Source organism: Manis javanica, chromosome 17, assembly GCF_040802235.1.
Source record: "Manis javanica isolate MJ-LG chromosome 17, MJ_LKY, whole genome shotgun sequence".
Lineage (NCBI taxonomy): Eukaryota > Metazoa > Chordata > Mammalia > Pholidota > Manidae > Manis > Manis javanica.
In genome coordinates, this window is record NC_133172.1 from 63,386,603 (window position 1) to 63,900,187 (window position 513,585).

Sequence of the window (513,585 nt, forward strand, 5' to 3'; positions counted from 1 at the left end):
AGGGGCTTTGCAGGTGCTGACGCAGGGGACTGCAGACTGAAATCCCCCAGGGAGTTGCCAAAAGACATCTACGGCCGGGTGCCGTCTCGTCTCCCAGCCAGAAACACAAGGCAGGGCGTTCGGTCTGCCAGTACCTAGTGAGGGCTGGTGCAGGGCAGAGCGGGAGGCCTTGGGTTCGGGGCTGGAGGAGGCTGGGAAATACGCGTGGACACCCAGCCCGCAGTTCTGAAAGTCACACTAGATGCAGGCTTGTGACTGAGCAGCCAGGGTGGGCTGCAAGGGGGCATGGGCAGGGGCTCCGGGGCCGGGGGCTTTTCCCATCAGGGACCCCATCGCTAGAGGGAATCCCTGAAACAAACCCCCAGGACCTGTGCTAAAAAGAGCTGGGGGAAGGAGCCCGCGGAGCCGGTAACCGAAGCTGGCCGTTGCCTCGGGGCGACCCGCGGGCTGCCCACGGCTGGGCGGAGGACCCTCGAGCACCCAGCCTGCCGCCGAGCTGGTTTGGAGAGGGCTGGCCCCGCGCGCGGCCGACCTGGGAAGCGGGTGGGGGCTGCTCTCCGCCTTCCGCACCCCGCCCGGAGGGGCAGAGCGCTGCGCGCGGCGGCGGGGCGGCTCGGTGCCCGGCGGGCGGCCCGTCTGCGCGGCCCGGGCGGGCCTGCGGTCGGGGATGAGGACCGCGCCTCCGCGCCGACCTGGGAGCTCCTCGGAGGGCGCCAGCGCGGCGGGCGGAGCGGGCCCCCGGAGCGGGAGGTGAGTGTGCGCGCCGCGCCCCGCGGCCCCGGGAAGGGTCACCCGCGCGGCGGCTCCGGGGGACTGGGGGCTCAGACCGCGGGCTCACCCGGCTGCCCGCGCCCGCCGCGGCCCCGGCGCCCTCGGTGGCGCGCCCGGAGGGAACCCCCCGACCTCGCTGCGCCGCGGCCCCGGCCCGGCTCCCCCGACCGCGCTCGCCCCGCCCGGGACGGCGGCGCTGCAAACGCCAGGGCGCGCCGGGGGCCCGGCCTCAACCCGCCCAGCGCCGCCGGCAGAGCTCGGGCAGCCCCGCGGGGCGCTCCGCACGGTGCAGCGCAGAAGCCGGAGCTGCGCGCCCCCCGGCGCCGCCGAGCGGGGGTCCAGGAAGCGGGGGCCGCCGGCCGGACTGCGGCGAGCGCGGCGCGGGGCCTGGGCCTCGGAGAGCTGGGCCGGGCCGGGGGGGGCGGTGGGGAGGGGGGGCGCGCGCGGCCGCGGGTCCGCTCATTCATTGCGAATCGGGGCGGTGGTCCCAGAGCCCAGCCGCCGCCTCCTCCGGGGCGCCCCCGGGCGTGCGGCCCCGGGTGCTCGGCACTGCGCGGGGCGGCGGCAGCGGGGGCAGCGCGCGGGGCGGGGTGGGGTCTTTCGGGCCCGCCCGGGGTCTCCGCCCGCCGCGCTCCTGCCGGGGCAGCCACACGGCCCCCAGCGGGACCCGCGCCCCTGGCCGGTTGGCGCACGGAGGGAGTCGGGCGGGAGAGACCCGTGGGGACGCGGCGCCGCGCGGCGGCGGCCGGAAGGGAAGGCCGACCGGGCTCGCGGGGACTACCGGCGGCCACCCCGACCCCAGGCTCTGCCTCCGCACCCTCAGCCCCGGCGACAAGGGCGCAGGAGGGACATGCGGGGCGTCTGCTGCCCGGGCGCTTCTGCTCCCTGGCGCGGCTGACGCTGTTGACCCGTTGGGACCCGCGGGAAGCCCACGCTCGGGGCTGCGCAGGGACTGTGCCACGTGTGCCTGCGCTCAGCCCGCACGTCACGCTCTAGACGGGGAGGCTGACCGGCGCTCAGGCCAGGTAGCCCCGGCGCCACCCAGCTAGTGAGCGGCAGGGGCTGCCCGCCTCTCCGTTCCTCAGAGGGACCTAGTTCCCCCACCACCACCCTGTCCCTGGGCAGAGTCCCTGGGCACATGTGCACAGAGCCCTGTCTGCGTCTGGCTCTGTCCTAGGAGCCCCCAACCCAGCAAAGACCCCTTGCCTTCCTGATAACAAAGAGGGCGAATAGGTAAAGGGCCAGACTGGTATCAGACAGGGAGCTGGTGGAAGCTGGGCGGGGCTTCAGCTTTAGGAGGGGTGGCTGGGCAGCCTCTGAGAAGGTGGCAGGCGGGTCCCGGAGGTGGGGCGAGGGAGAGCGTGTTTGAGGCTAAAAGGAAGGCCAGGCCATCCTGAGGGGAGTCTGTGGCCTCTACTACGGCATCTTGGCCCCAGAAGCACAGTGAAGACTATTGTGGCCATTGTGTCTGGACCCCAGGCTGGCAGTGTGGAAGCCAGCAAGTCCCAGGATTTGGGGGGGTTAAAGAGCACTTAGAGGTCATGAACTTCAACTCTGTCATCAGTGCTTCTGTCCCCACCAGAGCATGCCTCCAGGTTACTGACTCTGCTTGAATACCCCCAGCAACAGGGAACTCACTCCCTTTCACAGCCACCCGATCCTGGGTCCTAGGGTGAACAAAAGCCCTCTACCTGTGGTTTCTGCTGACTCGGGCCCTGTCATCCGGGGATGGCACACAACATGCCAGGTTGACTCTTATACACGGCTGCCTTTGGAGAATATTTATAGATTACGCCCCATTTAAGCCAAATCTTTTCAGGCCCTGTGCATTTTCTGACTTGACATCTCCGGTCAGGCACCATCCTGCCCTCCTCCCTGGAGGAAGTCGGTGGATCTCTGCCCCATCTTCACATTTGCTGAACACGACGGTGGTCTGGAAGTAGAGGCCTGCTCCCACCGCCTTTATTTCAGAGCCCCCACTGACCTCGGGTCACACTGGGGGCTCCTCCTGAATCCACAGACTCCAAGGCAGGCCCACCCCACCCTCCTGGTCTTGACTCTTACTAAGAATTCAGTCACCCATCTGCTCCTAAAATGAGGGGCTGACTGTTAGGGGCGGGCTTCAGAGGCAGCTGCTCAGGGGCTATGTGGCAAGTCCCCCACGGCTCTGAGCCCCGTTTCCCACCAGGAAAGTGGGGAGGCCTCATGGGGCAGGCAGAGGAGGTACAGAGTGCCCGTAGCACTGACCTGGCATGCTGTGAGTGCGAGGCAGGTGCCAGCTATGGTGCTTCCTACCCACGGGTTTGGGGTGACCCTGTGGGGTCTATCAGAAGGCTTTGGAAGATGGGAAGGACTTGGAGGGTGGAGGGTGCCAGTGCCGGCTGCCAGCCCAGGATGGAGGGCAGTTGTAGGAATGGTCAGGAAATCCAGGTCCTGCTGGACACCACCTTCTCCGGTCCTCCCAGCGAGTAGCACCCCCCAGGCAGCCTCTGTGCTTTGGTTCACTCCTGACGTGTGCAGTGGGGAACAGACTGGGGCGGCAGTGTGACTGACCCGCTGCCCACCACAGACGGGGTGGAGAAGCTCTGCTCCCGACAGCCAAGTCTGACCCCATTCTCCTCTCCCATGACAGGCCTCGTGGCCCGTTCTTAGGATGCCAGCTCCCCCTTGCCACCTCCTGCCTTGGACACCTGGCATCCTGTCTCCCAACTCCACCAGCCAGCCTCCTCGTCACCACCACACATGGTCCCACCCTCCCTGTCAATGGTCTGCTCTGCCCTCAGCCCCTCCACACCCAGCTTTCATCTTCTGTGGGGTTCCCATCTCCTCTGCTAGGCTGTCCCCCCCTGAGGAAGCACCCTGTCCAGAGCCCACCTCCACTGAGGCAGGTACAGCTGCATGTGACACACGCTGGCTGGGGGACTTTCAGGACTCGACTGCCGGTCTCCTTCCTGGGGCAGACTGGCTCAGTGCATTCTGGGAAAGACCTGGGCAGGGTGCAGGGTGGGGGTGGGGGCGAGCTATGTGCCGCGGCCTCTTCCCTGCTGGTTCACCCTCACCATTGGCATTGGTAGCCAGGCTGGGGTGGCAGATGCTGGCCTCGGAGACTGGTTGCAATCTTGTACTTTAATCCCACTGTGAAGTCAGCTAAGGACCCACTGTTCGCTCTGGGTAGAAGAAAAGGGGGCCTGTGCCGCCTCTACTCTGTTCAGCAGGCCCCGGCACACCCTGGGGCTGTGTCTACCCAGGGGCCACCTTGTTCTGTGTACCCAAAGGAACCAGCAGCACGGATGGTGGCCCCACTTTAAACACACATGCTGTGCGTGGACCGCTGTCCTGGCTCCTGAGGACTCCGCGTGCAGTCCCACCATGTGTGCACACTCCAGAGGCCAGAGAGCCGAGGCAGTGTCATTCTGACGCGGAGTTCCTGGCTCCCTAAGCCTGTGCTGTCAAGGATCTCAGCATCGTCCTGGGGTGACGCCACTGTAGATTCCCCCCAGCCTGGGTGCACCAAGCCAAATTTGGGTAGTAGTAGAAAGCAGGGTGGGGGCGCCAGGCAGGGATGCGCCCCAGAGGTGCTGGGAGCCTGAGGCCTGGTTGTGGTCGGCACTGAGTTCCTCTCCAGATGCTCCTCAAAGCCTGCAGTCCCCTCCCCCTCCCAGCAGGGGCCCGCTGGGGCTGTGACCTCAGTCAAACTATAGGTTTCCTGCTCATTAGTCATCCCAGCTCCTGTTGGGATTGAAGTGGTCCCTGAGCATTACATCCTTGTTTAAATAGCGCTGGATTTGGGGAGGCGAGTACCAAATATAAGCTCCATTTGTGACCTTGCAGGGAGCCGGAACGCAGAGGCTAGAAGGTGGGCCCGCTGGTGGACTGCTGGGGGCTCACCTGCCACACCCTGAAATGGCCGTCCCAGGCCCTCTGCCCACCTGCCTTCCCCATACCCACAGCCCTAGCCCTCCCGGGTGAGGGTGGGTGAGCCCCTTGACTAGAAAGTACACAGGATTGGAGACCCCCATTGTCCTGGGCCAGGAAGCACCCAGCTGTATGACTTCAAGGCCAGAGCAAGGTGGTGGCCCCTGGGGAGACTGATTTGTGGGACAGAGAGCCAGGTGAAGCCTGCCTTCAGAGTGCGGTCTGCAGCTGCCCGCCCTGGGCCCGGCCACCCCACCTGGACCCCAGGGACAGGCGTCAGTGAGGAAGTGAGGCTGAGCGTGCGAATGGGCAGGGGGAGTGGGTGGTGAGGGCAGCCTGCCCTCCCTCCTCAGCCTCTCCTGGTGGGCAGGCGGGAGCCAGCACAGGATGGGGACATTCCATCCCGGGCTGCCTGCTAACAGCCTCTGTCCTGACTCCAGGATGCTTCGCTGGCGGCCAAACAGAATCCACATTCATGAGCAGCCATTTCGGCTTCCTGGCGGCCTGCACAGGCCGCCGCCTGCAGAATGTGACCGTTGCATTTTCTGCATTCCTCCTGGGGCTGCTGGGCCAAGGTGGCCATGCGTAAACAGGGCCTGCCCCTCCAGGCCCTGCATGTGGCAGGCCAGGCACTGCCCTCTGGGGACGCTGAGGAACGGGGCTTCTCTGGGTTCCTGGCAAGGAGAAGGGCTAGGGGGTGGTACTGTGGTGCTGCCAAGACCACGGCTGCCCAGGGAGGGAACCGGGGCCAAGTCCTGGTGCTGCAGGCTGCGGTACTGATGGGAAGGCACATGGTGTCCTCCACCAGCCTGACAGACCTTTGGGGTTTTAACTGAGCCCGTATAGCGGCCATTTGCCCTTGTAAAGTGTACAGTTCAGTGACTCCTGGTGCATTCACAGAGTTCTACAACCGCCACCATGTAGTTGTAGAACGTTTTCATCCCCCAGCAAGAGACCCCAGGCCCTCGGCCCTCACTGCCCATCCCACTCCCCCAGCCTCAGCAGCCCCAGCTCTCCTGCTGTCCCCGGGTGTCCACCTGTTCAGGTGTTCCGCAGGACTGAGGTCGTACCGCATCATCCTTGTGGCTGCCGTCCTTTACTTCTCATCACGTTTTTCTAGGCTCATCCCCGCTGTGGCCAGCTGGTGCCTGGCTCCTCCCCATGACGGAATAAGACCCCCTTGTGTGGATGGACCGCGCTGTGTATATCCAGCGGTCGTTGGCCGACACAGGACAGTCAGTGGCTCCCACATTTTGGCTGTTGTGAATAAGGTTGCCGGGAACTTTGTGAACACGTTTTTGTGTGGACATGTGTTCATTTCTCTTGGCTGATGTCTGGGAGCGGAGGTGTGGGGTCACGTGGTCATGCTCCCCATTCCCCATGGCAGCTGCCCCATTTCCCAGCCCCACCAGCATGGGAGCGGGTGGGAACCAGGACAGGGAGGTGGAGGCGCTGGCTCCGGGTCACACCGTGGGCAGTCGGGCCAGGCGCTGGAGCTCTAAGCACACGGTAGGCAGTGATAGCCGTGCCCCCAAGGCTCCGTCTTCAAGGGGCAGCCCTGTCCCACGGGAGGCCCTGTCCTCTGGCCCCGCCCCTCCCTGCGGCTTCCGCGAGCACCCTGTGCACAGGGCTGCCCTCACTCGCCGCTTTACCCACTGTCTTCTCACAAGACCCTTGAATGCAGGGCCCAGTCCCCTTGAGGAGGGACCCTATATAGTGTCAAAAACGCTCACCACGCAGCCTTCCCCCAAGGAATGGCGCCCCCACAGAAGGGGTGGGCACCTCATTCAGGGCCGTAGCTCCAGCCTGACACCAACCCCAGGAGAGTCTAACATCCGCTCACCAAGGCCAGGCAATGGATGGAGCATTAGCTCGGATCCGTCCCACAGCAGGCCCAGCGGGTCCCTGAGCATTTCCTGTGGTTATTCCGCAGTTCTGGAATGCTCAGTGGGAACTGACACCCAACATCTAGCAGAATCCACCGGCCTTACCCCCAGGTGTTTATGACCCTGGCCCAAAGCCCACTCAGCAGGAAGCTGTCCGGGGTGGGGGCTCAGGCCAGGCTGGCTGCCCTTCTGCAGGTCCCACCAGGGCCGCACCTTCTCCCCCATCCAGTCGGGGCAGCTGCGCCCTGGGCACTCCAGGCTGACTCCTGCCAGAACCCATCTCCCTCAGACGCAGCCACACTGGAGGGAGGTGCTGGGCTCAGCTCCACTGGGCAGGTGGGCTTCCCTTGGCAGTAACCTGTGCTCAGAGCTGGAGGGGAGTGTCCTCCCCGGGCCCCCACAGTGCCTGACAGTGGGCTCTCTGCTTGGAGCATGGGTCTAGCAATCTCTGTGGAGGGCTTCCCCAGGGGCCCGCCCCTCTCACCATCTGCCTGGAGGTGGCCTGGGACAGGGGCAGTGGCCTCCCGCATAGTGACTGGAGGAGGGGCAGAGGCTCGGACAGGTGACTGAAGGACGGGTGTCCAGCAGGATCCGCGAGGCCAAGAGGTGGCACAGGCCTGACCAGGCCCTTCTGGGACCAGAAGCAAGGTGAAACAGCCCGCCTGCACCACGCATCTCTGAGAGTCAGAGCAGGGACTCCAACTCCCCACCCTGGGTCCTCCTGCAGCGCGAGTCTGCAGTCCTCTTTGTCCCATGGGCCTCAGGGGCCCATGGAAGAGCAGCTGAGGGGCAGATGATGCCCCCACGGAGACCTCAGCTGGGTCTGCTGGAGACCGTGGTGTCCCCATCCACTGACACAGCCACCGCTCCCCTCTCAACCACCCAGGATGGGAAGGTGAGCCCTTGGCAGGTGGCTGAGCGGCTGATTTACAGCTAAAGAAACAGGCAGAGAGAGCAAGTGAGGAAGGACTGTTGTCAGGAGCCCAAGGGCCTGGGGACGACCGAGGGGCAGGCCAGGCAGTGAGTGGTGCCCCCAGCAACCTCCTGGCCAGCAAAAGTCCATTTAAAGGGCCAGAGCTGCAGCCACCGTGGCCACTGTGTGGGGCCGCCTGCAGGAGCAGGAAAGCCAGAGACTGCAGACTTCCCTTGTCCCAGCATTTGCAGTGTGAGGCCATCAGAGCAGGGGAGTGTGTGAGTGTGTGTGAGAATGCCTGCCTACGTGTGCATGTGTGCGCATGTGTGTATGAATGCATGCATGTGTGTGCCTTGTGTTCATGTGTGTGTGTGTGCATGTGAGTGTGAATGTGTGCATGTGAGAATGTCATTGTGTCTGTGATGGTACCTGTGTATTATACAAGGTAATACACGCCAAAGTGGCAAGGTAAAAAGGTAATTTTAAGTGTTCTTGCAGCTACATTTAAAAACAAAAAGAAACAGGTGAAAATTTCATTTAATTCAATATATTCAAAATGTCATCATCCCAACAGTCAATCAGTTCAAATTTGGTGGCAGTCTAGGCTCTTGAGGTCCGACGTGTCCTTAACACTTTGGTGCAGGTCTCAGTTCCAACCATCCACGTGCAAGCACTCAGTGGCCACATGTGCCCATGGGCATTGGCACTGAGTGCACGTCAGCTGTGGAATCCCTGTCGCCACGCCCTCACCACTGTTTGCATGGCGCCCCCTCCTCCACCCAAGCCCTTCTCGACCTCCTCCCCCACTTCCTCCAGGAAGCCTCTCCAGACTGCTTTTCCTCCATTTGGATCTCAGTTTCTCCAAATGGGATCTGTGGCCCTAGACACACTCCTCAGTGGTGGTTCGGCTGCGATCCCCTTGCCCACCCAGGTCTGCTGAATCAGAACTGCTGGGGTGGGGAGCCTGGGATCTGCATCTTCCTAAGTTCCCCTGGCAACGTTACCTGCATGAAGTTTGAGGCCCTCTGAAGCTTTCACCTTCTCATCCCTGATGCCATGCCCTACGCACACTGGATGGCAGCTGTCCCCAAGAGCGCCACTTCCTTGCTTACTGCCATGCCATTACACAGGCTATCTTTTCCTCCTTGGGATGTTTAGAAAACTCCTATTCATTCTTCGAAACCCACCTCCAACATTGCCCTGCCTTTCCTCTGAGAAGCTACCTTCCTGAGGCAGCATGAGTCCTCTCCCCTCCATTGCCCCTTTCCAAATCTGCCTTGTACGTGTCAGTCCCTAGAGTGCTGGGTCCTGATGAGGCTCAAGGCTGTCAAATCCTCTCTGAGCTCCCACAGCCCAGCCCGGCACAGAGCGGCCTCGGTGTGTGGATGTGGAATGAATCGGGTGTGCGTAGGTGGGATGGGCTCTCTGCAATCTCAGTAAACATCTAGGCACAGGACCTGGCAGGAAGCTGACCTAGAGGGCACCACTCAGCTGGCAGTGTGCCCCACGCATAAATACATTCCAAACGCGGACTGGCGGCCATGCATTCCTGCTCCCCGCCCTGGAGTGCCCTCCCAGCAGAAGAAAGCCAGCAGCCTCCTCGCCTGGCCGCAGCACCCACCCCTGGTGAGTGGGAGTGTGCCCAGTCCAGGGTCAGCTCAGGGCCTGTGGAATACGATTGTTATCTGAGCACGCTCACCAGCCTGCCCAGTGCCCAGGCTGCATTTAGCCCTGGGAAAGTCTCCCTGTACCAGTAGCATGCTTTTCTTGGATAACTAGGCTGTGTTTATGCCAGGCTGGTGCCCGGGAGTAATTAAAGTCTCAGAGGCTCCAAGAAGAGCCTACCTGCCATTGGGTGCTGGGTGCCTGGGTGTGTGGGCTCCCACCCAAGGCTTGCCTGTGCTGTGTTACCCAGAAACTACGAGTAAAAGCCGCACTTGACCCAGCCGCACTTGTCCCAGGGAGCTGAGCCCCTCAGGGACAGGAGACCCCGACACATCAGGCACAAGTCTGGGGCTCAGGGTGAGGGTTGGCCCAGCCACTGTAGGGTGTCACCGTGGTATTTCACCTCCTCCAGCCTCAGTCTCCCCACCTGTGCCCGGGCATTCCACACGCTGCCTCGCTGGACAGGGGTGAGGACCTGAGTGACAGATGATGAGTCTGAAAGTGCTTTACAAGCCAGTGACAGGACTGGTGTGCGGCGGCTGGCATCGCTCCGGCAGACAGCAGGGCGCACACTGCTTCACCAGCCTCCTGGCAGCCCGGTACTGGGCACGTGCCTTCGGGAATAGTCAGGGCCCCCAGGGAGCAGCAGCAATGGGCCTCGGCAAGGAGGGCTCCCATCTGCACCAGTGCTGTACGGAGAACTGGGATGTAGCCACAGGATCATTTCGGATTTTCCAGGGGCTGCATGAAGAAAAGATGCAGGCGACATGAGTTTCATGAAATGCTTTATTTAATCCAGCATAACCAAGCTACTTTTCATTTCAACTGTAGTCTGTGTTTGTCAAAATCATCAGTGAGATATTCCACATTTGTTGGGACTTAGTCTTGAAGGCTGCGGCACGTTCACACACAGAGCATGCAGCCCTGTGGGCACTCAGGGCCGCCCGGGGGGTGCCAGGATGCGCCTGCAGCGTGCACGGGCAGCACTCACTCCCGACTCAGCTCCTGTGCGGCGCCCCCCCGAATCTCCTTGTCTGGCTGTGAGGTCCTGGGGCCCAGCTGTAACTGGTCACTTCATGGCCTTGGAGGCCAGGAGATGTGCGGGCATGCAGTGATGAGTGAACAGGAAACACCGTGCCCGTGGGAACCCAGGGACCAGCAACTCCCAGCACCGTGGTCTCCTGTGGTCTCTGCCCTCTGGTCCCTGCAGGTGCCTGCGCCCATCCCAGGGCACCCGATCCTCTCAACCCGCTCTGAACCCCCTCCCAGCTCTGCTGGACGACTTTACTACGCTTTGTCCCCATGACAGCTTTGCCTGCATCGGTCTTTCCACCCTGGGATCTGGGCTTTGCTGCCACACCTTGGCCCAGGCACCCTCAGACTGGCTCAGGTGGTTCCCCAGGAGTGAACCAGCCCTGGGACCTCTCTGCCCTGGGACGAACTCCGTAGGCAGGGCCTCAGGAAACTGTGGAAGAAGGAAGTTTCTCTTACGACCCCGGACAGCTAGTCAGGAAGCTCCAGGGATAGGCAGGTGCAGGTGTATGAAATACACACATACATGTGTTATTGTATGTATGTTGTCTACATAAATACAGTATCATATTCATACACCCAAAATACTATGTGTTGAATATACTGTCATATATATATTAAGTATATAGTTATGCGTGTGTGTATATATATATTTATATATATATATATACACACACACATATATATATAAATATAATATTAGGTAAATTACACATGTGGGTTATCAGGGCCATGTGCCATTCCCAGGTACCCCATGCCAGGACTTTGCCCAGATTCTGGGTGTTAGTCACAGTACCCCGTGTAGAAGGTATAGGATAGTATAATTCCCACCAGAGGCTCTGAGGTCACACACCCACCAGGAGGAACCTGGACTGGAACCTGGCATGCAAATCGAAAGCCTGTTTCCTTCCCCTGTGCTTGCTTGCCCTGCAACCCTCTTCTCTGGTGCCAAGAGGTCGTGCGCCAGTCCCACCATGTGGCACCGGTTGATCCAGAGCCCTCGCTGTGTTCGGACTGTCCCTGGAGGCCACGGCCCTGAGCTGTCCCAAGTGACTCTCCCCAGGCCAGGGCCCCCGCTGGGCACTCACAGCTCAGGGCCGGGAGGGGCGCACACCAGGCAGGTTGTGCACACCCACTGTCCTTTCCCCCATCCCAGCTCCCACCGTACGTCCCTGCCGTGTCCCTCCCCTCTTCTCCACTTTGAGCTCGGCCACCAAGCTGTGTTTTACACGTCCTTGTACGTTGGGTCTCTTGAGTGCAAGTTTGGAACACAGTGCACGCGACGCAGAAGGGATTTATTGCTTGCTGGGACTAAAGAGCTCATGGACGATGGGCTTCAGGCGCTGCTGCCTGTGGGCCCCCAGCTCGCCTCGTCTTGGGGCTCTGCCCTCCTCCACACTGGCCTCTCAGAGACCCTCCTGGAGAATGGCAGAGAGGCCCCAGTGCTCAGGCCCCTGTCCCTCCCACCAGCCCCACTGAATCCCCCAGGGAAGCCCCTCAGTGGGGGGTCTTCGCCCACGGCGCACCCATCCCCGCTCCAGGGACACTGTGGGCGGGTCCATCCGGGTCAAGGGGCCATCCCTGGGCCTCACAGCCCGGCGCCCTTCCCCCCCTCTCCCGTTCTCTGTCCCTCTGTCACGCGGGTCTACTGGTCCCTCTCTCAGCTGTTGGGGAAGGAGGGTGAAGAGGAGGGAGGCGCGGCCGCAAAGTTCAGGGTTCTCGGGATTGGGGGGCTGGGGCCGTGCATCCTGTGTGTCAGCAGTCTTTGCCCCAACGTGTAAATATGAATCGAATATTTACACAGATATTATGAATTTGTATGTGAGATGCATAGGTGGTAGATGGATGGATAGAAAGGTAGACTGACTGAATGATTGATAGACGATATCGTCTTCTTCTGGAAATTTCTTTTGGACATTGGAGCCAAGGTCTCAATGGCTATAAAAGGTGGAACACCCAGCCTAAGACAGCCTCCGACCTCTTCCTTCCCAGACACGTGGGGACCCGGGACTGTGGAGCAGCAGTCAGGATTGGAACCGGGTCTCCAGTTTCCCGTTTGGGGCGCAGGCCCCTGAGTGTTGGAGCACCCAGACTCTCGGGCACAGGTCACGGGAGCCACCGGCCCTGCCCAGAGTCGCATGAGGGGGCTGGCACGGGGAGGCCCACCAGATAAAGCCAAGTTCCAGAACACAAACAGCCTCAGGAGGCGCTGTCAGCAGAGACGGGGCATTGGAAGCGATGCCTCCCGCCCCCAACCCACCGCCTGGGGCCTCCGAGTTCCCGCCCTGGTGTCTGGCTCTTCCCAGGTGCATCCTCTCTGTCCCGCATTTCTTCCTGCTGGTCCCTGTGCTCAGAACACGGATGCGAAGACGCAGTGGTGAGGAGGGTGAGTGGCCACATCCTGAGGACAGGGGCATTTGGAATCAGACCGTTTGCATCAGCCCGATGCGTCTAGGATAAGCTTTGCAACCGGTACCGTCAAATCCAAGTTTCTTCCCAGAGGAGAGCGGTCACAGCATGTTCAGGGACAAGGCAGGCCACAGCAGTTGTGACAACCTGCACTCTCATTTGCCTGTCACGCTGGGTTCTTGTCCCCACATAACAGACAAGAAGGGCACAGCCGAGCGGCACTGAACACCAAGGCCGTCCACCCTGTTTAAGAGGAGCCACAAGCCCTGGAGTTTCAAATAAGGATTTATCAGTTCTCACGACCCTACAGGTTGGCGGCCGTGCCTCCGCTGGCCGTGTGCAGGCCGCTCAGGGCTGGTCCCCGCCGGCATCACTCACAGTGGCAGTTAGGGCAGAGAACTGAGGCCAGACAGAGGAGTTTGGGAGCACCCAGCCAGCAGCCCTCTCTCCTAGGCTCTGCCCTGGGAGGGCCTGGGCCGTCCCGCGAGGAGGGTCAGGCTGCACCCACAGGCCCGCTGCAGCGCTTGGACCCCTAGGGCAGGGCGCCCAGCTGGCGGAGGCCTCGCGTGGCATAAGCGTAGTGGGCCCCTGGCGAGTCTCCTGACCCCTATGGACATAGCTTCCCCACTGAGGAGGTGGGGCTAACATCACCCGGCCAGCCCCTCAGGTTAGTGTGAGAATCAGCTGAGCTGGCAGGTTCGGGGGACAGGGTACGAAGGTCACGGTACTGCTCAGGGTCAGCACGGCCATCACTGGTGAGCCGTCAGCCCTTGTGGCACCAGGGGATGGAGGTATCTGCAGGGGGGCCTGACCTCTGCAGTCAGCATACCTGAGTCCTGATTCTGCCCCAGCTCATGGCATGACCTTCGAACCTCAGCAACCTAGGAACCCTGCCCCAAATCTGCTGCATGAGCTGTGGCCGACTCCCGGCTTCCTCCTGGTCTGTTGGTCTGCTGCAAATCTGCCAACAGGGACAACAGCTCCATTTCCCAGGTGGGGAAACTGAGGCCCACCTGCTGACGGGGCACCCATGTGCAGGCCTCTCAGGGCAGCTTCTGTGCTCCCAGAAGCATTTCCTCCCAGGCAGGCCAGGAAGGAGCGCAGTCCCAAGGCCGCTGTGGTTCTTGGAAACACTTTGCTTAGGCCTGCTTTCCGGAACCTTCAGGCCCAGGGCCTCCTCGGGGCCAGGGCCCCCCTCTCTCCAGCTCAGCCCTCCTCCCAGCTGTGAAAACAGAGCAGCAGCAAAGGGAGGGCTCAGGGCTGGCGAGGCTGTGGGCAAACTGGTGGTGGCAGCAGGGTCCCTGCTCACACACTGGGTGTGAGCTGGGCCGCACCCCCACGCCGCCTGCAAATCTCAGCACCTCAGGGCAGGTCACTCCACCCGCCTGTAAGCAGGCAGTTAGCGCTGCTCTCGGATGGGCCAGGAGTCCCTGCAAGGACCCAGTACAGCGGGTTACTGCAGCCAGGGCTGAGAGGGCCTAGGGAAGGTGGCCAGGGCCAGGTTGGGGGCCGGAAGGGGTCCAGCAACAGCAGGCCGGCATCTCACTCCGGAGGATGGAGGACAGTCCACTCTAGGGGAAGGATGGGCTGTGTTCCCATGAGGCTCCAGGACCCTCCATAGGCTTAAGCAGAAAAGGGGACCCAGATCTAAAGAGCTGCATATGGTCCCTTTCCCAGCATGACCCGGGAGCTGACCAGGAGTGAGCCTGAGGAGGAGGGGCCTGTCCCTTCTCCCAGCCTTGGGACAGAGCTATCAGAGACAGCAGCACCTCTGTGCTCCAGCCCCCAGTATGTCTGGTCCTCTCTCAGGGTGAGGGCTCACATGGTGGGACAGTCACGTATTCCAAGATGGTGCAACACCCTCAGCCCTGCCGTGAGCAGGGGGCTAAAGTACAGCATTTGGGACTCCAAGATCCAAATTCCAGTCCTGACAATAGACAGATAGATGGGTAGAAGGAAGGGTGGTGGATGGTTGAATGGATGGATGGATGGACAGATGGTAGATGGATGGATGGATGGATGGATGGATGGATGGTTGGATGGTCAGTCAGATGGATGGATGGTCAGACAGATGATGATGGATGGATGGGTGTGCGGATGGATGGATGGGTGTGTAGATGGTTCTATGGGTAGATGGAGGGATGGATGATGGTGGCTGGTTGGGTACAGGGATGGATGGATGGATGGTGGGCAGACAGATGAATGGAAGGATGATAAGTGGTGGATGGGTGGATAGCCATGTTTGCCAGGCATTGTGCCAAGCAGCAGACACAATGGTGAGCTGGCCAAACGAGGCTCTGTCCTACAGGACCCTCCCATCCGACACAAGGGGCCGACTAGCCCAGGTGAACAGGAGGGTAAAGCACTCCGAGCGCCGTGAGTGGCGCTGTGTGTGCGGCGGGCTGGTGAGCTCAGTGTGAGGAGAGGTGGGGTGGGGGGGACACTCTGGGGACACTGCCCTGGGGAGAGGACGCCATGTCGTGTTTGAAGGGCCATGTGGAGAAAGATGTTTTGCCTCCGTGTCCCCTGGGTCCACGCCGCACCCCGGACCTCCACCACCGCCTGCTTTCCCGAGCCCTTGAGGCAGGCCGGCCCTGCCGGGGGCCACAGTGCGAGGGGCTGTGTCCCAGACCTCCTCTGCACATCGTTCCTCCAGGTCCTGGGGCCTCTCCGTCCAGGCCAACCCCTTTTTTTTTCCTGGTGGGGAAGCAAGCTGGGCAGGGTGGCCGGGGGCCAGCACAGGGTCACACGGCCAGTCAGGCTCGCCCTGGGGTCTGCAGATTCTCTCATCTGACCGCCCACTCAGAACAGAAAGGGCCCATAAAAAGGCCAGCCCGCCCTGGGAAGATAAAACTGTAAGTGCCAACACCCAGCCACACATACCAAAGGCCAGATGTGTGGGAGAGACGTATGGGTCAGGACGCTTTTGACTTCACAAGGTCCAGACAGTGGGGCAGGAGGGGCGGGCGGAGTCTGGGAGTCCTGAGGCCGCGGCTCACGCCCCATGTGGACACGCCTTCTGTCTGCCCCTGTCCAGCAGGGTGACCACGCCTCCTGGTGGCCCTGAGTGGCCCCTGCTGTCCGACACCCCATCCGGTTCAGCAGTCACCCCAGGTCTTTCATTTGTTTACACTGACTTATTGACCCTTGGGTCAAGTCGCTCTGGGGGGCCTGGTGGCCCTGCCCACACACTTACTCCTTGAAGGGCCCTTTAAAGCAATCTCCGGTGCCAGCAAATTTCACCTGTAAAGACGTCAAGAAAAGCAGTCGCCCTCCAGCTGCATGGCAAGCTTGATCAGCAGTGAGGGCGCCGACAGGGCACCGATGAGTTCCCAGTGTGAATGAGTTGTGTGCCTTTTGAATCTAAACCACAAAGGAGTTGAGGTCCCCCCTGCTGTACCCCTTTCCAGTCACATCCCATTGGGCCGTCTTGGCGGGGAGGACAGGGATGGTGTCATGCCACAGCCACAAGCGGCTGGGGTGCCCGGGGTGTGGACATCTTCTGTGCCAAGTCTCATAGGGACACCCAGAGAACAGTTTGAACATTTTTGGAGCAAGACGGTTGCTTCACGACCCACAGCAGACACACAGTACATGCCAGTGTGTGAGGGCATGTGCTCACGGGGCGGTCCATCCCTTCTGAGCTGGCGGGGTGGGGAGCAGAGGGGAGCACAAACCCCTGGGAGAGAGGTGCATCTGGGCGGCCATGTGAGGAGGTGATAAGCAGGTCACAGGGCACGTCAGGCCCCTCAGGACAGCCAGCAGCCTACCCAGGGCAGAGCTAACACCCAGCGGGGTCATCTACAAGCCCCCGTGTGAGGGTGTACTGGTCAGAATGCTTTTCAGCCACAGGAGAACAAACTCAACTCCAAATCAGTTAAGCAGAAAGGAGGCTCACGTAACTGGGCCCACAGGGCGTGCTTCAGGCATACCCGCACCAAGGAAGGCATCAAGGTCCAGTCTAACAGAAACGGGGACGGTCAGCGCCACTGGAACTACCTGGGCAGGGAGGAGAGGAGCCTGGTCCCACAGAGAAGACCCAGGGTTCTATGCCAGGAACAGGAGGGTTGGCGCTGGTGGGCAGGCAAGAAGCAGATGTTCACACAGAAGGAGTGTTTGCAGCTGTAGGGGTGGTCCAGGGGGAGAAATAGGGTCCCCAGCTAGGCTGACATGAGCAGACTGGCACCCGTAAGTGGGAGCAGCGCAGAGGGCACGAGTGCCCTGCAGGCCCCTGGGAAATGCGGTCTCCAGGCAGTCCAGCCCCTCCCAGAGGCCCAGCGGCGCCCCTGTGTCCTTCCTGGTCAGCCTAGTAGCCAAATGCTGCCCACTGGCTGCCCCCAGCCCAGGCCAGAAATGCCCTCCAGGCCTGCAGCCCCCACAAAAAGCCCCTGCAGCTTAGCCACTCAAGATGGCTTCTGCTTCCCCCGCCCGCCAGCCCCCAGCACACACACTGGAGCATCTTGGCAGCTGGTGAGCGCTAACGTGGCTGAATGGCTTTTGGGGACTTTGAAGGAAACTAATTAAAACCAGCTGAGACGGGAAACGCTAGAAGGTGGCGGGAGCCAGAGACAGCTTCCCACAGGGCCTGGGGGACAGCGGCCGGAGCGGGCTCACTCCACCACAATGGTGGGCCAGCATCCAGCAGGCCGGACAGCCCGGCCCGGCCCAGCCATGGGAAGCTGCCCACCTACCGTGGGGCCCAGAACTCGGGAACCAGCCGGGGCAGAAACGCCGGGGGTGCTGGGGTGGGGCCTGGGGGCCTGGGCTGCGCTCCTGGTCACTCGCTCTGGCCCCCAAGTGGGCTTGCCCTCCCTGAGCCTCGGTTTACCCGCCTCTCAAAGGGTGCCCTGCAGCACCACCAGCACCGCCGCCGCCCCCAGAGGCAGCCCCCTCCGGGCCCACATGGCACAGGAGCACGAGGTCTTCAGGTTCCCAGGTGGCACCATGGGCACCATCGTGCCCCCTGCTCTGTCAGAAGCACGACACCGTCCTTCAAGAAGCGAGAGGCCCGAGCTCCCCGGTTGTCCCTCTGTGGACGTCAGAGCCTCTCTGCGTGGGCATGACGCCACTGGCTTTTTAGGAAGACGGATCTGAGCGTGTGCTCTGCATGCTCCCGGAATAGGTGCTGGGTGTCCACGGACGCCGCTCCCTTACCCCCACGGGGCTCCAGGCCTCTGCAAAGGCGACCCAGTGGCCTGTCCATGGCTTTTATTTCCTAAACTTTTTCTTATTTAGAAATCAGCATTAACACACTGAGGCAGGAGGAGGTGATGCTGCGGACAGCGCATCTATCAGGCCCTCCCTCCAGGTCAGCTCTGCGTCTGCTGCGCCCCACCCGAGCGGGACTTCTGCTGAGCCCGGAGCCCAGTGCTGTCATGGAACATGCGGGGCTCAGACAGGCACGTGTCCCCGGTGGAAGTGGCCGGCCCAAGCTGCATCGCCGCCTAGCTCCGTGTCCACTCGGAGCCCGTCTGTGTGTGTGGCAGCTGTGTCTGGAGACCCCAGTGTGCAGGTCTGCCGGGAGTGGTGCTCCAGGCTACCCGGCCAGGGGTGTGGTCCCTGCCCCACCAGAGGGTGGCGGTCCCTCTGCTGCATGTTATGCAAGGGAAGGACAGGCTGGGAAGGGCGGGGGTGGCAGTTAGTGCCCTACCCACTGCTGCTGTGTGCAGTGTCCTGTAACACGCTATTTTGTATCATTATCCGTAGTTGTTGATACTGAAGATTCACCAGGGCCTGGCCTGTCATCTCATTTAGTCTTCATGTCATCCCTGTGCAGCGGGTGCTACTATCATCCCCACTGTATACAAGGGGAAACTGAGGCACAGAGTTAAGTCATTTTTGCCCACAGGGCTGGATTCCAAGTTGGCACCTAAAATTCTAGGTACATTTTGAGAAGGTTCCCAGGATCCCTGAGCCGCACCTGCAGACCCAGCTTTAAAAGAAACCTGGAGGTAGAGGTTCCTCAGGCCCTGCAGCCCTCAGACATCACCATCCTTGGGCTGCCAGAGCCCCTGACGGCCCCTGGGCTTCAGAGCCCACTTTCCTGCAAGTTGGGCCAAGAGCAGGAATAAAGCAGAAGAAACCCCAGGTGCACGTAGCCACACCCACGTGTGTGCTGGTGTGCCTACGTGTGTACGCACACGCAAATACACACACACACATGCTGCCTGAACTCCCACCTGCCCAGAGCTCCTGGGGCCAGAACCTTCTAACAGGAACCGTCTGCTGGACAGTTGTGGGGCGGCGGCCACAGATTGGGAGGAGGTCCCCAGCTACTTCTCCAAGACCCCAGGCCCCAAAAACCAGCTGAGGCAGCCCCTGCCAGCCGCAGATCCCCAGGGGGGCAGGGGGCAGGGGCAGGTAGTACTTTTCTCATGGGGAAATGGCGTCCCAGAGAGAGATCTTTACATCACTTTCTAACATCTGAATTCCTACCTTTTTCTAGGCCTGTCTGTGTGCCCTTGGGGCAGGAGTAGGGCCAGGTTGGCAGAGAAATAGTCATGAAAGTCGCTCCCTCTCGCTGAGGGTCACCCTGAGCTAGGCCTTTACCTTGCTGGCTGAGTGGCCTGTGGCCCTGGAGGCAGGGAGTCCCCAGACCTCCTCACAGGAGGGCAGCAAGGCTCAGAGAGGTGACCTCGGTTGCCTGAGGCCACAAAGCAAGGAAACCACAGTGCCTGCACTTGGGCCCTGGGGCTCTGCCCCCTCCTGCCGGGGCTACAGGGCAGCACCTGTGGCCCCGGCTCATGGCAGTGCTCCCCACGGCCCCGTGCCCCCACTGACAGTGGCCATGCCAGGAGGCCACGGAGACCCCAGGCCAACGGCAGGGTCTGGCTGCCTAGTGTGTAGGGTGGGCTCACTTCCACTCCCCCAGGGAAACCCAGAGAGGGACATGCCAGGCCGGGCCCGGGGACAAGCCTGCCGCCTTCCTTTGCTCTTCTGCCTGCAGAATGGAGCCCAGAGCGAGCATCTCCCAGATGGCAGGGCCGGTGCCTTCAGCCCAGAGCAGCAGGACACACAGGCTATGGCATCTGGCAAGCTTTGTGCCAGGGCAGGGTCACCCGGGTCAGGGTCACCCCGGGTCAGAGTCATCCCTGGTCAGGGTCACCCTGGCCAGGGTCACCCTGGGTCAGGGTCATCCCTGGTCAGAGTCACCCTGGTCAGGGTCACCCTGGCCAGGGTCACCCTGGGTCAGGGTCATCCCCGGTCAGAGTCACCCAGGTCAGGGTCACCCCTGGGTCAGTGTCATGCCCAGGTCAGAGTCCTCCCAGACTAAGATCAAGACCCCTAGAGGTCACCTGCTCCAAAAAGGTGTGCACCACCCAGCCTTCTCTACCTGAGGCCGTCCCCACTCAAGAGCCTCCAGTGACCTGGGTCTCTAGTGGTCCCTTCTAGTGGGATGAAAAGCGCTGGTGGTCTGGAGTGGCAAGAAGCTGTGTAGCAGAATCTAGTGCCCACAGCCCTCGAGGTGCCCTACCTGGTTTGGGGAGGGGCCTAGGCTGGGGCCATGCCTCATGGCACAGTTATGGCAGGCTAATGGCAGCCCCAAGACCTTGGCTAGACATGAGGTCAGACATAGGCAGCATTGTGAGCTGGGGCCCCCACAGTGTGGAAAGTGGAGGGTGAGCCCTGGGCACCAGTCTTGGCACCTGGCCACCTGCTCCTCACCAGGCAATGACCTGACATGCCGTGGACCTCTCTGAGCCTCAGCTTCCACACCTGGAACACGGGAGGGAATTAACAGCTAGACACTCACCGTGCACCAGGCATTTGACACCTGGGATCTCTTTCAGCTGTACCACAATACTGTGAGGCAGGGACTGGTTAGAAGAGTGCCAGGAAAGCTGTCTAACCATGTGTGCTCCCCTTTGGCCAGGTAATGGGAGAGACAAGCCCAGTGTGCACTGCTCCCTTTTTGCCGTGGTGGCCAGGAGGCTCAGAGCTCAGTTTGGACCTCCTATGAGGTTTTTGGCTCTCAGTGTCATCTAATCCACCCTGCAGTGTAGGCATCATTTTCCCTTAGCCTTCTATCGCCCTTTCTGGAGCAGGAGTGCAAGTTGCAAAGAAACAAAGCTGGGAGAAGGGAATTCGGGTTGAGGGTTGCAGATTAAAGGAGCTGATGCCGCGGGGCCAGCGTGAGGGGATGGCCTGAAAAGACATCAGGGTTGGCAGACTCCCAGGGGTCAGAATGGCTCTGCTCTGCCAGCCACCCATAAGTCCACCCGGCAAACACTTGCTGAGCATCTGCAGTATACACAGCACTGAATCGTCTCTCCTTTTACCCTTCCAGAACCTTCTCTCTCCTCTGTCTGTCTTTCAGGCCCCTGTGGTTGGTTCACAGGGCTTCCCTGGCTGGCCCTACCTCTCCCAACCCCATCCCCACAGACCCTCACCTCCACCTCACAGGCCACGCCCTGTGCCCAGGTCCCCATTCACCATCAAAGAAAAATAGGGTCACATGCCTCTTTCCGTCCCTGGCAAAATACCCTGTGCTCCTCCTTTCTCCCTACCTCTTCCCCATGATGCAGGAAATCACGCAGAACCCCGGGGAGGGCTTTCTGCAGGGTCTCGGCCACGGCCACCCTCTGAGGCCTGGGGAGCCAGGGCCTGTCCGAGTGGACACTGGTGCTGTTCGGGCCATGGCCACAGGGATGAGCTGGCCCTCTGCAGTGGCTGCTGAGAGGAGAAGGGAGAGGGGTGGGCCTCCAAGGGCCACAGCAGGGGGCACATAACCAGCGACCCCCGAGCATGGCTGGCGCTGGGGGCTCCTGCCCTGCAGGCTTCCCCCAGGGTGCCTGGGCTCAGGCCAGTGTGCTGGGAGAGGAAATTTCAGGCCTCACCATGACTCGGGTTTCTCGCCGGCAGAGTGGGGACTCGGGGCCTCCATGGAGCGAGGCACGGAATAGCCTCAGTGCCACTGGCACACAGGGCAGGGGGCAGAGGCCAGGGCACGGGAAGGGCATCTGTTCTCACCTGGAAGAAAGCGAGAAGCTGCCAGAGAAGCAGGGGGATCCCACCAAGTGAGACAGGGGTACATATGGCTCTTCAAGGCGGCAGTGCACCTCTCACACACTGGGCACATATATGTATGCTCTGTGTGAATATATATGCCTATAAGTATACAAACGTGTGCTTTAGCTGTTTGATGCATTTCATGCTGAAAGTTAAAGCAGGGGAAGCAGGCAGTCACCTGTGCAGCCCCCCAGCAGAGAGCAGCGGCCTGTGGGGGGCGGGGCTCCAGGCAGAGGGAGGGCCGGGGGGCCGTGTGAGCGCTGGCAGGCCGAGGGTGGAGAGCATGGGGTCTTGGGGAGCCAGCAGGACATGAGCACAGGGGTCCGGTGTGCTCAGGGGCAGAGACACTGAGGTGCAGGCGCGGGTGGTCGGACCCTGGGGGGCTGCAGGCAGCGCCAACAGGAACTGCTGGGGTCGGCCTCGGGCAGAGGAAAGGGACAGGCACAACTCCAGGGATCCGGGCCCCAAAGTGGGGACAAGCGGCCCAATCACGGAGGGGTGGGCAGGGCTGCACACCCCGCAGAGCCCAGGGGTGGGTCCTTCCTGCCCCTTCCAGCTCCTGGGGCTCCAGGGGCCTTCCTTCGCTTGGCTCGTGGACGTGTTCCTCCATCCCTGGCTCTGTCCTCACGTGCCCCTGGCTCGACTGTCTCTTTTAAGGATACTCTCATCGGATTTAGGACCCACCCAAACCAAGGGTGACCTCATCTTAACGTGAGGATGGGTCTGCAAAGATGCTATTTCTGAATACGGCCCGCATGCAGTCTGGGGGCAGGGCTCAGGCGTGCCTTTGCGTGAGGACACAGTCCGGCCACGGCACCATCCACCGGCAAAGACAGGGCAGAGCGTGGAGGTTCCACGCGGCAGAACAGAGGCCCGGAGACCGCCACTCCAGGAGGCTGTCCTAGGGGACGGCATTGCAGCCGGGCACCCAGAAGCCCCAGACTGGGGAGGCCGAGGGGGAGCGTCCCAGGCAGGGGGCAGCAAGGGCAAGGGGCCTGGGGCAGGAGTGAGTCTGGGGGCAGGACCCCAACGGGCCTCAGGGGCCAGGCAGAACTTCAGTCCAATGCCATGGAAGGCACGGAGCATGTACATTAGGGGAAGTGGCCTCGTTTGTGTTCAGAAAGGTCCCCTGGAGAGCATGAGGGTCAGGGAGCCACCCAGGAGTCCATAGACAGGGTGTCACGGCCCCCTCGGAGGGAGATGTTGGCGCCTGGCCCAGCAGGGTTGGGGTGGGGGTGAATAGAGGGACAGCAGGACAGAGATCCGCCCAGGTCTTCCAGGCACTGCGGCCTGTCAGCTGTGTGCTGTGGGCAAGGGTCTCGACCTCCGTGAGCTCAGGTCCCTTATCTGTAGAGTGCAAAACCCCCCACCTGAAGGTCTCCTTCCGGCCCCATAGCTTGGTGGGCCGCAGTGTCTTCCAGGGTCTGAGACCCATCCTCCCCTCCAATGTCAGGGGGACCTAGCCAGGCCCCTCCACCAGCCAACCCCTGCTGGTCCCCTGGGGAGAGAGGGCTGCTGGCCATGGGTCAGGAAAGGGGCAAGGTCCCACATGCTCATGGTTGGTGGTCGGGGCGGGGGAGAGGCTGCACATCATGGGAAGGCACACGCCTGTGGCAGGTGCATCCAGGCCCCCTGCCTCCCCTGTAGTCTTGCTCTGTCTCCTGCTGGACCCAGTCCAGCCTCAGGCCAGGGAGTGCCCAGGCAGGGGGCCTGGCATGCCCTACCCTCCATCAGGAGCCTGCCGGGCCCCCGCCTCAGCTACCCCCACCATCAGCTCAGCCCCTCCTGTGTGCACAGCTTCCCCACTGCTCGGCCTTCTCTGCCCCCAGCCTGGGACTTGGCCTCCCCTGAGCTGGCCTTCTTAGGGCCCTCCCCGCAGCCGTGTGGGACCTGGAGCTGTGGCCTGACTCTGAGCCCTGCTGCACAGGAAGCCCACACGGTCCTTTGCCCGTGAGAGTTCCCCAGTCCGATGGGGAAGAGAACTTCCCCGGGCACAGCGGGCCTCTGCCCCACAGGGTCAGGAGAGCTGTGTTCACATCCTGACCACCCTAAATCACACCCGTGGGGAGGTCGGCCCTGCAGGGTGGGATCTGGGTCCACCCCACCCGGCGCTGCCCGGGGAGCCTGGTGGAAATGTGCCGCGTGAATGAGGAAACGAGTACACGGGCAGGGGTCCTTGGGCGGTGAATACGTCAGCCAGAAACGCGCCCCCACAGAGGCAGCCGCAGGCTCGATCCACCCCGCAGCCTCGGCCCACACAGGAGTTATTTTGTTTTATGTGAATATATAGCCAAAGTTTAAAAATGGGGAGAGTTTACTTTTAAACCTGGACTTCTGGCTTTTCCTGGAAAATCGGAGAGACTGCTGCTCTGCTGCACCGGGGCCCCTGGCGGCCGGTCAGAGGCTTGGACCAGCTGCCCTCGGGTGGGCGGGCTGCCGTGAACCCGCGTCCCAGGGAAGGACGGGGTGGGGTTGGGGCCAGCAATGCGGCCCCCACTTGCCCTTGAGGAGACCCACGCTGATCCCAGCCTTACCTGGCCACTGTCCCTGCACCAGGGTCACACTGAAGCAGGAAATGCTCAAAAGCTCCGTGCTCAGGGTTAGCTGGTCTCTGTGGTGTGTGGGCACCAGGCAGGTGACACTCGGGCAGCGGAGGGGGCAGGGCAGGAGGCAGCCCGTCTCTGAGCAGCACAGACCCCCCTCCCCGGGCCTGCCCTTCCTCCACCCGGAGGGTCGGTTCCTGACGCACTGGGCTGCGGTTGGAGCTGAGCCAGTCAGTAGCCGGTGCTGTGAAGGCCCAGACCGGCGGCGTTCCGGAAGGGCTGTCTGCCGCCACCTGGAGACCTGGCAGCCCTTGCGTTTTCCAGCACGATGGTATCCACTGACTTTTCACGAGGGGACAGAGCCCTGCTCCATCCAGGTGGGTGGGCACCCGTGATGCGGTCTGGTCTGCCCGGGGCCCTGCTCCGCCCCACTGGCCCCGGTTTCCTGTCCTGCCAGAGTGGGTGGTCGACACAGGGGAGGAGAGGTGGGCACAGGCGTGGAGCGTCCTGCAGAAGCAGGGGATGGCCTGGGCCTGGGCCCTCTCCCTTGTAAAGGGGATGACAGTGACGGCACCAGCTGCAGCCAGGGCCTAGGATTCAGGAGCCACAGAAGAGGCTGCTCCTGGGGTCCACCCAGCAGTGCTGGAGGGGCCCAGGGCCCAGGCAGGCCCCAGGGATGGAGGGGAGAGAACCCAGTGCTGCCCCTGCCCACCGTGTTTACGAGGGGAGGTGACAAGTGTGGCCAGGGGAGGGTGTCCAAGGGGTCTTGCCAAGACAGGGACACGATGGAGCTTTGGAGAGTGAGCGCATGGGCTGAGGTGGCAGGAGAGGTGAGCTGGCCCTGGGGTCAGTGAAACCACCTGGAGGCTGTGAGGAGCTGTCCTGGGACCCCTCGGTGTAAGGGACTGAGGGCTCCCTGGGGGATGGCAGAGCTACGGGCCCCTCAGGCTGGTTCCCAGCAGTCTGTCCTATCTTCCTGCCCCTGGATTGCTCATGTCCCACAAGGACAGAGGGTTCTTATCCCCAGGACCAAAAAGTCCCACCCGCGTCCAGGCTGCCCTGCCCAGCCTCCTCCCACCAGACCACAGGGACCCCCATGGGTCCGATGTCACAAAGCTCCCCGTTACCCACTGGCATCCACCAACCAAACCACGCAGAGTGCCGCCCACACATGAGCACCTGCCATGCATCAGGGACTAGGAGCAATGTGGGTGAAGGATGGGTGCCACCTGGCCCAGTGGACGGCCAGCCTGCCAGGGGCCGCACAAAGGCAGACAGGCTTCTTTCCTCCACACAGAAGATCCCGGGGCCCCCGGAGGCCAGGGAGGCTGCAGAGGCCTGAGAGCTGGGACCGGAAAGGGCACGGGGTGAACCAGCCAGCTGGCAGCTTCCCGGAAATGACCAGCCCCACTGCTGGTTCTCCTCTGGCCCCAGCCTGGGACTCGGCCTCCCCCGAGCCTGCCCTCTTGGGGTCCACACAGCAGTGCTGGAGGGGCACAGGGCCCGGACAGGCCCCAGGGGTGGAGGGAAAGGGGCCCTCCCCGCAGCTGCTGTGGCCTAACCCTGAGCCCTGCTGCCCAGGGGGTCTGGGGACTTGCAGGGGCAAAGGCCCTGTGGCAGGTCAGACCTAAGTGCCTTCGAGGATTGGGAACAAGACACACGCAACAGAGCGGGCTGCAGGAAGAGGTCCATGACCCGCAGTGTGTGGACAGCCTGGGCCCCAGGCTGCCTCTGCCTACCCGCGCTGTGGCCTTCTGCCCTCAGACACGGCCAACCCTGGCTCGGGATGTGGGGCTCTTTGGAGCCAACCTCTGCATCAGAGTCCCACCCACCACCCCGCTCAGCCCCTCCAGAGCCCAGGTCACCCACCCACAGGAAAGGGCTCCCTCAGGAATGCTGCTCAAGGGATGGGCCAGCCAGACAAGGCAGGGCCCCAGGAGGGCTCAGCCAGGCCCCCAGATTCCCGCTGCCCAGAGACGGGCGGAGGCCACACAGTAAGAGGACAGCACGGCCGACAGGCCCCTGCCACGTCGCAGACTCTAGCGGGAAGGTGCCAGCCAGGAGGGTCCCACCCTGAGGCCACTCCAGCTGTGCAGCCTTGGAAGGGTCACTTCCCCCTCGGAGCAGTGAGAGGACAGCAGAGCCCAAAGGTGCCCAAGAGTGCTGTCGGGGGCACCTGGTCATCAGCCGCCAGCCTCAGGGCCAGAGGCGGTCAGAGCCAACCACTCCAGCCTGCAGACAAGAGCCTTCATGGCCCACCCACCGCCAGGGAGCCCCCACGCCCTCCCCGAGCCTCAGAGAGACGGCCTCAGCAGCCCCCGGGAGCAGGGAAGCGGCCATTCTGGGAGGGGCTGCACCAGGAGCCCCACGTTTCCTCAGGCGTTCTCCCTGGGCCGCGTGCAGCAGGAAAGTGTGTACCCATTTTATAGCCAAGGGCACTGAGACCCCTAGCCTGAGACCACGCAGGAGCCCTCTACCTCCCCAGGGGACTGCTGCCGAGGGAGAGCTTCCTACATGGGGCTGTAGATGGGCTCCGCCATCTACAGTAGCCAGAGCTCGGTGCAAGTCCCAGCCCACCACCCCGTGTGATCTTGAGCCACAGCCTCAATTTCTGCATCTGCAAATGGGCTGAGTGCCCGCCTCCCAGGAGTGAGGCCCTGAGCCCAGCACGCTACAGGGGCCTCACTGGGCTGACTGCCTGGGAATGCCCAGCCTTGCATGCAATTGGTGCTACATAAGTGCCCGATTCCTCCGCCAGCTTCCTCCTGCAGGCCCCTGGCATGGTGGCTTGTTCCTGCAACTCCAAACCCTGAGCGCCCAGGACCCTCCCCCATCAGCTGCACTTCGCTAATCCTGTGGGCCTCAGGAAGTGGGATTATAGGCACTTTGAGGAGGAGGAGGCTGGTGGGATTCTGAACCTGCCAAGCGGACTCAGTGCAGCCGCCAGCCTCCGAGGAAGCTCATTAGCCTCGTCTCTCAGGAGACACTAAAACCCCGCGTCCCCGCGTCCCCGCGTCCCTGCCCAGTGCAGGAAGCAGGCCTCAGGTGGCCTGTGTGCAGGCCACATTGGTCCCTGTTTCTCATGTGGATGCCGAGCTCGGGGCAAGATGGACTCAATTTCCAGAAGTCAGAAGGTTTCCAAGCCCTTCCCGGGGGCCTGGTGGGAACCTGGCAGCCGCAGCTTCCCCAGCTGTGAAATGGGTCTGACGCTGCTCCCCAGCTGGCTGGATGGTGTGGGGACGCCCGGGGCGCCTCACCCCGAGGTCCCAGGGCTGCAGGTGCGATGCCCGCCCCTGCCTCTGACTAAGACCCCACCTGCGCTTGGCGCTCTGTTACATGTCAGGGCCACCAAGATCTGGACCCGAGGGTCTGTGAGGGCCCCAGACTCTGCTGCCTGTGCTGGTCTTCGGCCCACCCTGGGCAGCAAAGGTCTAGAGACCACCCACTCACCCAAGGGTGGCAGGGCCAGAGCGGGCCCCCGGCAGGGGGGCAGCACTGCTGTGATGGAGTGTGCTAATGTCCTGGGGGCTAAAGTGACGGAAAATAACTGATTTTTATCGTGAACAGTCACGGTTGGTGACTCCCAACCTACCCCAGGCAGCCCCTGCTGTGGGATGTGCGTGTGTGAGCAGGCACATGCAGGTGCGCACACGTGTGGGTGCCTGTGTATGCGTGTGCACATGTAGGTGTGTGCTGAGAGGCGCTGGCCCCTGCCCTGCACACCACCCCGAGGGCCCGCAGCCCTGGAGCCCCCATAAAGGGCAGTGCCTGGAGGGCTGGGCCGGGTTCTGGAGGCCCTTCCTGTCCCTGATGTGTTCGGGTAGGCGGGGCGCACAGGCTGAGGACTGCAGGGCTTCCTTCAGGCCCCCAGCCAGGCAGCAGCCGGTGCCAGATGCCGGTGCCAGATGCCGGGCAGGACAGCTGGCCCCGCCTGCTCATCCCCTGGGGGTGGAGGTACAGCAGCGAGCAGGAAGCAGTGGTGCGGGACAGGCTGTCCCACAAGAGGCTGACAAGCGGGGCTCTGAGGGGCTGAGAGTGACCTTGGGCAGGAGCTGTGCTAGCTCCGTGTTAGGAGGGCTTCCTGGAGAAGGCAGCCTTGGAGCCAGACCAGAGGAGAGAGAAAGGCACATCCTGGGGAGGGAACAGGTGGTACTGGGGCGGGCACCTCGGGTGCAGCAATGTGCAGGGTGGCAGAGGGTGACCAGGTGCCAGTGGGGGTGGCAGGAGGCAGGGGCGGCTGGCAGGAGGGCTAGGCAGAGTGGCATGGGCACCTAGTGAGGAGCGTGGGAGTGAAGGCACCGGACACCCTGACCCCTGCGCTCCCGGCCTCCCTCTGTCAGGCCCCCTGCCACACCTGGGCCCGTCTCTGCCCAGCCTCTGTGGGACTTGGGGTCCCCCCATCCTGCAGGTGAAGGCCCCAAGGCCCCTTAGAGAGCTGGGACCTGCCCCACCCGGACTGCCAGGGTCCCGGGTCCCAGAGAGTGCGTCAGCCCAGGCCTCAGGATGGGCCCTGGCAGGGTGGCGCCCAGGACAGAGAACTAGTGCCAGGCAGTCAGTGAGACCAGCAGGCGTGTTCCACGGCCCCACGGGCCACCGGGGTGTGCCAGCCACGGCTGCACTGTCCAGGGGCTGAGGCTTGGCAGAGCTAGACGTGGACAACCAGCTCCTGTCTCCTCCGGCACCTGCCCCGCCCAACCATCCTGCCCTGGCACAGCCCTGTAAGTCCCCGCCGGACCCTCTCCCTGCTGGGAATGCCAGGGCTCCCACCACAGCGGAAGGCCGTGCTTCTGCGGCCGTGGCCACAGGAAAGACGCACAGTCTGGATGAGCTGCCGGGCTGGTAGGGGGGCCTGGACAGGGTGGGTCCGACGACCGTGTGGCGTCCAGGGAGACAGCCTCTGCGCTATCGGTGGGGCCCACCTGCCTTTAAGCGAGTCCCGCCTCCCCGCCCGCACCTCCCTGTCATTCTCAAAGATGACATTTTCTCCCCACGAGCTCCTCTTATCTCCTTCCTGTTAAAGGATCTCAAATATGCACCCCGATAAGGTGGAACAAACACTGCTTCCCGGCCCCTTCCAACGCCTGCCTCCGCTTTCCCCAAAGTAATTAAGATAAATGCAGCTGATAATTTGCGCTGTATTCTTAAACGCACCCTCGGGCCATATCTCAGATATAATTTTACCTGCAAAGGTTTATCTGGGCGCTCAGGTAACAGATAGTTTTTAGGCCAAGCGGCGGCATTTGAAGGAAAAGGAAGGGAATGCCTGTAACATAAATGTCAGAATGAGCCAGCGCCACAGCCCCACGGGGCCAGGGCTGCTGGCAGGAAGGGCGCTGTTCCAGGCTGCTCCCCTCCGCTCCACACCCCCGGCTCTAGGGCCCAGCTGCGGGAAGGGCCGAGACAGGGGCGGCAGGGAGACGGGTGCCCCCAGGAGCGGGTGTCAGCCGCTCCTCAGGACGGCCTTCGGCTGAGGCCCCTGCCCAGCCGGCCAGGACGCAGGGCACCTGCCTTGGCCACCACACCCGTCAGGAGGCTGGCAGTGCCCAGGCCGGCTGGTGCCTCCCAGAGGCCCAGGACACCACCTGGTCGTCGAGGCAGGCCCTTCCAGGCTCTGCGTGCCCACCCTGCTGCGTGAGCCTGGACGGGCCCAAGTCCCCTACTAGCCTCAGTTTCCAGTCAGCACACAGGTCAGGCTGAGCCCAGAGGCTCCTGCCCAGCAAGCACACATGTCTTGCCTCCTGTTGGGTGGGCAGGACGGAGAGTAGGGCCTGGGGCTGCCCGCCATGCCTGTTCTCAGTGTGCCTGGCCCTCTGTGGCTTCCCACTAACCACCATAAAGGACAAACTGGCCTGCCCCTCGCCAGCGCCGCATGCTCACCAGCCCAGCCTTGGTGGGCCTCCCAGCTCAGAGGCTCTGCCCTGACACCGTAACACACCCTGACCTGAGGCTGGCCGTGCGTGGCTGAGGGTCACCCCCTCAGGTAGGAGGCCCTGCCTGCCCACCACCCTCAGCAGATCCCACTTACCCCCTTTGCCCCATTCACCACCGACAGCAGAGTGTAGTGTCCTGACCCATCACGTCTCTGCCGCCGACCTGGGTGAGAGACCCGCTCCCTGTCTGGGCAGGCTGGCAGCAGAGGCCGGGGAGGCCACAGGGCCGAGCGAAGCTTCAGTGCCCACCAGGGCCATGAGTCGAGATGTCCCTGGTCATGGAAGCTGGAGCCAGGACTGGCCTGAGGAGCCGGCTGGGGAGACCGAGGCCAGGAGACCCAGGGCACAGGGGGAGGTCGGTACGCAGCCCATCCTGTGGGCAAAGCTTGTGCCACCAGGATAGGGACATACATGTACAACCAGGAGGGCTTCTCAGAAGAGGCAGGCTGCCAGGTGCCCACTGGTGTGTGGGGGATCCAGGTGGGTCATCCCTGCCATCTTCAACCAGAACCCTTTGAGGTCAGGACTTCGATCATCCATCCCCACCGTATGGAGTGGCTGTGGCCAGCCCGGGGCCCACAGCCGGGGGGTCTGGAGTTGGGACTCAAGCTCAGGCCTGGCTGACACCCACTGCTCGACCTCCCTGGAAGCAGGCGGGGACCAGGAAGATGGGGAAGGGAAGGAGGCACCCCAGCTTAGAACCCCAGGGGGGACTGGCAGGGAATGGCCAGCATGGGGCCCCTGTGGGGCTGGGAGAGGAGAGCCCAGCTGTGGGAGGATGGAGAGGCCATGGCAGAAGCAGGGCAGGAGGAGAGGGGGTTGGGCACGGAGGCCAGATGCTGTGTAGGGCCTGGGGTCCTGGGTGGGGGCGTTGGCGGGCAGGCCCAAGCCTTCGGCTGGACAGCCTCTCACCAGGACCTGCTGTCCCACACCCCAGAGCAGCGCCACAGTTTTGAGTTACCTAGAGAGCCGGGCCTGCACGAGGGGCCAGGTAGTGTTTCTGAGGGAAAAGGAGACGCCTGTGCCCCTGGGGGCTCCCTGGGGCACCCCGGGGTCTCAGGGATTAGGTCTCCCAACTTCAAAGGGGCCCCAGGCCTGCTGAGAGACTGAGGGGCTTGGCCAAGAGCCTGGGCAGGGGCAGGAACCCAAAGCCCAGGCACAGGCTGCCCCCACCCGCCCAACCGAGCCCGGGTCCTCAGGCCCTAGAGTGCTGCAGATAGAACACCCAGCCTGTCCTGGGGCCAAGGAGCGTGATGGGGTGACTGAGCTCCACTCACAGGCTCAGCACGCAGGCAGGGCACCCCAGGGGCTCCACGGAGGTGGGGGCCATGGTGCAGAGCCCCTCGGTCCAGTGCAGGGAAGCGGCCCCAGCAGACCTGTTGCTTAGCCCTGTGCACTTCACCATGTTGTGACTGGGTCCAGTCACGCCCCCTCTAGCATGGTTTTCCACATCCATGGCTTTCTGTTGGTTTTTCCAGAAAGCTCCATGAAGCAGTGGTCGTAAGGAAGTTGCTCACCGCTGCATGCCCAGTGCCCAGCATGGACGTAGAGACCCCTGACCACAGGAGTGTGTGGAGTCGGGAGAGGACAGGGTCTTGGGTGGCCTCCTGCCAGGCCCCTCCCTCCCCAGGCCTCACCTGCCTGCCCCTGGGGAAGGGGTGCAAGAGGCACGACCCCAGTGGGTTGTTCTCAGAGATGAGCTGCCTGCTGCTGTGTGACAAATGGCAGCTTAAAAGAGCAAACCATCGTCACTGCACCTCAGCTGTGGTTCAGCTGGGTGGGTCTGGCTCAGGGCCTGTCGGGAGCTTGCCCTGGGGTGTCAGCAGGGGCTGCCATCTCGTCAGAAGGCTCAGCCGGGGCTGGAGGGCCTGTTTCCAAGGCGGCTCCCCTCGTGGCCCCTCCACAGGTCTGCATGAGTGTCCTCGGCATAGCACTCGTGGCCCTGAAGGAGCCGCCAAGAGGCAGACACCCCAGTGCTTTCCACAAACTGAGGTCTAAGGCGAACACCCTCGTTCCAGCCTGTTCTGTCAGCAGCGGCCGGTCACCCGGTCCTGCCCACATTCAAGGGCAAGGAGTTGGAGGCAGGAAGATGGAAGAAATTTTTGGCTGAATTTTACAACCATCACAGGGCTGACTTGACAGCCTCTCCAACTCACAAATGCATTTGCCCTTTGACCCTACATCTTCCCAGGGTCACCCTGCAGGCTGTCTGTCACTGTACCCTCCATAAAGGCCACGGGAGAAGTCTGACACACGAGTAGCTGGCTGTTCATCCTGCAGAATATTCCATAGCTTTGTGGGGGTGTAGAGATGAGCAGATAGACAGGCATCTCTTTGTGGAGGTACCTCCAAGATACAGCGTCAGATGCAAAACACAAGGCCCAAGCAGTGGTGTATAGACCGTCTTCTATGGAAGAAAGTGGGAAATGGGAGTATTTATTCAACTGCATCAAGAAACTATGGAAGGAAACACAAGATGCTTCCCGAGTCCTCACCCAGCAGAACAGGGGGAAAGGGGTTGTGGAGCCAGGGTGGGGGACCTCCTGCTGTGGACCTTGACCCTTGCCTTGAATTTGGGAACCCTGTGAGTCTGTAATCTACACACACATAAGAACTTAACAAAAAGAGCTGTACAAGCAAGCCTGCGATGAAGGCAGCTAGCTGACCCACAGGGCCCGCAGGCCAGGATGAGCCGCCCACTGGTCCTCGGGCTCACGCATCTCCCTGCAGCCTCGTGGCAGCTCCCTGGCACCCTGGGGCCCTGCCAGCTCTGTGTGGTGTTATGGGGCCCAGACTGGGAGCCATTCCCTCCATGGGGCACCTCTGGGGCTCTCAGCCCCAGCCAACATCGACGCCCACACGCTTTCCATTTTCTTTGCAGCCAAGACATCCTCGTTCCTCAGGAAGCCGTGCGGCGACCAGCTGGGGGCCCGACAACACAGGTATGTGAAGACTGCCGCCCGCCCCCAGCCGGAGGGGACCTCACCCGCCGCACCCGGGGCCGTCTCCTTCCACCCTCCAGCTCAGGCAGCAACTGGGGCTGCCAGCTGCCTCCCCCCAGGGACGGTCTCCCCGCTGGCTGTCGGGGACGACACGCGGCTCTGAACCGCAGCGCTGAGCTGGCGGGCGGGGCAGTGTGGGACGGCAGCTTGTCACCCACCGTGCTCCGCTGCCTGGCACACCAGGCCCCCTGTCAGTCAGCGCCTTTCCTGAGAGGCCCACAGCACAGCTTCTCACGTCAGCAGTCAGCGTCCCACCCGTTCCCCAGCCGCCCTGCCTTCCTACAGCCCCTTCCCAGAGCCCCAAACTGGTCCCCTTCCTGTGGACCAAACAGTGTACTGTTAACAGGGAAACACCGGTTCCCACCACATCTCTGCTAGCGCCTATTCCCCCTTGCCACGCCCATTTGAGAAAGTCCCAGGATCCTCCCCAGGTCACAGGTGGGGAAACCCAGACTGCGAGAGGCTGCGTGACGTGCCCGTGCAGGTCAGGGGACCGGAACCAGGGCCAGCGGCCTTCCCACCCCTCCTGGAGAGCTGTGACACTAGACCTGTGGGGCCTCCACGGCGCCTGACGGCTGCTCTGGCCTTACCCACCACCCCCTGGGAAGCTCCAGAAGTTGTGAGGAGGCCCAGGCCCCTGGCCCTCCCCTTCCTCTGCACCAGCGTCCCAGGGCCTGCTGACAGAGGCCCTGCCAGGTCAGGGGGCCCTTGGCCCACTTGCACACCTGACCCCTCGGCCTTGCTGCCTTCTGCCGTTGGAGGCCTGGGCCTGGGTCGGCCCGGGTCCTGCCCCTTAGGCTGTCAGGGAAGTTCAGGAGGGGCTGCCTCACAGGCCTAGGGAGGGCAGACACCAGCCCCCAAGGGGTTCAGAGCTGCCTCCTGGCCCGACTCCCACTGGATCACAGCCCTGCGATTTGGTGGCAGGCTCTGCCGTGGGGTATCCCTGGGGCCAGCAGCAAGAAGAGGTGCCCCAGGAGATGCCCTGGCCTGGGTCAGAGTGCATGGAGAGGCGGAGTCCCCTCGCCCAAGCCACTGGCTGCAGCCCGGCTGCCCACTCACTTGGGGTCCCCACTTGCTCACCCTGCAAAGGCCTCATCCCTCATGAACAGACCCACTCCTGGCAAGTCCCTCCCTGGGCACAAGCCTCATAAGGCCCCCAGCAGCCTCATGCCTGCCTGTGCTTGTGATCCCCACTCCTTTGTGCATCCCTCTCCGCCCTACTGCCCCACACCTGGCCACCCACGTGTCCAGAACCAATGCCACCTCCTCCAGGAAGCCTCCTTCAGGGCCACAAGGTGGCCAAGCAACCTGGCCTCAGCTTGTGATCTCGGCCCTGCAAAGGCAGCAAGATGGATTCCTGGGTCTGAACTCTAAAAGCCTCTGCTCAAAAGTGGCCTCAGTCCTTGCTGTTCAATATCTCGTGGCCATATCAAGCCACGGGGCCACGTCTGCCAGCAGTGGGACTGGCTGGGATGATCCCCCGTGGGAGACAGGGAATCTTGAGTGAAGCTCCGTCTGCCTGCCTTGAGCCCCAACAGGGAGCTTTCTGGGCAGAGCTCAGGGCTGCTGATGTTCAGAGTGACAAGCAGGCCTGGGGACTGCAGGTGCCTCCAAAGGCAGGTGGCACCGTGGGGTAGGAAGCTTCTGCTCCTCCTTAAAAACCCACATAGGATGAAGCAGGTGGCCCTGCAGCCTGGAGGGGCTGACAGACCCCAACGCTTACCTGGCTTCAAGCAATGCCCCAGGAGAAACAGCTCAGCAGCCCCATGAGCTGACGGGGAAACTGAGGCCTAAGGGGCACTGGCATTCCGAGAGTGCCCCCTGTGTGCCTGGCACCTTGTGAGGTTGCATAGATTGTTGAGCCTCAGGATGGACACCCCAGTGAGGGAGGCACCATATCATGCCTATGTCCAGGGCATGGGGTCCTACCTTTCCTCAGCCATGGGTGCCACAGGGTGCCAGGTCAGACCCCAGGCTGTGTGCAGACAGCAGGAGAGGGTGCAAGGCCCCTGGACCAGGTGTGAGCCTCAGGCCTGGCTCGGGTGCACCCAGTCCCACCTTATTCCTGCAGCTCCATCAGGCAAAGGTGGCCCCTGTCCCTCCAGGACTCTCCTCTAATCCTGCCTGAGTTGTATCTCAGGACACACAGGCGGCCACCAGCTGCTGTCATCCCTGCCACGGGGCTCTGCAGGCATGGGAGCTTGTGTGCCACACAGACCCTTTCCACTCACGGCCTGGCCCATGCCAGCAGGGCTGCTCCGAAGAGGCCCCCAAACAACATTCCCTGTCCCCCTCCAGCCAGGAGCCACCCGAGATGAGCCCCTCTTCAGCCCCCATCCTGCCATAGCCACCACAGCAGTCACCAAGTCCCATGGGGCATTCTCACTCCTGTCCTCTCCCTGCAGGCTCCACTCGGGACCATGAGGACACGCTTCTCCAGGGCCCCCCACGGAGTGAGGATGCCCACCCAGTCTACTCCCTGCAGCCCTGCTTGGACCACTGCACCCTTCTAGCACCCAGACAGAGGGGCCATGCCCGGGGAGCAGCGCCACAGAGCCCCACCCCCAGCCATGACCAGGGACCTGCCGCCCTGCCAAGTAGCCAGCGGCACAGGAGGCCCCTCCCAGCCTCTCTGCGAGGACAGTGCCCCAGCCAGCAGGACCGCCAAGACCACAGGCAGCCGGGCCCAGGCCGCGGAAACCCCTGAGCCCCAGCCACAGCAGCCCAAGGCTCCTCCCCTGAGAACGCATCCCCGCAGCAGCCCCCCGGCCCCAGCACGGAGGAGCCTCGCACAGGCCCGCATGCGGAGGGCCAGCAGGGCGGACGGCAGCCCGCCCCAGCAGCTCTTTGGTCTGGGCATCTCCGGCTCACGGGCCAGACCCACCCTGGACAAGAACCCTGAGGGCCCACAGCACAAGGCCCCTGGGCCCCCAGAGGCGGAAACCCCAGCTACCCCAGAAGAGCTCAGCTGCCAAAGGTGCTTCCAGGAGACCCCCACCAACTTCACCTCCACCAACTATACCTCACCGAGCACCACCCCCAGGCCCCAGCCCCACAGAGCTCCGCAGAACAGCGGGGCTAGCCCCTGCCATCCAGCCTCCTACTCGGAATTCCAGACTGGCAGGGCCGACTTCTGGCCTCCCACTGCTGAGAACAACTTTCCAGGTGCTAGTTTTGGGGTCCTCCCCACTGAGCCGGAGCCCTTCCCTGAAGACAGCAGCCCCAGGGGGGCCTCCTTTCAGTACCGCTTCCCAGCTCTGCACGGTGCTGGCCTGAAAGCGTTCCCTGAGGACACTGCCGGGCCCAAGTATGCAGAGCGGGCGCTGGCGTTCACCTTCCCCCAGCCTCGCGGAGCGTGGCCGGAGGAGGTGGTGGGCGCAGACACAGCCTATCCCGTGCCCACCCGGCCTGCTGCTCCACCCCAACCCTGCTACCCAGGCCGGCCCAGTGGCCCCGCGCCCCCCGCTGACCTCACCCATGCTCCCCATCCCCCTGGTGCTGCCCCCTCAGCCCCCAGCCCCTTCTCTGAGAGGCCCCCTTCGGCCCATGATGGACTGGGGAGCCCCAGGGGGCCCCCAAGCTCTCTGCCTCAGAGGCACTTACCCCAGCAGGCATACGGAAGCCCTGGAGCCAGTGGGGTGGGCACTAGCGCAGGGTCTCCGGACACAGAGCTGGCCACCCCAGGGCCCCTGCCTGCCAGACTGCCCCAGCTGTGGGACCCAGCTGCAGCCCCTTACCCCACGCCTCCCCTGGGCCCCCCAGCCGCCACCAGGAGTGCGTTCTTTGAGGGCCAGCCCAGCCCAGGCCAGCGGCGTGGCCTCCCCCACAGTCCCCCACTCCCCTGGCCCCAGGCACTCCCTGCCACGGGGCCCAGTCCCCATCGAATGGAGATGCTGAGCCAGCCGCCTCTCCCCTCTGGGGCCCCGGAGTGGCAGGGGGTCAGCCAGGGAGGCCTGGGTGCTGCTGGCAAGACTCCTGGGCATGGGGAGAAGCTGACAGTCCTGAGAAAGAGCCCAGGCCAGCCCGGCGGTGGCTCCCCCGGACTGTTCCCCTACAACGGACTGAAGGACCCTGGAGCCCAGTCCCTGTTCTTTGGGGTGGCCCAGCCCCAGGTCTCACCCCGGGGCACCCCCGGCCTGCCCCCTCCCAGGGTGGTGGGGGCCTCGCCCAGTGAGTCCCCGCTGCCCTCACCTGTAACCAACACTGCGGGCAGCAGCTCCTGCTCGTCACTGTCACCGCTGTCCAGCAGCCCGGCCAACCCCAGCTCGGAGGAGAGCCAGCTCCCTGGCCCACTGGGGACCCCCATCTTCTTCCACGCACCCCCGCCCCCGCAGGAGAGCTGCAGCCCCTTCCCGTCCCCTGAGCCCTCGCACGCCATCCCCATTTGCTGCCAACAAGAGCCGAACAAGGCCTTCCCTTTTCCTGCAGATGAGCTGGGGGCTAAGGGCGCCTTCCCAGGCCTCGGGGAGGCCCCGTTCCCCAGCACAGGCCCTGAGTTGGGCAGCGGGGGGCTGGAGGGCTTCCCCCAGGAGCCACCCCCCTACTCTGCACACCACTTCCCCCTGAGCAGCGCCAGCCTGGACCAGCTGGACGTGCTGCTCACCTGCAGGCAGTGTGACCGCAACTACAGCAGCCTGGCCACTTTCCTGCAGCACAGGCAGTTCTGTGGCCTGCTCCTGGCTGGGGCCAGGGATGGTGCTCAGCAGCCCCCGGGGCTCCCCGTGCCCCCAGCTACCCACCCCGTGCCGGCCACCCCCACAGCACCAGCCAGCGCGGACCCGAGCCTGCTCAGCCTCGCCAAGGGGACCCCCTTCCTGCTGGGTGGGGATGTCCCCACTGAGGGCAGAGACGACCCCCTGAGGGCAAGTCTCCTGCCCAGCCTGGCCGCCACCCCCTTCCCACTGCCTGCCTCTGACCTGGACCTGGAGGACGATGCCAAGCTGGACAGCCTCATCACGGAGGCGCTCAACGGCCTGGGGTACCAGTCAGACAGCCCTGAGATCGACAGCAGCTTCATCGACGTCTTCACCGACGAGGAGCCTTCTGGCCCCAGAGGTCCCAGCACCGGGCAGCCCTCCAAAACCAGGGCGGGGGCAGCACCAGAGAACAAAGCCCACCCCCCACTCCCACCCATGGCAGCCCCACCAAGGCCCCAGGCCCCCCGCCCTGGGGATGGCCACGACCCCACCCACAGCAGGCCCAAAACCCGCTCCCTGGGTCCAGCATCTGTGGGGCCAGATGGGGCCGGCCTGGCCAGCCAGCAGAGGAGAGGGAAGCGGTTTAAGGTGTTGCAGAAAGAGCTGGGCGCAGCCAATGGCGTCAAGAGGCCGGGCAGGGGTGCCAGAGCTGCCCGCCTAAGGCCCAGGAGGAAAGCAGGCAGGGCTGAGGCGCCCCCGTCCTGCCCCCAGGACCTCGGAACCCAGGTGCCCAAGAGCCCAGCAGATCCCCACGGAAGAGCACTCCCAGTGGAGACCAGGAGTGCCAAGCGCCTCCGGCTGTGCCCCAGGAAGGACTCCCGGAGGCGGCGGGCTCGGGGCACCTGGAGCAAGGAGCTTATCCACAAGATCGTACAGCAGAAGAACAAGCGCCTCCAGGACCAGGGACCCAGCGCTGCAGACGCCCGGCACCAGGACTGTGCCTCCGAGTCTGAGGACGAGGGTGGCGCGCGGCCCCGGGGCTCCCGCTGCAGAGGCCAGCCTCGCCTCGGCTGCCGGAGGCCGCGCAGCACCAAGGGCAGGGAAGCGGCTCTGACCCCGGGGCCCAGGGAGAGGAGACCCGAGCGCCTCCTGCCGGTTCCCACCAGCGCCAGGACCCCAGATAACCATCCAGTATTGGACTTCCTCCCAGAGACCAGGAACCCTGAAACTGCTGAGGAGCCCCCGCCTGGCACCACAGAACTACTCAGAGAGGATTCCAGCCCTTCTCCAGCCACCCGTGTGGGAGGAAGCCCCTGCCCTCCCAGCCCGGAGCAGCTGCAGCCCGGAAGAGAGGGCGCCGTGCCGCCTCACAGGGGCTCACCAGCACCGTGTGCAGGCAGTCACCTGGGAGCCCCCCAGTACATGGAGCCCCCCACCTCCCAGAACAAAGAGGAGATCCCTGCACACCCACCGGGAAAGCTGCCGGTGCCCGTCGCTGACGCTGCTGATGCTGCCAGCCCCAAACCCAACGTCCTGTTTCTGAAGCCTCCTGATCTTGGTTGTGACCCTGCTCTTCTTAATGGACACTCCACGGGGGTTTCAGCTGCCAAGAGGGGATCCCAACCCTACAGACACTCCCCCAGTGAAGTGTTTCTTGTACCCAAAGACCTGGTTGGCTGTCTACACAAAGACCCGTGCTCTAAGCCCTTCGTTCCCGACACTCTGCCAGCCAGCAGTGCACACCTTTGCCAGGACGGTGTGGATGCCAGTTCTCCGGAGCCAAAACTGCCCAGGAACCTGCCCTGCACAATCGACTCAGACCCAGGAAGAGCCGAATCGCCACTGTCCTTAGAGACCACACCCCTCTTCTCGGGGCTGCCCATGGACAGGTTCAACCCACCCATCTACAACAGCCCATCTGGAGGCGGGGACACACATTCATCGTGTGTGCATGCTGACCCTCCCCCAAGGAAGCCTGGGTCGGACCCACTATTCCCTTTGTTTCTGCCGGAGAAGGGCTGGTCCCTCCTGGAGGAAGTGTCCTCAATACTTCCCTGCCATACGGGCCATTTTCCTGACCCCTCAGGGGAAAAGGCATTCACTGAGACGTGCCCCGGTGGAGGCACTGCGACCTCCAGCACCCCCTCTTTGCCTGGCAAGGTCAGTGAAGGTAGCATCCCTTTCATGAGCAACCTGTCTGAGGATGAATTAGAGATCAAAAGACTGGTCACCGAATTAGAAAGTCAGCTGCGAAGTAAAGGTGCAAACGAGGCCTCGGGGTCGCTGTGCAGAGCTGGGCACACAGACAGGACGCACTTGGGCACAGCCGTCCCACCGCATGTCCCCCAGGCTGCCTCGCCCCAGAAGGATGCGTCCGCCACAGCCAGCCTCACCAGTCTCAGGGAATTAAGTCTGCATCTGAAAGAGGCGGACAAAGCCATGGTCACCGCAGACAGGACCCCGGGGCACCCCCGGGAGGACTGGTCCTCATCCCACCAAGGGGAAGGGGAAGCAGCCCTTCTCCCGCGTGCCTACACAGACATGGTTCCTGGGGCCCCCTTTGACCCCACTGGGGCGAGCTTCAGTTTCCAGCCAGTGCAGAAAGCCAGAGTCTCTGGAATGGAGCCCCCCGAGGCAGAAGGAGACTGTGGGGTCTGCCCGGAAGCCTGCGTGCCCGGCCCCAGGGAGCCACTCGAGCCCCCGTGGGACATAGGGAGTTTAGCAAAGTGCAGCCCAAACCATGAGCCTGTACTTCCTAAAAATAACGTGGCTGCCAGAATACATCCCCGCACAGCCCGCATGCGGCAGCCTCCCTGTCCTCGGGGCGGAGGGCTTTCCCCAGGATCCTCCAAGGAGCCCGGGCCCTGCCAAGATCCCCCTGAGCTGGAAGTGCTAGGCAGTGCTGCTGCCCACTTGGCACCTGACCTGGCATTCCGGGGTGCCACCCCACCCTCTGGTGTCAGTCACAGCGACACCTCCAAGGGACACCCTGTGAGCAGAGCAGGCGGGCCAGAGAGAGCAGGATTCCTCCACCCTGTGGCGGGGGGCGCTGACCCTGAGGGCAGTGAGGGTTTTGCACCCATAGAGGCCTCCTCAAGTCCTGCCTGCACGCCCCTCGCCAGTCCTGGCAGGAGGCCCCCAGACCCAGGTGCGAGCCCCCTACAGCAGCTCCAGCTCCTGGTGGCCAGAGCAGCTGAGAGGGAAGAAGATACCCGGGACTTACAGGGGCCCCCAGGTGACACCCAGAGCCCTCGGCACAGCAAACCCTCAGACTTGGAAGGGAATGGTGTGAGAGGTGGGAACAGAGCCTGGGGCTGCCTGGGGGCTGTGCAGATGGCAGCTGTCCCTGCCGAGACCATACGGCAGCTGGGTCCAGAGGCAGATGGACACCCTGGCTCACTGGGCCAGACAGAGAAGCCTGATAATAGGGAGGGCCCAGGGGTGCCAGGGGGCCTCACCGCAGTCCATGCCAAGCCTGGAACTGCCCTGGCCAGGCTGGCCAGCGGGGAGGACCAGCCGCCGGAACTGCTCCAGGGAGGCAGGGTGGTCTCCAGCCCTCAGGAAGGAGCATGCACCCCAAGCCCTATCTCCTCTGAAGTGGAATCTTTGGTCCCGGCTTGGGCAGCAGCTCGAGCCCAGAATGGGCCTAAGGACTGGACCCCAGAGGCAGTGACCAACCCAGGCCTTGAGAAGCATCTGCGGCTCACTGGGGAGAGCCCAGAACCTCCTTTCGGGGAGCTGGCTGGCCGAGCCCCTTCTCCCACTTCTGCAGCCAGCCCAGTTCCCCACAGCCTCCAGCACCTACCGGGGGAAGATAATCCCACAGCCCCTTCAGGTGAGCTGACAGCGCCGCTCCCAGCACCGCCACGCTGTAGGGACCCAACCAGCCTACAGCCTCTGCCAGCCCATTCTCCTGCCCAGACACCTCCAAAAAAGAACAATGGCACCCCAGCCCCCACAGATGGTGAGGTTGGGAGACATCCAGCAGCACCCCCATCTTTGAGGACAAGCGCCTGTGGCCTTGAGGACAGCCTGGCCCGCCGCCCCCTCCTGAGGGACCACTGCCCCCTGGAAGACCCTCCCAAGGGACAGCTCAGCTTCCCCAGTGTCCTCACTGCCACCCACAGCAGGGACCACCCTGAAGGCCACCTGCAAAGAGCCCTGGAGGATGCCAGAAAAGAGAGGCCAAGGGTATCTCCTGCCCATGACACCCTTCCACCCACAGGGAGGGCCGTCTCTGCAAAAGTGACCATCAAGGCCGCTGCCCTGCCCTGCACCCCCGGCACAGAGGGCATGGGGGCAGTCAGAGGGCCCAAGGCAGGGGGTCCAGGCCCCCACTACCAGGAAGCCCTACCCAACACCTGCCCCAAGAGGACGTCCGAGCACCCATCCTCAGAACCCCCAGGCAACAGGGCAGACCAGGGTGTCAGCACTGTGCCCGCTGACCTGTCCACACTGCAGGGGGCTGCAGGGCCAGATTCCCATGTCTGCCAGCAAAGTGAGGCAGGGACCTGCTTCCCAGGTCAGGAAGACCTGGGGACACCTGGAGCCAGGCACCCCAGCTTCACAGAGGTGTCCGAAGCTGGCATCAGGGCCCCAGTGGCCACCTGCCCCACCTCGGAGCTCCGACCGGACAGAGCCATGTCTCTGAGCGGTGCGACCAGTGGCTCCAGACCCAGCTTTCCACAAGGCCTTGGCAATGCTCTCCACCACACAACCCAGAGGGCCCCCCTCAGTCCCCAGGACCCCAGACAGGAGCCTCATGGCTTTAAAAAGAAGCCTATGGCCACAGAAAATGGCCACTGGAAGGACCAAGCCACTAGCAGGCAGCCCGTGACCTGTGAGGTGTGCTCGGCTTCCTTCCACTCAGGGCCAGGCCTGAGCCACCACAGAGCCGGGCAGCACGGGCTGCACAAGGCTGCTGCCTCCCAGCCCAGCCCACTGGCCCCTCCCATTCCCCAGGCCCAGGAGCCCCAAGCCCAGGTGTGCCGGCTCCCCAGGAAGAAAAGCCGCAGGGCGCCTCGGAAGGAGAAACCCAGGTCTGTGATAATCGGCCCCCACCACGCTATGGGGCTGCCTCCCGTCCTCAGCTCCCCAGCTCCTGAGGACACCCCAGGTTCTGAGACATGCACGGGGCTTACACAGGGTTTTGGCATCCTGCAAACACCAGGATATCCCCCCAGCCAGGAACCACAGCCTCTGGGCCTGGCAGAACCAGGGGTGGACATGAGGCCTGCAGAGTCCAGGAAACAGGGCCTGCTAGAGAGGGGCAAGCCCCAACCCCAACAGGCAGAGAGAGGCAGCCAGAGGCGGGGCAGAGCCCGCTGGGACTCCCCCAGGGAGTCAGAGGGGACATCAAATGACAGAGACAGAGAGAGAAAGCAGAGTGCCAGAGGGCTCTGGGACGAGAGCGAGCCTTGCGATGTGATTTCAGATAGAAGTGGCTGGAATCCGTCGACTGCAATTGCCAATTACCCGGCCCCGATGAGCCGCTGCCCCTCACCAGAGGCAGAGCAGGAGACAGATGTCCCACAGCTGCCTGGAGTGGCCCCACCGGGGCCGGAGAGGACAGAGGGCACAGCAGGCGTGGTCCCAGAGGCAATGCTGGTACCAACGTCACCCAGGGATTGGATGGCCTGTCCAGGGAGGAATGGGGGGCCACGCCCTGGGGAAGGGCCAGAAGTGCAGAAGCCTGCCTTGGCCAGGGGGTGCTGGGGGCCCACAGAGACCTTGACAGCGGGCGCCTGCAAAGAGGCATCGCAGGCAGCCCAGGCTAAGCCTGAAGAGGACAGCAGAGTGGCTGAGAGTGGGTCAAGGCAGGGTATTTGGGAGGAACCCCAGGCCCCCTCAGGCCCCCCAGGCCCTCCAGAGACTTGTGCTTCAGAAGCAGACGGTGCTGTCAACAGCTTCCCCCAGGAACCCCCGCGAACCCCAGAAGCCCAGGCCAGGATCCAGGAGCAGGAGGACGCCACCCCCAGAGTCTCCAGCCTGGATCTCGGAGACCCTCTGAGCTTGCTTGACGACGAGGCCTCTTTCTCCCGGCTCTTCCCGCTGAGCAACCGCTTTACCCGGGTCAAGAACCCCCGTGTCTACGGGAAGCGCTGTAAAAAGCCAAAGAGCCCACCGCAGCAGGAGCCCCTGGAGGAGGCTGGGGGCAGCACTGTGCTGGCCTCCATCCGCCTGCCCACAGACCTCAGCGACTCGGGCTCGCTCTGCCTGTCCCACGAGGACCCGTGGGGGGACCAGGCCACAGATCTGCCCGAGTCCTTCCTGCTGGAGGGCTTTCTCAGCAGCAAGGTGCCTGGCATTGACCTCTGGGCCCCTGGCCCCAGCCTTTGGGCACTAGAGCCTGACCCGGGGTTAGACTGTGCCAAGGAGGTGCCCTCCCGAGCCTCAGACCCCCAGTCGGAGAACCTCCCGGAGCTGCACATGGTCCCGGCAGCTTGGCGAGGCCTGGAGCTGCAGGCCCCCACCGCCGACAGCAGCTCTTCCCTCGGGGCTGCGAGCCCCGAGCCCCCCGACCTGCAGCGAGAGCACTACGATGAAAGCCCCCCAGGGCGCACCGCGGAGCCCGAGATGCTCAGCACCGAGCCTGACCCTCAAGGTCTGTGCTTGCTGGGACCCTGCGAAGACCCTGCGGGAGGCCCCGGCACGAGCTTCTTCGACCCCGGGGTCACAGGGGGCTCTCAGGGCCCCCAGAGCAGAAGGACAGAGGACAGGGCCAGGGCAGGCCGGGGTACAGGCCGGGCCCGGCACGCCAAGGCTGGAGGGGGGCCCTACAAGTGCAGGGCCTGCTTCCAGCGCTTCCGCGGCCCGGGAGAGCTGGACCTGCACAGGCTGGCCCACAGCCCCTCGCCGCCCCCCACCTGCTACATGTGCGTGGAGCGCAGATTCGGCTCGCGGGAGCTGCTGCGGGAGCACCTGCAGGAGAAGCACGCGCAGAGCAAGACGGGGCGCTGGGCCTGCGGCATGTGCCTGAGGGAGGCCTTGGACGTGTGGGTGCACAACGAGCACCTTCGAGAGCACGCCCTGCGGTTCGCCCGCAGGGGCCAGGCACGGAGGCCCCTGGGGGGCCTGCCTGGGTGCTGGGAGGCGGACGGCAGGGGCACAGACTGCCTGGGCGGCCCCTCGGGGCGGGCGTCCACACCCCACAGGGGCAAGCTCTCGGAGGGCAGGGCCAACGCAGGCGCCACAGACGCGCCGCGGCAGGAGACGGGGGCGGGCAGAGCAGTCCCCAGCCAGAGGGCGAGGCCCAAGGCCCGGGGCTCAGACCGAGATGGCGCCCGGAGCCCCGACGGTGCGCTGGCCCACGGCAGCCCTGCGGCCTGCGCCAGCCCCACGCCGCCGGGCAGCTCTGCCCCTCTCTCCGGCTCTGCCGAGACGCCCCCCGGCCCGGGTCCCGGGCCCCAGATCGACGGCGAGACCCTGCTCCGAGCCGCGCGCGTGCACGGGGACTGCAGGGACCCCTCCCGCGACTGCCACCACTGCGGGAAGCGGTTCCCCAAGCCCTTCAAGCTGCAGCGCCACCTGGCGGTGCACAGCCCTCAGCGCGTCTACCTGTGCCCCCAGTGCCCGCGGGTGTACCCTGAGCACCAGGAGCTGCGCGCGCACCTGGCGGGGGCGCACGGGAGGCGCGAGGAGCGGGAGCTGCAGCACACGCCGCTGTACGCCTGCGAGCTCTGCGCCGACGTCACGCTCACCAGCCGGCGGTCCTTCGCCTGCAGCTCCTGCAACTACACGTTCGCCAAGAAGGCACAGTTCGACCGGCACATGGACAAGCACCTGAGGAGGGGTCAGCAGCCCTTCTCGTTCCGCGGCGTGCGGAGGCCCGGCACCCCCGGGCAGAAGGCGCCGGCCCGAGAGGGCACGATGCCCAGCAAGCGGCGCAGGGTGGCCGTGCCCAGCAGTGCCACAGAGCCCAGCATGAACAGGCCCCCGGCCCCAGGCAGCGAGGGATCCCCCTCATCCCAGCTGCAGCCCTGCCTGGAGGCAGCTCCCAGGACCCCAGAGAGGCCGGTAGGTCCTGTGGGCCACCCAGTCTCAGGGGGCAGTCCGCCCTCTGACCTCCCGGACCTCCTGCCCCCGTCTCTGTCTCCTTTCCCCGCAGCCTTGGCTGATGACAAAGATGTCCAGAAGCCGGACAGGAACACCCTGGAGGGCTCCGAGGGTGAGGCTTCCCCGGGCAGACCTGGGCCTCTTCTCCAACAGATTCTCCCACTCGGGGGGTCCCTGCCCCGGCCAGGGGCCAGACACCAGGATGAAGAGGAAAGAAGGGCTGCTGGCCCATTCTCAGGGAAACGCAGGACCCCAAGTGCCCGTGGCCATACCCCAGAAGCCCCCTCCCCGCTGCGGAAGGAGAAGCAGGTACCCACGTGCCACATGGCACCTGAGGCGGGCAAGGGGGGCCCCTCCCACAAGGGCAGTGCTACCAAGCCAGGGGGGTGCCAGAGTTCATCAAAGGACAGGTCAGCCTTGTCCACCCCCAGCAAAGCACCCAAGTTCCCTGTGCAACCAAAGAAGGCTGTGGCCAGCCCCACTGCTAGAGAGCTAGCCCACGGCATCGAGGACAGGCCAAAGCCCACCACCCCCAGAGCCAAGCCAGGCCCCAGCTCCCATGGCGGTGGAGGCCCCCTGCACAGCACCAAGACAGCAGGTGGCAGCCACCCTGGGCCAGCCGGCGGGCAGCTGCAAAGCGAGACAGCCACCACCCCAGCCAAGCCCACCTGCCCAGGCCGGGGCTCTGCCCCAGCCAGGGGCCACCCCAAGGGGCCAAGGAATGCCGGTGGCCAGGGGCCCCGAGGAAGCCTAGGCCCCCAGGATGATGGAGAGGTCAGTCAGAAGAAGAAAAAGGGCCGGGCCCCAGGGCCAACCAGGAGCGAAAGTGTGAGGAGCTTGGGGAGAGTCCACCTGGTCCCTGAGAAGCCCCCCCGGCTCCCCCGAAAGCAGGCGACTCCCAGCCGCGTGCCCCCAGCCAGGCCCAGGCCCAGTAGACAGACCAGCCCATTGCCACCCCAGCCCTCGGAGCAGCAGAGGGCGGAGCCCAGCCACACCCACGGGGACTTCAAACACAGCAGGGAGGGGCTGGGCAAAGCCGTACCCCAGGCAAGACCCCCCCACAGACCCCCCAAGAGGGGCAGAGCTGTCCACGGTGCTGAGCCTGCCAACCCACGCACCTGCCGCACTGCCGCGTCCCAGAGTGACCTCCTCAGCCAGCTCTTCGGGCAGAGACTGACCAGCTTCAAGATTCCTTTAAAGAAAGATCCCCCTGAGTAATTTATAGGAGCAGGCAAGTATCTGGGAGCAGGGCTGGAGGATGACCCAGCAAACGGGAGCTCCTGTCCACACTGGCAGGGCTCAGCCCTCCAGGAGTATGTGCCTCGTGGCCACCTGACTTATGCCAATGCTCAGACTTTGGTGCTGGAGCTGAGCCTAGTGCCCTGAGCAGGGCCTGGGGGGGACACCATCCCCTTCTAGCTGGGAGGGGAGGGGGAGGGGAAAGCCAACTGCAGCCCTTTTGAGGGCAGGTGGGTGTTTCGTCTGTACTGAGAACTTAGGAGAGAACAGCTCAGCACCACCGCCGCCCATGTGCCCCATTGGCACAGAGCCCCTCATCTGAAGGTTTGCACAGGGTCACCCTCCATGTCATTGGCAGGAAAGTAAGGTGAGGCAGCTGCTGGACGGATGGCAGTGGGCTCCCTCTCTGTGTTGTCGCTGCTGTTGCTGGAACCCCAAAATGACCTTAGACGCCAAATCAGGGGCAGCTGTTTGGGAGATGCCGGCCCCCCTTCTCTGACCACAGGGCCACTTTCCATGCCACTGACAGAAACACCAGTCTGCAGTGCGCCTTGACCCCTGGGGACCCGGTCTCCCCCGCACACACACCTCTGCCGTTAACCTTTCTGGAGCCTTGCTCCTACACGGAGCCCTCAGCTGCAAGTATCCGCAATTACACTCTGAAGTTTCCGGTGCTATTTTCATGTTGCAATGTGAATACAGGCTGCCCTGGTTTGATTTACCTAGGAGACTGGGCGGGCAGGTGGGGTCGGGAGGCCCATGGGCACCAGCAGCCAGCCCAGGGCTCTCGCCGGGTCCCCGGCCACCGTGGAGCAGCCCCATGGCACACTCGGGTGTGGCACTGCCGCCTGGTCAGGGAGGCCTCTCGTCCTGATGGCCCAGGGATCTGGGCTTTTCCATGTTTTCGAAGGGGAAGGAGGGTGGGAGGTCTCCTTTGGTTACTCTGAGGCTCGTGGTTGTTTCGTTCTGTTTCTTGCTTTTTTACCTTGAGTGCAATGTGTACGTCAAAGGTTTTTATTTTGATTTTTCAGAAGAGACTAAATAGGGCCCAAATCGCCATTCTGGAAGGTGTTGGTGCCACTCAGATTGCCTCTTTAGTGCTGATGAATAAAACATGGGGAACTCTGACATTGTACAAACCACAGTGTGCTCATCTGGCAATAACATCCCACTGTTTCCACAGAAAGCCTCAGGTGTGGCCTCTGCCCCCCCGCCAGCCCCACTCTGCCTGCCCCACTGTAGCCCAGGACCTAGCTCATAAAGCATTGGCTTACCTGCCACCTCTGTCCTGTCACTGGGGCTCCCTGGCCCTGAAGAGCGGCCCGTAAGCAGCAAAGCGGTCCCACCAGCCCCACCGGGCTCGTGAACATGGGCACAGACAATGCCACGGTGGTTTCCGAGCTTCCCGGCTCTGGGCTAGGAGCTCTTGGGGGCAGGGCAGGAGATTATGTGTGGGTAGATAATTAGCACAGCTCAGTTTAGGGGACCCAGGAAGGCAGCAGAGGCAGCGTGGGGGTTCGACCTAGGGGACATTCAGACCCCTAAGCCTACCACGTCCCAAAGACACCCTCAAAGACCCCAGAGTCCAGGACAAGCACCTGCAGGGCCTGGGAACGAGGGGCACAGCTCAAAGCAGGTGCCCAACAATCTGCGCTGAGGAGGGGTAGAAGCCTCATCTCCGTGCCCTTTCCACGGGGGGGGGGGCCCACCTGTGAAGCCACAACTGGGCTCCATGACTCCTGCCCAAGCCCACAGGGCCCCTGCCCACCTGCACACTCCCCTACCCGCCCGGCTCACCTTCCTCAGGCCAGACACGCCCTTGCCAGGTCTCAGCCCGCACCCCACCCCGTGCATGCACCCACAACCCTGGGCAGGGTGCCTCGTGTTTACATGCCTACTGTGTGCTGCAAAAAGAGCCAGATGCAGCGCCTGACTTCAAGGGCCTCCAGACAGGTTCTGCCCTGGGTAGGAGGCTTTGGTGTCCTTGCAGGGCAGGGGCAGCTGCGAGAGCTGCGTGAAGGGGCGCAGGGTTGGGGCAGGTCCAGTCAGCCACGTTGAATAAAGGCTATCTGGGCACGGAGACTGTGGGGCCCCGTGGGGCCGGGGGCGCTCACCACACCTGGGCCAGGCCGCCCGAGGCCATCGGCCTCCAGTGACCCGGAACGGGATGTGGGCCCCGCCCCAACCTGAGAACCAGGTGCGCTGACCCGCCTGGCCAGCAGGTGGCAGCATTCGCCCAGCGCGGTGGGCAGGACAGCCCCAGGCCAGGCCCTGGCGACTGGCCACGCCCAAACACGACAGACACGTGGGCGCAGACCAGCTTACTGCACACGCGCGTGTGCGTTCACCCACAGCCTCACACACGCCGACGTGGGGCACGCGGACGGACCACACAAACACCCGCCCCACCCCACCCCGGGGCACACGGCGGCATGGTGGCTGGAAGGGCGTTGGGAGTGAGGAACCCGGCCCTGGAGGGGTCCCAGGCATGCGTCCAAGGGCCCCTCTTGAGCTGTGGGAGTGACCCCACACGGACATTCCGCAGCCGGGGAAACACCGCCCACCGCTCCGACGTCCTCGGCATGGGCCCGTGGGCCACTCACCCTCTGACTGCAGGGCCCCTCGGAGGACGGCCTGAGGCAGCGGGGCTGGGCAGGGGAGGCACCTTTAGCAACAAGGTCACATAAATGGCTGTATTGTTCAACGCACTCCTCCTAGGTCCCAAACCTGACCCCTACAAGCCCTTGGCCCACCAGCTGGGAGGCAGGGTAGGCGAGAAGACGGTGCCTTGGACCAGGTGAGGAGGGGAAGGTGGAGGGCACAGGTCGGGTGACCACCTGCACTCGGTGGGGTATGGCCGGCGGCCTCCACCCTGCCAGGCCCCATAACCAGGGAGGCTTGCCAGCAGCCCAGAGGCTTCCTCAGAGCAGGACACACACACCCTGGGTGACCAGAGAGCGTCGTTAAAGCTCTCCTGAGCTCAGGCCACCGATGTCCAGAGAATTGGGTCTGCCCAGAAGGTGTGTAGGCAGCGCGCTGCTCACACAGTGGGAATAATCTGGATGGAAAGGACCCCCCCAGAGATGGCCTCAGAGGCACAAACAGCCGCCAGGGTAGGGCTGACCCCTCAGCATACTGGGTGGCCATAAAGTGCCCCCTATGAGGAGACAGGATTCGGGCCCACGGGTCCTGCCCTGGTCACTGCGAATGCACTGTGTGGGCTCTGGAAGTCCAGCGTGAGGCCATGCCCCTCAGCCCCCTTCTCTGCCTGTGTAGTGGGTGGGCAGCCCACAGCCCATTTCCCGGGAAGCCTGCTCCAGGCCTGGGGTCTGCTCTGGGGCCTGTCGTCCCCTTGGGGCTGTCTGTCCTTCCAGCTCTGGGCCTGGGCACCCAAACCGCAGCCACCTTCACATGTGCAATGCCTTCCTCACTGGCCATCTGGGCTGCAGCTGGGGGCCACCGGCCTTCTCCTCAGAGGCCTCGGGCAGAGAGAGGGGGCAGGATGGGCCTTCCCAAGGCCCAGAGGTGGCCAGGCCTGAACAAACTTCTCTGCCTGCACTGCCAAGACACCCAGGCCCGTTTCTGGGGCCCAGGGAGGAGACAGGGTGCCACCTGCCACTGAGTGAGCCCTGGGGGGCAGCAGACCTCAGGCTCACCACCATACCCCTGGCCCGGGTTCTCCCACCCTCGGCAGCTCCCTCCTGGGGGGACCCTCTGCCCCACCAACCACCTGGCTGCGTCTCTCCCCACGTTGGGTCTTTGCTCTCTGTGGCCTCCCTAACCACTGTTGGAGATGCAGCCCCCCCACTCTGCCCTGCTGTATTTATAACCTGATGTCCCCCACAGCCCACTCCTTAATGGTGGTGGTGGTTGGGGCATCCTAGGCTGGTAGTGAGCACTGTGTATGCACAGTGTGTGCGGCTGTACCTCGGTGCCTGGAGTGGGGGCTCAGTGCCTGTTTGTGGGTGGGAAGCGGGGAGGCGAGGTGGTGGGGGGGAGGCAGGAGGCATACGGGGAAGTGCGTGTTTCCTATCTGGTGATGTAACCCCCGTGACCCTGCTCAGAGATTGGGAAATGTCCAGATAACAGATCCTGTCCGTGCCCAGCACTGCCTTGCCCGCGGGGTAAATGGGCCATGCTGGGGCAGCCACATGGAAGGGCAGCTCTCGCTAATACCCAGGGACCATTCCAGAGGGCCCCAGGTGTGCCCGTACGGCTAGTTAGCGATGCTGGTTTCACAGAGGACCCCTGGGGCCACAGAGGGAGGGGCTGGTCTGCATGGTCCCAGGCCCCCTCTCTCTGCTGTCTCAGACGTCTGAGGGATGGGTGGTAGAGGTCAGACGTGGTCGCCAGCTGTGAACAAGACTGCCTCCAAAGCCACAGCTGCCACCAGCCGCTGTGGGGGCCCAGAGGCAGCAGCCCACCCACCTGTCCTGCCCACCCCCCAACCCGCACCGCTGGGTGCTCCTACCCTGCCCCTCCCACAGGCAGCCTCCAGTTCCTGACTTAATTTATTTTGATATCCTCGCTGACATTTGACCCCCTCACGGAGTTCTGTGGTGCTGAAGCTCATTATCTTCCCATTGAAAAAGGAAGTTAATTAAACTCTTCACAGAACCAGTGTTGATGAACGTCAGGTCAGGACTACCCCGGCTGGACTGCCCTGGGGCTCCAGCGGGGAGGGAGCAGCATGGCCCCTGCAGGGGCCACTGGGTGGTCCTGGGCCCCTTCCCTCCAGCACAAGCACCAAGGGCCATTCCGGACAGAGTATGTGGATTCCCTAGGGAGAATCTGGCTCTGCCACTTACCTGCCGTGTTGGCAAGTGACTTCACTTCTCTGAGCCTCCGTATACTCACCTGGCAAATGGGGATTCTAACAGTACCTTCTTCAGAGAGCCATTATGTGCAGTGTGTTCGCTGATGTTCTTGCTCAGCACCGGGCCGGGCTCCGAGAAGCCCCCTACTTAGGTGGCTGCTCCTGTGAGGTGAAGGAGCCCTGGGCCCTGCAAGCGGGAGCAAGGAAGACAGGCCCACCCTCATCTGGAAACAATCAAGGGCTTCCCTGAGGACGGAGTGGGCCAGGAAGCTGGGGGGTGGGGAGGAGGGTGCAGCCGGCACCAGGGGCAGCTGGTGCAAAGGCCCTGTGGACACAGGACCACCCCCACCGACACACATACAAGAAGGTTCAAAAGAGAAGGAAGTCGTCACAAACGCCTTCAACCTGCAGCAGGGGCAGCTGACTTGACCACAGAGGTAAATGGGCCAAAGTGTGGCAGCCACATGAAGGGACGGGTCTTGCTAACACCCAAGGACGGTCTCCGAGAGGGACCCGGGTATGCTGGGACATGAGAGGGTGTGGCTCATTAGAGATGCTGGTTTCACAGAGGACCCCTGGGGCCAGGAGGAGAGGGGCTTGTCTGCAGGGTCCCAGCAGGGTGGGGATGGCAGTAGTCAGGAGACAAGGGGTGACAGAAGCTGGGAGCAGGGTGGGGGTAGTGGCAGTGTCTCGGGGGCATCGCAGAGCTATAAGGAGGTGAAGCCGTGGACTCTGGGAGGGCAGGGAAGCAGAAAGATGGCTCAGGGTGCAGCCTGGTGTTCAGAGGCCCCCTTCACACCTGCTCTTCCCTCTGCCAGAATGCCCTCTCCATCGCTCCTTCCTGAGCGTTCTCTTCATCCTTCAAGGTCTGGACTCAGCTTCTAGAACATTCTGTGGCTCCCTTGGTCATAGCCCCACAACCAGTGCAGGGCTTGGCTCATGGCAGATGCTGCAGTTGGCCCCCTCCACCACCTACAACAACTGCCTGGCCCTGGGGCAGCCCTCCTGGGGTGGGGCAGCATGGAGTGTGCCCACCGGCTGCCAGCCCACAGGCCAGAGGTCGTGAACCCAGAACATGGAGCCACCTCCCAGCTCTCCCTCTTCCGAGCTGTAGGGCCACTCGGAGCCACAGTGTTGCCACCACAACAAAAGCCCTCTGGGCGCTTGAGAGTGCCTTTCGTGGCCTGCTCTGCCACTTTCTGCTGGGTGACTGACAGTCGTGACCATCAGAGGGGGTCGGGGTGCACAATGACCTCAGAAGAGAATGGAAAATGGCCCAAAGAAAATGCTGATGGTGCCAGTGATGAGACTGACAGTGCCCCTAGAGTGGGCGCCTGGGACGATGCCTTCCTCAGAGCCCTTCCTGGGATTGCCAACCTTAGCACCACCCACCCCAGGAGGCCTCCAGGGAGCCACAGAGGCCCAGGGGGCAGCTGCCAACAGCTCAGCTCCTGTGAGCAAGAAACAAGCAGGCCATGGTTGGGACAGCCCACCTCTGCACAAGGTCCTTCCCAGCTCCCCATCAGGCATTAACAATGTGAACTGAATGCGGCTGTTGTCTCTACCAATGACTTTTGAATATGAATCCTGGCAGTCATGGGCATTCAGGGGCAGGTGGAGATTGGGGGTCACAGTGGGAAGCTTGTGAGGGATGGTGGTGGCTGGGTGCAGCCATCCCATAACTCTGTGCCTCCTCTCCTAGCTGATCAGGGACCTCTGCAAAGCAACACCCGGATACTACCTCCTCCAGGCAGCCTTCCATGACTTCCCAGGCAGAAGCAGTCACTCCTGTACCTGCTCCTTCTCACAGCATGCTTTGTTCCTCTTGCCCCAAGAGGCCTCCTCCGCGGGTGTAGTACATGTGCAGGAGAGGTCCTATGGCCATCAGCCCTGGTCATGAGCAAGCAACAGTTTCCTCAACAGTGTGGTGGGGATCTGCCCCCCACAGGGCAGGTCAAGGAGGCAAAGCACAGAAGGAAAAGTGTTTCAGAAACAGCTCCAGCCTGGCTCAGTGTTACCACGGCGTTTCGTGGGCATGTGACCTGTGCGGGGCTTGGGGCTCTGTACTGGGGAAGGCCCCACACCTGGTGGGATGCCCCGCCTTGGCTGTCCAGGAATTCATTTTTGAGCAAGGGGCCCCATGTTTCCATTTCGCACTGCGTCCTAGAACATGGTGAGCTGGTCCTAGTCAGCAGTCTGCTTCCGGCCTGCCTCTGCCCCCGAGTCACTGGGCGACTTGAATGTGTCCGTCCTCTCACAAGGAATCTCAGTTCTTTAATCTGCACAGGACAAATTGGCCGAAGTGACTCCCATCTTCTCACGCTGCATCTAGGCAGACGTCACTGATCACTCATGACTCTATTTCTCCTGCTGACCCTCAGAATCCTCCTCAACACAGATTTCCAACCTGGGTGCCACTTGCTGCACGAAGTCTCCATCCCAATATAGGTGTCGGCCCATGGTCATCTCCGCCAGGAACCCCCCACCCGCACCCAGGTCCTCATCCTGTAAAAAGGACCCTCCTTTGGGAATGGCAGCAAGGCCCAACGGGAAGCCCAGACACCTGGGGCGCCTTGTCCAGCTGACAGACATCGTGCTAGCCTGGGCTGAGAGAACCAGCCAGCCACGGGCCCCCACTCTCCCCAGAGAGGGGGTACAGCACCAGGCAGCTGTAGGAAGGCTGCACCTACTGGCCCTGGGCAGGGAGCAAGAATGGCTGGAGAGCCATCACCCTGGGCACATCTTCTGGCTTCCCAGCCTTGGTGTTTCTCTCTGTCCTGTGGCGGTCCCAGGGTGGACCTGTCTCCTGCCCTGCCTGCCATTCACCTGCTTAGACAGCAGCAGTGGGGCAGGGGGCAGTGCCCAGGCTCTGGAAGTAATTCTTCTCCTCTCCCATGGGGCGGGAGCCCAGGCAATGGACAACTGTCTTCTGGGCAGAGTGCACAGCTCTGAGCCTCCGCACATGGTAGCTGTGATGGGCGCCCTCAGGTGGGTGGGTGGCCGGCGATCTGGACAGGCATGCGGGAATCGTCTCTGCAAAGGTCTCCCTGTTAGCTCCCGAGCCCTAGTAACTCCCTATTTCTTGTGAAAATGGGGGGCTTTAGGGGTAGGGACCAAACCCAGGCCAAGAATATTAAAATGAAAGCATACAGTTCAGCCCGGGGCACAACCCCTAAGTGCTGTGCGACCTTGAGCGTCACTGGAAGTGGGGCGCCCAGGAGCCCACGAACATATCACAAAGGACAGGAGAGCAGGCTTCCATTTCCAGAGCTGAAACGGAGTTCTGACCCTGGAGACTGGCTCCCTTGTGACCACTCCGGGAGGGCCGCGGGGGTTCGCTCGGCCCGCGGAGGGCCCCTCTCCCGGGGTCTCCAGCAGGCGCGCAATGGAGAGGCACGGTGGGTGCATTAGAGCCCCGAGGGGTAACGCCCAGGGGGTGCCGCAGGGAAACAGGGACAGGCCGCCGGCTTCCGCTCCCGCCTCGATTTACAGTCAGATCCAAGCCCACGGGAGGAGGGCCCGAGGGCTCCCGCTCTCTATTTGGGAGTCACAGCCACCGGAAGCGGCTGACCCCGGTGGTGCTGCAGTCTCAGGCGGAAGCCCCCTTCCGGCCGGAGCCGGCTCCACACCCCTATTCTGGCCCAAGACAATACGGGGAGTCAAGGCCTTGCGCTTCCTGACCCGTCGCTCACTGCCCCCTTCCCTCCGGCGCAGCGGGACGCAGAGCCCCGGCTCTTAGGCGGGACCCAGGCCTCGGGGGCGGAACCCTGAGGCAGGGAAGGGGAGGAGCCAGGGAGCCGGGGCGGGGCCGGAGCCTCCGTGCCTGAGGCCGAACCAGGTCAGGTCGGGCTTGGGGGCGGAGCTTGGGCCGAGGGGCGTGTCCAGAAAGGCTGGGAGCGCGGCCGGATGCGGTGCTTCGGGGCGGCGGGGCAGGATAGGTCGCAGAGTCCAGCCGGACCTGGGGACAAAGCTGCAGGGCAGGAGCACGGGCCTGTCCAGGAAGCCAGAGGTCCGGCGTGGGCCGGGGGCGGGGCCATCAGGGGCGGGGCCGCGGGGCCGGGGCGGGGCCAGGGAGTCGGGACTGGCGTCTGCCTGGGGCGGGGCCGGGGCGGGGCGGTGGGCGGGCCCGGAGGCGCGGCGCCGGGGACGCACAGGCCCCGCCCCCAGCGCCGCCCGCCGCCCGCCGCCCGCCCTGAGCGCCCGGCGGAGACCGCGGGGTCCGCAGCGCTCTGCCCGCGGGTTCCATTGAGAAAAGCCGAACGGCGGCGGCGGTGGCGGCGGCGGCGACTGCGCGAAGCAGAAGAGCCAGCAGCAGCCTGCCGCCCGCCGCCCCCGGCGGTCCGCGCGCCCGAGCGCAGGGCCTTGCCTCCGGCCTCCGCAGCGGCTCCCAGCCGGGCGCTGCGCGCCGGGGGCGGGCCAGGGCGGCCGCGGAGCTCGGGGGCCGGGGACATGAGCCGCTCCGCGGCTCCTCCGCGCCCCCGCCGCCCGCCGCCGCCCGCCAGGGGCTAGAGGCGGCCGCCGGGAGGGCGCGCGGCGCCGGAGACATGTCCAGGAGGAAACAGAGCAACCCCCGGCAGATCAAGCGTGAGTCAAACTTTGCCCGCCGGCCCGCGGCCGACCCCCGGTCCCCGCGCGCCCGCGACCTTCACCCGCGCTGCGCTCCCCGCGGCGTGCCAAGCGCGCCCTAATCTAATCTTCCCTGGCGGCCGCCCCGCGGCTCCGCTTGACACCGGGGTCCTCCCGGAGGGGCGTCCTCCCGGAGGGGCGTCCTCCGGGAGGCCTGGAAGAGTGGCTGGGGGCGCGGCCACCTCGGGCCAGCCCCTCCCCCGCACCCCCGAGATGGTGCGGCGATTAGGCGGCCCCGATCTGGGCTCAGATAAAGTTTAAAATATTCCATTCTGCAAGTCCCATCCTGATAAGATCGGTCTGTCGGGACGGGTTGAAATTGTGATCTTATCTTGCGCGGTTGACTCTCCCAGGCCTCGTATCTCGAGGGAGAAAGGGAGAGACCGGGGAGGGAGAGGGGCGCCGGGCGCCGCGTGGAAATGCGCGGCCAAGTGGCGGGACCGGCCTGCGCCCCCCACCGCTCCTGCGGGCCGGAGAGCCGCGTGGCTTGGGGGGAGGGGTTGGCCACCGCAGCGCGGACGCTCGATTCCGGCCGCTCAGACCCCCGAGCCCTTTTGGGGGGGGGTCTCGAACTCGAGCCTTTCCTGCCCGGGGACAGCTTCCCGGAAGTCCGACCGTCCTCATATCGCGGCGGAGGCCGCACTGGCATCAGATGGTGGGTTCGGATGTCCGCCGGCAACCCCCTCCCATCCGAGGCGCTTCCCCAAGTCAGGGAGGGGGTTCCCGGGGACTCGGCCAGGCCCGCCTCTGCCCGCGTCCGAGTTTCTTGCCCGTCGGTCCCACGGGCCATTCCCGGGGGCCGGGGGTCTATACTGCTTATGCTCCGGCTGTAAGAGCGCCCGCACTCGCGGGGCCACTTGGCTTGCCGGGAGGCGCCGCTCCCCACCCCACGCCAGTAATAACTTCGCGCCTAGGCGGCCAGGGGGCAGGGCTTCCCCAGGGTCGCAGCTCGCAGGCCGGAGGGGCCGCCCAGGAGGCGGCACGGGGCCCCTGGCCCGCTGCGCAGCCCCAGGCTCCCGGGCACCGCCACCACTGTCCACGTGAGCACTGCCCCCAGGACCCCGTGTGAGCGCGCCTGGGGCAGGGTCCCTCCTCGAAGTCCCAGAGAGGGGAACCGCGAGCATGAATCCGGGTTCCCGTAACCCGACTCCCTCGGTGTGCAAGCGGGACCTGTTTTCCGAAAGTCGCCTTCTGTCAAGTCAACTCAAGTATTAAAACCACCCACAGGTCCCGATCTGCGCCTGGTCTCCGGTTTCTTTTCCGCCTCCTCCCCTGGGCGCCTCTGCTCGCCGTGTTCTCGTGTGTGCGTGTGTGTGTGTGTTTCGGTGTGATGAGAAATGCCGACAGCGCGAGCAGGGACATCGCAGGTGGGAGCTGATCGCCGGCGCCGATAAGGCCCGGAGCGGGGCGAGCCCTCGGGTCGGGCTGGGTCGGCCGAGCGGGGAGCGCTGGGGACAGGCACCGAAGCGCAGGCGGGCGCCAGCCCGGGCCGGGAAACCGGGGAGAGAGCGGGGCCTGCGAGGCGGGACTGGGCGCCCTCCCTGCAGCCCGGGGCGCTGGGCGCCTCCTCCCGCTGGCAGATCTTGGTTTGTTAAGATGCGAGCGCTGATTGTCACCGAGCGGCGGCGCCCGCCCGTCCGCCCTCTGCCCGCGGCTGTGCGTGCGGCCCCGCAGTTGTGCGCCCGCCTAGCCGATCTCACCTGCGACCAGGCCGCGGGGTGCAGGGCAGGAGGCCGAGCGCTTGGGGCCGCCGCCGCCCCCTGCACCCCTCCCAGGCTGGGGCGCAGCTGCCCGCGCCTCTGTGCGCCTTTTGTTCCGCGCGAAGATAGATGTGCCGCGCTGATAAGGCGCGCAACCGATGGCGGCGACGATAGGCGCTTCCATTTATTAACTTCAAACGTGGGAGCGGGGGAGGGCGAAGAGCGAGCGCGGCCTTGGCCGGCCAGATGGCTAACACGATAGGCCGGGCGGCGCTGGCGGGAAGCGCAGGCCGGAGCCCAGCTCGGGACCCTCGCGCCCCCTGCCCGCCTAGCTTTCCTCCCGCCCCGGTCGATGTGAGCTCGGATAAGCGCCAGGCGGGTCGTCCGGATGGCGATCGCCAAGAGCGATAAGAGGCCTTATCTTTGGCCACCAGGCCCGGCCGGGTTCGAGGCAACAGCAGCGCGGGGGCGACGCGGCCGGGGGGAGCCGGGGCCTGGGACCCGATAGGGGGGCGGGGGCCGGCGTCCGCGCCGGGCGGTCTGGGCGAGTTTTCATCCCAAACACACTCAAGTGCCAGGAAGTTGGTCCTCCCCCTGCGGGTGGTACAGTCCGTCAGAAAGAGCGAACTGACTCAGCTGGCCCAGAGCCGGTGGGGGGCAGGACAGCGCGCCCCTGATCCTGTGAGATGGTGTGAGATAGCCAGAGGTGGGGTTTGTCACCTCCACAAGGACATGGGGTGCTCCCCCTAGAATCAGGCTTGGGTTGGTGTCCTTCCTGGCAAGTGTTAGGTATAACCTGTTTGGAGTTTTCTTGAAAAAAAAAAAATTGAGGCTTCCATTGCCAGCCTGTTTTAGGAGGACCTGGTGTGCTGATGTCTTTTTGAGCAGGTCCCCCAAAATCAGGAGGGAGGTCTGAGCAGACCCAGGTCAGTCCACTCTGCCAGTCTTCACTGGACACTTGCCGTAGGCAAGCGCCGGGTCCCAGCCGCTTCCCTGGGGAGACCCGAGGCGGGACTGGGCGCTGGGAGCAGGGCAGACACGCAGGCCGGGTGTCAGAGGCGCTCCCAGAGGAGGAGCCTCCGGGGACAGTGTGCTGCCTGGGTTTCCAACTGAAAAATGAAAGGATTCCTGGCTGTTGTGGAGCGAGGGGAAGGCTGGGGTGCCTGTGGTGCTTGAGAAAGGACCCTGTGAGAGAAGGAGAGAATGAGGTCGTGAGGGCGGGGCGGGGCCTCAGTTTCCCTGTCTGAAAAATGAGGACAAGAATAAACCTCGGGTCAGACTAGGAGTACCGAGGGGACTCCAGAGGCCTGGTGCAGGGGGAGGGCCCTGGGAACCGTGGACCCCAGCCAGCACGTGGAAGTCTGGGGCTTGCCCTGCCCATGCCCAGCCCAGCCCAGCAGCCACTCTGGTCACAGATGAGGGTGGTGGTCACATGTTCTCAGAGTTTGATTAAACAAATTATTGGTGGCCACAGGATGACTAATTCACCCCAAGCTTCGACGTCACCGTTCTGCAACCCAGCGCCCACCTGTGGGGTTGGTGGTGTCTTCTGGCAAGGGTCAGTTCCAGGAGAGCCTGGGTTGGGCCCGGAAGGGAAAGGAGATGGTCTCTGTGAGTGTTTGTGAACGGAAGAGGTATTCTCTGAACAACTTTGCACACTTACCTTCTGAGCGTGGGAGGCACCACCAGCCTGCCTGGCTCCTTGCAGTGCCCACCACCCCACTGTGATGGCAGAGAAGCCAGGAAAAAGGGGCCTTTGGCAATCCGCCACCGTGGCCAGGTTACTTCACCTTCCACAGCCTCAGTTTCCCGCCTCTGAAACAGGCATGAGAGCGTCTGCCATCCAGGGACCACAGGCACTGAAGTCTTGCCTGCTCTCCACGGCCTTGGCCCCTCCTCTGAGCCCTGGGCGGATGGGACTGAACTGCACGGAGCTAAGGCCACTCGAAGGCCTAGAGAGCGGGAGGGGCGCACTGCTGGTCCTCAGCCCCTGAATATGAACCTGTCCAGGGCTCCCATGGGCCTCGAGGTTGGGGTTCCACCCTGGCTGCAGATGGCTTCTGGCTCCCCCTCGTTCCTGGGCCTCAGAGAAGACAGCTCAGCCCCCCTTGATGGTAATAACCACGTTAACAGCAGTTAATATGGAGTCATTCTGCCAGGCCTTGTTTCGCCTAATCTGCCTCTACATCTGGGGAAACTGAAGCAGAGGGACTATTCCTCACCCAGGAAGGTGGCAGAGCCAGAGCTGGAAGGCAGGCGGCCTGGCGCCATGCTCAGCCCATCGCGGTGTGGACCTCACGCGGCTCCCTTGCAGCCGCCCCTCTGCCTGGGCTTCCTCACGCCTCAGTCTCCACACCTGGGAAATGGGCCGTGGGAACAGCGGCCCCGGGGGTCCTTCCCCAGCCCTGCTGTTGCCAAGTGTCCCATGGCCTCTGTCCTGGACACCACTGCGCAGGGGCAAGGGCAGTTCCCGGGGAGACCTCACCCGCCCTTCCCGGGCCTGAGCCCCGGCCAGAACCCCAGCCTCATCCCGCCTGCCCAGCCAGCCCCTCCCCAGGGTCACTGGGAGCCCAGCACGGCACCAGCCCCGCCAGGGATTTAAATGGGTCAGTTAAGGAAGAAAGGAGGAGGGAATGCGATGCCATTAATTGTACCCCTTATCTCCTGTTTCTATGCCAACCAGACGTTCCTAGGGCTTGACGGACTTGTGAATAATACTCCCGGCTGGCCTATCTTCCATCGACAGGCCTCCTCCTGGAGGCAGCTGTTGCCCGCCGATTGGTATCACCAAGCCCAGCCTTGGCCTGGGCCCCTGCCCACCCAGCCACCATACCCCGGATCTTCCTGGGGCTGCCCCAGGGCGCCTGTCCCCATTTCACAGAGGGGGAAACTGAGGCCACAGCTGGGCCTTCCACCACTCTCGATCAGATAAATGACCTAATGGATACACAGCATGAAATGAACGTGGACTCAGATCACGGCTTTGCCACTTACTGGCCATGGGACTATGGGCAAGGCCTGCCCCATGACAGCCTCCGTTTTCCCATCTGCACAGTGGGGGTAGTGATGTTACCAGCCTCTGAGCACAGCTGTGAGAATGGAAGGGAAGCATGTCGTCTGGGCCAGCTGCCACCGTCCCGCCCTCCTCAGCATCTTACTGGGCAGTCAGGTCAGATCTGCGGTTTCCAGCTTATCTGGGATGGAGAAATCCTGTCTCCCAAACTCTCTCTCAGAGAGTGAAGCACTTACAGGGTCTCATCTGGGAAGCAACCCCCCACCCCACACCCCACCCCCCTGTAGCCCACAGAGCTCACTCTGCCAGCCACTGGTCATGGCTAGCCCTCTTCCTGGCCGGCCTTCCCTTCTGCCCATTCCAGCTCCAGCTTGCCAGGCTGTGCCACCCGTGGCATGCTGCCTGCCCTCTCTCTGGGCTGGGGTTTCCTCGTCAGAAGGGAGCAGAGGAAAAGGGGCTGGGAGGGAGGTGTGGACGATGTTCCTTTGCCCACCCCCCAACCCTGAGCTCTGCCTGGGTGTGACCCCAGACTGAGTGGCTGTGGGTCAGGCAGCCGCGTGAGAAGGCCCCAAGGTCTCCTGCATCCCTGTGCCCATCTCACTGATGAGGGGCAGGAGGCCTGGAGAGGAAGGGGTTTGCCAAAGGTCCCCAGCCAGCAGTTGGCAGGACCAGGAGAGCAGTGGGCCTGTCTCAGCCCAGGGGAGTGGTCCGGGAGGCGTGGGGGTGTCCAAGGGAAGGCAGACCTTGGGGCCCCTAACAGGGCCCAGGCAGCATTGCCTGGTGCCTCCTGCCCATTCCCCGGTTTTCAGATGAGGATGGACATGGATGCCATAAGAGGCAGGGACTTGAGTCCTACCCCAGGGCAAGGAGGAAGTTGGGGGCTAGTCTGGGTCTGAGAGGGGCCTGGTTTCACTCTCCGACCACCTCAGCAACGTGGACCTGGCACAGAGACCCCGTAGTGAGGCTGATGGACTCAACTCTCTCCCTGTGGCTTCCCCGCTGTGTGGCCCTGGCAGTGTCCCCCTGACCCCCAGTCCTTGCTTTCTTCTGTTGCTGGGTCTGCCAGCGCCCACCCCAGGGGCACTGTGCCTGGGCTGGGCAGGCACAGCCAATGCAGCAGGACAGCAGGTTTGGAGCACACCCAGGTGCCTGGCTTGGGGTGGGGACCTGGGCTTTTCGTTGCTGGGTGACATGTTGCTCCCACCTACCCCGCTGTCCATGGTGCCGCTGGGTGGGCTGAGGACAGAGACCCCGGGGTTCCATCCCTTCCCTGTCCCCCTGACCAGGGAGTCGTGGCTGTGCACTGCAGGCCTGGGCTGACCTCAGAGGGTGCTGGGCTGCCAGCCAGGCCTTGTCTTCGGCATGGCAGGCTGCTGCTTGGGGGCCGTCGCCTGGCAGGAGTCCCGGCCTTGTCGCCACCCTCTGGGCAAGTGACCTCTCAGGCCTCTCCCTCCTGGGGTCGTTATGTGGGAAGCAACTGTAAAGTGAGGTCCCAGGGCCATGACCTCAGTGGACACAGCAGCCCTGTGAGCTGCTGGCTGCATTACTGATATTTGGCCAGAAACCCCAAGGGGCGGGCATTTCACTCAGAGCCCTGTCTCCCCATTTCCTCCCCTTCTGGTGTTGATTTTTGGAGGAAGGAATAGTGGGTAGGGATGCCCAGGCTATACCACACCCTGGTTGGCCCTACTCCCGAGCCCTGTAGGTCCTTTTCCTGCCCAAGGACCTTACCTGCTGCTCTGATCATCCCCATTAGTGACTGACCCACTTTACTGGTGAAAAAACTGAGGCACTAGGCACCTGTGACATGCCTGAGGCCAGACGACACAGGAACTGGATCTGTGGACCCCAGAGGTGGGCAGAAGTTCCCCTATGTAGTGCCCACTCAGGCCCCCCAGCACTGCCCCCTCCCCGACAGCCCCATGTTTGGGAGAAGGCAGTGGCCCTGCCAGGGCAGGAATGTGGTGCTGACCTTGGGCCAGAGCTGGGTGAGGCAGATAAGCGGGCCCCCCTCCCACCTCCTGTCCCCCTTCCTGGGCTGCCCAGCTGTGCCCTCTCAGAGCCCTGGCTTCCCTGCCTGTGAAAGAGGTGACGAGGTGCTGGCGGGCAGCCTGTGTGAGCCGAGGCATGGCCGGTGCCCTGGCCCTGGCGCTCCTGGCCCCTTCAGTCCAGTTAGCCAGTGTCTGAGAGCTCCTTCTACCAGGTGCTTTGCAGCTTCCCTCCTGTGATTCTGCAGATGCCCGCTGAGGTTGAGGTTCTCAACCCATTTTGCACACAAAGCATTGGACGATCAGAGAGGGTAGGTGGCCACACCAGCATCACACAGCACATGAGTGACACAGAAACGGGATAAAGGGAGTGCTGTGCAGGCCCTGCTCCAACTCCCAGGCACCCCCTACTCCCCACAGAACTGGGAGGCGTGCTGCTTCCTGGGAAGGAGGGGAGGGCTTCAGTGGGGGCTCTGAGCGTGGGTGACTCCAGGAGTTTCTGTGTGGGTAGCCACAGGGGAGGACAGGCTAGAATCCTGGGGGCAAGGCTCCCAAACTCTGTTGGTGCACAGAAGTTACCTTGCCTCCCTGGGCCCAGTCCGCACCTCTGCAAGACGGGGGCATCACGGGGACAGCAGGCTGGGCTCTGAGAGAGCCCCGGACTCATGGGGGTCATCAAGGCTTGCTGAGCCTCAGTTTCTCCCCCAAAGTGGGCCAGTGGTGCCAGCCCTGCAGGGGTGGAGGTGCAGCCTGAGCTAGAGCCAGCATGCCATGCCACCTGTGGTTCAACGGGGGCCCCTCCCACCTCCACTGTCTCCCCGCCCGCTGCCTGTCAGTTCTTCTTGGCATCTGACCCCGACCTGTTTGCTTTTCCGGTCAGCCCTGGGCACTTGTACGTGGCCAGCCTCCTGCCTCGACCTCCCTCTTCTCCACCAAGCCTCCACCCTGCATGGCCCACGCAGGGAGCTCCATGGCCAGGGGTCCTGGCTTCCTGCGGTGAGGAGCCAGGAGAAAGCCAACAAAGGGTCCCCTCATGGGGACAGGGAGGGCCTGGGGGGCCTTGCCATCAGGTGCAAGACCCCCTAAACAGGAGGAGAAAGTGCCGGCTCAGAGCATGGGCGGCCTCAGGGCCCTGCATGGCCTCCTCCATCCAACCGGGTTCTCTGAGGCTCCAGGCTCCTGCCGTCCACCCCGACCTCGCTGGTCACTGGTCACCCAGCAAGCTTAGCTGAGCATTAACTAAGTCCCTGCTGAGTGCCCTGACTTACTGACCTGCACTCACATCCCCCAGCAACCTTTGAGGGGGCTCAGTGATTAACCCATTGAAGGAACGAGAAACTGAGGCTTAGAGGGATTCTAGCTCAGTCCCAGGACTGTGCCTTGAGCACCCGCACCCTGGGTGAGGGAGGGGAGGGTGGCCCAGGGACAGCTTCCAGGGTTAGAGCTCTTGGCTCTCTGCTGGGCCTGGTGACACCAGTGTTTGAGTCTGGGAGACCAAGGCCTTGCTATGGCTCTGGCCGGGCTGTGCTGCCATGCTGTTCTGGCAAGCTGTGTGACCTCGGGTGAGTCCTTTCCCCTCTGTGGGCTGAGGTGGCTGCTGCTCGGCTGTCCAGCTGCAGGAGAGGAACAAGCCTCCGCATACTGGCACACGCCCAGGGCAGTTCCTGGAGCCCTGGGGGCTGGACGGTGCGGAGGTCAGGCATCGTCTCAGATGAAGCCCTCAGGTGCCCATCTTGAGTGGGAGCCCTTGATCCTCAGGGTTGGAACGAGTGGATTTGGGGTCCCCTTCCAACCATGGTGTTCTGTGAATGGACCTGTCCGCTGGGGTGTCCCGTGTGGGGGCCCTGAGATGAGAGCCCTTCACCGTTTCAAGGGAGCATGAGCTCATCCCCTACTCCCCAGGCTGCTGAGGGGCTGTGGGCAGGGCCTCAGGCCGGGACCTGCTGGGACCCAATGTGCCAGGGTGTCCCCACCCTGCTGCTTTTGTTACTGATGTTTCTTGCCTCTGGGAACTGGGGTCTGGAGAAGGCTCTGGCAGGGGTCCCACAGTAGGAGGCAGGGTGCTCGCAGCCAGCCCCACCCGCCGTGCCCCCCGCCTCTGGCCCTCTTTTCACTTCATGGGCTTGGAACAGCTCAGGAGGCCTGGGCCCACCCCAGCTCCAGGGGCCCTGAGGGTGCCTCCTGCCTCCATTTCCCTTCCTGGGCAATATGCCCACAGCCGCTCCACCAAAACCAAATCTTTCCCCAGAGAGCAGAGGGATGCCCCGACGCGCACACACTGCCATGGCCGTGATGGTCGGCGGCACCCAGGCCTTGGAAGCCCCGGCCAGGCTGGCCATCTCCCTGTCCTTCCCAGCTTTGCCGGCCAGAGCCCAGTGTGCCCCAAACTGTCTCCCGTCCGGGCCTCTGGCAGACGCAGGTTTCAGCTCCTGTGATAACTCGGAAAGTTGAACTGGCCCCATTACTGCGCCGAGATGGTTGGCGAGATAGGGCCTTGATAATGGGGGAGATACGGCGTCTCGGTGGCCAATGGCCCGGCCTCTCCGCCCATTAACATTCCCCACCAGCATCAGCTCCCGCCGCCTATCTCCTCTATTTCCACTCCTCCCGCAGATAAGAATGGAAATTCTGACTTCATAGCTCACTGATTAAAGTGTCTGGATTTCTTGATAATACACAGATAAATTATGTTTTTGAAAAAGAAGGTAGGGAGGAGGGTGAGGAGGGTGGGGGCTCTGGAGGGGAACCCTTGGCCGTCTCTCCAGTCTCTCCTGGCCCCAGGCTGGCCATGAGCCTCCACACATCTGGCCTGTACAAAGTCAGTGTCCAGGGGCCAGGCTGGGGAGGGGAAGGAACAGGCCCCTGAGCAGAGTCGCAGCAGAGGGACCACGCTGGGATGGGCAGTGCCCGCTCCGAAGGGGGAAGCCCTCTGGCCGGGAATTCGAGCCGGGGGTCTGGACCTGGCCACCTGCACAATGATTCTTGGGGTGCATCTCTGTGCCTCGGTTTTCTCATCTGTCGGATGGGCCTGGGCTTGTCAAGAGGTTGCAGTGCCCCAAGGGCAGATGTTTTGACTCACTGGGTCCCTGCTATCTCCTGGGCACGGAGAAGAGTATCTGGCTGTACCATAGGTGCCCAGGAAAACCTGGGGCCAAGCAGAGCCAGTCGTGGGGAAGCGGCTCCCATCTATCCCCCCACCCTGTCACCAGCCACCCAGCTGCCGCGTGTGGGACTGAGGTGCCATCTCCATGTCTGTCTGCATAAAGCCGCCTTCTTCAGCTGATCCGAGATGCGGTGCTGATGGTGTGATCATCGCCGATTAGGGCTGGCGTGTGGCTAATCCTCCTGCTGAGGGACGGGTGCAGCAGCCCTGGGAGGGCCAGGCGCCCACAGAGGCACACCTACCCCGGCAGTGCCAAGGGGAGACCGAGGCCTCACGGTGCCCCTCCCCCGGGGCAGTGGCCAGGCTGAGCAGCCTCTCCTGCTGCAGAAAGCCTTCCAGAGGGGCTGCCCGGCACTCCCAGCAGGCGCAGGGCAGCTGGCCATTTCTTCCTGCTTTCTGCATTTATTTTTCAAGTGACTCTTAAGAAATGAGACTATCTATGACCCTTGAGGCAGGAGGCCTGAGTAGGCAGTTAGCAACATTTCTGGGTGGCTCTAGGACTCCCCAGTTATAATAATCCTAATGGTGGCTGTTGTCAGGTAATACCTCCCTTTACTGAGCGCTTTCTGTCTGCCAGACCTGGGCCTGGCCTCTGTTGTCCTGAAGAGTCCTCCCCGCAGCCCTGGGAGGGGCACCCGTGACCTCATTTCTCCCCGTTGGAGGATCCAGTGCTCAGAGAGGTTGAGTAACTCACCGAAGGTCACACAGCACAGAAGGGAACAGTACAGACTCTGGCTTAGATGGCTGGTCAAAGTCTGGGTCTCCATCCTAGCTGGAGGTTCTGGGGGGTGTCTGCAGCCAAGGGCCTCCCATCTCCCCTAAGGGGCCTGCCCCCTCAGTTTGGGGAGGGAAGGCCCAGGCACAGAAAGGGTTTCTGCTGGGGGCCACAGAGTCCTGTCCAAGGACAGGCAGTGGGGTGCCTCTACTCCTGCTTATCTTTGGGGGTCAGTTCATCTGCCCCCAGAAAATAGGCTCATTTGGTGATAAGTTGGTTTCTTTCTGTCTACTGGGTTTTGTTTTGTTTCACTATTCTAAAGGAAGTCGGCTATTTCCAGTAAAATGGGTGCATATGTGGGGGAGGAGGGCAAGAGTAGGACTGGGTAAGCAGGGCTCGAATTCTGGCCCCTGGGGGGTGGCCTGAGCAAGTGACTTCATGTCCCTGAACCTCAGACTCCTCCCCTGGCCATGGGACATTGTCACAGCCCTGGCCTCCCCAGCCTTTGAGGAATGAGACTGGAGGGAATCGGGCAGGGAGGGCTTCCGGGCCAAGTGCTCACAGGGGCGTGTGTGGGGTGCGGGTTGTAAGGCTAGGGCTGCGCCCTGAAGCCCTCATTCCTGCAGCACCCCCTCCACAAAACCCCCCAGCTTTCTCCCCGGACTGTTGCTGGCAAACAGCTCCAGTTTGCAGAGACCAGGACCCGTCCTGTCAGAGATGCGAGTGGCTCCAGCCCCCTTGTCCTCCAGCCCTGGCAGTCTGCTCCTCGGACGACTGTCTGTTTCCACCAGCGCCATTGGGAACGCGGGGGGAGTGGGGGGTCCAGCTGCCCCTGTTGTGGTGGCTGACGGGCACATCCCAGGTCTGAGCCTCGGTTTCCAAATCTGTGAAACGGGGCTGAAGAAACTGAGGCCCGCTCTGTGGGCCCCTGGAGTCGGTGGCTGGCTCTGCTGTTGTCCCTGAGGTCTCCTTGCCTGGTCCCCACCCAGCTGTGCCCCCCCCCCCCGGGCTCACAGGCCCTCTCCTGGGAGGAGCTCAGCCCCCCAGCCTCGCAGCATCTCTCTGGGCCTCCTGCCCTCACCCACACAACGGGGGGCTGCCCCCCTTGAGGTCCTTTTGGCGAGCTGATGGGAGGGCATCTGCTCCGCAAGGGCAGGCGCGCTGCTGGGTCCCTGCCCCCGGTGGTGACCGACCTCGGACTGGCCCCGCCAGCTGCGGAAGTTCCAGGCAGGGCACTGGCTGTGCCGGACTCAGCAGGAGGGAGCCTGGGAGAGGGAGTCCCACCCCTCGGTGTGTCCCCCCAACAAGAAAGAAAAAAAGAAAAGGTAGCTAATAAAAAGGCCGACGGGCCTGTGTGGCGGAGGGGCCCTATCGCCTTATCTATCTGCCTGGTCTCTCCGAGCGGTTCTGCTGTTTCCCCTGATCTCACCCACCAAAATGCCAGGAACAAAGGCCCTCGCACACACACACACGCCCGCAGCCCCGCAGCCCAGCCCTAAGAAAACAGCGCCCCAGACCAAAGGACGAAAGCCTGGGTTGGGTTCTTAAAATCGTGGTCACCATCGTCTTCACTTTGCGACGGAAGCCAAAACACAGCCCTCCCTGCGAGAGGCAGCCGAAGAAGCTGCCCCCTCCTGGCCCTCCCTGGAGGGGAGGCACCCCGCCTTGGGGCCAGGTCCCAGCAGGGCCGGGCATCCTATCCTGGCTGTGTGACCTTGGGTCGGCGTCTTTCCCCCTCTGGGTCAGTAGCTGGGGAAGGGGTGGGGTTTGAGGATCTAACGGGGCTCAGAGGAAAAGGAAGCGCCTGCACTACAGCCAAAGGTCCCCCTCGCGGCGCCGCAGGCTTGGGGCTCAGTCAGGTCAGCCGGAGCCCGGCACCCCCAGAAGCTGCCCCCGCAGAGCCTGGTCCCCGCCCAGCCCGGCCCCGAGCAACTTCCCCGCAGGCCCCAGCCCCGCGGCCGGGAACCGGGGCCTAACCTGTGCGCCGGCAGCCAATGGAAACGGAGCATGCAAATGAACGGGGGTGAGACTCGGGGATTGGCCGTGCCGTGTGTGGGCGGAGCCTCAGAGGCGCGGGCCTCTCAGGGGAAGCCCTTGCCGTGGGGGCGGCGGTGCCGCCAGACCTCGCCCCGGGGGAAGTACCCCCGGTTCTGGCAGGGCCCGCCCTCGGGCCCTCGCTGCCCGGCCAGCCCTCCGCCGGGGCTCAGAGGCATGCACAGGCGGGCCTCGGGATGGCCTCCTGCTGACCCTTAGAACCCAGACCCCCGCAGCCTGCGCTGGGGGGCCGGGACTCGGGCGTTCCCGAGGTCGGCGCCGCCAACTCTGACTCCCAGATGGGAACACCGAGTTCAGAAGCGGGGCGGGGATGACACAAGGCCAGCCAGCTGGCCCTCCTCCCCCTGTGTCTGGGGCACCTCCGGACCCTCTGTGTTGCTGTCCCCTGCTCTGCCCTCCCCCGGCTGATGTTTATCCAGAACCTCCTACCTTCAGGCGGGACAGGCTGGGACACCATCGTACTGAACGACAGTCCCAACCCGTTTGCCGAACAAGCTGCCCGGTGGGTAAAGTGGAGGGTCTGGCCTGCCTGCCTCCCAGGGTGGCTTCTGTGCATTCTGGCAACCCATGTCCGTCCCCAGGGCTTGTCACCTCCTCCACACACTGGGCTGGGACAGCAGGCTCCCTGGGGTCCCTACTCTCACCTGTGGCTCTGGTGCATTCCAGAAACTTGGGGTCTTCTGGGTTTCCCATTTTCAGAAATTTACATTCCAGAAGACCATGTCTGTAGGAAGCACTCAATACTTTGGGACATGCTCATTGTGGTCGAAATCACTTTGCACCCCACCAGATATCTTGTCAGCAAGGTGGAGCCCAGAGCCCCCCAGTGCCCCCCAGTACCCCCCACACCTGCAGGGGTAAGCCACGGGCATGGGCATTTTTAAAAAGTGCAAAGTGGGAACTCAAGGAGAGGTCAGGAGGGAGGGGATCCTGGCAGAGATGTAAGGGAAGGAAACAATGAGGGGCGGTCAGACTAGAACCAGACTGCCGCCACATGACCCAAGCTATCCCCCTGCCTCTCTGCGCCTCTGTCCCCACCTCTGTAGGAAGGGGTGGTGGTGCCTCGCTGGGAGGCGGTGGTCGGGCCAGAGGAACGCGGCGCACAAGAGGGAGAGGACCTGGGCAGAGTCCCTGGGCAGCCCCACTGGGGAGGGGTCTCCTAACACCTCCCATCACCTCCCTGCAAGGGACCCCCATTCTGACAGCTGTGTCTCCCCCAAGACTGTGCAGGGCATACAGTAGGTGCTCCATAAATATTCCTTCAGTTGATTTGTAAATCTGCTCCCTGCTCCGGTCCCAGTCCTAGGAGAGCAAAGCAAACCCGAGGGAAGAGGAAACTGCAAGGGAAGGTCAGCAAGGGGCCTGCTGTGGGCAGAGCCCCGGGCTCGGCAGCTGTGGCAGCACCGCACACAGCCGCAGGGCTGAGGCTCGTGCTTTGGGGGCCGGCTGCCTGGGAACGGGGACGGCAGGCCCCCCTCTGCACATCCTTACGTGCTTGCGTCTCCATTTTCGTCCTGTACTGAGCTCCTCCTGTGAGCAGGGCCTGGTCCGGGACCCCATGACCTCACCAGGGCTTTGCCCCAGCCTCACAGAGCCCCAGGCTGGCAGGAGGATAGAGAAGGAACACAAGAAACAAATCGCTAGTGATGGGGGGTCTCAGTGCCACGGTGGGGAGCATGGAGGCCCCCGTAGCTGGGGGACTGGGGTCAGGGAAGGTGGGGTGGCCACCCTGAAGCAGAGACTTTATGAAGAGACAGATAGTGGTGTGTGAGGAGGTCCAGCAGAGGCCACAACAGAGACGAAAGCCCTGAGCAGGTAATGTGCTGTGGCGAGGAGACCAGCACAGGCCGGGCCCAGCTCCTGCAGGTCGCTCCCTTCCTGTGCACCTCCACAGCCTCCCCACACCACGGGCAGTCATGATACAGGGTGGGCCAGCCCAGGGGTGGGACAGGGGCAAGGGACAGTATGCCCCCTTTACCCCGTACCAGACTTTTCCTCTCTGCCTACTCTGCCCTGGCTGATGGGCTTCCTGCTGGCCCAGGCTCACCTTGTGTCCTGTCTCAGGCCAGTGACCAGAGGCTTTGGCTCACAACCCTAATGCCCAGGCCCTGAGATGACCGTCTTTGCGTGGCTTTCATTCGCCCAGAGGGGTCAAGGCCTCGGGTTCTGGAGCTACACAGCCTGGGTGCAAATCACAGCACTGCCATTTACCGGGTCTGCTTGGGCTGGTCACTGAAACCCAGAGCCTTGGTCCTCCTCCGTAAGACGGGGACAGGGCCTCTGAGGGTTGTGGGGGCATGTGGGGGCTGCACGCACCCAGTCGGGGGCTCCCTGAGTAGGGGAGGGCTGCTGCCTGCGGGGAGTGGAGCAGGACACCAGCAGGCTTGGTCCCTCCATGGTAGACCAGCCTGGTCAAGCCCAATCAGCAGCAGAAGTGTGCCCAGGACCACTCACAGGGCAAGCAGGCTTGTGTAGCCTCCCTCCTGGACAGACCACACCCCCAAGTCAGCCACCAGACAGGGCCAGACCCCAGCGCGAGGTGGCCTCCATCTCCTCTCCAGCAAAGGGCCGAAGTAGCCAGAGGGTGGGGAAGGCCATGTCACTGTGCAGGGCTGTGCACGCGGGTGGGGGGCGGTGTCTCTGAGCCGCTGAGGACAGGAACAGCATGCGTGGACGACGGCGCCTAGCACTGGGTGGCAGACTTCTTTGTGGGAAAATAACTACAACATAAAATTCACCACCTTCATCATTTGAAGTGTACAAGTCAGTGGTGTCAAGCCTATTCACAAGGTCAGGCAGCCAACTCCATCTGTCTCCAGGGCATTTCCATCATCCCCACAAGCCGCTCCCCAGCCGGGCACCTGTTCTGCTCTGTCTGCAAACTTGAGTCTGGGGTCTCAACTCCAGTTGACAGGCTCAGGGTGGGCAGGCAGGTGGCAGGATTGGAACCCAAGTGTTGCCCTTCTCCAGCATCCCTAACACTGTGGCTCTGGGACCAGTGAGCATGAGGGGTGCACGGGGCCAGCAGGTCCAGGCTCAGGCCCTGCACAGCCATCGCCTCTGTGGGACTAGGGGCACCCTCTAGGGGCTTCAGTTTCCCCATCTGCAGTGGGAACAGACTAGATTTGCTTCTTGGGACCTGGCCACACCCAACAGGAAAGGCCAACCCAGAGGACCCAGTGCTCCCTGCACGGCTTCCATGGGGCACTGAGAAATGGCCCAGGGCAGCGGCCACAAGGCTGACCCTGGAGGCTCCTGGGGCCCGTGTGCCCCCGCCCCTGAGCTGCAGAGGGACAGCGTTGTCTGGAAGAGGGGGTGGTAACTGCCCACCCCAGGCCGGGGATCCCTGCTGTGAGTGGAATCCTGAAGCCAGGACCCGGCAGGGCCCCAGATGGGCTCCGGAGTTCCCGCCTCCCCTGGGGCGCAGCCCTTCTGTAAAGGGGGTTGACAAGGGACCTCTCAGTGGCTGCTCTGCGGGACCCAGTGCAGTGGCGCCCCTGGGCCTGTCATGCTGGGCCACGGGGCCCGGGGAGGCAGCTGCCCGGGAGGTGAGAGGGTCTCTTGGGGTCTCCCCGCCCCCCGCCTATCAGATGGCAGGCCCTGTCACACTGGAGCCCCATCCCCTAACGGGAAACAATCTGCCTCCATCCATCTGACGTGCAGGCTGTGCGGCGACGGCTCCATTAGCCGCAGCCCCCACTCCCATCTATCAGCCCTTATCAGCTCATCTGCCCAGAGATTCACTCCCCAGCCTGTGGCACCCCGTTTTCTCGACACCATTTCCCCTTCTCCTCCCAGGCTGCCTTCCTGCTCACCACTCCACGCTGTGGCTGCAGCCGCCCCTGCCACGTGCCGTGGCCTCAGCCATCACCCTCACCCCGCTGTGGCCTTGACCCTTCCACCTCCCCACCAGTCACACGCTGTGGTCTTTGCCACACAGCTCCAAGCGTGGTCTTGACAACCCCACAGTCCACGAGTAGCCCCAGCCACTCCGCTCCTCCCAGGCCCCCCTCCCCGGGGAGTATTAGTAATCAGTTCTCCGGAGTGAAACAATCTCGTGTAATCTATCAGCAGATATCGGGCCCATCGGAGGCCGGGAGTGGCCGGGCCCAGAGATGGCGCCAAGCTCTAGCGTTGATAAAGTTTCCGAGCTCAGCGATGATGAATGTTGAGTAAGTGCAGGCCAGGCCGATAGGATGTGGACTTGGCAGGCCCACAGCTCCGGCTGAAACCAATCTCTCCCCTATCAGCTGGGCTGGGCTTTCTCAGGCCCGGCTCCTTCTGGCCGCCTCCTCTCTCTGCTGGGCCCCTCCCGGGCCCCTGTCCCTGGGGACCTGGGTAGGGGACCAGCCCCTGGCCCAAGAGAGGGGGCAGGCTCGGGGCAGGGGTGGATCCTGAGCAAGGCCAAGGAGGTGGCACTGAGCTGGGCTGCCTGGAGGTGGTGGCCAGCCACAGCCACCGCATGCAGGGACCCTCACTGCGGTCCAGCGCCCACGTTCTTCAGCTCAGCTAACCACGGAGCCAAGAATAAAACCCTGGCTCGGCCGCTCAGGGCTCCGGCCCCTCTGCCTCCCCACCCCCACCGCCCTCAGCTGCTGCAAGGCCCCTGGCCACCAGACTGTCCCGTTTCCGGGATGTTGCCCTGGCCGTTCCTCCCGCCCAGAGTGTTCTTCCCGGTTCGGGTCACAGCTTTAATATCACCTCCTCCTGGAAGCCCTCACTGGCCACCCACAGGCCTGTCCTCTCCCTTCCTGGTGTCTAAGGTATGTCTGGTCCTGTGTGCTCACAGCTGCCCCGGCACCTGGCAGGCGCTCAGGAACCTGAAGGAGGAAACCAGGGTGCTGCTGGGAGTGACTGATGTCTGGGGTGCCTTGGCTTCCTGCAAAGCCCTTTCCTGCCCCCCCTACAGCAGCTCTACGAGGCCAGTGGCCAGTACCCATCAGCCAGGTGTGTAACCAAGGTGCAGGAAGGTCTCCGAGGCTCAGAGCTGTGTGCCCCAGAGCCCGGCTTGGCCCCTGGATGGCTGAGCACACGGCCTGAGGCTGTGATGGGGCCAGGCAGGGGCTGTTGTGGCCTCTCCCTGCCTCGATTTTCTCATCTGTATGAGGGCATGTGGGGGCTGTATGTACCCAGTAAGGGGCTCCCTGAGTTGGGTTCACAGGGAGAGTTGGGTGTGAGGCAGACAGGAAATCATCACGCAGCCGATGAGAGTTTTGGCAAAGCTCCATAAACTCTGCAGGGCTGTGCACACGTGTCTTGAGATTCCGAGCCTGAGGGGGCCACAGCTCCCGGGCCTGGGCCCTGCAGCGAGTAGCCAGCAGAGCCTGGGCCCTGGCCTCAGGGACAGACGGCAGTCACACGGCAGCCGGGGAATGGACAGCGAAGGAGGGCTCCTCCAAGCCTCAGTCTGTGACAGAGCCAAGAAGGGAACTCAGGCCTGGGGAGGGGAGAGACTAGGCTGCAGACCTGGGCCCAGGCCCCCCCACCTGAGCAGGCCCCCCACCTCTACAAGCAGGGACAGCGGGCGGGTGAGGACGGGGGTGGTTGCGGGAAACATCAGGCACCAGGCAGGGATCAGAAAGGGGAGCAAGTGGGCCGCCTGTCTTCTGCCCCAGCCGAGGCCTCGGGCAGGTTTCTTCCCCATTCTGTGATGCACAGCTGGGGAACACTGAGTGGGAGAGTCGTCCCTGGGGTCAGGGTGCCGTGGGGCCCGTGTGGAGGCCACCCTCAGTGTCCTCTCATTGTTACTGCCCAGCGCCAGGCTGGGAGAGGCCCCAAGGCCCCTAAGGATAACCTGTGTGGTGGGTGCCCCCTGGGCCGGCGGCAGGGCCGGGGTGGTTAAGCCCCCTGAGCTCCTCCCATCAGTGATGGGGCTGGCCACAGGAGGAAGTGGTGGTGGCTGGGGAGAGGGATACGGGTGCGGGACCCCCCCGGGCGTCAGTGCCCTATCTCCCCGCATCTCGTCCCCCCAGCCTGGAGCCCCCACACTCGCCCTGGCCCCAGAGACCCCAGGCAGGGCCACCTGGCTTACCTCCCACTGGCTGCGGGAGTGGCACACCCAAATCCCAGGGCTCAGCCCTCGGTCACCACCCCCAACAGGCAGGCTCAGGCCCGGGACACCCCTCTGAACCAGACTCCCACGTCCCTGCAGCCCTCGCCCCAGTGCCTCTCCTGTGGGGGTCCAGGGGGCTGCACTCTACCAGCTCTGAGCCAGGTGGAGAGAGCTGGGGGGTGTGGAGGCATCAGGCCTGAGGAGGGTGCATAGGGGTGCAGGATTTCTGGGTGAATATCACTGTCACATCCCAGCGGGGAGACTGGCATGAACATTCGCTCATCGGGCAGCTGTGTCATTCAAATCCATGCTGATGGCCCGAGGGAGGGAACCAGAGAGAACTGACTGACTGGGTGGCCAGGCAGGGAGAGACGGTCACAAGGAGAGGGGCTGGGGCCCCGGGGTTGGTCAGGTGGCCAGCAGGGCTCCTGTTTCTGGCCAGGGAGCACTCTTACAGCAGCCCCCCAGGCGTAACGGGGACAAGACGTCCATGCGAGGGCTGGCCAGCCCTCACCTCCCTCCCCCCCATCTGTGGGGGATGCCTTATTTGTCTTTGGCCACAGGTCTCCCATCCACACCTTTGCAGGGAGCTCTGGGCACTGCCAGCCTGGCTGCCAGACCTTGTGGGAGGGAGGGTCAGAGAATGAGTGGAGGGAAGGGGCCCAGGAGAGAGAGGGAGGCTGGGAGGGCCTGCATTCAAGAGGGGAGCCGAAGGGAGGCCTGGGCTTGGGGCCACATGGAGGCACCAGGTCGGCTGGGGGTGCGGACAGGAAAGGTGGTCCCTATAGAGGTCAAGACGCCATCCGACTCCCGTGAAGCCTCTGGAGAAGAGCAAGTGAGGGAGGCGCTGCGGGACGCGTCTGCGTGAGTCTGGGCCAGGACCCTGGGTTCTGTTTGGGTTGTGCATGACCGCCCCACCCCCCATTGGTGAACGCCCTTTTAGAAGCTGAATGTATGTGAATTATATCTCAGTATCAGTTTGTTAAAAGCCAAGCTAGGTCACAGCAGGTCTTGTTGAGTGCGGGGCTTTTCCCAGAGAGTGTGGGGCCCCTGCTTGGCGCTCCTCTGAGCCCTGGGACTCACTTCTTGGCACCCAGAGGAGTCGGGGCAGCCAGCCACCCTCCTCCAGCAGGGCTGCCTTGACCTCCCCAGGCAGAGGCAGGCAGGTCGGCAGCCCTGTACACAGACGTGACGGGAGCCGAACGCCTGGGACAGAGGGCCCAGGACCTGGGGTCAGGCTCCCCTCCAGAGGAGTAGGGCACACTCCAGGCCGTCTGGCTGAACCATGGTGGAGAAGGGGCGGGTCGGACCCCTCTGCCACAGGACCCCCAGGGGAGGGCGGTCACCGGGGTCTGCAGCCCGCACAGAGGTCCTGTTGCTCCCTCTCCCCTCTGCGGGGCCGGCTGCTGCTCTAAGGGGCCCAGGTGATCTCGCCAGCATCCTCTCTGCGGCCGCCCTAGTGTCAGCGGGACTGACCTGGGCTGGGGAGAGCCCCCAGCTGCCTGCGGGCCACAGCCCATTACTGCAGGGCCCCACGCAGCCCAAGTGGAGGCCCCAGAGACCCCACTGGGCTGCGCTGGGACCCTCCCTATCTCCGTGGCCTCTGGCCCAGGCCTTTACCATGGGGAGCCCCGCTGGGGGCCGCTGGGGCAGTGTCTTCCTTGGGGCCAGCTCCCGGGCAGGACGCTGTCTTCTTCCCAGCAGGCATGAGCCCACCCGCTTCCTTCCGGACCTGGAAGGCTTCACAGGGTGCGCAGGTGTTCTGGCAGGGGGACAGCACGGGGCTGGGAGGGGGTGGGGAGAGCGGCAGGATTCAGGCTGTCATTGGGGGGTGAGGGTGGAGGGCGCAGAGAGGAGCTAGCTGCCCAGGAAGAACTCCCTGGGTGGGCCTGGGGCCCTGGATGGCCACTGCCTGAAGAGAGTGGGGCCCCAGGCTACATTCACAGGGAGAGTTGGGTGTGAGGCAGAGAGGAAATCTGGGCTCCATGTGGTACCCTTGTGGGCAGCGGGCAGGCCGGTCAGCATCTGGGCCTGGCCACGGGGGCACCCTGGAGGCCCTCCCCGAGCTCCAGCCCCTCCCGTGGGGGCATGCCCCTCTACAGAGGGCCCACCCCTGTGGGGCTGCACACTCGCGTACCTCTCTTCCTGCGCCTCTATTCTAAGAAGTTCTGGGTTAAATAACTTTCCCCGGGGGCCCAGAGCCTGCCCCTTGTCCCCCACTGTCCCCGTGCTGCCCTCCTCCCTGCGTGCCCCTTTGCTAACAGGTGCCCTGCTGTGCATCCCCCTGTCCCCACAGGTGGCCACGCCCAACTCTCCAGCCCTGGGACATCTGGGCTGCTGTGCGCCAGCCCTGGGTTCTGGGGCGAGGACAAACCCCATACGCTGGGCTCCCTCCTGTCCCCCCAGGCTCGCCCCACTCCTGCTCAGCCCCGCCCTCCTGCTTCTCTCTGCCCACGTTGCCCTGGGGATCAGCTCAGCGGCCTGTTGGAGCTGTGCACATGCACAAAGGACAAGCCACTCAGTCCCAGGGGCTTGGGCAGTGCCGGGGGCTGAGCTGGCAGGCCGGTGCTGGGCACAGCTGGGGCCACAGTCCTCTCGTCCGTCGAACACTAGCTGGATCAGAAACCCTCCTGGAGGGGCTCATCAGCAGCCAGTCCCATTGCCAGGGCCCAGCAGAGGGGGTGCTTCTCCAGTCCTACTGCCCGCCATCAAGAGCTCCGTCCACCTGGGGACCTGGGCCCCCTGGCTGGCTGGCCGCAGTCCCCAGGTCCATCTGGGCCCAGTCACCCAGGCTCCCACCACAAGTCCCCCAGGGAGAGCAGGGCTGTCCCACGGCCTCTGTCCCCACTGGGGCCCAAGCTGCCCCACTGCCCAGCTGTGGGAAAGTCTGAATCTGTTGCTATTTTCTCTCTGTTATCAGGGCCTTATCTGGCCACTGTGTGCCACCCAGAGGCCAGGGTCTCTCTCCTGGCAGCACTGTGCCCCCCACCCCCCACCCACTCCCCAGAGCCAGCTAGACAGGAAGCCAGACCTTCTGCCAGCCTGAGACTTGGGGACCGGAGTGTCTGTCCTTTCTGCCTGCACTGCCCCAGGCCCGGCCCCTCCCCTACAGCCTGTCTCTCCCACCCCAGAGGGGCAGGTATGGCACCTCTTTAGGGAGCTGGAACAGCCCATGTGTGTGTTCAGCACCCACCAACCTTGCTAAGGTTGCTGAACCCTGACCCTGGACTGTGACATGAGGCCGCTGTTCCCTCTGCTTTGGGTGAGAGCCGGCTCAGGGAGGGAGGCCTGGCCTGCACAAGGCCACCAGCCTTAGTGTCCTGCTGTTCCTCCTGCCTGGAATGCTTTCCCTGGCCCCAGTTGCAAGCAACCTTCTTCTGTCCCCATCCAGTCTCCATGCCCCGTCACCTCCTCCAAGAAGCCTTCCCTGACTGGCACCTCCTCCTCTCCTTCACAGCAATGGCCGCATCTCACTTTTCTTTCGGTATCTTCGCGCTGTGGTGCAGGGCCTGGCACTCGGTGCACTCAGGAAAGACTGAGAGCTAATGCATGAGTGAATCAGAGTGAGAGCCTCCAGGGAGCCCCCCGGGCCTGCGTCCACACCCAGCGCCGACATGGGAGGATAGCCTGGGCGGGCATCTGACCCGCTTTTCTCCTCTGCAGCCTGGTGTGGGAAGGACCTTCCCAGGGAGGCATGAACGACCCATGGACCGGGCAGGCAGCGGGGGGGCCTCAGGCTAGACCACCCCGTCACCCAGTCAGCACGTGTGCCATCAGCAGGGGCTTCGCCTGGGCACCTGACTTCATCCAGAGCTCTCTCCAGGGCACCCAGACTTGCCCCAGGGGCCGCAACCGGCAGGGCTGTGTCCCCTCCTCCGTGATCAGCTCCACCCTCTTTGAGGCCATCATCCGGAAGGACCCCCAGCTGCCTCACCGTCAAAGCTGGTGGGGGGGCGTTAATCGACCGACCCTGCACAGGGACAGTGAAGGGAGTCAGCATCGACCCGCCGCGCGGAGCCTGTCTCTGTGATTCGGGTTTAAAGCATGAAAAAGGGAGTTGATGAAATTCCACTATCAGCACCAAGCCAATATGCAAAATATCTCACCCCCAATCAAATAGCTATTATGTTTTCATTTCCATTTCAGCGTCCAGCTTAATGAGCAGGAGCCAGACCGGCACACAGGGTGTCTGCTCGCCGTGATAACTGAGGGGCTCTGGGCAGCGGGGGCCGCGCCCAGCACAGCCTCAGCCGTCAGCACCTACCGTAGACCCATGCTGGACCTTGGGCCCTGGCTTCTCTGCCCTGCTGGGCAGTGGGGCTGTGTCTCTGCCGCTGTCTGTCCAGGCGGTCCGCAGGGGGAGGGGCGGGCTGGCGGAGGTTCCGGCCCTGGCCACCTCCGCTGCTGAGGGCCAGGGGCCGAGCTGTTCACTTTGCAGGGCCTCGGTTTACTCATCTGCAGAGTGGGTGTGAGTGACCTAGGCTTACCTCTTGGGGGTGTTGGGAGGCTCGGAGGAGACTTGCCCGTTGTGACTGGCACTGGGTCCCTGCCTCCCCCTGCACCCCACCCTGCCATCCTCCGCTGTCCCTCCCACCACTCCTCCATGCACCCTGTTCCCTCCTCCACACACACTTTCCCCAGCACCCCTACACCTCTGGGCTATGGGGTGGGGGTAAAGGGTAAACATTTGTGAAATACTGTTTTTTACGGCAGGGCTTAAGAGTTGCATGCACAGTCCCCATTTCCCATTCCCTGCTGGGCCGAGAGCGGTAGTAATGACTCATGTTAGTAATAATGGTAGTAATGCCGATGACAGTTTGGTGCACACCTCCTGCGTCCGAGGTCCTAGGTTCAGCTCTATTCAGGTGAACAACGCGCTTCGTCCTGCAAGGGTATCTCTGAGCACAGGGAGGTAGAGTGACTTGCCTGAGGTCACAGAGGAAGTATACCACCTGCCTGGCCACAAGTTGGCCTGGCATAGCTGTTGGGGTCTCAGGGCAGAGAGGGTCCCACAGGGGTCATGCTGAGGTCTTTCCCAGCACAAGGCACCTGGGGAAACAACAGGTGTCTCACTGATGCCCCAGCCAGTGGAGAAAACTTCCTTCCAGAGCTCAGGCAGGAGGGAGGTGGCACGCTTCTGGGGTGCCAACGCAGGAGTGGGGTGGGATTCACCGTGACACGTCCTGTTTTGGGCTTGGAGCGATTCGCTACTTGGCGTTTGTTTCCCGCATTATCAGAGCAGCTTTAATTGTGCTGGAACTGAATTAGCAGCATTAGAATAAATTGCCGCAGCCAGGCAGCCGCTTTCTTCATGCTCATCTTCATGCCTTTGTTCTCCCATAAATGGGTCCACCACGAGCTCAGGGCCTCCCTGGGTGGCTGAGGCCTCCCTGGGGGACACCCTGAGTCAGGGTTGCCATCCTGGGACCGGGTAGCTGTGGGGAGGGCTGTGCCAGCTCTGTGCCAGAGCATCGCCAGCCCCAGTGCATCGGCTCCTGAAGCAGGTGGCTTTGAACCCGTTTTCCAGAGGGGGCAACTGGGCCTGAAGTTCCACGGCCGTTCAGCAGGAGGGACCATGGCTCCCGGACATCCCCTTCCAGCTCTGAGTGAGCCGCAGAAGGCACACAGTCTTCCAGAAAGGGCCCGGCCAATAGTCTGACCCCACAGGCCTCTGTGCTGTCACTGAGGCCAGGAGGGCTGCCAGCCTGCTAGCCAAGGGGACTGGCAGTGCCCACTCAGGGCAGCCCCACAGGCTGGGACCTGGAAGCCACAACCTCTGCTTTCCTGTGCTGGGCATGCTGAGGGAGGTCACTACAGGTCAGGCCTCCCACCTGTCCCGGAGCCCAGCCTGCCCGTGAAGGCGCACTGATGGGAAACTGCAAGGCTCTGCCCAGGGCTGCTCCTGTGTCGTCTGAGCCCGCCACAGGGTGGTGAGCGCTGCCCGCCAGCTCCGAGGTGCCCTGGGGAGTGTGGGACTCGCAGGTCTGGAACTAGAATCTACCCTCTGCCTGGGACTTTCTGTGGCTCCCCAGTGGCCCAGGATCAGGATCCCTCCCTCCTTGGCCTCCACAGCTGGCCTTGTCCGCCCTCAGCCTCCCATGCAGAGCTCTGACCCCGTCTGCACACAGTCCCCTGAGATCTGCTCGCAGTGTCTGCCATGTTGCTGTCCCATTTGCCCGCCTCCCTCTGCTCTCCCTCGGCCACTGTTTTGGTGTGGGGTTCCCCGCTTGTTCTCTGATGGTCTCCCCCAGCCCCAGCCTGGAAGTCCCCACAGAGTCCAGAGGTCCCAGGTGCCTCTGCGTCTAGAACAGCATGAGGGCGGCTACAACCTGGAACTCAGAGGTCAGCAGAAGGCAGGCAGGCCATCTGCCCCACCAGGGACAACTTAGTCGCCTCCTTAGCCAGCCGGCATCCCTTCCACCGGCGAGGCCCGCTGAACCGCAAGCAAACGGGATCAGGATGCCCACCCGCCTGCTCCATGTGAGTTGCTAGTCTTGGAGGTCAGCCTGGAAGCCAGGTCACGGTGTTCGTTCTGATAGCCTCGCAGGCCTCCCTGGGCCCTGCCATGAGCCGGCGGTGGTGGCCCTGCTGGACATGTCCCTAGCTGGGCAGGCATTTGGGCACCAGAAGCCCCTCCTCAGACCCGCCTGTCTCCCTCCATCGTCCGCCTGCTCATCTTTCACCCCTGCAAAGTCCACCGGAAGGACCGGGGCAGAGCACCAAGGCAGAGGGCACTAGGGATTTGGTGAGAAGCTCCTGAAATGGCAGGTGGTCCCTCTCTGTTTTTCTGGGGAGAAGGCACTGGGGTTTCATCAGGGTCCCCGACGGGTCGTGACGTAGCACAGGTCGGGAGCCACCAGCCTCCTTGGGGGATTCCCAAGCAAGGCTCCATCCGCTGTGGCTTGCTTGCCCCCAGGGACGAGGTGCGCAGCCATCCCGCACAGCTCAGGCCTGCCTCTGTCCCCATGCCAGCCCCCCGCCCCCTTCTGCTCTCCGGGCACCTCTGACATGTGAGTTTGCAGGAGTCGCTGTGGCCTCCGGGCTTCTCTTCTTGCTCACTTGACTCAGCAGCAAGTGGGCCTGGCTGCTGCGGGCTCGGCGGCCTGGGCCCACAAGGCCCTGCCCCGCTCCTGAGAGGGACGACAGGTCATCTGTCTGATGGTCACAGGCGGGGGCAGGACGGGTGGCCACAGAAGAGCAGCTTGGTCAAGCAATTGGGGCAGGAAGCCCCAGCATCTCTCTCCCGGCCTAGGGCCCAGGCTGAGATGAGGCCAGAGGGGCGGGTGTGGGAACAGTCAGGAGAGACGCCTGTTCGGATGGCTGTCTGTCCACTATGCTGGCACCATCCATCTGACTTCGGGGAGAAGGCTGCTCCCCTGACCAGCACCTGGGTCCACCCTGGAGTGTCCAGGTTCACCACTCTTCTGGGGGTGCCTGGGGTCAGCCACCTGTACTCTCGGTCTGCCTTCTCACCTGTAAGGTGGGCTCCATGGGGCACTGCCTGCCAGAGCGTCTAAGGGAGGGTGGGGGCCCAGCCAGGCCTGTGCGACCCCAGCCCTAGAGCCCCGGCTGTAGATCGCTATGTGCTCACCTTTGCCCGTCAGTCATCCATTTGCTTAGCCAGATTTTCTGAGCACTTTCTATGTGCCAGGTATGGAGCCCACCCTCAACAAGCCCCCAAACCTGGGAACCTGAGTGTGGTGGGCTTTTCAGAGGAGGGGTCCTGGGCAGCGAGGACAGCTGGGCAGAGGCCCAGGACAGGTACACCCTCATGTCCTGGGGCTATGGGTGCACATCTGGGCTCTGCGAACCCCGGAAGTGCATGTCTGGGATGGGGATGGGGACGGGGACGGGGACAGTGGGGGGGGGTGCGGGCTGCAGCAGTCATGTGACTCCTAGGGGCCCCTGAGGCAGCAGAGCCAGTGGCTGCCCCCATGGCTTGGGCTGGCCGGGAGGGCACACTGTACCCTGGAGAGATGAAGGGAGGGCCTGGGCCCCTCGTCTGGTGAGAGCAGGTTGGGATGGGGCAGCAGAGATTGCAGGCAGGCATAGTGGGGTGGGATGTGGGGTATTGTTGAAAGGATTGGGGTCTTACAGGATGCGGTTTGCACATCAAGTCTTGGGGGACCCTGAAGGAGCCCCCACGCTAACGAATGCCTCTCATGCCTCTGACCCTATGGGGTGGCCAAACATGTGCCCGTCTGTACTGGAAGGGGCTCAGTGGGCAGGGTGCTGTCACCCCACAGCACCTCAGATTCTCCTCCGGCTGTGCCCACAGGTTCGCTTGGAGAGATGGAGGCTGGAGAAGAGGCCCAGGCTGTGGATGCCCACCTTCCAGAGCAGAAGGCTGCAGCGCTGGAGCCCGAGGGCTCTGGGGACCCTGAGCCTCTGAGCCCAGGTGAGCCAGCGACAGGCACACCTCCGGCGGGGGGCCTGCACCCCGAGCCACCCCCATCCCTTCCGAGGACTCAGCCCCCACACCTGTGAGATGGGCATTGAGCTCCAGGGGCCTGTGGGCCTGACCTCCACCAGGGAGTGGAGGGCGGCCTGCATACATGCCCTCAGCGCGAGGGCCTCAACAGTCCAGCTCCCAGTAGTGCGGACGGAGGGACCAAGGCCCCGGCAGGGATGGTCTAGCCAGGGCTGGACAGGGAGTCATGTGGGCCACTAGGTGACGTCAGGAAAGCCTCAGTTTACCTGCTGTGAAAGGGGCACAGAGAGGTCTTGCCTGGCTGTGCTGCCTGAGCACACTTGGGGCTTGGTTCACAGCAGGCCCTCCTGTTGAGGCGTTTTACCCCAGTTTACAGACAAGAGGGTGAGAATAAAGGGGTCCAGTGACCTGCTCAGGCCACACAGCCTGTCAGCCTTGCAGGATCTGCCCAGGTCTGGGCCCAGGCTGATTTCCCACCCCAGCCAACCCCAGACACCTAGAACCTCTCCCTGGCCCCCCTGGCAGCAGTTTTCCCGGCTTAGGGGTGGGGGTCAGTGAGGGTACATCTCTCAAGCTGAGAAGAGGACTTAGTGATACCCAACCCCGGGGGTGAGTTAACCAGCCCCAGGAGGCCTCTGGCCAGGTCCCTGGCAGGGCAGCCTCTCAGACCAGCGTGCCTCCCGAGAGCCCGGGAGGGGCCTCACTAAGCTGCTGGTGCTAGGGGAGGCCAGCACCCTCACCCCTGCTCCCCAGAAGAGGATGCTGGGAAGGGCCGGGCTCTGCTCCCCTCTCCCCAACCCGGTGCACTGGCCTCCCCACTGGGCTCAGAAAGCCCACTGCGTGCAGAAGCCGGGTCCCCCAGGCCATAGCCTGGCAGGAAGCTGGAGCACAAACCAGCCATTTGGAGTGTGGTGACTGGGAGTGAGGAGAGATTGGGGGGTGACACTGAGCAGGGACACTGGGTGGGTGTCCCAGGCGGCGGCCCCAGCCTGCAGGGGTCCTGGGATGGGGTGGAGAGCGGACAGCCAAGAACTGCAGGGGGCTGGGCTGGAGCCCCTCCAGGGCCCCACCCTCAGCATTTCCCACCCCTGCAGTGCCCTCTAAGACCCACTGGCCCCCGTGTCCCCTCCCGGTGGCACCCCACTGGGTTGGCAGGGCCCTCAGGACTTGAGCCTGGGGCCGGGGCTCCATCACCCCCGCTCAGCAGCATTCGCCCACACCCTCCCTGGGGCCCATGCTCCTGTTCTCTCTGAGCCTCGGTTTCCCACCTGCAACTGGGTGCCAGCCCCTCCCGGTGGGCTGGGGAATGCTGAGGGGCCCCCTTATCACTGCTGCCATCGCCATCATGATCAGGTGCTGCACACTAATGGGGCCACCATCTGCCAAAGGGCAAGTGGCTGTTACTGGTGGACTTCGAGCTGGGCGGCTTCCTGGGGAGCCAGGCCCCTTATCTGATCTGGGAGCCGGGGCTGCATGGGAGTGGGGGCAGGGCCCAGGAAGGAGCTGGAAAAAACAGCCAGGGCTGCACCTGGCACAGGCCCGGGTGATAACACAGCGATGGGCACGATAGACGGCAGGAGCAGTATCTGCCTCTCAGGCGGGCCCAGCGCGGCTCCACGCTGCGGCTGGAGCTCAAATGCCAGCCACGTTGATTTATAGCCAAAAATAATAGGACTTTTATACTGTGTGATTGATTTATTTGATGTTAATCACAGTGCTTATCTGGGGTATTAATAATCTGCCGGGTGCGTGACGTCACCAAGGGGGGGCTTTTATGGAAGCCCATCGATTGGGGGCCTCAGTGGTTATCAGGCACAGCAAGAAAGGCAAATATGCCCTTTGGGCTGGAGTTGGGTGCAGGGCCTGGAGGAGGGGGCCCTGCTACCGGCAGAGGAGACCGGGGAGCCCAAGCCCACGCGGTGCCCGCTGGCCTGGGTGTGCCCAGTGAGCCCTCCTGTGCTCTGATTATTAACTGCGGCTGGAATAGCAATTACTGTTGCTGCAATTAATGGGAGATGAGGGGTGTTAAAGGCCAAGGGGAAAATTGAGAAGTCTGCCCCCCGCCCGCCAGTTTTGAGCAAGCCTGGGGCATGTGCTCACCCCCCTGGGCCTCAGTGTCCCTCCCAGCCGCAGGGTGGAGTGGGCAGGTGACTCAGTGCCCAGTGGCTTGGCAGGCCTGAGAGTGTTTTCCCCTCTGCAGATGCTACTCCCCCACCGCCCCCACCCTCCACGTCCCCACAAGGCCCTGAGGAGACACCGGGGCAGGAGTCAGTGAGGAGGCCAGAGGAGGAGGTCAGCAGCCCCTGGAGTGGGCCAGGTGAGAACATCCGCGGGCAGGTCTGGGGCAGCCACCTTGACGGCTCGGGTGGGATAGGCCCAGGCCTGCCGGCCAGGGAGCAGGGTGACGACCTGCTGGGCCCAGGCCTGTGCCTGTCCCAAAGTGCAGCCAGCCTGTGGGTCCAGCAGTGTGGTAGGAGGGGACACTGAGGCACGCTGATGCTCAGAGCTGGATTCAGGCCCCTGGTGGCAGAAGGAAGTGTTCTCAGGACACCCAGGAGGAGGAACAGGTGTGGGGGGAGGGGGACGGTGCAGGGAAGGGCACCCCAGGAGGTGGGAACAGCCAGGGCCAAGGCAGGGTGGTGGGTGTGCCTGGAGAGCCTTCCTGGCTGGGCTGGGGTCCAGAGCTGGGCAGTGGGGGCCCACCCTGTGTGGGAAAGGACCCAACCCCAGCTCTGGGGCAGCTGTAGCCACTTGCGAGTAGGCACCCAGCTGCTGGGTGCTGGACCTCGAGGGGTGTCCTTGGGTCCGGTTTGTGTGGCCCATCCGGCCCCCGTGTGCATTAGGAGCTCTGGCCCAGAGGCCCTGCCAGATGCGTTCTCCCGTGGCCCTCATGGCCTGTCCCACCCCTCTGTGAATATAGGAAAGGGTGGGCGTGCCAGTTGTTCCTGATGAACGCCCAGCTCAGCCCAGGGAACATGGGGAGAGCGTGGGAGGGCTTCGAGGGCTGCCTCTCTGGGCACAGCTTGTCACTAGGGGCCACTGCATGGGAGCTGGGAGGCGAGTGGGGGGTGTGGTCTGTGCTGAGCGGACCGACAGACGGCGGCTGCGTACTCGGGCCAGGCGTGTGGGTGCAGCATCATGAGCACCTGACGGGCACCAGACATACACTGTGAGCGGACAGCCCTTCGGGAGCACGCGTGCGGGCATGATAATGCCAGGCAGGCTCATGACCAGTGGAGAGGAAGCACGTGGTGAAGGCCTCGCCCTGCTGGGAGATCAAGGAAGGCTTGCTAGGGCAGATGGGTACCCCAGTCCTCCTCTGGGGATTCCCCAGAGGCCAAGATTGGAAAGGTGCCAGAGATGGTCTCCTGCCAGGTTCAATTTGGGTGACATCCCAAGGTGTCAAGGGAAGTGCTGTGATTGATTAGTAATGTCTGCACGGGTGCCTTGCTGTCCTGGTTCCCACAATAGGTGGTAGATCAAGGTCTTGGGAAGGAGGGGTGGCCTGCTGGTCACGACCGAGATGGTGCCCCCACACCTGGGGAAACCGAGCCTACTACCAGCCCTGACCACCTGGGTGGGCTGTGGAGCATCCTGAGTAAAGCCGTTCTGGGGTTTCCTTGGCTGCCCCACCCCACCTCAGGGACCCAGTAACAGATGGGGGAGGCCCGTGCCCTGGAAATGTGCCGACAGCATGCCCCCTCCCCACCAAGGAGCCCCTGGCAAGAGACAGGCTGCAGGGCCAGGTGCCCACGAGGCCCTCTCAGCCTAGGCAGACACAGCTGAGCTGCACACCCACCTGCTCGGTGCTGGGGCCTGTCCACACCCAGGGGACAGTGCCGTCAGGCCAGGCAGGGGCCCTGTGGTCAGAAGCTCTGCCTCCCTCAGCTTCCCCAGCGCTAGAATGGGGTGACAGTGAGGAACCCCAGACACCATGGGGTCAGCACTGCCCTTGGCACCACATCCCCCCCATTCCAGGCTTTATCAGAGGGAACGTCTTTCTGCAGTGGGAGGCGGGCAAGGGGCACACATGTGCCTGGGGGACCCTGCTTAGCCCTTGCGCAGGCAGGGCATGGGGCGGCAGCCGCCCAGTGGGGTGCCTATGGGGAAGAGAGGGCCAGCAGACCTCACACCAGTCCCTCAAGGTGAGCGCAGGGGTGTACCCCAACTCTCCAGAGGAGATGTGGGCACCAGTCTGGGAAGTAGCAGAGCTGAGGTGTGGACCTGGCCCCCGTTCAGTCACTGCAGCATTAGTTCTGGCACCCCCACTTTCCACATGGAGAAGCAGGGGCCCCGAGAGCTTGAAGCCTGACCCAGGGTGCCTGTGGGGGCTGTGGTTTGGGGCTGGGGTGCACCCGGGAGCTTCCTGCACTATTTGCATCCTCGGGGGCCAGGGAGCTTCCCTATCAGCTCCCACAGATAGGAATTTCTGTGCAGTGGGCAGCGATGGGCTGATAAGTGGCCGCTGGCCAACCGCCGCGGTGGCTGCCCCCTATCAGACCCCGAGCAGGCCACACTTATCGACAACCAGGGAAGCCAGAGAGGCCCAATGGGTTCTTATCTCACAGGGGCCTCCTGGGCCAGTGACGGGGCGGCAGGCTTTGCCGGGGCCTGGCTGGGTCAGTGTTCCCAAGGGCAGTGTCTGGCCCATGACCAGCCAAGGGGACAGTGGTATGCAGCCAGGGCCTTTTCCTGCAAGTCCTGGCCCCCCGTCCCTTCTCCGTCCCTCTGAGCCTCACTGCCTGACCCATGTGAGCATCTCTCTCCCCCTGTCTCTCTGTCTGTCTCTCTCTCCCTGTCTCTCCTTGTCTCTCTCTCTGTCTCTCTGAGTCTGTCTCTAATCTCTGCTTTGCAGTACTCCCCCATCTCCTCTGTGTCTGTCTGGCCCCCTGGTCTGTGAGGCCAGCCTGGGGAGCACCCCTCTTCCTCTCTCGGGTGAGGGGACTTGGACCCCGGTGCATCCCGTGCTGTGTGGCTTTGGGGGAGAGACTGGGCCAAGCGTTGTTTCCCAACTGCCTGCACGGGGTGGGACACCGTCACAGCCCAGAGCCCGGGGCTCGGCTGTGCCTGATGCAGCCCACTCATGGGCCCCACCTTGCTTTTGTGGCCACCATCTGCTGGCCAGGACCAGGGCACACAGGTCTCCAGGGGACCCCATCCTCCAGGTCAGGCCCATCACCCAGAGGAGGCACTCAGGCTGCAGGGGCCCAGGGCAGGCGGCACCAGCCTGGCAGAGCAGCAGGTCTAGGTTCCCCCTTCCACAGTGGCACAGTGACTGCACGAGGCTTCCCTGCCGCCAGTGGTCGAGGTACCCGTGTAGCACCAGGCAGAAAGCTGTCCCCACATCCTGTCAACCCAAGCAGGGCACTGGATGCGTAAAGGCTTTGAAACACCAGAGTATGGACCCTGGGGCATGCAAGTGCCCATTTTATCCTGCCTCCCTCCTGCCCCTGCCAACACCTGGTGACCCCAGAGCCCCAAAAACAGGCCGAGGAGGTGCTCAGGAATATTTATTTTTGTTTTCAAAACTTTCGAGCTTTGTCAGCTGCTGATCAAGTGGGGGCACCCTAAGCTGCCTCAAAAGACCACACACCAGCCCTGGAGCCGTGCGCCCAGGCTCTGCCCAGCTTTGCCAGGTGGCCGTGGGCTGGCGGCTCGACCCTGGGCCTCACCTTCCTCATTGGTGCCGCAGGGCTGCAGAGAGCCGGTGGGGTGGGGGGGACCCAGGCAGCCTGGCTTCTTCTGACGTTGGGCATGTAGGTTCTGTGGACAAAGCCAGGCCAGGCAGGAAGGCACTGCACCCCACAGCTCGTCCTGAAGCAGGGAGACGCCTTCACGCCCTCTCATCTCAGTCCCCACTGCCCGGAGGTCCCCACTGTGCCTGGAGCAGGGTCCCCTGACGGTCAGGGTCTGGGGACCCGGCTGGGTTTGAGAAGCCCCAGGGATTCCACCTTCCTCCTCTGAACAGCAGCCAGACAGCAGCTGCCCCCTTGGGTGCGCTGGGGCAGAGCGCTCACAGGGTGGGTGCTGGGGAAAGGACCCCCGCAGCAGGTGTGAAGGGGACCCGGGTGCCCAGGGAGCCCAGATGGCACCGGTGAGTGGACGCGCAGCATGGTGGAGGAGGGTGCTGGAGAGAGCGGTGACCCCTGAGAGGGCCCTGCAGGGCCAGGCAGAGGCCAAGAGGGGTTGGGAGAGGAGGGCCCAGTGGGGGTACAGCGCTCCAAAGGCCCAGAGGCTGCTGGAGTGCTGGGAGCTGGGGTCTGCCCCCGAGGGGGCAGGGATGGGCAGGGTCCTGGCAGAGGGGGTCCCCTGGGCTGCCTGGGGAAAGTAGAGGAGGGCAGAGCAGCAGACCCCCTCCCCTCTGGTCTGTCAGGGGTACGGCCCCTCGGGGAAAGGCACTACGCCAGGGGGTGCGGGCTGGGGCTGTGCGGGCCCCACCCCACCCTTGGCTTGCCTTGACTGCCAGAACTAATTTCAAGGTTGGGGGGGTGACAGGAAGCCGGGAGGGCTCAGTATCCTTATCTTTGAAATGACCTTGTTTGTTGGAGGGGCTGGCTGTTTAAAATTCTGATATGCAAATGTCCAAGAGCTCTAATCTGTAATCCCCAAAGCAGTGTGGGAGGGCCCTGCCTGGGGCTGTCGGGGCACTCACCCCTGAGCCCCCCTGCCCACTTCCCTTCCCCACTTAACATCCAGGAGAAGCAGGCCTCACAGACAGGCTAGCTGCACTAGGACTGAGCCCAGGGTTCGGTCCAGGCCTGTCGCCCACGCAGGCCCATCTGTGCCTCTGTCGGGTGGCAGTCAGTGTGACCTCAACCTGCCAGGCCGGGTCATGAGAAAACAGATGCAGGAGTGTCTGCAGTGAGTGGGGTGGGCCTGGGTTTAGGCCCCCAGGGGGTCTGGGAGCCTCCTCTGCAGCCAGGCCTGGTGTCAGGTCCCCTCGCCAGGGAGCCTGCCACGGCCTTCTCCACCCTGAGCAGCCCCCTGGCCAGCAGAGCAGGAGCACCCGGCCCAGGGTTGCCTGCCCACCCCCTTGTGCCCAGCACAGGGTAGGCATGGACAAGTGAGTCTCCATCCAGCCTCCCGTCTGCTGCTGGGAGGCGTGGGGCCACGTGCCATCTGCCGCCGTGCGGAGGGCTGCCCATCGCAGGTGCCACGCTCAACCAGGGGCAAGGAGGAAAAGGCCCCCAAAGGCTCCCCACCAGCTTTGAGGGTGTCAAGTGGCCGTGAGGGCAGCCTGGGCCCAAGAAAGAAAGGGGTGCCTAGGGGCGCATTTGTTGTTAAGGGCTAGGGAGCAGGGTCCCCTTCACCCATAAGTGTCGTGCGGCCTGGAATTCTTTCCTGGTGACCATTGCTTACAAAATGAAGTCCAATTGGCCAAATGTCTGGTGTCACATCTTCTGTCCCCAGCTCCATCCTGGGCCTTGGAGGCAGATGGGGAGGCCAGCTGTGTCCCTGTAGCACTGTGTGTGGGTCAGAGGGGGACAGCTGGGTGGCCAGGGCCAGGTCAGCACTATCAGGAGAGCCCCTAGCCTCCCTCTCCCCCCAAGCTGAGGCCTAAGGACAAGTCAGAGTGGTGAGGGTGTTCAGGCAAGGAGTTGGCATGTGCAAAGGTCCTGAGGCTTGGGTGGCATGGGCATGGCTAGAGCATTAGCAGCCAGAGTGGGGCTGGCGAGATGCCATGGGGCACAGACAGGGCAGGGTCACTCCCAAATCATGGATAATGGGGAGATGACTCTGATTTCTTGGCTGTCAGATGGAGGACAGAAGGGCTTTAAGTGGGGTGTTCGGTCAGCTGCTGTGTGGAGAATGAGTCGAGAGAGCCCCCCTGGAGAGCACAAGGAAGGTGGCTGCTGTGAGAGGCCAGAGGTCACGGTCCGCCATTCCTGCTTGGGGACTGGGGTCCCCGGGGGCCTGCTGGGGGCTGGGGACCCTCATCCCTGGAATGTGAGCAAGGGCCTCAGGCCGGCTCTGGGCCACGTTCACGGCCTGGAGTCTCTGTGCAGGCTTCAAGGCTTGTGACTGGGCAGCGGCAGCCGAGGCAGGGCAGCCTGTCCCTATGGACAGCCTGGGAGGTGGGCCCTCCGCCGCGTCCCCTCCGCCAGCTCGGCATGCGTGGGTGGGAAAAATCATCTCAGCTATTTTGTGTTATCACCGGGCCTGGCACTGCAGCCCCAGAGGCCTATTTGTCTTAGATTAACGGAATGGGGAGGGGGAGGGGAGGGGGGTAATGGCAGATGGCAGGGGTCGGTCCGGGGTCGGCTCCAGAGATCAGACCCAGCCGCCAGGTCAGGAGCAACCTTTTCTGTCCCAGCTGTGCCCAGAGGGACATGTTCCCTGGGACCCCCCAGCAGGCCCTACTCCCGCCCTGACCCCACCTCACAGACGAGCAGACCAAGACCCGGGGAGTGGAGGGAAACCCCACAGAAGGCTGTGGCCCCACAGTCCCCATGCTTCCTTCCCAGGTTTGCCGAGTGCCTGCTGCAGGCCAGGTACATGGCAAGGGCTGGCAGAAACGAGGGACAGTCCCGCCCTCTTGGGTGTATGTCATGGGGGTGACATGGCCATAGAGACAAAGAAGTGTGGGGTCTGCAGCCCAGGAGTGGACGAGAGAAGGAAGTTGTTTATTCACTCAACAAACACTCATATATTAAGCACCTGCTTGGTGCCGGCAGAGTCCAGGCAGCCAGAGTCAGAATGTCACGTGTCTGAGGAGGTGAGGCTCTAAAATAAAATAAAGATAAGGGAGTGATTCTAAATAGGGCAACCGAGCAGGACCCACATTTGAGCAAAGCCCGGAATAGTGAGGGGAACTGGCTACTGCCTGGGGGTGGCACACTGGGCAGAGGGCACAGCAAAGCCCTGAGGCTGGACTGTGCCTGCTGGTCTGGGCTGGGAGCAGAGCCGAGAGGCGAGGGACTGTTGGGCCGGGGGAGGGGGGGGAAGGGGGTGGCTTGCTGTAGGTGGTTTTCTTGAAACGGACTTCAGCTTGGCACAGTCTTTGGCCACACAGCCGAGGGTGACTGGCTGACAAATGACACCTCAGCTGCCGCCGCCCCCAGACCCTGAGGTCTTCCCAGGACACTCAGGCCAGGGTAGGGGCCTGGACCCCCTGCATCTTACCAGGCTCAGGACTGCCCACCTCTCTGAGCAAGGCCCTGCAGGCAGAGCCCCAGAACAGGAATGAGATGGGACTGTGAGCCATGGATGGCCTGGCCCGTATGGATGCCACCTGCAGTGTCCAGTGGCACCAGGCCGCACAGCACACGTCCCAGAAAGGCCCTGCACAGAGTTCCTCAACAGTAAGACTTTCCATCCTCTCTAACTCATGGGGAAACTGACACGGGGCAGGCCTGGCTACTGAGGCCTTCATCCTGGAGGTGTCGACCTCCAACACCCACATCGGCCCTGGCCACGTAGAAGCTGCCCCTTGGAAGCCTCCGCAGGTAGGGGCCCCTATCCCTACTGCACAAAGGGGCAGGGGCAGCTCTTCAGCAAGACCCATGGGAGCACATCCCCATTCCTTACTTGCACTTTCATCCGTCGTGCACCCACTGTGCACCAGCCCCTACTGTGCACCAGCCCCTGAGGTACAACGTGAGCCACACTGACCAGCCGCCAGCCCTGGGAGGGGTGCTGCAGTAAAGGCGCAGCCACTACACAGGGAAAGCAGCCTGAGAGGCCGGGGCGTGCAGCGGGGCTGGGTGAGGGCCCCCACATCGGGGACTTACACAGAGGTCAGCGGGCAGGGGACCAGGCGCTGGACACCCCGGGTCAGCAGCCCCACAGGGCATGGCTGGCACAGAGACCCGGCGGAGGACCCTAGGAGCAGGCAGGGAGAGGAGGGCTGGGCAGGGATGTGAGGGCTGGTGGCAGTGATTGTAGGGGTCCCCACGTAGTCTCGGGAGGCCTGTGAATAGGCTGGAACTTGGCGGCAGACGCTGTGCTCCCATCTCAGACGCTTGAGCCCAGGCCCAGAGCCCTGCGTCTGCTGCAGCGCCACCACGGGGCAGCTGGGGGGCAGTGAGCCACCGCCTGCCTTCCAGGGAGTGGCCCCTTGCCCGCCCTCTCCTGACCCAGCCACGTGGCTCTCGCGGGCTCAGTGGGGGTGGTCACCGCACTGGCGGAGGGCCAGCAGGCAGCTGGGGCCCAGGTCCTCGGCTGTAGGCAGTGGGGGGGGCCAGGCCTGGCCGCTGCCCCCGCTACCCGCTGACCTCACCCGCCTTCCGGGAGTGGCTATCTGTGGCCAGGGCAGCCTGCCTTGGCTGAGGACGCTAATCAGGCCCAACTTCCTCCTCCGCCCTCCCCCCCAGCTTCCTGCCCGCCGGCCGGGCTGTGTGTTTGTGTGCCCGCCTTCACCCTGCCACCACCACCCACACATCAGTGGGGTGCAGGGCCCCCTTCCCCCATCAGGGGTTGCCCCTTCCAGAAGTTTCCCTCCTGTCCTCCTTCTGAGCCCAAACCTGGGCTCCCTGCAGCCTGGCTGTGTGGCCTGGGGTGTTTGTCTCCTACCCCGCGGGACGGCCACAGGCGCAGCCAGCACACGGAAGGACGGTGCTGTCCATAGCCCTCTCCCTGTCCTGTTGCTCCTGGCCAGTGGGGCTCCCACAACTGGCACCAGGGCAGACGGGGCTTGGGCTGCTCCGGGATGGGGACAGGACATGCAGGCTGCCTGTAGGTGCCAGGAGGGCTGGGCACGGCCCCAGGCAGAGCAGGGCAGCAGGAGGGCAGTGTGTGCGGGTGGTGGCCCTCTCCAGGCACCCCGGGCATGGTGTGGGGCACATCAGGGACACCGTCAGCCATCCTTGCCCTGCGCCAACCACACAGAGGCAGCATTGCCCTTGTGCGGGGCACCACGTGTCACAGGGACCCCCCCCTAAGCCCAGGGAGCAGCTCCGTGATCACAACCACTTGACAGATGAGGAGACAGGCTCGGTGAGCTGCCAGGCTCAGACCCCGGGCCCAGCCCCACCATATTAACTCCTTGCTCTCTGGGAGCCCCGCCCCCTGCCACGCGGCGCTGGGCTCCTTATTTATTTATTTATTATTGCTCTATCTCCTTGCTGCGTTTTTTCCATTAAGGTGGCGTGGATGCAACCGATAAGATCGGTCCCCAGAGATGGGACAAAGGGGCCGCCATCGGCTCGAGGGCTGGTCATATCCTGCCCAAGAGGGCCGAGCAGGCCTGACATGAGGTGCGATGCTATCGCTGGGCCTTATTGTGCCTTGTGGCGGGGAGGGGGCCCTTCCTGCTTTGGCCCCCTCCCTGTCCAGCCCAGGACAGACAGCCCCCTCCAGACGGACTTGTCTGTGTCCACCCTTCCTCAGCCTCCACCCACCGTGGGCACCGAGCGCCTCGGGCAGGTGGGCTGATGCAGCCATCCCTGTCTCCATGGGGCCCGGCCCAGTGAGCACACCCGCGCCGGCCACTCAGGCTGGCACCGCCCCTGCCCTGATCGGTGCTGCCTGCTCCTGGCTTGACTCAGCAGTTCAATTTTGAGGAATTTACCACAGAAAAACAATCAGCGTGGACAGGGCTGGGGTGGCAGGGATGGTCACGGAGGCCGTGTTGAAGACAGTAAGCTGTTTATTATTTTCTTTTTGCTGGTCTGCAAAATTTCTGCAAATGATTCTAAGAGAAGCAATTCCACCTGGCTGTCCCCACCGCTCTGCCCCAGTGTACGTCTCCTCGTGAGCACATGGGTGGGTCTGACACTGACACACCAACACCAAAGCCCGGTACCAGCAGATCCAGGGTAACGTCGGGACAGCCCCATAACCCCCTGCCACCTTCCCCAGTCCCTGAGCCTTTCCTGGTTCCGCCAAAATGGACCTGGCCCCACTCCAGGGCCCAGGGCTGCCACAGCTCCACTCCTGAGGCCCAGGGCCCTTCCTGGGTCCCGGAGGCACATGCTGTCACCTCGTCAGATGAGACGGGGGGTTGTGGAGGTGGGAGCAGGCACCGGGCTGCCGAGACACAGACCAGCCACGGGCACTGACTGCACACGGGGCAGACTTGGAGATCTGGGGCCCAGCAGGGGCCCTGAGGGTTCCCGAGCAGGGCGCCGCAGGATGGAGCTGTGTCTGGGTGAGGAGCAGCCTGCGCCCGCTGCAGGCCAGGGGCAGGGCTCTCTCTCTGTCCTCCAAGCCTCCTTGCCCCTCTTCTCCAGGTCCCCACCTGTCACTGTTCCTCTGCCCGCCCCCTCAAGGGGCATGAAGGACAGAGCACTGGACGGGGGTCAGGACCCGGGTTCACACTCACTCTGCCACCCCACAGTGTGGCCAGGTCTTCTCTGACCTTTGGTCTCCTTGCCTCTGAAGGGGGAGATAACCACCTCCTGTGGCATGGGGCAATTTGAGAAATGAGCGGATCAGCCATGAAGGCAGGTGTCTGCTGGACCCACACAGCCCAGTGAGCACACACAGCTATTGTAGGAGGGCAGCTTTAGCAATTCCCAGGGCTCACCTCCTACTGGGTTGTGCCCCGGGAACCCTGGGGCGGGGGCCCCGGTGCCCTGGTTAGAGCCGTACCCTCCCTAGGCCTCAGCCTTCCTCCCTGCATCTCGACGCCTCCTCTGTGGGAGGGTCAGACCAGAGCTGCTCAGTGCCCATAAAGGCGGAGCGATTCTAAGCTTAGAGAGGGTCTGAGCACCAGCAGGTACTCGGGGACTGTCACTTTTTCTGGAAGGATCTTTGCCTGCCCTAGGCAGGTGGTGGCAGTAATGTGATATTCTTTGGTGGGCACCCTGCAGGCTGGCATAGGAGGGACTCACCTGCGGCTGGGGACCTGCACCCTTGCGACCATCGGGCCTCTTCCCAGACCCTTGCCCGCCCTCACATCTGCCGTTCTTGCCCATGGACAGGAGAGATGGTCCTGAGAGGGCCAGGGAGCATCGCAGACCCCTCAGCCACAGCCCAGCCCGGTACAGGGAACAGGGTGGGCTGGCCGGTCCCAGCCGAGGGGCGGCGCATTGAGGCTGGGTGGGAAGGAAGGGCCCTCGGTGGTGTTAGCACCTGGAAAACAGGGGGCAGGGGCCAGGCTCTCAGGCCGATAAAAGCCAGATAAGCTGTTTGCACAGGAGGCATTTTCTTTACCTTATCACACATCCTGCTTCCAGCCTGCCTGCCAGAACAAGGCAGGGCTGGGGAGGGCCCGGGACCCCCACCCCTATTCTCAGGCCTCAGGGTCTCCCAAGTCCAAAATACCAGGGCCCAGGAGCTGATGGGGTCTCTCCCCACTTCACAGGTGGGAAGACCGAGGCCCAGAAATCCAGGGGTTTAGCTTTTTGAGAAGACTGGAGACCACGAGCCCTCGGGCTTCACGGTGTCCTGGAAGCAGTGGGTCTCAGGCTCCGTGAGCAGAGGAGGCCCCACCCGGGGTGAGGAGCAGCGGAGGGCCTGTCAGAGATCTCCGCACAGGGCTGGGCCGAGCTGTGGGCCCAGCACACAGGCCTCACCACCCACTCTGTGGCTCTGCCTGCCAGTTCAGCTGCTGGCAGCTGTGCCCGGAGCGGGCCGTGTCTGAGTAGCACGCAGAGCTGCGGCAGCCCCCACCAAGACCTCCTGAGACCTGTCTGAGCCTCCTGCAGGGTCTCAGAGGGGCACTGATAGGTCGGAGCCTGGCCCAGGTGGCAGCCAAAGCCTTGCCCCGTGCCGGCCCCGCAGACCCCACCTCCTTTAGGACCACCCCCCACCAGAACAGGCCCCTGAGCCATCCTGCAGGTCCCGGTGGGGGAGCCGGGCCCCACCCTGTGCTACAAGCTGTTCCCAGGCAGTCCCAGCTCCGCCATTAGTCGGGGCCAGGGTTCAACCCGATAAAGATGGGCTGTTGTCAGACGATCAATAATCCCCAGCCACAGGGAGAGAAGTTCCCAGGAGCCAGCTGGCATTGGGGGGGGGGGGCAGGGCCGGGGGCTTCAGCCACAGGTCCCTACTTGCCCGCTCCTCCGTGCTGGCCTGTGGACCATCCAGGGTGCACCCAGGCCCAGGGGCCAACCCGCTGTCACCCTCCCTGCCACCCCCAGTGGGGAGGCTCTGGGCCTTTGTGCATCTCCCAGGGGTCGGGAGAGGGCACCTCCTGCCAGGAGGCAATCACAGAAGCACACAAGGACACGGGCCTAGTGCCCCTCCCAGGCCCACAGGACCGGCTGCCCCCCTGCCTCCATCCTCCAGACAGGTGCTCTCTGAGAACTGCGGGCGGCCAGGGCCTGCAGGACACAGCCGTCGCTGGCCCTGGCCCGAGGGGCTGACATTCTAGCGGAGACTGGGTTAATGAAACACCTCCGCCCAAGGTGGGCGCCCAGGCACAGCAGACGTGGGGTGGGGCCGACAGCCCCAGTGGTCGCATGGGGGACTCAGGCACAGTGAGGTCCCAGACAACACGTCCAGGGCACTATGGCAGCGCTATGCCTGCACCTCTGGCCGCATGGAGCCTGTCAAGGTGCTGCCCTGCCAGACCCCTCTGCCACCAGCTACACCCCCTCGTGGTGCGGCCACTGAGCAGAGCTGGGTGGGAGAGGGGAGCTGGAGCCCCACGCCCTGCCGGGTGGGCGGGCACAAGGCACTGCACCCACATCTGCTGGACAGAGACCCGTGGGCTCCAGGCAGACATGTCCCACCTTTCAGGAGAGCTGCAGAGGAGCCGGGCTCTGAGCTCTGGGACCTCTCCCCCGGCCAGCAGTGCACGGCCCAGAGGAAACTCCTCAGGAAGGGAGGTTCTGGGCTTGAAGCTCTTGGGAAACTTAACCTCAAATGAGAAGGAAGCCCCCTGAGGGAGGATGCAGATTCTGTAGCCCCACCTGGGGGCCTGGGCACTCTGAGGAGGGGTGCCAGCAGCGTCTGGGCCCCCACAACCAGGCCTGAAGCCAGTGAGGGCCACTCTGGACACTCCCCCAGGCGGTGGAGGACCTGCTGAGGCCCCATGCGGGGGGCCAGGGGATCCCTAGGAGTTTCCTCTTCTCTGACTTCCTTATCAGTTACCTGGACACTGGTCTGGGTCTGTCACATCTCTGGCACTGGGCACTTAATAACATAAAACAACAGAACAACTGGACAGAGGCTAGGCCCTGTGGCTGGACCCCAGAATGGGAGTCTTCTCGGGAGAGGCAGTCGCCATCCTGGGAGCAGCAGCTGGACCTGGGCATATATGGGCAGTGGGCCTGCAGGAACCAAAGCCTGGCTCTGCCACAGTGTCCGGCTTCCCCCGCGAGGCCAGTGATGCCAGACTATGTGGAATCTGACTGCGAAGGGCAGTAGCTGGTTCAGTTTCCACGCGCATCCTCACCTTCAAGTTCCCCTGCTCCTTCTGCTGCCTCCCCCAGATTCTGGCCCTCCTGCAGGGGTCTGGGCTCTCTGAGGGGCTCTGTGGGATGCCCGGGCCAGAGGCAGGATGGAAACCTCACCCCAGGCTCCCGAGAGCCACTAGTCCGCTGAGCCCTCCGTCAGCTTTGCTCCTTAGCAGGGGTGTGTGCATGGCTCCCTCACTCTTGCCTCACCCAGTGGGAGCCATACCCCCTTACTGCGCCACCCACCCAGCTGTCACATTATTCCTTCCATCTCGGCCACGCCAACCGCTGTGGGGACTGTTTTCTGCCCCAGTCAGCTCAGTGGCTCCCACTTTGAAATGGGGACAGGACTGCACTTAGGGCCTGGAGAGTCCAACTGCTGGACACACCAGGCTGGCTGTGAGGACACGCTGCCTAGGCCGGGGTCATGCGTCTGATGCCAGAAGGACCTGGGCTTTACTCTCCCCTGCCACTTGCTGACCACGTAACCTCAGACAATCTCTTCACCTCTCTGAGCTTCGCTCTCCTCGACTGGCAGAGAGCAGGGGAAACAGACCCCACATTCACTCCCAAACTTTTTTAGCTGCGTCCTCTCAGCACGTTGTCCCCACCGCCCACAGTTGGGACCCTGAGGCCTGAGATGTGGCAGGACCTGTCCTAAGGTGCCACGGCCACTGGCAACATCCAGGACTGGAATCGAGCCCTGCCCCTTTTTGTTCCCTGATGTGGCATTCAGGTATGGCTTGATCCAGAGGACTTGCTGGCTGGCTGGAGCCCCAGGGCTCTGGGTTTCCTGTTCCTGGGACCACAGGTCACATGGGTATGTCTGCTTTCTCTGTGCTCTGGATCAGCTCAAAGGCACCAAGCCTGCCAGCAGCCAGCTGGGAGGCCGGGGGAAGCCAGCCCAATGGGAGAAGCTGCACACAGCTTCCACAGCAGTGCAGACCTGGGGAGAGGCAGCACCTGGACCTCGCTGGTTCCCCCAGGCACAGCCCCACAGCCTAACTCACGCTCCTGCGCAAGGGTCTTCCTCCTCAGCCCATCCCCAGTCTGGGCCTTGTTGCCCACACTGTACATGGGGAGGAAAGACGGGCGGAGTGGGTGGGGGATGGTCCCAGAAACTGACAGGAACTTGCCCCCCAACCCCCAGCCACTTCTCCCCAGGCCCAGATCTCCCCATTCCAGCCAGTTGAGGAGGGTCACACACGAGCAGGGCCATGACAGCCACAGAGCAAACCCTCCCCTCCAAGCCCAGAGGCTCCGTGACCACAGGGCAGAAGGGATGGTGACCAGCCATAGGCCTTGGGTGTCCAGACAGGCTCCCCAGCCCCCACCCTGGTTGGGCTCTGGACTCCCACCTCAAAATACCTGCCCAGGAGATGGCCTTCCATGCCTGCCCATGGTCCCTGCCTGGCGTATCCACGTGACCAGGGCAGCTCCCAAACCCCTAATGTGCCAGGGCCTGGGATACCTGCCGTGGACTCAGAGGTGAGGTCTGGGGGTCACATGGCGCCTCCCAGAGCTGCCCTAAAGCCCTGTCACCACTGAGGAAAGGCCCTGGTGTCATCTGCTTTAGGGGTGGGGAGCCCGAGGGGCTGGAAGCCTGGCCAAGGCAGTAGAAGGCCCGCTGCTCAGCGCCGACCCCCACAGCCCCCACAGGCCGTCCTTGAGGGCTCCTGCTGGGTGCCAGGCCCTGCTCTTCACACACCACAGTCTCTGTGTTACTTCAGCTCGCAATGAGCTGAGGCAGGGGCTCCGACCCGTATCTCACCCAAGAGGAAACCGAGTTCTGGGAGTTTCCGGCTGGGAGGCAGTGGTGGCAGGATTCTTGGGGCCTGGAGGGGCTATACATCAGCCCCGTAGCAGTTGGGGTAATAGGAGTCAGCCCCCCCACCTCACCTCAAGGCAGCTCAGTCCCAGAAGGGCAGGACCGGGGGCAGTTGCTGAAGCTGAGAAAGGACAGTTGGACCCTGGAGAGCGGTGGCCACGTGGGACAGGAGGAGGAGCCACCTGGCCTCCCTGTCCTTCTGGGCCTCGGCTACCACCCAGCTCACAGCTTTCCCAGGCAGGAGGGTGCAGTTGGAGGCCAGACTTGAGAGCCCGTGCTCTTGGGCAAGTCCACCCTCAGAGAGATCGGCAGAGCCCTGATGTTCCAGGCAGGGGGGTGTGGTGGGGGGCCGAGGGCGTGAGGGCTTGCCACTGTAGGAGGCACCAGGCCGGGGGACAGAGGGGCCACCTGCCCTGCTGACTGCCACTGGCCCTGACCTGCTGTGTCACCTCGAGAGGGTCCCTTGCCCTCTCTGGGCCTGGTTCCCACCTTGGTGAGGCACATTTTGGAAGTGCATGGTCTCAGCCACCCAGCCTCCTACCCTGCCCCACTCCGGGCCCTCGCCTGTGGAGACTTCTAGAACCCTGCCAGGGCAGGGCCTGCTCACCCCTGGGGTTTTCCTTCTCTCCCACCTTTTCTCCCCCTTTTCTGTGACTTTTATCAAAGACAAACAGCATGATCCCGGAGATAGGGCTGCCCTGACAAGCCGAGGCCAGCTGGTCCACGGGAGCCACAGGGCGGGGCCGGGCGGAGCGATGGACTGATTAGATAGAAGGGTGCTGGCAGCGACCCCAGGGTGGGCGCCCACATGCTGACCCCGGGGCCCACCATCAGGGCGGGGCTTGTGGGGCGCCTGGACTTTGTGCTCTGGAGGCCACCGGCCATGAGCACAAACAGAGCCTGTCCCTGGGAGGAGGAGCCTGCCCCCAGCTCACTGCCGCTCCTGCCAACCGCAGGGCTGGCCATCACTCAGGGAAGGAGCCCGGGGCCCTCGGGGCTCTGGTGAGCCGGGCCGGATGGCTGCAGCCTGGATCTTCCATCAGAAAGGGGCTGGGCTGGGCTGGGGGACAGCAGCCCCTGCTGTGTGACCTTGAGCAAGTTGCTCAGCTCTCTGAGCCACTGCTGTGGGATAGGGAGGGAGAACTGGAACCTCCTCACTGGAGGCCACCGGGGGCTGCAAGGTGTGGGGCAGAGCTGGGACAGGTCTCCCCAGGACGCCGGGGGCCGGAGGGCAGTGGCCCCGCTGACTGACACACTGCCTTTACCCTCCCTGCTGCCAGCCCAGCAGGTAGACTGAGGCGCAGCCTGTTGATTCCAAGCCACCTGCTCCACCTGGCTCCCCAGCATGGGTCCTGAGCCTGGCCTGGGGTAGCAACGCAGTCCTGCCTCCTTCCTGTCCCCTCAGGATGCCATTTGAGGGTTTTGAGACCTAAATAGACATTTAAACCATATAAATATGCAAAGGCTGAATTTTCTCATCTGGTTCCTCGCAGGTGCTTGGGGTGCGAAATTGAATCCTGGCTCGGCATGTTTGTTCTGGAAATAACATGTGCGGGGGGGTCAAGGGGGTTGCTGGAATGATTTGGTCTTTGTCCTGACGCTGGCCTTTGGTGATGGTCCGACCGCCTGGGGGTCTACCCAGGCAGCACAGGGCCTGCCCCTCCCCCAGAGGAGATCGGGCGCAGATGGGGAGACCAAGGACAGAGCAGGAGGTCAGCCAGGGCTCAGAAGGGCCGGGAGGGGCCCGCCACCCACCTACCCAGCGACATGCCCCTCCACTCCTCTCTGCGGCCAGCCCCCTGCCTTAGGAGGCCCCAGCTAGAGCTCGGCTGGGGCTCTGGTCCAGACCCACCTCCGTCTCTGTACACTGGGAGAGCTCCTTTAAGCGTGGCAGGGAGGAATCCCTGCACACTGTGGTAGGCACTTGGCTAAGGCTTATTAAGTGGGGCCACGAACTTTGTTAGCATCGTGAGTCCTTGGGGCAGATGGCATTGCCCCCCCAACAGAGGGGACAGAGGCCAAGGCCGACAGGACCAGGAGGACCTGGCTGGAGCTGACATCTCTCTGTGCCCATCGCCTAAGCTGCTCTGGACACACCAGTTGCAGGAGGCTGCCACAGAGGAGGACACCTCCACCTGGAAGCCTACTGTGACTGGCCCACCATCATTGCTGCCACTGCCCATCTTTCCTGGGACCCCCAAAGGCAGAGTCTGTGCCCCCCACCCCAGGTGCCCGCACAGGGTCTGTGACCCAGTGAGTGCTGAGCCACAAGCCCAGAGACCTGGGCTCCCATCCCACCTGCAGCCCAAGCTCAGGTTGTGGCTTGGGGCACAGGTTTCCTGCCGGTGTGCTTGGGAGCTGAGTGTCCTCTGGCCTAATAGAGGCTGTTTAAAAATAGGTCTGTCTTCCTGCCTGTAACTCTCCCTGCCAGCTCCACCCCCAGCCTGGCATCTCTTATCCTTTAGCCCCATGCCCTCCTTCATTTATGCCTTCATTTGTTCTCAGCCTTTAACTGAGCCCTCGTGAGGTATCCAGTCTGCCAGGAGTAGGTGGTCCACCTACTCCCACTTTGCTGATGTGATTTCATTCCTGGTTGGGAGAGGGTCTCTGCTAGGTTCAAACTGGGCTTTGTTAATACTGCTGACCCTGTTTCAGCCATGCAAGGGGTTGGGCAGGAACTGTTTGTTAGAAATTGGTTATCTGAGCAGATGGATGTTGAACGTCACCAGGGCCACAGTGGACAGTTGCACACGTTGTGCACTGCAAAGGGGCGCTGGGTGAGCCGGGGCTGAGGTCCAGCCGTATTCCCTTCACTGAGCCAGGCACCTGCTGTGGCCTTGCATTCACCCATAGGGTGTGCCTTTCCCAATGCACAGCCCCTCAAAAACGGTGCCCCACCCCCAGCCAGGGAGGTTGGTTGTCCTGGTGACCATTGCCTGGCCCCCAGCCGGGTCCCTGGACTCCCCCAGTTTCCCAGGTCTTGCTCAGCCCCCAGTAAGCCCTGAGCAGTGGGCTCTGCCCCAGGACATGCGGAACGGCTGCCTTTATCAGGAGCCGGCCCTGTCTCTGGCAGTGCGTGATACCCAGAAGACGGCGTGGCTGCCCTGGGAAACCCCAGCCATGCTGTTATCTGGGAGGCTCGGCCTGCTAGCCCAGGGGCTCCGATTAGGCAGTACGGCCATTTGCCTGCAGGTGCACGCGTGGGCTGGGTGGGGGGCCCGCTGGCCCTGCCCCTCTTCTGGCTCCCAGGGTGACACGGGCCGGCTGTCCCCACCCCCCGCGCCACTGTGCCCCTGAGTCTGGGTGGGACGCAGCCCACACGTAGGAAGACCGCTGAGTTCCAAGTTCCTCCCATGGAAAGGCAGGTGCTGGCCTCAGACAGCGGGCATCATCTCTTAATGGGGAGCCTCGAACCCAACAAGGCCAGAAATGGGCTCCTTCATGAATGCTCTTGACACTGACGGGAAAATAGGTGAAAACAGAGAGTCCAGGCCACTGTCACTGCTTATCTGCAGCCCCAACAGGAGAGCTGAAGCCCAGAGAGCAGCCCGGGCATCCCGTGCACAGGCCTGCGTGCGCACCGGCCTGTGCAGCTTGGGCGTGTCTGCTCGTCCAGCGGGTGCAGGCCATGCGTCAGGACTCTGGACGCCTCCCCCTGGAGCCCGCCCTGAGTGGGAGCAGATGGGGCAGCACACATGCTCAGCCCGCGGTGGGCTTCCCGCCAGCCTCGGGGGCAGAGCCCAGACCCGCCAGGTGGCTGGACAGACAGATGCACAAACGAGCGCCCAGTGAGCTTGCCTGCAGGCAGCCTCTTCCTCCCTCACCCATGCCCACCCCAAGGTCCGGCCCCACAGGGAATCAGAAACCCAGGCACACCCAGGACTCGAGGGGCTAGGAGCCCAGGCTGCCATCTAGTGCCATGCGGCCTGGGCGCAGGTCCTGGAGCCCCAGTCCCTACTGCTTGGCCTCGGCTCCCTCAGCTGTACAGGAGGCATAAGGAGATGGCCAGTGCCATAGGGCCCTTTGAGCAGGAATGGGTGGCTTTATGCTGGCTGGGCCAACTTCTGTCCCTGGTGATGGGCCCTGTTGGGCCAGGGAAGCAGGCAGCCCGTGCACAGGGCCCTGGGCCAGACCCGGGCATCCTGGGTGGGCTGGCGGGGGCTATGGTCCCTCGTGGGCGGGCCCCTACCCTGCTCCCCGTGGGGCTGATAAAGGGGCGCCGGCCACCCCGGCCTTGGCCTGGTCCCCTGCCATCTTATCTGCCCTGGGGAAGACAAGGACCCAGTTAGAACATTTTAGCTGAGCCTCCTGGTGTACTTACACGTTATCTGTGCCATTAGGCTGGCAGTTATCTGATAATCGGGCCCATTAAGGCCACAGCCTGCCTGATTGGGGCTCCAGGAAGTGGGGCCGCCACAGCAGCCCTGCTCGGGAAGGGCCAGGACACGTGAGGCCCAAGCAGCCTAGGTGGCACCCATGGCACAAGGTGGCCCAGCCTTCCTGGGCACAGGCCATGTGGCCTAGAGAGGGGCCGCCCTCTGGGGGCATGGCCACCACCGGCCCTTTGTCCAGCGAGGACGCCGAGGCTTGGGAGTGTTGGGGAGGGCGGTCACTTCCAGGCATGCGTCTCTCAGGGCGGCCCTGACAGATCTGCACAACCTTGATGCCTTAAAACATCAGAAATCTGCTCTCGGTTGTGGAGCCAGAAGTCCCAAATCCAGGTGGGGCAGGGCCGCGCTGCTCCTCAGTCTCTGGGGAGTGTACCCCAGCCTCTCCCAGTTGTGGGGGCCCAGGTGCAGCTTCCCAGCTTTACCCTGCGGTGTCTGTTCCCATCTTCCCCACATCTTTTTGTCTGTGTGTCTCAGAAGGGTATTTGTCATTGGATTTAAGGCTCACTGGATAACCCAAAATGGTCTTATCTCGAGATCTCAACGTAATTACTTCTATAAAGACACTTTTCCAAAGAAGGACAATTTGTAGGTTCTGGGTGGATGCACCTTTTGGGGGCCACCACTCAACCCACGACAGAAGGTCATGTGGATTGTGCAGTGAGATCAGCCTGAACTCCGAGCCCCGCTGCAGGCCCCGGCCACCCCAGGTCCTGACCCCGTGGGGGTGACTGTCCCAGGGGCTCACAGCAGAGGCCTGTCTGTGCCTGTGGGGGTCCAGCAGCAGATGCCGCTCCCTGCCCTGCCCCAGGGGCCACACCAGGCCACAGTGGCAGAGCTGGGAGGGCCCCCAGCCGCGGCAGGTAACTGCAGTCCTCAAGCACCCTGCACTCTCAGCTAGAGACTCCACAAGAGCCAAGGCCCACAGAGTGAGCAGAGGTCCCTCGGGGTGGGCAGGGGCAGCAGCTGGCCCGTCTCTGCCAGAGGTCACCTGGCTCCATCTGTGCACCCGGGCATGGACGGGCCTGCCACTGCCACCAGGGCTGCCAGAGGCACATGGCCCTGGCATGTTAGTGTGTTCCCCCAGCCTCTCCTCCACCTGCTCAAATCCAGCTGCCGGCTCCCCTCATACTAACTGTGCGGCCCCCTGGGGCAGCCCCTTCTCTGCCCTACAGCCCTGGGGGCTGCGCAGGTGGGTGGCCCCGCACAGGGGTGGGCCGGGTGACCCCCACTGCCGGACCTCATGCCTCCGATGTCTCTCCTTGCAGACGAGTTGGAGCTGCAGCTGCAGGACGGGCAGAGGCGTGTGCGGGCTCGACGCAGCCTCGCCGAGGGTCTGTCCTGGGGCCCATTCCGTGGGAGCATCCGGAGTGGAGCCTCGTCCCCCGGGCAGGTGGAAACGGTAAGGAGCCTCGACCCCTGCCAGCTCGCCTGCCAGCTGCATCCAGGGCACCGTGTGGCCCAGGGCACAGACCCCTTCAGCCCCCAAGCCAGGCCTGAGGTGTTGGAGGAGGGCAGGGAAGAGTTACCTGCCTGGGAATGCCAGGAAGGCTTCCTGGAAGAGGTGATGAGGGGCCTGTGGGTCCTCAGGTAACACAGGGAGCTTCCTGGTGGGGGTGTCCTTTAAGTAAGCCCATAATGGATGAGTAGAAGTTGGAGAGGTGGCAGAGAAGGGCATTCCAGGGGAGCGGGCAACAAAGAGCCAATCGGTGGGGCTGGACTGGCACCCCCAGTGGCAGGTGAGGTGGTATACTGGGCACTTGTGTGTGCCTGCAGCAGACGGTGAGAGGTTGTTTCACTGCTGTCCTTGTGGGTACTGATGACAGGGAGAGGGTGCCGTCAGGGCCCTCCTGCACTTGCTCATCACCCTTTGTAACTAAGGAGCCCCACCTGGAACATGTTGCCCAAAGGCAGCATCCTCCCACTGGACGTGAGCACCACGGCCCTCCTCCGTCTCAGGTCTACTGCCGAGCTGCCTTCTGTTTATGGCACGTCAGCCTGGCACCCTCCTGCAGGCTCCTTTAAAAATACATTCCAGTTAAGAAAGAAAATCGTTCTATAGGAAACAATAAGCATGGGGTAGTGGACTGGGCAGCATGTGGTGTGATGGGGACCAGGAGGGCCTGTGCATGACCAGTGTTCAGAAAATGCCTCCTCGGAGACCAGGCAGCACAAGAGATTGGTCCCCTAAAGCTCAGGCTTAGGCGCCCCAAATGTGCTGGTGCAATCATGGTCTTTTCTGACTCCTGAGGTGGCATTCAGGGGTAGCTTGATCCAGGGTACACGCTGGCTGGCAGGTGCCCTGTGGTGCTGGATCTCCTGGCCCCAAGGCCCCAGGCATGGGCCTGATAGGCCTCTGTATAGTCAGCAGCAGAGCCAGGCCCGTAGGGATGAGGCTTCCCCTGCACAGAGGCCAAATGCTACCGTGACAACTCTAACCAGCCTGGAGGGCAGAGCCTCCATTTCTCAGATGTGGAAACCAGGGCCCAGCACCTTGGCCTGCAGCAGCATCCGTGGGGATGCTCAGGAGCCACAGGCAGAGTCCCCAGCTTCAGGCCATCAGACCAGTGCTCACAGCCCACCCCCACTCCTGTGTGCAGTAAAACTGGTGCTGTGGGTCATGCCGAGTCAGGTTCCCTGGGCTTGCATCTGCACTGCACGAGGCTGGGAGACCTCCCAGGGTCTATGGGCTGCCCACACCACGTATGCCAGCTGAGCAGCCAGGCTTGGAGGGGTGGGTGCTTACACAGGCAGGCGGCTGGTCAGGATCACAGGAGCCCACCTTCGTGGCCGGGCTGTCCCCACGGAGTAGGGTGTGGATCTGGGGTCTGTCTCGTGGCCATTTTGCTGTGTGCTCCCAGGCAGGCTCCTAAAGTCCCTGAGCCTGTTTCTTCAGCCTTTGGCACCTTAGGGGAAACCCTGAGAGCGCTTGAGGCCTGAGCCTTGTAGACCCCACAGGGGAGAGGGTGCTCATCTGAGATGGGGAAGCCGGGGCATCCCGCCTGCTGCCGATTGAGGCCACAGGGGGTGGCCTGGCAGGCACGATAGCCAGCAGCCTTGAGGGGGGATGAGCCTCCTGTCCTGTGGCCCCAGGCAGGGGGTGGCTCCAGGGTGGGTCTGGCTCCACTGCGGGATGGAGGTGGTGGGGTTGCAGCCGTTTCTGGAGGCGTGCAGGCAGCAGTGACCCTTCAGAGGGCAGGCTGCTGGGTGGGGGCAGCTGGGGGCTGGAAGGGGGGCCAGGTGGGCCAGGAGCTCCATAACACTGGCCTCTAGACTGACTGGACAACAGCCACGGCTGAGGGTTAGGGGCCTCAGTGTTCTGAGCAGGTCCTGCACTTCCTCTGCTGCCCCTTCGGGGGACAGTCAGCCCCTGGCAAGATGGACAGGCGTGTGCATCTTGTCCACTCATGCACACACACTGCTGGACTGTCCTTACACATGACCCCACCTTCTGAGGGTACTTGTCCCCATTTTACAGATGAGGAAGCCGATGCTCCAAGAACTTGAGGGACTTGGCCATCAGCAGGGTCAGATAGCAGAGGGAGAATCGGACGGTGTCTGCCTGCCCCCGGAGCCCCTGCAGACTCCCTCGGTACAGGCTGGGGGCTGGACACTGCCAGCCCCAGGGTCCCAGCCCTTCCCTCCTGGCCCACCCACCGTCCCCCCACCCGCCTGCAGACTTCTCTCCAGGATTTTGTCCTCCTTGGGCCTGGGGCGCAGGTCAGCCTGGGGAGACTTGGCGTGCGGTCAGAAAGCCTCTCCAGGCAGAGATAATGTCCGAGGCGCGCCAGAGAGGCCAGGACCTTGGAGGGAGGAAGGAGCCTCGCCTGCTCTTCCCCGCAGTTTGATCTCCTGCAGAATTAGATCCCTGATTAACCCTTATCTCCCCAGCAGGCGCCGAGTGTCCAGACACACCGTACAAGATGATTGATTTCTTAAAGATACGTGCGCCTTTCTGATACTTCATTTATTGTCTAAATATTTTTACTAACATTTCAGCGGGCCCCTTATCGAGCCCAGCCGATGCGTCCCAGTTCTTTCCCCCAGCACCTCCTGCCCCAGTGCGTCCTATCAGCCACGAGGCAGTTTGTCTCTGCTGTTTAGAGAGGGAGGCGGGAAGGGCGCTATGGGGGATGGTGACCCTTCCCACTGGCTGGGGGGTGCTTGCAGGCAGGAGTCAGGTGGTTTCCCCCACAATCCCCACACACGGGACACTGGGGGCGGGAGCCCCAGGAAGGACGGACAGCACAGAGCCTGGCCAGGGTTCGAGAGTCAGTGCCAGCAGCACCAGTCTGCTCTGTGACCTCCAGCAGGTCCCTCTCTGATCCAGCTTGCAGTCAAATACAGAAGAAATGCTCAGGATGGGTGTGTGGGATGGAGGGGTGGGTGGGTGGTCAATGTGTGGGATGGATGCTGGGTGGGTGGATGGATAGCAGGTGGTGGACGGAGAAGCCACACTGGCAGAGGAGGCCACGCAGACCCGGGTCTGGTCCCGTGCGCACAGCCGCTTCTCGCGCCTTTGGCCCCTTGTTCACCTCTGTGAGACTCAGTGTCTCTCCTGTGAAACAGGTTCTTCACAGGGTCTGGGAGAGATGAAAGGAACAAAGGCAGAAATGCCATTGCCTCCGGTGAGGGGAACAGACTGAGCTGTGAGGATGAACTGGGGGTCCCGGGCAGAGCCCACGCCGGGCCTACCACAGTCCAAGCCCTGACCTCCTGTGAACCTGCCCCACAGTGACCTGGGGGAGCCCAGGCAGCTCCCCGACCTTCTGCAGGGCCGCCTAGCTCCCTGGGCCGCCCCACTCCCACCCCAGAACAGGGCCCCCACCATCCGTCGGTGCTGACCCATGAGATGCATGGCGAGGTTTGGGAACAGCCTCAGATAAAGTTGTCACAACGGATGCGGTGGAGATAGGGTTTCTGATGGTTATCAGCGGGCACAGAATCCAGACACCGACCTCTTTGTTGGGGGAAACAAGGAGCATTCTCAGATGCACCCGGAGAATTTAAAGTGGCTGCCCGTTATCCCAGCCCTGGGTGGGGCTGGCCTGGAGCCAGGAGGGAGAGACAAACCACCCTGGGGGGCTGCAGGCAGGGCAGAGAGAGGGGCATCTTGCTGACCCCAGACATGGCCTGTCCAGAGCCAGCTGGACTCAGATGGGGCACCAAGCCTGGCACTGCCCCTGAAGGGGAGGCGGCACACACATCCGTGGTAGTTTTGGAGGAAGGGCCTGGTGGGGAAGCTATAAACAGCAACTTCCAGGCTTGCCTGTTGCCCATGGGCTGAGCAGGGCCAGGAAGGGGGCCCCTGCGCCTTCACCTGAGAAAAGGGCTTCAGTTCCAGGGCTACTCAGAGTTGGGGAGAAAGAAAAAAAGCAGGGAAAAAAAGTAAATAACCAGGCAGCCTGGCGCTGTGTCAGCCCCTCCACAGGGGAAGAAGAGAATCTGCTACTGACCAACATCCTTAGCTTCCAGGGGGGCAGAGAGGTGGGCTGTGGGCTATACAGCCGACCTCGGGGTCCAGCTGCCTCCTACAGGGTGAGGTGCTGGCTCGGGGCTCACCTGTGGGCACTGCCCCCAGTCTCAGAGGCAGCTGGGCAGGTTGGCGCTCCCCCTGGAAGCCAGGGAGTGGGAAGGCCCTCACACCCTCGGGACCATGTGCAGGCATGTGTGGCCCTTCAGACTGACAGGGAGGCTAGAGACGTTGGTCTCCCGGTCTCCAGCCCCCCTGTAGAAGTGGGGGACCACTAGTCCCACGGTGCCCCTTCCTCCCACCAGCTCTCACAGATGGCAGTGCCCCCAGCCCACGCAGTGCAGCCACCACGAGGGCACCTGTTCGCCAGTGTTGGGGGGACATGGCGCCACCACCTGCGCCTGGACCGTGTGCAGAGTGGGGGGTTCTGCAGCGTCAGCAGAGCCGCGCGAGTGTTTTTATCATGCGCGAACACGCCGCTCCCAAGAGTGATAAGCGTTAAACCGACCAGGCGGCTGTCAGTCTATTTGAGGGTTTAGAAATACTGGGACGAATAATTAGATTTCATATCGTTACTGCCACGCTCATCGGAGGATCAGGCAGATTAATTTTTTCACCCTCGTCCTCGCATTAATATTCATTAGAGACTCGGGGAGGCCCCGTCCTCCCCCTGGCTGCAAGCTGCTGGCCCAGGTCACCTGTGTCTGGGACACAGCAGTCACCAGCCACCTGCCACCGAGCCACCCCACCAGTGCCTCTTTGCCCCCAACCTGTCTCCAGCTGCAGCCTGGACAGAAACCTCTGAGCCAGCAGAGACCCCGTCAGAATCGCTGGGCATCTGTTACAAGCAGGGTCCTTGGCAGAGATGCCTGCCACAGGGTGACACAGGTCAGCTATTGGCTTGGTGCCCCAGCAACACCAGCCTCCGGGGCCCAGGCACAGGGCCCCCGCCTGCTGTGTCAGGCCGGCCAAGGGGATGGGAAAAGCAAGGTGGGGGGTCTTCTTCCGGGTCCCTGGGGGGTGGACTGAGTTGCAGGGAGATGGGTGTGACCCGCCCTGCATGCAGGTAGTAGGATGAACACCTGGGTCCCGGCCGCACCTCCAAAAGGGCATCACCCACTTGCAGAGATGCCCAGGAGCAGGGGAGGCAGGCATGGTGTAAGGATGGCATATCCTACCTCAGGGCTGGGCTCTCCTGACCCACAGGCCACGCGGCTGCTCTGTTGGCCAGGGTGCCCTGACCTTGCTGGGTCCCCGAGTCTGTCCCAGGATGGGGATGAGAGGGTAGAGGTGGTCAGAGTCGGGGAGGCCCAGCTCTATGTGCGTCCTGGGCAGCAAGTAAAACCCTGAAAAGTGCCATGGGCTCAGACCTGGTTGGGGGTGCCTGGAACCCATCAGAGGACGCCCCACATGCCATCATCTGCCCTGGCTGTCCCACCCTGGTCCACTGCCACTTATGCCCCAGGGGTCCACAAAGCCACTGCCACCCAAGTGACAGCATTTCCAGCAAGTGACACTGGTTCTTCAGCTAATAGTCCAGCTGCACAAATTTCTGAGCAAAAGGCATTAAGTTGAGCAAAACAGAAAAGTGCCCACGTGGGATGTGCACTGTGCCCTTCCAGGCAGAGGAACCAGCCCAGAGCTGGGGCATAGCCATCACTCCAGACCCCCAGGGCACAGCAGGGCCGCGGTTCTAACCCCACCCTGCAGCCCACACAGGTCTGTGTGTCTGGCCAGGGATCCCAGGTCACTGAGGGGGTCTGCAGGCAGCCCTGCCCACCTGGCCCCAAGCTGCCAGCCCCTCTGCGGGCTGAGCCCAAAGGACTCCTTCTTCCTGGGTGCGCCAGGGGCAGCTCCAGACGGTGCTGGGGACAGAGCATGGCTGGGTGGGGTGGTGCTGGTGCGAGCCACCCCTCCCACCCCCGTGCCTTGGCGTCCTCCCCTATGAGATGGGTGGCAGCAAGCCAGCTGGACAGGGCCTGACCCCACATGCCCACAGGGGCTCAGCTGCTGGGCCCTGCAGCAGGGGAGGAGCCCCACCAGGGGGGAGGATGTGGAGGTCCCTTCTGGGGAGACACCACCCCCTCCCAGCCCATCTTGGCCTCCACCACAGCTCAGTTCGGAGGCCTCTGGGGGCCTGTGTGGGAGAAGCCTGCGCCAGCCCAGCCCTTTGCTCCCCATGGATTGTGCCAGAGAGCCCGGAGGGGAAGGGGAGGCAAAAATGAACTGGGTGCAAATCCCCACTCCGCTGCTTGCCGGCTGTGTGACCTTGAGCAAATTGCTTGACCCCTCTGGGCATCTCGTTTCCAAGGGAACCCCTTGTCTGACCATGGAAGGTGGGGACTCCCTGCTGCGTCTGGCCACCTTCTGGGTGGGCCCTCAGGCACCCCTGCATGTGCTCCCTGGGGATCCCCGGTGCTCTTCCCTGCTGTCTGAAGGCACCACCGTGTCCTTGCTGACCCCACTCCCTTCCTGCCCCCCTGAGCCAGGCACTGGCCCTGCTGCTGGAGGACGAGGCCTGCTGGCTGAGGACGCTGCCCCAGGCCCTGACAGAGGCTGAAGCCAGCGCGGAGATCTACAGGAAGGGTTGGTGTCATGGAGCTTCCAGGAGGCGGGGGTCACTGGCTGTCCCTGGGCTGCCCTTTAAGGGAAACCAGTGGGCTGGGCCGAGGGGCCAGGGAACCCGGCAGCCACACCCCTGCACCCTCATTAAAGCCCAGCTGGGGCCCAACAGTCAGCTGGGGGATGAGGCAGCTGGTCTCAGAAAGCCGGCATGGCTGCTCTTCCTGGGCCCAGGCAAGGACTTCTCCCTGGTGCCACCAGGGCTGGCAGAGGGACCCGGGGCCCTGCACCGGGGGGCTTGCTGCAGAAACAATCAGGAGGGCCAGCTTCCTAGCTGTGGGGCCTGGGCCATGTCCCTCATCTTCTGGGGCCCCGTTTCTTTGGGAGGCCTGGGCAAGAGCTTGGCCAGGCCCCGGTGCTCACTCAAAGCAGCCCCTGCCTCCTCTGTCTCCCTGTACATCCTAGAAGGGGCCCTGCGGGGAGGCCCTGAGAGGGCCAGAGAGCAGGAAAGAGGTCCTCACCCCATTATAGACAAGGAGGCTCCGGTCCAAGGGGTGGATGTGGTGATAGCCACGTGGCAACTTCTACAGCCAAGTGAGGGCCACCCACCACAGCATAGCTACCCAGGAGAGAGGGCTGTGCCCACTGGTGACAGGAAATCCACCTCATTCCCCTGCAAGGGGCTCTATTTTGCTAGAACATTCTGGGGGTACCATCCTCACATCCTCTCCTGAGCACATATGGCTCAACGCCCCTGATGGAGGTGGAGCCTGACAGTGGCTCTCATTTCAGGAGAGAGTCAAAGGTCACTGGGGGCCTCGGGATCCCAGGGTGGGTGCAGAGGGTACCCTGAGCTCAGCATCTAGGGACCTGGGCTTTCCATCCTGCCCTGCCATCCACTGCATGACCTGGGTCAGCACAGCACCTGTGTGCCTCAGGTTCCCCTTCCGTGGGGGAGCTCCTCCTTCCCACCAAGGGATGCTCTAGGGACACGGAGCGCAGCCAGAGGGACCAGCATGCCTGGCATGGCAGTGAGCGGCCAGCCATGGATCTGCACACCCAGCAAGGGCAGGGGCTGGCTGGCGCTGCCCGGCCCCCCTTCCCGCTGGCCTGGGCAGCAGGGCTCCAGCCAGCTGAGTCTGCGCAGGCAGGCGAGGGTCCTTGGGGCACCGACATTAGCATGGCAGCCTCTGCATGGGGCCTTGGAGGTGGTCCAGGGCCTCCTGTTGACCAAGGCTGCCCCCTGCAGGCCACAGCAGGAACAGCCGCACCCCGCAGAGTTGGGGGGCTTGGATGGGGTTGGCTACAGCTCCCCAAGCGCCCTGAGAGCGTCCCACGCGCCACCCTCTCTGGGAAATGGGCAGCAGTGTGGGCTGCCCTTGAGGCCCTCCTGCTTGGGCACAGGGCAGGGAGGTCTGGGAACCACCCAGTTGCCCCATGGAGGCAGGATGGCTGCTGAGGAAGCCGGAAGCAGCAGCTGTGACCCGGGGCCGGCCACTCCCTGCCCTTGGCCCCATCCCCCACTGCCGGCTTCAAAACCTTTATCCAGGTGGGGCGGCCCTGAGGGGTCAGAGGGATGAGATGGTGGTCTTCCCAGGGTGGTGGTGGTGGTGAGCCGGGCTGCTGGCCCTGCCGTCACGGGTACCTCACCCCTGCAGATGAAGCCCTCTGGTGCAGGCTCACCAAGCCGGTGCCCGCAGGTGGACTGCTGAGCACGCTCCTCGTGGCTGAGCCCCACGATGCCCCCCGCCACCCCGCAAAGGAGTCCTCGGAGTCCACGCACCCAGCCCCCGCCCACAGCGACATCCAGCTTCTGCCCCAGCAGGCTGGCATGGCGTCCATCCTGGCCACAGCGGTCATCAACAGTGAGTGCCCCACCACCCAGCCCGGGGCAGTGCCAGTGCAACCCCACGGGACTGCACGGGGGGCCCAGAGCTCAAGGCCCACAAAGGCCTGTTACCACTGGGATCCAAGCAGAGGAGAGGTGCACCGTGGGGCTCAAAAGTGGGGTTGTAGGAGCGGGGGGAAGAGGGGCAGAGGGTTGCCAGCTGCAGCCAGTACATGAGCAAGGGCAGTGTGGGCCTGTGAATGCCAACGGGCAGCCTGGAGGGGGCCACCGGGGACAGGGTGACCATGTGTGCCTGGCTCGAGCACACATGGGGGAGGCCCAGGAGGCAGGCACAGCCTGACCCCAAGTCCTCCCAGGGACAGTAGAGTGGGCGGAGCACGTTTCTCAGCCTCGCATTTCCAACAGGCGCCCCGCAGGGAATGTTGAGTGGCAGCCTGGCCCCTGCCCACCAGACACCAGTGCCACCCCCACCTCCTGGCTGTGACTGCCTAAACATCTCTAGACAGGCCGGGCATCCCCCGGGGGCAAAGGCATCACCCTGGTGAGACACCTGGAGTAGAAAGGTTTTCTGCCACCCACTTCCCACCTCAGCACTCAGCCTCAAGACCCCTCTGAGCCTGCGACAGGGTTCACCTGCCCGGCAGATACTCTACTGACACCACACTGAGCCAGTCGGTCAGTCCGGGCACCGAGGTCGCCAAAGTGGGGCCCACCACTCAGAGGCACAGGTGACCTTCTGGCCGGGTGGCCGCAGCCTTGGGCATGGGTACACCCCACCAAGGACGTGGTGACATGGGCAGATGGTGGCAGGGCCTACGTCAACGGGGGTGCTCAGGAAAGCCACTCACACAGGATGACATGCTCTCCAGGAAGCACCGATGGCTGCGGGGTGAGGCTGCAGGAAGCCCACAGGGGGCAGATCTCCCCCAGTGGTGCCAGGAAGAGCCTGGATGTGGTCCCATTGTTTTAAAATCACCCTGGCTGCTAGGTGGTAACAGTAAGGTTGGAAAACTGGCAGAAAAGTGAGCTTTTGGAACAAGTTCAACGTGATGACGGCTTGACAGAGGTGGAGACAGAGGTGGGGCTTCGACATGCCATCTGGGTGGACATCCACCCCAGGCAGGTAGGAAGAGCCCGCCACGAGCATGCTGGCCCCGAGATGCCTGTCAGACACTAAAGTGGGACCTCAGAGGCTGGGGGCACGTGTTGGGGCCACACAGGCCCCCAGGGAGAGAGGGGACCTGCAGATGCTCGAGTCAGGGGGTGGGAAGAGCCCAGGGTGGTGGGGGTCCACTGTGTCCTGGTTGTGGCTGGTCTGAGGGCAGAGGAATGCCCACTGGACTGGGCAGCGTGGAGGTCACCATGACCCTGACCACAGTGGTTGTGCTGAGCGAGCCGGGAGTGAGAAGCAAGCCCGTCAGACAGGCGTGCGGTGCTGGGACCCAGCTGAGGCTGGCGTACTTCTGCGGGGGTGGAAATGACCCGGGGAGAGATGACAGTGGGAGGCAGGGGACAAGCCACAGATATGAGGTCCACCCCTGGTGCCCACGGGGAGGGGCTGGGCCACTGCCCTGCAGAACACCAGTGCTGCCAGGGGGAAGAGGGCAGCAGTGAACTAATGGGGTCCTGCCTGCACATGGAGGTGTCGGGAGAAAGGAGCCTGGGAAAGCCCTTCAGAGACGCAGGGCAGGGAGGTGCATCTGCAGGGAGCCAGAGACTCGCCCTGGGGAGTGGCGCCTGGGCTATGGTCGAGTCCTGGGGACCCAGCCTGCGGGGTCCGCCTCCTACCTCCTGTCTGGGCTGCTCCAGCAGAGGCTGCAGGCACACCCAGGTGCTGGGAGGCTTTCCTCCCCTTCGTCCTAGGCTTCCACCTCAGTGCCTCGCCCAAGCTGCCCTGTCCCCAGAGCACTGCCACGGTTGGTGGATGTCTTGTTCACACATCCAGGGCCTGCGGCCTGGGTGCACTGGAAGGGCCTTAAGAACTGGAGCGCGTCAGTCATACCGGCTTAATTCTTGAGACTTCTCCACCCTGGGCCTCGGTGTTTCCCAACTGTGAGATGGGGGCAATGGTAATACCGGGCATTTATGCAGGTCACCTGGGCTGCACCCACCCAGGACTTGGCCTTTGGTCAGCCCAAAGTGGCAGGACCATGACCATCCTCACTAAGCTTCAGGGCTGTGGCCGAGGCTCCAGTGGCCATCCAGTGCTGACCGTGCAGTCAGAAAAGCAGACCCACCAGTATGCCCGGCGGGTGCAGAGCTGCCCTGAGGCCCCTGAGGAACGGAACTTGGGAAACATATGTAAACACAGAAAGGGATTAGAGCCAGGAAAGCTGCAGGTGCAATGGCATGGAGTGTGGCCACCTCACCAGACAGGTGCCTCAGCTCCTTGGGAGGCAAAGGTGGCAACCTGGAGGCTCCTGGGGTGAAGAAGAACCACAGACCCGGGACCAGCCTCAGAGGAGCCGCCGGGTGGAACATGTCCCACCTGCAGTCATGGAAACCAGGGGGCACTCTAGTCCCTGAATGAGATGCCCAAAGCCCAGCTCAGGAGTCCAGGCCCCCCGGTTCCACCTAAAGCTCCAGGCGCAGAGCAGCAGCAGAGAAGAACAGACCGTTCCTTAACATTTCGCTATAAAGACACAGAGAACTGGCAAAGCACCCATTACACAGACCCTCATCAGCTGGCAGAACCACTACTGCAACCCAAATTCCTATGAGCTGAAAAGGTAGCGGCAGCCCGTGGGGGGTGAATTCGGTCAATTCAGCAAACCCCACCATGCGGTCAGGGAAGCTCTACCTCCGAGCTCCTGCCCCGCCTGCCCGAGGCTGGGCACGGCCACGCTTACCCCGGGCACTAGGCACATAGTCCCATGCCATGCCTCACCCCTGCTTAGTCACACACACAGCCACATCACAGACACCCACTGTGCCCCTGCCCACACTCCGGGGGACACCCCTGGGGCCCCAGCATCTTGCAGGGCTCCCTGTCGGAAGGCAGCATGGGGGCTGCCCTGTGAGGTTGCCAGGGCCCCACCCGTGTGGTCCATGAATCCTAGAGACCCAGGAGTTTAAAGGGCCAAATGAAAGGGGGGTAGTGACAGGGCAAAGGCCCCAGCCTCCTCACTCCTCAAGGTGGAGGCCAGCGGGGCAGCCAGGGCACAAGCTCATGTTTCCGAGGGGACCGGGGCTTGCCTGGACTGCAGGATGCCTCCCCCCTCTAATGCTGGGATGCCCCACTCAGGCTGCGCCCGCCTCTCAACCCACAGAAGACGTCTTCCCCTGCAAGGACTGCGGGATCTGGTACCGGAGCGAGCGGAACCTGCAAGCCCACCTCCTCTACTACTGTGCCAGCCGGCAGAGTGCCGGCTCTCCTGCCGCAGTGGCTGCCGACGAGAAGCCCAAAGAAACCTACCCCAACGAGCGCGTCTGCCCCTTCCCCCAGTGCCGCAAAAGCTGTCCCAGCGCCAGCTCCCTGGAGATCCACATGCGCAGCCACAGCGGTGAGGCCCCAGGACCCCCATCACCCTCCGTAATAGCGTGTGTCCCCACTGGCGCACCCAGCCCCGGGTTGCGCACGGTGCCCCAGTGTGCCTACACGGTCAGCCTGCCACAGCGCACGGGCTCCCAGAGCCCGTGGCCCACCTTAGCCATCTGGACGGCCGGCTGGGCTCCCAGAGCAGACCCCTCACTCAGCCCTGTGTCCCAGGAGAACGCCCCTTCATGTGTTTGATCTGCCTGTCGGCTTTCACCACCAAGGCCAACTGTGAGCGGCACCTCAAGGTCCACACGGACACTCTGAGTGGTAGGTGGGGGCAGGGAAGTGGGCGGCACAAGGGGTGGGTCTGCAGGGCTACCCCGCAGCCCTGATAACACAGCTGGCCCACAGGTGTCTGCCACAGCTGTGGCTTCATCTCCACCACGAGGGACATTCTCTACAGCCACCTGGTGACCCGCCACATGGTCTGCCAGCCAGGCTCCAAGGCTGACATCTACTCACCAGGGACCGGGCACCCAGCTGCCAAGCTCCCCCCAGGTGAGCCCCTGAGGACTGGGGAGCGAGGGGGCCTGACCACCCGGCAGCAGGGCTGAATTCCGCCCTGGCTCTCTACCTCCTCTGCCCAGCCCAGCTCCCCGTTCGCACCCCCTCTTACCCCAGGTCTGGCCCCAGGCAGGTCCTGCTCCAGCCCCTAAGTGTGGCCCCTGGGGTCTCCCTGCAGACAGTCTGGCCAGCTTCCAGCAGCACACCGCCCTGGCCTCCGCCGACACGGCCCTGGCACCCAACCCATCACCAGGATTGGACAGGAAGGCCCAGGCAGAGGCCACCAACGGAGAGACCAGAACGGCCCCCCAGAACGGCGGCGGCAGCGAGCCGTCCGCGGCCCCCAGGAGCATCAAGGCAGAGCCTGCGGAGGAGCCCGGGCCCGTAGCCCGGTCGCGGACGCCGTCGCCGCGCAGCCCTGGCCCCGCCCGGGTGAAGACGGAGCCGTCCAGCCCCTCTCCTGGGAGCCCTGGAACGGCCGAGCAGGGCGCTCTCTTCCTGCCGCAGCTCCCCGCCGCGCCCCCGGCCTCGGAGATCCTGGCCAAGATGTGCGAGCTGGTGCACGGCCGGCTGCCGACGAGCGCGGGGGAGCCGGCCGGCCTCTTCGCGGGCGCCCCCACGGGTGCCACGTGCTTCGAGTGCGACATCACCTTCAACAACGTCAACAACTTCTACGTGCACAAGCGCCTCTACTGCTCCGGCCGCCGGCCGCCCGACGACGCGCCCCCCGCGCGCAGGCCCAAGGCGCCCCCCGCCCCACCGCGCGCGCCCCCCGCGCCGCCGCCCAAAGAGGCCGACGCGCGCTCGTCGCCAGGGCCCGGGGCGAGCGAGGACGAGGCGGGGCGCGGGGCGGGGGGCGCGACCACGCCGGAGGCCGAGCCGGGCGGCCGGGGCAGCGAGGACAGCCCGAGCCCGAGCAGCGGGGCGGATGAGGACGAGGACCCCCGCCGGACGCTGTGCGAGGCCTGCAACATCCGCTTCAGCCGCCACGAGACCTACACGGTGCACAAGCGCTACTACTGCGCCTCGCGCCACGACCCGCCGCCGCGCCGGCCCGCGCCCGCCGGGACCCCCGGGACGCCCGCGCCCGCCGCGCCACCCGTCCGCACGCGCAGGCGCCGCAAGCTCTACGAGCTGCCCGCGGCCGGGCCCAACCCGCCCCCGGCGCCAGGCCCCGCCCCGTCCGCGGCCGGACCCGCCCCCGTGCCCCCCGCGTCAGCGTCTCCGCGACCCGGAAGCGGAAGCGGCCCCGACGCCGCCGACGGCCCCATCGACTTGAGTAAAAAGCCGCGGCGCCAGGTGCCCGGCCCCGCGCCCCTGCCGGCCCTGGCCGACTACCACGAGTGCACGGCCTGCCGCGTGAGCTTCCACAGCCTCGAGGCCTACCTGGCGCACAAGAAGTTCTCGTGCCCCGCCGCCCCGCGCCACCTGTGCCCCGCCCCCGAGGACGCGCCCGCCGTCGCGTGCCCCTACTGCCCCCCGAACGGCCTGGTCCGCGGCGACCTGGTCGAGCACTTCCGCCTGGCGCATGGCCTGCTGCTGGGAAAGCCTCCGCCGGACGCCCGGACGCCCTCGCCGGCCGCCCCGCGCGACGGCCTCAATGGCCAGGAGCCGCCCCCCGGCGCAGACCACGGCAGCCCGTCGCCCGAGGCCGCGCCACCGCCCCCTTCCCACCCGGACAAGGGCGCGCTGGCCGCGGCGCCCCAAGGCAGCCACAGGCACTGCCGCCTGTGCAACATCAAGTTCAGCAGCCTGTCCACCTTCATCGCCCACAAGAAGTATTACTGTTCCTCGCACGCGGCCGAGCACGTGAAGTGAGCGCCGCCACACTACAGACCGACCGGCTGCTTCACACCCCGCCGCTCCCAGCAGAGACCGGCTGCTGGGAACCGCACCAAGCAGGCGCGGCGCCCGCTTGGACCCTCGGCACTTAATAAAGAAGTTCAGTTTGATGAGCGCAGTAGTGGAGCAGCCTGGTTTTCTGAGCAGAGGGCCCCCACTAGGTGGGGGTGCACGGGGCGGGAACTTGGGCACGCTGCACACCCAGCACCCAGAGACGCACCTCCACCGTACGCACAGGCCACTGCAGTCCCTAGTGACCAGGCCACCTGCCAGACTCACCATTAGTGGCCACAGGTCAGTCTGATGCACAGCATGCACTGGTAACCACGCCCTGCCAGCTGCTCTGGACCCACTTGGGCATGGGGAGCAGGCACTGCCCTTCCTGACCCACTGCTTCCTCCAGGATCTTACCAGAACCTCTTTTGGCCCCCATAGGGAAGGGCTTAATCCTAAGCCTTCCCACCCTGCTCAGTCCTGGAGGCTGGCTGCCCCCTGCCTGGTCACAGACCATTGAGGATTCCAGGCATGGGAAAGTCCTGGGGAGGATGAAGCCCAGCCCTGTGCTTGCCAAGATGGGTATGGGGAGGAGAGAGAATGGGCAGCTGATGGCATCAGGGAAGGTGGACAGTGGTAGGACAACACAGCCCACAGCAATCCCTGGGACCAGGGAAGCCAGACCCTGAACTGGGGGTAGCACAGCTGCAGTAAGTTTGAGGGATGAGGTTACCCCAAACCCAGCCTGCCTTGCTGGCACTGTGGGGGCTGCATTTGCCCCAGCCAGACCAGGACGATGCTTGGTCAACCCCAGCAAGAGAAGTCCAGCTGTGGTCTTGCCTCTTGGCAGATGGGTGGCTGCAGCACCCTTCTGCTGGTGCTCCTGCTGAAACATGCACACATCAGTCCTTTTCCAACTTCGCTTGAAGTAGCAGATGTTCTTTCCAAACACAACCTTACCTAGCAGTCTATGGTGGATAAAAGTGAACTCTGATCTTTGACCTTTCTCTGCTTCAAAATGACAGAGGTGTTTTCTGCCACCAGTCCAGACTCACTGACCCCACTCAAGGCAAGTTTCCCTCCCACACAGCCCTCTTGGGGTGGCAGGCTAAGGAGCAGCAGCCGGGCAGAAACAGTCTGCAGCCATGGCCCACCCGTCGTTGCCCATCCAATGCCTGCCCCATCCTGCTTGCCCTGAGCTGGCCCTGTGTACCAGGGCTTGACCAGGCAGGGCCACTGGATGGTCAGGAATTCCACTGCTGGGGGGCAGCTCCAGCATCAGGGGAAGGCTCCAGGGGAGGCTACCTTGTACCCACCCCTGATCCTGAAGAGCATCTTGGCCTCTGCCTCCTGGGTTGGGTAACAGACGCACACTCTGCCCCTCCTTTGCCTTGTTCTGCATGAATTTGAATGGGGAGGTAGAGTCCCAGCCTCTGAGACCACTGAATGAAGGCAGACGTTATTCTGATGGCCACACATGCTGGTCATAAAAAGTTACACCTAGCACAGAGTGAATTTTACTGTATATAAATAAATTTAAAAAGAAATTTCTAAGAAAGGTGCTGGGAAGCATCAGGTTCCCGGCTTCTAATCAGTAATAGATGCTCAAAGGGGAAAAGCACAACAGAGACTCAGCAGATGGGCAGGCAGCGAGCACCTGTCGGGCCTTGAAAGCCACACCCACCCCCTCACAAATGGCTGTGGGAACAGGGGCTGCACGGAGCCTGTAAATGTGGGGTGGGGGTGTGCTCTGCTCCCATCGCCTCTTCTGAGAGGGCAGCTCAGGAATCAGAGCTGACCCGTGACTACCGCTCCCCACCTGAACCACTGCCCCCTGCCAAGCCCGGGGAGGCCCCCCGGGGCTTGGCTTGGAGCCTCCTGAGCAGCTATGCCTCACTGAGGCCTGCAGCAGAGCCTGAGGAGGGGACTGGGGGCGCTCCCGGGGGGGGGGTGCGTGTCCTACCCCTCCCATCAGAGAGGGCTCTCCCCCTGCAAACCCGGGTTTTTCACACCCTGCAGACACCCGCAGGGGCCCTGCCTACTTCTCAGGCCACCCACTACCCCGAGAACCTGCTGCCTGCCTGCCCAGCTGTCCCAGCCGCAGCTCTAAGGGAGCTCCCCCTCTCCAGGAAACCATGCTCCCAGACCCCCACGCAGCTGCACCTCCTGTCCCTGCGTCTTCTCCCCACACCAGTGCAGACAGCACCATCAACCCTTTGCCCCTCAAGCAGCGACAGGGCTGCCGTCCTCTTCGCACACCTCACTGTCAAGCAATTCCTGATTTCGATGACCCCGCCTCGCTGCCTGCCAGCCGCCACCTGGCCCCAGGTCTGCGGCTTTGGACTGGCTCTGAACTGCCACCTGCAAACCCATCACTGAGACTGATCGGCTCTGCCACTCGGAGGGGCTGCTGCTCCTCCCAGACCTGGCCACGCCCGGTGCAGTGGACTTGCCACTGTTCTCCAGAGCCGCCGCTGGGGGTGGTTGGGTGCCACATGGCCTCATGCCTGCTTCAGGCCTTCAGGGCTTCCCACCGCCCAGAAGCGGCCCACGGACACTGGTCACCCACCATGCCCTGCAGCACCCAGCTCAGCCTGCCCGGGGAGGGGCTGCCCCTCCTGTCATGTGGCCCTCCGCTCAGGGACCTTCTTAACTCTCCACCTCGTCGCGTGGTCATCTCCCCGGTGACGTGCTCACAGGATCTCCTGGCTCCATCTTCCTGCCCCTTTGTCCCTCTGCCACCAGCCTCGCCCACAGCGACCACTGCCTCCCAGGTGCTCGGGCCACCCACGGCCTGGCGCTGGGGAGGGTCACCAAGGAGTGAGAGGGCCAGCAGCCAAATAGCGAGGCCCTCCCCAACCTAGGCCCCACTGCTGACTGGCCCTGCCCGAAGCCAGCCCTGCCCGTCCACCCCAGGGCTCCTGCCTGCACCCCGCTGTCCCACTGGCCCTTTGCCAGCCGTCCCTCCTCGCTGTGCGTCTCCCTGGAGCCAGCTCTGACCAGGTGACGCTGTCGCAGCTTCTCAGCACCCAGAGCACACGGTCCACCCTCAGGGCCACTGTCCACCCCCATCTCCTCCTAAACGTTGGAGCACCCGCGCGGGTCATTGCCATCCGCGGCCCCGGACAGTCTGGCTCTAGAAATCGCTGCAGGTGGACATTTCTGACACCAGGGGTCAGCAGCGACTCGTTTATGTGGACGCCTGCCGGGCCGGTGACAGGAGCCTGCCACCTCACCGGGCCGCCCGAGGAGGCAGAAGGAAGGAGCGGGAGGGGGCTTCAAGGGAGGCTGGACCAGGCAGGTAGGGACGGAGGGGGGAGGCCCCAACCCGGAGTTGGACGTGGGAGAACGCGGAGGGCGCACAGCCTCCCAGGGTGGAATCAAGTTCGTCCCACCGAAAGGGGAGGAGCTGCAGAGGTGACGCCCGGTGTGGGCAGAGATCCGGCGGGCCCCTGCTTGGCACACAGCTGCCCTCCGTGTACGACCAGGGTGCCCCCCAGACCCGGCCTGGCCTTGCCGCAGGCCCGCCCCTCACCCGGGCCTCTCTCTCCGCCTGGCAGCTCCCCCACCCGGGCGACGGCAGCAGAGGTTCTCCGGGCTGCGGCCCCGTTCCCCGAGAGCCCCTCCCCGAGGAGGGGTCATGAAGGAGGCCGTGGAAAATGCACGTTCCAGGGCCTCCCAGACTGAAGAGGGCCGGAGCCTGGGACTCCGCATTTCGTCAGCCCCCAGCAGATTTCCTCTAGCAAGTTCGAGAATGACCTGCGGGGCAGGTGCCCCGACCCAGCTGGGGCTTTCTTATGAGCCTGGCAGGGGCAGGCGGCGCCCTGCCAAGGGGACTTTGCCAGCCTGGCAGGGACCGGCGGGGAGGGGCCCGGGCCCAGATCTCAGCCCGGGGAGCTGGCGTGTGATGGCGAGATCATCGCTTCCCCCTCGCGGAGCACACGGTCGGCCAGCCCCCCGCGTTCCCGACGCGCGGCCCCGGCACCACCCTGCCGCCCCCCAGCCTGCGGAGGGGCCCTGGGAAGCCCGGGCTCTCGCTAAGCCCGGGGGGCACGGTGAGCAGCACAGCCCGCGGCCCCCCGCACACGCGCCTGCGCCGAGCGCTGCCGCGGCGTCCCGCCCCCAGGAGCAAAGTCGGCAGAAAGAGCGAGTCTTCCGGAGCCTGCAGCGTCGCTCGCCCGGCCTCCCCGTGCGTCCCCGCGGGGCGAGTCCCCCAGCACGTGTTGGACTTCGGCTGTTTCCCCGGCCAACTCTGCCCCAGCTGCCTGCTGTTAGGAGAACTGCCCGGGCTTTCCACCAGGCCCTTGGTCAGTTAACGGCTGGGCCTCGCTGGGGGCAACCCCGGCCCAGTGGGCTACGGGGGAAGGTGCCAAGGGCGCTTGGAAGAAGGGGCGGGGGCTCCCCTTCCTGACAGCTGCGTGCCGCGGGTGCACCGGGACTCTCCTCCGGAGGGCATAGCTCCTTGCAAAGGCAAGGCTGGCTGGGTCCATGGTGCCCCTGCCACTGCTCGCCATGGCGCGGTCACCCCGACAGCAGCCCCGTCCGGAGCCCGCGGATCGCCAGCTCCCTGCCCTCAGCCGGGCGGGAAACGGGGCGCGGCGGGCGGGGCAGGAAAGAGCAGAGCCGTTTGCAGCCGGCGGGCATCCAGACCGAACCGTGTCTGCGCCGCTTCGCCGCCGCTCCCCCCACCCTCTGTGGGACCTCCGGGTGTCTTCTGAGTCCGAAGAGCTCAGGGCACGGACCGCAGCGCACACACGCGCACGCGCCCCACCTGCCTGCCTGGGCCCCCGCAGAGGGCTGAACGCTGAACACGGAGGCCCCGCAGGCCCCCTACAGCTGTGTGGATGCTGGTGATCGCAGCGGGCCCAGCGTGGGGGACACCGGCGCCGCGCTAGTCCCGCCTGAGCTGGAGGCAGCCGGAGGCCCGACAGAATCGCGTCTGGACGCCCCAGGGGACCGGCTCCGGGAGTCGGCACAGAATCTTAGCCACAGCGCCCAGAGGAGCGGCCCGGCCCGCGAAGGTGCGTGCGCAATGGGGGACTCACGCACAGGCAGCCAGTGTAGGAACAGACGCCAGGCCCTGGGCGGTGCGCTGGGAAACAGCCCGAAGCTGGCCCGTCCTGATCCCCAGGACCTGTGAATGTGTGTCCACACGGCAGGGGCGATCAAGGTCGCTAAACCGAAGCGCCTTGATTTGGGGAGCCATTCCAGAGGACCGAACGTGGGCAGCGGGCGGGCCCAGCGGGCTGGCCAGGGCCGCAGAGTAGCCGGCCTCCCGACACGGGGTCGCCGGGGACAAACCCGGCCGTGCTTCCCACCAGCCATGGGCCGGTGCCACCCCTGAGCACCCGGGGCAGTCCTCTCCCCAAGGATCCCTGCGTGAGCAACTGGACTCGCTGGAAGCCAGATGTCTGTGATCCCCCTGCGGGCAGACCTTCGTCCTAGGGCCCCTTGGGAGAGACGTGAGAGCTCACTTGCCTTCCAAGTGTGTGAAACCCAGAGTAAATGGGGTCGTGATGCTCACATAGGCTGTTCTCAGCCTCTGCTCCAGGGGACCCGAGGGAGCCCCCAAACCCTTTCAGAGAGTCTGCAAGGCCCCATTTTGATCCATATTTGCCTGAATGGCACAAAAGCTGAGGCAGGTGTAGTAGGCACCCTTCTCACAGGTCCAGACAGTAGCCCCAGCCCATGCTGTTCCTCCCCACCCCAATCTCACAGTAAAACACACACATGAAATAACTAATTTTATTAAATCTCAACCAGTGAGCACAGTCTTTTTAATATTCTGCATGATGGCCAGGAAAGTACCCGACTGTTGCCTGAGGAAGAGCCCCAGCTGAGATGCGATGTTTGCAAGGAGCACCGTTAATTGGAAGGATGGATGACAAGACCAGGGTCACTCGGACTTGGATGTTAGACAGACGTCTCCAAAAAAAACAACAGTTAGCCTGGCCCTTTGAGAAAAACAGGGGACAGTATTTGTTGCCAGTGTTAAGATTGGTGCTTTTGAGTGAAAATCGGAACTTTGGGAAGCTTATATCCATTTACTTGACAGCTCCTCAATATTTAGACTTCTCTGATGAGATCAGTGGAGATACTAATGAATTTGAATATTTTTTTATGTTGTGAGATTAAAGCTGTTACTCTTTGGAAGCTCTGTGTGACTCAGTGAGCCAACATCTTCTGAATGGCAGATGCAGGACATCACAGTCATGCGTGGGTAAAAGTCACTCACCCAGAGAAAACAGATGCTGACATTCAGGCACATGAGAGAACAACAGCTGATGGCTCTTCAGAAAATGAGAGTCCAGAAGACAGTGAAATGGCATCACTGCCAGCCCAGAATTCTATCCTTCAAGCAAGGCAGCAAATGAGTCGTTTTAGGATAAACAAAATCAGAACATGAATTTGTCACCAAGTCAGAAGTTCTCCAGGATGAGGGTGAGTGATGTCAGTGGGAACCTGCGTCTGCAGGACGGAAGGAAGCCCGCGGAAACAGAAAACCAATCTCCTTCTCCTTAAGTTTTCTAGAAGTCAGATGCCAAACTGAAACATGACCGCGATGTGTTAGGATTTATTATGTACATAGAGGTGAAACGGTGCATTTCATTGTGTTAAAAACCCCAACTTAAAAAGCAAACAAGCCCACAGCAGACACTGCCATGAACACAGGAGGCTGTAGCCATGTGGGACCTGAAGCTCCCCACAAAGGGTCTGGGTCCTGCAAGGGCCCCCTACACAATGGCCAGGCCATTTGTCTTTGCCTTCTTGTCTCCCACGGATGCTGACCGCACACTTTCTGTCCTGAGAGCTTCAGAGAAGCCCACACCTGCAGAGCCATCGTCACCCACCCTCTTCCTGTTCCACAGACAAGAGACGCGCTCAGGTAGGCGACCACATTACCTCGCCAGGAGGAAAAGAAATGTCCGTCCTACCCAGAGGCCCACTGGTGAGATTGTGCCAAGCCACAGCTCTCTGGGAAGGGGCTTTGGTGGTAGTGGACCAACCACCAAAGGGTTGCTGTGTTAAACATTCAGCAGATTGTCCCGTGAAAGAGTAAAACAGACCATGTTCGAATTATTGCCTGAGTCGCCGAGTCGCCAGAGCCTTGGGACATTGGCGTGTATTTGGGGAAAGTGGGGGACACTTGTGTGCATGAGAACATAGAGGGTGGAGGGGCAGGTGGAGAGGGGCACCGTTGGGCACAACAGCATGCCTGGGCACTCCGCCCAGGGGGACAGGGCTGGCTGCAGGGCGTCCAGGCAGAGGGCCTCAAGGACTGAAGCCACAGGGGCTGGCGGCCCGGAGGAGAGGCAGTCTTGCTCCATATCCTGCCGGGCCCAGGGACAGGCGTCTGCAGGCACCGTCGCCCCTCTGGGCATGCTGGAGGGTGTGGAGCCAGGCCTCAAGACTCCCCGGAAGCAGCCCTCCACCTTTCCCCACCTCCAGACCCTCTCCACTCAGCGCCCTTCCCCCAGGACAAGTGTCCTGTGCACTGCGGCAAATGGCCACAGGCTGGGGCCTTACTTTGGGAATCCCTTCTTTCCCAGTCCTAGGGCCAGAAGTCAGAAATCCAGGGGGACAGGGCCGGGCACCCTGAGGGCTCTAGGGGAGGGTTTGTTCCAGGCCTCTTCCCAGTGCTGCTGGTGGCAGCTGCTCCTCAAACCCCTGGTGCATGGACACGTCACACTGCAGGCTCTGCACGCTCGCTGCTCCCTCTCTGTGTCTCTTACAAGGACCCTCACTGAACTTGGGGCCCACCCTGACCGGGGATGACCTCATCTCAAGACCCTTCTCTTAATCCCATCTGCAAAGTCCCTTATCCCAAATAAGGGCACATCTGAGGCTCCGGGTGGGTGTGAATTGGGGGGTCCCCATGCAACCTGACCTTCCCCGAGGGAGAAGGGTCTTCCTGTTTCCGCAGTAGCTTCTGGCTTGTGGCACTGCTGCCCTGACCCCACGGCACGGCCCAGCCATGAGCAGTCTGCTCCCTGGGAGACCCTGCTGCCGACAGCCTACACCCAGACCCGCTCCACCGCACAGCCAGGAAGCATGGTGCTGATGGACCGGGGCTCAAGGACAGAGCCGCAGGCGGTGACAGGAGCATGCCTGCTCCCCGGCCCGACCCTGAGCCCCACCCGCCCGCCCTGCACCCTGTCACTGTCCCTCTGCCTGGGGTGTCCTTCTGGGATCTCCCCACCCAAACCTGCTTGTTTCTCAGGATGCAAGCGCCAGTCCCCGTCTGCTCTGCCTGAACAGACTGGAGCACTGGCTCCTTCCTTTGAAATGACCTCACTTGGGGACTGAGGTGGGGTGAACTCTTTCTCCCAAAAAGTCACACCATGTCCTGAACCCCAGCACCTGTGGACGTGGCCTTATGGGGAAATAGGGTCTTTGCAGATGTGATTGGGTTAAGGTGAGATCAGACTGGATTAGGTAGGCCCTGGTCCGATTGCCAGAATCCTTAGAAGAGGAAGGACACAGACACAGGGAACTCCATGTGACGGCCGAGGCCACGGCAGCAGGACGTGGCCACAAGCCAAGGGACACCAAGGGCTACCAGCAGCCGCAGAAGCCAGAAGAGGCAGGAAGGACCCTCCCCTAGAGCCCCCAAGGGAGAGCGGCCCTGCCCACACCCTGATCCAGAGCTCTAGAAACTCTGTGGTCCTTTCTCACCATTGGGACCTAACTTAATACCATGGACAGTCATTATTTATGTGCAGGTTTTACTTCTGTACCAGACAGAAGCCTCCTTGAAGTCAAAACCTGCATCAATCATTGTCACACCCAAGCTTGGTGCCTCATAGTGGCTGAAGGATGAGGGGCGAGGCTCACCAGGAGACAGCCAGCTGTGGCCATGCCCCAGGCCAGGAGCGTGCCAGCGCCGTCTCTGCTCTCCCTGGCCTGGGGTGGGGGGTCAGGTAGGCAGTAGATTGGGAAAATGACAGGGCATTATTGCCAAGGTGAAAACACCAGCGTTTCTAGACGCACCTGCCACTCGGTCACTGTGGGTCAAGCTCTCCGACTCCTGCTGGTGATCTTGTCACAGACATAAAATGTTTACGGCCCCCCATCTGGGAAAGGAGCAGGTGTCCAACTGGGTCGCCAGGGGGCCTCTGGTTAGGCCGGAGCATTGTGCCTGTGCCGCTCCTGGGGCCACTGTGACAAGTGGCCACTGCTGACACCTGAGGCGGACCTGCCCCTCCACTCAGACCCCCGCTGGTTTGCCGCCTGCTCCCTCCATTCAAGGCTGGGCGCCTGGAAGCCCCCGAATTCCCCAGCTCCATGCCAGCCCTTAAAGCCCGGCGCCCCTGCCTCGGATGCTCCCTTGACAACTTGAGGTATTTCCTCCTGGTCACCTCGGGTCTCCCTGAACTCCCCCCCACAGCCCCTCTCCTCCACTGTGCCTCGCACTGCCCACCCCGTCTCTGCCTCTGAGCCAAGCCCGCCCTCCCCACCTGCCCCCCCAAACTCCAGAGGCTTCCTTACCTGCTTGCAGGAAACCGGGGAGACTTGGGACCAGGGGCAGCTGCCCGGCCCATGGGGCTTCCTCTGCTCAGCCTCCCTGCCCTCCGGGTCAGGCAGGGGTGGAGGGTAGGGAGCTCCAGGACAAGAGTCCCCGTGAGCCTGTAGAGGACCTTGGCCACCTGCAGGAGAGTGATGGAGAAGGTGACTGAGTCCAACAGCTAGGTGGGCAGGGGGAGGCTGCGGGTCACCTTGTAGCTGCACCCTGAGGTCCACCAGGGAGAGCCAGAGCAGGCAGCAGATGGACGTGGCCCCCCAGAAGCCCACAATGTCCACTTGGCTAGACTGTGAGGCACACAGCGGGTGCCCGCATCGGGAAGCAGACAGTGATGTACCTGCAGACCCCAGTCCTCCCAGGCGTGATTGGACCGAGGTGGGGCTGCTGACAGCTCTGCCAGAGTCCCCAGTGGGTGAGTCGTCCTGAGCAGGGAGGGCAGGGGGGCCAGTGGGAAGCTCGAGGTTCTTGTTCCCTGAGGCCTGCTGGGCTCACCATGTCTGCTAGCAGGGGACTCCAAGCCCTCATAGACCTTTGACCTGTGCAAGTCCCGCTGTGGCCCCTAGGGGGCAGGGCTGGAAGAGAAGCGGTCCTGAGGGCACTGCCCACACACCTCACACACAGCACACACCTGTGCACATGTGCACCCAGGCATGTGCACACACATGTAAGCCACCACCTCCCACACACACACCAGTACACAGGACTGCAGACACACAAGGACACATACACACAAAGCCACTCACAGACCGAGCTCCACATCAGCACGCACAAACACAGCAGGCCCCAGTACACACTTCTTCCTGGACGCACACTTGAACTCACCCCACACACACCCTGTGCCCCAAACACAGGGTCCCAAACACACCCATTTGTATGTAATTGCACAGCACAACAGAAGCTCGCTCACACCCACAACAACAGGTGTCTGCAAATACAGACCCACGCAGTCCACTCTCACATGCCTGTGTGCACGAGTGCACAGAACACACACTGCACCGCTGTGCTCACGGACACCTGCACGCAGACCCACACGGGCCCCAGCCTGTCACTCTCCTGAAAATGAGCCTCCCTTTCTGTTCAGCTGAGGGGACAATTGCCCCAGGATCCCAGCGTGGCCGCTGTGTGCCGGAGGCCAGCAGCCCCTCCAGACGCGCCGCCTCATGGGCTCTGCCCACCTTCACCTCCCCCTCCTCGTCCTGCATGCCCGCCTTTCTTCAGTGACCCCTCCTGTCATTCTCTTCTGCATTTTTATCTTGAAAGGCAATATACACAGAGAAAGGCACACAACATAAATTATGATTGAATGAATAAAGTGACCATGTGGGTGACCATCACCCCTGCCCTCCCTGGGTGGAGGTCCGCCACTTCCGCAGCTTGTATCCCCCTTTATTGCACCTGCGTGCGAGCTTCCTGTAACCAGAACCACACCTAATTGTCTGTGCTGGCACCTCGGCTCAGCCACCACGTTGGGAGACAGCCCGCTGTGTGACTGCAGCTCGCCCCCTCCCACTGCTGTGCGACACCCACCGGGGGACCAGGCTGCCAGGTGTGCCCGCACGGCGGACTGTGGATGGACTTCTGGATCGTTTCCATTTTCGGCAAATCACAAACAACCCTGCTATGGACGTCTGTACCCGAGTTCCGGCTGAGTGGCATTTTCTTTGGCTTGGTCCCCAAAATGTGACCTCCAGGATGGGGCTCAGCTCAGGACCACAGAGGTGAGTGCAGAGAGGAGATGGCTGACGGGGAGAAAAGGGTGGCAGAGGACACAGCACACCTGGCAGGCTGCGGCCCCTTGTGCCCCCAGACGTGGTACCCCAGCTCCCCACCGGGGCTGCCTGGAATGGCTGCCCTCCCACGGAAGGCTCTGCTGGGCCTGGAGGATTGAGGACTTCCCCATCTCTCACCTTTGGCTGCTGCTACCCTGGCTCACCCCCAGCTCTGCTTGCCTGGATGGCTCTGCAGGGGAACGCAGCTCCTGGGACAGCTCCCGGGCTGCTGTCCTCCCTCGCTGGTGCTGAAACCACCCGCTGTCTCACCCCGCAGCCTTCCAGGAGAAGCTGCGGGCACCAGTGTCCTTGGGACAGAACAGAATCAAATGGTGTGGAATGGTGCCACAAAGCCATCTACACCAAGGCCTTCATCTCATGGAAGCAAAGACGGAGGTCCAGAGAGGGAAAGCAGGGTGCCCAAAGTTGCACAGCTAACAGTAATAAACAAAATCAGCAGTGAGTGACCCCTAGGACTGAGAGGCCGCTGTCTACACCGGGGCGCTGGGCCAAGTGTCATACATTGGCGGAGTCCTCAGTCCATCCGAAAGGCACATGTTACCGTAGCCCTGCCACGGACAAGAAACAGAGCTGGGCTAGAACCTCCCCCTGCCCTAGCCTGGGGCAGGGGGGCAGGGAGGAGGGCTCTTTCCCTCTAGGACAGGGAAGGGCCCCCAGAGCAGCAATCGCCTGCATTGCCGCCCAGCCCCATGCACACAGGGCATTTCCTTGCCTTGGGTCCTGTGCCGGGAGCTCTTCCTGGACAGAACACGGCCCCACCCTCTCACTGATTCAGGGCGAGGACCCGTTGCCAGGGCCCACAGCCATCTGGAATAAGTGGGTTCCCAAAACAGAAAAAAACTGGAAAGAAACGTGTGCTCCATTAATTTCTTAGTGAGGCTGAAGGAGCTTCTAGGTAAGGATGATAGAATGTGTGTGTGCATGTCCGTGCGCCCACCTGTGCCCTCACCACGGGGCTGTGAGCAAGTGTGGGAGACAGATGGCATTTGAACACCCAGGAGCCTGAGGCCGCCCATGCATTCCAGCCGCCATCCTTGCAATGACCTGACCATGTGCGGGGCTGACAGGCCCCAGAAGCCAGAGTGCACCACCAGCCCCACCGGTTCAGGACTGCGGAGCTCAGCACCCAGGGTACCGGGACCACCGCGGTTGGCGCGCCCTCTTCTGGTATCGTTGGAGAGCAGCAGAGGCTAACGGGCGGCCGCCCCCTTGGCCAAGTAAGACTCTGGTCCCCCCCAGTGCCACCCCCATCACACCCCCGCCGCTATGCCGCCCCCTCCCACTCCGTCAATAAGATTAGCCTTCCTAAAATGATGCTTCCAGACAGAACCCCTTGTATCGACCCCCACCCCTGTGTCTAAAGGCAATGAAAGCTGGACACACATGTACATGCATATTGAGGCATTTGGAGGGCAGCCAATACTGGCAGGACATGTGGACTACAACCTCTGAGCAAAGGGAACCGACAAGGTGACCTCATGTCCACCCTGCCGGCTTCCCCCACTAGTGTGGGGGGATAGAAGGCGGCAAATGGCCTTGCTGAGCTGAGGAGACGGGGGCCCTCAAACCAGCTGGGGCTGGAGGGGAACCCCTGGAGTCCTGAATGCAAACCCCCTTGGGTTGTGGCCAGCCCCTAAGCTGCCCCAGCCAGGGAAAACCACAGAACCAGTCAAAAGCGCCTAGGAGGGCAGAAGCTGAGTGACTAGCCACAACATGGCCCTAGGAGAAACAGGTGTAGCTCAAGCTCGTGGTGATGGAGGCCAGGCAGCCAGTGCAGGGGCTTTCCTCTGAGAGCACAGATGGTCGTCTGCCCGGGAATACGGGCCACACTCTGAGAATAAGACCAGCCCTTGTGAAGCCTAGATGCAAGGCTTAACCGGGCCCAGCGTGCCTGTAAGAATAAAGCTTCACCCTCTTTGGCAGTAAAGAATGCCAACCCAGTATTCCCACAATAATGTGCCCACAATGTCCAGCATCAAATAAGAAAGTACAAGGCATGCTATGAAAAGGAACCAGATCACTGAAAACCACGAAGAAAAACAACAGACCTACAGGTGACCCAGATGTGGGAATTCTCAGATAGGGGCTTTAAAATCACCAACATGCCACTTTCTCCACATCCCTGCCCCGCTCAGGGGCCTCCCATAGCTCCCCCTCGCTCATCCCTCTTTGGAAGCAACTTTGCACAGTGGAAAGAAAACAGCTCCACCCATGTATAGATGTTGTATATGATGTACCCTTGGAGTTACAACATCACAACTTTCAACAATTACAACATTGTAAATATTGTGCAACATTACAATGGCCTATAAACATTTGGGCCATTTCTGGATTTTTCCCTTTGTTCTCTCAGTTATTACTAAAGATCTGCTACCAATATCCTCATTCATGTGTCTTGGTGCCCGTGGGCAGGGAGTCCCGGGTCCAGAGGTTCTCACATCCCGGGGAGCATCAGAATCTCCTGGGGCCCGTTAAACTGCAGGCTGGCAGCCCGGCCACCCGTTTCTGATGCAGCAGTTCTGTCTGGGGTGGGACTGGAGAATGTGCACTTCCAACAAACCTCAGGCGCTGCTGCAGACCCAGGGACCCCTTGAGAAGGCCGGTCACTGGGTGCTGCTCTAGTGGCTGTGGCAGCGTGGCGCTCCACACTCATTCGGTCCAGGTGCTGTGCTACAGGATTACAGCCATGCAGATCGCCACAGTTCAGGGGCGGCAGCTCCCCTACGCGGGAAGTCCTGGTAATGCAGCCTGGTGGCTTCAGCTGCTCCCGTGGCCCCTGCTGGATGGGACCGTGCCTTTCAGAGCACTGAATGCAGGGGCCGGGGGTGGGGTGGGGAATGTGCCAGTTAGCATCGGACTGGCCGCTAGTGACGTGACCCTTATGACCAGGGCTGGATAAAACAGACGCTTCCATCTCTCTTACACAACAGTCACAGCCAGAGAAACATAATCTGGGGACCACCCTTCACGATGTCGCAAAACACTGGGGTTTTGTGGTCCCGTTGCCTGGGTGAAATACCAGCTCCATCTCCCCACTTGTAAAACGGAGATCATGGCAGGGGCTGCCTTCCAGGGACGCCACGAGAGCTCTGGGCTTCGAGAGCCTGCAAACACGGTGTCTGCCATCTCGCTACCCCTCCCTTCCCTCCTGAGATAGGACAGCAGGTGTGAGTAGCCCCAATTTTTGCAGCAGGAGGAGTGAGGCTCAGAGGGATGTGTCTGCATCCTCACACAGAGTCTCTGGCGCAAAGCACAGTGGCTAAGCCCGTGGTGTTTAGATTCGGGCACGTGGCTTCTAAAGATTCTGATCCCGCCTCAGCCATTTTCTCAGTCTTCCTAAATTCCCCCACGCCCCATACGCACACACTGCAGATGTTGCCAACCCAATGGACTAGCAACTCGGGGTCCCGGGTGATCCCTCCAGGTGCTCGCAGCCCAGATGCAAGGCAGACAGGACTCTGGGAGGAGGCCCACCACGGGCAGGCCTGGGGAGGGATTAAAAGTTAGCCGGGTGAAAGGGAAATGGGAACAGTGTTCTGGGCAGCAGGAATGGCAAAGAAGCGTGTCCAATAAGCGGAGGGCAAGTGAGGGAGCGCAAGGACCGGCAGGCCGGGCTGGAGGGCCAGGTCGTAAAGAGCGGCTGCGTCCTGCTCACGGCGTTGCGCTGGGTCGGGAGTGAAGCGAGCTGCTGCTGCAGGGGCCTGAGGCCCGGGCGGGGAGGCTGGGACTGACCCCGAATCACGGAGAAGGGGCTGTGGGAGTAGGGGGAGGATGGGGAGTGAGGGGCGGGGACAGAGCAGGGAACTGGGCCGGGGCTGGAGCTGCGGCATTAATCCCGGCAGGCGGCGCAGGGGTGCAGAGAAAAGGGGGGACAGTTCGAGGTTCACTTAGGAGGGAGAATCTGGACGGGAGTCCTGCCCCCTCCTGCTGCGCCTGCCTCTGTCCCTCCTCCTGTGCTGCCTTTGCTTTTCTTTTTTAAAGAAATAACTATTTTATTGAGGTATAATTCATATGCCCTGAAATTCACCCTTTAAAGGGCCCAGTTTAGTGGTTTGTAGTATATTCACAGTTGCACACCCATCCCTGCTGCCTGATCCCAGGCATTGTCCTCCTCCCAAAAGAAACGGTATGACCAGCAGTCACTCCACGGGTCCCTCCCCGGCCCCTGGTAACCAATCTCTGCGGATTTGCCTGTTCTGGGTGTTTCATGTTGATGGAACCTATTAGTCTACTTGGTCGGTCACAACCAAACACCACAGACCTGGGGGTGTTTAAACGGCCGCCCCTGATTTTTCACAACTCTGGAGGCTTGGAGTCCAAGATCAGGGTGCTGGGGGTCAGGTTCTGGTGAGACCCCTTTCCGGTTGTGACCAGAATACGCCACCTTTTTGTGTCCTCACCAGGTGGAGATGGGGTATCTCTCTGAGGTCTCTTCTTATAAAGACTTCATTCCGTTATAAGGCTGAATAGTATCCTTTGTTTATTCATCATCAGCTGATGGGGTGTGTACCGAGGTGTGGCATTGCCAGGCCGTGTGGTGACTCCCTGTTAAGGCTCTCATTTCCTCCCTGGTGCGTTCATTCAGACAACATGGCCAAACATCTATGAGGTCATTCAGCTTCGCTGTGTGCCAGACACTTCTGCTCGTGGGCTGAGAGGTGGGGGGCTGCTCCAAGGAGAGCTCTTCTTCGTGCTTCGGGCAGGTTTTCTTGGAGGAGGAAAACTGTGTAGGAAAGGCCTGCCCACTCAGCATCCCCCAAAGCTTTAGCCACCCCCTCAACCAGACGTGATATGCAAGGTCCAATGCAAAATGAAATTGTAGGCCCCGAGTTTAAATATGATTAAGAACTTTAAGGCGGGTACCTCAGGGCATTCAGCTAAGCTCAGGACCCTTCCAGGTGGGCCCCTCTCCCGCGGAGAGAGCACAGCGCCTCACCTCCACCCTGGCCTTAGGTAAGCTGGAGACCTGGGGACGCCCTTCTGATCGTGGAAACGCTGCATTTTGTTAAGCTGATTGCATGTAGTAAAATGCACAGCTGTTTATTCCCGCCTGTGGTCAAAATGGTAACATTTCCAGAATATCTCGCCTAGCTTTGGTGCATTTGCATATCTTCAGGGGTGGAGAGAAGTCATCTCCATGTCAATGGGTAATTACCTGGGCAACTGGGGGCGTGTCTGAACCTGAGAGGTTAAGGGGAGGGGCTGGCTTGGTTGCTTCCTCCGGGAGCAGGGGAGAGAGATGGCGCTGCACTGCAGTTTGCAAACAACGGGTTTTAAACTTTTTTTCTCTCTTTGACTGATTTTGTTTTTTAGAGGTATTTTTGCCCTGGGATTTCCTCTCCCCGGACTTAAACCACCTAAAGAGTTAAAAATTCTAATCTTTGATATTTCAACTCAATATCTCAAAATGGTTAATTTTTGTAAGGAGCTGATTACGTTTAAGAAAGCGAGAATAGTTTAAAATTTTTAAGCTTCGATATTTAAACCAAGTATCTCCAAAATGGTTAATTTTGTGTTGAGCTGATTATATATGATAGTGCGGGAGCCCTCTAGTCCTACCTAGGAAATAGTTAAAACTTTAGAATTTGACATTTAAACCCAGTATCTCAAAAATGTCTAATTTTGTGTTGGGTGCTTTCTTTCAGTTAGGTGGGAGCTGAGAGCTCTTCCGTCCCTCGGAGGCGTTACCACTAAGTTCCTGCTGGGATATCAAACCACTCAGGGCACAACCCCTGCCTCCCCGCCCGGGACGCGAACCCGCTAACCGCTAATTCGCGCCGAGGCGCGTCACGTGACCGCGCGTCGCGGGAAGCCCTTTGCGCAGCCGTCGTCAGGCGGCCGACCGCCCACGAGCTCAAAGCCCAAACTGGAGGCGGGGCCTTCGGCGGAGCCTGCGCCTAGGCGGGTTCTGGCGGGCGCGCGCCGCGGGGGCGGGGTCACACGGAGGCGGCCACGCGGAGGCCGGAAGGAAGCGCGTAGAGGGCGGAGCGAGCGAGGGAAGCCCGCCGGCCTGCGGGACGACGGTCGCGGCCTGATGACGTCGCACAATGGCCGGCCCCCGCGGGTAGTGGAGCCCGTTTGTTCCGCCCGCGTCGCGCCTCAAGCCGGAGGCTGTGAAGAGCGGAAGGGCCGAGGGACGTCTTCCCCGCGCTGCCCCAACCCCAGCGGAGCCGTGGCCCCCTCCCCGCTCTCGCGCTGAGGTAAGCGGTGGCGGCGGCGGGGAGGCCGGGCCGGCTGGGGAGGCCGAGGCGGCCGGGCGGGGAGCGTGGCGGCGGCGCGGGGCCGAGGCCCGGGAGCCTCGCCGCCGCCGCCTCCGGGGAGCGCTCCAGGCTGAGCTCCCGGCCGAAGCGTGGCTCTCGGGGCCCGGGGAAGGGTTGCTGGTGCTGGCGGATCCCGCGGTCCGTCCCGAGTTCTCGTCCGCAAAACAGAGCCGGCTCGGGGGCCGGGAGCCCACTCGGAGCCCGAGATCCGCGGCTGCGGCTGCGGCCCGCGGCGGAGTTGACTCTCGTGAAGCTGTCACTTCTCTTCCGGGACATTCGCGTGGCGCATGTTTGTCGCCCACAAAGCGGTGGTAGCAGGTTTGCCCTCCGGAGGAGGCCGGGCCGGGCCGGGGATGAGCTCTTCGGGAACTTTGAGCTCTCTGGAGGCTCCTGGGACTTGCTCCCTCGGCTTCACAGTGCGCACAGGTTGGACGTGTTGTATTGGCCGTGACCCCGGACGGGCGCCACTCTTAGAAATAAACTTCCTTGCCGCTTCCGTTAGGAGCGCAGGGATGGCGGGTCCGTCGTATGAATTAACCGCGGCTGTGATGCTGGGAGAACCTAAGACTTAAGACTTCCAGTCTTGCTCTTGCTAAAACTTAAGTTTTGCTGAATAGTTTTTGACAGCTGAGTTTGCTGGGCAGTGCAAAGTCGTTGATCGTTTTAAATGAACTCTGTTCAGCAAACTCATTTGCAAGAGTAGGTCAGTCGTCAGATCCATTTGGGGAAAATGGAAGGAGAGGGTGCTTGATGTCTGAAGTACCGTTTGGGAGCATAGCAATGACTCTTATCATTTCTCCTTTGACACTACCCGCCTTGGTATTGCCCGTGGAGCGGTCCTTTCCCAGAGCAGGCGTTGGGATTCTCAAGGCGAGCCTGGACCCAGGCTGATGTCCACTTCCAAGCCCTCGGGGGGAGTCTTTGCCTGATAGGTCTACAAACACACTGTGGAGCCCAGCCAGCTCTGGAAACCAGTCAGATGTATCCCAAAGTCTAGAACTCCTCACTGGTTATAGGCGGGAAGTGCGCAAAAATTGTTAAGAAAGTTTTGTGGAATCGTTCCAGAGAGCAAACAGGTAAGCTGTGGCCTTCCTCATGTTTAAAGAGGTTTTTCACTTGTACACAGGTACAAATTATCCAAGGTGAGTGTTTCTTCCGTGAGGAGTTCTGGGTGTTCAAACTTTGTTAGTTTGGGGTTGGCATCTGTTACTAGCTTCTGCAGTCTCTTTTCAGATGTTGTGAATCCATGAAGTTATGGATCAGAATTTTAACTGGATGCACTGTAACTTAGGTATTCAGATAGGGACTGCTCTATTAAAGCCGTTATCCCCAGAAAGGTTATGCTTGTATTTCACTCGTGCTCCTTTCGCAAAAGCTCTTAAATTTCTGTTTTGGTAGTAAGTATATAAGCCAGATGGGACACAGTCATACCCCATGTTTGACCAAAATCGCCTTAACCTGCCTTGGTAACTCATCTCACATACCCGACCAGGCTCTGAATGGCTTCCTGAAGCTCCTCAAAGTGACACACTGTGAGAGGAGAAGCATTTATTGCCGAGAGAGCATTCTGCAGGTTCTAAAGGTCACTCACTGGGAGGCTCCCGAAAAGTGCTGTGCTTTGGCAGTGCGCTGGGACCGGTGTGCTGCCTCCCAGAGTGAGTGCGGTGAAGTCCCGGCACAGCCTTCCAGAGATTCGGCACTTACTCAGACTTCTGTCTGGGGCAGCAGGTAGTTTATCAAGTTACAGGATTTTGTCACTCATTCATTCATTTACTCTACGAGCATTTATCAAGTATCATCGGTGAGAAGCAGGATGTAGTGGAGACACAGTAATGGACATGTTATTCCATCCCCTGGGCAAACTCACCATCTGATGGAACAGAGTTAATTCCAAACTTTGCAGGAATCCTTGATCACTGGGTGATTGTGTGAGAACAAATTATTATAAACTGTGAGCCTGGGAGTTGGTGACCAGAGGAACCTCCATCTCATTATCTACACTTAATAGGTGCATGTTTTCCAAGCACCTGAATTAGAACATGCACTCAGATATTTGCCAAATTGAATTAATCTCAAAACAGGACACGGCCACCCAGAGAGACAGTTACATGCCCAGAGGAGGGGGCATCTCTGACTGAACACCAGCATCTCTGACTGCCAGTGACACTCATTCTCTTCTGTGCAGCAAGGTGTGACTCAGGTTGCTTCTAATCAATATTCTTTTACTTGTTTTCCTCTGCAATGTATTTGCCTGTGTGCAGCCTCAGATTGTAGAATCCCAAGAGGTTCCATAGGGAAAGGAGCAATGATTCCTAGGGAAATTGTCCGGACCTCCTAAGGGTGGCTGTATTTCCCAGTGTGCCTAGGACAGCCCCTCTTCTTCCCTGTTGTAGTTGTTAATAATGCCCCCTTTCATCTCAAATGGGTCCCAGTTTAGACAGTACATTCCATGGTAGCTCTGCTGTGAAGTGCCAGCTGTTTGCTAAGCTCAGGCACACAGAGGTGAGTCTGAGCCCTTCTACTCAGGCACTTCATGGGGGCACAGGGGTCTCCCAACTGTTGCAGACAATAGTTGCAGGACAGAATGAGATATGTGAATATGTAATAGAATAATGTACAATACACTTGAGGCATGAGTTCTTAGTCTGGGGACCACGGGTGCACCTCAGGAGCTTTTGAACCCCAGGTGAATCTCATAGGCCCAGTTTTCTCTGTGAGAGGAGCCATCCCCTTCATCAGATCCTCAGGGCCGGTTGAGTTTCCGCCAGGGCTGACTGCCTGACAACAAGCCCTGGGCTGCCCTGCCTTCTGTGGCATCAAGTGTGCTGAGGACCTTTTGCCCTGCCACCTCTGGTCAGCCCTGAAAACTGCCTTTGAGAGTGAGGAAGTTACCTTTGTGTCCTTGGAATGTAGAAGTTTTTCGTAATTCAAACTGGAGAGCATACAGGTGCAGTAAGTACTTCTTAAAAGTTATTTTCCAGGTCACAAGTACTGGTACCGGCCTCACAATTTTAACAAGTCTGCCTTTCCTGTGGTTATCAGTATAAAGGATGTACACCTTTGGGAGTTTCTCTTACTGGATTCATGTTTAGTGTAAGTGACAAACTAACATTGACAAGTTTGAAATCATAAAATAATTGACAGGTGTAACAAGTTGGATCTTCATGTGTTTGTCACTTTTTTAAAACAAATAGTCTGTACAAACGATATATTAACTTTTCCATTTATGTGAAAAAAGTGTTTTCAGTTCTGCAGGACTAAGGAGTATAGGCAGATCACAAAACTTCAGAAAGGAAAAATAGCAAAATCTACTGGCTCATAGAGGTCTCCAATTTATGCATGGCCTGTGTTGCATGAAAAAGTTTATAAAATCCGTTTGGAACTTGGGTACCATTTTCCTCTGGAAACAATGGCAAAAAATGGGGGTTGGTTCCTAGGCAGGTAGCAGAAACTTGTTTCACGTGTAGTGCAGGGCCCTGTGACTGAGCCCATACTCCAGAGGTGGCTGTGTGTTGCAGTCCCAGGATGTCCACGAGGTGGCCTTGTGCCTGGTGTCCTGTGATGGGGGGCATCACTCGTCAAAAGGCTGGTGTTAGGAAGCTGCCCATGCTGCCGCAGAGTGGCTGTCCTGCCACAGGCACTGGCGGCTGTTGGTTTTATCGCCGAAATTGTCTTAATAGCATAGCCTTGCACTAAGTAGATTCTCAGGTGTTTGTTGAATGAAACAGAATTAATTACTCCTGAGCACACCAAGAGACCCGAACTGAGCCTAACGGGAGGGATGGGAGTGTGGCTTTTGGATGCTGAAGACCGCTTTTACCCATCTTCATGTGAATGTGCTTCAAGTGTGTGCAGCCTGTGCCAGGCACATCGTTGGGCTTATCTCATCCACTTGTGCAACAGCCTTGTAAAGTAGATACTGATGTCCCATATTTCAGATGAAGAAATTGGGGTCTGGCAATTTACATAATTTTCCCAAGATCCTAAAGCTGGGCAGCAGGAGAGCTGGAGTTCAAGTTCTGCCTCAGAGGCCCACACTGTTTGCACTACCCCATGTGTCCCATGAAGATACAGCACACCAGCAGGTCAGCATCCCCCTTTACTGGCCCACTTGTACTAGTTCAGTATTTGAAATTAGGAACTCTTTCCATTTCTTCCTCTAGGTTTTAATTTCAAATTTGCCAAAATGTAAAAGCAATTCGGTTGGATCTAGTAACAGTGAAACCAAAATATAAACCAGTTTGTGCTTGGGCCCTAGAAGAGGGCTGGTCTCAGGTTATGAGAGTTTGTGGCTATGAACCAGATAGCATGTTGCAAGGAGAGTAAGTGGCAGGCTTGGGGTATTTTCTGCAGAGTATCAGTTGTGTGATTTTTGAAGGAGTTTGAAGAGACGTTTGATTTTGGGTAATGCTGATTGATTTAGTAGGTAACCTTGCTTCCAGGATTGATACAGGTGGGGATCAGAACTTCTCAGTTTTCACTTGGGGATGTATGCGGCTCCTTCCCAGTTCCTCAGGGGCTACCGGAACTCCTTCAGGCAGCTGGAGAGACGCAGGCCCCTGCTGTTAAGAAGACTTCTTATGTACAGTGTAGTAGGAAGTATACAAAGATAAGCATCAGATGTCATGCACAAAGGAAGATAATAAGTTTTAATATTGCATGTGAGGGTGCTGGGGGCTGACTGCATGCTGGGAGTGCCCTGCGCCTGCCTGGAGCAGTGGAGAGCATAAGGGGCCTTAGAGGCGGCCCTGCGCGTGACAGCTTTCACCTTGCTTCTTGCCATGGGCTGTAGGACTAATTCAAGAATTCTTTCCAGTAGTCCTACCTCTCAGTAGCGTAGAGCAGACTGCAAAGTGAATCATTTTCAGAACTGTGGCTTTGAATGGATTGATCGGTTTGTAAATTACTATCATTGCTAAACATCTGGTTTACTTATCCCATGAGGAATTTTAAGTGAGTTGCCTTAATGTGTGTTAACTATAATTTCCATTAATAGCAAAAAGACATTTCCAACTGTAGACTTAGACACCAACCCTTGGAATATGCATCTTTAAACTACACATTCTCTTTTTGAAAGTAGAAGTTAAAAGACATATTTTTAATCTTTAGTTATGTAAGTACATGAAATGCTCATATATTTAAAGTATGCAAATAAATGTGTGTGTGTGTCATCAGATCTTGCCAAGGCAATGAACAGCATGACTGTGACATACATTATCTTAAATAAAAACTTTTGTAGAATCTACTGAATATTGAACCTCTCACTATTCCTGTTATTTCAGACTAACTTGGAGGTGACTTGCTGATATCAACTTGGTAATGGCAAATGTTTGCTAAAAGACTGTTTGGTGTTGGTTTCTGTGCACACACTCTAACCCCACTTTCCACATTTAGTACAAAGAGGAGCGTGCTGTCGTGCACTGAGATGGGAAAATCAGAAAATATACAACTTTATAACTAAATCTCCATTAATAAAAATAGAAATGAAATATAAAATGATAGTCAGTCTTTTTACATAAGAAACTATTTGAATGTGTAAAACGTTCCGCAGGGCTCCGTTCCACGACAGAGCGTATCGGGGCTTGAACCCCACCTCTGGGTGGCTGTGGTGGCTCCCGCATGCAGGTCCGTGCTGAGGCCTGATGAGGGCCTGCATTTTTAAAGATCATCTTGAGTGATTCTGACGAGGCAGACAGAGCCACACTTGATGGGCTTTCAGGAGAGGGGACAAGCCACCACCTGGGTGCCCCTACAGGTGGGCCCAGGCCCTTGAGGGCGACCCCAGAGAAATGGTCAGACATGTGCCTTATGACACTGCTGTCTCATTCCATAATGCACATTTTCTTGAATTTCAAAAGTAATTTTTTCTGAAGGGTCCAAAGCTGTCTCTTGTATGTACATCTTCCTGCTGACTTCGTGTTGACTGGGTGACGCCTGTGAGGAGGGGCGTGCTGAGTCTCTGCCTGCTAGGCTGCTACACGTGTGAGCTGGCCCAGCCCAGCCCTGCGGCAGCATCGTGTGTGATGTCGGCCTGCCGTCCTCCCTGGTGGGACAGCCAGCAGCAGGGGCCTGCGGAGTCGGGTCTGGGATTCGGAGGAGCCGCGTGGGGCCAGGAAAGCCAGTTTGCTAAATGCTGTGAGTCTGTGCTCTCTCTTTTGCAGAACTGTGGGTACTGATGGATGTGGCCGAGAGCCCTGAACGGGACCCTCGCTCTCCAGAGGACGAAGAGGAGCAGCAGGGGCTCTCGGACGATGACATCCTGAGGGAAAGTGGGTCTGATCAGGATTCAGACGGAGCTGGGGGGAGGGCTTCTGACTTGGAAGATGAGGAAAATGCTGCCCCAGGACTGAGCCAGGAGGAGGAGGAGAGCCGCTCTGACGAGGAGGCCCAGGAGCAGCGCGGGGGCCCTGCCGGACCCGCGCCCGGGGAGGAGGGGGTCTGCCGGGAGGAGGACCACACGCGCGAGCTGCGGGACGAGGCCTCGTCGGTCACCAGGGAGCTGGACGAGCATGAGCTCGACTACGACGAGGAGGTCCCCGAGGAGCCGGGCTCTGCCGCACAGGAGGAGGAGGCCGAGAAGGCAGGGGCCGAGGAGGAGGAGGAGAAGGGAGAGGGGGCGCCCGGAGGGGAGGGCAGGGCCGGCGTCCACAGTGTGGAGGACAAGGAGCCCCCGGAGGCTTGCAAGGAGAAGAGAAGGGAGGATGACGACGGCGAGATCGACGACGGCGAGATCGACGTGAGTACGCGGGCCCCTCTGCTGCGCCCGCCCCGCGCCTGTCGCTCCAGTGGGGGGGCCCGGGGTGGGGGCGGGCGGGGGACCGAGGGCTGTGCTGGGCGCCGTCACCATGGCGATTAGGAAGTGCTGGAAATCGAGGAGAAACCTAGATTCAAAAGGCTGCTGCCTGCTGGTGGGAAGCCACGGGCGTGCACTCATCTGCCTGGCGCTGTGGGTTGGATTGCATTAGAATGCCTGGCCCAAATTTTTTTAAACAAGTAAAAAGTTGATTTCTCACTTTATCTTCGCTATCTTTAGATAATACTTGAGTTAGCATTCAGCTAGAACTGTGGGTTTCAGTTCTTGTTGGGTTTTTGAGATGAAAACTGGAGAGGCTTCCTTCCAGCTTGCCTCTTGGGGCACTTTTATCTTGACCCCATGGCCCATCTTCAGGTAAGGGTCTCAGCGGGGCCAGGCATCTCTGGCAGTGTCCCTGAAAATGTCCTCAGGACTGGATAAAATGAGGTGGCTGGTCAACACCTTGTCGCCCTGGGCTGTGATGTACTTAGATCGCCTGGTGGTCAGGCTGAGGAGGTCGTGCTGGAAATGCATCAGCTGGCATATGGGCAGCTTGGGTTTTATGACGGGAAACCCTGAGAAGAACTTTAATCATGATCTTTGGCAAGTTGACTTTTGGGGAAAGAGCCTGAAGTCCTACTTAGAGCGCTTTTTGCTCAGTGATGCTGAGAGGGGTTGGGACAGGGACCCAGCAGAGCAAAGCAGTCCAGGCTTTCCACGCCGCCAGGAAGAAGGCTGCTTGTCTGGGGGCCCTGCAGTGACAGGCATGCGGAGGGTGTCTCAGCACTGCGTTGGGTTAACTGCAGGCTCACGGGAAGTAGGACACGTCCCTGGGTATGCACTTGGTCCATTTGAATTGTGGTGACCATGGTCGTCCCTGGCAAATTCATAAATCAAAACTGGTTCATAAGAACACAACAGAGTGGGCTTTGTATGTGCATGTGTGTGGTTACAAGCTTAGAGTTGTAGATGTTTAATCTTCTCACATCTTAAAGTGTAGGAGGTGGTCTCCTGACTTAATAAACTTTGCTTAATATGACCTTATTTAAAAGGATGTTGTCAGGACATTATCACACAAAAGTCCTTAGGTTTGGCCAACTATGCTTCCCTTTCACTTTGGAAAAACTCACCTCTGCCACAGGGTTGGCAAAGGGAAAAGAGGTGCCACGAGACTCAAGTTAATCAGTTTGGATGAAATTTAGGCAGAAGATGAAGTCATTGCTTTTGAATTGCCCATGAGTTTGGTTTTCCAGTGTTCCAGAGAAATGCCAGGTCCAAGTCCTGCCACCAGGGAACACCAGGGGCTCCTGACCAGCAGGGTCCTGCAACCCGGGGGTTCTGGGCAGTCTGTTTCCTGCTGAAGGAGGGCCAGTTGCAAACTCTCTTGGGTCAGTAAGTCTTGGGAGAAATCCATCTACTCTCCACCCTTTCCATGGTCCTAGGGGGTCTTCTGTCTCCCTACAGGCCATAGAGGGCCTGGGCCTCATCACACCAGGGGGCTTTTCCCATTTGGATTGGTGAGTTGAACTGATGTGGCCCTGGGAAGCGCTTGTTGTCTGGAGATCTGCTGGTTCCCCTGGAAACAGCATGTGAAGTAAAAGCCCAGCACGCTTTCCTGCCGCTCCATCTCCCGGCTGCCTGCTTGGTTCGGCCTGTCTTGCCCTCTCCTGGGGGCCGCAGCCCAGTTGGAACCAGCGAGCTGCTGAGGAGACCGGAGCTTCGGCTGTGGGGTGGGGGCCACCCCCCTGACGGAGCCCCCTATCGAGTCATCCCTGCAGGCCTGTGCTCTGGGACACAGCTGGGGCGGCCCTGCAGGGTGCCAGCAGGGCAGGACACAGCCCAGCCCTGCCTCTGGGCCAAGCAGACCTCCGCTTGGAGGGCAGGCTCTGTGAGTGGCGACGTGGACCCTTCCGGGGGTGCACCGGTCATCTGAGTGCCTCTGGCCTGTAAGTGCTGCTGGAGAGCCGTCCTGCCGCAGGCTAGGGGTTCTGGGCGGTCCTCTGCACCCTGACTGTCGGCTTCAGTGCCGTCTCCTTTGCGCGGGCTCCGCCTCTGCCACTGCCTCCGTCATACCTGGCTTCCTACCTTTGTTGTACTTCCTCCCTCTCAGCCTGGTCAGTAGCGTGTCTCCCTGTTGCCTCCCCCTACACCACCCGTCAGGGACACAAGTTCCAAAGTCCAGGCCCTACTTGGCTGGCTCCCCTGTCTCCGCAGGACCTGATCTGTTTGGGGCAGCCAGAAACTGCCTTCTGAGCACACAGATGACCACCCCCACCCCCAGCCTTGCTTTGGGGCACATTGAAATTGAGTGACACTGAGATGTGGGGTGGCAGCGGGCACTGCAGAGCCATCTGCATAGAGGAGGCAGCGCAGGCACTGGGTGTGGGTGGCCAGTGCCAGGCCCGGGCACCTCAGGAGTGCCTGCTGTGGTCGCGCGTCAGCTGGCAGGTGAGCAGCTGCTGCCAGCTCGCTCCTCCCTTGTGGGTCCTGTCTGTGCCCCGCCGCACCCCTGCTGCGTGCCCACACACTCTCCCGTAGCCTTCCTCCCCGGGGGCCCTGTTGGCGCTCCTCCTCCGGATCCCCTTTCCGGTTCCCGTTGCTGGGAGGTGGGAGCCAGCGGTGTGCAGTGGGGTTTGTGAGCGGACTGCTTCCAGCAGGCCTTAGGCCCAGCGCCCCCAGTAAGCCCCAAGCCCTGTGCGGGAGCCTCTGGTCCTAGTGGGAAGTCACTTCCCAGAGAGCTTTTCCTCGTTGCTTCCAAGCCTGGCTCCGGTATCGGGTGAGCCGCCTGGATGTTTCCATGAGGAAGAGCTGTGCGTTCCACGAGGCCCTACACCGTTCAGTGCCCAGCGCGGCCTCCCAGCTGCGAGGGCCCCTCCTGCCCACCCCTGCCTGTCTCTTCCCCCCTCCGTGTCCTGGCCCTGAGTTGCTGGGGACAGCCGGGTGGGAGAGTCTGAAAGCTGTCGATATCTATCCTCCTTTTCACTCGAGAGTGCTTACCTCCCGCCCTTCTTCCTTCTCGGATTTTGGGTCACTGGGACACACCAGCTGGTTTGAGGAGAGTCACCCCCTTCCTCCCCAGCTATGCTCTCTTGGTAGTGTCCTTAATAGTGACATCAATCTGTACAGTAACCCTTACAATTATTTTGTCTGAACCACATGGTTTGTGACTTAGGCCTTGAATTACCTTTATGTTTGGTGTGCTTCCAAGAGGTCCTGCAGATACAAATGCCCTTCTGAAGGTGCCGTGTCCCTGCTGTGTGTGGGACGGGTTTGCGCACGGGCTGGGCCCGCTATTTATAGCGCCTCAGCCACTGGTGGGGTGCAGACTGAGGGCTCCTGGCAGCCTCTCGCCAGCACGGTTCCTTCCTGTGGGGCCTGACAAGCCCTAGGTGGGTGTCCTGGTCCTCTCATTTGCCTCCACAGGCTCAAGCCCCCTTGTGTCTGATCTGTCTGTCCTCTGCTTTGCTCGTGTCGCCTGGGTAACAGAACCTGGGCCACGGAGATGCTCTCCCTTTGGAAAAGGGTAGGAGGCCTGCTATGCTCCCCTCCTCCTTCCATTACAGACTCTCTGCTAAGGTGGCCTTAGACGGGACAGCGGTCCATCCTGAGTGGACCACCGCACAACTCCTGGGTCAGGAGGGGTAGTGCTCAGCCACCCACAGGCGGGAACACTGGGAAGCCTCTTCTTTCAGTGCTATTTCACATCTTCTCCTGCTCACATCCACCTGTTCCTTTTGTCTGGATACAGAGCACCTCCTACAGGCGTCTTCCTCCTCTGTCCTCGGGGCTGGTTCTCCTCTGCGGGACCCCGCTCCTTTTCAGGTGGCGCAGCTGCCGTGTCCACCAGCCTCTGTGTCACTCAGGTGCTGAATGGCACTGGCCCCTCACTGGGCCCTAGGAGGCAGCTGCCTGCACCACTTTTGCAGTGAGAGCCTTGCAGGATTGACCACCAGCAGGACCGCCTCTGACATCCCCCACCCAGTTAGTCGGCACAGCGTAGGCGAGTGGGCACAGGCTGCAGAGTCCAGGGCCTCTGAGGATAGGGGACTTCTTCACTCATGGCAGAGCAGACCTGGCCTGAGCTGAAGCAAAGCTGGTGGTGGTCCCGTGCCTGCCCGTGCGTGGGGCTGGTCACGTGCCTCCTCCCAGGAGGACCACTGTGCTCTCAGACCCCACGCCATCACTTCTCCAAAACTGGAGCATTGCTGGCGCCCAGAGGTGATCACAGTTCCCACGTTGCCTCCAAGGTGTTTGTGTTGACGTGGTGCCACTTCTGAATGCTCACTGCTCGTATCTTATGCGAGGTCCTGTGTGTGGTGGCAGGTGCTCTGAGCGCAGAATCTGCAGCAGCCTCGCAGTAGCCTGTCCTGCTAGAGGAGACCAGGGCGCAGAGAGGAAGCAGTGTGCACGGACACGCCGCCAGGAAGTGAGCCCGGGCCTTCCCCCATCACGTGTATTTCATAAAGGCAAGGACATGGAGGGTGCCCTTTGTGTACTTAACTGAGGAAGCACTGATAGAGGCGTGCCGACGGGCTGTGATTTTTCCTTAGATAAAGGGTACAGGGCCTTGCACACTCCCCTGACTCAGATGCTTGTGCCATCCTAGAGCCTGGGCCGTGCTGGTAGGCAGCTTGCTGGTACTGTCCTATTTGTCGATTGACCAGTTGGCTTCTGGCTGGCCCAGGGCCTCTCCTTGTCCTCTGCTTGCGCTTCAGGCCATGTGGACAGGCAGCCTGGCAGAATCCTTTACGTCACGCTGGGCGTGACGGCCCTCTGGCTGCTGAGCGCTGTGGCTGTGGTGGAGGGCCCATTCTCGAGTGGGGTGTGCATGAAACCGTGAGCATTGAGAGCTCGTTTTTTTTCTCATCCATCACTTTAAAAGCCACAGTGTTAAATGGTGAGTTGAAAATTCAGGATAACACATTGCTGATTCACTGATTGCCTTTGCTTGCCTTCTAAAGGAGAGACCGTTAGCCCAGCAGAGCAGTGTGTGTGGTGCCATCTTGACACAGCAGGTGTGGGGCACATGGCAGCGGTCAGCATGCAGGCGCTGCCTTCTGTCCTGTGGCTGACCTATGATTTCACATGTGGCACCACCGGGTCCTCACCTGGTCACGGGTCCCTGTTAGGAGCTGCACTGTACTCCCATGTATAGGGCAGCCTCCCGATTTCGGGATAGGCAGGCAATTCTCCTTTCCATTCAGGTAATATCAAAAGTGACACCTTTGTAGAATATTTATTTATTTATTTATTTATTCATTCATTCATTTATTATTTATTCACTCACTCATTCACTCATTCATTCATTCATTTTTTATTTATTTAATTTATGTATGTGTGTATGTATCATTAATCTATAATTACATGAAGAACATGTTTACTAGGCTCCCCCCTTCACCAAGTCCCCCCCCACACCCCATTACAGTCAATCACTACTAGTCTTCTCTGTGTTGCACAGCCCTCCCCATGCCCCCCCACATTACGCATGCTAATCGTAAGGCCCCCTTTCTTTTTCCCTGCCCTTATCCCTCCCTTCCCACCCATCCTCCTCAGTCCCTTTCCCTTTGGTAACTGTTAGTTCATTCTTAGGTTCTGTGATTTTGCTGCTGTTTTGTTCCTTCAGTTTTTCCTTTGTTCTTATAAATTTTTTGGTATTTGTCTTTCTCTGCCTGGCTTATTTCACTCGGAATAATACCCTCTAGCTCCATCCCTGTTGTTGCAAATAGTAGGATCTGTTTTCTTCTTATGGCTGAATAATATTCCATTGTGTATATGTACCACATCTTCTTTATCCATTCATCTACTGATGGACACTTAGGTTGCTTCCATTTCTTGGCTCTTGTAAACAGTGCTGCGATAAACATAGGGGTGCATCTGTCTTTTTCAAACTGGAGTGCTGCATTCTTAGGGTAAATTCCTAGGAGTGGAGTTCCTGGGTCAAATGGTATTTCTATTTTGAGCATTTTGAGGAACCTACATACTGCTTTCCACAGTGGTTGAACTAGTTTACATTCCCACCAGCAGTGTAGGAGGGTTCCCCTTTCTCCACAACCTCGCCCACATGAGAAACACACCTCTTTAAACCTGATCTGGTGCCCTTACCATGAACCCTGACTTCTGAGCCCATCATTTAAGCTCTCACGCATGAGTTTCCAAGTGAAACGGGGAGATTTCAGTGAGTTCTAACCTTTCAAAAGAGTTTCGTTTTTCTAATGAGAACGAAGAATGTGCTCTTGGCTCAGGTTTGGGCTCCCGTAAAGCACGATGCAAAGGTGTATTGAGCACGGTGATCCCCATGCGAGTGGCGGTGAAGGAAGGCACAGGCTGTGGGCCAGGCACCTGGTGTCGTGCCTTTAGAGACTAAGCACGCTTTCTCTAAACCAGGTACTCTGGTGGCTCTGAGAGGAATATAAACTATATTTTCAAGGCAGAAGTTATAGAAATACTTAAGCTTTAAAAATAAGTCATCCTAAGTCCACAGTTTGGCTTCAGGGTTTCTTCATGTGACGAATCCGTACTGACCATCTCCTGGGAGCCTTACTCTGCCTGAACCAGGGGCACATGCAAGCAGACGGCCCTGCCCGTGGAGCCCCTGCTGAGTTGGGGTGACTGTGCAGTAGGGGGCACTAGGGCTCCATTGTGAAGGCAGATGGGGAGACTTAAGGAAGGGACTCCATCTGAGACCTGGAAATGAGATAAGTGACCAGCGAGGGTAGAAGCGGTCAGCCTGGGATTTGAACAGGCCACTGTGCACCGTGGGAAGGCACAGGGGTGGGGCCAGTCAAGAAGTGGTTCCCCTCGCCAGGTGGGACCAGGCAGTAGTTTGGCCAGCGGTGGTTCTGCAGGAGGTGGGGAGCTAGGGGTCCGGGTGGGTCCCAGACCTTTGCCCTGCGTGAGCCCTCGGGTGGATTGTCATGGGGCACTCCGGAACAGTCTGGGACCGAGGACAGTGAGGTCCATCCCGGATGTGCTGACAGAGATGTCAGCAGGGCAGCTGGATATGTGTTTGGGCTGGGGATGATCCCAGGCAGAGGACTGAGGGGGTTTCAGCTGAGGGGTGGGGGCTGGAGCCTGTGCCTGTCAGGGGTGGCTGAGGTCCTGGGGCGGGGTGGCCAGGGAGGGCACAGAGCCGTGGTCCAGGTAGGGCTGCTTTTTGGGGTCCCTGGGGCGAGAATCACCCGGGCTTTGGTTCCAAAGCTTGACAGTCAAGGTCAGGAATCTGGGCCAAGAATGAGAAGGAAGGGCCCAGATCTGAGCTGAGATGTGGGTCCACCCCCTGACCTCAGTCACCTGACTTCCCTCCTCCTCACCCACCAGACTTTTAAGTAAGGGAAAGTTCGAGTTTAAGGACATAAAATACCTGTTTTATAAATTTTGTTTAAACGTACAAAATACTTAAAACCTGAAGTGTGGCCGTGTCCTGCCCAAAGTTGCTGGTGGAGAGAGAGAACGAAGGGCTGCTCTGTGTGGGTGCTGTGCGCTCAGCTTTCCTGCCTGTGTCCTTCCTTGTGGTGCCTCGTCTAGTGAGCTGTGAGGCGCCTCTGTCACGTTCCCCGAGGGGTCTGAGTTTGCAAATACCCTGTCTAGTTGGATGAAAGCTGTGCCCATTGGCACATGCCCCTCCCATCTCTTCCTTCTTAAGATGACTCCCCCTTCACGTCACGTTGTCCTCTGTTTCAGGATGACGATCTGGAAGAGGGCGAAGTAAAGGACCCCAGTGACAGGAAGGTGAGGCCTCGTCCCACCTGCCGATTCTTCATGAAAGGTAATTGTCTGAGAGAGGGGCTCTGCGTGGCCTCGGCATCCCCTGGGGCTGTGCTGGCTCTGCGGCCACCTCGTCGAGGGCCAGGCTGCCCTTGGGACCAGAATGACAGGTGGCAGTGGTATTGCTGCTGAACAGCAGATCCTGCGATTGTGCTATTGTTGTGTTAGTGACCAGCCCAGAGCAGATGCCTGGTCATTTTCACACTGGCGGCTCCAGGCCCACCCGCTTAGAGCAGACCTGTGACTCTAATGTAGATGGCAGCCATCATCCTCCCGAGAGGCCCTCTTCCAAGGCCAAAGACGCCAGGTGCCTCTGTAAGGAAAATCAATGCTTCTCTGCTCGACATGTCAGAAATACATCCCTCGTTTGAAGTGAATTTCCCAGTTGCAGCAGGAAGGCCTGTGAAAGCAGCAGGCCCCTCCCTCTTGAGAAGTAGCTGGAGCAGGCCGGCGTGAAGGGCTTGTCGGACAGTCTGGGCTGGAGTCAGGAGGCTTGGAGGTGGACGCGAGGCCCCGGCTGTGGGGCTCCTGGGCACAGCAGTAGTTTGTGGTACCCTTGCCGTGCCTAGTGAGTCCCTCAGACAGGCAGGAAGACTCTCTGTCCTTGGCCCCCTCTGGCACCGAGCAGCCGCCACTGGCCCAGCCCGTGCACTGAAGCTCACAAGAGCTCCCTGTGCTGCTTTTCCAGGCATTGTGACACTGCTCCCCGCTCCCCTTGCACCAGTGCCAAACCCCGTGCCACTCAGAGGCCGGGTTAAAGGTGCAAAGTGCACAGCACTCACCCTAGTATCTCAGAGGCACCCACTCCAGAGGCCAGACTTCTTTGTTTTGGATCCAGAAGGCGCTGTGAAGCCGGAGGGTGTGGGGAGGGGTGGGGGGCGGAGCAGAGCCTGGCCAGGAGCCCCAGTGCCCAGGGTCTTCTGAGCTAGGAGGGTGCGGTGCGGTGGAGCCCCACCCCTAGTCCCAAGGTGACCCCACGAGGAGGGGCGCCGGAGCTGACGGGCCGGCTCACCAGCACCAAGGCCAGCGCCCGCCCGCACTGTTCACCTGCTTGTTGTTCCCGCCAAGTGTCAGTTTACACATGCATGTGATGGACTCCACTGTGCCCACAGGCAAGCCGCCAGCACAGTCTTTAGATGTGACCAGCATGGCTGCTCTAAAAGGCAGAGAGGTGTGCAACACATTTTAGAAAGTCTTCCAGGGCTTTGGTATTTGAAGTGTCAGTGTTTCAGAAAATGTAAATATAAACAACAGACCTTTTTTCCATGATGTGGGAATAAATGATGTCAATCCATCTTTGGACTTGCTCGATTAAAGTGATGGGGGCAGATATGTACCCATATACATAGATGTATCTGTTCATCACAGTGGGGTTCAGAAGCTTGGTGGGTGGGTCAGGACCAGCCAGAAGTTCCCATGTGGAGGCCACAGTGTCCAGGGTTTGCACCACGGAGGCTGGGGTCCAGGTGCTCAGGGTCACACTGTTGCGGTAGTCCCGGGGTTTCGCCACAGACGCACTCAAGTGAAGTGGTTGCTGGAACTGCACCACAGGGGGCGCCTGCTGGACAGGGACAGGGCACTGTCTCTGGGGATGTCTCCCTGGTGGCAGGAGGCACGTGCCTCCAGAACTTACGTGCTCAGTGGGTTTGAGGGAGTGAGGCTGGGGGGTGAGGCTCCCAGCAGAAGAGAAATCTGAAGCCAGCGGCAGACGGCCTTCCTTTCATCTTGGGCGTGATCAGTAACTTGTTTTAGGAGTATTTTTTAAAGGTACATAATTGCTTTCCCCTGTACTCTGTTCACAGATTTACCATCTTGCCTACTCCACAGAGTAATATGCAGTATAGTACAGAGGGAAATGGTTGATCCTTCTGTAGTTCTAGAACACGTATTCTGGCTTTTTATCAGTTATGAAAAAGTTTATGAATGTTAGTTAAGAAATGAAAATTTGCGTCCATACAAAAATGTGCATGTGAACGCTCATATAGTGGCATTATGTACAATAGCCGACAAGGGAATACAACCCCATGTCCGTCAGCTCATGATGGAAAAACCAGGGTGGTCTGTCCACATGATGCAATATTATTCTGACACAAAAAGGAGGAAATACTTATACCACAGCATGGATGAACCTCAAAGATGTCACTTCAAGTGCAGAGAGCCGACACTGAAGGCCTCTGCTGGACAGGCCCGCCTCTGAGCCGCGCACAGCAGGCAGAGCCACGGTCGGGGTCGGTCATCAGGGGACGGGAGTTGGGGTCACGGCTGAGGAGTACAGTCTCCTTCTGGCGTGAGGGGATGTCTGGGATTAGATAGTAGTCCTTATATAGATTTGCCAATATGCTAACACCCTCTGAATTGTACTCTTTTAATGGAGTATTTTATTATGTGTGAATTATATCTTAATGTAAAAATTCTTTCTTATAAAGTTTGTTAGCTGTATTTCTATCACAAGTTGTGTTCTTCAAATTCATTTAATTGCCCAAAAGGACACACAGATTTGTGACCATTGACAAAAAAATGTCCTTAGAAATACAAGGACAATTGAAACATTTTAAAGTACCAATACTTTGTGGTCTGTTTTTACTCCCCATGTACTTACCTTGAATCACCAAGACATGAGGCTCTATCCAAAAGGCATCAATAGTGTTCTCTTTAAACATGGCCTCCTTTGGGCAGCACCTGGCCCAGTCTGAGGGCCAGGCCTCCTTGTCTCTGCTCCTTCCTGCTCGCCTGCTGTCTCTTTCTCGCAGAAGAAACACAGCATAAAGTCTACCATCTTAACCATTTTTAAGCGTACGATTCAGTGAGTGGCATTGAGTATGTGTGTGTCACAGGCATCTCCACTGTCCATCTCTAGAACTCTTTCCGTGGTACAAAACTGAAGCTCTGTCCCCGTTGGGCACTCCGTCCCCCTCCCTCAGCCCGTGGTGCTCACCATTACTTTGTGAATTTGACAGCTCTAGGGACCTCATATAAATGGAGTCAAAGAGTACTTTTTTTGCCATTTAGCACAGTGTTCTCAAGGTTCATCCATGTTGTAGCGTGTTCTTTCCTTTTGAGGCTAACATCCCCTGTATATCCACCACATTTTATTTGTCCGTTTGTTAAACAGTGGACACTTGGGGTGCTCTCACTGTTGAGCTGTTGTAAATAGCACTGCTGTGAACATAGGTGTGCAAATATCTCTTCAAGACCCTGCTTTCAGATCTTCCCAGTGGATACGTGGGGGGTTGCTGGATCACATGGTAGTTCTGTTTTTAATGTGTCGAGAAACCGCTGTACTGTTCTTCACAGCCCCTGTGCCATTCCACATGCACAAGGGTCCCAAGGTCTCCTTGTCAGCACTTGTTATCTTCTGATCTCTTGATAGTAAGCGTCCTAAGGGGTGTGAGGTGACAGCCTGTGGCTCCGATCTGCATTTGCCTGAGGACTAGTGCTGTGGAGCACCTTTCCAGGTGTCTTTCAGCCTTTTCCATGTCTTCTCTGGAGAAACCTCTGTTGCCATTTTTAAATTCCTGCGTTCTCTTGTGGTTAAAGCAGTAGGTCCCAATATGTGGTCTTTGGACCCCCTCGGAATCCTTGAGACTCTTTTAGGGGACCCCGGAAGCCAAAATTGTCCTCGTAATAATGCCACGGCTGCAGTCACATAGCGGCCAGGCGTCAGCGGCTGTGCGCTCATTGGGAGGTAATGCTGGCTTTGCCAAATGCTGTCTGTGATGGAGCAGGGAGAACTATGATTAAACTTTACACCCAAGTAAAAGTCTTTTTTTAAAAAACTTTATTGAGGCTTATCTTAACTGCCATGAATTCCCCTTTTAAGTGTACAGTTCAGTAACTTCTACTTGATTCACCAAGTCATGCAACATCACCCCAGTCCAGCTTCAGAGCGCTCCCCAGTAGCCGCCCAGACACGTCGCCTTGCTGCCCAGCGTGGGGGGTCAGAAGTGTGTGTGAAGCCGCACTGGTGCGCGCAGAGCTGCTAGGGGTGCTGCGAGCCGGGGGCAGCTGCTCTCCCATGAGCACCGCATGCACCCGCAGGAAGGGCCGTGCAGAGTCAGGTGGGCCTGCCACTTGAAGGAGAACTGTCTGCTGCTAATGATAAAAGTCAAGCTTTCAAATGAAAATTAGAATTTTGGAGAGCCTGGATCTCCATGAGCTTGATGGCTTTGCAGTGTTTCATGACTTTTCCAGATGGCTGTTGTGAGGTGTCACAGAATTGTCCTAGGTAAAAGGTGCGCTCATGGTTCAAGGCAGATGTCAGGCCAGCGGACAGAGTTGGCAACTCAGTGATAGGGCTGCAGGTCCCCCACTGTGGCTTTTAAGAAGCCTTCACTTGTTGAGCTCTGTGTTGGAGAGTGTTTGAGAGTCTGAAAAGGCGGTACAGCAAGCCCTCTCCTGTCCAGCCGCATCTTTGTGGGAGACTAGGTGTTCGTCACCTCCTTCAACCCAGATAGTCTGTCACAGCAAATGGAACTCAGAAGCAGACGTGGGAACCCAGCTGAATTCGATTCCAGTGTGAGCGTTAAAGAGATTTGCAAAAGGGGAAATAGTGCCACTCACATCACTTAAGTAATTATAAAGTGCAGTTACTTTTCATAAAACATCTGTTAACATATTTTTAACCTAAATTCCATGTTATAGTGTGTGTTTAAGTCTTCTCAGTTTTGGTTTCTATAGTAAATACCATAGGTCCAGCCTGTACAAAGGCTCTGTGAGGTCCTGAGGCCAAAAAGTCAGAGAATCCCTGGTTTCAAGTCCACATTATTTAAAAGCAGCCCAGAAATTATTTCATTCTTTTAACCACCATGGTGAGTGTACTCCTTAAAGAAGTTGAGGCCCCGCGATAGAGCCCACAGGACCGCGGCTGGCTGGCTGCAGAGCGTCCGTGAGGCTGTGCTCCTTCATGGGGGCACTGCGGCTCCTGGGCTTGCCTGCAGGGTGGACATGTGCCCATCTCGGGTCTGTCCTTAATACTTAATTACTAGCTTTTTTTACATTCTGCCTTCTTTTCATGAAGCATTTTTTAAAACCACGAAGCACCTTAAACTTTGTTTTGACAATCCCTGTGTTTATTACCTATTCTGATCTACTCAAACAAAATAGGAAATGGGACCATGGAATATACTGTTTGAAGTTCTAGTCTTTTAAGTCTTTGTTTAAAATTCTAGTGTGAAGCAAGTACTTTGTATGGAAAATGGACACTACTAATTTTCAGCTGCCCCAGTAGGACATGTGCAGCGCTGCGGCTATGCGGCCTGTACCTGGTGTCACCTACAGTCTGCTGGCAAGCAGCAGCGCCAGCAGCACGCAAGTCAGAGCTCGGTAGTGTTCCTGGGCCTCCCACACCGCCCCGTGCGCCCTCAGGCATGGCACTTTCCTCCTCTCTGACCATGGGACAGAGGCCCCCCAGATTGGCCCAGGGTGTCATGGCCAGCGGTGCTGGGCTTGGGGGCTTCCACTTCCTGCGTCGCCTGTGTGTGTTCCCCTCCATATCTGCCAAGGAATCTGCGTAGGTTTCCCGTGTGTCCTGGAAGAATGGAGGTTGGCTCCTGCTGAGCGTTGAGGCTCCTTGTGTAGATAGATGTGTTGTTCAGTGACAAGCAGCCAGGCTCCGCTCTGCGGAGTTTGCAGAACAGAATGGGCAGGATCGACTGCTGACTGCCCAGCCCCCAGCGAGTTGGGAGCGGCCCCTGGTGGAGGCTCTGGGGGTGTTCATTGCCAAGTACACTACTTTATGTATGTTACCTTTTTTAGTTTTATTATGAAATATTTCACAGATAAAAAATAAGGTTTACACTTGGATGAAGAAAAATAAAAGAGTAAAACAATAACTGCCATGCCCGCCATCAGTTAGGGCCTAACACATCATCCGGACCTGTGAAGCCGTGTGTGCCGGTGAGGACACATGCCCCGTCCTGCCCCGACACACCTGTTCTGCCCTTCCTCTGCCCTCCGGCTCTGCCCACATCCTTGTGCAGACTCCTGACGTAATGGCGAGCTGTTTCTTCGTCCAGTCAAAACCACACTCCACGTGCATTTTGTGGTTGTGAAGTTTCATTTGGGGGCATACAATTTTAAAGCAAAAAGACCTGTTTTTGCTTCCATTTTCTGGAGAACTTTTTTTTCAAAATGAATTGTTTTCTTAAATTATGAAAGTAACATGCTACCAGAGAAGACAATAAAAGATGAACGACCTTCTCTTTCCACAGTCCCAACAGCTTGGGGCATATCCTTCCAGGCTTTTTTTCTGTACAGACACAAATCCACTTTTAAAAAGGCAAATGAGATTGACACTATTCCTTTTCTGCCCTCTTTGCCTACATTTGCTGGACATATATCCTTGCCAGGTGTATATAAATCACCTGTACTTCTTTCTGGAATCTTCTTTTCTCTGGTGGTCAAAGGTCAAGACATGCTTAGCAAAGATCTCAGCACACCCAGGAGCAGGGGCCCCTAGGGACCACTTCTGTCACCCACCGGGGTCTTGGAGGGGCATACCCCTGCTCCTGCCTCTTGCTTGTCCTACGGTCTCCCCACCTGCCCCTTGCCCCCTCACCTGCCAGTGTAAGGAGAGGTCTTTTTTGTCAATGGGCTCATGGGTAATGGTTTTGTTGTGAATATTTTCAGGTAACAACAACAACAAAAAAAACGAAATAGTAAATATGCACGTACCTACCACCCAGATACATATTTTATTTAGGCTTGAAAAATCACAGAAAAGCTGTAGTTTACATTGTCAACTTTTCTGACTTGCAAATTTCTACTATGAGAGCTTTTGGTACTTTTTCAATTACATAAGTCATGTGGGATATGGTAAGAGTTTCATAGGAGTCACAGGGTGTCGTTCAGTGTTCTGGAATTCTTTATTTAGATGTACGGCTGCATAGTCTTTGTTCTCTAAACGTCTCTGAGGCTCTGTGGTTTTGAACCCCTTATAGTATAATCCTAACCTTTGGTATGGGATCTCTCAAACACTTTTAGGAATTTTAAAAGTTAATTTGTCATTTTTGCATTCCTAGAGAAATAATTTTAAGCACACTTCATATTTAATTTAGATCAATACATTATTTATTTGGTTTTAACACAAGTTTAAATATTCATAATGTTTAAAAGGTAAAACTTTGCTTTTTCCTAAACAGCAAATGATTATTTCTCTTTATATTACATAAGGAAAAACACATTTTGTTGACAGAAACATTCAAAAACTGTATCATGTTTAGAAGTGAGTATATATCAAAAGTGGTTTCAAATTTAACTGTAAGTTGACCCATTAAAAATGCCCTTTGAACTACTTAGATACTGTATGCGGTATTTACTTCTGAACCTATGTACGTATTACCTCTTCAAAAAGGTTTTTTTTAAGTGATCCGCTCACTAATGAAATTAAAAACTTGGATTTCTTGCCTTCTATACTGAAAAATTGGTAGTTTCCTTAAATAATCTTGATGTTCTCTTGCTGAGTAATAGGAAAAGATGACTTTTTAATTGTTTTTTTTTATAAGGTATAAACACCCAATTTGTTATAGTTGACTGAGTGTTTTCTCTTTGACACATTTTTTTGAGTACAGAAATAAGCTGCGGTGCCTCATATTGAAAATTACTGAATATCATAATTCTTCCAAGTGGTAAAGATACCTCAAGACAAATGCTGGGCATAGAAGCCACAGGGCATAAATCTGCAAAGAAGTAAAAAGCTAACCTCTTCAAACAATATTGCTTCTCTCTCACTTACCAACTTTACATTTCCCTGTATGGCCCCGGAAGATGACTGGTTAGCCAGAGACGGGTAAGATTCCTCAAGGGAGGAACAACCTAAGACAGGCACAGTCGCAGGGGGGCCATCAGGTGAGAAATTGGGGATCAACAGAGGTGAGGCTTAGAACCTCACCCCTCTGTTTTGAGAGAAAACTTCTGCATCCGTGGATGTTTTGTTGCCCTTGTCTAGCTTGGATTAACACACATTCTACAGGCACACACCTGATCATCTACATTTGCCCTCTTATAGCACTAAACTATGTTTTCTACCTTTACCTTGCATCTACTTACCACTTCAGCATTTTATTTAAAAATAATAATAATAATAATAATAAGGGAGAAATGTGGGATTCACATATAAATCAAGTATAAAAATCAAACAAATAATCATATCTGACTTGATTGTTTATAGTTCATGATGCATGATCAAAACTGAAAGTTTCTGTGATATGACTGCCCTTGCACTGTTCACCATGTAAGAACTTGTTCGTTATGCTTCAGAAGATTGGAGACTGTTGAGAATTAGGCTTGGGGTTGATTAATGATTGTGCATTGAGTCCCCTATACAGAATTTTATTTTTGTGAACAACCATTTGATCAATAAATATGAGAGATGCCCTCTCAAAAAAAAAAAAAAAGAAAGAAGCTGCAGTGACTTGGCAGGCTTGGGATAGGAGACATGCCGACTCACAGGGCTGGTGGAGCGCCCTGGACAACCAGCAGACTTCTGACGTGCATGCTGCCCAGGGATTTGTGTCTCAGTATGAATGAGGTTTTGAGTCTGAAAAGCAATTGTGTCCAGTAACTGTGAGCTTCCCAGGCTGCAATGCCCCCTGAGCAGGGAAACCCCAGAGCAGACGCCTCTGGTTGCCTGGAAAGTGCTCAGACTTTTCTGTTTCTATGAGGAAAGGAACGATTCACATAGTGACTCGGGAACAGGGGTCCTGTCTCCCCTAAAACTCGGCCCCAACCACTTCAGAGCCCTTAGGAAGTGCTGCTCACAGGAAGCCTCCTGGCCGAGGGTCTGCTCAAGACCTGCCAGGCCACCTGCCTTGGAACCTGAGTGTATGCAGAGCAGGGGTTCAGGTGTGAGCAGTGAGCCCGTACACTTGCACAGCTGACCCGGTTTCGTGGGTGGAGAGTGCAATGGGGACCTGGGGGCCTGCTCAGGCGCTGGTTCATGCGTGTGGTGGGTGGTGAGGTAGCTGGGTGCCCTCGGCACACTGTCTGGCCTGCCACCAGCCCTCAGGGCAGCTGCTTCTGGTTCTGTCCCTGGGCTGCCGCACAGGCAAAGCCTCAGGAAGCTGACCACGTGCTCTGCCTTACAGACCCATTCTGACCTGACTTCTGTCTCCACAGGGAACTGCACCTGGGGAATGAATTGCAGGTTTATACACCCCGGCGTCAACGACAAGGGCAACTACTCCCTCATCGCCAAAGCCGAGCCCTTCCCGCCTAATGGTGCCCCACCTCCAGGGCCTCACCCACTGATGCCTGCCAGCCCTTGGGTGCGTGGATGCCTCTTCTCTTTCATCGCTAGCCACTCAGCCCCTAAACTGCTGTGAACCTCCATTAACACGCCTTGTGTAAAAGGCGTTTCTGTGGCACCACAGAGGTGCCTTCCAAGTGCTTCCGCTGTCTCTGCACAGAGGTGATCCTAGCCTCAGGCCAAGCAGCGTGTCTGTGGACAGAGTGAGGCTTGGAGGAAAGAGCAGGCCGAGTGTGGCCAACTCCTGTTTCACTGGCGTCCACTCCTCTGCTCATGGATATTAAAGTCTCGCCTCCTCAGCTTCTCTCCTCTCGTCTCTTAACAGGGCGGGCCAGTAGTGGATGAGCTTCTGCCTCCGCCCCCTCCGGAGCCCCCCACCGAGAGTGCCTGGGAACGAGGACTCCGGCACGCCAAGGAGGTAACAGCGTCCTGCAGAAACTGGGGAGGTGCCAGCAGTGGTCCTCACACAAAACTAGGGCTTTTCGATCCAGAGGCAGTGACCAAAAACTCAGAAAAGCCTCTGAAGTGAGGGGTGTGTTTGTGATACCTTTGAGGAGCTACGGAAAACAATGTCTGTCTCTCTGAGGCGTGCTCGGTCATGACACAGCGTAGGAGGCTCATAGGTCACACCAGGACAGGGTTCCCCGCATTTCTCCTAGTGGCTAGTGTTGACCTCTTTTTTCTTACAATGGCAGGTTTTAAAAAAAGCAACCATTCGAAAAGAACAGGAGCCTGATTTTGAAGAGAAAAGGTTTACGGTGACCATTGGTGAAGATGAACGGGAATTTGACAAAGAAAATGAAGTTTTCCGAGATTGGAATTATCGAATCACAAGGGATGTCAGAGACACAACGTAAGGAATGGTTCTGCCCCTTCCTTCCCCTTTGAGAGAGAGTTAAAGTTGCGCCCAGCTGTGGGGCGTGCGCTCTGGAGAGCAGCAGGGAGGCTTCCCAGGTGGGTGGGGGCTAATGCCCAGCCGCTGTCTCTGGACCGGGCTGACACCCCCCGAGACCGTGTCATACTTCCTGCGCTTGACTTTCCCCAGTTTCTGCTTCTGTGGAGGGAAGGTTTTAGCTCGGTGCCGGGGCCATGACTGAGAGGGGTTTCCTGTGAGCTCTGGGAGTTTGTGCAGCTGTTCCTGAGGCCCCAGGAGCCCCATAAGTCTCGGCCTCCCCACCTCCCCAAGTGACCAGGAACCGTCCAGGATCGTGGCGAGCATGGCCCCTTCTGTGGTCAGCGCTGTGTGCACTGTTTCTTCTCCCTGACACATCGCTTGTCTTTTAACACTGGTCACAGAGGAAGGGCCCGTGGTTGGAAGACATGTCAGTTCTTCAGAAGCTGCGACATGAAGTGCGGCCCTCCCCTCGCTCCCTCTCCTGGGAAGGGTCTGCCCTCGCCTTGCCCGTGGGGAGGACACGGGCCTGAGCGGCCGGGGCAGAGTGGGCTCCGGCCGTGGACCAGCACGCAGTGCAGTCAGGGTCCAGGCCAGCTTCAGCACCCTCTTAAGCTAGAGCAACACTTGGTGCGTTTACGTTTGCTACTGGGAAGTGACAATTGCTAGTTTCTGGGTGAAATGACAGTAAAAGGTGCAGAGAAAGGAACACATATGAAGCTTGTGTTTCAGGGTTCAGTCGGGTTGACCTGGACCCCCCCAGACTGTCTCAGGCCTCTCATCCCGTGTCACCACTGTGCTTCCTGCTTGCGGAAAGGAGAGGAGGTTTCTAGTCAGAATGTGAAGGGGTAGATTTAAAGACATAATTAAAACTGACATTTTTCTAATGCTGGCATGTGGAAACAGGGTTAGATCACAGGAGTGAGAGTCAGGCTGCTTCCGCTGGTCACCGTGGCACCCAGCCCCACGCACGCCTCGAGGCCTCAGGGCGGAGCTGCTGCCTGCCCAGCACGCTGCAGAGCACCCAGGGCCTGCTCCGACTGGGGTGACCGAGCCTGGGAGGAAAAGCTTCCAAACCTTGGCTCCCAGGATGGCGGCTTCCCATCCTGGCTGGAGCGGGGGCCTTGAACATGTGCCTGATGGGGAGCAGCCTGCAGGCCTTGTTCTGCAGCATGCTCGCCAGCCTCGCCAAATGAACCCCAGGGCCTGTCCCGCCCCAGGTTGGCTGCCAGGCTGATGCTGGCATCTTCTCACCCGTGTGGGGGGGATGCTGGCATCTTCTCAGCTGGGCAGGGGGGATGCTGTGGGACTAGCCTTACAGCCAGGTTTCTGCTTGTGTTTCATTTGCTTTTTCAACATCTGTCGTGAGTCAGAAGTCACTGGGAGCTTTTGTGGCATGCATATGCCAGGCCCCACCCAGACCTGGTAAGTCCAGACCTCTGGGAACCGGGAGAGCCTCAGCTATTTCTTGTCCCTGGGGATCCACTCAGCAGAGGAGACCACCTGGCTGTGTTAACGGAGAGCATTTCACAGGACGAGCTGTGTAGGTGACTGTAGAAGGCAGGACAAGAGGTAGCAACTGCAGGAGGCAGCTGCTGCCCAGGGCCCGGGGGACCCCGGACACCAAGCAGGGGGCACTGCCCGCTCTACAGGCCTGGGGAGGGGAGGGAAGTGTCACTGCAGAGCGAGTGCCCCTTCTACCCTGGCCCCTGTGGCCTCCCTGGAGCAGCTGGCAGAGCAGGGTGCACTCTGCAGAGAGAGCGGGAGGGTGGCTGGGCTGTTTCACCCCTCCACCCGTGTGTCCCCTTGTGTGCTGGGCCTCCTCCGTTCCCATGGCATCTAAGGGGGCATCTCATCTGCCCACCATGTCTTGCCTTGTCTTGCATGGCTCTATTTCCCGGTGAACTTGGGGATCAGCTTCTGTAGCTGTTGGCAAAAAAACTCATTGGTGTGTTTGTTGGGACTGACCTAATTGTAAGCGAGTCGGGAGAGCTGACTGCCTGACAATGTCCACTCGCCCTATCCATAGGTGAGAAATGTCGTGTCATTTATTCAGGCATGCTTTTATGTCTTTCAAGAATTTAATTTCCCCCAAATAGGTTCTGTACATTTCTGGCTAACTGTATTTTTGTTCCCTAGTTTGCTTTCTTGCTATCATAAGTGAGATTTGCTATGCTGTCTCCTAACTGGTCATGTGGTACACCAACGTGTTGGTTTCTGTACCGTTCTCTCCACCACCACGAGAGTGCTTCTGACTGTTTGGATGGCCTTTAGGGAGCCTGGTTTTCAGGCATCTACCCTTCAGTTTTCCGGTTGAGATCACGTGGATCTGTTCGCCACTCCGCCTCTCCCAGGCTCCTCCGGCCTGATCACGTGGCCTGCACGTGGCGGGTCCTTGTGGAGGCCCAGCAAACCTCCCCGCCTCTTCCTGGGCTCACAGAAATGCCTCCCCCTTTCCCACTTACAGGCTGCTGGCTCTGGTTCTAAGGTGTATGTGTGTATTTCCTCACATTAAGAAAGTATCATAGCCTGATTGCTTGTGGATTTTCATCAGGAACCGGTATTGAATTTTTGTCATGGACATTTTCATTAATGTATGTAGTATATTAATGAATTTCCTAATAATGATTGACCCTTGCTTTCCCTGAATAAATCCCGCAAGTCATGGTGTAGTTCTCGGTTTGTCGATTCTGTTCACTAAGATTTTAATATTTGTGCATGAATCATCCTAATTATTCCTCACCTTTTTCAGGCTGGAGCCTTATGCGGATCCTTACTATGACTATGAAATAGACCGGTTCTGGCGCGGGGGGCAGTATGAGAATTTCAGAGTGCAGTACACAGAAACAGAACCCTACCACAATTACCGGGTGAGTCACGGCTCTGGTGTGCACATCTGAAGTGCATCGATCAATTTGTTAAAGTTGTTATTTTTTTATTTACAGGACTTTTTATGGGCTTAATTGTGTCAGCACAGGGATTAATTTCAATCCCAAATTGACTGGAGAACTGATTCAGATTAAACTAGTGATGATTGAAACAGAGACTTTTTTGGGTTTATCTGTGTTCTTGCTTCGGCTTTGCCTGTCGGGTCACTGACACAAGTCTGCCGGGACCGTGACCCCCCCCTTGGAGCTCATTCTTCTTTCATGCCCCTTAGTGATTGCATTTATAATTGTCCTGCCATTGCCGTCCTGTCCAGTAAACCAAGTGAGTACGTCCCTTCAGGCCTCTGCCAGCCACGCCTTGGTGGTCCGGTGGCAGACTGTTCTAGATCAGCATTTCTCTGAGGGTTCCGTGTTTATGTATACATGAACTTGAGCCTTCGAGGGCCTCGTCTCAGTGCTTCCAGAGCGCTGTGAACAAGCCGCAGCCAGGACGGGGCCAGGCAGAGGCAGGCAGCAGTTTGCGCTCCGACTTGTAGGACAGTGGGAAGTTCAGGACCAGGAGGAGGTGCCTGGTGAGCTTGTGGAGAGGGCCCTGGCCGCCCGCCCGCCCCCCTGCCCCCGGAGCGCAGATTCCTGGCTGGAGCCCCACTGCAGGGCTGCGGTGCCTCGGCGGGGCTGGCGGGGCAGGGCAGGGAGCCTGAAGGTAGGAGGGACCTGCAGCCCGCGGGTCGGTGGGAAGCGACTGCGCTGCGCCCGCGGCCCGTGCAGAGTGCCGGGTGCACGGGCCCCGCGCCGCAGTGCGGGGAGTGCGGGCACGGCCGTAGGGCAGGGACGGGAGCTGCAGCTCCGGCGGGCCCCGCCCAGCAGAGGCGCGGGCGCTGCGGGGAGCCGCGCGTGCGGGGCGCTGCACCTGCCGTGCCCCGCCGCCCCGACACCCGCCCCCCACCTGCCGCGCCTGGGCTTGTTCACCGTGCACACTGCCTCTGGATGCCCACCGTGTTTGAAAGGAGAAACTTGGGCCCGGCGCGGCCGCCGGCCCGCCCGCCCGCCGTGCGCTCGCTGTGTGCCGGGCCTCTTACCGCCGCGCTTGGCTTTCCGACAGGAAAGGGAGCGAGAGCGCGAGCGGGAGAACCGGCAGCGGGAGCGCGAGCGGGAGCGGGAGCGGGACCGAGAGCGGGAGCGCCGGCAGCGGGAGCGCGAGCGGGAGCGGGAGCGCGAGCGGGACAAGGAGCGGCAGCGGCGGAAGGAGGAGTGGGAGCGGGAGCGGGCCAAGCGCGACGAGAAGGAGCGGCAGCACCGCGACCGCGACCGGGACAAGGAGCGCGAGAAGGAGAAGGAGAAGCCGAGGCCGCGCTCCCCGCAGCCGCCCAGGTAGGAGGGGGGGCCGCCCCCTCGCGTGACCCCCGGGGGGGCCTCGGGGCTGCGGGCTGTGCGCGCCCTGGGTGCGCGTGGAGGAGGCGGCTCCGGGGTCCCCGCAGCCCTTGTGAACGTCTGTGTGGCGGAGGTGAGCGCGAGGCGAGCGCGGGTGGCCCTGGGAAGCAGATCCAGAATTGGGTGCAGTTGGTGTTTTCCTCCAGCCGGGTAACCGTGCAGCACGCCCCGAGAGCGCAAATTTAACGGCGTATAGGACATTCACAGTTGTGCTGCAGTCACAATTTCAGACCACTTTTGTCCCCATCACCAGCCATTCCCCCTTTCCCTGAATGCCCCCGGCCTTACTGACAGTCACTGACCCACTTCCTGTGATGGGCTTATTTGCTCTGCACATTTTGTATGTGGAATCATACGCCGTGTGGTCCTCTGTAAGTGGCTGCTGTCACTCGGCACGGTGCTCCCCGGGATTCCCAGCATGATGCCGTGCCAGCGCCTCATCCCGCTGTGTGGCCTTGTAATACTCCACCGCATGATGTACAGCATTTTGCTTATCTCCTTGTCCACTGGTGGACATTTAGGTAGTTTCTGCCTTTTGGCTGTCACGAGTGTGAACATTGCTCTGTATTTTTGCATGGGCATAGTTTTCATTTCTCTTGTGCATACATTTAGGTATGGAATTGCTGGATCATGTGGTAAATATATTTAACCTTTTGAGGAACTTCTGGATTTTTCCAAACTAGCTGCACCATTTTACATTCCCACCAGAAATGTGTGAAGATTCCAGGCTCTTCCCCTTCCTTTACCAGTACCTGTTCTCTGTCCTTTTGATGATGGCCATCCTAGTGGCTGTGAGATGGCATCTCGTGGTGGCTTGGATCGTTGCCCTCTGATAGTGATACGTTTTCGTTTGCTTACTGGTTGTCCGTGTGTCTTCTTGGAGCAGGGTCTGTTCAGGTGCCCCTTGTTGGATTCGATTGTCTTTGTTATTGAGTCCTAAGAGTTCTTTGTGTATTCTTGGTACAAGTTCCTTATCAGATATCTAATTTGCAAATACATTTTCCCATTCTGCAAGTTGTCATTTCACTTTCTTGAGCTGTCCATTTTCTTTTTTCTTCTTTTTTTTCTTTAAAAGAAAGACTCTTCCCCCCCCCCCAGCTTTACAGGGGTACAATTGACATGTAACATTGTGTAAAGTGTAAGGTGTATGATGTTATGGTTTGATCCACATGTATGGCAGGATGAGCACTACATTAAGATTGGTGAACACCAGCATACCCTCACATGATTACCTTTTTTCTGTGTGTAGCGGTAAGATTTAAGATCTGTTCTCTTAGCAACTTTCAGCTATACAGTATTAGTAACTCTAGTTACTATGCTGTACATTGGATCTAAAAACTCATTTTATAATTGGAAGTTTGTACCTTTGACCAACACCTCCCCTTTATCTCTCCAGAAGCACATGGCAACTGCCATCCTGCTATATGTCTATGAATTTGGCTTTATTAGATTCCACACATAAGTGAGGGTCAAGAGTCCTTCTCTGCCTGACTTATTGCACTTGGCATGATGCCCTCCATGTCCGTCCATATCCTCCCAAAAGTCAGGATGTCCTTTTTATGGCTAAATAATATTTATGGCTAAGCCTACACTACATCTTCTTTACCTGTTCACCCATCAGTGGACACCTGAGGCTGTTTCCAAGCTGGGGCTGCCGGGAGTAGTGCCATAGTGAACATGGTGGGAGAACGGAGAGCTCTGAGTAGTGGCTTCACCTCCTTTGGATACAATGCCCACGAGTTGGACTGCTGACCATGTGGAAGTTATATTTTAAATTTCTTAAGGAGCTTCCATGCCATTTTCCATAGTGGCTGCATCACTGATGTTCCCGCCACCATGCACCAGAGTTCTCTTTCGTCCACATCCATGCCAGCACAGGTTACTTCTCATCTTTTTAAGAGCAGCCACTCTGAGAGGTGGGAGGTGATTCTGCACTGTGGTTCTCACAGGCGTTTCCCTGAAACTTAGTGGTGGTGAGTGACTTTCATGTTCCTGTTGGCTGTTTGTGTGTCCTCTTCAGGAAAATGTCTAGTGAGGTCCTCTGCCCATTTTTTAATTGGATTGTTTGGGTTTTTGCTGTGGAGTTAAGTGAGTTCTTCCTGTGTTTTGTATATTAACCCCTATTAGATAGATGGTTTGCAGGTAACTTCTCCCTTTCAGGAGGCTGCCTTTTCATTTCGCTTTTCTTGTGCTGCGCAGAAACATTCTGGTTGGACGTCCCACTGTTTATTTTTGCTTTTGTTGTCTTTGCTTTTGGTGTCAGATCCAAAAACATTGTTGCCAGAAAAATGACCAACGTCACGGAACTTTTCCCCACTGTTTTCAGTTAGGAGTTGCGTGGTTTCAGATCTTACATTTAAGTCTTTAATCCATTTTGAGTTCACTTTTGGGTATAGAGGACTATTTTGTGTAAGATGGGGTCCAGGCTCCTATTGCATGGCCTGTATTCCCAGCACCGTTTATTGAAGGGACTGTCCTGTCCCCATTGTGTGTTCTTACCTCCTTTGTTGTGATTTGCCATATGTGTGTGGATTTATTTCTGGGCACTCAATTCTGTTCTATTAATCTGTGTGTTTATGCCAGGATGATACTGTTTCGGTTACAATGGCTTTGCAATAGAGCTTGAAATCAGAAAATGTGATCCCTCCAGCTTTGTTCTTTCTCAAGATCGTTTTGGCTGTTTGGCATCTTGATTCAGTTCCATACATACGTTAGGATTGTTTTTTCATTTCTTTGAAAAATGCCCTTGGAAATTTGATAGAGATGGCACTGAGTCCACAGGTGGTTTGGGGTAAAATGGACATTTTAACAATACTAATTCTTCCAATCCACAAACATGGAATACCTTTCCATTTATCTGTGTCATGTTCAGTTTCACCAGTGTCTTGTAATTTTCAGTGTACATATCTTTCACCTCCTTTGTTAAATTTCTAGTTATTTATTATCTTTAACGTACCTGTAAATGGGTATTTGTAAATGAGACTGTCTTTTCTTTTTCAAATCATTCATTGTTCAAAAATGCAGCTGCTTTTTGTATGTTCATTTTGTGTCCTTTAACTTTACTGAATTCCTTTATTTCTAACAGTTTTTTGGTGTATGAAACCAGGCTCTCATCTCTACCTCTTGTCCTCTTGAGTAGACAGCTCCTTTCCTGGGTGCAGGTGTGTCTCTGAAAGCGAGCATCAGGACTGTGGTCGTCCGTGCTATTTGTGACTGTGGCAGGACACTTAGTTTGTGATACTTGCCCATTGTGACTACACTCTTCATCCTCTAGACTGCAACAAATTAACTTCCACAAATTTGCTGTTATTTCCTTCATTCTTTGCTAACATAGGGTGAAGTGATGTTCTTAAAGAACATTCAGGGTAAATCACTTCCTTTAGATACACTGAGACCGTCCGTTTTTTTAAAAACTGCTTTGATGGGTCTTGTGTTCCAGCAATCACTCTCTTGTTATCTTGAAATTTGAAAGGAAATTTCCATTTATTTGAATGGAAAAGCCTGATTTTGGTCTTTCTGTTGTTGATCCCTTTGAAGCCCTTTTGGTGCAAGCCCCTTCCCCTGAGATGCACAACAGGCCAGGATGGACTAAGTCCTGGGGCTGCACTGGGGGCCCTACTGGAAGGATAAGGCTCTGTACCCTCCTGCTCCCCTGCCAGGCTCTTTACTCATCCCCTTGCCTCTGATTGCCTGTTGCCGTTTGGAATGTGCCCCTGGGGGGCACCGTGGTCTCAGGGCCATCTCAGCCCGGCAGAGAGCTGGTGCTCACAAGCGCTTGAGGGCTGTCACGAGGGAGTGCTGCATTTTTACCCTGTGTGAGTGTTGAGGGCTTGACAGAATTGCAGGCTGAGTTCTGCAAACAGAACGGACTCAGCCCACTTTCCAGATCCATTAAACGGCTCTGAATTCATGCACCTCCAGACCCCTGATCTTGGGAGCAGACAAGCATGGGCAGGTGGCACCTCAGATGGCACTCAGCCATGGCACTCTGGCTTCCTGCGCTGCATCAGCAAGTCCACTTCTGTGGTTTTGTGGTTTACGAGCATAAGCCCTGGCCACAAGCCCCCTTCTCAGTCCTGTAAACATGTCCTGCTCGTTCCCAAGAAGCCAGGCAACTCTCACATCAAGTGTCTGCTTTCTAGCTCAGGGACACCCTTCCACACTCGTGTGCTTTCAGAGAGTTACTGAAGGGCAGCTGCGCCGGCAGCTGTGCTTCCTGCCTGTGGGGCAGGTACCCATCCCGTGTGCATTATATTTTCTGAGCTGCCCACCCTCCCCAGAGGAAGACATGTATGGATCCAGAAAGAGTGTTTTGAAGGCAGCAGTAGTGACGGGCTTGGCCCCAAGCAGCAGAGCCCCGAGGAGAACGGGCTCCAGACCCTCTGTTTATATAGCAGAGATGCTCGGTGAGGAGAGGGGACAGGGAGAGCCCAGCTGGGCCAGCAGGTGAGGCCCGAACCCTGGACCAGAGGAGTTCTTAAAGTCAGATGCAGCGTTTCTCGCCAGACTAGGCAGGTCTGCTCTGCTGCTCATGTCTGGCTGGTCTGTTCCCCTTCGGCCCATGTCCCCTCCTTTTCTTCCCAAAGTCTCCCTTGTGCTCCTGGGTACCCCTGCCCCCGGCACCTGCTGCCACCAGCAGAGCTGGGCACCCCCTGTCCCTCAGGCTAGACCAGTCTGTCTCGTGGTCCAAGAGTATCTTGAACCCTGTCTTTGATCAGCCCAGCTAGAACCCCGCCAGCCCCAATCCCGGCCTGCAGGGCAAGGGTTTCCCCAGAGCAGAATACCCAGCACGGCCCTGTTTCCTTTCCCTTCGATCAGCCAGAGCCAGCGCGGCCTTCTTCGGAAGGTGGCTGGATTTCCCGCAGTAATACTTCTACACGACCTCCCTTGGATAGAGGAGCTTGTTTATTTAACCTTTGACTCGTTGGGAATTTTTCGTTGGCAGCCAGGTGGAAAATTGTTCTCATGTCAAGTGGAAGCTGACGTGATCGGCCGGGAAGGAGCCAGTCGGGGAGCTTTCCTTCAGCCCCTGGGAGGGACTTTGTGCAGCAGGGCCCGGCGGGCCTGCGGGGAGGGGGGGCCCTTCTGTTTCACTGCTACTGCAAGAGCTCCTTCAACACCAACACCTCGTTCCCCGGAAGGGCGGCACAGGCACCGTGGTGTGCTCCGTGGGCGCCACCTGCCAGCCGTCCGCACCGAGGCCAGCAGCTGGTGAGCCGGCTGCCCTGGGAGAGCTTCCTCTGGGTTTCTCACGGGCCTTTCTCGACACCTCGTAGGATAGACGTGGTGTCACTGCGAGCGATTTTGTCACCATGCGTCCTGCTTGTCCTTTTGTAACTGTATCTTTTGAGACCTTTTACACACTCCCATCTCTGGTATTTTTAGGTTTGAGCAGAAGCTTGAACCCACTCCGGAGAGTACAGTCGGGGTGGTCCCTGTGGGGACACCTGCCTCCGGTCTGCACTGCCAGCTGCTGGGTGGCTCTCCTGTGGGCCTGCAGTGGTAATCAGGATGCACTTTGGCACACACAAGCCTCGCTTCTTCTAGGTACAGGTGGAATTGGCCCTTCTTGGAGGACTGTCCAGACCACTGTCATCTCTAAAGCTGTTGAGCCACAGCTCCAGGGTTGCAGAGGCATGCTGCCCCCTCCTAGGAGACCTGCCCGTCCTCCTGCGATGGCAGGGGCCTGGAGCCTGGCTTTCCCCTGAGGGGGCGCCCATCACCCCCAACTGCCAGCGCCTCATATGTGCCTGTCGGGGTGGCTGCATGACTGCTGTCGCTGACCTCTGATTTGCCTGTCTCCTTTGGAGCTGCCCCAGGGTCCGTGTGGGTTTGGGGAAGCAGACTCAGAGGCCTTGTGATGCCCTCATGAGGCAGAGAACCACTGCTGTAGACTCACTTTGAGGCAGGCCACTGGCTAGGGAGGTGGCCTGCGGGCCGCTCGGCCACCCTGCGTCCTGCCCACCCAGGCCCGTCCTTGGGGCTGAGGCTGCGGGTCTCCTGCCTCACTAAGAAGGGCGCCGGTCACTCAGGTCTCCCTTGACTGGTCTGTGGGACTTGGCTGTCTTTTTGGCAAAAATGCCTGTCAGGTGACCCTGTGCTCTGATGGCTTCCTCCCCCTGTCCCCTTGAGCGCGGCTGCCTCTCGGTGCTGCCCAGGCAGGTGCCACTGTGCCCACTTTCCTCTGCCTCGCCTCCAGGCGGTGGCAAGTCACCTCCCGTCGGGGCTGCTGTGCACGTCTCGTGGCGGGCCGCATTGGGGGCACCGTGATTGTCCCGTGTCTGCTCGTGTACGCCTGAACCCTGTGTGGTGTGGCACACCTTCACTGACCCTGAGGGCGCCAGACAACCACACACAGATGGGCCTGCTCGGCGTGGGTGGCGGGTGTCCCTGGTCCCGCCCACACACACACCCCAGCTGTCATCACACGGCATAGGGGCTCCCTGACGAGCCAGGAGTGCAGAGATTCCCAGGGTCGGGTCCCCAGCACTTGGGCTCAGCTTTAAAGCAGCAGCTGGTCTTTCCATTAGCTCAGAAGACACTCCCCTGAGAATCTACTGAACAGTCACGTTACTCTCCGAGCGCCCCCTCCGGGCCGGCCGTCCTCCGCAGGCGCTGAGAAAGTCGTCCCGCCCAGGCATCCAGAGGGGGGTGTTCCTTGTCCTGTTCTCGGCTTAGGGACTGTGTACGGTGGAGTTGTCCAGAAGGTGGCCGGCTGAGAAAGCAGGAAGACAGCTAGACAGAGAGCAGCCACTCCTGTGCTCAGCTCTGTGTCGATGGCTGGTCTCCTGGCTCCTGTCTGTAGGAACGAGATAAACGCAGCTGGACCCAGGGAGAGTCCTGAGTCAGGCAGAAGCCTGGCTGAGCCTGTTCGGATGTTGCTGTGCAGTGGCAGCTATGCGTTCGTAGCAGGGTCGGGGTGGGGAGCAGAGGACTGGCAGGAGGGGCCCCCACACGGGGCTCGTGCTCTTGGAAATGTGAGGAAATGGGTTTGGGTGACAAGCCCTCACCGCTGAAGCAGAAAGTCACAGTGACACCCACCACTTGAGACAGTGCAGGTGTCCTGCTCGCCTGGAGGTGGCGGTGTCAGTGGGGACGTGAGCGTTGTCTCTGGGGGCAGTTAGCATCTTCCTCAGGCTTCCCTTGTTTGTGATTCGGTTCAGTGTGTTTTCAAAAACCTGAAGATGAAGGTGACGGGCTTCCTGGAGGAGCAGCCATCCATGGTGCAGAGGGATCGGTCACCGGGCCCGTGGGAAGCTCTGCTCCGGCAGACGCCATCAGCCAGGACCCTGGGAGTTTGCTCTGTGCTCCCTGTTGAGCAGCTCGTTTGGCGTGCACTGCTAGCCTTCTGCTAGGCCCCATGCGGGTGCCAAGTTGAGAAACATCAACAGGAGATAGAAGTTGCATCCCAGTCCTGTGTATGGAGGTCCTAAGAAAGGGCCAGCCATTGTGGGGGAGGTGGAGTAGGGGATAGAGCCAGCTGGGTGGGTCCGAAAACTAGTGACAGTCCTGGACAGGCACGTGCAGGGCCTCCACACAAGGTGGGCGCTGCAGAGGGATGGGTTGAGTCTGGGCTCAGGCCTCAGCAGGCCTGCACCACCCAGGCATGGTGGGAATGGGAGCCACCCACCACTGGTGGCACTTGCGCAGGGAGGGACATAGCTGCTGTGCGCACTTGAGAGCTGCCTGGAGGTGCCCGTGGCCTGGGTGGGAGGGGCTGCTCAGGTCCAGGAAAGGGGCGGGGTAGCCGCCCTGGCAGGGCCACGGGCCTGAGCTCAAGAGTCGCAGGTAGTTTCTGTGCAGTTTTAGGGGAGGTGAGCCTGCCCCACCAAGCCTCCCTGACTGAACTAGGAGAGAGCCACTGTGGCATAGGCACTGCGCTCCTCCAGCCTGGGGTCTGAGCAGGGTTAGTCAAGACAAACCTGTGTGCTGTGAGTTCCCTTTCCTGTGTCTTAATTAGATTGGTCAACCCAGCGACTAGAAAAGAGCCTTCGTTGTTTCTCCCTTTATTTATTTTTTATTTTTTTGGTAAGATTTTATTTATTTATTTATTTATTTATTTATTTATTTATTGAGAGGGCATCTCTCATATTTATTGATCAAATGATTGTTAACAACAATAAAATTCTGTATAGGGGACTTAATGTACAGTCATTAATCAACCCCAAGCCTAGTTCTCAACAGTCTCTAATCTTCTGAAGCATAACGAAGTTCTTACATGGTGAACAGTGCAAGGGCAGTCATCACAGAAACTTTCGGTTTTCATCACGCATTATGAACTATAAACAATAAGGTCAAATATGAATATTTGTTTGATTTTTATACTTGATTTATATGTGAATCCCACATTTCTCCCTTATTATTATTGTTATTATTATTATCTTTTAAAATAAAATGCTGAAGTGGTAGGTAGATGCAAGATAAAGGTAGAAAACATAGTTTAGTGCTGTAAGAGGGCAAATGTAGATGATCAGGTGTGTGCCTGTAGAATGTGTGTTAATCCAAGCTAGACAAGGGCAACACAACATCCACGGATGCAGATTTCTCTCAAAACAGGGGGGGTGAGGTTCTAAGCCTCATCTCTGTTGATCCCCAATTTCTCACCTGATGGCCCCCCTGCGACTGTGCCTGTCTTAGGTTGTTCCTCCCTTGAGGAATCTTACCCGTCTCTGGCTAACCAGTCATCTTCCGGGGCCATACAGGGAAATGTAAAGTTGGTAAGTGAGAGAGAAGCCTTATTGTTTGAAGAGGTTAGCTTTTTCCTTCTTTGCAGATTTATGCCCTGTGGCTTCTATGCCCAGCACTTGTCTTGAGGTATCTTTACCACCTGGAAGAATTATGATGCTCAGTAAATTCGATATGAGGCACGAATTCTATTTAAGGGTTGTAATTAGGAAGGAAGAAGAAAAGCTATAGAAGTAGCAGACGGAAGAAAACATGGGAGGATTGACTATTTCTTTGACATATCTTCTTGTAGTGTAACATAAGCGTGTATAGGTTTTAAACTACTAATTAAATTGCGTAAACACATTAACATAATAGGAATACAGTTACATAACCAAAGCAGACCTACAATTACCAGCCATCTCCAGTGAGATGAAGAGAAAGCCAGTTAGGCACCCTAAGCATTTGTGAAAACTTATCAATGATATGATGGATATTGTCTAACTGAATTTGAATAGTTTGAGAAAAATCCGACAAATTAAAACAACACATTCCTGAGAACTGTTCACATCCCATATGTTCTTTTAACCGTAGATAGTCTGTAGTCGCACAATTTTGGAGCGCTGCAACTTGCACTTCTCCTAAATCTTGGTTGAGTTCCAACAGTATAGATCCAGTCAAAGTTGTTGTTTTACTGTATGCACAGGCCAGCTTAGATATCTCCTTCTCCATTCCAATGGCAAGTCCAGGAACCGGTGGGATGAATGCAGCTACAACTACAGCATCGCCTGGGTCTTTGTTGAGGTTTTTTGATGATCATCTTCTGGTATGAGTCTTCCAGAGAGTGCTGATGTTGGAAGTTCTTCTTCATATCGTATCTTAATTCATTTTCTGGGTAGCCAAATTAGGCTTTGTTCCTCTGTATAAACACAAACAAACCCTTTGCCCACACTTTGATATGCCCTTTATACCACTGTGAAGAACTTATTAGAGATCACCACACAGGAACTGCTTTTTTTTTTTTTTTTAAGAGAAAGGAATATTATCAGAAAAATGTATTTCCATAGCTGATCATCTGATACCCTTTAAATGATCAAAATTAAGGATATTTAAAGCATGCTTTAATCGTTGATTTACAGTTAGTTTTATCCTATCAGGGAGTAATCCCCCTTTTCTTTCCTTTTTTTTTTTGTTATCATTAATCTACAATTACATGAAGAATATTATGTTTACTAGGCTCTCCCCTATACCAGGTCCCCCCCACAAACCCCTTTACAGTCACTGTCTATCAGCATAGCAAAATGTTGTAGAATCTGTTTCTCCCTTTTTTATCTCTGACCCCAAACTGGCAGCTGCTCAGGTTGGAGTTTCCAGACACCCTTGCATCACTGGCACTTCGCACCTCTGGCCTTTGATGTCGGCATGGGCCAGTTGTGAGTTGGCTTAGGGCCCCTTTGTTGTGTTATGCTCTGACGTCTGCGTGTGACAATCACAGTACAGCCGGCCTTTGCCCCATGGAGCCTCTCCTGTGGCCTTGAACAGAGGATGGGGCCTGGAGCCCGGGGCTTTGTTGTAGCTGCCCTGGGCAAGGCACTTCCTGGGCGGAGGGGACTGCCAGGCTTCTGTACAGAGGACTCCTGCCACCTCCAGGCTGTCTGCCCTGGGCCCTCCCGCACAGCTGTCTCCGACCACCAGGTGGTTGGTGCTGCTGGCAGGCAGAGGGCTTGGAGACGTGCTGTCCCCACGTAGGTGTGGTCGTCCATCTGTTTAGCTGTCTGCCTAGATTCCGGGGTCTGTCGGGGTTTGTCAGGCTCTCACCACGAGAAGGCCCCAGCGTGGCCCCACCCCAGAGCCCGAGGGCAAACTGGTGTGGCCGCCTTGGAACCTAGGTACTAGGCCCTGTGGGCAGGGGTTCTGATCACCAGGATTTTTACTCTAGTTGCTGTTCCCTCACCAGCCGGGTTGTGCTTACCTTCCTGATTTATGCGGTGCGACGCCTCCCGCTGCCTCTGATGGTGTCGGGCGGAGGACTTGGTGGGAGTGGCTGTGCACCTCAGTCAGTGGGCAGGGACTTCTTTCTCCTTCAAGGTCCCTCAAGAGATGAAACACATCACCAGAGCCAGTTATTAGTGAGACTCCTGAGAGTGTGTGCTAGGCAGCAGTGCTAAAATATTTCCTTTGCAAAAATAGAAATTTTTTTGAACATTTGGGGTGTTCTCTATAATAATATAAAACATGATGATTTAGGTAAGTTTGGGAAACTTTCTGTCAGATAGAGAAAAGTAAGGAAGAAAAGATGGCCTAGACGTGACATCTGGACAGCCTGGCCACGCCGCCCCAGGCGCTCCACGCTGCCTCCATGCAGGGACGCCCCTGGCCTTGCTCTCCCCCGGCCTGCGCCCGTCGGTGTGTATGAGCCCTTCTCCCCAGCAGAACTCTGATGAGCGCCTCTGAGCAGTCGGCCATTCTTCCCAAACACCTGCCGTTGAATCACTGATTTAGGTTCTGCCTCCAGGTCTGAAGCCCTTCCTTCTGGTTTGGGTCCCCAAACGTGGGGACTCGGCTCATTAACACCTGGGCATATCTGGTGACACATTTCACAGTGATCCCTAAACTTTATTCTTGTGCCACCTGTGTGATTTTCTATATCCAGGTACCACCTACACTATTTATTTATATTTGCTTAATCTTTCCACTTTTTAAACTTCAGTACATTTCAAAAAGAAATTCTATGCTATTATCATAAGGCAAACACCAGATCATTTATCCTGGTGAGTTGCTGTAGAAATAAAGCCAAGAATAAAAACTGTCTCTGTCCTAAATAAAGGCAGGACCCCATTTTGCCCTGTAGGGAGCATGGACTAGCCGACCGGGACCCCTTGTCTCCCAGGCCTGGGCTGGTCCTCCAGAGGGCAGGTGGCACCAGGTCGGCTCCGGTGGTGACGGCGGTGCTCGGGTCCACCCATGGCCCAGACCAGAGGCTGGGAGGCCTTACGGGCACTGCCAGGCCTGAGGTATTGTTAAACGGGCCCGACTCGTCTTAAAACCCGTCGCTTACGTCCAGAGTGAGAGTCTTTCTGGAGGACATGCTGACTCTGAAAGCCGTGGAGGCCTCCGGTGGCTTCATGTCCGCGCTCTGTTGGTGAGCAGGGACGGCATTTCCTCCTTGCCTGTCACCACAGCAGGAACTTTCTGCCCTGTCATGGCTCCATCATGAGTCACATCTCAGTTTCTGTTTCTCTCTCCCTGTGTTGGAAGGACTGCTGGTTGACAGAGCAGGGCCATTCTGATGACCGGTGAGAACCTGGTGACCGCTGCTCCCTTTTCCTGTCGCGTCGTAGAATGAGAATAGCGCAGGAAGTAGAAGGTGAAAGTAGCTCTCAGGTGGCCTGGGACGGGTCAGAACCACCCGGTGGGTCTCCCTTCGCTGCTGGATCGCCTTTCCAGGAACATGCTGCTGACCTTAGGTGGCAGGAGTTCTCAGGGCTCAGGGCCAAAACAATGAGGATGTTATGCCTTTACATAGCGTGTCCTTAGGGCAGCTTTGAACATTGGGTGTCGCTCCTGGTGTAGGACTCTTAGCAACTGGCAGGCTTGAAACTTGCTAGTTGGCGGGTTGATTGGCCAGACAGTCCTGAAAACACCAACAGGCAGTGTTTTTTAATGCTGTGAGGTGACACACCTAGACGCTGGTCCCAGCGAGCCAGGCATGAGCCGTGCTGAGGCGCTCCTGATGGAGAGTCCACAGTACCTGAAACTCTGCCCCAGAAAGGCAGGGCCTTTTAGGGAGAAAACTGTCGCCCTTTGCTGCCACCCACGAGAGGAAACACGCATAAACGCGAGGGCCGTGAGTCAGCTCAGCGACGCTCTGCTGTCAAGTCCAGTGGGCTCGGGGGCAGGGTCCGACAGCGTGGCTAAGGTCTTCTGTGGCTAAACGCAGGCAGGGCGTACCAAGAAATCTTTGAAAATCAAGAGTATTGGGAATTTTAACTATGTGGATCTCTCTGCAGGGATGATCCTAGAATGAGAGTAGACAGATTAACAGGAGAGCAAGTACCGTCAGTACAGAAAATCTGGCCAACCAGTGCTGTGGGAATAGTTATCAGGGAACAGATGCAGGTCCTCCCCCACTCCAGACACTCCACCCCACGCCAGATATTCCACCCCCCACATCAGATACTCCACCCCCCATGCCAGATACTCCACCCCCCATGCCAGATACTCCACCCCCACACCAGATACTCCACCCCCACGCCAGATACTCCATCCCCCACACCAGATACTCCACCCCCCACGCCAGATACTCCACCCCCCCACGCCAGATACTCCACCCCCCATGCCATATACTCCACCCCCATGCCATATACTCCACCCCCCATGCCATATACTCCACCCCCCACGCCAGATACTCCACCCCCACGCCAGATACTCCACCCCCATGCCAGATACTCCACCCTGCGCCATTTACTCCACCCCCCACATCAGATACTCCACCCCCCATGTCAGATACTCTACCCCGCACACCAGATACTCCACCCCCCACGCCAGACACTCCACCCCATGCCAGATACTCCACCCCCCACGCCAGACACTCCACCCCATGCCAGATACTCCACCCCCACACCAGATACTCCTCCCCATGCCAGACACTCCACCCCATGCCGTTTACTCCACTCCACGCCAGATAGTCCCACACATATATTATACCTCATATACATATTCTGTATCTAATCCCATGCTCTATGTCACACCGTGTTTTATGCACCAGATACTATACCTCATGCCATATACACTTACTTCCCACCATATACTATACTTCAGACACATAGTACATACCAGATGTTAACAAATTCCAAGTACACCAAAGAGTAGGTTTTAAAAAAACCTCTGGATCAACTGGAAGAAAAATGTAAGCATAAGCCTAAAATAAACTACACAGAAGAAAAGTGGATTGATTTGATTATTAAAAACACTATGCTGTATATATATGTCAAACACCATCAAGCACAACTAGAAGCAAATAGCCTGTGGAAAATAAAATACCAGTAAAGGACTGTATCCTTCACATGTGACGAGCTTACTAGACAGCTGGCCAAGCGCAAGACGACAACCGAAACGCACGGGTCTAGGGCACAAGGGTGGGGCCTGCCAGCTGTGGGAAGGGCCGCCGGACGCACGCGGGCCCCGTTTCTCCTGTGGTCGTGGGGCTTGGGGTTGCTTTTTTTTCTGGCTGGTACTTGTGGGGGTCACAGGCAGGAGCCCAGAAGTGTTGACAGGGAGCTAAAGTGGCGTCCCCCCCTGCTGGGAGAGCGTAAGTCGGTGTCATTCATGAGAAAGGCACTCTAGGCTTTCCCAAGAGCCTGCAGAATGTCCGTCTGCTCTGGCCCACCGATTCCACTTCTTAGGGACTCACCCTTAAAACACAAGATGTCCATGAAGATTTATTATAAAGGGTCATTTTAAAGTTAGAAACAGCAAACAGTAAAGATATTCAGATTTTGTAACATCCGACAGTGATTTATCACACAGTTCAGAAAGACTGTCTCCACGAATGGACGATGCAGGAAGGAGAGAGCCCCACTGCCAGCCACACAGCCACCAGGCAGGTCCCCGCTGTGTTTAAGGGAGTGTGAGTGCGCATGTGAGTGTTCATCATGGAAATAAAAGTTGAAGGGGAATGCAGAGATGCTGAATGTTGGCTGTCCCTGGAAAGCAAAATAGCAGGACTTTTATTTCCCTGATTTCACTATATATTTTCTAAAAATTTTAGCAATCATATAATTCTTTAATTAAAAAATGGGTGTCAAAGGGCCAGCAGTCACTCCCATATGAAACTGCTGTGTGTTGAATAGCCAAGAATGGAAGCAACCTAAGTGTCCCTCAGTAGATGAATAGATAAAGAAGAGGTGGTCCATATACACAATGGAATACTACTCAGCCAGAAGAAACAAATCCTACCATTTGCAACGACATGGACGGAGCTAGAGGGTGTTATGCTCAGTGACATAAACCAGGCGGAGAGAGACAAGTACCAGATGATTTCCCTCATCTGTGGAGCATAAGAACAAAGCAAAACTGAAGGAACAAAATAGCAGCAGAATCACAGACTCCAGGAAGGGACCAGCAGTTACTAAAGGGGAGGGTGGGGGAGGACGGGTGGGAGGCAGGGAGAAGGGGATGAGGGGTGTCATGGTTAGTACACATGGTGTGGGGGTATCATGGGGAAGACAGTGCAGCACAGAGGAGGCACATAGTGACTCGGGCATCTCACTACACTGATGGACAGTGACTGCAGTGGGGTGTGGGGGGGACTCGATAATGTGGGTGAGTGTAGTGACCACATTGTTTTTTATGTGAAACCTCCATAAGAGTGTATGTCAATAATAAAAGAAAAAAAAGAAGTCCCTGCGCGTTGTCCAGGGCCTGCATCTCGGCTCGAGTGCAGGTGTCCTCGTGTCCCCCCGCAGCGCGGGGTGCCCTGTCTCGGTGCTGAGCCCCCGCCCGCGCTCCGCTGAGCTCCCTACTGCCGCTTTCTGCCCGCCCAGAGCTCTTGGGCGGCGCTGAGGGGCTCACATGTTCAGGGCCTGGTCGCCCAGCGTCTGCCTCCCTCCCGGGAGGACCCTGCCCTATTTCTCGTCTGCCTCCTGTACCCGCCACTCAAGTGGCCTCTCTGGAACTGGGGAGGAATTTCCGGTCGGGCCTGGCAGGCTCTCTGCACTGACCTGCTAGCCCTCGGCCTTAACACTCGGTGAATGGCTCTTCTGTAGGGGTGCCCGCACCCCTCTGTCTGGGCCCGTCTCCTCTCTCTCTGGGAGTTTGATCGCGATGTTCTCTGGTTGGATTAGACTAGTCTCTTTAAACCTAAGTCAGAGAATGAGGGAATGATGTTTATTTGCTAGCATTTGAAACAAAAAGTACCTTATCCCCCTTTAATTTTGTGAGTATTTCTTGCACACCCGTTACGTGCCAACTCTAGAGAGAACGTGTTGGACAGGGCCGACCCCATCCCTGCCCTTCACAGAGCTTGTGTGGTGGGGAGATGGGACCTCAAGGAGGGAAGTGCACCAGACAAGTGGCGAGGTCCCGAGGAGACGGGTGGGTGCCCCTGGAAAACCTGGGTGCGCGCGGAGGCCATTCCCGGGGAGCTCGGCCCTCGGGCTTTTGGGGGAGTGGGACGCCTGCCCCCTCTCATGAGGGCCCCTGGCTTCAGGCCTCCTCGGGTAAGTGCAATGTCATAAGCTCCCCTCACTTTCTGCCACTGCGCTGCAGTGCTGTCCCGTGGAAGGTGGCCCAAGACTTGCTAACACCGCTGTGATTTCAGCCGTCAAGCTGAGCCACCAAAGAAGGATGCCACCTCTGCAGGGCCCCAGGTGAAGCGGGCGGATGAGTGGAAGGACCCGTGGCGCAGGTCCAAGTCTCCCAAGAAGAAACTTGGGGTGTCTGTCTCCCCAAGCCGGGCACGAAGGCGTCGGAAAACATCAGCCTCATCAGCCTCCGCCTCCAACTCCTCCAGGTGAGGAGGCGGCGGGCTCATGGATGCCATGGAAGCGCTGCGTGGCCGCTGCCTGAGGGTCAGGGCTGAGCGGGCATGGGTTGAGCAGAGGGTTCTGGGGTGCCAAGGGCTGAGAGACATGACTGACTCTCAGAGCCCTGGTGAGGCTTCCCATGCCCACAGGTAGACAGTTGAAGTCAGCCAGGCTGCACACACCCCAGAGCAGAACACAGAGCTGGCCAGGGAGCCGGGGGGAGAGTTCTCTGGAGTCCGGGGAACGGCTCAGGCCCCGCCCTCCCATGAGTCCTTCTGCTCCTGTGAGTCTGGTGCTAGGCGAACAAGCAAGCATGGTGGTGTGGGCGGTGTGAGCTGGTCTCCCCATTGGGAAAGGGGGGGCCAGGCACAGCCTGGGGTGTGGCAGGGACTGTGCGTGTCAGTGGGTCCAGGTGTTTGCCACACGCACAGATAGACTCAGCCCCGTCCACTGAGGGCCCAGGAGCTGTCCCCTGAGCACACCCAGCATCCAGGGCCTGGATTCCCAGTGGAGGGGGACTGGACTGTGGCGAGCCCACAGAGGTGTGGGGGCGTGAGTGTGTCTGGGGGACTGTGTGGGTGTAGCCATGCCGTCCGCCCAAGGACAGCAGGCTCCGTGCAGCGGGGGAGACCTGGTCTCTCTCCCACACTCCGGCTTCGGGCGCTGCAGGTCATCATCACGGTCCTCGTCCTATTCTGGCTCCGGTTCGTCCCGGTCCCGGTCCCGGTCCTCGTCCTACAGCTCCTACTCCAGCCGGTCTTCCAGACACAGCTCCTTCTCGGGAAGCCGGTCCAGGTATGTCCCCAGGGGCAGCTGCAGGGGGCTGGGCGTGTTGTCCGGAGTCGCCCAACACAGAGCAGAGGCTGGGGGCCTGGAGCACACCCCAGTGCCAGCCTGTTCTGGGTGTGCTACAGTCAGAATTGAGGCGACTCGGGGGTCAGTGAGCTCTGGCCACTCCCCGAGGAGCAGCAGCGTCCACTGCGGGCCACTGGCCCTGTCTGGAGTGTTCGGATATGGACATTTCCATCTTCACAGAAAGTTCTACTGGACTGTTCCCAAAAGATCAGAGCACCATGTATACTGCCCACTGAATGTAGGCAAATCTGGGGTTTCAGGGAGCTCTCAGCTGTCACCAGCTGATGGGCGAGCAGGACAGCGTCCCGTCTCCTCACCCCACTAGCCTTTCCAGCCAGCGCCACCGCCTGCGCCCTGTGCACACGGGGCTGGCACCAGCTGTACGGCGGCCTGCTCCCTCTTTCCCTTCACCCCACTTGGCTAGTCTGAGAGCACAGGGAGGCCCGGGTGTGGAAGGTGGCCTGCATGGGGCTTTCTTCGGGAACCCAAGGCTCCCTGCACAGCCTCCCTGCCCCCCAGTCACGCCAGTCCTCCTCCCTGAAGTCACAGATGGGGCGCTGCTTCCCCAGAGGCCTCGTGGCATTGAACAGAACCACACGGGGGGCATGCACATGCCCAGAGACATACCTGACGCACACATGCGTGCACACGCCTCTTTGGGAGCAGATGACCAGATGCCCTTGGAGCAGGACTGATCAACCCACCCTGGGGTCTGCGGTGCCCCCTGCCGCCCTGCCTGTAGTCTTATTCTAGGCCTGCTGTGGAGAGGGTCAGAATGGCGGGGAAGAGCCCACTGAAGCCACTGAATCTGACCATCAAGTGGACATTGTTAGCCGGACAGACCATGAAGCATAGGGCCCGTTTTCCACGGATGTTAACTCTTTAAGAGTTATGAAAAAGAAATGGAACCTTTTTCTAGGGGTGTCTAGGTGTCAGCTGTGAGCTTGGGACCAGGAGTTTAAGCAGTATCAAGGGGTACAGAGAAGGCACTGGGTTGGGGGCAGTCAGGGAGTGCTGCCTGTAGGAGGTGAGGTGGAAGACAAAAGACACTGATGAGCGCGTCAGTGACAAGAGAAACCATGCGTGTGGTTTCACCTGAGAAACAAGGGTGGCGAGCTGTGGGAGGGAGCCTGAAGCCGAGCTGGGGGCGCGGGGACTGCGGGAATCGCAGTGTAGCCGGGAGTTGCCCACCACCTTTTCTCTGTGCGTCGTCGTTGACACAGGAGATGTTGGGAAGAAGTCCAAGCGTTGGAGTCTGTCAGGCAGGCCGGGGCAGCTTTTTGGAGGCTCGAGAGCACACATGGCGGGCAAAAGAGCCGGTGTCCAGCTCTGCAGGCTCTGCAGGCCCCTCACAGGGGGTGAGGCGTGGCGGGTGGGCTCGGCCGGGCAGGAGGAATGGGCAGGAACCCGGCTGCCCTTTCCCGGGAGGCCCCAAGGAGGGCACTCGGCTTCCTTGTCGCCCAGCTCCGAAACCCCTGGGGTCCCAGCCCTGTGCCCCAGAACCAGTCCCCTTCATAAACTACCCGACTGCAGAAGTTTCTTGGAACTCACGACAGGCAGCCACAGCAGGTGAGGCCAGGAGCAGGGACAGGCACTTCTCCTGGACGGCCGGGAGGGGAGTGGTCCCAGAACCACAGCGCGTATGTCGCAGAAGCCTGATCCTAGGCCAGCGCTGGTGTTGCTCAGCTGAGCATGTCGACAGGCTTGCCTCCTGGGACTGGTGGGGCTCTGGCTTCCTGCTGGCACCTAGGGGGCCCCGCACTTTCCTTCTGCTGGGCCTCCCCCGGCCGGGCCAGCCTCCACCTCACAGCCTGGCACCTCTGCCTGCCGGCCTGTGCTGCCCACCACAGTGGCCCCCCACCTTCCAGCCCCACTCAGGAGCCCCACTCAGCCCAGACTAACATCTTTCCAGCCCCTGCTCAGCCCTGTGTCCTGCCAGGCTGGTCTGTGTGTCCTTGGGGCATCGTAGGGGCATGGAGAGCAGAGCGCACCCCTCCTGTGTGCCCCGCGACTCCCCTGCCTCCGGAGGCCCCACAGCCCGCTCACAGCCGCACTCCCTTCTGCACTCCCCTCTCCCCTCTAGTGTGCCTTGTAGGGATGACCAGGAACTAACTGGAACCCATTTTAAATCGGAGGCAGATCGGTAGAAACTTGCGACGGCTTTCTCTCTGCCCCAGCGGGCTCGGGCATGGACCAGGGCACTGTGGCATCCCCTCCGCCTGCCTCTTCACTTGCAGGTCCCGGTCCTTTTCCTCTTCCCCATCGCCGTCTCCAACGCCGTCGCCACACAGACCTTCTATCAGAACCAAGGGGGAACCAGCCCCGCCTCCTGGGAAAGCAGGGTAAGTACCCAGGCAGCCTGTCGCAGCAGTGGGTGCTGGAGCCCTGGAGGGTGAGCAGAGGCGTGGCGGCCACAGGGCACAGGCCCAGCCTTGTGTTTCCTGGTATGTGGGCCTCGCGGTAACATGGCCTCTGCCGCAGCGCAGCCCACTCGGACCGTGGTGCGGCCGTGTACTCACCCATTGGGAGCGGGCGCTCACAGCAAGGGCGCAGGCGTGGTTCCCAGGGCGCCGTGCCCGGGGTCAAGTCTGCCGTGGCAGCAGCAGCCCTGCCAGGCTGAGTCTTATGCCTTTGCTGCTCCTGGACCCTTCTCAGCGGGTGTGGCTGACGGGACATGTGGGAGGTATCTGGAGCTCTGCACACATCTGACAGGCAGCGTCATGATGCGGCCTGGACCATGTGCCCCAGATGAAGGGGCTCCCCTCCCGCAGCTGTGCTGCGGTGGTTAGATGGGGCCTGATGCCTCGGGCCGAGGCCCCTCGCCCTCACCCCTGCGTGCTGGTCCATGCTGCTGGCGCCGGCCCTGCTGTCTGGCTCGTTCCCACATGCTGCCCAAGTCACAGGAAGGAGCCTGGCCCCTCCTGCGTGACTGGCTTTGAAAAGCTTTCCGTGAAAAGTCTTTCGTCCTGACTAGAGTCTGCTAACAGGCCTCAGAATCAGGGAATCCTGAGCAGCTCACTTTTCAAAAACGGATGGTGTGGAGGCACAATTTATGTCTGAGGCGCCCCATCCCTCTAAATTTACTATTTGATGGGTCTAACAGATGTGTGAGAACACTGCAGTCCTGGCACCCAGTCCTGTCCAGGCTGCCCTGACGCGCTTCCACTCGGCACCCTCACTGGCACAGGTGGACCCGCCCCTGATGCTGTGCTGAGGACTTGCTGTTGTGTCAGCCTTGATGATGACAGGGTTTCTGATGAGGTGGCGCTCTGTCCACCTGAGCCGTGACTGACTGGTCAGTGTGACCGAAATAGTCGGCAGGGTACTTTTCCCATGCAAAGTGTAAAGAAAAGCTTTTGGGGCCAAGTGGCTCCCACGTGCAAGCGTGCCCAGCACCCTCAGGGCCCAGGCGGCCCAGGAATGGTGTCTGACAAGGCAGGTGGGGGCCGTGCTCCTGAGGAAGCAGGGCGCCAGCTCTGCGGTCACTCTGGGCATCCTCCCTGGGCCTGTCCTCTCTGCCCTGTGCTCCCCCCTCCTGCCTCAACGGAGCAGCAGGAGGGCAGGTGCAGTGGCTTCAGAGGCTTTTGGAGAGCTCGGCGCCCTGTGGGGTCGGCAGGAAACAGCGTGCGGCTGGGAGGGGCCGGGTGCCGGCCTCACCTCTGGTGATGAGAACTCCGCAGGTTTCACTTGCCGCCAGGTCTGACCCTGCCTCCGTCTTGATCAGAGAGAAGCCCGTGAAGAAGCCGGCCGCCCCTCCGGTCCCAGCACAGGCCCCCAAAGCCACCGCTCCAGCCCCGGAGCCAGCCAAGCCCGGGGACCCGCGGGAGGCCAGGAGGAGGGAGCGGCAGGCCAGGTCGCCCCCCAGGAGGTAAGCGTGCTCACGGGGCCTGGACCACTGCCTGCCTCTGGAGGGGTTTGGAGGGGGGCCAGCCAGGGCAGCTGTGCCCTGGTCCCCAGAGGCTGTTCCCAGGGCGGAGCCGCGCCGCTGCGCGGGGAGGCCGCACTGATGGAACACGGCATCAGGCCATTGCCGAGCCCAGGGCCTTGCTTGTGTTGCAGACGGACCTTGAGCGGCAGTGGGAGTGGCAGCAGCTACAGCGGCTCCAGTTCGCGATCCAGGTACTTGGCACCCCTCGCTCCCCTGTCAGGGCCCTGGAGGAGCCCTGCAGACAGCCCTCCCACGGGGGCACCCACCTGTCTGAGTGGCTGTTGGGAGCAGCGTGGGCTGGCCTCAGCTTGGGGAGGAGCATCTGTTGTCAGCAGCTCTTGGGTCACCAGCAGTTGTGCGTCCCTCCCCAGCAAACAGCAGGACCCTCGTTAGTGCAGGAGGGGCCTCCCCGCGGGGACATGGGTGTCCCCCCACTGTGTGGCACCTTTAAACGACTCAGCATCTCCTGAAATCTGAGGTTCCTCAAGGATGGGGACTGGGGAGAGAGGACAGAGACCTGCTGCCAGCCATGGCCTGTCTCACGTTGGGGCCACGCGGTGCACATGTGCTTGTGTGTCCAGGTCCCTGAGTGTGAGCAGCGTCTCCTCGGTGTCCAGCGCCACGTCCAGTAGTAGTTCCGTGCACACCGTGGACTCGGACGACATGTACGCAGACCTGGCCAGCCCCGTGTCCTCAGCCAGCTCGCGGTCCCCCACCCCAGCCCAGCCCAAGAAGGAGAAAGGTACAGGGGCTCCTGTGTCCTGGGCGCTGTGGCCTCAGAGCAGGCTGTGTGTGCAGCCAGGTCGGCGCCCGCAGGCAGGTGGTCAGGCGTGCACGGAATGTCCCTGGTCTCTCTCCCTGCATGCTGCCTGGCCAGTCACGTGTTCCTTCTCCAGGCGGCCACGGGAGCTTGCTGTGCTGGGCGGTGGCTGTGACTGAGCACTTCTCGTTGGCAGGAAAATCTAAAAAAGAGGATGGTGTGAAAGAAGACAAGCGGAAAAGGGGGTCGTCCACGCAGCCACCCAAACCCGCAAAGTCTTCTGCAGGCGGCAGACCCTCCCAGCAGCCCACACCCCCCCAGCAGGCGACCCCCGGGCAGCCCCAGCAGGGTGCATTCATCGCCCATAAGGAGATCAAGTTGACGCTGCTGAACAAGGTGAGACTGGTCTTTGCGTGCCCCTCAGTTCACTGGGATAGAGCCCCAGCAAGAGCCAGCAGGTGGCCTCGTTCTTTGAGAGTGGTGGCTGGAGGTCACCCCAGTCATCCTCCTGCCCGAGGACCTCATGGGAAGTGGAGGGGTGCACGGGCATGGGGTGGGGAGGGGGCACATAACCCTCACGGGAGGTTGGAGCAACCTGGGCTGCCAGCCCTCCGTGGCCCCTGTCAGCACGCATCCTCAGCCCTTTCTGTGTCCCCGCAGAGCAGCGCTGGTGCACAGCACACTCGCTCTGTGAGCTGACGTCTCTGAGGCCCTAAGGGACTAGCAGGCTGGAAGGCCGAGCCTGCTGCAGTCACAGCCGGGCTGGGGCCCCCGTAGGGAATGTGACCTCTCACCGGCACTGCAGAGCCCAAAGGCCCTGAAACCTGGGCCTGCTCCGCCCCCCTGCCAGTCGGGCTTGGGGCCCAGAGGGGGCTGTCAGCGCTCTGCTTCTGGGCGCACATGTCTGCCCGGTGGCCCGCAGGCCCTGCTGCCCTCACAGTGCCCTCTACTGTTTCAGGCAGCTGATAAAGGCAGCAGGAAGCGATACGAGCCTTCCGACAAAGACAGGCAAAGCCCTCCAGCCAAGCGAGCTAACTTATCCCCAGACCGAGGTGAGTCCCCTGGGGAGGTCAGCCTTTGCAGGCACTTGACGGGCGGAAGAACTGGGACCCCCTATACTTTTGAAAAAATACTGGGAAGCCCGAGGAACTTCTGATTGTGTGTGTCTCTCTGGCAGTATTTACAGTATTCCAAGTCAAAACCAAGAACAGTTTCTTAATATTTATTTTAAAATAACACAGCGATAAACCCCTATATTTTAATACAAGTAACTTTTCTTTTTTAATAAAAAACTAAACTTCCCAAAACACAGGTTAGCAGGAGTGACACTGGCTTATGTTTTTTGTGGAAAGTTCTTTAATATTTGACCAACAGTGGCTGGGTTCTGAGCTCTTGTGCTAGCACAGCACAGCCTCTGGGGGGCTCCACCTGAGGCCCGTGAGCACATGAGGGTGCAGAGGCAGGCGGCATCTCCTGTCCCTGGGAACTGTCCGGCTGCAGGGCCTCCAGCTGGGAGCCACTGGCCCGGGCCCGGACGGACTGTCGTCCTGGGTGCGATGACAAAGCAAAGCCTGAGTTTGGCCAAGTGCCCTCTCCTCCCTGAAAGGGAGGGCAGAGGGGCCTGACCGAGCCTCCAGGGCAGGTGGGTGTGCAGGTCCCAGGGCCACCTCCACAGCACCGCCTCCTGGGCTAGAGCCGGCTGGCAGCAGCGTCCACACGGGCCTTCATCCTGGAGCCTGTGTGTCTCTGCCGCCCGCCCCAGAGCAGCGCGGCCAGAAGCCTTGTTTGCGTTCGCTCGTTTTTCACGCCGCCCTGTCTCTTTGTGCCTATGTGGAGGCCTGTGTGATGCACCCCTTAAATCAGCTAGAAAGAGCCCATTGTGGCCTCAGCTTGGTGGTTTGGGGGAGGCTCCCTTTGCGGTGCCATCAAAGCACCCCTCCTTGGTACAGCTCTGCCCTTGGCCTCTTCCTGTGGAAACGAGGACGCTGCACTGAGCGGCCTTGACCCTCTGGAGTGGGGTTGCCTACGTCCAGTGAGGGTGCCCCATCCCTGTCTTTGTGCTCGCTGGCACCACGTGGAACCCGGTCTTACCTTGTCCTGCATTGCCCAGGTTCCCGGGACCGGAAGTCCAGTGGGAGACCTGGCTCCCCAAAGCCTGAGCGGCAGAGAGGCCAGAATTCCAAGGCACCCGTGGCCGCACCAGACAGGTGAGTGCCCCACCTGCACCCTGGGCATACCTCATGGGCTCCTTTGCCCTGCGGAGTGCTGGCCTGAGCAGGTGGAGGTGAGCAGGACCAGCTGTGGGGCAGGCCCAGAGGCTGGAGGCAGGAGGGTAGGCGGAGGCCAGCCTGCCTCTTACTCTGTCCCACCAGCAGGTCTAGAGTGAGGAGTTGCCCAAGGCAGTGGGCCAAGGGGTCAGGAGTCAGGTCACGTGGCCTCACTCTTCCCCACCTCCTGTGCTGGGCATAGGAAGTGGGGTACAGACTTCCTTTGCCCAGGAAGTGTTCTCGGGGTCCAGGGCCAGGCAGTCCTCCCAGCGCAGCCCTGGTCCTCACAAGCTGGGACTGGGCCCGCGGGGTCCCATGCCCTCAGGGCGACCCCCGAGTCAGCAGAGCGCAGTCTTACCCAGCACAGAGTGAGGGTGCGCCCGAGGGCCAGAAGCTGGAGGCCCCCAGCGGGGTGTCCTCGAGCCCCTGATGGCCTCCCCACCCCCGCAGGAAGCACCAGGTGTCGCCTCAGCCCAAGAGCTCCAGCAAGGTCACCAGTGTGCCCGGCCAGGCCCCAGACACCGGGGCCAAGGCCGGGAGAGCCAGCACGCTGTCGCGGCGGGAGGAGCTCCTGAAGCAGCTCAAGGCCGTGGAGGATGCCATCGCTCGCAAGCGGGCCAAGATCCCCGGGAAAGTGTAGCAGGGCCTGTGGTTCGCTCCCGACCCGAGTTAGAGACTCATGTGTTTTTATAAATAGCGTAAGCGCAGCCATTTTGGATTTTGCAGTTAATGTCTTATTTTGGCTGTGAATCTTTTTAAAAATTAAAAAAGAAAAAAAAGTTTCTCAGCTGGAAAAGAAGCCACAATGTAATGAAGATGACGCTGAATCCCAGCCTTCTCCTGGCCAAACGGAACCAGCCCTGCCCAGAGCGGACGTCCCGCGAGGCAGGCAGACGGGCTGGCTGGCAGCCGCAAGCGAGGACACAGCACCGTTTCGTGTAAATTATAAGTCCTGACACCCAGGCCAGCCTGCCCGTACTTTGCCCCTCTGCTGGTCAGCACAGTCCCAGGGGACGTCCTTGCCGTGCGCTCTCACTGCAACGGGGACACCGTGCTTCAGAGCAGGCCCCCCATTCCTGCCCATCCCCAGGATCAAAATATATATATATATATTCTTGACTAAAGTCTGATTGGGAAATACTTCCTGTCTTTTATTTTAAGCATCAAATTGTTCTAGTTGATTTAAAAAGGAAAAAAGTGCAGAAAAGACCAAAAAAAAGGTCAAGGGTATTGGGCATCTGTCTGGTGTGGAGGGTCTTTTTTGAGGGTCTCCCAAAATAAAGTATTTTGATAAGCAGCTCTCGCCTGGTGGTGATGCCTGTGTGGCCTGGGACCCCTTCCCTCCGCCTGCCCTCTTCACACGCTGGGCCACCTCAGACACCTGTGGGGCCTGCCTGGCATTTCAGGCTGATGGAGGCCGAGGACACCGTGTCCCAGGGGGAGGCGCCTCTGAGCCTCCGTTTCCCAGGAGTAGGTCTGGGCCAGAGAGGTGAGGACGACGCTCTTCTGGCCAGACCGACACCAGCCCCCAGCCCCTGAGCCCCTTCTCCACAGGCACCTGTGTGCCGCCTCCGGCCTCTCCCCAGGAGTGTCTGTGGCTGCCCTTCCCGCCAGCCCTGCTCTCCAGTCCAGGGAGCCCACAGGGCCAGGGGCACTGCAGGGAGGCCCAGGTGCTCACTCGCTCGGGGCCCGTCCTCGCGGGGTTGAAGTTGGTGCCGGGGGCTCAGAGTGCCCACGCTCTTCCCACCACACCCCACACTGGGGTCACTACAGCAGGTTCCCCGAGTGCTCGTGTGCGACACAGCCCAGGGCCCACGCTGCTGGCCCAGCCCCGGTTCTGGAGCAGGGCCCTGCGGCGGCTGGTCAGAAGGCGGCAGCCCGGGGCGGGGGGGGTCTCACCTGGTGGCAGGACCTGCCGAGCTGCATCCAGCTTCCAGGGGACGTTCCAGGCTCGGTCCCGAGGCGACGTGACCTCAACAGGCCGACCAGGACAGCAAGTCTCGCTGCCCAGCTGCTGAGCTGCCAGGCCTCCTGCATGGCCAGCGCTCGTTTCATGCCCACGTCCCTCCCACAGCATAGGACATGCTCCATCTGTCCGGCAAGCCGCCAAGGCTTCACTGGTTTGCCATTGGGTCAGAGGCAGGCGCACAGGGAGCCCCCATCCTCTGAATGGGTGGCCTTTGAGGACATGGGGCCAGAATCCAGGATGCCGGGCAGTGCCTGACCCTCAAGCCTGGACCCGCAGAGAGCCCACCACATAGCTCTGCACTGAGGCCCCTTGCCCCTGGACCAGCCTTTTTCCTTCCCAAGAGGGAGACCTGACCCTGGCCCCTGGCACCTGGGCTGGAGCCTCAGCCCTGCATCCTCCCAGGCTAAGCCAGGTTGGCGCCAGTGGCTGTCGTTCACCATCGGGGGCAGGGCTCACCTGGGCTGGGCTAGGGCAGGCGCCCATCTGGGGAGGGGTGTGGGCCACATCCTGAGCCAGCTCCCCCCAACCCAGGTGTGGGGGAAAGAACATTCTGGGCCAGACATCTGAGAAAGGAATGTCCCTGCTGCATGTCGGTTCCTCCAGGTGCATGAGGGCCAGGGTCCTGCAGATGGGCAGCCTGCAGTAGTGGGTCTCGGGGGTCGGTGCTCAAGTTCCCTCTCCGCCACCTGACTGCCCCTTGAATGTCCAGTCCACCGCCAAGTCCCCTGCCTGTCAGCTGCCAGAGGCACCCCTGCCCCGGGGCCTTTGCACAAGGCTGCCTTTCCTTCCTGGGACTCTCCCCAGCCAGCCCCTCCCACTTCTCACCGCTCAACAAGGCCTGCGCGTCCCCCCCAGGCCCTCCACCATCTGCCTGCCGGGGATTGAAGCCACATGCCCTAAACTGCCAGCACCCAGCAGAGCAGCAAAGCAGAAAACCCAGTCTCGACCCTTCTGACTTTTCTTATCTTCATAAAATAGTGTTTATTGGCCCTTCACGAGGGAAGGGGCCAGGACTTGATTCCATCTCCCAGCCCCAAAGTCAGGTCCCTGGCTGAGACTGAGCCCAGCGGGCATCCAGCGTCCCGCCCACCCACGGAGCTGCACTCCTCGTCTCACAGCTCCCCACACCGCAGCCCTGAGCCCCACGCCTGGGGGCCGCCCTCCCATTGCCAGGCAAAGCCTCTTTCCAGCTCCACATGTGCTCAAGTCTGCAGCCACCCAGGCCTCCTCTCCTTGAGTGGACATGACGTCAGCAGCGTAGTTCGGGGAGACAGCCAGGCCCCAGGCGAGTCAAGGAACCACAGATACTAGTGGCTTGAGGCCGGTCCGTGTGGCCAGCTAGTAAAGCAGCCGAGTGACGGTGAACCAGATAGGTTCCCCGACGACGAGGAGCAAAGCAGGCCCACCACCCCCGCGTCCATCCCATGCTCATTCATATGTTAAAGACCACAGTCCTCAGCTCCAAGACAGGTCCAGGCGGCCGTATCAGGGCGGAGAGAGCACATGGCCCCCTGTCCCCGAAATCCCCCTCCCTGTTCTGAGGAAACCCCACCTTAAACTCCAGCCGTAAGACCACCCCGCCCGAGCCTCACCCTGCCGCTTACCCTCCGGCTTGTCCAGACCACCCCGCTGGGTGGGCGCCTTCCCTTTAATAACCCCGTGCTTGCATCTGCCTCGCCTGCCCTGCCTCTTTCTCCATTGGCTTCAAGAACGGCACGTGGCTGTCTCCAGGTGGAGGGCCCGCCCTGGCGCACAGGTGAGACCTCCCTGACACTGGCCACCTGAAACACATAAGTTTATGTTTTTAATTTGTAATTTCCCTAATCAAGTTAACATGACATATCTCTGAGGCCATGAATGGATGTGCGTCCCTCTAATGTACCAGCTCAGTTCGGTGGAAACTAAGTTTCTGTGGGTTTTTCACTGCCAGGAGTCAGGCCCCCGGCCCTTGGTCCTTTACAGCATCCAGCAGCCACCCGTGGCCACCAGGTCCCTCTCCTGTGCAGCTCTGCTGTCACTTCACCCCCGGCTTAGGCCCTCCTGCACCAGCCCTGTATATCCGATTCCCTCAAGGCCTGGGCTTCCCCCCTGCCCCTGCCCAACACTGGGCCCCAAGACCACCCCACGCTCACTCTCGACCAGCCACCCAGCTACCCCCCGTGACAGTTCCCACCAACCCTTGCCAGCCTGTAAGTCCCCAAAAGTGACGGTCAACCATGCCTGGTGGGAGGGGCACCAGACTGGACTAAAGGTAGCATGGGGCCTGGCTTAGGCCCTGGGAGAGTGGGCAGGCACCCCTGCCCTGGGCAGCCGGCCCTTAGAGGCCATCCTTTACCAAGGGGCCATTCCTGACAGTGCAGTGCTGCGAGCAGAGGAGCCCTGGCTGCGCCAGACTGACCACGCAGGGCTGCTGGGCTCTGTGGTGGGGATGGGGGCAGGACTGTCACGAACACACACCCGCCGCAGGTGAGGGGACTCGGGCCTGCTGCTGGCCCTCCCTCCACCGCGGGGCACAGCCTGGAGCCCGGAGCAAACCCCTCTGCAGGCGGTCTTCTGTCCAGCCACAGCGGCATAGGCTCCAGGCCATAGCCCGGACCCGTGAAGGATGTGCTGGGAGGCCCACCTGGGGCCACTGTGCTGCGCCTCCGTGTCTGTCTCCCCGCTGGGGCCGCTGCCTTATATCTCTCCCCGGGCGGTAGGCCAGCCTGCGCCCCTGTTGTGTCCCGTGGTTCTCTGGGCCTGTCTCCCAGTCCATCCCCTTCTCCCCAACTCCCAGCGACCTCCTGCACCCCCACCCCCTCCTGCACCCCATCCCCTCCTGCACCCCCATCCTCTCAGGAGGGGACTTCATGCCATGGCCCTCGTGGTCAGCACGTGGGGCTTGATGGGCAGGGCCTTCAGGGACACCATCTCTGGGACGCCCTCTGGCCTTTTACTGGGGGGGCGCCTTTCTAGACTGGCCCGACCCACCCCCTGGAAGGTGCCCAGGCTCCACACCGAGCCCTCCAGCCTCCTGGTGGGGATTCCCGACCCACGGCCCTCACTGCCGGCCCCCGGGGCAGTTCCTCTGACCCAGGACTCAGCACTGCGGTGGCTGGGGATTGGAAAGGTACCCAGAGAAGGCAGCAGCTCAGCGCAGGGCCACGCTTGATCAGAGCCAACCCCCTCTGGGGCACCCGCCAGCCCCAGCTCAGGCGTCTGGTCATCTGGTGGCCCCGAGGGTGGGCGCCAACCCCCAGCCTCGAGGCCGCGGCGCACACCTGTCTCCCCCCCTCCCTCGCTCCAGGCTGCTTCCCAGCTGGTGATTAACCTGCCAGTGGCCAGCTGGGGTCAGACATGGTCACACCGCCTGTACCCACGGGGTGGCCACATGCACTCTGCCCTCCATCCCGTGACACCCATGGGGCTCCAGGTGCCAGGCACAGCGCCGTGCTGGGGACAGGCAGGTCCCCCACAGGCACAGGGGCCTCCTTCTGATAAGGCCCCTCAGACGTCTCGCCCAGAGAGCCCAAGCCCCCTAGTCACACCCCAGAGTGTGGGAATGAGGCTGAATAATTGAAGAAAACGGGGTTCCGCACACCAGTACGACAAACTGAACGGACAGCAGACAGGGGCCCCCTTAGCTCTCCCTCGAGGCTGTAGATGAACTCCTGACTCGTGTTTCCTTGACATATTTTGCAGGAATTTAGACCCTCACCACACGGGCCACCTGCTGACCACAGGCATGCAGACCCCAGACCAGAAGACCCCATGCAGAAGACTGATGATTAAAATTCCTGAAATGACCCCCTGTCACCTCCCCACTGACCATCAGAAGTAGGGCACGAGTGACCACACACCTCCACAAATTTCCTGCAATTTTACATTTAAAAGCCCTGCTCATAACCCGATGGCGTGTTCGGGATATGTTGGGGGCCGTGAGCATCACCCACCGCTCTCCTTGCCTGGCACCCTGCAGGAGACGCCCTCTTTCTTTCACTGTGTCCCCACGGCCGTGGGGCTTTGCTGTGCGGCAGGCGAGGGGGCCCAGGCCTGTCTGGTGGGGGTCAGCTGCCTCCTCCGGGCTCCACTCTCAACCCATCTTCCGGTCTATCAAGCGAGCAGTTTCGAGCTTAGAGAACAGGGTGCATTCTGGTGCCTGCAGGTGGGAAGGAAAGCCTGGGAAGGCCGGTGCTCTCCCTCCCAGCCCACAGGCCCTCCTCAGGTGGGCGCTGCTCGTTAGGGAAGAGGGGGCACTGCTGGTTCCAGAAGCCCCGGGAAGCTGAGAGCCTTGAAGGGCATCCCAGGGCCCCAGAGGACGGTGTCCAAATCCCAGGCCTTCAAATCTTTGCAAGGCCTGGCTTGGCACTTTCCCCTTTTCAAGATAACCTCCAGCTGGCAGCACGGAGCCGGGCGCAGGGGGCCCCCGGGGCCTCCTTACACACAGCTTCTTAGGGTGCACCACACGTGACAGTCTCCAGGGCGTTCTCTCCCCGTCCACTGGCAACGTTTTAGCTTGAACTTCTGTTCGGCGAAGCCACAGGAACGTGACCTGAAGGTGCGTGCCGGCTCTGGCTGGTCCCAGCCCCCCGTCTCTCCCGGAATCTCTCCCAGGGGAGGCAGGCACTGGTGACCCCTGGTTTTGATCGTCTTATATAAAAAAGACAATAAAGAGTGGAACCACCCTCACGTCTACTGACAGGAGAGGCAGGGGAAGGGGGAGCAGCCCCCAGGGATACCCTACAGCAGGCGAAAGAGCCGACCCCGCCTCAGCGGCCCTGCCCCACAACCCAGATCAGTAGGCCCAAACCGTGAACACACACAAGATGGATGGGAGAGGCCGGTTGCAGGAGGGTGTCACGGCTCCCTGTGCAGGTGGAGCCTGGGGTAGGGGCCCTCCGGGTGGGGGACGGATGGGGGGCATGGCCCACCTGGGCTGGGGAGAGACCCACGGGGAGGGAGGAGGAAATGCAGCCGGGCGCACCCCCAGCGGGGACTCTCGGAGATTCCCCAGGTGTGGCCTCAGGTATAAAGGGCTCTGCAGACCGGCTTCCAGCCACCTCCAGGTCTCCGGGCAAGCCAGCCGCTCCGCTGCTGCCGCAATGGTGAGCCACACCCCATCCCGCGCCCTCACCCAGCCCTGAGGGGTCAGTGGCTCACTTCCCCTGGCCTGAGGGTGCTGGGATGGGGTCCAGGTAGTCCCCCCATCTGGAGACCAGGGGGAGCAGGACCCAGGGAGCCCTGGGCTCTGGGCAGCTAGGGCTGAGGTGCTGGCCCCTCTGGGGGAAGGCTGTGCCCTGTCTTCCCCCAGGGAGCAGAGCAGGCTGGGGTGGCAGTGTGGCACCCCCTTGGCTGAGCATCCCTGGCCACACATCGCCCCCTCCCCCAGCCCGTTTGTGGCCTCCCGCCTCCGCTCTGCCTGCCAGCCGGCCTGAGCACAGAGCCTCCCGGCAACGCCAAAGAGAGCCTGTGATGCTACTCGCCTGGGGAGCTGCCGCCGGGCCGGCCCCTGCCACACCTGCTGTCTCGCGTCGCCAAGTGGGGACAGGCTCTGCCAGTAGCCCTGGTGTCCACCCTGGAGGAAAATGGCAACAAGAAATGGCAGGAGTGGCCCCTGCCTGGCATCCAGTGCATGGCACCTCCCCAGAATAAGCTGCTCAGAGCTGGCACCCACCAGTGGTCCCTCTCACCCTGGAGATACCGGTGAGGCCTGTGGGGTCCCTGTCCTGGGTCTGCAGTGAGGTGCCGGCTCCCTCCCCTCCCTGGGTGCTGGATTCCTGCAGAGCCCCAAGCCCCAGTGTCCTCACCTGTCAGTGGAAGCAGCTTTCAGGCCCCCAGAGAGCCCCACTGGCCCGAGAGGGCAGGGCTCCATCAGGCGAGCCCCTGGCCACTGCCTGCACTGAGATCTCATCCAGACCTTGGCTACTGGGGTCCCCTGGGAACACTGGGGCCTCCCCCTGAGCCCCTGCACAGGCTGGGCTGGGCCCAGTGCGGAGGGTCCCCTGAAAGCCCCATGCCCGTTTCTACACTCTTGGCAGGCACAGGGGAAGGCGGGCAAGCATCATGTACTGGGCACTGGTGGCAGGCCAAGCCCTGTGCTCTGCAGCCACCCTTCCTCAGCCCCCACAGCCACGGGGCAGTGCGGGGAAGGGGGTGCATGGCTCCGTGCACACCCCACAGGAGATTCGCCCTATCCGTCCCTGCAGGGTGGACACAGACGAGAACTGCTACCCCCAGAAGCTGGCCTTTGCCCAGTGCCTCTGCATGGGCTGCATCAACGCCAACATGGGCCACGAGACCATTGGCTTAACTCTGTGCCCGTGACCCAGAACCTGCTCGTGTTGCGCCGCAAGCCCTGCGCCGATGCCCCGGGGACCCCCGTGCCTGGAGCCTTCTCCTACCACTCTTGAGTTCATCGACGTGCCTGTCGGCTGCACCTGTGTCATGCCCAGGTCCACCAGGTGACCTCCCCGCCTGGACATCAGGGGCCCTCTCTGGGTCACTGGTCATTTACATACCCCTGGGGTGACCTTGGCTCTGCTGCTCTGGGGTCCCTGGCCTTGAGTTTGGGGCAACAGTGGCAGAGCCCAGGTGCCAGGAGGGCTGGGTCCCCCATAGCCAGAGGGGTACCCCTGTGCATCAGTGCCCATCTCCAGACTCAGCTGACCCTTTAACAAAAGCAGACAGTTGGGCGAGAAGGAACCTCTTCTCTCTTCTGGAACTTAAAAAGCAATGACAGAAAAGTCGTTCTGACGGCCTCCTCCCCTCGGTGGCCCCCCGGGCTCCCCTCAGACCCTCACTGGCCTCAGGCTGGTCCAGGCCACACCACCCCAAGCTCCCTCCGCCTAGCCCCCTGGGAGTAAAAGTACCCCTGTATGTATAAAACTATTATTTAAGTGTGATATGTTACTAAAATGATCAACACCCCCCAGAACAAGTGTCAGGTGGCACAGGGGGCTGGCCCCGATTCTGATGGGTCTTTCCAGGAAGGTCTATGCATGAACCCCAAGTGCACCCAGGGTGGGGGAGCCTTAGCACAGGGCACCTGATGACACCTGCTGGCCGTGGTTCCAGGGACCACAGGGTGGCCCAGCCCCCAGCCCCTCAGAACCCACAAGCAGGCAGCTCCTCCAGCTGGGCCTGGGGATGGCCAGGCCTTTGTCGCGACAGCGAGCAGCTGGGCACGTATCTGTCTGCCCCACAGATGGAGGGAGTCTCTGAAGGTAAATTCCCAGGTTGGGGCTTGGGGAACCCCCAGTTCAGGGCCCGTGCCTTTGCAGTCTGGCTGAGCACCATCACCTTCCCCAGCAGAGGCCAGGCAGATCCCAAGGCCAGTGCTGCACCCGGGGTCCCCTCTGGCTTCGGCCTGCTGCTGACCTGCCAGGCCAGGGCAGTGGAGAGGGGCAGGCCCAGCCCAGGGCCCCAGCAGCCACCAGCTCACACTCACCGCTGAGCGCCCTGGGCGGAGCACGGTTCAGGCAGGCTGGTCCTGGGAGCAGCCCCTGTGGTCTTGGAGAAGTGCCCTGGGGCAGTCCTGGCTCAGCTAGGAAGCCCTTTGGAGCCTGTTTCCCGGACTCTCCCTGCCTGACCAGCCATTTCCACCCACAGGTTAATGCCCACTGTGTGCAAGTGCCTGGGAAGAAGGGAGAGGTGATCTGTCTTGACCCTGAAAGGACTCTGCTCAGCATGTGCTTGTGGCGTTTCTGCCGTGTACCTGGCACTGGGAGTAGGGCAGTGACCAACCTATATTCCTCGTGCCCCCGGGGTGCCTGAGCCACACAGGGCTGGAAGACCTTCGTGTGTTGGTGCTAAAGGAATTAAGGACAGTGACACAGGATGGGGAGGGGCTGCAATTCCAAACAGAGGGCCAGGGAGGCCAGGGGGAGGAGCTAAGACCTGGGTGGCCAACCAGGCAGAGGGAAGAGGGAATGCCAACCAGCTGGTGCAAAGGCCCTGAGGAGGCAGAGGTCAGGTGAGGTCAGTGTGGCTGGAGCAAGTGGGCAGGATGTGACAGTGGGCCAGGGGTGTAGGCAGTCTGTCCTGGGCAGCGGGAGCCTCACGGGCTCTGAGCGATGCCCCCAGCGGGCAGCCCGGTGCTGGGGGTCCCACAGGCAGCAGGGCAGAGCGGGGAGGCTCGGTGGGGCCCAGTGGCTGACTCTGGAGTCACGAAGATGGAGCTGAGCTGGGTGGGGGTGCACGGGAGTCAAGTGGGCAGCCCCCAGCACAGGGCTGGACTCAGGCGCTGGTGGGGTGACTGCCGACGCCCCGGCTCAGAGAGGAGGATTTGCCAAGGGCAGGGGGACAGGCAGGAGGCACAGACTGAAGGGTTTGTGGACTTCAGGAGAGTGGGCGCCCTGGGTGGGCCCATCAGGGAGGAAGGGGCTCCCCAGGCAGGGTGTGGGCTGAAGGCAAAGCTTTGGAGGGTCACAGAGGCTCCCAGCAGGGCAGTGACAGGCAGCACCCAAGAGGTCCTCCCCAGGCCCCACCATCGGGGCTGTCCTGCGCGTAGCAGGGCGTGGGGTGACTGGGCGGAGGGCAGGCTGGAAGCCACCCGCCGCTGGCCTGGCTGCACAGAGGCAGCCGGGGAGCCATCGCGGGCGCAGGGGCCCCGCGCCGCCGGCTGGCTCCCAGAGCACAGAGAGACGCACACACTTGGAATTCCAGCCGCCGTGTTTCAGGGAAGGGAAGGGCGCCCCTGGGAACCAGAGACGTGGCTGCTGAGGGTGGGCGCGGGCTGGGCGGCTGCGCGTGGGCTCCTTTGGGTCTGGGTGCCCAGGAATAGCCACGCACAGCTTCTGCGGGTCCACTGGGGGGCACGGGCACAGGACGCCTCCAGGCGCGGTCACACGACCTCGTCGGTCACGGGGATGGGGTTTTCCTGGGGGCCGCCGGGGACCCCCGCCGCTGCTCCCTCCTCCTCCCCGCTGGGCTTCTTTCGGGCCTCGGCAGGGGGCCGGGGTGGGGGGTTGGTGGGCGGCTGCTGGATGGCGCCCCCCGCTGGCGGCCTCTCCTTCGGCTTGGATTCAATCGGGATCCACTGCTCCCCGTGGACAGCCGCCTGTGGGACACGGAGGGGCTGGACGTGGGGTCTTCCTGGGACCAGCCCTGCCCCCGCCGCCCCCTCCCTCCAGCCCCACCCCCCACCCCCAGACCCCTTGGTCCCCCATTCTGTGCTCCCATCCACTCAGTCCCCACCCCCTGCAGCTGTCCCCCAAAACCCCACACTCCCACCAGGAAACAGAGCGGGACCCGAAGTCTGAACCCATTAAGATGTGAAGGGACTGTTCAGAGAGACTAAGTGACTGGCCTGCGGCCACACAGCCAGGAGCTGCTCTGTGGTCCCACCACCGCGGGAGACGCCTCACAGGGGAGGGCGCCCAGCACCCCAGGGTTTCTGAAAGCATCCAAGGCCACTTCCAGGTGCGCATTCCAAGACCAGGGCCCCCCCAGGACTGTGGGCCAGGACCAGGGAGGCCAGGCATCGGTGGGATGGAGAGACTTCAGTCTTGGCTAAAATGCACATTCCTGGGCCCCACACCACTGTGGCAGGCCCAGTGGACCTCAGAAGGTACACATAAAATTCTGTATTCCATATTTGATACATAAAAGAGTGACTTCTTATAATTTGTGAAGCATAAGAATAAAATGGGCATCTGAGATCCCACCTCCTAACTTAAAAACTAGAACATTCTATCCTGAAAAGTCCAACTATCATGTTGACAGAAGGGAATGAAGGAAAACACAGCATGCGGGCAGAGAAAAAGATTTTTTTAAAAGCACAAACCATAATGAAAATAAATGGAAAAACTGCTGTTCAGTGAAGGGCTTCCTGAACTACAGCAGACCCCTGACAGCGGGGCAGAGGGCACCACAGCGTCTAACACTTACAGGGGACCCGTTGGTCACGACACACACGAGACTCCTGCACGTTAACAAGAAAGACAAAGGCCCCACCAGGAAAATGGGCCGATAGCATCAGTGATGGGAGGAGGAGGCAGCGGCCGAAGCCTGGGGAGGCACCACGGGCACATTTGGCAGGGATGCCAGCCGGCCTTTCAGGGGGAAAGTGGTCAGACCTGCAGACTGCGTGGGCCGCGTGGACGGCGGGGGGATCCTGGGCGCGGGGTGGGGTGTCCTGGTGAACGGTGCAGGGGCTGACCCCTGACCCAGGAAGGCTACTCAGCCAGGAACTCTCTCAAGTCCTCAGGGCCCGGCCACGTGACGTGGGCGCTGACGGTATGTGGGGCCCGCGGGGTGGTGGTGCGGAGGCTGGCGGTGTGGGAGACGGTCCCAGGCCAGAGCGACATGCAACAGGAGGGGAATCTCCCAGGGAGGGCCTAGAGCCACACAGGCCGCTGGCACTGACAGCTCGCTCGCCACGCGGCAGCACACACACAAGACGCGTTCCTGAGGCCACATGCACGGGGCAGACAGGCATCCACGCCACAGAAGACGCAAGCAAGCGCCTGGAGCTGGGGGCCCCGGCGGCCACCCAGGGCCCTGCCCTGACGGTTATCTGGGCTCCCCAGGACGTGCTCCTGGCCACTCCTCAAGCTGGAGCCGGATGGCCAGATGAGGAGAGCCTGAGGAAGGGGTTCTTCCCCCACCACCCTGGGCCATGCCGCCTCTCTGAGCTCCTGCTTCTCCGTCTGTGAAGTGGGGCCCACCAGCCACCTTGAGGGGCTGCAGTGCAGATCTAAAGAGAAATGTAGGGAAACAGCTGGTGCACGTTAGATGTTCAATAAGTGGTCGCTAAGGCTGTCCCCATCTCCACCACGACAGGAGCAAGGACACGGGCTCCTGGCCTTGGCGTGGGGGCAGAGGTGTCAGCACCCTGGGGGCCACTCACCAGCAGATAGATGCTGCTCGCAATGGCCAAGCAGGCTGTCCCCAGGATGGTGGCAAGCAGGAAACCAGCAGGAACCGACAGCCTGGGAGGGGTGAGGACGAGAGATTCAGAGGGCAGCCTGCGCCCAGGCCTGGGTCACAGGCCATAGGTCTCGGGGCAGAACAGTGCGCCGTCCCCAGGACCCCAGTCAGCACGGATGCCCGGCCTTGCCAAGACACCCTGAGCTGTTATCTGCCTGGATTTGTACCTTACCAACTCCTGGCCCCAGCCACCATGCAGGGAGGAAGCTCAAGCATCTGTAAAGGCACTTGGGTGTCCTGGCCTCCCCGCGGTGGCCACCAGACAGCACATGGCAGTGGGCGGAGCTGCCCAGACCAGCCCCTGGGTATTCCTGACTTAAGCTACTAAGTTTTGGGGTGAATTTTTGTGGATAAGATGGAAACTGATTTAGGGAACCTTGGGCACAGCCCAGGACCTAGGTTTTTGTTTAGAAAAACAGCTGTACCAGGAGGAACCTGACTTGACCCACACTCTCCTGTCCCGGAAGCCAGACCAGAGGGAAGGTTTACCCCAGGACTGCCCTCCTCCCTCGAGAGGGCAGGGTGGGGCAGGGACTCACCCGAGGTGCAGGAAGGCCCGGATGTAGTAATTCCTGGAGAGGGGCCCGAACATCTTCACCACTTTCGTCATAAACTTCTGTCCACTGGGCAGGGGGTTCGGGGGAGACAGACTGCATCCTACCAGCGCCTCCCTACTGCCTGCCCCTCCCGGGGACCACAGCTGGGCAGGCACCGGCCCCAGTGTGCAGGGGACGGACAAATTGGTCCGGAGCCGGGCTCCTCAGGGCTGCTGGCCAGGTGTCCCTCCAGGTCACGCCCAGCCCTAGGGACAGACCCTGGGCAGGGTGGGTACTCACCATCTCTCCATGGTGGAGCCCTTCTTCCGCTTCCCCCGGGGGTACTCCAGCAGGGACACAAACAGGCCTGCCGCGCTGAGCCTGTGGTTAAGGAGCAGCCCGCCGGCGCAGGAGCCACAGAGGGCCCCCTTTGCTGATGAGAACACCGAGGCACAGCCCCCACCTGGGACCGCACAGCCGGGAAGCACAGGGGGGGAGTCCGCCTCCCCACTCTCACCTCCGCCCCCGGCGCCTCGGCTTCCAGGGGGCCTGGTGGGCCTACCCTGGGGAAGGAGAGCAGCGCCGAGCACCCAGAGGTGCTGCGCCCCAGGGGCCCACCCTACTCTGGGGTCCACGCCTGGAGGATACATGGAGTACACGCCGAAGTACCACTGTGTGAACTGGCCGGCGGTGGCCACAATGCCCCCCGTGATGAGAACTGTGGGCAGAGGAGAAGCAGGTCAGCGGCGGGGGGCCCCAGCTTGAGCAGCTGGGCCTCCCGGCCACCCACGCATTTGCCGGGAAGGGGACCCAGGCGTGGTCAGACTCCTAGGAAGTGACTAGTGAGCTGGCGAGGGGCGGCTCTGGTGGCAGGAGGGGCTGACAGGGCGCAGGCACCAGCGGAGCCGGGCTGTGTCCCAGGACCTGCTGGCAGGTCCCCCGGCCTCGGAGCCCTGGGCACTCGCTCCCGGGCTCTGTGGGCCCTGCTGTCTTGCCCCTCGCCCCTCCTCTGGTTAGCGTTTGCCAGCTGCTCCGCCCTCATCACCTCCTGTCTGTGTGGCCATGCTTCCTGCTAGCCTGCTGTCAGCAGCATTTATCTGGATTTTTTCTGCCCAATAATTTTTTTGGCAATTTTTAAAATTGTGGTAAAATATACATAACAAAACCTTCAATCTTGGCCATTTTAAAGTGTACAGTTGGGTGGCATTAAGGACATTCACACAGTCGTGCAGCCGTGCCCACCAGCAGCCCCAGAACCACATGTAGTGAAGTGTGTGGGTGTCAGCTGATGCATTCTTACCTGTGTGCACCCCCATGCGACCCCACCCAGAGCCACAGTCCTGTCACCCCAGGAGGTCCTCTGGTGTCCCTGCACAGCTGGTGCCTGGAACCCCACACCTGGCTCCTTTTGCTCAGCAGAAGGCTGTCAAGGTCATTCCCATGGTGTGCAAGGGTCACCGGCGCATTCTTTCTCTGAGTTTTCTATCGTAGGAGTCGGCCACAGTTTATGTATCCATTTATGGGACATTTCAGTTGCCTCCAGTTTGGGGCTATATTATGAATAATCTGATATTGCTGACTTTTTAATATTTTAACCAATCGGATAGTGAGTTTGACCTAGTTTGAGTGTGATTACAGATAATGTGAACTTATTTCATTGTCTTATTCTACGTTTTCCCTTTAACAAGCCCCGTCGCTTCTCCCACCCCCGCTGACTCGGTCACACTCTAGGATTCCTCTTACTAAACCACAGGTGGACTTCAGAATGCTCAATGTCAGTCTCACCCTAAATTAACCATTATTATTATTTTTTACAGTCAATACTTATTCACCAGCGTCTCCCTTCCTGTGTCCCAGCCCTTCCTCCTGACCCAGTCTCCCCCCTGCTGAAGCGCACCCTTCTGTAACCTTCTCACGAGGTCTGTCAGCAGCGACCGTGCACCTGAAGATGCTCTCATTCTTGAAGGACAATTTATCTGGACATTGAACTCACGTTGTTCTCTCAGCACCTAAGATATTCCATTGTCTTCTGGCATCTATTATCGGTGATGATAAGGCTGCAATAAGTCTGACACTAACCCATTTTTTCCCTCAGGTAAATGCTGATTTTCTTTAATGATCTGCAATTTCATTATGTGTCCCAGAAGGGATTTGTTTTTTTTTTATTCTGTAAAGGACTTTGTTTTCTCCTTCAATCTGAGATCTCTTCTTCCTGGAAAATGCTCCCCCATTATCCCTTCTCTATTACCTTCATGCCAAGAGCCTTGTTTCTGGAATCCCCATTGTACATATGCTGGGTCTTCTATTGAACGATTCCCACCTCTTTGTCACTGTGAGCTGAATTCTGTGAGGTCTCCTAAGACCCACCTTTATTTCACTGAATCTATCTTCCTCTCTATATAGTGTTCAATCAGTCCATTAACATTTAATAACTCTGTATCCTTATTTCCAAACACTCTCTGCAGCGCCCTGCTCTGCTGCATGGTCTCCTATGCCTATTCCCGTATTTCCTTGAGCGAGTTCAAGCGTGCTCGTGCGCTTAAACATGTGCCATATTGTCAAGTCTTTTCCAAACAGCACTGGGTTCCGGTTCTAAGGCTGCCCGCTCCCCTCCACGGTCCGCGCTCACTTAGAGCTGTCTGCTTCCTCAAATGGCGGGTGCATCTGAGCAGGCCTGGCAGGCTGTCTTCCTGTGGCCCTAGTTCAGGAAATGCCCTTACAGACAGTTTCACTTCTGCCTCTGCTGGGACAGAGCAGGGCAGCTTTGGCCTGCAGCCCACACCCAGCACAGCCCTCAGCCACCAGGTTTTGTCTAGTTTGTGACTTTGTTGTCCGGCTCTAGCAGCGAGGCTCCTTAAGGGCGGTTTCGGGTCCATTTCTTACATAGGGAGCCCTTCCTGGTTCCCATTTCAGCCCATTCCCCCACAGAGGCACCCCCAGTCCAAACCCTGAGGCCCTGCTGACTGTGCCTCCCCAGCCGCCCTCTCTCAGCCCGTGCCACCTGAGGCCACGCGGTGCCTTCTTCCCAGCGACCTGCTCTTGGTGCTAAGCTCAGCTACACAGTAACTTCTCTGGGGTGTGATTCTCCACTCTGCACTTCAGTTTTGCTGCCTGCCACCAGCAAGAGGGGGCAAGATGCAGTGGCTCACCAGGGAGGTCTGAGGGCTATTCTGTCACCCAAGAAACACTGACAGAGGGCCTAATGTGTGCAGGACCAAGCCAGACAGGCTTCTGCTCTCGGGGGCCTCCAGGCTGCCGAGGGGACAGAAACGAACGTCAGACAGTGAAGGACAGCAGGGCACCGGGGCAGAAAACACCCTGGCTGCTCTGGGTTGGGTGCCCTGGGAATGCCTGCAAGCGACCCCAGGGAAGGAGCCTTGGGTGCTGCAGACGGAAGAATCCTCTTCTGCAAAGGCCCTGGGGTCGCCCAGGAGATCAGGACAGGAAGGAAGCCTGTGCGCTGGGGCCAGGAGGGGCCGGGAGGAGCAGGGGGTCAGGACCTGGCTTTGCTCCTCGAAGGCCAACGCCCCTGGAGAGCGTTCAGCAGGTGACACGCCTGAGGGGCTTTCCTAGGAAGCCTGTGGGCTGCCGCAGCTAGCAGCCCAGCCTGGCCAGAGCAGTCTCAGGTGGCTGCAGCTTAGAGTCCCGAGAAAAGTCAGCAAAACTGCAGTTCAGGGAGGAGAGGGCCACAGGGCAGCCTTTGTGTGGTGGTGGGGACGCGGCCGGAGCGTGTTTCTCTGAGCCGCAGTGTCTGCACTGTGGTGAGGTGACGGAGGGAAAGCCCGACCCCGGGACACAGGCACTAGAACCCAGACTTCCCGCCGGCTTAGGGTCCTCCGCTGCCCTCTGCCCCCAGGCTGCGGGGCTGTGGGGGAGGCTGGCTGTCTGAGGCCTCATGACCCAAGGCAGGCAGGACAGCTGGGGACAAGGGACGGTGACCCTCTAACTGACCCGCAGGGCCTCAGCCATTCTGGACACCCAAAGTGGGGTGATCTATCTGGTCATAGAACAGACCACAGGCCTGCGCCCCAAAGCTGCTCACCCCAAACTGACCTCCATGCAGGCCCTTCTCTGCTCCCAGACCCCAGCGGGCTCCTCCCACACCCAGGTGGGTTACAGGGCAATGGTGGTCGGCTGGGACCTCCCCTGTCACCACAGTCCCTACATTTTCCCCCCGCCGCCACTGGGTGCAGGTCCTTCCTGGCAGCGGCTGGTCCCCAGGAGGCAGGTAGAGGTTTCCTCTTGCCTTGGACCCTGGCCTGGGCCTGCGGGGCCTGAGAAGCCCCTACTCCCATATGCGGACCTTGCTGCTCCCAAACGGAAGCTCCTGAGCACAGGGCGGCAGGTGACTGGGGGTGCCCCCGCTCCCCAGGGGTGGTCTCTCGGTGCTGAGCTGGTAGGGGTCACTTTGGCAGCTTCCAGCCACCTTGACACCCCAGATGCCCATCTGCACAGATTTGGGGCTGGGCCAGAGGAGGTGCAGTTGCCCCAGAGGGAGCCCTGCCCAGGGGGCAGGAGACCACCCCTGTCCCCCAGGTTCCCCCTGTGCCCCCGAGAGCATCCCCACTCCAGGGCGGGAAGCACCAGCCACGGAAGCAGGCAGTCTAGCGGGTTTTCAGCAGGTTTTCCCAACCCGGGCAGGCGGTGACTCCCCGGAAGCCACTGGGGGCGAAGTGCCTCTTCCCTGGGCTGCGACTTCCTCTCTTGGGGTGGAGATCTGGGGCCGAGGGCCTGAAGCGGGAGCCGGTGGGGGAGGGGGCAGGGGCAGGTGGGAGCCACGGGGGTCTGCGGGGGCAGCGGGCTCTCAGACCACTTCGGCGCAGTCCGGAGCGGGTGCCTTCCGGGCCTGCCCAGCCCCAGCCCAGGCCGCTCTGCTCCGGCCTGGCAGCCGCAGGTCCTCGCTGCGGTCTCCACCCCCCACCCCAGGCTTCCGCTCCCACTTTCCGGGCCACAGCCTGGGGTCCCCGGGCCCCCACCTTCCAGCCCAAACACGAGGTCGCCGACTCTCCACTTCTTGGCTGGCAGCCTGGGGTTCTCTGGGCCCCCACCAACCAGCCCAAAACTTAGGCCGCCGCCCCCCCACTCCGCCGGCCGCAGCCTGGGGTCCCCGGGCCCCCCGGACGCGCGCACTCACTCAGGCCTGACGCCAGCGCCTGCTCGTTGGCCCACATGGCCCACTCGATCTGCCCCATCGCGGCGGCGGCGAGGGACCAGACCGTCGGCTCGGCGGGGCTCCCGCAGTGCGCCCGCGGCCCGCCTGCCCCCGCCCCGCCCCGGGCCCCGCCCCCGCCTCGCCCCGCCCCGGCCGCAGGGGCCAGGCCTGCCCGGCGGTGGGAAGCCAGGCCGGGGGCTGGATCTCAGCCCGGGCTTTGCACTGCGGGAGCCCCGGCCGCTCTGGACGAGGCCCTGCCCGACCCCCAGGCTTCCTCCTGGCGGGACCCGCGTGCGGCAGGCTTCCCTCCGCAGCCCAGCAGGCCAGCGGCTGCCTTGCGCCCGCTTCCTCCTCCTTGTGCCGTCCCGAGGCCCCGCCAGGGGGCCACCACTTTGGGGGCTTGCTCCATCCGTGCCAGATGCCGCCCCTGCCCGCTAGCCGTGCTTACTCTGGGTTCCCCAGGCCTCTCCTGGGCCACTTGGGACGGGGTGGTCACGTGCAGGCTGGGCCCCAGGGCGACCACTCCGTGAAGTGGGTGCAGCCGCCCCCAGGACGCAGAGCTCCTCTTCAGAGCTTCTAGACGGGGGGATCCCAGGCGTCTGGAGAGCCTGCTCCCAGAAAAGATGTGAGCAGGTTGGGTTCCTGGACGGTCTTAGAGGGGTGGAACCATCACTTCTGCACACGATGGACCCCCCAACCAGGAAGCAGACCTCAGACCACTGGCGCCCTGGACCTGGGAGACCCCTCTCCGGAGGTCGGTGGCTGAGCCAGCACAGGGCGGCGGGTCAGCCATCCAGCGCAGGCACGGCTCTGCTCAGGGGTCTGTCTTACAGGGAGGGTGTGGTTGTGCAGAGCCTTGGGGAAAACCCAGAAGTGGCACCGCCTGCCCTTGGCCGGCTTCCTCTGCTGCCCACCCACCCGCCTTCTCTCCTGGAAGCCTGCCCCAGGCAAGTGAGGACACAGGGAGGGGAGCCCTTTAGAGCCACGGTGCCTCTGAGCTGGGGCTAAGCAGCCCCAGGTCAGTACTGCTGTGTGCACATCTGTGTCCCACTTTGTCACGGACGCTGGGAGTTTAACGCAGACCCTGACCACATCCCACACCTGTCAGAGCCTCGGGGCAGCTGTGTGGCCAGCAACTGGAAGGCAAGCATGGGGACAGGCGCAAGCAGGCACATACACACCACCGTGCCCTCCCCGGCCCCTGCCCTCACAGCAGGACCCGGAACGCTGGTGTCCGAACCAAGAGGAAGCCAGCCAGGCCAGGGCTCAGCAAGGCGGCCTTTATTTCCAGGGCCAGCCCACAGCTCCTCCCGCTGGGATGCCCCGCCGGTCGCTGCATGAAGCAGCCTGCCAGCCAGCCAGCCCACACCCACCGGCTCAACCTCAGGTCCCTGCTCCGATTCTGGCCCCTTCCCAGCTCTCATCTCGGCAAAGCGCTGGGTGCAGGTCGGGGATGCACACGGTGAGAGGCTGGATCCTGACCGCTTGGGCCATGCCAAAGTTTACCCCAACGCCCCAGCCTGGCACAGCATGTGCTGGGCAGCCGCCCACAGGGCCAGCAAGCCTGGCCCAGCTACCGCCACACCCAGCTCCCCAGTCCCAGCAAAGCAGTCCTCATCCCAGCAGCAGTGGGCTCCTGTCCGGAGCGGTCAAGCAGCTGGCTTTGGCAGGCCGTCGGGGCCCAGGAGGTGAGCCTGAGGGTCATCCACAATTTGAGGCCCGGGCCCCACCTGGGGGCAGATAAATCACTGCAGGTCAGGGAGACAGAGAGGGATGGGGATGCACCCCTTCCCAGTTAGTGAGGCCAGAGGCTGACAGCTGGGGGCGCCACCCTGCTGTCCCACCACAAGCGTCCAGACTGGTGGGCCGCAAGTCTGGGCTGGAAAGTAGAGCCTGTGGCCTGGGTCACGACCACTGACCAAGGTCCTGACCTGCCCTTGTTGGGGGGCCCTGGGGGGCCCAGCACCTCTGCGTCCTCAGGGCTCCACCTCCCAGCCCTGCCCCACCCAGCAGCCTGCAGGGCACCCTTGACTGTTCACACGGTGAGCAGGTGGACGGATGGAACAAAGTGGCTCCAGGGGCTCTCAGAGCCAAAAAGTGGGCTTCCCGCCTGAGACAGTGGGAGTGGGGGGGCCCCTCGCTGGCAGACACACTGCCTGGGCCTACCAGGCCCAGGTGCGGGGCCTCACCTGAGTGGCGATGATGTATTTGATGCTGCCTGGGGTGGGGTCCATGCCCAGTAAGGCTTTAAGCTCGTCTGACAGTAGAGCGGGCTTCAGGGGCAGCCCCTTCAGAAACCTGACGAAGGAAGGCAGAGACGTACCGAGGCAGGTGAGCGTCTGGCAGGGGACAGCGGGGCCCTGGCACAGCACTGGCTGCACGGCGCCTAGGGACCAATGCCCCTGGGCTGCATGCTGCAAGGTGGGTGAAATGGCAGCTTTTACCACATGCAAAGCCAGGCGGGACACAGCCAAGCCCAGCTGTGTCGCCAAGAGGGCAGGACTTCAGAAAACCCCCAGGAGGTGCCGAGCTCACCCCTGGCCCGCGGCTACTGCTCTGCCCCAGGGGCTTCAGCACTGCGGAAACCTACCAACCTTGCCAGGAGCGGGGTGTCAGGGAAGAGCTCAGAGCTTCCCAGGGGGCACTGCGGCCGCCACCTGGTTGGGGCATGTGGTCTGCCCCTTGGGGGGAGGAGATCAGTGGTCTGGCCCCCGACCACCAGTACTGCCCCAGTTATGGCCACAGGGGAAATCACCCACATATTCCAGCACCCTTTGCGAATGGGGGGCCGAAAGGACCACCAGAAGGGAGAAATCTGAGCCTGAGGTCCCAGCAAGGCCGCAGGCATTGTCCACATAAGGGCTGCCACACTGTGCAGGCACACGTGACCCCAGGGCTGGGACGAGACGAAGCCCCTGCAGCCACAGTGGAGGGGCACTTGGGGACACACTGCCTGCATCCTGCGGGTGCTGCCACCTGCTGCAGGACCCCACCGAGCACTGCAGTCTGGTGCGCCCCGCCCTCCACATCTCCCACCCGGGATCTCCACTCACTCGTCTCCGTTGGACTCAGGGGGGAAGCAGTGCCTCACGGCGGCCACGAACTCAGCCACGGTATCGTCCAGGGCGAAGATCACGGCGTTGGGGCCGGCATCAAATGTGTACGCCACCTGGAACCCACACGGCCAGCATGAACACTTACACAGTGGCCCCACTCGGCCCCGATGAACCACCTGGGGGAGCGAAGGCATCTGTGCCTGCCAACTCAGGGCCAGGCGAGGGGTCTCCACACCAGCACTCTGCCTGGTGGGTCACACCGCCAGAGAATCGGCCAAGAAACAGAACGAAACAAGAGCAAGACATAGCCACGCACGCCCTGCAGGCGTGGGGGAAGGCAGGTCCTGAGAGGCCGCCTCAGGGCCGGCTGCGATTTACGTGGCTCTCTGCGTAGGAGTGCCCACACGTTCTGGAGCTGGCGGGGATGGCGCGTCTCCCAGCCCCGCCTTGCCTTGGTCCGCCCGTGATGGGCGTTGAAGCGGTGCACCAGCTGGATGATGCGCCTGGAGGTGTCGTTGAGGTAACAGATGGGCGGGAAGGTGTCCAGGCAGGTGGCGTGAAGCTGGTTGCTGTCCTTCATGGTCAGCTGGCCAAAGCCCTGGAAGTCCCGCTCCTTGACACAGCGGGTCATCTCTGCCATGTGCACCGGCACCACAGCCTCGGCCCGGAACTGCAAGAACAGTCCCTCTGATGAGGCCTTCAGTACGGTGCCCAGGGCACAGGCTTGGGGCAGAGCCCAGCCCCGCCCCCAGGCAGCAGCCCCACCCGGGCCTCAGCGTCCAGAGCACAGGCTGCCGGACAGAGCCCCTGAGCTCAGGCTGGAAGGGCATGGCGGGAGCCTGGTGTGCCATGATGGGCAGGAAAGGCCCTGGGGAGCGCCCACCCCCAAACCAGCCTCACCTTGAGCAGGGCGCTGGTCTCCATGCTGGTCCGCATGCCAGCGGTGCTGCCAGTCGGCTTCCTCTCAGCACACACCTGCCCGGGGACAGACAGCCTGGAGGGAGCAGCCCCAAGGCCCTAACACCCAGTCCGTCCCACCCCCACTCACAAGGCCGCTGTTCCTGGGAGGCTGCTCAGGGGCTGCTCCTCAAGGCCCAGGCCGGGTGCAGCCTGGCCCCAGCGGCCGAGGCTGGGGAACCGTCTCTGCCCTGCTCCCACTCACCACAAGGATGAGGACTCGGAGCTCGGGCCAGTGTGACTCGGGGGCCACCTGCCGTGCGATGCTGTCCTTCCCATCAGCCCGCTGCCCCATCTGCCATTCCACGAAGCCTCCGTGCAGGCTCCGGCAGGCACTGCCCGAGCCCCGGCGAGCCACTTCCGAGAGGTCACTCTCCACCCCGTACACTCGGGCCAGGGCATAGACTGTGGGGACAGGAGAGGGCTGCTGGGGGGCTCAGGCAGTGGGGAGGGGTGGCGCCGGCCCGGCTACACCCAGCACCGCCCAGGAGCATGCCCCCAGGAAACAGGAGGCTCCCGGGATGAGGTCAGCCCCGCTCCTCTGGTCAGCATCTGCCTGCCAGGCGACCACCCCTGAGCTTGCACTCGAGATGCAGAGCCCCCCCCAGAGCCTGCAGGGCTGCTGTGGGGCCAGGCCTGGTAAGGGTCTGATGGTGGCATGCAGAGCCAGGAGTCCAGGAGACGAGCCCTCTGCCCCAACAGTGGGGCCCCCCAAGCCTGGCTCGCCAACCCTGGTCACCGAGGTGGCTCGGCACAGACACATAAACTGAGCTAGGCCAGGGAGTATCACCCCTGGTGTGCCTGAGCCCCCACCTGCCACTGTGGGGCCAGCAGCCCAGAGGAGCCCAGAGCTGGGGTTCAGAGGGAGAAGACGGGTTCCCGGGCCTGCCAGAGCAGAGCTGCTGCACCCCGGGATTCTAGTAGGTAAGCCAAGAAAATTGCTGTCCGTTAGGCTGAGCCACTCTGAGTTTGGTTTCTGTCACAGGAAACCTAGAGGGTCCTACACACGCAGTCCCCGGGAGAGCCTAGCAGCCAGGCGTGTGGGATGAGCCCCGGGTGGGGTCTCCTTGAAGGCTGCCAGGGTGAGGTGTGCCGCTGTGGCACCCGGCCCAGTCCCCCTGAGGGCACCCACCAAGGCAGGCATAGCCAGCTGCAGAGGAGGCCAGGCCCGCAGCCGTGGGGAAGTTGTTCACTGACGCGACGTGGACCTTGCCGCTGAGGCAGAGGGGCGGCTGGTCCTCGCTGCCGGGGCTCCTCTGCTCACGGGCCAGGCGGCGGACTGTGGCAAAGGGGACAGCCTTGGAGCAGAGCCGGCCCTCCTGCCCCCAGCAGCTTGCCTCTGTGAGGGCAGGAGCCCCAGACCCCAGGGCCCCACTGGCTCCTGCTAACAGGTGCTCCCCCGTCCCCCAGGGCTCAGCAGGGTTGGGAGCGGAGTCTGAGGCACCTTCCAGGGTGAGACCCGGTCTTGACCCAGTGGATCCCACTCACTTTCCTGCAGGCAGGCCTGGAGGCGCGGCTGTCCAATGTCCTCCTCCCGGCCATTCAGCCAAATGCGGTCCTCGGTGAAGTCCCTGCTGAGGGCAGCTGTTGTGGTGGTTTTCAACTGGGAAAGAAAATGCAGGCCCCTCAGGGGCAGTCCAGCCTTTCTGCTGGGGAGGCCTTTCCAACCACAGTCCTTTGTGGTAGGGAGTCAGGGACTGGGAGGTGGAGACCAGGCCTGGGGCTGAGTGGCCGCCACTGCAGAGCACGGCCCACGCTCCCATCTCCCCCGGCAGAGCCATCGGGCCAGTGCTCCAGAGGAGACCAGGGGCACAGGCTTGTGCAGACGTGTGTGAGGCCCTGGGGCTGTGTGTGCATGTGCAATCAGCGTGCCCACAGCATGCCACATGCCACAGTTCATTGTCTGGCATTTACTGCTACCAAATGTTAAGCAAAAGTTTAACAGACCTCTAGTAAACATCTGCTTTGGCATTTATGTCCAGCCCACACTGACCTGATCCTGGTGCAAAGTGACGCTCAGAGAGGAGTTGATGGGCAGGATCAGCTCCTCATCTCGCTTCCCCCCTGGAAGAGGACCGCAGGCCGGGCCGAGTCAGGATCAGGGCCCAGCACATCACTGCCGCCGTCCCTGGCCAGTGCTTCCCATTCACTCCCACTCCAATCCCACAGCTCCCCTCCTGCCCGGATCCCGCTCTCTCACTGTACAACACAGGTCCTCTCTGCCGCCTCCCCCCACCCACTGCCTTCAGGAAGCCCTCCTGGATTGCTCCCCCCATCACTGAGCTCTGCAACCCAGAGCAGAGCTGGAGGCCTGTCCCTTTCCCTGCTTCATGGCTTCTGTTTTATCTTCTTCCACTCACTCAGCAAGTCACCCTACGGTGCCTACCATCCTCGTGCCTCCTCCCAAACAGGAGGCCCAGTTACTGAAAACTCCAATCTCCCTTCTGGCCCTCCCGGGAGACGCTCGAACCCGCCCCACTTCTGCAGGACCTGCATTCCCGCACAACTCGCAACAAAGCAAAGCTTGAAAGCCTGACGTCTCAAAACGCTGTTAACCACGCACGAGACGCTGTGTGCCGGGGCCTTTCAAAGGACGTCTGGCTGCGCTGCCTGGAATGTCCACTCCGGGGAGCTGGGCTCAGCACTCGGGGAGGGAAGCGCGGGCGCCCGCGACCGCCCGGGTGAACCTCCAGAAATTACAGCGACTGCGAAGTCCGCAAGTGCAGGCCTCCAAACGACAAGGCGCTAGAAAGGGGGGCGGCAGCTCGGGGGCCCCGGGGGCGTGACCCTGGGAGCAGAGCCGCCCCCGGGGAAGGGGGTCCTGTACCGTGTCCAGCAAGCGTCCGCCTGGGACGGACGTGCCGGACGCCCGCGTCCCCCGCCGGGGCCCGCACTCACAGTACTTGATGACCGCGATGTTGACCGGCGCGGTGCAGGTGACCGCCACGAGCGGCTGCTCGGACGCCATAGCCGAAGAGCGACGCACCCCACCGCCGCGTGGCCCGCGCGGCCCCAGCTGTTCGCGCGCCGTCCAATCAGCGTCGGGACCGGCACACGTTCCACCTCTCAGCCAATGAACGGGATCGGACGACGAACTGCCGACTCCGAGCGGGCGGAACGCGCACGCTCAGAGCTCTGTCCGGCTGCCGGGTCCGCGCAGGCGCGCAGCGGCGACCTCTCCGGAGGCTGCGGGGTGCGCGCGGTGGACCCGAAGTTCTGTCCCGGACAGAGAGAGGAGGCGGGGCCGTCGGCCCGGGCGGGGCTGAGCAGGCCCGGAGCTCAGTCGGCCCCCGCAACTCCGGACGGAAGACTCGGGGCGTCAGCGCAGGGGTGCCGCCGAGGTCCCGGGGCCCGCCGCGGCCGCACTCCTCGCCCCGGCATCGCGCGCGCCGCCGCCTGGGAGTCGCCTGCGCCCCCAAGTGGGGGGCCTTCCCTCGGCCCGAAGCCCGGGGCCCGCCCCCTTCCCCGACCCCTGGGTGGGGGTCTGCTGAGGGGTAAACTGCTTAGCGGTGGGTGCTGGCAGACCTCTCTCCCCTTTCGCAAGCTCCATATGCGCAAGGATTCTTCACGGTTGAAATGGACTGTCAGACACACCGCTGACTTTGTTACTGCGGTAAGATCGGCGAAGGTGGTCTGTGCCCCTGTACCCGCCCACCGCGGTTCTCTGGCATTGCCTACATTTCCTCTGTGCAACCGCAACTGCCCTCCACCTCCTGGGCTTCATAATAAACTGTCCCCATTAAACTGACTCCCAACCCCCCTCCCTATGAAAATTTATTTAAAGGTCAGACTTCGATCAAGATACTAATATGCAACAGGCAGTGTCCCACCTGGGCGGGCCACCGGCTCTGTCTGGAAGTATTGATGTTCATTACCTTTCCATCAACGTTATGTGTAGTACCAGCAAATAGCTTTCTTCCCACCTTTATCTTGGCTGTTTCTGTTCCCGTCGAACAAAAGGGCTCCTTGTTACAGTACCAGGTGTACCGTATCTGTCCAATTTGTCCCCTGTTGGTGGACTAGGGGGCTGTTGCCAATATTTTGATAAGCTGGTTTTCCACACATTTTGTGCAAGTGTGAGTATTTCTGTAGGAGAAATTCCTGGGATTGGAATCACTGGGCTGAGGGCAATATGTCAGATAAGTTGAGTAGCTGTTGGCACGTTGGACTGTATGGAAGCTGAATTGATTGATGACTTGTTTATTAGATTTATTTAAGATCAATAGTAAACCCATCGTGCTAACATATCTTTTTGAAAAATAACCCTTTTCTGAAACAAAGGTGTGGGACAGTGGCTTTGCTCTGCGGGCACCCCCTGAAGTGCCTGACTTGATGGAGCAGCCCCGCCGTTCGCAGATGTGCTGAAGTGTTTCCACGGCTCTCCTTTGGTGTAGCGAATCTCCTTATCAGAAAAGTCTCCAAGCATGGGAAGCTGCAAAGCTTTTACTGAAACATGGAAGTTTCCCACATTGTCATTTTCTCTTGAAAGGGTAAATGTCCTCACTGGCAATACATGCGGTCCGTTCTTGAAGTGGCAGGCTCACCTGGCTCTTAATTTTGAGGACTGCCTGCGTCACCGTGGCGTGGCCTCTGAGCATGCACTCCCAGGGAAGGGCAGCTGGCTCAGCCCAGAGCACACGTTGCACGTGCCCCGTTGATCCACTGGCCTCAGAGCGGTTCCCTGCCCCTCCTGTTACTCACTGGGGACATTAAAGGGACCAGAACTCGGCTGAGATTCAGTACAACTCAGGATGCTCTTAAGCCACACTTGCCTTTCCATGAGTGTGTAGTAGGGAGATGCCAGGACTCCTGCCCATCGATGCGTGTGCCCCTAGGCAAGAAGACCCCCTGGGCAAACGCTGGCACGGGGGAGGGGGTGCATGTTCTATGGGAGGAGGGAGGACCGCCAGCAAGAGAACTTGTCTGGGGGTTGAGTTTGTTCCCCTCCGTCCTTGTCCTGCTGCAGCAAAGAACTGAAGGGCAGAGAGACAGCAGGGAAGCAGAGCGGAAGTTTTATGTGAATTCACTCTAAGGGAGAAATGGGCCAGCGCTAAGCAGACAAAGGCAGGTTTATTTGAATAAAGCAGAGAGGAAGGAAAAATAGAAGGAGGAAAGAGAAGCTCATGGAACTCCCACGTGGCATAGGGCACATCCCCTGCCAACCCCTGAAGCCAGGGTCGCCTGGCGTCCAGTGTCCGCTTGGATCCCCACAGCATGGGAACTAAGTCCCTACCATCCCAGGATTTGGGGAGCCCAGAGCACTGGGTGGAGAGAGCTATGTTCTGAGAACTTTCTAAAGTCAAACAAAAGAGATTTTCAGGCAGGCTACTAAGAAGCGTGGTCGCGGAGCTGCAGTCCCGTCTAGGTCCCCCAAGCAATGGGGACTCACCAGCCCGAATCAGAGCTCTCAGCGGCCCCTCTCTCCTTGGTCTGGAGGACAAAATGGAACAGCAAAGGGACAAGGACACCCTGGAAGAGCCCAGAGGCAAGTGTAATGACTTGAGTAGCAAGAAGTCTTTTAAAATTACACGCTCCAAGAAAGAGGGGTGCAGGCAACCTGAGAGGGGAGGCGCACCCAAAAGCTGGGATTCCGTCAAGGAGTTTCAAGAACGGGATAAAGATAAAGGGTCGGGGCGTAGGCTTGTCAGGCGGTCTCATGACGTCCATCTCTGCTGACAGGCTATGTCATTGTCTATAGCCAGTCCTCTAGGTAATTATGTAAATAAACTTTTGGTTTGTGTCTAAGATAGTGGCCACCCCCAAGTACTGGGAACACATCGGTTCAGACGGCTTGCTCTGCCTTAGGGTAAGTCATCGGCTGGTAGCCAAAGACTATGTTAGGAATCTAACCCCAACTCTCTGATTTTATCCTCAAGATAAGTCTTTCTTGTTCCCACTATGCTATTCACATCTCAGCATTTTTAGGAAAATGAATCACGATGCTTGTCCCGTGTCTCTGCCCCACCTCACCTGCATCAGCTGGAACAGGTCTCAAGGTCAGCCCCGACTCAGAGCACGTGGAATGAACTCACGCTGCAAAGGGCGTGTGTCCTCTCTGGCTCTCTGGCTTAATCTATGTCCCTGGGTTCTTGGTGGGCCCTGCCCTCTTCCCGTCTGCTCTGTTTTGCTGCCTTACAGAACTGGAGCCACGGGAAGGTGGGCCACCCCTGTCCACGTGTGTGGGGAGGGGGTGGTGGCCAGCAGGCCCCGGGCTGTCCTCCATCCTAGCCTCTTTTCACGCAGAGGTGGGAGCACGGATTTCACCTAACAGCCCCTGTGGGCTCAGTAGCTGCCTTCCCTGCAGCCTCTCATCTCTGAAGAAGAGATGTCACCGTGTGCTGTGCTGCATTTCCATAAGGACCCGCTACAGGGAACAGAGGAGGGTTGCTGAGGCAGGTGTGGGGAGAGCTGCTGAAAGGCCAGGCGGGGGCAGCGTCCAGCTTTCCCTGGTGACACAAAGACGGCCCACCCACCGGGCAGGACGGCCTGGTCTGAATCCCTGCCCCTGTCCCCTGCCGGCCTTCCACACCATCCGTGTCCTTCAGCTCTGCCAGCCCTCTGCCAGGAGCTGAGGACGCTGTGGACAGGGGCCAGCCCAGCTCTCAGGCTGCTGGGGGTGGGGAGTGGGGAGCGGCCGGGAGGGGAGGCCACCAGAGCCAGAACCGGCGGTTGAGAAATGGGCACTCTCAGAGAAGAAGGCTGAGGGTTTCTCTGAAGTTAGCAATTGTATTTTATTTTAGGCACCCTCAATGTCTTTTTCTACTCTTTCCTGAAATCTGGGAGGGTTTAGAATGATTCCTTTTCACAGAAAGAGAAACCAAGGCTTTATGATGAAACTGACCACAGCAGAACAAAGCTGGGTCAGAACCCCTCACGTCTGGCTCTGGCGAGGACCTCACATTTGCAGACTTCCCTGGCTGGGGGGTGCCACCTGTGCCATTAGCGCCAGCAACTCCCAGCTCCGCCACATCCTGGCAGCAAGGGCGCTCTCCCCAGAATGTACTGCCATCCACAAGGTGATGGAGGCCTGGAAACTTCTGTTCCATCAAAGTCTGCCAGACGCTATGCTTAGCCCCCGAGTCGATGCCAGGAGTGGGTTCTCCAATTATAGACGGTAACAAGCGGGCTATTTTCAAACTTCAGAGAACCCCCCAGAATATTCTGAACCAAAATGATATTTATAGAAGCCACTGGGCTTCTGGAAAGGAAGGAATAACTTCAGTGCATCAGCTGCTTTTGGGAGCGGGGGTGGGGGGTGGGGGGCAGGACGAGGACCTGGCACTGACGGGTCCCTCCCACCTGTCTCTGGGCCTGAGCTCACGGAGAGCGGCCTCCTGAGTGCCCTAGTGCCATCCTGCCTGGGGCTGCCCCACCAGCTGGGGACACAGGCCATGCTGCGGGGTCACCGCCCCCCTCAGAGGCTCCTGTGGTTTTCTCCCGCCCATAGTCCCTCCCTCCCTGCTCCCACCCCGGACAGAGGTTCCGACAATGTCCCTGGACTGGTGTGATCTTCCTTAGAGAAAAAGGTGGAAATGGGATGAGTAGAATTTGGGTAGGGAAGGCCTGTAGGTAGAGACCCAAGCGCTCCGTGGGGTGTTGGGACAGGGCTCCGAAACCCTATTGTAAATGCACGACCCACACGGACCATCGGACCAAGCAAAGGAGAGGCAGGAGGCAGCAATCCCTGAGCGGCCAGCTGGGCCCCGTGAGGCAGGGCCCTGCAGCAGGACGCGGGCTGGCTGGGGGCCGACTGCAGCCCACCCCCTCTGAGTGGACTGTGTCCCTCATTCATTCCATGTCAGGTCCCTGGCAGGTGCCTGGGCCTTTCTTCACCCCCTCCGCCAATACCCGCTCTGCTGCCAGATATGAATATGAGAGCATTTTCCAAAGGCTGGCATGGAGGGCAGGCATAAGGCTTTATTTTGGGCTTGCGAAATTCCCTTCCTTCATGCCCAGCAGGTGCGTCGCCTCATTTAGATATTGGGGCCTAGAAATAGCACATAATTTACAATATAGCTTCCTTCAGGCATCTGGGTGCTATTTTAAAAAGCCCTCTGATGGGACAGATGGTGGCTAGAGCCTTTGTGCTTGCCAGTCGGGGGGGCACCCCAGCCTCAGGTGCCCAGCCCCCTGGGCAGGGGGGCCATGCTTCAGGAGGCAGTGTGGGAAGGAGGGTCCCATTAGGGCAGAGGCCTGCTCGCTCCCCTTGCAGGGCCCTGAGTAGGACAGGGCAGGGGGCAGGGGAAGGTGGACACAAGCCACTCAAGGGGCCATGTGCTGGGGAGGGGGCCCACGACCAGGAAGGAGGCGCTCCTGGTGTGTGGACGGCCCCCTCCACCCTTGATGGACGGAGGGGAGAGGGTGCAACTTTACTCTGTAAGCTCTCGCACAGGAACCCGCTGGGCATCTTTTGAAAAACCATGTGTTGTCATTAGCTGTTGGGGGTAACTGCTGTCCCCCCAATTCACATGCTGAGGTCTTGAGCCCCAAGTCCCTCAGAATGTGGCCTTATTTGGCAACAGGGTCTTTGCAGATGCTGTCCAGCTAAGAGGAGGTCATTAGGGTAGGTCCTCACCCAGCACAGCTGGCTTCCCTGGAAAAAAGGGGAAAGGTGGCCACGCAGACGGGTGCACAGGGAGAAGCCAGGTGGACATGGAGGCACAGGGGGGCTGGCACTTCTAACACTCAGGAGCAGACAGGGCGGCAAGGCGGCAGGAGCTGGGGGAGGCCCTGGGCAGACCCTCCCGGGCAGCCATGAGCGGAACCAGCACCTGGGCCTCGGGCCTCCGGCTCCCAGAGCTGTTGGCCGCACAGTGGGGTCTTTGTTAGGGCAGCCACCGCACAGACCCATTGACTAAGGGGCCCGTTCCCAGCTGCAGCTCAGCCCATCTTGTCCCTTGAGGGGAGGCAGTGCCGCGGGCCTGGGACAGTCCCCACATGGGCTGTGTCTGGTGTGGTCCCCACCAATGCTCCTACTGTCCTCTCACATGGGGAGGAGGCGAGGGCTGAGTGGGGGCCCCTGCCCCTTGCTGCGTGGCTCCAGCCAGGGCCGGGCCAAGGCGCCTGACCCCGTACCGCAGCTGGGGCTGGCGTGGGGCTGCTGGCGGCCTCCCTGCAGAGCAGCAGGGTGCCCCCCCCCCACGTGTCAAGGACTCAGCCGGTCTCCTTTGGACTCCGGCCTCGTTCCTGAGTGACACCCTCCAGGGTCCAGCCAGAGGCAGCCGAGACACGCAGACCCAGCCCGGTGAGCGACACCCCATGGCCTGGGGGTGGGAAGAGGCCTGCTAACGGGGGCAGGAGCTGCCACCACACCTGCGAAGTTGGGTGGGGTCTGATGAGCCATTTTGGGAAGGGGTGGGTGCCTCAGCCAGGGTCAGATTCTGGGCCCCGGGAGGGGAGTGCTGTGGGGCCCCTGCACGCGTGCCCCCCACCGCCCGCTTCCTCCGGCCTTGGCCTCCTCCCTTCTCTCTGCCACCTCCCTGCCAGCAGGAGCTCACGCCCCGCTGCTAGTACTGCTCCCATTTCTGGTCTCTGCTCCCCTGGGTGCAGCGGCCCCCACCCCGTCTCCCGCCGGCCCTGCTCCTCATTCCTGACACGTCGCAGCTTGATGCCCTGACCCCGGTGGGCCCTGCTCTGAGGGCACAAGGGCCCAGATCATCCAGGGCCCCTGCTGCTCCCTGCGGCCGGCCAGGCTCAGCATTGTGGCGGACAGGTCCGGGTGCAGGGACCCTTTACCGGCCCAGCAGCCCCACCCCTGTGCACCTGAGTCCCAGCTGCTGGGTTCCCGAGGCCGCTCACCTCAGGGACAGCCCAGTGAGGAGGGGAGGGGTGTGTGCTCAGACTCAGTCCATGTGGCCACACCCCAAGCTGCAGGTGGGCACAGTACTGTGGAGGTGGCTCTGCCTTGGGGGCAGACGGCTCAGATGCGTTTGCACAAGTCAGATCTGCCCCGGGGGGACCCAAGGGCAGCCTCAGCTTCACAACAGGAACTGTCTGCGCGGCAGCATCCCCACAGTCCTCGAAATGGCGCTTCCCATTTTAGTGAAAGTCTTCCCTGGGGGAGCAGTCCTCTCCCCTAAGTGGGCCCAGCATTGGGGCCACCTCGTGGGCAGAATCAGCAGTGGGGACAGGTTGAAGTGGTTCAGTCTGTCTTTGAGGGGCATGCCAGCCCAGGGTCCCCCCGAAGCCTTCTCATTATAAGGGGAGGGGTTCTGGGAGATGTGGGCAGTGACGGAGGTGCGGTTCCAGGGCTGGGGAGGGTCGCCAGGTTTGGAAGGGGCAGCCTTGCCTGGGAGGAGGAGGGGCACCACCAGCCCCCCGCAGGCAGGCAGGGCCGGCTGATCTCTGGAGGGCGGAGGGAGGGAGAGAGCACAAAGGTGAGGACTCCAGTCCTCCAAGCATCTGCCAGGCCCCTGCCGCAGGGCTAATTCAGAGCCACAGGCCCCTGCATGTGAAATCACTACTTGGCCCCCAGTCATCTCCCAGTCACCCCTCAGGACGTGGGTGCTCCCAGTCAGGACCAGCAGGCCTGAGTGGTGTCACACTGCCTCCTGGCTCTGCTTGCCCTCTGGTGGCCACTCCCATATTTGGGGGCCACTCCCATATTTGGGGGCCACTCCCATATTTGGGGGCCAGCACTTCCCACACTTGACCCAGACAAGAATGGCAGGCCGTGGGCTTCTCTGGGTCCGAAGAGCAGCAGGTGGCAGCAGGCTGGTGGGGGGCTAGGCCTGCCTTCCCAGGACACCAGGCAGCACTGGGCCACCAGGCGGGGTGCCAGCTGGTGACTGGGTGAGGTCCTGCCCTCCTACCTGCACCAGCCCCGCTCAGGGGCCGGGGCAGCAGCCGGACTCTTCGTGCCTCAGCAGGAGGGACACGCGGGAGAAGGTCTTGGCGCAGCAGCTGCACTGGTATTTCCTGGTGTCAGAGTGCGTCTGCAGGTGGGCCCGGAGGTTGGAGCGGTCCGCGAAGGCCCTGCCGCACTGAGAGCAGGCATAGGGCTTCTCTCCTGGGGGAGAGGGCGGCCGAGTAAGCCAGCATCTGGGGTGGCCACAGAAAGCATCCCCAGGCTCGTGTCCCTGTTCATAAATGACCAGCCCTGACCCCCGCCTCCAAATGTCCACTCAGAGTACCCCCAGTGAGTCTGCTGCATTCTATTGCCCTCTTGGGAGGCAAGTGACAGGGGGCCTTAGCACCTGCCTCGGGAGGAAACACTAGGGCCCAGAGGCCAGGCTCTCACCCAAGGTTGGAGCCGCTCAGGGACGGGGAGGGACGGGGCGGAGAGTCACACTCGGCAGGGCTGCAGTATCTAAAGCCCTTCCTAAGAGGACAGCTGTGGCACAGGTCTTTGCTGGATCTACCTCCGTTGCTAGATGTTTCTCTCTCTGGGGCCCTTGGCTGGGGGGCCGTGAGCAGCTCTGGGAGCTTTCCTGCAGCTGTACCCACCCCCTGAAGGCCAGGGGCAGACCCCAGCTGGGCTCCTGCCGAGTCCACTTCAAAGGCGGGCTGAAGCAGTGCGCCTAGTTTCAGCCTGCACCCTATGAATCCTGCGAGAAGCGAGCCTGCAGCCCCCATTGTGGACACCCTAGTACGTTCCCCAGCAGGTCGGCCTCTGTGGGACCTCCTGCCCTCGTGGCTCCCCAGCCAAGAGCAGCGAGCCCCCGACAGTGTGATGGGCGCTCGGGGACATCGCAGGGATTTCCAGCCTGGTGAATCCTCTCCCCGGCCTCCACCCTAGAGTGACTCAGAAGATTCTAGTCACGGAGCTGTGACTTGGGAATGAGGGAGGCTCCGATTACAGAAAGTGTGTGTTGCAACTGCGGGCCCGCCACCCGGACCAGAGCCTGACTGCTGGAGCTCTGTCCTGGTGCCGCTGTCCCTCTGCACTCCCTCCCTGCACGGCTCTGTCTCTGTGCTCTTTCATGGTGGGTCTGACAAAACACCAGACTCAAGGTGAAGGCCTGAGGGGGGTCCCATCCAGCCCCTGGCCACCCCTGGGCACAGCGGGCCGCTTCTGCTCTTTTTGGGCAGCAGCAATGACTCGACTGCATGGAGAGGCTGAAGTTCTAGTGAGCGGCCACATCTGTGTCCCTTCCGCACCTGCGCCTCTCCGAACCCTGGGGGCTGCCGGGTGTCTCTGCCCCTCAGACAGGCCGTGACCCTGGGGCCCTCACCCCCAGCCACGCCTTTCTAGCTCCTCCCTCTCCTCCTGCTCCGGAATTCTGAAAGGCCATGGAGTGTGAGCGGTCAAACCCTGCTGAGGCCCCATGCATCCTGCACTTGGCCAGGTGTTAGGGGTTGGATTTTGTCCACCAAAATGATAGGTCCGTGCCCTAAGCCTTGAACCTGACCGTGTCTGGAAAGTAGGAACTTTGTGGACAACATGTGGTTAAGATGAGGTCAGACCTGCATCCAATATGACAGAGGTCCTCATAACCAGAGGGGAATTTGGGTCCAGACACACATGGTGCACAGGCCCTGCGAGGAGGACAGAGACGGAGGGATGTGGCCACGAGCCAGGTGCACTCCGGGCCCCCAGGAGCTGGGAGGGGAGGAGGACCCGCCCCTGGAGCCTCCGGAGGGAACAGGGCTCCCCGTGCCTAGATCACAGACTCCCGGCTCCAGGACCAGGAGAGAACATGTCTGATGGGTTGAGCCCCCCCGGTTTATGGGGACTTGGGGGGCGGCCTCAGGACGCTGGGGAGCAGAGCTGGGGGTGAGGGTCCCTCTGGCCTGTGACATCGGCCCCTCCCCTCTCCTAGCCCAGGCCCCTCCGGCACCACGCAGACCATACCTGTGTGGGTGCGGATGTGGCCCCGCAGCAGCCAGGGTCTGGAGAAGGCCTTGCCACAGATGGTGCAGAGGCAGGGCAGTGTGTGCGTGCGGATGTGCATCTTGAGGGCACCCAGGCTGGTGCACTCCTTGTCACAGAACTTGCAGGTGAAGCAGAGCTGGCAGGGCAGCTGCCGGTGCCTGGCCAGCCCGGCCGGCGAGTGATGGGCCTTGTGGCAATGGAGGCACCGGGAGCACCCTGGGGCGCTGGGAGCCCGCTCGGCCCTGAGCAATCTGTCTGGAGTCTGGTCCGCATCTGGGGATGGAATCGGGGGCCACCGCGTGGGCAGAACCAGCAGCGGGGGCAGGCCGAGGTGTTTCAGTCTGTCTGTGAGGGGCACGCTGGGGGATAGGCCAGCCCTGAGGTCTGCCAGGCCAACTTCCAGGGGGCCTGGCCCAGGGAAGCCCCAAGCCTCCTCATCATGAGACGGGGGCTGGGAAATGTGGGTGATGACAGAGGTGCTGTTCCAGGGCCGGGGAGTGTCGCCAGGTGTGGAAGGGGCAGCTCTGTCTGGGAGGAGGAGGGGCACCACCAGCCCCCCACAGGCAGAACAGGCGCCATTGATTTCTAGAGGGTGGAGGGAGGGAGAGAGCACAATCGTGAGGACTCCACTCCTCTGTGTCCTCGAAGACGTGTGCCCTGGTCTAAGCCAAGCCTGTCTTCTAGGCCACGGGCAGGTGGGTGGGCAGTGGGAGGGCCGCACAGTGGGGGTGCAGGTGAGGGAAGCGCCCCGCCCGCAGCCTGGGGAGCGTGGGTCTGGAGGGAGAATCTTACTCCATCTTTACAAATCAAGACACCTTACAGGATCCCAAACAGCCCTCATGGGGCCAAGCAAGGCTCCCTCCCTTCCCCGGGCATGGTGGCCCTCTCCCTAACCCCATGCCATCTCAGGACCAGCTGAGAGTAGCGTCTGCCAGGCCACCTCCGCAGGGCTAATTCAGAACACTCGCCACAGGCCGCTGCATGTGAAATCACTGACTGGCCTCCACTCGGCCCCCAGTCACCCCTCAGGACGTGGGTGCTCCCGGTCAGAACGGGCAGGCCTGGGTGGTGTCACACTGCCTCCTGGCTCAGCTTGCCCTCAGGGGGTCACTCATGTTTGTGGGCCAGCATGTCCCAGTCTCATGCTTGACCCAGACAAGAGTCCAGGCAGGAGCCCCCAAAGTAAGCAGGTTAGCAGGTAAGAATTAAATTGTTCATTTCCCTGAAGTGCAAACCTCCAAACAGCCCTCAACCCTTTTCTTGTTATATATGTGTTGAAATAAATCTCTGGCCCTGTTTCTATCTCTGTGCCAAGCCTTTGGGTAAAGAATGAAAGACATTATTTCTTTCTTTGGGAGAAAATATTTGCAAATCAGAAATTTGATAAATCAGGTTTCTCCAAAGAAGACATACAAATGGCCAATAAGCACATGAAGAGATGCTCAACATAATTAGCCATCAGGGAAATGCAAATTGGGGCCACAGTGAGATGCCACATCACACCCACTAGGAAGACTAAAATTAGAAATAGACAATTACAAGTGCTGGTGTGGCTCTAGAGCAATGGGGGTGTTGAAGGAAGGTTCCCACCCCCCTCTCTCCTGACCGGTCACAAAATCAGCACGTAGGTCTCTCTCCTTGAGCACTGACAGGTTAAGAGACGAAGCCCAAGGAAGTTCTGGGGAGACAGTGGCAGCCCGAGAGCCTAGGGACTCTGCCACCCACAGGAGCTTCACTAGAGGCCTTTCCACTGGCACAAAGCCTAAGGCTCAGCCACCTCTTTGGCCCCAGGCATGGCCATGGGGCCAAACTCTGTCTGGGTCCCCAGGGCGGCCCCAGAGGGAGGGCAGGGCAGAGAAGCAGCGGAGCTGGTGCCACCGACGACGCACTACTACTAGTGCCCTCAACACCGCCTCCTAGACTCTAGGTGTGCTTGGCTTTTTATTCATTCTGCAGCTCGGATTCCTGGGAGAAGAGACCTTTAAGTTCCTCTGTCTTCAGGGATTCCCTAGGGCCTAAAAGGGTGCTTATTTAAAGGGAGAAAGTGAGGGACCCCAGACCCAGGGCTTCAGGTCCGTCCTGGGGTAACACCCTTGCCGAAGGAGGCTCGCCATCTGGTCCTCAGAAAGCTGGAGCTGCAGCAGGGCTGAGGAGGGACAGAGGTGGGTGGGGAGGAGTGGGGAGAGGGGCGCAGAGAGCGGGACAGGGCTGCCAGGCTGCCCCCAGACAGGCTGCCCCCGGGTCTCCCACGGCCGCCAGGATTTGCACAGTCAAGTGGTAGAGGAGGGTGGGCTGGACAACTGGGCTCTGAACCATGGTTTTGAACACAACCCGTGTAAATTCAATTTTTCATCATCTATATATGAAACAAAGATCTGCTTTACAGTGAGTACTGCGCTCCGATGGCCTCTGTTCAATTTTGATTTATAAAGTTGCTGGTGGTGACTCATTAAATGGATTTCAAAAGCGGAGTTGAGGAGCCTGCCCGGAGGAGGCGCCCCCTGGTGACAGCGGGCCTGGGCGTCCGTCGGGGGGCTTCCTCCCCACTCTGGTTTGAGATGGATCGCTAAAGGGCTCTGAGGCCTCTTCAGTGCCCACCTCCCCGAGCCCACCAGCTGCCCCCCAAAAGATCTTCGCCCCAAGGAGCTGCTGGGCTGGGGGCACGGCTCTGACCACTCCAGAGAGGCCTTTGTCCTGGGACCTTCCCGTGTCCCGTGCCTGCAGTGGCGGCGCGGGCGGGAGGAGAGGAGACCCACGGAGGGGTGAGGAGGCCCGGGGGGCCCAGAGGACAGCGGGACAGGCCCGGCCCTGGCGCCTAGCAGCCTGTGTCACTCCTCCAGCCGCCTGGCTCCCCGCCCCAGCCGGGGTCGTCCGCGGGGCCCTTCCTCAGCAGCCCCGTGCCACCCTCGGTCTCACCCACCACCGTCCTCGGGACCCCTCCCTAAACCCTGCACCAGTAAGTTGGCCACGGGTTCCCTTAGCTGGGATGGGTGCCCCACTCCACAGCAGGAGAGCCCCAGGGTGACTGAGGGCCTAGAAACTTCTCTAAGTGGGGAGAGACTCCCACCCACTCTGCCCCACGCAGGGCCAAGGTACCCGAAGTGGACAAGACGCCCGCGGGCCACCTTCCTACCGCAGCCGTGGGGTCGCGGCCCCAGATGTGCTGCCGAGCTGACTCCTTCCTCCCACCTGGGTCGGGGGCCTCGCCCGCTCACCCGCGCAGCTGAGCCCTGGTGGGCCATGTCGCCCCGCACCCCTACCTCTCTGCGTCTCCAGCTGCCCGTAGTTGGGGACCCTGTGGCTGGAGTGCGTTTTCACCAGGAACGAGCGCGGCATGCTCCCCTGGCGGCCGCGGGTCCCCCCGTGCGTCCCGGCGCCCGCGGGCAGCGCGGCCGGCAGGTGCCGGGAGGGCGGGTCGTTAGCATACCGCTCCGCCGGGGCCAATGAGGGCGCGGCGCGTGCGGGGCGGAGGCCGCGGGGCGGGGCCGGGCCACGCCCAGGACAGGTGCGCGGCCGGAGAGGGGGCGCTGCTGCGGGGGCTCCCCGCCCGACTGCGCTGGCGCGCGCCCCGAGCCACCCAGACCCCTGGGGCCTGGCGCACCCGCTCGCGGGGGACTAGAGGGCGCAGGTCAGGGCTGGCGGGGCGCCGACCAGGCTCCGGTCCGCAGGGCGGGGGGCGCGCGAGCAGCCCCCCCTCGGAGAGCCCTCGCTCCCGCCGCGCCCCGCCCTCCGCCCGCGCAGGCCGCCAGCGGTGGGGTCCGTAGGACGCGGGGTCGAGGTGGGCAAGCCCTGGGCCCCAGCCCACCCAGCCCCCAGCCACAGTGGTGAGCAGGGGGTCCGCAGCCCCGTGCCACCCTCAGTCTCACCCACCCACCGTCCTCGGGACCCTCCCTAAAACCTGCACCGGGAAGACGGCCTGGGCGAGCGGCTGGAGACAGTGCGTCAGGGGCTGGCCCCGGCCGCCAGGCAGTTCATTGGTTGGGAGAAAGGACACAGCCTGGAACACTGGAATTTCGAGGAGTTCAGACATGAGGTTATGGCGAGTTTAATCAAAGAGGGGGCATGTGCGCTGGGCAACCAGCTCGTCGTGACCTGGGCAGACATGTCCCTCCTTTGGTATCCTTTTAAGTCCTTAGTGTCACGAAGAGTTGGGCTTGTCAATACTGGGTGTCTGGTCCTTTCTATGAGTTCAGGGGTCAGATGGGGCAGTCTGACAGAGCGCAGGGCATTTCCAGGGCTGCAGTGCCACGTGACAGCCTGGTGCTCTTTGCCAGCTGTGGGTCGGGGGGCAGAGTGGAGGGTCTGTAGAAGCACCCTTGGAGACAGTGGGGTTGGTGGGGTGGGTGAGGTCACGTTCCACAGTGTCTCATGCCCTCCCGCTTTGCGGAGGAGGAAACAGGCTCTGAGAAGCGAGGAAGCCTTGGGACTGGGGGCCAGGCCACGCTTCCGTCCTGACACCAGGCGTGTGGACCCGTGTGTTGCTGGGGAAGGAGGGCAGAAGGACAGATGGTACTCGGATGGGTGCGCGCCAGAGGAGGCACAGGTCTCCCCAGGCCACAGCCTGCTACCGCACTGCCACGCATGAGATTCGAGATGACACATGGCCACCTTCTGCTGTTCCCCTGCTCGGAGGCCTCACAGCTTTCTGTTTATACCCTCTGCCTTCTCCCCCCACACCAGATGTAGACAGTGCACACGCTGGGCCTTCCTCTGCACCCATGCTGCCCTCCTCACCCAGGCACCCGTTGTGTGGCTGCCAGCCATGACGACCTCCCTCATCCCCAGGAGACAAAGAGGGGCGCACTGTTTAGGGAAGCTGGAGCACTCCTGTGCACGACCCGCTGGTCTCATCCCGGAACCCCCGGCGACCCCAAGTCCTTAGGGCAGCTCTGGGGTGGGGCAGTGTATTCCTCTCCTAGAGCTGCCCTAACAAATGCCCCGGACGGGAATCTGATGTCCCTACTGGCTTCTCAGAACTGCCCTCCTGTGGGGGTGTGAGTCACTGTGGGACTGGGTGTGACTCACGAGGTAGTGTCCGGGCTGGACCGAGAAGGACCCACAGAGGAGAACAGCACCTGTTGTCCCCACCTGCTCTGCTCTGTGTCCGTCTGTCCTCGTATGGCCACTCAGCCTGGCGGTTCAGCCTCATGCCCCGTCCCGTTGCAGGGACCTGCATCCTATCCGTGTCCTGGAATGGGCCTCTCCCAGCCAGAGTGGGACAGGCAGGCCTCCAAGGTCCTGGCTCTCCTGCGGAAACCAGGTGTCTCCCCTTGACACCTGGGACTGTGGGGACGGCAGCTTGCTGAGGAGCAGGACCCAGGACAGGTGACCCCTTCCTTGCACATAGGTGCTGGCCGCAGTGGCGATCACCATGTCAGCATGTGGAGTCCATTCAGGGGGTGGGTGTGGCTGTCCAAGGTCATGGACTGTGGAAACCAGGACCCAACGTCAGGTCAGGCTGGTGACAGAGCCTGCTTGGTCGCGCCCAGTGAAGGGGCCCTCATTTCTGGTAGTGAACGGCTGCTCATTCTGTTTTGGGGCCTGTCAGAGCTGATATGGCTCCTGACTGGGGCTCAGCAGATACAGCCTGTGTGATGTGAGGGTGCCGAGGGGTTATTGTCTCTTCCCACATGGCTCATGACAGAGTCCCAGACATCTGGGGGCACCAGAGTGAGTGGTCTTGGTGCTGAGGAGGGGGCTGGAGGCTGGGCCCAGCAGGGGTGCACTGTGTACACACGTGTTAGTATGTGTACACACTTGCATCCTGACATGTGTGCACAGAGTGCCTGTGTGTGCATGTGTCTGGGCGCAGGCACTGTCCCTGTGCGACATGGAGGTCAGGCGTCAGTGGGAGAATGGCCCCCAGGAGAGGGGCTGTGGGCTGGGCAGCTCTGTGCCCACACACTGGGTCTAGCTCCTCATCCCTAGCAGGTTGTCAGAGAGACCAGAAGGCCATTCGGAGCCCAGTTCTCTAACAGCGAAGGGCTGGATGTCCAGGCGCTGGTCTGCCTCTGTCTCCCGCCTCCCTGGGCTCAAGGTGTCTGAACCCCTACAGCAGCTTCTGTCACAGGAGCCCAGATGTGCCCAGGACCCCAGGCGAGCTCCCTGGGCTGCGAGCACCGCTGACCTGCAGCCAGGCTGCGGGGAGGCATCTCAGAAGCTGGGCCTGCAGAACCTGGGGCCCCTTCAAGTGTATCCTGAAGGGGCTGGCAGGGCATCTGACGGGCTCGGGTCCCTTGTCTGCTGGCCCAGCGAGCTGGTGAACACGTTCAGCAGGACCCCTCTGTAGGAGCCTGGCCGGCTCGGACCCTGGCTTGGGTCTGGGCCGTGGGCCAGCCTCCCAGGGCTCCTCAGCACCTCTGGGGCCCCATGGTGGCTCTGGCACCCTACAGAGACCCACACCTGCGAGCAGCCCGCCGCACCCACCCCCGGGAAGTATGCTTTTCTGGGTGGCGCTGCTGGCCATAAGCTGACAGGCCAAGTTAGGGGATGAACTGTGTCCCCCAAAGGATGTTGCAGTTCTAACCCAGGTACCTCTGGCTGTGACTTAGTAGAAAGACAGTCAGGTAGTCAGGATGAGGTCCCCAGAGTGAGCTTCCATCCAGTGACTGTGTCCTCATAAAAGAGAGATTTGGACACAGACACACACAGGGGCAGATGATGTGGAGACATCTAATGACAGGCAGAGTCCTGCGCGAAGCTGAAGGGTCAGGGTGGGTGCTCCCTCTGCCCGCAGGAGGGTCCAGCCCTGCCAGCACCTGGTCTTGGGCTCTGGCCTCCAGAACCCTGGGAGAGTAGATTCCCGCTGTTCCAGTGTGCGGGCTCGCCCTGGGGGAGGACCCCGTGAAGTGCGGCAGCTGTGGTTCAGGAGAACAGACCCTGGCCCCTCTGACCCAGTGCCAGACCTGAGGGCAACACCACTTGCAGCTGTTGGCACTTCCCTGCAGCTTGCTCCTGTGCCCACCCACCCCAGAGGTTGGCTGTAGACCCCAAGGAAGGCACGGGCCCACAGAACGGTCGGTCCACTGGCACCTGCCTCTTCTGCTGTGGCAGGCTGGCTGCGCCACGGCACCTCTTGTGGCCACCATGTCCTCTTCACGGGCCCAAGGCTAGTGGCCCTCCAAGCCTGAGCTGCCCGGGGATACAAGCCCACCTGCAGACTGCAAGTAGAGAAGGCCACAGAGACCCCATACCAGCCCTTGCTTGTAACGTTCCTACAATGAAACCCAGCCATCAAGGCTGCTAGATATGCTCTGAAACATTTTATTAAATTTTTTTAAAAGACAGCAATAATTTCATGCCATGAACTGAACAAGGGTACCACCACGTGTTTTCCAGCCTGGCCGCGACCGCACAGGCCACTGGCTGTCCTCACCGGGGGCCCTGCCTGGGGCGGGGCTGTGGCCAGGCCCCCAGGCAGGAGGACGCCCGGCCTGCAGGGGAGGCCGTGGAGCAGACCCAGCCACTGCCACACCCAAGTGCTGGCACTTCCCCTGGGTCGTCATCACTGCACACCAGCCACGGGGCCCTGAAGACAGTGAGAGGACTGGGGGCGCGGCCACAGTTGCCCCTCTCCTTCCCTACCCTGCACACAGCTGCTCATTTTTGGTTGTTTTTTTAAAAAAAATAATTTTGTAAATGTCCCATAAAAATACTATTGTTCCTAGTCAAACACATATTGCGATATGAAGAATAATTGCCTTGTCTTTGCGCTATAAAACATGAAGAGGTTTCTCACGTTGGATAACGCAGAAAAAGCCAGAGCCTCGAGCTGCCAACAAAGGCCGGTGCCTGTGCACGAGGGGTGAGCGCTGTGCCGCCGGGCCAGCCGGCCACTGGCAGGTCTTCCCCGGCGCGTCCCTGGTCAGCAGCTCAGCCCGAAGGGGTCCCTCTCAGCACGGGAAGGACATCATGGCTTTGAGACAGATGGCCGGCGGCTCTCAGTCCCCAGAGGCTGGCCCGAAGGCACCGACGAAGCATGGGTGGCAGCCGAAGGGTGAGAGACCCAGCCTCCCGGTCCTGGGTGGGATCAGGGTGTGTCTCCTCCAGCAATGAGGGGGCTCCACCTGGCCTGCAAGGTGCCTCCGGTGTGGGTGCTGGGCCACAGAGAGCCAGTGTGGCTGTCCCTCCAGGCGGGAGGGCTCCGTCCCAGAGGCTGGGCCATGCTGTCAGTTTTCGGAGAGAGACAGGGCCAGGGCGGCCTGGAAGGCAGCCTCCTCGTCGATGCTGTAGTCCTGGAAGACAGGGAATGGAGGTGGGCCGGGCCCAGGCAAGCCTCACTGCGCTGCTGGCCGCTCAGGGCCACCTGCCCGGTCACCCCGAACAGACCAGCGCTACCATCTCCAGTGTCCCCACTCCCTTCAGCAAGATCCAGGTCAGGACCCAGGCCCTGCATGGTCATGGGGCCCTGGGGCCACGGGGCCACACAGCAGCTGCTCCGTGGGATGTCACATGGGCCCGCAGCTGGCTTCTCCCAGGTCCTGTCTCCCCACAGGCTCCGGGGCCTTGCAAGCGGGCCCCTGGCAGACCCCTTCACCAGTGACTGTGCCGAGAAGGTCTCTGAGAGGGGCGGGCGCTGAGAGACAGCTGCAAGCGGCAGGGTTCTGAGGCCGGCAGAGGAGCCGGACATCTCCATGGCGCCCACCAGCTAGGACTGGGCGGCAGGGCAGAGCCTGACCGCCTGGGGCTGGGGGCCGCCGCAGGCCGGAGCAGGGGCCTGAGGGCGAGGCAAGTCCTTCTAGCTGGACAGGACCCAGGGAGCCTGTCCCCACTGCAGGCACTCGGGTCCCCTCCATCCCGACGCTACCACGGCCCGGGCCACTGCCAGAGGCACCCCTGCCCAGCAGGGAGGCCCCCAGGGCACCCACCACGAAGGTGTCGTAGGAGAACTTGTGGCGGTGGAGCAGGTGCTGCAGGAAGTTGGCGCTCTTGTAGCCAGGGTCGCCCCAGGGCATGGCCGAGCAGACGGGGCACACCTGGAACGAGGTGCAGGTGAGGGATGCGCGGCGGGGCCCCGGGCCCCGGGAGCCGCCGGGACTCGGCAGCCGCATGTGGGGCAGGCTCACCACGCGGTTGGGGTCGCTGCGATGGCTGTCCACACAGTGCCTCACCAGCTCCTGCTGGTCCAGGTTGCGGGCGCCGCAGTAGGGGCAGGTGAAGGTGGACCTGTTGGGGATGGCGCTGGGGCGGCGTGGGCGGGTGAGCGGCAGCCACTGGGCATGGCCCACCCTCCTGCAGCCCAGAGAGGCCCGACAGGACCGCGGGCAGCAAGGAGGCCCAGCTGGACGTCCAGGCCAGCAAGGGCGCTCTCGCTGACCTCTCACCCCACCACAACCGCTCTGGGGCGCAGCTTGCTGCCTCATCACCTCCCATCCCTGCCCCTGAGGTGGCTGGGCCTGGAATGAGGCATCTGTCCAGCCCAGGCCTTTCATGAGGCTGTTCTATCCCGCCAGGAGGGGATGCCGGCCTTTCTGGGGTCCCCTGCATGGGCGGGAGGACACAGCAGCCCTTCCCACCTCCTCAGGTGCAGTGCTGTCCCCACCTTACAACACAGGCCCATGCTGCCCTTTGAGGGACAGGGTGGCCTACCTGGGGATGGGCTGGGCCGTGGGCACCACGGGGACGAACTTGGGGCAGCTGGCCATCTGCTCCTGGACCTTCACACAGGAGGAGACATGCACCCTCATCTTGGCCAGTGTTACCTGGGGGAGAGGCAGGGCGGGGGTCAGGCAGGGTGGTCCCTGCTCCTGATGCTCAGGCTGGCACCCTAAGTGGGGCGGGAAGCTGCCCAGGGGCTGGCATCCCTGTTGGAGAAGAGCTGCGGGGATGAGTCACAGACTGTGGCCCCAAAGGGGGCCACTGTCATGCTTGGCAGGGGAGCTCACAGCCTCGCAGGGGACAGGCCCCTGGCCAGAAGCGCACCCTAGCTGGAGAGGAGGAGGGGCAGCCCGTGCGGAACACGAGAGGCTTTGTTTGGAGGAAAATGACCCTCACAGCAGGAGCCACAAAGTTCTAATAAAACACTCCCTGCCCAGAGGTGCACAACCAGACCAAGCACAACCCAACCTTCTCTGCCTGCCCTGAACCACACGCTCTGGCCAAGGGGGGACGTGGCTCAGAACAGCACAGGGAGGGGACCCTAGTGTGCCTCGAGTGAACGATGTGGGCAAAGAGGTGTGTCAACCCTCCTGGGCAGCAGATGCCACAAATCCTGCTGTGTTGCTAAGAGGCCAGTGGAACATTTCCAGATGGGAAACCAGTTCACAGAAATGCGGAGGCAGCGGAGGGCGGTAAGAGGCAGCTGCCCCCAAGGGCACAGGGCACCGGCCCTGGCAGCTCCGACCATGTGTCTGGGGCTGTGGGCCATGATCCTCCTGACCCCAGCCCGGCTCCCAGCTCTGTCCAGGCTGCCGGGCCCTGAGCGAGGCCCACACCTGGGCCCAAGGGCATGGGCAGAACCAGAAAGGCTGTGGTGAAGGGCAGGCCGCCTCATTCGTGAAGCTTCAGGAGGGCCCTGGTCCGTCTCCCCGGGGGAGAAAGCCTGCCACGGAGCGAGGGGCTCGTGAGCTTGAAGCCGGCCCAGCTGCCCCCAGTGCGGGGCTCAGGGCGATCCCTGACCACCCGAACTTTGACCTTTAGGACCAAGCAGCGGGGGCTGCTCTCTTCTATGAGAGGTTGGTAGGACTCGTTACCACAACAGACGGCCGAGTCTGAGAACGTAAATTCACAGTCAGTTCCCAGGGGCTCCTCCCCCTGCGGGAGCAGTGGGAAGAGGGTGGGCTCCAGGCCAGGTGGAGAAGGCTGGCTGGGGTCGGGGATGCTCCCCATGCTGCCCTCAGCCCCACTGCCTGGCTCCGGGCTGGCCTCGCTGTCGCCATCACCGCCTGCAGTGGGAGGGCCACTCGAGTGTCCAGGCTGTGCCTTGGGGGTTTCAGCTCGGCCCTTGTCCTGCATCAACCCCAATGCACACAAGCAAACCAGAGCCCTGGCCGGGCAGGCATGGGGGACACAGGGCAGGGTCAGCAGGAAGGAGTGGGGCAGTGGGGAGGCTCTTCAGCGAGAGGGGGGGGCTGGCGCCGCACTGTTGGAGTGACCCCGAAGCCCTCCCGGCCCCAGGAGGCTGCGGTGTGGTACCTTCTTGTTGCAGCCCCGGCAGGGGGCCTTGTAGGACGAGAGCTGCTTCTCCACATGGGTGGCCCTGTCCACCTTCTTGGGGTCAAAGGGCAGGCGACACAGTGGGCACAGGGGCGATGGCACCTGCAGGCAGGGCTGGAGGCACTCTCCGCAGAACCTGTGGGCAGGCGCAGGTAAGGGCCTGCACGCCCCGCCCTCGCCCGGCACACATGCTCCCAGAGGTGGTGGCTTCTGTGCCCAGGCCCACGGCTGGATGGCGCCATCTGGCTGAAAGATGACCCAGGCCCCTCCAGGCCGCGGGTCTCTGACCTCTGCCCTGTCCTGGACACGGGTGCAGAGCTGCAGCCATGTAGCCCGGGTCCTGGCATGGCCACACGGGGCGGCCCAGGGCTCAGCCTGCCCATCTTACCATGTGGTGAGGACACCTCAGGGGCTCAAGGGACCCTGGAGACCCTCTACCCACTAAGCTCTGAGGAGTAAAATCACTAACAATGGTGGGGGAGGGAGCCGTAGGGGCCAAGGGCCCGGGACTCACTGGTCCGGGCAGGGCCAGAGCCGCCAGGTGTCCCCAGAGTTGGGACAGCATCCCCTGCTGGCCCGGCCTGAGCACAGGCGCCCCTAGCCCTTGGTGTGTTCCCGGGCACCTGCGGCTCCTCACAGCCCTGACTCTTGGCCCTGTCCCCAGAGGTGCTGCGTCACGGGGGCAGCTGGTGGGTACCGTGCTCGGGCCCCTCTGCCGCTTTTTACAACCACCTCCTCCACGTGGCCGAAGGGTGAGCATCAGTGAGGCAGGAGGAAAGCTGGTCAGCGGGAACACAGGCTTGAAAACTCCCAGCGTGGAAGAAGGGCAGAAGGGCCTGAGTGCGGCCCACCTCTCCCAGCCTTGACGCTGGACTGGGAATCACAGCCCCCACAGCCCAGAGTGGGTGCTCAGCCCCCGGACGGGGGCCGGGTCCACGTGCACAGGAAAGGTGGCACCTGCGCAGACTGCATGAAATCTGCAGGGAATCAGGGTGTGCACAATTGTCAAGCAGCTGGGCCACGGGTGGGGACAGGAGCTGTGTGGGACACAGGGGACATCCAGCTAAGCTAAGTGGTCAGCGTTCTCTCTGCCAGCAGCGTTCCACCTCCTCCTTAGGAAAAGGCAGCCAAGGAGGTCCGAGTGCCTCCTGCTGCCCAATCCTCGGTCCTCCACCTCGGGCTGATTCCTGGTGCAGCCACCACCTGGCTCACCAGCACAGGTAACATCTGTGCACAGGAGGAGGCCAAGGGAAGCCTGAGGCCCGTCAGAAAGTTCCCAACAACCTTTTCCTGCCAAGTAGGGAAACAACCTTTTCATGCCAGGCCTGTGGGACAGCTGGAATGGCCCCTTGTCACTTACCTCACCTGAAGAGGGATCACCTGGCACCCCTGGCAGGCGTGCAAAGGAGACACCCACGCACCCACTCACTGGCGCTCTGGCAGGTACTGGCCCTCTCAGCGGCAGGACCTGACCAGCCTAATGGATGGTGGGTGGGGCTCTTAATTCACTGACTGGATGGTCCCAGCAAGGAGGCCATGAGGAAACACACAAGTGCTCACAGCAGCACCTGCCCCAGAGTCGAGAAGTGAAGACAACCCAGTGTCCACAGACATACAAAACATGACCCATTCCCATGACGGGTGCCACTCAACCTTAAGGGGGGGGAACGGGATGACGGACGGCACCACATGGACGACGCTTGGAAATGTTTGTTCAGAGAAGACGATCACAAAGGACCACAGAGGGTCCAGTGGTGTGAGACTCTCTGCATGTGAAATGGCCAGTACAGGCCGCCTGATCGGTGGTTGTGGGGGCCGGGGCTATGGGCTTCACTGCTGTGGGGTCAGGGTTTCTTTCTGAGGCGATGGGAACAATCTAAAGCTGACTGGTGGTTGTGGATCGACCACAGAGCCACACACCTCAGATGAGGGAGTCACGTCCCCGTAACGCTGCAACACCAGGAGAGGCCACAGGAGCACGCGGGACATGCGGCCACACCATGGGCAGAAGGCAGGGCCCGGGCCTCAGGAGGAACAAGTGTCAGCAAAAGATGCACCGACGACTGGAGTGAAGGGTGCCTCCAGCGGGAGGAGGCAGGGGTGCTCGGACCCCGCTGACCCCCGGGCTTAGCCACCCTGGTCTTTGGGTCACAGTCCTGGAGGTCCACCATGGCCTGCGTTCCCACATCATCACCAGCACGCTGACACTGCGGCAGACAGCAGACCCGCCTCCCACTGGGGATCCTGCTGCGTCTGCCTGAGCGGCTGGTGCCGAGAAACCACTGGAGGCAGCTGAGGGCTCTGCTCCCCCATGCCAGGTGTGGGACAGCTGGAATGGCCAGGCAGCTGCCGCACAGACCCCATGCTCCAGGGGCACCACCAACGTCTCACGCCTGCCCTGGCCTCCTGCACACACAGGTGCACCAGAGAGGCCGGTGTTTCAGAGACCCCGGGGGGCAAGCTGGCTGGGCCCCCGGGCCCCTGCAGCTGTCCTGAGCGGTGGGGTCTGACTTCCAGAGCCCCGCTGGCTGAGCTCTCGGCTGCTCACACTCTTGCCCACCTGACTTGGCTCACCAACACAGATTCAGAGGAACCGTCCTGCACCTGACCCAGGCCTGTGCTCTCGGGTGGCAGAAAGGGAGTGATGGAAACCCCTGGGGCCCCTAGGACCCTGCACAAAGAAGCCAGCTCATTGTCCCGGGTGTCCCCGGGGCCTGGCAGTCACTGCTGCAACAGCGCTAGGTGGCAGGCTACAGATGGTGTGGGTGCAGGTAGGAAGCAGGCCAGGGCCCAGCTGCAGGAGCTCAAAGCCTGGTGTTGCTGTGACACTCAGAAGCTTTACTCAGCATCTCTGGTCCCTTTTCTCTGTACCTGCCGCACAGGGCTGTGCAAGAAGTGCTCAGAAAACATCTGCTGTTACCACACCCCATGGTTCCTCTTCAACACCAGCATTTTAATTTTCCTGTGACCTCTGTCCATTAAAAAACTGCATGGGGGGACGCTGAGCTGGAGGAACAAACAGCACTGGCTAGAGGGACACAGGCAGTCAGGGCTGAACCCCACCGCAAGTGCACACAGGCCCTCAGGGTAGGGCCCATCAGAGGATTATAAACAGCCAAGCAGCTTCTGGTTCATATGTGGCTCGCTGCCCAGGACATCCCCCAAGTGTGACAGATAACCAGCTCCCTCTGGGGCCCCTAGGGAGTTCCCAGGAGCTCTCTCACAAGCTCTACTGAAGAAACTCCTGCCCCTGAGTTCCTGCTCAACAGCCCTCCCCATGACCCTCCCCTCTCTGCTGGGCACTGGGGCAGGGGTACCTGTCCCATACAAGGCTGCCTTCACCACCTGAAAACCCATTCTGCGGAAGGAAGCCACTTTCAGCCAGGTAGCTGAGGAGGAGAAATAACCAGACCACCAAGACAACTGTTTCTAAGGAAAGGCACAAGTCTTTAGATCTTCTGCGCCTATTTGCACATGTGCATTCACAACACAGGAAACAGGGAAAGTAGAGGCAGAATGGCCAAGAAAAGAAGTCAACAGACAGAAAAAATTTTTAAGGCAGAGGCTGTGGAAAAGGCTCCTGCAGGACCAGCCTGAGAAACAGGTCATTTCCTGCCAAGAAAAGTCTGGGGGGAGGGGATCAAAGGAGACGTTGCTTTCACAACAATTCTGTATTCTGAAGACCACATTTAAGAAGCCTTATTTGAAACAAATGAGAGAAAATGCAGATTTGTGCAGGTGAGGAGACTGGAAACCCGGTAGCCCAGGGCTGGGTGGGTGTTGGTGCCATGGGGACACCGCCTGAAGCCAGGAGCGGCTTTCTGAAGGGGCCCAGGACTGGAAGGTGCAGAGAACACCCGAAAACACCCGCCAGGATGTGCTCACAAGAAAGAAGTTCTGCTCAGAGGCTGCCTCTGCCAAAACGTCAGAAGCAGCATGACAAAGTGAGGTATGGTGCCCTTCAAGACAAGTTAATGTTCTGCTGTAGGAAGATGCCTGTGCCACCGGCACCAGGGGAAGGAAGTAACGTTTCCTGCATCCTGACCCATCCCTGACATCTCCCTGCATGACAAGCAGGCACACACCCACCCAGCAATGCCAGTTCCCTCTTTGTATCAAGAACCTCCTAAGTCAGCTGTCTTTGCAAAATGTTCTAGGGCCTCCCACCAGCCTGAGCACTTCCGCTCAGCCCCTTGGAGTGAAAGCCCCACCTTCCCAGCAGCTCTGCTTGCTGGCAGCCAAGCCCTCCTGTTCCCTACTAGCTTCACGCAGTGGCTGCATTCTTCTCCCCACCTACTTAGCTTCACTCAGGAACTGTATGGTTCAGCCACTTGGGAGAGTGGCAGAGTAGTCACTGACCTCGGCTCCCTCCCAGCCAGACGTGCAGCTCTCAGCTGGGAGGAGAGCCGCATCCTCCGGTTTCTGTTCCTGAAACACCCTGCAGGAGCCTGCTCTGGGCCCTGGGGCAGCTGGAGACCCTCGTAAGGTCACCTGAGGTCAGACTGCCTGGCTGTTCAGTGATCGATGAGATCCAAGTCCTCAGTCAAAACAAAACAAACTCCTAAAACAAGCCCCTTTCCTAACTTTACGGAAGTCCTCTGCACCCAAGACAAGCAGACACCAAGTTTGAAAAAGAGTTGACAGCAAAAGCCACAGGGCATTTATTTACATCTGCCCACCCTAGTATCCATGGGACCCAATCCAAGGGGACTGGCTCAGTGGTCGCGCCTGCTGCCCTTGGGGTACCCGGGGAGGGCCGCTGAGGCCATGAGCAGACCCCGGGGGCCCGAGACCGAGCAGGGCTGCAGATGGCCCCGTGTGCCGACGGGGTGGTTGGGTCGAGCGCCCGGGCTTGGTGGGCAGGGGGCTGAACTGAAGCGGATGGACGCGCCCAGAGAGCCCTGCGCCCCCGGTGCCCCTCGCCCCGAGTCCTCTGCGCGGACTCCGGGCCGGGTGCGGGGCCCTCCCCGCGGCGGTGTCCCGGCCCCGCGGCCTCCCGGAGGCCGGCGCACTCACGTGTGGCCGCAGCTGCCGATGGCCACGGGCCGATGGTACACTTCCAGGCAGATGGGGCAGCTGTACTGAGCCTCCAGGCCGCTGTCGCCGCCCGCGGGCCCGCCAGGCGGCTGCCGCTGCTGAGCAGAGGCCACCAGGCTGCGGAACATCGCCATCCCGGGGCCAGGCCCGCCGCCGCCGCCGCCCCTGTCCCGGCACGGCCCGCGCGTCACGGCCCCGACGGCGCCGCTCTGATGTCATCAGAGCGCACCCCGCCCCCGGCCTACACTTCGCGGTCTCGACGGCGCCGCACTGACGTCTTAAGGCGCGTCCCTGTCCGCGCGTCACGGCTGCGACAGTGCCGCGCTGACGCAATCAGAGCGCGCCCGATCGCCGCTGCCCTCCCTTCCATCCCGGCTCGGCGCCGCCATGTGCCAGGTGGGCGAGGACTACGGGGCCCCCGCGCCCGAAGGGCCGCCGCCTCCGCGGCCTGGGTAAGAGCTGGGAGGCCGCACCCGCCTCTCTCCTCCTCCATCAGCCCCGGGCGCCTCGTTGGACCTGGGGGCCTGGCGACCCTGGCGGAGGCTGGAGCTCTCTCCGCAGCACCCGGGGCGTGCCTGTCAAGCCAGTGGGGGACACCTGAGGAGGGGCTCCGTGTGCTCTCCGGCACCTCTGATTCTTGCGGCTGGTGGGGCGCGCTTCCCCGCCGACCCGCTGGCGCTTCCTGGAGGAGGCCACCGGCCTCCCTGTCGCTTCCACCCACTAGCTCCCCTTCTCCCCTCCAGGTCCACACAGACCAAGTTGTCTCTCTTCTCCCACCGGAGCCTGAGAGACTGAAAGGTGGCTTTTATGTGCCTCACCCCCCGGCCCCGAGCTAGCCTTAACGGACTAAAACCCCCCCAGGGCCCTTTTTGTTTTCTTTCAAGTTGTTACTTTGGATAAGACACAAGCCCTGTTTGTGTTTGAAAGCACCCCATGTGATCTCTCTATAGGCCAGCTTGGGGTGAGAAACAGAACATGGCTCCCAAAGCCTGCTGGCAGGAAGGGGTGTGATCTGTGTCCTTGTTCTCTCTTCCACCCATGTCTTCAAAGCTGTGAGCTAAAATGTGTGAAGTGCAAGGAAGGCCTACCTGTGGTGGTGATCCGAGCCGGAGATGCCTTCTGCAGGTGAGGCCTGCGGGCGGGTAGGAGACCCTGGCAGACATGGTCCCACCCAGCACCAGTATCTGCCTGCTTTCTGTGGCTTTATTTCTTGCTTTCAAAAGCATCAGTTAAACTGCTCCTGCCTCTAACATCACTCCTGGTGACTGGTGTGTGTGTGTGGGGTCTAGTATCAGTTTCCTGTGTGGGTACCGCTCTCTCAGCATCCAGTTGCGGATAGGGTGGCAGGAAGGTTCTGATGGGGAGAGCTGGCAGTAGCACTTTGGTGAGGGCTAGTTGGGTAAGCATTTCAGAGCACCTGGAAACATGTAGGAGCGTGTTGGAGCATCCTGGGTATTGGGCAGGTGCTTTGGGATGCCTGTTTACTTGTGAGGGATAGTGGAATGGAAGGGGTTTGGATAGGAGCAGAGGCTTATTCCCAGAAGGCCAGGCACGAGCATGTTCCGCTTTATCTGATGCTCTGTGGCCCTGGCACATTGCCCTTGAATGATACCTCTTCCAGCATCTGTTCACAAGAGGGTAGGGCTTGTCTTCTGTTATTCCTGTTAGTTCCCAATGATGTTGCATGCCTTATATAGCAAACAGACTAAAAAAGTTGGAGGGACTGTATTCCCCAAACTTTGATGTCCCTGATCATCTTTTGGGAGCCGGGTAGAATGAGGTGTACCACCTGGGAGGAGTTTAGGCAAGGAAGCCATTGCTTTAATGACTTAAAAGCATCTGAAAATGATGATTGCTCCAGTCTGTTCGGAGAACTTGCTGGTAAGGAAAAGAGAGGCTGCAGTGGCTCTAGGCAAGGCTGTCAGGCCTCTTACTGGACCCAGCTCCCCCTTCTGTGTTTGCTTGGTCCCAAGGAAAGGTGGGAAGCCGACTTTCCAGGCTGTAGATCTCAGTCAAGGTTTTGAGCAAGTTGCCTTGATTGTGAGCATCAGCATGTGTGGGAAACCCTGGCCTGGCCTGATTTAGGGAGTGAGTGTGATTTCAGGAGCTTAGTGGTGCAGGCAGGGCGTGGAGTGTGGCAGCCACAGGGTTCTCTTCCTCAGCCCTGGAGGAAGTCGAACCTCTGTGTCTACTTGCCCAACTTCACCATGACACGACCTTCGTGACGTCCCTTCTCACGGCTGGTCATCTGGGGTCTGTGGAGCCCTAACATTTGCTATAAAAACTTGTCTGCAAAGGACTCGTGGGGTGTTTGGTTGGTTCCTCATAAGTGGTGCCTGTTCAGTGTTGGAGAGCTTTCCGGGGACACTGGTATGTCTTGGCAGGAAGGACAGACTTAGGGGCATGGCCCCAAGTGTAGGGTAGCCCTTAGGGCAGTGTTGCTCCCTCCGACCTAGTGCATGGCTCCACCCCGACCGCCTGCTGGGGTCGCCAGGGCAACTTTCATGCAGGGACTTGGCCCTCAACCTGACATCCTAATGTGTTTGGCCTGGGTGATTCTGATGTGCCAAAGCTGAGAGCCTCTGACCTACTGAGTCCAAACGTCAGCTGGAAGGTTTATCAAGAATGCAGATTCCTAGGACTCCCAGCAGTCCTGAATCTGGGTTTAAAGAAGAGCCCGGGACTCTGCTTGTAGGACCCTTCCAGGCATTTCTGGTCCAGGTGAGATCAGCTCAGTGGGGAGAGGCCTGTGTGGAGCTCCACGATGCTGCCCCCCCCCCGCCCCGCAGCCTGCTCAGGGCTTCCCCTTCCACCCCCTGGGGTGGTGCTTCTCTCCATCGGGATCTTAAAGGGGTCCCCAGCTCTGCTGAGGGCAGTGTCAGGGGGCGTTGCCCTGCACATGCCTGTGTCCATCCATCCCACCAGCCAAGCCTTTCTGAGCACCTGCCATACAGGTGTGCCTGAGCTCCAGACCCCTCGGGTAATGACCTGGTGTTTGTGGGAGGATGGGGCCTCCCTGTGTGGTGTGAGGCCCATCCTAGGGCAGCCACTGGTGGTGAGAAGCCCTCGACCTGGCTCCCCTGCTGGTCTCTGGGCAGAGCCTCAGTGTCAAACGCTGCTTTCAAAGATAGAAGTTGCTGAGAGGAAATTGTAGCCTAGCAGAACGGGGCCTCTGGAGCAGCTGCTGGTCTGTGTTGCAGGGACTGTTTCAAGGCGTTTTATGTCCACAAGTTCAGAGCTGTGCTTGGGAAGAACCGGCTGATCTTCCCAGGAGAGAAGGTAGAGTGGGGGCTGTCTCCTCAGCGGGGTTGCGGCCGAGCAGCATCCCCCGCCCGGTTCTCAGCCCCTCCGCTGTCCGCATCATACTCTGGGCTCAGGGGGTAGGCTGGTGTCTGGAGTGCCCGCAAACAGGGCACGGGCTTGTGCTGGAGACGCAGAGCCTCCAGCCGTGCTCCTCCTCCCGCAGGTGCTCCTGGCGTGGTCCGGGGGGCCGTCGTCCGGCTCCATGGTCTGGCAGGTCCTCGAGGTGCGCCTCTACACCGTCCTGTACCTGGCCCAGCTCCAGGGTCGGGGGGCTGGCACCGAGGGGCTCTTGTTTGGGGGTGGAGAGAGCAGCCTGCCCCAGCCGGGCTGCCCAGAGGGCTCCGGGATGTGTTTGCAAGAGCCCAGCCGTGTCCCAGTTCAGCACTCTGCGCATTTGCTTGACCGCCTAGAAGCACAGTCCCTGGGAGAGGGGCATCAGCATGGCAGGGCGCCACGTGAGGTGTCCCTGAGGCCACCAGCCTCTTGTCCTGGGAGTTTGGTGCCTTGGGGGACCCGGAAGGTGCCCGCCCTGGCTGGAGCTGGAAGTTTAAGGGGTGATGCCAGTGGGGGTGCCAAGTGAGACGAAGGGATCAGGGGTGTGCTGGCAGAGAGGCAGCCCCTGCCCTGCGGGGAGGGGACCGTGGGGGAGACAGCATGAGGGGCCGGCTCCCATCTGGTCGGCGGGCGTGGTGTGGAGCATGGGAGGCAGTCAAGGCTTCTTGCCATGGCACTGGGGCTCCTGGGAGGCCTGGGCCTGGTGGTGGGACACACAGGCCCTCTGTGGGACACAGATTGGCGGGGCGGAGGCTGCGGTCCTGGGGACACTCTGCACCAGGAATTCTGGGGGGCAGTCTCAGGCCCCAGGGCAGTGCTTCTGCGGTGGGTTTCTGCTCTCACTTCAGGGGCCCCTACCCCCAGCCAGGTGGCATGAGGTAAGTGCCCACCCCCCCGGCCATTCGTCCAGCACCTAGTGCCCTTCCCTCTACAAACAGCAGTGCCTCACCTTTGCCGTGTTCCGTCCCACGCTGCGTGGTCAGGGTGTCTGGGCAGGGGGCATGGTGAGCTGATATGGGCCCAGCGGCTTTTCTCTGGACACTGCTAGGAAGCAGGGACAGATGTGTGAGGGGGTAAAGGTGTCCCAGGCAGGGCCTCTCTGTGGCACCGGGTCTGAATGGCTGTGCACTATGGTGGGGTCGTGCCCTTTTCCAGAGGGTGTCCACCTGGGTGGAGAGTGGCCTCTGCTGGGCAAGCGTCCTGGGCTTCTGGCTGTGGGGCTTAGACCCCGTCTCCTCCTGCTCCAGGGTCTGAGTCGAGATTCTGCCAAAAGACTGCGTTTTGTGCCAGGGGTTGTCTACGTCGATGGTATGTGCAGCCCTTTCCCAGTGGGGCCCCAGCCACTTGCTCAGAGCGGGTGCCACTGGGACAGCCCATGCTGCGCCCTCACTGAAGCCCCGGTGTGAGACGAGCACCCTTGTCTGGCATCCAGCGTCTCCCGTTGGACTGCCTCGGACCTTCATCAGAGGGCTGGGAAGGAAGTCTGCCTGGTGTGCCCCACTGGTCAAGGGCACTGAGTGAGAAGGGCACGTAACTGCCCTGCCCCCGCCCCCTCGGGACGGGCTCCCAGGGGCCAGTCACCCTGCCCCTGCCACGATGGAGAGCCCACCGCCCACTCTGAATATGCTCCCCCAAGGAGAGTGGGTCAGTGTCCTGCAGTTGTACAGAAACCACTGCCCCGCAGAGCTCAGCCTCCCGGGATCTCAGGGCGCGCTAAGCCACGGCTCCCTTCTGCCTGCGTGTTGTAGAGGGAGCGGCCTGCGGCCAGAGCCGGGAGGACCGCGCCAAAACGCTGGCCGAGGTGGAGCTGGTCCTGCAGACCACCGGCCTTCCGTGGCACGTCGTCGCTTTAGAAGAGGTTGGTGGGCCTGTCCTTGCTAAGGTCCCCTGGAGATGACCACTGCGGTGTCCCCCTGGCAGGGCCGGCAGAGGGCCTCACGCTTCCTCCCTGGGTCCACCCCCTCGCCCCCTCACAGGTGTTCAGCCTGCCCCCGTCCGTGCTGCGCAGCTTTGCTCAGGAGCCCTTGGGGACGCAGGGGGCCTACAAAACGGCTGTGGACAGCTTCCTCCAGCAGCAGCTCATGCCGGGGAGTGAGGGGCCCAGGGGAGGCCCCAGCGCAGCCGTGGGTGAGGAGCAGCTGAGCCGGCCCCGCACCCAGGACCCCCCGAGCCCCGCTGTGCCACCCGCAGCTGCCCAGACTGAGGCTCTGTCCAGGCTGTTCAGTTCAGTGAAGACCCTGACGGCCAAGGAGGAGCTTCTGCAGACCCTGCGGTGAGCCCCTGCCCCACTCTGGGGTCCTTGCCTGTTGACCCCAAGCCCCTGAGACTCCTGCCCCGCTCTGCAGGACCCACTTGATCCTGCATGTGGCCCGGACCCATGGCTACTCCAAGTTGATGACAGGAGACAGCTGTACCCGTCTGGCTGTCAAGCTCATGACCAGCCTGGCGCTGGGGAGAGGGGCCTTCCTGGCCTGGGACACGGTATGTGCCCAGCCACCTAGGCCTCCTGCCCTCACACTCTGGCCCCTTCACTTGAAGGAGCATCTTGTGAGTCAGGTCCAGGGGCTTCTGTGTGGCGGGGGGAGCATGTGACCCCCGGGGAGGGGTGCAGGGTGCTGTGAGCCGGTCAGCCGGTATGGTGAGAGACACAGCCCATTCCCAGGGTTTCTCGGATGAACGGTTTGGGGATGTGGTGGTGGTGCGGCCCATGCGTGACCACACGCTGAAGGAAGTTGCCTTCTACAACCGCTTGTTTGGGGTCCCCTCTGTCTTCACACCAGCTGTTGACACGAAGGTAAGTGGTGGGGGTGGGCAGGGGCCTCCCTGCTGCAGGGCTCAGAGGTCCACCCCGGCTCTCTGCCCTTAGTGCTCCCTGCCTGGTGCCACAGCAGTGTCCCCACGCATGCCCTTGAGGTGGCGCCCAGGGAGAGCAGGTAGCTGGCCCCAGTGCCTGTCTCTGGGAAGGCCACAGACCCAATGGGGAGGCAGTGTCGGAGACTTGAGGGCAGTGTGACTGGTCATGGATGCTATTTTGTATTTTTTTCATGACTGAATTTTTAACAGCAGCAGGCCGTGTGGAAGCAGGCGCCTTGGCCTGCTCTGTCCCTAGTGCAGTACGCTCCTGGGGGCTGACGGTGGGCTGTTCCTCTGCACTGGAGCCCCTCCTGCAGCCCCCCATCTAACTAACCCCTCAGGCCCCCGAAAAGGCCAGCATCCACCGGCTGACGGAGGCCTTCATGCTCCGGCTGCAGGCTCAGTTCCCCTCTACAGTCAGCACTGTGTACAGGTGTGTGTGCCCACGGGTGGCTACCCAAACATGGGGGGGGTGGGCTCAGCAGAGCGGAGGGGAGCCGCCGGCACCCTCTGATCGGACCCTGTATCTCACACCCCAGGACGAGTGAGAAGCTGGTCAAGGCACCCAGGGACGGCCGTGCTGCTGGCCCCCCAGGCCCCCGCTGTCTCCTCTGTATGTGCGCACTGGATGTCGACACTGCTGGTCCGTGCCACGGCCCTTCTGGGTACACAGGGGTGGGGCTCAGCAGCTCAAGGTACCCTCAGCTCATCTCTGCTTGCAGACAGTGCCACCGCTTTCGGGGCCCAGACCCTGAATCTCTCCCAGACACAGCCCCCTGCCCAACCGGCTGAGGCCAGGGTGCCCACGGGGCCCTGCTCTTCTGCAGGGATGGATGGGGCCCAGGGCTGCTGCCAAGCGGCCAGGCCACATGGGAGGTGAGTCCTTATCCCAACCCATCCCATCCTATGGGTGGCACCTCACAGCTCCAGGGGCGGCAGGCAGCCTGTGGCCAGGCCCTGGGGCCCCATGCTGAGCGGCCAAGACCAGGCACACAGGTCCAGCTCTGCTCCTGCAGGGGGGACCCCCGACCCCAGGTCGTCCAGCACCTCTGCTATGGCTGCCGTGTGACCGTGAGGGACTTGGTGAGTGGCTGCCCCCCAGTCTTGGGGACACAGGAAGCCCTCCTGCTCCCGGGGGACGGGCGGGCCCTGGCTCAGCTCTGGGCTGCACTGCACCCTGCCCACACTGGCTCTGTGTTTGCAGCCCTCCCTGGACCCCCTGCCACCCTACATCCTGGCTGAGGCGCAGCTCCGGAGCCAGAGGCACAGGCTGACCCTCTACTGCGGAGCCCCGGGAGGGGCCTTCCCGGCGGGAGCACCCGGGGGCTGCTTCCCACTGAGTGTGTCCCCCAGGGCCCTGCCGCAGACCCAGGAGGCTCTGGTCCAGGAGGCGGAGACGTACATGCCAGTGAGAGCTGAGCCTGCGGCAAGTGCCCTGGACGAGAGCCGACCGCCAGGTCCCCCGTCGTGTGGAGCCGGATGCTGTGGGTGGGCAGAGGGCACATGACGGTCCATTAGCATAAATAAAAACATTTTAATTAGAAAAGTGTACAGTACATGTAGGGGAAGGGAGGGCTTAGGCCACGCCAGGCCAAGCAGGGATGTTGAAAGGGACAGCGTGTGGCCCGGGGCCGAGGAGGGACCACAGCTTCCTTCCGGCAGCAGCATCGGGGCCCGGTGGGCCGGGCAGGGGCTGTGTCCCCGCAGGCGGCCTCGGACCGGAGCGTGGGTCCCCGCAGTCCGCGAGCGCCGCCGCCTACTCCCTCTCACGGGTCCACTTGATCATGGTCTCTGGCGAGCGGTACAGGAAGATGAGCTTGGCGTACAGCTCCTCCTCCAGCTCCAGCTCCTGCGTCTCCCGCACCAGGAAGATGTCCTGGCAGAGCTTGAGGATGCGGTCCACGCACGGCAGCTCCTCGAACATGATCGAGTGCGAGATCTCACTGAAGAAGCCCCGCACGAACTTGCCGATGACCAGCACGATGGACACATAGAGCCCCATGATCCTGCAGGTGGGGCGGGGTGAGTCCCGGGGCTGCCGCAGAGGCCAGCCTGCCCGGCCACCCATGCGCGCAGCACTCACCCGTAGCCAGCCAGGAAGCCGAGGCTGGGCGGGCTGACCTTGTCGCTGAAGATGACCATGGGCAGCAGATTGCAGTCCGCCCGGCAGTCCTGCAGCTCTATGACCCACCACTCAAGGAAGCCGGCGGCCCCTGTGCCCACTTGCTCCCTCCGCAGCTGGATGCGCACGCCGAGGTAGTCGTCCTCCTCGTCTGGGTCAGAGCCGCAGGGGTCAGGGCCCGCGCGCTCCCCGCGGAGGCTAGGGCCCAGCCCCCCTCCACCCCCGAGTGCCCCCCACTCACTGGGCTGCAGCTGCTTCACAGGGTTGGCTTCGGGCCCGTTGGGAGCGCGGATGTACTTGGGGAAGAGGTGGGGGATGACCCTGTGGGGGGTCAACAGGTCAGGAGCAGCCCCGGCCCCTTGCGCTCCCTCTCCCTGGCCCTGCCCGGTCCTGCCCACTTACACTGACTGGTCCGAGGTGCCCTGGAGCAGGCTGGCCAGCTGCCTCCGCTCAGTACTGTTGGGGGTCAGGTCCAGGGTGTGCTTCTCATTGGTGTACTCCACGGTGCCGCCCTTGGCCAGGTCTCTGCAGGCCGGGGTGCAGTGTGACCTACTATGGCCTGTGCCACGCCCTCCGACCCCGTACCCAAGCCCAGGACGCACCTCTGGAAGTTCCAGGTGAAGCGCAGGGTGATAGCGGCGGTACCGTTGTCCAGCTCCCGCTTCATCTGGGCCCGGCTTGGCGGGCTGATGCGCCACAGCGCCCCGGAGCTGCCCTCGATCTGTGCCGTGACGATGTCCTCAGGGCTGTACTGGCTGATGAACTGCATGGCCAGCTGGGTACGAGGTGGCACCTCAGTGGGATGTGGCCAAGCTACCCCTCCCCACCAGGCAGCCTGCAGTATGGGGGCTACTCACCGGGTGGGGATCAAACTGCCTGGATAGCTCCTCGTAGGCCTGGTGTGTGAAGGGGATGATGGACGGCTGCTGGGCACTCATGGTGAACAGGGGCTGGGGGCAGGGAGAGGGAGCCATGGTGTGGCAGTGCCTGAGCCCCTGGCTGGCAGCACCCACGGGCTGTGAGGACGAGGGGCTGGGGGCTGCCTGGCCCCCCGGGCAGCCCACTCCCAGCGTCACTGCCTCCCCTGGCTGGAACAGACAGGTGGCCCCCACCTCATAGCCACCCAGCTTCAGGGTGACGGTGACGTCGATGGGCTGGTTGACGACGCCGACCACGGAGCGCACCAGGGACATGAAGAGCAGCGGGAACCAGATGATGGCCACGAGGAACAGGATGATGAGGCCGCCCATGCCATACTTGACGATCTTCTTCTTCTTCTGCCCCTTGGGCTGTGGGTATTTCTGGGGGTGCAAAACTGGTCACTGGTCAGGTCTGCGCAGGCCTCCGTGCCCACACCCGCTCCGTGCAGGCCAGCGCTGTCCTCTACACCCTGCCCCACTCCTCCTCACGTGGCCGGTCCTGGGCTCACCCAGCGGCCCAGTAAATTCAAACCTCCAAACTGATAGCAGAGCTATGGCAGTCAGGACATTGTGGGCAAGGAGAACAGAGACCGGAGGGCAGAAGGCGGGAGCCCAGGAAGGGACCCTCCTGTTGAGACAAGGGTGCTGCCAACACCAGCCTCTCAGTGAACGGGGCGGGGAGAGCTGGCCGGCCGCATACAGAGAATGGAGTTGGACCCCTCCTCACACGGTGCACAAAAATTACATATAAGACCTACATCAGACTCTTGGGGACAAATCTTTATTACCTTGGATTTTCCAAGAGTCTCCGATTTGACAAACACCAAAAATGAGCAATGAAAGAAAAAATGTCAAATTGGACATTACTGAAAAAATAGCCTTTGTGTCTCAGAGGACCCATCAGCCGAGGCGGAGAACCCAGAGTGGCGGGAGAGCTCTGCATATCGGGCGGCTGGTGAGGGCCTAGCGTCTGGAGCGCACGAAGAGCTCGTACAGCCTGGCAGTGAACAGACGGCCCGCGGGGGCAACGGGCAGAGGCCCTGAACACACTTCTCTCCAGAGAAGACGCAAACGGCCAGAACGTGCAGCTAAAGGAGGTCACCGTCCTCGGCCGTCAGGGAAACCCACACGGAACCACAGTGAGATGCCGCCTCACCCGCCAGGACAGCCGCGACCCGCGTAGCAGAGCAGGAAGCTCTGGTGAGACCGGAGAAATGGGATGCAAGACGGGGCGGCCGCCGTGGCAGGTGAGGCCCACCACCTGACCGGGCCACCCCACGCCCACCTGTGTACCCAGGAGAGCTTGGGACTGTCCACAGTAGCACGTGTTATGATGAACAAGGAGAGACCCAAACATCCTTCAGCGTTTGGAGCAGCTGGATGAGCAAAAGGCACACTGCAGGGCAGAGCCGGGGCACTGCCAAGTGAGGAGCCGCCCGACGCCATGCTGACTCCCCTACAGGGATGTCCAGTGGACAGTGGCGGGCAGGGGCAGGGGTGGGCGGGCTGGCGTGCCTGCTGGCTGCACGGCCCTTGCATACACTGGAAACCCCCAGATGGTCTGCTTTAGGGAAGCCTCGTGCTGTGTGAATTCTCTCAACAAAGCCACTGAACAACAAGCACCTGGCTTACTGTAGTGCCCCCCGCCCTGCCAGCCCGAGAGAGGCTGGGTCTCTGCTGGGCCTTCTCAGGCCTGCTCTGCCAACTGCCTGCCCCGACAGGGCCAAGTTCACTGTCCCCTCTGACGTGCCCCTCTGGCCCTTGGTGGCATTCTGGCCTCAGGCTGACGTGGGCTGAGTCCCGGAGTAGGACCCCCCTGCACCATCGGACTCTCGCGGCAGCCTGTCTGCCCCAGGAGGCAGTGACCCGTGTACAGCCCTGCCCTGGGCCCAGCACCTTTTCTGTCTCTCGGCTGCACTTGATGATGAAGATGTTGGCATAGATGTCCTCCACACACATCCAGTTGGACAGGGACAGTGTGGTGTCCGTCCACACCCAGTCCATCACAGCCCTCAGCTCCACCAGGAACGGCACCAGCCGGAACCTGCCAGGGCCAGGCGCCCGTCAGGAGGGCCTGCAGGAGGGCAGCCTCAGGCCTTCCACCCCCAGCCGGCCCCACTCACCCCTGGAAGAGGAAGAGATTGAGGTGGTTGTACTTCTTGGTGAGGAAGTTGCCGAGGATGCGGGTGGGGTAGCCACAGCGGATCTGGTAGGCGGACAGGGCAAAGTAGATGCACTTGACGAAGTACCACAGCTGGGCCACTGCGTTCTGGCTGAACATCCTGGGCAGGGCAGGAAGGCAGGTCAGGGCTCCTGCCCGAGGCCCCTGCCCCAGCCCCGGCTTGGCCAGGCGCCCACCTCTCGGTGACGGCGGGCAGGACGAAGAACATCCAGAGGTGGATGGCCAGCACCAGGACCACCTGGAAGGCCAGCTTGCCCAGAACAGTCTTGCGCAGGTAGAGGGCGCGGTCGACCACCATGGTGCTGAACTGGATCAGCAGCATGACCAGGAAGGCCTCGGGCACCTGGTCGTCCGACAGGGAGGACGTGATGTCCGTGGCCGCCGAGTGCTTCTGTGGTCAGGAGGACACAGGTCAGGGTGGCCTGCGGCCGCTGGGTATCAGCTCTCTGGGGACCCCGCGCCCTAGCTCACCCCAAAGGCCCAGAAGCCGAAGATGATGATGATGAAGTCCACGACGTCGGCCAGGAACATGAGGGCATAGACGTCCGTGGCTGCCCGGTACTTGGTGTGCAGAATGTCGCGGAAGAAGTGTCGCAGAGGCCGGTACACGCCGCGGGCCCTGCGGGGGGCGGGGGGCAGTGTGGTGCCAGCCGCGCCCCCCTCCCCCCGCCGCTGCCCCCCAGCGCAGGCCAGGCCACTCACAGCGTCAGGCAGCAGCTCTGCAGCCGGGCCCCGAGCGCCCTCGCTCCCTCCCGGGGGCGACTCCACCTCCGGCTCCTGGTGGCTGCTGCCTCCACGGCCGCCCTGTCCTTGGGATCTGGGGGGAAGCAGCTGCTGCTGAAAGCAGCCCATGGGAGCCGGGCCCGACCCCGACTGCCAAGCACCCCGAAAGGCCCCCCACAGGGCTGGCATCACCCTATTCTGCAGACTGGCAGGCCGAGCAGGGACCTCCCCAGGGTCACCAGCCGTGGGCCAGCTGGAGCCATGGCGTCAGGCACACGGCCGAGGGTGTGGTGGACAAGGCCTCCTACCGAAGGCTGCCGGCTCTCTGGGGTCACTGCTCTCCTTCCGCCTCCTCCGGAGACTCAAACGCGCAAGCCCCGTGTCACGGGACCGCCCGTCCCTGGCTTCCGCCCGGATGTCCCCCTTGATGGGGGTCCCCGCCACCTCTGGCTCCTGGGGCCCCGGTGGAGCCAGCTCCTCTTTGGCACCCCTGTCCTGCTCCTTGGAGAGTGGGTCCTCCTCGTGGTTCCAGAGGCCGTAGCACTGTGGCGGCAGGGAGGGCAGGCTGAAGCTGCAGGGCTGTCATGGGGGGGCCCGGAGACACTGCAAGACGGCCAGGCCCACCCTGCGGCCACGGCATCCCACCCCGCCTCCTGGAGCAAGATGGCTTGGGCTGTGCGTGCTGGGGAGCCTGCCCGCTGGCCGCCCAGGCACGCGGCTCACCAGCAGCTGGGAGCGGTGGAAGAAGAGGGCCATGAGCTGCACCAGGTCGTACTTGATGTAGCCGTCGCTCTTCTCCAAGCCTAGGATGCGGGGCGGGAAGTAGGGCTTGTTCTCGTAGCGCCGTAGCACCGTGTGGCTGTTCCAGGGGAAGAAGCCGAACTGGAACAGGTACTTGGTGACCACCGTGACCTGTGGGGAAGGGAGCTCAGCGTGGCCGGGCCAGACCCCGGCCCCCTCCAGCTGCCACCCACCTCGGTGAAGACGATGGCTGTCATCCAGAAGCGCCTGCTGGGCCGCGGGATGGACAGCATGGCCCACAGGAAGACCAGCACGGGCAGCACCAGGGAGACAGCCGAGGCGGTGACCATGTGGTTGAGGACGATGATGAAATAGCAGAGCAGCTCCGAGTGGGCGGCCACGCACTGGTACCCCGCCAGCAGCAGCTGCAGTGCCCGGCCCTGCTCGGCCTCGAACTGTTCGGCCTCCTCCAGCTCGGGGATGTGCAGGCACCTGTGGGCACCATGCTCAGGGGCTGGCTGGGCCCCCAAGGCCCAGCCTGCTGGCATTGGGAGGCAGTCTCCACGGCCAGCGCCCACTGCCCTCCCTTTGCTGCGCACCTGTGGAGGAGCAGCTCGCTGGCTGTGCGTGTCCGGGGGGCAGCAGTGACCCGAAGTTCCCCAGAGCCGTGTGCGGAAGCCCTGGGCTCAGGGCCCGTCTCCTCACTGCCGCTGTGGGCGCCCTGACCCATGCTTGGGGGGCTGCCAGTGGTGCTCAGTGGCTCCTCAGCCCCCAGCCCCCTGTGGGAGGGGAGGCTGGTCAGAGGTGACCTGCGCAGTGGACTGGCCCCAAGCAGAGTGGTGCAGGTGCCCTGGCTTTGGGTCCGAGGGAAGGCTGGCTCAGCCGGGTGCTGGCTCAGCCACCGAGCCCCTGGTGGGCACCCACCTTGACGCTGGGCTGGGCGTATCGTGGGCCTCTGAGGAGTCTGGCAGTGCAGCCTCGGCCTCGCTGGTGTACAGCTGGTCCAGCACACTGCGGTGCGCTTCTCTGCCCTGTGGGGCACCGGGCTCAGCAGGTCCGCAGGGTCGGGTCTGAGGGGCTGGCAGGGGCTGGCCGTGCACAGGTTTGGAAGCAGGCAGGCAGGCAGGGCTGGGGTGTGATGGGTGGGGCTGTGGGCACGTCGCTCACCTGGAGCAGCTCCTGCGTGAACAGGTACCGCTCGGCACGCAGCACGTCACTGATGGCTCGGTGGTGCCGCGTGAAGGCGCGCAGCCAGCGTGTGAGCCCGTCCACCAGCGCCTGCCCCAGAACCCATAGAAACTGCACGGTGCTCAGCACACGCTGCATCATGTGGCTGTGACCTGCGAGGGGGGCAGGCATTGGGCGCTGGAGGGGTGCCCATGAGAGACCCCAGCCTGAGCCCGAGCCCGAGCCCGGGGGCCCACGCACCTGCCATGTCCTTTGAGTCCTCTGGTGGCTCTGCCAACTGGCCCTGGCCTCCTGGGCACAGAGGTGCTGGTCAGCGCTTGGCAGCCCTACACTGACCCCCAACCCACACGGGCAGGACTCACCTGCCGGCGACTGCCCCGCCCGCTCCTCCTGCTGCTGCCTCAGCACCGTCTGAGCGTTGGTCATCCATGCCTGATACGCCATCTGCAGGGCGCCGCCTGGATCAGCACCCTGCCTCCCGGGATCAGAGCCCACCTGGCCCCCCTCGGAGCTCCCAAGGAGGTGCAGGGTCTGGCATCTGCTGGCCCAACTGGGGACCTTCAGCTTCCTGAGAAGGGGCAGGAAATGGGCCCCCAGGGCCCCGTGGGGCGGGGAGGGCAGGGCAGCCCTGCTGCCCACCACACACAGCCAGTGATCCAGAGATGGGCAGGAGGCTGCTGGCCCCAGGGAGCAGACAGCACCCAGAGAGCATGCCACGCCCCTCCCAAAGGCCAGCCCCCCGCCGGCCACCACAGACATGGATGGTCAGAGTCAGAACTTCAGGAGCTAATGGACAGAGGGGGCGTGTAGTCACCCATGGCTGGCATCTCCCGTGCCTGTTTTCCCATCTGACTATGGACGGGAGGTCTAAATGGGCTGAGCAGGCTTCCCAGAGGACGCAGACACTGGGCTCCCAGGCCCTAGGGCATGCTGGCCCCATCCAGGCCCCGGAGGTCCATGGACATGGGCAGGCAGGGGACCTCACCTGGAAGGCGCTCTGTGCAGATGGCCTGGGGTCCTCGGGCGGTGCCTCGTCCTCCTCCTCACTGTCAGACTCGAACAGGAAGTAGTCCCCGGAGTGGATGACTGCAGGCAGGGTGGGGCTCAGAGCCAGCCTCCCCAGCTCGGCGCTGGGCTCCCACCCCTACCCACATGGCTTCAGTTTGAGCAGTGGACCCGCTGTGCTGCCCAGCTTAGGTTCCTTTGGCACCCTGTGACCCCACAAGCCAAGGGCGGCATGCCACCCTCCTCCCAGGGACAGCCATGGTGGGGGAAGCAAGAAGCCCCATGCAGGCTGGGGCACAGGGACGCATGCACAGGACACAGACCAGAGCTTTGGGGTGCAGCCAGTCACCAGGAGCCACACAGCAGGGTCGGGGCCAGGACAGGGGAGACCAGACCAGGGGTGGGGGTTCAGAGTTCTGGGTCTGAGAAGACCCAGGGAGACACAGAGCCCATTATCGGGAACCAGGAAGATCAAGACCCAGCACCTTACCACCCCATGGCTTGGTGTGAGACCTGAGAGCCCTGTGGTAGGGCCCACAGGGGTGCTGGGAGGGGGCAATGTGCACAGGCTGGAGGTCAGTGAACAGCGAGCTCCTACCACCCCAAAGGCGGGCAGCAGTTGAGAGGGCACGCCTGGCAGGCCTGGCTGGGGCAGTACCTGTGGCATGGTCCAGCCAGGGCCGCCACCACTGTCTCCGTGGCAGGGAGGAGCCCCCTGGACTGCCAGGGCCTGTGGAGGGGCAGGGAGGGTGTGAGGACAACCACAAGTGCAGACAGACACGGATCCCCCACAGCAATGGGGGGATTGCCTCTAGGTGCCCTGTTGTGGAGGGCAGCCCAAAAGTGCACAGAGATGGTCACGGGCTGGCCGCATGGCCTGCAGGACAGGGTGGCCACACAGCACAGGACAGGCAGGCCAGAAGCCCTGTGGGACGTGACGTGGCAGAGGCAGCAGGCTGCAGCTGAGCAGACGTGCCTGGGCTCTGCGCTCACCTGGCTCCTGGCCGGGCCCCGGGGGGTCCTGGGGTCGGCTGCGGTTCACCCTGTGCTTCTCCTGCTTTGTGCGGATGCGCTCCATCCTGTGGGGCAGGTGGCAGCTCTGAGCACCAGGCTGGGAGCCGGCCGTGGGTGGGGCAGACCTCACCCCAGAGCACCTACTGTCTCTTTAGCTGGGCCAGAGACTTCTCCTCTTCCTTGCGGTGGAGGTCAATGCTTTTGAGGCTTGCGGCATTGTAGAGGTCAAAGCCCCTGTAGGGAGAGGCAGTGAGGCCCTGGGGGCACCCCACTACCAGTCTGGGCCTGGCCTCCCCAGTCCCAGACCCTGCCCAGCAGCCCCAGTCCTCAACGCTCACACCGAGGGCCTGACTCTGAACTCAACGCCCTCTTGGCCGTGTGCTACAGGGAGGCCGTAGACACTGCCCGCCGCCTCCAGATTCCCAGGTGTGATAACAGGCGAGTGAAGAGGTGTCAGTGGACAGCGGCCCGTGGGCTTAGCCCTGCAGAGGCCAGGATGGAGGTGCGCGGGGCAGGGGAAGGCCCTCCGGCGGGCGTGCACCCACAGGCCGGCGGCAGAGCCAGGCACCCCGGCTCCCAGGTCACAGATTGGGCCTAGGGGCCCCCCGGCAGGCGCTGACCTGGAGGCCTGCAGGGCGGTCGCCTGGAGCTCTGCCCTGACGTACAGGAAGTAGTGGCTAAGGAAGACGCGGCGCTGCAGCAGCAGCAACAGGAAGCAGACGCTGTCCCAGAGGACGCCGGCCTCTTCCACGGGCAGCAGGCAGTCCTTGTCCCTGCTCAGCATCTCCCTGGCTGTGGGAGGGGGGCGGCGCGGGTCCGGGTGAGGCCCGAGTGCCCCCGCGGCGCGCCCACGGCCCCCACGCCCGCACGCACTCACGGTTGTAATAGCCTTTGACGGTGCACACGAGGCTGAAGAGCTGGATGACCCAGCAGAAGCTGCTCTGCATTTGCTCCACGAAGACACAGGACAGGAGCTGGGGGCAGGGGAAGGTCAGCCGGGCCCCCGGGGTCAGGGGTCAGGGCCGGGGCCGGGCAGGCTCACCGAGAGCATGTTCTTGGAGATGATGACAGTGACGTTGTAGAGGATGAGACAGTCCCACGGCACAAGGCGGGCGCGTGTGTCCTTCTGCAGCAGGGTGGTGCCGAAAAGCAGCAGGTAGAAGCAGGCGAGCAGGTAGCCCAGCCCGAAGATGCTGATGCGGGCGGCCCCGGCAGCAAACACCAGCACCAGCACCGCCCAGAACAGGTAGCGGAAGACGGCCACCTTCAGCATGTCGAGGTAGGACCTGCGGGTGGGGCGTCACCGTGGGGCCCCAGTCACCCCGCCTCCCCCCGGCAGCCTGCGACCGGGGGGACCCCCAGAAGGCCCTGTCTTCTGCAAGGTTGGGACCCGCCCCCATCCTGGCCCCAGGGCCACCACCGGCAGCGCCCATCCTCAGCCCAGTCCTAGGCGGAGCCTAGCACGTCAGCCCCGCTGACCAGCTGCCTGCACAGCCCCAGCGAGCAGGACGCCACGGGACCCACCTGCAGTGCATGAAGTTGGGCACGGGGTTGGGCTCCCCCTGTGGCAGCTCCAGGCAGTCGGTGTTCGTGCCAGCCATGTGCTGCCACTCCTCGGTGTGTTCAGCCAAGAACACCAGCCGCTGCTGGGAGGCACAGAGCAGCAGGACGAAGTCGCCTGTGGGCACATGGAGACTACGGCTACGGGCACCCCAGACTGCTGGCCACGCAGAGGCCAGGGGCTCAGTGGGGCGCCAGGCCCGTCCTGCGGCTCTGCCCTCCCACCCCAGACCAGGTGGCAGCTTTGGTGTGTGCATGAGGGAGGTGGGCAGACGTGCCTGCCTGTGTGAGCACCGGTGCGTCTGCCTACGGGCATGGGTGTGCACTGGGAGCTGGGGATCACAGCCACTTGCACACGCCCTGTGTGTCCAGGGGCTCTCCACATGCCACACACACATCAGATGAGGCTGACACACACCTGCCTGCTCTCCATGTGGACATCAGTCTGCACACCTGCATCTCTGTCCACCCACGTGCATCCCAGTGTCCACACAGGTGCCTACCTGTGTCCACCCTGCATGCAGACGGTCTCCATGGCTAGGTACACATGCGTGAGGTGGGCCCATCTATCTCCTGGAGATGTGCCCGCAGAACCAGGCACACTCCTGGAACAAATTGGTCCCAGCCCCCCACTAGCTGGGAACCACAAGATTGGCCTGGACAACGTGCCTGTCCCCGTGCAGAGCCTCCAGGGAAGCTGGCAGGTGGTATGTGCAGACCAGGGCCCTGCCAGCAGGTACTCACTGATGAGGTTGGTGGAGTTGGGGACCCTGAAAAAGTCTGGCAGGTACAGCCACTTGATGAGGGTGGAATTCATGGGGATGGCCTGGCTCCAGCGCCACGGGTAGTCTGCAGGTGGAGGGCATGTATCAGGGTCCCAGATGTCCCATCCCTCCCTGTCTGCTGCCCTGTGGCCTGCAGGGGCCCAGTGTCCACGGGATCTTACGCCCACTCACCCACATTCACGCAGCCTCAAAACACACCCAGTCGCACCGGAGCCCCGAGAGGCCACCAGCCCAGAGGTTCTGGCACCCTCTGATGTGTATGCTTTTCGGACATAAACTGCCCCGTGCCCCAGGAGGAGGGACTGAGAGACAGCCTAGAGTAACTGGCAGGCTGGGGCAGGCAGGCCTCCCCAGGTGCTGAGCCCTGGCACGGACAGACCAGAGTACAACGGTGTCACATGCCCATCAGAATGGCTGAAATAAGAAAGGTGATGGCACCAAATGCCGGTGAGGATGCAGAGAAATGGAACACATACGTCGCTGGCAGGATGACCGGACAGCGCAGGACGCGACTCCAGGGCAGGCGGGAAACGCGGCCCTGCACAGCGGTGCCCTCGGTGCCCCCCACACCCAGCCTGCAGCCGTGCCCTCCTCACCGACGCACAGGGCCGGGGGGATGCCCAAACACAGCAGGTACTGGTACAGCAGGAAGAGCGCCAGGAAGAGGCAGTAGCTGGGCCAGAGGCGGGCAATGGCCCTGCGGCGCCGGCGGGTGAGGAGGGCCACCAGCCAGCAGCCGTGCAGGATGACCATGAAGTTCATGCGCTGCCCGATCACATTCACGGCCATCAGGAAGCAGATCTGGGGGTGCAGACGAGCACGGGGACCAGAGCGAGCAGGGCGGGACCCGCCTGGCCGCGGGCTGGCCCTGCGGTGCCCCCAGGCGGGGGGGCGTTGCGCACAGGACGGGGCTGCAGCGCAGGCTCTCGGCAGCCCCACACGCCTTTCTGGGAGAGGTGGGGAGGCTGGAAGGTCGCCGCCCTGCAGGGTAACCGAGCCTGGGGGCGCCTGTCCCGGACCCCCACCCCCACCCTACAGGCCCCTCTCCAAGTGAGGCCGGCTGAGTGCACAGGACCCAACACCCCCGAGGACCTGCACAGCGCCGATGCTCAGCGCATGCCCGGAGGGTGCTAAGGGCCCCCAGGGCCGGCCTGCCCAGGGAAGGGGCAAGGGCCTCACCTCCAGCCCAAATTTGTAGAAGAAGAAGTTGATGAAGTACCGGAGGCACCCGAGCAGGTCCCGGTCCAGCTGCTGGCGGGTGCCGCTGGCGCAGACAGCCTGGGCGGGCAGGGGGGCCATCTGGTGCAGCCGGCGCTGGTGCTCCTGGCGCCGGTACACGATGGCCTCAAATACCAGCAGCAGCAGGATCTGCAGGTGGTTCTGGGGTCGGGGGGAGGCAGTCAGGCTCCACCGCCTGCCCGCTGCCTGCCCGCCCACCTGCCACCCCCAGGCGCCTCACTCACCTGGATGTAGCCCAGGTTGGGGAAGCCCTTCCTCACCCCAAACCAGTTGGCGGGGTCAATGGGCCCCCGGTACAGCAAAGACTGGTTGATCTCTGTCCTCTGCAGGTTGGTGCTGTTGGGGAAGGGCTGAGGGCAGGGGTGGAGTGAGCATCTGCTCCGCCAGGACCAGGGCAGTGACCCCAGGGACCACTGGCCTGCCCTGCCCCACCTCTGCCACGGCTCCCGGACAGGTGTGGGCCAGGCTAGCTGCCTGCAGCCGAGGGCGTGCGAGGGCCGGCCTCCCCATCCCCTCCTGGGGAAGGGGCCAGGGTGTGGGGCTGGGGAAGGGAGGAAGGAGAGAGCTCTGCGCAGAAGCTGCCCTGGACGTGGCCCCTTCGCTCTGACACCCTCAGCACCACCTCACACAGCACCCTGTGCTGCACGCAGAGGGCCCAGCCGAGTCAGGACCCCTCCGAACCCGGACGCCTCCCCACGGGAGCGGGTCCTCTGCAGGCCAGGCTGAAGGATGCTCCAGGAAGTCCTCGGACCTCCAAGACAGGCCCTCCGTCTCCATCCCCGGGTGTGGGGCTTGGGCATGCAGGGCACCCTACCTTTGTGCAGTTGCTGGAGTACTCGTGGGGGCTCACAACCTTGAGCTGGTAGAGCATCTTGCACACGATGATGATGCAGGTCCACACAGTGGACAGGCAGGAGGCCATGGGCCGGAAGCGGGGATAGGGCAGGGCGAAGGCCCACAGCACCAGGAGCAGCAGGTTCATCACCGACACCTGTGGGCAGGCGGTGCTGGTGGGGCAGGCACAGCCCTGCCCTGCCCCGTGGGCCCACTGTGCCCGCAGGGCCCTAGTGGCTGCTGCAGACATGGGCAGTGGGTCTGTGGGTGCTCACCTCTCTCAGGGCCACCCAGACAGTGTACAGGGCCACCAGCTTGAAGATATGCAGCTCCAGCAGGCGCCCCACCAGGGTCTGCACGCGGCCAAGGATGTCGGAGAAGGCGGCAGCCAGGTCCAGCAGCCGCTCGGCCACCAGGCCCCAGTTGTTGGCTGCAACTATTGGGAGGGGGTGTGAGGAAGGGACAGCCCTCCCTACCTCACAGGGTCTCTGGGGACACCCCAGCCCTTCCCCCAACTTACTCTCCAGGACCTGAGTGGCCTGGCTGGGGCCAGCCGAGCTCAGCTTCTCCACCCTGGGGTCCTCCTCCTCTTCCTGCCGCAGCAGTGGGGTCCCGCTCACCACGTCCTGCCTAGGACAGGGCCCCGCAGTGCCACTCACGCCCGCGCTCCTGGGTGAGCCCCGCAGGCCCCCCGCTCCTGCCCTCCCAGTCCCTCGGCTGAAAGAAGCCTGTTTGCAGCCACGAGCTCGGGAGCACGGGGCCTGGCTGGCACTCCGTCCCTACAGCCCCCACTGCCTGAGGCCCCTCTGCGTTTGAAGGTGGCAGCTGAGGCTGCGTCCTCCCGTCCGAGTCCCCGCAGCCCCTTAACCCTCCCTGACAAGGTTCTTGCGCGGTTCTGGGGTCTGGAAGGGGGTCGGAGACATGCTCTGCTCTGCCGGCTGCCTGCGGGGTGCTGGGTCCTGGGGGCCTGCAGAGGGTGCACCTGGGAGCCCAGCGCGGGGGGCGGGCGTGGGGGCTGCGCTCCAGGTCCGTGAGCTGCATGAAGGGCTGGTGGAAGTAGTGGAGCTGCAGGATGCAGGCGAGCAGGAAGAAGCCGGGGATGAAGATGCTGGAGAAGAGCTCGGACACGCTGAACTGCTCCAGGCCCAGGTCCCCCAGCCTATGAGGGCGGGGAGTCAGCGCCGCGCCCCACAGGTGGGCGCCCCCGACACCGCCTGCCCGCCTGCCCGCCACTCACTGCTCGTCGGTGAGGCCCGTCAGGTTGCGCCAGTACACGGGGAAGTCCTGAAACTGGAAGGTGTAGACGGCGACGAGCACCAGCATGGTGTAGGCCACCACCAGCCACCAGAAGGCCTTGAGCAGCTTCCGCCAGAGGCTGTAGTAGACCTGCCGGAGGGATGCCGTGAGGTCCAGCCCTGCGGCCGGGGTCCTGCCTCCCGCCCCCCCAGGCACCTGGAAGAGGGTGAGGCAGAGCAGGAAGAGAAGCATGTAGACGATCTTGTAGACGACGAGGCGGCCGGCAAAGCTGACCACGACGAACATGCCGGCGCACACGTAGATCCAGTACTTGGCGTGCAGGCCGGCGACCAGCCTCCCCAGGCTCTGCAGCAGCGTCTGCGTCCGCGTGGGCTCTGCGGGCCGAGCCAGGGGCTGGGCTCACGGCTCGGGGCTGGGCGGAGGGGGCGGTCCCCACCTGCCCAGCCTGCTCACCCGCGCCTGCCACGGTGACCTCCGTCAGCGCAGCGGGGGCCCCCGCCTTCCTCAGCAGCTTCTCCTTCACAAACTGGCGCAGCAGGAGCCAGAAGGTCAGGGTGTACAGCAGCTGGGTGGGGGGACGGCTGCCTGAGGGCCAGTGGCTGGGCAGCCTCCCTCCCCTCGAGCACACTGTACACACCGAGACGCAGACCATACAGGTGTGCACATTTGCACACATGCACAGGCTTCCACACGGGCCCACGTGTTGGCACACACACATATGCACATGGCTCACATGGTGAGATATAACCCACTGGCTCCCAAACGTGGCGGGCAGTGGGACAGACATCGGGTGCAGTGACCCTGGCACACGCCGGCTCATGCAGGGACACAGTGGCATACAAGCCCCACTCAGGCCCAGGGGCAACGTGCAAGGCCACCCTGTCAGGGACTTGGCTGTGCCCTGACGATGGGATCACCGCCCATGCCCTCCTGGGTTGTGTGCTCAGCATCGGCTCTGTGCTGCCAGCAGGGACCTGGTGACAGCCAGAGAAGGCCCTGGCCTCCCTGCCCTCCCACTCGCCTGGCGCGCTGAGTGATGAGCAGAACGGCATTGTCAAAGACCCCCATGCAGAAATCCAGGGCGCCAGGTGAGCTCACAGGCGCCCTGCAGTTGGGAGGGGTGCTCACCATGGCCCCAAGGTCCAGGCAGGGGTAGCGGGTGTGCTCCAGCCCCAACTGGCGCAGGCTGACAGGGCCCAGGGTGGTGGGCAGCTCGGAGCTCAGGTCCATGGCCCACACGTAGCGCAGGCCGCAGAGCGCCAGCCCATACAGCAGGATGAAGGGCGAGCAGAGCATGGCCAGCTGGTGGCGGCTGCGCACGGTCCAGATGAGGCAGGCCCAGAGCAGCAGCACGAAGGTGAGCCAGCTGTGGTAGGTGATGCTCCACACCTGGATGGCCGGGCTGGTGGGCAGGCTGCCGGCACCCGGCACCCCCAGCCCTGCTCCCCCAGCCCCTGCAGCACCACCTCCGGTGACGAGACTCCAGGCCCTGTGAACTCAGACCACCCGCCTCCCAGGACGTGGCGAGGGGCTGCCCAGGCCACGGCTCCTTACCATCATGGCGATGAGGGCACACACGTAGCTCTGGTCCATGATGAGGTGGCCCAAGCCATGTAGCGGGGACCGCTCTTTAGGCACAGCCGGCCTGGAGCGCACTAGGGGGCAGGGCGGAGATCACCCAGGGAGCTGAGCCTCCAGCTGGGGGAGCCCCGACACCAACAGGCCAGAGCCCCGCACCCGCACCAGACTTTGCCCTAAAATTCAGAAGGGTGTTGGTGTGGCCGCCCAGTGGGAAGGAGGTAACACTCAGCAGATGGCTGTGGGGGGCCCTGGGGGCTGAAAATCGCAGCAAAGGGCACAGCTCCCACCTGATGACGTTCCTGTGTCATGCGGCCCTGGCCAGCCCTCACCCCTCTGTAGGCCCATTTCCCAGACTCGGAAGGGACAGGATGGACGGCACAGCCAGTCCCCGAGCTCTACACATGAACCACCCCAGTGCGCCAGCTCCCGAGGCTGGCCTGGCATCTCCTGCTTCGTGCAGAGTGGGAACCAAGGTTTAGGAGAGAAAAATAAAGCTCCCAGAAAAAATGTCTCCATGGAGGTGTGGCCAGCACATAGCTGCCAGGTCAGCATCTGCCAGGATGCCAGTCAGCCACCCTAGGCCGCAGGGCCAGCCCACGGTGGGACACTCAAGTCCTCTACGGACTGGGAGGCAGGTGGGAAGGGGCTGGGAGACCCAAAGCGTGCCCAGCATCTCAGGGCTCAGCAGCAGGGCCCCACACAGCCCTGGCTCTGGGAGGCCTCAGCTGGAGGTGGACATGCTGATGGGTCTCCCTGCGGCCACCAGGGGGCAGCACTAGTGCGTCCATGCAAGGTGTCCCCGGCAGCCTGGGTGCGCGTACTCACGGGCGCCCAGTGGGGCAGGGCTGTGGTCAGTCAGGTCGTGCACAATGCAGTTGTCAGCCTCAGCGTCAGGCTTGGTGGGCGTGGGCAGCATGTACTGCAAGGGCAGGCCAAGACCCATGAGCCGAGCAGGTGGCAGGTGTGGGCAGGTGGGCTCCAGCCCCACAGCTCAGCCTGCACCCCTCACCTGGACAGCCCCCTCCTCGCTGGCAGCTGCAGCCCTGGCCTCGCCCTGGGGCCACTGGTCCAGCTCGGTCAGCTCCACCTGTTGTTCCTCACTGCCCCCGGCGGCCTCCTTCTGTGGAGGCTGGAGCCCAGAGCCCAGAGCTCAACTTCCCATCTGATGTTTCAGGGACTGAGGGGTTGGGGGCACCCGGAGGCGCGAGGACAGTGGGGCGGCCCCGAGCGCCCACCTGGTCCAAGGCCTGCGCCTCGGGCAGCTTCAGGAGCGAGACCACGGCGTAGCAGAGCAGCAGGAGGATGCCAGGGCTCACGTACACAGGCCAGTCGTGGCTGGTGTTGAGGACCAGCACCGAGGCACCGGAGCAGTTGGTGGGGGCCAGTAAGTCCTTAAGACCAAACACCCTGCCCGGGAAGGCACGTCACTGACCACTGGCCAAGGAGATAGGGCCGGACAGGCAGGGCAAGGGAAGAGGCATGGCCTGTGTGGACAAGCCCTCACCTGGCCCAGATGCCAGCGGGTGGGAGCACAACCTGGGCGTAAGGTGTTTGGTAGCAGTAGAGGCAGACAAGATGGCCGGCGCCAAAGCAGCCCACGGTGACACAGAGCGCGCTGAAGCCCAGGGGGCTGATGGGAAAGTGGCAGGCCCACCAGGTGCAGATGGCCAAGAAGAGGAGGAAGTAGGCGCTGGAGAAGGCCGAGGGGTGGGCAATGCCTGCAGGACCAGGCGGAGGCGGGCAGGGTTGGTGGGCAGCTCCGGCAGGCTGCCGTGACCCGTCCTGGTGGGATGGCTGGGGCAGGGTTCCCGCTCCCTGCCCACTGGGTACCTGCCAGAGCAAGCAGCACCACGGCCAGGGTCCGCCCAGCGGCCACCAGCAGCCAGTGGGCTGTGATCCGGAACCGGGCCGCCAGCCGCGACCTCCGGTTGGAGGCCAGCGCAGGGGCTCCCTGAAGCTCTGCTGGGGGGCTGGGGTCTGTTTCCCTGTCATCGCCCTCCTGCCAAGGTCAGCAGAGGGACAGAGGTCAGTGCGTGGCCCTTAGGATCCCCAGGCTGCTGGCCCAAGTGTGGCCAGTGCCGCCCTGCACGCCCAGAGGCCCACTGCCCCTTCCTGCCCCCTCACTCAAGTTCACAGCCCGCAGGCCTTCCTGGAGGCGGCCTGCTCCTGCCCCAGCACTGGCACACGTGCTGATGGACGTGCCTGGACCTCAGGTCATGCTGGGGTCCCTTAAGGGCCTCCTCCCTATTTCCCCATGTAGACCAGGGTCTCCAAGCACAGGGCAGGTGGGCTCCCGCATGCATCTCAAAGCCCCTGGCCCTGAGGTCTGGCTCCCAAGCGGGCCCGAGGGGGGTTCTCGGGAAGGAGAAAGGAGGGCAGATGCACGCAGCACGCACACCACACTCCACAGTTTATACCCGTTGCTCTTGGTCCCACAAGCTGAAGCAGTACTTTCCTTCTAAGTAGAGAAATGGGCCCAGAGGGGACCTCAAGTCCCACACTCAGTAGTGATGCCTGCCGCCCCCTCTCCCATGACTGGGATGGCACTCGGCATCCGGGCTGAGGGCGCAGGCTCTGGAGCCAGGCAGCCTTACATGGCACTGGGCGTCACCTAACTCCTGACCCTCTCTGTCAAATGAGGTGGGGACGAGACAGGAGAAATGTGCCAGACGTGGGTCCCACCCTCACAGAGCCCAGGGGGCCCCGGGGGGAGCTGCTGAGCCACGCCCGAAGAGGGCAGACCAGGGGACAAGGGTGCAGACATCCAGGGCCCAGGATATCAGAGCAGGGGCCCCGGCTCCAAGGCTGGAATGCATGGCTGGGATCCCCCATAACAGCCTGGACTCACAGGGCGGGGCACGCGGCCCGGGACAGTGCGGCAGCTGGGCCTGCCACTCCCGGCCCGGCCCCCCGCCCACAGCTGGCCCCGGCCCTGGGAAAGCTTCTGGGAACTGGGAAAATCAGTGTTTCCAGGAGTGGGAGAGGCAGCTGCTGCCTGGGGAGGCAGGTGCTCAGGCCGCCTCTGGCGCCCGGCCTGGCCAAGCCTCACTCCAACCCTGACTCAGCAGGTCCCACGGGCCGTGCAGGGAGCTCAGCAGAAGTTTCTACCCATCTCCCTGCCTCCCACCCACAGCTCACCTGACCCCCTCAGAGCGTGCGTGTGATGCGCCACGGCCTGTGTGCGGCTGTGTGTGTGGTCCAGCTAGGCGGGGTTGTGCCAGGGTGCAACTAGGCTGCTCCTACCTCTGGGCACGTGGGACCACCTGGCTCTGAGGTCTACCTACCTACAGGGTTCCTGCCAGCCGACCCGGGTTAGGAGGGCCGTGCAGGCTCTCACTGGCCACTGAGAACACTTGGATGAAGACGACCCACCCCACAGGCCTGGCAGACCAGAGGGCAGCCCTGTGCTGGAGGGCAGTGTGCAGCGCAGGGTGGGAGCTGATCCCTCCTGCCCAGCCCAGGTTTCAGGAAGGAGTCCAGCCCCTTCCTGGCAGAGCTGTTCCGGGAAGCCCTGGTTCTGCTAATGAGGAAACCAGAGGCAGCCCGGCCCTTGTGCCCACTGGTGCCCACATGCCCCTGCAGGTCCCCCAGAGTTAGCAGGACTGCCAGGGAGGGGTGCCCAAGGGCAGGCAGCATGGCAGTCCAGCCCTGGGCCCGACGGCAGGCTGTGTCAGCTGCAGGCAACCCTCCCCAGCCACCGCCCTCACCAGGTCCTGGGTGTGCTGGTCCCGCTGGGATGCCCGTGCGAGGCGCCTGCAGAGGCCGAGGCACATAGAGGATACCACCAGGACGCCCAGGTCGGGGGCCACCAGCTGGATGGTAGTCGGGATGTCGTTGAGGTTGAGCCTGTGAAAGGCAGAGCCCAGTGGTTGGCAAGGAGCAGGGAACCCAGGAAACTGGGAGCCCCGGCCTCAGGCTGGGAAATCCCCAAAGTGGGGGGTCTCTTACCTCGTGACCCCTATGTGTCGGGAGAGGGTCTCCCAGGGGCTGCCTGCAGAAAAAAACAGGAAGCAGGTCAGGCAGAGGGCACACAGCATGCACCACTCTCCCTGTCCCCAGGCAGCCCTCGGGGACCCCAGGTCACAGAAGCCCTGGTCTCCCGGGTGCCTGTGGTTGCTCAGGGTGCTCCCACAGCACTGCCTTTACCAGAGGGCACAGGCCCAGACCAGAGGCCTAGCAGCTCTGCCTGGCAGAAAGGGGATTCAGAGCCCCATGGGCAGCATGTGGCCGCAGGGGAGCTGAAGTGGCCAGTACTCTGAGCCAGGTTCTCAGGACCATCAGAGGAGGCCGGCTGCTCCTTGGGGGCACAGCGGGCCCAGAGTGGGGAGGCCTGGTCTCAGAGCCCCGGGACTGGTGCCATCAAGGCACCAACTCTTCTCCAGGCTTCTGTTTCTAAACGGAGGGGCACAACCCTCATGGAATGGAAACAGGAAGCCAAGTGGGCACCCTACCCACCCATATGGCTGAATGCAGAGCCTGGTGGGAGCCATGCCAGGCAGGACCCGGAGGCAGGGACCCTGGCTGGGCTCCCCGGGTGAAGATGGGGTGCTGATGCCAGTCCTTTTTGGAGTTGGGGGTGCTAATGCCAGCTGTAGATGCCACCCTAGGGCAAAGGGGACATGGCAGGCAGGCAAGGTGCTGGGGGCAGCCGTGCAGCCCCCATGGGCACTGGAGGAAGATGCTGATGGGGGCCCTGGGGAGATGGGGGGCCAGATTCCAGATTCTGGGACCAGCACTGCATGGTGCCTGGCCCGGCCCCGTGGCTAGCCATTACTGGGTCACATGATCTTGGCCATCGGGCTGGACATAACTCATGGGCAGGCACTTGGGACGGCCCATATTAGGCAAAGCCTGGGTGAGGCAGGGCAGCTGAGGCCCCCCAGGGCTGCAGTGGCTCCCTTCCCCTGGCCACTAGCCACCCCCAGACATGCTGCCCCACACGCCCCCTCCCAGGCCACGGCGACTCACAGCTAGGCCCCAGAAGCCGGTCCAGGCGGGGCACGGTGTGCAGGCATATCTGAAAGGTGAGGTGGGCTGCCAGGAAGACGAGGCTGAAGCCCAGCAGTGCTCGGAGAAGGCGGCCAGGGTGACCTGTGGTGGGGCGGGCAGGGGGAGGCCAGCACACAGCTTGATTATATGCATTCTGGGGGCCCAAACCCTGTCAGAGCCCCATCTCATGGGGGAGAAGCCAGGGTGGGGGTCAGGCCCAGGAGCCCCCAGACAGCAGGGGCAGCTCCAGGTAAGCGCCCTTGGTGCCCTCTCCTGTGGGACATGGCAGCCTAAGTGGGGCAGCCCACTGCTCCCCGGGAAGCATGCCTCTGGCTGCAGGGCGGGGGCTGCTGGGCATTCCAGGAGGACTCGGGGAGACCCGGGTGGCCTCTGCTCCAGGGTGGGAGCCAGGACCAGGCAGGCCTCAGTTCTCATTCCTGTGCTCTCTGAGCTTGCAGTCCAGGCTGCAGGCCGCAGCCGTGTGGGCAGCTTCCTCCCCCAGCCCCCACCCTGCAGGCTGGGGGTCCCCGAAGACCTGGACAGCAGCACAGGCCCCACTGACTTCCCAGCGCTGAGGGCTGGGAGGGCCGCGCCTCACTGGCCTGGACGCAGGAAGCTCAGGGCCCGTCTGTTCACTGCCTCCTGGCACCATCGCCTTTGAGAACAGACTCCCAGTCGGGGGTGGGCCTGCGGGTGAGCTGGAGTGCCGTGCGCCTGCCCAGTGTGCAGGGCCCCGTGTTCCACACACCCGCGGTCTCGCCTGGCTCCCCGGAGGGAATCCGAGCTCAGAGAAGGCGGGGGATCCCAGGGGCGGCCCAGGGAGGCGCCTCCCACTCACCTGCCTCTAGACCCCTCCCAGCCCTGACATTCTGACCCCTCCATTACTGCCTCTGACCTGTGGGAGGCAGGGGGCACCAGCGGGGCCTTCCTGGAAGGGGCTTGGAAAATGAATGCGAACAGCCTGCCTCAGGCCCTGGCTGGGCCCCCTCTCCCCACCCCGGAGTCCGAGGCCAAGACGAGGAGTAGGGCAGGGCCTCTTCCCAGGGGTGGGGATCCAGGGTGCCCCTGGGCCAAAAACTTCTGAGGCCGCCCATCCTGCCTGCCAGGAACCTGCAGAGGCCACGGCTGCGACCCCCTTCTGCCTGGCTCCCCCGCATGGTGCTCTCCTGAAGACTCCTGCAGACGGGGCGGGCGGGTGGCCTGAGCACCCCCAGGGACCCACCCCACTCCCAAGCCAGACACTGAAGCCACATGACCAGGCCTGACGGGCTCTGAAACATGCATGGCCCCCCAGGTCAGGAGGGAAGCTCCCTGTTACCTGGCCTGCACCTCTGACACGCAGCTGGCAGGATGTCACCTGTCACCACTCCCCACGGTCTCCCTGTCCCCTCCCCGGTTCTCAGCTGGCACAGCATCCCGGGCCACAAGCCACTACCAGCCATGTGGCCAGGTCCGGGAGGGCCCAGACCACGGGGACAGGAAAGCTGTGCAGGCTTCTGACCTGAGGGGACAGGCGGGCGAGGCAGGGCTCTGGCGCTCTTCTCCAGGGCTGCCACGGACCCAATCTGCTCACCAGCACCTCCAAACATCCATCTCTAAGGGACGCCCCCCACCGGTCCCAAGCTCCTGGCACCTCCTCGGGGCCTGGTGGCATCTCAAAGCCCCACTGCTGAGCCTGTGCTCCCCGTCCTCTCCTCCTGCTGGTCTGACCCCTCCGGGAGAGGCTGCCAGCACTCAACCACATGGTTAATCAAAGCTTGGGTGCCCACCACCCGCCCACCTGCGCTTGGGCAGGAGCAGGTCAGGCAGCCAGGGGCTCCTGCATCTGCCAGAGAAAGGCTGTTGTGGGGCTGGAACCAGGTCCCTGTGGACTCTGGGGTTCAAGTGCTGGGCGAGAGGGCGCCCTCCGCAGGCAGGGGAGGGGCTGTCCAGGGCAGAGCAGGACCGCCTGCTGCTGCTGCTGAAGGCACTGCCCCCTTCTCGGGACCTGCGCCACTCAGCAACACAAGGCTGGCACAGGGCAGGGAACACAGATGGGGGCCAGGCTCGGCCCTGAGGGCAGGACCCCACCTCTGTCCAAGGCGGGGAGGGTGGCACAGAACTGACCCGGCCCACCGGAGGGGCAGGGGCTCCTTCTCAGGGGCAGGGCTCTCCAGGGAGGGGAAACAGGGCTGGGGGGCTGTGGACTCCAGCAGAGGAAGTGGGGGGCCCTCGGGGTCGGGGGGGATAAAGAGCACCTGAGTGGAGCGGGAGCCCTGGGCCTCGGCCCCACCGCCGCCCCAGGTGGCCACTCGGCCCGCAGACACCCCCGGGCTCTGCAGTGGCCCTGACCCCCCGGTGCCCCTCCTCCCTGCCAGAGTTCACGGATCACCAGCCCTCCACTCCCTGGGCCTTCCCGGTGCCCCTCCAACACCCACCCCACCCACTGAACTGCTGTCCACAGAGGCCCGGCCCTTGTGCTTGATGAGCTGTTTACAGATGGTACCCCTCCTTCCAGGTGCCAGGCAAGGGCTGACTGGCATGTGGGGGCCCACACAGAAGGGTCCGGAGGGGTGGGGCAGGAAGGCAATGGGCGGAGGCTGAGCCATGATCCCTGGGAGGCCTGCCCTGCTGGGCCTGGGTTGGGGGGCAGGCCTGAGTCCACAGCGAGCTGGGGGTACTCACAGGGCCCCTCATCCTGTCACCCAGCAAACGTGAGGGACCCTCACAGTGTGGTGCTCCGAAGGGCAACCCAGCCAGGGCCCTGCCCGCCAGGCCCTCAACCCTCTACCCAGCACCTGAGTTAGAGCAGCCATGACATCCGGGGGCAGGGGGAGCCTCAGGTCAGTTCTGTGCTAAGGCAGGGGTGGGTGGGTCCCTAAATGCTAAGCGGGTTGCTGGAGCTGACCCCCCAGGGCCATCCCATACCGCCTGCCCTGCCCTTTGCAGGGCACACGGCCTGCACCCACGTACCAGTGGCTGCACCGGCTGGCCCCCAGCCCCAGGCCAAGGGACAAAGCAGCCGGAGATTTCCTGAGAGATTCCTCTGTGCAGGGAGCTCCGGCCCAACCAAAACCCACGTGCGGATGGGCTGGGGTCAGCACCCACGGGGGGCCCAGTGCCTGAACAACACCCACACGGGGACGGGCCAGGGGTCAGCACCCACAAGGGCCCCAGGCAGCATCAGACCTTCCGCCAGATGCAGGGGCCAAGGGCAGGCATCTGCACAGCTTGCAGGCCCGAGACAGGCGCTTGGGCACAGGCCTCCCACTTCCCTCTCTCCCACCCGGAAAATCCAGGCAGCCTCTCTGCCCCTAAAGGGCCTCTGAGGGTGGACAGATGGATGGACAGAGGTCATGTGGGGAAGCCTCCCGGTGCCTCCCCCGCTTCTTAATCCTCCCCCACTCGGGCTGACGCCGTGGCCCAGCTGGGAGCCTGCCTATTAGAGAAAGTGTTTCCAATTGCGTGCAGGGCATGAAATACCGAGGGCCTGGGAACGGACAGCACTGGCTCCAGGGAGGCAAGAGGGAGGCAGTGCGGCAGGCCTGGGCCTGGGCCTGGGGGGAGGAGGCCCAGCGGCCTGAGCTGGGCCTGGGGCGGACGGCTGGGGCAGAGGTCTGGGATCCCCAGTGGCTCCCACACTGTGCATATGCTGGGCCTCTCCCCAAAAGCCTCAACCCTCTGAAACCTAAAGGCCCCTCCCACCCATGAGGGCATACCGCAGCCTGTGGGGTGGGCTCCTGAGCACACTGCCCACCCTAAAGAGCTGGGACGAGAATACACACTGACCAACTCAGACAGCAGGTGGCAGGGGCCCCAGGTGAAGGGCCCTCTGAGGATGGGCAGGCCCTGTCTGTGCCCTGTGCCATCTGGCTACAGGCCTGCATCTCCTATGCCCTGCTTGCGGGGGGCAGCAGGTGTGGCATCTCCCCTGTCCCGTCCTCCATGGGATCCCACAACGGGCTATGGCCTCTGCTCCCAGACCCTCCTGATGGGCCCATGCCTTGGACTTCACTGTCCAGCCCCCCTGTGGGCAGAGCCCTCTCTGATGGGCGTCCCTGTGTCCATCTGTCTGGACTCCAAGCACACCCAGCGGAGCACACGATGGAGCTGGGCTCTGGGAAGGTGGGGAGAGCTGAGCCCTAAGGGCGGAGAGAGGACTTGCCAGGCAGGGCGGCCACCAGACTGGCGCTGGGGATGGGGGCGGAGCCTGCAGGAGGCGCAGGGACAGGTCCCGGAGGGGATCCTCTGGCGACCCCAGCACCCCCTGCGTGCCCCCCCCCCCACGACGTGGTCCGAAAACAGATTCTGAAGCGAACCAAGGGCTTGTGACGAGAAATGAAACTTGGGGCCCCTTGTCCTTTACCCACGGCCACCAAACCACAGGGAGAGGCCACCACCGCCCGGGGCTCTGCGGGGCCCACGTGGACGCGAGCTCCGGGCCCGACCGCCCCCCTTACCTCGGAGGCCATGGCGGGAGGGGCCCGGCAGCCAGGGCAGGAGCAGCAGGGCCAGCAGGTAGACCAGCGAGAGGGCGCTAACGCGCAGCAGGCAGGCTGCAGGGAGGGAGGGTGTCAGCACGGCCGCGGGGCGGCCACCCCCAGCGCCCCCGCAAGGCGGCGCATCACCCATCACCCGGGAGCGGGCGCGCCGTGTCCTACAGCCCCTCCTATGTGTGCCTGCGGCTCCGGCACATCCGCGTGCGTCTGGGGCACATGCCACCCGCGGTGTCCACACCGAGGTTGTGGCTGATTTTCCTACTTGTTTTCTCCTTTACAATATTTTCTATCTTAAATTAACACACAGCACGATTGGCTTTTGGGGCCCAGCCCTCTGAACCTTAAGTACTGTTGAGCCAGGGTGCCACCGGCCCAGCCCATCTCCCCTCCCGCCTTTGAGAGTCGCCAGGTGCCAGGAGCTTGTTCCCGCCTCCTCTCTCATCAACTCAACACGCCTTCCTGCATGGTGGGTACTTTCCTAAGACTTGTGCAGATGGAAGCTCCCTGGGCAGAGGACAGCGGTGGGGAAGAGAGGGCCTGGCCTGCCCCCCGGAACAGAGGGCTGTCGGAAAACAACAGGAGAAGTATCGTGCGTCCTGATGCAGGGAGCCGGGGGCTCACTGAGCCTTCCTGGGGGGCCCTACACAGTCCCAAGGGGCCAGCAGCTCATGGGCACCACCAGGAGGCCCCAGAGCCAGACCCTCCACCCGCTATACCCCTCAGTCCCAGCCACCAGCAAGTGGGCCCAGGAAGACCCAGCCCTGCCCGCCCAGGCCCAGGAGGACCACAGACGCTGTGGCACCAGACCCACCACAAGTTCATCCACTCTGCAACAACCCCTGTAGCCCGGAGTCTGTCCTGAGCAGAAGGAAGGGCCCCTCTCCTCTCCTTCCCACCACCAGGTACAAGACAAAGGCCCACGCAATCTCCTGAGCAGCTGCCCTCTGCTCCTCAGGCCCCACTGTGAGCTCAGCAGTGACTTGGACCTCCACCTGGCAGTGTCTGGACAGCCAGGGCTGAAACGAGCTGACTGGCACTCAGTTGCAGATGTGGTCACATGGGCATCCAGTGGGGGGCCGATGGCCAAGTGGGGCATGCTAAAAATAAACCAGCCAGGTCGTCTCCCCCGTGAACGGAGCCAGGGAGAGCAAACGCCCTCTGGGAGAGGCCTTCCAAGCCCGGAGGGCGCCTGCCTTCCCCACAGCCTCCAGCTGCCGGGCACGGGCTGGTGGCGATGGCACCTTTCTCCCTCAGGTGGCCCCTTGCAATTCAGATGGGCCTTCACTGGACTCCCGAGAAGGGATGAGGGCACTTGGACCCTAGGGCCCCGGCCAGCATCTGACCCACAGCCAGGCCCACAGCCCCTTCAGGGCTTGGGGGCTGCCCATACCTCCACCTGCCCCGCGTCCTCGCCAAGCCACACCCCATCCCCCTGGTGTCCCTTGGGGGAAGCACAGCCCGGCTCATCGGAGCCCCTCCAAGTCCACCTTCACCAAGCCTGGGACCCGACCAAGAGCTCAGGCAATGCAAGGACGAGACGGGGTGGCAGACAACTCGCCCTCTGGGCCTCGGGTCTCACCCTGCACCACAGGGGTGATCACGGTCCTTGCCAGCAGCGCGGTCAGGAAGGTCACAGTGACCCGCAGGTGTGAGATGCCTGGGCAGGGCCGGGACCCGGGGCTCAGTGCCCCCTGCTGAACCCCAGGCCCTTCTGCCGGCCCAGCAGTGAGGAAACGCCGGGCTGACGTGGGCCTGGGTGGAAGGGCCCAGGCGCTGTCCCACGGACACCGCGGCACTGCACTCCCCTGGAAATCGTCCCTGAAGCTAAGATGTCGCCTCTTCTGGCCACAGCGGTCAGCGCAACTCAAAAGCTAAACTTTTTCAACAATTATGTACTTTCATTAAAAAAAAATCAATCTGATGTGGCCCAAGAGGCAGGAGGGAAGTGCATTTAGAGCAAAGGCACCAAAAGCTCTTTGTTTCCCAGAGCTGTGCGTTCTGGCGACTGCCCTCTGCCTCTGTCAGCCAGCCCCAGTTCGTCCCCAGAAGGTGCCACTCTCCCCTTTTGTACCAGCCTGGAGCGCGCTTTCCCAGCCAGGCGATATCCAGCCAGCACACCTGTCCATCTGCCTGCCCTTCCACCCGCCCATCCACCTACCCTTTCTCTGAGGACCTCTTCTGCAGGGCCCTGCCCAGAGGCACTCGAGTTCCGCCCCGCCAGGGACGCCTAGCTGGGGAGCATGTGTGCCCCGGAGACCATGTTCAAACGCCCATGACAGGCTTCAAATGTGGTGCAGGAGCGGGAAGCTCCAGGAGGCAGGGCACGACCCCGAAGGAGGGCCAGGCTGGCAGCTCTGTGCCCTGCTCTCCTGGCCTGGCTCCTTCAGCAGACCTGGAGGCCAGGCCGGGGACACAGGGAGGCGGTGTGTGTGTGGTGGTGGCTGCAGGATATGGAGAACGCACTGCGCTGTACCCTTAAAAATGGTTCCGATGACGGCTTTTGTGTTCTGTGCATTTTACCAAAACAAAGAGCCTCTGAAATGAGTGAGGGGCTTCAGAAACCAGGAGCGAGAGGCAGGCGCAGCCCCAGCCCGCCCACTGCTGCCGGGAGAGCCCCGAGGTGTGCGGCCCGCACCTCCCCGATGTCTCACTCCAGGCAGAACAGGAGCAAAGACTCTCCCAGAAGCTCCATCTGCCAAAAGCATGAAACTGCAGGCGAGAGGCAGAGGGCAGGGTCGGGGCATGGGCAGCACCTGGGAGGGACTGGCCCTCAGCCCCAGTGTGGGCATGGTGGGCGGGCTGCTGCCAGGCTCTGGGGACGGCACTGCCCTGCTCTGGGGAGGGGGGGCCCGCCATGTGCCACAGCCCACACAAGGTCCACTTTCGGAGTGGCTGACGACACCTCCGGGGTCTTCCTTCCGGCCCCCAGCCTGCCACTCACCCATGTGCACACAGCTGGCCGTGTGGCAGGAGGCACCATCTAGGCTCCGGGGACAGAGTGGAGCTGGAGAGAAAGCTGCGCGCACCTAGGAAGTGGGCGTCCTGCCGACACACGAGGACGCTCCAGCGATCCCAGGGGCCCTGGGGTGTCTCAGGGTACACCCGGCCTGCCAGAGCACGCCAGCTCGCCCAGAGACAGGCTGTGAGGTGGGCCAGCCTCTGTGGGCCTCCTGACCCTGCCAGGCACGTGGCACCTGGACAGTCCTGGAGGCTGGCCCAGGGGACATGAACAGGGAGGGCTGGGCCCGTGGGCTCCCGGCCCCAGTGGGTGGGGAAGGAGTAGGGGCTTAGGCCCCCAGCCCATCATGCCTCTCCCTTAACCAGGGACTGGGATGAGGCGAGGGGCCAGCCAGCAGAGCAAGCGACCCCAGGCCAGCGGGGGAGCCGAGGGGGACCGGCCTCAGCAGCCGCCCTCACACCCCTGCTGTCCCAGTGAGGCAGAGCTTCTCAGAGGGAAGGGCTTTCCTGGCCACTCAGCCGGGCCCCACACCCAGTGCCTTCAGAGCGCCCTATCTGTCCACAGTCCCTGGAGCCACCGAGGGTGCTGGTCTCGGTGCCCTGGGCAGGGCCTCACTGGACCACATGCCAGGGAGGCCCCGGGCATCAGAGCAGGCTGACTGGAGGAGGTGACTCTGCTTCCAGCCTTGAAGGCCAGAGGAGGTTGTGGGGCAGCCCCAGGCTCCAGCAGAGAAGGAAGACGCTCAGCTGGAGAGGAGGTGGGGACCCAAGGTGTCCTAAGAAGTATTGGGCCTGCCCTGCCCAGGCAGCCCCGACCCCCCCACTTTTAGCTGCCTGGGCTGGTGACCTCATGGAGGAAATGCTTTTTCCTGCCAGGAACAATGGGAAGAGAAAGCCGGGCAGGAAAGGGCTCCCTACCGCCAGCACCTCCAGCACATACTTAACCCTTCACAGACCCTACCCACCACAAGCCTGCCGGTGCCCCCTCCTGCAGATGAGGGGATGAGGCCAGAAGAGGCAGAGGCTGCCCTCGTCTAGGCGGGGCCAGGTCAGGAAGGGGGGCAGGTGGGGTCAGTGCAGAAAGCCATGAATATCCAGGACTGCACACCATGCTGTGGGGCGCCCCACGCACACAGTGGCCTTGACCACAGGGGGACGGGCCTGCTGAGGACCCAGGGCACTGCTCAGCATGCGGTTCCTGGGATGTGTCCCCTGAGCCTGGCCTGTGCCAGGTTCTGGGATTCTCTCCACCTTCCCACCCCATCTCTCCTGCAGGAGAGCCGAGCCTCGGTTTCCCCACCTGTAAAGAGGGGTGAACCAAGCCCCACACAGCACAAGGGGCTGAGGGGTCCTCACAGCGACACGGAGGCAGGTGTTTTCAGTGCCATCTGCAGGGCGACCGTAGGCCCTCACTGCAGGTCAGGGGGCAGGAAGGCGGCGCAGGGCTGGGGCGGCACAGGCAGGGCCCTCCCGGGACCGGGACTGATCGGCCAGTCTCCCATGTGAGGCTGAGTCAGCTTCAGGGGCCAGGAGGACAGTGGCCCAGGACAGGGCGAGGCCTGGACGGGGGTGGACATGCCACGGCACCACTGTCACCGTCCTCAGCTCTACTTGGCAGATGAGACGCTGAGTCCCAGGGACCAGCGCTTCCCCAGAAATGGCGCAGATCCAGGTGGCCCAGTGCAGATGGCGGAGGGTGAGGGCCACCCCCAGGCCAGCCCCACAGGACAGCCTGCAGGGGACAGTGGGGCAGGGAGGGTCGGCCGGACGTGCAGGCATGAGGGGCAGCAGGGCGAGAGGCATAGCCAGCAGGGCTGACGTGGGACCTCGGGGTCAGGGCAGAGCTGCCCCCCGGCTGGGGGTGGCCAGGACCTTGGCACACAGAGGAGATGGAGTGGGGGGCAGCCAGCATCACTTGGCCGCCTCCTCCTCCTCCTGTGGGGCGAAGCCCCAGGGCCTGGGCCACAGGTGACTGTCTGGAGGGGCGGCACAGAGCCGCACGAGGGACCGGGACCCTCGGCTGCCCAGCACTGCAGGAGATGGCCCTCTGTACCTCAGTTTCCTCAGTGGGTAAGCAGGAGGGGTGGTAACAGCCCCCCAGGACCCGGCACATAGTAGGAGGGCTACCACGGGCCGGGCCCTAAGGCACTCTGAACACCACAGGCAGACAGCCATCCATGCACATGATGATTCCTCTTAAGAAAGACTAAAATTAAAACAGAAACAGGATGTGTGTATGTAAATGTAGGAAAAGGCCCAGAAGGTCTACACCAAGATTTCGCCACACTGACTTGTGCACGGGGCCTGGGGCCTGAGTGCGAGGCCTCCCTGCTTAGCAGCGAGCTCCCCAAAAGGACAAAGATGGGGGGACACAGATCACAGAAGGGCTGGAGGCAGAGAGGACAGCAGCCACCTGCGTCCCCAGGGCCCCCTGGCCCAGCAGGCACATCTCAGGCCTTCTGCTCCAGGGGAAGAAGCTCCTCGGAGGCCAGCCGGGGCCCGGGGGCGGGAGGCTGAGAGGCCCCCGATGACAGCTGCCAGCACGGGGGTCCTGACCCAAGGCCTGGCCACCCACCCCAGCCCGCTGTCTCTGGGGAACACTCACCCTGCCTTATTTGGCTGGGAGGAGAAAGCCATAAACACTTCCCTGCCAGCTTCTGCCAGGGGTGGGGGCACAAGAAGGGGAGAAAGAAGGGCCGGACGTGGCAGAGGGAGCAGCCGGGCATGGGCTGTCCCCTGCCCTCTGGAGCCGCCCTGGCAGCAGGGCCTTACGCCCCCCAGCACTCGGGCCAACGGAGGGCTTCGACCCATCCCAGAGCGGCCCCCACGCTTGGGGGCAAAGACTGTGGACGGGGTCAGCACTGGCGGCATGGCCTGGTGTCTGAGCCTCTGGCACGTGGGGACCCTGGGAGAGCTTGGGGGTGGGGCGGGAAGTGAAGCCAAGGGGATCTGGCCTGCCAGGCCCCCTCACCCACCACACTGCAACCCAGAACGGCCAGCAGGCCCTCAGCAGCCCTCCACTGCTCATCACTCCATGAAACGTGCTCGGCATACCCACCGAGACCCCACCACACCTTCAGCCAGAAACCACCTTGTTGTGGGGCCTGGCCCCCTGGGCCTCAGTCCCTTCCCAGCTCCGGCATCTGAGGGGCTTTGCTCCACAACACATGGGACAGGCACTGGGGAGGACCGCACACAGCAGTCCCTGCCCCGCCTCGCGGACAGAGCGCGCTGGCACAGGCCGCGGGTGCAGGGAAAATCGGTTTCTGGAGCTCCAAGAACCTCCCACGGTGGAAAAGGGGGTTGCCTTCCCTGAAGTCAGTGGAGGACAGAGGTCAAAGAGCCACATGTGGGCATGTGGGGAGGCCTGGGCACGTGGCTGCTACTTGGAGCCCAGCCACAAGCCGGGTACCATGGAGGGTTCAACTGACACCGTGTCCAGGACCCTCGGCTGGACAGCTCACCTGCCCCACTGGGGGGAGGGTGCCGACAGCCAGGCCCTCCCCACACCACCAGCTCTGTGAAGCTATGGGGAGTGTTCAGGACTGGGGGCGCCTCACGGCCACTGTTGGCCAGGCACTGAGGGACGAGGCACCCCCAGGGGCCTCCCTCAGCCCCGCCCACCCCGCGGGCTTGGACAGCGCCGGGCGGTTCAGAGCCTGACCGGCCTCCCAGCCACACTCAGCCATCAGCAAAGGTGCCCGGCACTGCTGGGAGCCCCCTTTCCCTGCTGGGGACCATTCCTTTCACATCAGAGCTCCAGGACTGGGACCGGGACCCGCTGAGCTCCCCTGGAGAACAGCAGTGGTCAGGGGGCCCACTGTTTGGAAAGTGGGCGTCTGTCAGGTGTCATGTGCCCTGTTTGCCTGAAGGGCAGCACCAGGCCACCTGCCTCAGTGGGAAACTCTTCACACAGAGGCGGCCAGATTCCAGGGTGCGGGTGGGGCCACATTCCACAGGAGGGACCTCCCTGCACAGGGAGCCTCGTGCCCTTCCCACCCCCACCCAGGTCAGGCCTTATCTGCACAGCCATCTCTGTGGACTGCTGCCTGCAGGTCAACAGGCGGGAAGGCCGGGTGTCCAGTATTGGAGCCTTTTATGGACACACCACCACCCAGATGTGGTCTGCACCTGACCCAGGCTGCAGCCTAGGGTCTGGCTGAGGAAGGGGCCACGGCTGGGGGAGGCACAGGTGGGTGACACAGAGCACGCCACAGGGCCCCGAAGGCCAGTGGCTGGCACAGGAAGCCAGCCGTCCCGCCACACATGGGAGTGGGGGGCTGGTGCCCTCCAAGCCTCCCAGTGGGTCAGCCCTGTCCAGGGTCAGCTCTCACTGGATCTTCAGGCCACTGTGCTCCTGGACCCCTGCCACGAAGACCCCCAAGGGGCAGGCAGGACCCCCTGCAGCCTCCAGGAAAGGGGCTCCCAGCTGAGTTGCCCCCAGACTGCGAAGAACAGGCCCCGTGCAGTGACTGGCCATATGGGGTCCTCACTGCACCCCATGAGCACCAATAAGAGGCTGCTGGTGCATGGTACAGATTCGGAAAATGAGTCACAAGGGGCCCGGCCAGACCCCCGGATGGACATCATGGCCTCCCGCAGTCTTCCAGTGCTCCCGGGGACCCAACCCAGGCTGGTTCCGATCACACCAGCTCCTCACAGCCGCTCCCCCCTGCTCCTCCTGACCCATCCCCCAGCGGGCATGCCCCACCACCTGCAGCACAGCCCACACTCGGCCTGCCAGGGCACGGGACCGACGCTCGGCTCCAGGCGAGCAGCCCCCAGACAGGACTCAGGTCGGCAGGTGTCTGGCCATCCCCCGGGGGGGCCCACGGGGGCAGTGCTGAGCAGCGAGGTGAGAGCTCGGAGGGTGGGCCGGTGGGCCTGCCCCCGGGAGCCAGAGAGGCTCTCCTGAGATGGGCACATGAGGGGCTGGGGGGTCCGCTGGGGGGTTCTCCTGAGCATCAGGGGGGAGTGGGGGGAGGGGGCAGGGTGCCGCTCCAGGACCCAGATTTCATTTAAAACCAAGGAGCGGCGCCCTCAGCCGGAGCTGCTCCGCGTTCTGAGGGAGGAGGCCCTCCTGCCCTCTGTGATCCTGAGCGCCCGTGGTCTCTGGGCCATGTGAGGAGAGAGAAAGGGCTTGGTGTTGGGCTCTGGGCAAACAAGAGGCTCTGCGGCCGTGATAGGCTCCCCAGAGGCAGCCTGGCAGAGGCACCTGAAACGGCGGCTGTGAAACAGGGACCCTCCTGAGCTGGGCCACAGCCTGTCCACCCAGGTCACCACAAGCCTCTCCCACGCGCAGAACCCACCCAGTCCTGATCTCCAGATCAGGGGCCTTTCCTGCCCTCAGCAGCCCTACCTGCAGCTGCCCAGGCGCCGGGGCAGGGGTGGCCCTTCAATCCCCCAGCAAAGGGCAAAGGACGGCCGGCACTGAGATTCGAGCCCCAGCAGCCAGCGCAGTGAGTCAGGACGTGGGCCACCTTGGCTGCAGGGCCCTGTTCACACCCTCATGGACCAGACCATCATGTCAGGTGCGGTCGCAGACCCGGCAAAGCGCAGAGGATCAAGGAGCCAGAGGGCTGCCCTTGGGGTGCGCTGTCTCCTGGGGGCACAAAGCCCTCCCAGGAGCCAGCCAGCGGTGCAGCTTAGATGAGTCCCCAGGGAGGCCATCTCCTTGCAGGGAGCATGGGGCTGGAAGTGCCAGAGAGGAAAGGCTAGTGCAAAGGCCCTGGGGTAGCCACGCACAGGGCACTCGCAGGAGACCTGGGAGGGGCAGCCAGCCAGCCGCCCAGCGACATGGCTTAACGAGACACACACAGTCTGGGCCTTGGTCACGGGAGCCTGGACCTCCCTCAGGGTCCCTGCCAAGCAGCAGGCGGCAGTGTTTCCCGTCAAGTTCTTACCATACAGATTTCAACGTGGCCCATACTGCAGAGCTGTGGTCCCCAAAGTGGGGCTGCCGGGCAACACCTGGGAATTTGGTGGCAATGCAGATTCTCAGGCTCACCCAGATGGGTGGGGCGGGCCCGACAGCCTCTGCTGTGGCATACCCTCCGGGAACCCACACTCCAGAAGATCACCTCGAGAGCCGGCAGGAAACAGGCGTGCCGTTTTCCCAGCTCAGACAGAGCAGCAACACAATTACTCACCACCATGCACTCGTCACGGCCTGTCTTCCCACGCGCAGCGTCCAACCTGACGGCATAGCTGGGACCCCCTTGAGGAGCAAAGACCTCCCTTTCTCATTAAGTGCTGGATGGTGGGAGCCACCGTGTCCGCTGGCCCCCAGGCTGCCGCCTCCCTGCAAACCCACCCTCGCCCGAGCACAGAGATGGCGCCTACGTCAGGACTGGCCCTCAGCACCCCGGGCTTCTGAGGAGATTCTGGGCTGCTTGGGCCTTCCAGGGGCCACCCCTGGGGCCAGGGCCACCTTTCCAAATGTAGGGGTCCACGCTGGACATGGTGCACACGTCTCCCCAGCTCTGGGCCCGGGACACAGTGTTGGGGTGCTGACTCAAGGCCCCCGCCCTGTGACTCAGCTAGCCAAGCTCCCAAACCTTTCAGCCTGTCCAGCCTGGTCACAGGAGAACAGGGCCCCTTCCCCAGGACCTCAGGAGGAATGCCACCTGGCCACCCCCTGCTGGCAGGTGCGGGTGGGCCCTGACTTCCCCTCAGCTGAGGGAGCTAGGTGGACAGAATAGGGAGGCCACGTAGGAGGGAGGGTGGCCCTCACTGTGTCCATTTCAGTCCCTGCGCTACCGGCCCCCGGTGCCTGTTTCCCCTTCAGTGAAATGGGACAACAGGGCCCTTGACCCACGAGCATCCTGCTCCCCGGGGATGCCAGCCCCTGCACGGTGCCTGCCCTGAAGGCGTGCCACGAAGGTGTGACTGCGCAAGCACAGCTAGAGGAAGGCCGGCGACAGGTCCTCAGAGCGCTGTCCGTGGACAGCCTGGTTTGTGTCTCCTTATGGGCGAGGCTGCTGAGTTCTGGGTCAGGCCTGCAGATAAGCATGCCCCGTTCCCCAGAAGCAGGCTGGCTGGGGGCCTTACGACGGGCCGGCTGGCTGCGGTGGCTCATTTTATCTGTGGGTACTGCTGGATGGGATTAACATTCGAATCAGGAAATGGGTAAAGCGCAAGACCCTCCGTAACGTGAGTGGGCCACAGCCAATCAGATGGAGGACCCGGGGAAGCAGGGCTTCTCCAGCCTGCTGCCCTGTGGAATTTGGACTCAACATTGCAACATCATCTCCTGCCCGAATTCCCGGCCTGCTGGGCCTCCCTACAAATTTCAGACTTGCCAGCCCCACAGCTGGGTGAGCCTATTCCTTAAACCAAATATTCTCCCTCCCTCACAGGTCTGGGTGCCCGTATAAATACGTGTGTCTGTATACACCTTACAGAAGGTACATCTGTCCACCTACACTCCACAGCTGTGTCTCTGGAGAGCCCTGACTGACCCGCCCAGTTTCCAGGTTCTGCACCGGCCTGCCTGCTTCCAAGGTCTGGGTCCAGACGGCTGCTCTTGACAGCTGTGCAGCTGCAGGGCTGGGGCAGGCAGGGTGCTGGGGGCCCCACACATTTTCTGGAAATTCAACAACTTTGTGAAGTGACCAGGGGAAAAATCAACACTGGCAGCTCATAACAACCGCCTGGCCCCACCCCCGGAAACCAGCCACTGGAACACAAACCCAGCACGCTGCTCTGGGCATCCACACGCAGGGGGTGACCGCACAGTCCTGGCCACGTAGCTGTGGCCTCGCCAGGCTTGACCCCTGGGCTCCAACCGGCCCAGAGTAGGCAGTATTTTCTCCTCTGCGTGGAATGTTGCTGCCCGGCTCATGTGACACTCACCACCCTTCATTTCCAAAAGGTGTTTAGATGCAGAAAAGCACAGAAAGCGATAATAGTTCGTTCCCTCGGGTATCGTCTCTCCAGCCAGGGTGTATTGCAGTGTCTTAAACTTCACTGGCTGAGCTGAACTGCCCTCTGCTTATCTCCCCACAATTCCTCTTCCCTCCTCTAGAAAAAAACACTCAAGAATTTCAGGACATCCTTCCAGGAAATAGTCACTTCTGCGTTCTGGAATTCCATCCTGGGCACTCTGGGGCATTCCAGGCTGGTGGCTGTGGACTGCCTGGAGCCGGAGGAACCAAAGTGACTTCCAAGCACACTGGCCTTCCCAGGCCAGGTCCTGTGCCCACCTCGGAGCTCCACAGGCCCAGGAGCCCACGAGCCCATCTTGGCCACTCCCAGTTCCCAAGAGACCAGAACACAGAGGGCCCGGCTGCTTCACTGAGGTGGACCTGCCGGAGGCACAAGCCTGGAGTCTGGGAAGAGGGTGGAAGGCGGCAGGCCCTGACCCTCAGCAGACGCAGGCCTGGGGCTTTCTCCCTCCATGGACACTGAGGCATGAAGCCTGAGCCCGCTGCCAACTGGCTGAGCAGGGAGGGGTCAGTGTTGCTGGAAATCCCTGCTCTCCACCCACCCACCTACCCACCATCTCTCTCAGGTGCCTGCGGAGGGCAGAGCCACCAACCCCTCAGCCACGGCTCCAGGGCCTTCACTTGGACAGCAAGCCACGGTGAAGTGGGGGGTCCCACGGCTGTCTGCCCACAGAGGAGGGGAGGTCCCTGCAGGTCATAAGCCAAAGCCTCTGGTCAGTGAGTGACAGAGCTGGCTTTAATCGCGGGCAGCAGCCCCTCAGGACTCTGAGCAGGGAGGGGGGCCCAGGGCACTGCAGCTCAGTCCCCAGCTCCTCTCTGTACTCGGGTCCCCCGCAGGACAAGGCCCACACTCCCTCACATGTCCCAACTTTCCCATGCATGCCTAAGGCTCTGTGACTGCTGGACCCCTTCCTAAAGCGTCTCTGTGCCCCGCCCAGCTCTCCCCACCCCAAGTCAATGGGCCCCCAGCCCAGGCTTGCAGAGTGGACCTCGAGCCGCTGCAGTTCTGCAGAGGCACAGCCCGTAGCCCAGGGTCCGCCCAGCCTAGCGGACTCCCAGAGGGCGCCATGCAACCCCTTCCCCATGCTGTGCTCTTGGACCCCCACGGGAGGAGTCCCCAGTGCTAGGGTGCCGGCTCTGGCAGGGAACCAGCTCCCCGGAGGGGCGCAGACGCAACCAAGCAGCCACTTAGGAGCAGAGAGCCTTCCCTGCACCCTGGGGGAGGCGGCGGCCGGGGACAGGGCGGTCCTGGCTAAAGCTATACATTCAGTTCCTGGAAAAAGAGGCATAAGAGCGGGGACAACATTACAGGCTCGCCACCACATCCTGTTTTTATGGAAAACTAATCTAATTCCTAACAGCGAAGCGAGCAGTACATGTCTGCAGGGGTCCCGAGAGGCCGAGGAAGGGGTCCCCACAAGGCGAGGCCTCCCTGGCCCTAAGTGGCAGAGCCTGTGCCCTGCCAGCGCCACTCCCGGCGCAGAGCTGCCCCCCGGCACCGGCCCTCAACCCCCCGTCTCCGGGGACCCCTCCAGGCGGTGAGAGCGGCCAGCCTCATTCGCCCACCATGTGAGCTGGACCCTGCTCCCAGAAGGCCGTGCCAACTTGCTGGAGGGCACCTGTCACCCAGAATGAGCGACTCAGAAAGCGCCAGGGATGCCAGAAGTTTTGAGGACCTACTGCTGGCTCCTGGCCCTGCGGCCACATGACTTGGCTTTGGAATCAGACTGCCTGGGCTGGAGGCCTGGCTCCACTTCTACAGGCTGCGTGGCCCCTCTGAGCCTCAGTCTCCTCACCTGTAAAATGGGGACACCAACCCCAAGTGCCACAGAGGCTGCCGAGCGGGACGCCCCAGGGGAGCTGCTGGCGGGTCAGCACAGGCCCTGACCGCGTGGTCCTGGTGCCGGCACTGCCTCCTTTATTAACCCCAGCACTTGCTCACGCCCACCTGGGGCTGCACTCCTGCACTTCTGATAGCCAAAGGCTCCTCTGGGAGGCACTGGCCAGGGTGTCTCTCCCAAGAGGACAGTTCCTCGAGGCCAGGGACACGCCCCCACAGACACCCTCATGCTGGGGTCCCTTCCCACCCCCCTGCCGGCCAGAGGCACACATCCCTGAAGCCGGGGCCTGGCCGGACCCTGTGGGAGCCCGACTACAGGCTCTGGGTAACCCGACACATTCCCGCGGGAGCATGCCCAGGCCTCCGTGCAGACGCCAGCCTGATGTGGCTGGTGACACAGCCCCATGGCCGACTTCTGGTTCATCCTCCCCAGCTGGGCACTTGCTTATCCTCAAGCTGATTCTGTGGCTCCTGCCCAGGCCCTGTTGGGATCCTAGGGGCTCGGTGGCCATGTGCTAGGCACTCGGGGCCCCACTGTGTTGATCCTTCCGGCAGCCCTGTGCTGAGAGCAGGCAGTTGTCCCAGGAGGCTGAGCCCTGTACCCTGGGGCTTCCTGGCCAAGGCTGGTGACAGGGCAGGAGGTGGCAAGCGGTCCATATGCCCCTCCTCAGGAAGGCACCCGAAAACATTCCCCCCACTGCTGACACGCTGAGCCAGGACAGACGGGGTGGGCGCCCACCACATCAGGGCTCCATGCCATGCGCAAGGGCATGTGGCCGCTGGGGCCACTCCCTTCCTCCGGGACCCTGCCAGCAGCCCACCAAGTTGGCCAGACGGTGCCTCCGCTGCTGTCCTAGCCCTAGACCCGGCTGAATGGGGTGAAGTGCCATCCTCAGTCCCCAGCCCCACCAGGCCCGGCCTCTGCACCTGGTCCCTCACCAGGAGGCCCCTTCAGGCCTGGGGGCTTTGGTGAAGAGATCCTTAATTAAAGTGCCCAGCGGTGGTGGGCACCGCACCCTGACAGCTTCAGGATGATGGGCAGCCCTGTGCTCCAAGAGGCGGTGTTTAAGAGGCCAGTCGTCACACCTAAAGCTAGATCACGGGGTGGGGGGGTGGGGGGGCGGCCCCATCTCCACCTGCATGCAGGGCAACCCCTTGAGGTGCTTCCACCCACGGCACCTGGTGGGTCACCCCAAGGGCCACACAGCCAAGCAGGGCAGGCCCCGCTCCTACAGCACAGAGGGTCCCCAGGGGAAGGGGAGCCAGTGCTGGGCGCCCAGCTCCAGCGGTCCTGCCCCCAGCAGTCCCATTCCAGGAGGTGAAGAGTTCCAGGCTCAGAGAGGCTGAGCAATTTGCCCCAAGGCGCCCAGCAGCACAGCCAGGGCTTGGAGCCGCATCTGACAGGATTGTCTGGAAGGAGGAAGCAAGCAGCAGACCCCCGCTGAGGACAGCTGGGTGAGGAGACCAGTCCCAGTTCACCAGCAGCCGTGGACAAGTGGAGCCGAGCCCCAGGGCCTGCGCTCACACACAAAGTCTCACCCAAGGGTCTGGCGGCCTGTACGGAGCAGCACAGGGCTCCAGATGCTTGTTCCAGGGACCCCACGCCATTGCTGACCCTTGAGAGCTCCTGCCCACATCCCTCAGTCACCTGGTACAAAGGTCTGAAGCTCCTCCGGCCAGATGCACCTGCCTTGCCCTTTGGCAGCACTGCCCTCCCCCACAGGGCCCACCTCATCCCCAAAGCCTCGGCCTGCGGGCCTCCTGAGGACGCCCACAAGGCGTCAGCCCCTTGGAGACCTGCTGTGTCTCCCTGGCTCTGGAATGTACTACAGCCTGCTCAGCCCAGGGTCTTCCGGAGGGAGCCCCCTCTGGGGGCAGCAATGACTCCTCTAACTGCCTTGTGCCCTTGGGGTCGGGGGCCTCCTCCCTGCTAGGTCCCCAGATCCACAGCAGGCTTCCAGGGCAGCATCCCCCACCCTGGCCCTGGTGAGGAACTTGGCTTCCAGCCCTTCACCCCTTCCTCTTGCCAGGAAACTGAGAGGAGGTGGGGCAGGAGCCCCCCAGTTTAAGATGAGAGGGACACCCTCAAACAGGGCACTGTGGGATGGGAGGCTTGCCCACCCAGTTTGGGGGCTGGGGGGAGAGATGAGGGGGCAGGGAGGGGCCTGACACACTGTGAGCAGGGCAGGGACTCTCCATGTGGGGCCAAGAGCCAGGCCTCACTCTGGAAGAATGGAGGAAAGTCACCCCCACCCCCCAAAGCTGGAGCGTCTCCACCTGCACACCAGGGGTCGAAGGCCACTCCGGAGGTTCCCCAGAGTGTGATAGGGCTGGGCCTGATGGACGGCCAGATGCTGGCAGGTGGGTGCCACCTTTTGCTGGGCCTGGCTACTGTGCGCCCAGCATCCCTCTGGCTTCCATGGGCAAAGGACAGAGGGACACTGGACCCCAAGCTCACTACCCACCCTCCAGGGCCTCAACCCCGCATGGAGCTACCTCCGGGCCAGACAATGCTCTGACGTTCTGCCTCTGTGCTGGCTAGTATCACTCTCATGATGTCATGTTACCTGTCCATTTGCCAGAATGAGGAAACTGCGGCAGGAAGGGTCCCTGACAAGGACGCAGAGCAAACGAGCACAGGTACCAGCTCCCAGGGCAGTAAGGCTGCCCCACGGGGGCCCCCACAGGCGCCACCCTGGGCTAGCACAGGGCCTCTGTCCCTGATCACCCACATCCCCACAAGTCCCTTGGTACCACCAGCCCCCGCTTCTGACCTTCGGAGATTAGGGCCCTTTGTGGCCACGTCTCCCAGGCCAGGAAGGTCTGCGCTCTCTGATAAGGGCTGGGATGCACTCCTGCAGCGGGATAGGATGGTCACCAGGCAGGGCTCAGAGCCGGCAGGGTGGGCGTGCCCTCCAAGACCCTGAGCATCAGGGAACCCAGCCTCCAGCAGTAGCATGGGACACTGCACGGCCTCTGCCAACGCCCACTTCCCTGGCCACATAAGAGCAGCAGCAAGGGAAGGAGCGGGCAGGGAAGACGGACCCACTCCCCCACCTGGCCTGTGGGGGCAAGCAGCACCTGCCCACAGGGCATGAGGAAACAGGCCCAGCTGGGCCGAGGATGGAGAGGAAGCAGGCAGTTAGCACGGCCGAGCGAGGTGCCATCTGGACACAACAAGGCCCACGGCCTAGGCGGTGCTCACTGGGGTGCTCATTGGGGAAGAATGGAGGAAAGTCACCCCCACCTCCCGAAGCTGTGGCGAGAGCGAGGTCCACACAGGGCTCCCCAGAGGTCCAACACAGAGGGCCAGGCTGTGCCCATGTCAGCAAGTGTGGGCTTGGCAGTCCAGCTCCAGGGAGTTTGCCTGGGGAGGGGCAGGTGGCACACAAGATGCTCATGTGTCCTTGGGAGCAACAGGGGACAGGACGTCGGGATACCCAGACCATCACTTGCCACAGCTGAATGGCGCCCAGTTCACCAGCAGGCAGCCCAGCAGAGGCCACACAGCAGTCCCAGCCATGCAGGCACTCAGAACAGGAGCAGGCAGGCGGCAGTCCTGGGGGGACCAGAGAGGGGCAGGGGGCAATCAGGAGACCCCTCTCAGGAAGCACTGAGGCTGCCACACACCAGGCTGCCACGCTGCCAGGCCACGGCTGCTGCACCACGGAGTGCCCTCAAGCTGACGCCAGCAGGGGAACGATCAGAACCAGTGAGCAGCTGGGACAGAGCTGGCATCTGGGGTCCACGGGGAATCTCCACCAGCCGCAAGTCAAGACAACCCAACTTTTAGAAGTGAGTGGAGACCTTTGAGACCCATCACAGAAGACGTCAGAGGTCACCAGCAGCGGCGGCAGTGCTGCGGATCACGGTGCAGAAGACACGTGTCAGGCCAGAACCGGCCGAACCTGGCCCTGCGCCCAGCCCTGCCCGCCAGCCAGAGGCAGAACCTCGCGCCGCAGCCCCGCCCCCTGGGCCCGCAGCCCCGCCCCCTGGGCCCGCAGCAACGCGCGTGCGTAGGCGTGAATGCAATCGAAGTGTGTGCCCGCCGAGAAGGGAGGAACTAGCAGCCTCACCGAACCAACAGAACAGACGGACCATGTGTCAGGGGCACACGGACGGCCCAGAACCGGCACTGGAGGGCCGGCGCTGCGCGGGGACCGCGATCTCCCTGCCAGCCTGCCGGGGGCCTGTCCCCACACGGAGGCCCCGCAGGAGGGGCGACATACGCGCGGCACAAAGCCCGGTGCCCGCATGCCCCCACGGGTGCTCGTCCTGACGGCCACCCCGTCCCAGGCCACCCACGGGCGGGAAAGAAGGGACTGGGCAGACAGCTGAGTCAGGGCGGCCGCCGCGGGCTTCCTCCCCCTTTTAAAACCTCCCTTTAACGTTCTGTAAGTATATGTCGGTGTAAGTGGCACTTTAACAGTAAACAGGAATCCAGTAAAGGGAGGGAGTGACTGAGGGGCGGCTCTCCCCCAGAGGGTCACCTGTCCGGACGCAGCTCTCCCCTTCGGTGGCCCCTGCAGGCCCCAGGACTCTGTTTCCATAGCACTTTTGTTCTGTCTTCCCACAGAGGATCCCCGGGAAGGGTGCCTGAAGGCAGGGGCCTCAGGAGAGCAGGGAGAGGCAGGCCTAACACACCTGGGCCCCGCAGGCCACAGCCTTGCCAGCCACAGCCCCTGCGAGGGGCAGCTCCTCCCCACCGCCCCTGCCTGCCCCCCGACAGTGGCCGCCGGCGCTTGGGCCCATTGCAGCCACCCATTTGCTGGCAAAGAAAACCGCAGGAGGCGACTGAAGAGGCCAGGCCCTCTTTAGCCTGTGCTGGGATGGAGAAGTGGCCCAGCTATATATACTCATGGAGAAAAACAGCAGGCAGATTGCAGCCTGGAAAACAGCCGGCCGTTAAGAGGAAACCTAGCAATTAAGTTTTTAAAACACACCAGAAAATTGACCCACCCACTCAGCAAGGCCCCCAGAGGCCTGCAGGGATGTGGGTGGCCTGAGGGTGCCCTAGGGTCACTGGGGGCTGGTCTGGGCACAGAGCACTGCCCCTCAAGCTCCGGGCAGCTCTCCCAGCGCCCGCCAAATACAGGCCGCAGCCTTGCTGCTCATTTGCAGAACGGGGGCTCCTGACCCCCACCTGCCCCCAGAGGCATTGCACACGGGCAGTGCTGTCTGCAGTCCAAAGACTTGGAGTGACAAGACCGCCCGAGTGGGCACATGGAGACCGAGGACGCCGGCCAGAAGGCACGGAGGGGCTGTGGCGGCACACACAGCAGATACTTCTGCTTCGGCCAGAGCAGCGGCTGGGAAACGCCACCCTCTCCCACAAACCAGGCCTCCTCATGAGCACAGGGGACCTGCAGGCTTCAGGGCTTCAGAGGAAACATAATCTTAACCGACTGAACTCCCAAGTCTTATCAAAGGCATTCATTTTACTTGTGTAATTAAAGCAAAATAAAAATTCAAAGCAGGTCAGCGGCATCAAGCCTCAGGTCCTTCTAGCTCCGCCACCGCCCCCCCCCCCACCAGGCCACCACCATGGGACTGAAGCCTAGAAGGAAATGCAGCACTCCCCCCAGCACCCCTATCCACTAGGGCCCCCACCCAGCCCCTTCGAGGGGCAGAGGGCCCCACCCTGGGAGCTGTGGCTCTATGGCTGCCTTCTTTGCCCCCTCCCCAGCCTGGCCACCACCGTCTCTCCCTCCAGCAGACGGGGCCCCGCCTGGCACTCGCCCACCTGCCCAGCCTCGCCTTGTGTGTGGCATCAGTTGGGGACCCCTTTCTGTATGGCACTATTTGTGGCACTGTTTCTTTCCCATCTGTGCTCAGTAGCACAGTGCTGCAATGAATACACACAGCAAGGGTCTTACAGAACCCAAACCCTGGGGGCTGGGGGGACTCAGTTGTCTCTTTACAGCTGTGAAAGCCTCAGCCTGGTTATGAAGGCAGAAGGATGGGCCCCAGCCACCCCACCCCTGGCCCTGGACCAGAACCTAGGCCCCTGGCTCCTGCGCAGAGCAGTCCCGCGAGGCCTGGACCAGAGACTGCTCGAATGAGTTTGGGAGAAGGGAAAAGTTCCCACGGGAGCATACAGGAGCCGGGCTGCGCACGCGTGGTGTGTGGTGGACGGGTGGTGGGGGCCAGGCTGCTGGCACCCTTGGCCCTGGGCTCCTCTCCCGGTTCCTGGGAACTGCCTGCGGCTGGCTGGGCAGCCCTGTGTGCACAGGGCCCCAGTGTCAGGCGGCCCCTTCCACACGGCTCCCTGGAGGCCCGACCCGGCCAGCCAGCCACTGGCTGCCAGCGCCTAGGCCAGCCGGTTGGCACATCTGGGCAGGCACTCTAGGGCTGCCCGCCCACCAGGATTCCGCGTGGGAGGGCTGCCCCACCCCACCCCCATCTGGAGCTGTAGAAACCAAGAGATCAGAGACCTGGGAGCGGCCTGCAAGCTTTTATTGCCTCATTTACAGGTGAAGAAACTGAGACCAGAGAGAGAGAGGTGAGGGCGCAGCACATTCAGAGCAGGGCAGCGGCAGCCATCCACAGACCCTCCTGAAAGGCTGGCCAGGCCCCAGCTCATCCTCCCGCAGCTAACGTCCTGCCAGCAGAACGAACAGGCTCACCTGCCCTGGGAGGGAGGGCCGGGAGCTCACCCTCAGCTTCACCCCGACACAGCTGTGACGACTCACCCCAGCCAGCAGGTTCCTCACCCAGGAAACAGGCTGAACTTGGAGCAGTTCAGAGGTCAAGAGTGGCCCAGAGGTAAGGCTAGGGGCAGGTGGTCCTGCCGGCCCCTCACCTCTCCAGGACAGCCCCGGGCTGAGGGGCAGGGCTGAGGGCCACCCTGTTCCCTGGAGGAAGTCCGGGACAGCTGCTGGAGGGTCTGGTGCCCGGCCGGCCAGTGCTGCCCAGTGACCTGCAACCGTGAGGCTTCAAGACTTTACCACAAAGAAGTGAAAGACTGCTTTGGGAGCAGGAAGAAAAAATCTACATAAAATAGAATCCACGTGAAAATGTCTATATATTTCCAAAACAGGTAACAAAGAAAAGGCCAACCAACATTTGGCTGAGTTCTAATGAACAGGGGCCTTCTCCAGAGCGGTCAGGAGAGGCTTCCTGCAGCAGGAGGCTCACAGTAGCTGCACCCAGAGCTGATGGCCCATCAAGTGGAGGAAAGGCCACCCTTCTTCCTCTCCATCTCTGAGCACTGAAAGCAAATTTAGTGCCCTGTCAGAAGGGGAGGCACCGCCCAGGAAGCAGCCCTGGGGCCAGGACCCGGGGGCACTGCTCCCACCCCAGCCACGAACTTCCTCTGCAGGGCCCGTCCTGGCTGCCAGTGGGATGAGCGCCTTGGGGTGAACACAGGCACCCCGTCCTCAGTCCCTGGGCAGACCCAGCCCCGCTCACACACACACACACCACCCCAGGGTCCTGTCACCAGGGCACCTAGGACCTGCTGACTCATTCAGCCTTACTAGGGCTGGCAGGGAGCCGGCACCCCTTCCCCAAGGCCGCGGAGGAGAGCGGGACCATCAGCTCCACGGCCACTGGGCTCTGGGAGTCCTTCTTGCCGGGAACACAGCACAGCGTGGCCCGAGGGGTTACTTTGCGAAGGCTGGGCTCTTAGACCCGCACTGCCACCGGCCTGCCGTCCCCGAGCCCTATCCTCTGGCGGCCTCCCTGCTAGTGCGCCAAGGCAATGGTGCTGAGAAGAGGAAGCGGCCCCTCTCAAAAGGGCAGCACTCCCCAGTAACCATCAGTCTGGCGCAGGTGGTGTCCCAGGGCGCAGTGGGCATCCTCCCGTCAGGAGGCAGGCTGCCGTCCTGTGTCGGTGACGTGGTTACCAGTCCGCCCACCTGCCTTCTGGGAATGTTCGTTTCTGGCTGCCCCTGTTTGGTCAAGAGGCACAAGTATGGCCTGTTCCTCAGTAATTACAAAACGCGCTGCCCTGACATCTCTCTAGAACTTCCAGCTCTGGGACCTGACTCCCAGAGCTGCAGGGATGACAGGTGAGCCACGTGAGGCCTTTCCCTGGGCAGGCTGGGGGTGCAGTCAGGCTTTTGGGGTAGTAATCCTGCATGGGAAGTGGCGGGAGGCACCTCGGGGTGACTCAGACTCTCACGGCAGCCACTGCCTAAGCCAGCTCAGGGTGCACATCTGCCTAATGTCTGCTGAAGGCCTTACCCAGCACCCACACCTTGCTCCCAACACACTGCAGAACTAACCGTCTCAGCCAAGGCTTATCGGAGTGAGAGGGCGCCCAGAAAGCAGAGCACAAACCTTCCACCTCCTGCTGGGCAGCTGGGCCTTGCCATCAGCAGGGTGTCTAGCGTTCCTCATCCCTCGGAAGCAGCCCATGCCCAGGCCTGGAGAGCCGGGGCCGGAGTCTCAGGTGTCACCAGACAGGGCTCTCACCCATGCTACACCTCCCTCCCCCAAAGCATAAGAAAAGCTGAAGGCCAAGCCCCACACCCAGACGAAGAATCAGTGTGGGCATAGGCCCGGACATCAGGTTTTTAAAAATTAATAGACTATTTTGGGAGCAGTTTTAAGTTTACAGAAACACTGAGAAACGTGTAGAGTGAATTAGTCATCAGTATGCGAAATGCTCTCCAGGTGATTCTAACTGGGCCCAGCTGGAACCCCTGGCCGGTACCACCCCCCGCCTCCAGAGAACGAGAGACCCCTGATCACTCAGGTGGGGGGCAGCCAAGAGCCAGACAGTCCTGGAATGAGACCCTTGACTTAATTAACTCTTGGTGTCAACCTAACCCTCGTACTGAACCTGCCCTGCCACTTATTTTGGTACAATCCACCAGCTAGGAGTGGTTTTTACATTTTTTAATGGTTGGAAAGCATATCAGAAGAGTGTGATGTGAGAATATTTATTTACACCTGGTCCATTACAGGAGAAGCTTGCCGACCCTGCACGAGGTGCACCAGTGGGAGGAGGCACCCTCCAGGAAGGAGTCCTAATTTTCTTCCCATCTGCAAAGGCCAGGCTGAGGCGTGGTGCACAGTGACAGAGGTGAGCCTGTGCCTTTGAGAGCTTACCCGCCCCCTCCCTGGCTTCTAAGTCTGACCTCCAGCTGGGTCTGTCCAATGCGTTTGCACGCTGGGCTTTCTTGAGGCAGGAGGAGGCAGACAGGCCACCACAGCGCACAGCCCAGATGGCCCTGTGCCCCGGGCAGATTCCGCATGCTTCTGTCCACACAGGGCTGACTCAGACCCTCCCCTCCAGCCTCAATGGTTTTCATTGATTCCTGTCCTGAACATTTTCCGGTATCCCCACCTTTCTCTGTTATAAATCAAAACACAGTCCGTCTGGGAGTTGCAGCGCAGCCTGCTGACCGCCCCCCCCTCCAATTCCTGGGCCACTGGGAGCCTGCTCCCACCCACAGCAGAAGTTGGCAGAGGCCTACCTGGAGCGATTTAGCAGGCTTTCAGAATAAACCCACACAAACACACGGCCCGACAGACTTCCACCCTAGTCTCACAATGCGAACCGCTCCTTGTTTCCGTGAGTTAATGTGATCAGCCTGCTTTTCCAGCTCACACCCAGCAGAGACAGTCCCCGTGGAGGGCGCCAAGGGCCAGGCAAAGGGCGTTATGAGCCCTGGGCACTATGCCCCGGGCACAGGGAGGCTGGGAGGGGTGCAGGTGGGAGGTCTTTGCGCCCTGAGAACCACTACGACCTGACTTCCGAAGGGGCACCGACAAACGGGCAGGCAGGGGACCCTGCACCCTGGAGCCTCCTGGGGCGTTCCCTCCCCCGGCCCCGGGCACAGCTGGCCAGGCCCCTCCCGGAGCCCTAGAGACCAGAGGGGTGAGCCAGGACGGGGCAAGGGCGGGGAGCAACCCCAACGCTTTTTTCCAGGTTAAGCCTGTCCCAGTCCGGCTGCGCGCGGGGAAGGAGAAGGGTGGGGGGCCGGGCCCAGGCCACCGCCGTTAGCTCTGCTCCGGAGGTTCCAGATCAAACTTATCCAGGCAGGAAGCCCGCCTTCTCCCAGATTGGTTAGGAAGTCATGATGCAATTTGCGCTTTTCGTTTTTTTTTTTTTTTTTTTTGACACGATAGAGAAAAAGAGATCCGCGCCCCCTCCCCACCGCTCCAGCCCTTCCCCGAGGGCAAGCAATCCGGTCCCGGTGACCCGACCCCGCGCGCCCCGCGGAGGCACCGGCGGCACTCGCCGGCCCGCACCCGAGGGTGCCAGGGTGCCAGCTCCCCTCCCCGCCTCACCCTCCCGGCCCGGCGCTCGGACGGGGGCCCCGGCCGCCCGGCGCTCTCATGCCTCTGGAATGCGGGTGCCGAGGGCCGCGCGTCCCGGGAAACTCCGCGCCGCCCGCGCACGGCCCGCCTCTCCGGGAAGTGGGGAGCGGGGACGCAGCCCCCGGCCCGGCCCCGAGCCCGCCCCCACTCACCAGCCAGGAGCGCGAAGGGCAGCAGCAGCCAGTAGAGGACGGCGCCGAGCACGTGCGGCTCCATGCCCGGGGGGCCCGCCGGAGGTCGCTCTGCCGCCGCGGCGCTACGGGGCGGCGCGGGGCACCCGGAGCGGGCGCGCCATGGCGCACTGGGCGGGTCGCCGCACGTGCCGCGCGTAGCGGCCAGCACCCCGGTGGGCCGGCAGGGCCCCGAGCGCCCCCGTGCTCCCCTCCTCCTCCTCGGTCCGGGTCTCGCCGCGCGCCGCCGGTGTCGACGGTCGGGGCCCGCGCCCGCTCCGGTGGTAGCCTTCCCCGCGGCGCGGCGCAGCTCTCGGCGGCTCGCGGAGGCCAAGCAGGGCCGGACGGTTGCTCCGCGCCTCCCTCCCTCCTGCTCGGCCCGCGGGCATTTATAAGCTCGGCCCCCGCCCTCCGCAGCGTGCCCGCCCCCGCGCTTCCCCGACGGCCCGCGCGCCAGGACACCCCCTCCGCGGCTGCACGCGGCTCGCGCGCCCCGCCGGCCCTCCGGGTCTGGGCCAGCAAACCGGCGGACTGGAGACCCCTGTCCAGGGCACGCCCCCGGGAGACCCCCACCCCCGCCCCAGGCTTTGGCGCCGCTGCTCGGGGTACGCACGGGGGTGAGCAGGCGGCGCTTCTCCGGGCGGCCCCAGACAGAGCGTGTGGTACAGGCTCCCCAACGCCTGGCTTCCCGGGCAGCGCCCCACGCGCCACTGCGCCCCGCGTGGCCCCGGCGACTTTCGGTTTGCTCCAGGAGACATGAGGGCGCAGCGCCCTCTGGGGACCGTAGGGAGGCCGAAGTCGCCGCCCAACGACCCGCGGAAGCCAGGGCTAGCCGGGCTTGGGGGCCACCTCAAGTCACGCCTGCCACCACCATCAGCTTTGCCTTGATCATTTTGCCATAGGACAGCAGTGATAACAGCCAGACCATCCACCCAGGCCTGTTCCCCGGGTGGGCAGGCCAGAGTCTGAGTCCAGGGTGTACTGGGCACTTTACCCAGGCCACCTTTTTGGCCTTTGCTACCCTTGAGGTGGGCTGAGGAAGGGGTAGGCCCCATAGTGTAAGAGGCAGAGCCCACTTGGGTGTGGCTGGACCCCTGGCCCGGGTCTGGACCTCGGCTGCATAAGGGACTCCGCTCCACGCAGGCTGACTGATGCCAGGGGGAACACAGGCCCAGACCTTCAAAGTCTTCTAAAGCCAGCAACGCCAGCTTCCGTGAAGCCTGGTGGTTAAATGCCGCCTGCTTTTCTGCCTGCCTCCCGCCTGCCTGCTCCTTCCTGTATTAGTTTCTGGCTGGAGTCGTGTCTGACCCTGGACTTTTTCTAGACCCTTTTGAGACTTGTAGCCTCAGCTTTCCTCCCCAAGGCCAGAGCCCAAAGGAGTCTGGAGACATGGGGTCCAGCTTACTGGGAGTCTCCAGAACCCCTGAAAATGCTGCCTGTTCCCAGCCCCTGGCAGAGACAGCTGGGGCCACCCTCAAGGTAAGGCCCAAAACTGGCTGCCTGGGGCTGTCCCCTGGCAGGGGCATGGCCAGGCCCTCTGAGCAACATCATCAACAGAGAGGACCCCAAGGACAGCCATGCTGGCTCCCCTGGCTTTGAGGTATCCCTGGGGAGGCACCCCTCCCCTCTTCACCTGGGAAGGGCTATGAGATATGAAGTCGTGAATGTCAAAGCAGGCTGGGAAGTAACGTGCACAGCGGGGCTTCCACCTGCTTTGAAGGGATGGTCCCCATGGCCACTAGCCCCAGCTCCGGCCACCAGACTCCCCCCACCTACCTGAGGATTCTCTCAGGGTGAAATCCTGCCTAGACACACCACCTTCTAGTGAGGTGCCCCAGTGTCAGAAAACAGGCTCCTCCAGTGGGAGGAGCCCAGGCAGGCACCCCAGTCTCTATGTGAGGCCCTGCACACCACTGCCCTTCTCTGGGCTCTGCCCTCTAGGGTAAAATAAGAGGACCGAGGTCAGTAACCTCTGAGCTCCCCACTCCAACATTAGAGGGCTCTCAGGGACACTCTGCTCTAAGCCAGCAGTCATCACATCCCACACAGGAAGGAAGAGCAGCCTGAGCCCCCATCCTCGGGAGCTTCACGTGGGGAGTAAGACAACCTTGTTTGCATAGAAGGTTTAAACGCAAACAGAAGTTGAAAAACCTCTCCTTCTGAGGCTTAGGATACAAGACTTTGACCCTTTCCCAGAAGCATGGTGTGAGGGGGAGAGGCAGGAGGACATGGGGTGTGGCACCCGGGAGTGGGCAGGTCCAAAGCCCCCAGATCTGCAGCTCTGCTGATTGGCAGTGCTTCCCACCCTCCCATCTGGCCCTGAAATAGTCACTCCAAAGAGAACCTGTCTTGCAGGTGCACCTGCAAAGGAACAAAGGTACAAAGGTATGTGTCCAAGAATTGTAACAAAGACTGCAAGAAACCTAACTGTCTGCCCCCAAGAGAGGTTAAGTACAATGTATCCGGCAGCAGAGTAGAAACTCTCTGTATCAACATGGAACAATCTCTAAGATACAATACTGCAGTTGGGAAAGGCCCACTGTACCCCCAGGCCTTGCAGCTACTGCATCTCTGGGAGGGCAGGCAAGACAGGGCCAAGCAGAGCACAGGGGGTGGAGGGAAACTTACAGCAGGGGAAACACTCTTTTCTGTTTTGTTTGCTATCTACATGTATCACCCACAAAATAAATTTACCATGAGCACAACAGGGACATTCTCGGAAAAAGTTTCTTAACTGCCTACTTGCTAGCAGGAGAACCGGCCTGTCCTGCAGCCCCAGCCAGTCAGTGACACATTCCTGAGCTGGAGATGAGAATACAGGCCCCAGAGGTTGGGGGGGGGGGTCGGCAAACCATTTGCCAAAGGACAAGTTAGGCTTCAAGGACTACTTTCCTGATTCCAAGTCCAAAGCCATTTCTGTCCCATCACTCCACAGCTCAGGGTCCTACTATGCTCTTTGTTGTTGATTAAAATGATTTAGTCTTGAAAGAGCAAGAGTGGATGGGTCTCCTGGCAAGAGAGGAAGGGTCAGGGAAGGGTGTCGTCAGAGGAGCCCCATCACCGTTCCCTTTCCCCGAGGATAATAGGACTGTTACTTGTATATACTTAAAAATTCATTTTTAGAGGAAACAACTCAAGTGTCCACTAACCAATGAATGGATAAACAAAATGTGGTCTATCCACACAATGGAAAATTATCTGACTATAAAAAGGAATGAACACACACTTCGTGGATGAGCCCTGAAAACATTCTGCTGAGCGGAAGAAGCCAGGCACAGATCGCAACACTGTGCAGCCTGCTAACGGAAAACATGTAGAAATTCATTAGAAACAGAAAGGTGATTTAGGGGTTCCCGGGTGAGGGGATGACGCAGTGGGGAGACAGGGCTTCTGTTTGGGATTATGAGAAAGGTCAGGCAATGGTGCAGTGGTTACACAGCCATGAATGTACTAATGCCACTGAATTGTGCACATAAAATGGTTACAATGATACATTTTGTTAAGGATTTTCATCTCTAACAGGGAGCCTAGGAGCTACCCCTGCTGCCTGCACACCACCTCTTCCTGCTGCCCAGGAGCCTCCTGGGGCAGCTGAGTTCTGATTCTTCCGAATATTGTTCTCCTGCCTCCTGGCCAGACACCTGACGGGCCTTCCTTCGGGGAGCCACTCCTTATTTCTCTGAGTACATTCCCGCTGAGCTTCCCCTGCCCCGTTCCTGGAAACAAAGACCCAGAAAGGACCTGCTCCTGCCAGCAAACCCTAGGGCTCTTCTAAGGGACCCCACCCCCCAGGCACAGAGCTGGCCTTGAGTAAATGTCCCCCCGAGTCCACCTGCTGGCCTCACGGGCCAGCTGACTTGGAAGGTAAGAAATTGGAACTCACTAAGCAGAAATGTGCCTATGGGTGTCTGTGGCCAGGAGCCCTGCACAAACTGCTACCAGGAATCAGGTGGGTGCTGAAACCCACAGGTGTGAGGAAGCTGTGGGTGAAGGAGGCCCAACAAGTAACTAGCGTTTTCCACACGGATCCAACTTTCAGAAGCTTGCCAGCCATCTCCCTACCCTGATCTTGGGGGTAAAAACAAACCAGGATTATGGGGGGATCAGGCCAAAATCGAGCAGGGGCAGACAGCCTAGCCCTGAGACACTGCCCAGAGCCGCAGCAATGAACCTAACCAAGGTCCAGTGACCCTGTGGCTGATAGGTGAGTGGGGCAAGTAAGGGCGGGGGGTTCAGAGGTGACAATCAAGACTGACCCATCCCAGCATCCGGTGCCTCTCCAGCTCTGCCTGAGGAGGCACAGAATGGCTGTGCCTGGCAGCAGTGGGGACAGGAGGGGGTGGCACAGAGCGGCAGAAACCAGGGGCTGGAGAGTGGCCTGAAGTGTGGCCCCACTGTGAGATAGGATCACTTCCACCCCCTGACAGTGTTTGGCGGGGGGACTTGGGGAACATTCTGGCACCAAAACCTGCCTAACAGGCAAGTGAGAGAGCAGAGGCAGGTTAATGCTGGTGCAGACAGGAGAGGCCCCCTGACTGGGAGGTGGAACCTACATCCCACCTGGCTGTCCTCAGGGTCAGTTGGGCTCTGCTAACCCCCTGGGGCCAGGGCCAGCATGCAGCCAGAAGCCACCCCATCCGTCCACAGGGATCTGGGGCCTGGGGTGAATAGCACACCAGTGCTTTTAAAGAAACACCTATAACACTAAAAGTGTGTAGCACATGAAGAAACAGCTCAGACAAGGAAGTGTCTGGCTCAAGGGCAGTGGACGGCCTACCCATCCACCCTCTGTGGATCCCAGGGAGGCTCCCGCGGCGGCGAAGACTCTCTGGTCTCTCCATGAAGACTGACTCCATCAAGGAGTCCACTCCGCTGTGGCAGGCCGAGCTCTTTCTCCACTGCTGAGAGGCCAGCTGGGAAGTTCTGGGCTCTCCTGGCCCCCAGCAACACCATGAAGGAAGCCACGAAAGCAGGCCCAGAATGTCCTGGGCAGCTCCTCCGCAGCAGGCGGGGCTGGTGCCACGCCCACCTGCCATGCTTCTCCATTGCCAGGGCGCCTGCCCAAGCACACGGGCCGGCTGGGAGCCCCCACATGCTTGGACCTCTGTCACAGCTCACTGGGAACTCGATCGCCCACCTGGCGACTCCTCCTCCTTGTCCATGTTCTCCTGGGATATGCTCAGCAGTCCCTCCTCTGCCAGCTCTTCTGACCACCCTGTGGTCACCATGCTCTGCTCTGGCTGCCCTGAGCCCCTGGGCTGTACCCACCTGTGGCCATGAACCTGGGGGCCCTTTTGGGCTCCACCTCAGGTGACTCTGTACTCCCAGGGCTGGCACAGCACCTGCACACAGAGGGGCCACCAGCCCTCTGGAGCGATGGGAGATCAGGGCCTTTATCAGATGCCATTGCAGAAGGCAGACCACGACCATGGCCGCTGAGCAACCAGCTAAGTCACAGGCCCCTGACCCTGATGTACCCCTTCCGTGCCTGCCCTTTTGCCCCTGCCTTCTGCCCAGAGTTCTGTGACCCCCTGCCTCTGATGGTGCCTACAGGTGCACAGTGCAGAAGGGGAGGGTAGCTAGCACGTTTGACCCTTCAGAGATGGTGGCTAAACGCTTCTTTCTCCAAGACAGTCCAGAGATGGGACCTACTCGGCTTTTGGGGGGACAGTTGGTGCAACTGAGCAATCAGCTTTGTGGGGCCTGACCTCCACGGGCTCCCTACCTGCCTGTCCCTCCCCTGGACTCCCCAGCACCGTGCACCCAGCTGAGCCATGTGCCTGTGGGTGGGCCAGGTGAGGTGAGCCCCGAAGGTCCCACCAGGGGAGACCCCCTCCAGGCGTCCCCAGCCCCACCCCCTGAGGGCAGCCCTTCGCACAGAAGTACTGAGTGTGAGATTGCTGCCTTTCCTGGGAACCCTCTCTGGTCCATTTGAGCCTCCCAGACTAATCTGCTGTCCCTGCACGAGTTGGTCCTTAACTATGTGAGTCACGGGGAGTCACGAGTTCTCTGTACTGGAGTGACAGCTGTCTGCAAGCACAACCCCAGCAACCGTGGGTCCACGGAGCGTGGCCTGGGAAGTGCCCTGGTCCTGTTACTTCCAGTAGGCAGGGTGCTGTGGGAGGCAATGACGTGGGGGAAAGCTGTGTTGTCTGGAAAAAGTCGCCTCCTCGGTCCTTTCCCAAAGGCCCGCACCCCCACACGGTGCCCCCGACTCGAAGGGGGAGTCAGCCCCGCGGCACAGTGCCCAGCCGCCAGCACACAGAGAGCCCTTCCGGGTACTCCGCGTGGGCCTGGGGTGTGAAGGGTTCCGTCTGCCGGCCGCCCTCTTCCCTCCAGGCTCTAGGAGGTTCGAACCCCTTCCTGGTCTGGTGACCTTTCCCACCCGAGCGGAGAGGTTAGACCGCAACTCCTGGGTCTGGGCCTTCCAGCCCCACAGTCGGTGCGCCGGGCTCCGTCCCCTGCGCCGAAGACCAATCAGCTTGGGCGCTTCCAGGAGACCCCCCCCCCAAACCGGGGCTCCCTGAGGCCAGACGACCCGTACACCCTCCGGGTCGGTGCACCACCCGCACTGCCCGGGCTCCGGGCACCCCAGCCCGGACCGCTTGCCACGGGCTGCTCCTCGCCAGCTCCTCTGCGTGTTCAGGTCCCCGCGGAAATGTCACGTGGCCTCTCTCGCCTGGGAAAGGCTCTCGAGGGCGGCCTACTTCACTGCACTGTTCATGAACGTGTTCGAGGTCTGTCACCCACTGGGCTCCCGGCAGCGAGCGCCCCGCGCAGCGGAAGCGGACGGTGGGGTCGCTGCGGTCTGCGCTCCTGGGCACCGGCCTTCCCCTCGCAGGCTCCGCGCTCCTGACGGCGGGACGGCTCCCTCACCTGGGCGGGAGCAGCTGGTGGCAGGGCCTTCGGAGCTGAGTGAGGGACACTGACATCCCCTCCAGCGCAGCCCGCGGGCCACCGCAAGTCCCCGCGGGGCAGGCGCCCACCCTCCCCACGGGTCTGGCGGGCCTGCCTTCCCTGAGCAGGCTCCCCGCGTGGGCGCCACCTGCGCGTCCCGCTCAGGGTTGGCCACGCCCTTCCGGGCCTCCGCCTGCCCGAGCCGCCAGCGGCCGCCCGTGGGCCAACCGCCCGGGTCCGGACAAGGGGCGCGGGGCCTGCTTCCAGCCCGCGCTGGCGGCACACAGGTGACCCCAGCGACCCCCAGGGCCCTGGGGAGCAGCGTCGGAGCCCTGGGACCCACCCCCCCAGCTCCTCCGCAAGCCCCAGCTCCTTCGGCTCGCGGTGCTAGCCCTCCGCGCCACGTGGGTCGCCCCGCCCCTCTCGGGCCCCGCCCCCTCCCTGATTGACGGCGCCAGGCTGCGCCGCGGGCTACTCCTGGTCTGCGTTCGCTCGCGGGTCGGGGTGGGCCTCCGTCCGCGGGCGCCCCCTGCGCTGCCGGGCGCGCGTCTCCCCCTGCGCCCGCGGATGGGGCGGGGCCCGGGAGTTGGAGCCGCGCTGTGCCCGCCCTCTCTTTGCATTTAAAACGCTCTACGTAGCCATCGGAAAACAGCTTCTTCCCAACAACTTGGGCGCATGAACCACGTTTACAACTGTGAGTTTAGTGAAATCTAAATAAAGATCAAGTACTGTATTTCCATGAAAATTTATCATGCTCTAAACTGAGAGGCGCTGTAAATGTGGAATCCTAAGTGTGGTTAATGCTGGCGATTCGTACTTAGGGATGATCATATCTGCGGTGGGTGGTGGTGAGAAAAGAATTGAATATCTTAATAAAATTCATATTGACTGCTTGTTGACATGTTCATATTTTAGATGCAATGGGTAAATAAAAATATTTTGTAAATAACCGTCACTGACTCCTTTGTAAATGTAGCTACTGGAAATTTTAAAATGACGCTCGTGGCTGCCACTGCATTCCTGCAGGACAGCGCTGCCCGGGCCGTCCGCAGGTGGGTCCCGCCGCAGCGCGCCCTCCGACCCCGACGTCGGGTGCCCTTCAACGTCACGTGGGCATCTGCGGCTCACCCCGCTCTCTAGAGCTCTCGCAGTGGCTGTGCCCAGAGCAGGTTCTGCTGAGGTCTCCCTGCTGTGGGTGAGGAGGCCAAGGCTCGGGGGGCAGAGGAGACTTCCGGGCTGCTCGGCTGTGGGCAGCAGCTTCTCCACCTCCCACCCAACTTTGTCCCATCTGGTAATGGATTCCAAGGTTGTCTGTTGGACGGCGAGCCAAGTGCAGATCGATCCTGGCTGAGACCCAGATGCTTTCATTGAAGGTGAAAGCTGCCTTCAGACTTGGCCATGACTGTATTACAGGCCAAGACCCTGAAAAGCTCCCCTGTGGCTGCAGGTGACAGTCTCTCTGCAGGGCCCGGGGGGGATCTCCGGAAGCCTGGATCCCACCATTAGTCCCTGGCTCCTGCCTGCTCTCTTGGGGAAGGAAGAGCAGCCGACTGAGAGGTGGAGGTGGGGGTGCAGACCTGGCTTCTGGCGCCCCAGCTCTGTGCCTTGTGAATCTCAGCTTCACCCCAAAATGAGTTACTGCTTGTGGGTTCACTCTGAGGGTGAGACAAGGCTTTTCAATCACGCGGAACAGGCCTGCGCACAGCACCCCTCAGCAGAGGCCAGCTGTTATTGTTCTGTGAAATCGCTTTGAAAACTGTGAGCTGCCTCATACCCGTATGTGGTGGCTGTTATGCGCAAATGGCACCAGGGCCCAGGAGACGAGGAGAAGCCATACCTGCCGTGCACGTGTGTTGGGGCGGCAGATGGTCAGGAGCAGGACCCAGGGGGCAGGGTGGGCTCCAGAGAAGTCGGGAAGGTCAGACATGGCTGTGGTCCAAACTCAGAACCTACCACAACTCTCATCATTTTTTGGAGAGGTTTGTATAATGAAGGTGTTGGTGGTGATGGTGGCAGTGGTGATGGCAAGCCCCATCTATTTTCACTGGCTGTGGTCCTGGCATTGTGCTGGGCCCTCTACCCACATTTAAGCCTCATAAGCTCCATATAAGCAAAGTAATATCATTATCACGCCTTGTTAGATATGAGAAGACTGGGGCTCAGAGAGGTATAGCCAGCTACGCAGAGTCACACAGTCACACAAACATGGATAGTTAGGCTGCAGGCTGGCCTTTACCAATACTCCTCCTCATTATTACAAGCCTGAGGTCTCAACCCCAGACCTGCTCCATGGGCCATACACATCTAAAATTACTGAGGACCTCTTAAGTGTTTTTTGTTGATGTGGGTCATCAATATTTACCATCTTAGAAATTGAACACTAAGGCTTTGGATAACATTTACGTATTAAATCATTAAAAGTAGCAATAATAAACCTATAACATTTTAAAAATGAAAACAAATTGTATTTTTCAGGACAAAAAAATGTAGAGAGGCATTCTTTTACTTTTTGCCAATCTCTTTGACGTCTGGCTTAATAGGGGACAGCTGGGTTCTCACAGCCCCTCCACATCCAGGCTTCTGGAATGAGTTGTTTTGGTCAAAGCATGTGAAGACAATCTGGCCTCACATAGGGATGTAGCTGGAAAGGAGAGGAGTGTGCCAAAAGGCCCCACATAATTGAGGACATTCTTCTTTGCTAAATTTATGAAAATAGTTTTGACCTCAGGGGCTCGCTTTGGGAACTGTTCAGTTGTGCATATGTGCTTCTGTGTTAGACACACACGCTGTGCAGCAGGCATGTGTGGTAGGGGCCCCCAGGCCCTCAGCCTGATGCCAGGGTCACTTGGAGGCAGTTTCCATCCACGTGGACAGCTTTCCGGTCCTCTGCCTACAGGAGGAGCAGTGATGGGTGAGCCCCTGGGAGCATCGCTCGCCCAGCACAGAGGACACACCAGCTCCCTCTGTCCCAAGAGGGACAATGCTGGGCGTTTAACAGCGCCTCCCCAAGGTCCCTGAAGAAACGGAGCCCCGGTACGTGGCAGTCACGTACCCTCATCTTGGGCAGTTAGTTGCTGTCCTGCCAATGGGTTTCTGCCCCGGGGCAAGTTCACTATGGATTCAATGTGACCAAAGAAAATGACAGTAAAACATTCCTGGGATGAAAGGGTTTATACCCAACTTTATTTCCACGGTGGCAGGTCAGTCACTAAAATCCCATTTACTCAGAGCGAGTCTGCATGCAGCAAGCCGGTCTCTGCCTCTGGGCCTCTCTGCCCACACAGCCGTCCTCTGTGCTTCCGTCCTCAGCGCTGCCACCACTCCAGCCTCTGCTCTGCTCTCCTACAGCCTTGCAGCCGTGCCACCGTGTCTCCCAGAGCACTGGGCGGAGCTCTTTATATAGAGTCAGTAGCAATGTATTGCCCGCACGTGTGTAGTGAGCTAGCCGACTAGGGCCAGCTGAGAATCCACTCTCATTTTATCCACAGTTGCATGGAGGTCACCTGCTCGTGAACACACGTTTTATGGACCCCTTCCTTGTCTCACTTCCTCACCACCTACTTCTTGGGCCCATCTCCCAAATAAATGATTTGCCTCTATATTCTTGTGTCTACCTTCTGGGACACTCAAGCAGACTGCGCACCATTCTTCTGGATATACGGCACAACACTGAAACCTCAGCAATGCTTTCTAAAACTACAGATTCTCTAACTGGGGGCTGGGCCCAGCCCAGTGAATGCAGGGACATGGTGAGGAGCAGCTGTCCAGTGGGAAGCTGGGACTGGGGCCCAGTGGCAGGTGAGGGAGGGCCTCAGATTCCCCAGGCCTTAGGGCACAGCTGTGTGCTGGCAGAGACAAGGGTGGGGCTGAGGATTCTGCAGGCAAGGCACACCAACGGCTGGACAGTCCCCTGGGCCGACCTCTGGGCCACAGCTTAGGTGACCCCATAGGCACTGAATGCCCACCACGTGCCAGACCCAGAACAGGTCCTGCTGTAGAGATTAAGCCCACAGGCCCTTCAAGGAGCTGGTGTGCGGGCAGATGTGGTGCTCTGGCCCAGGACGGGACTGTGTGGGTAGGGGGTGGGCTCTGGCTCAGCCCAGAGGGGCAGCTCACCAGGTGAGGCCTGGGTTTGAGTCTCAGCAATACCACCCACAGGCACATGGCTCAGCCTCAACTTCTTCATCTGTTTAATGGGCATACCTGTACCACCTATGTCCTAGGTGGCTGTGTGGCTCAGATGTGTCAATATATGGCAGGTTCTCAGGACTGTACTTGGCACACAGTAAGTGAGCAGGTTTGCACCATCTGTATTCAGAGTGTGTGTCCCCTCTCCTGGTGCAGCTCTGTCACTGAGGCTTACTCCCAAAACCGTGACTTGCAAGGGAACAGTCACAGACCATTAATCAACACTCTTGAGCTTATTTTTCAGAAAAGCCCCTGGCAGTCCTCCCCAGACACCCACTAGGTCCAGGCCCAACTGGTCGAGTCACCTGGACCCTGCACAGGGCAGATGTATTTGCCTGGTTAGGATGTTCCTGAAGCCCCGGAACAAAAATTCCCCAGGCGACAGAACTGACAATGGCATGTCAGGGGCTTGGAGTTGAGGATCTGAGGCGAAGAGTGCCACTCGTTCTTCTGGGACATAAAATAAAAGAAGGCAACTGGCAATCAACCACAGACGCGTTCCAAATCAGCACGCAACAGATAACGTGGCAGCCACCCGGGGGTGGGAAGACCTGAGGAGGCACTTCCCAGACGCCACCATGTCTGCTTCACCACAGCCGCCATCTTAATCGTGCCCCAAAGGCCTTGAAAGGCTTTCTTGCTGATGAGGGGGAGCTGATGAGGGGGAGACAAATCTGAGCTGCCCTCCCGGCCTCTCTTCTCCTTGCTTTGCTGCCTGGCAATAAAGCTCCTTCCTTTTGCAAAAGCTACGGTCCTGAGTTTGGTGTGCAGTGTGCATCGGGCCGCGGACCCTTGCTTGGCTACAGTATCTCACCTCTGGACAGCTCGTCTTGCCACGTAACCTTGACCTTGCTTCATCACAGGTGGCCCTAAATCCCTTCCCAGAGCCTGGTCTGATTTCTGCACCCTCTTCAGCTCATAGCAGGGGTGGAAGTGGCACTGCAGGATGTTCAGGGCTCAGTGTAAAAGGGGACATGCCTGCATGCTCTTCCATGGGGACGTGAGCTACCTGAGGGCGCCATGCTGGACAGACCATGTCGGGAGACCAGAGAGAGGCCCACGCAGTCCCGCCATTCCAGCCCTGTCACCGTGGGACCGCAGCCTCGTGAGACCCTGAGCCAGACCCGTCCTGCTGCACCTCTACCAAATTTCTGACCCGTGTGAGATAATAAATATTATTGCTTTTAAGCTGCTAAGGTTTGGGGTGATTTGTCACACCAGTAGAGAACCAGTACACCTTGTCTGGGGCCACAGATACTCAGCAAACATTTGGGTGCCTTCTATGTGCCAGAAGTGAGTTTAATCAAGGTACAACCCTGATTACTCATTCACTGATATATTTTCTACTACATGTCAGGCACTATGAAATAAAAACCCCCCTCCTCTCTGTGGTCTATAAGACCCTATGTGGCTGGGCCTGCCTGTCTGCCTTCCTGCCTCCCTCACTCTGCTGCTGCCACAAGGTCCATCTTTCTGCTTCTGTTTCTGGCTCAGGGCCTCTCCACAAGCAGTTCACTCTGCTCTGGATTCTTCCCTCGGAGCGTCCTAGGACCACCCCTTCTTGACATTCAGGTCTCGACTCACATCATCCCCTACAAGACGCCTCCCCAACCCCTCAGTTCTAAAATGGCTCTCTATGGCTGGGTTTTGTATTCTTTATCTGAAATTTTATGTATGTATAATTTCTGTCTCCACTAGAATGTGAGCCTTGAGGTCAGGGGTCTCATCTGTCTTGTTCTCAACCTGGTGCACAGGGGGTGTGGCACTGGGGAGCTGGGGTCCCGGTGGGCACACAGTGAATACCGGTCGATCAAATGAACCCAGGCACAGTCCTGGGTCTCCAGGTTTTTCCGGGATAAACATCCGTGGACAAGGGTTCTAGCCCCTTTGCCATCTGGTCCCTCCCCTCTAGGTACTTTAGCATCTCTATCCCCTTGGCATTCCATACCACAACACTGCAGGTGGAACCTGTGCAGAACAGAGCAGAGAAGGGCTTTTACCTAACTGTACCTCTATTAATGCAGCCTCATATGGATCGATCTGTGTGCCCAGGCTTCAATCAAGGCTCCTAGGGTCGGAAGAAACAGAAACGCATTCAGGGGCACTTTCAGCTAAAGATGCAAACGCGTGCATGGGAAGGCCTAGAGGCTGCTTTGTAGAAGCTTAAAGTCTGGGCCATCATGAGGACTTCCATTAAAAACCATTTGGGTTAGATGCTGTGTCCGGCGGTCTGTCCCTGGAGCCATCTGGGGCTTGCTGGGGCCTGCTTCTGCCGTCAGGCTCGTGCCCTGCAGCTGGCCAGTGATGGAAGCACTGTGCAGGCCTCCTCCCAGGAGTGCCCTTGAGGTGGATGTGCCTGGCGGTGTGGGCCAGTCACACAGCTGTGTCAGGGCCAGGTGGTCTACTGGATTTCTCAGGGGCCCGGGGCCTGCTTCTGGCCCCCTCACCCAGCTCTGAGCCCAGGGTATCACTGTGGTTCCAGGCTGGGTGGGCAAGTGGCAGGACAAATGAAACGCTGGTGGAGCCTGCTTAGTGTTTAGGAGGCCCTGGGGAGGCCCAGCTGCATCCTGCCTGTCAAGTTGTCTACAGGGGCAGGGCTGAGCCAGACATCTGGCCAGGAGCCAGATATTGAACTGTCACTTGTGGTCTGAGCCCGCTGACTCACCTCTTCGAGACCAGGTATTTATTTTCTGAATGTGAAACAGTGGGAAAGCACCACGTTGCTTGGAGAAACACCACTTCCTGATGAGCAGCTCTGAGCTGAAAGCTTTACACGATGCCCTCGTCCCTGCCACTCTTAAGCGGCTGTGCCCGTAACTTACGCTCCCATTACAGCTCTGGAACCCTGCATGCTTGTCCCTCCTCGATGCAATGCAGGCTTGGATTTGCACTGTCCACTTTGACGCAGGTCAGTTCCAGCTTCCACCCTCAACCACTGTTCTGATTAATAAATGCATTTTACGTGGTGGCCCAGAGCACACAACCCCAAACTCTAACAGAACTGCAGTGCCACTGATTCTTGGCCGGCTAATAACTCGCCCCCCAGCAGTTTACAAATTTGGGTCTAATTGCTCACTTCCTTTACTGCCTCTGGGGAAACTCAGCCCTTCACCATCCACCCCACATCAACCCTCAACCTTGACGGACTCACCGAGTGACATTTGGGCCGAACTTCTCACAGGTACGATTCATGCTGTTTACTGCACAGAACTCAGAAGCGGCATTAAAGTCCCCTCCCAGCCCTCTCGCAAACACGCCCTCACGGATTTCTTTTTTTTCCAGGCCTGTAGACGCACTTTGGGGCCAGACTTGACTGCATTTTTTTTTTGTGGCAGGAATTCCACCTGCATTGAGCCTTGCTTGTCGGGTATCAGGTTCTCAAATTTCCCAGGCAACCTAAGCTTTAGGCTTTAAGAACTAACACTTCTTACCGATTCAGCCGTTTTGAAAACAGCTCCTCCTTTTTAAAAAGTCACAGATTGAGATATGATCGCCCTATCACAAAGAAGCCGTTACTGAACTGTACTGGTTTCGGCATATTCATCTAAGTCCAGCCCAGACGGTGCCATCCGCGGCGCGTTGCTCGCTAGACGCGGGCCCTGTCTCCGTCGGTGCCGAGGGGCGCGGGGGGCATCAGTCTCCAGGCCCCGCCCCCCCCGGCTCAGCGCCCGCGCAGCAGGAGGCCCCAGGGTCGGCTGCTGTTAGTTTAAATCTAAGCTGGAAGCAGCGCAGCACCCGTGTGCTTGCCGGGACCGCACCAGCCTGGCGCCCGCGCGGAGCAGCACAGAGAGGCCCGCGCCCCCTCCACTCGGACCGCGGACGCCCCCGGCAACCGGCCGGAAGGGCTGTCCTACGGCGCATGCGTGCGCGCACGGCACTCCCGCCCGACGCCAGCGCGCCTGCGTCCGGGCGCGTCCATTTCCCGGGCCCCCGCGCTCCGCGCCGGTGGTTCAGCCCATGGGGGGCGGGGCCAGGCGCGGCGGGAAAATCGCTGGGAAGCGCGGCTGCGCTTCCGGCTCGTTGAGTCTCGTTCTGCGTCCTACTTGCGGTCCCCGGCCCGCCATGGCGCAGCCCCGCCTCACCGACTTCTTCGCGCGCCGCCGCCCCGGTCCCCGCGCCGCGCTCCCTAGGGCCAAGCCGGCCTGGCGCACCCCGAGCCCCGCCAAGCCCGCGGCCTGCGTCCCGGCTCCCAGCCCTGCCCGCGGCCGCAAGCGCGCCCGCCCGCCCGCCGAGCCCGCCCGCGACGAGCCCGCGCCGCCCGCGCGCAGGAGGTTGCGGCTGCTGGCCGACCCGGCGAGGGCGCGGCGCGGGGAACCTGAGGCCGGGGAAGGGCGCCGGCCGGGGTCCGAAGAGACATGCCCAGGAGGGCGCCTAAGACCGAGGGTAAACTGAGGCCCAGGGGGAACTGCCCCGTGGCCTGGGCGCGGAGACCGGGTCGGAATGCCGGCGGGGTCGGAGTGGAGGCAGCCGGGTGGGTCACGGGGCCGGTAGGCGGGCAGCGCGGAGACCAGTGCCGGGGACTTGCTGTGGGGCCTGGGGGTCAGGCCTGGGTAACTGTCCCGAGGAAGGGCTGGTGGGGATGCCAGGCGCCCCGACCTCTCAGCAGGGGCACCCAGGAGCCTGGCCCGCAGTGCAGAGCAGTCCTTTCCCCCCAGCTGCTGCAGGGCAGGGTCTTACCACCGCTTCACCTCTGGGTCCTTCCCGCCAGGTCTCCAGCCCCGGTTCCCCGGCTGCTCCTGCCTCCCCGGAGCAGGCGGCCCTCGCAGCAGGCCAGCCGTCCCTCCGGGCAGCCCAGGAGGACAAGGTGAGGCAGGGCCCAGGGCAGGGGAGCGGGAGCAGCTTGGGGCGAGTGACCAGCTGACAGCACCCTGTGCTCACAGATCACCTGTTCTGAGCTCAAGTCGTGTCTGCAACGGGCACGGGAGCTGGGGAAACGAGTCCAGGAGCTGAGGACGGCTCAGAAGGATGCTGGGGAACCCAGCGCGCCGGCGGCCGAGGGGCGCCCAGCGGGGCCATGGTGAGGTCTCAGGAAAGGGTGGGCTGGTGGGCGGCCTGGCAGGGGGTGGGGGCTGCCCCTTGCAGGGAGCCAGCGTGGTCGGCAGGGTGCTCCGCTCCCTGGCTTCTTGCCCTTGGTCCCACCTAAGAGGGCGGCACCTCCTGCTTGGGGGGTCCTGCTGGATCTCAGATGTCACAGCCAGCACTTACTGGGTATTTGCCCTTTATTGCCATGTCTGCCCTCCCTGGGTCCCATGGTCACGTGCCTCTTGGAGATGAGGAAACTAGGGCAGGGGGTGCCAGGGTAACCAGGCACAACATGGCAGAGCCTGGGTTTGAGGCCAGGCATTTCTGTTTCCATCCCTGAGAGTGCTTGTGTGGGGGAGACGGGGCCACGCAGGGACTTTGTAAACTGGGGTGAGGTGTTTTGGGACAATTTTGCAAGCCCCGGGCTTGGGTCTCCCACCACCTTGCCTCTGTTGGGTGCTGGAGGGGGTGTGGGTCTGGTGCCTCTCTCAAGGTCTGGCTCCTCCCTGGCAGTGAAAAGGTGCCTGCGTACCAGCGCTTCCACGCCCTGGCCCAGCCTGGGCCCCCTGGCCTCGTGTTGCCCTACAAGTACCAGGTGCTGGCCGAGATGTTCCGCAGCATGGACACCATTGTGGGCATGCTCTACAACCGCTCTGAGACTGTGACCTTCGCCAAGGTCAAGCAGGGTGTCCAGGACATGATGCGCAAGTGAGTGGGCCCTTGGGGGATGGGGGGCTGGCCCTGTCTGCTACCGCTGACCCTGGCACTCTCCTCAGGCGCTTTGAGGAGCGCAACGTGGGCCAGATCAGAACCGTGTATCCTACTTCTTATCGCTTCCGCCAGGAGCGCAACGTTCCCACCTTCAAGGATGGTGTCAAGCGGTCCGATTACCAGCTCACCATTGAGCCGCTGCTGGACCAGGGTGAGTGTGCTGTGGCCGAGTGCATGTATCTCCGAGCCTGATTTCACCACCCGGATGCTGTGTGGGTGAGAGGTGCTGGGCACAGGGCCTCGTGGGGCTGGGTGAGCCGGCCCCCGGCTCAGGCCTGGACTCTCCCTGCAGAGGCTAGTGGCACGGTCCCCCAGCTCACGGCCTCCCGCCTCCTGCAGCGGCGGCAGGTCTTCAGCCAGAATCTGGTGGATCGTGTCCGGGAGCATCACAGGGTGAGTGGGCGCCCCCAAATGATCCGCTCGGGCCTGATGGGAGGTGTCTCCTTGGGCAGGCCCTGCCCGGTGCCATGCTGTCCCCTCTTGCAGTGCTCCAGCTGCCCCTGCTGTCACTGTCACAGCCCTGTCTTACCAGCAGGGAACGGGCCCCTCTCAGAGGCCAGATCTAGTGTTCTCTTAACCGCTGCTCTCCATGGCTGTCTCATCAGGGTGGCCCTGGCCCTGGCTCCCAGCTGAGGGAGGGTCTGACTGGAGCTGAGGGGCAGGGAGCTCAGGGCTGTGGCCTCAGGCCCTGGGAGGCTGGAGATGAGGTCAGTGGGTGCTGTGGGTGCTCTACACTGTGCCTTCAGCCCAGCTGAGCACCTGGGGCTCAGAGAGGTGAAGTGACTTGCTGTGGCCACCCAGCTGGGATGGGAACCTGGATGGGCCTGCCCTGTCCCCCCCACTGATGTACCTGGGGTCACCTGGTGCCCCCTCTTGTCACTCAGGCCTTCCTGGCTTCCCTGAACCCCCCCATGGTGGTGCCTGAGGACCGGCTGACACGCTGGCACCCCCGTTTCAATGTGGATGAAGTGCCTGACATTGAGCCGGCTGAACTGCCCCAACCACCCACTGCGGAGAAGCTGGCCACTGCCCAGGAGGTGCTGGCCCGTGCCCGCAGCCTGCTGTCACCCCGGGTGAGGCTGGGTAGGGATGTCTGTCCTCTGTGGGCCCTGGGCTGGGGAGACCCACCCTCTCCATGATGGAACACTGCCTACTGGCAGGCTCTGCCCTGGGGCACGTGCAGGGGCCCGGATACCCTGGCTGGGCCTGGGCTGGACACACAGGGACTCTGCTGGGGCCATGCAGCCTGGGTATGAGGGCCCTCCCCTGTGCTGGAGCAGGGGAGGTATCTTCTGACCCCTCCCCTCTGACCCGGCCCAGATGGAGAAGGCCCTGAGTGACCTGGTCCTACGCACGGCGGAGCCCAGCAGCCCTGGGTCCCTGAACCCGGCACTGCCAGCCACCCCACCGGCCACTCCACCCACTGCCCTGAAGGGGGTGTCCCAGGACCTGCTGGACCGGGTGAGTGTTGGGAGTTCTGGCAGGGGGCCGAGGATTAGCAGCCCACCAACTGCAACCTGTGCACACTGCAGATCCGAGCTAAGGAGGTGCAGAAGCAGCTGGCACGGATGACACGGTGCCCAAAGCAGGAGCAGCGGCTGCAGCGGCTTGAGCGGCTTCCCACGCTGGCCCGTGTGTTGCGCAGCATCTTTGTGTCTGAGCACAAGCCAGCACTCACCATGGAGGTGGCCTGTGCCAGGATGGCGGGCAGCTACCATGCAGCCATGAGCCCTGGTGCGTGGGGGCTGGGCTGGGTGGTAGGTTGAGGGTGGGCACCAGGAATTTGCTCCCTTGGTGTGCGAGTGCCTGTGTGCTCTGGGCATGCACTACCCTCAAGGTCACCCCGAGCCTCCGCCTGGTCCCACGGCTCACGTGGCATGTCTCCTGTGGGACCACTCGTTCCCACCAAGGCCTCTGGTTCCTCAGAGCTGCAGCGGGCCTCCCACTGTGGGGCCCTCATGAGGGGTTGGGTTAAGTGGGAGGGTTACCTCTCCACGAGGCTGTCGCTGACCAGGCTTCAGTCCGTCCATCTTTTGTTCTCTCCTTTGCTTCTCTGCAGGGACAGGCCCAGCCCAGGCCTGGCTCACGGCTGATCTCAGGGTGGGGTGGGAGGGCTACCCCTTTAGGTGTGCACAGGCCAGGTGGTGCCAGGACTCAAGTCTCATGTGTTCCCTCTCCACAGGGGAGATGGAAAGTCACGTGCGACTCCTCTCTGAGCTGCTGCCTGACTGGCTCAGCCTCCACCAAATCCGTACCAGCACCTACATCAAGCTGGACAAGGCTGCTGACCTGGCGGGAGTCAGTGCCCGGCTGGCCCGCCTCATCTGGGCTGAAGAGGCGCTGTAAGCCTCACAGATGTGTGCCTCTCATTCCCGATCCTGATGCACTCTGCTCTCCCTCCTGACTCTCCATGGGGCTCAGAGGCTGGATCAGGCTGTGGCTGCAGGGCCTGAGGGTCTCAGTCCAGTGTGGATGGCAGGCCCACCCTCGAAGTGTGCGTCATTAAACTGATTCCTGTTGTTGACCATCTTTGCTGCCATTGGGGGAAGTGGGGTAGGGGAGGGTGGCTTGGCTGCTGGTGCAGGTGTACAGGTTGGGGTAGTGTTGGCAGGATGACACCCCTGCAAACAGGGATCCTGCAATGGGGAGAGGACCCTGGGGTTGTCTGGGCAGCCCAGTGTCAGCACAGGGTCCTGTAGGAGGGAGGATCCAATGGAATTGAAAAAAGGATGGTAACCATTGGGTCTGAAGATGGATCTCCAGTTCAGCCTGCAGCCAAGGGGTGTGGGTGCCTTGAGAAGCTGGAAAGTGCAAATAAATGAGTTCTGGAGTCTCCAGAAGCCAGCCCTGCCCACACCTTGACTTCAGTACTGCTGATCTCTAGAGCTGACACTTGCCTTAGACCATCAAATCTGGGGCAGCGCCTGCCTGCTGCCCTGGAATGGCTGCCAGGGGAACCGCATGCTCTGAAGGGATGCATGCAGCCAGCCAGGTGGGGTCCCCACACCCTCCCCTGGGCACCTGGATGAAGAAAAGCCACTCTAGCAAAGAGGTTTATTCACTGTAAACGGATCTGTAGTGCTTGAGCTTGGCTCTGTCCCAGACGATTAGCTCTAAGCTTTGGCGTTCCCTGAGCCCACAAGAAGGGCTCTAGGCAGCTGGCAGGGCGCTGTAGTCACTACCACAGAAATGACACAGCCCAGGTGGGCAGTCAGTGCCTCTGGTGGCCAGGAGAGGTCTCTGCAGCCGTGGAGGCTGGAACTTGCAGTGGGCATGGGGCTGGTCACTCGTACTGCAGGAGGGAGAAGAAGGGCACTGCCCCCAGCCGCTCCCTGCCCTTCAGGGAGGTCAGCTCCACCAGGCTCACACACTCCAGCACCTCAGCCCGCAGCTGGCCCAGCAGCTCACAGGCTGCCCGCATGGTTCCTGGAGGGAGGCATGGTGTGAGGCTCCCACAGCCTGGCTGCCCCAGGGGTCTGGGAGGAAGGAGCTGGCATGGCAACAGGGCCCCCATCTGGCCACACGCGGCCTTGCCACTGGTCCATTGCAGAGTGTTAAAACCCTGATTGACCTCTCACGCAGGGAGCCGCTTCCCCCTGGCCCTCCCAGCCCCCTGGTGCTCAGCCCTCTTCACTCCAGGGACACCCTCACCGCCAGTAGCCAGCAGATCGTCCACGACAACAACTTTCTGCCCTGGTTCCAGGGCATCTCTCTGGATTTCCAGCTCGGCCTGCAGATGGGAAGCAGGCACATGGTCCACAGTGGACAGAGGCTGGGAGCTGATGGGCCATCGGCCCCAGTTCCAACCCACCCTGCTATTTCTTGGCTGTGTGAGCCTGGTCCAGCACCTCAGCCTCTCTGAGCAACCATGTCCACTCCATCTGACTCCACAACTCTCCCTCTGGGAATGGAGGGTCCACAGTGGCAGCCTCCAGCCCACTCACCTTCCCATATTCCAGGGAGTATGAAGCACACACGGTGGGGCCAGGCAGCTTCCCTCGCTTTCGAATGAGCACACAGCCCAAGCCGAGCTCCTGGGCCAGGGAGGGTCCGAACAAGAAGCCTCTCGAGTCTAGGCCTGTTGGCAAGAGCTGCTGTGTTATGGGGCAGCTGTGTGGTGTGGTAGCACGGAGTCCTTTTGCTGGAGCACCCACTGTGCATAGACGCTGGGCACTGGGGAGCAGCAGTTGGGCTGGAGCGGGGAGCAGGCACACCCTGCAGCTTGGCCAAGGAACTACGTGGCCCCAGGGAGGTCAACTGACCTCTAGCCACAGCTCAGCTGCTCACCAGTAACTGGGCTGTAGTGACTATGGAACAATCTCATAGGCAACCGTGACATTCCCAGGAAGTGCCTGCGGCAAGCGCTTCTAATCCGGAAGGAGAGGCCCTGACAGGCACCAGCCAACTCCCGTGGTGGCCCGAGCTGTGGCCAGGAGGCTCGGAGCCCCCGCCCAGGAGGGTGGAGAGGGAGGGCTTCTGGAAGGAGGAATCCTCCACTGCACACAGCCAAGTGAGGGGGCACCGTCAGGGACGGGAGGCTCAGGGGTGGGGCTCTGCTGCGAGGTCCCCCCTGCTTCCCAGACCTCAGCCTTGCCGAAGCATCGCACCCCAGCATCGGATAAAGGGCGCAACCAACAGGAAGTCAGTGCACGCTTGCAAAAGGAACACAAGAAAGCGCACTTGGCCCGGTGGATTTTGGTCAGACACTCCCCAGATAACTTCAGCCACGTGGCCCCACCACCCACCCGGCTGCAAAGTGGGGGCCTGAGGGCCACGGGTCTATCGTTACGGCCCACGCGAGGGTCACCACCCAAGCACCTGGCGCCAGTGTCGGCGGGCGCCCCGAAGGACCCCGCCAGACAGAGGCCAAGGGGAAAGGGGCCCTCGAGGTTGGCACAGGGCCAGTGACCCCCGGCGACTGTCCAGGCCCTGGAGACCCCAGGGCAGCGCAGCCCGAGACGCGCGAGGGCTGCCCCTGCCGGCCACTTGCCCGCGATGTAGTCGATCTTGCCGCCGTGGGTCTTTTTCAGGTGATTCGCCAGGAGGCTGATGGCGGCGCGGAAGGAATCAGGGTCCTTCAGGAGGGGCGAGATGTCCCTGGCACGCAAGCACAGGCCTGGTGACCCCGGGGTAGTCTCGGAGCTCGGCTCAGGGCTCCGCTTGCGGCCGCGCGGCGCCCGGGCAGCCCGACAGCCCCGTCCACGGGCGGCCCTCCGCGCGCCCACCCCACGGGGAACAATGACTTCAGGGCACATCTCCCCTGCGCCCGCACCTGAACAGCACGCCCGGGACGGGGAAGTCAGGGAAGCTGCGGATGCGCCGCGCCACCAGCTGCAGGTCAGGGTCCGCCATGGTTGCGACTGCGCGTGTCCGTGGCCGGCGGGGCGGGCTCGGGGGCTCCGCGCCTGCGCGGGTGGGCGGTGCTTCTGGCCCGTCGGGCACCTGGTGGGGCGGGGCCGACTGCGGGGGCGGAGCTTTTGGACCGTCGACGCAGCCGGTGGGGCGCGGAAACGGGCGCGGGGCGGAGCCGGGCTCGGCAGGAAGTACCGCATATCTTAGATTCTCGGATGACATCGATTTTGGGACGCGCCCTCATTTCTTTATCCTGAACAGATGCGACCGCGCCCCTGACACCGTCGCGCCGGGCCGCCGTGCGAGTCGAGAGTGATGGGGCACGGCGTCTGCGCAGTCGTGGCCGGGAGCCCAGCCGCAAGCGTGCGTGCGCTGGCTCTGCCGCGCCTTGGGCGCACCCACTGGCTGTGCGCACCCGCTTCCTTCCTCCCGGCGGGTCTTGGCGGAGCACCTGCTGCGCGGGCCAGGGGGCAGACACGTGGGTGCACGCATGGACCCGGGGACGTACACACAGTACACACGGGGCGCGCAAACGCGAGGCATAAACGCGGCATAGGCGCGGGCGCCGCCTGGCTTTCCCTCCAGGAGCGCGCCGCGTGAATTAGGACCGGAGCTCGGTGGCTTAGGAGCAGGAGCGCCCTGCGGAGGCCTGGACAGGAGGGCCCGAGCCGGGGAGCAATTCCCGGAGGACCAGTGGGCCTGGGAGGGACCGGCAAGGGGAGGGGCCCAGCCATCGTGGACGTCGGGGCATGTGGATTCTGGTGCCTGGCTCCCTTGGGCCTGTGATGGGAGGAGGTCCAAGGAGGCAGGCCTGGCCAGGGGCCCACCCTGAGGGCATAGCCCCCAGCCACAGATGGGGCCAGTGAATCCCGCTCCAGTGCCCCAACAGAACCCAGTGGGGACAATTTCCCCAAAATGTAATCTCATTTTAAAAAAGCAAGAGCTAAAATGCCTGTTACTTTATTCTTAAACTGTTCTCTTTCTACTGTCTGAGTCTTGCAGCAGTACAGCCTTGGCGGGGCAGCCACTGCACAGCGTGGACAGCCTGCTTGGTGGGAGGCAGTGCCACAGCTCACGGGGGGCTCGTCCTCAGGCTTGGCCACCCTGGGCGGTGGGGGGGGGGGGGGCAGGTGGACAGAGCAGCTGCAGGGCACAGACTCGCTTCGCAGTGTGCAGGGGTCAGGAGTCCGGGTCCCCAAGGAAGGTGGAACACCAAGGGGAGGCCCTGGCTGCCGAGGATCCCGCAGTCCTCTGCCTCGTCCCGCTTCCTATTCACGACCCGGCCGTGGGGCAGTGTAGGTGCTGGGGAGCCCCTCACAGGGCCAAGAGGCTCAGCCCTGGATTGGCGTGGCTGCCCTTGACAGCAGAGCTGAAGGACTCGAGGGCAGCCACGCCAAGGCCCGGGGTGGAGGTGCGGCCCGGCCAAGGCCTGCAGGGGTGGCCAGGGAGCTGAGATCCGTGAGGTAGTAGCAGCTTCAGAGCCGATACGGGGCTGTGGGCTGGAGGTGCAGGGTTGGGTGGGCCGTGTCCTTCCGGCGGGTGGGGCAGAGGGCAGTTGGGCTCTTCCAGTGTGGAGGCCCTGAGGCTGGCAGCCTCCCATCCCCACAAGGCCAGTGGGAGGTCCAGGCTGGCCCAGCCGAGTGGGTGCTAGTGTGGCCAGGAGCACTTCTCAGGGGCAGACTCGGGGGGTGTCAGGCACTTCCCTAGCTTCTCGCAGCCAGGGGGCGCCCAGTTCTGGAAAGAAAAGTTTGGAGAATGTGCAGTCACTCTAGGTGCCTCCGGACCCCGCAGTTTCCAGACTGCTGCCTGCCAGGGCCCAGGACGCGTCCCACCTGATGCCTGTGGTGTGGAGGCCACCTGTGTTTCCACCTTGGCCCAGGGAGCAGGTGGATGTCCTGGGGGTGCCGTCTCCTGGGGGTAAGAGGCCAGGGCCCCAGGGTGTGGGTAGCCATGGGGCAGGGCCTAATGCCTGAGCCCCAGCACTGAAGGAACCCGGCTGCTCGCTGCCTGCAGCCCCAGGACTGGCCCCGTAGAGACGGGGCGTGGTGATAGAAATCCGCACAGGATTCCCCACAGAAAGTGCCCATTTGGTTTCTGGGGCAGCTTCGTGTTTCAGCACAGCACTGCTTGGCAGAGCGTGGACATGGATGTGGACTTTTCTGTGCAGCCCTGCTTTCTGTGCCCGTGTTTTTCCTGGCAGCAGAAGAGGGAGCCTCCCCGGTGTCCGTGTCCTTCCACTGCCCAGGGGGTGTCCCTGGGCCAGTCAGAGACCCAGAATCACCCTGCAGTGCACTCCCGGGAGGGACCTCAGTCTTCGTGTCACTGAACTGGAGCACGGAGGGTGTGAGAGCCTCGGGTGAGGTGCCCTCCTGCTCTGGACAGCAGCGCGTGGCCCCCGTGGTCATGAGGGTCCTGGCTGCCCCAGTCGGGAGGGGCTGGCCACCTGGGCAGGGCAGGGTTTGGATAAGGAAGCTGTTCCCAACCTTGGAGGCAGAGCAGAGAAAGCCTCGGGCACATGCAGAATGTAATTCCGGGCCCGGCTTGTGGGTCTTGGGGGGCCTGGGGGGGCTGACATCCGTGCTTCTCAAAGACTCCTCAGGTGTCTGATGTGACAGCCAGAGGATGCCAGCGTCCACCTTACCCCTGCTGCCCTGGAAGTGGAGGGGCCGCAGCTGGGGGTACCTGGAAGTGGGGTCCATGGTTGGGAGGGGGCCTGAAGAGGGATGGGGTTGGGGGGCCTGGAGGTGATAGCTGGGACTGTAGGGGGGACCTGGAAGTGGGAACCAGGGCTGGGAAGAGGTCTGGCAGTGGGGGGCACCTGGCAGTGGGGGCTGGGGGTGTGCCGTTAAGTCTGGGGCCCACACTGCTTGGCAGTCTTCACTTCTCCTGTGGGGCTCGAGGGGCTCCCTGCTTCCTCGGTCCCAGGGCCCCACGGGAGGAGTGGTGAGGCCACCCCACCCTGGCCCTATCTTTGGCTCAGTGCCCTTCGCCCCTGCCAGGCCAGCTGCCCTCTACCGCTCCGCTATCCTTACGGCTCCTGGAGAGGCCGGGAGAGGGCTATGTGGGGAGAGGGCCTAAGGGCTTAGCTGCCCCACGTTCATTCTGCAGGTCTTGGGGCACCACCAGAGCTTCCCACTGGGATAGGAGACTCATCCATGCTTGTGCAGCAGCATGTCACACAGACATGCTTGTGCCCTGGGTCAAAGGAGGTCTGTCCCTGCTGGTATGTCCCTGTGGGCTGGCCGCACACCCTGGCTGGCTGCCCAACGTGCCCACCCCCACCCCCATGGGTTGGGCTTGTCCTGCACCTGCAGAGGGGTCAAGCAGCCCCCTGCCACACCTGTTAGGTCTGACACGGAGCAGCAGGTGGGTAGCAGGCCGCAGCCGCTGGAAGCAGGCTTTCTGTGGCCACCTGCATGTGGAGGATAGGTTTTCGGCTGCAACCTCAGCTGGCCCCACAGCACTCATGTGAGGCCCCCACAGGGACTGCACTGCACACAGCAAGTACTCACCATGACCGCCCGGTTGCACACATTGAGCTGGGGCTGTCCAGGGACCATGGCCTCCTGGTGCTGCTGTACAACAGGGGTGACCCTGCGAAGGGCATCCAGGTACTCGGAGCTGGCAAAGCTAGAAGGGAGAGAGCCAGGCCAGCTGGGGAGGGGCTGGGACCAGGGTGTCCCTCCCTGATGTGCCACCATCCAGCAGCCTCTGGCCCCCACCCCGCCTGCCCATGGGCATGGCCCTGCCAGGGGCAGGAGTGCACCTCAGGGACCCTGTGGACAAACGGGGTTCAGGCAGGGCCACGTGACAGGACGCAGCCATGCCCTTTGGTCTCACTGTCCGGGGCCCTGGCGGACCCCCGGAACCACTGCGGGCCCAGCTGCAGCATCCCCAGCGCTCGGGGCCTTCACAGGCTTCCTCCTGCCCTCCACGTTCACCCCCCTCCGGCCCAGGCTGGGCTCCCTCCAGGGCGGCTGTGGGGTCTTTGCGTCAGCTGCTGGCTGGCCTCGCTCCACACACCCTGCGGGCGTCTCCAAGCGGGGTCTCAGGCATGTCCCATGTCTCTCCAGGTTCTGTGGCCAAACGTACCAGGAAAGACGGTTTACATGCCATGGTGTGTGTGCAGTGGGCAGTTCCAGAGGCCTGCACTCAGCCCCGGAGCCCTTTGGGCTGGGCGGTGGTGCAGGGTATTCTTGCCCAGAACTGTGTCTCCCAGTGACCCTGGGCACAAGGGGCTGCAGGCTTCTGGGGCTGCAGGGGGGAGAGTGGGAGCAGGAGGGGGCCTGCTCCCCACCGCCGCTGCACACCCCAAATGGTGATGATGTGGCGCTAGCAAAGACTGCTGTGGTATGTGTTCTGCACGTCTTTGCCACAGCCTTGGGTGACGAGGTGGACCAAGGTGGAGGAGCCCAGACAGCCTGGCAGAGGCAGGGGTCACACTGAGCCTCCATGGCTGCCGGCTGGTTGCTTTGCCCTTCTTGGGAGCATCTGTGTCTGAGAGGCCGCATCCCTGTGTCTGCCATCAGAGGCGGGGCTCCGGAGGCTCAGCTGACATCTCTCTGTGATCCACCTTGCGGGAGCCTGTGACCCAGTGTCGTGTTTGCTCCAGCCACGGACGTGTCCATGAGATAGCAGCTGAGGGCTCCAGAGCTGCCAGGGCTGGACCGGCTGGAAAGTTGGTCCAGGTGATGGGAAGCAAGATGGAGGAAATCCTCGCAGATGTGAAAACATGCCAGGCTGCGGCCAAGTGCACAAGGGCTGTGCCCTTAACTGACACTTGGAGCCCCTGGGTGGTCCTGGGGCAGTCAGGCAGCTGCGGCCTGGTGGGCACACGAGCTACAGGCAACTCTTCTGGGTAACTGCATGCTGCAATCTGCTGAGGCCCTGCTGGGTCTTGGCCCCAAAGTGACTTCTGGGGGCAGGTGGGGGCTCAGCTTCAATCCGCTGGCCCTAGTCAAGTGGCCGTGAGCTCCGGCCTCCTATGACTTGCGATGGCAGAGGAGCCCCACTCTGTGTGAGTGTCCTGGGGCAGGGGCTTCAGTGACAGGATCATCCTTGTCCTGGAGGCTAGGGTCTGAGGCGTGGCAGGCTCCAGGGGCCGGTCCTGCGGCTTCTCCCAGTTCCTGGGGGCCCCGGGTGTCCTCGGCTGTGGCTGCGTCCCTCCACCTCTGCCCTCTCAGGCCTCTCTCTGGTCTGTGCCCCTCCCAGGGACACTCACTAGACTTGGGCGCCCCTCTGGTTCAGGATGATTTCACTGCGGCCCTCACCTTAATTAGCTCTGCAAAGTCCTTATTTCCAGTAAGACCATGTCTGAAGTTCTGGTGGGCACAGATTTGGGGGACACTGTTCTGTGCCCAGCCCCTTCTGTTTCTTTCCCACGTCCAGGGCCTGAGCTGCACGGAGCTCCAGTGAAAGGGCCGTGTGGCTAGGGGAGCGCCTCCAGTGCCCCTGTGTGGGGCAGAGGCCCCACCTGGGAGCCTCACTGGGAGCTCAGGCTTGGCCAGAGGGCAGGTGCTGCCACCGAGGGTGAAGGAGCCCCAGGGTGGATGCCCAGGGCTGGAGTCACTGCTTTCTACATCCTCCCTGCTGCCCACTGTAGGGGGGCAGCCTGCAGGTTCTTGCCCACCCTGTGCCCAGACCCTCACCTTCCACCTTGGCCATCCCTGAAGGCAGCTCAGGGCAGGGGGCCACACCGCTGGGCCACACAGACAGCTGGGAGTGGGGCGATAAATGGGGCACCCAGAGGGGAGAGCAGGCTGGATGGCATCCCGGGCTGATGTGGAGGGCCCCGAGGACTGGCAGGCGGGGCGGGCTGTCTGGGCCCCTCCAGGTGTCTCCTGTCAGACAAGCGCATGGCCGTGTGCCCGCGCCCCCGCTCACCTGAGGGGGTACCTCTCCCCAGGGTCTCGTCCCAGGTGGAAGATCAGGGGCAGCTCCGTGTGCTCTTCCTGCGTGTGGGTGGTGACGCCCGAGATGTTCTGCCCGGGGCAGAAATCGACGCCCTGCAACAGGAAGTCGAGGGGGCGGTGAGCTGGTGCATAGGCGTGTGTCCACAGCGACGGCACCCCCCAGGAGCTCCGGTGTGTCAAGGGTCCAGCGGGACCGTGCATGGCTGTCCTGTAGGCTCAACCTTCCTGCCCTCCTGGACCGGGAGCTGCTGAGCAATCACGCCTGTGCACCCTACTTTTTTCCTGGGGGGTGAATCTCTAAAATATGTCAGTCCACCTCCTATCCTGACAGCCCGAGTTCTAGAGCAAAGTCTTAGCCCTGCCCTCCTCCGTAGCAGACGAAGGGACGGTGCCCAGTGTCCATTCAGACGTATTTGCTTCTCCAGGTGAGGGGGGCCTGAAGGCCAAGAGAAAACTCAGAGCGTGGGGACAGACCCACAGGTGACTAGGCATCGAGGGTGCAGGCAGGGACCTTGACAGCAGCTCAGCCGGCCTTCCTGAAGGGCCGAGTGCAGCCTGCGTCCAAGGCAGCCCTGCCCTCAGCTCCTTCCCCTTGTCCTCTGAAGTGCATCTGAAATGGGCTTCCTGTGTCCTGGTCTGAGCTTTGTCCAGGTCCTGGGGTGGCCTTCAGGCCTCACGGCACCCTGGCCGGAGGCTTTCTCTCCAACTCTGGCTGCCATGGGGAGCTCTCCCCAAGGCTCGGCAGCTGCCTCTCACGGCCCCCCGACTCAGGCAGAGAAGAGCCTGCTGCCTCCCCTCCCGAGGCTCCGGTGTCCCCGGGACCCCAGACAGCTCAGCACCAGCCGGCAGCCAACACAGGGCACTGCCTACAGGGTCTGAAGAGGTGGTTGTGACCCGTGCATGTCAGCCTGAAACTGGGGGCTCAGAGCAGCGCTGTGCTGCTCCCGCTCAGCTGGGGGGGGCAGCTTCCGGAGACGGCAGTGGTTTGACAGAAACCTGAGGCACTCCTTGTCTGTCTGCAGCGGACAGCCGGCTGGCGGAGCAGTGATCCCCCTGCTTGTAAGCAATGCAGGGTGCCGAGGAGTGAGAAGCCCCCTCATCTGCACTGGGCTACAGACCCCCGAGGCAGTGGCTGGAAGAGTGGGTGCTGGGACACGAGAGGTGGAGGGCAGCTGGTGGAGGGTCCCAGGTGGGTTCCAAAGTGGGTGACCCTTTGACCTCTGGGAGCAGAACTGCTGGAGAACATTGTGGATTTAACAGTGGGAGAAACAACCGTGTTTATCATAGAAATGATCAGCAGTTAGTGTAGAAGTATTCAATCTAGACAGAAAACACACATTTTATGATGTGGATGTCAATCAGATAAGCTACTTAATTAGGACCTTGCTGAGGAGTGTGGTTTCCTTGTGGAGAGGTCTTGCCCCGGCCCTCCGGCTGGCTGTGCTGCTGAGCCAGGGGCCGAGGGGCACGCAGGTGGGGCAGCTGAACTTCTCAGCCCGCCTGGGGTGGGCAGGAGGGAGGCAGTGTGCACTCTGAAAAGCCCCGTGGGACTCGGCCCAGGAGCGCAGGTCACGGGCCTGTGGGCATGGTAGCACATGTGCTCGCGCCACCCCTGCTACTCAGCAGCTGAGTGGGCCCAAGAGTCCTCCATGACCCAGGACACGGATGGGGCCCGGGGGCTCTGAGGTGCTCCTGGACTAGCGCACAGCCAGGAGGCCCCCCAAGTCCACACAGGGAACCTGGAACCTGGGACTACAGAGCCACGCGCTCAGCTAAGCCGCACCCTGAGGCCACCATAAGTCGGGAGCTGCCCGGGACTGTGTGTGGGGCCCCATGGGGCAGCCGGTGGTCTCCGAACAAAGCTGCCCCTGATGTGTTGACTGCCTGGAAGAGGGGGAGGATGCGGGTCCAAGTCCCCACCATCCCCCCACACTTGGGGAGCTGTCCATGGCCACGGGTGCTGCCACCACCTGTGAGGTCCTTCCTGGCTTCACGCACCCCTGAAGCTACTGACCCCTGGAGGAGAAGGGCTGCTCTGTTGGCGTTAGAAGGAAACCACGGGGCACCGCGATGCAGTGGCCCTGCGCCCCCGTGCTGGGCTTGGGCAGCCGCCCTCCCAGGGAGGGACTCCCAGGACTGCTCGTCTCCAAGAGGTCTGAGCCGCACACACCAGCCGACCAGGCCCTCTGAGCGTCCCTCAGAGGACAGAAGCAGTGAGAACGTGGGCACCGTGCAGGCAAGGGCCCAGTGCCAACAGAGCCAGCTATGCCCAGCTGCAAAGAGGTGCTCTGATGCTTCTGACTGCCCCGGACATGTGGTGCGGGCAGGACAGGCCGAGCCAGCAGCCGCTCCTCGGCAGGGCCTTCTGCATTTTCCAGGGGAGGCTCCCTGCCCTCTGGTTCTAGCCGGCAGAAGCTGGGCTTGTCTCCCTCGGTCTGGGCTGGATCCCGCCCCAAGAGCCCAAGGGACAGCTTCCAGAATGCCAGGCACCCCTGGACTCGGGAACAGCCACGAGGCCCCGGGGGTGGAGTGAGACGCAAGGCCACACCGGTGGCCCGAGGGTCCCCACACTGCAGGCCTTGGCCCCTTTCTGAGGGCTGAGAGGGTTCTAGGCACTGCCAGGGCCTCTCAGCCTCTAGGCACCTAAAGGGGTGAACCAGGTGCGGCCCTGTCGGGGGCAGGGGACAGCCCCTGGAGGCGGTGGGTGGCCCCAGGGCTGAGGGCGAGTGGGGCCAGGTTGAGGCTGCTGTCCCAGTGAGTCTGGGGGCCCACAGGGCACCCAGGAAGTAGGGGAGGCTCGCTCCAGAGCTCAGACAGCAGGACAGGAGCCAAGGCTCCCTCTGTCCAGCCGGGCCCACCTCTGGCCAGTCCTTGCTTCTGCCCACAGCTGGGTACGTTCTCCAGGCACTGGGCCATGTGGGAGGCAGCGCAGTGTCCTCAGCTCTGTCCGTGTGCCTGGGCTGTGACCACACATCTACACAGGGCACTCAGGTCTGGGTGTCAGAACAGGTGCGCCCCACCTGCCTGCCACCGCCCAGCCTGGCACCAGACCTGTGACCCACGGGCCCACAGGCTGCCTCCCAATTGGTACAGAATGTTCTAGTACTTAGATTTCTCATTAACTTAAATTTGCTTTTCTTCTCAATTGAGGCACATTATCAGCCATTTCTTGTGTCTAAAGATCCAGGGGCTTGGGGGGTAGGTTGACCCCCGAGCTCCCTATAAGGGGTGGGGGCCGGGAGACCAGAGGGCAGGAGGAGGGAAGCAGGAGCTGCTGGGCGGACAGGGAAGGCTGTGCACAGGTGCCTACGCCCTGAGGGCAGCAGGAAGCAGACCCTGTGCTGAGCACTGGTGGCCAGCACAGCTGGCATGGGTGGTTCGCCCTCAGGGCAGGCTGTGTGGCACAGACACTAAGACACCCCACTGAGAGGGGCCGCCAAGTCTGGTCATGCCTGGGGGCAGAGACAGGAGGGGCCAGAGCGCTGGGGGAGGTGCCCAGGTCCGCCTGGGGCCCTGAGGTGTCTGACCTGGGTGTGGGGCAGAGCCTGCCCTGAGGCCTCCTTCACCAGGTTCTGGGTGGCCTGAGAGCGGATGGGGTGTCCCTGGAGGGGGTGTCAGGCCCTAAGGAGCCATCCTTGTGGCTATACCATGCTGCCCCCTGGCTCCTCATGGTCGTAAGCACAAAGAGCAGAGAGGTGACCCCGAGGCCACCACCCTCCGCAAAGGCCTCTGGCCACTGCCTGATGCGTCCCCCCGGGGGATGGAGCCCTGAGCCCTCACCTGTCTGAATTCCTCCCAGGAGTTGGTCCAGGTCCAGAAGTGGGCCTTGTACTGGCCGAGGGTGACCGCCATCAGCGTGTTGCCTCGGTAATAGAATATGGGCCTGTCGGGGAGGTAGGAGAAGGTCAGCGACACAAGAAAGTCACAGGCACCACTACAGTTTAAATCCTACAGGAAGGACTGTGCTGAGGTCGCACTGGGCGCAAAAGTGACAAGGTGCCCAGGCTTCCCCTTTGGTCCCGGCAGATGCCAGCAGAGAAGCCACTGCCTCCAGCTCCTTCCTAACGGGCCCCTGCAGCAGGTTTTAGAGGGAAAACGCCCACGAGTTAAGAACATAGCACATCTGGCCCCTGCCTGGAGCCGAGGCCATGCACAGCTCAGGGCAGCAGGCCCTCCCCAGCCACGCCACTCAGCCTTGGAAGCTTATGCCCCTCTTAGAGCAGCCTGGGAGGCGCATCTGGTTGGAGAAAATGATCGCTGGTCTCCAGCTAGAGAGAACTGGCCGGGGCACACGGCAGAGAACACAGGTCAGCCAGGCGCCAGGGATCGGGAAGGCTGGTGAGCTGGCGAGCGGATGTGCTCTCCCCTCGCCCACGGCCCGAGGCAGAGGCTGCAGACACGGCGGGAGCGAGGACCCCCACCCATCCTGTGCGCCAGGCACATCCCAAGGACTGGGGCTCACGCATGAGCATTCCGGGGCCTCGCCTCCCTCTGCCTCGAGGCAGCTGGGCAGGGCCGAGTGCCCAGCAAGACCCACCTGTCCATCAGCCGGCCCTGCAGCATGGCTGGGAGGAGGTCGAGGCCGTCAATCACCCTGTCACCAGGTGGCTTCAGGCCTGCGAGGGACAGGCCGGTGGTGAAGAGGTCCATCAAGCTGCCCAGCTGGTGGCTCACCTGACAGGGACACAGCAGGGACCCACTCAGGACTCCCTGCCCTGACCAGACAGCAGCCGGGGGCCAGGCCCCCAGTGAGTGCCATTCTGCCCGGCCCGGTCTGCAGAGGCAGTGCACTGGCACACGTGCAGTCAGTCCCTTGCAGCATGCACACACAGACCCTAGACAGTCCTCGCCACTGTACGCCTGTGTGCACACATGCCCCGGTCCCAGCGCCTTCCCAAGGGAACCTGCCCTTTCAGCCTCACCCGGCAGGGTCTGGGGCACAGGTTGCATCGGAGGGGAGAAGCCGGAGAACTTCGGTGGGCCTGGCACCTGCTGCCAGCCAGGACCCTGAGCCATGGCAGCCCAACTAAGCACGCACTGCCCCCACCCCGGGGGCCTCTCTTTGACCCTGGTCCCACAGGACCAGCCTCCTCATAGGGGACACTCTGGGTGGACGCCCAGCGCACATGCCATTTGAGCCCACATGGGGGTGGAAAGGCCAGCCTTTGGTTAAAAAATTCTGTGAAGCCTTTGCGAAAGAGGAGCACAACCAGGGGCTCCCTCATGCCAGGGGCCACCCCCTCCTCACTTTTTTATTTAGGAGGAAAAAGGGAAGAATGGAAAGAAATCCAGATACTTTAACCATCTGGAAAAAAATAAATAAGGAGAGCAGCTGAGGCGGTGGGGTGCGGGGGGCCGGTGTCCGATGTGCCGCGCCGACACAGGGCAGCCGAGACGCGCACCATGATGTGAGCAGTGCCTTCAAGGTGCGCTCCACCTGTCGGGGGGCTGTGGTGCGAAGCCCCCGAGGCCGTTACCAGCACTTTGAAGGCCCAGCTCAGTCAAAGCTGGGTGAGTCACCAGCTGCAATGAGTGAGGTTGGCCTGCACGTGGGAAGGGGGTGAACACCCGAAAGCAGGTGGACAGATGTGAGGGTTTAAATGAAATCCTCGTGGCTCTACAGGGCACAGCCCTACAGCCCGTAGGATTCGGTCTTGGCGTGTGCTGTGGGCCGTGGGCCGTGGATGACGGCGGACCCTGCACTGTGTTCTTCCTCCTCCAGGAAGCAGGGCCCAGAGGGGCCTGGAAGCCTGGCCGGCGAGGGATGGGGTCACCCACAAAGGCTGGAGTGTTTCCCTGTAAGGCGGGGTGGGGTGGGGAGGGTCCTCCCAGGGCGGGTCTGCACCCAGCTTGGCCACCCAGAGGTGACTGCGCTCGTTGGGCCTGTTTGCTAACCTGTGGGATGCGGATGACGATGAAGACAGGCAGAGAGACTCCCGCCCTATGGCATCCCACCCAACGCCGTCCATGCCCAATCCCGGACCCTGTGACTGTTCTCTTACATGGAAAGGGTTCCAGGGCTGTGCGGGATCAAGGTGCCAGTCAGCTGAAAACGGGGCTGATCCTGGAACCCCACGAGGGCCAGGAGGGCCAGAGCAGAGTGACGGGTGACACTCATCCGGCCGCTGCCGGCCGGCACGATGGGGGAGGGGCCCCCTGGAAGCCGCAAAGGATGAGGCACCGATCCTCCCCAGGGCCTCTGGGGGAGCCAGCCCTGCAACCCCAGACACAAGGCCTCTGAGCTGGCGCTGACCCCTGACGCCCAGAGGGTGCAGGCACCTGCTGTCGTCCACAGTGTGCTGGCTGCATGCGTGGCCGACAGGGACTCAGGCCCTTGTCACGGTGCCACATGAAGGCTGAGCCACAGCAGTGCTGAGAACAATGCTCTCGGGAGATGCTCACGAGGAGGGGGCGGGCGAAGGAAGGACGGCGCTCTGCATGCTTAGCGACACCCTGTGTTTATGAGGGTCTGCAGCAAGGCACCCGGCCGGAGAAGACCCTGAGAGAGGGGCCCTGAAGAGCAGGCAAGGGTGGCCAGTGGGGACAGTAGACCCAGCCAGGGGCCAGGCCACCCAGCCCTGCCGTCCGCGCCTGTGCACTGCAGACAGAAGCACTATGGGCGGGCAGCCGCTGTCTCAGAGTGTCCACAGAATAGTGGCCTGGGGACATGCAACTTGGAAATTCAGGTTCTATGACCAAACAAACTTTTAAAAACTTGGCTTGCCAGATGTTCATGATACCCATTAGCATGCTACAGGCTCTGACAAGTCCTGCAGAGAAGAGACCTCTTTGACTCAGTTTAACTCAAGACTGCCACAAAGCCTCCTTCCCTGTAAGGGGGTGGGACAGGATCCCCCCAGGGAGGGTCTCCCTACATCCCTTCAGCAGCTGCCTCCCCAGGAGGAGCTGGTTTGGAGGAGGAGAGGGTTGGGTTTGTCCCAGCATCTCCTGGGCAAGGCAGAGTGACTGCAGAGAGCGGGCCAGGGGGAGGCCGAGTGTTCACACCCTGGGGTGACCACAGGCACACGACCAAGCCTGGACTCACCTGGCCTGCAGGGATGTGCCCAGGCCACCACGCAATCGCAGGCTCCCTCATCCCACCTTCAAATGTGGTCTGCTTCCCGCACAGGAAGGGGCCATTGCTGCCACCTGCAGAGGACAGTGGCTGCCCATCAGACCGGCTGTCCTGAGTCCCCAGGGCCGCACATGCCGCCGGACGCCCACCCTCGGGATGCATCTGTCTGCCTGGGACCTTCAGAGGTGGCCCTGCTGAAACTCCGAGGCATGGAGACCGTCATGGAGACAAAGGATCAGCCACAGAGTTCTGGCCTCAAGTTCAAGGCGGGGTGGGGTGGGGAGGGTCCTCCCAGCGTGGGTCTGCACCCAGCTTGGCCACCTCTGGGGCTCTGACCCCGGCGCTCGGGTCCTCACACTGTGCCCCTAATGCAGACCCTTCCTCAGAAACAGCAAGCGTGGCCCTGTGACCAGGAGCCTCAGAACCTCTTCAGGCAGAGCCCTGACACCCTTCCCAACTGACAGTTTTCTGGGACTCACCATCACTTTGCAGGCACCCCGCTTCTTAAAACAGTTTGTGAGGCCTGTGTAGGTCTGGGGCTCAGTTATCTAGTTAGTCCCATGGGGAACCCATCAGGGACAGGGCGTGGGCCACTCCTGACAAGCCCTGTGAGCAGGCGCCCCTGAACCACTCCTATGGGGAGCGCCAGTGGGCAGAGGGCAGCCCCGCCGACTGCGGAGCCCAGCGTGGTCCCCAGGAGCACAGTGGTGCCCTGCTGGGCCAGGCAAGCTGTGCGGCTCTCACCCGCAGGCCCTGAACAATAAGCAGAAGAGAATGGTGACGTCCCAGCAACCCCTGCGCAGGCCCTGAGCCCCACCTACACGTGGCAGGGTGGGCAGCTCTTGGTGAGGGACGGGGAAGCCCGCAGGCTGGGCATGCCCCTGCCAGCTGCACGCAGGGTGCTCAGGACGGTCTCCACCTCAGCAGGATCACGGGGCTCAGCGGCGTCAGGCCCCTGGATTTTCATCTCATGCTTATTTACATCTTACAATCACACGTACAGACGTTCTTGTGCATATGAACTGTTCTGTAACTTGGCAATGAAGACGGGCTGACGTCCACACCCAGGCCCTGTTGACCATTGGGGGAGCCTGTCTGGGGTGCCCCACTGGGTGGGACAGCAGCCATGCTGAAATCCTGCTGGACCCTGGGCTTTTGCTGGGATGGAGCCAGGGGCCCCCACCCCATCTCTGGACTGTTGGCTGAATGGGGAGGCTGCGTGAGGACAATGCCCCCATGGAGAGTGGGGCCAGGCCAGGGGTGGCACCGCACAGCACTCTCGGTGGGCCCTGAACCCCTGTGCCTGTGCCAGGATGCTTTCTGCCTTACGCCAGCTGTGCTGTCCCTGCCACCTAAGACCCTGAGGCTCCACTGCCCTGAGCACCTGGCTGCGGCTCCTCCTCACGCAAGCCACAGCCTTCCTTCCAGAGCCGTCTGGGTGACCAGGGCCTGGAGGCGCCAGCATTTCTGGGGAGAGCAGGATGGAGAGGTGTGCCACCCCAGGCTGGGAGCCCCCATTGGACAGCGGACACCAGAGGACCACCTGATGCACAGAGAGGCCGAGGCCCAGCCCAGCGCTGTCGGGGCGTGCAGCCCCTTGCTGCACCAGGGCCCTGGGGTCCCCAGGAGCACAGTGGTGCCCTGCTGGGCCAGCATGCTAGCTGTGGGTCAGGGGGCTCAGTCTTTCCTCTCCTGGACACCAGCCCCATGAGGCCTCGGGAAGAGCTTCTGAGGGGTGAGGTGGGCCTGAGCCGGGGTCTGGCTGCCAGTGGGGCTGGGGAGTATGTGTTATGCATCTTAGCTCTTGGGGAAGATGCTCATTACACCCCCATGAAGAGAGGCTCCCTAACAGAAATGCAGCCAGACGCCACTGCACTGTAGCTGAGTTTAGAATAAAAAAACACCAACGAGAAGGCTGACAGGGTCCCTGGAAGGAGAGCGGGTGTTCCCCCACTAGACAGGGACCTCAGGAGGACAGCGGGTGTCCCCCTCACTGGATGGGGACCCTCAGGAGGACAGCAGGTGTCCCCCCACTGGACGGGGACCCCCAGGAGGACAGCGGGCATCTTCACCCTCTTCTCACTGCCCCAGGGGCAGCTGAAGTACCAGGTACGTCTCAGTGATCCAGGCCCCGAGTGGGGCCTGGTTTGTGGACATGAGGCCTGGGGAGGAACGGCTGGAACACCTGCCTTGTTTGGGAGCAGAGATGAGGGCAGCGCCATTATCGGAAGTGAAGAAGACAAGTGTGCTCTCCGCGATCCTCAGGTCCCGGAGAAGGCTCAGGATTTTCCCGACGCTGTCATCGATCTCCCGGATGGCGTCCCCGTACCTGCGGGGAGGACGGGGCTCTGGTGGCCGGTCGGAGAGCTGTGACCCCGTGACATCAGGGACAGCAGCACAGCTGGCTGAGTTCACAGAAGGGGAGGGGGAGCCCCGAGTCCCAGAGTCGGTCCCGGAGGGGACCTGCTGCCCCCTTCCGCTAACCCCGGGCTGGCGACAGCTCCAGGAGGAGGGGGCACTTCAGCCCTTTCCTGTCATCACTCATTGGGGACGTGAGCGTGCTGAGTGCCCTGTCCTTGGGGGTGATTGAGTAGAGCCAAGTGCCCCAGGTTGGGAGACTGAGTCTCTCTGGCCAAGGACTTACCGCCCTCGCCGGCTGGTGTCCAAGAAGGGCTTAGAAGCATAGATGGGTGCGTGTGTGGCATCAATGGCCCAGTAGAGAAAGAAAGGGCGCTGAGCTGCCCGCTGCCTCTTAATGAAGTCCAGGGCCTCCTGGAGAGAAGGACACCCCGTGGTCCTTGGCCTGTAGGCGACCTCCCCGCCAGGGCTGCCCAGCCCAGCCTTCTGCTACCTGTAGGTAGATCTGGGTGAGGTTGGCTTCTCCTGTCTTCAGATTAATTGGAAATTCTTCATAAAATCTGAAAATAATAGATTCAGAAGAGAAATCAGACTTCATGCCAGGAAACCCCCTTCCTTCCCGACCCACAGGCAGTGCTGGGCCTCGTTTAAAACAAAAACGGAGACATTCAGCTGATGGACACGTCCGACTGGACGCTCGCGCTGCCACCCTGCAGGGGCCAGTTACCCGACAGGTGTCCGGGGGGCGGGAAGAGGGAGGAGAGGGGCGTGTGGGGCATCAGGGCTGTGTGCGCGCTGCTGGGAGACGCAGGCCCTGAGAACGGCCGCACCACGCTGGCATGTGCTAGGAGAGTCCAAGTGGGTGTGCACCACCCCTCGGCAACGCTTTACCTGAAGGGCAATGGTGCGGCCAGGTTTTGATCCATGATGCCTGATAAAGCTTCCACCAAACACATAAAGAAACACAGAAGTCAGAAAAAAAGGCGAAGACGAATTAAGCTAAACAAAGTGCGTGGAGGACCAGGCTGCCCCAGGGCAGCCCACCACAGGCCCTGTGCAGGGCTGCCCTGGCGAGGCCAGCTCCAGCAGGCTCAGAGAGGGTGCACTAGCTGCAGTTTCCTGGCCGTGTCCAGCACCGCTGACGTGCCGACTTGGTGCAGGAAGTGGTCTCTGAACCTGGAGCCCAGGACCTGCCCGCGGGCCTGACCCCCAGCAACTGTGAGAGTGCCTTGTTCTGGGGAGAACCTGGCTGTCATCCCATTTCTGAAAAGGTTGGAAAGCTCCGCAGAAGCAGTTTGCAGCAGCCCCAGGCCACGAGTCCTGTAAGGCCCTGGGCAGAAGGGCAGGACAGTGGTGCAGGAAAGGAAGGGACCGGTTACCTGCCGACCATCTCCCAGTCCCTGTACACAGGAATGTTGGGCCTGTCCCTGTTGTCATAAGGTCCAAAGTGACAGTTGGGGGATCCGAACCATTCGTCAAATCCGTGCTTCAAGGGGTGGAACTGAGGCCTGTGGCCCAGATGCCTGAAAACGAAACCCAGGGTGCTTCAGGGACCCCTGCTCAGGGACCCCCGCAAGTTTTGAGCAGTGCCAACCCGGCGCCTTCTCAGTTAATTCAGGGAAGCAACTGCCCTGCAGCACAGAGGGCGTCTGGGCACAGAGTGTCTGCGCAGAGAGGTGGGCATGGGGCAGGGTGAAGGTGTCCAGGCATGGAGGCAGGCACGGGGCAGGGTGAGGGTATCTGGGCACAGTGACGTGTCAGGGCATGAGGAGGGCATGGGGCAGGGTGAGGGTGTCCAGGCATGGAGGCGGGCACGGGGGCAGGGTGAGGGTGTCCGGGCATGGATGAGGGCACAGAGGCGGAGTGAGGGTGTCCGGGTCAGGTGAGAGCACAGAGCAGTGCTGGGGCATCCCACTGGGAGCGCTGGGAAAGGCCCGGGAAGCCGAGGCCTGGTGGGGTCTCACGCCCAGGAAGGTGTGAACCGCAGCCGCAGCCCATCTCTGCTCCGGTGCTCTCCCCGCGCCTGTGCCTTAGTTCTCAGGCGGCTCCATGGGCCCAGCCTCTCTCTGGGTTGTGAGGAAGGAACCGCCCCAGCCAGATCACTAGTGTCTCAGGTTAAAGCAGCTAAGAGCCTCCTTGCCAGGTTAAGGGTGAATCACTCCCTGAAGATGGCCTGGGCGGGGGCTGGCTGAGCCGGCCACCACAGACTGCCCAGACTGGACAGCCAGGGCCTGCTTGTGCTGCCCACCGACCCAGGCCTGGCCCTCAGTAGGGGAGGCTGTGCCCCCCCGCAAACTGTCAAGCGGCTCAGAGACCCGTGCTCTCTGCGGAGCAGAGCGGCTGTCTGGAAGCCCTCACACACGGCGGGCGTTGATGGAGTTGTGCGGAGCTTCCTCCTGGATCCTGCCCTGTGCTCCTGCCCCCATGCCCCCGGCTCGGGGTGCCTAATGCTGGGTCCTCCGACCGGCAGGAGGTGTGGACATGCATCCTCCAAACCGGAGGGGCCAGTGGTCCTCGAGCATGGCCCCTCCCGCCCCTGAAAACGTGGCTTGGAGGGGTGGTATCTGTGAGGCTGGCTCTGGTCACCGCTGCCCGGGAGGGAGGCAGCTGCACCCGGGATGTGGGCCAGGTTCCTGGGTTCACATTTTCAGAAAGCCTCTCACAGAGACACGGGCTTGAAGCATGGCCCTGGGCGGCATAGCAGGCAGGCCCACCCCGACCATTCAGAGGCCTTGCGGTGGGTCACGCAGACCCCAGGCCACTACGGACTCAGATGTACCACTTGGTCACTGGGCCAGGGACCCACGGCGGGGAGCAGTCAGGGGGTGGGTAGTGGGGGCCAGAGCTGAGCCGGACCTTGGCCCCCACTGACGGCTTTCCAATGCTCTGCCCCTGATGGTGCCCAGGGCCCTCCTCGGCCCCTGCAGCCCCCCTGCCAGGGGCACGGGCCTCGGCTCTGCAGCGGCTTCTTCCTCTGGAGAAACCTCGTCACCAGCTCGTGCTGCTTCCTCTTTGCCGCTTCAGCGCCCCGCTGCCCCCCGTGCCTGCTCCAGCACTAGCCGGGAGGCAGGCACATGGCTGTGTGCCTCTATCTGCTCGTGTGGCTTTTGTGTAACGGAAACACCCGGCTGCATCCTGTTCACGTTATGCCACCGACTCAGAGGGCCCGTCCCCAAACAGCAGTGGGGCCAGCCCCGCCCCAGGTGAGCTGGGGTGCCCTGGGAAGCCAGGCAGGCCGAGCAGCCCCTTACGGAGCCCAGGCTGTCCACCCCAGGTCAGGCTGAAGTGCTGGGGCTGGGTGTCAAGACACCAGGACAGGCCCCGCCATGGCCACCAGCACCCCCAAGGCCCTGAAAGGAACCCCTGACACCAGGCTCTCCACCCTGCCACCCGCAAGGAGAGGCCAGGTCCTCGGCCTCGGGCCGTGGCTGCCTGGCCCCCAGCTGCCCCCCTGCACGGGTCTGCTCTGCGAGGCCTCGCTCGCCTGCCTCTCCAGGCCCTGCCCCCCGTTCCCTGGCTCCCGCGTGCACCTCTCTCCCGACGGTTGTCAGGGGCCTTGGGAGCTTGTGGCAGTGTGCCCATTCCTGCTCTGGCTGCCCATATCAGTGACCGTGAGTGGGAGGTTGCCAGACCCTGGGCGGGACTGCCAGGTGGGCACAGAGTGTGGTCGTCACCAGGGCAGCCTTGACCCGGCTCTGGAGGCCTCATGGCTGGCTCCGCCTACACCCGGACTCCCTGGCACTGCACCACCAGGTCCGCTTTACAGCCACCCCCCGCCCTGAGCTCGTGTGCTTGATAGGACGGCTCCCAAGGGTCTCTGGAGTGAGACAGCGCTTGCCAGGGGGCCTCCAGGTCACCTGGATTTTCGGACCACTACTCCCTGGTCCCACACCCCCCACTGCTGTGACTGTCCATGTGTGTGGAGCAGCCATCCCCAAGGGGCACGGAGGAGTTGCCTCTCCATGGGAAAGCAGTACCAGGGAGCATGGAGGGGTTAAGGGGGGAGGGGCCCCAGGGCTGTGAAGGGAGACGGCAAGGGCTGGAAAATCAGGGAAGGCTGCCTGTAGGAAGTAGGCTTGCCGGTCTCCACAGCCCCAACACTTGGGAAAGGAAAGAGGGTATCTGACCTTCACACCAACCCTCCAGGGCTATCTATACACAGGGCTATCCCCCAGGGGACAAGGTAGAAACACAGGTGGGAGTAGGAGTAACACACTTATAACAGCCAACGCCGAAGGGCCCGCACGGGTTTTAAAGAGCCACTGTAGACATCCCACCAGCCTGGGGCTGACTCTGTCTCCCTCCCACGAGGTTCCCATCTGGGAGCGCTGTCATGACCCCCGGGGCACAGGGCCCCAGCGCCGAGGGGCAGGACTCACCACTTGCCCACGATCTTGGTGGCGTAGCCGGCCTCCTTCAGCAGCTCGGGCAGGAGGTGCTCCGTGTCTGGGATGCCGCCCACGATCTCCTGTGGCGTGTAGGCTGGAGGGGCAACAATGTGCGTGAGCTGCAAGCACACGGAGCAGGCCGGGCTGTGCAGGGTGACGAGGGGGACACTCTGCCAAGGAGCTGGCGCTTCGCAGGCCTTCTGGGGCCCTCCAGGGTCCTCGTCAAAGTCAGCCAGTACATGTGGGGATGGGCAAACCCTGCCCCCAGAGGGGCTGGACCTTCAAGGCCAAGCCCTGGCCTGCAGCCCCCTCTGCTGGCCCACCGGGATCTCTGGAACATGCCACCTGGACCACAGGGTCTCCACTCTAGCCGGGCTTCCCTAATGCTGGCTGCACTGCCTTCCTCAAGGGCTGCCTGAAACCCCATATGCCCACCCTCTGCCCCCACCCCAGGCACCTGGTTCCTCATGTCTCCTTCTGGGCAATGGGCAGCGGCCCCTTGCAGGGGAGTGTACCCTGCTCGCCAGGTTGTGCCAGGCGCAGCAGGCACAGGAGGTGCCAGGAGAAGCCATGAGCGGTGCCGGTGGCCTCGGCAGGCTCATCAGCTCATCCTGAATCCCCAAGACGGAACACAACCTCACCGTCCTAGTTGCCAAAAGGCGCGGTTTTCAATGAGAGCACCGCAATACAGCTCAGGGACATGCCGTGACCCTCAGAAAGCCTTGGGCCCAGGTGAGGACGGGCACCCCAGAGGAGCAGGCCCGCATGTGAGGGTGACCGAGGCGCACCGTTTCTGGCGTGCTGGTTGGTGGTGTAGAAGCCACTGCGGATGGGCAGGCGTCCGGTGAGCAGTGCCGCCCTCGCTACAAGGAGACAAAACAGACAGGATGAGGGGGTCCGGCACCAGGCCCACCAGTTCTGCAGCCTCCCAAGCCCCCACCGGCTGGCACTCAGTGGCGGGTGGGTCACTGGGGCTGCGGGGTCCACAGGCCACCCTGCGTGACTTCCCTTCCCCCAGATCGGCCATCATGCGTCATCTCTCCAGCAGGGGTGGCCTCTGGGTGGTGGGGAGGCTGCCTCCCTGCCCGCGTGGCCCCACACTGCAGCTGAGATCACTCCCCGCACCCCAGCACTTCTCCTGAACCAGCCATGGCTGCTCAGCTCTGGGGACCCAGAGCGGCAGCCACCACAGCAGCAGTTCTACCTCAAAACACCTATAGGCTCCAAGCCCTGGGCCACCTGGACAGTGGGAGCCTGACGTCCCAAAGCCCAGGGGTTTGCCCACCAGCCCTGCCCCATGAACTGTTGCCCCCAAGGGGCCCCTGCCTTACTCACAGGGTGAGCACAGGGGGTTGGCTGCGTAGAAGTTAGGGAAAAGCATCCCTTCCTTAGCCATCTGGTCCAAATTTGGGGTCTCTCTGGAAGGTTCTCCATATATCCCCAGGTCACCCCACCCCATCTGCAGGAGAGAGAACATGGGGGGGTGCGATGAGCCTCCTTCCACCTGGGAGCCACCCACCTTGCCCGAGTCAGGCTGGCTGATCCTGGGTCTGCTCGCTGGCCTCCTACCAGCCTCTGGCTCACACAGCACATGCTAATGGGGCCTGGTGCCCAGACACACACATGCTGGCTTGACATGGGGAAGTGTGCCCTTGAGGCCTGTTGTGCAAACTTAGATCTAAAAGCAAGTGGTAAAGGTCCCCACAAAGCTAAAGGAAGCATGGCGGCAGGACCCAGTAGCTCCTGGCCAGCGGCATACCCACAAGAGCTGCACATGCACAACGCGAGCGTCCACAGGGCACGATTCACGAAGGCCCAAAGGATTCGTGCCACGTATCTGTCACCTGATCAGTGGACAGATGGGATGTGGTTTTACCTGCAGTACTGGGTTGACTACGGGCCCCCCAAATCAATGTCCACTCGGAACCAGTGAACTAACCTTGTTTGGAAACGCAGATGTAAGTAGCCAGGGTGGGGACATCCTGGACTAGGGCAGTCCTAAATCCAATGACAGGTGTCCTTGTGAGGAGAGGGAGACAGACGGAGAGGGACCACGTGACCACGGCAAAGGTGGGGGTGCATCCCAGGAGTACCTGGGGCCCCAGGAGCTGCAGAAGAGGTGGGAGGGATGCCTCTCAGAGAGCCAGGGGAACCAGCCCTGCCGACACCGTGATTTCAGATTCTGGCCTCCAGAGCCACGGGAGAAGATTTCTGTTAGCAGGGAGTCATTATGCCCCAGGAAAAACACACACACAGGGGGACCCTCCTCAGCCCCAGGGAGGAGCAGAGCCCCGATGTGCCACAGTGCGGGTGAGCCTGGACAGCGCGGCACTGAATGGGAGAAGCCAGGAAGGCCACACTCTGTGGGGGCCCCCTGATGCGAAAGGTCCAGAAGAGACAAGCCCACAGACACAGAAAGCAGGGACTGCCGGGGGCTGGGGCTGGGGAGTGGCTGACAGAAGGAATCTGGGTGAACTGCCTGTAATGTGAACTGTTTCAGTGGAGCAGCAGCGGGGCTAAGCGCGGGGTACACCGCGGGCCAGGAGCTACCGGGTCCTGTGGCCATGCTTCCTTTAGCTTCATGGGGACTTCTACCACCTCACTTTAAGCAGGGCCCAAGTGCTTCCCCATCTCCCTGGGGCCCTAAAAGCTCTTCTGACTCACAGCCAACAAGAAGCACCAGGCCTGGGCAGAAGGACAAGGGTTTGAACAGAGGGGAACGTGCCCGCCAAGCCTGGGTGCAGCCAGCGTCTGGGAAAACCGGACACCCTGGGCTGGTGGGGGGAGCTCTGAGGTCAGGCCCTGCTGACCTCATGGAGACCCAGCAGCTGTGGGTCCCATGTGAGTGGCTGCACGTGTACATTTGCCTGGGATGGTCCCAGGTAGTCTGCCATCTGTCATTATGTCCCTTTTTCTGCACAGAGGCTGTACCCTCCTGTGAGGGTGACCAGGAAGGTGGTGGGCCTCTCCGGGAGATGGGTCCCCACACTTCTCCCTCATTCCCATCTGCCGTTCCAGGCGGCCAGGGCCCACTGCCTGCGTGGTCTGCTCCCAAAGGCCCTTCTGGCCGACGGTCCTGGTTGGGCTCTTTTAGCTTTGGATTCTTTTGGAGCCACTGAAATGGCTTTTTGACCATGGACAGCAGGCAGGGCATGAAGCACAGCCCAGGGACAGCAAGCCGACAGGAGCAGAGGAAGGCGGCGGATGGGTCAAAGGACGCCATGGCTCAGCGATGCCTTGGTAGGAAGGCTGCATGTCCAGGGACAGGCCTGCAGGCTGTGTGGGGGCTGGGCCATGACCTCTGGCCTAGCACCTGCGGGCAACTCCTGCCTGACTTCTGCCTGACTCCTGTCCCGGTCCTGGCCCATCCCAGGGGGCGTCAGCGGGAGCACCCTCTGCCTGCACACGAAAACCCTAGCCTCCAGGAGGAATGCAGTTCAGCACAAATCCCAACATCTGCATTAAAGTGTAGGCCAGGGAGCCCCTTCTGTCAGGGAGCAGAGGGATCCTCCCCAAACCCCAGGCCCCAGAGGCTAGCCGAGGGCCAGCCTGCTCCCAAGTGAGCCTTTCTGAGGCCAGCAGTCACTGGCCTGGCTTGACTTTTTCTTCCCAACACTCTTCTATTTATTGCTTATGTGTTTGTGTCCTTAGCTATAGAAATAGGGACATTGTCATCCCCCTCGACTCATTAGGTTAAAGGAAATTGCCATCTACAGGACCCTGTGTGGGATCTCATGTGCAGTCTTACGAATTGTTCCCTCTCCTGGTGGCTGCCCACGTGGCAGGGAGAAGGGGCCGCGGAGGGGACTCACTTCTGCTTCCTGCCACAGGACTCCCGAGGAATGTAAATGTCACTTGGTGTTGAAAGGCATCTTTACAGGGGCACAGGCTGTGCCTGCCTAGGTTGGCATGCATCAGCGGTGCCACAGGTTCAGGCCGGGCCACGGTTGATAGCCCCCTGTGGTCACCCAGGAACTGGCCTCTTTGCACCTCACTTTAAGCTCTGGGCAGTCAGGGTCGCCCACCTTAGTTCCATTTTACTAATAGGGCCTGGAATGCAGGCAGTGCTTGGGCCCCAGGACCAGAAGTGGTCTTGGGCCCAGCGGGGCTGGGCTACCCTGAGAGGGAGCTTCTGTCCCTAGGCCTGCCCCCACCCACTTGACCCATCAGCCTTGGGGAATAGAGATGAGTCAGCTCTGCTGAAGAAATGCTTCTCAACTTCTTCTAAACTCGGCCAGCCCATCTGCTAGGGCCTGTCTGCTCCTGGGTAGCCTGGAGGTCTACACACCCTGTCACACCTGCCCTACTCCCTGAACTGACCCTTCCTGGGGTGGGCCCGAGGCCCTAGCTGGACAGGCCAGGAGCTCCCTCCCCAGTGAGGCTGGCTCAGGGGTATGACCCAAGCCATCAGGGCAGCATGCCCTCCCACTGGGCTTGCTGACCACACAGGGGGTGAGGCTGTGTGAGGACACAGCGCTGCAGGAGAAGGGCCTCTGCCCTCTGCATCCTGCTGGTCTGTAGCCACCGAGACGCTGGCCTGTCCAGTCAGGAGAGCCAGGATTCCAGTTTTTGCTTAAGTCACCATGAGTAGTTTACTGTCATTTGGCACCAAAAAGTTCCCTAAGCAGGACAAAGGTCTTCCAGATTTCTATGAGTTTTAGCTGCCACAGAACCCCAAAGCCAGGAGAAGGAGCCTGTTTCGGAGAGCCGAGCCCCGGCCGTTGCTGCTGCCTCACCAGAGGGCTCCCATGTCAGCCCCTCTGAATAAAAACACCCCCAGCAGTGGTCACACTGGACCACTCAGGACAACCCGGGCCTAAAATGATGCTTCCAATAGACACACAGGGGGCTACCTGTGTAGGTTTGCATTTTCCAGTACCCCACTAAAAAAGCAAAAAGAAGCGGGAGAATGAGGCTATCGTATTTTAGTTAATGCAATATATCCAAAATATCACCACTTCTACAAACCCTCCGTATAAAACATGACCAGTGACCTGCCTGGAGGGCATGTTAACTGCAGAGAAGGGCAGGGCAGGGCAGGGCCCGGCCATCCAAGAGAGGCAGGCCACTGGCACGGCGTGCCCAGGCACTGCAGCTCTGCCAAGAGAGGAGACTGAAGCAGGAGTGAGCCCGTCCAAGGTCTGTGCGGTGCCCTCACCCAACTGTCACTCTGCGCCCACCACGTGGGGCCCCCCAGGGCCTGCAGAACCTGCTCGGGAGCACCCATTGTGAGCACCAGCTCAGAAGACTAAGAGGCGGGGTGTACGTCCACGTAGGGAAGTGCTTGCCAGGCTCATCTGAACATTGTTTGTGTTTTTTGTAATACAGGATCAATATCTTAATAATAAAAAATTATTAGGTGAAATATTTTACATTCCTTTCTCAAACTAGGTCTTTGAAATCCATGTGTGATTTACACTCACAGCACCTCTCAGCTCCGACTAGCCAGGCCCACTCGGCAGCCATGCCAGCCTTGTGGCCGTGATGCAAAGGCACCTGTGAGAGTCTCTGCCAGCCTTTTGGGGAACTCTGAATTATTTTTACTCACACCACTTCCGACGCCAAATGTGGAGAGGGTGTGTTGCACACCACCCTCTTCAACCTCTGGGCATCAGCTGGGGCTCCAGCAGTGCGGTTCTGAAATCACCTCCCTGGAGCCAGCATCAGACCCCACAGGTCAAGGGCTCGGTCCCGCAAGGCCTGCCCTGCAGACATCAGCTGTGGGTCCCGGGGCCGCTGTGCTTCTGACTGACCTGCTGTAAATCAAGGGTCCCCATGAACCCCTCTCCTCTGGCTCAATACATTTGCTGCAGTGGCACATGGAACACAGGAAAGCAGTTTGCTTATGTGAAAGTGAATACAGGGAAGCCTCCCTTTATTACGAACATTTGTGATACAGAATCATTACAGAAGAGGGAGCCGTATCCCACCCTCCACCTGGGCTCCAGCCCCCTCCCTCCCTGGAGGTCAGCTGTGCTGAAAGCCTCTGCCCTTTAACCGTCCCTTGGCTTTTCTGGGACCCTGTCCTGAAGCTGTCCAGGGCCCCAGCCACAGCTCCAAAGACCCTGCTACCGCTCCAGAGACCGAGAGTTTTAGGAGCCGTCTGCCAGGACAGGTCCTGGGACCCGGCTGGTACTGAGCGCCTGCGGCTTGTCCTCTGCCTGCCTCAGTGCACTGGGCATCTGTGAGGACAGCTGGACTGGGGAGGCCCAGAGGCCTTTAGCACCACACAGCTCACGGGAGACTGAGCCCGTGTTTGTCTGCCCTCTCACTTCGCCCTGACGCCTCACACTAACTCATTTCAGAATCTCCATTTCACTCCTGCAAACCTATGGATAGAACGCGCTCCTGGCTTCCGTGGGGGAAGGAGCACAGGGGCTAAAGCCACAGGGGGACGAGTGGGCTCAGCTCCCAGCCGGGAATTGTGCCAGCCCCTGTAGGGCTGGCGCACCAGTGGGGCCTTGGGCGGGGGGCTGCGCACACCCATCAGGTGAAGCCCTTCCTGGGTCTTCTGGGACCCACAAAGATCTGACCTCTGGCCAGAATTCTCGGCAGGGCAGAGCAGCATGACCTGACCTCGCAGCCGGGGACAGTCCCGCGGCAGGGCACGTCCCACAGGCCAAAGGCAGAGGAAGGTGAGTTTCAGGGCAGGCAGGCCCTGGGTCTTGGGGGGCTCTGCACACCCTCCTCGCCTCTGATGCGAGGGCAGCAGGGGCGCTGGGGTCTAGGCTGCTCCTCCGTTCTTCCAGAGCATAAGGGGTCTTCCGGTCCAAAAAACTACCTACCTCATTCGGCTTCATACACGCGGAGATGGGGGGCACTCGGCACCCCCAGAGCCAACCCCACGGCCCACTGCGCCCACACGATCTCCCCGCTGCCCCCTTCCGCTGCCCCCATGGCCTCCCCCACGCCCACCCTGCCCGCTGCTGCCCTCGCGGCCCGCCGGGGCCTCCCGCCACGGCCGCCCAGAGCGCAGCCCTCCGCGGAGCCCGGCCCGCGCCCGCACTCACGTCGTCCATGAGCAGGAGCAGGATGTTTGGCGGCTGCGGGGCGCCAGTGGTCCCCGGCGCCGCGGCGCTCAGCACCAGCAGCAGCCGCCACCTCGTCATCGCGGCAGCCGACGCCATGGCAACAGCGCCCGGAGCCGCCGAGCCCGGACTAGCCCCGCGACTCGGGCTGCGGCGCGTTGGGCCCTTCCGGCCGGGCGGCGGGACGGGGCGGGGCGGGGCCGGCCGCCGGACAGGGGGCGGGGCCTCGTCGACCCCGTGACTGGCGGCGAGGTCGCGTGACGCGGGGCCGGGCCTCCCAAGATGGCGGTGTGCGTGGCGGTGATCGCCAAGGAGGTGCGTACGGGCGGTGGCCCCGACCCGCTCCGGAGCCCGGCGGCCGCCCGCGGGGGCCGGGAGAGCGGGCAGCGGACCCCCGGCGGCCCCGCCCGCCCTCCGCCCTCCTTCCACCCCGCCGGGCTCCGGAAAGACGCGCCCCAGGGCCTCCCCGCGCCGAGGGGGCCCGCTTCTGCCGCGGCCGAGGGCCGGCCCTGGGCGCCCCCGGCCTGGACCCCCGGAGCCCCGCCTGCTCCGCGCCCGGCCGTCCTCGTGCCCCGTGGGGTCCTGCTCCCCAGTCCGGCGGCCCACCTGTCTCCATCCCGCTCCCCCGCGCCCTCGCGCCCAGCCGACGGCCTCTCTCCGCGCAGCATCCGCGGTGCTGCTTTAGGAACAGAGCGTGCCCGGTCCCTGCCCAGAATCTCTCCGGCGGCTCCCCACTGCCTTAGGATGAGGCCCTTCTGAACGACCTGGTCGCCGCGCCCCTCTCCCCCCGCGTCACCGACACCTCCACTCCAGCCCCGACGGGCCTCTGCACCCGGAGCTCCTCGCCCCTCTCCCCCACCCTCCTTTCCTTCCCTCGCTACCGTAGATTTCATTTCATATGGAAGGTTGTTTCTGAATCCCAAGACTGAGCCGTGTGGCCGCCCCCATGCTTCTAACCTACAAAGCCTTGCTGGCCCTTCCGTGCCTTCTGCAAGACCAGGCTTGCGAGGGGGTCCTCCGGGGAAGCCCTACAAGTGCAGGCGTCTTAGCACAAGCTGTGTGTGACACGTTATTTATGGTCTGGTTTGCCCACTGCCTCCACCAGATGTCAGTCCCATTGGGGGAGGGATAGCGTTGAGTTGGTTGGATCTGTGCAGCGCCAGTGTGGGACAGAAGCAGTGAGTCGTGGCCCGTGGAGTCTCAGGAAGGTGCTGTGAACTCTGAGTTCAGGATGGTCAGAAATGGCTGTGCAGAGATGAAGGGAAGTTTCAGCTGAGCCTTGAGGGCTTCAGCGACGAGAGGCCAGTGTCTCTGCCAAGGCAAAGAGCTCACAGGAGGTGGAAGACTGGGAAACAGCCAGTGTTACAGGGCAGGAGGGGAGCCAGTGCCAGGACTGGGCATGACACAGCAGGTGAGTGACCTATCCAGGTGGCAGGGTCAGCTGTCAGGCTGCACTGAAACCCATTTTCTGAACTGTCTCCTCTCTGCTCACCTTAGTGATGCCTTCTTGCGGATAACAGGTAAACCTCCGTTTATTAGGCTGGGTCCACGTGGTAGTGGCCATAGCAGTTTGGATTGCTAAGCACTGGGTGGTGAGCGTGAGCATGAGTTCCCACGGCTAATTGGTGCCAGCCCACTGCCCACCCGGGTGCTCTGGGCCTTGTTTGCTAGTCAGCACACTGGGTGGGTTCCGGCCACGTCAGTCGTCGTCACCATTTCTTGCAGAATTACCCTCTCTACATCCGCAGCGTCCCCACAGAGAACGAGCTGAAGTTCCACTACATGGTGCACACGTCCCTGGATGTGGTGGACGAGAAGATCTCAGCCATGGGGAAGGCCCTGGTGGACCAGAGGGAGCTCTACCTGGGCCTGCTGTACCCCACAGAGGACTACAAGGTGTATCCTTCCTGGCCACGGGGCTGTCAGCAGGCAGGGTTTCCCTCTGGGGGTTCCACCTGTAGTGACGAGGTGTGCTGTAGGACCCAAGCTCCCGAAAGGCATCTTGTCAGGTCACTTGAAGAGAAGGGAGGGTGAGGGCTTCCAGCCTTCAGGGACTTCTGGCAGCTTGACGCTAATTAAGACCACACACCCCTTCCCCTATGATTGGGAGGATGACGTGCCAAAAGCCAAACTCAGACCACCTGGAGAACTGTGTGGTTTGTGCCCCCGAGGCTTCCCTTCTGTGCTTTCCTGGGGGGCCACCCCCTCTGAGCAAGGCAGGGTCCTTTCACTCACTTCATCACCAGCCCCGGCCACACAAGTCACTGTAAAAGTTTGACTTGTCCCTTGGGACAAATGACTTGAAACCCGTGGAGTTCACCGATGTTCCATAAGCAAGGACGTAGCTCACCCGCAGTGACGCTGACCTGGGAGGCCCTGTTCCACAAATTGGCAGCGGTTTGGATGCCTCCGGCGGGATTCACCTTATCTGTGAAAGTCCTGATTTTGCAGTTAACACTCCTGGGCTAGAAGTTGGTTCAGAAAGAGGTGAGACACCCGGAGGCTGGCAGGTCAGCTCTGGAGTTTGCATCAGGATGGGGCTCAGCCTCCTGCCCTTACTCTTCAGGCAGACACCAGAGGCTGCCCCAGGGGTGTCTCATCACACCGGTGGGGTCATGGCCCTCCCGCCATCGCAGGGTGGCCCAGCCCAAGGCACTTCTGTGACGTGGGGTTGTCAGTTTCTCCAGAGCAGCTTTGGAGCCTGGGGAGGTGCAGAGAGGGCCCGGCTCACTCTCCTCATGGTGGCTCTGGGTGTTGTGCTGTCACACGGTCCTGCTGTAGAGGCATGTTCCCTAACACGCTGTGCAGGTACGGCTATGTGACTAACTCCAAAGTGAAGTTTGTCATGGTGGTGGACTCGTCCAACACAGCGCTTCGTGACAATGAGATTCGCAGTGTGAGGATGGGTCTGCTGGTTGCCTGGCACTGTCTGTGTTCTGCTTTGTTCTGAAATGCCGGGAAGCCATATGCCTGGCAGTAGCTGCACGTGTGGGTGAATCCCAAACACAGTTGGTTTTGGTTTCAGATGTTCCGGAAGCTGCACAGCTCCTACACAGATGTGATGTGCAACCCCTTCTACAACCCGGGGGACCGCATCCAGTCCAGGTGGGCTGACGCCCTCGGGGGCTGCCTTTGCTGTGAGCCCATCTTGCTGGGGGCAGAGGCTCTGAGCCTGAGGAGGAAGGCCTTGGAAGTGATGGGCCCTGGTCAAGGCAGCAGGACTGTCTAAACTCTTACAGATTGTATGAAACAGAAGGGGTGTTGGGGACCAGGGCACCCATTTGGCTTCCCAGGTGCGCCCACAGGTCCTGGGGCAGCCTCATGGCCCAGAGTGAGAGTCCAGGAAGATGCAGGAGCTTCTGGGTGAGGCTGTCGGCTGCTGCCCGATTGTGTCTGATGCTGAATTTGGACTGTTAGGAAATGGGACTGCAGGAATCTTCCAGACAGCCTTCAGATAAGCTCAGACTCAGTATAGGGGTGTCCCAAGGTGCTTCCTAAAGTGCTCAGGTGCACAGACTCTAAAGCTGCCCCTGGGGCTTCCCTCCATCCCTAGATGTGGTTCCCAAGGGGCTCCTTATAGCTGGCAGGTGAGAGGACACCGCAGTGACCCAAGCTGGTGGCACCTTCCCTCAACTGTGACGCTGCATCTCGGGTCATCCTGGGTCCCAGCAGGGAGAAGCAGCCACTGCTAATGCAGAGCCCGGCGCCTCCGGGGCAGCTCCTCCCCAACCCCGGGGCTGAAGACCCTACCGGGAAGGAGGAGGCAGGAGACTTGGATTTTCACTGCTGGGTGTGGCTGGACGCACATCTTGGCCTCTGCCGAGTGTGCCTACCCGAGCCTGCAGAAGGAGCCTCCCGGGAGATGGGCGCTGCCGCAGGACCTGTCTGCCAGCCCGGCGAGGGGTGCAGGCCTGGGTCTGCTGCTCTGAGCCAGTCTCTCTCTGCAGGGCCTTCGAGAGCATGGTGACGTCCATGATGATACAGGTCTGTTGAGCGAAGACTGCTGCCCGTTGCTGGAAGAGAAGCGTTCTGTGCATAACCGTGTCATTAGATGTGTATTTATTAGCCTGTGCCCCTCCCTGAGCGTCGTGGATGAGCTGCTCGGAGGCAGGGCTGTGTGCACAGCTGAGCCGACTAAAGGTCTTTCTTGTAAGATAAGGTTTGGCTTTTGCCTTCTGTCAGCAGAGGGTTTAAACAAGGGAGTTTAACACGAGGCTTTTCAGGGAGGGGGCACAAGGCAGGGAGCCACCGGCCCCCTCGGCATGAAGGGCGGGGTGAGCAGGGTGGTGGGAGCCTGCGAAGCTTGGAGCCCTGAAGAGGCTGTGGCTGTGGGGTGGCAGAGGGTGGCACAGAAGGACAGGGCTGGCCCCTGCAGTGGCTCCCCAGGTGGGTGGTCTGTAAGGTGGCTGCCTGTGCCCAGAGGGGCCATGTGGGACGGCCCACCCGACTTCCCCAAGTGTGGGTGCACCTTCCTCTTTTTGCTCTGCTCTGGCCCAGCGTGTGGTGGGGGCGCCCCGGGGAGCCAGAAGCCTCATGTAAACGCAGGGTCTGCTCATGCTGCTTTCTGAGAACCAGCTCAGCCTGCAGGCACTCCTCCAGCTAGTGCGCCAGCCGAGGGGTCGGAGGTGAGCCCCCTTCCCTGCTGCCCACAGGCACCTGGCACGCTGGGGCTGGGGTTACGTCTGAAGAGGATCTGATGTAATGGGATTTCTGCATTCACCTTCCCCAGAAGCCTGCCCAGCCAAATCCAGATGACGGTTGTCACTAGTTGACCATGACTGAGGTGACAGCCCTTCCAGGATCCAGTGGCCCAGGTGCCATCACCCTTTGCCATTTAACATTGTGGCTGTAAAGTGGGAGAGGCCACGCACAGCTGGGTCTGAGCCCCACCCCGTAGTCTGCCCCAAGTTTTCAGGGTGGCTGGCTTTCCTGTGGTGGCAGCCCCACGAGAGCCGAGAGCCCCTCCCTGCCCTCTTAGTCACTAGGGAGAGGGCCTCTGGCCCGGAGTAGGGTGGCTCAGGCGCCCTTGGAGAGCGGTAAACGCTCAGCATGGTTGGCCAGCCAGGGGTTGCGACTGGGAGGTGGACTCCCTTCCCTGCTCATGAACAAAGTAGTGATTTCTTAAGTTTCAGAAGTAAAGAAAAAAAATGAGCTGATACAGTGTGTTAAAAACACAAGTCCCAGGTCCCCACCGTATGTCCCAGCGCAGGAGTAACTGGAAGCCCCAGAGGGGCTGAGGAGCCCCCAAAGCAGATGGGGGCCTGCTGCCAGCCGGCCTGAGGCCAGCCTCACATCTTGGGTTGGGTTTTAGTGATTAAGCTCTCCTGCCTGCTTAGTGGCCGTGTAGGGGCTGCAAGTTGCTGACCCAACATCCATTCTCCTTTGCTTCCGTACTAATAGAATCCTGGTGTTACTGGGGACAGGTAACCAGACAACAGATACTTCTATCCTCCACTGCACACGAGGGTAGGTAGTCATGGCATGTAAGTGGATAGCACTGGGAGGGTACTTGCAGGGAAGATCCTTGAAGAGGGGATTTTGCTGGCAGGTGGAGTACTTGTCTTTCATATTTTCTCTTCTTCCTGCCTAGAACTTAGATGTGATGGCTGGAGTTTAGGCAGCCATCTTGAGAACGTGGGAACAAGATTCATGCCCTAAGGTTGGGGGTGCAGAAAGCTAGAGGGAGCCTGGGTCTTTGCTGGTATACTAGCCATGGGCTGTTTATGTTCAGCTTTTTTTTTTTAATGTGAGAAAATAAACCCCTATCTTGTTAAAGTTATTGCTATTTGGATTTTTCTGTAGGTACAACCTGAATAACCCATACATGCTTGTTATGTGAGGGAGTTTTCACACATTGTTAGGAAGCATCCCCATTTTAAGCCAGCAGCCCTGTCAGGTGGTTGGCTCACATTACTTTTTTGCATTCCTAATCACCAGGCCGGCCTCAGGGCTACCTGCCTGCTTATCCCCTGCGTCCCCAGGGCTGAGTCCCATGGGGGCAGCTCCCAGTCAGCCGCTGGCTGTGAAATTAAAGGTGGTTTCTCTGTCTTCTGTGGCATCCCTCTGCCCCAGACCCGATGGGGAAAGGGGGCCTCCGTGATGGCTTTCCCTGGCTCTGATCGGTGGCTCACCGCTTGGAGCCTTGGCCACCTACATGGTGGCCACCAGGAGTGCGCTTCACCCTCCCTCCACCTCGGCCTGCTCAGTCCTGAAATGCAGGGAAGGGGAGGGCAGGGCTGCTGGGTCCACTCTCACGGTGGCCACTGGGCAGGGATCAGGAGAACTCTTCCCAGAAGGCATCCGCGGGCCGGCAGGAGATGCCTGCAGGTCCTTACGAAGGAGGCGGCGCCCAGGAGGAGCGCAGCGGGTGAGGCAGGACCGAAGTGAAGCCCACGGGGGAGGGAACCCGCCCAGGTTTTGAGCAGCAGGGCTGGTGTTACCTGTGCAGTGACCTCAGCTCAGAACCATGCTGGGGTGCGTGCCCCTAGCAACCCTTGCTGCCCATGGCCCGGGCCACGCACAAGATTCCAGGGCCAGAAGGCTCTGCCCTGAGCTGCTGGGTGGTCTTGGCCAGGTCCCCTGAGCGCAGCCCATCCTCCCACCCTCTCCAAGATGGGGTGGGAGGGTGTTAAAACAACAGAAATTTACTCTCACAGTTCTGGAGGCTGGAATCCGAAATGAAGGTGTTGGCAGGACTGGTTCCTTCTGGAGGCTCTGAGGGAGGGACCTTTCCAGGCCTCTCTCCAGCTTCCGAGGCTGCCAGCCAGCTGTGGGTCCACAACCTGCAGACACCCCTTTCCAGCTTCTGCCTCTGTCTCCGCACTGTCTTCTCTGGGCGTGTGTGTTGATTCAGGGCCCACCCAGATAATCTGGAACAATCTCATCCTGAGGTCTAATTTACATCTGCAAAGACCCTTCTTACAAATAAGGTCACATTCGCAGGGTCTGGGGTCAGGATGTGGAGTATTTTGAGGTGCTGTTAACCCACTACAAGGGCTGCGTTGACCCCAGATCACGGGGAGAGTGAAGCTGGCCTGGGGGAGGATGTCAAAGATGACTGTGGGCAGGGAGCAGAGAGGCAGCCCCTCCCCCAGGAAGGCTGTCTTCACTGGTGCTGCACAAGGGACTCAGGCTGGGGGCTGGCCACCTGTTCACTAGGGCCCAGGGCAGCCCCAAGCATGGCTGCAGGGGTTGACACATGGCACAGGTGGCGAGAGTTGCTGTGGGGGAGCCTGGGGACCGGGCACTCAGCCCCTGAACGCCAGAACCAAGGTATTTGCGCTGGGCCCCACGCTTCCTTCCCGCCTCTCGGCACCTGCAGGGAGAGAGCCACGTACCTGCTGCAGAGGGGACGCAGCGAGGAAAGGCCCCCTCTGCCTCAGGTTATGACGAGGGCCAGGCCCATACAGGTGCCGAGGTGCCCCCTCCTGCAGCGCCTCACAGGCGAGCTCTCGAGGTGCACTCAGGTGGGAGTGTGGGCCCCTGAGGCCGCCACGCCTGCCGTCGGCTGCAGCCTCCCTGGACACCCCCGCACATCCCCACACGGCCGCCGGCCATAAGCAGAGGTGGGCTGGGGCCTGGTCTCCAACCCACAGCCGTGTTGCAACCCCTGAGAAAGGTGGGACTGGCCGAGTCCAAGAAGCAGATAAAAGGTGAAGTCGCGTTTTAAAAAAATACTCAAGTTTAATAATTTATGTTACCATTAAGACATGTCTATTTTTCTTTAAAAGTTTTTGGTTGGACATCCCTGAGAGGGCCAACCCCGAGCTGACCCTGAAGAGCCGGGTGTGGCCTAGAGCTCTTTGGAGCCCCCAGGGGCACCGCCATGCCCGGCCCGCTCGCTTGTGCTTCGTGACTCCCGCCATGGCGTCTGGGCTGCCGTGAGGCTCCGGCAGCTACTCCGTGCTACATAAACGGCCCGTGTGGAGCACAGGGGTTCGCTCCTGACCCAGCCCCAAAGTCGGCCCGCCCTCCAGTATGGTGAGCGCCACGGAGAGACCTCCATGTGCCCTGGACGGTGGGGAGAAGGGAGGTGAGCCCCAGGCTCCCCCCACTCACCGGGTCCACCCCCAAGTCCTGAAGTGGGCCCCACCGTGGAGGCTGCGGCCAGGAAAGGGTCCTGCCCTGGTGCCTGGGTGTCCCCGGAGGCCCCCACGGTCTGTGGAGCTGATCCCCGGTAAGTTGGTCCGTTTGGGCAGCACCTGGGACCAAAGGCCGAGTCTAGCCCAGAAGACCCCCGTTCTCACACCCTTCTTCCCGCGGGGCCTCTGTCCAGACCCCGGGGCAGAGCCCAGGGCTAAGAACTGTCTCCATGAAGCTCTCCCGGGTTTCCCTGCCGCAGGCTCGCAAGCAGCACCTATCCAGTCGGTGCAGCTGGTTAGGGCCTCCAGGGCCCCCGACCCTAACTTGTTCCTGCCCTCCTCAAGACACCCGCATAGGCCTAAGCCGGCCGCACGGTCACGTGACCCGTCCTATCACACCAACATCTCTGCCTGCAGGAAAAACACCTTCCCTGGCTCGGGGCTGGAGCCTGTCCAGTGCCGACAGACTGGACCCCCACCCAGCACCTCTGCACGTGCCCAGAGACACGGTTTCTGGAGGAGGGTCAGGCAGGGGCACCAGTGTTCTTGGGCAAGTGCCCAGGCCCTTCCACAGCAGTGTCCCCTGGCCCCTTGGGGATTTTGGGTTTAGAAGCTCAGAACAGATCCCAGACACCCCAGGGTCCCAAGGTGCACAGTGACGCCTGGGGGACACTTGCCTTGATGACCCGGCCTCGGAAAATGCTGCTGTCCAGCCTCACAGCGGCCTGGGCGGAGCTCTGCGCGGCAAACTCTACGTAGGCATAGCTGGGGGTGGGAGTGCAGGTGAGGGCAAGGGCTGCCTGGCCACCTGTGCCCAGCAGTGTCCCTGCCCCAGGCCTTGCACTGACCCCTTGGGGCGTCCGGAGAACTTGTCGCACAGGATGGTGACCCGGTGGACCTCACCACAGTGGCTGAAGTAGGCCTCCAGCTCCTCGGCCGTGCCCCCGTAGTCCACCTGGCACAGGCAGGGCCCTGTGGCTCCTGCTGAGGCCCCACCCTCCTGGGCCCCCACAGCCCTTTTTCTTCTGGAAAGGTCCAGGTCCTGCCTCGCCCCTGCTGAGCTGGACTGGAGCCTGAGATGAGGGCCCCCGGTGCCAGGCGACCCCCAGTCTTCATTCGGCCTGTGCAGCTGCAGCTTTAGCAGTGAGACTCGCTGCCGGTGACTGGCCCCTGGGGGGTCTCCCGTGGGAATCCCGAATCCCATCTCCCGTGGGGAGGTCTGCCTGATGGCGCCTGCCCACGTTCCCTCCAGGGAGCAGCGCCCCGGCCCCGCCCTCCTCCTCCCCACGGCCCACGTGGCTCTGAGTTCGCCTTGCCATTAGGTGTCCGGTATTCCTGACCCAGGGCTGCAGGCAGGGCGCCCACTGAAAGGCCCTTTGCACTCCCCCGACTCACATTGCCCACGTAGATGGATCTGTGGTCGGCCTCCACCTTCTCCGTGGGGGTCCCAGGGCAGAGGCAGCCTGCAGAGAGAAAGCTGGGCTGGGGGCTCACAGGCAGTAGCTCCTGCAGCTGCTGAGGGCAGGCCCCTCCTTGCTCCCGGCAGGGTGAGGGGGTCACACCTGGGATCGTTGGACTCACTGTGTGCCTGCCCTGTGTCAGGTGGCGCGTGTCGAGACTACTGGGCTCTGCCCGTGTTCCCTGCAGCAGCCAGTGGCCCCCCGACCGAGGGGACAGGGCCCACCCACAGGGAAGGGTCGGTCTGGCCCGCTGGCTCCTACCTGTCTCGGGGCTGAGCAGCTGCCTGGTCAGCGCGGCCTTGGCCCTGGTGCCCTCCTCTGCCCCCGCCCGGCCCTGGGCCTGATCCATGGCCCACAGCTTCGGCCTGGTGGCCTGCAGCTCCTGCCAGCACATGCCCCGCTGAACCCAGAGGCAGCGCAGCATCCAGGGTCCTCCAGGGGAGGGCAGAGGGCAGTCCCAGCCCCTCAGGGACACACGCTGGAAGGCCCCATGGACGCAGGTCCCAGGCCACCCCCAGTGGGGCTCCATGGGGCGTTACCTGGTCAGGAACGGGGCCCGCGGCCAGGCCCTCCCTCTCCAAGAGACAGCAGGGAGCCCGCATCCTCCTCCTCCCCCCCCGCCCCTCCTCCCTCCTGTCCCCGCCCCCTGGCCCTAGAGGGCTCTTCTCGGTGGTGCTCCAGGCCCCCCAGCCCTGGGCCTCAGGGTCTGAGGAAGCCTTCTGCAGCCAAGCCTCACTGGGGGGTGGGAAGAGAGCGCAGCTGGGGAATGGCCACATGTCGGCGGAACGCAACGCAGGCCTCCTGCCCTCACCTCCGCGCCCGCCGACCTCGCCCTCCCGGGTTTTAAGCCCTCCCCCAGGCCAGCTGCTCCCACTCGAGTGTTTAGAAGGCCCCCTGGCTGGGCTCAGGCTGCCGGCCCCGGCTTCTGGGCCCTGAGGGGTCAGGGGCTGCCAGACCTCTGCCCCCCTCTCCTCCCCCCTCACCTGGACAGGCGCCTCGTGGTGGGCGGTGGGCAGTGATGCTGACGTAGAGCCCCGGAGGGCCTCCCTGTGTGAGTTCAGCCACACTGGCCATGAAGCCTGAGCCCGGTGTGACGGCCCAGGAAGCCCTTGGGGTGTCCGGGCCACACACCTCGCTCGGCAGGACACCTCCGGTGGTCGGCCACATAAGGAGGACGCAGGTGTGAGCAAATCACCTGAGCATGCAGAAGTGGGAAGGATGGCACGTGGGCCCAGAGCCGGCCTCCTGGAGGAGGTGATATTTGAGCGGGTCCTGGGGGACCCAGAATGGCCTGGGTGGAGGGAACAGCTGAGCCAAGGCCTGGAAGGGGGAGAGCTGGGTGTGTGCCCCAGAGGTGGGTCCCGGGCCAGAGGGGGCCACCTCTGTTCCTCCCTGACCCCTAAGTCTCCACGGCCCGCCCATCCCCCACCCATCCTGAGGCCGCTTTCAGGTGGGAGCCGCTTAAATGAAGCCGGAAACGCCCTGGCCTCACAGCACATGTTGATTCTGTGCAGATCTGGGTGCAATGGATCCTGTGGGCTGGAAGGCAGCTTGCAAAGTGCCTGGCTTCTGCGTGGGGTCCCTGCCCCTCGCTCTGGGCCTGGAGGGGCCTGCCGACCTGTGCCCGGTGAGCCAGGCTCAGTCTTGGTGGGGCCCCTGCCGCACGGTTTCCTTTCTCCTGATGCGGGCATGGGGAGCCCCTGGGCTTGTTTGCCTACGCAGCCCACAGCCCACCCTCCAGGCCACAGCTGGCAGGTCCAGGCTGGGAAGTTGGAATTGGAGGAGTTTCAGACTGTGGTGAAGCAGGATTGTGAATACGGGAGCCGGGGCAGCCCGTCCACCTGCCTGGGGGGGGGCTTGTGGCACCTGCTTCCTGGGCTGACAGCCCCTTTCCCAGCTCCACCTGGCTCTGCTCTCACCTTCAGAGGCTGAACTGAAGGCAGCCTGGTCCCCTCTGGCCCCCGAGGAAGGGCTGCCCCTGGGCAGCCTCTCTCAGCCTGGAAAAAGGGAGACCTGTCCCAGGTCAGGCTTGGCCCAGTCCTCACGGCCGCCCAGCTGCCACAGCTCCCCAGATGCAGGCCCCCTGCCCTGGACATGCCCTCTCTCCTGTCTCCACACGACCGCCCACTCTTACCCGTGTGTGACTCCAGGGGCACTCTTGCCACCGGGCTCTGCTTCCAAGAAGCCCCGTTGCTCCTTCCTCTTCTGGGCACCGTGCCGGGCCTCGGCCAGGATGGAGCGCCTCGAGGGCAGCGTCGTGTCTGCCATGAGGACACATTGGCCAGAGCCCGGCCGGGTGAGGATGAAGTGGAGCTGTGGCCTTTCTCCGAGACAAGGCGGCCAGGTCCCTCCTTCCTGTGTGGATGGGGTGCGCAGAGGGCCTCTGGCCTGGGCCCTTCCCTCCGCCCCCCTGTGGTAGGCGGGACGCCACAGTGCTGTGCCCAGGCCAGGAGCCAGCTGCGTCAGGCCTGGCCCCGCCAGCCTGCCTCTGAGCTCAGACCTCTGCGATGGAAAAACGTGGCCACCCTGCTCCGGGCTGAGACTGCTGACACGCCAGCGCTGGGGCTCCCGCCAGCCGCCTGGCGTGGGGACAGGCCTGCCTCCGCACTGGCCTTTCCGATGATGCTTTTCAGAATACGCCATGTTCCAAGCTGGCGTCCGAGTATTAATAACGCTGCTTCCTCCCAGGGCGGCCAGTAAACCGGGAGCACCAGTCCTGGGCATGGGTTCTGGACAGGAGCCTCCTGGGCTGCGGCTGTGCAGCCTGGCAATTTGGGGTCAAGGGCCCCCTTCAGGGCCTCAGGGGGGTGTCAGCCCTAACCTAGGCAGTGGGGCTCAGGGTTTCAAAGCCATGGGGTCACCTGGGGTCCAGGGTGGCCCAGATCACCTTGTGGCAAGAACAGAGGAGGTTGTGGGTGGACGAGCCAGGGGTCATCAGCACACGGCCCCTCCACACCCCAACTGTGGGCCCTGCGTGTGCACCCCACCGGCACGGCATCTCCTGTGTGGCACTGAGGGATCCTCCAGTGTGATTCTGGTGAATAAACCCAAGGAGAGGCATGGCCTGTGACCACAAACGGGCTGCTGCTTCCAAGAAGCCCCCATTACTACACGACACACAGAGAGCTGGTGGGATCTGAATTGTGATGCTGCCCTGCACCAGGTCACACAGTGCATTGGGGGCACGGGGAGGGCGACATGCTGCAGACCCCACGCAGCGCCCTGGGGACACCTGCCACAGGAAAGCGACCCACACTTGGTCCAACTCCTTCCGGGGAATTAAAGTGGGAATGGAGGTCAGCCCAGTCCCCCACAGGACATGCCAGGCTGGGCCCTGGGCCCAGCCCCCTGGTCCACCAGGGGCGCAGTGGGTGAGCGGGCTGGCTGGGTCCCTCGTCCGGCGGGGAGCTGGGGCACCTGAGGCCTTTGTGCTCATATTTAAGCCAGGCTCCAGGTTGTGCCCCAGTGCTGTGTTACTGCTATAGGGGTCTTGGGGTGGCACTCCAGGGCCGGCTGAATTGAAACAGGAGGAACAGCATCACAATAGAGCTTTCTGGAAGTGCAGGGGCCCCGGCAGGCTGCCATCACAGACCTCCAGTCCCCCCAGGGCCTGTCCAGGTGTCCTAGGAGCAGAGGCCCCGAGTCAGGGTGCTTGTGTCCCCCCAGCTTTCATGCCCATCTGCCTCCTACAGGCAGGGCAGCAACCCAGCGCCTTGCTCCCAGCCCCATTCTGGAAAATGCCCGTGTGGCGGGTGGAAGGGCCACAAGGGTTAGGGAGGGCTGGATGGGGGGCCCAAGCTGGGCTGCCAGGGTCCCAGAGACCACCACCACCAGCTGAACACAGCCTGTTCCAGCCACCTGGGACCCTAGGATGGAAGGCAGGAGTGGGACAGAACAAACCACCGGCAGCCAGGGGGCTGGGTTCGTTCTTCTCCTTCCCCTCCTTTCCTGGGGACACCTTCTCTGGGCAGTGACTGCTGGAGGTGAGAAGGGAGGGAGGCCCTGCCCCACGACATTGGGGTCTCACCAGGGAATGTGCTCACCCTGACTGGTGGCCCTGGTCACAGGGCCCCTGAGCAGGTGTGGGCTGCCTCCCAACACACACTCCTGGCCCCTGGCCACCACCCCTGCTGGGCGGGCGCGGGACGGCCAGAGCTGTTGCTAGGGCACTAGTCCAGTCTGCCCAAAATGCCTGCTGCTGAGCCTTATGTGTCCTTGCAGCAGGCTGGGACCAGCGGCTGGGCCACAGGAGGGGCTGCCGTGACCATAGGCAGGTTCCTGTAGGCTTGTTGGGGTCATGGGAGGATTCGAAGCACCTTGAACCTTTGGGTCACTGAGGGAGTTGGTGACATTACTGTGGGCTCAGTGCCTGGAGAGGTGGATGGCGTGGACAGGCTGGGGCATGGCCGTGTGGGTAGATAGGAGAATGGACAGGCAGTACCTGCGTGGTGTGTAGAGTGCAGGATGGTGGAGATTGGTGGATGGGTGGAAGGGTAATGGGGCAGGATGGGATCGAATGGTACCTGGGACACAGTGACGGAGGGACAGACGGACGGTGGGTGGGTGGGTGGTGAATGTATTGCCAGATGACTAAGTGGTCAGATGGATGAATTGATAAGAGAATCAAGAAATAATTTTAGATGGATTAGTGAGCTGGGCAGAATAATGGCCGGACATGCTGGCTAGAGTGAGCCGGGACCGGCAAGATGGGAGGATGACAGACAGGGCTTTGGTATCATTTTGAAGATACGTTTGGGAAAATTGGCAAACAGGAAAATGCTGGGGCTAGTCCCGATCTCTCTCCACCCTGTCATGAGCATAAAAGCCAAACCAACACCTCTACCCCAACCACTGAACTTCTCAGCCTTGACGAGTGACGCCCCCCATGCCAAGTCCATAGGGCAGCCCTTTCCTGGGAAGCCTGCTGCTCATGTCCTACGGCCCTCACCCTCCTGGACCCATGAGGCTTTCTCTGGCTTCTCTCTCTCTGCCCCTGGTAACACCCAAGGCTTCCCCTTAGTCCTGGTGAGCCATGGAGACGGGGACCCTCTATTCAAGTGGGGTCTGGGGTGTGCCAGCCTGTGGCATGTGGAATGGGAGGCACTGGTCCTTGTTAATAGACCCCCTCCCCTGGACACCACCGAGGGGTGGTGACATGTCCTAAGAGAAAGGACAGCCTGGGTCCAGGGCAGGATGGAAAACGGGCAAGAGGGGTCACATGCAGGGGACTTTCCACATGGGGTGAGGGGGCCCGGTGCCAGCATCCATATTGCCACCCCTGTCTCCCCATCAGCCCCGATTTGGACCCGTGGGCTGGGGGCTCCAGCTGTCCCCCGGCCCACCCATTACAGCTTTGGCCCAGGTCGGGAGAGTGAAAGCTGCTGCCCAGTTTGATTTTGGGGGAGGGAGGCTCTTCAAGCAGCTGCACCTCACAGGGCTTTTGGGTCACTGGCGTTTCCAACCGTAGTGGTGGCTGGGGGCGGGGGCCCTGGCAGGCTGCACTTCTGGGCAGTGGTCTGTAAGCTCAGGAGGCTGCAGGGCAGGAGGCAGACACCCCTTGTCCACCATGTGGACGGGCAGGTGTGCGCCGCAGGTTCCGCCAGCAGGTCAGCTCCCAGGAGAGCAGGCCTGCCTCCACGCCTCCTCCCCAAAGCCACCAGGCCGTTTGGTTCTGATGTGGGGTCTTTGGCTTGAGCACAGTGACCAACAGGGATGCCAGTGCCCAAGGCCAGCAGGGGCCCAGTGCCTTCCCCAGGCCTCCCTGGATAGAAGGAGCTGCTGGGCTTCAGCTGACCCAAGACGCACCTGCCAGGAACTCCCTCCACCCAACCGCACTCCATCCTCTGCTCTCACAGCCCCCACCCCACCCTGCTGCCATCCCCTGATCTTGGGGGTGTGCTGGGCCAGTGGGGGCTCCACCCATTGGCCTGTGCCTGTCCTCCATGCCAGGCTCTGCAGCCCCTGCGAGTAGCCACTGCTTGTATGTGGTGCACAGTGTGGGACCACAGGGGAAGGTGGCCTTTGGTGGCTGCTGGAGGCACCTCTTCCCAACAGCTGGGGTGGGAGGGGCTGCCCCACCTCAGACCCTCACCCAGAGGCTGGTCTGGCCGAACACAGCCATGGGCCAACATGCTACTGTCCCTGGTGGGCCTGGTGGGTAAACAGAGGCCAGCAGAGCAAAGCGCAGGGTCTCCGGGTGAGGTGGGGGCTCTTCCGAGACCTGCCTGGGATGGCGGCCCCTCCCCAGCCTTGGCAGGGGCCGATTCAGCAGGGGCACGCGACCTCACTGCCCTGACCCCAGCATGCCCGGGCAGAGGCCCCGCAGGCCCCGGGTCAGAGCACACCCTCATGGGAGTGGGTCCAAGAGCGCCCACCCTGGAGAGGCAACGGCCGTCAGGGCGGCAGTGCCTGGGGACTGCTGGAGGCCCCTCTGCCCCAGCGAGAGCCCATGCCCCAAGCTGGTCCTTGCTCTTCCAAACCCCCCAAAAGCAAACCTCTGGGAGGCTGGCAGACCCGTGGCCTGGGGCAGTGCGGGGTGGCTGGACCCTGGGGACTGTTCTGGAGGGTGGGCTCTGGCCGCCAGGCGCGGTGTGGGACAGCACCTGTCTGTGGCAAATGGACACAAGCCTTCAACAGAGAATGAATGCTCACAACTCTGATAAAACAACAGCAAACATGTCTGGGGCTCCCCGTAGAGCCACAGTTCAGAATCCTTTGAAAATCTATTTCCCAAACTTTACATACTTCTGCAGTTTCTTTTAAATTTTTTTTTATTTGGCGAGCATCTCTTCTTTATTGTCATCATGAACATCATTATTTGGACCTCTGCAAGGACTATATACATTCACATTAACGTTTACTGCTGACTCCCCGCCTCTCGGCAGAGCCCCCGGGAGCCCGTTTCAGTGGCTGGCCGCTCCTGTATTGCACTGCAGGCCTGGGGACTTCTCGACAAGAAACGCCAGGTCGGGAACCATGAACGCTGTCGGCTCTCCCGCCGAGTACCGCCACACGGTCCTGATATTTTATTCCTCCTGGAGATCGCTAGAGGAGTGGGGTGGGGGCGTGGGGGGTCTGAGAGAACCCCCTGAGGAGCGGCTGACTGGAAACGCGGGGTATGTACAGTTGACCAGGTCTCAAAGTGCGGCCAGGGTGGCCCGCTCTTGTGTGTGGTTTTCTCCTTTTTCTGCAAAAGTGTGAAGAAAGGACGCTGGGGCGGGCGGGTGAGCGGGCAGGTGAGCCACGGGCACAGAGGTAGAGGAGGGGCTCGGAGAGGCGGAGTTAGCTACGGGCGCAGCTGTGTCTTCTCCTGTTTGCAAAGCAGTCAGAAATCAGCCCAGAAGATTGTCGCAGTTCGTTCCGTTCGGATTGTGCTCAGGAGGGACATGTCAGCACTTTTTCACGAGTGGGAAAGAGGAAGTGTGGTGAAGGCTCACAGAGGGCGTGAGCACAGACGGGGGTCTCCCTGTTCCCGAGCAGGCGCGGCCGTCTGGAGGAGGGAAACAAAGGCCAAAGGCTGCTTCTGGTCCGCAAACTCCTGAACGCCAGGAAGTGGACCAAAGTGAGAGAGAAGACAGACATCCGGGCAAACCCGAGCAGAGGGGGGAGCAGAAATGACTTTGGCAGCGAGAAAACATTTTGGATTTCGACATCTGGGGTCTGCTTTTTGGATTCCTTTGGACCAGAGGCATGTCCGGCGTCCTTGGCTGGCTAGCTGGCAAGGTAGTTTACAGGTAGGCGTCCTTTGCTTTTTCTTAAATAAACTTTTTTTTGGATTTTTTTACTTAAAGCCAAAGAGTTTGACATTACAGGACAAATAATCTGAAACCAAAATGCTTCTTGAGTTGGAAATTGAAATCTTTCTTACCGTCTTCACCGAATCAGCCACACGACCTTTGTGGTGGTTTCAGTGACATGGTGGCTCAGATCTCCGGCTATAAAATAACGGTTCTCCTTTTCCCTTTTTAATTGGGGAGGGAAAAAAAACCCAGTTTTCTTTGTCCACGTCTGAGTCCTTCTTTTGCCACAAAAGCTCCCAAAATTCTTCACTGAAAATATAAGCCACTGAACAACTAGATTATTTTTCCCATTTTTTCCCAAAAGAAAGTGTGTAAAAGTCATAGAAAAATGAGAGAGAGAGAGAGGTGCAGCGGTGGATGGAACAGCCACCTTGGTCTGCTGTCTAAAGCTTGGTGGGAGGTCCTGAGGGTGCTCCCGGAGGTCGGGGGTCGGAGGTCATCCCGTGAGGCCGGCAGGTAGCTGAGGAAGGTGCATTGAATGCCATTTTTGCTGGTTCTGGGTTCTTTTGGAGACAAGCAGTAGTAGCGGCTCCATCGGTCGGTCCCGGGGTGGGCGTGGCATCTGTGGGCCAGGTTTTGGGGTCTGGAAGGGTCAGTGGGGTGCAGCGTCCAGAGGGCCAGGGGGGCCCGGGGAGCCAGGCCGGGAAGACCCTGTGTTGCTGGCCTCGCTGGGGCTGGCGGCACCCCCGGGCAGGCAGGGGCCCAGGCTGCTGGTGGCGTCGGGCTGTCCGGGCACTGAGTCAGCTGCCAGGGCCGTGGGGCCCTGCAGGCCCTGGCCGCACACGTGGTGGTGCCTCTCCCAGTCCTTGTGCTGGCAGAAGGAGCCACAGTAGCGTGCCGCGTTGCAGCCACTGCACGTCTCGCTTGCCTTTCGCCCGCAGTTCCAGCAGCTCTGGGTGGGGGGAGATAGTCAGGGCTGGGCCAGTGGCCACCCCAAATCCCCGAGTAGCCAGCCCAGCCACGGAATGGGGATGCACACACTCCAAACCAACCTGCTCACACCCAGCACACAGGGCCATCACGCAGGCACTACAGCTCGTGCATGGGTGACCTCGGTGGACACAGCCACCCGTTGTTGGGGGACAAGCTCTCACTATTGCGTCTCACAGCTGTAGCCACCCCAGAGAGGTTCACCGGTGCCTATAGGACCACAGGGTCCTCTCCCTTCCCGGAAGTGCTCCTGGCATCACTAGGGCTCCAGTACCACAATGTGGCAGCCCCAGTGGGGTGCAGACTGCCGGGCTCTGATGTGAGGTGCACAGCCAGGCCTGCCCTGGGCATGTCCTTCACCTGCCACTGGACCTCTGCTCACTTTCTATGGAATGGGCGGTCACCTCGGCTGCCTACATGAGCAGCGGGTGGACAGGGGTACGGGCGGAAGGCAGGAAGGCCGGAGGCGGCAGCTGGGCTCTCGGACAGGGAAGCCCTGCCCCACCCAGGAGAACCTCTGTGGCCTTCAAAGCCTCTTAGACCCCAGCACCTCCTGCTGTCCCCCTGCTGGGCCCCCAGCCTCCATGTGGTCCTCACTGCCAGGCACCTAGCCCCTCTCCTGGCCTTGGTGGGGATGGCACTGCGCCCCCAGGTTCCTGAATGGCTCGCTGACCTCCCCAGGACTCCTGCCCAGCATCCTCCCTCCCTCCCTACACAAGTCCATGGCCTGAGATGCCACATGCCACGTGTGGACCCTCCCCCCTAGGAGGCCTGCTCTGTGGATCTGCCCCCAACCCGTTTCTCCGGGGCAGAGGCTGCTGGGAGCTGGTGCAGAGCCCGCGAGCTGACCAGGAAGCCGGCTTTTCCTCCTGCCCTCAGGCTGGCTCTTCCCCAGGGATGGTCCTGGGGCCCCCAAGAAGGGTCTTTCCCTCTCTCTGACCTCATTGCTGCCCAAGTCCTTCTCGGACAAGGAAGAAAAGGGGTCCCCAGGGCCCTTGTGCACCAGCCTGTTGGTCCCAGCCTGGCCTCCTGGATGCCCCTCCCATGTGGACGCCAATGCCAGGAGCAGAGGAGGTGCCCTGGGGCCACTGTGTCCCCCGTGTCAGGCCAGGGAACACGGCTGTGGCGCCTGCCAGCCTAGGTTTGAGTGACAGCCCTGCCCCTTCCTAGGTCACGACCCAGAGCAAGCCACACACCCTCTGGGGCCTCAGTTCCCTCACCCACACAAGGGGCGCCCACAGGACCTGCCTCACCAGGCCCTGTCGGGTCAAGAGGCTCCAGGGCTCCTGGGCTGCTCCAGGGCATGAGGCTGGGAGGCGGGGCCAGGGGGTGGGTGGGCAGGTGGCCCTACCTCACTGGAGTCCTCCTGCTGGTTGATGACCGTCAGGGCGTCCTCTGAGGCCTGCCGCCTGGCCTCGGCCAGGGCCCGCTCCATCCTGGCGCGCTCTGTGCTGATGAGTTCGTGGGCCTTTCTCTCCGCGTCCGACACGGCCTTCTGCAGCTCTGACATGGCCTGCCGCTTCACCTCGTTCACGGCCTCCTCTGCCGAGGACAACGGGTGCACTGTCACGTGGGCCAGGCGGCCTGGTCTCCAGGGACCCCTGCCCACAAACTTGGACCAGGGGCTTGCTCACAATCAGCGTGTGTGCCCCGGGAATGGTGTGCAAGGGAAATCCCCAAAGCTTGTGCTCTCCAAAGTGTTCTCGAAGTCTAGTGTGCCCTGGCATTCCCCTAGAGGGCAGGGGCTAGCGCAGTCCCAGGTTCTGGTTCGGCAGGCCTGGAGTGGGCCCAGGAGTCTGCATTCCTAACAGGTTCTAAGTGGGGCTGACCCTGCCAGTTGAGGCACCCACTTTGAGAGCTCAGCTGTGCTGTGGTGCCTACAGGCACAGGGTGCCTTCCTGGTGACCCAACTGGAGGCAGTGACAGAGAGCCTGTCCCATCCAGGGCTCTGCATTGTCCCCCCGAAAGCCCTCTCTTTTCTGTCCCCCACAAAATACCTCTGTCATGCTTACGTCTGAAGACAAAGTGCCCTGCCTGAGCGTTTGCTGCTCTGAGCTGAGCTGTCTGGCAGAAGGAAAGACATCTGCTCAGATTACCCCGTGTCCTCTGAGGTGGGGACCTACCCCAGCCCCTCTGACCGTCCGGGCCTGCCTCGGTGTACCGGTGCTATTCCCGCAGCATGGTGAGGGACTTGGGGTGGGTGGAGCGGAGTTCCCCCCATGTAAGGGGCTGAGGCAACCTGGATCCGGCCATGTGAGTGTATGCATGGTGGGTGTGTGCTGGTCATACCAGGAGTCACCTGCCCTGTGTCACTGCCCAAGCTCTGTGTGGCTGGCATCAAGGGTCCCATGAGGCCTCCCCACAGGCCACGGGAGACGAGTACCCTGACCCCAGTCCAGGTCTGCGTGTCTGCACATGATTCGTACTGGGCTCAGGACCCGCTCTGTTCTGCTGAGAAGCATGCCTGTTTGCTGGCAGATGAACTACCCTGAGCCCTGAATGCACTCCGACCCCTCCGTGAGCCCCTCGTGGCAGGGTCGGTACAGCCCTGTGAGCTTTGCACCCAGCTGGCCCAGCTGAGCCCCTTTGTGGACAGAAGAGAGAGGGGTCAGGGTCCTGCCCCTGCCAGCCTCCCCTGCCAGGGCCCACCCCACTCACCAGCCTTCCTCCAGATCTCCTCGGGCATGTAGCCGGAGAGGGTCCTGGGCATGAACTCCCGGTGGACGTCTGAAACACAGGGGCCCAGCTTCATGCACAGGGCAGGACGTGTGTCCAGGCTGAGGTACCCACGGGTGGAAGCCCTGGGTCATGGTTGGGGTGTAGGCAGGGCCACGGCGGGAAGGGGTGCTCTGGGTGGGCTGCGTTCAGCCTGGAGTGGGCCTGGCCATGGCCGTCATCCGGGCGGAGGAGGAGAGAGCAGAGACCCTTGAGGGCCTCCCAGCTCGGGGCCCTGGCCTGCTGGGACCATGACTCCCTGCGTCCAGCAGGTCGGCAGTGTCTGTGCGGAGCAAGAAGCCACCCTGCTCGGAGGAACACTGCTCTGGGCCGCATCTTACAGCGGCACCAGGGTGCAGCCCTCTCAGCGAGTCAGCCTTGTCCCCGGCACCCTGCAGCGCCCCCCACCCAGGCTGCCATCTGCCCACCTAGCTGAGCCCCCTCTGCCCCAGTGGAGCTGTTGAGGGGCCGGGCGGGGGCTGGTGCAGGGCCCTTCTTGTCCTCGGCATCGCTGTAGCGCCGGACCCAGCGGTTGAGCTCCTGGCGGTCGGCCTCCTGGCACCGGCGGAGCACAGTGAGCGACCGCCGCGTCTTCTCTGCCACGTCCATAATGCAGTTGAGGAGCTGCAGACGAGTGGGGTGTGGGCGTGGGGCTGTGCGCCTGGCGGCCCGATGGCCGGAGACCTCTGCCTGCACTCCTGGCCTTGGCCACCCCACCGCCCACGGGCACTGCCCGAGAAGTCCGGGCAGAGGTGTGGAGACCCAGCTCCACTGCCCGGAAGGACTGAGCGAATAGGGCGTGGCCATGGCTCTGCCCCCAGAATCTCTGGGCACGGGGGACTGCGGGCAGCTTGCTTAAGTGGGGGGCTTGGGGCTGTCCTCTCGCCCCTCTGCGGTGTGGTCGCCCCACAGTGAAGACGACCACCCCCATGAGGAGGCAGGGGCGGGGTTGCCCTGCACACGGCGTTGATGTGGCCTCGCCTCCCGCCAGGTGACCCTGCTCCGTAGACACAGAGGTGGGCAGGCTGGGGTGGGGGCGGGCAGAGACAGGTGCGCGCAGAGCCCCAGGAGCCCACCCCCCCGCCCCGCCCCACAGGTGGACCGGGTGTGCCTGGACACTCACATTGTTGAGGTGCTTCCACTCCTCTGCCCACTCGCGCTCCGTGAGCCTGTGGTCAATGACCTCCTCCTGCCGGGACCCGGGCACCACTGCGGGGGCATGAGAGGAGCTCAGGCCCCATCCCCTGCTCCCAGGCCCAGTCAGCTGGGCTGTGCCCACCTGGGGAGGGCGAGAGGGTGTGGAAGGGGACCCTGAGCACCCACGGTCTGCCCACGGGAGGTCAGGGATAGGCCTGGCCTCTGCTCAGTGTTTGGGAGGAGAGGCCCTTGTTCCCACACCTCAGAGCTGGCCACCCTGCCCACCTCCCTGCCTCCAAGTACAGCGGCCCTCACTCTGCCCCCTGCTGCCAAGGGAGGCTGCCTTAGAGCCCACTCTTACCACTGCCCAAAAGCCCTCAGGGGCTCCTCCTGGCTGGGCAGCCCCGGTCCATGCTCACTACTTTCTCTCCGCCAGCTAGACTCCTGCGCATCCCTCAAAGCCCAGGTCACAGGTCCCTTCCCCCTCAGCAGTCCTGCGTCCTCAGAATGCCTGAAGCCCCATGGATCTTTGGTTGTTTAGTAAATGTAGGGTGCTTCCTGGTTTATTTTCAGCCTCCCAACAGGGCATGCCAATCCCCAAAGCAGGCCTATTCACCTCTGCGTCCCCTGGGCAGGTCCCCAGAGGGGTGGCAGGAGGTGTTTCGGCTTATCTGCTGGGTCTTGAGTGAGCCGGTCCAAGTGTGGTCAGGGAAACCCAAAGCCCTTATGTCCATTCCTCATAGGACCCCAGGCCCCTCATCTGGCCACTCTGTGCCTCAGTTTCCCTACCCACAGCCCTCCCAGGGGTGTGGCACCCAGCGGGCATGCTGGAGGGCAGGGCCCCGGGAACCAGGGCCCCCGGGAAATAAGGCCTCTGTGCTAAGGCCGTCCTCTGGTCGACCTCTGAGGGAGGCGCTATTGTCACTCCCATCTGGCAGAGGAGGAGACCGAGGCTGGTGGAGGGATGTGTCTGCCCAAGGTCACCCAAGGTCGGCCTGGGTGGGAGCTGTGCCCTCAGCCACTACCTGGTATGATTCTAAGACTGAAATAATGGGGTGCCTCCCGTAATCGCCAACAGAATGCCCGAGACTGAGGACCTCACCATGTGAAGTGACTGCCCTCCGAGGCTCTTCTCAATGTCACAAGACCTCGCCCTGCACTCTGTAGGGCTGCGCTCAGCGCTTCCTGGGCGGGGTGTCCACTTAGCGCTTCCCAGCCCCTGAGGCCCTCCCAGCCTGAATCACAAACGCCTCCTGGAACTGCAGAAGGGCAAGAGGTGCGGCCACAGCCCGTCAGCCCTGCGGCCCGCGGTCAGGTCCACACCAAGGCCCCAACCAAAATAGTGGCTGAGATCTGCCCGACAGCTGGCATTTATTTTTGCGTTAGCAGAAGTGGGTGGGAATTAGCACCTGCCTGACCCGGCCATAGGGAGCCAGACGCTGTCACCTGCTGCCTGGGCTCGGGCCCTGGAGCTCCTGCAGGGTGGGGGCAGGGAGAGGGCTCTGCCTCCGGGCACCCGTTGGTGGCCTGGGCCTCTGTCTCAGGTGTCTGTTTCCAGGGCTGCTTCCCCCAGTACACTGGGGGCCCCGGGATGGGGGCCAGTCCTATTCATCTGCTGGTCCCCAGCACAGAGGGGGTCAGGCAGACATGGCTAGATGACTAGGCTATGCTTCCTGGGCACCCCTCCCCTGTGATGTGGGCGTGCTAACACATGACACATGTGTGTCATAAATCTCAAAATGTGCCGCCTTCTAGAACCGAGTCAAACACATAATGAAAGCAATAGCTGAGAGCCCCACCTGGGCCTGTCACCATGGCCGTCAGTGACAGCCGGGCCCCCAGCACCCCCTCTGGGCCTCGGTCCGACCTCACACCACCCTGCGGGGTGGCACGCCTGTCAGAGCCAGCTGACGGAGAGACCACCACCCATGGTGTGCCCCGGCCTCCCACACCTCCTTCCTGCACCGTGGACAGGGGGTCGTGTCTGTCTGCCTCTGGAAGCAGGAGGGGGGAGGTGTGTGGTCAGTGGCAGTTAGTGGGAGCCCACGGGTCTCGGGGTCGTTTGCTTTCCCTTGGGTCACCAGGGCCCAGTGGTACCCACTGTGCAGGGCAGAGGGTCACCCAAACTGTGTGCCCTCCTGGCTGAGGCTGGGGAGGCAGCCAGATGGCTGCCCTCTGGGTGGGCTCCGCTCCGGGCCTGGTTCACTTGCTCACCCAGTTCCTCTGCATGGCCCCTGGACAGATGGGGCCGGTGGCACCCGCCGCGATCACCTGCACACCGCGGGCACACGCACTGCCCCTGTGCGTTCCTCACCGAGCTGCCGACGGTGCTCCCGTGGCTCCTGCGGGTCAGCCTGGTGGCAGGGGTCCCGGAGGTGGTGGGCCGCGGCCATGTCCTCGAGGCGGTAGTGCGGCGGCGTGCGGGGGTGCAGCCCGTTGCTGGGGCTGTAGTGCGGGGCAGGGCTCAGGGCGCATGGCCTCTTGCTGAGGTGGTCGGGGTGCAGCGGGTCCTGGTCTGACCCGTTCTCTTTGGTCCTGGTCCAGACAGCAGGTGGGGACCAGTGGTCACTTGATCATGAGCCAGGACAGGAGTCCAGGCAGAGGAGAGCGGGGTGGGGAGGGCAGGGGCAGATGGGGAGGCTGAGGCAGCTGCGGGGCCCCAGTGCCCACTCTCCCCTCCTCTGGTGCTCGTGCCAATCCTGCCCCCACCCATGATGTGTGGGCTCCTGGGGCCCAGCCGTCACGAAAGGTGGAGCCTCTGGGGAGGGTGGGAGACAGACGCCCCCAGCAGCAGGAGACATGGGCCCTGGACCCGGGGCTCCTGGACACCAGGACCGCATCTGGCCTGCAGGCAGCTCCTGCCAGACAGACGCCCCCCTGCCTCTTCCCATGTCCTCCCAGGGGGACGTCTGAGGCCTCCGAAGGGCAGCCTCTCGGCGGCTGGGCCTGTGCAGTGGCCTCGTGCACAGGGCTGCACTTTACAGCCCGCTGGCTGGCGCCGTGGAAGGCAACCGTGTCGCCCTGCATTCCCTCGGCCCTGAACCAGGGTGCCTGCTGCACGCTGGTGCCAGAGGCAGCTCTCAAGGGCAGGAGGCAGGAAGCCAGCCCTCCCCTGTCCCCTCCCAGCCCCGGGAAGCCCCCTTGGTACCTGTCAGGGGCCCTCCTCCTCCTGCCACGCTCACTGGCCTCCAGCAGGAGCTCCGAGGAGTCGACGGGGGAGGAGGCGTTGGCATCCAGCAGGAGCTGCTCGTGCTGGGCAAGGTACTGGGCAGGGGTCTGCTTGGCCAGGCGGGCGCAGTGCAGGAGCTCCCTCTGCAGCAAGGGCAGGTTGGCCTGCAGGGGCGAAGCAGGGGAGCCTGGACTCGCTGTTCACGGAGGTCAGGGCGTGAGGCCGGGGGCCAGCCTCGCCGTTTGACTTTAGGCAAGTTGCACGACCTCTCTGGACCTCAAGTTCCTCCACTACAGCCTGGGAATGTGGACAGGACTGTGCTTCCAGGGTACACAGATTCGGGACACGGTGAGACCCCGAGCCCAGGCCCAGGACCCCCAGGCTGGGATTTCCCACCTCACCAAACTCCCTCCCATAGTGGTATCTGGAGAAGGCGAGGGGAAGTGGGCAGTAATGGGGGCGCCTGGGAATGGCCCCGGCTGGCCCCTGCCCACCCTCCAGCAGCTTGGAGTTCAGACCACATGCATTAGCAGGCCAGCACCCCTCTGTACTCGTGTCACCTGCTGTGGTCCTTATGCCCATCTGTGGATGGACCTGGTGACCTGGCTGCACGATCGGGGGTGAGGGGCTGGCATGTTGAGGTGGGGCACAGGACTGCCTGGGAAGACGCGTGCTGACCACTGCACTGCCCCCCCCATCCTCTCCCTGCTCCTGGGGCTCTGGCCAGCACCGGTGGGCTGCACATGGGCCCCTGGTGCGCCTTCCAGTCTCCCCAGAACCTCGGGGAGGGGGCAGGCGGGATGGGGGCCCAGCAGCAGGCTGCCCAGGAGATCCAGTTCTCAGTATCTGTAAGTACATCCAGCTCCCAGCCACGGCAGCCCCCCTCGCCCCTGCCCCCCGCCTCTGTCTCCCCAGCCTCTGCCTCCCCGGCCCGCAGTAGCGCATCCACCCAGCCCCGATCAGGCAGTGCTGGCTGCCAGGCCTGTTTTTCTGTTTGGATAGCTGAGCGGGGGCCAGCCCGCCATCTGGGGAGCACGTCAGGAGCATGAGCTGGGAAAGGAGGTCCTGGGAGTTCTGAAGACACCGGGCATCCGCCTTGGCCCTCTTGGCTAGCCTGCAGGGTGGGGGCGGCCCAGCACAGCTGGCTGCTGTTAGGCCTATGGAAACATCTGGGTTCCCGGCTGCGGCCAGCTGGGGGCAGGGGCTGCGGGTGGAGGGCCAGCCGGGCGAGGCAGCGTTTCCTGGCTTCTGGGAAGTCCTGCCATGCACAGCATTGGGCTCAAGAGACGGAGCTGGGACTCAGGGCCCTTGGTTGGGGGACGGGGACCCCAGGCAGAAGAAATGGGTTGAGGCTGGGGAGCCATGCCTGGGCAGCAGACCCTGTTCTGTCCCCCAGAGCCCAGGGAGGCCTTGCCACTGGGAAGCTGGACAGACAGGGCTGGTCACAAAAGCCCTGTGGAGCCGAACTCCAGGGTTTGAGCACAGGTGGCTTCAGGAAGGCCCAGACCCTTCACTTCACAGACAGGAACCCAGACCAGAGGGAACCATGTTTGCAGAACAACCACAACCACGGTGTAGAGTGAGGTGACATCTCCCTCTGGCGCCCAGGCCGCCTGGTGATGGTGGGCCTGCAGTCGGCCCACCCTGGCTCTGCCGTGTGACCACGGGCCCGTCACGTGGCCTCTCTGGCTTCTGCCTCACCGGCAGCCGGGTTGTGCACGGTCCCGCCGCCCTGTCCCTCCCGCTCGCCGTGAGGTGGCTCATCACACCCCTTAGCAGTACGGGAAGAGGCCGGATGCTTAGGTCAGAGCAGGGGTCAGAGCAGGTGGGCCGCGGTCCCTATGCCTTCTACAGAACACGGCTCTGAGGGCCACCTTGACAGAGCCCTCCGTGGTGGGCCCGGAGGGCTGTGATCCCTCAGGAAGGTGCTACCCCACGCCCCGAGGCCAGCCCACAGCACAGACGGGAAACTGATAGCAGGGGGTGCTCCCCAGGCAGGACCGTGGGGCGAGGCCCTGCCAGCATCCTGTCAACATGGCCTGGATACAGAGCTGGCTGTGCCCTGGCAGTTTAGTCAGGGAGGGGAGTGGACCGTGTCCTTGACAGTCCCTTTGGCCCAGGGCCCTGGGTAGGGTCCTGGGCCCAGGGGGTGGCTGGCAGGCCCCTCACCCCAGCTGGCCCCGATCACCATGACAGTAATCTTGGAGTGAAACCCTAGCAGCCTCGTGAGGGCCGCTGTGGACGGGGAGAAACCGAGGCAGAGAGGAACCGAAGCAGGCAGCCCTGGGTGGTGGGGGTAGCAGGCGAGGGCAGGAAGGCAGAAGGTTTGCCCCGGCCCTGCTCCTCAGATCAACAGGCCGCTGACACGGGGTATCTGCTGTAAATATTTGATCTGACAGAATAAGCAGGGGCACCGTGTCCCAAAGACGGGGAGCGTGTGGAGTCCGAGTAAGAGCAGGAGAGGCTCCTTATGAAGGGCCAATGGCTGCCAGGTGGGCCTGCCTGGTCAGTGGGCGCCACAGCCTCCCTCTGGGCCAGCTTGGGAGTGTGAGCATGCTGGGTGTGGGCCTGGGCAGTGGGGAGGCGGAGGGGGCGGGTATGGGGTCCTCCTGGCTTGCAGGGAACCAGGTGCAGCTGGGCCCCCCCTGAAGCCCACGGGTTTGGGGTCTGGGTGGTCCAGACTGTGCCCTGGCTCTCTGTCTCCACCAGCAGGGACTGTAGGCCTCGGTTTCCCCACCAGTTAAGGGGGGTTGGAGGTAGGTCCTGTGCTTCCCCCTCGCAGGGCTGCTGGAGGTCAGCAGGGGCGGCTGCCAAAGAGCTTTGCAAAGCACACCTCTCCTGCAGGACATTTTAAATCCCTGATGATGGTACCCAACACGAATCAAGCACATGCTCAGTCGTTCACATGCGCTGCTTCATGCAGTCTTCTAGCAGCCTGCGGATCATGTCCGCTGTATGGCTGCAGAAACGAGGCTCTCTGGGCCGTGAGGGCAGGGCCAAGGCTCAGACCTGGAGCAACTGGTCTGTCCTCAATATCCTTGGGGAGGCGGTCCCCACGGGAACCCAGCTGTGCTGGCGAGACCCCAACAGCCCAGGGGAAGGACAGCCCCGCGAGGGAGGGCCACATGGTCAGACACATCTGGGAAGCGATTCATCTCGCCTCTTCTGGAGGATGTGTGGTCCTCCTTGGGGGTGAAGGCCCCCAAGAGGTGCTCCAGTGGAGATGCGGGCCCCACAGTCTAGACCTACGCTTGCCCCACATTGTGTGCACACGCAACACCAGCACCTGGTTTAGTGCAGACCCGTATTCAATGGGTCTGATGGGCCCTGCAAGGCTGCACTGCCGCTGGCCCCATACCAGCCATTCTCGTCTTTGTCTCTGTGTCTGAGCACATGGCCTTCCTCCTCTGGTGCCATCATCCCTCCGTCTGTCCGCTGTCCCCTCCCCTCACTCTGCTCCACCACACAGCCCCTGCTGCTCCTAAAGCATGGCAGGTACACCCCTACCCCAGGGCCTTTGCACATGCTTCCCCTGGTGCCTGGACAGCTCTGTCCCCGCCATCCGCCCAGTTGTTCCCTTGCCCTCCTCAGCCCTCATCAGAACCTCCCTGTTCAGCGCACCTCCACAGAATCCACAGCCACGGCCCTCCGCCCTGGCAGGGTGTCAGCCAGGAGGGACTGCTGGGCCCCTGGCTGCATCCCTGGCTGCGCACAGTTGCTGGCACATCATGGGTGCTCAGAAGCAGCTGTCAAGTGGGTGCATTAGGCCAATAGTAACAGGACTGATTTGGGGAGCTTAGCGGACTAGGTTTGGCGGCTGATTAATCCAGCCTGGCTACTAGTTTGAAGTCTTAACTAGTAGGAACTGGCCCTGACAGATCGACACTGGTCCCCCAGGAGACAGGGGAGCCCCAGAGTCCTGGGTGGGCCAAGAGCAATCCCCAATCAGAGCTGGCAGGGAATGGACTTGGGGCTCCCTGGGGCCCAGCTGCGCGGGGAGACGGGTCTGTTCTCACCTTCAGGAAGGGGATGACGAATGGCCGTAAAGGGAAGTTGGTGGCCTCTTGCAGCTTGGAGTGGAACTCCTCGATGGTCAGCGTGGAGTTCTGCAGAAGACATGCACCTCGCATCGGCACGCTCTGCCCACGCGGTCTGGGGAGGGCAGGGCGCCTGCGGGCTGGGCAGGTGCCACGATGCCCTCCGTGGCCTGCACCCCGACTCACCACAAGCCCCAGCACCAGCGTGCGCACGCGCTCCCCGATCTCCGGGGAGATGTCGCTGCCGAACTGCTGCAGGGTGGTGAGGAAGCGCTTGAGCTTGCTTAGCTGCCGCGCCCCACAGGCTGGGGGCAGGAGCTGCGTGGACAGCGAGGCTGTGGATGAGGTGGCCGGGCCATTGCTGAAGCCGTTGGGCGTGCAGGGGGTGCCGTGGACGGCCGTCGGAGAGTGACTGCTGCCATTCATCACTGTGGAAGGACAGGCGGGCAGGGACACGTGAGGACTGTGGGGCTCAGCCCACACTGGGGCCGCTGCAATGCCCTGGCGTGCTGCACGCCCTCCGCGGTGAGCATTCTGGGCTCCAGGTCTGCAAAGGCGGGAGAGGGCTGGGGTGCTGCCCTAGCTCAGCACCCCATCGGTCTTGCTCTGGCTGTGCAGTCAAGCCCTTCATGCTCAGCGGGATACCAGCAGCCATGCTGCCTGGCAAGCCTGCCCCCTGCCAGGCTGCTTGGTGTCCACTGTGAAGAGGAAGGGGGGCTTCTCTGCCATTCGGGTCAGCTGGCCCACGCTGCCTCTCCCCGGGAGAGAAGGGAGTGATACCCCTTCCACTGTGACGGCTCTGAGCAGGGCCCCACTGTCTACCCAGGGGCCCAATGCCTGGCTGCTGGGGCTCGGCGTAGGGCAGAGGTTCCTGGGCCCCTGGGACAAGTGGGGCTTGGTTCTGGTAGGGCAGCACTTGGCCAGTTGCCATCTGGGACTGTCACGCACACAGATGTGTGTGCACATGGGCCCCTGTCCCCAAGGCCCTGCCCCTGGGGTCAGTGTCCAAGGGCCACTGTGAAAGGGTCCTGGGCAGGACCTTGCCCTCAGCCTTGGGTTAAGGAGGGGAAGGCCAAGCCTGCACCTTGGGGGCCAGGGGAGGCCCCATGCCCTGCCACTTATGCCCAAGTCCCTGGCCTCAGATGCCTGTACCTCAACCACCAGGTTCTGCAAAGAGGTCATAGGTCATGGGCTCCCAGGGTCCTTGGTTATGGGGCAAAGGGCTCTAAACATGGGAGGGGGTACTGGCGCCTCAGGAGTCTTGAGGTGCATCCGGTAAACCAGTGGCCACTCAGAGTTCCCCTCGGCCGGCTCCCCAGGCCCAGCGTCATGCACTCCACCCCGGCTGGCTCCCTCCTCCTGCGCGTGTGTGCGCGTCCCACACACTGATCAGAACCCTGTTCCCTCACACAAACCCTCCACACCCTGTCTTCCCTCCTCCCTCGGCATCTTGCACGCACAGACACACACGTGTGTGTGCATCCAGATGTGTCCCGCATATGGCATACACACATGAGCACACAGCACACTCACATATGCAAGCAAGTACGTACATACCCATGTGCACATGCAGCCCCACACAGCACACCCAGGGCACGCTTACATGCGCACATATGCACATGCTCACCTATCACTCAGCTGTGGTCCTTGGGGCCCCCAGCTCCTCCCACCTTGCCCAGTAACGGGAAGAGGTCTATGGGCACAGTCTGTGCTCTCACACTGCCTGGGAGTGGGGGTGGGGTCTGGGGGTGGGGGCAGCTCAGAGCTGCTGCTCCCTCGGACCAAGTTCCTCTGTGGCTCCAGCCACCTCCTTAGACCTGGGCTGAGGCCTGGCGGCCTGTGTGTGCAGAGATGGGGAAGCAGGAACCCCTTCTTTTGGGATGGGGAGGCTGCCAGGCTACGCTCTGGGAAGCTGTTCCTCCTGAGCAGCCACAAACATTTGCTGTTTACTCTGCTTACCTGGGATGGTGGGGTGTTGCTTTGCCCTCCAGCCCTTCGTGCCCTGGCCCAGGGAGCTGCCCTGTGTCAACTGCCCTGGCCTGGAAGGAGCACGTGGGGTGGGGCCTGCACGCCAGCCCCTCTGCCCTGGACCTCAGCTCCCCCCAGCTGTGGCTGTCCTGGGTTCAGGCCCCCTGCACACCCCCCGCAGGCCCAGGGGACAGCCTGCCTACCTCCAGCCCCGGGACTACACCGTCTCTCCCATGGGCTCTGGAGCTGGCCCACCCCTCTGCACAGAGCCCTTTAAGTAAATGCCCTCTGTTAACCCTGAGCCTGCCCCCTGGCTGCCTCTGCCTTCCCCAGACACTTGGATGACCAGTCAGCCAGCTAGTGGCCCCTGCAAATGCTTCTACCCCACTCACTGGCCAGGGAGGCCCCTGAGCAGCAGGTGAGAGGCTCCCCACCTGCTGGCTGACCCCGGCATCGAGTAGGCCCTTGGGGCAGACATACATAGCCCTGCCTGGTGTTGGACAAGCTGCCCTGGTGGGGAGTGGGCGCCCTACTGGAGGCCCCCACGGCCTGACCCTCCCTGACGGGCTGTGTGCGCCTGCTTGTTTCTTCATCTGCAAACGGCCCTGGGCCTGAACCAGAGGTAGGGCCTTGGGGGCCAGGGGCCCAGGCGCCTGGCCGCCTCGCTCTATGCTCGTCGGCCTTATAGGGCCCAGGTCATCTCCCACCACCAACAGAGCTGCAAACACTCGACCCGCTTTTGTTTCCTGTTGGGCGACGTCTTGTTGGTGCCTAGCCCCCAGGCAGCGGGCATTTGGAAACCACTGACTGGCGGCCACAGTTGGCATCAGTGCTGGTTGGCCCCCTCCTGGGGAGCGCTGGCTGCAGAAGGGAGCCCAGCGCTCTGCCGCCCACTGGTCCTGCTCCAGGGATCGCCCCTCCTCAGGGGCCCAATGTGAGCTGAAACCTGTTAGCGCCCCCCGGTGTGAACTGTCTCAGGAGCACCTTTGGGGCCAGAGGTGACATACTGGCTGGGCACCAGGCCCGCAGGAGCAGTGCACCTCGTTCGGGGGCCTCCCCTGCTCTGGGATGGGGAGTGGATGCGGCACAGGCCACAGAGGACCCCCGGTGGGGCAGGAGACCCCGCTGCCGCTCTCTTTTCTCACCGGCGAGCCCCTGTGGTGGGCACGACACACACATGCTGGGCAACACTGATGACAGCCCCTGGCAGTCACTCCGGCCAGCCCGGAGACGGCCCACTGCCGCGGGGACTTCACCATGCGGGGGGCTCACTCCCCATGGCAAAGCGGGGCCCTCACCTGGGACCCGAACCTTTCAGAGGCTTCTGAGGCGTGTGACTGCCTGTGCCTCCGGGGCCCCCACCCACCAGCCGCTGGCCCTCCTGGCCCGGCCTCCCCGCAGCTCCCTTACCAGCGTGCCCCGGCGCCTCGGTCCTCCTGCGGCCTGCTTGCCCGCGCTGGCCAGTGCTCCCTCCCTTGGGCTGCCGGGCAGTCTCAGCAACTTGCTAAAGAGATGCCGAAAATAGCCCCCGGCCACAAGTGCCTTCATTCCCACAACAGGTGTGTTACTAAGTTAGACCACACACGTGTCCTGGGCCGAAGTTTGGGGGCACACACTAGCACCCCTGTGGCTCCCCCCCACCCCTGGGGCCTGTGTGGGGGTTGGCCTAGGACGAGGCTCTCTTGCCAGCCCCTCTCTTTGCCGCAGGGCGCTGCTGCTGTTGCATCAGAGCGACACACAGCCCTGAAGGCCCCACCCGGGTGCCCCGGGCACCAGAGTGAATCCAGGGCTCATGGGTAACAGCAAAGAGGGCGACGACATCAGGAGGCAGGAGTGACACAATTGCTGCATAGCCCTCCTTCTCAAGCCCTGGAGCCACACACAGGCCGCACCTGGGCCGTGCAGCCCAACTGCCTGGGGCAGGGGCCTGCCCCGGCATGCCAGGCCCAGCTGACGTGCTGGCTGACAAACGCCTGAGCGTCGCCCATGGGAGTGTGCTGCTGTGGCCGTCAGCTGCAGCCGGGCACTCGGGCATTCGTGTCCGCTGGTGACCGGTGTCTGTGAGCACCCGGTGTGTGCCAGGCCTCAGTCACACGACCAGCGGCATCTCGTAGCACCTCATGATCGCCCTCGCCATCAGGTGCCACGATGACTTCCATTTTACAGGCGGGGAAACTGAGCCCAGGAGCTGAGAAGCTGGGACTCGACCTCGTGATGGCTGAGCTATGGACTTGCTGTTGACCAACTATCTTCTCCCAACCAGGGTCCCCCTTGGGTGCCCTGCTTTGCGGTCGGGAGCAGGAGGCTCAGAGAGGCTGTCTAGCTGCCCAGCATCATGTGGCGCGTGGGCAGCAGGGCTGAGGCATGAACTCAGGCTGTGACTCGGGGACCCCGACTGCCCCCTCTCCTGAAGTGCCCCTGGGACTCCTCTCCTGTGTCTGGGAGAAGGCAGCACACACATGCCCAGCGTGGTGTGTGGGCAGTGGGCACCTGGCAGGGCCTCCTGGGAGGCCTGTGGTTTTTTTTATTTTACTTACAGAGACAGACCATAGACCACTTTAAGCAGCCGTGAAAGCGGCCATGGGGCAGAGACATCGCTGGCCCATCCTCTCCATCTGTAAGCAAAATAAGAAAAACATGCTGTCAGGAAAGAGGCTGCAGGCAGGCGCTCCGCCTGCCTCCTGACAGCAGTTTGGGGACAGGACCCTGTCACCACCTTGGTGTTCCTCTCTTTGGCCTGTCTCCTCCCCTGGAAATTAAGGGGTTGGACTGAGAATCTTGCAGGGCCATCTCCTGTGGGACCTTCTTGGGGTCTACAAGAATTTTGGTGCCCCCATTGGCATGGTGGGCACTGGAAGGCACCTGGGGTCCCCCCTTGGCGCTATCTTCCCAAGCGGACCCGGCTTGCTCTCCATGGACGGACAAGCTAGTGGCGGTTCCAGAACAAAGCCCAGGACTGAGCTGCTGCGAAGGGAGGACACAGCCAGGGAGAGACCTGACCGGTGCGAGCTGGGGAGAGCTGGCGAAGCCGCTGGAGGCAGGCCGCATGGCTGCAGCAGAGAGCGGGCCCTGTCACAGGGGTGACCTGGGGCAGGGTGGGGCGCTGGCCCTCGGTGGGCGCCCCCAGCTGCAGAGTAGCCCCTCCAGCCACAACCCAGCTGCAGCTCCGAAACCAGCCTGTGCTCAGGAGCCACCAGGCGAGGGGCAGCAAGGACACACAGCCCAAGGGCTGTGGCCCAGGTCAGCCTCCGGCCGGCCCAGTTCCTATGCTGGGGCCGGGCAAGCTGGGGTGGTTCTTGGCAGGAATCCATAGCTGAGTGCGGGGCTGCAACCAGGTGCACAGACACGGTGAGCCCCCCGGGGTCAGGGAACTCCACAGGTCAGGGAACGAACCTGAGGCCACCCTGGAGGCGGCCAGAGACCCAGACAGTGCCCCCCAGGAGGCTGATGGCACTGCAGTCGGCTTCAGAGAGAAGGGCCGCTTATCTTTTACAAACGACAAGCTCTAAATGAAGCTTTGACTCCAGAAATGTGAGCTGAGGCGGGGGTGGGGGGGCAGGAAGGGTCTGGGAAGCCCTTAGCCACACGTAGGCCCACCACCCCTACATCTGTTCCCAGCATTTTGAGAGCCAGCGGGGTATCCCCAGCCCAGGCCAGCGGGTCCCCAGAGCTATGCTTTCTGGACATGGGCCCCTGGAGCATGAAGAGAAGCAGGCTGAGGGAGGGGGGCACACAGGGTTGGGGTGCGAGTGGGGGGCCCTCGGCTGCCTGTCCAATGGCCTGCTGGCTTCTCCACGAGGGACAGAGTGACGTCACGGTGGGGGCGGGTTTTGGGCCAGCTGTGGCCTGTTCCTTGGGAGCAGCTGCCCCATCATGAATAACGGCACCCCCCCACCCCCCGGCTAAGGTGTATGTGCGGGAGTCAAAGACGCCCCGAGCCTTGCTCTCTGCCTACGAGGCCGGAGGGGTGGCAGCTGTTCAGGGGACGGGACTCTGCCTGCGGCTCAGCCGGGAAGTGAGGACTGACCCTTCAGGAAAGGAGGCTGACCTGGCCAGCAGTTGCCACGTGAGAACAGCAGCCTCGGCCCTTTCTGGTGCGGCTCGGAGGAGAAGGGGCTGGACCCTTCTGCGCCGAGCACAGGTGCAGGGCAGGGTGTTTGGCTATTAAGTTCCTACTGTGCGCAGGGATGTGCCTAGTTTCAGGCATCTGCACTGGGAGCAGGTGGTGGTACTCCGTTTATCAAACAGACTCTTGGAGGGGCCAGGAGGCTGGCTTAAAGCCAATATCCTGCACACTAGGGGCCAAGCCTGCCCTGAACTTGGGCGGCCTGACCCCACAGCCAATACCTTCTCCAGCTGGAGGCTAGGTTATGCCCAGGCCCCAGGGAAGCCGCTGCCCACCTCAGCTGGCAGGACCAGCACGCTTCTTGTCCAGGGATAAAGGGAGCCAGGCTGGGCCTGGCAGTCTGCCCTGGGCTCTGGGGAGGGGAGGGGGCCCGAGGGAGCCGCTCTCACTTCTCAGCGCAGTGGGACCAGGGGCCACAAGGCCGAGGAGTTTGAGGCTCCTCTCCCAGACGGGAGCTTCACTCAGGTTTCAGAGCCTGGGGCGGAGTCCCAACTGGGGAGCTTTCTGGGCCCTGGACATGGTGGGGGACCCTGGATTCTCGCCATTATCCATCAGAAACATGAGATGCACCGTGAAAGCTCCTGGTCCTGGGGGACAGGAAACCCTGTCCCACACCAGCCCAAGCCTAGACGCCACCTTCCCATCCGCCCAGGACCCCAAAGTCACCGACTCAAAGGAATGGGGCCCTGGTGGTGACTGGACTGTGGCAGCCTACCCAGAGCTTCCCAGGGCTGCCGGGACCCACCAGAGGCCCAGCCTGCCCACCCCGTTGCCAGCGGCCAAGGCCCCTGCTGACCCCAGTTCCTGGCCAGCCCTCACACCCCGCTGAGGCCTGGCTGCGGGGCTGCTGGTGTCTGAGCTCCTCCAAGGCCAGAGCCGCCTCCCGTGGGCCTTCCAGGGGGACGCAGGCCCGGGGGGCTTCCCTGCACTCAGGTGGCCTGCTGTGGGGCCCTCTCTGAGCAACAGGTGCAACACTGACTGATGGAGTGCTCACGATACGCTCGTCCTTCGGTAAGAACTTCTAACCCACTCATCCTCATGGTATTACCACTGGGGAGACCATGGCCAGCCCCTCTTTATGGGTGAGGAAGACCCGGTCCAGAGAGGTTAAGCAGCTTGCCGAAGTCCACACAGCTACAAAGCAGAGGAGCTAGGATTTGAACCTCAAAGCCTGGGCTCTGAGCTGTGATGGGATGTGCCCTCTCAAGGGCCTCACAGTGGGCGTTCAGGGGTTCAGGGTGGAGGGACCACAGCAATGGTTCAGCTCCAAACAGCTGGAGGGGCTCCCCACTCAGCCCTACTTTGACACGGCTGCTCCTCATTTACCAAACCCTGGCTATGGGGTTACTCACGTGTATGGGGTGTGAAGGAGAGGTGCCGCGTGGCCTCCTGGGCTGGGGCGGGTGGTGGGGGTGGCATGTTGGGGGGCGTGGCCCGGGGCTGCGTCTTCACCTCGGCTGGGGAGTCGGGCATTGCTGCAGCCCTGCCCTTTCTGTCTGTTGCTGGAGACAGCCGAGTCCATGCAGGGGGGAGAAAGAGAGAGAGTGAAGCAGGCTGAGGGGTAGAGGGAGCTGGCAGCTGCCTCGGCCTCACCCACTCCGCCAGGACCCCCACCAGCAGCTGGCTTTGGGCCTGAGCTGCCGGGCCCCATCCCAAGGCCCAGTCCATCCAGAGAAGCTCCAGGTGTGCATCCCAGCCACCTGAGGCCCCGGGGCGGGGCTGGCTCAGCCCACTGCAGGTGGGTGCGGGGTGCAGCTGCAGGATCCCTGGGCTGGCCGGCACAGGGCTCGTGTCCTCCCTGTGGGGGAGGCCTAGGGGGCTCTGGTTTTCTTTCTGCAGACTAGGGAGTCAGGTGGCGCTGCCTCCCAGACAGCATGCCACTCACACACCCTGCCCTGTCAGCATCCCCTGGAGGACGTGCTCAGACAAAGGTGCCGGCCTCCCCACCCCGACTTCTGATGCGGGGAGCCTGGGGGAGCCTGAGAATCTGCACTCCTAGCAGGTTCCCGGGGGGGGGGGGGCCTGCCGTAGGTGGTTGAGACGCCGCTAGAGAAACCACGTTCCGAGGGCCCCATCAGTGCTCAGTTGCTATGACGTTTGTCTAGGGGTCTTCCCTGGTGGGGGGGGAACCTCTGTTTTAACGATCTCCTGGCGTGGATGAGTCCCAGGACCAGCCACTAAGGAACACTGATTTCAGGCTGTTCTAGGTCTGGCCACTCCAAGTGTGGTCCCAGACTGGCGGGTCCCCTGGACACTGTGCTAGCATCCCTTGGTCTGGTGCCCTGCTCTGGGTCCAGTGTATGGAGAAGGGTGGAGATGGCCACAAAGGATCAAGGCCTGGGAGGGCCCTGAGCCCATGGCCACAGGGAAAAGGCTTCCGGGCCATCTGACCACCCACACGAAGCCTGAGCCAGCAGCTGCCGGGTATCCCTCGTAGGCGGAGAGGGGTGAGCCCCTGGGCCTCCCCCTCCGCCTTGGCTCAGGGTCAGCCAGTGCCCGGGCAGGCCGCAAAGACCCGGGAGTGGCAGCTGGGGTCCTGGGAGGCCCAGCTGCTCAGCGCCATCGATGTGGGTGTCTTCTACCTGTTACAAACAGCAGGCCCACACTGCCCCCTGCTCTGTGGTGTCCTGCTAGGACACCAGCAGCCTCAGCCAGAGCCAGGGGACCGTGGGCTGGGGCCCCAGACAGGGCTCCGCACCCGCTAGCTTCCACTGCATGGCCACACTTCTTGTCCCCTCTGCTCCCTCACCCTCCCTTCCCAGGGGCCCCCATGGCCCGGGCGGCTGTGGAGACACACATGTGCATCTGGGGTGCCCAGCCTCTGGATGATGATGAGGAATTCTGGTGATGGTATTTACCATAGTACTGAGCAGCCCCCCACAGGTGGGGCTGACAGCCCTCTGCCCCCCAGGCCTCGCGGAGTGATGTGAGAAGCCCCCTCGTCAGCAGGATGGGGATAGGGAAGCAACGGTGATGAGCAGCCCGCCGGGTTAGGCAGCACCTGCTCCCGTCGGGCGCCCTGCCCCCACGGCCTGCCTGTCAGGAAGCTGATGGCCAGGCACACGTGCACAGCAGCTGTGGGTGCCCATCAATGCCGCGCCTGCTGCAGGGCCCGTGGCCAGTCCCCGCTGACAACCAAAGAAGGCAAACGCGGCTGGCACGGCTGCCCCAGGCCACCCTGGGGGTCCAGACCTGTCTCTGCAGGGCCGCCCAGGGGCAGCTGCAGAGGGCATTTCAGGTTGGGCTGGGACACCGGGGACACAGGGTCTGTGCCTTTCCAGTTCCTTCTCTGCTGGGGCTTCCTTGCAGCTTCACAAACAGCCCAGAAGAGCGATGGACAGGAGCCCAGCTGGAGCCGCACGGGGAGCTTGTGGGCGGCCTTGCTGTGCACCCCACATGCCGTGCTCATTCAGTGAGAGCTGTGCCCGGGGGGAGGTGGGCCTAGGAGACAGAGGGTGACCCAGGTGCTGGCCCCTGGGAGCTGCTTGTGGACACTCTCATCCATAGTACCCGCTGGCCACATGAGCACTGGGCAACGCCCACTGGGGCCCAGCCCCCTCCCCTCCTCTGGCAGAAGGGGACGACGGGGAGGCCCGAGCTGTCCAGTCACTAAGACCCGCAATCACTGCGGGAGCCCTGGGGAGTGCAGGCCGGCATGGCAGTTGGCCCTGGGCACAAAGCACGAGGGGCGCCTGTGGGTCTGCCAGGTTCCAGAGCCCCTGGTCATGGTCAGCACACTCTTCTCCTTCCAGAAGCACCGAGGTGGACCCGGCTGCAGCGGGGGCTTCCCCGCGGCTCTTGCAGGCCCCACTGCCCACCCTGAGCTGGGGGTCACAGGCTCTCTGCCCAGGAGCACAGGGGCACAGTGCAGGGCCTCACGAGTCCCCCTTGCACGTCCTCTGCATTGGCTCTGTGGCCTCTCGGCTGTGTGACCTCAGCAGGTCACTTCACCTCTGAGCTTCTCTGCTCTGTGAGGGGGTGCTGGCCAGCACCTCCCTAGTCCACTCTCGTGAGCACCCAGGGACATCTGCCGTGTGGAGCCGCCTGTGTGCTGGCCTCTCGGGGAGGCCACCCCAGACAGCAGAGGGGCGGGGCCCCCAGACGGGAGCAGAAGTGGAGTGCGGATGGCAAGGAACAGCGTGTGTGGTCGAGGAACTGAGGCGAGAGCGTGCAGTGCTCCAGCTGGGCGGGACGGGTGCAGAGGGACCAGGAAGGAGCGCCAGGCTGGGCCGCTGGTGTGGGTGCTGGGGGGGTGGCAGCAGGGCGCCACTCGGGGCTCCTGCCTCGAGCCCCCACTGCACGCGGGGCCCCGCCGGCTCTTACCCGACCAGTTCTGGGGCCCCCGCCCCACCCCATCCACCTGCTTTTGCCCCTCCCCCCGCACACAGAGCGGCCTTCTTCCCTTTCGGGGGCTCAGCTCTACCCTCCTTCCTCTGGAGAGGAGCCCCCAGACCTGAGCTCTGCCACCCTGCTCAGCCCCCCCGGGATGTCACCCCACTCTGGGATGGCCTTGCTTCCTGGCCCAGTGGCCCGTAGACCTGGTTGCTGGATTCCAGAGGTCGGGCTGTGCCTTCACAGGGTGTGAGTGTGGACATGGGGTGGAGGCCGCCACCGAGCAGCCCTCCAGGGGGAGGAGGCTGAGAGCCTTTCTCCGGGGTCCCTCCACTTAGGAGGGGGTGCGGGCTGCTGAGAGGCTAGGGACCCACCCACTGCTTGTTCCGGCGCAGACGGCAGGGCTGTCAACCACAGCCCAGGGTCCTGCTCCCGTGGCACAGTCCCTGCCTCCAGAACGGCCACACCCTTCCCCCTCCTCCAGTTAAGCCATCCAGGGTGGTGGCTATTAAATATCATTATAATTATTATTCTGTGCCCCTCCCTGCACCCCGAGCTGTGTGGAAGCCCTGAGGGCCGCAGCCTGAAGGCAAACAGCCGCCCAGCTGCCGGACAGGGGGCAGCCTTGTTCTCCGGCAGCTGGCGTCCCGGCCTGCCCCCCTCCAAGGCCCTGTGCAGAGCCAGGGGCCACTTCCAGGGCACCCAAGAGGCGGCTTGAGCTTCAGACTGGCAGCTGGGGGAGGGTCTTCCAGGGGGACCCTGTGCCCATAAGCCAGCATGGGCAGGAGCTGCCCAGGGCTCGGGGTGGAAGGCCCTCCTGAACAAGGCCCCCTTCAGGGCTCCAATCTGCACCTCTGAGGTGGGGCCCAGGCAGCTGGATGTACATCTTTGAACATTTTTTTTTTCTTACAAGATTACATGTGCTAACAGCAGCCCCTGCGTAGGGCTTACCACCCCACCCCCCACGTGTGTTTGCTTGCCCCCCCCCCAGGAAAGGCAAAGCGACCCCGAGGACTGACTTTTACTGGGAATTCCACAGGCAACCCACCACCAGCCTGCGGGGTTCCAGCAAGCGGGAAGCAGGGAGCCCGAGGGCGGCGGCCGAGTGGACCAGCCCGGGCTTGGACCCCTTGCTGCCCGGGAACCACGGAACACAGGAGGGTAGCTGCCTGGGGGCTGAGGTTGGGGTGGGCTCTCCCTGGTCAGTGAGTGATGTGCGGGGACGGGTGGGCATGAGAACTATCCTCTCAGCGTCCAGGAGGAAGAAATGAGAGCCGGCCACCAACATCCCAGCCCCTCCCCAGCCCATCAGCAGCAAGGGGGTGGAGCCAGGGTCCGTGGCAGCCTCCGGCCCTCGGCCCCGTGGGTACCCAGGTCCTTCCCAGGCAGCCCGCCGGGCCGGCTTCATGAGCACAGAGACCGGCCTCGGTGAAATGAGGCTCCGTCTTCACCGAGCAGCCCGAAGTGCGGGATCTGCAGGGACGCGCAGCCCTGTCCCTGGCTGCCAAGGCCCCTGCCAGCCCTCGTGGAGCCCTGCATGGGGCGGTGGCCACAGCAGTCAGTGGCCTTGTGCTGTGGCAGGTGGGGAACAGCTCAGGGGGTGCCAGGACCTCCCCGGCTCCTGGCTCAGAGGAGGCAGGGGTTGCAGTGCCAGGGAACACGGAAAGGGGCATATCCTACAAACGGCCCAGCCGGCGGCTTGCGAACTGTTCCACAGCCGTCAGGGAGCGGCCGGCGCTCATCTTTACCTCACAGATGGGGAGACCCAGGCACGATGGCTCTGCGGCCTGCCGGGCCCACAAAGCCTGGGGCCGGAAGGTGCCTGCCCCCATCACTGCTCTTCTAACTGCCCTCCATCTCCCCTGCCCACCCAGGGCAGGGGCCCTGCTGGCAGCGAGTGGCCGGGTCTCCATTTCCGATTGCGTGTGTGGGAGCCGATCTGTGGTGTCCTGGTGAGCAAGTGGAGGCATCGGGTCCTCCCAGTCCCTGGGGACAGGGGCTTTGTCCTCAGGCCGGCTGCCCCACCTCCCACCACTTGAGAACATTCCCAGACCCTGGCGGCCGTGCTCCCCAGGGCTCCCTGGGGCCCGTGGGGGACCCTGTGTCTTTCCCAGACAGCATGACCAGTTCCCAGCTCAATGCTGCTAATCCGTCGCCAGAGCAAGCAGCTTTCCAAGGCCAGGCGGAGCTGGTGGGAAAGGACATGGAATGTGCCGGAAAAAGCCACCCCATTCATCACTGTCCACGTCCGCCTGTGGTTCCCAGCCCACCCTGCCTGGCTGAGAACTGGCCACAGCCCAGCTCTCCCACCCTGGGGCTCCAGAACCCTCCGCGCAAGGAGGGGCCACAGCAGCTCAGCCTTCCCGGCGATCCCCTCCGCAAACCCGCACTGCTGCTGGAAACAGCAGCCACCGCTTTGATCTTTTACAGTCTGACTTCTGCTGGTACCTCGTTCGACCCTCACAGGAGCTGTGGGAAGTAGGAAGGTGGGCAGGTAACGACAGGTAACCCGCCTCAGGCCCTTTGCGCAGGCACTGATGGGCACCCACAGGCACCAGAGCCATGGTGTAAGGTCCTTGCTGCACATCAGGCCTTGGTGGAGCCGGGGAAAGGGATGAGCCTGTGCCCACTGCCCCCCAAGAGGCTGAGGAGGGGCAGAGCTGGGAGCTGGACTCTCATCTCTGAATCTCCAGCTTCTCTCTGTGGCTGGGCAGTGGGCTGATAATGTCCAACTCCTGCCAGGGTAACCACCTACTTGGCTTTCTTGGGTACCAGAGGGGTAAGCTGGCCCCTCTAAGACATATTTTAAGACTGGTATGAGACTGCTCCCCCACCCCTCAGCCAGCACCCTGCAAGTGCCCACAGGTCCTTTGTGACCAGCTGGCTCTCCACCCTCCCTTCCCACATGGCCCCCCTCCTGCCCCTCACCGCTGCTGCCTCAGGGCCTTTACACTGCTATTCTCTCTGCCAGAAATCCCTTCCTGACACCTGCATGGTTGGCTCACATCCTCCATGTCTTTGTCCAATCGTGATCTTCCTTCTCAGTGAAACCGAGTGCCCACATAGCACCAGGCACACAGAGGGTGCTCAGTGACCACCTGTGAATCACGAGGAGGACCCAGTCTGGGGACAGCAGGTCGCCACGGCCTCCCCAACCCCACAGGCATCCTCTTGGCAGACATGAGTCCTGAAGCCCTGCCTCGACGTCTGCCCATGCAGCCCGCCACATTCAGGGGCGCCTCCTGGGGCTGGGTGCCCTCTGGGAGGCCTGGGGCCGGGCAGGGCTGGCTGCAGCTCAGTGCTCCCACCTGTTGGCAAGAGCCCGGGGCACCTCCCTGGGCACTCAGTCCTGCTCAGGTGGGACTCCCCGGGGAGGGAGGGGCAGCCCTGCTGAGGGGCATGGGTGGACCTGCTCCTTGTCAGGCCCAGCCTGGGCTGCCAGGGTTCCTTCCACCTTCTACCCCAGCCCCACTTCACAGACAGGGAAGCTGAGGTCCAGTCACACAGCCAGAGAGGCACCTCACTGGAAGTCCAGGCCCTGGTCCCTATCACCCTCCCCACTTGGGGCTCTGTGCCACCCTGTGCCGGCTGCCCGTGTTCTCCAAGCCCCCTTCCCAGGCAGCTCCTCTGTGGGCAAAGTCCTAGTCAAGGTGGGTGTCACTGCCCCGTGGGAAGGGGGAAATGGAGCAGAAGGGAGGGGGTGCTGATGAGGAACCACAGCCCTGCAAGGCTGCTCGGACCCTCCCAGGCGGCTGAGGCCCAGCCCGTATCTCCCTCGCTCCTCACCGCCGTCTCCCGCCCTTTCACAGATCTATTGCCACAGTTTATGACCCCATCAGCCCCAAAGCTACTTTCTGATTACCAGTAACCCCTGACCCCCTACAAGTGTGCTGCCAAACCCACGGAGGGAGGACGGCGCTGCAGGGGCAGCAGAGACCCAGCGCACAGTGAGGCCGCATGCGCTCCAGCTCCGCTCACAGGCAGGGTCTGCTAGGAGACGTAAGGTCCTCAGACGTGGCCACCGCGTGTGGTCCCAGGTGCCAACACAGCGAAGCCGGCACGGAGCGCCAGGCTGGGATGTCCACAGGGGACACCGTCTCTGAGTAGTGAGCAGGTCTATGCAGCCCTCCAGGGCATGCGGCGCCTGGGGTCCATTTGCATCCATATGAATGGACATCTGGGCTGGCTCAGGGTCCCAGGCAGGTTTTCTGGCCTCATAACCACCAGGCAGGACCTCGAGAGCATGAGAGACCCAGCAGGGCCCCCGTTGCTGGGTGGACTGGGAGCATCCTGTGCGGAGTCACATCCTTAGGGGCCACGGACCCCTGCATGCCGGCCGCCATGCGGGGCCTGGCCGGGATGCCACGGCCACAGGGCGGCTCAGAGGGCCCGGAGGGGGTGTGAGCTGGGCCCAGGGGCCTCTCATGCGGGCACTCGAGCCTCCAGGCCTGTGTGGGCAGCTCCCGAACTGCATGTGCCTTCCTGAGGGCCCGTCTGTGGGAGGTGGGGGCTTTTCCCCGGGCCTGGAGTCCCCAGGAAGTGGGGCCATCTCCCCAGACCAGGGCAGACTTCTCAGGGCTGGGCAGGGCATGGCTCTCCTGGAGTTTCCCAGTGGGTATCAGGGATCAACAGGAAAAACTGGGCACGAGCCCCTAGGAGGCGGCCACGTCTCAGAAGGCCGGTGACAGTGACAGCCCAGGCTCTGGGCCGGGGACGGGGCGAGGGGGCTGGGGCTGCCAGGATGCTGGGTGACGCCCGCACCCCACAGGCGGCCTGGCCATGAAGCTGACCACCCCCCACCAAGGCCGGCGCCCGAGGAACGGCTTCTCTTTGATCCCCAATCTGCGGAACGAGAGTCTTTGGGGCCCTGATGAGTCCCGGGCGCTGGAACCGCAGCGCTTCCCACATCTGGTTTCTATTACGGCCGCCCCCGCCCGGTGAGTAACTAATAGTATAAAATACGGGAATTGCTGTTTCCCTCCATCGCCCCTGGGGGGCCTCCGCCCCGCGGGTGCTCGAGCCCCGTCCTGGCGACTGCCCCCCTGGCCCTTAGCCCCGCCTGCCGCGCCGTGCAGAGCAGGGACCCTGCGACACCCCCCACCCCCACCCCGGGCCTGGGCGTGATGACGGCCGGGGGTCTCAGGTCGCCATGGCTCCGCCTCTGGGCGGGGAGTCGGGAAGCCTGGGTCCCCACCGGGCTCGGTGAACAAGGGGACGGTTCCCCTGCCCGCCTCGGCCTTGGGTGGCCCGCTGGTGAGACGGGGCCCATAACTGCCACCTCCCCAGGTGGGGCTGGTCTTAAACATGGAGCTTTGCCCAAAGGACTTCGTGAGCTGGGCAGCTCGCCGTGGCCCTGCTCCGGCCAGAATGCCAGGGAGTCTCTGCCCCAGGCCTCAGCAAATGTCCTGGGAAATGGCGCTGGAAAAAGACGGCCACCCCCACGCAGCCCAGCGCCGCAGAGGTGAGGCGCGCTGAGCTGAGGAAGCAGGGGCGCAGGGGAGACCTAGTTCAGGGAATCCCAAGGGGAGGGCTGCCCTTGGCTCAGGTGCGCAGCTTCGACCTTGAACCACTCTCTTTCGCCCAGAGCTGTTTATGCGACCGGCTCTGAAACTCCGCTGCCCTTCCACCCGTTTGGCAAAGCTGGGAGGTGGTGGAGCCCTGAGTGACAGATGGGAAGACCGAGGCACGGAGCAGGGCTGTTGCAGGTCCAGGTCACACAGCCACCACGCAGCAAGTCCCACATGGGCCCAGCTCTAAGGCTGACGTCCCCAGCTGGCTGCAGGCAGTGAGCCCCTCACTGTGGACGTGCTCAGAGCCCATCCAGAGGGGTGCCAGTGTCCTCTGTCCACCCAGGCAAACGTGCTGGGGCACAGCAAAGCCCCTTTGCAGCCCTAGGAGGGACACTGCAGTGGCCAGTGTGCGCCACTGCCGTGAGCAGCAACTCATGGTATCCTGTCGCTGGTAGGGGGGCTGTCTGCCTGGGTGAAAAGGACCCTCCCGCACCCAGATGCTGCAGAACTGGGCCAGACGCAGTCTCACCAGCTCCCCTCCAGCCCTGGGCCCACCCACGGGCCCACCCACCCACCACTTCCAAACTGTGTGGTCCCCAGGCTGAGACCCCTGGTCTGGTCTGCCTCCTCCCTGTGCCTGGGATGGAGAAGCAGGGCCCACGTTTCCCTGGATAAATGAAGCCGGGCTCACCGAGAAACTGAGACGATGGGGCAAAACCACCCAATTCTTGTTCCAGGGCCGGGTGGGCACCAGTGGACCAGGCTTCCTGTGCTCTGGCCACCCCAGCCCCTTCTGCCGGCGCCCCATTCTGCTGCAGGGCCTCTGCACCTGCTGGGACGCTTCCCCAGATCTCTGTGGGGCGATCTCATCACTGATCCTCCTCGGAGCCCCCCTGAAGGCCAAGTCAGGGCCGTCCCCAGCCCCTGCCCGTCCTGCTGCGCCACCCAACCTGACCCCCCGGGGGGTCATATCGGCCCCTGAGAGCACGTGTGGGCCTAGTGTTCAGTCTCCCCAGGGATCGGGGTCTTGCTTTCTGGGCACTGCTCATCCCCAGGCAGAGCCCCAAGCAGCACCTGGCACTTAGTAGGTGCTCCACGAAGGTTTGCTGACTGACTGATGGGCAAGAGCAGGCACCCCACCCGCCCGGCCTGTCCACGTCTGGGGGCTCGGCTGGCTGTGGCGGAAGAGCACCTGGGCAGGCCTCGGGCTGAGTCCTGTCCCCGAGCCCGTGGCTCCAGAGGCAGCTGCCCCGCACTTACCTCGGGGAGGACGCTCCTTTGTGGGTGTCTGCAGACTGAGCTGCTGTTTTGAGCCCACCCTGCAGCTACAAAGCTTGCTTACCGCCACCTGTGAGGTGGACATGTTGCAAAACGGCCTCAGTTCTTCACCCTCTCCGACTCGCACCCCTTGCATTGATTCTGCAGCTCTTCCCACCCAGAGGTGGAGCCGACTGCCGGCCCCTGGGTTCAGGCTCACCCCGGGACTTGCTCTGGCTAATAGGATGGCATGCAAGTGATGTCGGCTCCACTGTCCCAGCTGAGGCTGCAGTTGTGTGAGGTGCCCAGCACAGGCCACAGCTGACCACAGGCCCAAGGGCAAGCACAGCCAGGACTGTAAGTACTGTCTGCCTGAACTGCTAGTCTAAAGAACTGTGAGCCAATAATGGTGGTTTTAAGCCACTAAATTTTGGGAGTGGTTTGTTACACAGCAATGGCTGACTGATACATGCTGGCATTTAAAACCACAATATATTGGAGCTGGAAGGGACCTTAGAGGCCAACCAGTCAGATCTCACAGATGGCAGATTGAAGTTGAATCAGGCCTCCCGCCTCTCTGATCCCCATTAGTCCTGTGGGGGTGCCTCAGCTTGGACAGACAAGTCCACCTTGGGGGATTTTTCTAAGGAAATTACCAGGAGTGCATGCAAATCGGTACCTGAGACCTTCACCACAGCACTGCTCATGAGAACGAGAGGGGACAAAGAGGATGACCCCAACAGAGGGCTGCTTAAATGAATTCTCTGGTCAGCGCAGTGCGGTGGATCCTTGAGGTCACACTGTCGTTAATGTTTACTTTGGAAACTGTTCTCAGTGTCTACTAGCCTGAACCATCCTGTACCCGGTGGCACAGCAGTGCCCCTCCTAGGCACAGAACCAACACAAGTCAAACACATGGATCAGCAGCCAGTGGCAGAGTGGCCGTGGGAGATCTGTGCGCAGAAGACTACACACCAAGGAAAAGGGACGCCACAACCCCTTGCATCAACACGGGGAATCTCACCAACACACGCCTCAGTGAGTGCACTTGCATACAAGCCCGTCTGCATGGAGCTCAGAACCTGGTCTGTGGTGTCGGGGTCAGGATGGCGGGTCTCCTGGCGGAGTGACCAGGGGGCAGGGGCGGGTCAGGCGATGCTGTCTGTTATCCAGCACAAGGCGGAAGTTCGAGCTGTACGCTTTGCCACGCATGGTTTACCTCAAATACCCTCTTAATGGCAAAAATGATGCCGTGAAGACCATCTAATAATATGGAAAAGGGACCCATGAGTGAAAGTCCAAAGAGGCGAGGCAAGCATGCACTCTAAACACGGAAAAACGGTGATGAGCGCAGCGTGACTGTGGTTCCTGCATAGGAAGCGGGTCAGAGCCTCATGCTCTTGCTGCGCTTTCAGGAGGAGTCACAGGGTCTGCTCGAGCCACGGAACCCAGAGGTACAGCCAACCGCAGATGCCCGTCACAAGCAGGTACAGGGGAAAGCGAGGGGTGGGCAAGACTTCCTCTCAGCCCCCGGGCCCGGCCGTTCAGGGCAGCCTGGTGTGGAGCAAAGAGTTAAAAGGCGTGGGGGGTGCAGAGCTCAAAGCGGCCAGAATGAAAACCTTCCACGCTCTCCAAGGGGCCACAGACGCAATCCAGATGTTGGGGCTGCTCACCCTGCGGCTGGCGCACAAAGGAAGCGCATTCCTCGCCCAGCTGCTGGGCTGAGCCGCAAGAGTGGCTCCCTGGGAGCTGTGGGGGAGGCGCCCCACCATCTGGCCGCCCGCTGTGGGGAGAGGCGTGGGAGAAACGGGCGCCCTACCGCCAGCGCTGGTCCTGGGACTCTGGGAGGGCCCTGCCGTCGCTCTCTCTGGGGGAAATGCCACACCAGCTGGCCTGCAAATGGGCTGTGATCATGAGTGCGGCGTGTGGCCCCCATGCAGGTGAAAATCTGTGCCACTGAGCCCTCCCCGGACTTAACTGTTGATGGCCTATTGTTGACTGGAAGCCTGACCCATCCTATAAACAGTTGATGAACACACATTTTGTATGTTACACATATTATATATGGTATTCTTACAAAAAAGTGACCCAGAGAAATTAAAATGTTTTTTCAAATTGTTGCAAATCTCCAAAAAATGTTTCTGATATATTTATTGAAAAAAATATGCGTGGAAAAAGACCCACAGTTCAAATCCATGTTGTTCAAGAGTCAACTGGATTTCGAGAGATGAGTGGGTGGGTGGAGGGGGTGGATGGGTGGTCGGATGGGTGGGTGGGTGGTGGGCACTATGACCTACGCCTCATGGACAGGACCCCTCCCTGGGGGTCCACACTCATGGGCAGTTGGGGTGGTGGACACAGGCCACCACACAATGTCCTGCAGCACGCAGGAAAAGCCCAGCTGGGGCTCAGGTGGGCCCCAGTGCAGTTCCGGGCCTTGTCACTCAGGTTGGCCGCCTGGCCGCTCTGGACCTGCGCTTCCTCGCACACACACACCTGGCTAGGACGTGATGGGGTGGGGACCTGGGACGGTGCCTCACCTGGTCGGGGGAACATCAGCTAAGGCCTCCTGGAGTGAGTGAGGAGATGCCACCTCCTGAACAGGATAGTCCAATAGAGAATGCCCCCCACCGCAAGGGGCTGCAACAGCCCTGGGCAGCACGGCAGGTGCAGAGCGTGTGAGGGGCACGTGTGCACGCAGAACCCCCTGGCCCACTGGCGAGGGTGCTCTGGGCACAGCCTCTCCAGAGGAATTGGACGTTGCCCCAGGGAGGGGCTGACCTCCGTCTCCCCAGCCTTCCCCTCTTCAGACCGCATCCTTGATTTACTTTGAAACTGCCTGTCCACCAGCACTCTGCCCCCCCCCCCATGGGGACAGTAACGATGCGAAACAGATAGTTTCAACTGTCAGGTAAGTTGATAAACAGATTGACATTACTGCCCCTTGCTTGTTTCAAAAAGGGTTGAAATCTCATGGGGCCGTGGATGTAAGTCAGCCCGGGCCTGCCCTCTGGGGTGGAGAGCTCGGAGTCCCGATGAAGTGGGGTGTCCTGCAGACAGCTGCCAGCACAGCCTGCGCTGGGGGCCAGGGGCAGAGGCGCTTCTAGGAGGTGATGCTGCAGCATTGGGCCCAGGGCGGCAGGACCCCCACACCCAGGAGGGGCGAGGGCACAGCGAAGCCAAGCACGGCAGTTGGGATGCGGGCATGAGCCCGGGGTACTGGGATCCCCTGAGCACCGAGGCACACGTGGGTGGGTGGGGGGCTGGTGGGAGGGCCAGCCAGTCTGTGGAGGGACTGGAAGGCCAGCCAGGTGGCGGGGATTCTCCTTTGCCGGCAATGAGGCGCCGCGTGAGGCTTAGTGATCCCCAAAGTGTTTTCATTGTTTAAAAAACGTGAAGTTGGCTGCATATCACCCTGAACCCTCCAGAGGAATGCTGCCAAAATTTAAAGTAATAATGTTGGTCATACAAATGTTATATGGTAGGTAGGGCCGGGCGGTGCACGTGCACACATGTCCAATTGAGAGCACTTCTCCGAGTGCCAGATGATTCTCCCACCAACACCCCCGTCGTGGAATGGCCGCCCTTGTCCATGTACTCGTGAGGGCCCAGACCGCCTGGGACGTGGACCCGTGAGGCGCCAGCCGGACAGCGGTGGGGCCTGTCTGGGCCTCGGGTCCTCCCCGGCGGAACCGGGTGGGGATGGGTAAGCCAGCCCCCAACATGCAGCGCTGGGACGGGACTCCAGAGCTGAGGGCCCGCAGAGGCAGCTCTCAGCTGGCTCTGCCCCCAGGTCTGTCCACCCCTTACTTCCCCGCTTGCCTCAGGGGGGACTGTGAGCCACCGCCCGCTGCAGGTAACACTGTGGGTCGGGCCCAGGGGCGCAGGCAGGCGCTCTCACCCCTGCCCAGCACGCACGCACACCCACTCCCCTCACAGCCACTCAGGCCCAGACACTGCAGGCACCCACCGGGGCCGTTCTGCCCGCACTGCTAAGGACAAAGCCAGGCCATGAGAAGACCCCCCACCATGGAGGCAGCAGCCTCGGGGCCCAGACAGGGCCTGGCCCTCCTGCCTCTGCCATCTTGGCCGGGCTGACGGAGAAGCTCCCCCTTCCCTTTGAGAGCTCAGCGATGGCAGGAGGCAGCCCTGGGTGGAGAGAAGGGGGAGCTTCACCCACATCAGCTCACACATGGTTACAGGCCTGGCAGCCTGGCCCTGGGCACAGAGACGGGGGACAAGGAAGGCCCCCTGCATCCCTCCGACCCCCCACCCAAAGTGGCCTCTGTTGACAGTACCTGGTTCTTCCAGATCTTTCTGCGTGAACACAGTCCTGCATGCTTACCCCTACGACGAGGTAGGCATGGGCACCTACAAGGCGGACTGTTCCGAAGCCGGAGCTTCCCCACCTGCCACCACGCACATCCTTCCCAACAGTGACCTGGGGGCCTGTGCTCAGCTCCTGACCTGCACACCAGGGGCCACCACCCCTTCCCTCAAGCGCGCACAGGAGGCCCAAGGCAGTGACAGGCTCACACACAGCTTGCTGCCCGCAGGCATCCAGTAAGTGCTAAATTAGTGCCACTCTATAAACAGGCAGCTCCTCGAACACCTGCTCCCTCAAAGGTGCTCCTTCCAGGTCTCCATGTAGCCAGGTTCATCTGTCCCCCCAGGACCCAGAGGCAAAGGGTCCGCTGTTCTCGCAGGACACGTGCACCCTCCTCTCACCGGCACTGAGAGTTTCTGTGACAATGGAGCTTCCCATCACCGCATGCAAGGTGGCAAACCTGCAGTTCTGGTTCGTATTAATCAGTGTGGTGCACAGTGACCACGCTGCAGGCAGGCACAGCTGCGCCAAGCAACTCTGAACCCCCAGGGCACAGGCAGAGAAAGGGGACCCTCCTTCCCCACCCAGAGGGCCTGTATCTGCCCGCAGAGATTGGGGTCCCCTGCCCATCCCAGTTCTGCCTCACTTCCCCAGCCTGGAGGCCAGAGTCCCCGGCGGGGCCCGGGGGGGACACAGGCTCCCCAGAGCCAGCTTGGAGGGTGTCACTGCCACTGGAAGCTGGCGTCTCACAACTTGGGACCACCTCCTTTCTCCGAATTTAAGGAAAGCAGCTTCCTCTGGAAGAAAACCTTTTAAACAGATGTTTCCTCTTGGCACGAACCCCCTGCGCCTCCCCCGGCCTCCCCCAGGCCGCCGCTGCCTCTCACTCGAGGCGCAGGAGAGACACAGGGCTTCCAGTTCCTCTTAGGCAGGAGTGGGGGGGTATTTTTAAAAATGTGTTTTACAAGCCTGCCTTTGCCATTGTTTATGTAAACAGGTAAATCATTTCCTGCCTCAATTAAAAACATCTGCCACATAAATGAATACCAATTAACTCATCCTGTTTTTAATTACTCTGTTAATTACACGCAGGCAGCAGAAAGGATGGCTGGGGGTAGGGGAGACAGCACTGTCCCTCCCCCTCGCCCCGCCTGGCGAGGATCCGGAATGTGTGTGGCTCCCGGTGGGTGGTGGCAGGGTGCCAGCGGGATTCCCCGGTCCAGGCTGATGAGTGGGCACCTCTTCCCAGGGTCTCCCTGGGCGGGGGTCCAGCCAGAGCTCCCGACTCACACCAGGGTGTGGGTCCCCCCGCCACGCGTGCTCTCTGCCCTCACAACCTCTTGTCCCTCTGTCCTCCAGCCCCGCGACTCAGCCTGTAGGGCTGTTGTCAGTGGAGACGAAGGAGGGGTGCCCCAAGGGCGCACCGCTCCCACATTTTCCTGAGGAAGGCGGTGGTCAGAGGGATGGAGGCCTGCCTCCGGGGGATCAGGGTCCCCCCACCGAGCGCATGCGGAGTGCCGCCTTGGCACAAGAGCCTGGAGGGGTGCCGGTCGCACAGCCTGCCCACCGCACTGTCCCCAGCCCAGGGTATGTTCGCTGGGTGAACCAGGAACCCTCATCCATGAACCCAGCCGAGGACATATTATTCCCATTTGCAGGGGTGGCTCCGCAGGCCTCGTGCCCAAGGCCACCTGGTTCATGCCCACCAGAGGAGGGTCCTGCCGCAGGGGTCCCACCCCAGGGCTGGTGTTGAGCAGCACTGTGTGTATCATCAGGCCACGCTCACAGGATGACGTGGTCCCCAGGGTGCTGGGTAAGGGTGGGCCCTCGAGCCTGCGGGACTCCAGGCCTGGACCACATGTTTGGCAGTGGGGGCTGCCCCTCCACGCCCCGGGCATCTCTGGGTCCCTGTTCCACCCAGGAGCTCCCCATCTCCCTGTGGATATGGACGCTGGGGTGTCGTGCAGCCAGAGAGGCCAGTAGGCTTCCCCTCGCACCAAGTCCAGTCAAGTGGTGGCATCAGAGCCACACTAGGGGGACACTGCAGGCTTACGGGCAGCGTTGACCAGCCACGTCTGCCCCAGAACCAGAGTGGGCGGTGGGGAAAGGTACCCCAATGGGCCACGGCAACCCTTGCTTCTAGGATGTCTGCCTGTGAGTGCCTGCTCAGGGGGCCTTTGCTGGGGTGGGTCAGCAATACACAGATGGACAGGCCAGGGTCTGCCCCGTGCGAGCCCCAGGGCCAGACCCCTTCCAAGGCTGGGTCTCAGCAGGCATCCCTCAGACACCGCTGGGACCCCTACCTGCAGTCCTGCCCCAGACTTGGAGAGAGGGAAGAAGCCAGTGGCCAACAAAATGCTAACTCCCTTAACCCTCGCCAGCCCTGTGAGGTTGTTCCTCTATTTAATAATTAAGTGGAAACGTAGAGCATATTTTACAGTGGGACAAGCCAGGGGCATGGCCAGGAAGGGTGGAGCTGGGTTCTGATCCGACGGGACCCAGCCTGGGCTTATGGTTGGGAGACCCAGGAGAGCCTCCTCATGTGCCCCAGACAAGCAGCCAGCTGGTTGTGGGACAGGCACAGCCTCAGGATTGAATTCAGGCACCCACTGCACTTCCCTGGATTTCGGGGTGCAGGCTGCAAGCAAGACCCTTTGCTTGGCCTGGCTCAGCAAACCCCAGAAATGGAGGGGTGCTCACCTCTGCTTTGCAGCGTGGGCCTGGGGATTCTGGGCACTCTGCAGGTCTCTCTGCCCACTGCTGCCCACCTGCCTCCCCTTCTAGGCAGGCTGCCAGGCTGGCGATCTCCTGAGCTTTGATCAGAGCCCACCCTGCATGCCGTTCGGGGGCCTTGCACCCCAGACCTTGTCCTGCGTGGGGAGGTTTCTCTGTGAGGTGTCTCCTTCCACCACACACCAGCTGTCACGAGGGTGTAGGCCATTTCTCTGGAGCCTTCTAGCCAACGTGAGCAATAGAAGGCATCTGGCAGCAGTGAAGGCATTAAGGGCAGGGGCCCTTGGCCCTCAGCACATTGAGCCCCTGGGCCCATGGGAGCAGGAAAGGGTCCCAACAAGGGGCACTGCCTGCCAGGCAAAGTCCCATGTGTGCTCAGGAGGCTCTCTGGGGGCAGCCAGGAAGCAGCATCAGTCCCAGGGCCTATCCTGGAGTCTGAGAGACCCTGTGGGCACCAGCGCAGGCCTGGCTGGTCCAGATGCCTACCTGTGGGGAGGCGCCCAGGGACCCGCTGGTGGGGACCTCAAATAGGAGACGGCACTGGGGTGAGCCTGGGGCCTGGGCCTGAGCACTGAGGGTGAGGGGCGGGCAAGGGCAAGCACGGCCAGTGCAGGGGCCCACGGCAGCCCGAGAGGCCAGGTCCACATGCAGAGCGCTGTGCCACTGGGCTTAAACCCCATGCCCTGCAAAGACAGCCTCCTGCAGGAGGGGATGGGTGACCAGTGCTGGATGAATTCGGGGCTCTGACCTTGCCTGAAACCCCACTAAATGTTTCTCCTCAAAGTCCTGGCATCACACACTCCACACCCCCCATGGCTGATGTGCACAGTGGGATGGGTGGGCATAACCAAGGGTGATCCCGGGAAACTGGCAGCCACCGTGGGGGGGGGTGCCCACTGTGGTCAAGCCCAGGCCCCAGGGAGTCCACGCTGTGCCCACCTGAGGGGGAATTCGCCCTGCCCCGTCGTGGGGCACAGAGGCCAGGAGCCATGGCTCACGCGGCGGGCCTCCCACCCCGACCCCGGAGCCATGGCCGCGGCCCCTGCAGGCAGGGGTCTGCGTGCAGCTCAGCCCAGCTGCCTCTCTAGCCTTGGGAAGGCGCCAGGTAGGCAGACGGGCCTGGCACCGGTGCAGCCGTGGCAGCAGCTGCTGTGGGGGAGGCGCACGGGGAACTGGGCTCTACCGCCTGCCTCCTGCAGGAACCTTCTGGTTGTTTTGACTCATCCCTCCAAAGGGCCCCCAGAGGTATCAAAGGGCCCTGCTGAGTCACAGCCCCCAGGGGTCTTCTGCGGAGGTGCCTCCCTCCTGCTCCAGGGACCTCCTGGCTCCCCCCAGCAGCCTGCTGGAGGAGGCAATCTCTCCATTCGACACAGGGGACACCAGGACCCAGGGAGGGTGGGGACGTGCGGAGGCCACCCCGCTGGCCCCAGGGTTCCCCTCTGAGCCCCCAGGCCCTTTCTCCCGTGTGCCCCTAGGCCGAGAGTCCTGAGGCTGGCTGTGGGGATGCGCTGGCAGCCGCCCAGGTCGGGGTGCACCTGGGTCACATCCCACCCTCCCCGTCCTGGGTTCCTGGGTGGTGATTTTTAAAGGCAGATACTGAGCGCAGGGGGCAGGAGCCTCCCCAAAGGCCCGCACATGTGACCTCCCCACTGGGAGGCCTGGCCCGAGGCAGGAAAGGGGTCCCAGGTGTGCCGAACGGCCACGGTGAGCCCTCGGTCAGCATTTTGGGACCGTTTCCCCTTCCGTAAAGGTGGGCTGGGGAGCTAACTCAGCCCTGACGCACCAGGCCAGAGCGAGGGGTTCTGACGGGACAAGCAGCGTCAGGAGAAGCGGGGGGCGAATGTCTGCTGGCTTCCAGGCTCTTCTGGTCCCCGAAAGGCCGACGGGTTTATCTTCCAATATCCTGCACAACAAACCTGTCCCTCCGCTGCCAAATCCTTCAGAAAGCCCTGCGTGCGTCCCTCGGCTCTGAATTCTGACCTCGCTTCACAGGGCAGGTTCAGGGCACAAGCAACCGTCCCCTCACTCTCTCCCGCCTGGCGGTGGTCCCCGGGCCAGCCTTGGTCCGACACGTCGTGCCCACGGTGGCCATCTCTGTTAGCCAGAGAGAAGTCAGGCAGGGCGCAGGCCAGTGCCAACCTGCCAGCTGTCAGGCTGCGGGCGGACCAGTGCCCCGCCCCCTGCCGCCCCCTCCCACCCTGTGGGCACCTGCCCACAGGGCTTCTCAGCAGTGCCTCCAGGGCGGCCTGCCTGCCAGAGCGCAGCTCTGCGTGGGCATCTTCCTCAGGGACAGCTGGCCACCGCTGTGGGCCAGGAGGGCGGGAGCCGGTAGATGGGACCTATGGGCCACTTAGGCCTGCAGGAGCTTCAGAGCAAAGCCCACCGAGTCTCTGCCCACGTCCCTGGCCAGCACAGCCCTCAGGACCCACAGTACAGCTCACTGCCCTGCCTCCTCCAGGACGCACCTCCATCCACGGGCCCCTGCTGGTCCTCACATGTGCTGGGCACACTCCTGTCCCTGGGCCTGTATGCTGGCTGTTCCCGGAGCCAAAAGGCCACTAGTTCCCAACCCCCAGGCCTTGCTCGGGGTCTTCATCAGAGAAGCCTGACCCTACAGTGACCCACTGTCCAGTTGGGGGCCTCCCCACAGCCCTTGGTGGACAAAGTACCCCTTGTCTTCCTCCAAGTGGAGCGGAAGCCCCACATGGGTGGGTGGTCTGCCTGCTTGTCTCTGGACCAGAGCCCGGTGCACAGCGGCACTCAGATCTGTCACAGGAGTGAGAAACCCCACCTAGCCAGTTACACGGCAGCTGACCACGCATCTCCGCTAAATGGCGCCCAGCTCCGGGCCGCATGTCACAGCCACTGTGCATGGACCACACAGGGAAGCGGAGACCTTCCACCCGTGGTCAGCCCATGGGCTTGGTCCAGGGACAGTAGGTGGAAACCGGGCTAACACCTGGAGGGGTGCCACATGGGTGGATGTGTGGGGAGGTGGTCAGTGCCTCCTGGAGCCAGAATCCACAGCCCAGGCCTCCTGGCAGCCAGGGCTTGGGGTCCCTGTGGCTGGGGTCTGCCCCATCCCCCAGGACGTCAGAGCACGGACTGGACTTCGGCTGCTCAGTGACAGCTGCATCTTCCAGTTCGGAGAGACAGTCACCTCACACTCCTGGCCAGGGTCTGGGTGTTCAAGTTCTACCCTGTGTCCAGGTGGGGGGGCGTCCATCTGTTCCTCTCCAGGGCCCTTCCCACCCGGCCCCCAGCCTGCTAGCAGGCTGGGAAGGAAAATGCCTAACCTGTCACTGCTCCCAGGGTTGGGAGGTCTCATCAGGAAGATGGGAAGCAAAGGGGACCTAGAGGGATCCCTACCCCCAGGGCTCTTCCCCAGGCCAGGGTCTGTGGGATCCCTGCTGGAGGATGCAATCTCTCCATTTGACACAGGGGACACCAGGACCCAGGGAGGGTAGGGACGTGCGGAGGCCCCCTGCTGCACCCCCAGAGCCTGCCCTGACTTCCCACTCAGTTCCGGGCTTTTCTGCATGTTTCCCGGCACGAGGTGGGCTCCAGCCCCCCTCGCCGCCCCCCATTGCCCTTGTGTAGGAGGAGCCCGTCACCAGTGGCCAGGAGAAGGGGCCACGTGAGGTACTCTGTTAACAGCTGACCGGGCCCCGGCCCCGCCAGCCCATCTGCCCACCCGGTGGGCTGGCCCGGACCCCCAAGGCCACCAGCCAAGAGAGGCCCAGCATCCTGAGCTCCTGGCCCAAGAATCCGAGGGTGTGGGGCACGGCTGTCCTGGACTACCGAACTGGGGTGGCCTGCGCACACTGGAGCTTCTGCAAGACTGAGCACCCACTCTAACCGTGGCTGGAGTGCCTGGGGGCCAGGGTGCACCCTTGCCAGCCTCTGGGACACGTGCTGCTGTGGGTCAGGACAGGCCAGAGCCAGGCCCGAGGGGTGCTCGCGAATGGGGTGCCCACGGTGACCCTGCACTGCCTCCCTTTACGCCCCCCACGCAGGCAAGACTCCAGACCCCATGCCAGGGCTGGAAAGCAGACACAGGCGAGAGATGACTGTGCGGAATCAAACATGGGGACAGCTTGCAGGCAGACGAGCTGCTGCTGTTCAAACAACCCTCTGCAGACACCCGGCGAGGGCGTCCCCAGCCAGCTGGCGGCCTGGGCATCTGCCTGCCGCCACTGCCTGCGAGACACGCTCCTGTTCCCTGGCGCCTTCTGTGTGGCAGGCGTTTCTCTGGGCTCTGGGGAATCAGCAGAGCAAACAGAGAGAAGTCCGACCCTCCCAGAACCGAACTGGAGGGGGACACACGGTGCTGTGTGTGTGGGGGTCTGCTGTGGAGAACCCGTGGGGGCAGGCGGGGGGCTCTCGCTGAAGAGACTTCTGTGAGACCCTATGGAGGGGAGGTGGAGCCACGCAGGCGTGGGGGGGAGCTGCCGGCAGGGGGAGCCACTGCGCAAAGGCCCTGAGGTGGGCGCCAGCCTGGCGCATTTGGGAAGCAGCAGGAGGGTGGACGGAGCAAGCAGTTCGGGCAGTGGGGTAGCGTGGTGGCTTAAGCCACACAACTGTCTGGCTCTGCTCCCAGAGGGCCCTGACGGGCTTTTAAGGGGTCCCCTCTGGCTGCTATGTGGGGTCCCCGAGCCGCCTCCTCATGAGGGGCAGGGATGGAAGTGGGGGATCAGGTGCAGACTCTTCCTCCCGCCACGAGGTCAGGCGTAGGTACTGGGAGACTCAGTGACTGCGGATCCAGCCTGCTGGCTGACGAGCCGCTGCCTATCAAATGACCCTCTCTGGGCCCCCGGTGAGGGCTTCCCCCAGCTGCTGAGGGCCTGGGCACCTGCACTCCTCCGCACAGGCACGTGGGCTCAGAGTGCAAGGAGGCCCGGGCCGCCGAGGCAGGAGGCTCATCTTAACCTTACATTCCTAGAAACCCAGTGGGCAGCAAGTCAGGCCTGGAGTGACCAGCTCCTCTCCCAGGAATGGAGACACACCCACAGAGGCTCACGTGAAGGCCCACGGCAGGCTGTCCACAACAGCCAAGAGGTGGGAGCGGTCTGGACGTCCACCAACCAGTGGCGGATGCTCAGAGTGTGGAAATCCACACGATGAAAAGGTGTCCAGTCACGAAAAGGAGTGTGACCCACGCCACCCCACGGCCGAGCCCGGACAGCACAATGCTCAGCGGGGGAGGCCACCAAAAGCCACACAGCGCACGACTCCATGTATGTGAATCGTCCAGAATAGGTGAAGACATGGATTCATGGCTGCCGGAGCCAGGCACAGGGCTGAGGAGTGCCTGCTGATGGGCCTGGGGTCTGTTTTGGGGGATGAAAATGCTCAGGAACTCGGTGGCGGGGCTGTCTGCAGAGCTCTGTGATCGCGCACTCTAACAGGGCTTAAATGGCAGGCTGGGTCCTCAAAAAATTCGGCACTCTGCCTTAAGAAGGGGGCCCATCAGATTCACGCTCCGACATGGCGGCCGTGGGGACAGGACGCCAAGTGAGATGCCAGATAGAAAAGAGCAGATTCTATGCGATTTTACTTCCACAAGGCCTTGGGAGGAGTCGGGCTTGTGGAGATGGAAAGCGGAGTGGTGGCCTCCGGGGGCAGGGTGGGTGCCGGCGCCTGACGAGGACAGAGTGTCAATATGGGAAGGTGACAGCCCTGGAGGCAGTGGTGGCAGTGGTGCACAGCCACGTGAGTGCCCTGTGTCTCTGTGCTGCAGGCCTGCACACGGGGGAGATGGCAGAGTTCACACTGCCCACAGTTTGCTACAGTTAAAACAACCCAGAGGGGTAGAGAAGCCGACTGCATCTCTAATAGTACAAGACCGCGGAGCCAGGCTCGGCCCAAGGGGCATGGCCATGCGGCGGGGCTGGGTGCACCTTGCTCCGTGGCGGGGCCCGTGTAGGACAGTCATGGCCTCTCCCTCCAGTCTCTGCTCCTGTCCACCCAGGGGACCTACCACTACAAGTGGGCAGGTGACCACAACCCCAGCTCCCCTGGGAACCAAGAGGGTGAGGCCAGGCTGTAGCAGGTGGGTGGCATCGGGCCTGACTGCCCCGTTCTGCAGTGTGCACCCCGTATATGTAGGCATTGTCCTTAGGGGCCAGGAGGGGCCCTAACAGAAGGTCTACCCTGATGACCTCATAAGACAGGAAGTCTAACCGGGCGGAAAGCCTTTGTGATGTGAGGGTCACCAGACGGGGAAGGGGTCCAGGGGCACCCTAGCCCCGGCCACAACCTGTGTAAGAATGACAGGGACTTGGAATCAGAAACAGATAAAAGCCCTCTGACATGTGACGTTAGCGTAGATCAAGTCTGGAACCTCCCAGCTGCCCCCTGACCTATCCTCTGACCCTGAGGTTCCCAGGGCCATTACAAACTCCAACCTTGACCTGGAAGGGGAGTCGTGTCTACCCCGACCAGACTGGGTCAGGTGCATGTGCTGAGCCTCAGCTTACCCTCGTGGTATGTAACTGGCATGGTTGCTGACATTCCAAAACTGGAGTGTCTGTGGGCAGAGCAGACGCTGAAGCTCCCGGAAGCTGCACGACATGCCAAGAGAAGGGTGAGCGCACGCAGTGGCCCAGATTCCCCTGCTGTGCATGACCCCCTGAGACCGACCGGGACACGGGGTAGCCCTGGATACCTCCTGGGGTGGCCTGCCCCTACCCCGCCCTCCTCAGTGTCCCGTGTGTGCACATTGCCTCCTCAAGGCCCTCTGTCCCCCAGGGACCATCTTCTCAAAATGCCCCCGGCACCATCCAGGCGGGCCTTGTTCGCATCACCTGGGAATGTGCATCTGCCCTGTTCTGTCCCATGAGGTGGCCAGAATCCAGACACAGCCAGTATAAAACACATGCCAGACTTTGAAGTCTTTAAAAAAATAAAAGATCTCAGAAATTAAATAGCTGCATGCCGAAACCATCTTGGATGTATTGGGTTAAATAAAATGTGTCACTAAAACGGGTCCGTGCGGCCTCGTCTGTTTTGCTTGGGGGCTGCCACAGCCCCAGGCGTGCCAGGCCGGGGAGCCGGCATTTCTTGAGAGAAGCTACCATTCAGAACATCTTCCGAAGGACAGGACCTGGGGGGGTCCCAGAGGTCCCCAAGGTAATCCACACCCACAACAGCTTCTCATCACACAGAATAAGAGAAGGAAACTTCCATGAGGCCTCCAAATGATCTGAAGAGATGCGGGCACCCAGTGAGGCGGTGTGGGTGCATCCTGACTCCCTGTATGCCCTCTTGGTCACCTGGCAGAGAGCGGGGCTGGGTGGGGGGCACGATGCAGGTGGTTGGCAGCCATGTGGAGGGGTCTCAGCTCAGAGCCCCAACCCTGAGCTGTCACAGAGGGCGACCTCCCCGTGTAAAGGCGGGAAGCGTGTGTGTCCAAGATGGCTGTCCCATCTGTGTGGCAAGGAGTGTGCAGACCGGAGGGGTCACGCAGGCCGGGCAGCTGCACCCCTGAGGTGGGGAGGGACACCTGTGCCATTTACTGCCCTGCCCAGGTGTTAGGATGACACACTAAGACAGCAGAGGGGCTGTTTTGCTGCGTCCACGGCTGTACACACCTCTCCCCTCCGCCCTGGATGAGCCCAGACGCCGGCTGCTCCCAGTGCCCCGTTCTGACTTCCCAGGTGCCGGGGATGGTGGGAGGAAAGGGTCCCTGTGTTTCCTGTGCTCTCACGTCCAGCTGCGGGGTGCGGCTTTTGGGGCTGGGGCCCGGCCGGGGGAAGGGGTGGGAGCCCTGGAATCCCAAGACAAGTTGACACTGGCTGTTTGGGGACCCTGCTGGGCAGAAACAGAGGCTCAGGAGTCAGATGACCGGCTTCCTGAGCTGGAATCCCACCTCTGCCACCAAGTGGTTATGGGGGGTGGTCCCCGCCTCAGTTTCCCCCCATGAGATGTTAGAACAGAGAATGTGTTCCCAGGCCACACAGTGCACACAGCCCCAGCACTCGGCTCCGAGGGGCTGTGTCCCCACGCGTGGGGAAGGGGCTCAGCAGGAGTGGGGGACGCAGGCCCAAGGAGAGTATGCCCCCCTGCCCGGGGCTGGCTGGGAAGGGGAGAAACCAGCGCTTGGTGCAGACCCACCTGACGCCACACCTACGACCCCTAGGACGGCACTGGGTGTCTCCCCAGAGAGGGCGTGACAGCCGTGTCTGAGCCAGCAACCAGCAGGGCCATATATGCCAGACACACGTGGCCCTTTAAGGCCTCATTACAACCTGAAGAGGGCAGAGCCTGTTTGACTACATTTGGCATTAGAAATGGGTGACGCAGAGAGGGCATGAACTTGCTGAAGGTCACACACTGACTAGGGGGGAAAGCGGGACTCCTGTGAGGCCGTGGGGCTCAGGGGCCAGGGTGCTGTCCCACCCCCACAGCAAACAAGCATGGGCTCCCTGAGCTGGGCGGGGCACTGCGGCTTCCTCTGGTCCTGCAAGCCCCCAGCCTCTATGCAGCTCCCCTTTGTGCCTGTAAGAGGAGCTCACCGGAGGGCTTTCCTTCCCTAGCCTGGCTTCACCCCAGCTTTCCTGGGCGACCCTGGGTGAGGACCACTGAGCAAGGACTTCCCTGTGAATCTTCCCTGACCAGGGCCACCGGGCACACAAGGTGCCCGCCCTCTGTACGGGCCCCGCCCTGCACCCACTGTGGACTGTTCTTGCCCAGGTAAACAACAGACTGCACCCCAGTGCCCGGACATCCTCCCCAGACCTCCTCCTGCCACGGCCTCAGGGGAAGCCTGGGGGACTCTGACCACTCCAGACTCTGGGAGGCTGGAAGCATGTGTGGAGGGTGAGCAGGACTCACACAGATGGCAGGGAGCGTGTGGCCGAGCTGCAGAGAGGGAGTGCTGGCTCCTCGGCCTGGAGAGACCTCTTCCTTATTCCAGCCAGACACATGTCCGCCTTCCCTCCCAGGGACAGCTGGCTCACCGTGAGGTCCCAGGAATTACAAAAAGCAGAAGTCTTAACTTCTGTTTTATTGCTGCAGGAAGCTGCTGCAAACAGCACAGGTGGGCAGGAAGTGACTGCTTGCACGGTCTGAGGTCCGGCTCACGGGCGTGCCCCATGCCCTGGGTCAGGCTACACACTCAGAGGTGGGAATGAGGAACCAATTATTTACCACTTTTACATCACAAGTCCCTGCTGAGCACCAGGTCTCTGCCTGGTTCTTCCCACCGACGCTACAGGGTGGTTCCCACCCTGGGAATTTGCTTCCCTAGGACACAGTCCGTGCTTGTATTCCTGCCCTTGGCTGAGGGAGTCCCTTCCCAGAGCCTGGGGGCTCCCCTGCGGCCTCCGCACTCCACGCTGCCTTATCCAGGCCTGTGTAGAGGGGGTCCCAGCCTTGAGGAACCTCGGGAGTAGGTTCAGGCCTGCTCGTCTTGCCCAGGAGTCTGGGGGCCTGACCCCAGGAAAGGCTCTGGAGGTGTGGTTTACTGTCTCACACAGTCCTGGGGGAATAGCCGCGAGGATAATCTGGCCAGCAACTGGTTTCCTGGAATGCACAGCACGGTGTACACCCAGCCTGGCCGGGACCCAGGACTAGTCTCCCAGAGGCTGTGACAGTCCAGAAAAGGAGCCTCAGGCAGCACCCTGGACCACCCCAGTGAACCCTGGACCTCAAGGGCTGTACCCCAGATGGACACCCACCGATCATGTTCCCTGCCTGCTCCTGACCCTCCATCGGACGCAGCAACTGCAGGTGGAGGGGAGCATCAGAATCTGCTGTGTCTCTGCGTAAGCCAGTGTGGATGCAGTGAAGGTTCCTGTGGCCAGGATTCTCACCTGGCCCTGGTCGGCTAGCTCACTACACAGGTGTGGGCAATGCATCGTTATTGACTCTATATAAAGAGCTCTACCCAGTGCTCTGGGCAACATGGTGGCACGGCTGCAAGGCTGCAGGAGAGCAGAGCAGAGGCTGGCGTTGGTGGCAGCGCCTAGGACAGAGGCCCAGAGGACAGCTGTGTGGGCAGAGGGGCCCAGAGGCGGAGACCAGCTTATTGTATGCAGACTCGCTTTGCGTGAACGGTATTCTAGTGATTGACCTGCCACCATGGAAATAAAGTTGAGTACAGCCCTTTCACCCCAAGAACGTTCCACTGTCATTTCTTTGGTGACATTGAATCTATAGTGAACTTGCCTGGGGCTGGAACCCATTGGCAAGACAGCCAGGTGCCTGCAGGTCCCACTCTGTCCTCCCTGCCCCCAGCCCCAGGACAGCAGCTGGCACTGCCCACCTGACTCTGGGGAGCCTCTTAGGGCCCAGCATCCCCATCTGGAAAATGGGACAGTGAGGGCACCCACCTGCAGGTTGTGGTGAGGTCAGAGAGGAAGCTCACCTGGGTGCGACCTTTTGCTGCCTGCACTGTGACTCCCCGCGGCCCAGCACGACGCAGGGGCTCGGCCAGTACCTGCAGTGAGCGAGCACTGGCCACAAACACCTCCCGGGGTCAGCTGTGTCCAGTCAGGGCAATCATGTTGAGCCCACACTTGAATTTGCAAGTCAGAGTTCAGGACAGCCCTCCCCTGGGTGGGGGACACTGGCTGCCATGTCCGCAGGGGACCCCACTATAGCAGCCAGTGTCTGGTGGCCTTTAGAGGGTGTTGCAATGACCCTTCCTGGCTCCCAGCCCTTCCAGTGTGGTGGGAGGGGGCATGGGGATGGCCAGAGCCCAAAGAACTGGGAACAGCTGGGATGGGGCTGGTCTTGGGCCTCCATAACCCAGGCAGGTAGAGGTGTTTTCCCTGATGGCCCCCAACCCCAGGTAGAGCAGCCCCAATGTCAGTGACAGGTGTGCCCCACATGCAGGAGGCTCTGTCCAGGTGAGGGTTGCAACATCTGGGGCATTAACCCCTTGTCAGCACTGAGTGGTCAGCCACCAGCCCCCCAGGTTTGGGAGGAATGACAGGCCAGCCAGGGCAAAGGGCAGTCAGTGCACAGGCCAGATCGTCTGTTAGAGGTACCACGTGGGGAAGAAGGGGTGTGGAGTGGGACCTGGGCTCCCCTTGTGAGTGTACTAGGCTTGCACCTCTCTGGGCATTTGAAATGGGGGGACCCCTGCCACCCTGGCCAGTCACACAGGCTGAGTGTGAGCCCTGAGCACACTGGGTGAACCCTAACTGAACATCAAGGCCCTGACCTCAGGCTGATGTTAGTGGAGACAGATGCCCTCGCAGAAAGGGCAGAGCCCTGGGCAGTGTGAGCAAAGGGGGGCAGCCTGCCCTATGGGAACGCCACCCGCTAGCGCCTACTCTACGTCAGCTCTCCACCATACCCCAGGGAGGCGGGTCACAGAGCCTCTTGTATGTTTCCGATTCTGAACACACACGTGTGCGTGCACGCACACACACACTGAGGAGGAAATTCAGATCAATTGAATTCAACCACCATCCCGCGCACCCTGGCACCGTGGGAGGCTGAGGATGAATCAGACACCCCCAAATTCAACCCACTTAATGGTGCAGTGGGGGAGGGTGGCCGGCCCGGAGCCCCAGGGCTCCAGAAGGTGGCAGGGACACAGTGGCCAAGGCCCCACTGTCCCCTGCAGCCCTGGGATCAGTGGCTACAGCAAACGGCCCTCTGTGGGGCAGCCTCGCTGGCTTGGATCCTGTGATTGGTGACCCAGCCTGCCGGCATCTCCAGATCCTTGCGTGGGAAGGAAAATTAATTTCTTCCAGTCATGCAGAAATGAAAACACAGGGAGCCTGATCAGAGAGATTTCCTGGAGGTGGCAACTCAATTATGCGGATAACCCGGTGATAGAGGGAGAGCAAGGGTGCGGACAGAAGGCGCTGCCGGGTGGCCTGAGGCGGCTGCAGGGGGACCTGGAGGAAGACCTCCAGCCAAAATCCCGCTGGCCCACCCTGGCTGGGCTGGCGAGCACACAGGCACCACCCATGTGACCGTCCTCCGCGCCCCACCCCACCTCACCCCCAGTCACACACAGATCAAAGCTCCCCCAGAGAAAGTCAGATTCAGCCACAGAATTGGCCTGAAAGAGCTCCACCCTTGCCCTGCGCCTCAGAGCGGGTTGCCTGTTGGGTCCTGCTCCAGCTCAGCTCCATCCATCGCCCTCCTCCCCTCGGCTGTGGGTGGCCTGGCCGCACAGCCCAGCAGCGACAGCGTGGCCCTTTAGGCGAGGGCTTGTCGGCTGCACAGAACAGAACCCTCTGCCTCCTTGCGCCCCATCCAGAGGACAGAAGGGCAGGGTGGGGGTTTGCCCAGCTCTCTAAGGATACACCCAGGAACCGTGGGCAGGGCTTTCCTGCCCCTACCCCATTCGGAAAAAGGATGCCAAGGGCCACCTTGCGTCTGGAGCAGGGGCCCAGCCCACCCCTCCCTCCCCTTGGGGTCCCAACCTTAAGAAGTTTCTCAAACCTTGCAACTTGCAAGAGGAACCCTAGGACGCAGAATAGCTGCCTCCCCTTTGTCCCCAGCCAACCCTTGTCCTCTGAGGGTGGCTGCCCTGGGAACCTCCTGTTTCTGGGTCCAGGAGAGGAAACACACGCCCAGTCAGACATAATGGATCGGCATCCTGGCCACAGGGTCACAGATGGGGCCTGACAGCTATTCAGACCATCCCACACAGAAGTAAAACGTCTTCTCTGTTCTCAAAGGAAATATTTTTCTCCCTGGCCTCTGGAACAGGCCTTAACTCAGCCTCAGCCTGAATGGTGGGGAATACCATTTTTTGTGGGGGAGGCAGGGGTCCCTGCAGTTACAGGGATCTGCCCACCCTCTGTGGCTGCAGAGCCCGGTAACAGGCAGTTCCCGGGGGGCTGGAAGGAGGGGCAGCAGGGGGCTGTGTGTTCAGAGCCCAGCGGCTCGGAGTGCGTCTTCCCACCAGCCCGCTGCCTTCTGCTCCGTGTAAGCCCGTCTAGGGCTGAATTTCCAGCCATCTGTCCCTCCCTGTCGGCTCACACCTCCCTCCCTGCCGTTCCCAACAGGCAGATGGACGGCTCCCAAAGGGTGTGAACAAAACCGCTGCCCCGGGGCTGCGCCCAAGGCCCCACGGGTTGTCGGGACCCCAGGAAGGGTCGTTTAAGCCTGTCTTCCCACCCATCGGGCCCCCAGGGGGTCTCTGGGCAGACTTCATCAGAGATCACTCACCCCTGACTGCGGCTTGCTGGGTGGCAGGGGCAGGGACTAAGTGGGGTTCTGGAGGGGGTGCGGCCCTCCTCCCCAGCCAGGCCCCCTGGCACCTCCATCTCTCGGAGGGTCGCCCTCTGTGCCCCCTCTCAGTCCCCTGTCAGCTGGGCCGGGCCTTTGTCAGGAAGCCCGGGCACCCAGGGAGACCCCCGGGGATCCCCATCTTCCGCAGGCAGTTTCCACCTTGAGTGTGACCACACCCCCGGGCAGGTCAAGCTCCCGGCGGTGTGGGGGGGGGCCTTAAGCCCAAGTGGGTGGGCGCTGAGTGGGCTGGCCCCACCCCGCCGGGTTCCAACTTTCCAAAGTGGGGAGAGGGTGCCCTGGGCAGCCCGAGCGCTCAGCGCGGCTGCAAGGAGACCCCGGGACAGCAGCGGCGCGGCGCGCGGGACGGACGGGCACTTACTGTCCGGCGGTCGGACGGACGCGAGGCGATCGCCCCCCGGCTCCCGAAGCGGCCGGTCCTTCCAACTCGGTCCCCGTCTCCGTGACTCGGGGCGGTCCCGAGCTGCCTTCTCGCGCCGGCTCAGGCGCGCGGCGGGGCCGGGGCGCGCGGGGCGGCCGCCTGGGCCATGCCCGGGCTCGGCCCCGGCCGCTCGCTCCGCCCGCCCGGGAACAAAGCGCGCACGCCGCCCCGGGCGGTCTCCGGCCTCCGCGGCCGCGCCGGGTCCGGCCGCCGCGCCTTTGGCTCGCGGGCGCCGGGCTCCGGGCTCCGGCTGCCGCGCGCTCGCCCGAGCGTCTCACGGGGCCCCGCGGCCCCCGCCCCGCGCGCCCCGCCCCCGCCTCCTGCCCCCCGCCGCCGCCGCCGCCGCTGCGCCACCTGCCTCCCGCTCGGCGCCCATCGCGCTCGGCTCCGCCCCGGGGCGCCCGCCGCGGGAGAGGCGCCCGGGCTCGGTGCGGGGCCAGCGCGGGAGAGGGGCTCTGCCCGCTCCCGCCGTTCCCCCGCCGGGGCGGCCGAGGAGCCCGGGCGCGCCCCGAGAACTCGGCCGGGGGTCCCGGGCCCCTAGAGCTCAGCCGGGGCGGGGGCTCAGCTGCGGGCGCGCGCGGTGCTGTGGGGCGAGGCTCCGGGTGCGGCGGGAGGGGAGCCAGGGTGCCATGGGCAGTGCCGTGGGGCGGGCGCGCGGGGTGCCGGGGGGAGCGCCCGGTGCGACGGGGAGAGGGGTGCGCACTGCTCTGTGGGGTGGGGGCGCGGGGTGTCTCGGGAGTGACAGTGAAGGGGCCGTGCGAGGCTCACTCCGCGCCCGCGCCCCCCCGCCGGCTCCCCAGGCCGCGCCCTGGGCGGGCGGGTGGAGGCCTGCAGCCGAGCGCGCCGCGCCGCACACCCACCTCGGAGCAGTGGCGGCCGCCAGCCTCGCGGTTTTGAGAGCCGCGGCGGTGGCTTCCCGGCGGGAGGCGAGCAGCGGGCACCCCTCCTCCGGCCGCCCGCCCGCGGGGTGGACCCGGAAGGGCCCCTGGCCGCCGCCGCGATCTGCCGGCAGGGGGCGCCCTTGCCCGGTCGCGCGCCGGGTCACCCGGGTCCTGGTCGCGAGTGAACCGAGCAAAAGTGCAGGGGGCGCAGGCTCCCCGCGCTGGGCGCTCCGGCCTGGGGCGTTTGCATGCGCTGTGCGTTTGCTTGTCATTTCACTGAATGTCCGACTGCAGAAACGCACCCGAGCTCCCCTCCTCTCACCCGCCTGCAGCCCTGGCCCGACCTCTCTACTCCTGCCCACCTGGCCTCGTTCCTTAAAGTGCTTTGTGGCATGTTGGAGGCATTTGACCGGTTAATACGTTTTGATAAAATCGGTCTTTTTCCTTCCTTCCTTTCCCAACCCAGGGTGCACTTCATTTCCTAGAGACAAGCTGGGGCCCGGGGTCATGGTCTGAGGTCTTGGGAGACAGAGGGGCCAGAACTTAAGAACAGCAGGACCCTGATTTGCATCTCTTCAGCATAAATCTGCTTATGATGGTCCAAGGTCCCCAATTATCCCCAAGTATAAAAATATAGCAATGTGCCCCCAAAAAATCCCTCTCCTTCCCAGTTTGCTCCACAGGGCCTGTTATCCCCCAGCCTCAACCTCTCCTTGACTGAGCTCTGCCTATCTGAGCTGAGCAGGACAGAGGAGGCTGCCAGACACACAGAATGTGGGGCCTGGGAGGTGGGAGGGCCGCCCTCACCCCATCACCCCCTATCTACCCCCAGGGGCACTGGGCAGGGGTCTCATCAGCTTGGTCACCAACTAGCTGCATGGCCTGCCGGCTCCCTGACCTCCTGAGCCCCTGTCCTTGTAGAAATAAGAGAGGGTGTTGTAAATGATTAAATTGTAATGCAATGTCTGGCATCCACATTCCCCTGGCATTTAGGATGTCTTAAATGTGGATTCAGTCCAGTCCTCACCAAAAGCAGAGGACCCGGAGCCCATTTCAGAGAAGAATGTGGATCTAAAAGTGTCCAGCGCGTTGCTTACAGCCACTTCTTGGTGCCGCCCGCCTTACTCACTTCATGGACTCTGAGATAGCATTGGTGTTAAGATGCACCATTATGTTATGTGCCACTAGGCAAGGAGAACATGCTCCCCATTATCATCTTCAAATTCCTATAGATTTCAGAGATGGTAACATGTAAAGGAGTGGGCCAGGTGGGGCAATTCAGACAGCCTGAAGCCAGCATCGGGGGTCTCGGCTGGTTGGGAGGTAACTGCTGCCCCAGACAACTGCTGCACTCACACACAGCGTTAGCAGAAGCTGGGCCCAACCTGGGGTCCTCTGCAACTCGACCTCCTACAAACAGCACGTCCCTCTTGGAACGGGGCTGATACAGGCATGGTGCTGAAAGCCACTGGAGAAACAACAGATCCCAGAACACTGTGGACAATCCCAGAACACTGTGGACAGAACTGCGGCGACGAAAGATGTGCTGTGGGCTGTGTCAGCCCCAGGGGCTCTTCCTGCCCGAGGAGCTGGTGGGCAAGGGAAGACCAGTGGAGGCGAGGCTTGCGAGCAGTGACCGGGTCAGACCCGCAGGCTGGGCTGGCGCAGCTGGGCCACATCAGAGTCATGGCAGTAGCTCTCCATTTGAGGAAGGCTTGTTAAGGGCAGGTGCTGAGCATTTTCCCACTCAGTAATCACCTGGCGGCCAGGCAGGTGCCACTGGAGCCCCGTTCACAGTGGAGGCACACAGGGTGCAGGTGGGGGGCCCTCCCACCCTGACCCCTCACCGCCCAGTCTCCCTGGTTTCTCCTGTTGGAAATGGCTTAGCCACACCTCCTGGGCACTGCGAGGTGACGTTTAAGGAAAAATGTTCCATCCCTGCCCAAAAGATGTGTGCGGCCTGCTGGCATGGCAAAGCTCACCTACAGAGATCAGATCTGAAGGCAAGTTCCCCTGAAGGCAGACGGAAGCGCAGAGCCGGGGGGATTTGGGATACGCGGTGCGGCCCCCACCTTGCCAGTGTCCACAGAGGCAACAGACCGATTCAGTGAAAGGGGCCACTGCCCGGCCCTCATAGCATGGCAGCTGCCCCCACTACGGGTGGCTCTGTCCAGCATCTAGCCCCTCAATGTACAGCATGGAGTGGGAGCGTCAAGGCTGGGGCCGGCATGGGGTCCTCACTTATGGCTGGATGCTCTGGGGGGCCTGGCCCTACCATCCTTTGGAAGACAGCCCATTCTGTCCACCTGTCCGGCTGCAATTCCCTTCAGTCGGCGTGTGCTGGCTTTCCCTCTGACAAGAAGCCCTAAAAGGTGTGTCCATGTGTGACTTCTCTTACCCCGCGGTCCCCATCTCAGGGTTCTGAAAAAGACTCAACTTTTAAATATTTGCTAGCATCATCCCTGCACCAGGTTATCTCTGCAGCAATAACCCTGATGCCCAACAGGAGCTGCCACACAGGGCCCTTGCAGAACCCTGGGAGGTGGTTCCTGCCCCCAGGGCCCAGGGAGCTCGGATGCTTGAATGTCACAGGCTGGTCTTTGGCAGAGCTGGGTCTCACCAGGCGTGGGAGTCCAGGCCATCAGCCTCTGCAGACCTACTGGTCTTTTAAAAAATTCTGAGTGACGAAGGGCTACCTCAAACATGTCTATTATATCTAACAGACAAACAGAAGTTTTAAATAGCTGCCAAGTATATAAAACCTGACATACTGTAAATATGGATATTTTAAAATAAAAGGTTGCCTGATGGACTAGATGCCTTAGCAATATGATGGCCACAATTATCCATTTAAAATACATGAGTAAATGCTTCTCCAACATCTGAACATTAACAGCTCTCTCTGAAACAAAGAGACTCCAGATAAAAACTTTGAAAGCATGATCCATGAAAGAAAAATGTGGTCAGCTGGACATCATTAAAATTTACAACTTCTGCCTTGTAAAAGACATTACTAAGAGACTGGGAAGACAAGTCACAGGCTGGGAGAAGATCCACAGAAGACCATCCTCTAAAGGACTGCTACCCAGCGTATACAAAGAGCTCTTAAATTTCAACAATAAGGAAACAAACAACCTGCCTAAAAAAATGAGCAAAAGACCTGAGCAGCCACCTCACTGAAGAACACACACAGATGGAAAAGAAGCAGGTGGGAAGGTGCTCCGCATCGCATGTCACAGGGGAATGCAGATTAAAGCTGGGCTGCCACTGCACGCCCACCACGACAGTTGAATGCTGGGATGCTGACGACAGCCAGGGTGCGGGGCCGCAGGAGCTTGGACCGCGTGGTGGTGGTGCTACAACTTGGCACAGCCACTTTGGGACAGTTTGGCAGTTTTTGCAAAACTTAACACTCATACAATATGGTCCAACATTCATGCTCCTTGGTAACTTTACCCAAAGGTGTTGAAGATTTATGTTCACACAAACACCTGCACACAGGTGTTTATTCATAATCGCCCAAACTTTTGAACAACAGAAATGTCCTTCAACAGATGCGGAAATAAGCTGTGGCCCACACCAAGAATAGGGTATTATTCGGTGATGAAAAAAGAAAATAGCTGCTAAGCCGTGAAGAGGCCTGGAGCTGTGAGGGTCTGACTCTGGGACTCTGGGGAAGGCCAGCCCTGGGACAGTGGGAAATGGGGGGCTGCCAGGGCTGGGCGGGGGCAGGAACAGGTGGAGCCCAGAGGATGCTCAGGGCAGGGTGAGGACTCCCTGTGACCCTGGCGTGGTGGCTGTGCGTTCCGTGCACTTGTCCGTACACCACGGAGATCCCAGCGCCAAGACAGAAGTGGAGTGTAAACTGTGGGCTTTAGTTAATAATTGTCAAATATTGGCTCTAATTGTAACAAATGTATCACACCAGTGAAAGATGTTAATAATAGGGAAACCTTTTCTATAAACCTAAAACTACTCTAAAAAATTTGACTCTATTAATTAGAAAACAACAGACCAAAGAAAAAAAGGACACATGGATAACATTTTAAACATCTAATGTAAGAAATAAAAAGGGCATTTGGAAAAACATCCATGAACAGCCTCTCATGTAACACCTGCATTTTCACACAGCGTTTTCTGAATGTATATTTCCCAGCAGTTTAGTATATTGTCAGTTTGAAAGTCTCTTGACTCCCCTATCACACAGAACTACGTAAATAAATTGGAATGTCAAGATTTAAACGTTTTCTTGTGTTAAAATTTGTCTTCTGGGTTGACATTATAATTATGACTAGACTGCAGCTCATACAAACAATATGATCTTATGTACATCTGGAGAATTATTAACATAAAAAGTAAATTTTATTGGAAATTCCCCTCCTAAAAAGAGGGCTGGGTGTATTTTTTTTTAACAGTTTGTGTATTTGTGCATGACTGTCGCTCACTGAGGAAAGACAGGGCTACAAAGTAATTTCATTCCCACTGTCGGTTTTAAGGTGAAGGCCCGACAGCCGCCATCCTGGAGGCAGGTCAGGATGGAAGGCCTTCGGCCACTGGACCTCCTTCCCACAGAGAAGCGCCCGAGCCCTACGGTGACCCCCACGATGGACAGCAGACGAGGCCGTCTCCCTCCTTCAGTTTCGCGGCGGACGAAGGCAAAGCCGTCAGAACAGGGGGAAGACGGTCTGCGGCCAGCGCGGAGGCGGCAGTCGGGCCTGGGCAGGGGCCCGCTGGCCTTTCTTGGGGAGCGGGGGAGGGGTGGCCACGCGAGGGAGGCTGGGGAAGGGGGGCCAGGGCCCTGTCTTGGCCATCAGCTGCAGCTGCTCTGGGCACCTGACCTGTGTCGACCATGGAGGGCAAGAAACCTAAATCAAATGGGGTCCAGGCTCTGGCCCGGAAGCTTCCTGCTCCCGAGCATCTCTGGACTTTCTCCCTGGCCTCTTGCCCGAGGCTGGCCTGGCCCGGATGCAGGGCTGGCCCCCTGGCATGAAGGCCTCAGCGCGGGGCTGGTGGGGAGTGGCTGCACCAGGAAGGGTGGGGAAGGCGCCTGCGATGAGGCGGAATAGCCTCCCTTTGTGCACAAAGGCCGCCTTGCCCACCACCGAGGTCCTGCCCCCTTTCACATGCCCTTTGGGGTCTCCATGGGGAACCTTGCCTTCTGTGGCCTCTAGCCCAGTGCCCCGCCCAGCACTGTCCCCCTTTCCTCCTCAGGGGCACAAACCCTGCAGGGGTCACTCTGCCCTCCAGAACCCTACCCGCCCCGGACCCTGCAGGTCAGAGAGCTGCTCAGCCCTTGTGGGTCTGGCTCTGACATGGGCATGTAACCCAACTCCGGCCCCCGAGATGTGAGGGAAGGGGCTTTGGAGATGCCCCATTGGAGGGTACCACTCTGAGGGTGACACTGATGTGGGAGGGGGGACAGAAGGGGAGGCCTGGGTCCCCGTGGGCTCTGTCTGGCTGCTGAGTCAACCCACCCTGGGACTCACCCTACTTTGGAACTCGCTATTTCAATAATAAATTTTCTATTGTTCAAGCCAGTTTTAGTGGCGGATCCTGTTTCTCACAACCAGACTGTGTACCTCTGTCCCCAGGGCGCCTTCATCTCAGCCATCTGAGGGCCCTTGTGGCTCATTCATCACCCCCGAGTTTAGCAGACATGGGGTTCCCCGGAGCGACCGGTGACAGGGACTCCTGCCTGGACTGGGGCTAGGGCGACAGGAGCCAGGGGTAAACTTTAAGAGGGCGCCAAAAACTCAGTATTTGAGGTGAACCACATTTTAACTCTATTTAAAAGCATTAGAATCATTAGAAGACAACACAGGCAAAAATCTCCTGAATATAAACACGAGCAACATTTTTCCTCAACACATCCCTCAGGCAAGGGAAACAAAAGCAAAAATGAACAAGTGGGACTATATCAAGCTGAAAAGCTTCTGTACAGCAAAGGACACCATCAATAGAACAAAAAGGCATCCTACAGTATGGGAGAATATATTCGTAAAGGACACATCCATCCAGTAAGGGGTAAACGTCCAAAATATATAAAGAGCTCACACACCTCAACAAACAAAAAGCAAATAATCCAATTAAAAAATGGGCAGAGGATCTGAGCAGACACTTCTCCAAAGAAGAAATTCAGATGGCCAACAGGCACATGAAAAGATGCTCCACATCGCTAATTATCAGGGAAATGCAAATTAAAACCACAATGAGATATCACCTCACACCAGTAAGGATGGCCACCATCCAAAAGACAAGGAAAAGCGAATGTTGGTGAGGTTGTGGAGAAAGGGGAGCCCTCCTACACTGCTGGTGGGAATGTAAACTAGTTCAACCATTGTGGAAAGCAGTATGGAGGTTCCTCAAAAAGCTCAAAATAGAAATACCATTTGACCCAGGAATTCCACTCCTAGGAATTTATCCAAAGAAAACAAGATCCCAGAATCAAAAAGACATAGTCACCCCTACATTTATCGCAGCACTATTTACAATAGCCAAGAAATGGAAGCAACCTAAGTGTCCATCAGTATGAATGGATAAAGAATATGTGGTACATGTACACAATGGAATATTATTCAGCTGTAAGAAGAAAACAAATCCTACCATTTGCAACAACAAGGATGGAGCTAGAGGGTATTATGTTCAAAGAAATAAGCCAGGCGGAGAAAGACAAGTATCAAATGATTTCCCTCATTTGTGGAGTAGAAGAACAAAGCAAAACTGAAGGAACAAAATAGCAGCAGACTCATAGACTCCAGGAAGGGACTAGCAGTTACCAAAGGGAAGGGGTGGGGAGGGAGGGAGAAGGGGATATGATTAACACACATAATGTAGGGGGGTCACAAGGAAGGCAGTACAGCATGGAGAAGACAAGTAGTGACTCTGTGGCATCTTACTACGCTGACGGACAGTGACTGCAATGGGGGGAGTGGAGACTTGATAATATGGGTGAATATTGAAATCACAATGTTCATGTGAAAACTTCAAAAGATTGTGTATCCATGATGCCTTAATAAAAAAAATACTAGAATCAATGACAAAAATCCATGTTGAGCAGCATATTAAAACCTCAAGCAGAGACTGGATGGCCATGGCTGGTTTCCCTCTTTGGCTCGGCTCCTGCATGGAGACCCGCACTGCCGCAGCTCCTGCCCCTGAGCTGGGATGAGAGGGGCCGGTAGGCCCAGGACCCTGTGTTACATGGTCACCTGCCTGCCCTTTCCTTCAGGCCATCTGGGTGCTCTAAGGAACAGGGCCCCAAACAGTCACAGCCATGCACAGGCAGGCTACCCCTCCGTGCTCACATCAGCCCTGCCGTAGGCAGGCCGACGTCCTACCTGGATTCAGAGAATGGGACGCAGGCTCTGGGAGGTGATCAAGGGGTGGGGCCCTGTTTTGCTTGGTTCCCCCAGAGGTGGAGGAGGAGGCGGCCAGCAGGCTGCCCGAGGTGCTGGGGGAGGGTGGGCAGGGGAGGAGAGGGAGGCTGGAGCGGGGCAGCAGCACAGGCCGCCTCTGCCCAGGGCCACAGGAGCTTCCTGCCCTGGTGGTGCAGGGATACCCAAGAGAGAGCCCCAGAACCATCCCACCTGAGAGGCGGGGGCACTGAGGCATCAGGAGCAGCTGCTGTGCCTCCTAGGACCTCACTTCCCTCCGGCATCCTCCCATGCGGCAGCCACGGGGGCCACAGGTGGGGTGGCTGGTGGTCAGCAGCTGGAGGGTGTGTGTGAAAGTGGGGGCAGGGGTGTGGCTGGTATAGCAGCAGCTGGCACTAGCCGCCCCGAACAGCCCTGCCAGACCCGGTTCCTGATCGCTGTGGGGCTCCCTGCGCCTGGCTCAGCACACCCCAGAATCCTGGAGTCCTGGGAGGTGACTCGGGGATTCCTGATCCTGTGATCCCAGGACATGTGCTTTTACCTGCTTAGAGGCTTTAGCTAGGAACGCCAAACGAAGAATCAGGCTGGAGATCACGCAGAGAGCTGTGACGCAAGTCTCTGGGCAAAGCCATTGATTATGGCATGTGCAACGCCACACAGCTAAAATCCCATTTGCAGGCCGCCCCGAATGCAGGCTCTGGCCAGGCAGCCTCAGAGTGGGAGCTCTCCTGTGCAGGGCAGCCCCCTGCCAGCTGCCTCTGGCGCAGGGTCAAACCCAGCAGCAGATCAGAAACCATACTTCTACAGACGAAACCGAGGCCCAGGGACTGCAGAGCTCGCGGGGAGGGTGTGGCACTGGGGGCTGGCACGCAGCTCTGCCACACCCCCTCCTGCCTCCCCGCTCACTTCCGTCCTGTTATCTGGTGAGTCGCACTCCACAGTCCCCTGGCACCAGGGGTGATGGTCACAGGAAAGGAGGCCTCGGAAGGCAGCCAGCCCATCTCCATTCCAGCCTGCAGGGAAGATCCGCGACTGAGCAGCGCCCGGAGGAGGCAGCGCTTAGAGGGCCCAGGCACCACCGGGGAGGTGCCAAAGGCCCAGTGCGGCCTCAGCTGGCCAGGCACTTGTGCAGGCTGTGGCTCTCGCCTGCAGGGACTGGGCATGTGCCCTCAGCGGTCGGCAGCCTGCCCCCGTACCCCTGAGGGTTTCTAGATGAGGTTACGGAAGCAAGGCTTCCACAGACCTCCCACTGCCCCACCAAGGCCCCAAACTGCAGGCTGTGGGACACTGGCCCCCACTGCTAATCAGAGCACCAGGCTCAGATGCTGTTTCTCACCCACAAAAAAGGCCGCATTTGAAATGAACATGCCCAGTGTGGGTGCTGGTGAACTGGCTGCACTGCAGCCTGTCCTACAGGGCATTTTGGCAATTATAACCGAGGGCCGCACATCAATCCTGCACTCAGATTTATCTCTCAGAGGATGTTTATTGTATAAACAGCACCATGTATCTGACAGTAGCGGTGCAGACGTCCAACCACAAGCTGCAGGCAAGCCATACCCACTGCTATGCTCACACTCTGATGTTAAATAGAGAGTGAAGGGTGACTGAGTATGGGCAGAGGCCTAGGAAAGGGTCAGAAGGGGTGCCGGCTGCCAGGGGGCTCCCAGAGGGTGTTACTCACTGCAGGTGGCCCCTGCTTCTCTAGTTTTGTGGGTGTTCTGTGTGCAGCTTGTGTGTCTGCAGCGAGAGGCGGCCCCCTGCAAAGTGGCCTCTCCCCTTTCCTTCCCCCTCCAAACCTCTGGGCCTCAGTTTTCCCTGTGAAATGGGAATGGTGACCGGCTCACACACCGTGATGGACCAGAACAGGAGTCCGGCCCTCTGCCACCTTTGTTCAATCTCAGATGGGAAACCGGTCGCAGAGGAAATGTCGTGCAGGGGAAGCGGCTGCTGTGCCCCCTGCAGAGGGCAGGCCAGCGGGGGTTGCAGGCAGCACATAAAACCCTGGAGGAGCACATGCTCTCCAGGAGATGTGTCAGGATAACTTGCCATCCCATTCCCATTTTGGGGAAAAAAAAATTATTTTTCCTTGCTTGTTGTGGAAAAATAAACTCTATCTGTGTTAAAGAATAAAATGTGGACACAAAACAGTAAGAAGGCTGAGAGGGAAGCGCAGGGCATCTGCGTGGCATGTGTGTGCGATGGCACAGACCCAGACTCCAGGGGAAGAAGACGGGCACACACGGCTGTGTGAGAACAAGTGGGAAGGGAAGGTGGGACTTCCCGCGAAGGGGGCTTCCTCTGTGGACAGAGGAGAAACAGCGACAGAAATGCTACAAAGAGAAACATAAACAGAAAGAACCCAGGGCGTGAACAGGCACATCCCACAAGAAATACCAGACAATGAACACCTTTCACTTTAAAATTTTTCCTCCAAAACTTCCTGAGAGGCAGTGATTGGAGCCCGGGACACATTGCCTGGGCCTGGTGAGGATCAAACAGTGCTAGCCCGGCCACCCAGAGGGCCCACACCTGCAGCCCTCCTGCCCTCGCCCCTGCCTGCTGCCACGGCCTTGGAGAGGCGGGCGCTGGCCCTTGCCCCGCCGCCCTCACAGCGTATTCTCCTGTGGTCTGCGTGCCACTGTTCCTCTTCTCCCCCCAGGCAGGGCACCAAGCATTCTCAGCAAGTGTTTGTTGAGTGACTATGTGATCTCGTCACAACTCTCTGCTCTATCATTATCTTCACTTTGTGTTATTTTCACCTTCTTTTCTTTTATCTGCATGTTTAGATTTTTCTCTGAGTGTCTTCTATGGCCCTTTTTTAAATAAGAAAGAAGAGCAGTTGCCTTATAAGCGCACTTGCAGAATCTGGGTGGCTGCCTCCCCACAGGCCTGTGGCTGCTCATCCCCTGCTCAGCTCACAGCCCAGGGAAGGGCTCAGACGGCTGGACATGGCCAGCGGCCCGGAGGTGCCCAAAGCAGCCTCCACACACTCCCCGGACTCCTGTGCTCCCCCCACGGGGTTTCTGTGACCTGTAACACAGCATCCTCACACACCCCCTCTCCCATGGCCCCTGTGGGTAGGCAGGCTTGTACCTCCCCTGGGCCCCGGCAGCCCCTCTGTGCTACTGAGAGCTTGGCTGGGAGCTGAGCACTGGGAGCACCATGGTCCGAGGGGGGAGGCCAGCCCCAGGATGGATGATGTCCAAATCCTTACGCACCTCCCACCCCACAGGGCTGTTGGTTATCACTAGCCGGGCAGGACACCCCAGGTCTGCTCCCAGGCACCAGAGAGCTTTCTGCAAGACAGATCTGCTCCTGTCTCCCTGCTTGAGATAAAGGGGCCCCTTCGGTGCACAGACCACAGCCCTGCCTGGAGCATTTGCTGGTGGTGCCTCTCGGCCTTGTCCGTCTGCCCTCCCCAAGTGTGGGGGTCCCTCTCCTGAACCCCCAGGACAGCCCACTCATAGCTGCTCATGTATCTGTGGGCTCTCCCAGGAGGTGGGGGACCCCTTGGGGCCTTGACTTCCTGCCCCCATTGTGTCCTGGGGTGCAGAGTATGCAGACCGCCCCCCAGGGCTCTCTCTGTCTGGATGCTGTGAATGAGCACAATGGGGCAAGCAGTCCGCCATGCCCCCAGCGCAGACCTCCTCCTTCCCTGCTTGTTCCCTGGATGTTCCCCCGACTCCCCAGTCCAGGGCAGCAACAGGGGGTGGTGCTGTGCAGAGGGGTGGGGGTGCCGGGGGTGAGATCACCCTCCTCTGGACTCCCTGGACCCCCCTCTGTCCCTCAGTCTAGCTGCAGAGTGTCAGGGGCAACCTCAAGGGCAGGGCTCCAGGGAGGGAGGTGTGGCCACCCCACAGCGCCCTGGCCCTGGGGGAGGGAAGGCGCAGGGGCTCAGCCTGCCTCGCAGCTTGCCAGGCCACGCCACTGATTCCACAGGCGGGGAGGCTGAGCCTCAGGGAGGGGGCACCACCTGCAGGCCAGGGCTCTCTATCCCCCACCGGATCCCAACCCTCATTCTGTGAGGGGGTCACTGCAGGGGTCTGAAGGGGACTGTGATCCCCAGCAGCCTTTCCTGGGGATCCCCTCCCCCTCTCCTGGCCCTGCCTGGGCACCCGTAAGACAGAAGGTGGTAGAAAGCCCTGAAGCAAGCACTTGGGTCCCCCAGAGTGAGCCCCACCCACCTCATCCTGCTTTTGATGCCCCAGAAGAGCTGCTGCGTGTGGAGCCCATCCCCCAGGGTGAGACCCCCTTCTCTCCACCGTGTGCCCCATCCAGCCTGTGCCAGTGTAGGGTACACACCAGTGCAGGGGAGGTGATGAGTGCGTGGGAAGGACTCGTGTGCCCAGCACCCTCCCAGACGAACCGCTCAGCTCGACTGTTGGAAGAGCTCTGGAAACAGCCCGGGCTTCTCCCCTTCACCCCCAGACTGGGTCAGGGGGCCCTGGCAGGGGGTCGGTCCAGGCTCGGGGCGGCTGGGGGCTCCTCTGGGGGGCAAGGGCCGGCATTGTGGGCTCTGTGCTCAGGCTGCACGTGTCGGCTGCGTGCAAAGCACCTTCCATGGCCATGCAGCCCCTGGGAACTGTAATTTTTGCCTATTGAAGTCATAATTTACTCCTGGGAAAATAAACATTTGGGTTTGTTTTGCTGTGACTCCATCCCATGAATCTCAACAGCATGAAGGGTCCGGTTTCCCTCCTGGCCCCACCCTCACGTCGGCCGGCCTTCGGTCTGGCCTTTGCAGCACCTTGAGGCATCTGTCACCTCTCCGAACCCCAGCCTCCTGAGTCACCTCAGGGAAACTGACGTATTGTTTGGGGCCACCCAGATGTCGTGGTGCCTTTTTCTTCTGGAAGCCGACCTGCCTTCTGGCCAAACAGGGCCACTTGGAAGCACCATCGTTCGGCCTCCCCAGGGCTGGCCATTAGCACCAGAACCTTCTTGGGGTGGGTACTGAGCATGGATTGGCCGTGTTGCTAGTCGAGGAGCCTGAGGCTGCCTGCAGTGCCTGCCTGCCCTGGGTTGCTGTGGGTTTGTGGAATTCAGCCTGCAGGGGACGGGGATCAGCAGAACCAGAGACAGGGAGGAAGCCGGACTCATCTCTTCCCTTTGGCTCCAGGAAAGCTCGGTTTCGTCTGAGCCAAACAGTCCACCGTGTGTGTCACGCACCTCGGATGCACCCGGGTGTGGTCACAGCCCACTTACTGGTGCCACTGACCATGCTGGGGCCCACTGACCATGGGCTCCACCACCTCGACGAGCCCCCAGCCAAGATTCACCTTGTGGTCCTGCCTACATCCACAGCTGACTGTCCCTAACCCACGCCAGGCACTGTAAGGCACTGTCCCTGGGATCTGGGGAGGTGCTCTGGGGTGCCAGCCAGTGGCCTGGAGAGTCCCAGGGGGCAGCTGCCCGGGTGCCTGGGTCTCCCAAGCAGGGTCCCAGCCCCCAGGGCCAAGCAGAACCTCGGGACAGAGAGGCGGGAGTCCCGGGCCAGGGCCTCATCTCTCACGTGTGCAGTGAAGGACAGTCACTGAGTGAGGGATGGGCTTTATGACAGGTTTTGTCATGGGAAAACCTGCAGCAATATGGGGGGTCAAACAGCTGTCACCTCCTGACCTTGGTGGGGACAGCAGGGGGCCTCCACCCAACCTCCCGGCACTGTGGACACAGCACGCCCCCAACTTTTCCCTGGCACATCTCGGGGGCTGGGACCTTGGTCCTCCGGAGCACAGTCCGGCCCCGGCAGCCAGTCCTATCGCCATCTCGGGTGGGGACGGGGTCCCCGTGCCCGAGCAGGACCCTGGTTCACGTTGCCCCATCCATGCAACAAGCTCAATTTCTGCCCCATTCCCAGCACCCTGAATGCAGAACACAAAGCCACAGCCAGCCACTCACCCCCAAGTCAGTGGCAGCCTGGAGTCCCAGGGGTGACCCTGAGTATTTGTCACGCTCTTTGAAGAAGGGGCAAAGCCAACCCTTGGATTTGAGCCCCTACGGCTGTGCCCAAGGGCAGCTGTGGGTCAGACCTGAGGACAAACCTCTGGAAGGAGCTGGGAACCTTCCTGCTCACCAAGTGCTCCGAAAGATTCTGAAGCTCACAACCCAGCCTGCATCCCAAGGCCTGCTCCCCATACGCCTCTCCCACAGGTGACACCATGGCCTGTCATGGCTGTGTCCCCCCCCGTGTCCCCTGCAGTGCCCAGCGTGGGACTGGGTCAGGGTGGGGACCCCAGTTCTGTGCCTGGAGCACGAACAGGGTCAGAGTCCCGTGCACACCTTGTCACCTCCACACCCCAGGAGGGCAATGGCCGCGGCAGCAGCCAGAGTCCACACATCACCTCCCCCTGCAGGCACTGCCCACTGAACCCTCGTGCCAGTCCCGTGCGACTGCTCCCGCTGTCCCTGTTGTACAGCTAGCAGGCCAAGAACAGAGAGGGTGGCAACTCGCCAAAACACACCGCGCGGGCAGCTCACACCCAGGCCCGACCCTCCCAGCTGAGCAAAGTCCACTCAGAAAGGGCCCATCCTCACATCGGAGGGCCACTCAGCCCGAGCGAGCCGAGCCCTGACTTCCACTAGAGCCAGACGGCCTCGGGAATGTGGCGAGCGGAGGAGCCAGACCCAAGGCTGTGTGTTGCGTGGTCCTGTCGGCGTGTCATGCGCACACCACACGGATCCGTGGAGGCAGCAGGCGGTTGGTGGGTGCAGGGGTGGGAGGGGAGGGAGTGCCTGCTAAGGGGGATGGGGCTCCTGTGGTGGAGGTGAGAATGCCCGGCACCAGGGCGATGGTCGCAGAGCTCTGTAGGCGTGCGGAAACCCACTGACTCAGCCACGTCAGCCCGGGATCCGCGTGCTGTGTGGGTTCCCTCAAAGCTGTTCCAAAATCAAAGCAGACCCCGAACAGAAGCTTCTGAGCCACGGCACCCTTCACTTGCTGAGGGGCATCAGCACGTGCGTGAGGCTCAGAGAAGATGGGTCAGGTGCCTGCGTCCCGAGACGCTGCCACGGAGCCTGTGTCCAGAGGAAAGGACCCTGGGGGCAGGCCTGCGGGGAAGAGGGCCTAAAATAGCTCCAAGAACCCGAAACTCTGGGGAGAAGTGGAGGGTGGTGTGGTCGCCTCAAATGGGGAACTCCTCGTGGGAGAAAGCAGAAGTTTGATTCGGGGGTTAGGCCGGCGTGGGCAGGGCAGGGCGGCAGAGGAGGAGAGGGTCCTCATGAGGAAAGTCAGCTCCCGATGTCCCGGGGCACCACGCACTCTGGGGGAAGCCTGCCGGCTGCAGAGCTAGGGAAGGTCCCATTTCTCAGATCGGGAGACTGAGGCCTGGGGCCGCCCCGCCTCGGAGGAGATGCGAATTTGCGCTCTGGGCCCACTGCGGTTGGACGGCGGGGCACCCACCCGGAGTGCCCCCTGAGCCCCACCCCCACCAGGCCCCACTGGGTCTCCTCGACCAGGGCAGTGGGGAGCCCACATGGCACCAGGCACCCAGGGCTGGCACCCAGCGTGAACAGGCCAAGACCCCACCCTCAGGGCGCCAACAGCCCAGCATTGCCAAGGCACGAGGGGGCCCCGCAGCATGCCCACTGATGAAGGGGCTTATGTACCTGCAGCCATACTGGGTGCTCCTCTGACGGATGCAAACCGCAGCTGGCACCAAGCACTGAGCCCGCCGATGGGCTCTGACTCCGGGGTGCCTCCTTGAGGAGCAAGCTTACAGTCGCCCTGGCAGATGGTGTGTTTGTGCGGAGGGGTGCAGCCCAGAAGGAGTGGGGGTGCTCAGGCCCCAGAGGGGGCTCAAGGGCAGGGTGGCAAACAGGTTGGTCACAGGGCAGCAGCACCTGGCCAGTGCAGGGCCTGCAGGTATCGAATGGGCATGAGGGAGGCAGGAGGTGGCACGGGGTGTGCTGCCCCTGTCAAACTCAGGCACAGGAGAGAATGATCTAGAATAAGGCAACACAATGCTGTGACTGTCAGAGAGGCCGTGGAGGGAGACCAGACGGAGGAGAGAGAAGGTGGGGAGAAGGGCCCAAGGGAGGCTCCTGGTTCTCCTTTTTCCTCCTGGCTGCTTAGAACAGTGTGCTCTGTACCTTCTCTCTTCCTGCTGGGAAAGCAGAACTGATGGCTGGAGGTGGTGCAGCCACTTTGCAGTTAGATGGCCACAAGAAAGAAGATAGTGGGATAGAAAGAAACTGTGACCCGGATGGCATTGCTGTACCAAGCTGAACCATTTGCTTCTGGGCTTTTGTTGTGTGGACAAAACCAAACAGGCCCTATTTACATTGTTAGTAGGTTTTCTACTATTTGCAGCTAAACGCAATCCTATTTTATGTAATGGGTTCAAATCTTTCATGGATAGGGTTGCCAGATTGAGGAGACACAAACACAGGATGCCCAGTTGAGTTTGAATTTCAGATAAACAATGAATAATTGTTAGTGTAGGTATATCCCAGGCAATATTTGGGACATATTTCTAATAAAATATTGTTTGTCTGAAATCTGACTTCAACTGTAAACCTGTTCATGGACGCAGTATCGGAATCCAGAGAGGTCACACAAGCTGTAAGAGGCTTCATGTGCGCAAGCGGCAGGAGCAGCCTCTGTGTTTTCTGCTCTGGGGTATCTAGCACTTTCTTAAGTCTGCCATAATGGATGTGCACAGGACACTCAGAAAAGGCATGTGACTCATAGCCCAGGTCGGAGACACGAAGGGCTGTCCAGAGGCAAGGGGCGTGCACAGAACGAGGGCAAGCAGTGGAAGACTCCTCAGAGGCAGGACCTGCCTGGTGCTTTAATCTCATTTGACAAACGTATCAGCCGTCGTGGACTGAGGAGACGGCCATTCCCTTGATAGGGCATACCTACTGGCTGGGACTTGAAAGGCACATGTCTGCTTGGCACCCGGTCGGCCCTGCCCTGGGAGATGGTATCTGCAGGGTGCCGGACCTCCTCCTTGCTCAGCAGGAAGGTGCTGTGATTGATCAGCCTGCCAGTCAGTGGGACAGTCGTCCAGAGGATGCAAAGCAGACGTACATCCAGGTCCTTGGGAGCCGTGATCAGAGGGCACTCTGGCCAAGCCCTGAGCAGCGCCTTCACACCCTCTGGTCCTGAGGTGCTCTGCACCTGGTAGGGGACGCCAAGGTGCCCGATGCCCCAGCCACTGCCTGCAGACGCAGACGTGCTGAACCTGGGCTGCTGGAAATGGAAGAGCTGTGGCCTGGTGCGGATGCCCACTGTGGCTGGCAGAGGAGATAAAGATGCCTGGGCACTGGCAGATAAGCTGGCAGGCCGGCTCCTCCCACAGCAAATCTGGAGAGGAAGCCAGGGGAAACGGGCACAGGCCCGGGCAGGAGGGAGATAAAGTTGCCCCAGTCCAGGTTCAGTCTCCCTGATTTTCCTTCCACGTCAGTAGGACCCACGTGGGAGGGTCAGCAGGGCCCTGAGACCTGGACTAAGTGCTCATCATTTGCAATATTTTTAAAAGAAAGTTAAGGTTATTTTTATTGTGGTAAAATACACGAACCCTAAATTACCGTTTTAACCATTTAAGAATGAACAGCTCAGCGGCACTAAGCACGGTCAGAGTGCTGTGTGCCCACCACCTCCATATCCTCTCAGGGTTCTTCATACCCCTTCCCCAGGGCAACCCCAGACGCATTAACAGACATCCCTGTGCCCGTCCTCAGCCCCCCACCACCACCGGCCTGCTTCTGTCGCCTCTGCTGTGGGCCTGCCTGCTCTGGGCTGCATGTGACAGTCGCCTTGCCCCACGAGGCCTCCGTGCCTGGCTCCTTTGGCCCCGTGAGACATGTGCAGGCTCCTCCAAGCCTCTCCCGACACCCTCTTGGCTCGCCTTGAGCACCTGGCTGTCGGGCACTGCTGCAGCAGCGAGGTGTCCATGCCCACTGTGGAGCCCTGAGGACCACCTCCAGCCTCCTAGCAGCACCTGGGTCCAGGCTGGGGGCCCTCGTCTCTCTGAGGCCCCAGATCCTCGCAGGGAGGGGGCTCTGAGGGTGCACGGCAGCTCGTGTGCAGCAGGGCCTCAGTAACAAGAGGGTGGTGGCCTGGCGCCCAGCCCGTGCGATAGGCAGGGTGGCTCCCAGTCTGTGGCCTCAAGGGCCACAGACGCCCAAGACTTTCCAGGTGCCTGGGCAACAGAGCTAAGGTGGTCCCAGGCCCTCAGCTGCCAGATGGCCAGCCCCTGGTCCACCAGCCTCACCTCGCCTCCGCCCTCCCTCCCCTGCACAGCCCCTGCAGCCTGGCCGGCTGACGCGCCATCCCTCGGGATGTGAAGGCCCAGCAGGACTCTGTCCTCTCTGCCCCCCTCTAGGAATCGACAGTCCCCAGTGTGGGAAAAGGCAGCAGGCGACCTCAGCCCGTCAGTGTCCGGCCAGCTGCCGCGGGGCAGTGGCCCCTTGACTGGCATTGGTCCCAGACTCGGTAGGTTAGATGTCGACAAGAGGTTGACATGTAGCAAACTTTGTGTTTGACAGAAAACACTCTGCCTTACTGAGCCTCCTCGATAGGTCTGGGTGATAGCCTTTCTTCACGGGGCCCAGTGCCACCCACGCCCTCCTCTGGGTGTCCTTGCCATCCTGCTGGCCCCCTCACCAACGAGGGGGCACACCTTGGACATGCGCCTGAGGGCCCATACGTTCACATTGCTTTTAATTTTTTTGAAAGGTATGCTTACAACTTTCCTTTCTGTCTCCCTGCCTTCCTCTCTGTCTCTCCACCCACCCACCACCCATCCGTCCATACATCCACCCACCCACATATATGTCCATCCATCTACCCAGTATTTATACCAGGATTGGATTCCAAAGGGAGACAGCTGCCCATTTAACAACATGCTTATCTGAATGAAAAGCTGACGCATGCCAGTCTGGGTAGAATGGTTTCCAGAGACCAACTTAGCCGGTTTGGTTTTGTGGCGACATGTCCGCTAATCAAGCGCCCTAACTCTGCAGCTTCCGGGACTTCATGAACACAGGTGTCGCAAGCTGGCTGCTGTGCCCTCAACAAGGGTCCCGCCTCCTGCTGCTGGTTCAGGACGGTCACCATGTGAGGCCTCCCAGACCTGAGTCCTGCCTCTCACATCGCCTCGTTTCACACTGAGTGGGCTGGGCGCCTTCAGGGGGTGCCCCCCGTGCTGCTCACCACTGTGTGTCTTACACACATCTGCCAGGCCCGCCGTCCTCCTGACCCTGGGCCAGGCTGTAGGTGCAGCTAGCCGTCATCTCCATCAACTTCTCTAGCGGACACGGGCTACCCATACCCACCAAAAAAGAAGTGGTCCACGGGTCGGGCATGACTGAACCAGATGAAGCTGTTCTGTAAGAAATCTCACTCTATGGGGAACTTGGTTTTTCGGAAAAGTCTTAGGGATTTACAGGCAAAAATAAATAAAGCCTGTGGAACCACAGCTTCGAGAACAGACCCAGCGTCGCGTGTGACAGATCCCTACCCTGCCGGGGGGCCTCTTTGCTGTCTGTGCTGGTGGGTAAAGCAGGGGTGACGGGGAAGCGGCTCCCGAAGAGCTCAGCCATGGAAACACTGCGATGACCATGGCCACCATTTGTAATCATGACACCCCACCCCAGGACGCAGGTCTGAGCCCCATCCACCCTGCCGCTGGGTGCCCCTCGCCTGGCTGCTCTGATGCCGGAGGCAGCCGGGCACTCCTGTCCCAGACACAGCCCTGCGCCTGGCTCCGCACCAGGCAGACATCTTGAGCCCCAGCTTGTTGCTGTGTCACATTCTCTCACCTCGCCAAGGGGTTGGGGGTGTCCTCTCAATAGCTCGGGATCCTGACCCTCAAGGCGGCGCCCTCCTTGAGGTGGGTGGGCACGGAATCTCCAAGGGCCACATCACCTTTCGAGCCTCACGGAGGTGCCAAGGCATCCCTCTCCCACCCAGGGCCCCATTTCTTGCATCCTGGAGTGGAATGGGGTTCCCCCATGTTCTGAGGGTCACAGTGCTCAGTGGCCCCAGTGACCCCAGGACTTTCCACCACCCCACTCTGACATCAAAGATCTCCCCAAGGCCCGTCACCTGGGGCACCGAGTCCTCCTCAGTGGAGCATGACCCCATTCTGTGAGGGCCCGCACAGAGCCACACAGGCACAGAGCCACACAGCCATCCTGCTCTCTGCTGCCCACTCTTTGCAGCCGGGCTGCCCCCACAGCCTCACCTGGCTGACCACGGAGCCCACATTCAGAGAGGACTGAGCTAGCTCGGCCGGGGCCCCACCTGCTCAGGGGCGGGACCAGCCCCAGGGTCCAGGTGCTCCGCACCCCTCCTGGCCACCACCCCACCTCACCTCTCCTGGGGGTGCCAGTTCCCAGAAGCCACGGCACGTACGGCCTCCAGAAACACCCACACCATCACTGGGTGCCTGGCTACCTGGAGGCCTTTCTCACGGGGGCAGGGGGGTGTCTCCCCGGAGCTCCCCCTCCCAGCCCTGCTGGGCCTGGCCCAGGGGCACAGGCCTGCAAGGAAGACACAGTCCGGGAAAGACACACACAGATAAAAACAGTCCCTTGGGTGGTTCAGGCAGGAGGTTGTAAGTGTTGACGCATCACTGGCCCCACTTCACAGGTGAGGAGCCAGGATGGGGCGGGGACCCCATGGGGACCCCACCCCACAGCTTGGCCCAGGCCCTGCTAGAACAGCTGAGCTGGGTCCTGCCCCAAAGCAAGGGCGGCCTCCCACCACTGAATCCATGATGAGAATTCATTTTCACCAAGAAGGGAAGGGGGCGTGGGCTCTGAGAAGATGGTGCAGCGCGCCCCCTCTGTCCTCCATGGCGGGGAGTCTCTGCTGTGTGCAGAGGATTCCTAATTTAAAGATCAGCACACAGACAAGGGGATAAGACCAGCAGGAACCCACCAGAGGCACAGCTGCCCATGGTGGGCTAGGCCCGCCGCTCTGTCTCCTGGGCTTGTGGACCCGGAGCGGCCCAGTTGCTGGGAGCTGGACACGAGCCTCGTGTGCTGTGTTTCATATTCTGTCGGCAAAGGAGTAAAGAAGAAACAGGGAAAATCGGCTTAATGCCCCATTATGTCCCATCTACCTGAAAGGCCGCATCTCCAGGTGTGCAGGGGAAGCACTGTTGAGGCACTTTGTGTCCTGTGTTTTGCACAAAGACTCTGAAACTGTGCACCAGGTGCTCAGGCCAGACCCACAGCCCCAGTGGCGACAGAGCTGTGAGCTGCCCCCGTTTGTCCGCCCCGGCGGCCAGGGGCCACCCCGGCCCACTTCCCGGGCTGTGAAATGAGGCTGGAGGGGCACAGCTGGGGGGACGGCTCAGCGGGGTGGGGCTGCAGGGCTGCCTCCAGCTGTCTGGTCCCCGTGGGAAGGGAGGAAGCACCTGGCACTTTCGGTTTCTGACAGGAAGCAGCCCGCTCCCATCTCCCGGCCCAGCTGCGCCCTCTGCCCCGAGGCTCCACCCAGGCGGGCCCCCCAGCTGGCCCCTCACCCTGCAGACAAGGAACCCGTGCTGTCCTGGACTCAGGGCACGTGGGGGGCTCTGACTTGCAGTCTCTGTCACCTTCCTGTCACCTGCTTTTAGGATTCAAGGTCCCAACCTTGGTCTAGAAAAGGCTGTGGTGGTGGGCAGGAAACGGGCTTGACATCTGTCTGTCTGTCTGTCTGTTCTTCATCCCAGGGCTGGGAGAACGTCAGAAGGATGCCCTGCACTGAGGGACCCCAGGGAACAAGTGTGCAGAAAGCAGGAACAGGGTCGCCTGAGCACCGGGGGGTGGGGGGCCCATGGTGCCCTAGGCCAAGGCACCAGCCTGGCAGCGGGGTGCAGCCAGCCATGGGGTTGGCAGCAAATTGTGGCCTCTCTGAGCTCTAGTCTAAGCTCTGGGTCTGAGTGTTGGGGTCCCGAGCCCTGGCTGGTGGGTGCCCTGCACAGAGCAGGTCTTCTTTCCTATAGGAGAGCCCAGCAGAAGGGGCCCCCGAGGCCCCGGCCCAGAACGGGACAGGCTGTTGGTCTCTGAGGACACCAAGCTTCCAGCAGAGCTGTGGGGCTGCGGGCTGGCCCTGGCCATCCTGGGACCCCAGGCTCTGCAGCCTGGAGTGCGAGCAGGCCAGGTGGGGCAGTGAGCACAGCCCCGTCCCGCCGGACGTCCTTCCTCCCACCCGCGCCCTCCTAGGCCTGTGAAGTCAGGGCTTCCCACTGCACTCAGAATGCACCCCGGTTTTGGGGGGAGGAGGAAGCCTGGGGGGCCCAGGGTGGGGCGCATTCCCCAGTTCCTTCTGCACAGGCTCTGCAGGCGCCTGAGGACTGTGGGAGGGTGAGCCAGGGTGGGTCAGGAAGGTGGGCTAGGCCGCTGGCCAGCGCCTCCCTCACCAGTGCCCCACCTCGCGGAGGGCTGGCGATCGTCCCCCCATCACAGATGAGGAGACAGGCCTGCGGGGTTGTGGGGTGACTCTGGGGCCGGCTCCCAGCCCGGCATGGGCTCATCCACCCACTGCCCTCTCAACAGCACACCGAGAATCAGGGGGTGTAGGCCACACAAGCCAGACCCCAGGCCCAGCCCGGAGGCACTGGGCTCAGGCTGCTCCCTGCACTGCCCAAGGGCATTTGCAAAGCTCTGCAGGCCCAGAGGGGGGTCTCAGCTGTGACGGCCAGGCCTGGCTCCCTCTTCTGCCCAGGCTGAGGGCACCATGGACTCTGGCCATGCCATCAGGGCGACGGCCTGCAGCTGCCGGCTGTGGGTGCTGTGATGGGCTGAACACCCCCCACCGTGTGCTCCCTGCACCTCTGTCCATGGGTCCCCTCAGGGCTGCAAGCCCTGTGGGGGTAGGTGGCCCGACACTGCCGCCTCTCTGGGACCCCTTTCTCATCCCTCCAAGAGTGAGAGCTGCACCCAGAGGCCACGCCCTCTGTGGCCCGCGGCTGCACAGCATGGGCACGATTCAAAGGCCAGTACTGGAAGACCCAGAGCAGGTTGGGGAGTTTCTCCCAAGGACCCTGGGCCAAGGAGCCACTCTGCCAGCATCGGCTGGGACAGCAATCCAGGTGTCAGCTGCGGGAACGCCAGGCACCTTCCACGAACTCCCCTGTACGGAGCCAGCCGCCCACACTACACTTAGCGGGTCCACCTGAAGGTGTGGACTTTCATCACAGAGTGGTGTGTACAGAAGGGGTCCCTTCCTAAGGTCCCACCTTGTGGGGAGGGCACTCGGCAGACAGGGAGGCCCCCAACCCTGTCAGCAATGTGCTGTGTGACTTAGGGAAGTTTCTTGACCTCTCTGGTTTGTGTCCTCTGTACAACCAGGCTGATGACACCTTAAAGGGTGGCCAGGAGGAAGCTCCTTGGGCCAAGGAATCTGGAATGGGGTCGCCCATTGGGCTCCAGCAAGAACCAACCCTGGTGACCTGCTCCTGTGTCCCCTGCCCAGGGCTCGCCCCCCAGCCCCCACTGGCCCTGTGTCCCAAGGGAGACCTGCACTACCAGCTTGGGGCTGATGGTGGACACGACCAGGGGTTGGGAGGGGCTCAATAGACTCCCCCATACGCTGGGCAGCCGTGGCTGAGTCTACCCTCTCTGCAGACAGGCCCTTAGGCTGACCTCTGACCCAGACCACCTGCTGGCGGCCTTGGGAAGGGTCTCATCCAGGTCACTGGGCAGCAGACCCCAGAACCAGCGGTAGGCTGGTGAGACCCCAGACCTGCCTGACTGCTTCCTCTCCAGGAGCTCGGATGTCCGGTGCCCCCAGCAGCCCACCACAGGGCCCGTCCCAGGCATGGCTCCCCGCAGGTCAGAGTGCGAGCACTGCTCCTCAGGCCCAAGGGCTGGCGCCCAGTTCCAGCTCTGCCCTGGCCCTGCTCGCTGTGTGACTCCAGACAAGTCACTTCCTGTCTCTGGGCCTCAGCGGCTTGTCTGATGGCGGCTGTGACAACAGGTCTAGAGCCTGGAGATGATGCCGACGCGCCCCACGGACCCAGCGGCCTCAGCAGGCACCCGCTGCGTGTGGGGCGGCCCAGGCTCACCTGGACCCGGATGCATCTGCTCACACCGAGTGCTGAGTGCCCCAGAGAGCCGGGACTGCCCGGGCGCTGAGGCGCCACAGTGAGCAGAGAGTGGAGCCGGCACCCTGCCTGCCGGGGAGATGGACGATGAATAAATATGGAAACTTGGGAACCCCCCGGTTTGTTGGCTCAAATAATAAATGCAAAGAGAAGAATGCAGCTGGAGAGAGGATTGGCTCTGGGGAGCCGGGTGGTGAGGGTAGGCCTGGCTGAGGGGCCACCTGAGCAGAGGCTGGGTGAGGGCTGGGCGGACGCCTGGGGAGCAGCTGCGCACAGGCCCTGGGGCTGGAGCAGTCGGGTGGGCAGAGGCGTGCGGAGGTGAGGCAGGGGTGAGGGAAGGCCTGGAGGGGGCGCACACAGGGCGGCCTGCTCTGACTCCTTTTCCTCTGTGCACGCTTGTGAATGGCATGATGATAAAGGCCAGAAGTTTTTGCCCACCCAGGATGCCTCCTGGTTGGGGTCCCCTCTGAAGCCCACCTCCACCTGGGCTGCTGTCCCTGTCTGATGGTCACAGCCCCTCCTGAGCACCCGCCCTGCCCCAGGGGTGGTCTGCATGGTGGTGGTGCTTTAATGCCGAAAATTTCATCAGTGCGGCTGCGCTCTAGCCCCGGGCTCTGTAGCAATGGACACCAATGACCCAGTCCATGGACACGCTGGCAGGCCTGGAGTTCCCCGGTGGGGGTGCTGGGAAACGCCCCTCTTCCCTCCTCCCCTGGAGCTGCCCAGACAGAGGGCCCCTGAGGCCCAACCCCAGCAGGCTCTCCAGGAAGGAGCCCTCGGCAGAGGGTCCTGGCTCGGCCGTACTGCCGGGGCGGCTGCTGTCACGGAAGTGAAAGTGTGTGAGAAAGCCCCGAGAGCAGGGCCCAGGCAGGTTGACACGGTGCCTTTCTTCTCAGTCCAAATGCCCTGAGAAGTGAAAGTCTGTCTCCCCCAACTTCCCCCACAGGACCACTTCCTCCAGGAAGCTGGCCTGGATCGCACTCTTCCCACCCTGTGACTCTGTCTTTCTAGGCCCAGATTCCAGGTCTGATAGGTGGGGAGGACACAGCTGGTGGGTTTCCTCTGGCCAGACAGCCCTGTGGGGCTTGCCCTGCAGGTGTGGGGGATGGTGGTGGCACGGGCAAGGACCGGGCAAGTCCCAGGGAAAGAACCCTCCAGTTCACGGCATGGAGGGGCCCCTGCTCTCTCGAGGGCCTGGGGGAGAGTGGGGCCCTGGAGGCTGCTGGGGGGTGGGGAGGAAGGTGTTTGTCCTGTGGCCCCCTCTCTGAGGATCCCCTCGCCTGAAGGCCCCCTGCCCCTACTCCCACTCCAGGCCCCTCTCTCCGCAACTTCTCCTCTGCCCTCTTTACCCCACGGCCCTTATTGGCCCTCTGACTTCGGTGCTGCCCCTGTGGCCGTCGAACCTTTGTGCGTGGCTCACTCCCACCCTGGTGCTGCCAGTTTCCTGCCAGGACCAGCTGGTCTGGCAGGGGCTCTGGGGCCAGCCTCCCGCCCTGAATGGCCCTGCATCCGTCCTGGAGTGCTGGCAAAGCCAGGTTCAAGCGCATCTCCGCTCTCGCCTGCTGTGTGCCCCTCGGAACCGCGGCATCGTCTGTGACGGCAGTCATGGCTGCACGTGGACCCTGCACCTTGACTCTGACACAGGGGCCCCGGCACTGTGGTCAACAAGACAGGGCAGGAGGTGTGGGACGAGGTCTGTGCTGGGTCTGAGCAGGGAGAACAGGGACAGGAGGGCCACCCGGGCAGGCGACGGTACAGATGACGTAAGCGACCGAGCTGCTGACGGCATTTTGCACACAGACACGGATGGATGCTCACAGCCATGTCACAGGAGAGACGGGCCCTCTGCCCTCATCGCAGAGGGCTGTGGACTCTGATGTCCACTCATGCAAGCTCTGGCCGCGGACGCCCTGTGCAAATCCACAGCACCCACAGCCGGCGGCCTCCCAACAGGCCCACGGGCAGCAGCTGACTGAGAACGGGGTGGTGGGGGAACACCACGGGAGCCTCCGACAGCCCTGCTCCCTGGGGCCCCCACCTCCCTTGCAGCCGGAGGCCATGTGCCCAGGCCCTGCCCATGGCTGACAGGGGGGTGTGTGGGCTCTGGGCACCTCCCCCAGCCCTGCTGCCTGAAACACAGAAGGGATGGCTCGGGAGGCCATGTGAAGACACAGGCAGAGATGCGGGGATGTGGCCACAGCCACAGATGCCCGGAGCCCCCAGGAGCTGGAGGAGGCAGGAAGGCCCCCCGGCTGGAGCCTCTGGAGGGAGCAGAGCCCCGCCCAGAAGGGTCTCAGACCTCCGAACTCCAGAGCTGGAAGGAAACAGATTTCTGTTGTTTTAAGTCACCTGGTTTATAATTTGTTACAGGGCCCAGGAAATTAATACAGCATGGAAGGGCATTCCAGGCGGAATCCTTCTGGAGAAGAGCCTGTGGTCAGAGGCAGCTGGGGCAGGAGAGGGATGGGGGGGCCTGGTGGGGAGCAGCCTGCACCACCAGGTGGCTGTGGTGGCCTCTGAACCCTGCCCTAGACCAGGTGACCCAGGGCCGGGCTGTGCTGGGCTCCAGGCTTCCTGGAAGGATGTGCCTCCCTGGGGTCCTGCCCCACAGCCCCTGATGTCCCAGTGGGCTTGGCTGTACTACTCAGGAACGGGACACTCACTGGCCATCTTTGGCTGAGGTCCACTACCTGGACGTCGCGCTGTCCCTCTCGGGCCCGACTCGGGTTCTCCCCCGGGGTGCTCCCATTGTGACGCCCCTGAGCCTCCTCTGCTCCAGCCGATCTACAACAGACTCCAGTGCCTCCGTCCCCGGCACCCTCTGGTGGGCTGGTCCCCACCCCTCACTCCTGTGGGAACACAGCACCCTGACCTCCTTCTCTGCATCTGGGAACAAGTTCCCTAGGACCCGCACAGCTCCTAGTACACAGTAGGCGCCTAATAAATCCGCGTGCAGCAAGCATGCCTCTAAAGGGGCCGCCCCCACGCGGCACAGGCGGATGCCCGCCCTTCCCTGAAGAGCTCCTCACAGGGGGCCCGTCTGCCCTGGCTCTCTGCCTCAGTGCGGCTGGGGAGGTCCCCAGACCCCCCAGGGGGGCGGCAGGGCCTGCCCTGTGCTCTGCTGTGGATCTGAGGGTCAGAGGGGCCCAGCCTCCGCCTTCCCCGCTGCTCCCAAACCAGGAAGGCGGCCACAGCTGCGTGTGCTACATTTGTTCTCAAACAGAAAGGATCTCATGCTTCGGCTTTAACTGTATTTCCTACTGTTCTTTTTGTAGTTTAGAGCCAAAGGTTTTCATGGAGTCTAGGGAAGCCCAGGGCCTGAGGATGGTGGAGCTGTGCTACCCACAGGCCTGTCCTGGCCCCCAGGGCTCCCTCCAGCCCGGTCTCCCTGGCTGTGCCTTGCGGCCTTGCAGGGCCCAGCACTGGCTCCCTGGGGGCTTTGGGGGTCAGGATGCCTCCTGGTGCAGCTGTGGTTGTCCTGTGGGACAGGTGACTTAGAGGACACAGGACATGGACACATAAAAGCTACTGGGTCCCAGGGCTGGGACCCCTGTGCTCAGGTAAGCGCCCAGCCAACCTGCCAGCCAAATGCCACTGTTTCCTGCTCCTGGTGACCCTCTAGGCGCCTAGTGACCATGGCTGACACTGTGCGTCAGCGGCCCTCTTGGACCATGTGCTCCAGGTGCCCGCAGCCCAACCAGGTCCATGGGTGACGCCAGGCACAGCGGGTTCCTTGCCACCTCCTAGCCCCAGACTCCCTCTACACCCCCACCTGAGCCACCCAGACAGGAGAGCAGCTGGCCGCTCGCACGCACACCCGATCCGCTCCCCCGTGCCCTCCCAGTCTTGAGAAGCTGCCCCTGTACTCCATCGGGGAGCAGACAGGGCGTGACAAACAAGGACACTGAGGCCCGGGGAGGATGGCCGGCCAAGCACCCAGTGGTGGGTGGTGGTTCAGGCATGGGTCCGGGGCACTGGGGCCAGGCAGGCATCCCAGGGAAGGAGGGGCGGCTATGTGGTGCCCACCTGGAACGGGACGGGTCAGGCCTCCAGCTGAGCACCAGCAGCCTGGCTGCCCCCTGCAGGTATCCTGGCCGCCTGCGCTGGGGACAAGTCAAGGGCACTGTCCCTGTGCCAAGTGGCCTCTGCACACCTGGCTCTCTAGGTCTGGGTGTGCCTGATGGAGAGGGGCAGGCCACTCCTGGGCCGGGCGCTGGGCGTGAGCCTCAGGGGCCCACCTGGACCCTGGACGTGACCCCAGCAGTAAGACTTGGGACTGGGAGCTCCAGAAGGTTCCAGAGGTTCCTCAGAGCGTGGCCCTGTGGCTGTGGGCGGGGAGGGCGCAGCCTGCCTGCAGTCCTGGGTCAGTGCCCTGCAAGGCCCCCAAAGGCTTTGCACCTGGGGCCTGGGGAGTCAGAGGGAGCTTCAGCCCCTGGGGAGGGAAAAGGCCCAGTGCCCTTGTCCACCACTTCCCTCCGACATCGGCTCTGAAGGGCGGGAGCCCTGGGGGGGACTGCACATGCCAGGGGCCGGGCCTGAGTCCTGGGCCATTGCTCGCCCCCAGGGCCCTGGGCCAGGCCATCTCCTCTCTGGCCTCAGTTCCCTCACCCAAACTCCAAGTCTTGGGGTCCTCCCAGGAGGAGGGCTCTGTGTGGCCCCCATCCGCCTGCATCCCACCTTCCCTCTGAGGAGGACGAGCCCACCCCACAGATGGGCCCAAGCAGCCCCCACCTCCAGCACCTGCCTCTGGGTGGGGCCCACATGCCTGCCTGGCACCTGCCAGGTCTTCCCGGGCCACCTGTCCCAGCTGTGAGGACTGTGCTCTGGGGGGTGGCTGTGTTGATGTTTGCGGTGAGTCAACGCAGCGGCCAGTGCTGTCGACAGAGCTGGGCGGACAGCAGCTTGGAGACGCCGCGCTCTGGCCACCCGCTCCACAGCCCCCGCCCCCGTCTCCCACCCCCTTACCTGGGCTGCCCTTCTTGGGACCCTGGGGTGCAGAGCAGCTGGTGGATGCCAAGAGCCTGCTCCCCAGCACAGGAGATGCCCGGGACATGGAGCTGGAGTGTAGGCAGGAGACAGAATCCTGGCTCTGGGTTCAAGGCAGGCAGCCCTCCAGGGGCCAGAGTGGGGCCAGGGCCCAAGCAATGCCTTGAGCGCCGTTCCCGACCGACCTCGTGGGGCTTTGAGGGAAAGATGAGGGGCCTAGGCCAGCCTGGGCTCCTGGGAGCGGGGCCTCTGTGCCCCAGACAGCTGTGGGCCCTCCGGCAGCCGCTGCCCGGCCTGGGGAAGGGGCGGGAGGCCGCAGGGACTCATGTGATGCGGGGCGGGCTTGGGGAGGCGCTGGTGGGGGAGGTCTCCTTGCAGCCTGCAGGAGAAGCGCCAGCTGTGTCACCCTGATAGTGCGGCTGGGGGCCAGGGAAGCAGGCTCGCAGCTGTGCCCACGGCTTCCTCCACAGGAACCATCTGGGCCCGGCCCTGCCCGGCCTTCCCTGCGGCCATTCCGGTCTGACTTCCCAACAACCCCCTCTTACCCCACACCCGGACCGCCTGGGTGGTGTTTCTCCAACCTGGGTGAGGGGCGGGGGACAGTGTCCATCTTAGCCAAGCCCCCCGTCCTGCGTGCCCCAGCCGTCTGCCACCACCCCCAGGCCTGACCTTGCCTTCAACCAGACTTTCCCCAGAGGCCCCTTCCAGGGCCAACCATCTGCTACCCGGTGTGCCCTTGACCTCGGGGTGAGTCCCGGTCTGGTGCTGGCCCACTCCTCCGCTCTAGGCTCCCCCAGCTGCCTGGGGTTCCTGGTCCCCACAAGTCCTGGAGGGAAATGAAACCCCTTCTCTGTGACTGGCCCCCTGTGCGGGGGATCTGGGGGACTCCTACCCCACTTCCTGATGGATGCCTTGGGGAATGGTGGCTGATCTGGGCCCACAGATGGAATTTGCTGTAGCCTGAGGGGTTCCAGAAGCCACATCAAAGCCCTGTGTGAACACTCAGACCCTAGGGGTGTCCCAGAGCCTCCTGCCTACTGGCCCCTGGCAGAGAGGGCACCAGGCGCTAAGAAGCCCACTTACTAAAGGTGGCCACAGCTGTGGGAGAGCAGGTGGCCTCTCAAAGGGCACCGTGCCCTCTGCTGGCCCAGCAGTCAGTTCCCTGGAGACCCACCCGCAGCTGCAGGCTCAGCAGCACAGGCCAGAGGCATGAGGCCTGCAGACCAGGGCTGGTGCACAGGTTTCTGCACGATTTTGATGGGATTGAATTTTTACGGAATGTCTGCACTTGCTGAATGATTCAGCGAGGGGGTATGTGGAAAGCAAGCCTCCTGGTGTCTCTCACCATGGGCCAGTCTCGGCGCAGAGTTTGGGCGTCCTAAGGTCTGTGCAGGGCCGAGCCTATGCTTGCTCCTGGGAGGGGCTGCCACACGCACGTCCTCCTCACACGGTGGGCTGCACGTGCTGCCGGGTTCAGTGGGGAGGAAGAGCCCCTGAGCCAGGGACCAGTCCCCAGGAGCCCCCACACCGCAGAGGCCCCAGCGCCCAGACTGCATCCCGGAGAGGGGGCCCTCTGCACTGAAAGGCTGAGCACGGCCTGCCCACCATGGCCTGCCCGCCGTGGCACTCACTGGTATTGGTAGTGTTGGTGTCATGTTGTTTTCCAGGCGCAGGCTGCAGGGTATCCTGGAGCCGGGAAGTGAGAGGGTCTTAGGACGCACAGGATGGCTCCCCACGTGGGGCAGGCACACCCCTAGGGCCAGGCAGATGTTCAGCAGCCTGCACCTGTGGGGAGCACCCCCAACAGATGACATACTTCCACTTTCACGCCCGGCCTGGCTTTCTAATCAGTGGGGCTGACAGACTTGGTGGAAGGAGAAGAAAGTTGCCCAGGAGTAGGGAGTGGGGGCTGCCCCGACCCCTTGGTGGCCACGTTGGGGGGTGCTGGCCCCTCTGCCTGGCCGGGCAGTTGGTGCCTGTGGGGAAGCAGTCGTTGGCTGTGGCTTTTGCACTGGGTGGCTGGAGATAAGGAGCGAGAAGGAAGCGGCTGCAGCTTGGCAGGGGTGGGGGCGCATGGGGGGGCCAGGCGCTGCTCCCCCTAGAGACCACTGCCATCTGCGTGGGGCGCCTTCCCTCCCTCCCAACCTCTTTCTACAAATGCCGATGGGGCCCCTGTGGGGGTTACACGGGTCTCAGGACAGCTCCACTCCTGTTTGCAAACACAGGGGAGGCAGACGTTCAGTTAATAAACCCCCTATGGATGTGGCCGATGGGACACTAAGAGGAGGCGATTTGAGAGCTGTGTCTGAGGGATCAGCTTGGAGCTGCCCCTAGGAAGTGGGGGTACAGCATCCAGACGGAGGAGCCCCGGGCGGCCTTACCTCCAGGCTTCCAGCATTCTGCAGGAATGCCAGTGCTGGGGGGGGCTAGTGGGGGAGGCGACACTGGGTGGACGCGAGCAGGGTGCCTGCTGGGCTGGTTTCCTTATTTCTGCTCCCTCTCCTAGCACGTAGGTACTCCTGTGACTACTGGGTGGGCAGGCGGGTAGATGTGTAGGTGGACGGGGCAGTGAGTGGCTGGGTGGATGGGGCAGGTGGCTGAATCAGTGGAAACATGATTCCATGCAACTCTTACAACAGCCCTCCTTTTCAGAGGAGGGACAAAGGCCCGCAGTGGTGACACCCCCGGTCACAAAGCCCCCAAAGAGGATATAAGCACAAGAACGCCCTAGGGAAGGCTGGACAGGGAGATGTGGGCAGCCCCACGTGAGCCAAGCCGGGTCACCTTCCTCTAAGCCAGTGCCTGGCAGGGGTCAGCTTCTGCTTTTAGGTCTTCAGTGAGGTGTGGCAACAGGTATGGGGCAGGAACAAACCGTGCACCTGTTCATGGCAGAACGCTTGAGGCTGACCCAAGGCTGGATGCCTGCCCGGATCCCCTGCCCACGGTGCCACTGGGCAAACCTGGAGCCACAGGGGAGGTGCCACGTGTGCTGGCCCCACGCTCGCTGCAGGGCTTTAGGGATTCCCGGCTGTGACCAGCTAAGGGGCACTTCCCCAGGGGCAAGAAGGGTAGGTCTGCCTCGTGCGGTCTGGAAGCCGGAGCCGGTACCAGGAACAGCCCAGAAGCGGAATCAGCATCGGCTCGCCTTAACCCTTCTGGCGCTGTGGGCCCCCTCGGTGTCTGGTGAAACCCATGGGTTTCTTCCCAAAATAATGTTTCTAAGACCACAAGTACATTCATAGAATTACAAAGCAAACCCATTATATTCAAATATAGTTGCAAAAATATTAAAGAATTTCTGATGTAGTCATACATGTGCTTCTTTATACAGCCGCGATTTTGGAGCAGTGACAAGTCTGGACGGGGTGTCAGCTCCAGCGTGACTCGGGGTGCGAGGCTGCCCGTGATGAGGTCCCCGCTGCTCACCCACTAACGTTTCCAGAGCCGACAACACGTCTCTGCCAAAGCCGCAGGCCAGTGACACCCCTGTGCTCACGGTTAAAGGAAATCGCAAGTTTTGGAGACAGGTTAGTGATGCCAGGTGTGATTTTTTTCCTCTCCACATCCATGGACCCCCCAGAGCTCTGAGTAAAGAGCCACCATTCCAGCCCATCTTGAAGACACCTCCCCACCCTCCCGGTCACCACCTTGGCCAAGGCCCGTGGGCCTTGTGAACCTGCCACATGAGGGTCTCGGGGTCAGGACCCCCAGGGCCAGGCCCCATGTTAGCTGTTTTTGCTGGAGAATAAATGGACCACAGTGACCACCCACGGGATGCAGTGAAGATTCAGCGAAACAGTCCATGTACAGACGCGGTTTTGTCAGAGTCAGCTCTGGTCCCTGTGCGACCCCTGGGCCAGGGAGGGCCCACCTAGGGGAGGCCTTGAGGGCCCCACCTGCCGTCTGGTCTTGCGCCCTCTGTGCTGCCACCGATAAGCTCTTCCTACCCTGAACCCCAGTCAATTTCTCTGGTAATTCTGCATGTGGAGCCCACGCTCCCTGCCCAGGACAGCCCTAGAAGTAAGGGGCCCCCTCCTGTCCTGGCAACTCCTGCCATCTCCTGCCAGGATGTCTGCCCAGCATCCTTCCCGCTCCCAGCCACCAGGCTCTCAGTCCTCCCTGAAGACCCAGCAGAAAAATCTGCCCAAATCACACTCTGGCCACCCCGCTTCTCCTCTTCAACCTTCAGTAGCTGCCCATAGCCCCGAGATAAAGGTCAGACTTCAAAGGTGGTCCCGGAGACCCCCGTGCTCTGCCCTCTGTACTCAGAGACTTCTCTCTCATTCACTCGGAAGAGCTTCTCTGCCCACAGTACTCTCATCGCTTCCGGGCTTTCCCACAGAACAGCTCCTCTCCTGGTAAACTCCTACACATCCCTCAGAGCCCTCAGGAAGTGCCCCTCCTGTGTTCCCACAGCTCCTGGATGTGCCACCCTGGCACTGACAGCTGTGGGCCGGCGTCCCTGGACTGGAGGAAGGCAGCTGCAGGAGGGGGCCCTCCCTCCTCGGTGATGGCTGTGTGCCTGGCATAGCACTGGGCTCCATTCGAGTCTGATGGATAGCTGAGGGAGTGTGCAGGCCTGTGTCTGGGTGCCTGCCTCCCTGCCCCACCCTGTAACTTCTCTGGCATGAATTTCACCTATTGCCGCTCTCAAGACTCCACTCCAGGGCTCTGTTCCGCACACAGCTCTGAGGCAGGCAGAGGGAATGGCCAGCTCTCCTCCAACCACCCTGGCCCCCGGCTGGCTGGCTGGCTCAGGGAAAGCAGGACACCGGGCCCAGATCCTGCGCTGGCTGTGTCTGAAGACCATGGTGGGTTAAGGGGGCCTATCCAGGCCTAGCTGCTCAGGACAGGTCTCAGGACTCCCCGCGAGGCTGGGGAACGTGGCTCGGTGGCCTGTGTAGAAGGGCATGGGCTTCCCAGGGCTGGCAGTCTGTGCGGGGCAGGGAGAACACCTGCATGTGAACAAGCCTGTCTCCGGCTCTGAACAAGCTGGGGCTTCGGGGCTGAGCTCCGGACAGGGTGGAGGGAGGGAGGAAAGAATGCTGGCAGGGGTAGCAATCAGGGCAAAGCAGAACTGAGCTGGAAGGTGCTCAGCGCCTGGTGAGAACCTGCCGACACCCTGGCACAGAGGGGCAGACGGAGACCCTCACCTCTGCAGATGCGGCACTTCTGGGGACAGGCCAGTGCCCCTCCCGGCTGGGCGGTGTCCACTGGGGCCGGGGATGCTGCAGACCCTGCTCCCTTGAGCAGCCATGCTGCACCAGGGGAAGCCCCCTCCCCGAGGCCACTTTCCCCGTGAGGAGCCCCAGGTGGCTGGGCCCCTGTCCTGGGGCCTGGTTTCTCTCTGACTCTCTGGGTTGAGGTTCCCCACGTCCCCTGGGGCCGAGCCTCCCTGCCTGCAGGGGAGCCGGCATCCGGCCGCCCATTCCGGTGGTCAGCTTGAATTGCACCTCCTTTCAGGCCCCAGGCCGTGAGCTCAGCAGGACTGGCACAGCGTGTCATCCAGGAAGAGTAGGCCCTCCTCCGGGCATGGATGCCCTCTGACCTGTCTGCCTTGGGGTTGGCAGCAGCCTGAGAGGGGAGGAAACTGGTGCTGGAGCACCAAACAACCTTCCAGAATGTTCCAGAACATTCTGACCACATGGCTCAGAGCCTGGGAACTACATGTCACTGAAGTGGATCAACGTGAGGAAAATGACCTGGGAAGCCATACATGATGGGTGGGGCCAGGCGGTGTCAGATACACATCCTCCGAGCTCGGGGACACCCCACGTCACCGAGGTGAGGTGGGGTGGGGGGCCGTGGAAGACCCAGCCGGGCCTGGCCAAAGGGAAGGAGGCTATTCCAGGTGCCCAAGGGTCCCAGGAGAATCCTGGAGGCAGGACGGAGGCCTCACTCCCCAGGGCCTCCTGTGGCCGACGTTGGCCCTGCTGACGAGGCCGCTCGGCATCCAGCCCAGGTGTGTGTGCATCGCCACCTCGCCATTCCCCGGGAATGAGCACGCTGCACGGGGAACAGAAACCGGCCTGTGTCGCATGGCAGAATCTTTGTGTGTCTGATTTTCTTTGCTTTTTAAACATTTAAGTTCATATTAACATTTTTTTAAATACACACACAAGTTTAGAGACTAAAACACCAGCACCAAACACTCAGCCACATCAAACCTCTAACATTTCAGGCACCAGATCAAAGCAATGACCCCCTCAACCCTGCACTGCTTCAGGCCAGATTCTAGACACCACTGGACACAGCAGGGGCGGGAGAGGGGCCATGCAAGGCCCCGGCGCAGAAGCAGGGCCCTGGGGGCCAGCGGGTGTCTGTTTCCCCGTGTCCTGGAGGGGAGGTCCACAGAGGTCAAGGGGCCGAGTCTGCGGCCCCACATCCCCTCCGTCTAAGGGAGCTGTGGTCACAGGGTCACCCTCAGGCCACGTGGGGAGGTGTAGCAGAGCCAGGCCCTGCACTTCCAGACCCCAAACGCCCTCCCTCCCTGGGGTCCCTCTCTAATTCCAACTGTTTGCCACACTCTCCCTCCTCCAAGGGCCCAAACCACTCAGGTCCTGTGCTCAGGCTCTGGCGCAGTGAGTGCTTGGTGGGCAGCGCTGCCCCCACGTCCACCCCGGCTGGAGCCCTGAGTGCCAGGGCTCCAGCATGCGTCTCACAGGTGGGCGGACGGGGGCCCAGACACAGGGCTGGCCATGGCCCTCCCTCCGCCGGCCAGCACCGATGGGCTCCCCTACAGGTTAGCCCACATTTTCCGGAATTTTCTATACTTGAAGTCAGCCAGCGTCTTAGTCTCCTTTCACTCAACTTAACTCTTCTGTGATTCATCCACGTGGTTCTGAGTTCCAGTCCTCGCCGCTTTTATCACCACGCGGTCTCCTGGGGGGCCAGCCACCACACAGTCTGTTTTCATTGAGCTCTTGATCGTATCTGGGCTGTTTCCAGGCCGGGCTATCGCAGACCAAGCTGCTATGATGGCCGCGTACATGTCTGGTGTGGATGTGGCCTTTCCCTTCTCTGGGGCAAATGGGGTAGGGCTGTTCAGCTTTTCAAGCAGCCACACACTTTTCCTAATGCCTGTACAAAACGACAGCCCCCGGATAGGGTATTTTCAGGGGCCACCGCTGGCCACCTACCCTGCACTGAGGCTCTGCCTCCTAAGGCACGGGCCCCAGTTCGCCTCCAGAGCCTTCTCCCACTTGGCCCCAGGGCCGCGAGGGAAGCAGACCCAACCCCTGCCCCAGGGGCTCCTGATGTGGGGCCAGCCAAGTGCCCCTCTTTCACCGATTGGTTTGGACTGAAACTTCCGCGAGGCTTAGCTGGTGAGACTTACTAGGGCAGCCCTGACTGACAGGTCCCCCCACGGAAGGAGGAGCCTGATCATGGGGTCCCTTACGTCTGTGTCCTGGCCACTTCCCAGAGGCTCTGCCTCCTGCACCAGCCATGCTTCTCCTTGGCTCGACCTCGTCACCTTTCCTGTCCATGCAGGCTGTCGGAGCTGAGGTCTGCAGAGCGCTCAGGCCCACCACCAAACCAGGATGCACCCACAGAGGCAGGCGGCCATTCCTGCAGGGTCAGGATGCGCCCTGGACTGTGCCTGGTCTTGTGAGGTCAGCCTGGTCTCTGCCAGCATCGTGATTCTCTCTGCCCACCTGGGGTGTGGGGTCTTCCCTGAGGCTGTGGCCTTCTTGCTGTGAATGGAGTTCTGAGTATCTGGCCGAGCGAGACCCCTTCCCACTTTGCACCCTCAGGGACCCCAGGTGCCTGGGCATGGGGGGTGGGGCACCAGATCTCCTTGGGAGGAAACTGGAAGTTGCTGGGGAGAAGGAGGGAAGGGAAGGAGGCAGGGCTGGCCCCCCAAGACAGCCCCAGTGGGGGCCCAGTGCTCCCACCCTCCCTCTCCCCTCCTGCCCCCTCCCCACAGCATCACAGAGCATGCTGGCTTCGTGGTGGGGTTCTGCCCTGATCAGCCTTCCAGCCGGCCCCTTCCCTGTGCCAGGTACCCTCTCCAGCCCCCACCTTGGTTTCTCTGAGCTCTCCTGCTCAGCTTCTCTGGGAGGCCTCCTGTCTCTGGTCCCCAGGAAGGTGGGGTGCTAGGCCCTGGGGAAGGGGCCTTGGGAACCCGGGGGCCCTAGGGCACCCAGAAACCCCAGGAAGGCCATGGGCGACTCAACAGACCCTAAGTCCTGGGGCCTCTAGAGGCCCCGCTGGGTGCACCGGGGTGCAGCAGCATTGGGGGTTCTTTCTAAGCAGGGGTCTGGACCTCATCGGCCGCCATGGCCCTCACTTGTTCCATTCCAGTTCCACTGGCGCTTTTGTGGCCCAGTGGGGGCCAGGCACAGGGCCGCTGGGCCTTTGCACACAGTTTCCCTGGAGGGCTCACTCCCCTGCCTGTTTCGAGCCTTTGCCCTCCCTGACACCTTGTTTAAGAGGCAGGCTTCCTCCCACACCCACCCCTGCCCCTCCCGGGCTTTGTTTTTCTCAAACAGCAGGTGTCACTTTCTGATGCGATAAATAGTTTTCTTATTAATTTTGTTTATTGCCTGTCCCTCCACTAGAAGGTCAGCTCCGTGGGGCTGGGGTTTTGGTTTTTCTTAAAACAGACTTTATTTTTTGGAGCAGTTTTAGGTTCACAGCAAAACTGAAAGGAAGGTGCAGAGATTCCCATATGACATGCTGACCCCCCCCCCCACAGCCACCCCCCGGGATCCTCAGCCCCACCGGACTGTGCGTTTGCCACAGCTGATGAACCTAGAGTGACTTCGGGTCCGTTCTGGTGGCAGTCTCTCTGTGGGTTTGGACGGGTGTAAGGGGATGCGCAGCCACCACGCCGGGGTCACATGGAGACCTCGCCCTGCCCTGCGCATCCTCTGGGCTCCACCTGTTCCTGCCCCCCCCCAGCCCCGGCAGACCCCCACTTCCCACTGTCCCAGGGCTGCCTTCTCCAGAGCCCCTGAGTCGGACCCTCACAGCCCGGGGCCCCCCAGCGGCGGCTTCCACTGAGGGATGGGCGTTCACGGGGCCTCCAGGCCTTTCCACGGCTCGGCAGTTACTGCTTTTGTGCAGGTGACGCCCACCGTCTGGAGGGCGGGGGGTGGGGTATGTACCCTCCTCCTGCTGGAGGGCATCTTGGTGCTTCCAGTTTTTGGTAATTAAGAAAAAGCTGCTGTAGGCTCCGTGCACCCACATCCCTGGTGCCTGTGGGTACAAACCTCTTCCTATAACGACACAGGTCAGAGTGGATCAGGGCTCCCTAAGAGCCTCATTTTACCTGAATCACCTGTTTAAAGGCTCTTTCTCCAAATAGAGTCACATTTTGTTGGGAGTTGGGTGTCTAGCATATGTATTTTGGGGACATGAGTGAGCCCAGAGCATTCTTTACTTGAGCCTGTGGGAGGAATGCAGCCTGCTGATGCCCCCCTTCGGGACTTCTGGACTCCAGGGCTCTGTGAGATGTGGCTGTAGCCACTCCGAGACTGATGACAGGGAATCTAGCTTCCCCACGTTACACGAGGGAGGCCAGAGGTCAGGGACCTGCGTGGCCTTCCCCAGTGCACACCGGGTACACACATTTCCTCGGTGTCTACCCCGAGCTGGGGGCTGCTTTCTGTGCTGGGGAACCGGGGCGAGCAAGGCTGAGTCCCAGCCTCATGGGCCTGAGATTCCTGGGATAGGAAGACAGCGAAACGAACACCCCTAACAATCACCTACGTGGTGAGGCATGTACAGTGGGTAAGTGCTTGAGAGTGACTTGTGGTATGACTTCAGGTCAGAGGGGCCCCTCTGGGGGCAGGTGTGGAACATCCGTGGATGGCCCGTAAGGTGCAAAGGTCCCAGGGCAGGTTGCCGTCCTGTGCCTGGGGCTTCTGAGCAGGGCATCCCGAGACAGTGCCCAGCAACCCTGGATGCTAAGACGCTCCCTAACCAGGTGGTGAGGACAGATGCCCAGGCTAGCTTGGGGCAAAAATATGGCACAGCGGACAGACTCGATGTAAATATTTTCAGCCACAAGAGTAGCTGGGAGATGAGGTCCCGTTCTGCATGGAAGCTGGGAATCTGGGCCATATGGCTCCGTGTGAGGCTGCCCCCCTTCCTTGCTGTGACAGGGAAGGAGGTGTGCTCAGGACAGACGGTGTCTCCACCTGTTGGGGGTGAGCGACTCCTGGGCCCCTGAGGGTGTCTGGAATCTGACAGATGGGGCCGGGGGCCTGGCCCTGCCTCTAGCTGGCCCCCCAAGTCACCTCCCCAACCTCACTTTCCCCACCTGCCGAGTGGGCATGACCAAGCCCGCTGCTTGGCTGTAAGGAGAGGGCAGTGTGAGGGCCTGGGGCCAGCAGCATGCAGGCGCTCCCACTGAGGCCTGGTGAGGAAACGGGCTGGGCTGCAGCCCCACAGGCAGACCAGGTGGACGGTCCCAGGACAGTTTCTCGGGAGAGCAAGGGTTCGGGCACATCCCCTGGCTGGACCTCAGGGTTCCTGCCTCCCTGTGGGGGAGATGCCTGGGGCCACTCAGAACCCCTCACTGGCTCCCCATTTCTATCAACGCAAAGCTAAGCCGGAGCTCAGCCACCCCCATGCTCATGTCCATGCTGTGACTCCAAGCAGTTTTTATTTATATTCATAAAATCCCCCTCCCATAGGATGTCCACCTCTGTCCCTTCCCCTACAGCTGCTCTAGGATCCTCCTCTGAAGTCGTAGGGTTTTGTGTGATTTGAGCTGGCAAAGCCCTCAGAGATGGCCCAGTGCCAGGGCTCCAGATTGGCGTGTACTGGAGGGGCTCAGCTGGGAGACTGCAGGACCCTCTCTGATTTCCAAGGGGGAGCGGAGGCTCGGTGGGGGGTTAAGCGTCTTGCCCACAGTCACCAGGCAGTGAGTGGCAGAGGCATCCTGGTCTCCTCCCTCTCCTGTTGGCAGCGACCCAGTTCACATGCAGGGTTGGTAGGCACACAGCTGTGCTTGTGCTGGGTGCTTCCAGTGGCGAGTAACAGAGGATTCAGCTAACAGTGGCTTAACAAATGCAGAAATGTTATTATCTGGCAAACTGGAGGAAGGTGGTACAGTCAGTCAGTGATGTGATGAGGACCCCGGCTCTTCTCAACGCTGTGCTCTGTCGTCCCTGCGTGTGGGCTTCTTGTCATCTGGCGTTGAGCCTCATGATGTCAAGGTGGCTGCTGGAGCTCCAGCAAACATGACTTCTGATCACTGCATTCAAAGAAGGAAGAAAAGGAGCCAGAAACCTCTAGGCACTTCTCCCCTTCCAGCTTTTTAGCTAAACCAGGTCACATGGCTGTGCCTAGCTGCAAGGGAGGCCTGGAACATCCCATGTGCTCCTCGTCTTTTGGAGGGGATGAGCTCACTGTGTGCACCTGGGAAGGAAGGGACAGAGGTGAAGGGGGAGGAGGGTGAGATGGCAGGACCTGGAAGGAAGGCTGGAGCTTCTCTGAGGCTGGGCGGGGAGGGATGGACGGAGGCTCAGCTCCCTGAATGGTGGGAGACTGCGGTGCGTTCAGGGGGTGACTTCAGTTCCCCAGCGTGGGGCTGCAAACTGGGCCCTTCACAGTGGGTGCTGGGTGTGGACAGCACATCTTGGAGTCTGACAATGTGGCGCAGGGCCTGTCCTGGCCAGGGGCTCAGCGCAGCTCTGCTGGGACTCAGACAAATGAAGTGTGAGCTGTTGTTTCTTGCATCCAGGGGCTCTGTGCCTGCACATCTGTGATTCAATCACCCCAGGCCTCGGTTTCCCCATCATCAGCCGGAAAGGTCAGGATGTTGGTAGAGGAAGCCAGTTGTTCCATGCAGAGCCCTGAGTGCAGAAGGGCCCTGGCCTGGGACTGCTGCTGACCAGCGGGTGGGCCTTGGCCGCGGGACGTCTTCCTGCCCCGGGCTCCTCGAGGCACCAGGGTCTGCATCATGTCCCTGTTCTCTCCTCCAACAATCGCGGCGGGGTCACTGTCTGCAGGATCCCGGTTGGAGCTCTCGAGTGTGAGCTGCATCCGGCCGCGTTATCTCGGTTCCTGGGAACTTCCCCTGGCCGGCGAGAAGGTGGCCTGAGATACGAGGCGTGGGGCGGGTGGTTTTTCCTGCCTGTGACATGATTAAGTAACAAAAGCAGTTGCTGGTGGGAAAATCGGCTACCATCTGGCCCTACCCAGGCCCTGCTCTGCCACTGTCCCCGTTCATCTCCCCCAGCCCAGGTCTGCTGGCCAACCTGTCATCACTCCCAGGATGGACTGGGCAGTTACAGCATCCAGGCTGCAAGAAGCTTCCACCAAAATCCACAGCCAAACGAAGGTGCCAAGTGAGGCTCTGCCCTGGGGCACCCTAGGCATCTCCAGCCCCGGGCAAGGGACAGGCCCCTCCAGCCACCACAGCAGGGCCTCTTGGCTGTCACACCTGTGCTCCGTATGGGTTCACGTCAGCCCCCAAGTCTAACCGAATCCAAAAATATTAAACCGGCCCATCTGTTGGCCAACTGATGAGCACAGATGTGCTCTGGATTTCAGAGGCGACTGGCAGCCAGTCAAGGCTGTTAGAAGTGGCACCTGCTGCCGTCCCCCCTTCCGCTGCCCCTCCCCCGGCCCCAAGAGCCTGCAGCCCACGCGCCTCCTCCAGGGGTGTTGGGTCCACCTTCACCCACCCGTCCGGCTGGGGGGTGTGGACCCTGGCCCCCGCTGGAAGCCCAGCCTCAGGGTCTGAGTGGGGAGGGGGCCGAGGGCTGTGCTGTGAATGGAGGTGACAGAGGCGGAGGGCCTGGCACTCAGAGCATTTCTCCTGCAGCCCCCTCTCCAGGAACACCCCCCAGGAGCCATGTGGTCCACCCCCACCTCCTTCAGGTCTTTGCTGAGATGAGGTCAGGACAGAACAAATACAACTTTTTATCTTCCTCTGGGATTCACATTAAGCCCTGTCTGTCTCATGTAAGGAACACCTCTGGTCTTATTTCAAGAGGGGAAGAGAAAGGCAGGGTCTGTCTCTCTCCCCGCCTCCCCCTTTCTCTGCCTTCTGCCCCTCCCAGCAGGACAATGGTAGAAGAGGGCCTGTGTCATTGGGGTTTTGAGGATGGGGCTGTAGCAGGAGGCAGGGGTGGTGCAGAGAAGGGGCTGGCATCTGGACGTGGCCAGAGGAAGAAACAGGACTGCCTGGTACTCCAGAAGCCGAGGCCCTGCCTGCCCCACCGGCCAGGTAACCTCCCCTGGCCCTGCACAGCGGCATCCCTGTGTTCACTGCCTGTGCGGGTCCAAGGGCAGCGAGCGGTGGCCCCAGGCCCGGGGTCTGGACGGCTGAGTGGGGGCCAGGGCCGCTCAGGGAGCGAGGGCCACGGTGGCTGACTCTAGGGTCAGCCCTTCCTGGTTGGGTGAGGACACCTGTGCCCAGGCAGGGCCTGGTCCACTGACCCACTCTCGGGTTTCCATGGGGGCAGGGTGGGTGTGCAGGGGATTCTGGGACAGGCACAGGGTGGGTGGGGGCCGCCTCCTCTGAGGTACCTCCTTCTTCCCACCTCTGGGGTGGCAGAGTTGCAATTGAGACCAGTGCCACCTCTGAGGTCTGTGGGACCCAGCCCAGGGCCCCTGAGCTGAGGGGCTGCACCAGGGCCCCAGATGTGTCCTCCAGCAGTGGTCAGTGCTCCCACAGACCCCACAGAGGGGCTTGGAGCGAGGCTCCCACCCCGGGGACCTGGGACTCCTGTTGCTGACCCTCAGAAGCTATGATTTCCTCCTCTGTCAGATGGGGTCCAGGGAGCAAGGATCCTGGTGTTGCCATTGAGAACTGCCCAGACCCGCAGCTTCAGAGCCTTCCGGAACACCATCTCTAGTGAGAAATATGTTTGTGTGCTCCCAGTGTTTACCAGTGCTTGTACCACGTGTGTTCCCCACATACACATGTGTCTATACATGCACGTGAAGTCTGTATGTGCCACAGGTGTTGCGGGTGTCCTTACCCTCGTGGGAGGGGTGATGCTTCCACTCCACAGGGCTGCATTGCTGCAACCTTGCTGTGAAGCAAACGCCCCTACAGAGCCGCAGCCATAGCTGCTACGGTGCCTGGCTGGTCACCCTCCCCTGTCACCCTCCTCCAGGCCACCCTCCTCGCCCACCACCCTTCTCCCAGCCCCGGGCCCATGCCTAGAGGGCTGTCCTGTCTCCTGCCTGATCTTGGGAAGGGGTCCCACCTCGCCAGTGTTACTGAATTTTCTCTCCATTACCAAAGCTGCCCCCACGTAACTTAGGACCCTTCCAAGGCCTTCTGGGGTGGGGAAGGAGCTTCAGCCTGGGACAGGTAAGGATTCGAGAGGGTGTCGGCCAGCTTCTCCCTGTCCTGCTGTGGGCTGTCCTGGAGGTCGCCGCACTGCTTGGGTGGAGCGTGAGGTGGACCGGCTGTTGTGCGCTTGGCCCTGGCCTTTCTGTCTGGCCCTCGCGGCCCATGGTCTGACTGTGAGGTCGGGAGGCAGGCCGGCCTCCTCACCTTCCAAGTCCCTCTCAAGTTCTGGAGGGGCCTCTTTAGACCCCTGCCCTTTTGTAGGAGGGGGCTGACCTCTGTGATTTTGTGTCTGTCTCTGCCTGTCTCTCTTCCCCTCTGCCCGTCCCAGCTGCACTGAAGTATCCCCTGGGTGTGTCATCCCCTCTCCCTGGAGGCCGCTACTCCTCTGCCGGCTTCCTCCTGGGACCAGGGACTCTGCGAGAACCTCCCCTCCAAAGCCCACTGGGCGTCTGCGCACTTGCAGGGCCTGTAGGCAACTCTGGGACTGCTAGGCCTCTTTATAGACAAGGAGACTGAGAGGACAGTGAGGGCACCTGCCCAAGGCCCCCACCAGCAAGCCACAGAGTGGGCCCAGAGCCAGCCCTCCCCGAGCTCCAGGGCAGCCCTGGGCTGTCACAGCAGCCATTTCCCACAGACGGGTGAGGGCGCCCGCCCTGGAGACCACAGGGTGGTCTTCCTTGAACTGTGGAGTCCACCTGCTTCTTATGGGAAATCTGCCCCTGTGGAGGGAGACGTTCAGAGCTGTGGTCGGCCCAGGGCCTCCAGCTGACCCCACTCGGGACCCCCACCCCTGCCTGGTGGGCTTCCCAGACCCCCATTCCTGAGGTGGGTGGCAGCTGTCTCTCTCTGTTATAATCGGGCACAGGAGCAGCATGGGGCACACGGTGATGCCCCAGAGACACGTGTGGGGCTCTGGCAACTATGATCAAGGTTAAGGGATCTGATGGGAAAAGCGGACCACATGCCAGAACGGTGGGACAGTGTTGGCAGAGATGCAGACTTTGAGGAGGGAGCAGTGGGAACGTCGGGCATCAATATGAAACCACATGGGCAGCACCTTCAACCTGCCTGCTGGCAGACCCACCGGGCCCAGGAGGATCAGTGAACTTGGCCAACAGAAAATTCCTAAACTGAGACAACAAGAGGAAAAAAAAACAAAAAACACCCAGAACATCCATGAACCACGAGACGATACCAGAGGTGCAATGTGTACATAATTGCAATACCAGAAGGAAAGCAAGAGATTATGATAACGGCCAAGAACCTTCCCAAATTAGTATCAGAGCCCAGCAGCCTGAGCACCCACCAGGATAAAATCCACAGCACAACAAAACCCACAGCTTAGGCCCATTATACCCAAACTGGGGAAAACCAGAGGAAAAGAGAAAAGCTTGCCAGAAGCCAGAGGTGAGACCGTGCCTGTGAAGCAGATGAGAACAGGGGTGCAATTTCCGTGGGTGTCTTGTCAGGAGCTGTGCACGCAGGAAGGGGGGAGACAGGTGGGCAGTATTTCAAGTGGGGGATTGAAAACAGGAATTAAAACCTCGAAGTCAGTGAAACTATCCTTCCAGGTGAAATAAAACAAGAACTTCTTCAAACATAATCCGAGAGAATTCATCGCCTGCAGACTTGCCTGGCAAGAAGTGCTACGAGAGGTCCTCAAGCAGAAAGAAAATTCTGTACGTCAGAAACTTGGGTCTGCGGAGAGAGAGGGAGAGAAGCAGAGACGAAATGAGGGAGACGCTGTTACTTCACTGGCCCTCGGCTGGCCTGAGAGAGCTGGGGGTCACTGTTCCAGTGGTGCTGGCCGGGAGGCCCAGCTCCTGGTGAGTGACATGGGCGACAGCAATGTCACAGGGTGAGAGGGAGGGAGTCAGAGGTCATGCATAGCCTCTGGGCCTTGCAGGGGTGAGGCTGTGGCCAGGGTGGCTGGTGGGCTGGTCAGGCTGGACAAGGGAAGCTGACCGGGGCCTGAGCCCGGTGGTGCTGGCCGGGGTGAGGGGCTAACCCTGGAGCAGGGGCTGACAGATGGGATGTGGGGGGGCAGGTTAGGATGATGCTGGGGTGTGGGGGCCCATGGGGAGGAGCAGGGGGCAGAGGGCCCACAGACAACTGGGCACCCCAGGAGGGAGGGAGGCAGCTGGGCCTGGCAGTGCCCTTTTGCTGAGCTCCCCTGGCAGTGGGGTCCCCCTGCCAAGGCTCCCTACAACACCAAAGCCTTGCTTGCATCCCAGCTGTGAAGCCTTGGCTTTCAAAATAAGTGCCACCTGGGAGAGGACACGGATGAGGAGCGGTGTCCCCCTGCCAGTATCCTGGCACACAGCTGGCTGGCCTGGCAGCTTGCTTGGCTGGTAGCCAGCTGAGCAAGCCAGGTTCTTGCATAGCCTGGTGCATCCCTAGCAGAGGAAGGGGCTGGTAACATGGTGTGCTAACCCCCAGGTGCGGCCCTGGCGCCCCCTGTAGCGTCCCCACCACTGCCAGGTTGCCTGGCCCCAGGCCGGCCTTCTGACCACCACACCCCTTTGGCAGGTCCTGTCACCTGACTGCTTCCCGCCATTACTCCTCTGGGTAGTGCCCACGCCAGCCGGGTGAGGATCTGGGGGCTGATATATGCCCAGTGCCTGGTGCGGGAAGTGCTGCGATGGTCAATGCCCCCAGCCCACTGGCACCTCTGTGCTCTTGACTTTGCTCAAGGGACCCTCCCTCTGCTGGGACAGCCTGTGTCCCCTCCACACTTGTCCCCCAGCTGCACTCTTTGGGGCCTTCCCTGGAACAGGGTTATACCTCGCCCCTGCCTGGGACTCCAAGGGCCCCCCACCTCTCTGGGGACGTTGGGGTGGTACATCCCGCTTGTCTGTGACAGGTGTAGCATTTCAGCCAGTGCGAGGTGGGAGCTGACGCTTGCCACAGCCGAGCAGCAGTTTCAAGAGTCGGCAAGAATCTCCACCTCTCACCCCTTCATCTGAGAACAGAATGTCACCTGTGGGGCTGATTCTGTGAATGACAGTGGCCGCAGTCAATCTGTCACCACATCACATAACGCACGCAAGAAGTAAAAGCATGTACTTGAAAGTCACAAAAATTGGAGCGGGGGCTGTCGTTTGTTACTGCAGCAAAGCTGGCTAATATACCCCGCGGTGTGAGCTTCCTCCATGTCACACTGGCTCTTGTCAGAATCACTTCATTGAGGTGTAATTTACACAGTAAAATGCACATGTTTAAGTACATAGACCGATGAGTGCTAACACCAAACTATGCATTCATTTCTCCAGCTGAGACATAGAACATTCCCGTCACTCATTGCCGCCTTAAAATCACTTCTCCCCACCCTGCAATTCAATCACCAATCTGATTTCTACCATTGTGAGATCACTGCTGCCATTTCTTGAACTTCACGTAATCAGAACCATGCATGCACTTTTTGTCTGGCTTCCTTGGTGCATGCATCCTAATGTTTTCAAGATGCATTTGTGTGGGGTCACTACCTCACTGTCTCTATTGCTAAGCAGTATCTCGGTATTTGAACACACTGCCTTGTGATTATCCACTGAGCTGCTGGTCCACTTCGGGTTGTTTCCAGTTTTTCATTATTATGAAAGAATATTTGTGCACAGGACATTCTATGGATACACATTATAATTTCTTACAGAGAGAGCCTTGTGAGTAGAATTGCTGGTTATATAGCAAGTATATTTGCTTTTATAAGAAATTTTCAAATTGCGTTATCAAGTAGTTGTTCTAATTTCATATTCCCACCAGCAGGTGGGAGTTCCAGTTGCTCCACATCCTTGCTAACATCTGATATTGTCAGGTTTTTGTTTTATTTTTTATTTTAGTCTCTCTAGTAAGTATGCAGCCTATGGGGTTTTAACTGGCATGTCTCTGATGACTAACGATGTGGAGCATCTTTTTGTGTGCTTTTTGGCCATTTATGGATGTGTCTAAGTGTTTGGGGCACCTTCTATTGGGTTGCTTATATTTTTATTAATGAGCTGTAAGTGTTCTTTATAAATGATCAGTACAAGTTCTCTGTCTGTGTAGGTGCCATGTCTTTCTCTGTGGCTTGCCTTTTCACTTCGATCTTGACAAGCAGAAGGCAGTTTTAGATACGATGAAGTCGTTTTTACTCTTTTTGACTCCACAACAAATGCTCTTTGTGTCCCAACAGGAATCTTTGCTGGTAGGCTTTTCTCCTATGTTTGCTTCCAGAAGTCAATGCCCACAGCTTTTACAAATCGCTCTGTGACCCACTTTGCCCAAGCACCCTCCCTGCGTGTGAGGCTCAGGCGGGGACCATGTTTTCCCGTGTGGACGCCCCCTCATCTTGGCCGCTGGTGTTGGGGAGGCACTGGCTTCCTTCCTGAGCTCCCTGGTGCCTTTGGGGCACCTACCCCTCCCCTGAGCCCGGGTCTTCCTTGTCACATCCAGCAGGGGCCCCAGGTGCACAGGGCCAGTGTGCTGAGAAGGCCGCTCAGCAGACAGAGTTCGGGCTGTGTTGCCCGTGGGACGAGCATCCTTGGGCTGCCGTGACGGAGGGCCGCAAACTGGGTGGCCTAGACACCAGGAATGTCCTGGCTCACAGCTCTGGAGGAGAAAGTGTTGGGTGGTCCAGGTGTGCAGCCATGCGGGCCTCCCTGGGCTGGGAGCTGGAGCGGCTGCGCCGACCTGAGGGGGGTTTGCGGGTGGGCTTGGCGAGGCCTTAGGACAGCAGGTACTGCTGGGGCGGGAGGACGGGTGCGGTCCCATCAGCCTTGTCTCCCCGGAAGCCTGGGGAGGAAGGAAAGGTGGGAAGGTCTGGAAGTGTGGTCTGGTTCCCAGGACTGAGGGGCAGGGGGCGGGGAGTGCCAAGGGTGTTGGCCAGAGAGACCGCTGGGCTCAGACAGCCTGCGGAGGGGAGAGGGCCAGGCGGAGGGGTGCTGCGGACAGGCCTGACCCCACCGCGCCACCACCACCCAGAGCCACTGGCCAGCCCTCCTCTGGCCCCCCGAGGCTTCCCCGCCCTCCTCCTTGGAGGCTCTGCTGCACCTGTTCCTCCTGCCACCCAGCCCCACGGGTGTGGGACCCACGTGTGGGGGGAGCCTGGAAGGGCCAGCTCCCCCGCCTCACCTGCGGCCACCCACGGGAGTCCCCATCCCTGCATGGAGCCTCCTCGCCAGCCCCAGGGGGTGAACCTGGGGGAGCCCTTCAGCCACCCTTTTTCTCCCCTTGCCGTGTCCACTGCCCCAGCCAGACGGGCCGCCCCCACCATCCCCGCGCCCAGGGACGCCATCGCCCTGGGCTCAGGCATCTCCCCCGCCCCACTGGGGGTCTCCCTCCAGTCCTGGCCTGGGGGTCTCTCTTGCTCTGACCTGGGTCAGTACTGCGTATCCTGCCCACCGCCCTAGATGCAGTCGCCCGAGGCCCCTGGAGAGTGGCCGGAATGTGCCACCCCTGGCCAGGGGCACCCATGGGTCTCAGCGCTGGCGGGCCTGCCAGGTGGACGGCCCGATGCCAGGTGGCCTCCTCGGGCGGCTGGCAGAACAAGGCCTAACAGGCTCCAGGCCATCCCGGGGGTGATGCGTCATTTCGTCTTGACCTTTTTCTCCATAGTGACAGAAACCACACCCGTCCTCCCCAGCACCAAGCCTTCCTGTTCTTCCACGTGCATTCTGGCGAGTGACAGCCCCAAACGCCCTCCCCACAGTTCTCTGATTTCTGTGTTTTAGAACTGTGGCCACTCACCCCCAGCCCTTGCCGCACGGCCCCCAGCTGCCCACTGTTTATAAAGACCCTGGCAGAGACACCTCATGCCCACAGCCAGCAAACACGGGCCCCCCCAAGTCCTCAGGCCGCTGGGTGTGACCACTGTGTTGGGGTGGACCAGGCTTGCTCCTGGAGCAAATTACCCCAAAATTTAATTCCCACTCACACAAATGTAAGTGCAGCGCTCCCCTCCCGTCCGCAGCAACTCCTAAGATCAGAAGCTGCCCTGGGGTCTCTCCCGGGAGGAGCTGGAGCTGGGAAGGTGCTGCCCTGCCAACTGCAAGGGGATGGCAAGTGTGGGTGCACCATTGGGGGGGGCGCAGGGTAGGGTGCACGCGGGGGCGGGGTGCAGCACAGCCCTGCCACCTCTGGGTGTCCTGAGCTAAGACCTGAGAAGCCTTTCATGCTGGGGTGCCTACCCCCCTGCACCCCTCATGCTCGGCCTGATTTCACACTTGCACTAGCACCTTGGCGTAGCAGGTGCCAGGCTCAGAGCTGGGGGCTTGGAGTGGATGAGGCCCAGCTGCCCCTGCACCAGAGGGGCTGTCAGCCAGGTGGGGGTGCTGTGAGTGTCCTGGGCTGCTAACAAATCAGCACAGGCTTAAGGCAACAGGAAACTTCTCTCCCAGAAGCCCAGGTCCGGGTGGGGCAGGGCGGGGCTCCCAGAGACTCAGGCGAGGGTCCTTCCTGCCTCTCCCAGCCACTGGGTGGTGGTCACAGCTGCTTTCTCTTCTCACACCTCCCCCTCCCCATATGTCTGAATCTTTCTTTTCTCTCCTAAAGACTTCAGTCATTGGATTTAGGGCCTACCCTAATGCAGCATGACCCTGGGATTCTTCAGTTAATCAGACTGCAAAGGCCTTTTTCCAAGCAAGATCACATGTATGGGCTCTGGGGGGTCAGGGTGTGGATGTGTCTTTTTGGGAGACTGTTCAGCCCGCTCTGGGGGCATTGATGACACTGGCCCAGGGACGGGGTTTGGCCCTGCCCCCTGCGGTGGGCGCTTCCAGGGGGCTGCTTCGTGCCCCTTGTGTCATTGTCCTTCTAGGTATGCGATCCCATCTGACAGAAAAGTAAGGGAGATGCGAGGCCTGGCGAGTGGCCTGGAGCTCTGCCATCCCTCTCTGTGCTGTGAGTCGCCTGCTGAGCGAGGTGCCGTGACTGATAACCTCTCAGAACCTCAGCCTCCTCATCTGGGGAAGGGAGACAATCCCGTCCTCCCCAGATCAGTGGCGATGGTGGAGGGCCAGAGGCTCGAACCTGGCCTGCTCCTCACCTGTGGCAGGCCAGATGGAGCACACCTGGCCTGACTCCCACGTGCTCCCTCTGGGGGGTAAGGAACCTTGTGATGAATCCCCCATCAGGGCTGGGAATTCAAGAGGGGTGAGGATGGGCAGAGCCCAGACACGGATCTGAAGACTTGGGGGGACACCCAGGGCAGGGAGGGAGCAGGCAGGTGGGCTCAGGTGGGAAGAGGGGGAAACAGAGGGTCTGCAGGTTGGAGAGAAGAGGCAGAAACTGGGGCCGGGAGGCCGTCCTCCCGGCCAGGCCAAGAGGCAGGGGCAGCACAGAGGTGTAAGCAACTGACAGCCTCGCCTGCTGCAAAGAAAATATTCCCTGAAAGACATTAAAATGAAATAAATAAAAGAGATAAAAATGGAAATATCAAGGCAGCAGCTTCTCTTCCGATCACAGAGCAGGCAGCGGGGAGGGGCGCGGGCCCTGGAGGGCGCAGCTGCAGCACCGGGCGCCTGATAAGGGCCGGGCCGCCTGCGCCCGCAAGATAAGACAGCCCGCCTGTTCTCAATCCCGCCGGCCGACCTACTGGCGCTCCAGATAGAATAAATATAGAGCGCTGCCACTGTGACCGGGACCTTATTAATCCGCTTGCAGGCATTTAAACCCTGAGGAAAAGGCCGCCTCTGAGGCAGCGTCAAGAGCCTGACTCCTCATCCCTTCCTTCCCTGCGCCCAGTCTTGGCCATTGTGTCCGTGGCTCTGGTTTCACTTGCGAGTGAGGTTTTCAGATGCAGGTGGGTCAGGAGGGGAGGTGATGGGCGGCCTGACACCTGAGGGAGGGAGGGTACCCCGCAGAGGCCGCACCTGCTCAAGGATGGAGGTCAGCGGCAGCCCTGGCAGAGGCTGGGGGCTGCAGGGATTCCAGAGGAAAGGCCCCAGGGCATGCAGAGTGTGGACAGCCCCAAGACAGCCTCGCCCTCCTGTCCTCCCAACCACCAGCCCTGCCCACAGCCCCCTGACCGATCCACAGCCTGGGAAGGACAGTAAGGCCTGTTGCACCGGCAGAGGGCGGTGCCTGCGGAGAGGCAGAGGCCCGGGCCCTTCTGCCCAGACCCCCTGGCAGGTCCCCCCTCCCTTAGCGGGAAGCCCAAGTTCTGCAGGGGCCCCGGGCCTCCTCTCCCGTTAGTCTTTCACGCGAGGCTCGCTCTGCTCAGAGCCCTCGCACAGGCTGCATCGCCTCCCAGGAGCCCCTTCCTCCACCCAGCTCCTTCCCACCTCCTTCAAGTCTTTGCTCAGATGCCACCTTATCAGAGAGGAGGGGTGGTGGGTGGTGGGAAGGTTGGGGAGGTGATGTGGAGGCGGGGATGTGACAAGTGACAAGGGACAAGTGTAAGGAAAGGACCTCCAGGTAGAGGGACCGGCTCGTGCAAAGGCCCCACGCAGAGTCTGACGTAGTTGGGGTGGCTGCAGGAGGGAGGAGAGAGCAGCAGCCGACACAGGAGGGCAGGCGGGTCCTGGGGTGTGGTGGGGCCAGGCAAAGACTCAGGGTGGGGGGGGTTCCCAAGAGCAACAGAGGGCATGTCCAGCCCCTCCAGGCACACTGAACTCCAATCTACTGCCTGTACCCTGGCACTCAGCTCATGCTCAGCTGTCTTGGTTCAGGCTCCAGGAGCCAGGCAAAGAGATGGGACTGGCAGGTGGCTGCCCCACCATCCTACACTGTAAGGGCAGGGAAGAGCGTATGGCAGGGCACCGTCGCTCCCCACATTACTACGCACTGGCTGAGTCCTGATGCCAGTGACAGCCTGGGTGACGAGGCAGCCCTCCTAACTGGTCCCTACTGACTGGTGCAGCACTGGGCCGCCCAAGGGCTGTGTGAGGTGTGGGCAGACACAGGCTGCTGCCAGGCTCTCCTGCAGTGCCTGCCCCCTCTGCCCTAGAGGCAGAAGGGACCAGGCCTTGTTCCCCTGGGCTGCCGAGCAAGCACATCAGAGGAAACGCACAGAACACCAGGAGGAGACACTGCAGGAAGCTCGGGGCACAAGAACAGCCGGATCCCCTAGCCTCCTAATTCTCAGGCTGCACGCCAGGGGCATAGAGCCTCCCGCAGCCTTTGGGAGCATCGGACCCAGCTCATCAGGACCGCTGCCCCTGGCTGGCGGGGGCCAGTGTCCCTCAGGGTCATCCCCGAGACTGCTCCTCATCTCTGGACCACCAGGGTCGTCATCTTCCCTTCGAGGCGGGTCTGCTTCCGCACCTGGCTTCGTTCACAAGCAAATGCCAAGCCACCCAGACCCAGAGCTGGAGTCAGCAGGAAAACCCTGTGCAAATATCAAAATAGTCACTAATGAGGACTGTAAATGCACGAGCATTAAAACAAGAAGGCCTCCTGTGAGGGCAGTACTGTGGGTGTACCCACAGTACCGCCCACCTACCTCTCCAGCTCCTGACCACAGGCTCCGAGGGCTCACGCAGGCCCGGCTGTAGGCTGGTTCTGGGCGGCTGGGATAGTCCATGGTGGTCCTGGGACAGAGCTGCCCCCCACAAGAGTGTGGCTCTGATGGACAGGTGACCCCAGTGTGACTGAGTGTTAAAGGGACGGTGACAGTTGAACTGTGCATCCTGTCTTCCTCTAAGCCTTGTGAGGGGGACCTGAAATGGGGTTCTGGGTGGCCAGGCTCGGTCCCTGCCTCCTCCTCTGTCCTGCTGTGGGGCCTTGGGTGAGTCACTTCCTGCTCCAAATCTGTGTTCTTGTCTGTGGAGTGGGTGCAACAGTGCTCACCTCGTGTGCTGGTATGGGGATCAGATAAGCTGGCACGTGGGGTGCACATGGCTGCCCCAGCTGCTGCTCTTTGGGCCACAGCCCCACTGCACTGAGCAAGCTTGTTCAGGGGATGGACAGGCAGCGACTGGGGTCCTGGGCTGGGATGATGAGGGGTGTGAGGTAGAGGCCCACAAGGTGGTGAAATGTGGGGGGTTGGGGGAGGGGGCAGAAGTTCCTCTAGAGGGGCTCCTCTGTCCGTGGTGCTGAACCTTTGTCTCGTGGGAAATGCTGCTTCCCCACCCTTGGGGCCCAGGCACCCCGTCCAATCTTTCCCAGGCAGTCTGAGTCGGGTGAGGGCATCAGGAAAGATGCGGGCAGAGGAGAGAGAGCACCAGATGTGGGGGGACACCTCCATGACACATCACCAGGGGGACGGACTCCCATCCTGGCATCAGATCTCAGCTGTCATGGTTTCTAAGGAGGATATTGTTCACACGCTTATTTTCCAAGGCTCTTCCCACATGCTCCCCTTGTGGGTCCCTGAGCAGGTCTGTGCAAGAATTCACCAGCGCTCAGCCAGAGGCAGACCCATTGTGCACACGTGTGTGTATGTACATATGTGCACGTGTGTTGGGATACATCGGTATGTATGTATAGATATATATGGACTCATTGCAGTGAGGTAACCACATGCAGTTTGGCATCCGGTTGAACAGCTTTTGAAGGAAGGGCTATTGTCTGGTGCTAGAAGGGAAGGAGCTGTGAAGTGGGGGGTGAGCTGCACCCCAAGCATGAGCCTGAGCCCCAGGAGAACAGCCCCAGGGTGGCTCATGGTTGTGCCTGTCACCTGAAGCTGGGGAACCCTGCAGAGGCTGGATGCGCCGCCACCCTCCTCCCACTCAGGATTGAGGTGAAGGAGGGTGGGGGGGGATGCCACACAGTGGCAGACCAGCCTGAATGCTGCAGGTTGGCTCACTCATTATTCGCCACCAGCATTTCCTGGGCCTACTATGTGCCAGGGAGATGCCAAGCTGAGATGGCTGAGTGGGCACATCCTGAGGAAGACAACGAAGCGATCAGCTACACTTCCCTGTCGCGGCCAGACGGCGCCTTCGGGATTCAGGAGCCGCTGCAGGACAGCGCACTCGAAGTGCCTGCCCCAAAGGCTGTCAAGGGAGGTTCTGAGGCTGTTTGAGGCCCTCCGAGAGGGGAGCTGGGATCGTCAGTCAGTGCATGCTGCTGCCGCAGCCCAGCACTGCAAGCACAGGGCAGGGATGCCCAGGGTGGATACTTTATGGGGAAATTGATGTTCAGAAAGTCGAACGTGCTTGTCCGAAGTTCTGGAACAAGTGATCTTCAGGGCCGAGATCAGAAATTGCACTCCTCTCTCCTAATTTGGGTTCTTTCAAGGATGGCACAGCAGAGTCCAGACTGAGCTCAGTGCAGAGAGGAACGGACATGTGGACCCTTACGGGAGCCCAGCCCGCCTGCAAAGTGCAGACAAACAGCAGGACGCCTGCAGTGGCCCCGCTGCTCCCCAGGGCAAACCATTTCCCTGAGACTAAGCTGCTTGAATAGACCCTTAATTGCCACCCCTCACCCCCACCCCTAGGCTTCACTCCTTAAGAGTGGTTCAGCCATTCCCAGAAACACTTCATGGCAGGGACCCCCAAAGAAGGTGCTGGAAGGAATGTATTCAGAGGCTGTCCTTGGGGAATGGGCTCAGCCCAGCGGGAATCCAGCATGTGTCCTGGACCCTGAGTAGGACACAAGACTAAGGTTTTCCTGCAGCAGCGAGAGGTGAGCATTCGCAGGACTGTGATTTCAGCTCGTCTGCTTTGTGTCTTAGAGGCACATGTGGCTGGAACTGATCTATCCAAGGTTGTCTGCCAGCATTTCATGGTAGAAAGTTTGCCAGTTTGGGAAGCCCCTACTTTGTTCTCACAAACCAGCAGTAACCACGTACCCACCCACCCGCACCCATCTACAACCCAATCACCCATCCACCCTTCCCCCACTCACCCACATTCACTCTGTACCATGTGCTCAGGCACTTTGCCAACTTTTCAGAAGTACAATGAACAGAACCTCCTGTCTGCCCTCAAGCTTAAGCTTCCAATCTCGGGTGGGGTTCCAGGCAGGGGTGCACCCACCCTGGGTTGAGGTGCTGGGGCTGGAGCTGCAGGAGGAGCCGTGGCAGGGGCAGGAGCAGTACGGCTTCAGTGCCACGTAGCCCAGCAGCTTGAGCTCCACCCTGGTGGGTGACGCTGCAGGAAGACAATGAATCAGGCTTTTGTCAGTGTGTGAGTTCTGGGGGTGCCAGGGGGAAGGTGTAGAGGCAGGTGAGACTGGCATGAAAAGTCAAGTGTGGTGGTGAACCAGTAATACCTGCTGTGTAACAAAATGGCCCAAATCTCAAGGCTGCAAACAATAGTGATTTATGGTTTCCTGTGACTCTCTGGGTTGCCTGTGGCTGCTTCCGCCAGAGGGTCTCTAACTGGATGGGTCAAGACAGCTCGGTCACGCACCCGGCAGGTGGTGCTGGCTGTCCGTGGGGCACCCCAGGTCCCTGCTTCCATGGTGTGCTCAGGGTGGTGGTCCAAGAGGGCGAAGTGGAAGCTCCACAGCCTCTTAGGGCCCAGGCCCCAAACACACATCACTTCAGCCACATCCTACTGACTGAAGCAGAGGCCTACACCTCTCCACAGAAGTTTCATCAACTCCTACACAGCCACATCTCATCGAGGACAGCCACCCTAGGGCTGGGGTGGGGTCTGCTAAGGGCTCAGCTGTGTTTACTGAAGGCCTGGCTGCAGAGGCTTCAGGAAGAGAAGGGAGAGGCAGGCACCTGAGGAGGTGTGGAGGGGGAGCAGGGCAGGTTGGGGGGCTGCAAGGGCACCATGTGCTGAAGCAGAGAATGCAGGTGGTTTCGGGGGGCTGGATCTGATCTGAGGATGACAGGGAGGTAGGAAGGTGGGACAGCTGGGAGGGGACAGTTAGGAGTTGGCCTGTTGGGCAGTGCTGGGTGCCCAACCTGGAGTGGAGAAGGGAGAAGAGCTGTGGAGGGTGGGTGGGACAGGGGGCTACCCCAGCTCTGGCCACCCACCCCACTCCCCACTTTTACTGCCCCGGCCTACAAGCCCTTCCCAGGTTCTGAAAGGCCTCGGGGGGACCAGGACCCCATGGCAGCCCATGTCACCTCTTCATCCACACCTGGGCCAAGCCTCAGACCAGAGAAGAAAGATCTTCAGATCAAGAAACCTCTGCAGAGAGCTTTAAAAAATGCAAGTAAATGGAAAATAATTAAATCCAATTAAAACTCCCACAGGGGGAGTTCTGGGGACTCCCAGCCCTGTTTTCCTAGTGGAAGTTCATGCTGCGTCCACCCTACTCACCAGACCTCCTACTCCCCGGACCTCCCCCACCTCGCCTGCCTCCCATTCCCTTTGGGAGGCCTGGTGAGTTCTGCACCCTCCAGTCAATCCCAGGGCTGCCTCCAGGCCCTCTGGGTTTGTGGCCTCCACACTGGGGTTCACATCAGAGCCACTGGGGGCCTGTTAAATGCAGATTTGCTGGCCCCACTCCAGAAGCCACAGAAGATTCGGAGGCTGGTGGCCCCATCCAGTGCCCTCCCTTTAGAGGATTAACTGATGGTGCAGACACCAGACCTGGCTGAAGGCTCGGCCAGACCTGGCCCCAGGCTGCACAAGGAACCTTGGCACTGGGCTGGCCTGCTGCAGAGAGAGGGACCTCAGGGTGGCCAGTGCTGAGGGGCTGGGGTGAGGGATCAGATACTGCCTTTTGACCTCAGTCTCCTGGGGAGAACCTACTCAGGAGCACACAGGTGAAGTCCCGCCCCTTGGGGGAGGGCGTGTTGCCTTGTTAGCTGGGAGCACGCCTGGTTGTTGAGGTTATTTGCAAGTTCAAGTTCGAACTTGTCCTAACATGGAATCCCAGCCCCTTGGAAGCTAGTTTTCGTGATGCAGGTGAAGCCCCACCAGCTGGCTGGTTTCACAGATGTTGGGACAGGTCCTGGTGACAAACAAAATCAAAAGACACGACCATCTCCAGCGCAGGGTTTCAGGGGCCAGGCCCTTGGACCCCGTCCCACCATCCAGACCTCGGCCCAGCCCCCAAACGGTGAGGTGTAGACGACGCTGCCCTCCCGTGTGCCGGAGGACAAGGGCCCAGCGCTTCTGCTCCTTTCCTTGGAGAGGCCGGAGGGGCGCCTAGGCTGGGAGGGCGGCTGTGCCCTCTGCAGCCGGACCTTCTAAATGGCCACCCGGGCCGGAGCCGGGGACCGGTCGCGGCCCCCGCGCAGGCGGGCTCGGGAGGGGCTGGACGGCCCGCAGGAGCAACGGGAGGCCCCGGGCAGCCCGAGGGGACGTCACGCCGGGCAGGAGGGGCAGGTGGGAGACCCCGTGCAGACTCGTCTCCCGGGAAGCTTCCGAGGCTCTGGACCTCCGAGGACGGAGGGGTGGCTGGAGGCGGAGGACCCGAGCAGCCAGCTTGCACGCCGGCGGCGGGCTGAGCGGGACCCGCGACCGCAGCCACCCAGGAGCACGTTACAGCGGGCTTGTACTGCGCAGGCGCCGCAGGGGCTCATTGGGCCCAGCAGGTGTCAATCACCCCGTGGGGGCGGTGTTACACCGGCCGGAAGTGGGGCCGGCGGCCGCGGGCTGACAAGTAGAGCCCGCCTCCCCAGGTGTGGCTGCAGGTCAGGCGCCCGCAGGAGCCCGGTGGGAACCCCCTCACGGGTCTGGGCCGCAGGGTGGGGGCCGCCTCTTGCCCCCAGGCCGGCAGTAGGGAGGGGCTGGGGGTCCAGGGCTGCTGTCTTCAGTCACCCGACCGGGATACCTGAGGCCCGCAGGGCATTCGGCGAGGAGGCCTCCGGGGGGCCGTGGCCCGCGCCCACTGTCTCCAGGAGGACCTCGGGAGTGGCACTGGAGAGCCGAGACGGGGGACAGGGGGTAGGGGTCAGGTTGAGCTGGCGGGGCCCCCAGGCCCGCGACCGGGGCACCCGTGGGGGGGGGCGCGAGCGGCGGCTGGGCGCGCACCCCGGGCCTCCCTCCCCCCGGGGCGCCTGCGGCCTTTGCCGCCACCGAGTAGGGGCGCGGTGCGGGGTGGCTGACCTCCGCCGGCCTGAACGTGTGCGCGGCCTCGGTGCTTCGTTTGGGCGAGGACGCGCCCTGGGAGTGCGGGTGCGGGCCGCTCAGAAAGCGCTGGTCCGCCGCGCTCGCCCCCCGGAGGGGCGCTGGGTGCGAGCTGCGGCCCCGCCGGCTTACGGCCGTCCTTCCGCGGGGCTCCCTCCGCGCACCCGGCCGCTGTCGGCTCGGAGGAGCGTGGGACCCAGTGCCAGGACCATTTCTGGGAAACATTTTTCTGGCTCTTCTGGGAGAGCCACCCAGACCACCTTCCTCTTGGTGGGTCCTGTGTGGCGCCCGCTCTCACTGAGACGTCGTGCCAAGAGCCCGTGCGGGAACTGTGAGGGTCTCTGGCTGGTAAGTTAGCTGGTAAGTTAGCTGTGGGTTCGAAGATGCTGGCAGAAGACATGGACTCCTGGGCCAGAGCGAAGGCTCTGCACTCACGGGCATGGTCCAGGGAGATGCTATGCAGGGCGTTTGAGCAATGGTAAGCTTAGGGGACCCGAATCTTTAATGATGGGGTGCAGCAGACTTGCCTGGCCTCTGTCCCAGAAAATGAACAACTGCTTTGCAGGGGCATTCCCGCTGTGGAGGCCACGCTCCACAGGCATCCCTGAGAAGATAGGCAGTGACCCTGCTGGTAAGATGTGCAGAGTGTGACAGACGCAGGCATGTGGCAGAGCAGAGACGTGCGAAGAAGCAGGGTCTCTGATGACATCTTGGAGCCGCTGAATCAGCCCGTGCGGGATCCTGCCCATTTCAGGACTTCAGTTCGGGGAGGGAGCGTTTTCTTACTGTTTGAGCACCGGAGGCTCCAGCTGTCTTTACCGAGTCTCACCTGCTGCTGATGGGTGATCTGGGGCAGGGATTACAATCCTGCTCACCTCGCTAATGTGTGGTGAGAACCAAGCAAAATTTAGTTGGCAAAGGTGTTTGGAGTGTATGGGAAGAAAGGCACGTATCTCCATTCTTCCTTTTCCTCCTTGGCCAGAGTCTGGGGCCCGAGTTCGTTTCCTGGGTGCTTTGTGACAACAGAGATAAGTGCAAGTTTTGGCAGGAGGGCCCCTACCTCAGCCCTCCTTGTCAGCGAGGCCTGAGACCAGCCAAGGTTTGGCGCTGCGTTGGGACAGGCAGAGAGGGCAGGGGCAGAGACTGAATGCTTGCCCCGTGCACGTGCGGGAGCCTGAGCCCCAGATGGCGGTGTGAGGAGGGGGCCTTTGGGAGGTGAGCAGCCCATGACGGTGGAGGCCCTGTGAAGGGATTCCTGCCCTAATGAAAGTCCAGAAGCTCCCTGGCCCTTCCCGCATGTGGGAGAGACACGGTCTGGGCCCCACCTGCACTTTGCTGTCAGACTTCCAGCCTCCCAGCCGTGAGGAGCCAGTGGCCAGTGTCACAGCAGCCCCAGCGGACTGACGGGACAGGCGAGAAATGAATGCTGGGTGCTATGTTCGCCGTCACTGGGGCAACGCTGGTGGCTCTGCAGGGTGGGGTGAGTAGCCTGGACCCCTGCTGCCCGGGTGCCATAGTTCCGGCTGCCCCCTCCTCACCAGCCCTGGCTTGTGGGTCTCTTCAGTTGTAGCCCTCCAGGGGGCTGAGCAGTGTCACCTCAGCGACGCTTGAGCGACTTCTTACTGGTTTACTGGCCATCTTTTGTGAAGAGTCTGTCCCAGTTGACTGCCTCTTTTTCTCCCTGAGTCCTAGGAGTTCTTTGTGTATTCGGGGGTGACATTCCTACTGCCCGGCTTGGGGTAGGTGGTGTGATCTGGCAGCTTTCTATCCCCCACCCCACCCCCGGCCCAGGTCTCTTCCAGGACCTGCCCCTTCCCACGTGCGGCCTCACCCTGACCACTGCCCCCACCCTGGCTGCACTCGCCCAGCCCAGCAGCTCCACTGGGTAACCAGGGCCCTCAAATAAAGGTCCTTGGAGTTCCCTGGGTGCGCACGGAGCTCACAACACCCGAGGGGCTCAGAGAAGTCCTGCCCGAAGCCCTTCAGCTTTGTTTGGCCAAGGGCTTTGCTCACTCAGCTGACCACAGCATTAGGAATATCTGAGTGTCCCGAAAGTCATGGGGCGTGTCCTGCGAGACGGATGGGAAACGCCGACCCAGAGACTGGGCATGCGGATGCAGGGTCTCCTACACACACACACACCACGCCACACACACCACACCGCACACAAACACACACACCACACACACACTGCATCACACCACACACATAGGTTCACATATCACACCACGCACACTACACCCTGCATTCCTTGTGGTCTGGGAGCAAGTCCTCAGCACTAGCCTTGGTGATTGTCCCCTGCAAAGTCTTCCTCTGCCCCGGAGGTGTCTGTTCTCAGGAGTGGGGGTGCTCTGCATTAGTGGGGGTAGGGCTGCCAGCCTGGCCTGGCCCACTGGCATCCTTGGACCTGCCTGGGAACCCACTCTGATGGGCTGGCTTCTGGTGCCCCAAACTCAGACCCTGGCCTGGGGCTCCTGGCCTCCCTGGGACTCCACGGCGCACCCCCTCTCCCCGAGCCCTCCCCACTCCTCTGCTCAGCGCTCTGGCTCTGCCATGCATTACATCCCCCATGTTCAGTGACAGCTGGCTGAGCTTAATTAAGCCCCACAGTGCCAGGTTCCACCTGGTGAGGAATTGACAACAATAACAAAACAGCAAACACCCGAGGAGGGGTGGGACAAGGCAGCGGGGTGGGGGCCTCCTGGGGCTGCCCTCAGGCCCTGTCTGTCATGGACAGACAGTCAGGGACAGCAGCACTGGTCCTTGCCATCCCTCCCACTGGGCAGAGGGCCTCGGAATGAAGGGCCCCTGTGTTCCTCACTTTGATTGGCAGGCCAGGTGGCCCCTCTCCACAGGTAAGTTGGCCAGTCTCTGGAAGTCTTTTGAGGGTGCAGGGTCCCTGTGGGTGTCCTGGGCACAGGCATGTTCACACCTCCCTGTCCATCAGAATGAGCACGTGATTGTGTCCTCATGCCATGTGTTTGGAGGAGCTGGTGGAAATTCCCTTGACCTTAATAGAGGGACGAGGGCAGAGGCAGTGCCAGTGTGGGAGCTGGAGGAGCCACAGAGTGAGCTGTGTCCCCTGGACAGGCTCACGATCCAGGGCACTGCGGATACTCATGCTCTCAGAGCCTGCGCCCAGAAGAGGCGGCCCCAGGATGGCCCGGGCCCAGCCCTGTGGGACTGGTGCTCCACTCACACACCAGGCACACCCGTCAAAAACTCGGGGTGGAGCAAGTTAACTGGGAGGGAGGGGAGTGCGGACCCCCTGGAAGGCGCTTTCCAGGAGACGCAGCACTGGGCAGGCTGGCTGGTGCGTGGTGAGGTCCGCCTGTGTGCACAGATTGGTCCCTTTAAAATGTTATTTATAACTTGTACCCCATCTCCTTCCAGAAGGGGTTTGGGAAGAGCAGGAAAACAATAGAACCATGGAAACAGGGTCAGCAGGGCAATTGCAGATTATCTACTTCAAGTCAGCCTCAAGTTTGTTCTGAACTTCATGGCACTTACGGCAAAAGGGAAACCAAGAGGGGTTTGTCAGCATAGGTATGTGTCTGCATGTTCAGAATTTTCAGGAAACTGTAGAAGAGGAGAGAGCTTTCAGGGAGAGCCACGCGAGGGCTGGAATGGGTCCCCGCTCTCTGACCTCCCGAGAATCACTGACCTGCCTGCAGCAGGAATAATAATGTCTACCTGCTTCCTGGGGCCAGGGGGTGGGCAGGCCCGAGAGACCATGGGCATGAAACACAGTGCAAACTGTCAAGTTTTGTGGCACTGCTGACAGGATGGCCATTGCATCACACTTTCTGGAGAGCAAGGATGCGGTCATGTCCCCCATCCCAGGCAGTCTGCGCCGATGTCCCGACATTCCTGCTAGCGATGGCCCCTCACTCTCCAAGCATGTGGGCTTGGAGGGCAAACCACGTGGTCACCATGTATGTGTAGCACATGTACATGTGTGTTTCTGCTTCATGACTAGTGGATTAGTGGGGTCACTGATCTCCAGGGAACATGCTATGTAAGAGTCAATAAGAAGCAGTTCAAAGCAGGAGGGATGCCTGCAAGGTGTCACTTTGGGGTGTAGGTTGATTCCACAGCTCACGGGCCTTTGTCCCTTGTGTGAATCCTGGGGTGAGAAGGAAGAGAAGATGCTAGAAGCAGGGTCTGCCAGCTCTAAGGACCCACCCCCTCCAAGCCACAGGCACCAGGACAGCTCTGCCCCTCCTGTGGGGCTTTGGCAAGAGTCAGACTCTCTCTGAGCCTCTTGTCTTTCCACCCGTGAAGGAAGGTTGCTGTTGGGATCGGGAAGGATCGGGTAACTGGGCGGCATGGTGCGCACGGCAGGCGTGGGAGGAAGCGTGGACTCCCACCTGCACCACTGCTGCGCAGGTCAGCTCTTGGCCTGCTTCGCACCCTCCAGCAGCACCCCATGACCCACTCTTCTGGCCCCAAACAGCCTCTGCTTTTGTCTGTGTGGGGAGGGTTTTGATTATGAATTCATTTTGTTACCAGATATATGTCTTTGCAGAATCTCTATTTCTTGTGTCAGTTTTGGTCATTTCCAAGAGTTTGTCCATTTCCTCTAGTTGTCAAATGTATTGGCATAAAGGTTGTTTATAATACTCTTATTTATGTTTTAATGTCGATAGGATCTATGATGATGTCCTATCTTTCATTCCTCATCCTAGCAATTTGTGTGCTCTTTCTGGAGTAATCTAGCTAGGAGTTAATTCTATTCATTTTTTCAGATGACTAACTTTTGGGGTTTTAATTTTTTTCCCTCTATTGTTTGATCAATTTCTATTTCATTGGTTTCCATTTTTTATTATATCCTTTTACTTTTTTGAAGCTCAATTTGCTCTACTTTTTCTAGATTTTCAAAATGGATGCTTAGGACCATTTATTTTTAAAACTTTAATCTTGTCTTCATACATGCAGTTGAAGCTATAATTTTCACAGTGAGCACTGCTTTGCCTGTAGCCCTCAAATTCTGATATGTCACGTATTCATTATCGTTTAGTTCAAAATATTTTCTAATTTTCTTTGTTATTTGTTTTACTCATGGGTTATTTAGAAGTTTATTGTTTAATTTCCAAACATTTGAGGAAATTTTACAGATATCTTAATATAGTTGATTTCCAGCTTTACTACAGTTGGAGAATATATTTCATGTTTTAATCCTCTCATACTTATTGAGACATGTTTTATAGTGAATATGCATGTGTATTTGAAAAAGTGTGTATATTCTGCCCTTGTTGGGTGGAGTGCCCTATGAATGTCAGTTAGGCCGTGTTGATTGATGGTGTCACGTCTTTACATCTTTGCTGATTTCCCATATTCAATCAATTACCAATAGGGAGTGTTAAAGCCTCCAGCTGTGATTGTGGATCTGTCTATGTTTCCCTAAGGATCTCTTAGTTTTTGCTTCACTTATTTTTTTTTATTTTGGTATCATTAATCTACAATTACATGAGGAACATTATGTTTACTAGACTCCCCCCATCACCAAGTCCCCCCCTGCTCCACTTATTTTGAAGTTCTTACTGAGTGTGAACTCATTTATGATTGTTATTCCTTCAATTGATAAACTGAAAATACTTGTGTTTCGCTTCATTCTTGAAGGACTTTTTTTTTTGCAGGGTATAGAATTTTAGGTTCAGTTTTGTTGTAACATTTTAAAGATGTCATTCTATTGCATTCTGGTTTGCACTGATTCTGATGAGAAGTCCACCGTATTTCTTACCTGGTTCCCATGTATGTGATGTGTGTGTTTCTCTGGCTGCTTTTAAGCTGTTCTGTCTTTGGTTTTATTATGTTCTTAGTTTTTGTGGGTTTTTTTGCTGCTTGGATTTTATTGATTTATGGTTGATATGTTTCACCAAATTTTGGAAGTTTTCATTTATTATTTCTTCATATATTTTTTCTGCCTCACTCTCTGTACTATCCTTTTGGGACTTAAATTATATAAATGTTAGACTGCTTGGTACTGTCCCACAGGTCACTTTGTCGCTTTTTTAGAAAGGCTTTTTTTCTTTCACTGTGCTTAAATTTGGATTGTTTTTCTGGACCCATCTTCAAGTCTATGAATCATTTCTTCTGTAGTTCGATCTTTTGTTAGACTCATCCAGTGGACTTTTCAGATTTTGTATTTTTCAGTTCTACATTTTCCATTAGATTTACCCCCCTATAGTTAACATTCTTTTAAGAGTCTCCCTTTCTTTGTGTGTGTCTTTCTTTTTCAATATTTCTCTTGTAATTCCAACGATTGTGTAATCTCTGGGACTATTCTAGTGACCGATTTTTCTGATTTCTTGTTAAAACTTTCCTGCTTATTCGCATATCTAGTAATTATGTATTGTATGCTGGACATTGTGAATCCTGTATTGTTCAGGGCCTGTATGACTTGGGTTCTTTAGGGTGTCAAGTTTTGTTCTGGCACAGAGCTTACTAGCAGCTTGGCTTGATCTATCCAGGCTTGATACAGGGCTTTGTTGGGTTGGAATCTCAAGCAATCCTTAATTTAGGGCTAGAATAATTCTACCTCTGGGACATGCTGTTCTGGGTGTTTGACGTGGTCTCTGCTCTGGTTTGGGAGGAGCTTCCAGCCAGAACACTGGCGTGAGTGTGAAGCTGTGTGTCGTGCAGTGCCAGTGGTTGCTCAAAAGTAGTTGTTTATAGCAGGAGGGTGTGTCTGATGACCATTGTTTTATCTGCCCAGAAGCAGAGCCCCGCTCTCTTCTTTTGTGCAGTACTGCCTTCCATCTGTAATGCCTTTCCTGAGGACACCGCCAGTCCCCTTAGAGTCCTTCTCCTTCTTCTGGACCCCATTCAAATGCTATGTCATCAGTAACTTTCCCCCTGATCCCTTTGGGGCCGAGCCATCCCCACGCTGAGCCTCATCACATTCTCACAGGCATCTGAGTGGGCTGTTCATGTGTCCTCCTCTGAGCAGTGAGCACCACAAGGTCAGTGTCTCTGCACTGAGCTCTGTAAAAACCCTTCGTGGTGTCTGGCACATTGCAACTTCAATAAATGTGGATTCATCAAATCACTGCTAAAGCACAGGGGACTGCTGTCTGTCCCCTGCTGGCCTCTGCAGGCTGGAGTGGACCCTGAAGAGAGGTGGGATCCCTCAGTACAAGAAATCAGTCCTTTTATTATTTGTGTGAGGAAGTGGGCTCAGGGAAGGGTGGCAATGTATTTCAATTATGTCATCCATGTATTCATTACTTAACAAAAAAATCCTTGAGCATCAACTATGTGTGGGTTCTGAGGCTGGAGATAAAAGGCTTTGCCCTCAAAAGGCTCTGAGATGGGGGCAAGGTGAGAGCCAGGAATGGGTAAGTGACACCCACAAGGGGCCCTGAGAGGCATGGGCCTGGAGGGGACACAGCCGGCCTGGTGTAGGCACGGTGGCCTTCTGGGGAAGAGGGCCAGAGCACAGTTGTGATGTAGTCAAGGGAGGGGAGAGAGGAGCATGTGGAAGGACTGGGGGAGGTCCTGAGTCGGTGGCATCTGGGGTGCACATGAGGTCTTGCTGCAGATTTGGGGCAAAACCTTGTGTGCCCCAGTAAGGAAGGTGGATGTGATCTGGCGGCAGTGAGGAGCCGTGGGGCACTTCGGACCAGGCAGTGCAGTCAGCTGTGTGTTTCACTCCAGCCGCTGTGGCTGCAGGTGTGAGGGTCCAGGAGGCTGGAGGTGCAGAGAGAGGAGCCATGGGGACAGAGAGGACAGCGTGGGCCCAAGGGGACCAGGGGGAAGGCTCACCCACGGGGTGCCGGTGTGCTGTCCCGAGGCTGAGATCCAGGTCTGAGGGCACAGAGGGAAGCAGGGGTGTTGTGAAGCACCTGTGTGGTGCAATAGGGACACCTCACACATGGGTGGTGTCTTGGCCAATTTACACAGACAGCTGACCAAGTGGAACCGGATCCCAGCCCCCTGACTCCTTCAAGTCCACCAGGTGCCCTGCCCCACCAGCCTCTGTTCAGATGTGTGCTTCCACATGGCAGGGCTGAGCCCAGACTCCACACACATGCTCACACATGTGCTGTGTGTGTGTGCATGTGTGCATGCACACATATATGTGCACACACACTCGCTTTAGATTCAGGGGGAAGGGAATGGTTGGGGAACTGCCCCAGCCTCCATGAGTCTTGGCAGAGGGCTGGCAGTGCCCATGCTCTTGAGCAGGTGGCAAAAGCAGGGCTGGCTTTGGGGGGAAAGGGTGTGGGTACATACACATGCCAGGCCAGCTTCTCGTCAGGTGCCAGGGCACCCAGGACAGCAGTGCAGAGGCCAGGTGTGCCCTGCCTGGGTGGGGGCGGCCCTCTTAGGAAAGTTGGTGAGAACAGGTGGGTCCCCACAATGTCTTGCTCTGCTCACAGAGAGCAGAAAGCCACTTTGTTTGGACTACAGGTCTCTCGGAGTTTGGGAGAAGGGCCGTGGGCTTGTCAGTAAGGGTGTGGGCAGAGCCCAGGGGCCCCTGGCACATCCCTGACCCCAGGGTGGCTGCACTCTGTGTGCTGGGTGCACCTGAGAACTTGCGCCCTCCGGCCCCTGGCCTGCCCCACTTCCCCATGCCGTCCCTCTCTTCTGTCCTTCCCTCTTTACCTCTTCCTCAGACCCACCCTCCTCCTGCAGTAACAAAACCCTGCACCCCCTCCCACAGCACTCAGAGATGCTGAAGCCCAGACCTGCCCGTTAGCCTGCTGCCTCCCTCCTCCCCGTCTTCTTTCTCCCCTTTATTCCTCCTCCGTCTCTGTCTCTCTGTCCCTCCCCATCCCCCCCTCTCCCTCCCAAAAGGCAGGAGAAATGTAAGTCGGGATCTTCTCTTGGCGATAATTATTGAAAAGTTCAGTGCAGAGACAGACAGCGATGCTGTGAGGGGGGAGAATATTAAAATGCATGTGCACAGCTTGGCTTTGCAGCAGATGTTGGCATAATTAGAGAGGAAAAAATTATGAAATTAATTTGTGGTTCGGTGTAAATTTCAGCGATAGGGGAAAGCTGGGCTCCAGTCACCCCGTGTGCACAGATAGGCACGCACGCACACACACACACGCACACACACCCCAGCTGCCAGGGAAGTGGTAATTGTCAGACCCTATCCAGGGGGAGAGACTGGCATGGAAAACAGGAAGGATGGGGCCAAGGGTGGGATTCATCCTCTTAAAGGCACAGCCACTCGGGTGGGCAGGACAATGCCCCTCCCCTGAGGAGGTGCAAACTTGGTGAGGACTATCCGGGAGGTCAGGGTTCGAGCTCACAGCAGCCCTCAGCTTAGGATAGGCGCACACAGAGCTGGGCGACCCTGCACACCCACTGTGTGGAGTCATCCTCCGAGGGCAGGGGAGTGCATGTCAGGGCCACGCAGGATCGCTGGGCAGCGTGCTGTTGCTCAGTTTGGCCGGCAGTATGGTGCACTGGAGGGTGGGCACCCAGCCAGGGTTGTTGGGGTGGCCCTGAGCCACGGGAGTGCCTGAGCAGGGCAGGCTGTGAGCAGGCATTGTGTGGCCCCTTCCGTGCCACAGGGTACTCGCAGGCCCCTGCCTGTGCTCGTGCCTCTGGCAGCTGCATCTGCTTGTCCTGAGATTCGTCATTGACAACACAGCTCTGCCTTGACCCTCCCGGGAAGCTGGCCTCTCAGGACCCAAGCACTGGAGTCAGTGGGGCCACTCCCCCGTGGGGTGTCTGAGCCCTGGCTAGTTACAGGGTGGCAGCCTCCTCACAGGGCAGGGCAGGGGTTGAACACAGCCCCAGCTGGGGGCAGAGGAGACGGTTGGGTCGCAGGGGGCTCCATGGTCTGTCCAGTCCGTTCGGTTCATCCAGGCTGGAGCCAGTACTTCATCCCTCATCTGTGTGGGGCAGACTTGCGGCTCTGCCCAAGATCAGGGCCCAGGCTAGTTTCTGGCGCTCTCCACGGTGCTGAAAGATCCCCAGCGGGCCTAGGGGTGTGGGCGGCAGTCAGCTTCCTCACTGCCTCTTAACCCCGCCTGGCCAGCGGAAGGCTGGTGCCCCCTCCACATTCTCTGATCTTTGCTTCCAAGGGGTGAGGAGAAAGGATGCAGGCACTGGGGACAGACAGACAGTCCCCGGCTGTGAGCCCCAGACAGTTGGCTTCACCCCGCTGAGCCCATCCTGCTGCCCAGGGGGACAATGCTGCTTCCCACTCAGAAGCCACAAGGAGGGCAGACGACAGTCAGCCGGGTGGAGGGGCCGAGTCTGCCACTTGTGCCAGCAGCTAGGGGCCTCCTGCCCGGCTCCCCCCGTGCCTTCTCTGTTGCTCTGACCCAGTGCCTTCCTTTCGACCCCTCTAAACTCGCATCCTTATCTATGACATAGATGAGCAGCAGAAGGAAGCGAGGCTGACACTTGGAGAGAAGCGTGTGGTGTCACTGTCCCTTGCAGGGTGCTCCTGTGGGCAGGTGTGCCCACCCTGAAGGCATGCCGGGCAGGACTTTGCGGGGAGGGGGAGTAGCGGGACAGGTCTCAGGTCTCCATCACCCGTGTGCATGTCTTTGTAGCATGTGAACACACATGTCCCTGGGCTTACTCCCACAGCCCCCACCCACTGCACTCCCCAGCTCATTAAGGCTCTCCCATTATTCTGACATTTGTGCGCGTCACGTACCAGCAAGAAGTAATTTACTTAGAAGAAATTAAAAGTTCATTTTAATTGAGCGTACACTGCAGTATGCAAATGAGCACATTATGCACGCCATGCAGAGACAAAGCTGTAATCAGCGCTTAACCCTCCCAGCACCGGCTGCGCCCCGCTGCCCCAGCTCTCTGGCAGAGTCCAGGCACGTCAGGCCCTGGGCAGGACGGGGGCTCTGGGAGGGGTGTGACCTCCCCTGCCCGCATGCACTTTCCCAGTGTCAGCCACCATGCAAGTGCTGCAGCTTGGGGAGAGACCAACGCAGGCTCCAGCCAAGGCCCACAGCAGAGGTCAGCAGACCTTGGGCCCTCTGGGGGCCAGCCTCACCCTGCAAGGAGGACCCGAGGCTGGGCACAAAGGAGCACAGCAGCGGAGTACCTGAGCCTGACACCCCTCCTGCTGCAGGATGCCCAGGTGGTTCCCAGATCTGTGTCTGGGGCTGGTGTCCGCTACAGACCAGAGGGAGGTGGGCACCCCCCACACTGAGTGCTTCCCCACAGCCCAGGGCCTGGGCCGGTGAAGCCAGGGTGGCCTGCAGGGCAGCCACGCCATCAAGCCAGGGCCATATGCCCTACCACGGGCCCCACGCTGGGTGCACCCACCCAGCCCCTGCCTTTTACGGTTGTGGCCCCAGTGGTCCAGAAGGGGCTTATTTGAGTGATGGAGAAATCCCTAAAAATGGGGCTAGCACCTGTCTGCGGCCTGCTTCAGTGCCCATGGGGCTATGACCTGGTCAGGACACTGGGACCTCCCCTAATACCCAGGGACACGGCAGACCCCCAAAGGATGCACCTCTCCCGCCCAGAAGAGCAGTGGAGGCCCTGGAGAGCAGAGGTGGGGCTGAGCTCCGGGCACGTGGCATGCTCGGCATCCTGCACCACCTCCTTTCCTCATCTGGCAGCAGGGCAGCACTGGCCACCCCCATGGTGCCCAGTGTCCCACGCAGTCCCATCCCGACCAGCGTTTGCGCTGTCCTCTGTCCTCTCTCTCGGCCTCTCACTCCGTGTCTCCTCTGGTCTGACTGTGCTGATGGCAGGTCAATGCCTGTTCAGCTCAGCCCAGCCCACCCCAGAACAGGGGGACAGAGCAGACCCCCCACCCCGTCCCCTGGAGGAGCCTGGCCCCATGCAGTGTGGCTCCCACTGAAGCTGCGGTTGGCCCCTGGGTTGTTCTTCATGTTGGATCTTCCCTACCTGTCAGGCCTGGGTCTTTAATAACAGTGGAATGAAGCAGGTTCGCAGCTGTGAGCTGACAGCCAGCTGCAGGAGGCAGACACATTACCTCCAGACCCAGCCCACGAGGCTCCTCGATCCAAACAAAGGAGACGACCGGGCACACTGGGTGAGGGAGGGATGGCAGGGGGCCAAGCAGGCTGTTCCTTCTCTCCCAGAGTGCCCACCCTGCTGCTGGGCAGGGTCCCTCGGGGTCATGGGCAGCCTGGCCTCAGCCCCCTGCTGTCCACGCCTCCCACAGTGTCAGCCCGTCACCTCCGCTGTCATCTCCCAGGTTCCCTGGGTCAACAAGGCTGTCACCCCCGAGAGAGGCTCCAGGACACCGAGCTGTCAGCCCCTGGGTGGTGATGACCCTGGGGGCCCCAGCAGTCCAGCAGCGGGGCCCTGGACGGTGGGGGCAGGGGTGGATTCACCGGGCCTGCACAGACCCAGGAATCTGTGCCCTCTGCACAGCCCTGAGAAGCCCACAGGCCTGGGGCTCAGGCCCCTGCACCAGCCCCACATGTCAGGGGCACCTGCTCCCCGCCCAGACTTCCTCCCTCCCTGGGCTTCTTCACCGTCCTGTGCGGGGGGAGGAGGGCTGGTGATGCGGGCCTGGGGTGTCTTTCCTTCACACCCGCCCAGAGGCAGCAGTGATTTCAGTGAGAGAGCGCTTCCTCCTGGCCCTGGGGGCGGGGAGGGCAGCTGGTCTGTCCGTCTGTCTGCCCAGGTCCGGGCTGTGTGCTTCAGCAAGTCACTGGCCCCACGGTGCCTCGGTTTCTGCTTCACCACAGGCATGTCTTGGTTTTCGTGGTGGCAGTGCCCCCTCCCCCAGCAGAGGGTCCGCAGTGAGGGAGCAGCCCAGGGCATGGCCGGGTTGTGGGGACCAAGGGGCTCTGACGCCCCGACCCTGGCTCTGTGGTGGGTGGTCCAGGGCCGCCCCTGCCTGCCAGCCCTCCTCCTGTCCTCTCAGCCGCTCCGGTTCTGTATGTCAGTGTGTCCCTGACCCTGCTGCTCCGTCCCGCCCTGGGGCCCAGCTGGCCACCGGCCCGCGGGTGCCTGCGTGCTCTTGCCGAGTGGCTCTCTCCCATCCCCTGTCCCCCACCTGCCCACATCCGTGTGCACGGGCCCCTGTGCCCGGAGGTTCTCCCCAGCCTGCTGTGGCCATTGCCCTCCAGTTCTTGTCACCATCACCTCCCTGGTAGCGCTCTGGTGTCGTGCTCGCTGGCACCCACTTTACTGAGCATGTGCTGTTTTCCCTGGCGTCTCACCCAGGCCCCCATGGCCCCAGGCCCGTGTTCTCGGTCAGCATGCCGCTGAGTGGGCTTGTGGGCAGCATGCTGGCAGACCTCGCAGCTGGGTGGGAGGCCAGCCTGCCAGGTCGTGGGCCGGGAAGCGCTCTGCTCACCAGCTGCCTGCACTTCTGGCAGCTTAAAGAGAGCTTGGCTGGGGCGGGACACACTCGGCCTGGGCCTGGGCCTCTTCTATGCCGGCAGCCATGTGGCTTCTCAGTGACCTGCACGTGGGGTAGATTAGCCCTGAGGTGGCAAGCAGCTGGCTGCCAGGGGCTCCCCGGAATTTCCGAAGGTTGTGGGCAAGGGCGCTGTGATTAGCTAGCGATGTCTGCCCTGGCTCGGATGGGCCAGGCCTCTCGTGATGTAGAGAAACAGACTCCACGAGGGGAGTTGGCGGCCCACATGGACTCCCCTGTGGACGCCAAGCTCAGGCCACAGGGTCAGACCTCTGCCCAGGCCCCCACGTCTTATGACTCCAGAGAATATGAAATCTGGTGAGACTAGCTGTGGCGTAGTGGGTGGGTGTCTGCACACTTTAGAAAGCACCCTGCTTCATCCCACATGCCCCCGTCAGGCGCCATGACAGTGGGCCACTCTTATCTGAGCGTACCATGGCGGGACGTGGGGGGATAGCATGCGGCATGTGCCATCATGCCTGCGTGGGGAGGACCAGGCCTTCGGCTACACACACCGCCCACTCTGATGTCAGGGAAGCCGCAAGTGGCCTGCTGGCCCTGACATGTCTGTCTCAGCGGGAGACCTGGCAACAGTGGCAGTGTGGCCTGAGGACACGACTGTGCCAGCTGAGCACCTCATTCAACAGCCCTCGGAGTTACCATCATCCACCTCGCCAACTAGACGGCGGCTCAGAGTGATGTAGTTGAGTCCAGGGCCCTGAGTCGGTCAGAATAAGACCCCAGCTCCCTCAGCACCTCCTGTGTGCCCTCGGCCCCCTAAACCCTTCCGCTCACCAGCTCCATCACTTGGAGAGATGCCCCCCTCTGCCTCTGAAAATCATCTTCCCACAGGGCCCAGGCAAATGCCACCTCCTCCAGGAAGCCTGACTTGAACCCTCTGGCAGAAGCTTGTCATCCTCTCTGGAATCAGACAGCTCTCTGCAGTGCCTCTCCTTCTGCCAGCCCACCCCTCTGTTCAGGCTTCTTGCCCTGGGGGGGCAGCCACATGCTGCCATGGCCTCCTGCTTGCTAAGGCTGGACTTAGAGGCTCTGGAGTAAATGAATAAATAGGTGGAGACAGTGGGGTGTCTGAGAGAACCTGGGAACCTCCAACTCCTAAAAACTGTAATGCAGGTCAGCTGAGGATGGGAGCTGGGAGTCATTAGCAGACCCCCAGCAATACCAGCCCCTGTGCGTCTGGCCCCTGAGGTGCCCCATGTGGGCCCTGAAAGAAGGGGGCAGCTGGCTGAGCCGGGCTTGTACAGAGGCCCTTGGAGGTCTGGGTGAGCCAGGGGCCTGGAGGGCTGGCTGTACCCCATGCTCGTCCTCCCACCAGCTCCAGGCAGCAAGCAGGAAAGAGTTAAGTGTCTGAGAGACTATGAGAAGAAAGTGGTGAACAGTTCTCCTCTCCTCAGCTAAATTAATATGCAAATTCCTGAGCCCCTCCACTCCCTTCCCCTGCCTGGAAATTATGGAGGTAGAATGCTCAGGCTAATTATGCATTCAGAGGGTGCTGAACCAGAGCCATATGCACACCCCCGCCCCCTGCATCAGCAGCAGCCCTGGATGCCCAGCAAGCATGGCCAGGCAGGGACCACAGCCACCCAAGCCCCAGGCTGAGGGGGGATGGAGAAACCCTGTGCACGCCCCTCTTCCCCACCAGCTGCCCCGCAAACGAGAGCCCAGACTGGGCTGGGGTGTGTGGCGTGGCCACCCTACGCAGGGTCTAGGACAGTGGGCTCCAGGCTGTGCTGTACAAGCCTTGTAGCTATGCCAGGGGCCTCCATGGGGGGCGGGCAGAGGGGCTGGTGCTGGGACCGTGACCTCCAGCTCCTCTCAGCTGTTCACTAACTGTTCAATCTATTGTGGTTTGGATTAAATTTCATCCCAGAAAGGTGTTTCTCTACAAATGTGTGTCTTAACGGCAGGAGAGGGCAGGGATCCAGGCTGCCTGGCACCCAGGATGGGTGTGTCTGTGGGAAGCAGGCAGGCTGGGGGATGAAGGTGGCCCAGACCCTGCTGTTTACTTCGCAAAGGGCCTTATTCCTCCTGCCTGTCAGCAGCACCCTCTGCCCTGCTTTGTCCCATGGGACCCCTCCCCCCGCCACCCCGCAGGCCCCTTACCCACTGCCCGGACACTCCTGAGAGGCCTTTTGACCCTGTGGTCATGCTTGCCGGCGAGGGGTTTGGTCTCCCAGAGCCTGAGTGGCCTTCCCCAAGAGGTGTGCCAGACTCACTCACCCAGCACCTGGCCCTCCACCCTCCCCAGCGGCTCGCTGGAGAAAGGCTGACGTGCCCAGAGAAGGAGGTTCCCGGGTGAGGGGCTTTAGCAACTGCGGAGTCCGTCATGCCTCCAGAAGCCAGGAGGACACTGGAAGCAGAGAGACAGGTGGTGGCCCAGCCTGGCAGCTCTCGGCTGGGCCTGGGGTTGGCACCCCTGCCAGGCAGGAGGCCCCAGGCCCTGGAAGCAGATGCAGATGGGGCTGTGAACGTGGGAGTGGGTCCCAGGCTTGGGTCACTCAACTGCTCTGTGCTGCCTCAGTTTCCCCATGTGTACCATCGGACTGTTGAACTATATGTTCTCCAAAGATCCATCCTTGTGTGACGTTCTGAGTCCAGGACCCTCTGCTGGGCATGCTCATGTGCCCGCCCATCGCCACATAGGCACTCACTGGAGGCTCCCAGAAGGCTCCCAAGGGCAGGCGTGCAGTTGAGCCACCTCCTCCCCACGGGTGACGGGGGAGCACAGGGGCCCACCAGCGGCAACCAGGACAGGTGGATAACCTTAAATATTCACCAGCTGCAGTAGGAGCCAGCATCACCCGTGAAGATGTAGTGTGTGATCTGACCACAGCCTCCCCAGCCCCTAAGGCAGGTTCCTGCCAGCTGGACAGGCCCTGGAGGCCACTGGGGATCCCCCTGCCTGGCTGGGACCCGCCCTTCGTGTGGGCAGAGTGGAGCCCAGGGGGTTCTGACCCTGGGCAGAGTCTCCAAGACTAGGCCCTGAGCACAGGGGGGCATGTGCTGCCCAGGAAAGCCAGGACTCAGGCCCCCCTGGTCCTCTGTGAGGGCAGCTCAGGGAGAAGAAGTGGCAGAGGGGTTGTTTAAGTCCAGGCCAGCTGACCTTGGCCGGGTGGAGAATGGTTGCCATCAGCTGGCATCTTCTGGGGCAGACTGGGACCGAGTCAAGCACTGGCCTTCTGTGAGCTTGAATGTGACTAGGACCGTCACTCCACTTTACAGGTGAGAAAGGGGGTGCTCAGAGAGGACACAGGTCAGCCAGCAAGCTGGGGCTCAGAACTCCAGCCATCCTGGCTGACCCCGCACTGTCCTCAGCATTGCCACTGTCCCCGGCTTGCAGATGGCCGTGCGGTCCCACCCCGTGCCCCCCACCTCTGCTCCTGACTGAGTGGAGTTGGCCTGGGCACACACCCTGCCCTCCCCTCCTCTTTGCCCAGCTCCTACCCTCTTATCCAGCGACGCAGCTGCGAGGACAGACAGCCCCCAACGGACCTGCAAGCCAGCAGGATGCCGTACCACCTTGGCGCATGAGTCCAGTGCGGGAGCGCGGGGTGGTGACAGGTGACAGGAGGTCACAGCCTGAGTGGAGGTGCAGAGGTCCTGGCGGGAGAAAGGCCAGGCTGGGCGGGAGGGCAGAGGCAGGTGGCCTCAGAGCTGCTGGGGATGCCTGGCACCATCGGTGAGTGTCTGCCCAGGGCTCCGCCAGACACTGTGGGCCCACCAGCCATCCCCAGGAGCTTGGGCTGGAACCCTAGCCATCAGGAGTGCTGCAGAAGGGGTCGGCGGCCAGGGGGCTGGGTGCAGGGCCCGCCCCACTCCAGGCCAGGATGCATGCACGTGAAGCGCCTAGCCCACGAGTGAGCAGTTTGCACAGTGGGTGGGGGTAGGAGAGGTGACCCGCTGAAGCCCCACAGCCAGCTGGCCTGTGCCTCCTACCTTCCTGTCCTTGCTCCCCTCTGCATGGTGAGGAGTGGGGTGCAGCTACCATGATCCTGTTGGGGGGCACCTGGGCTGACCCTTCAGAGGCTACAGACAGTTGTTGGCGTTCTCCATACACCTCACAAGGGCCCGGGGGATGCACAGTGCATGGGGGTCACATGGGTCCAGCCTTGGGCCACACTATGAAACCTTATCCTTGTGTATGGAACCTGGCACATAGTAGGTTTTCAACTGATACTGAACGTATGGACGGCAGGGAGAGTTCTGTCTGCATGTCAGCCACTGCACAGCAGGATGGACTCAGTGGCTGTGGGCCCGGTCTTGGTGTGGGTTAGGGGCCATCAGATGCCAGAGCAAATCATTGAAGGAAGCTGTCCATTGATTCCATGCTGGGGCTGCAGAGAGGAACAGTAGGTCCCCAGGGACCAGCTGGTGCCTGAAGGAGGTGGCTGAGGTTTGGAGTGGGGCCAGGGAGGGGGCCAAAGGCACCTGCTCATTCCTAGGACCCTTCTGGGAGACTGGGTACCTGGCCCACCTTCCCCAGGGAAGAGCTGAAGATGCCTTCCTGCAAGAGGCAGGAAGACTCCATGAATATTTCACTAGGGAAGCAATGGCAGGGGTCTCCAGGGGGCTGGGAGCCCACACAGGAAGCAGGAGGAGGGGCTGGGGGCCCAGGGGCAGGGGTGGGGGTGCCAGCCTCTACCTCTGAGGGCAGCTCTGAGGCCAGCCCTGCCCCCAGCTGGGGCCGCCCGCCCCATGTCAGTGGGCAGACACCTGCCAGCGTGGGGACGGACAGTCTGTGTCAGCTTACTCTCCCCCACTGCCCACCCTGCTCCACCCAGGCCCGTGGCCAGGTCAGAGCTGCTCAGGCAGCTGGGGGCCTGAGAGGGGGTCTAGACCTCTGTTCAGTATCTCCAGATGAGGCCGCAGTGCCGGGGGCAGGGCTAGGGCCAGGGCCAGCCTGGGAGGCAGAGGGTGCCCACCTGAAGGGGGAGGGGCTGGAGTTGCCAGGGGCACTGTCCCTTCATCCCCAGGGCACAGTGGGCAGCCATGGCCACCCACAGCCCCTGGGTGCTGAGCTCCCCTGCTGGGTGCTAAGACCAGCGCTCACCTGGGCCAGGCCAGCACCTGCCCTGCTGGTGGGGTAGTCAGAGCCTGCGATGGAGTGTCCCAGGTGCTGGGGACAGGGTGGCTCCTCCCAGCCTTAAGGACCTGAGGGAACCGGTGCCAGTGCTGGGTGTGCCCTGGCAGACTAGAAGCTCCACAGGCTGCTCTGGTCCCCACCAGTCTGCATGCCAAGGGGCGCCCACCTCCAGCCAGCCAAACAGGTTTCCTGACTAGGCAGAGCTGGGACCAGCCACTGCTTAGGGCACAGGCACCCTGGGGTCTCTGCCCGTGTCCAGCCTGGCCGTGAGCCTCAGGCCCCCTCAAGTGTCATCTCCTTTCTGGGTCTACACTGGCTGTTCCAAGCACTGCATGGGCAGCGTCCAGCCTAGAGCCCCCGCAGTGGCTGCAGTGCCCAATCTGCTCCCGTGCCCCCAGCCCGAGGTGTGCATCCTGTACCCCTCTGTCCAATGCGCTTGGAAACAGGAAGAGGCAGGCGCGATGGCCCCTCACTCAGGCCTTGCCCAGGGAGGGGTGGCCAGGCACCTACCTGCCTGCTGCACTCGTGCCCTCCTGCCACCGCCCCCGGTGGGTAAGAAGCCTGCGTAGCTTGCCCCTCTGCCCACAGAGCTTTATCCTTGGAGGCCCTGGCACAGTCCCTCCCCTCTGGCAGCTGGCCCCAGTGCCCTCAGCTGCCGGGCCCCTGGCACGGCCACCAGAGTTCCCTCTGACGGGTGTTCTTGGCAGCAGTCCCACTGGTCTGCACCCAGGCTCTGCGGGGCCAAGTCAGGCGGTGGGGCTCCAGGCAGGTGGGTGGGAGAGAAACAGAGGCTCCTCTTGAGATCTCCCCCGAGGGGTCCTGCAAGTCATCCTCCCAGCCCCTGCCTGTGTCCCTGGGGGCCGTGAGAAGAGACAGGCAGATATGCAGGGACGGTTTGGAGACATCTCCCAAGATGGGGTAGAGGGCCCACCCTGAGAGCCAGCAGTGTCAGGGGAGGAGGCATGCCCGTGAGCCCCAGAAGGTGGCTCTGAGCACCAGAGCCAGGGGCAGTGCCATGCCGCGTCCCTGGGCATGGCCGCTGCCCCCTCGAGCCCCAGTGTCCTGGCCCAGCCTGGCCCACCCTGCTCCAGGCCTCCATGCAGGGGCGCCCCATGGCCCCCAGAGGACTCGCCCTCAGACCTGGACACGCAAGCCCGAGGATGGCTGACAGTCTCTCATGCCTAGGCCAGTGCTCAGGGAACCAGGGGTGGCAGAGCCGACCACAATGGCCTGGACCCTCAAGGGCCCAGAGCTCCCAAGGCGCATCCCCAAAAGCTGCCAGGCCACACCACCAGTGCCCAGTTCGAGCCCCGGCCGCCTGCCCACGAGCCCACATGTCTGTTACCTGTGCGGCGCCGGCCGCCTGCTCCCAGCTGGGTCCTCTGAGGCTCCTTGGCCCAGTGACGGCAGCCTTCCTGGGACAGGCTGCCAGCAATTTGCTGTGGGCTTTGTTTGTGAGTTTGGCCAGTGTGCCCGCTGGCACCAGGAGGCACCCAGCCCCGCCGCCTGTCCATGGCAAGCATCCATCTCCCCTCTGCCGATGGCTCCTCACCTCTCCCTCCTCCCGACCCCCACTGTGCCAGCTCAGAGGGAACTGGCATGGACAGAGCCCGGCCAGCTTCCTGCAGCTGAGTGTGGCACGCTTCTTTCTTGTTGTATTTTAAATGCACACACATACTCTCGCACACGCACGTGCACACACCAAGCCCCCACCACCACCAACAACACGCATCCCTTCTGTCAGGAGCGGCCCCAGCCAAGTACATCCAGGAGCGGGCGGCGGCAGAGAGCCAGGCTGTGCCGAGCGGCGAGAAGCCCTGCCCATGGCTTGTGCCTTCCCCTCTCCAACGCCTGCCTCTTACGTGTACCACCAGAAAGGGAAGGGACGCACACATGTCACACTTCGGAGCCTCCTGATTGGGTCCCCTTGTCACCAGCCTGCCCCTGGCCACTCTGCCCAGCCCCCAGCCTCCCATGCCAACTGCCTGGCCGTGCTTCTGTGGTGGCCGCAGCCACTCCCGCATCCCTTCCCTGAGGGACGCTAATTCATGGAGTGCGGGGGGCCTGGCAGCCAACCAGACTGACGTGCGCCTGACCTCCCAAAGTCTATAGTCTAGCAGGGCCATGACCTCACACACTGCCGCAAGGAAATGACTAGTGTGCGAGGCAGGTGTGGGGATGCCAAGTGTGCCCGGGGGGTGAGCAGCCTCCTGGTGGACGTGAGAGGCAAGGCCAGCTTGGGGCCAGGAGCAGGGATGGGGCAGCGGGTCTCATCCCTGCCTTGCTAGTGGGCCCATTTGGTTGGCACACTGCCCACAGTGCCTGGGCCAGGTGGCCCACTCTGACCCAGGAAGTGGGGGCCAACTGGTGTCAGGTGAGGTGTGGGGCACCACATGGCCCCCACCCCTCACCACCCCCTGCTCTGAGCACAGAGGTGGAGCCGGGGTTGAGGGCAAGAATGAGAGATGGACCCTGGAAGGGGCTGTTCCCCATCCCCTCTCAGTGAGTCCCAGGCACCTTCCCCGTGGACGCAGTGGGTGGGGAGGGGTCAGCGGCATGGGTGGGGGTACGGCACCGCAGCCCAGGATCCACAGGGGGATCCTATGGGCTGGGCACGGCTGGCCTGGCCGGCTGCTGGGGTCTATTCAGAAACCCCCAGCTGGCTCTGGGTCAAAAGGTCACCCCAAACCCGCTCACCTGAAGCCAGTTGTCCTCGTCGGTGCCCTGCAGGTATGGACCACTGGGGCCCAGCCTCCCATGAGCCTTCCACGTCTCGCAGGCCTCCTTGGCGTCCTGCGCCTCACTTTTTTCTCTCACTGGTTATCCTAAGGACATGGCAGCCTTGATTAGCTTCAGAACCCTGAGGTGCCCCAAATGGACGAGAAGGTCACCGCAGGGTGCCCCCACTCACAGGGGCCACAGGGAAGGCTCTGAGACAGACAGACCGATGCTGACCTTCAGCCCCACGTCAGGGCCGCCCAGAGCCCGGCCTCCCAAGCAGGTGGCCACCGGCTGGCCACCCTTGGCACCTGCCGTCTCTCTGCACGGGGCACAGGGCACCCACCGCCGGCACTCCACGGCCCTAGGGTGCATCCCTCGCACCGTCCAGGCCACTCCCGGTTGCATTGGCATCTAGGTCCCAGAGGAACTCTAGGGGCAGCCCCTGGCCCATAGGACACTGTGTCTTCCTCCCCCGAGGGTGTCGCCAAGCCCAAGCTGGAGGTTCAGGAAGGAATGGCCCCCGGGCACCACCCCGCTGCTGCCTCCCAGACAGGACGGGAGGGCTCAGCTGCCAGCCTCCCGCTGCTTCCAGAACGTTCCATGGTTCTAGCTGAGGAACCAGCCATTCCCTCCCTCCCTGGCCCATGCTCCTCCCCTTATTCACGGCTCACTCCAGCATCCCCTCAGGGGGTCTTCCCTGAGCTTCTTTTTTAAAATTATGGTAAAATACACATGACTCAGGGGTCACCACTGTGGCTCTTTGCAAGGCCAGCCCCGTGGACCCAGACACCCACGGCCCTGGGCAGCCGCCCTCTGGTCCCGGCCACCCGCTCCCTGTCTGCGCTCCGCCTGCCCCAAGGCTCCCGTCTCTGGGACCCCCGCGCAGCAGCCTCCTGGCAGGGGTTTCCCGGCCTCCGCACTGTGCCTGCCACAGGGCTTCTGACCCCTTTAGGCCACTCTGGCTCCTTTTTAAGTAGCCCTTTATCTTCCTCCCAGGCACACGGGGGTCGCCTGCCACAGGGGTGGAGGGCTTCATGTCTCTGGGACTAGGGCCTGGATGCAAACAACTGCAGGCGGTGGCCAGCCTGGGGACCAGAACCACTTTGAGTGAGAATGGAAGCATTTCAGTATTGCACAGGACACAAGTGTGGTTTCGGGGACAGGAGCAGCACACTTCCCACACCTGAACGCAAAGCCCTGGGACTCTCTGTCTTTGTGGGGAGGTAGCCATGCTCCAGTCCCAGCCCCATGGACACCCTGACGTCACCACGCTTGGCCAACCCCCAGCTCCCGGGGCCTCCACCTGTCACCCTGATGGATGGGTCATGTCAGCCTCCCCAGCTGGGCCAGCACCCCACTGCCCGCAGGCCTCCGGCATCATCCATCCCCGGGGCCTGCTGGCGGGGCTGTGCAGTCACCTGAGTGGTCCAGCGTGAGCCTTCAAAAGCCTCCAGGTGGGCACTGAGTGCCTCGGGCCCCAGGCCCTCCCCACGCAGGGGGAAGTCCTGCTTCCCTCAGCCTCAGAATACTGGCCAGGCTTCCCGGTGCCGTTGCCATGGCAGAGGGGCTTGTTTTGGTGGTGCAGTCTCAGGAGGGGCACCCGGGACACCCTGTTTCCCACTGTTCCCCCAAGGGCTTGTGGCTCTGTGGGCTGCCTGGCCCTGGGGCTGTGCCTTGGACAGAACCAGAGGCTGGATGTGGGCTGGAACATGCTGACCAGCAGCCTCTGTCAAGCTCTAGCTTCCCTGCAGCATGGCCTTCCACCACGGCATCTTCTAGAATCTTCTGAGCTACTAGAACCTACACCACCTGGGCGAGGCCTCAGGGGAGCTCTGGATGTAAAGGTGGAAGCAGTCTCCAGTCTGGGTGAAAACCATCGTTTCTGCACGTGACCGTGTGTGCTTGTAGACACGTCATGCGAGCAGGTGAGCGCCCAAGCGGGAGGTGGTGTGTACTTCTGCGGTAAGCACGTGGGGGTCCCGCGTCTTCCTTTCTCGGCCCTCCCAGCTGTTTCCACCCTGGGGCAGCCCAGCCAGCTCTGCAGGTACCGGTGAGTCCTGCGTCCCCCTGGCCCTGTCCGGCTCTGCTGGGTGTGAGCAGAGACACGCCGGCGACATGCTGCCCCGCTTGTCCCACCTCTCCCACCCCAGACAGGACAGGAGGGCTCAGGCGTTCAAGCTGGCTCTTCTGGCTTCACGACCTCATGTTCCTCTGTTCTGATTTGCCCTGGAGGATTTGAGGAAATGGAAGCTCAGAGGCTGCACGGCCTTTGCTCTCCTTTCCCATGCCCAGCATCTGTCCTGTGGCCTTTGCACCTGCTGTTCATCCTCCTGGAAGACTTTTCCCCCAGAAGTCCTCGCCTGCTCTTTCCTCCAGGTCTCAGCTGAAATGCCAGCTTTGCAGTGACGCCTGTGCAGGGGAGCCATCTACCCGCTGCACACACAACCCACCCTGCACTTCTCCCCACTTTATTTTCGCCTGTGGGGCTGCAGCTAATGTGCTCTGTTTTGCTGACGCACCTTCTTTGCTGCCAGCTCCTCCGTTTGCAGGTGGGGAAACAGGCTTAGCAAGGGTGGGCCTTCAGCTCAGTGAGTGGCAGACACCAGCTGCAACTGGGGTGTCTGATCCCCACGTGTCCACCCCGACCCTGCCTCACTGGGTGGCTGGGCGTGCACCCCCCCATGGGTTTTCCAGGTGTGTGTACACGCATTCACTGGTGGTGTGATCTGTATCACAGTAGTTGGTAAGCCCTCCAAGATGCTGCTTGGCAGCATTCACTGGTGTCCGTGGTGTGAACCCTCAACCGTAGCAGATCTCAAGTCACCACCATGACCTCAGGGTGGGGAGCGGCTGAGCACAGCCAGCTCTGAAGCCAGTCGGTGCTGGCTCGGGACTGTGGGCTGTGCATACCTGCCCGCACACGTGTGCACCTAGTGGGTGTGGTCGTTACCCTGCGCGTGGCGGTGGGAGTCACCTCTTCTCCAACTTTGGTGTGCGTCTGAGAGCCTTACTTCATGCCCGTCAGGAAAGTTTTGTGGCTTACACATACTGATTCTATGATTACATCTATGCTGAGGGTTTATGAGGAAAGCCTTTGTTTTTTGTTAAGAAAAGATGCAACACCGGAGTATTAGGGGTAAAGATGCATCATGTCTGCAACTTATTCTCAATGTTCAGAGGAAAGAAAGAGAGAATGATAAAGAGATAGAGTAAAACATTAATAACTGAGGAGACTGGATGGCAGATGGACATTCTTCATACAATTCCTCCAAACTTTCTGTAAGTTGGAAATCATTTCAAAATAAAGTTACAAAATAATGAACAAACATACCCTCCCCCACCCCCAAAAAGTAATGAATAATGATGTCATGCAATGGAGTTTTCTCTGGCCTGCTGAAGTAATGATTATATAAATAGATTTCTTGACCCCGTGCTGGGCTTCTGAATGGATCATGCTTGGTCAAAGCACAGTGCTTCTTATTACACTGCAGGACACATTTTATGGTATTTATTTCTAATCTGTTGTATTTATGTCCATAGTGAGAGCAATCTGTGATTTCCTTTCACTGTTATCTTTTTTTTTCGGTTTTGATATCAGGATTAAGCTATTTTCATAAAATAAATTGGGAATCGATTTTCTCGAATATTTGGAGAAACTTGCCTATAAACCTCTGAGCCACATGCCCTCCTTGGAATAGCTTCTTTAATTATGGCTATTGGTTTGTTTGAATTTTCTACTTCTTTAGGTCAATTTTGATCATGTATTTCTAGAAAATTATGCATTTCGATATTTAGAATATGTTAGTATAGAATCGTGTGTATTCTTGGAGATTCTTAAGGTTTCTGATTTGGTAGTTTTGTCACCTATCTTATTCTTCACTTTGTGTCCCACTTTCTGATTTTCTGAATTAGATTAAGTAGAATGTAAATTGTTTTATTGTTTGTTTAATCAAGGAACGTCTGTCAGCTGTATCTGTCAGTATGACTTTCTGTCTCCTAGTGTGTTTCTTTCCACTTTATTTATTTCTTCTACTTTCTTTGGGTTTCTTTTCTCTTGTCTAAACTTCCATATAGATGCTTTTCACCCCACGTTTAACAAGGCCTTTCAGTTCAGCTTGAACTGTATCCTGTAAGTATACATACAAATCTAGGAATTTCATTATGTTATTTTCCAGGTATTTTGAAATTATAGTTTTGGTTTTCTTTTTGTTAAAATAGCCAATTAGGTTATGTCTTAAATTCTGGTTGGGAATTGTAACAGATCTTTAGTCATTAATTTTTAATGTTAACGTACTGTGGTCTCTGAATTCTACAGCTAACATCTGGGTGCCAAACCACCCTGGTTTTCCCAGGACCAAGAGGCTGCTCAGGTGCAGCGCTTTCGTGCTGGGCAAGCCCGAAGGAGCCAGACGCCCTCCCCCCCGGGCTTCCTTTGTCCCCTGAAAGGTGACTCGTTTTAGTACTTGCTTCAAGGGAACTTGAAAAGAATGTGTTTCCTGAGTGCAGGGTACAGAGTTTAAATTTAGACCCACTTAATTACCTTAATTAATAATATTTCTCAGTTCCTCTATATCTATTTTTTGTGCTAATTTGATTAGTCAAAAATTGAAAGAAACGTGTTTAAAAAGTATATCACCGCTGCTATTTATCCATCAATTCTTTCATATTTTTTCAAACAGATTTCGCCTCACATATTTCAGCACTGTTATTTTTCACATAAAAGTTTATTCTCATTAATTGATAAACCTCCAGAAAGACTGACAAACCTAAAACGACAGACAACTGATGCCACCACTGTCAGGAGTGAGCAGGGACACAGCCCTGCAGACCCCACAGCCACTGAGAAGATAATCAGGGAATATGATGAAGCCCTTTGCACTCATACATTTGACCACCTGGAAAAAACAGACCAGTCCTTGAAGTACACACGTCACCCAAACTCAGCCAAGACGAAACAGACAATCTGAATAACTCCAAGCCCTATTACCATTCAAGAAGTTGAATTCATAACCTAAAGCTCTCAAGAAATAAATTTGCAAGTCCAGATGCTTTCACTAGAGAATTCTATCAAGCATTTACAGAAGAATCAGCACCAATCCTTCTCAGATTCTTCCAGAAAATAGAAGAGGGAAACACCCTCTAGCCTACCAGGTGAGAATTACCTGGTTACCAAAACCAAATACAGGAGAAAAAAAGAAAACTACATACCAATATCTCTCATTAACTTAGATGTAAAAACCTTCAACAAAATGTTAGCAAATCAAATCCAGCAGTGTACAGAAATATGTAAGTGTCATGACCAAGAAGGATTTATTCCACTTATGCAAGCCAGTTCAAGATTCAGAAATCAGCAGGCTAAAGGAAAAAGATCATGTGATTTTTATCGGTAGATACAGAAAAAGCATTTGACAATAGCAAACACTCATCAGTGATAATTAGGAATAAAGGGGGAACTACATCAATGTGATAAAGAATACCTTCAAAAACCCTACAGCTAACCTCATACTAAATGGTGAGAGGCTGACTCTTTCCCGCTATGATCAAGGACAAGGGAAGGATGTCCACTCTTACCAATTTTATTCAACATAGTATTGGAAGTTCTAGCCAGTGCAATAAGTCAAGAAAAAGCAAGAAACGGAATATAGATTAGAAAGGCAGAATTAAAACTGCTCCTTTTTACAAACCATATGATTACCTATGTGAAATCCCAAGGATTCTGCAAAATACAATCAGAATTAATAAGTGAGTTCAGCAAGGTTGCAGGATGTATGATAAACACACAAAACTCAATTATATAAATATATATAATTTTTCATATATATAATTTATATATATATACACACATATATAAGCAAACATGTGGGAACTGAAATATAAAATTCCATGCTATTTATAATCACTCCAAAAAATGAAGTACTAAGGTATAAATTTAACAAAACTTGTATAAGCTCTGTATATTGAATATTCCAAAATGCTGACGACAAAGGTCTGAATAAACGGAGAGGTGCACCATGCTCATGGACTGGAAGAGTCGACATAGTAACGATGCAACTCCCCCCACACCGATCTACAGATTTAGCATAATTCCTATCCAAACCCCAGCAAGGTGTTTTGTAGACACAGACAAGCTTATTCTAAAATTCATACAGAAAGAAGACTGAAGAAGATTAAAATCAACCCTGAAGAAAAGAAGAAAGTGTGAGAATCATTCTACCTGACACTAAAGTCTAAAATGCAGCTACAGAATCAAGGCAGCGCGGTGTGGGTAGAGGCACAGATCATAGATTGTTGCAAAAGAATGGTGAACCCAGAAATAGACCCACACAAACATTCCCAACTGATCTTGACATAAAATCAATTCAATGGAAAAAGGGCAGCTTTTTCAACAAGTGGTGCTGGAGAAACTGGGCATCCATTGGCAAAGACAAAATGGACCTTGACCCAAGCCTCATACCTATACAAAAATCAACTCAAAACGTATCCAGAATAGGCGGATCCATTGAGACAGAAAACAGGTTTGTGGCTTCCAGGGGCTGGGGGAGGGGGATGAGGAGTGATTGATGATGGGTATGGGGTTTATATTTGGGAAAATGTACTGAGCTTGGTGGAGGACATGGTTGTGGAACATTGTGCGTGCACTTAGTGCCACTGAACTGTGCACTTTCAAATGATTAGCTTTCTGTGTATTTTACCAGAATAAAAAAAATTTAGCTTAAGATGGTCCACAGACTTAAATGTAAAATGTAAAACTATAAAACTTTTAGAAGAAAATGAGAAAATCTCTCAGGGCTGTGTGAGAGATGTTCTGGAATTGATAGCAAAAACACAAAGCATAAATGGAAAAAAAAATTGACAAATCAAACCTCATCAAAATTAAAAGTTTTTCTCTGTGGAATCTACCTAGTTAAGAGGATGAAAAGATAAGCTACACACTGGACAGACTATTTCAAATCACACATCTGACAAAGGACTAGTATGTTGAATATATAAAGAACACTCTAAACTCAACATTATAAGGACAGTCCAACTAGAAAATGGGAAAAGGACATGAAAGACAGATTAGCAATGAGGAGAAGGCCAATAAGTACACGAAAGGTGTTCTCCATCATTAGCCTTAGAGCACAAAAATTTAAACTGCAGTAACACAACACCATACATATATCAGAATGGCTTAAACAAAAGAGGGCAACCACACCAAATGTTGGTGGGAAGGTGGAGAACTTTGATCTCTCAGACATTGCTGCTGGGATGTAAAACAGGTGGCCCCTCAGGAGGAGTTTGGCAGTCTCATAAAACAAAGCATGTGACTTCCATGTGACCCAGCCATCACCTCTCGGAGAAATGAAGACTTGTGTTTACACTAAAACCTGTACAGGAATGTTCATAGTAGCTTTATTTGCAATAACCCCAAACTGGGAGCAACCAGATGTCCTCCCACAGGTGAATGGTTACGCCAGTGTGGCCCATCCACACCAGTGAACACAACTCGGCCATAAGGGAGATACACTGATCAACAAACACAACTTGGGTGGATTGCAAGGGGATCACACCGAGTGAAAACAGGCCAGTCCCAGAAGGTCGTGTATCTTTCTTGAAGTGACAAGATCATAGAAATGGGGAACAACCTAGCAGTTGCCAGGGGTCAAAGAGAAGGGGGGTGAGGAAGGGAGACTCTTTTATATATATATTTATATGTTGTAAAGGGTGGATCCTTTCAGGATGGAAATATCCCGTTTTGACCTCATCAGTGACAATACCCTAGGTAGGACATTGCACTACAGTTTTGCAACATGGTACCATTGCCAGAAACTGGATAAAGACCACACATTCTCTGTATTATTCTTACAACTGCATGTGAACCTACAATTATCTCAAAATAAAAAGTTTAATTTAAAACTTTTTAACCATGTTGACTCCGGCTCCCCCGTCCCCTCCCCAGGCCACCCTTCCTTACTGGCAGTTTGGAAAAGGACTCGGTGGGTTAATGTTATCTGCTGTAGTGTACTCAATGTTCTTTTTCAGTTATTTATGGCATTTGTATCCTGTGTTTTAACTGCATCATAATGATTATTTAGATTTGCTTCTATGGTGAAAGTTTCGCTCTCAGGAAGTCCCCAATACCACCTCCTGGTCCTTAAGGGCTCCCGGGTTCACCTGTGTGTGACCTCGGGGCCCACATGTGGCACAGTTTCCAAGCCTCTGCAGAACTGAGACTGCCTTCCCTCTGCCGTCACACGGAGGAGCATCTTGGTTTTATGTAAAATCTTGGGTCAGAATCATTTTCTCCCAAAACTCTGAATATAGTGCCCTATTATTTTCAGAATTTATCATTTTAAGTGATGCATTTAATGCAATATTTAACTGTTTTCTGCTTGGATGTTCATAGAATTACTTTAGTCTCAGCATTTCTTTTCCCCTGACATTCATCTGAGGTTCTGGCTGCTCCACCATCGTCTCCGGGTGTGAGTCGCGCTGCGTTGCCCCTGCAGGGGAGGCCGCCTCCCCTGCGCTGTGACGCCTGTCTGTCCACCTGCCCTTGGCTCTGCGGGAGTGTCAGCCACCCCTCCGGCCTTCCTGCCACCCCGCGCACTGTCTGCCTGCCCCTTGCCATTCTCGCGCCATCTGGCTTGGCTTCCTCAGACTATCTCTGGGCCACCAGCACACTATATTACGGCTTCATTGAGACATGCTTGACATATGACGCGCTGCATGCTTCTAAGATGCACAGCGTAAGTTCCAACGCACGGCTTCAGTCATGGAACCGTCTCCCCAGCCACGACACCAGACACGCCCATTCCCCACTGGTGTCTGGTGCCCCTGCACGAGGTGCCTTCCTGCCCAGGGTGGGCATGGGGTCTGGGCATCCTCACCTAGTGGGTGGGTGGGGTGGGGGGCCCCAGAGGAGGGCTGGTCAGGGAGTGCCGTGCACAGAGGTGGACGTGCACAGAAGTGCCCCCACGTTGCTGGGCCACAGCAACAGGGCAGCCTGCACGGGTGTGGCCAGAGCTGGTCTGTATCCGGGCAGGAGGGAGCTCGGTGGGGGCTGGCGGGGGCATCTGGGGGGCTTCCAAGTATGAGAGCCCTGAGAGCATTTACAGGGGCACGTGCACCGAGGCCCTGGAGAAGCTAGGGGTGCTGGGTTGCTGATGTTCTCATGGAAATGAGGCCCAAAAGGCCAGGAGGGTGGCCCGCGGCCGTGCGGCTGGAGGCCAGGGTCCTTGTGCTCCGGGCTGTTCTCACTCCGCAGTGCAGGGCCTCAGGGACCCTCACCCCCACCCTCTCTTTGTGGGAGAAGACTGCTGGCTCTTGAGCCCTTGGATGCTGGGGCGCCCACAGAGGCCCCAAGGAGGACAGAGTGGGATGAGGCTGAGGACAGGGGGGCACGGGAACAGGGCCACAGCCCCCAGGGGTGGCCCAGCCAGGCCAGGCCAGAGCGAAGGGGAAGGCAGGCAGCTCGGGGAGTTTCCCAGCTGTGTGGCCAGCCCCATTAGGCACCCAGTGGGGCCCCGGAAACGTGGGCTGGCCTTCCGCAGAGCCGAACTCGTGACCCACCTGGCCCACCTACTGGGACCACAGAACAGCAAGATGGCTGGATGCAGGCTGGGGCCCCGAGTCACCCAGGAGCGCCCACGGCCTGCCGGGAAGGGAGGTCACCCAGAAGCCCCATGGACCCAGGGTGCCCTGCTGGCTCAGCTAGGGGCCTGGGGGTGGGGAGATGCACAGGGGCTCAGCAGGGACTCCAGCCATCCTGCCCACTCCCGGTCCCCTCCAAGCCCCTGCAGCTCCGCGTCTCACTGCTGTGCAGTCGGAGCTACATTTCTGGCTCCATCCAGGCCCCAGGCTCCAAGTCCATGCATGGGCCTCCGCTGTCCTCTCTGCTTCCTGCAGGGGCGGTGGCGGCCAGTGGCTGGTGTGGGAGGGCACAGCCCATCAGCCACCAAGGAGTACTGCTGGTCCCACCCGGCCCCCAACTGGGCCCTGGGCAGCTGATGGTCGGAGTCCAGGACCTGCCACCCACTGGCTGCCTGTGTTCCTCTCTGAACCTTTGTCTCCTCATCTGCTGGCTGGGAATTCAGGTCCCTAAGATAGATTGTCCATCTGAGAAGCTCCCTGTGCTAGTTCCTGTTCCTTCCAACCCTGAACAAATGTCAGTTCATGGTTATGGGAAGCTTCCCCCTTTTCTCCCCTAAGAGTGAACTCCCTTTCCAGAGGGTGTGGGGAGAGGGGGGTGGTGATCGGAACAGAAATGTTTATCAAGCAAGTATGGTCTCTGGGTCCCTTCCTTCTGGCCCTCCCAGCTGCACAAGCCTGGAGAATCATCACCATATGTCATGACTGTCATTCCTGAGACTCCCACTCAAAGTGCCTCCCCTCTGCTGCTAGGGCCCAGAGCTCAGCCCTACCCCCAGCAGGGCAGGGGTCCCAAGGCCTGGATGGATGCTCAGCAGCGGGAGGACCTGACCGTTAGAGGTACAGCCTGGTACCCAGGGGCGCCACCCCTGACCCCGAAGCAGCCCCTGCTCCCCCTCCACGGCTGTCCTGAGCCAGAACCTCACCTAGTGACCCCAAGAGGGTGAGCATTGTCCTGGTCCCCCAGCAGATCTGTGGCCACACCTGCCTAGGACCAGGCCCTGCACCCCACAGGAGGCCTCTCCCTTTGTCCCATGCAGCCCTCCTGGCGCCCAGTCCCCTGGGGCCGTAGGAATTTGCAGGAATTACCCTGAAGAGGCCCGGGCCATGCCCTCTGAGGTCAACTCAGGTCTTTCTGCCACTGCTTCTAGAAGTTTCCATGGACTTGAAGGCATGTTTGCATGAGCCCCTTTGGTAATCACATACTCTGCCTAGCGGCTGGAGGGGGGTATCCCAGACTCAAGGCCTGGTTTGGAGTCCCCAGCCAGCCCATTCCCCCCATGTGCCCACCATTGCTGCCAGCTGGCCCTCCACCCTGAGGAGGGACCATCTGCTCCAGTCCTGTGACAGCAGAGGGATAGTCCCAGCCGGCCCTACATGCTGGCAGTAGGCCCGTGTGGTGCCCAGGCTCCCAGGCCACCTGGCCCAGCTGCACCTGAGCGGATGTGTGCAGTGTGTGGGCCAGGGGCGTTCTGCCCGCAGCGCCCCACCCCCCGACTGGGAAGTGAAATTGCTGGGCGTGCAGGCCTGGGCAGTGGGGTCCGCCAGGTGGGGTTTCCGAGAGCGGTGTGGGGGCGGGTCTTCTGCCCAGGCACCAGGACTCCAGTGTCCTCAGCAGGGGACCCATGGGGTGTACCCAGGGTGAGGGACTCCACCTGCCAGAGGCTGGCGTGCCCTGACCGCAGGCTCACCCACCTCCAGGAAGAGGCCATTCTGCATCTGGTGAGCAGCTGCGCCAGCACGTGGCTTCTGTGTCCCACGTCCACAAACACACCCAGCCCCCAGGCCCTGTTCTCAGCCCCCACAGCAGCGCCCTCATCTACCCACAGAGGGGTATGCTGAGACTCAGCCAGGACCATGGCACCTGGGGGCCATGGGACATGAGGAAACCAGCCCTTGTTGAGGATGAAGCATCTGGGGACGCTGGCCTCAGGACGCTGGCCAGCACGGACCCTGCTGAGCTTTGCACCCAGGCCTTGCTCCTGCCTGGCCCCCGGCCCCCAGGGAGCTGGGACCAGCCCTCTCCGGGCTGAGCTGGGGGTGCTGACAGGTGGCCCCTTGCAGGCATTCTCAGGCTGGATTCCCTAGTAAGCTGGGGTTCCGAGGGCCCCTCAGAGGCTGCAGTGTGGGGCAGCCGCACAAAAGCTCCAGCCCCAAAGCCCCAGGAACTCCATCCATTCAGCTCACTGTCAACAGCGTTTATAATACTGGAATTGTGGGCATTGGAGGCCTGCGCTGTGGCTGCCCTGGGCCCAGCTAAAGGGCTCCCTCCCAGGGATGGGCCCTTGGCCTCTCCTCATGGGTCTGACCAATAACCGGATGACGCCCACATGCGTCCCTCCCAGGAGTGTCTGCAGGCAGTGGGCCCTGCCAGCCGCTCACCCCCATCAGCCTGCCTGCTCCGCTGCCCCGGACTCAGCCCCTCGCTTGGGCTGGGGAAGGTCACATGGTGATTCTGTGGGGCCACTTGGCCTGTGCTGACCTGGTGTTCGAGCATGGCGAGTTGCCCATATCACCCGTGTCACTCCCAGCCCCACGGTACCCGCAGACTGAGGGCCCGGTCCGTACTGCCCTGGGCTGCCTCTGCCCTGCAGCCTGCGTCCCCACCTCCCTGAAGGATGGGCTCCTGGGCTGAGAGTCAGCCTGCACCTGCCATGAGGGCCTGGGCAGGCTGGTGCCTGTGCCTCCCAAGTCCAGGCATCCTGGGGGCAGCGGCTCCTATCTGGGAAGACAGGATGATTTGGTCCTACCTCCCGTGCCCCAGAGGGGCCAGCGAGGTGGCAGGGAGGGCACAAGGAACTCTGGCTGGCACCAAGCGCCTCCGGAACAGCCCAGGGCCAGTGGCCAAGGTGCTCAGCTGTCGTTCTGATTGAATCCAGATGCTCTGCCATGTGTGTGAATGTGCTCTGGGAGCATTTACATGAAAACCGCAAGGATCAGAGAGGTGTTCTGGGCACCGGCTTCGTGCCAAGCTGGGGGTGCAGAGCTGGCGAAGAAGCCCCAGGCTCCTTGCTGATGGCTGGTGGCCCAGGTGGGGCGGTCCCTCCACCCCAGCCTCTACCCTCTGCTTCAGGCCACTAGGACAGCCCACATCTGCTGGGGTGCCAGGAGCCAGGCAGCTGCTGGGACTGGGCCCAGGGCCACCTTGCTTCTCAGAAGCAGTCCAGGTGGGGAGGCTGGCTGGAGCCTGGCCAACATCCTCCAAGGGCTCCATGCTGGGCCCAGAAACGGGGCATTGAGCCCAAAGTGACCTGAATTCAGAAATCACTCAGAGAACAGCAGAGGCTACAGGGAGCGATGGCTGAGTCCAGGCCCAGCAGGAGCGGCTAGATGGAGGCCGTGTAGCTCTGCCACCCTGCGTTCGCAGGCCCTTTGTGGTTGTGGCTGGATTGGCCAAGGGGACAGGCAGGACCTTCCTACACCACCACTGTGCTCAGTTTACTGCCTGCCCTGGCACATGCTGGCCCAGGTGTATGGAGGGGAATCTGAGCCTCGGGGCCCCCGGGCACCTCGCAGCGGACAGGGCCTCAGCCCGGGGCTCTTGCAGAAGGCAGTGCGTGTGCGGCCCTGTAGCCTGTACCCATGGTGCTAAGTGATGAGAGGCCCATGGGATGCACTGGAGACGGGGGCTGCAGAGAGGCATGGCAGAGGAAGGAAATGGTCCACGGAGGAGGAGGAGGAAGGACTTGGAAATAGGTCCAATTTGCAGGTGCCACACAGCCACTGAAGGAGCCACATCCCAGCTGGCACTGCTGGGGAGGCCGGGCCACTTCCCGCTGCACACAGGCTGGCAGCCGCGCCAGTGCAAGGGGCTGGCTGGGAGACACGGCTTTGGCACTCGGAGGCTCCCTGTCCTGGCTCCGTCGCAGGCAGGCCCTGGAGCCCTGCGGTGCCCAGCTCTGCCCCCTGCACTGGGGCGGGCTGTCCGCTTTGTTCCGCCTCCTGACTCAGCACTGACTCTTCCAGAAACACCCTCCCAGACACGCCCAGAAGTACTGTTTTCCCAGCTGAGCAGCCAGGTCGCTGAGCACAGTCAGGGTGACACAAAATTAACCGCCGGAGCAGAAGCAGATTACGTGCACTTCCCATCTTGTCAGGGAATATTTTACCAGGATCGTTGCTCAGGGCTGAGATTTAAAACAGTCACTGTTGCTCCTTATCAAGGGCAGTCTCGTGGAAGCTGTTTCCTCTCCTGCACGCGTGAGCCGTGAACGACCGTGTGGGACTGCAGCCTGGGGCTGTGGCCGTGGTCCTCTTGTGGAAAAGGCGATGGCACCTTAATGTTATGCAGCTGGTGTTGGCCTTGCAAACCCCTGAAAATGGCTTTGAGGCCCCCAGGGGGCAGACGGTGAGGGGCAGGGAAGACAGGACGAAGTTCAAGCTTACTGCCCAGTGCCTTCTCTGGGGAACAGGAAGGCAGGAAGGGAATTTCCCCACCCCCTAGCTCCACCCCTGACCTCTGACCTGTATGCCAGGGCTCCCCAGCTGCACAGCAGGGTCCCCCTGCCTTAGCCAGGCCTCCAAGCCTGCTTTGTCCAGCCTCACGTTTCCATACTCACTGGCTCTGAATCTCAAACCTCAGTCTCAAACCCCAGCTGCCTGGCGAAGCCCTGTAAGCGTGGTGACCTCGTTATCCCTCCCTTCGTCCTCCCTAATCAGCGCTCAGTGAGGAAGACTGACTAGTTGGCTGGGCGCTTATATGACTGCCCCTCCTCCCACTGCCCCCTCCAGCTGTAAATAGAAGAAAGTCCAAACTCAAAGTGGCCGAAGCCGCTCAGCTCGCCTAAGCGGAATCCAGAGGCAGGACAGGACCCAGTACAGTGAGTGCAGTGGCTCTGCCTGCCTGTTCTCCTTGTGGCTCACTTGCAGGCCAGAGCTCCTCGCAGTCACGTGATGGCTGCAGGGATTCCGGACATCATACAAACACGTGACATCCACTAGGGAGGAAGAGCCCTGTACATCGAGAACCTTCGTAGACTGGGCCTTCCATCTGGACATGACTCACAGAGAAAGTGGGAATGGGAGAAAAATCAGGCTTGAGAGGAAAGAGGGAAGGTGGAGCAGTGAGCGTTTGTCAAATGGGCATCAACAGGAACTGGCAGTCATACCCCGGGCTTTGGGCAGTGAATAGGTCAGCTGTTATTGATGACAGTTCCCTCCAACGCCAGTCGCCTTCTTTAATATTTGGTCTCGCTGATACTTCGGGGTGTCCAGATGAGAGTTGGGGAGCTTTCATTCACTCATCCTTCTCTTCTGTATGCCACGGGAACCAGGAGTGGCCTTGCCACGAGGGCCACGCCTTGAGTTCCCTGCAGCTGCCCGTGGCTGGCAGAGCCGGGGGCTCCCCACCTCCCACAGTGTGGATTCTGGGCTCCTTGATCTCAGCGCCCCATCTGGCCCCCGGCCTTCACAGTCTCATCCCCCAGGCACCTCGCCAAGCCCGGAGTGCGGCTGAGCGTGGCAGGCCCCTTCCTCCCCATGTCCAAACCCTCTGACCCTTTAAGGACCCGTCCTCAGAACGCCTTCCTTGACTCGCCTGACGGCGCTGAGGGCCTCCCGATGCCTTGCAGATGTTTTGTGAGAACTTTTTGTGCAGCATTTGCTATATTAGGCACAGTGCTAAGAGCTGTACATGGAACATCTTATTCACTTTTAGAACATCCAGTGGAGGTAGGCATTCTGATCCTCAGGGATTAACTTGCCAGATGTCACACGCCAGAGCTGAGAGAAGCTGTGTGTTCGTTCTGTATTGCTATGTTCAAATTACCCCCAAACTCAGTGGCTTAGAATACAAGTATCATTTTCTCACAGTGTCTGTGGGTCAGGAGTTTGGGCGCATCTCAGCTGGGTGGGTCTGGTTCAGGGCGCCACGTGAGCTTGCCCTGGGGTGTCAGCAGGGGCTGTGGTCTCTGCTGATGGCTCAGCCAAGGCTGGAAGGTCTGCTTCCAAGGTGACTCCCACACAGCTATGGGCAGGAGGCCAAAGTTCCTGCCCATTTAGACCCTCCACAGGGCCAAGTGTCCTCACAGTGTGGCAGCTGGTATCCCCACAACAAGCCATCCATCATGCCAAGGTTAAAGCTGATGGCTTTTAGGGCTTCACCCCAAAGCCAATTCCTCAAAACTTCATAACACAGCTGAACCCTCTTTGGTTGGGATGGAACTGCAGGTGGGCATGGACATCAGGAGGATAGACTCTGGAGGCTGAGGGCCGCAGGAAGGATGAGATCCGGGTCTTGCCTGACCCGGAGGTGGGATCTGTGACCTGGACCGCGGGACTCCAGAGATGCTTCTGGGCTTTTGAATCCCTTCCTGGCACAATGGCCGACTTCTGGGTTGGCCGGGAGAGCCCGCAGCAGGGAAGTGATGTGCTGGCAGCTCGCAGGGGTCCCTTTGTGAGGGCGCTGCCACCAGGTGGGTGTTTTGCTTTAATCATGTGAAAAGGTGCGATCCAGTTGCGCCCCACAGTTTGGGCTCATTAAGCTGCAGGTGTGAATGAAATGGGGGAGGATGCTGCTGCTGGAAGGACTCCCTCTGGGGAAAAGCTGGGGGCACAGAGCTGCCTGGGCCTCAGGGTGGGGCTGGGCTAGGGCTGGACTGGGTCTCAGGCTGAGGAGGCTCGGCTGCCTCCTGGAGGGGCAGACGGGACATCACACAGTGGCCAAAGCTGCTGCCCCCTGCCTTGTGGAGAAGGCATCCCCATGCCTCCCACACGTGCCAGCTCTGAGCTCTTTGCCAAGGAGCTGGAGACAAAGATGCCAGTCATGAGGGCAGGGAGGGTCTGCAGGCCCCACCTGCACTGGCTCTTGGGTGCCGTCCACAGGGGTGAGCTAGGAGCTGAGATGCACGCTTCCTTTAACCAGTCCGTGGCAAGACGCACGGGACACCAGAGATGCCCCTTTACTCTGGAGGGGCAGGAGCAGACAGCGCTCTGAGGCCCTCCCCAGGGCACCTGCCTCCCGGGGCTGGGTCCAAGCGTGGCTCAGGTTTGCAGCAGGCTGTGGCAGGAGCTCCCCCGAAGGGGCTCCCCTCCTCCCCAGGACACGGGCCTCCTGGCCCCAGGCCTCCGAGGTACAAGATGGCTTTCGACACTTCCCCATGAGGGGACAGCCCCCCACAAATCAAAGGTGGGGAGGTGTGTGCAGTCCTGAGGCCGAGCTGGGGGCCAGTTGCTAGAGTTCATGTCTTTATGGGTCCCTGACATTCTGTCCATATACACAGTGGGAAACACCTCATTTTGTTCTCTAACCTTTGTTTTAAGATTTGGAAATTACTTGGTGCTCTTTTTACTCTGGTGTAGACTGCCGTAAGCAAGGCCTATGTTCCTCTGTAGCTTTGCCACTGTCCTTTCCGTGGCTATGCGGGCTCTCATGACTGCTGCCTCCCGATCTGCCTGATTCACCGAGCCCGTGGCAGGACAGCGGCTGTTTCCTGGTTCGTGGCTATAAGGAACAGCGTGGCCACGAACATCTGCGAGGGCACCACTTGTGGCTTTGTTCCATTCTTTCCGGAAGGAGCTGGCCAGGCGTCACGTGGAGAGGAGCTCAGTTTTAAGGAGAGGGACACGTGTCTGATGTTCACACAACCTCACAGCCACAGGCCACAGGAGGCAGTAATGGGGCAGCACGCAGAGCTCTGGGTTGGAATCCCAGGTCTGCCGCTTGGTAGGCATGTGAGTGTGGCCATGTGATGTCGTGTGTCTTCATGGTGAAGGGGGACAGTGCAGGTACTGGCCAGCGTCACTGCCCTCCTGCCCACCGACCACCTCCCTGTCCAAAAGCCTCCCCCATCACCTTGCCCAGCTGGATTTTCCTTCAGAGTGTGGGCGGGGCTTAGCAATAGGCACCGATCTCACAGTGGAGGCTGATGGGAGGCTGATGGAAGCCCACGACTTGGCCTGCAGGTGGCGTCTTCTGTGTGTCCCATTGTTTGCCCGTCGCGAGATTATCCTTGGAGATCTTCTCGGAGCATTTAGGGGACCGGCCATGGGGACGGTGCTGGGCAGGAGCTGCCTGGAGGCTAAGAGCTACGTTTACGTGGATCCCCCTGAAGCGTTTCTCTGTCCCCTCTCCTTACGGTCTATCTGTCACAGTTACAGAGTCACGCGTCCACACCGTCTAAGGGCCCGCGCTCCCCTCCCTGAACACCAGGGGCACAACTTCTGACAGACTGTCGTGATGTTTGCCTCCAGGAGCCCAGGCAGCCTCCCCAGTCATCCTTGCTGCCATTTGCTCCTTTGAGGGACACTCAGGGGTCGCTCCCTCCCACCACACCCCGTCCCAAGGGTCTGCCAGTGACTGGCTGAGCTCCAGGCCAGTGCTTGTGCCTCAGTGTTTGTGTGGCTGATGTTTACATGACTGTGATTCTGTAAAGGCTCCTGGGGCCGCCTCCTGGGACAATGCGGTAACCACGCCCTTGCTTCCTGTCCTCCCCGCCTCTGCTCATCACCTTCTTTTTCTTGCTCTGTTTTCTATGTATGTACTCTTCTTCCGGGCCCAAACTCCCCCTCCATAGGGCAAACACCCCAGAGATTCCGTCCATGTCGTCTTCCTGAGTCTGACTGTCCCATCTGCCAGGTGGGGGGCTCCAGGAGTTGTAGAAGCAGGACCGGCGGGGAAGCTGGGATCTGAGTCAGGTTGTCACTGCGCTGCACTGGCTGCTGCTGCGCTGGGAACAGTCGGAGGCTGGGAAGTGTGAGCAGGGAGACCAGGAGGAGCCTCTTCAGTAACCCCAGAGTGAAACAAGGGTTTCCCAGGGCCCCCAGGGGTGTTGTGGTGGAGATGGTGGGAGGCGGCTGGTTTCTGAAGGGCTCTGAAGAAGCCAGCACGACCGGGCGAGGCAGGCAAGCAGGGGAACACGCGTGGCCCGCGTGGCCGGGCACCAGGAATGACGCGGAGAGGGGGCGGCCTCGGGACAACTGTTCAGGGCCGGCTTTCAGTCAGCCCGGGCCGCCGTGCACATGTATCCCCGCGGACGGGCGCAGCGTTTAAACAGCAGACTTCCATTTCTCGGTGTTCTGGAGGCTGCAGGTCCAAGATCGGGGGGCCGGCGGCCTCGGTGCGTGGTGAGGCTGCGTCCTCACAGACGGCCGATTGGTCAGTGTCCTCCCGGGGCAGGAGGGAC

At 61.2% G+C, this 513,585-nt stretch overlaps 17 protein-coding genes and 3 long non-coding RNA genes across 51 annotated transcripts; 8 read left to right on the forward strand and 12 right to left on the reverse strand.

Moving 5' to 3' along the window:
* The first annotated feature begins 561 nt into the window (after positions 1 to 561).
* Positions 562 to 48,146, forward strand: ZNF469 (zinc finger protein 469). The gene is made up of 3 exons (XM_036993866.2): positions 562 to 750; positions 32,955 to 33,015; positions 35,481 to 48,146. Exon 3 carries the CDS (start codon positions 35,607 to 35,609, stop codon positions 46,983 to 46,985), a length of 11,379 nt encoding a protein of 3,792 aa, XP_036849761.2. The 5' UTR covers positions 562 to 750; positions 32,955 to 33,015; positions 35,481 to 35,606; the 3' UTR covers positions 46,986 to 48,146.
* A 7,850-nt stretch (positions 48,147 to 55,996) lies between these two features.
* ZFPM1 (zinc finger protein, FOG family member 1) lies at positions 55,997 to 120,947 on the forward strand. Of its 2 annotated transcripts, XM_073225497.1 has the most exons (10): positions 55,997 to 56,406; positions 83,413 to 83,532; positions 85,766 to 85,882; positions 106,334 to 106,467; positions 113,028 to 113,124; positions 114,759 to 114,965; positions 118,219 to 118,452; positions 118,659 to 118,754; positions 118,839 to 118,985; positions 119,170 to 120,947. In XM_073225497.1, exons 1-10 carry the CDS (start codon positions 56,367 to 56,369, stop codon positions 120,807 to 120,809), a joined length of 2,832 nt encoding a protein of 943 aa, XP_073081598.1. In that variant the 5' UTR covers positions 55,997 to 56,366; the 3' UTR covers positions 120,810 to 120,947. The 2 variants fall into 2 exon arrangements, with proteins under 2 accessions (XP_073081598.1, XP_073081599.1); XM_073225498.1 differs by lacking the exons at positions 83,413 to 83,532; positions 85,766 to 85,882.
* Positions 120,948 to 123,397: 2,450 nt separating this feature from the next.
* LOC140846996 (uncharacterized) lies at positions 123,398 to 128,932 on the forward strand. Its single transcript, XM_073225617.1, has 3 exons — positions 123,398 to 123,511; positions 123,786 to 124,128; positions 124,388 to 128,932. Exons 1-3 carry the CDS (start codon positions 123,398 to 123,400, stop codon positions 125,236 to 125,238), a joined length of 1,308 nt encoding a protein of 435 aa, XP_073081718.1. The 3' UTR covers positions 125,239 to 128,932.
* Positions 128,933 to 138,178: 9,246 nt separating this feature from the next.
* ZC3H18 (zinc finger CCCH-type containing 18) lies at positions 138,179 to 192,720 on the forward strand. 2 transcript variants are annotated; one of them, XM_036993822.2, is made up of 18 exons: positions 138,179 to 138,340; positions 144,562 to 145,136; positions 152,874 to 152,958; positions 162,072 to 162,220; positions 162,527 to 162,619; positions 162,897 to 163,054; positions 165,846 to 165,963; positions 167,084 to 167,352; positions 183,398 to 183,589; positions 184,272 to 184,397; positions 186,695 to 186,799; positions 188,155 to 188,325; positions 188,517 to 188,576; positions 188,967 to 189,127; positions 189,342 to 189,541; positions 190,104 to 190,197; positions 191,256 to 191,352; positions 191,863 to 192,720. In XM_036993822.2, exons 2-18 carry the CDS (start codon positions 144,576 to 144,578, stop codon positions 192,050 to 192,052), a joined length of 2,829 nt encoding a protein of 942 aa, XP_036849717.2. In that variant the 5' UTR covers positions 138,179 to 138,340; positions 144,562 to 144,575; the 3' UTR covers positions 192,053 to 192,720. The 2 variants fall into 2 exon arrangements, with proteins under 2 accessions (XP_036849717.2, XP_036849718.2); XM_036993823.2 differs by having other exon boundaries at positions 138,180 to 138,340; positions 188,182 to 188,325.
* On the reverse strand, positions 174,695 to 179,263 carry LOC140847231 (uncharacterized). The gene is made up of 3 exons (XR_012127026.1): positions 179,135 to 179,263; positions 178,049 to 178,168; positions 174,695 to 176,995 (listed from the first exon to the last, which is right to left on the reverse strand). It is a non-coding gene; the product is annotated as an uncharacterized lncRNA (long non-coding RNA).
* A 1,422-nt stretch (positions 192,721 to 194,142) lies between the features above and the next one.
* Positions 194,143 to 197,779, reverse strand: LOC108385616 (uncharacterized). The gene is made up of 3 exons (XR_001850347.3): positions 197,314 to 197,779; positions 194,986 to 195,162; positions 194,143 to 194,719 (listed from the first exon to the last, which is right to left on the reverse strand). It is a non-coding gene; the product is annotated as an uncharacterized lncRNA (long non-coding RNA).
* Positions 197,780 to 198,273: 494 nt separating this feature from the next.
* IL17C (interleukin 17C) lies at positions 198,274 to 200,058 on the forward strand. The gene is given in 5 exon segments (XM_017643109.3): positions 198,274 to 198,465; positions 198,750 to 199,063; positions 199,567 to 199,661; positions 199,664 to 199,767; positions 199,769 to 200,058. Coding segments are annotated over 5 exon segments (762 nt in total). The 3' UTR covers positions 199,826 to 200,058.
* Positions 200,059 to 202,012: 1,954 nt separating this feature from the next.
* Positions 202,013 to 210,116, reverse strand: CYBA (cytochrome b-245 alpha chain). Of its 2 annotated transcripts, none has more exons than XM_073226832.1 (6): positions 209,960 to 210,116; positions 205,474 to 205,543; positions 205,126 to 205,200; positions 204,829 to 204,912; positions 204,210 to 204,291; positions 202,013 to 202,418 (listed from the first exon to the last, which is right to left on the reverse strand). In XM_073226832.1, exons 1-6 carry the CDS (start codon positions 210,015 to 210,017, stop codon positions 202,203 to 202,205), a joined length of 585 nt encoding a protein of 194 aa, XP_073082933.1. In that variant the 5' UTR covers positions 210,018 to 210,116; the 3' UTR covers positions 202,013 to 202,202. The 2 variants fall into 2 exon arrangements, with proteins under 2 accessions (XP_073082933.1, XP_073082932.1); XM_073226831.1 differs by having other exon boundaries at positions 202,013 to 202,436.
* Positions 210,117 to 211,243: 1,127 nt separating this feature from the next.
* On the reverse strand, positions 211,244 to 217,043 carry MVD (mevalonate diphosphate decarboxylase). 2 transcript variants are annotated; one of them, XM_036993827.2, is made up of 10 exons: positions 216,889 to 217,043; positions 215,984 to 216,054; positions 215,479 to 215,593; positions 215,123 to 215,269; positions 214,196 to 214,395; positions 213,934 to 214,008; positions 213,485 to 213,703; positions 213,031 to 213,146; positions 212,167 to 212,275; positions 211,244 to 211,707 (listed from the first exon to the last, which is right to left on the reverse strand). In XM_036993827.2, exons 1-10 carry the CDS (start codon positions 216,956 to 216,958, stop codon positions 211,627 to 211,629), a joined length of 1,203 nt encoding a protein of 400 aa, XP_036849722.1. In that variant the 5' UTR covers positions 216,959 to 217,043; the 3' UTR covers positions 211,244 to 211,626. The 2 variants fall into 2 exon arrangements, with proteins under 2 accessions (XP_036849722.1, XP_017498612.2); XM_017643123.3 differs by having other exon boundaries at positions 211,244 to 211,725.
* A 1,141-nt stretch (positions 217,044 to 218,184) lies between these two features.
* Positions 218,185 to 230,216, reverse strand: SNAI3 (snail family transcriptional repressor 3). Of its 2 annotated transcripts, XM_036993948.2 has the most exons (4): positions 230,065 to 230,216; positions 226,784 to 227,389; positions 226,396 to 226,467; positions 218,185 to 224,998 (listed from the first exon to the last, which is right to left on the reverse strand). In XM_036993948.2, the coding sequence occupies exons 1-4, from the start codon at positions 230,138 to 230,140 to the stop codon at positions 224,817 to 224,819; spliced, it is 936 nt and encodes a 311-aa protein (XP_036849843.2). In that variant the 5' UTR covers positions 230,141 to 230,216; the 3' UTR covers positions 218,185 to 224,816. The 2 variants fall into 2 exon arrangements, with proteins under 2 accessions (XP_036849843.2, XP_017498600.3); XM_017643111.3 differs by lacking the exon at positions 226,396 to 226,467.
* A 3,835-nt stretch (positions 230,217 to 234,051) lies between these two features.
* On the reverse strand, positions 234,052 to 243,225 carry RNF166 (ring finger protein 166). Its single transcript, XM_036993879.2, has 6 exons — positions 242,975 to 243,225; positions 237,938 to 238,094; positions 236,393 to 236,505; positions 235,870 to 235,984; positions 235,672 to 235,779; positions 234,052 to 235,038 (listed from the first exon to the last, which is right to left on the reverse strand). The coding sequence occupies exons 1-6, from the start codon at positions 243,127 to 243,129 to the stop codon at positions 234,973 to 234,975; spliced, it is 714 nt and encodes a 237-aa protein (XP_036849774.1). The 5' UTR covers positions 243,130 to 243,225; the 3' UTR covers positions 234,052 to 234,972.
* A 66-nt stretch (positions 243,226 to 243,291) lies between these two features.
* Positions 243,292 to 250,751, forward strand: CTU2 (cytosolic thiouridylase subunit 2). 6 transcript variants are annotated; one of them, XM_017643117.3, is made up of 14 exons: positions 243,292 to 243,447; positions 244,046 to 244,120; positions 246,196 to 246,274; positions 246,462 to 246,521; positions 247,600 to 247,660; positions 248,101 to 248,210; positions 248,329 to 248,624; positions 248,698 to 248,833; positions 249,015 to 249,146; positions 249,547 to 249,638; positions 249,745 to 249,848; positions 249,928 to 250,081; positions 250,222 to 250,288; positions 250,410 to 250,751. In XM_017643117.3, the coding sequence occupies exons 1-14, from the start codon at positions 243,383 to 243,385 to the stop codon at positions 250,710 to 250,712; spliced, it is 1,734 nt and encodes a 577-aa protein (XP_017498606.3). In that variant the 5' UTR covers positions 243,292 to 243,382; the 3' UTR covers positions 250,713 to 250,751. The 6 variants fall into 6 exon arrangements, with proteins under 6 accessions (XP_017498606.3, XP_073082072.1, XP_036849771.2 ...); XM_073225971.1 differs by having other exon boundaries at positions 250,559 to 250,751; XM_017643118.3 differs by having other exon boundaries at positions 243,373 to 243,391.
* PIEZO1 (piezo type mechanosensitive ion channel component 1 (Er blood group)) lies at positions 250,720 to 300,079 on the reverse strand. Of its 7 annotated transcripts, none has more exons than XM_036993870.2 (51): positions 299,623 to 300,079; positions 275,785 to 275,880; positions 271,325 to 271,447; positions 270,305 to 270,347; positions 270,064 to 270,202; positions 268,187 to 268,355; positions 267,861 to 268,074; positions 267,592 to 267,763; positions 267,366 to 267,485; positions 267,182 to 267,275; positions 266,330 to 266,430; positions 265,904 to 266,164; positions 265,229 to 265,340; positions 264,971 to 265,149; positions 264,756 to 264,904; positions 264,501 to 264,677; positions 264,039 to 264,148; positions 263,794 to 263,954; positions 263,499 to 263,675; positions 262,909 to 263,034; positions 262,625 to 262,825; positions 262,042 to 262,246; positions 261,405 to 261,509; positions 260,625 to 260,778; positions 260,143 to 260,386; positions 259,978 to 260,074; positions 259,721 to 259,892; positions 259,245 to 259,334; positions 259,080 to 259,165; positions 258,745 to 258,816; positions 258,067 to 258,167; positions 257,444 to 257,525; positions 257,322 to 257,372; positions 257,061 to 257,233; positions 256,818 to 256,924; positions 256,493 to 256,672; positions 256,127 to 256,385; positions 255,876 to 256,064; positions 255,461 to 255,695; positions 255,132 to 255,246; positions 254,901 to 255,048; positions 254,606 to 254,820; positions 254,371 to 254,529; positions 254,144 to 254,291; positions 252,440 to 252,628; positions 252,185 to 252,277; positions 251,930 to 252,102; positions 251,730 to 251,852; positions 251,569 to 251,648; positions 251,289 to 251,478; positions 250,720 to 251,211 (listed from the first exon to the last, which is right to left on the reverse strand). In XM_036993870.2, the coding sequence occupies exons 1-51, from the start codon at positions 300,062 to 300,064 to the stop codon at positions 250,962 to 250,964; spliced, it is 7,851 nt and encodes a 2,616-aa protein (XP_036849765.2). In that variant the 5' UTR covers positions 300,065 to 300,079; the 3' UTR covers positions 250,720 to 250,961. The 7 variants fall into 7 exon arrangements, with proteins under 7 accessions (XP_036849765.2, XP_036849769.2, XP_036849770.2 ...); XM_036993874.2 differs by lacking the exon at positions 299,623 to 300,079 and adding an exon at positions 298,992 to 299,612; XM_036993875.2 differs by lacking the exon at positions 299,623 to 300,079 and adding an exon at positions 286,636 to 286,660.
* Positions 300,080 to 308,832: 8,753 nt separating this feature from the next.
* Positions 308,833 to 313,961, reverse strand: LOC140847086 (uncharacterized). 4 transcript variants are annotated; one of them, XR_012126728.1, is made up of 3 exons: positions 313,246 to 313,927; positions 312,760 to 313,034; positions 308,833 to 312,162 (listed from the first exon to the last, which is right to left on the reverse strand). It is a non-coding gene; the product is annotated as an uncharacterized lncRNA (long non-coding RNA). The 4 variants fall into 4 exon arrangements; XR_012126729.1 differs by having other exon boundaries at positions 308,833 to 310,283; positions 310,400 to 312,162; positions 312,760 to 313,927; XR_012126726.1 differs by having other exon boundaries at positions 308,834 to 309,409; positions 310,110 to 312,162; positions 312,760 to 313,961.
* An 82-nt stretch (positions 313,962 to 314,043) lies between these two features.
* Positions 314,044 to 318,409, forward strand: CDT1 (chromatin licensing and DNA replication factor 1). Its single transcript, XM_036993944.2, has 10 exons — positions 314,044 to 314,477; positions 314,803 to 314,898; positions 314,975 to 315,111; positions 315,630 to 315,824; positions 315,893 to 316,038; positions 316,180 to 316,280; positions 316,772 to 316,960; positions 317,208 to 317,348; positions 317,420 to 317,621; positions 318,070 to 318,409. Exons 1-10 carry the CDS (start codon positions 314,052 to 314,054, stop codon positions 318,231 to 318,233), a joined length of 1,797 nt encoding a protein of 598 aa, XP_036849839.2. The 5' UTR covers positions 314,044 to 314,051; the 3' UTR covers positions 318,234 to 318,409.
* A 518-nt stretch (positions 318,410 to 318,927) lies between these two features.
* On the reverse strand, positions 318,928 to 321,318 carry APRT (adenine phosphoribosyltransferase). Its single transcript, XM_036993951.2, has 5 exons — positions 321,160 to 321,318; positions 320,878 to 320,984; positions 319,832 to 319,965; positions 319,539 to 319,617; positions 318,928 to 319,313 (listed from the first exon to the last, which is right to left on the reverse strand). Exons 1-5 carry the CDS (start codon positions 321,237 to 321,239, stop codon positions 319,171 to 319,173), a joined length of 543 nt encoding a protein of 180 aa, XP_036849846.2. The 5' UTR covers positions 321,240 to 321,318; the 3' UTR covers positions 318,928 to 319,170.
* Positions 321,319 to 322,178: 860 nt separating this feature from the next.
* Positions 322,179 to 348,197, reverse strand: GALNS (galactosamine (N-acetyl)-6-sulfatase). 5 transcript variants are annotated; one of them, XM_073226119.1, is made up of 15 exons: positions 347,983 to 348,115; positions 342,912 to 342,970; positions 342,308 to 342,431; positions 341,761 to 341,835; positions 340,964 to 341,066; positions 337,964 to 338,107; positions 337,078 to 337,144; positions 336,871 to 336,998; positions 336,416 to 336,555; positions 334,197 to 334,300; positions 331,689 to 331,825; positions 330,932 to 331,034; positions 327,123 to 327,244; positions 324,752 to 324,869; positions 322,179 to 322,973 (listed from the first exon to the last, which is right to left on the reverse strand). In XM_073226119.1, the coding sequence occupies exons 2-15, from the start codon at positions 342,951 to 342,953 to the stop codon at positions 322,887 to 322,889; spliced, it is 1,494 nt and encodes a 497-aa protein (XP_073082220.1). In that variant the 5' UTR covers positions 342,954 to 342,970; positions 347,983 to 348,115; the 3' UTR covers positions 322,179 to 322,886. The 5 variants fall into 5 exon arrangements, with proteins under 5 accessions (XP_073082220.1, XP_073082219.1, XP_073082221.1 ...); XM_073226118.1 differs by lacking the exon at positions 342,912 to 342,970 and having other exon boundaries at positions 347,983 to 348,196; XM_073226120.1 differs by lacking the exons at positions 327,123 to 327,244; positions 342,912 to 342,970 and having other exon boundaries at positions 347,983 to 348,197.
* An 11-nt stretch (positions 348,198 to 348,208) lies between these two features.
* On the forward strand, positions 348,209 to 353,779 carry TRAPPC2L (trafficking protein particle complex subunit 2L). Of its 5 annotated transcripts, XR_012126725.1 has the most exons (7): positions 348,210 to 348,315; positions 349,726 to 349,898; positions 350,809 to 350,896; positions 351,026 to 351,105; positions 351,948 to 352,625; positions 352,730 to 352,814; positions 353,401 to 353,779. XR_012126725.1 is itself a non-coding variant. In XM_036993786.2 (5 exons), the coding sequence occupies exons 1-5, from the start codon at positions 348,283 to 348,285 to the stop codon at positions 351,690 to 351,692; spliced, it is 513 nt and encodes a 170-aa protein (XP_036849681.1). In that variant the 5' UTR covers positions 348,209 to 348,282; the 3' UTR covers positions 351,693 to 351,941. The 5 variants fall into 5 exon arrangements, 2 of the variants coding, with proteins under 2 accessions (XP_036849681.1, XP_036849682.1); XR_012126724.1 differs by having other exon boundaries at positions 351,948 to 352,814; XR_012126723.1 differs by having other exon boundaries at positions 352,730 to 353,779.
* Positions 353,780 to 355,640: 1,861 nt separating this feature from the next.
* PABPN1L (PABPN1 like, cytoplasmic) lies at positions 355,641 to 360,003 on the reverse strand. Its single transcript, XM_073226124.1, has 8 exons — positions 359,676 to 360,003; positions 358,525 to 358,736; positions 357,803 to 357,923; positions 357,477 to 357,544; positions 356,930 to 357,210; positions 356,759 to 356,846; positions 356,093 to 356,201; positions 355,641 to 356,010 (listed from the first exon to the last, which is right to left on the reverse strand). The coding sequence occupies exons 3-8, from the start codon at positions 357,888 to 357,890 to the stop codon at positions 355,793 to 355,795; spliced, it is 852 nt and encodes a 283-aa protein (XP_073082225.1). The 5' UTR covers positions 357,891 to 357,923; positions 358,525 to 358,736; positions 359,676 to 360,003; the 3' UTR covers positions 355,641 to 355,792.
* A 4,290-nt stretch (positions 360,004 to 364,293) lies between these two features.
* On the reverse strand, positions 364,294 to 444,809 carry CBFA2T3 (CBFA2/RUNX1 partner transcriptional co-repressor 3). Of its 5 annotated transcripts, none has more exons than XM_036993844.2 (12): positions 444,489 to 444,809; positions 384,775 to 384,924; positions 381,834 to 381,911; positions 377,515 to 377,756; positions 377,308 to 377,397; positions 373,271 to 373,455; positions 372,437 to 372,657; positions 370,109 to 370,194; positions 369,414 to 369,609; positions 368,929 to 368,997; positions 367,622 to 367,812; positions 364,294 to 366,232 (listed from the first exon to the last, which is right to left on the reverse strand). In XM_036993844.2, the coding sequence occupies exons 1-12, from the start codon at positions 444,574 to 444,576 to the stop codon at positions 365,933 to 365,935; spliced, it is 1,896 nt and encodes a 631-aa protein (XP_036849739.2). In that variant the 5' UTR covers positions 444,577 to 444,809; the 3' UTR covers positions 364,294 to 365,932. The 5 variants fall into 5 exon arrangements, with proteins under 5 accessions (XP_036849739.2, XP_036849743.1, XP_036849742.1 ...); XM_036993848.2 differs by lacking the exon at positions 444,489 to 444,809 and adding an exon at positions 416,084 to 416,212; XM_036993847.2 differs by lacking the exon at positions 444,489 to 444,809 and adding an exon at positions 415,164 to 415,449.
* Positions 444,810 to 513,585: the final 68,776 nt, after the last annotated feature.

Excerpts from the sequence above, each read along its gene's own strand:
- ZNF469 (XM_036993866.2), top strand. The coding sequence starts at position 35,607 with ATGCCCGGGGAGCAGCGCCACAGAGCCCCACCCCCAGCCATGACCAGG.
- ZFPM1 (XM_073225497.1), top strand. The coding sequence starts at position 56,367 with ATGTCCAGGAGGAAACAGAGCAACCCCCGGCAGATCAAGC. Across the intron at positions 85,883-106,333 it reads CAGCCCCTGGAGTGGGCCAG|ACGAGTTGGAGCTGCAGCTG; the intron begins GTGAGAACATCC and ends CTCTCCTTGCAG. Across the intron at positions 114,966-118,218 it reads GGCCACAGCGGTCATCAACA|AAGACGTCTTCCCCTGCAAG; the intron begins GTGAGTGCCCCA and ends CTCAACCCACAG.
- LOC140846996 (XM_073225617.1), top strand. The coding sequence starts at position 123,398 with ATGCCCTGCAGCACCCAGCTCAGCCTGCCCGGGGAGGGGCTGCCCCTC. Across the intron at positions 123,512-123,785 it reads GTCGCGTGGTCATCTCCCCG|CCGTCCCTCCTCGCTGTGCG; the intron begins GTGACGTGCTCA and ends GCCCTTTGCCAG. Across the intron at positions 124,129-124,387 it reads AGGGAGGCTGGACCAGGCAG|CTCCCCCACCCGGGCGACGG; the intron begins GTAGGGACGGAG and ends TCCGCCTGGCAG.
- ZC3H18 (XM_036993822.2), top strand. The coding sequence starts at position 144,576 with ATGGATGTGGCCGAGAGCCCTGAACGGGACCCTCGCTCTCCAGAGGAC. Across the intron at positions 189,128-189,341 it reads CCAGCCCAAGAAGGAGAAAG|GAAAATCTAAAAAAGAGGAT; the intron begins GTACAGGGGCTC and ends TCTCGTTGGCAG. Across the intron at positions 190,198-191,255 it reads TAACTTATCCCCAGACCGAG|GTTCCCGGGACCGGAAGTCC; the intron begins GTGAGTCCCCTG and ends TGCATTGCCCAG.
- CYBA (XM_073226831.1), bottom strand. The coding sequence starts at position 210,017 with ATGGGGCAGATCGAGTGGGCCATGTGGGCCAACGAGCAGGCGCTGGCG. Across the intron at positions 205,544-209,959 it reads GGCGCTGGCGTCAGGCCTGA|TTCTCATCACGGGGGGCATT; the intron begins GTGAGTGCGCGC and ends CTCTGCCCACAG. Across the intron at positions 202,437-204,209 it reads CGAGCAGCATCTATCTGCTG|CCCCTCCGTGTCCCACAGGC; the intron begins GTGAGTGGCCCC and ends CCCCACGTCCAG.
- MVD (XM_036993827.2), bottom strand. The coding sequence starts at position 216,958 with ATGGCGTCCGAGCAGCCGCTCGTGGCGGTCACCTGCACCGCGCCGGTC. Across the intron at positions 215,594-215,983 it reads TCACTTTGCACCAGGATCAG|TTGAAAACCACCACAACAGC; the intron begins GTCAGTGTGGGC and ends TTTCTTTCCCAG. Across the intron at positions 213,704-213,933 it reads AGACCAGCGCCCTGCTCAAG|TTCCGGGCCGAGGCTGTGGT; the intron begins GTGAGGCTGGTT and ends CTGTTCTTGCAG.
- SNAI3 (XM_036993948.2), bottom strand. The coding sequence starts at position 230,140 with ATGCCGCGCTCGTTCCTGGTGAAAACGCACTCCAGCCACAGGGTCCCC. Across the intron at positions 227,390-230,064 it reads GCAGCTGGAGACGCAGAGAG|AAATCAATGGCGCCTGTTCT; the intron begins GTAGGGGTGCGG and ends TCCACCCTCTAG. Across the intron at positions 226,468-226,783 it reads CCACATCCGCACCCACACAG|GGCCTGTGCACCATGTGTGT; the intron begins GTATGGTCTGCG and ends TCCTCCTCGCAG.
- RNF166 (XM_036993879.2), bottom strand. The coding sequence starts at position 243,129 with ATGGCGATGTTCCGCAGCCTGGTGGCCTCTGCTCAGCAGCGGCAGCCG. Across the intron at positions 236,506-237,937 it reads GCCGGGGCTGCAACAAGAAG|GTAACACTGGCCAAGATGAG; the intron begins GTACCACACCGC and ends CCTCTCCCCCAG. Across the intron at positions 235,985-236,392 it reads ACGGCCCAGCCCATCCCCAG|CGCCATCCCCAACAGGTCCA; the intron begins GTAGGCCACCCT and ends ACGCCGCCCCAG.
- CTU2 (XM_017643117.3), top strand. The coding sequence starts at position 243,383 with ATGTGCCAGGTGGGCGAGGACTACGGGGCCCCCGCGCCCGAAGGGCCG. Across the intron at positions 243,448-244,045 it reads CCGCCGCCTCCGCGGCCTGG|CTGTGAGCTAAAATGTGTGA; the intron begins GTAAGAGCTGGG and ends ATGTCTTCAAAG. Across the intron at positions 244,121-246,195 it reads GCCGGAGATGCCTTCTGCAG|GGACTGTTTCAAGGCGTTTT; the intron begins GTGAGGCCTGCG and ends TCTGTGTTGCAG.
- PIEZO1 (XM_036993870.2), bottom strand. The coding sequence starts at position 300,064 with ATGGGGCCTACCCCTTCCTCAGCCCACCTCAAGGGTAGCAAAGGCCAA. Across the intron at positions 266,165-266,329 it reads GTGCCCTCATCGCCATGATG|GTGTGGAGCATCACCTACCA; the intron begins GTAAGGAGCCGT and ends CCGGCCATCCAG. Across the intron at positions 263,035-263,498 it reads ACTCCAGCAACTGCACAAAG|CCCTTCCCCAACAGCACCAA; the intron begins GTAGGGTGCCCT and ends CCCTGCCCTCAG.
- CDT1 (XM_036993944.2), top strand. The coding sequence starts at position 314,052 with ATGGGGGGCGGGGCCAGGCGCGGCGGGAAAATCGCTGGGAAGCGCGGC. Across the intron at positions 315,112-315,629 it reads GGGCGCCCAGCGGGGCCATG|TGAAAAGGTGCCTGCGTACC; the intron begins GTGAGGTCTCAG and ends CCTCCCTGGCAG. Across the intron at positions 315,825-315,892 it reads GTCCAGGACATGATGCGCAA|GCGCTTTGAGGAGCGCAACG; the intron begins GTGAGTGGGCCC and ends CACTCTCCTCAG.
- APRT (XM_036993951.2), bottom strand. The coding sequence starts at position 321,239 with ATGGCGGACCCTGACCTGCAGCTGGTGGCGCGGCGCATCCGCAGCTTC. Across the intron at positions 319,966-320,877 it reads CAAGATCGACTACATCGCGG|GCCTAGACTCGAGAGGCTTC; the intron begins GCAAGTGGCCGG and ends TCTTGCCAACAG. Across the intron at positions 319,314-319,538 it reads CGATCTGCTGGCTACTGGCG|GAACCATGCGGGCAGCCTGT; the intron begins GTGAGGGTGTCC and ends GCCTCCCTCCAG.
- GALNS (XM_073226118.1), bottom strand. The coding sequence starts at position 348,099 with ATGGCGTCGGCTGCCGCGATGACGAGGTGGCGGCTGCTGCTGGTGCTG. Across the intron at positions 336,556-336,870 it reads GACACCAGCCGGCGAGGGCG|GTACGGGGACGCCATCCGGG; the intron begins GTAAGTCCTTGG and ends TCCTCCCCGCAG. Across the intron at positions 327,245-330,931 it reads CCTGGGAGGAATTCAGACAG|GGCGTCGATTTCTGCCCCGG; the intron begins GTGAGGGCTCAG and ends TTCCTGTTGCAG.
- TRAPPC2L (XM_036993786.2), top strand. The coding sequence starts at position 348,283 with ATGGCGGTGTGCGTGGCGGTGATCGCCAAGGAG. Across the intron at positions 348,316-349,725 it reads TGGCGGTGATCGCCAAGGAG|AATTACCCTCTCTACATCCG; the intron begins GTGCGTACGGGC and ends CATTTCTTGCAG. Across the intron at positions 351,106-351,553 it reads GGGGACCGCATCCAGTCCAG|ATGTGGTTCCCAAGGGGCTC; the intron begins GTGGGCTGACGC and ends CTCCATCCCTAG.
- PABPN1L (XM_073226124.1), bottom strand. The coding sequence starts at position 357,890 with ATGGATCAGGCCCAGGGCCGGGCGGGGGCAGAGGAGGGCACCAGGGCC. Across the intron at positions 357,545-357,802 it reads GCTGCTCAGCCCCGAGACAG|GCTGCCTCTGCCCTGGGACC; the intron begins GTAGGAGCCAGC and ends TTCTCTCTGCAG. Across the intron at positions 356,202-356,758 it reads TCCGAGGCCGGGTCATCAAG|GTGCTGCCCAAACGGACCAA; the intron begins GCAAGTGTCCCC and ends CTTTGGTCCCAG.
- CBFA2T3 (XM_036993844.2), bottom strand. The coding sequence starts at position 444,576 with ATGTCCCGGGCATCTCCTGTGCTGGGGAGCAGGCTCTTGGCATCCACC. Across the intron at positions 370,195-372,436 it reads GGAGCACCGTCGGCAGCTCG|TGGTGCCCGGGTCCCGGCAG; the intron begins GTGAGGAACGCA and ends ATGCCCCCGCAG. Across the intron at positions 367,813-368,928 it reads GGAGATCTGGAGGAAGGCTG|AGGAGGCCGTGAACGAGGTG; the intron begins GTGAGTGGGGTG and ends TGTCCTCGGCAG.